Consider the following 495448-nt stretch of genomic DNA (forward strand, 5'->3'; position numbering starts at 1 on the left):
AGATATTGCAATGCACTGTGGCATTGTGACCAACGGGAGGCGCCATTAAGCTATTTCAACATTTCGGGTTTTGGGCGGAGACCTTCCTTTCTGCAATTGTTTCCGTTTTATGTGAAAAACAACTCTGGTCAGACAAAATAATAGAGATACATGAATCGCAAGCGTTTAGGTGTCAACCTGACAGTAGTTTCCTGTTCGGGTCAATTTGTTTTGATGTTTGTTTCACTTATTGTTGATTGAATCGTGTTTCCGGGTTACAACAGAAACTGTGCCCTGACAACAGGGAGCTGGTGCTAATATAAAATGTAATGTCATATCGTGGATATAAACACAGGTTTATTCCCACTTCACAGAAATGTGAGCAACCTATAAAAATATTCAGGCAGGCTAAACATCCACATATTTAGCTGAGGTGTCAGCGGAGCCCACTTACTGCATGGGCCCCCTGTGCTAAGGCAGGCAGATGTTACACGATGGTCTTTCCCCACCACGCCTTGGCGGCAGCTGCCCCAAGCTTCAGTGTGTCCCTCAGCACGTCCTGGACCTTGGAATGTGCCAGTCTGGAACACTCAGTAGGGGTCAGCTCCTTCAGCTGGAACATCAACAGGTTTCAGGCCGCCCCAAGAGCATCTTTCACTAAGTTGATGATCCTCCAGGCACAGTTGATGTTCGTCTCAGTGTGCGTCCCGGGGAACAGGCCGTAGAGCACTGAGTCCCGCATCACGGAGCTGCTCGGGACGAACCTCGACAAACACCACTGCATTCCTCTCCAGACTTCCTTTGCGTAGGAACATTCCAGAAGGAGGTGTGTGACAGTCTCATCTTCCCCCCCGCAGCTGCTTCATTGTGGTGCGGCTGAGAGTCCGGGCGTGCATAAAGGATCTCACAGGCAGAGCCCTTCTCACCACCAGCCAAGCCATGTCTTGGTGCTTGTTGGAAAGTTCTGGCGATGAGTCATTCTGCCAAGTGACTTTGACAGTCTGCTTAGGGAACTGCTCATTAGGATTGACCTTCTCCTTTTCCCGAAGGGTCTCAAGGACACTACGTACTGACCACTTACTGATGGACTTGTGGTCAAAGGTGTTTTTCTTCATAAATTTCTCTACGAAGGACAGGTGATACGGAACGGTCCAACTACTCGGAGCGTTCCGCGGCAGCAAGGCCAGGCCCATCCTTCGCAACACCGGGGACAGGTAGAACCTCAGTACGTAGTGACACTTGGTGTTTGCGTACCGGGGATCCACGCACAGCTTGATGCAGCCACACACGAAGATGGCCATCAGGGTGAGGGTGGCATTGGGTGTATTTTTTTCCCCTGTTGCCCAGATCTTTGCATAGCAAGTCCCTTTGGACCCGGTCCATCTTTGATCTCCATATAAACAGGAAGATGGCCCGGGTGACTGCGACAGGACAGGTTCTGGGAATAGGCCAGACCTGTGCCGCATATAACAACACTGACAGTGCCTCACACCTGATGACCAGGTTTTACCCGCAAAGGAGAGCGACCGTAGCTTCCATCTGCCCAGAATCTGCCTCACTTTCTTGATATGCTCCCCCCAAGACTTCATACACGCCCCAGCCCCTCCGAACCAAATACCCAGCACCTTCAGGTGGTCAGTCCTGACAGTGAAGGGGATGAAGGATTGGTCGACCCATTTCCCGAAGAGCATGGCCTCGCTCTTGGCCCCCGAGACCCGTTCAAACTGGTCACATATGCACATGAGTCTGCGCACAGACAACAGATCCAAGCAGAAAACGGCAACATCATCCATGTAGAGGGAGGTGTAGGTCATCCATGACATGCAGGCCCCCACTGCCATGAATAGTCACCCCTCTCAGGCTCGCATCCTTCCTGATGGACTCGGCAAATGGCTCTATGCAGCACACAAACAAGACAGGAGAGAGAGGGCCCCCTGCCTGACTCCAGATCTGACTGGGAAGCTATCTGATTCCCACCCATTGACTGAGACTGCACTGACAATGTTGGTGTAGAGCAGGAGCAGGAAAATCGACGTTTCGGGCAAAAGCCCTTCATCGGGAATAGAGGCAGGGTGCCTGCAGAGTGGAAAGATAAATGAGAGAGGGGTGGGGGCAGGGAGAAAGTAGCATAGAGTACAATCGGTGAGTGGGGGGTGGGGATGGAGGTGATAGGTCAGAGAGGAGGGTGGAGTGGATAGGTGGGAGGGAAGATAGGCAGGTAGGACAGGCCATGAGGACAGTGCTGAGCTGGAAGGTTGGAACTAGAGTAAGGTGGAGGGGAGGGAAAATGAAAACATTCAGTTACAAACTGAGTAACGCTGTATTCAGTAGGTACTGGCCGCAGCTGAAAATGTGTTGCTGGAAAAGCGCAGCAGGTCAGGCAGCATCCAAGGAGCAGGAGATTCGACGTTTCGGGCATAAGCCCTTCTTGATTCCTGATGAAGGGTTTATGCCCGAAACGTCGAATTTCCTGTTCCTTGGATACTGCCTGACCTGCTGCGCTTTTCCAGCAACACATTTTCAGCTCTGATCTCCAGCATCTGCAGACCTCACTTTCTCCTCGAAGATACTGGCCGCACCCAATCTGATGAGACAAAAAATACACCAGATCTCTCATGAGTGAGGAGTAGAAATGAGCAAAGTATTTTACTTCTGCCTCTACCTTGTAGTTTAAAAATACAGTAATAATTCCAGTTCCGACTTGACTCTCAACAGATTGTATCAGTCTGGAAATAGCGAAGTCGCGATTGGCTGCCTCCGACGATGGTGGAAGCAGATTTAATCAACGTTTTCATTAGAGAATTACACTGTTGTCTGAAAATGAACAATGTGCAGGGTTATGGGGCAGACAAGCAGGAGGCTGGAAAAACAGCAAGGCAAGCAGTTTCAGGAGCTGGAGAAGTCGCGTTTCTTTTTGTTATCCTGTTTTATCAAGTAAGTCAACCTTCCTTTCGGTTATGGGGGAGGACAGGAGACGTGAAGTGCTTTGTTAATATTCAGTGAATTGCTTACTCCGAGAGTCGGTGCAGACACGATGAGACCAATAGTTTCTTTCGCTGTTGTGATAATTCTGATGTAGAGGTACCGGTGTTGGACTGGGGTGGACAAAGTTAAAAATCACACAACACCAGGTTATAGTCCAACAGGTTTAATTGAAATCGTAAGCTTTCAGAGCACGGCGCTTTATTCTGTGAACTGTCGTCCAGGAAGGCCCCCTGTCAATTCGATTTCCAGCCGTTTCTCTGTTGGTCATCATGTCCAGCTTTGTGCAGTGCTCACTGTTGAGGGTTTGTTCTCTGTTCTGTCTTGAAGATCTTGAATTTCTCTGTGAGTGCGGGCAAGGCATAGAGAGATCCCCAGATAGGTAAGTGCAGGAATAGAGAAAGGTCTGGCAGTGCTGAGTTTTTACTACAAGTTCATTTTCTCAGGCAGCTTGATGTTAAAGTTAAATGAGGGGAAATAGAGGCAGTTCTTATGGTCTTAAGTGGCTTCATCAACTGGAATTCCTTCTACACACACCCACTGTGCCCTGAGCAAACTGAATATAGTCAGGTACCGCGGTTCAGTGCAGTGGGGTTGTCCCAGTTACAGATCTTGGAAACAGATACAGGGAAGATGTTAGTGTTTTTAGCAAGGGGTTAGAGAGTGTGAGAGAGAAGGAGAAGTGGGCAAGAGAGTGAAGTACAAAGAGAAAGTGAAAATATGGAATACACTTATGAATATCAGTATGAACGTTTGATTTGGAGATGCAGGTGTTGGACTGGGGTGTACAAAGTTAAAAATCACACAACACCAGGTTATAGTCCAACAGGTTTAATTGGAAGCACTAGCTTTCGGAGCGACACTCCTTCATCAGGTGGTTGTGGAAGTTGTGAATTGTGACCTCCCCAACCACCTGATGAAGGAGTGTCACTCCAAAAGCTAGTGCTTCCAATTAAACCTGTTGGACTATAACCTGGTGTTGTGTGATTTTGTTTTTAAAGTATGAACTTTGTATTCCTCACTTTGTTCAATCAACCTATGATCTTTGTGTCCTTGTATGTTATGGTCTGCCTGTACTGCATACAAAACAAAACTTTCCACTGTATTTAGGTACATGTAACAATAATGAATTAAATGCAAAACAAGCGAGTGTGTAAATGACTGAAACAGTAAACAAGTGTGAGGGAGACAGCAAGTGGATGGAGATAGAGAAGGTGAGAAGGTGCCATGAGAGATGTCAGTGTTAGAAATGCAGGTCTTTTTCAAACAGAACCACTCCTGAGTTGATTTAATCTGGACAATACTCCTTGGAGATTTTATTTAAGAGCTGGGTTCTTGCCCTTAACAGGCTTTGCACGTGAGTTATTCAATTGGAAACAAAAGCAATTTATTGTTGGGGAGTTAATAGAAAAAAAGCACCAGGGATTTGGCAATGAGGGAGAACCCAGTTCGGTTGTGTCTAAGAGCAGTTCTGGATATAGTATTTACGAAAGGAAAAATAGCTGGGCTTTTTGGGGCTTTAGTAGCACAATGGTAGTGTCCCTACATCTAAATCATCAGTGGTGTGATGGGCAGTGCTGCCGGGAGACTTGGATAAACTGCAGAGTTGGGCGAGAGGGGGCAAATGGAGTTCAATGCAGATAAATGTGAGGTGATTCACTTTGGGAAGAATAACAACAGGAAGGCCGAATATTGGGTCAATGGAAAGATTCTTGGTAGTGTGGATGTACAGAGGGATCTTAGGGATGTATGTACATTGATCCTGGAAAATTGCCACCCAGGTTGATAGTGCTGTTAAGGCATCCGGTGTGTTAGGTTTTTATTGGTAGAGGGATTGTGATCCGGGATATCATGCTGCAACTGTACAACATGCTAGTGGGACCTCACTTGAAACATTGTGTACAGTTCTGGTCGCCCCATTACAAGAAGGATGTGGAAGCATTGGAAAAGGTGCAGAGGAAATTTATCAGGTTGTCACCTGGTCTGGAGTGTAGATCTTATGAGAAAAGGCTGTGAGCTTTGGGTCTGTTCTCATTGGAAAGAAGAAGACTAAGAGGGGATATGATAGAGACATACAAGATGATCAGAGGATTAGATAGGGTAGACAGCTTTGTGCCCACAGATTTAAAGAAGTTACCGCCAGAGTGTTACACAAACTCACATACTCATACCAAATCAACAGCTTTTCAGCCCAAAAACCACATCTCCTTTTCAAAGTTTTGCCAATGTCATTTCATTTTCTATAAACTAATGCAGAATACAGAGATTGTTGCTGAGAATTTATTTCTCACTTCAACTTGAAGCTGTATTGTGAAGTTCTTGACCTTTGTCAGTGTACAAAGTGAAAACAGAAATTTGACTCCACGTTGGAAACCCCCTAACCAAATTAATCATAAGACACTTCTCTGTGACAGCAGCTAAGTACTGCTTTCTGAACTGTGTCAGTTCACTTCCACTCAGGCAAATTTAACATTCTCACTCTCCGACTTTATGACTGCACTTCTTTTAAAGATATAAAGGAAACTTTTGTGTGCAACTGTTTTGAAGTATGTTTTGCCAAAATTGCCTCTCATTTCTAAACTGAACAGAAAAGTAAGATAGTTACCACAGATACTGGTTAAATCTGCTTTAGAGACTTTTTGACATCCAGCTTGTATTCTATTTCTGAATGGTTGGTTAGCTCAGTTGGCTGGGTGACTTGCTTGAGTTTTAGAGTGACACAAGCCTATTATCAGTTCAATCCGTGTACTGGATGAGATCATCATGAAGGTCCTGCTTTCTCAGTCTTGTCCTTTGTCTGAAGCACAATGACCTTCAGGTTAAACTCATCAGCTCTCTCTCTCTCTCTCTCTCTCTCTCTTGTTCCACACACTACCCCCACCCCCCCAACCGACTTTTTCTCTCTCACGAGAGTGTGGGTCCATTATGACTTATTTTTAAACTTTATCTCTGAAATCTGTCAATGACCCTTGTGTTTATAAAGAAGCCAGTTTAAAAACCCAATGGACAAAACTCACTGTTAGTACAGAACAAATGATATCACCATTTTCATACAAACTGACCTTTGTGAAATGAAGTAGTAGTACAGTCAGTATCTGATATATTACATACTCTTGTGGAACCTCCTTTTCATTGGAGTTAAAATAAATGAGATTATGAACATTAAGCAAAACTAAAATTTGCATAAATTAAGTTTCTGGATGTGTTTTATAGCTGTGAACAAAATTCTGACCAATTAGTTGCAGATCACTTGGCACAGCAAACGTTTAGTGATTCAATGACAGTATATTTGCATTCAGAGCACAGACATTGTTACAAGGAAATCACCCCCGCCTCATTAATTCCCCATCTCAGGTACGTCATGGGGTTTTGTGATTTGTAGGCCTAGTTTCTTCACAAGGTGTCACCCCAGACTCTCCCACGCATCTCCCTGCCCTCCGGTCCAGCCCCACACTGAGTGGGAGGCCTGTGAGAATAGCTCTTCCCATATCATTGCAAAATAATTCATCACTTGAATGGGGAATTCCAGGCAGAGCAACAAGCTTAATATATTTTTAAATAACATCAGGTGAAGCAATAGAAAGATGCTTAGAGCATGTTGTCCAAGGAGAACTAAAAGAAACAGGAATAAAAATGTATTAAAACCCCACTGAGCAGAACCAGAAGCAGTTTTGGGTTTCACACCGATTAGATCCTTATCTCCAGCTGAGCAGGATGGAGTTACATGAAGATTGATATCTCACATTAGAGGGCAGGAATATCAGAAAATGTGACTTTTGAGGACAACCTCTTGATCAATTGTACAGCACATTCCTGGCCTGGGGAGAATGGCAGTGACCATCCAACTGCAATGGTTAAATCACAGGCATCGGGGATGGGAATAAAATTTCTCCTCTTTCAGACCACTTTTCCACTCCAGAGTTGTGGGTGCTGAGGTGGCTAAACAGTAAAATACTGGATCTACACCTGTCACAGATGCTTGAAATGATTGGCACCTTCCTGGTTGCTGCTTCTCCAGTTTCAACAGTCAGGAGCATGAAGTTCCCATAGGACAGTGGGGATATTGCATTTTGCCCAGGGTACTTGGAGGACAGAAAGGCTAACACACCCCAGAATATCTTCAGAAACAGAAAGTCAAAAGTTTGTTTTTTTCTCTTGCGCTTTTCCCTAAACTATTCAAGTTTGTTAATTGACACAAACAGATGAAAATAAATCTCTGGATAGAAAAGACGTAAAGAGTCTATGAGGAAACTGTTGTTACAGCATATCCAACATTACTGAACCTTGACTGACTTTGGAAGATATTTGCTCGATCTTGGAGGTTCAATAGTTCAAACACAATTCAAAACTAACTGTGATCAATTTGAATATTCTGAGAGCACTGTTTCAATTCACTATTTGCCCTTGTTAGATTCAGTCACTTGGACATCAATTCAAAAAGATTCCATGAAATCCCACTTGTTGCTAACAGGCAGCACCCTTCTGTCTTGGGAGATTATAGACTGTGCCTCGGGTATATATCACTTCTCTATTGTGGGTGTAGAGGGCGATCCATAAGAGGATGACACTCCCACAGATGGGACAGACAAACAGAGACATCACAATGAATGCTTTTGTTTCCTTCTGCCTGAAGGATTAAGATTAGATTAGATTACTTACAGCGTGGAAACAGGCCCTTCGGCCCAACAAGTCCACACCGATCCACTGAAGCACAACCAACCCAGACCCATTCCCCTACATTTACCCCTTCACCTAACACTACAGGCAATTTAGCATGGCCAATATACCTAACCCGCACATTTTTGGATTGCGGGAGGAAACCGGAGCACCCAGAGGAAACCCATACAGACACAGGGAGAAGTGCAAACTCCACACAGAGAGTCGCCTAAGGTGGGAATAGAACCCGGCCTATGGCGCTGTGAGGCAACAGTGCTAACCACTGTACCATCGTGCCGCCCACAAGCTGTTTAACACCTAACACCTTTATAACCTATTTAAAATATAATGAATATCACCATCTGCAGTTTCGTAAACTGTTGGAGTGAAGTTTTTATTCTTGCTCAATCGGATATGGTGCAAACACACTGCAAAAAATCTGTCCTCCATGCATGACATTCAGAGATTGTAACCACAATGGAGATGAGCCTCAGCAACTGCCCAGTTCCCCATTACACACATGTAAAACTGACCAGTCAAATCTCACCTACAGGATTTGATAAGTGTTCATGCCTGACCTTCCTAGGGGCTTTCCTCAGTTCATCAAGCTTCTGACAGGGGTCTAAAAGAAAGCAGTGTAATTGTGGACTCATCTCTCGGCCATTTTATTCAGAGGTTCCTGCTTCTCACTAGCATTATTGGAGTTATCAGGAGATACCCTGTGGAAGTTGTCTAATGAGTTTCCTCACAAGCAGTCACAGTTTAACTTCTTTTGTTGTACATCTACTCTCATTTGTTACAAATCTCATTTCTTAATATTTCCTGTTCTTGCTCGAAACTCTGAAATTATTCCCCCTCTTATCCATAAGATCTCTTCGACCAAACTTTTGATAACCTGATCCAATACATCCTTAGGTGTTTGATTTAATCTGCTCTTAGGAATGGTCTTGCAACATTTTATTATGCTGTACAATTTCAAATTTTGTTCACAGCTCTGTAGTACAAATTCTAACCATACCAACTACAAAACCTGCTCTTTAATCTTCCACTTTAGGGGAAGATCAATTGAGAGAGAATGTTAAACAAAGAGGCACCAGATTTCGGGATAAATAATTGCCAGACAGAAATGAGACCTCTCTCAGAGGTTAATGAATCTGTGAAATGTTTTACTGCAGAGGGCAGTTGAGACTACATCATTATTTATATTCAAGGCTGAGATGGGCAGATGTTAATCAGTTGGGGGATTATCAGATCAGCCATTGAATGGTGGAGAAGTCTCAATGGGCAGAATGGCCAACTCTGCTCCTATATATTATTACCTAAGCTCCCACCCTGGAATAAAGTTGTCCCTAAAGCTAATTTGCAGAATGTGATGTAAATATTCACGAATTGTACGTGTGACTAGGACACCTATCACATTCCATGTCCGATCTGAAGAAAAATAATTTCCTGCATTTACACATCATTCTTCACAAGCTCAGGTTGTAAAGCAAAAGGACTTTATAACGAATAAAATACTTTGTAGTCGCTGTTGTAATATAGGAAGTTCCCACAACACTGTGACATGAACCAGATAAACTGAATAGTGATGTTTGTTGTGGTATAAATATTATTCAGAACAAGGAAGCACACCTCTTTTTGTCTCTGAATATTGCATTGGCATCGTTTAAGTACCTGGCTATTGGTTGAGTGACAAATATTGGATAGGCCATTGGGGAAAAGCAAGTCCCCTGCTCTGCTCAAAAATGGTGCAGTAGGATCTTTTGCATCTGCAGACAGAGGGTCCTCTGTTTATTATTTCCCCTGAACCTCCAGCAGTGCAGTACTCCGAGTATTCTGGAAGATTCCACGTTCGTATCCTAACCCCTCACCAGAGGTATGGTAGCTCTGAAATTAAACCATGATTAATCATTTTTCCCTAGTGAGAGAGCAACCTTATGGCTCTCTGTGACTATACAGCTTTACCTTATTGGACTCACACCTAATATTGTCTTCAAGTTCCTGTCATGAACCCATGTGATTACCCAGTATTTAGAACATCAGAACTTTGAAGCAGGAGTAGCCCATCCCACCCTACAAGCCTGCTCCCCTATTTGATAAGAGAACTTTTTCTGGTCTCAACTCTACCTTCCTGTCCACCTCCCATAACCTGTGACACCCTTGTCCACCATTGTTTTGATCCAATTCAGCATTGAATAAATTCTGCGACTCCACTCCATTGGAGAGTTCCACAGATGAATGACCCACTGAGAGAAAAAAATTTGTTCATCTCTGTTTTAATAGGGGGTCACTTGCTCTTAAACTGTGTCCCCTAATCTAGTCTCCCCCTCAAAACACACATCAGTGTAAACTCAAGAGGTGAAATCCATTTTTTTAATTCATTCTTGGGATGTGGTTCCTGCTGGCGAGGCCATTATTTATTGTCCATTTCTAATTGTCCAGAAGGCAATGAAGAGTCAATCACCTTGCTGTAGGTCTGGAATCACATGTCAGCCAGAGTAGGTAAGGATGCCAGTTTTCCTTCCACAAAGGACAGTAGAGAACCAAATGGGTTTTTACAACAATCAACAGCAGTTACATGGTCATCGTTCGGTTAACTTTCGATTCCAGGTTATTATTGAATTCAAATTTCATCACCTATGTTCCCAGAATATTAGCCTGGGGTTTGGGTCAGTAGTCCAGTGATATTTACTAGTAGGGAATAACCTTCCTTCATAGTTTTGTTTTTAGCTCGTATGTTTATATCCTGTCAAATCCTCTCCAGATCTTGTATGTTTCCATAAGATCACCAATTCTCCTTCTAAACTCAATGTGTCCAGACCCAACCTGTTAGGCCTTTCATAATAAAATAAGCATTTCATCCCAGTAATAAGTGGAGTTAATCTTTTCTTGAACCGCATTTAATGCAATCATATCCATTTTTAAAAAAGAGACCTCAATTGTACATTGTACTCAAGGCTCTACAGCTGCAGGAAAACTTGCCTACTTTTATATTCTATTTCTTGCAATAAACACCAACATTCCACTTGCCTTCTGAATCACATGCTGTACCTGCACACTAACCTTTTGTGATTAATGTATCAGGACACCCAGATCCCTCTGTACCACCGAGCTTACGACCTCTCTTCACTTAAATGATATGCTGATTTTCTATTCCTCTTGCCAAGGTTAACAACTTCACATCTAATTTTCCCCACTAACTAAACCTATCTATTTCGCTTTGTAGGCTCTTTATCTCCTCTTGACAATATTTCTACCTCTCTTGGTGTCAATCGCCAAATGTAGCTACAGTATATTCAGTTCATTCGTCTATGTCACTGATACAGATTGTAAATAACTAAAGCCTTCACACTAATCATTGTGGTACTCCAATGGTTACAACTTGTCAACCCAAAAAAAGGTTCATTTACCCCTACTCTCTGTTTCATGTTAGCTGACCAATTATTTATCCATAGTCATATCTTTTCATTACATTATATGCTTGTGACCAGGTCACACTGCTCATGAAATGTTTAATCATATGATATGTAATTATGTCATATTTCCTGTGTTTTGCATTACCCTTAGAAGTGTCTCGGTATTCTCTTGGAGGAGCACCAAAGCTGTCCCAATCCTGGAATAAAATGCATTACACAACAGCTAATATATACCACAGACCTACAACAATGCTCCTTCTCTCCAGTTTCTGTTTCCTCTCTCTTCCTTCCCTCTCCAAGTTGTGATTTTCTGTCACCCTCCTTCTTGGTTGGGTCTCATAGAACCTCCATCAGCAATGCAGTTTAGACATGTTGTTTGATTGCAAAAAAAAAGTAAACCAGGGCACTTTGTACCTGAGAATTAAGAGTTAAAGCAGTATTTCTCCTGAGTCACCAGAACCAGTGCCCAGGAACTGTGCAAAAGCAAATATTACACTGCCTGAAAATCTGAAATTAGAAGATATGTCAGAAAGCACAACAGCTCGAGCAGCTTCAATGGAGGGAGAATGTCAGAATTAATCTCTCAGAACGATGACTTTCATCAGGACAAATTTCATCAGAATTGACCATCCATTCTGGTAATTTTCTGTTTGGTAATTCTGTCATATGAACACAAATACAATATCTGATAAATATTAACACTGTTGGAAAATCACTTCATTTTGACCATGTAGTAGTTGGTAATGTTTAATTTTTGCTTAAGTTTTGTTACATTTCTTTAGTCTAGTTGAGTGGCCCACAAATTATTGAAACAAAATCCAAAATTGCTGGGAAACTCAGCAGGTCTGGCAGCATCTGTGAACAGAAAGCAGTTAACATTTTGGGTCCAGTGACCCTTCCTCAGAATAAGACATTGTCTTTTTTGCAGCATACAAAGTTTTCAGTGAATGAATCACAACATATAATTTACAAATCAAAGGAGAAACAGAAAATAATATAAAAGATTTAAGTGAATTAGGTCTAAATATAAATAGAATATTGACTGAAATGAAGAACACTCATTTCCACTGATTCTAGAAAAAACCCCATCAATTTTGATGAAGACCTATGTAGAGTCATATAGCACAGAAACAGACCCTTCAGTCAAACATGTCCACACCGACCATGTTACCAAACTAAACTAGTCCCATCTACCTGCGTTTGGGCCATATACCCCAAACCTCTGATGAAGAGTCATCTAGACACAAAACATTTGCTTGCTGTCTCTCTCCATGGATGCTGTCTGACCCACAGTGATCTCCAGCACTTGTTTTCTGTACAGATTCCAGCATCTGCAGTAATTTATCCCCCTAAACCCTAAACCATTTGTACTTATCCAAATGTCTTTTAAATGTTGTAACTGTACCTACATCCACCACTTCCTCTGACAGTTTATTCCAGACACACATCACTGTTTAAAAAAAGTTGTCTCTCGTATCCTTTTTAAATCTTTATCCTCTCACTTGAAAAATAAGCCTCCTACTTTTGATATCCGCCACACCCCACCACCTCCAGGGAAAAGACCCTTTGCTATTCACGTTATCTGTGCCCTCATGATTTTCTAAACCTCTATAAGGTCACCCCTCAACCTCCTATAATGCAGTGAAAGAAGTCCCAGCCATTTCTATAACTCGAACCCTCCATCTGCTGGCAATATCCTGCTAAATCTTTTCTGAACTCTTTCCAATTTAATAAATCCTATTGCAGGGCAACCACACTGGAGACTGATAGCCAAAGAAAGAGCTCACAATGTCCAAGGAGAGTTGCACATTGGATCCAGAATTGGTCGAGTGGCAGGAAGCAGGGGCTAATGGTTGGGGATATTCTTGTGACTGGAAGCCCTTTGTTCAGTGGTGTTCCACCGGAATCAGTGTTGAGGCAGTTGCTGTTTACAATATATATAAATTATTTAGATTTGAATGTAGAAGGGTTGATTAGTTTGTGTAAAAAATGAATTCAGATTTCTCCAGCTTCCTCATTTCCCCTCCCCCCACCTTGTCTCAGTCGGTTCCCTCAACTCAGCACCGCCCTCCTAACCTGCAATCCTCTTCCTGACCTCTCCGCCCCCACCCCACTCCGGCCTATCACCCTCACCTTGACCTCCTTCCACCTATCCCACCTCCATCGCCCCTCCCCCTAGTCCCTCCTCCCTACCTTTTATCTCAGCCGGCTTGGCTCTCTCTCTCTTATTCCTGATGAAGGGCTTATGCTCGAAACGTCGAATTCTCTATTCCTGAGATGCTGCCTAACCTGCTGTGCTTTGACCAGCAACACATTTGCAGCTTGATTAGTTTGTGGACAATATGAATATTGGGAAGTGGCTGATAGTGAGGAGGGTAGCCTTTGATTACAGGAGGATATAGTTGCGCTGGTCAGATGGACTGATTAGTGACAAATTCAATTCAATCTAGATAAATGTGAAGTGATGCACTTGAGCAGGACAAACATGCAAGGGAATATATGATGAACAGTAAGATGCTGGTAAGCACCAATAATCAGAGGAAGCTTCAGAGTCAAAAAGTCTGGTGCTGGAAAAGCACAGCTGGTCAGGCAGCATCCGAATGGCCTTACTTCCACTCCTATGTCTCATGGTCTTATCTGAGGAGCAGGAGAGTCAATGTTTTGAGCAAACGCTCTTCTTCAGGAATGTCAGAAGACCTTATGCTCGCGAAACATCGATTCTCCTGTTCCTTGGATGCTGCCTGACCTGCTGCGCTTTTCCAGCAACACATTTTCAGCTCTTATGCTCGAAACATCGACTTTCTTGCTCTTCAGAATCTGCTGTCTGACCGGCTGTGCTTTTCTAGCACCATGCTTTTTGACTCTGATCGTCGGCATCTGCACCTTCACTTTCTCCTTTCAGAGGGAGCTTGGTGTGCACCAGTCCATTTAAGGAGTGGAACAGGTAGATAAAGTGGTTAAGAAGACATGGAATAGTTCACTTTATTAGCTGAGGCACAGAATTTAAAAGCAGGGAGGTAATGATGGAACTGTATTAAATGTCCATTTGGCCAAAGCTGCACTGTTATGGGTTATTCCGGAATCCACATTTTATGTGAGGGATGTGATAGCACTGGAGAAGAAATTCAACAAGTTGTTGCCGGGCTGGAAAGTTTCAGTTGTGGAGAGAGATTGGATAGGTTTCTTTTTGCCTTGCAACAGAAGAAATTGAGGAGGGAGGGGACATAACTGAGATATATCAAATTATGGGGCGCATAGAAAGGGTAGACATAGAGACCTTTCCCCTTTGGTGGAGGGATCTGTGGGAAGGGGCACAGCTTTAAGGTAAAGGGCAGAAGATTTACAGGGGATGTGAGGAAAAGTGTTTCCCTCCAGATGATGATGGAAATCTGAAACACAATGCCTGTAAGGGTGTGGAGGCTGAAACCCTCACAACATTTAAGAACTGTTTAGATGAGCACTTGCAATGCCAAAGCTATAGGCCAGATGCTGGAAAATGGGATTACAATTGTTACGTGGCTATTTTGACTGTCGTCCTGAGCAGAAGGGTTTTTTTCTATGCTGTAGACCTCTTCAACTCTATGACTGTAATTTCAGTCACTTTCAATGTATTTTCTTGCATAAGTTTAGGACTTCCTTACAAAACAAAAGTTACAAAAATAGTAAATACATCCAAAAACTATTTTTTTAATTTATTGACTTCCATAGTGCAGTTTCTGGGCAATGCAGATTAATGATGAGTCAGAATGAATGTCAGGGTCAGGTATAAGGAGAGACTGGAGATATGCTGGATTGACAGCACAGAAAGCCAACTAGTATATAATAACTTTAGGAGAAATATCAAGAAATTCCTCTTCACAGTGTGTACAAATCATGGGACAATTACTAAAATAGAACAAGAGAATAAAACTCCAAAATGATTTACATCATTCTTGCAAACCCATTTCCTTGATTCAGATCTCAGTCATCTGTTCCAAAGACTCTTTATGTAAAATCTTGATCTGGTGACATTCAAAGTGCCTTGGGATGTTTCATTACCATTATGGCGTTATACAAATGCAAGTTGTTATTAAATCATTTAAGAAATAAGATTATACACTTGGAGGGAGTTAAGAACAAGCAGCAAGAATCATCTGATCATCAGAAATGGCGGACTAATATGGCAATGCATGATGGGATTGGTATGCATCATAACCCCTTGGGAATCAAACATCTGTGTTTAAGTAAACAGGGCTGGCTGCACTGCTATTCCAGCAGGATTGAGAAAGAATTACAAAGTACAGATTGCAACAGAAACTGTATTCAGCTGATTCAGGGGGTCAAAGGCTGCAGTGAATGAACTTAGTTCATTTTGACAAGGGCCTGCATTATCAGAGCACTCAGCTCAATGCTATGCAAAAGACAACTGTGATCCTGTTCAAAATCCAGGAACTCAGTTTAAACAGTACTGTGCATGAATCTACACCTCAAGTTCTGCAGCAGTTCCGAAAGCAGCTTATCTCACCACACCTTCTCCAGGGTAATTAAGGATGGGCATTAAACGCTGCCTCACGAGCAATTCACACAACCACTGAACAAATTTAAAAAACACTACTCTCCACAGCGAATACTGTAGGAAATGTATTAGCTTGTGAACAAAGTATGGTGTGTCAATTGACCTTGAAAGAAGAAACTGGTGAAGGCTGCATTTTGAATTTTGCTTAAAACAAACAACTACAGATGCTGGAAATCTAAAACAAAAACAGAAATTGCTGGAGAAACTCAGCACATCTGGCAGCATATGTGGAGAGAAAGCAGAGTTTCTTTAGCAACTTATATTGTTGTTTTAAATCTTGCTCCCGAAAAGTTAGTAATTTGTTGCATTAGGAAACAAGCTTAACAAAAAAAAGTTCAACCTGATAATTATTCAGAAGTCACATGACATGAGGTTACAGTCCAACAGGTTTGTTTGAAACCACAAACATTCAAAGTGCTGCTCCATAGCTTGTGATTTCAAATAAACCTGTTGGACTATAACCTGGTGTGGTGTGACTTCTGACTTTGTCCATCCCAGTCCAACACTGACATCTCCACATCACTGATACATTATTAAGCAATCTAAGAAAAGACCAAATTCTGCCCTGATGTCTCCTCCACATCAAAGTTAAGTACCAAACACTGTTTATTATGGGATTTCTTTTCACATTGGTTGACGTGTACTCTGCGGTTAAAACTTGTAATACTTTGTCAAAGTACATTTAATCTTGTAAGAGAACACTGTTTGAGCTTACCAGGATCTCATTTTTCTTTCCCAACACAACTCTTAAGAGTCATACATCGGACTCTTCGGTCCCACCCGTCCATGCCAGCCATGATCTCAAACTAAAAGAGTCCCACCTGCCTGCACTTCGCCCATTTCCCTCTAAATCTTTCCGATTCATGAGTTTATCCAAATGTGTTTTAAGCATTCTAACTGTACCTGTATCCACCAGTTTCTCTGGCAGTTTGTTTCATGCATGAACCATTTGCTGTGTCAAAAAATGTTGCCCCTCCTCCCTAGTTTGAATTCTCTCACCTGAGGGAAAAGACCCGAGTCATTCACCTTATCTATGCTCCTCATGATTTAACAAACTTTAATAAGGTCACCCCTCACTCCACCATTGCAAATGAGAAAGTAATTGAAATGTCAATCTCTCCTAACAAAAACAGAAGTCCTGGAGAAACTCAGCAGGTCTGGCAGCATGCATGGAGAGAAACAGAGATAACATTTTGAGTCTAGTATGACCCCTTTTCAGAACGGAATTGTTCACACTGTGCCTGATATGCTGTTCATGCAAGTCAGTTTGGAACTGGCTTCAGTAAGCCAATTTCTCCAATTTAAACCAGTTCATCCATCCTACTCCCAAATGCACATGCTTCTCCAAATTTAACATTTATCTTTTAGGCAGAGACTGACACTTAGCTAAGTGGGATGTCCCCAAGAAAAAAAGACTTGTATTCATAAGACCATAAGACCATAAAACATAGGAGTGGAAGTAAGGCCATTCGGCCCATCGAGTCCACTCCGCCATTCAATCATGGCTGATGGGCATTTCAACTCCACTTACCTGCATTCTCCATGTAGCCCATAATTCCTCGAGACAACAAGAATCTATCAATCTCTGCCTTGAAGACGTTTAGCGTCCTGGCCTCCACTGCACTCTGCGGCAATGAATTCCACAGGCCCACCACTCTCTGGCTGAAGAAATATCTTCGCATTTCTGTTCTGAATTGACCCCCTCTAATTTTAAGGCTGTGTCCACGGGTCCTAGTCTCCTCGCTTAACGGAAACAATTTCCTAGCGTCCACCCTTTCCAAGCCATGTATTATCTTGTACATCTCTATTAAGTCTCCCCTTAATCTTCTAAACTCCAATGAATACAATCCCAGGATCCGCAGGACACGTTCCAGTGCCAGTATGTCCTTCCTGAGGTGTGGGGACCAAAACTGGACACAGTACTCCAAATGGGGCCTAACCAGAGCTTTATAAAGTCTCAGTAGCACAATGGTGCTTTTATATTCCAACCCTCTTGAGATAAGTGACAACATTGCATTCGCTTTCTTAATCACGGACTCAACCTGCATGTTTACCTTTAGAGAATCCTCGACTAGCACTCCCAGATCCCTTTGTACTTTGGCTTTACGAATTTTCTCACCGTTTAGAAAGTAGTCTATGCTTTTATTGTTTTATCCAAAGTGCCAGACCTCGCATTTGCTCACGTTGAATTCCATCAGCCATTTCCTGGACCACTCTCCCAAACTGTCTAGATCCTTCTGTAGCCTCCCCACTTCCTCAGTACTACCTGCCTGTCCACCTAACTTTGTATCATCTGCAAACTTTGCTAGAATGCCCCCAGTCCCTTCATCCAGATCATTAATATATAATGCGAACAGCTGTGGCCCCAACACTGAACCCTGCGGGACACGGCTCGTCACCGGCTGCCATTCCGAAAAAGAACCTTTTATCCCAACTTTCTGCCTGCTGTCAGACAGCCAATCCTCAACCCATCCCAGTAGCTCAACACCATGGGCCCTCACCTTGCTCCGCAGCCTCCCGTGAGGCACATTATCAAAGGCCTTTTGGAAGTCTAGATAGACCACATCCAATGGGTTTCCCTGGTCTAACCTACTTGTCACCTCTTCAAAGAATTCCAACAGGTTTGTCAGGCATGACCTCCCCTTACTAAATCCATGTTGACTTGTTCTAATCAGACTCGGCTCTTCTAAGAATTTAGAAACCCCATCTTTAATGATGGATTCTAGAATTTTACCAACAATCGAGGTTAGGCTAATTGGCCTATAATTTTCCATCTTTTGTCTTGATCCTTTCTTGAACAAGGGGGTTACAACAGCAATCTTCCAATCATCCAGGACTTTCCCTGACTCCAGTGACTCTTGAAAGATCTCAACCAATACCTCCGCTATTTCCTCAGCCACCTCTCTCAGATCTCTAGGATGTATCCCATCGGGGCCAGGAGATTTATCAATTTTAAGACTTTTTAGCTTTTCTCGCACTATCTCTTTTGTAATGGCAACCATACTCAACTCAGCCCCCTAACTCCCTTTAATTGTTGGGATATTACTCATGTCTTCCACTGTGAAAACTGACGCAAAGTACTTGTTAAGTTCTCCTGCTATTTCCATATCTCCCATATTCATGACCTCATTGCTGAAAAAGTAGTTTTGAAGTGTTGTCACTGTTGTAAGGCAGAAAGTGAGGCATCGCACAAGGCAGGCTTCTACAATTAGAAATCTGTTAATTTTCCAATGTTGATTCAGTGATGAGTGTTGACCAGGACACAAGGCAGAACCTCTGAACTCCTCTTCAAAATGGTGGTGGGACGTTTTACATCTATCAAAGGACAAAAGGTGCCTTGATGTATCTCATTCAATAATGAGATACAGCAAACCTCTGTGCTGCATGGCAGGTTCAGCCTGAAGTTTTACAACAATTTACTTTCATATAGAGATGAGAACTGAACCATGTTTGACGTGACAGAAGGTGTGCATTCTGCACCAGGTAAGTAGAAACTCTACCTGAAATTCTACTGCTTAGTCAGCAGTTTGAGGTTGGGTTGCCAGATGTGACAGAGCCAGGATTACCAAACAACCCCACAAACCCACTCATATCATGTCACAGGTACAGTAAACAATGCAGTAAAATCACTGTACACAAAGTTAAGAGTTTGCATTAGGGAACAAACAATAAAAACAGCGAAAAATAGCATGTGTGACCAACAGTTCTGTGCCATAGTCAGAGGACAAATACTCCACACCCTCACAATGGATGTACCTACTGAAAAGGATATCGGATTGGTGGCTCCCAAAGTTGAATGCCACTGATCCTTTAAAAGGCTAGACTGATTGCTGGGAATTAGGGCTATTCCAAGGCCCAATCAGATCTCTTGAAATGCAATTCCCAAGCAGATCCTATCTTTTCAAAAGAAAAACAGTCAGTGGAAGTAAAATAATTATTTAATGTTTTTCTCATAAACTATGTTCAAATATGAAATAGTCCCAAATGCAAGCTGTAAATGTGTGGTATTTTTACACAAAATAACTATTCTTTTGGATGGAGTTACATTTCCCTTGGAATTTTAATTTGTTTGAAATTCCAGTCAACAAGTTACCAAGACTTTATTTCTGGTCCAGATTGAATTGCTGAGCTCAAATGAACTGTTATGTTGGTTAGATACGTTTGGATAGAGCTGTATGTTTGCAAAAAGTGAACAGTCAACAGAAAGATGTTTCCTTTAAATAACATTGTCACAGTGTTTCCCATGGGCAATAGCTGTTGAAATGTAGATAAACACAACTGTCAAGTTATACAGAGTACAATCACAAAAATATAAATAGAATCCAATTAATTTGTTCACATGACATTGACGGGAAATTGAACGTACAAGTCTCTGACTCTGAACTTCAGAAGTGAGTCTTGCTTTCATTTCTGTTCAGCTGGGATGTAATTTGTCACGAGATGATTTTAAAAAAAACAGACTATGTTCATTTCTCAACCTGTACTAAGAAGAAGAAAGAGGAAATAACCTCCATTCTTGTCAAGCACTCGAGATCCTGACACCACGAGTCTAGATACTTCACAGGAATTAGACAAGCGAATTCATTTAAATGATGTCACAAACCGACAGAACAATACTGGATATCAGTCACTTCCTGGCAATAAGATGGGGATGTTGAGAGGAGAGGAACATGTCAGAACATTCCAAGGATAAGCTTGTCAGGCTTGGAAGACATTATTTCAATGATTGAGCTTGTGAGGGCGATATTGGTCACAAACAATCACTCTCCCACTTCAGCCTCCATTAAAATTGGAAGTGAGCAGATTGGATGTGTGTTGGGGTTCAGGTTTGACAATTTAAAATGTTTCCATCTTTCCATCCACCACTCTGTCTTTGGGTTAAGATTCTTCTCAAAGGCTCCACTTTATACTTTCACTTAAATTACTTCAGTAGTAATTTCTCGTTTAGCTACATTTAGTTTCACCTTTTTCTTTTAAATTTATTCCTGTCACAAAAGTTTAAAAGCCTACAATGCAAATCATTATAATCTCATTTCCAAATTACAGATGCAACTCAGTTGAAGAGAACAGACACTAAATAACAGGGTTCTGGTTATGGACAGCTCGAAAGCCAAAGTAAGAAAGAAGTTTGGAATCTTGCACGGCTGTTTGATGTAATCCTGTTTAGTGTCAACCTTAACAGGGAGGAGTGGAGCTAGACCTGGGGACATTTATCCAAATGGAGCAGAAATTTTAATTTAATTGAATGATAATACTTGCACAAAAATTGTTATTTCCTGAAAAAACATTAATTCTCTATGGACTTTAATGAATATGCTCAAATATTTATAAATATGATGGCTGCTGATTGGTCAAAAGTTGGGTATTAATGAGTAATGTAAAATCAAACTTTAGCCACATATGTCATTGTCATCGAATGAAGAAGAGACAGATTGAAATTTTGTACAATCCTCATTTTAACCTTCTTTCTGCCTTTCCAAAACCATTAATTGTCAGCATATTTTATTTCATGAATTGCTGCAGTCATTTCCTTCTCCAAAGTCAACACTGCCAAAATATTAGTTTAGATTAGATTAGAAACCTTTGGCCCAATGAGTCCACACCAACCCTCCGAAGAGCAACCCACCCAGACCCATTCCCCTACACCTAACACTACGGGCGATTTATCATGGCAATTCACCTAACCTGCACATCTTTGGACTGTGAGAGGAAACCAGAGCACCCAGAGGAATCCTGCACAGATATGGGGAGAATGTGCAAACTCCACACAGAAAGTTGACCAAAACAGGAATTGAACCCAGGCCCTGGCGCTGTGAGGCAGCAGTGCTAACCACTGAGCCACCATGCTGCCCTTTTGGATTTCTATGATATTTCTTGTTGGCACATATAATTAGATTTATCTACATTAGTTTTGTTAGCATTTCTTCTGGGTCACTTTATTTTCTCCCTCGTTACTGAGGATTTATAAATAGGTAATGTGAATGGAAGAAATAAAGTAAGAAACGAAGACGATAAAATCTATTAAAAAATCTATAATGAAAGTAAGCCGCTAATTACAGTCAAAGCTCTAAAGATGACTTATTGGCCTCACTTGATGATTAGGTGTCTATGAATCTATGAGATTGGAATGTTGAAAGTTTGAACTTTTACAAAATTTGTGGTTTCTGCTGCAAGGAAACAAAAATCCAAATCTAAAATAAATTTTGATTCAGGTTTACTTTCTCTTTTCCTATTATAAATTTGGAATGAATGTTGGAAATCCCCAACCCAAAAATCTCACGATAGTAAATTCCTCTTTAACAGTGAAATGTAATCTTATGAAGTCCAGTAAACCCTACAAACATTAAATTACAAACTTCATAAAACTTTAATTTTCAACATTCCAAACTCAGATTAATAGATACTTACAGCACAGAAATCTGCCCTGGCCAATAGATACCTGACTACACTAAGCCTATTTGGTAGCTCTTGACCATAGTCATGGAAGCTATGTCAACATATTGAGTATATAAATAATGATTAAATATAACAGTTCAAGAAGGCAGCTCACCATCACTTTTTCAAGGGTAACTAGGGATGGGCAATAAATGCTGGCTAGCTAGTAAACTGTGGATGATGTAAATCAGAAACAAAAACAGAAATTGCTGGAAAAGCACAGCAGGTCTAGCAGCATCTGTGAAGAGAAACCAGAGTTAATGTTTTGGATCCACCCTGAATTTAAACCCCAATTTCTGTCACGCTTGCTCAAAAATATGAATCATTTTCCACTCCCTGTTGTCCTCATGACCTCATATCCATAGAACATAGAACATAGAAAAATACAGAGCAGTACAGGCCCTTCCAAGCCTACCTAACCTACACTAGCCCACTATCCTCCATATGTCTATCCAATGCCCGTTTAAATGCCCATAAAGAGGTGTAACCCACTATTCTCAAAGACAGCCCATATAAAGGGTGTGTCTAATTTCAGGCTCAAAATCTATTGTGTAGGAGAGCATTATCACTGTCAATCAAGGAAGTACTGGAAGTATAACTAATGGAAAGGGTTGGTTAGCTTGTATAGCTGATTGCCACATTGTATGATGCCAGTGGGCGGCACGGTGGCACAGTGGTTAGCACTGCTGCCTCACAGCGCCAGAGACCCGGGTTCAATTCCCACCTCAGGCGACTGACTGTGTGGAGTTTGCACGTTCTCCCCGTGTCTGTGTGGGTTTCCTCCGGGTGCTCCAGTTTCCTCCCACAGTCCAAAGATGTGCGGGTCAGGTGAATTGGCCATGCTAAATTGCCCATAGTGTTAGGTAAGGGGTAAATGTAAGGGTATGGGTGGGTTGCGCTTCGGCGGGTCGGTGTGGACTTGTTGGGCCGAAGGGCCTGTTTCCACACTGTAAGTAATCTAATCCGTTGACGGTAACCCAAAACTGTCAAAATGTGAGGGGTTTTCTTAAAGAAAATTCAGAGGCTGAATCTTTGAAAGTAAAAATTTGCTTATAAAAGAGACAAATCTTTAGTGCAATTTGGTGACCCAAAGCATTGTTAATGTCTGGGTGGATAACTGAGACATTGATGGAATCTATCTCAAGAAGATCTGCTATTCAATTTGCTCTATGAAATATTTGACCACAATTTGTCTGTTGACCCATATTTATGGCTCAAATTCATATGAATTCTGGATTTTACACATTGTATTTTCTATATTCGTTTCCTTCTATAACACTATATCATGAAGATTATTTTGATTGTTACTAATCATGGAATCTTGTGGCTTTGTTCTCTTCTGGGTTACTGGAATCTAAAATTTTATCTACTCAACAAAAAAAAAGCTATTGGTCCTTAAACATAATGTAACATAAATTTTGTGGTTTTGTCTGGACACATAGCAGAATGACCATATTTAAAGGATTAGCTCCTCAGTGTCTGAGCTGGTGTGACAACTGTGTAATTTGAGTCTTACAGGTACAAAGTTCTACATAGTCCTTGCTGAATTTGGCTCTCCCAGACAGGGGTATACTGTGGGTAGCACCACTGATCTCAGTACCACATTATCCTAATACTTGATCACAGTATACGTGTATAGATACTGATCAAGAACAAGTTCCAGTTCAGCTATGATGCCTTCAGACCTGAAATGCTCTACTTAAAACCAGGAAGTATGTCATGTCAAGGGACATATCTCTCAGCAAGGACTCTCTGACTGTGAGTAAAAGAAGAAAGTGACATGGAATAAAGGGTCTGTTAGAGATAATTCTGGTTTGAAATGTATTTTTTGTGGCTACAGGGATCTCTGTTCATGTTAAATTGCCAATTCTTTTAAAATGACCAAACATATGTCTGCACAAAATAAAAGGACATTGTTCGGTACTTTGCTTGGTAGAGGGAAATATGCTTGAATATTTGCTAGACCTGATTTATTGCAACCGTTGCTTGCAATGTGGTCTCCTCTACATCAGAGAGACCGAACACAAGCACGAGGAGCGGTTCAGGGAACATTTATAGTCCACACACTCCAATAACCCCACCTTCTGGTTGCCATCCATTTCAACTCTCACTCTCACTGCCCCAACAGCATGTCCTTCGTGGGCTTCCTCCACTGTTAACACAAGGCTACGTGCAAACTGGAGGAAGAATACCTCATCTTCCACCTCGGAAACTAACAACCACACAGCCTTAACATAGGATTCACCAGCTTCCAAATCTCCTCATTCCCAGGCCCAGCCCTCCCTCTCCATCCAGCTCGTTTAACTTGACCCTACCTAACCATCTTCTTTCCCACCCATATGCTCCACCCATCCCACTGACCTATCACAGCAACCTCCTACCTGCATCCATCTATTGCTACCTCACGCACCTTTCCCCCAGCCCCTCCCTCCTCACTCTATTTATTTTGCAGCTCCTTTCCCCTCCCCGGTCCTGGTGAAACATTCCAACCTGACATGTCGACCCCCCCCCCTCCTGCTCCGATGCTGCCTGGCCTGCTGTACTTCCAGCTCAACTCTATCCACTTATGTACTTTCCTGCTTCTCAGAAAAACCTAAAGTAGGTCATAGAATCATGTGACTATAAAGGAAGGTTAGGCTAATTGTTGTTTGGTGCTGACTGGCATGGAAGACCAATTAATACCAATCAAGGATACACACACACACACACACACACACACGTTATATATAAGCCTACACAGGGAACATTGAAGAAATACAATTTGAGGCTATTTACATGTTGCAGATAAACTACTTCTACTAGTTCTGAGGAAGGGTCACTGGGCCCGAAACATTAACTCTGATTTCTTTCTACAGATGCTGCCAGACCTACTGAGGTTTTTCCAGCAATTTCTGTTTTTGTAACTACTTCACTCGTACTAGTACAGAACTTCAGAACGACTGCATGGAGAATGAGATTTGTCCACATGTCAAACTTAATTTCCAGCTGACATCGTGTTTAAATTGAATTTTATTTGCTTCAACAATATGTGGTGCAGATTTATTCAGTTTGTTTAAACTTCGTTCCTTCATTTTGCATCATTACTTGCTAATATAAGTTCATTTTAAATAGTTCACTAGTGGCAAGAAGTTATGAGAAAGTTACACAGTGTGCTAATCTCCATCTCTAATCAAGGAGCAGTTCCTAGAACCAGACATGTTATCTATCTCTAGGCCTGTGCATCATTTACAAGCAGGTCTTGAGTGATAAGGGGTTAGCGTCATGCTGAACCTTCTTTTAATTAAGTCAGGTTCTGCTATTTTCATGCTGCTGGTTACTCCCATAATATGGTCAAAGTTTTATATGTGGGTTGGTCAGCAGTTTTGTGATTAGTTGAATCTTCCTCTACTTTGTACCCCAGTGTGGTGAATCCAAGTGAGCAATACTGCCAGATTTGAACTGCATTTGTAATGGAAAGTATGACTGATCGAGATCCCAGTCAATGGAAAGTTCCAGAAAAGCTGGCCATCTAAGTTGCTTGATCTTCATAGTGACTGTGGGTTAACTCAAGCAGCTATGTAAACTTTTGTTAATATGGATTTAGGATTTCCCCATATTCCCTGCAACTGTACATGTATTTAGCACATTCTCAAATGCCCACATGACCTGTTGTTGTTCTGCTAGCAAATGGTGAGGTTGACAACAAGGCATTTTCAATTATTCTGTTGTATTTCAAATTACTGCATTTACAGGACTTTACTTTTAATTCTAGTACGTGAGATGGTTTGGATACCTTAAAAAACTGTTCAAAGAAAGTCCACAAAAGAACCAGCTAATGTACTATACAACATAGTGGCTAAAATGACTCCCATTTTGTGACTAAACTAAACCAGCGACACTGACAAAAGTAGCATTTTTGCAAAGTATAGACATAAAAGGCATCTTGAAAGGCAATTGACAAGACTCCACAAAAGTACACGCTTTTTAAAAACACCTATGTTATTTAAAGCGGCCCGAGATGTCTGACCACATTTTAAATGACCTTTCTAAGTATATTTTCCATCCTACACCCCATTGAATTAGTTCAGTATGCTTATAGACATAAGCAGAAGGAGATCTTGAGCTCACCAGGTCTGTGCTAGTCAAAAAATGTCTAACCACACTAATCCTATTTTTGAATTCTTGTACCACAGCCGTAGAGACTGTGGCAATACAGATGAATTTCTAAATGTTGCTTAAGTGTTCCAGAGGTTTATGACTCAACTACCTTTTCAGGCTGTGAGGTGCTGACTCCCATCACCCTCTTGGTGAAAAACATCTTTCTTCTATTCTCCTCTTAATTTGTTACCACTTATAAAATCATAGAGTCATAGAGATGTACACCACGGAAACAGACCGTGTGGTCCAACTCATCCATCCTGACCAGATATCCCAACCTAATCTAGTCCCATTTGCCAGCACTTGGCCTATATCCCTCTAAACCTTTTCTGTTCATATACACATCCAGATGCCTTTTAAATGCTGTAATTGTACCAACCTCCACCACTTCCCCTGGCAGCTCATTCTGTACACACACCACCCTCTGCGTGGAAAAAGTTCCCCCTAGGACCCTTATATATTTTTCCCCTCTCACTCTAAACCGATACCCTCTAGTTCTGGACTCTCCCAAATCAGGGAAAAGACCTTGTCTGTTTACCTTATCCATGTCCCTCATGATTTTAATAACTTCTATAAGGTCACTGCTCAGCTTCCGATGCTCCAGGGAAAACAGCCCCGCCTATTCAGCCTCTTCCTATGCTCAAGTCCTCAAACCCTGGCAACATCCTTGTAAATCTTTTCTGAACCCTTTCAAGTTTCACAACATTCTTCCGATAGGAAGAAGACCAGAACTGCACACAATATTCCAAAAGTGGCTTAACCAAGGTCTTGTACAGCTGCAACGTAACCTCTCTACTCCAATACTCCGACCAATAAAGGAAAGCATATCAATTGCCTTCTCTCTCCAATTCTACTTTCAAGCAAATATGAACCTGTACTTTGTTCAGCAACACTCCCCAACATCTTATCATTAAGTGTTTAAGTCTTGCTCTGATTTGTTTTTCCAAAATGCAGCACTTCGCATTTATCTAAATTAAACTCAGTCTGCCACCCCCCAGCCCACTGGCCCACCTGATCAAAATCCTGTTGTAATCTGAGGTAACATTCTTTGCTGTCCACTACACCTCCAGTTTTGGTGTCATCTCCAAACTTAGTAAGTATACTTTCTATGTTCAAATTCAGTATATATAAATGAGAAAAAGTAGTGGACCCAGCATCAATCCTTATGGCACACCACTGGTCACAGGCCTCCAGTCTGAAAAGCAACCTTCCACCACCACCTTCTGTCTTATACCTTCGAGCCAGTTCTGTATCCAAATGGCTGGTTCTCCCTGTATTCCATAAGATCTAACCTTGCTAACCAATCTCTTATGAGGAACCTTGTTGAATGCCTTACTGAAGTCTTATGTCCTCTGGCTAAAGTGCCTTCCCATCTACACCATCTCTGCCCTCATTATTTTATACACCTCTATTAATTCCTGTCTCTAAGGTGCCAAGCAGAATAACCACAGCCTATCCAATTGTTCCTCATTGGTCAAACCCTCCAGCCCAGGTAGCATCTGGTAAATCTCCCCTGCACCTTCTTTAGTGCAATCATATCCTTCCTATGATGAGGTGATCATTGTTTTATACATTTTCAGCATAATATGTCTGGTCTTGTATTCTAAGCCTCAACTAATAAACACTAGCAATTGAGCCCTCCTGGTGCCTGAAATATGTGTAAACAGCATCTTGCACGTGTAAGAATTTTTTTGGGTTTGTTGAAACTGTTGGGAAAGTCAAACTCCAATCTTTGCCTGTTCTCCACAAGCAAAGACTGTTCAAAACTGATTTGATGTAGTGACTATTTTTGCAGATAAAGATTTCGTAAAAATAAAGTGTACTTTTACATTTTTTATAAATCCCATATACCTTTTTAACCACATTACCACCTACCCTGCTATCTTCAAGGATCAGTGGATATGCACATCAAAATTGTTCTGGTCTTCTGTACATTATGGGGTCCTTCTATTCCAAGTGTAATCCCTTGCCTTGTGAGCACTCTCAGAGTGCATTACCTCATACATTTGAGAAGACATATATTTCAGAGGCAAATGAAAGAAAGGCTGCACTTACATAGCACTTTTCAAAATCATCAGATGTAGTAAGGTGTTTTATAGACAATGAAATATGTTTGAAATGTAATCACTGCAGTGTGTAGGAAACACAGGAGCCAATTTGCACATAGCAAGTTTCCAACTTCACATCATCATGTCCAGGAAATTCTTTTTTGCATTGTCGAGAGGGATATTAAGGATATAATTTCTTCAAAATTCTCCACTCGAAGAGCAGAAGAGGCAGTAGATTAATATCCCATCTGTGAGACTATTAATCAGATAGCACAGCAATCCTTCAGTATTGCACGGAATGTCAGACTAGATTTTTGTGATTAAGTCTTGGAATGGAACTCAAATCCACAACCTTCTGAATCTGAGGTGAGAGTGTGACAGTCTTGTTGACACTCTTTATAATGAAAGGTATACTGCAACCAAAGGAGCACACTAATTTAGGGACAATTGGTTGGTTCATTCAAATTATGCTTTCACATTGTTCAGATAGGGAAGGCACATTGTTTATTGAATTGTCTTCTAAACACCATCAATTCACAAGTTCCAGATGAAGTGCACAAGGTGACCATATTATCATTAACAACAGGCAAATGTCTGAGAAGGAAGTTGCTGTTCTTACCAGATCCTCGCTCATAACCAACACAGTGTCACCTTGGACAGGACTCTCTTCTCTGGTCCTCATCTCATCAACACTAGCCAAAAATCAGAAAGTGGATCAGTGGTGCTGGAAGAGCACAGCAGTTCAGGCAGCATCCAACGAGCAATGAAATCGACGTTTCGGGCAAAAGTCCTTCATCAGGAATAAAGGCAGTGAGCCTGAAGCGTGGAGTGATAAGCTAGGGGAGGGTGGGGGTGGGGAAGGAGTAGCATAGAGTACAATGGGTGAGTGGGGGAGGAGATGAAGGTGATAGGTCAGGGAGGAGAGGGTGGAGTGGATAGGTGGAAAAGGAGCTAGGCAGGTCGGAAAAGTGCTGAGCTGGAAGTTTGAAAGTAGGATGAGGTGGGGGAAGGGGAAGTGAGGAAGCTGTTGAAGTCCACATTGATGCCCTGGGGTTGAAGTGTTCCGAGGCAGAAGATGAGGCGTTCTTCCTCCAGGCGTCTGGTGGTGAGGGAGTGGTGGTGAAGGAGGCCCAGGACCTCCATGTCCTCGGCAGAGTGGGAGGGGGAGTTGAAATGTTGGGCCACGGGGCGGTGTGGTCGATTGGTGCGGGTGTCTCGGAGATGTTCCCTAAAGCGCTCTGCTAGGAGGCGCCTAGTCTCCCCAATATAGAGGAGACCGCATCGGGAGCATCAGATACAATAAATGATATTGGTGGATGTGCAGGTAAAACTTTGATGGATGTGGAAGGCTCCTTTAGGGCCTTGGATAGAGGTGAAGGAGGAGGTGTGGGCACAGGTTTTACAGTTCCTGCGGTGACAGGGGAAGGTGCCAGGATGGGAGTGTGGGTTGTAGGGGGGCATGGACCTGACCAGGTAGTCACAGAGGGAACGGTGTTTGCGGAAGGTGGAAAGGGGTGGGGAGGGAAATATATCCCTGGTGGTGGGGTCTTTTTGGAGGTAGCGGAAATGTCGGCGGATGATTTGGTTTATGCGGAGGTTTGTAGGGTGGAAGGTGAGCACCAGGGGCGTTCTGTCCTTGTTACGGTTGGAGGGGTGGGGTCTGAGGGCGGAGGTGTGGGATGTGGACGAGATGCGTTGGAGGGCTTCTTTAACCACATGGGAGGGAAAATTGCGGTCTCTAAAGAAGGAGGCCATCTGGTGTGTTCTATGATGGAACTGGTCCTCCTGGGAGCAGATACGGCGGAGGCGGAGGAATTGGGAATAATGGATGGCATTTTTGCAAGAGATAGGGTGGGAAGAGGTGTAATCCAAGTAGCTGTGGGAGTCGGTGGGTTTGTAAAAAATGTCAGTGTCAAGTCGGTCATCATTAATGGAGATGGAGAGGTCCAGGAAGGGAGGGAGGTGTCAGAGATTGTCTAGGTAAATTTAAGGTCAGGATGGAATGTGTTGGTGAAGTTGATGAATTGCTCAACCTCCTCACAGGAGCACGATGTGGCGCCAATGCAGTCATCAATGTAGTGGAGGAAGAGGTGGGGAGTGGTGCCGGTGTAATTACGGAAGATCAACTGTTCTACGTAGCCAACAAAGAGACAGGCATAGCTGGGGCCCATACGTGTGCCCATGGCTACCCCTTTGGTCTGGAGGAAGTGGGAGGATTCAAAGGAGAAATTGTTAAGGGTGAGGACCAGTTCGGCCAAATGAATGAGAGTGTCGGTGGAAGGGTACTGTTGGGGACGTCTGGAGAGGAAAAAACGGAGGGCTTGGAGGCCCTGGTCATGGCGGATGGAGGTGTAGAGGGATTGGATATCCATGGTGAAGATGAGGCGTTGGGGGCCAGGGAAACGGAAGTCTTGGAGGAGGTAGAGGGCGTGGGTGGTGTCTCGAACGTATGTGGAGAGTTCCTGGACTAGGGGGGGTAGGACAGTGTTGAGGTAGGTAGAGATGAGTTCAGTGGGGCAGGAGCATGCTGAGACATTCAGTGGGGCAGGAGCATGCTGAGACACCCCAGACTGACACCAATCAGGACATTGGCACTTGATGCTGTTCCATATTACCCAAACTGCCATTCACAGTGACATAAAAATGTTGTGGGACAGAAGAAGTAACGAACAACAGCAACCTTCCCATTTTCTAATATTTGAATGAGCTGCCAAGAAAGCCTCAAAAGAACACTAACTGATATGTGAAAAATCAACTAATATTCATTCAGCAGCAATCAATACACTATCCTGATTTTTTGACGGGGAGGGCAGTGGATTTGTTGAATATATGCTGGGTAAAAACCACCAGTTCAACAACAATCCAACAACAGACACTTTATCGACAGTGTGATTCTTTGCAAATCCCATCCCCATCCTCATGCACTTTCTAAATTGTCATCAGGTAACAATTAAGAGGAATAATGTGTGTTTTTTTAAACTTGCTATTGAGGGGTAATCCTGGTCAGTCACACTCCAGCTAGCAGGGCAAAACACACAATGAAATGATCTCTGAACACAAAAGCTGTTGAATATATTTAAGTTGCGGCCGCTTTGCAATATCTGCACTTCAAATACACAGTGCAAAATTAAGTCATGAAAGCTTCAGTGCTGTAAGCATCAGGTGTCATTCTCAAGTTCCTTTATCTTTATTTTTCTTGAAACCATAAATGAAAGCATTTGTCGGAAAATAGTAGGAGTTTAAAATAAGGCTCCAGCCAAAGATATTTGCATATACAGGGTGGAAAAACATAGTAATTCAGAAAGAATTTCTATCTCCCCCTTTGCTGAAGTCATTCTCTCCTTTTCAGAGGTGTTTCTGTGTGCCCTAATATTTCTCCCATCCCAAGCACTGGATGGAGGCAGAATTATGATCAGTTCAACATCTCCACACCTGAAGCTGAACAGATATCTTAGGGCAAATTACAAAATAAGTCTGTACATGATTGCCAACTCTGTCTTCCTGCAAATTTAATCACCATGAGATCCCACCACCATCCATCCTGCTGAACCTAACAACACTTTTTCCCCCATATTCACTACTTGTATGAATAATACAGATAGTCTTCTTGGAGCTAACTCAAATATAGTTCTATTCAAAACTTCCAGGGCTTTAGTGCATGCATATGCAACCAGAAATCCAAATCTATCACAACTATCATATCATTAAATTTTCTCTCTTGACCTTAAAAGAAATGAAATATAATAGGTGCATTAATGCTTTTTCTAATCTCTTCACATTCAAGACAAGGAAATACATGATGAACAGTGTGACTCTGGGAAGCACCGTGAATTAGAGGGACCCTGCTTTGCATGTACATCAGTCCTTTAAGGTATCAGGACAGGTGGAGAAAGTAGTTAAGGTGGCATACAGTGTACCTGACTTTATTAGCTGAAGCATACAATTTAAGAGCACAGAGGTTATGCTGGAACTATGTAAAATATTAGTTCTTCCCCAGGTAAGAGTATTGTTGCAGTTCTGGAATCCACATTGTAGGAAGGATGCGATGTACAGGATGCAGAGAAGGTTTATCAGGATGTTGCCTGGGCTGGACAGTTTTGGTTATGAAGAGCGATTGGACACACTGGGGCTGCTTTCCTTAGACCAGAGGAGATTGAAAGGGGACATGATTGAGATGTATAAAATTACTCGGGGCATAGATAGGGTAGAGAAGATGAAATCTTTCCCCTTGGCCAAAGTACTGAGTTAGATTGACACAAGAGGCAGAAGGTTTAAAGGAAATGTGAGAAACACTTTTTCAGCCAGAATTTAAATACCAAGGTTGGAATCTGGAACTCTCCGCCTATAAGCATGGTGGAGGCAGAAATCCTCATAACATTTAAGTAGTATTTAGATGTGCACTTGCAATGCCAAGCCACACAAGGCTAAGGGCCACATGCTGGAAATTGGGTTTAGAATACTTCAGTTGTTGTTTTTGACTGGCTTGGATGGGACGGGCTGAAAGGCCTTTTTATTTGTTGTAGATCTCTCTGACTTTGAGACTGCGGTAATCTATGTGGCAGGAGCACATGGTAACCTGTAACTTTTCTTTATAACTGTGTTACGACCATCAGCGAATTATAGAAAATAGGAGCAGGGTAGTCCATTTGTAACTTTGAGCTTGCTCTGCCATTCAATATGATCATGGCTAATCATTCAATTTAGTACCCTGTTCCCACTTGCTTTATCCTTTATCCCTTTAGCAAAAGGACTATATCTAACTCCTTTTTGAAAACATTCAATGTCTGGTTGCAATAATTTCCTGTGGCAGAGAATTACACAGGCTTACTACTCTCTGGGTTAAGAAATTTCTCCTCATCACAGTCCAAATCAGTCCTATTTCCTATCCTTAAATCTTAAACCCCAGTTCTGGACTTCTCTGCCATCAGGAACAATTACCTGTGTTTACCCTAAAAAGGACTGTTAGAATTTTATGGGTTTCTATGAAGTCCCCCTTCATTCTTCTACACTCTGAATATAGTGCTAACCAATCCAGTCTCAATTCTTACATCAGTTTTGCCATCCTTGGAGTCAGTTTGGTAAATGTTTATTGCATTCTCTCTATAGCCAGAACACTCTTCCTCAGATAAGGAGACCTAAACTGCACACAATACTCCAGGTATGGTCTTACCAAGGTCCTGAATAATTGCTGCAAGATAGCCCTGTCCCTGTACTCAAACCTTTTTGCTATGAAGGCCAAAACATCATTTGCCTTCTTCACCACTTCTGCACCTGCATGCTTACTTCCAGTGATTGGTATACAATGGCAAGGTCTTGCAGCTCTTCCTTTCCCAATCTATTGCCATGCAGATAATAATTTACTGTCTTGCTTTAGCCACCAAAGTGGACAAACCTACATTTTGTCCACCTCATCCTCTGTGTCATGCATTTGTCTAATATTCAACCTCTTCAAACCATATTGAAACATCTCTGCATTGTCTTCACAGTTCACCTTCCCATCCAGCTTTTATATTTAGTTCCCTCATCTGAATTACTAACATATATTGTGAATAACTAGAAACCAGGCACTGATCCCTGTGGTATCTTGCTAGTTGCGGCCTGCCACTTTGAAACAGACCTGTTCTTTTTTCTTACAATTTGTTTCCTATCTGCCAACTAGTTCTCTATTCATGTCAGTGCACTTACCCCAATCACATGTGCTTTAATTTTAGTTGTTAATCTTGCATGAAGGGTATTTATTGAAAGCCTTCTGAAAGCCCAAGTAAACTCTATTCACTGGCTTCCCCTTATCAACTCTATTAGCTCCAAGAAAAATCCCAGTGGATTTGTTAAATCTGATTTGCTTTCACAAATCCATGCTGATGTTGTCTGATCCCACCATTGTTTTCCAAGTGTTCTGCTTAAAAATCCTCTATAATGGATTCCAAAATGTTCCCACTACAGATATCAGACTAACTAGTCTATAATTCCATTTTCTCTCTGTATTTAAGTAGTGGTGTTACAGTAGCTACTTTCCAATCAAAGTCAGAATCTATAGAATCATGAAAGATGACCACCAATGCATCGAATATTTTCATGACCATTATGTTCAGTACTCTGAGATGTAGATTAATTGGATCCATCACGTTCCACGACATTATTTCCTTAACACCGATTTCCTTCAGTTCCTTCCGTCATGAGACCTTGTGTTCCCCAATTTTTTTGAGATGTTATTTGTGTTCGTCTCTTGAAACCAGAACCAAAATATGTATTTAATTGGTCTGGCATCTCTTTGTTCCCATTATAACTTCCCTGTTTCTGACTGGAAGGGACCTACATTTGTTGTAAATAATCTTTTCCTCTTTCATACCTATAGAAGTTTTACAACCAGTTTATACATTCCATAAAACCATAAGAAACAGGAACAGGTGTAGGTGATTCGGCTCCTTAAACTCCCTTAAACCATTCACCAAGATCATAGCTAGCCCAATACTCCTCATATTCTCCTCAAGTACTCCATTTCTCCCTCTTAATCAATCTTTGTCCTCCTTCACTGACATCTGAACTGCTCTCAATCCTCAGGTATGCTACTTTTTTCGGCACTTGTCTGCACTTTCCTTGTATTTTCTACCTTCCCTAATTTCCCTTGTTAGTCATGGTCAGGCCATCTTTCCCGATTTATTTTTGTGCCAGACAGGAGTGAACAACTACTTCAGTTTCTCCATGTGCTCAATCAAAAATATATGAAAAATGTAATGTTCTGCTTCTGATGCACTCTAATTTGCATTGCCATTATCCACACAGTTCACGTGTCCTCAGCATCATTTCCCCAGTGCTGGAGACAAACATTTCTCCTTCTGGTATACCTTCGCATCCTAAAACACTTCTCAATTTTTCACTCCCACTCAGAGAATTACCTTAACTTCTTTTTCCAAGAACTTGCATTTATTTAGTACCTTAGCAACAACTGATATTAATACGATATTGTTAGCAGAATACAAAATGCTTTGAGACAGAGTTTTTATCTGGACTGACATAGACAGTTAGAAAAGCTCACATGATGTAGCTGATGCCCGAAGTTGTTTAAAAAGCTTTGTTAGTAGAAGTTTTAAAGGAACAGTAAGCTTTATTGAATTTTACTGGACCATACCAAGACGCTTCAGGCTCAGCTTACCGCATGAAATGGAAGCACTTCAAAGTCTCACATTACTATTGACTATAAGAAAAATAGAGTCAAGTAATAAAAGAAAACAGGCAACAAATTTTGAATATGAGTGACTATCCAAAGGAGTAACAATGACTTTCTTCTGTGACATATCACTCAATGATATGACATAGGAAGATAAATAGTTGATTTATCTGTCATGGATGTTATTAGCAAGGTGAGAATTTGTTGCTATTTACTGACACCCTTGATAGGAGACTGCAAATAACCATCTTGAACTGCTGCACTTTGTGCAGAATGTACTGCCAAGTGTTGTTAAGTGCAGAATTCCAAAATGTTTGATCCAGCAACATTGCAATGATGTTGACACATCTATAAGCCAGGATATCTTGTCACCTGGAAGGAAACATGAAGCTGATGACGATAGCACAAATACTTGAAAAAATAATAACAGCTGGTTCAGTTTAATGTATCCTCTGAAGACCCAGACTTATATTCCTAAGGGTTTCCACAATTTCTTGACTGAACTTTAGCATAACACTGAAGGAATCCCCAGAGCAATAACCTAAATGGTCCAGGGCCCTGTGTCTTCCGGGTTGCAATGATATTTTAGCAAAAGTTTGCAAAATTCCTTTAGAAATTCATCCCTTCCCCAAATTTCCTACAGAGTCTGATTACCAGAACCAGTAGAATGGCAGGAAGTTTACAGAAGACAGTTTGTTCTTATTTCCAGTAAAAGGATAGTGCATCTTTATTTTTGCCAATGAAAGTCATTTAATTATGCATTTTCAATGAATTGCATTAAGGGATGTATCACCTTCGAAGCCAAGGCGAATGATGAGACCCCACTCCTACAGATGTCAGGTCCCAAACTAGCAGCTGGCACAGTTCTGTCACAGTGCTCTGGGTCACAAGGAGCCTGCATTGACACTGTGCCTTGCTGATTTAAAAGGAATGATTTCATGGGTGAAAGACTCTGACCCTCATATGTTCCCAATGCATCTTGAGGTGCCTTGTAGATTTGGCCTCTGCCTGAGCTTGGCGCTCTTTGAGTAAAAAATGAGGTCTGCAGATGCTGGAGATCACAGCTGAAAATGTGTTGCTGGTCAAAGCACAGCAGGCCAGGCAGCATCTCAGGAATAGAGAATTCGACGTTTCGAGCATAAGCCCTTCATCAGGAATGAGAGAGAGTAGCCAAGCAGGCTAAGATAAAAGGTAAGGAGGAGGGACTTGGGGGAGGGGTGATGGAGGTGGGATAGGTGGAAGGAGGTCAAGGTGAGGGTGATAGGCCGGAGTGGGGTGGCGGCGGAGAGGTCAGGAAGAGGATTGCAGGTTAGGAGGGCGGTGCTGAGTTGAGGGAACCGACTGAGACAAGGTGGGGGGAGGGGAAATGAGGAAACTGGAGAAATCTGAATTCATACCTTGTGGTTGGAGGGTTCCCAGGCGGAAGATGAGGCGCTCCTCCTCCAGCCGTCGTGTTGTTATGTTCTGCCGGTGGAGGAGTCCAAGGACCTGCATGTCCTCGGTGGAGTGGGAGGGAGAGTTAAAGTGTTGAGCCACGGGGTGGTTGGGTTGGTTGGTCCGGGCGTCCCTGAGGTGTTCTCTGAAGCGTTCCGCAAGTAAGCGGCCTGTCTCACCAATGTAGAGGAGGCCACATCGGGTGCAGCGGATGCAATAGATGATGTGTGTGGAGGTGCAGGTGAACTTGTGGCGGATATGGAAGGATCCCTTGGGGCCTTGGAGGGAAATGAGTGTGGAGGTGTGGGCGCAAGTTTTACATTTCCTGCGGTTGCAGGGGAAGGTGCCGGGGGTGGAGGTTGGGTTGGTGGGGGGTGTGGATCTGACGAGGGAGTCACGAAGGGAGTGGTCCTTGCGGAACGCTGATAGGGGAGGGGAGGGAAATATATCCTTGGTGGTGGGGTCCGTTTGGAGGTGGCGGAAATGACGGCAGATGATACGTTGTATGCGGAGGTTGGTGGGGTGGTAGGTGAGAACCAGTGGGGTTCTGTCTTGGTGGCGGTTGGAGGAGCGGGGCTCAAGGGCGGAGGAGCGGGAAGTGGAGGAGATGCGGTGGAGGGCATCGTCGATCACGTCTGGGGGGAATCTGCGGTCCTTAAAGAAGGAGGCCATCTGGGCTGTGCGGTGTTGGAACTGGTCCTCCTGGGAGCAGATGCGGCGGAGACGAAGGAATTGGGAATATGGGATGGCGTTTTTGCAGGGGGCAGGGTGGGAGGAGGTGTAGTCCAGGTAGCTGTGGGAGTCAGTCGGTTTATAATAGATGTCTGTGTTGAGTTGGTCGCCCGAGATAGAGATGGAAAGGTCTAGGAAGGGGAGGGAGGAGTCTGAGACAGTCCAGGTGAATTTCAGGTTGGGATGGAAGGTGTTAGTAAAGTTGATGAACTGTTCAACCTCCTCGTGGGAGCACGAGGCAGCGCCGATACAGTCATCGATGTAGCGGAGGAAAAGGTGGGGGTGGTGCCAGTGTAGCTGCGGAAGATGGACTGTTCCACATATCCTACGAAGGGGCAGGCATAGCTGGGGCCCATGCGGGTGCCCATGGCAACTCCTTTAGTTTGGAGGAAGTGGGAGGATTGAAAAGAGAAGTTATTCAGGGTGAGGACCAGTTCAGTCAGTCGAAGGAGGATGTCAGTGGAAGGGTACTGGTTGGTGCGGCGGGAAAGGAAGAAGCGGAGGGCTTTGAGTCCTTCGTGATGGGGGATGGAGGTGTACAGGGACTGGATGTCCATAGTGAAAATAAGGCGTTGGGGACCGGGGAAGCGAAAATCCTGGAGGAGGTGGAAGGCGTGGGTGGTGTCCCGAACGTAGGTGGGGAGTTCTTGCACTAAAGGGGACAGGACCGTGTCGAGGTATTGGGAGATGAGTTCGGTGGGGCAGGAGCAGGCTGAGACAATGGGTCGGCCGGGGCAGGCAGGTTTGTGGATTTTGGGCAGGAGGTAGAAACGGGCGGTGCGGGGTTGTGGGACTATGCGGTTGGAGGCGGTGGATGGGAGATCCCCTGAGGTGATGAGGTCATGGATGGTCTGGGAGATGATGGTTTGGTGGTGGGAGGTGGGGTCGTGGTCAAGGGGGCGATAAGAGGAGGCGTCCGCGAGCTGGCGTTTGGCTTCAGCCGTATAAAGGTCAGTGCGCCAAACTACCACCACGCCTCCCTTGTCTGCGGGTTTGATGTGAGGTTGGGATTGGAGCGGAGGGAGTGGAGGGCTGCACGTTCTGAGGGTGAGAGGTTGGAGTGGGTGAGAGGGGTGGACAGGTTGAGTCGGTTAATGTCACGGCGGCAGTTGGCTATAAAGAGGTCGAGGGCGGGTAGGAGGCCAGCACGGGGTGTCCAGGTGGATGGGGTGTGTTGGAGGCGGGAGAAGGGGTCGTCAGAGGGTGGGCGGGAGTCTTGGTTGTGAAAGTAGGCACGGAGGCGAAGGCGGCGGAAGAATTGTTCAATATCTCGGCGCGTGTTGAACTCATTAATCCGAGGGCGTAGGGGAATGAAGGTGAGGCCCCTGCTGAGGACTGATCTTTCATCCTCAGAGAGGGAGAGATCTGGAGGGATGGTGAAAATCCGGCATGGTTGGAGCTAGGACCTGGTGTGGGACAGTCCCACACCAGGTCCTAGCTCCCACCCATGCCGGATTTTCACCATCCCTCCAGATCTCCCCCTCTCTGAGGTTGAAAGATCAGTCCTCAGCAGGGGCCTCACCTTCATTCCCCTACGCCCTCGGATTACAGAGTTCAACACGCGCCGAGATATTGAACAATTCTTCCGCCGCCTTCGCCTCCGTGCCTACTTTCACAACCAAAATTCCCGCCCACCCTCTGACGACCCCTTCTCCCGCCTCCAACACACCCCATCCACCTGGACACCCCGTGCTGGCCTCCTACCCGCCCTCGACCTCTTTATAGCCAACTGCCGCCGTGACATTAACCGACTCAACCTGTCCACCCCTCTCACCCACTCCAACCTCTCACCTCAGAACGTGCAGCCCTCCACTCCCTCCGCTCCAATCCCAACCTCACCATCAAACCCGCAGACAAGGGAGGCGTGGTGGTAGTTTGGCGCACTGACCTTTATACGGCTGAAGCCAAATGCCAGCTCGCGGACGCCTCCTCTTATCGCCCCCTTGACCACGACCCCACCTCCCACCACCAAACCATCATCTCCCAGACCATCCATGACCTCATCACCTCAGGGGATCTCCCATCCACCGCCTCCAACCTCATAGTCCCACAACCCCGCACCGCCCGTTTCTACCTCCTGCCCAAAATCCACAAACCTGCCTGCCCCGGCCGACCCATTGTCTCAGCCTGCTCCTGCCCCACCGAACTCATCTTCCAATACCTCGACACGGTCCTGTCCCCTTTAGTGCAAGAACTCCCCACCTACGTTCGGGACACCACCCACGCCCTCCACCTCCTCCAGGATTTTCGCTTCCCCGGTCCCCAACGCCTTATTTTCACTATGGACATCCAGTCCCTGTACACCTCCATCCCCCATCACGAAGGACTCAAAGCCCTCCGCTTCTTCCTTTCCCGCCGCACCAACCAGTACCCTTCCACTGACATCCTCCTTCGACTGACTGAACTGGTCCTCACCCTGAATAACTTCTCTTTTCAATCCTCCCACTTCCTCCAAACTAAAGGAGTTGCCATGGGCACCCGCATGGGCCCCAGCTATGCCTGCCCCTTCGTAGGATATGTGGAACAGTCCATCTTCCGCAGCTACACTGGTACCACCCCCCACCTTTTCCTCCGCTACATCGATGACTGTATCGGCGCTGCCTCGTGCTCCCACGAGGAGGTTGAACAGTTCATCAACTTTACTAACACCTTCCATCCCAACCTGAAATTCACCTGGACTGTCTCAGACTCCTCCCTCCCCTTCCTAGACCTTTCCATCTCTATCTCGGGCGACCGACTCAACACAGACATCTATTATAAACCGACTGACTCCCACAGCTACCTGGACTACACCTCCTCCCACCCTGCCCCCTGCAAAAACGCCATCCCATATTCCCAATTCCTTCGTCTCCGCCGCATCTGCTCCCAGGAGGACCAGTTCCAACACTGCACAGCCCAGATGGCCTCCTTCTTCAAGGACCGCAGATTCCCCCCAGAAGTGATCGACGATGCCCTCCACCGCATCTCCTCCACTTCCCGCTCCTCCGCCCTTGAGCCCCGCTCCTCCAACCGCCACCAAGACAGAACCCCACTGGTTCTCACCTACCACCCCACCAACCTCCGCATACAACGTATCATCCGCCGTCATTTCCGCCACCTCCAAACGGACCCCACCACCAAGGATATATTTCCCTCCCCTCCCCTATCAGCGTTCCGCAAGGACCACTCCCTTCGTGACTCCCTCGTCAGATCCACACCCCCCACCAACCCAACCTCCACCCCCGGCACCTTCCCCTGCAACCGCAGGAAATGTAAAACTTGCGCCCACACCTCCACACTCACTTCCCTCCAAGGCCCCAAGGGATCCTTCCATATTTGCCACAAGTTCACCTGTACCTCCACACACATCATCTATTGCATCCGCTGCACCCGATGTGGCCTCCTCTATATTGGTGAGACAGGCCGCTTACTTGCGGAACGCTTCAGAGAACACCTCAGGGACGCACGGACTAACCAACCCAACCACCCCGTGGCTCAACACTTTAACTCTCCCTCCCACTCCACCGAGGACATGCAGGTCCTTGGACTCCTCCACCGGCAGAACATAACAACACGACGGCTGGAGGAGGAGCGCCTCATCTTCTGCCTGGGAACCCTCCAACCACAAGGTATGAATTCAGATTTCTCCAGTTTCCTCATTTCCCCTCCCCCCACCTTGTCTCAGTCGGTTCCCTCAACTCAGCACCGCCCTCCTAACCTGCAATCTTCTTCCTGACCTCTCCGCCCCCACCCCACTCCGGCCTATCACCCTCACCTTGACCTCCTTCCACCTATCCCACCTCCATCACCCCTCCCCCAAGTCCCTCCTCCCTACCTTTTATCTTAGCCTGCTTGGCTACTCTCTCTCATTCCTGATGAAGGGCTTATGCTCGAAATGTCGAATTCTCTATTCCTGAGATGCTGCCTGGCCTGCTGTGCTTTGACCAGCAACACATTTTCAGCTTGGCGCTCTTTGGCCTACTTGACGGCTTGCTGCTACCACTGGACTTGCCGTTGGACCTGTTCTTACACCATCTGCTTTCATCTTCTTCACAAGTCAGACACTGCAACCATATGCAATATGGCTTCATTGCTTCTACTGGCAGAAACCTAAATTGGGATCATAATGAACAGAAGACATTCTTGTCTTGGAAGTGTCTGTGCTGACACTTCAGTGCTGCTAGATTCCTGGATCCAATTCATGATTTCCCATCCTCATTCTCTAAGGGATCTATGTTCACTTTGGTGTTTCCTTTCCTTTTTATATATTGTAGAGAACAACTTCTTGTCCACTTTTATATTACTCCCACGATTACCCTCAAAGTCTATTTTCCCCCTCTTTGTTATATTTTTGGTCATCTTCTGTTCATTTTTAAAACCCTTCCAATCCTTCAGCTTACCACTGATCTTTGCAATATTATGTATTTATTTTTCTTTCAGTTTGGTGCTATCCTTAATTCCCGTGGTTAATTGTCAGTTTATCCCTTTCCTAAATTCCTTCTTACTAGTGATGTCTCTGAAATATCAATCATGAATTAGTTTCTTAAACTTCTGCCATTGTTAATCAATTGCCTTTTCTGATAAACTCCATTTCCAGTCCATTCCAGTCGATGTTACCCTCATTCCGTTGCATTCCCTTTATTTAAATTTAACACCATTGTTTCCTTAGCGATCATTTACTCTGAGATGATACATTAAACCTCATTGCACATTACCAGATCCAAAATAGCCCGATCTCTGATTGAAGTCAAGAAAGCGGTGCTAGAAAAGAACAGCAGGTCAGGCAGCAACCTTCCTGATGAAGGGCTTATGCCCAAAATGTTGATTCTTCTGCTCCTCGGATGCTGCCTGACCTGCTGTGCTTTTCTAGCACCACACTTTCAACTCTCCAGCATCTGCAGTCCTCACTTTCTCCTGATCTCGGACTAGATCCACAATATATTCCACAAAGGTTCTAGGAAAGTGTCCTAAAAATACCCTATAAATCTTTCCTCATGGCTATCTCTGCCAATTCAATTTTCCCAATCTACATCAAGATTAAAAGTCATCCATAATTAATACACTGTGCTTTTTTTAAACATGTCCTCACTCTCTCCTGATTTAATCTTTGTTCTACATATAGCTACTGTTATAGGGGTGGGGTGATGGGGGGGGGGGGGGGTGCTAAAGCAGGATGGGTCATGCAGCATATGGGGAGTTCCTGGACACGAAGGTAATCCAAAGTGAACATATGTTTAGCAAGTGTGTGCATCTCAAAGAACTTTGGATCTGAGTTGATGAGCTGGACTCTTAAGTGGGAGACATTGTATCACTCACTGAAGGCGATAGTTATCTGGACAGTTTGCACCAACATCCCTCAAGCTGGATCATTCAAATTTGGTCTGTGGTCATGGACAGGAAAGAGCGTCAGCAAGTGAGGCTAATATGGAGACCTGGAGGTAAAATTCAATGAGCCTTGGCCATTGCAACTGTCAAATAGTTATGAAATTGTGGAGAGGGATACGCTGGCTTCTGAAGCGGAAGGACATGACAGCGTTGCAAGGCAAAAACAAGGACTACAGATGCTGGAAACCAGACTCTAAATTAGAGTGGTGCTGCAAAAGCACAGCAAGTCAGGTAGCATCTGAAGAACAGGAAAATCGACGTTTTGGGCAAAAGCCCTTCATCAGGCGTTGCAAGGCAGCTATTTAGGTGGTAATAGAGAGTGGGACAGGAAGTGACACAATGTACAAACATATTATTAAAGCAAAAAAGTCATAGAGTCATAGAGATGTACAGCATGGAAACAGACCCTTAGGTCTAACCCATCCATGCTTAACAGATATCCCAACTCAATCTAGTCCCACCTGCCAACACCCGGCCCATATCCCTCAAAATCCTTCCTATTCATATACCCTTCCAAATGCCTTTTAAATGTTGCAGTTGTATCAGCCTCCACTACTTCCTCTGAAAGCTCATTTCATACACGTACCACCCTCCGCGTGAAAAGGTCGCCCCTTAGGTCCCTTTTATATCTTTCCCCTCTCACCCTAAACCTATGCCCTCTAGTTCTGGACTCCCCACCCCAGGGAAAAGACTTTGTCTAGTTATCCTATCCATGCCCCTCATAATTTTGTAAACCTCTATAACTTCCAGGGAAAACAGCCCCAGCTTGTTCAGCCTCTCCCTATAGCTCAAATCCTCCAACCCTGGCAACATCCTTGTAAATCTTTTCTGAACCCTTTCAAGTTTCACAACATCTTTCCGATAGGAAGGAGACCAGAATTGCACGCAATATTCCAACAGTGGCCGAACCAATGTCCTGTACAGCTGCAACATTACCTCCCAACTCCTGTATTCAATACTTTGACCAATAAAAGAAAGCATACCAAACGTCTTCTTCACTATCCTATCTACCTGCGACTCCACTTTCAAGGAGCTATGAACCTGCACTCCAAGGTCTCTTTGTTCAGCAACACTCTCTAGGATCTTACATTAAGTGTGTAAGTCATGCTAAGATTTGCTTTTCCAAAATGCAGCACTTGCATTTATCGGAATTAAATTCCAACTGCAACTTCTCGGCCCATTGGCCCATCTGATCAAGATCCTGTTGTAATCTGTGGTAACCTTCTTTGCTGACCACTTCACTTCCAATTTTGGTGTCATCTGCAAACTTACTAACTGTACCTCTTACGCTTGCATCCAAAAAGTAGAGTACCGATCCTTGTGGCACTCCACTGGTCACAGGCCTCCAGTCTGAAAAACAACCCTCCACCACCACCCTCTATCTTCTACCTTTGAGCCAGTTCTGTATCCAATGGTTAGTTCTCCCTTTATTTCTTGAGATCTAACCTTGCTAACCAGTCTCCCATGGGGAACCTTGTCGAACGCCTTACTAAAGTCCATATAGATCACATCTACCGCTCTGCCATCATCAATCCTCTTTGTTACTTCTTCAAAAACCTCAATCAAGTTTGTGAGACATGATTTCCCACGCACAAAGCCATGTTGACTATCCCTAATCAGTCCTTACCTTTCCAAATATATGTACATCTTGTCCCTCAGGATTCCCTCCAACAACTTGCCCACCAGCGACGTCAGGCTCACTGGTCTATAGTTCCCTGGCTTCTCCTTACTACCCTTCTTAAAAAGTGGCACCACGTTAGCCAACCTCCAGTCTTCCGACACCTCACCTGTGATGATACAAGTATGTCAGCAAGAGGCCCAGCAATCACTTCTCTAGCTTCCCACAGAGTTCTAGGGTATACCTGATCATATCCTAGGGATTATCCACCTTTATGCATTTCAGGACATCCAGCGCTTCCTCCTCCCACAAAGGCAGCAAGGAGAAAGAAATTTAGATTGGTATGGTGGCTCAGTTGTTTGCATTGCTGCCTCACAGCGCAAGGGACCCAGGACCAATTCCAGTCCTGTGTGGAGTTTGCATATTCTCCCCATGTCTGCGTGGGGGGTTTCATCTGGGTGCTCCAGTTTCCAATGTGCAGATTAGGGGGATTGGCCATGCTAAATTTTCCATAGTATCCAGGGCTATGCAGGCTAGTTGAGTTGACCATGGTTAAAATAGGTGGGGTGGGGGTCTGGGTGGGATGCTCTTTGGAGAATTAGTGTGGACTCAATGGGCTGAATGGCCTCTTTTCACACTGTAGAGATTCTATGACAGCTGCAAACACTCCTCAATACAATGAGACATGTAGCACCCCAACACTATGGCATGCAGAGACTTCTCATGGCTCTATGGGAATAGCCATCTACTTGGCTGACGTGCTGCACCAACTGATTGATCAACACATAACAGTACATTTGGAGTGTTTCATGTGCTCTAAGTCCTTTTCATCCCAGCTTCACATCGAGGGGATGCCCCATACCATCCTTGAAAGTCTTGCAAGTTTTGTGTTGGTTATGGTCAGAATTACTTTGTTTAAAGTCAGAGGCGATGAAATGTGCTTCATTTGCATGAGCCAATGACATGGTGGACCATCATCTGTGAGCAGCATGTGAACCACAAACACTTTAACAGTGCATGCAATTCAGTTGATATAGCTGCAAATGAAGTGTGGCTGTATTTTTCAAGTGTAACGTTTGTAGGTCACATTTTGCAAACAGCAAGACATGGCAGGGATGCAGCTTGTAATGGACACCCTCAGCATTGAGTTCCACGTTGTTGTCAGGCATCCATCATCGAATAAAGAATCTGCATGTACACATTTTTCTTGGTGTACCTGGACAGTCCATTTTGACAAATTCTGTCTCCCCAACATTGGGTGTATAAATCTTCCACATTGATCACCAATATTCCTCCTTGTCCCCTGAGATCTGACATTATACTTTAATGATGCCCACCATGGTTCTGCATGCTTTCCCTCTTGGAGACCACAGCTGTGGTCACTGTCAATAGATCCCCTAAAGCTATTCTTGCCCTTCCATTATGAACAGCTATTCCCCTTATAATTCAATTTTCCCCCAGACTTCCTTGCCCACACCTCAATACATTTCTGCTTCTGCTTCCCAACATGCCTAACAGGCCACACAGCTACCTGGACTACACCTCCTCCCACCCTGCCCCCTGTAAAAACGCCATCCCATATTCCCAATTCCTTCGTCTCCGCCGCATCTGCTCCCAGGAGGACCAATTCCAACACCGCACAACCCAGATGGCCTCCTTCTTCAAGGACCGCAGATTCCCCCCAGACGTGATCGACGATGCCCTCCACCGCATCTCCTCCACTTCCCGCTCCTCCGCCCTTGAGCCCCGCTCCTCCAACCGCCACCAAGACAGAACCCCACTGGTTCTCACCTACCACCCCACCAACCTGCGCATACAACGTATTATCCGCCGCCATTTCCGCTACCTCCAAACGGACCCCACCACCAAGGATATATTTCCCTCCCCTCCCCTATCAGCGTTCCGCAAGGACCACTCCCTTCGTGACTCCCTTGTCAGATCCACACCCCCCACCAACCCAACCTCCACCCCCGGCACCTTCCCCTGCAACCGCAGGAAATGTAAAACTTGCGCCCACACCTCCACACTCACTTCCCTCCAAGGCCCCAAGGGATCCTTCCATATCCGCCACAAGTTCACCTGTACCTCCACACACATCATCTATTGCATCCGCTGCACCCGATGTGGCCTCCTCTATATTGGTGAGACAGGCCGCTTACTTGCGGAACGCTTCAGAGAACACCTCTGGGCCGCCCGAACCAACCAACCCAATCACCCCGTGGCTCAACACTTTAACTCCCCCTCCCACTCCACCGAGGACATGCAGGTCCTTGGACTCCTCCACCGGCAGAACACAACTACACGACGGCTGGAGGAGGAGCGCCTCATCTTCCGCCTGGGAACCCTCCAACCACAAGGTATGAATTCAGATTTCTCCAGCTTCCTCATTTCCCCTCCCCCCACCTTGTCTCAGTCGGTTCCCTCAACTCAGCACCGCCCTCCTAACCTGCAATCCTCTTCCTGACCTCTCCGCCCCCACCCCACTCCGGCCTATCACCCTCACCTTGACCTCCTTCCACCTATCCCACCTCCATCGCCCCTCCCCCTAGTCCCTCCTCCCTACCTTTTATCTCAGCCGGCTTGGCTCTCTCTCTCTTATTCCTGATGAAGGGCTTATGCTCGAAACGTCGAATTCTCTATTCCTGAGATGCTGCCTAACCTGCTGTGCTTTGACCAGCAACACATTTGCAGCTTCAATAAGCCCACCACCCCAATCCCAAACTTCTTTCCCCCCACTCCACTGGTCAACATATGGACTCCCCAGGACTTAGAGCTTTCCAGCCCCATTAGAACATAGGGACTAGGAGTAGGAGTAGGCAATTCAGCCCACGAGAATGATCCACTATTTCATAGGATTATGGCTAATCTCAGACTCCACTTTCCTGCCCACTCTCCAAAACTCTTGAACCCGTTACTAATTAAAAATTTATATCCTTCTTAAATGTGCTTAATCGCCCAGCATCCACCACACTCTAGGATAAATTCCACAGATTCATGCCCTTTTGAGAGAAATAATTTCTCCTCATCTCTGTTTTAAATCTGCTACCCCTTATCCTAAAACAATGACCTCTCATTCTAGATAGCCCCACATGATGAAATATTCTCTCTAGGTCAACATTGCCAATTCCCTACACCATCTTATTTACCTCAATTAGATCTCCTCCCCTTCTTCTCAATCCAGAGAGTATAGGCAAACCCCTCATCTCTGGAACCAAACTAGTTAACTTCCTCTGAACTGCCTCCAAAATAACAATATCTCTCCTCAAGTAAAGAAACACTTGCAGCAACACTTCTCTACTTTCATGCCTTCTCCTTTAGCAATAAAGGCCAAACTACCATTTCCTTTCCTTATGACCTGCTGTACTTCCATATTAGTTTTCTGCAATTCATTCACAAGGACACCCATATCCCTCTGCAAGAAATTTCTCTCCATTTAGATAAAACGTTGCATTTCAATTCTTCTGACTAAAACGGATAATATCACATTTGTCATATCAAACATCATCTGCCATGACTGACTTTAACAGATAGCCCCAGTCCACTGACAAAGTGTGTCCCTTACCACATATTCCTGGACCTTGGAATGCAGCAGTCTGAAAGAAGGATTATATCCAAAGCGTTGACTGCTCCACCTCCTGATGCTGTCCAGCTTGCTATGCTCTTCTGGTCCCCTGTTTGTCTACTTTGGATTTCAGCATCTGCAGTTTGTTTGTGTCTCACACTTGGTTGAGGGCAACAGTTTGCTCTGGAAGATCAATAAATTTCAGACAGATGTAACAGCATTTTCACGCTCCAGGCATAGTTGTATGTTTGGCTCGGTCCGCATCCCAGGGATCAGCTTGTATTGAACAGGGTCCTGTGTCATGGAGCTGCTCGCGATGGGATTCAACAAAAATCAGTGCATCTCTCACCAAACCTTCTTTGCAAGACACATTCTAGAATCGGCTATGCTAAGGTTTCCTTACCACTGCAGCCATTTCGAGAGCAGAATGCAGTGACACACAAAGTCCAGTTGTGGATGAAAGATCTAACGGGTTTTGCCCTTCTCACTACCGGCCACATTACATCTTGGTGCTTGTTGGTAACTTGTGGTGATGAGGCATTCTGCCAAACAACCTTGACAGTGTGCTCCAAGTCTGATCAAACGTTTCCTTTCTTCATAGGCTCAAAGTCTTTATGTGTTGAACACTGCCTGTTACGGTCCAACAGGAAATTACAAGCTTTTCCACAAATGGTAGAGGTACAGTATAGTCCAACGACATGAATGTTCCGTGGCAACATGGCCGGTCCCATCCTTCACAATCACAGGGACTGGTGGAGGTGTCAGCATGGAATGCCACTTGGTATTTGTACAGCAAAGGGTCAATACAGAGTTTGGTACAGCCATCAGTCAAGTCCAAATGTAGCCATCGGGATGAGTGCAATATTGGGTATGTTCTTCCACCTGCTCTATGTGATGTCCTGCTGACTCGAAACATTTTGAGTTCTAGTCGAAGTTGAAGATAGCTTGGATGAATACTGCAATGCAGGTTCAGGGTATGGGCCAGACCTACATCACATGTAACAACGCCAAGAGCACCTCACACCGGATGACCAGGTGTTTACCTGCAATGGAGTCCCACGTGCACAGTTTCTGCCTCAACCTGGCCATATCGTGGGTGGCATGGTGGCTCAGTGGTTAACACTGCTGCCTCACAGCAGGGTAAAAACAAGGACTGCAGATGCTGGAAACCAGAGTCTAGATTAGAGTGGTGCTGGGAAAGCATAGCAGGTCAGTCAGCCTGTCGTGTTAAGGGATGTGTAGGTTAGGTGCATTAGTCAGAGGTAAATATTTGAAATTAGATTACTTAGTGTGGAAACAGGGCCTTCGGCCCAACAAGTCCACACCGATCCTCCGAAGAGCAACCCACCCAGACCCAATCTCCTACATTTACCCCTTCACCAAACACTATGGGCAATTTAGCATGGCCAATTCATCTAATCTGCACATTTTTGGACTGTGGGAGGAAACCAGAGCACCCGGAGGAAACCCACGTAGACAAGGGGAGAACGTGCAAACTCCACACAGAACCAACGTCATCTACAAAATTCCATACAGGGACTGCCACAAACACTACGCAGGACAAACAGGAAGAAAGTTAGCCACCAGGATACACGAACACCAGCTAGCCACAAAAAGACACAACCCCCTCTCCCTCATAGCCCTACACACGGGTAAAAAAAACCCCACCATTTTGACTGGGACAACACATCTATCCTGGGACAGGCTAAGCAAGGACATGCCAGAGAATTCCTAGAGGCCTGGCACTCCAATGACAACGCCATAAACAAACGCATAGATCTAGATACCATCTATCAACCCCTCAGAAAATAAACAGGAAATGACATCACCACAAACCCTGGAACCCCATCCAGGAGAAAGATAGAAATCGAAAGCAGGAGACATCTTTGCTTCACTTGGAGATGCTGGTGTTGGACTGGGGTGTACAAAGTTAAAAATCACACAACACCAGGTTATAGTTCAAGAGGTTTAATTGGAAGCACACTAGCTTTCGGAGTGACGCTCCTTCATCAGGTGATAGTGGAGGGCTCAATTGTAACATAATTTATAACAAAATTTTGCAGTGTGATTATAACTGAAATTATACATTGAAAAATTGATTGTCTGTTAAGCCTTTCATCTTTTAGAATACTGATGTTACCTAGCTAGTTAATGAAACGTCTGGATATCAAACCTACAGCTCAGCGAGCAAACCTACGCCCTAAACTGTGGCAATTCTTGATAGGCTGAAAGCACAAAATTAGGAAGCCACAGAGTGTCAACCACCCACTTTACCCTTCAACTTGATTATTTCGGGGATGGAAACTTATTAAAAGACAAAGCAGTGAGGAAACACCCACTGAACACGTTTAAGATTTTGTTTTAAACACCCATTTCACGTACCCCCTCTCCCCTCCGCAACTGGGAGGCTGGGAGAGCAAGGCTACTTTTTGTAAATAGCAGGAATTTCCAATGATTAAGCTTTAATCCGCGGTGAAAGGCGTGTCCTTTGACTGAAGGCGGAAACGAAAGTGAAAGGTTCTTCTGATCCTTGACGTGGATCGAAGTCGGTCGGTTGCGGATCTGAGGTGGTTTAAATCGCAGTTTGTTGAGGGGGTTACCGGCCCCTCGGGGGGGGGTCTCCATGTCTCCGGTGAGTAACTGTGTCTGAGCGCGGCTCCCGGAGCTCGAGCGGGTCATCCGGGGCCTTGGCGTTTGAGCGGGATCTTCAGGGCCGTCCGCACGGAATGGCGCAGGGAGAAGGAGACGAATGGTTTACTTTGTTTTTATATAGAGATGGAAGTGAGCGAGACAGCGGGAAATGCGAAGCAAATGTTATTATTTGATCCGAGTTTAACAAACGGAACAAAACCAGAAAATGTTGGAGAAGCTCAGCGTCTCTGAGGTTTCTGTGGAGAGAGAAAGCGGTACATGAACGTCTCGGGTGTGACTCTGGGAGCTTTAACATCGACAGAAACGGCAAAACCCGCCGGGTTTCTCCAGTATCTTGTTTTTATTTCGGGTTTCCAGTAATCTCGGTGGTATTAATTTATGAGCATAAAAACGGTGAGGAATGTATACCAAACGAACTTTGAACAGAACGCAGAAATGCTGAAGGTTAGAAATAAACAGCTGCCTCCTGCTGGAAGTCATGAAACTGCCGTTGGCTGAGGGCGGTTTAAATTCAAATATTCAAATCTTATCTGCAGCGAGGTCAAATGTCAAGGGAAAAGCAATAGGTAGAATGGGGGGGGAGGGGAGGGTGATGGTGATTGGTCAGAGCGGAGGTTGGAGCAGATAGGTGGGAGGGAAGATGGACAGGTAGGACAGCTCAAGGGGGCGGTGATTGGTCAAGGGGGCGGTGCCGGATTTGGTTGGATTTGGGATGGGGATGGGGATGGTGGATGAGGAAAATGATGAAATTGGCATTGATGCCTGTGGTTGGAGGGTCCAATGCAGAAGATGAGAAGTTCTTCCTCCAGGCGCTGGGTGGTTATGATTTGGTGGTGGAGGAGGCCCAGGACTTGCACGTCCTTGGTGGAGTTGGAATTGGAGAGTTTCTTTTATTTCAAAAATATACTTTATTTGTAAAATAATCATAAAATAATTTGGTCTATACATTTGGTCATGCCATATATATGTTAACATTTACATACACAGATCATAAATTATCATTGTTATATACAGGTCTGTGCATTTCTCACTCATATGCCCATATATTTAGCTGAGGTGTGTTGGGACAGGACTTCTGTCCCCGTGTTCATTTGGAGGAGAGAGACACCGGGTCTGATTAAAAGTATAAACAGGTTTAGGGTGGCACGGTGGCACAGTGGTTAGCACTGCTGCCTCACAGCACCAGAGACCTGGGTTCAATTCCTGCCTCAGGCGACTGACTGTGTGGAGTTTGCACATTCTCCCCGTGCCTGCGTGGGTTTCCTCCGGGTGCTCCGGTTTCCTCCCACAGTCCAAAGATGTGCGGGTCAGGTGAATTGGCCATGCTAAATTGCCCGTAGTGTTAGGTAAGGGGTAAATGTAGGGGTATGGGTGGGTTGCGCTTCGGCGGGTCGGTGTGGACTTGTTGGGCCGAAGGGCCTGTTTCCACACTGTAAGTAATCTAATCTTAATGAGAGAGAATCGTACACAGTACAGTGAAGTGTCTAGCTCACTGGAGAAGGCGCGTTCTGACAATATTTTTAATTTGTCTATCCTTTTGTTCTCTCACATTCCAGAGTTACATCCTTATTTGGTAAAATGCAGAATTTTGGTATGTCATTGGTTCTCACCTGATAACATTCTATTACCTCAGTTTGAGCTACGTGCATTTAGACATGGCTCCAATGTCCTGTTATCTCTCACCCTCCCTGGGACCTCTTCAGGCTATGCCATCAGCTTTTCAGTCTGTTCTTAGTGTAACATAATGGCTTACTGTTGTCTAGTGAAGCTAACAAGTTCCAGACTTGCTAATACTACCTTACATAGAACATAGAAGGATACAGCGCAGTACAGGCCCTTCGGCCCTCGATGTTGCGCCGACCGAATCCTACCTAGCCTATACTAGCCCAATAACTTCCAAATGCCTATCCAATGCCCGCTTAAATGACCATAAAGAAGGAGAGTTCACCACTGATACGGGCAGGGCATTCCATGAACTCACAACCCGCTGTGTGAAGAATCTACCCCTAACATCTGTCCTATACCTACCACCCCTTAATTTAAAGCTATGTCCCCTAGTAACACCTGACTCCATTAGCGGTAAAAGGTTCTTAGTATCTACCCTATCTAAACCCCTAATCATCTTATACACTTCTATCAGATCTCCCCTAAACCTTCTCTTCTCCAATGAGAACAGCCCCAAGTGCCTCAGCCTTTCCTCATAAGATTTTCCTACCATTCCAGGCAACATCCTGGTAAACCTCCTCTGCACTCGTTCTAAAGCTTCCACATCCTTCCTATAGTATGGCGACCAAAACTGCACACAATACTCCAGATGAGGCCGTGAGTATTACCTAACAATACAGTTTCTTACACTACCTAACCTTAATAATGGATCCCAACAGGTGTCAGCAGAGCCCAAACAACTGCATGGGCCCCCTGTTCTTTAGGCAGGCAGATGTTAAACGGTGGTCTTTCCCCACCGCGCCTTGGCGGCAGCTGCACCAAGCTTCAGCGCATCCCTCAACACAGTCCTGGACCTTGGAATGTGCCAGTCTGCAACACTCAGTTGGGGTCAACTCCTTCAGCTGGAAGATCAACAGGCTTCGGACCACCCAGAGAGCGTCCTTCACCGAGTTGATGATCTTCCAGGCACAGTTGATGTTCATCTCAGTGTGCGTCCCGGGGAACAGGCCGTAGAGCACGGAGTCCCGCGTCATGGCACTGCTCGGCGTGAACCTTGACAAACACCACTGCATTCCTCTCCAGACTTCCTCTGCATAGGCACATTCCAGAAGGAGTTGTGTGACAGTCTCTTCCCCCCCCCGCAGCCACTTCGAGGGCAGCGTGCGGTGTGGCTGAGAGTCTGGGCATGCATAAAGGATCTCACAGGCAGAGCCCTTCTCACCACCAGCCAAGCCATGTCTTGGTGCTTGTTGGACAGTTCTGGCGATGAGGCATTCTGCCAAATGGCTTTGACAGTCTGCTCAGGGAACCGCTCGATAGGATCCACCCTCTCCTTTTCCCGAAGGGTCTCGAGGACACTACGTGCTGACCACTTCCTGATGGACTTGTGGTCAAAGTTGTTTTTCTTCATAAACTTCTCCACGAAGGACAGGTGATACGGAACGGTCCAACTACTCGGAGCGTTCCGCGGCAGCGAGGCCAGGCCCATCCTTTGCAACACCGGGGACAGGTAGAACCTCAGTACGTAGTGATACTTGGTGTTTGCATACCGGGGATACACGCACAACTTGATGCAGCCACACACAAAGGTGGCCATCAGGGTGAGGGTGGTATTGGGTGTCTTTTTTTTTCCCCCGTTGCCTAGATCTTTGTATAGCGAGTCCCTTTGGACCTGGTCCATTTTTGAACTCCATATAAACAGGAAGATGGCCCGGGTGACTGCAGCGGCGCAGGTTCTGGGAATAGGCCAGACCTCTGCCACGTACAACAGCAATGACAGTGCCTCACACCTGATGACCAGGTTTTTTCCCGTGATGGAGAGCGACCGTAGCTTCCATCTGCCCAGTTTCTGTCTCACTTTACTGATACGCTCCTTCCAAGACTTGGCGCACGCCCCAGCCCCCCCGAACCAAATACCTAGCACCTTCAGGTGGTCAGTCCTGACGGTGAAGGTGATCGAGGATTGGTCGGCACAGTTCCCGAAGAGCATGGCCTCGCTCTTGCCTCGGTTTACCTTGGCCCCCGAGGCCCGTTCAAATTGGTCACAAATGCACATGAGTCTGTGCACGGACAGCGGATCCGAGCAGAAAACGGCGACGTCATCCATGTACAGGAAGGCCTTAACCTGCAGGCCCCCGCTGCCAGGAATAGTCACCCCTCTCAGGCTCGCATCCTTCCTGATGGACTCGGCAAATGGCTCTATGCAGCACACAAACAAGGCAGGAGAAAGAGGGCAGCCCTGCCTGACTCCAGATCTGACTGGGAACTATCTGATTCCCACCCATTGATTGAGACTGCACTGACGATGTTGGTGTAGAGCAGTCTGATCCAATTGCAGATTCCCTCCCCAAAGCCCATTTTGGAGAGAACATCTCTCATATACCTGTGTGTTATCCTGTCAAAGGCTTTCTCCTGGTCCAGGCTGATCAGGCAGGCGTCCAACCCCCTGTCCTGCACGTAGGCGATCATATCCCTGAGGAGTGCGAGACTCTCAGCAATCTTCCTGCCCAGTACAGCATAGGCTTGGTCAGGGTGAATCACCGACTCCAGACCAGACCTGACCCGGTTGGCGATTACCTTTGACAGGATTTTGTAATCCGCATTCAACAGTGTGATTGGTCTCCAATTTTTTAGTTCCTCCTTCTCCCCCTTCCCCTTATAGATGAGGGTGATGATGCCTTTCCTCATGGATTCACTCATGGTACCTGCCCGAAGCATACTGACATACACCTCCAGCAGGTCCTGGCCAATCAAGACCCACAGAGCGGAATAGAGTTCGACCGGTAAGCCGTCGCTTCCGGGCGTTTTATTCATTTCAAAGGACTCGAGGGCCTTGGTCAGCTCGTCCAGAGATAGCGGCTGGTCCAGCCTCTCGCGTGTTCTGTCGTCTAAGATCTCCGTGATAGAGGACAGGAAAGACTGGGAGGCCGTGCTGTCGGTCGGCTTCGCGTCATACAGACTGGCATAGAAGGATTTACTGATCCTCATGACATCAGCCTGAGATGACGTTATCGAGCCATCTTCTTCCTTCAGGATGCTGAGCACAGAGCTCTCTTTGTGCACTTTCTGGAAGAAGACACATGAGCACGTCTCGTCCTGCTCCACTGAGCGGACCCCGAGGCAAAGAGTGAGGCTTGCTGGCCCTTCACCTCATTGAGGTCCTCTGTGACATTGACCCCCATCGTCTGCAGCAGGAGCAGGTTCTGCATACTTTCCTGGAGCTCCCGCCTTTCTCTCGCCTCCTGAACACCTTTGAGGATGAAGAACCTCTTGACGTTCCCTTTTACTGTTTCCCACCAGTCCACTGGGTCTCAGAGGGGCTTCACGGTTCTCCAACCTGCGTAGTCCCTCTTGAACTCCTCAATGTTTCCCGGGGTCAACAGCTTAGTGTTCAGCTTCCACGTTCCCTTACCCGCCCGATGCTCGTCCTGTAGGTGACAGTCTGCCAGCAGGAGGCAGTGGTCAGAGAAGAATACCGGCTTGACGTTGGTGGATCTGACCGAGAGCGTTCGGGACACAAACAGGTAATCTATGCTTGAGCGGATAGACCCGTCTGCCCATGACCAGGTGTATCTACGCTGTGCTCCATCTGCAGGGGTGCTGAAGATGTCGTGCAGCTTGGCATCTTTTACCGTGTTCATCAGGGCTCTGGACGTGGCGTCTAGTTTATTGTCCCCACCCCCACCCAACGCCGGATCGTCCATCTGCATCAATGATACAGATGAAGTCTCCGGCCAGAATGACCGGCCTGGACGTAGCCAGCAACAGTGGAAGCTGCTGCAGGACGGCCAACCGTTCACTCTTACCCACTGGGGCGTACACATTAATCAGCCTCAGGGGAGCATTCCTGTACATAATGTCGGTGACGAGGAGGTGCCCGTCCACCACTTCCTTAACCTCCGGAGATAGTGAAGTTGCTTCCTCACAACAGGATACCCAGGCCGGAGGCACGGCTATCGTTGCCCCCTGACCAAACTGACGGCCCATGGGCCCACAAGCTCAACCATCTCCTGTAGCTGCTGAGGTGTGGTATCCCACACTCCTGCAGAAACAGGAGGTCGGCTTTAATGCTGGCCAGGAAGGCCGTCGTAGAGACACATTGCGTAGCCGATTTGATGCTACGCACATTGATGCTGGCAAGTTGAAGTGGTTGGCCACAGGACAGTGGGTATGTTTGGTGCGTCTGTCCCAGAGATGTTGTCTGAAACATTTCACAAGTTGGTGTCCTGCCTCCCTAATGTAGAGGTGACTGCATCAAGAGCAACAAACACACTTTGACTTTAAAAATGACAAAACACCAGGTTATAGTCCAACAGGTTTATTGGGAAACACTAGCTTTTGGAGCGCTGCTCCTTCGTCAGGCTTTTGCCCTTCATCTGCAGTCATCTTCAGTCCTCGCTTTTGCCTAAATTGCACCTGTGCTGACAAAATACAAGGGATGCTGTATAAATCTAAAACATCATAGAGAGCAGTGAAAATATTTAATGATTTAACAGCATTAGGAAGAAAAAGAGAATCAGAGAATGGTAACAGCAAAGAGAGACTCTTTATGCTGTTATGTCTGTGCTGGCTCCACACTCCACACTCTATAGTTCTGCAATGTTTGTCCCATTGTTTTCTCTCTTCCTGAAATATAATCAATTTTTGACTGTCAAGGTGATGTTAATAGATTAGTACCCACGAACTCTCAAAATGAGTGCCAACATGCATTTGCCTTCCTCATTGCTTGCATGCTAGCTTTTGGTACGTTATGACGAAGGACACAAGGGTTCTTTGAACGCCCATACTTCCCAATCTCTTACATTTAAGAAATTTTTGTCTTTGTTTTTTTCTACCAAAGTGGATAACTTGATATTTAATCATACAATGTTCTAGCTGCTACATCCTATTCACTTGGCTTCTCAAAATACTTTGAAGCTTCCTTGTATCTCCCTTAATGCTACTACATTCCGAAACAGTTTTGTAATCAGCATATTTGGAAATCTTACAGTCATTCCTCATAGAGCCAAATCACTTATCTATGGCTGAATTTTCTGATGATTGACAATCTCATACAGATTACCATTCTTGTCTTTTTTTATGAAATAAGGGAGTTGTTGCATTTCTGTCTGGAATTTCCTTTCAGAGTTCCCACAGAAAGCTGGACTCATACTTCCATTCTGACAGTTCTTTTGTAATTCTGAACTGTCAGAAGAAAGCAAACCATGACCCTTTTTCACAATATTCAGCTGCCATTTCCTGAAAATAAAGGGCCCTGACAGCCATTTTGACAGTTGCCATGAAACCTTACACAAGGTAAGTATAGGGTGTAGATTGGAGAATTGGGTTCCAGTGAAGTATGATGCCAGCTGGGAGTGGCATCAGCTAGAGGTGGGAGACTGCTATGGGTGGAATGCCAAATAAGTGTAGCAAAGTAGGGATAAATGTGTCTTTTTCAGGAAGGCAAGCTGCAACTAATGCAGTACCACACAGATCAGAACTGGGGCCTCAACAGTTTACAGTCCATCTTATTGTTTTGGATGTATGGTGGTTACATTTTCAAATGACACTAAGATGGGTAATGATTAAGAGGAGATAGAGAACCCTGCAAAAGGATATGGACTGAGTAGGGAAAAAAATTGACAGAGTTTAATGTAGGAAAATATGAACTTGTCAACTTTGACCAGAGAATAGAAAACAGTATGCTGTTTAAAGGGAGGAGATTGCAGAACTGTGCAATCCGGAGTGATTTGTGTATCCTGGCGCACACATCTCAAAAAGTTAGTTTTCAGGTCTAGCACATGATTAGAAAGACAAGGGCAATTTTGGTGCTTATAACACGGGGTATGGAATATAAGGTAGCAAACTTTTATTGCAGCTTTATTGAGCTTTTGTGAGATCAAATCTGGAAATACTATGTACAGTTTTGGTCTCTCAGTTCGAAAAATGATATGATTGCATTAGAAGGAATCAAAGAAAGTTGATTTGATTCCTTCCTTGGATGAAGTACTTACCTTATGAGAAAAGGTTAAGCAGGTTGCCCCTTTATCTGATGGAGTTTAGACGAATGAGAAAGAAGAATCGAAAATATAAGGTCCTGAGGAGGCGTAACAGAGTGGATTCTAAAAGGACGATTCACCTTGTAGAAGAGGCTAGAATTAAGGATGCAGTTTTAGAAAAAGAGGTTTCATTTTTAAGGTGGAGATGAAGAGGATATTTTTCTCTGTAAGCATTATTAGTCTATGATAGTCTCTTGCCCTGAAAACTCTGGAGGCTGATTCATTTAAAAATTGACTTCAGGGGAGTCTATGTTTATAGGGGAATACAGGAAAGCGGAGTTCTGTCCATCTGTCTGTAGTCTCTAGTCTAAAGGTTAACTTGCAGGTTGAGTCCGTGATTAAGAAAGCAAATATAATGTCATTTATCTCAAGAGGGTTGGAATATAAAAGCAACGACATGCTCCTGAGACTTTATAAAACTCTAGTTAGGCCCCATTTGGAATACTGTATCCAATTTAGGTCCACACTTCAGGAAGGACGTAATATCACTAGAGCGTGTCTCGTGGAGATTCATACGGATGATCTCTGGAAAGGTGAGCCTAACATACAATGAACGGCTGAGGATCCTGGGATTGTATTCATTAGAGTTTAGAAGGTTAGGGGAGACCTAATAGAAACTTACAAGATACTGCATGGCTTAGAACGGGTGGAAGCAGGGAAGTTGTTTCCGTTAGACGGGGAGACTAGGATCTATGGGCACAGCCTTAGAATTAGAGGGGGTCAATTTAGAATGGAAATGAGGAGACATTTCTTCAGGCAGAGAGTGGTGGAGTGTGGAATTCATTGCCACAGAGCGCAGTGGAGACCAGGACATTAAATGTCTTCGAGGCAAAGATTGATAATTCCTTGCGAGATCAAGAATTTAAGGGCTATGGGGAGAATGTGGGTAAGTGGAGTTGAAATGCCCATCAGCCATGTTTAAATGGCAGAGTGGAGTCAATGGGTTGAATGGCCTTGCTTTCACTCCGAAGTCTCATGGTCCCTTTAGGATTACAGATCTCTGAAATCTCTGTGCAAATATTGGGAACTTGAGCATTCCCAATTTTAATCACTCTGGGTTGGTGGTTGAGTTTTCAAGTTTGGAACTTGTTCTTTCAATTTCTTCACCTCTCTACTATTTTGCCTCCTTTAATATGCTCCTTAATGCAAGGTTTGTGAAAGTTTGTAGATCAGGTTGAGGTTTAGGGTGTAGGTTTGCTCGCTGAGCTGTAGGTTTGATATCCAGACGTTTCATTACCTGGCTAGGTAACATCATCAGTGGCGACCTCCAAGTGAAGCGAAGCTGTTGTCTCCTGCTTTCTATTTATATCTTTCTCCTGGATGGGGTTTCTGGGGTTAGTGGTGATGTCATTTCCCGTTCATTTTCTGAGGGCTTGATAGATGGCATCTGGATCTGTGTGCTTGTTTACGGCATTGGAGTGCCAGGCCTCTAGGAATTTTCTGGCATGTCTTTGCTTAGCCTGTCCCAGGATAGGTGTGTTGTCCCAGTCGAAATGGTGTTTTTTTTCATCCTTGTGTAGGGCTATGAGGAAGAGGGCGTCGTGTCTTTTTGTGGCTAGCTGGTGTTCATGTATCCTGGTGGCTAACATTCTTCCCGTTTGTCCTACGTAGTGTTTGTGGCAGTCCTTGCATAGAATTTTATAGATGACGTTGGTTTTGTCCATGGGTTGTACAAACAAAAACTAACAAACTTAAAAGACCCAGTGGCAATTAACATTCGGACCACACAAGTGCCAGGCGATGACACTCTCCAGTAAGAGAATCTAACGATAGCCTCTTAACATTCAATGGATTCATCATCACTGAATATCCAACTTTCAGTATCCTGGGTATTACAACTCAACTGGATCAGAAACTTAACTGGACTAGTCATGTAGCCAATATATTTATATAAATATATTGGCTACAAGTGCAGATCAGAAGCTTGGAATGCTGACTCCCCAAAGCCTGTCCACCATCTACAAAGCATATGTCAGGAGTATGATGGAATGCTCCTCACATATCTGGATGAGTGTAGATCCAACAACACTCCAGCAAGGAATAAATATTGACCAGCATACCAGGAGAAGCGAGTAGCGCAGTGGGATTTTTTTAATACTCAATATAGAATAGACTGAACAGAAGGGATTTGGCTTTGACCTTTATTTGAAAAATGGTACCTCCATCAGTGCAGAGATTACACTTCTGGGCCTGACTAGATTATGTGCTCAAGTCTTGGAATTTAATTAAATGACCTCTGACTGAAAGGGAAAATCCAAAGTTCATATCTTGAAAAGCAGTACAAAGAAACAGTATTCTTTGATGACTGCGTAATCTCCACTTTCAAAATATTTCCATTATCTACAAGATCCAGAACTGGAGTGTGACAGAATACCTACTCACATGAATGGGTGAAGCTAAAATAATATTTAAGAGTATAGGAGTCAGGACGTCATGTTGCGGCTGTACAGCACATTAGTTAGGCCACTTTTGAAATATCATATGCGATTCTGGTTTCCCTTCTATAGGAAGTTGTGAAATTTGAAAGGGTTCTGAAAAGATTTTATTGGATGTTGCCAAAGTTAGAGGACTTGAACGAGAGGGCGAGGCTGAATAGATTGGGGCTGTTTTCCCAGGAGTGTCTGACACTGAGGGGTGACCTTATAGTGATTCATAAAATCATGAGGGTCATGGATAGGATAAATAAACAAGTCTTTTCCCTGGGGTGGGGGAGTCCAGAAATAGAGGGCAAAGATTTAGGGTGAAAGGGGAAAGATTTAAAAGGGACCTAAGGGGCAACTTTTTCACGCAGACAGTGGTGTGAAAATGGAATGAGCTGCCAGAGGAAGTGGTGGTGGCTGATACAATTACAACATTTAAAAGGCATCAGAACTGGTATATGAATAGGACCAGTTTAAAGGGAAATGGGCCAAGTGCTGGCAAATGGGACTAGATTAATTTTGGTTATCTGGTCGGCATGGACGAGTTGGACTGAAGAGTCTGGTTCTCTATGACATTATAAGTCAGCTCTGTCCAGGACAACAAGCTTGCCTGATTAGTGCTCGTGTTACTGAAATCAATGATAATCCCTCCACTATAGACTCTCCTTGACTGCAGGATGTATAATATATAACGTATCAGATGCAATACAGCAACATTGTGAGTTTACTCGAACGAGACCTCCCTACCCTGCAATCTCTATCACTGGAATGGACAAGTACAACAAAGTTGTGAATATAACATCACTTCTGCTTCAAGTATTAATGCCATCCTGATTTGAACATATGTTTCCTTTCCTTCATTAAATCTCGGTCATTATCTAGATGAACACAATTTATGAACTATCACTATATGGAATGCAGCAATTCAAGTAGGAGATCCAGGTGTCACGTTGTATAGTTAGAGAAACTTGGACTGCTCTTGTGGCCTAAGTTGCATGATGTGAGAGGTCATGGTCAATGTAGTTAATATGCTTGGAGAGCAGAGTGGAATTTTTTTTTACCCCTTTAATTTTGGTGGATATTTTGTTTTCTGGAATGGGTCATGAGATCTAGAAGGCAGGGAATTTCTGGACTTGATATAGAAAGCATCAGTACTGTATGGAAATGTGCTGGTTAATCCTTTCCTGTCTAACATTTGTGTTCATTTTATTAGGGTTAAATTCTGATTTCTTTTTTATTTATTTCAGAAACTGGATTTTTTTTAATTGAAGAACTGGCCACGATTAGACATAAAGTTATTATATTTTGTAAAGTATTACTGCTTTACGCTTAGAAGAAAGGACTGCTAACAGAGAATTCTGTTTGAAAATTATACAAGCGTAAGTATTTTTATTTTACAGGCCTGTGTACATGATTGAGGAACGGAGCTGTTTTGGTATGCTCTATGGTTGTTCAAGGTGTGTGTAACAATTGAGAATGGTAGTGGAAGGACCATGAGGCAGTTCTCAAGTGTTATTGAGATCAGGAAGTAACAATTTGCATTTATATAGCATCTCTGCTGTAGTAATATGAGTACATCCCATTTGGCTCTCATTTCTTATGCTGGGGTTTTCGTGGAGGCATCAGTAAAACCACGAACTGATTTATACTGCAGCAACCTTTTCCAACATTCTTCCTATAAAGATGAAAGTAAGGGGGTACAAATCAACTATAAAATGCCCATCGTGGCTTAAATAAAGTTGGGAAAGCTTCAGAAACTATGCAAGTTATGTGGGCAGGTTGCTCAATTCTACAGGCATTTAGTGAGTATCCAATCCTTCAAATATTGTCAAGGATTAACAGATGAATTTTACAGTCCCTCCAAGCCCCCAGGCAGTGGCATTTAAAGGGGGCTTGTGAAATAAAACATACTTATCGTATTTTTGCCCACTTCCAACCTGTCTCCCAAACTATAGTGAGCACATAATTTGACAGATGGCTGGCCTGCCTCCTGGCCACGTGGACTGCAGTAGGCCAACGGGAAGCTTCATTCTAGTTCCGTCGCAATTTTTCATCTGACTCAGGAAGATGAGGCAAAGGAAGAGTCTAACAGCTTTGACTGTGCAGGCTGGTGTTGGGCAGGTGTTGGAGCTCTCCCCTTGCTGCAGATGCACTGGTCCCCGGGGGGCAAACCACCCTGCAGCTCTGTTTTATCGCTCTGAAAATCATCCTCCAAATAAACAATCTCCATTCCCTTGCTGCGGTCTTCAAAACTCCCTGACTTACCTGAAAGAAGGATTCAAATAAATTTCTTCTTCCTGGAATGCTTCTAGTCTGAAGCATTGCGATTCTTTAGGGAGGAACTTTACTGAGATGTTGAGAGGGTTGCAAGATAAGTATCACTTCAACCCAATTAAATATAAAGGAATGAGAGAAATGCAGTTCAACAGAGTGAAAATGATATTGTTTGGTGGCGTTCTGAATAAGGTATTTGTAGAATATTAATGATGTAGATGACAATCCCAAGATATGTTAGAACAGAAGGCCTAAATTTAAATTAAAGACAATTGAATTAGAACTAAAGTGGGAGATGTTTAAAAAAAATCATTGTGTTGAGTAACAACACCTTAGAGTCACAGAAAAGTACAGCACCTTGACAGAGCCTTTGATCCAACTCATCCATGCTGACCAGATATCTTAACCTAATCTAGTCCCATTTGCCAGCACTTGGCCCATATCCCTCTAAACCCTTCCTATTCATATACCCATCCAGATGCCTTTTAAATGTTGTGATTGTTCCAGTCTCCACCACTTTCTCTGGCAGCTCATTCCATACGTGCACCAAACTCTGCATGAAACAGTTGCCCATTGTCATTTTTATATCTTTCCCCTCTCGCTCTGAACCTATACTCTCACCCCTGGGAAAAAAAACCTTGTCAATGTATCCTATCTATGCCCCTCATGATTTTATAAACATCTATAAGGTTTCCCCTCAGCCTCCGATGTTCCAAGAAAAACAGCCCCTGGCCTATTCAGCCTCTCCCTATAGCTCAAATCCCCCAAACCTGGCATCATCCTTGTAAATTTTTTCTGAACCCTTTCAAGTTTCACAACATCATTCCAATAGGAAGGAGACCAGAATTGCACACAATATTCAAAAAGTGGCTGAAACATTGTTGTCACCATAGTCTGACTAGACCATACGGGCTGCTCTCTCATTAGAGAGTGAAGCGACTGGTGGTGATTTAACCTGAGGCCACCAAACCTCAGGCGTGAGAAAGGTTGAGAAGGCGAGTCCTCAAACTGCTGACAGGAATTGAACCCACGATGTTGGCATCACATTGCTCTGTGAGCCAACAAACCAGCCAACTGAAGTAAACCGATTCCAATGTCCTGTACAGTGGCAACATGACATCCCAACTCCTATATTCAATGCTCTGACCAATAAAGGAAAGCATACTACACACCTCCATCACTCTCCTATCTACTAGCGCCTCTACTTTCAAGGAGCTATGAACCTGCACTCCAAGGTGTCTTTGTTCAGCAGTACTCCCCAGGACCTTACCATTAAGTGTACCTGTCCTGCTCTGATTTGCTTTTCCAAAATGCAGCAGCTCGCATTTATCTAAATTAAACATCATCGCCACTCCTGAGCCCATTGTCCCAACTGATCAAGATCCCATTGTACTGTGAGTTAACCTTCTTTGATGTCCACTACACCTCCACTTTTGGTGTCATCTGCAAACTTACTAAAGAGACCTCCTATGTTAACTGCTGAATCATTTATATAAATGATGAAAAGTAGTGGACCCAGCACTGATCCTTGTGACAGACTCAGCTGGACCCTTTAGCTGACCTTGCATTTATATTGTTTTTAGCCTTGTAAAATGAACTCAGCCATTTGATGTGAATGTTATGAAACATAATTTCTGACTTCAAATATTTTGCTCGGTAGGATAAATGGCTAAAAATATCAACAACATTGTCAAAGCAGTAAAATGGATACAGAGTGAGAGAGTAAAAGTCGGGGAAGCAATTTTTAATGAGCTGAATGGCTGTTCTTGCAACAGATTTTCTTTTTCTTACTTTCTTGCAACAGATATCAAAACTCCTGATTTGAACAGGGGAAGGTGTGAATCAGGTTCCAGCAGTTGCTCCTAAACCAAGGATTAAGTAAGTACTTCAAAAGAATCCAAAACAAACGTTGATACACTGCACTGAAACAAATAACTGCAGATGTTGGAGATCTGAAACAAAAACAGAAATTACTGGAGAAACTCAGCAAGTCTAGCAGCAGCGATGAGAGAAACAAAAGCAATGCTTTAAGTCCAGTGACACTTCTTCCAAACTGAAGAGGAGTCATTAGATTTGAAAAAATGACTCTTGATTTTATTTCAGCTAGCCTGACAGCGTTTATGGAGAGAGAAATCAGAGTTCCAAGTTTTTGAGTGTACTAGATGGCTTTTTAGTGACAATCGACAGTGTTTACATGGTCATTCTAGATTCTGCCATGACAGGATTTGAACCCATGTCCTTAGACTTTTAACCTGGAATCCTAAATCAGAAAGCCTGTTCAACAGGTATTGAGAGATACTGGAGCAAGTAAGTCTCTGATGTTGGCTGACGATGCTACTTGTCTTCAGAGGGGTTGGTGAGGAAGCAAATATTGGAAGTTATGAATCAGTCTCATTTATATAGAGTTGGATGAAATATTGACTTTATAAAATTGATAGTTTATTTGCAATGGAACAAGTTCTTATTGAGAGAATTGATTTTCTTCTGGAAAATGATCTGGCTGATTCAAAAGCATTGGCTTCACCAAGAGTGGTAGAGGCAAATGAGCCTGAAATCTCAACTTCCTGGACTGCTTCCTGATTTTATCCTGACTGGATCACAGGTTCATTATCTGAACAAGAAGGAAAGGTGTCTATGAGACAGGAAGATATAGTAATGTGGAAATTCAGTTACTGGATTTAATTTTGAAAAAATGTAACTACAAAAGATGAAGGCTGAAAAGAAAATGATATGTTTAGTTCATCTTCTTTAATAGAAATGTAAGAAACATATTTATGATTGAAAGTGTGACAAATTGTGACAAAGCAGCCTGGTCAGAAATTCAACAAAAAACAATACCTGAGTGTTAGTATTTGAAGAAAAAGTCTTAATGAGAAAAGTGAGACCACCTCAAATACGAGTCAGTGAGAAATGGTCAGTGGTCAGATGGCAGTTCCTTTTGAGTATTATAGTGAAATTTGGAACACAGAATTATAATTGTGGCTGATGTAGGTATCAGGAAAGTACAAAATAAAACATTAAAGCATTTCTTTTGAGCAGGATTACATTAAGATATAGTCAAATTTTGCCAGACATGCCATAATGCCTTTTTACTGCAAGATGATAAGATGAAGATTGAGTAGCCTATCTACGTTTTATTTCGGGGAAAAAAAAGACTGTGAATATGAACAAAATGATTCAGCTGTTGATAAAGAGACAGAGTCCTGAATTGGATCTACAATATTTTGACCAAAGCATCACCAATAATATGGATGAAACTGAATCTATATGAACCACACTCCTTTGATTTTCTCACATCTTCGAGTAAAGAATTTACAATTGTTTAGATGGAGTTTGATTCTCCAATCATATAGTTTGAAAATTATTCATGTACTTGGGGGAAAGAAAAAGCATTACTACAAATGCTTTATAGAGTGTAGACCAGTAAGAGACTGTGTAATATTTGTAATCCAGGCTTTGTTAAGATGAGGGAAGAAATTACAGCAGCTCTAAGTGAAGGTTTTAATTCCTGTCTGGCCACAAGGATGCTATTGCTGTAAAGGAAGCGTAATGCACTTTTGCCAGACTGATTCCTGGGATATTGGGACTGATGGATGAGGAGAGGTTAAACTGGTTGGGGTTATATTTGTCAGAGGCACAGGTTTATATCCCACATTGGCTGAGGTCATCATGAAGATCCTGTGTTCTCAACATTAGCTCTTGCCTGAAGTGTGGTGACTCTCAAGTTAAACTACCATCAGTCATCTCACTGGAATGAGAGCGCAGCCCTGTGGGACTGGGGTCACATTTCATTTAAATAGGTGTGTGACAGTACCAGAAAGAAACATCTGCTGGTGCAAGCTAAAAGTTGGAGTCCTAAGTGACATAAGCCTACTGAAATATTAGATTCTAAATTCTGGTGTGAATATAATATGTGATGTTCTGTGTACTGTGCGGGGGATGTTTTGGGTACTCTCAATACTTCAACACACTGCCTTGTTCCCTGGCCAACATCTCTGTCTCGGGCTTGCTGCAGTGCTCAAGTGAAGCTCAGCACAAGCTTGAAGTACACTCACTTTCTGTTTGGGAACTCTACAGCCTTCTAAACTGAATATAGAGTTCAACAACTTTAGGGCCTGATCTGTCCCATGTCCTTTCCTCTATATCCATACACCAAGCCTTCTCACATCATCTGCTATTACACACAACCCACTGGTAGTCAATAATCCATATTCATAGCTGTTCACCCTCCCAGCCTGATCATTATCCTTTCCTTTATTTGTCCAACTGTTGAAACATAGGATCCCTACAGTGTGGAAATGGGCCATTTGGCCCAACAAGTCCACATTGATCCTCCAAAGAGTGTCCATCCAGATTTGTTCCTCGATTCTATTACTCTACGTTTCCCCTGACTAATGCACCCAACCTTCACATCCCTGAACACTGGGCAATTTAGCTTGGTCAGTTCACCTAACCTGTACGTCTTTGCACTTTGGAAAGAAACCGGAGCACCCGGAGGAAACCCACACAGAGATGGGGAGAATGTGTAAACTCCAAACAGACTGAGGCTGGAATTGAGTCTGGATCCCTCAGTGCAGTGAGGCAGCAGTGCTAACCACTGAGCCATCGTGTAGCCATTCTTCTCTCTCTGTGCTCTATTTCCACCTATTGTTTACTCCTTTCGCCCTCTCTGCACCCTATCTTCTGCCTAAAAAACAATATTTTCCTTGCTACCATCAGTTCTGAGGAAAGGTCATTGGGCTTGAAATATTAACTCTGATTTCTCTCCACAGGTGCTGAGCTGTTCCAGCAATTTCTGTTTCTTTTTTATTCCTAATTTCCAGCTTCTGCAGTTATTTCCGTTTTTACTTACTATAGAAATGCTGTTTTGTATCTTTTCAATGTATAAAGAACTGGTTTTGCTGTTGTTGGGATTATACTGTTACTGTATCTTTAAAGATCTTTGCATTTGTTTTATAAGTAGATAGTCTGGATTGCCCTATTGTATCTTCCATTTCCTTTATTAATAAATTTCTATTTTAGTGTTAAATCAAAGTCTGCACACTGCATACGTTTCAGCGAGACAGCACGTTGTTAGAAACAAAACAAACAAGAAGATGGCCTATCAAGCCATTTCCTGTCATGAATCTGATTTATCCAGTAGTAACTTCAGCTGGATCATCACAATATTCCATAGTGATTTATCAGTGTTGCATTCCATCCATTTCATTGATGAATGCCTTTTTTTAAAGAATTTCTTGCAATATTTTCATAAGAAAAAGGCCTTATCTGTCACCTGACCAAGAGCGAAGGTTTCTGCCACCAAGACACCATTTATTACTTTCCAGATCTCTTTAGATCCCAAGTTCCACAAGAAAAATCATAAGCTGTCATCCACTTAAGAACGCATCAGAAATTTGCAAAGGACGTGTCACTAAAACATGTTCCTGACATCTTCCAATGATGGAAATTTCAAAGTGTGGTATTTCATCTGAATAATATCTTCCTCCTTGGAAATTTTCATAGGTGTACGTAGTTCTAATACTTTAAAATTGGATTTTGACCTTGTTTGATATCCAGCCAATTCAGCTGTTTAATTAGTCTTTGTAATTTTTGCATTTCAGTTTTGGGAGGTGCGGCATCTTTTTGAGGCCCTCCTTTGACAATGCCCATTCTGCTGGCTTTCCTATCCATTGTGCTTGGAAGTTCAAAAGCCTGACTTCCCATTTTGAATTTTGCTTTAATCCCATTTATTAACAATTTTTCAAATGTGTTATGCCCACTCCACAAAAATAATCTACTTGCTTCATAAAGATGCCTGAAAGCTGCCCCTAATGCACCAGGAAAAGATGACAGTGTCTAATTTTAACTGAAGACAACACAATTTTAATAAGACTGACTGACCTGATTTATTGTCATGTGTACCAAAGTACAGTGAAAAGCTTTGTTTACAGCAGTACAGGCAGATCATAGTAAGTAAGGATGTACATATTAGAAAGATTTAGACATATGGGTGACATTGCACCGGGTTAGGAGAAATGAGGATTGCAGATGCTGGAGAATCAACAGTTGGAAAGTGTGTCACCGAAAAAGCACAGCAGGTCAGGTAGCATTTGAGGAGCAGGAGAGTCAACATTTTGGCCATAAGCACTTCATCAGGAATGCACTAGGCGAGAGCAATGTTAGCGTGGTCAGCATTATTTGAGGCTACAGAGTCCATTCATCAGTCTAATAACGGCCGGGAAGAAGCTGTTCATGAACCTCTGGTGCGTGTGTGCAGGCTTCTATATCCTCTGCCTGACAGAAGAGGTTGTAGGAGATCATCACTGGGGTGTGATAGGTCCTTGATGATGTTGGTAGCCTTTTTGCGGCAGCCAGCCGTGTAAATGGAGTCCATGGTTAGAAAGTTGGCTTCCGTGACGACCTGGGCTGTGCATACAACTTTCTACAGTTTGTTCCAGTCCTGGGCAGAACAATTGCCATATTAGGCTGTTATACACCCAGACAGTGTGCTTTCCATGGGTGCATCTGTAGAAGTTGGTAAGGGCCCTTTATAAGCATGCCAAATTTCCTGAGCTGCCTGAGGAAGAAGAGGCATTGTTAGACCAGGAAGATGGATCTTCCTGAAAAGCACGAAACTCTAGATGCATCATAGAGGTCATATTCACACTCACTTAGTTTCCAAAGTATCCCTACTGCATTTGGTGTCTATTTGTTTCAAGATCAAAAAAATCACTTGCCACTATGGCTGATCTCCCTTGCAGAAATATAGCTTTAATTTTTAGCATTTATTGCTTTAAAAAACCTTCCAAACTTTCCTTTCCTGTCGTCAATGAATCTATTCATATTTTGATCCACCAATGTTTCCTTCAAAATCTTGTGCTACTCACCTTGTTTTGGTCTTATTGGTCCCATTAAGGGCAGATTTTCTGTGCATATCCACCTATATGATAGGGCTAATTATACTCAAACCGATCCTCTGTGTACTGAAGTCAAGCCCCACTATTCCTGCAACAGTCACAAAAGTTAAAGATTTTAAAAGGTATGCAACATTTTTCAATTTATTGTCTTCTTGACTCAGGTTGACAGAAAGCATGGACCAGGTTTCTGTATCTAACAGGAATGACTATTCCTAAGAATTAGTAGTTATACAGTTGTACAGCAGGGAAACAGGCCTTTCCCTCCAACTTGTCCATGCTGACTCGATAACCTAAATTGTTTCAGTCCTGTTTGCCAGCGTTTGGCCAATGTCCCTCTTAAACCCTTCCTTTTCATGTTCTCATCCAGATGCCTTTTTATATATTGTAATTGTACTAGCCTCCAGGACTTCCTCTGACAGCTCATTCCATATAGGCAGTATCCTCTGCATGAAAAAGTTGCCCCTTAGGTCCTTTTTAAATCCTTCCTTTCTCACCTTAAACTTACACCCTCTAGCTTTGGACTCCCCTACCCTGGGAGTCACCCTATCCATGCCCCTCATGATTTTATAAACCTGTATAAGGTCACCCCTCAGCCTCTGATGCTCCAGGGGAAATAGCCCCAGTCACTCCCTTTTAATACAAACCTTCCAATCCACATTCAAGGAACAATGAGTCTGCTGGCCAGGGTCTCTTTGTTCAGCAACATTTCCCCAGGACCCTACTATAATTCCTGTATAATTCCTGTCCTGATTTGTCTTCCCAAAATGATCACTTGTCTGAATCTTGTTCTCAGCCCCAAACTGTTCAGCTACCCAAGAACCAATCACATTTCCTTTAGGTAAGCAGAAGGCCTTTGTTATCAATAACTGGGCACCAGTCCACAAATTAATCAGCTTCTTATTGCCAGCTATCTAAATACAATCCCTTGGCACCAGTTTGTCTGTGACCACATTTTCTCTTGCCTTCTCTCTCTTTCCAGATTGCTCCTATTTAACCTCCCCCTCCCTATTATTAGGATTTATTTGTATGGTGGTGATCTCTTTCCAAGAGGATGTTTGTGCCCAGACTCACTGTTTCAGCTTATTGCATTCACTTGCCTTCTATCTTTGTACTTCATGTTTCCAATCCATGGGCCTTACCTCCTGACCCTCATCCTACATATTCCTCTAGCTTTTGTATTTTCCAGTGGCCTGCTCTGTTCTATTTATAGTTGCATTTCTCCATTGGCTAGCCCCTTCTGGTAAATATTTGACTTTAGTATTCACTTTTGACAGTTGTCCTTTGGAACCAATGGCCTCATACTGACCATTGGATCTGATCAGTCCATCATCAGACAAACTACCAATTGCAGTGATTTGATCTTCATAACTCTGCAATGTTTCCATGCTCCACATTATTTCCCATAATTCCTTCAGAATCTGCACTAGTCTCTAGCTGATTAGAAAGTCTGCCTTTTGCAAAAGATTTCAAAGACCACAATGAATTCCTAATACTACTTTCACATCTCATTTGGACTATAAGATGCAGGAACATAATTAGGGTATTCAGCCCATCAAGTCTGTTTCACCATTTGATCGTGACTGGTTTACCAACTCCAATGTCCTGCCTTCTCCCTGCATCCCTGGATTCCCTTACTAAGCAACAACCCAACTATCTCTGTCTTAAATGCATTCAATGACTTAGCATCCACAGCCCTCTGTGGCAAAGATTTCCATAGCTTCACCATCCCCTGGGCAGAAGAAATCCCTCCTCATCTCAGTTCTGAAGAGCCGTTTCTTCACACTGAGGCTGTGCCTTGGGGTCCTCGCCCCTCCTACTAGTGGAAACATTTTCTCCACCTCCACTCTACTCCGACCTCCCAGTATTCTGTAAGTTTTAATCGGAAGCCCCTCAGCCTTCTATACGCCATCTTGTACAGAACCAGTGTCCTCACGAGCTCCTTTTATGACAAGCCCTTCGTCCCTGAGATCATCCTCATAAACTTCCTCTGGACCCTTCTAATGCCAGCACGTCCTCCTTTCGATACTAGACCAAAAACCACTCTATTCCACATGCAGTCTGACCAGAGCCTTATACAGCCTCAGCAGTATATTTCTGCTTTTGTACTCTAGCCCTCTTGAAATGAATGCTAACATTGCATTTGCCTTTCTTCCTTCTTTAACCTGCCAACTGAACTTGCGTGTTAAGACCATCTTTAAGATCATCCTGAATTACGATTCCTCAGTCCCTTTGTGTCTCAGATTTCCAAAGGCTTTCCCTATTTAGAAAATAGTCTAAGCTTTCTTCCCATGAAAGTACACAAACTCGCACTTTCCTACGTTGTATTCCATCTGCCACGTCGTTACCTACTCTGCTAGTCTGTCCACACTCTTTTGCATCCACCCCACCTCCTCAACACTACCTGTCCCTCCATCTATCTTTGTCACCTGCAAGGCTAGCCGTAATGCCATCAGTTCTTTCATCTCGATCATTAATGTATAATATGAAAAGTTATGGTCCCAACATGACCCCTACAGAACTCCACTTGTCACTGGTTGTCATCGTGGAAAAAAAACCCTTTATCACTACTATCTGCCTTCTGCCAGTCAACCAATGCTCTATCATTGCCAGTATCTTGCCCCTAATATCACGTTAATTTATTTAGCAACCTCCTGTACATTACCTTGTCAAAGGCCCTCTGGAAATCCAAATATATCCTGTCCCCTAGCTTCCTTTGTCTAATGTGCTGATTACCTCCTGAAGGAATTCTAACAGATCTGTCAGGCGTGACCTTCCCTTGACTCAGCCCTATGTTACAATGCACTTCCAAGTACTACGCATTCTCATCGTTAATATTAGACTTCAATATCCTACCAACAGCTGAGGTCAGGCTAACCTGCCTGTGGTTTCCTGTCTTCTGCCGCCCTCCTTTCTTAGAGACAAAAAAAAACTGCAAATGTTGAAATCCAAAGTAGACAGACAGGAAGCTGTAAGACACAGCAAGACAGGCAGCATCAGGAGGTATGGAAGTCGATGTTTCAGGCGTGACCCTTCTTCAGGACTGGGGGTGGATGTGGGGGCAGCTGCAGGTGAAGAGGGAGGCAGGGGCAGGGTGGTGTAGTGGGGATAGGTGAAGACAGATAGAGGGTACAACCTGGTTGGTCAATGGGAGGAATGAATCTGGTTGGTGACAAGGAGTATTGGCAGGAAGGGGGAGGAGCTGGGAAGGGAGTCGAGGGATGGGTGGGAGATTATTTGAGATTGGAGAATTCAATGTTGGGTCCTCCGGGCTGTCGAGGCCCAGGTGGAAGATAAGGTGTTGTTTCTCTAATCGGCACTGTGGTTTGTTTTAGCAATTGAGGAAGCCAAGGATGGTCATGTCGGAAAGGGAGTGGTTGGATGAATTGAAATGGGCCGTAACTGGAAGGTCCAGTCAGCTCCTGTGGACCCAACTATGATGCTCGGTGGGCCATTTACGTTCGGTCTCCCTGATGTAGAGAAGACCACATTGGGAACACCTGATGCAGTAAACTAGGTTGGAAGACAGGCAGGTGAACTTCTGTCTCTCCTGGAAGGAGCGTTTGGGGTCCTGGATAGAGGTGACGGGGAGGTGCATGGGCAAGTTGTGCATTTTTTCTGCTTGCAGAGTAAGGTACCTGGGGGTTTGGTGGCATGGGTGGCATGAACCAAGGACTATTGGAGGGAACAGTCCTTGTAGAAATCAGAGAGGGATGGGGAGAGGAAGATGTTCTTGGTAGTGGGGTCTGTTTGGAGTTGTCAGAAGTATTTGAGGATGATGCGTTGAATGCTGAGACAGGTGGTGTAGTAGGTGAGGGCAAGGGGGACTTTGTCATGTGGCTGTAATATTGAGTTTGTTTCATCACGTGGTCACACATGGCTGTAGTATTGAGCCCTCCGCCACATCACCTTCATTCCCCGTACCACTGCTCTAATCCCCCCGCCCAATGCAATAAGGACCCTCCACAGTACCACCTCCATTCCCTGTTCCACCACACTTAAATACTCCCCTTCCCCCCCGCCCCCAAACCCTAATGCAGGGTCTCTTGATGTTTTGGTATGATGCCGGTGTCTTCCACTGTAAAAAGCTTCCGAAGCTTCATCTGGAGGCTCACCGAAGATGTTACCTTGTATCGTGACAAAACATCTGAAAATGTACCTTCCAGCTCTGCGAGCAAACGTACATCCAGAAAGTAATGTGACTTTGAATTCAATAAGACATCTGGAATTAAAAATCTAATGATGACTACGAATCCATTGTCGATTGCCAGAAAAGCCCATCTGGTTCACTAATGTCCTTTAGGGAGGGAAACTACCATCCTTACCTGGTCTGGCCTACATGTGACTCCAGACCCATAGCAATGTGGTTGATACTTAACTGTCCTCTGCACAATTAGGGATGGCAATAAATGCTGCCTAGCCAGTGACTTTCTCATCCTGTGAACGAATGAAGGAAAAATAAAGAAGTACTTATTTAGTTCTTCTATCATTTCTTTTTTCCCATTACTACTTCTCCAGCTTCATTTTCCAGGGGTCCAATGTCCACTCTTGCCTCCCTCTTACCTTGTAGATATCTAAAAAAAACTTGCAATCTTCTTTTATCTTATTAGCTAGCTTATTCTTCTCTTTTATCTTCTCCCCTTTTCTTAGTTCTCCCCTGCTCATTTTTAAAAGTTTCCCATTCCTTCACCACATTGAATGCCTTTCCTTTTCCTTTTGTGCTGTCCCTGATTTCCCTTATTAGCTATGGTTGCCTCATCCTCCTTAGTATGTTTTGTCTTTCTTAGAATGAATTTCTGCTGTGGCTTCCAAATTAACCCCATTTCTTTTCTGGAGATCCTCTGCCAAGCTGGTGTTTTTTTTCCCCCCAGTCCACCTGCAATTTGAAGTCCCCCATGCTTAATGTATGAGTGCCTTTCTGACAAGCCTTTTCTATATCCTGAATTATTTTCTGTCCCACATCCTAACTACTACCAGGAGGCATGTACACAATTCCCACTAGGGTCTTTTCCTTTGCAATCGCTCAAATCAACCCACGCAGACTTTATACCTTCAAACTCTATCACTTCTTGGGATCGATTTAATTTCATTCCTTCTTAACAAGGCAATCCTGACCCCCTACCCATTTGCCTGTCCTTTCCATAGGATGTGTATCCTTGGATATTTAGTTCCAAGCCTTGATCCTCTTGCAATTGTGGTCATCACAGAGACACAACATTGTACCTGTCAATTTTGATCTGTGCTACGAGTTCATTTATCTTGTTTCATATTCTGCATGCATGTACTTACAAACGCTCAGTACTGCATTTACTCTCTTACCCCCCCCCGCCCCCGCCCCCGCCCCCGTCTTGTTGTTCCCTCGTCTGTTATGCCTGAAGTTAGTTTACTGACCTTTAACATACTCCCTTCCTATTACTTGATCTGGAAGCTTTAATAAACTTTTGCTGAACTCCCTCAGCACCCCTCATAGCTTTTCCATAATTTTTCGCTCGCTATCTCGCTCTGTCTGTCCTTAAATATCCTTAAATATTTGCCACTGCTTGCTTACTGTCATTCATGCTAAATTATCCACCTGGTTCTCTTTAGCTAACTATCCTCATTGATCGTCATGCCCTTTATTTAAATTAAACACAGTTGTTTTAGATCCAGATTTTTTGTTCTCAAATTGAATATAAAATCCATCATGTAACGATCACAAATTCCTTGGGGATCTTTTACTCTAAAGCTATTTAAGACATCAGGTTTTCAAATTCCAATAAATATTTTGCTTCTTTCTTCCTTTGAGTGAAAACAAATGTATGAAGACCACATATTATTTGTCTTTTGTAAAGAAATAACCCAGATCCACATTGTAACCTCATTCTCACTCATCAAACAGCTAATTTTCAGGAAACAAAGATGGATAATCGTACTGTGAAACATTACATTTTTACTCAATCATCTTTTGCTACTAACATTATACACTAGAAGATAACTATTTAAACAAAGTCCAAGTCCACACTTTTTAGAGAGAAGTTTATTTCAGTTAAATATGCTCCATAAAAACCACACCCCACTGATTGCAAACACCTCATATCTACGCACCAAATCTTATCCAATTAACACTTAATATTTCCATTGCCTGATCTGGAAAAACTCAGCAAGTTTGGTAGCAGTTTAGAGGAAGAATCACCTGACCCAAAACATTAATTCTGATTTCTCTCCACCGATGCTGAGCTTTTCCAGAAATTTCTGTTTTTGTTTCTGATTTACAGAATCCGCCATTGTTTCGGTTTTTATTTTGCCTTATGATCTTATTGTGCGGTGACAGAGTTAGACTGAGTGTGATGCAGTAGAGAGAAGACGGTGGGACCTAACCGTGGGATCATTGACATTCTTCCTGCATTGCTGGACATTTTGTTTATTCGGAGAAATGGCATTAACTCGGGCTGCTATTTGGGTCGAGGTTTGGATGTGTCATATTCAGTTATGATCAGGCACCACATTGTGAAGGCATGTTCCTGCACTAAAGCATTTAAACTGGTGTACAGCTGGGTTTTAATTATGGCATCAAGAGGGTGTAGGTTTGCTCGCTGTGCTGTAGGTATTCAGCCGTTTCATTACCTGGCTAGGTAACATCATCAGTGGCGACCTCCAAGTGAAGCGAACCTGTTGTCTCCTGCTTTCTATGTATATGTTTGTCCTGGGTGGGGTTCCTGGGGTTTGTGGTGATGTCATTTCCTGTTTGTTTTCTGAGGGGTTGATAGATGGTAGCTAGATCTATTTTGAAAAATGTAATGCTGGAAAAACACAGCAGGCCAGGCAGCATCTGAGGAGCAGGAGAATTGACATTTCGGGCATAAGCCCTTCTTCAGGAATAAGGCTGGTGTGCCAAGCGGGCTGTGATAAAGGGTAGGGGGGAGGGAATTTGGGGGAGGGGCGCTGGGAATACAATAGGTGGAAGGAGGTGAGGGTGATAGGCCGGAGATGGGGTGGGGGGGTGAGAGGTCGGGAAGAAGATTGCAGGTCAAGAGGGTGGTGCTGAATCCGAGGTTTGGGACTGAGATAAGGTGGGGGGAGGGGAAATGAAGAAGCTGGATAAATCTACATTATTTCCGCGTGATTGGAGGGTTCCGAGGCGGAAGATGAGGTGCTCTTCCTCCAGGCGCCGTGTGGTCAGGGTCTGGCAATGGAGGAGGCCAAGGACCTGCATGGAGTGGGAGGGGGAGTTAAAGTGTTCAGCCACTGGGCGTTTGGGTTGGTTGGTGCGGGTGTCCCAGAGGTTTTCCCTGAAACGTTCCGCAAGTAGGCGGCCTATCTCCCCAGTGCAGAGGAGACCACATCGGGTGCAACGGATACAGTAAATGATGCGTGTGGAGGTGCAGGTGAATTTGCAACATATATGGAAGGATCCACTGGGGCCTTGGAGGGAGGATGGGCGTAAGTTTTGCACTTCTTGCGGTTGCAGGGGAAGGTGCTGGGACTTGGCACACCAGCCTCATTCCTGAAGAAGGGCTTATACCTGAAATGTCAATTCTCCTGCTCCTCAGATGCTGCCTGGCCTGCTGTGTTTTTCCTGCACCACATTTTTCAACTCTGGTCTCCAGCATCTGCATTCCTTACCTTTTCCTCTAGATCTGTGTGTATGTTTATGGTGTTGTGGCTGGAGTGCCAGGCCTCTAGGAATTCTCTGGCATGTCTTTGCTTAGCCTGTCCAAGGTTAGATGTGTTGTCCCAGTCGAAATGGTTTTAATTATGGCATCAATATGGTGTAGGTTTGCACGCTGAGCTGTAGATTTGATATCCAGACGTTTCATTATAGGCCTCTGGGATAACACCTCTATCTTGGGACAGGCTAAGCAAAGACATGCCACAGAATTCCTAGAAGCCTGGCACTCCAACCACAACGCCTTAAACAAATACATCAGCCCCTCAGAACACAAACAGGAAATGACATCACCACAAACCCCAGGAATCCCATCCAGGACAAACATATAAATAGAAAGCAGGAGACAACAGCTTTGCTTCACTTGGAGGTCACCACTGATGATGTTACCTAGCCAGGTAATGAAACATCTGGATATCAAACCTACAGCTCAGCGAGCAAACCTACACCTTAAACCTCAACCTGAGCTACAAACCTTCATAAACATTGTATGGCATCAATGTTGTGAATGCTGGAAGGTCCCAGCAATGGTAAGCATTTCCATCTCTGATTCCACATGAATGCATGAGAGGGGTATTATATGACCTGGATACACAGTGAATGAGATGAACAGTCACAATGAGATGAGTCGCTGTAAGCTATGATGAGATACCTGCCATGAAACTCTCTGAAAAACACACAGCTTACAAATGTGAAAATTCAAACCTTTGTAACTCTTTGTGTTCAACAATCCTAGCTATCGAGATGGTTCACGTTCCAATCAGTGCAGAAAAGCTGAATATACCAGCTGCAATCCCACTTGGAACAATACTGCTTGGTTGTCTCTTGGGATGGATATCAAGTTATTGTGAAGAAGGTACAAAGTTTTATTCAGGTACTCAGTTTGGAAGCACATTGGACAGGCTATTTGCTGGATCTATCCTTAGAAAATTGTATTTGCATATTTATGTTGAATAAAAGTAATTATCATTTTTTCTTTCCATGTCTTTTCTGCGTCCATTTTTGTTAATTATTGCAAGTGATGTGTTTTTCCTACTGCCAGATTCTTTCAATCTCTCCAGATCCCAGATTTTTGTTTTAAATTCCTTCCCACTATCTTTCCAACTGCTACCATATAGAGGACCTTGTAGAAATGTTGGTGCATACATTTAAAATGGTGACTGCTTCAATGTTAATGCTAAATCTGGATGAGTATGGATTGGAAAATGTGTGATCGACCTGTAACGGTATAAGCATTAACCCTAATCCCTCTGGTTCACAAAGTCCTCCCGACTGGACACTAAAAGCATGTGTTCTTCATGGTGACACTTCCCCTTACAAAAGGAAAGGCTATGTGAACACTAAAGTTGATCACAATGCAAGAACAAGATTGATGGAGTTAACTAAAGAAACAAAGCTAAAAATCATAAGAGATAAGAACAACTGAATAATTTCCCAGGGCAACGAAACAAAAGATTACACAAAATCAAAACCCAAAGTTTTAGTTTTACACGATGTTCTTTTCATTGCTCTGCACACAAATAAAATGAACAGTAAGGAGTAGATGGATAATTTTACAACTGATTTGACACTAAAGGAATGTAACTAAGGGCTGGCCCAGCTCATTGACAGCCAACAAGAGAATGCATTCAGCATGATGGAGATAACATTTCAGGCTTGGGCTGATAAATAAGGTCATAGAGTCATAGAGATGTACAGCATGGAAACAGACCCTTCGGTCCAATCCATCCATGCCGACCAGAATCCCAACCAAACTATAGTCCCACCTGCCAGCACCCGGCCCATATCCCTCCAAACCCTTCCTATTCATATACCCATCCAAATGCCTCTTAAATGTTGCAGTCGTACCAGCCTCCACCACATCCTCTGGCAGCTCATTCCATACACGCACCACCCTCTGTGTGAAAGAGTTGCCCCTTTGGTCTCTTTTATATCTTTCCCCTCTCACCCTAAACCTATGCCCTCTAATTCTGGACTTCCCGACCCCAGGGAAAAAAGACTTTGTCTATTTATCCTATCCATGCCCCTCATAATTTTGTAAACCTCTATAAGGTCACCCCTCAGCTTCTAATGTTCCAGGGGAAAAAAAAACCCATCTGTTCAGCCTCTCCCTGTAGCTCAGATCCTCCAACTCTGGCAACATCCTTGTAAATCTTTTCTGAACCCTTTCAAGTTTCACAACATCTTTCCGATAGGAAGGAGACCAGAATTGCACACAATATTCTAACAGTGGCCTAACCAATGTCCTGTACAGCCGCAACATGACCTCCCAACTCCTGTACTCGATAATCTGACCAATAAAGGAAAGCATACCAAATGCCGCCTTCACTGTCCTGTCTACCTGCGACTCCACTTTCAAGGAGTTATGAACCTGCACTCCAGATTTGGTCATTCTTAAATGGTAGGAGACAGGGAAACATTAATATTTAAAGGGACCTGGGTGTCTTTGTTTATAATTCAATTAAAGCACACATGCAGGTTCAGCAAGCAATTAGGAAGGCAAATAGTGCACTGGTCATAATTGTAAGAAAATGTGAGTGCAGAGGTAGAGCAGGCTTGTAAATATTATTTAGAGCTTTGGTGAGATGGCATCTGAAACAATATGTTCTCTGTGCCTAAGGAAGGATTCACTTGCCATAGAAGGAGTGAAAGAAAGATTCACTACACGTGGCAGGTAATATTTAAGAAACACTAATTATGATCTCCAACAAGGAGGAATTCCTTGATGTTTGACAGGATTACCGTTGCTAAATTCCCCACGATCAACATCTTGATGCTTACCATTAATCAGAAATTCATCTGGACCAGTCGCTTAAATACTGTGGCTACAAGAATAGGTTAGGGTGGGAACTCTGCAGCATGTAACTCAGTGCTTGACTCACTAACTAGGACAAGTTAACCCATTTGATCAGCAATCCATCCACTACCTTCAACCAAAGTTCCTAAGCTGTGCAGCTGCGCAAATGTTCCTTACGCACCATAGAGTCATAGTTGGAAGATGGACTTTGGAGATCCGCGCACCGAGACAGCATTAGAGGGAATGTTACCTTCAGCAATCACTTCATATTGGCAGCAATGTGTGCATCTATAAGATGCAATACAGCAATTCACTTAGATTTGGAATGTTCTGTTTAAGAAACCCATGATGTCAGTCATCAAGAGGAACAAAGGACAGAAGATGCATGGAAATACCATCATATGCACGGATGCTTCCTGAACTGCTGTGCTCTTCCAGCACCACTAATCCAGAATCTGGTTTCCAGCATCTGCAGTCATTGTTTTTACCTAGTTGATTTTAACCCTACTGCGAATCCTCTTGCAAGGATGCCTGCCTTGAAGAAGTTTTCCTCCTCTCTCTACAAGAATCTCAGGGAGTCCCTCTCCCACTGTAACTTCTAAGTCATTTCCTCTGCCCTGATGCTACTTTCTCTCCACCCCCACCCTCCTCTCACTTATCTCTCCACCCTTCAGGCTCTCTGCCTGTAAGACTGATGAAGGGCTTTTGCCCAAAATGTCGATTTTACTGCTCCTCAGATGCTGCCTGAACTGCTATGCTCTTCCAGCACCACTAATCCGCTATCACTTGGAACCCTATCACCATTCTTTTGTTGACACGGAGTCAAATGCTCCATTTTTGTTAAATTGCCAAGAGACCATCCCATTAGGAACCAATGAAAATAATGCTGCAGAATTTTCTCAGCAGACATTTTGTGGCATGTCTTGCTAGTTGGAGATTTTTCCTCACCCTTCAATTTGGAAATGATTGGTTCAAATTAAATGAAGGAAGTGTGAACTGATAACAGTGCAGCAAGGTTGATGGGACACCTGGAGCCTTGGTGAACATTAAGATCGACAGTTTATTCATCTTGCTTTCTCTATCATTAAATTGCATTGGTGAAGGAAATAATGTATGAAAAAAACATTGAATTGTTCATTCGGTGTAGATAAACAGAATAGAGAATGAAAGCGATTAAAGTACAGTTAAGGGTTTTCTAATGCTGAAAGCCTCAGTTGAAGAACAAGCTATCACCCACAACAAGATGGTAATGTTCCAGTTGGTCCCTGTTAGTTTAATTGTGAAAGTACTCCGTTTGTTACCTGCAATTTTAGTGCAGTTGACATAATTCATTAATAATTTATAAATGATTAAATTGTCATACCTGACTGGGGTAGTGTGCTGGAAATCAAGCTCTGCTATTCCTAGAGCCATCATAAAATGTTAAAGATTTTAATCAATGTTTACAAAATTCTCCAAATTAATTGTCTTTTTCGAGTAGGTCAACACTGTTCAGATTTCTGTCCTTAACAATAATTACTATTTATTGAAATAAATAGATTGTAGCTCAAAGCTAAATAATGAACTGTGGACATATAACTCTACTGGTTAAAACTGTTCCCTTTATAACATTCCCCATACATGCAGACAAACACAAAAATAATATGTTGGTGTATGGATGGAGTGAAGTACCAGAAAGGCAATACAATGGTCCTGGGCCATAGGGATCACCGAGATGATCCTTTTTGATTTGTCAGGACTTATTGCTCCTCGTTCTTGCCTCTCCTGACACTTGCATTTACTTGGACAAGGCACAGGATGTTCTGAAATTATAACATTTCTGACTCATTGGTTAAAAGCCCTGGTTTACCATAATTGGTAAATAGAAAATGACCTGGATTTCTCCAAGCTTTAGGTGGATTTACTACAGACCCCTTCCAGAGGTCCAAAGCGTTTTGGTTGTATCATTCACACCCATCACTACCTGAATCCAATGACGTTGTCGTCAGGCAGAAGATCTCTATCATCAACAACTGGTCACCAGCCCACAGACCAATCAGACTACTTGTTAACGGCTAAATCTCACTTTGTACACAATACCTGGTGCCAGTTTGTCTGCAAAAATCTTACCCCAGTGGTTAAACAAATGATTGTAACTGTAACAGAACTTTGTGGGTGGCACAGTGGTTAGCACTGCTGCCTCACAAGCCAGAGACCCAGGTTCAATTCCCACCTGGGAATTTGCACATTCTCCCTGTGTCTGTGTGGATTTTCCTCCGGGTACTCCAGTTTCCTCCCACAGTCCAAAAATGTGCAGGTTAGGTGAATTGGCCACGTTAAATTGCCCGTAGTGTTAGGTGAAGGGATAAATGTAGGGGAATGGGTCTGGGTGGGTTGTGCTTCGGCGGGTCGGTGTGGACTTGTTGGGCCGAAGGGCCTGTTTCCACACTGTAAGTAATCTAATCTAATCTTTAAATGCAAACAGCTTGCTTTGAAAAACAATCCTTTGTCTCTAAAATGGTCCTTTTCCCATTTCAGTCCACACTCAAAAATACAGAGAAATAGAAAATATAGTCTTTACACAGTATGTTGTTTTAGTTTGAACAAGGTAATCCAGACTTACAGATGGTAAATTAAGAAGTTTATTTAAAGGACAAAAGGTGTCCTTATCAATACAAGACAGGTTTCTACAAGTTCAACCCTGTTATCAGTACAAAATGTATATTCCTTTTGCATTTTTCTTTGAGAACGATTCTCCAAGGATTCTATCTCAAACGTTTACAGTAACTGGCAAACAAGAAAAACTCTTAAGACCTGTTTTTAATCCCAAAAGAATCATGAACTCATCTCAAATTGGTCTGATTTGAATTTGATAAATGGTCAATATTATTACTAAATTAATCCGTATGGATTATCCCAGGCAAGAATACAATGCAGTTCTTATCTGATTTTCTTCTACTTTGTAAGTTCTTTGTAAGGCCATATAGCTCTGGCCAAGGCTAATCAAGATCAGAGGTGATTTGTTGTTTGCACGTTTCATCTGGTTGGAAGGAATGTACAACAGACAGAAACTTTTATAGCCAATTAATGATATTAAAACAAGTTTATGGGATTTTGAATATTCTTTTCATAAAATGATTAGTTATTGATTCTTAAAGCATAACTCAGTTGATCCTTACTACTTCATCATTTGCTTCTGACTAATTACTAATACTATAATTCCTCATTAGTATATTTTAAGTAATTACGGAGAGTTATAGAGATGTACAGCACGGAAACGAACCCTTCGGTCCAACCTGTCCACACTGACCAGATATCCCAACCAATCTAGTCCCATCTGTCAGCACCTGACCCGTATCCCTCCAAACCCTTCCTATTCATATACCCATCCAAATGCCTTTTAAATGTTGCAATTGTACCAGCTTCCACCACTTCCTCTGGCAGCTCATTTCATACACGTACCACCCTCTGCGTGAAAACGTTGCCCCTTAGGTCTCTTTTATATCTTTTCCCTCTCATCCGAAACCTATGCCCTCTAGTTCTGGACTCCCCAAACCCAGGGAAAAGACTTTGTCTACTTATCCTATCCATGCCCCTCATAATTTTGTAAACCTCTATAAGGTCGCCCCTCAGCCTCCTACGTTCCAGGGAAAACAGCCCCAGCCTGTTCAGCTTCTCCTTTTAGCTCAGATCCTCCACACCTGGCAACATCCTTGTAAATCTTTCCTGAACCCTTATAGGTTTCACAACATCTTTCCGATAGGAAGACCAGAATTGCACGCAATATTTCAACAGTGGCCAAACCAATGACCTGTACAGCCGCAACATGACTTCCCAACTCCTGTACTCAATACTCTGACCAATAAAGGAAAGCATACCAAATGCCTTCTTCACTATCCTATCTACCTGCGACTCCACTTTCAAGGAGCTAAGAACCTGCACTCCAAAGTCTCTTTGTTCAGCAACAATCCCTAGGATCTTACCATATTTGCTTTCCCAAAATGCAGCACCTCGCATTTATCTGAATTAAACTCCATCTGCCATTTCTCAGCCCATTGGGCCATCTGATCAAGATCATGTAGTAATCTGAGGTAAACTTCTTTGCTGTTAACCACGCCTCCAATTTTGATGCCATCTGCAAACTTGTTAACCATACCTTTTATGCTTGCATCCAAATCATTTATATAAATGACAATAAGTAGAGGACCCAGCACCGATCTATGTGGCACTCCACCGGTTACAGATCTCCAGTCTGAAAAACAACCCTCCACCGTCACCCTCTGTGCCAGTTCTGTACCAAAATGGCTAGTTCTCCCTGTATTCTGTGAGATCTAACCTTGCTAACCAGTCTCCCATGGGGAACCTTGTTGAATGCCTTACTGAAATCCATATAGATCTCACCTACCACTCTGCCTTCATCAATCCTCTTTGTGACTTCTTCAAAAAACTCAATCAAGTTTGTGAGACATGATTTCCTACGCACAAAGCCATGTTGACTATCCCTAATCAATCCTTTCTTTTCAAATATATGTACATCCTGTCCCTCAGGATTCCCTCCAACAACTTGCCCACCACTGATGTCATCCTCACTGGTCTATAGTTTCCTTACACAATACAAAGTGATTTCCTTAAATAACCATTTAGCTATCAATAGCTTCCTTAATCTTGCTAGTTTATTGTAGTGAATTAAAAATGAAAATAGCCTAAATGGTCAAACTATAGTAAAACCCAGTAACCAGCTCCAGTTATGCATTCTGGTTGAGTAACATTGCAGGAACTCAAATCTTATTATTACCATACAAAGCTAAGTACAGGTATTTGAACTGTGTAATTTTTTTTGACACTTTTTGGGATATTTATAGCAAGCTAATACTGAATAATAGAACAATATTTGAAAATGTGTAATTTATGAAGTTTCTCTTCCTCACCACCTTGCTGGGCTACTTAGCAATCTAAACTTACACATGAATTTTCCTTACATTTTCCCAGCTATTTCTGGCAGGATGTTGTTAACATTTTCAGATGTTGAACGACAAATAAGTTGTAATGGGTGCCATGCGTCACCGAATTTTTAAGTGACACCAAAAAATTGAGATTGAAAGAAAAATCAAAAGAAGCAAGCTTTCCATTGTTTCAAGAAAAGGGATTCAGAAGATCAATATGTAGGGATTTATTAATAACACTTCAAATTGGGATAAAGGCACTAAGGATGTTAACTAAAAAGAAATTGAATGTAGAGTGATTCACTGTTTTGCTTGCAATTTGAATCAGTTGCTGAATAAATGCTTTAATAATTTGGAAAAGGAACAGATTGGGAGAGAGAATAGTGCACAGGTAAACTCCAGTGTCACGGGGAGAAAGGCCTAGATGATAAACAAGTTAGAGACCAGTGCACTTGTCAAGTAAAGAATGGGTGAATTCTGAAACAAAACAAAAAGTGTTGGAGAAATTTGACTGGTTTGGCAGCAGAGAGAATAACAGTTAATGTTTCGAGTCTGATGGCCCTTCATCAGAAATGTGAATCTTGAACTTAGTTTTAATTGTGAAGCTAAAGCTATTGTTATTAAAAGTAAACATTTGTTTATAGATTTCTTCCAGAAGTTAATTTATACTATTCTTATGTCATCAGGTTCTGGAAGAAAAGTAAAGGTAAGAGTTCAACACATTCTATCATTATTATCAGTGAGTATTTTATTCAGGGTTAAAAACGTTATAGTCACCAAACAATAATGCCCCATGGCATCTTGTATTGTTCAAAATATTTTCCTTATAAAATTGAAAGGATAAGATTTAGCCAGCAGACAAAAGCTCCTTGGTCGTGCATTTTACATCCTTTCAATTAGCAAGATGAAGATAATTACCTGAAAATTTCTTGTTAAAGTTGTAACTCCACTGCTCCTCCTCCCTTTGCCACATCGCCCAGAGACTTAGGGAACAAGAAAGCCACAGTCCACAGCAGATGGTATCTTTCATTGCAAATTAATTTAACAGTTATCTTGCATTGCTGACTCAATTCCTTCCTGTAGTTTATTATGTTCATTGCTACTTTTCAAAGGAATTAATGGGTTACTAGCAGACTAGATTTCAGCTCAGTTCTGTGTGCATAAATACCGATTGTGTTAAGACCATTGGGCCTAGGACCAGAGTGTCAGCAACTGTGTCATTGAAAAGAGATTACTTGACTGTAGTGCAGAAGCTCCTGTGTTTAAAATAATCCATAAGACCTTGCTGAATTTTTAAAAATATAAATTTTAAGTTTTAGAAGTGGACAAACAGCTGTTACAATTACAAACAAAAATAGAGTTTGCTGGAAAAGCTCAGGTTTGGCAGCATCTGTGGAGATAAATCAAAGTTAATATTTTGGGTTGAGTGAGTCTGAGGAAGGGTCACTCGATCTGAAACGTTAACTCTGATTTCTCTCCACAGATGCTGCCAAACCTGCTGAGCTTTTCCAGCAATCTTGGTTTGTGTTTCTGATTTATTGCATCTTCAGTTCTTTAATTTTTATTTTATGCCAATTAAATGTAGGCCTTTGAATAAGTCAGGATGTCCCATGGTGCTTTATAGCCACTGAGATGCTTTCAAGAGACATCACTTTTGTGGTGTAGGAAATATGACAGTCATTTGGCAAACAGCAAGCTGCCAAGAAAATTATAATGACCAGATATTCTGACTTTGATTTGGGTTGGGCGATAAACATTGGCTCAAGGACAAAGAATAAGTCCTATGCTTTTCTTCAAAACAGTGCCAAGAAATTTAAGAGGTCAAATGGCGTGTCAGATTAGGTTTAATGTTTAATCTCAGAGAAAGCAACTTTGACATTAAGACTCCCTTCATAACATGCTGGGGAGTTACGGTCTTGCTTTTTGTGCTCATGTCCAAGAATGGGATTTGAACCTAGGATCTTCTGACTGAACTGGGAGTACCACTCTCTGAGCTATAGTTGACAGCTACCAACTCCTATTTGTATGGAGCTTCAATCCAGTTAGTTGTTAGATAATCTTAATTGGGTATCTGAACCTGTCGATGAAATGCACTTCTGTAATTCATAGCTGAGTTTTGGAATAAAACATTTAAATAAAGCCATAATTCAAATAAAGTGATTATAATTTAACGAGTATTACCTTCTCACCTGCAAAATGAAACTTATAACCAAACATAAAAATGTCTTATTCACAAAAATAAGGCATGATTCTCCAGCTCTTGATGAAAGCTTGTCCAGTAATATTTTCTGACCACTTAAAATGAATTTGTTCTTTTTGTGCGACTCTTGAGCCTATACCTATTTTTACCTGCACAAATTCTACATTACAAAGCATGTTTTTAAAATGTCATAACAGTACTCTCTGTCTGGTACTTTTGTTTATAAAAAAGCTTCTTCAGTTGATGAGAAATGCTTTTTCAATCCTGAACAATGTAATTGTTATCTTGTACAGGTACTTAATTTTTTCAAATATTTTATTCACATGCAGATGCTGCAACATCCATCAGGCTTTTCTTCCAGGCACCTCATATTTCAGTACTATAATATTTGAAAGCAATTTGTTTTGTTTCAGAATTGTTTGAACTAAATGAAGATTTCCATAATTATAAGTTTGAAATAAACATGAAATTCTGTTACAAAATTCAGCAGGACAAATGTTCCTACTGAAAATATTTTCTTCCCAGTAGTAATCAGCTATGATGGATGGAGAATGCCAAAGCCCAGAATTGACCACTTTACTGAAGGAAGACCGGTACCTTGTTGAAAAGAAGGCTAATCCATCAGTGATGGAGCAAAGCTCTGGCATCCCCTCCTTATGGTTCTCCACTAGTTCAGGAGCAACTGTTCCTCCCTTGTGGTGCTCCTACCTTTTTGACCAAGCATTTGGTTATCCCCTATTGTCTCCTTTCATGGCTCAGTGTTATATTTTGTTTATGTTAAGTTCTTGTGAAATACATTAACTTACAACATAATTATATTATAATACAACTTTTGCTTATTATAGAATGGGAAAATAGAACTTAAAAGTAAAATACAACTATGCAAGTGAAGTTCATTTATTTTATTGTAGATTTTGTTCATCATCTTACTGATGTTTCGACCACACCTTGTGATCTCTTGTGGTGTAAGTGAGTATGATCACGAAGGTCACTGCTGTTCCATGTGTTCACCAGGTATGTGTTAGTCCCTATTTTAAATTGTCATCACCACTACTGTCTATTATAGAGCTTTACTTCAACCCTGCAACATTTAAATGGAACTTTAATTTTTTTTAAAAAAGAAAACTTGTTCATGGGATATGAACATTACATTGCTGTGGAACTGGCATCACATGTAAGGATGGCAGATCACCTTCTCTAAAAAGGGCATTCGTAAACAAGATAGGTTTGATGCCAATTGATAAATGGTCATATTTGGCTAGCTCTGTATTCCAGATGTTGTTTTATGTAAGATTCACATCTCACCACTTGCCATGGCAGGATTTGAACCCATGTTCCTAGAGTATTGGTCTGGTGTTCTGGATTACTAGCCTAGTGAAATTACAATTATCCTACTGCTTGCCTTGTGAAAGGAGAAGAGAAAAAATGGGTCAAAATCCTGTAGAGAGCAAAATAAAAATTAAGAAAGACAGGTGTGATTAATTTAAAGAGATAAAAGATAGTTTTTTTATTTTAAAAGTCTCTTTTCAACACTAACAACTTCAGAAGGAATGAAATTGACACTCAGAATTTTTTTTTGGTGCCGTAGTGGTTGGTAATAATCAATACTGACCACACCAATAAAAATTCACTTATTCCTGAGTGCAACAGTTTAATTTTTCCTGGTGCATGAATGGTAACTCATGGATAAGTATCTGAGCTTTTTGCATGCTCACACATAAAGCTCCTCAATTATACTATAGATTGCCTAATCTTTCTGAAGTTCTATTATCGTATTTTATTCTGCATAAAAATAAATATTTTTTCATAACCGGTTCACTTAGTTGTTCAAATCTTTTTGCAGCAAAATCCTGTTTCTTAACATTTTCCTGGCAATACCGTAAGCTTTGTAATTTCACAACTGACTTTTTTAATTGCAGGCTCCATTGTACTAAAACATTGCACTGAATTATTTGGTACAACATGCAAGCCGTGTACAGCCGGAGAATTTATGGAACATCCTAATGGGTTAGACAAATGCTTCAAATGTAAACCTTGTGACCCAGGTAACTATCAAACTTATTCATTTTAAACAGATTATTGTGAACTGAGGCAGCTCAGTTATTGAAGATACGGATATACTGATTCATTTTTAAACATAGTTTTTTGCTATAAATGCTGTGTCTTATGATCCTGCTCAACAACTACCTGGTGAAGAAGCAGCGCTCTGAAGGCTAGTACTTCCAAATAAACTTGTTGGACTATAACCTGGTATTGTCAGATTCTTAACTTTAAACAGAGGGCATTGAGAGTATGGGGAATGGACAGAAAAGTGCATTTGGGTTCATGATGATGTCACGTCTTATGATTGACAAAGGAACTCCAGTGGTAGTATGACCTATGCCTGCTTCTATTTCGTTTGTTCACATTGGGATTCACACTGGAACACTTTGTCAGGAATAGTAATTAAACAATTATTAGAAATTCTTTGGTTTTAGCAAAACATGATTGTTCACAGTTTTTGTTTAATGCATTTGCTATTTAAAATGAAGGGGGAAAGCTGATTTACATAGCACTGTAAAGGATTCTACATATTATTTCCGAGCGGGCAGTGCAACTGGGACAATCCAACTGTGCTCTCTGTTCACGGTGAACTTATATTAGATCGCAACGTGTTGCTATGAACTGATTTTTCTCCCCATAATATTTAGCAAGTAATATTTGTGCACCTTTTTGGTGAGCTTCAGATTCATGATTGTGTCACTGCATTAAGGGTGAAATTATGCAATTCAACTTCAAATCTGAGCTGGAATTTTCTCTCAAATTTATTTTGGAGTCAACCAACACAAACAATGCTAGAGAAACCCAGCCAGTCTGGCAACATCTCTGGAAAGAGAAACACCATTAACATTTCAAGTCCAGTGTGACTTTTTAATCAACATTTTGTGTTTCTTTCAAATCTCTAGCATCTGCACGATTTTGCTTTTATTTAATTGTTTTGGAGTTAAAAGTGATTAGATTAAATGTCATATATTAAATGTCATTTGTCAATTCCTGTGAAAGAAAGAACTTTCTGGTGTTGCTTCCTTTCCCCAAGGATTCAGACCTGTGCTTGACAGCAGTTACACAGCTCCCAGTAGCTCTCCTGCTCCTCACTTAAATGATCGTTATTTATACATGAGGCGATCTGCTGAGGGTATTGGTCACGATGGCTAAGTTAATTTATTTTGTCACTGAATGTAATAGAGAAATGAGAGCCATGGCTGACCCTTCTCCTTGAGACTATTACAATGTTTAGACACTGAAACTAGCTAGTTCAACATAATATAGTCCACCCGGGCATTTAATTGTTGGGCTACTGGGAATACACCTGTCTTCATATTTAAGCTGGAATCATCCATCAGGTCAGGGACTGTGGAGAGGGGAAGTTAGAGCTAACGATTCAGATTGTTAACAAGGACATTGGCCTTGTTCAGAGTGCAGCATAACTGCACCAGAATTATAACAGAAATTAAAAGGATTTGCATACGTTACCTAAATAAAGTATATATTACTTTGGGCTGAATATCCAAGGACTGAACTGACCTTGGTCTTTAAAATATGAAAAGGGATTTTATATAGTCACTACACAGAAACTGTGAAGGGGTCCCTGGACAAGAGGCATAAATCTTAAAATGAGAACTGAGCTAATTGAGATGAAATCGGGGAGCACTTTTTCACGTACCGTACAGTGGACACATGGAACTACATCCAAGAATCTGTAGGTTCTGGGTCAATTGAAAATTTCACCTCTGTATTCAATGGGCTTTAGAAAAGGAAGGCTGTCGAAACAGAATGGAGCAAATAGGAATAAGTAATCTGCAGAAACATGTAACGTTTATCAACTCAAAGCTCAAGGGCTGAATGATATTTTTGTTAGTTTTTCCTAAGTTCCTACATGACTATTTTCATAATTATTTTCAGTAGTTTTTGTATGAATGAAATCCCAATAAAAAATGAAAGTAGTTAAGCACTTCGACAGATGAATTAAATGGTATTTCCCGTTCTCTATTTATTCTTCCACTGGAAGAGAAAGTGAAACCATTCAAAAGATAAATCGAGAAAAACATCAGGAATATCACCTGAAAAATATGAACCATAAAACAGCCACTCAGAAGTTTATGTGGGAAAAAAAAGGAAAATTAAACATAGAAACATGAAAGTAAAACTTAAAGAACAAATAGAACTGTTACTGTCAATTGAAGAATTGGGTAGAGATGTTGCTGCCCTGAGTCACTGATTCTCAGCCCCCACCATCCACAAACTCACACAATGCACACTCAATTTGCTGGTCGAATCTCAACAGGTCTGTGGCCACCAAATCACAGCCATCTCGAAATCACTGAATTGGACAGTTTGCTGGTAACCTTCATTGGTTGGAGGCCCCAAAGTTAAAGTTCATCCTCCAGGTTCGAATGTGAAAAGAAAACCTTCTGTTATTTTACTTTTTTTAATCTCTTGCTTCCTTCTTAAGATAAAATGAGAAGTATTTCATTTTTGTTTACTTGTAGCTCATTGATATTTTTTGTTATAGAGTTGGGGTTTGAAGTTAAACACCCGTGCATCTATACACGGAATACAGAATGTAAGCCCAAAAATGGGTATTACTGCAGAGAGAGAAACTGTCCGATGGCATTCGAGCACAAAACATGCCCTCCAGGTGAAGGAGTGAAAGAAAAAGGTATGGTGTTAGATTTCCTTGGCCTCAAAATCTAAATAATGTCTTGAACTGGAATGATAACATCCTTGATTGTTCACTAATTTTGTCTAAATTCAGCTCTGTAATAGCAGCAGAGTGCTGTCAATCAAGCACGAGAGTCATTTTCCAAATACTTGACCCGAAAGCTTTACTTGATCCTAACTGGTCTAATAAATTTAATTATGCACAGGACAACGGAAACAAACCACTGGAATTAAACTGAAAGGGGTGTTTGCTCCCTGGCAGGGAAGCTGCCCTTGGACACCCTGCTGCAGCTTATCAGATTTATCCCATTGAGGCAACCAGATAAATCAATTACAGTCTTTGGACTGAATTTGCTGCCAACACCAGGAGTAAAGGCGAATTTGGCCCAAAAACTGAGGCTAATTAATGTTCCAGCTTCTCGTTCTTCACTTCAATCATTACAGCCGATACAGTTTCAGGACCCAGGAAGGCCATATGCTGCACCGGTGCTCAGCAATTGGATTCATTAAGAGCCTTGTTAAAGGTAACTAATGGAGCCACCTGGAATCTTCCAGTCAATCCCAGTGTCAGGTAGAAATGGAGACTGACCACTTTTCTGGAGGCGAGCACTTAGTAGTAGACCAGTGAACAAGCACAACAGACCTACTGTCTCTCACATCCTGTCTGTGCGGGGGTACTGTCACAAGCCATCCTGTAGGTAACAATCTTCGAGGAGAAAGTGAGGTCTGCAGATGCTGGAGTATCAGAGCTGAAAATGTGTTGCTGGAAAAGCGCAGCAGGTCAGGCAGCATCCAAGGAGCAGGAAATTCGACATTTCGGGCATAAGCCCTTCAAGATTCCTGATGAAGGGCTTATGCCTGAAACGTCGAATTTCCTGTTCCTTGAATGCTGCCTGACCTGCTGTGCTTTTCCAGCAACACATTTTCAATCCTGTAGGTAACCCCAATTTCTGTTTGCTATTTGTTTTAAATGTGGCCAAGAGGACATCTCATTGAAGCATTGTGACTGATAGCAGGTAGTCCAGGTTTGAGAATCTGCCAGTTTGTCTTAATTAGATAGGTTTCTAGTCTCAATGCCAATTATAGAGGCTTCCCCCTCAGCATTCCAGGTCAGAATTAGCATCCAGAAACATCCCAGCTTCTGTTTCCCCACCAAACCCTCAGCCACATAAAAAGGCAAACGTTTAGCCATTTGAGCCTTTCTTTAGATGTGGTAATTTATCTGCAGAATATGTTTCACTTATTATTGGGCTGCATTGATTTAGGCTCCCTTTGTTAAATTAACTTCTTGCCTTTTACTAGATAAAACTCGATTTTGCCCAAAACCTGCATTCCTGGACTCATATCCATGACATTGTCCTATCATCTCTGCTCCCTGAACTACATTCGTTCCCTGTTAACCAATGTATCCAATTTAAAAACCTTGATACTTCCCCCTTGCTGGATCAGCTGTGTCCCATAGCCACTTCAGAAAACCAAAAAGTTGTGGATGGAACAAAAACTTAAATTTGTCTCAATCATTTTCTTTTTATAATTAATGTAATTGAAATGGTGCTAGATATTAGCAATTTATACACATTTCACTATATTTTCATAAATACAAGTAACAATAATATATATATAAATTATTGCTTGGTTTTTAACCTTAGCTCTTCAACTATCTTCTGTCACTTAACGATGTTTCAACTCCGTCTCCCTGTGCCTCACCATTGGTGGCAGAGACTGAACTTCACTTACCCTGATCCAGTTTCATCCAGTAATAAAAGTGGAAGTAATACAGTCCTTTTCTCTCAACCTGGATGCCCAATTACAAGCAAACATCCCGCAAAGCTAATTTAAGTAAACAAGGTAATTGGACCATGGCAAGTGTACCTTTTTTTGTAACCATGTACACAGCCATTCCTGAAATAAGCACTTCCACAGTTAAGCAGTAGTACAGGGGAGAAAAAAAATATAACCAGGAGGTTTAGAGTCTCCTCAGTTTAAAAGAAAAAAAAACACAGCCATTCCTTGGTGCAAGATGTAATCCATCACTCATTAGAGACAATTAAACACAAGACAATGAGTGACTGTGACAGCACCCTTGTGTTTTCACGGACATGATATACCTCTCTGAGAATCATAGAGATGGACAGCACGGAAACAAACCCTTTGGTCCAATCGTCCATGCCAACCAGATATCCCAACCCAATGTAGTCCCACCTGCCAGCACCCAGCCCATATCCCTCCAAACCCTTCCTATTCATATACCCATCCAGATGCCTTTTAAATATTGCAACCGTACCAGCCTCCACCACTTCCACTGGCAGCTCATTCCATGCACATACTACCCTCAGGTCTCTTTTGTATCTTTACCCTCTCAACCTAAACCTATACCCTCTCGTTCTGGATTCCCCCAAGGAAAAGACTTTGTCTATTTATCTTATCCATTCCCCTCATGATTTTATAAACCTCTATAAGGTCACCCCCCCACATTCGATGCTCCAGGGAAAACAGCCCCATCCTATTCAACCTCTCCCTATAACTCAAATCTTCCAACCCTGGCAACATCTTTGTAAATCTTCTCTGAACCATTTCAAGTTTCATAACAGCCCTCTGATCGATTAGGTCCTTATAGCCCTCCACCTTCCCAAAGGATCGTCCTTCTTGAGATGCATGGTCATGGGATTTAGAATTCAAGATTCTAGCCCCCTCTCAAAAAGCGTTCACTCCACACCGATCTGCTGCAGCAGACAGTGTCAGATTTAAAGGGGATGGTGGGGATGTACCCCTTTAATGTCTGGACCCAATTTGCAGCAAAACTTATTTAGACAAGATCTGGACAAGTTTATTAAATTCTCAGATAGACTATGAAATAAACTCAGGTAGTGATTGACACAGGCATATAATCTGTTTCAATTGTTTTTGACTACCCAGAATGGTTTCTCTCATGGCTTTCAGTCGTTGAGCCCCTTTTACTCCTTTGTTTTGTTGTCTTGTTTGGTTCCTGACAGTCTGTCACTCCACTGCCAAGAGGCCAAACTCAGAGCATCCTTTATGCTGGCTGTTAACCAATTAACTTACTCCTCATCCAATCATCTTCAGTCCTGTGTATAAGGACAGTTTCCTTGACCAATCAGGAATTGTTCCTGTAGCAGTTATTAACTGTACATATTTAGGGAATAAATCAGGTAAGATACAGAGAGGTTACTTTCCCTGTGTGAGAGTTTAGGGCCAGAATTTGGGGCAACACGGTGGCTCAGTGGTTAGCACTGCTGCCTCACAGCATCAGGAACCTGGGTTCAATTCCAGCCTTGAGCAACTGTCTGTGGAGTTTGCACATTCTCCCTGTAGGTTTCCTGTAGGTGCTCTGGTTTCTTCCCACAATCCAAAGATGTGCAGGTTAGGTGAATTGACCATGCTCAGTTGTCCATAGTGTTCAGGGATGTGTAGGTTAGATGTATTAGTCAGGGGTAAATGTAGAGTAATAGAGTAGGAGAATGGGTTTGGGTGGGATACTCTTCAGAGGATCAGTGTGGACTTGTTAGGCCAAATAGGTAAAAAAAAAACAAGGGCTGCAGATGCTGGAAACCAGATTCTGGATTAGAGTGGTGTTGGAAAAGCACAGTAGTTCAGGCAGCATCCGAGGAGCAGGAAACTCGACGTTTCAGGCAAAAGCCCTTCATCAGGAATAGAGCCTGATGAAGGGCTTTTGTCCAAAACGTCGATTTTCCTACTCCTCGTAAGGCCAAATGGCCTGTTTCTGCATTGTAGGGATTCTAGAGGGCATAATCTCAAAGTAAGGGATCACAATTCTAAGACAGAAATGAGGAGGATTCCATCTTGCAGAGGGTAGAGAATTGATCAAATTCTTTACCACAAAGAACTGCTGAGGCTGGGTCATTATGTGAAATCATATTTGAGATAGACAGATTTTTAATCAGTAACGGAATATAGGGTTATGGGGAAAGGTAGGGAAGTGGAGTTGAGGATTATCTGATCAGCCATGGTCCTATTGAATGTCAGAGTTTACTTGATGGGTTGAATGGCCTACTTCTGCTCCCAAGTTGTATGTCCTTGGTATTGCAATGATTTTATTATAGGGTGAGGTATTTACACTCTATTCTCTCCCAGATTTCCATGAACAGTCTTCAAGCTCTTGTCTATTTGCTGCAACTCAGTAGCTTTAAACTGGATACAATGTCCCAGAATCCCTCTGCCTTTGCATCATTTTATACCGTACTCTACCTCTGTTTTCTCACTTTAATGTCGGATAAAGAAGTGTATCTATATAATCAAGTGTTATTAAAAAAGACATTAGTTTCTAATAGTTTTGAATAATGAAATGAGATTTGACCAATTGCCATTTTTATTAGTAACTTAATAATTTTACAACTCAGTGACTATTTATGGTCCAATTATACTCCAGTGAACCATCAGAGAGAAGTTTTACCGTGCTAAAGGTATTACAGAAATGCATGTTGCTGCCAATACACTTTTCACCATCTGATGTTAAACCATTCGTGCACAACACATTTTACACTTTGAAGGGGATGACAGGAGAGAAAAGAAAAAAACAATCCAAACAGAAGTTCTGACTGTTCCTGTCCCACACTTGTATGTCTCAAGATCTTGCAACTGCTGCATCAGTCTGTCTATCTGCTCTTCTAAGTTTCACTTCAGTTCACTCATCTCACTCTTCCTTCATGATGCTATCTTCAGGCTAAATTCCAGATAAACAGGATTGTTCTGTCGCCATGGGGGAGGAACTTGTTGACGTTGATCTTGCCTAGCGCATTTCCTGTGCGGTGTAACCTGTAAATCTTACTCTATCCAAGTCTTTTTTCTTACCCTAAGACCTGTATGTCCTTGCTTACTATGATCTGCCTGCACTGCTTGCAAGCAAGGTTTTTCACTCCACTTAAGTATGTGTGACAATAAATCTAATCAAATCAGATTAAATCATTGCTGTGAGTGTCAACTAAAAATCTAGTTCATTTAGCAGTTCTTTAAATGTGGATGATTTTAGTGCAAAAGTCATTAAATTATTGAGAATAAATTAGAGTGAATAAAACTTTTAACAGGAACTACAGTCCAGATTTTGCTGTTCAGAGCAGCCTGTGATGATGGGCTGCTCTTTCAGGTGGCTGGGCCAAATACTGAATGAATTTGAGCAAAACTATCTACGAGTTGAATGGACCTACATATGCTTTGTATTACAGCCACATGGGCTGTGATGAAGCAGCCTTTAGTAAAACAAATTCAGTTTCAATGATCTGGTACTGACATCATCATTGATGCGGCTGGACAATCCGGAAGGGCTGATAACAAACTGGACACGTTGGCCAGATTCCTGATGGAAACGGTTTAAGGTGCTAAACAGTACAATGACTTCAGTAACCCTGCAAGATCGTGTGGTCCAGGCACATTTGGTTATGGTCAGATGGGTCTATCTGCTCCAGGATAGATTTCCTGTTTGTGTCCCATACATTCTCAGTCAGATCCACCAGTGTCAAGCTGATTTTCTTTACTCTGACCACTGCTCCTGATAGCTGACTGTCACCTGCAGGACAACCAGTGGACCACTAAGGGAACATGGAAGCTGAATGTGAAACTTTTGACCCCAGAAAACATTGAGGAACTCACAAGGATTACAAAAGTTGGAGAACTGTGAAATCCTTCTTTGACCCTCCAGTGGACTAGTGGGAAACAGTCAAAGGGAACAGAAGAGGTTTTTCAACCTCAAAGGTGTTCGGAGGTGAGAGAGAGAGAGATGGGTGAAATTGTCCAAATTCCAGAAGAGCGTACAGAGTCTACTCCTGATGGGGGTCAGTGTCAGCGAGGATTTCCAGGAGATGAAGAGCCTCACTCTTTGCCTTTGAGGCCTCAAAAATAATCTTCTGGTCCAGGGTCCACATCATGGAGAAGGATGAGACGTGCTTGCATTTCTTCTTCCAGAAGGTGCACAGAGAGAGCTCTGAGATCAGCAGCCTGAAGGAAGAAGATGGCTGGATAATGTCATCTCAGTCTGATATCCTGAAGATCAGCAAATAATTTTATTCCAGACTGTATGACACACAGCCAATAGTCAGTGTGGCCTTTCAGTCATTTCTGTCCTGTACCACAGAGGTCTTAGATGGCAGCATGTGGGAGAAGCTGGATCAGCCATTATCCTTCAATGAGTTGACTAAAGCCCTTGAATCCTTTTTGAAGAGTCAAGCTCCTGGAAGTGACAGCTTTGTGGCCAAGTTGTATTTGGCTCTGTGGGACTCGATTGGCCAGGATCTGCTGGAGGTGTACGACAGTATGCTTCTGGGAAGTAGCATTGTGAATTCATGAGGAAAGGTCTCATCACCCTCACCTACAAAAGGAACTGGGGAAAAAGGAGGAAATCGGGATTTGGCGACCAATGTCATTGCTAAATGCAGATTACAAAATCCTGTCCAAAGCCATCACCAACCAGGTCAGGTCTGCTCTGGTATTAGTGATTCACCCCAACCAAACATGTGCTGTACTGGGCAGAAAGGTCTATGTGCAGGACAGAAGGGTGGACATCTGTCCCATCAGCTTGGTCCAGGTTGAAGGCCTTTGACAGGATATTGCATACCTACATGTGGGACGCGCTGTCTAAAATGGGCTTTGGGGACGGAATCCAAACTTGGATCTAACATCTCTGTACTAATAACAATAATGTGCTCTCAATCAGAGCTTCCTGATCAGATCTGGAGTCAAGCAAGACTGCTCCCTCTCTCCTGCCTTGTTTGTGTGTTGTATAGAGTCTTTTGCCAAGTACGTCAGGAAGTATGTGAGCCTGAGAGGGGTGAGTGTTCCAAGCAGTGAGGCCTGCAGGTCAAGCCTTCCTATACGTGCATCATATTATTTTGTGCTCGGATCCAGTGTCAGTGCGCAGAGTCATGAGCATCTGCAATCAGTTCAAACTGACATCTGGAGATAAAGCAAATCGAGACAAGAATAAAACCATGTTCTTTGGGAACTGGGCCGACTGATCCTTTATCGCCTTCACCTTCAGGACAGATTACCTGTAATAGCTAGGATTATGATTTGGAGGAGCCAGGGTTTGTGCAAAAACTTGAGATGAACATACTACCAAGATGAGGTCGAAATTGAGCTTAAGCCAACACCATTTCCTCTTCATTGTGGATAAAACCTGGTCATCAGGTGTGAGGTACCACTGGTCTTGCTGCACATGGCACATATCTGGCCCGTTCCCTGAATCTAGCTTTAGCAGTCACCCAACCCATCATCCGCTGCATCAGGAAGTCTGAGGTGGACCATGTTGCAAGGACACCATGTACAAAGCTGTGAATAAGGTTGGAGGTGAAAGGTGTACTTAGCATCACCCTCATCCTGATGGCTACCTTTGTGTGCGGCTGCATCAAGCTGTGCATAAACCCTTTGTATGTAAACACCAAGTGTCACTACATACTGAGGTTCTACTTGTCCCCGGTGTACAAAGGATGGATCTGGCTTCAGTGCTGCAGAACACTCCACAACTAGTTGGACCATTCCATATCACCTAGCCTTCATGGAAAAATTTGTAAAGAGAAACACCTTTGACCACAAGTCCATCAGGAAGCAGTCAGCACACAATGTCCTTGAGATGCAGCAGGAAAGGAAAGAATGGTTCCCTGAACAGAATCTCAGTCATTTGGCAGAATGCCTCCTCACTAGAACTTTCCAAGAAGTATCAGGACATAGCTTGGCTAGTGGTGAGAAGGGGCATTGTCTGTTAGATCCATCATTCACGCCTGGTCTCTGTGCGCCACCACAGACTGCCCTTGAAGCGGCTGTGCTGGTGAGGAGACTGCCCCACATCTTCTCCTGGAATGTGCCTTTGCAAAAAAAAAGTGTTGAAAGAGATGCAGCATTTTTTGTCAAGGCTCATCCTGAGCAGCTCCATTACACAGGACTCTGTGTTCAACAGTCTGTTCCCTGGGACACACCAAGACAAACACCAACCATGTCTGGAAGACCATCAATTTGGCAAAATATGCTGCTTGATCTGCCCAAAACGTGTTGCTTTCCAGTGTGAAGAGTTGACCACGGCCAAGGATTGCAGACTGGCATATTGCAAGATCCAAGACTATGTGTTGAGGGATGGGGAAAGACCATCAGGCTAAAGTATATCAAGGGTCTTTTCAGTTGTCAGACCCTCTTGGTGCCTCAAATGAACATTTTCTGAATAAGTAGAAAATGCCTTTTTGATTGCAAATGTAGAAATGCTCGGAATAATGCAAAATTCCAATATTCTGTCTTTTTTCTCTGCAAAGACTATACAGGACTGATTTAGAACCTTTGTGAGTATTTAGATGATTTTTAGGAGTAAAATATATTATTGCCGTAAAAGATCGATATTGATAATAATGCGTTTATTTTTCAGGCACACAGTTCAAAGATACTGTGTGTGAGGCCTGCCCCGAAGGAACATATTCTAGTAATGATTCATCAACTGAACCATGTGTGGAATGGACTCAGTAAGTACCTCCAAAGAATTCAGATTTTTAAAATTGCAATATTGGAATAGGGTGGCTATAATTTTCAACAATACATTGCAGAATCTTTACTGACAGGGGTTTGGTGGCTGGGGAATCTGGTGTCAGTTTTACAGCTTAGGTGAGTAAAATGCCAAAGTGTTGCTAATTCAACATGAACTCAACAACTTCTGCATTTAATCAGTGCCAGTTTGAAAGTATGTGCAAAAGCTAGTCAGCCAGTGTTTTGATTTCAATAAAAATCATTTGATTGAAGATTTCTCCTCCATTCTGGTATTAAATGCCTGCACTGTGTGCAACTTATTGGGAGGACAAAGTGGAGAGCCCACAGTGATTGACGAGGTATTGAAATTGAGAGGCTGACAAGCTGTTAAACGCTTATCCAGGACAGGTGTTTCTTCACATAAATCTCAGGGCTGTCCCAAAGAACTTGTTCTGATACAGCTCTACCTTGGGCCTCTGTTGAGCAGCATGAGCAATAACAGCAGCAGCAGCTCAGAAACATATTCAATATGAGGACTCCAGTTGTTCTCTCTCCAGCTTGTAGCCATACAGCAGGACTAACAGGATGAATGCAGATCTCTAGTCAGTAGGAGGCTGTATCCCTAACAGAGGATACAGCAGCAGAGGATCATCATTCTGAACATGACTGAACAGCACTACTTCAGAAGGCTCAGATTTTCTAGGCAGGTCATTGCTGACACCTGTCTCTTCCTGCAACAAGGCCTCCTTACAAGTGGAACAGGTGACCACACATTTCCCATGCGGCCAGGTTAGGCACCTGTGAATTCCTTCACTTCCTGATCTTTCCAGAAAATAACTGGTGACACTTGCAGGAGTCTGCTACACACTAGTGTCTTCTGTGTGAAAATGTTGCCCCTTAGATCCCTTTTAAATCTTGCCCCTCTCACTTGAAACTATGCCCTCCCCTACTCTGGGAAAAAGACCTTGACTATATTCCCCTCATGGCTTTATAAATCTCTATAAGGTCTCCCCCTGACCTTCCAATGCTCCAGGGAAAATAGACCCAGCCTATTCAGCCTCTCTCTTCAACCATGGGAACATCCTTATCGATCTTATCTGCACTCTTCCAAGTTTAACATAATCTTACCTATAGCAGGGAGACCAGAATTGAATGCACTATTCCAAAATTGGCCTAAGCAATGTCCTGTACAACCACATCATGACCTCCCAACGCCTATACTCAGTGCATTGATACAAAAAGGTAAGTGAACGAAACATCTCCTTCACTACCCTATCTATCCACGACTCTACTTTCCAAGAACCGTGAACCTGCACTCCAAGGTCTTATTGTTCAGCAATACTCCCTAAGACCCTACCTTGAGGTGTAGTCCTGCTCTGATTTAGCTTACCAAAATGTGACCTCTCACCATCTGTCACTCCTCAGCCCACTGACCCATCCAATTAACCAGTTGGTGAAAAGGTGCCTATATTGACTTTTTTTCAAGTGTGTTCTTTATCAAAACAGTCTTGGTGTCTAAAACTGATTACAGAAATCCAATTAAATCCCTTGATGTGACATTAAAACTACTATTATTTTTTCTTTTTATTTATTCAATGGATGAGGGTGTCGCTGACCAGGCAGCATTTATTGCCCATCCCTAATTATCCCAGACAGCAGTTAAGAGTCAACCACATTGCTGTGAGACTGGAATCACCTGTAGGCCAGACTGAGTAAGGACGGCAGTTTCCTTCCCTAAAGGACATAAGTGAGCCAAATAGGTTTTTCCCTAGTTTTAAGTGTCCTACAGAAAATCTGCAGTGGTGAGTAGAGTGGGTTCTTTCTTGATTATATGTTTTTTGAGATATGTCTTTTGGGCAGTGTTTTGTAGAGGAATAAGCCGGTGTTATTTTCTGGGTCTGGAGATTGTGAAGGAGAAAAAATGGCCTTTAGTAGTGTGATATGTGCTTCTTGTCAGATGTGGGAGTTTAAAGAGAGCTTAAGGATTGCTGCGGATTACACCTGCAATAAATGCTGTTGGTTGTGAATCTTATCAGATCGAATGGAGAGACAGTTCGAAGCAATGAGGAATTTGCAACACCAACAATATGTGATGGATGGCAGTTATAGGAAGGGGGGAAAGTCTCAGATACAGTCACATAGATGGGTTAACTCCAGGAAAGGTAAGAGAGATAGGCACCTGGTGCAGGTATGTTCAAACAAGTATGCTGTTTTGGAAAATGTAGGTGGTGATGGATTCTCAGGGGAATGTAGCATGAACAGCCAAATTTCTGGTATTGAGACTGGCTCTAATGCAATGAGGGGTACAACGGGTTCCAAGAGATAAATTGTGTTAGGGGATTCTCTAGTCCGAGGTACAGACAGATGTTTCTGTGGGCAGCAGCGAAAAATCATAATGGTGTGTTGCTTCCCTGGTACCAGGATCAAGGATGTCTCAGAGTGTGCAGAATGTTCTCAAGGGGGAGAGGGGCCAGCAAAAGGTCATTGACTACATTGGAACCAACGACATAGGAAGGGAAAAGGTTGAGATTCTGAAGGGTGATTACAGAGAGTTAGGCAGGAATTTAAAAAGGAGGTCCTCGAGAGTAGTAATATCTGGAATACTCGCGGTGCTACGAGTATAGGAGGACAGAGCGGATGCATACATGGCTGAGGAGCTGGTGTTTGGGAGAAGGATGCACATTTTTGGATCATTGGAATCTCTCTTTTGGGGTAGAAATGATCAGTACAAGAAGGATGGATAGCACCTAAATTGGAAGGAGACTAATGTACTGGCAGGGAGATTTGCTAGAGCTGCTCAGGAGGATTTAAATTAGTCAGGTGGTGGGTGGAACCCAGGGAGATAGTGAGGAAAGAAATCAATCTGAGACTGGTACAGTTGAGAACAGAAATGAGTCAAACAATCAGGGCAAGTAGGGACAAGGTAGGACTAATAAATTACAATGCATTTATATCAATGCAAGGGGCCTAACTGGGAAGGCAGATGAACTCGGCATGGTTAGGAACATAGGTCTGGGGTATCATGGCAATTATAGAAACATGGCTCAGGGATGGGCAAGACTGGCAGCTTAATGTTCCAGGATACAAATGCTACAGGAAGGATAGAAAGGGAGGCAAGAGAGATGGGGAAGTGGCGTTTTTGATAAGGGGCAGCATTACAACTGTGCTGAGGGAGGATATTCCTGGAAATACATCCAAGGACGTTATTTGGGTGGAACTGAGAAATAAGAAAGGGATGATCACCTTATTGGGATTGTATTATAGACCCCTTAATAGTCAGAGGGAAATTGAGAAACAAACTTGTAATGAAATCTCAGCTATCTGTAAGAATAATAGGGTGGTTATGGTAGGGGATTTTAACTTTCCAAACATAGACTGGGACTGCCATAGTGTTAAGGGTTTAGATGGAGAGAGGAGTTTGTTAAATGATTACAAGAAAATTTTCTGATTCAATATGTGGATGTACCTACTAGAGAAGGTGCGAAACTTGACCTCCTCTTGGGAAATAAGGCAGGGCAGGTGACTGAGGTGTCAGTGGGGGAGCATTTTGGGGCCAGTGACCATAATTCCATTAGATTTAAAATAATAATAGAAAAGGATAGACCAGATCTAAAAGTTGAAGTTCTAAACTGGAGAAAGGCCAATTTTTCCAGTATTAGGCAAGAACTTTCAAAATATGATTGGGAGCAGATGTTCACAGGTAAAGGGACAGCTGAAAAGTGGGAAGCCTTCAGGAATGAGATAACGAGAATCCAGAGAAAGTATATTCTTATTCGAGTGAAACTAAAGGCTGGTAGGTATAGGGAATGCTGGATGACTAAAGAAATTGAGGGTTTGGTTAAGAAAAAGAAGGAAGCATATGTAAGGTATAGACAGGGTAGATCGAGTGAATCCTCAGAAGAGTATAAAGGCAGTAGGAGTCTACTCAAGAGGGAAATCAGGAGGGCAAAAAGGGGACATGAGATAGCTTTGGCAAATAGAATTAAGGAGAATAAAGGACAAAAGGGTAATTAGGGAGAGAATAGGGCCCCTCAAAGATCAGCAAGGTGGCCTTTGTGTGGAGCCGGAGAAAATGGGGGAGATACTAAATGAGTATTTTGCATCAGTATTTACTGTGGAAATAGATGGTGACACCTTGAAAAATGTCCTTATTACAGAGGAGGAAGTGCTAGATGTCTTGAAACGGGTAAAGGTGGATAAATCCCCAGGACCTAATCAGTTGTAAACTAGAACTCTGTGGGAAGCTAGGGAAGTGATTGCTGGGCCTCTTGCTGAGATATTTGGAAGACTGGAGGTTGGCTAAAGTGGTGCCACTGTTTAAGAAGGGTGGTAAGGACAAGTCAGGGAACTATAGACCAGTGAGCCTGACGTCGGTGGTGGGCAAGTTGTTGGAGAGAATCCTGAGGGACAGGATGTAAATGTATTTGGAAAGGCAAGGACTGATTAGGGATAGTCAACATGGCTTTGTGCGTGGGAAATCATGTCTCTTAAACTTGATGAGTTTTTTGAAGAAGTAACAAAGAGGATTGATGAGGGCAGAGTGGTAGGTGTGATCTATATGGACTTCAGTAAGGCATTCAATAAGATTCCCCATGGGAGACTGGTTAGCAAGGTTAGATCTCAGGGAATACAGGGAAAATTAGCCATTTGGATACAGAACTGAGGGTGGAGGTGGATGGGTGTTTTTCTGACTAGAGGTCTATGACCAGTGGAGTGCCACAAGGATCGGTGCTGGGTCCTCTATTTTTTTGTCATTTACATAAATGATTTGGATATGAGTTTAAGTGGTACAGTTAGTAAGTTTGCAGATGACACCGAATTTGGAGTATAATGGACAGCAAAGAAAGTTACCTCAGATTACAACAGGATCTTGACCAGAGGGGCCATTGGGCTGAGAAGTGGCAGGTGGAGTTTAATTCAAATAAATGCGAGGTGCAGTATTTTGGGGAGGCAAATCTTAGCAGGATTTTTACACTTAATGGTAAGGTCCTAGGGGGTATTGCTGAACAAAGAGATCTTGGAGTGGAGGTTCATAGCTCCTTGAAAGTGGAGTCGCAGGTAAATAGGATAGTGAAGAAGGCGTTTGGTATGCTTTCTTTTATTGGTCAGAGTATTAAGTACAGGAGTTGGGAGGTCATGTTGCGGCTGTACAGGTCACTGGTTAGGCCACTGTTGGAATATTGCATGCAATTCTGGTCTCCTTCCTTTTGGCAATATGTTGTGAAACTTGAAAGGGTTCAGAAAAGATTTACAAGAATGTTGCCAGGGTTGGAGAGGCTGAACAGGCTGGGGCTGTTTTCCCTGGAGCGTTGGAGGTTGAGGGGTGACCTTATAGAGGTTTACAAAATCATGAGGGGCATGGATAGGATAAATAGGCAAAGTCTTTTCCCTGGGGTCGGAGTCCATAACTAGAGGGCATAGGTTTAGGGTGAGAGGGGAAAGATATAAAAGAGACCTCGGGGGGCAACTTTTTCACGCAGAGGATGGTACTTGTCTGGAATGAGCTGCCAGAGGATGTGGTGGAGGTTGGTACAATTGCAACATTTAAAAGGCTTCTGGATGGGGATATGAATAGGAAGGGTTTGGAGGGAGACGGGCCGGGTGCTGGCAGGTGGGACTAGATTAGGTTGGGATATCTGGACAGGTTGGACCGAAGAGTCTGTTTCCATACTGTACATCTCTATGACTCTATGACTCTAATTGACAGTGGATTCATGATCATCATTAGATTTTTAATTCAATTTATTTTACATTCAAATTCACCATCTGCTGTGACAGAACTCAAACCCAGATCCCCAGAACATCATTCTAATTGTCTATACAAAAATAATTGTGATATTTCTGTTGATTTTATTTTTACATCTTATCCAGATGTGTAAAGCACAAACAGAAGCAGGTCAGACAAGGAACCTCCACGAGTGACGCAGAGTGTGAAGAGGAGAGTAATCTGCTCACTATTATACTTCCGCTAGTTTCCGTGATTTTGGTTGTGCTCTTTGGAGGGTTTTCGTATTTTATATGCAGGAGAAAGAAAATGTGTGCCTCAGGTGTGTAATTCCTTTGATTTACTATACATAATCCAGTTTGTGTACAGTTCTCCAGATCAGTGTTCATTCAGTCAAATTGCACATAAATTTCCTTTATTTCCAACAATTGTCCTGCCATCAAACTCCTGTGTAACAGCAGGTGGTCACCACAAGGAAATCATAAAACACTATCCAACAATTCGTGGGATCACGGATCTGGAGGGGATTATGGGCAAATGCAGATGAGAGGGGAGAGTTTTATATTGATTGAGGGAAATCAGGCTTTGGGGGAGCATTCCTGTTTCTCCTGGCCCACAAGGAGTTCTTACTGAAGTAATTTATTAAAACTTTGCAGCATTACAGGTGTCTCCCTAACTTGTTTATTATCTCTCAGTCTGTTAGCAGTTTAAAGTTGTGGCCTTCAAATCTAAAGAATTGGTGAGCTCCACCTGCCTGAAGTCAGGGCCTTAGTTGATTTCAAACTCTGAAAGAGGAGATGGTGTCAGCCAGGCGTGACACTGCCTCTGGCTGTGGTGTTGATTGGGCCTAATTTTCACCCTTGCCACCATTTACACTGAACAACAGAGGGTGGGTTCAAATTGAGGCCAGTGTTTCTTTTGCTAACAAAAATACCTGCCATTTTCTGAACAGTAAAAACTGGAAAGATCAAGCAAACATGGAATTAATCTCATTCATAGTGTCATTTCCTTCCTCTTCTTTTATTGGCAGATCCCAACAGATTATCCGATCACAAGGTAAATATATATTTCTAACACTTATTCTCATATGGATAAAATCATATTATCTGAAAGCTGTAAATATTTCTCACATTCCAATGTAATTCATGTTTAGAACTGTTTCCTGCAAAGCTGTCCAACAGCTTGATTCTCAAAGATATCTGAAATTAATGTAGCATTGCAAGACAGCGAAGGATCAACCAGTACAGACATTAAGCATGGCTGGATTAATATAAAATCTCTGTATAACAAATGTGAAGAGTTTTAGTGTTTGTGGACAGATTAGGATATTCGGGGCAGCATGGTGGCTCAGTGGAGAGCACTGCTGCCTCACAACTTCAGGGACTGAGGTTTGATTCCACCCTTGGTTGACTGTCTGTGAAGTTTGCACACTCTCCCTGTGACTATGTGGGTTTCCTCCGAGTGCTCCAGTTTCCTCCCACAATCCAAAGATGTGCAGGTTAGATGGATTGGCAATAATACAATTGCCCATTGCATCCAAGGATGTGCAGGTTAGGTGAACTAGCAATTGGAATTGGGTAAGGTAGAGGGATAGATGCTCGTCAGAGGTTCAGTAGATTCAATGGGCCAAATGGCCCACTTCCACACTTTCAGGATTCTATGCTGAAATGAATTATAGGGAGTTGGAGCATACATAGATATCTGTGTTGCCCTACTACCAAGATACAATGATAGGGCCATAAAAAGTGATTAAAGAAGTCTATCTATTATGCTGAAGAGCAACTTGAAGTTTTTTGTGTTGTCCAGGTTGAGCCTTCTCACCTGTGCTAACGAAGGAATGGTAAAACATTAAAAGTCGTCAAATCAAAATTGACAGTGTAGAACCATGGCGAACATCGGCCATGTATGGGCGCTTCAGTTTATGAGGAAGGATGCGAGCAGAGGGATTACCAGTTGATTGGTACACTGAAGAAATAAGAAGTGATCAAACAGTAGCTCCCCAGACTGGAAGCTTCATAGTTTCCAGGGCTATTTTCAGTGGCTCCTAAGCTAACAATAGTAATAATACAGAGCAAAGAATAAATGACCTGCTTTTGTGTCACAATTACAATGTCAAACTCAAGACAACTATACTGTTACTTTTAATATGATTCACACACTTAAATATTTATTTTTTTCATATTAGGAACACCGTTCCATACCAGAAAGTGTAGGTCTTGTCAAGAGTCAAGCTGCAACATCAGACAATGACCAACCAGACAGAACATTGTCTCTATCCTCAGGTAAAGAAGAATGCAATAGTAAGTACATTTCTCTGTGATTTTGAGATTGGATCCATATTTGGATAAATGGACTACATTTGTAAAAGGTAAATTTGCTGAAGACATCAAGATAGACGGAAAAATTAGTTGAAAGTAAAAGTAAACAGGCCACAAAAATAAATAGAGAAGAGTGAACAAGCACTTGGCAGATGGAGTCTGATGTGGATAAATGTGAACTTGTCAACTTTGGCAGTGAGAATAGAAAAGCCCACGATGTTGTGCCAAGATTTAATCCTAATGTAAAATATAGTAACTTAACCTACGCACCCCTCAACTCACTGCTATCCATGTGCATGTCCAGCAGTTGCTTAAATATCCCCAATGACTCTGCTTCCACCACCAGAGCTGGCAACGCATTCCATGCATTCACAATTCTCTGCGTAAAGAACCTACCTCTGATGTTTCCTTTATACCTTCCTCCTAATATCTTCAAACTATGACTTCTTGTGCCAGTCAATCCTGCCCTGGGGAAAAGTCTCTGGCTATTGACTCTATCTATTCCTCTCATTATTTTGTACACCTCGATCAGGTCTCCTCTCTTCCTCCTTCTCTCCAGAGAGAAAAGTCCGAGCTTATTCAACCTTTCTTCATACGGCAAGCCCTCCAGTCCAGGCAGCATCCTAGTAATCCTCCTTTGCACCCTCTCCAAAGCCTCTGTATCTTTTCGATAGTAGGGCAACCAGAACTGGACACAATATTCCAAGTGTGGTCTCACCAGGAACTTGTAGAGCTGCAGCAAAACCTCGCAGATCTTAAACTCGATACCCCTGTTAATGAAAGCCAAAACACCATCCGCTTTCTGAATAACCCTATTCACTTGGGTGGCAACTTTGAGGGATCTATGTACTTGCACACCCAGATCCCTCTTGCACACTGCCAAGAATCCTGTCTTTAATCCTATATTCAGCATTCGGGTTTGACCTTCCATAATGCACCATTCGCATTTATCCAGGTTGAACTCTTATCTGCCATTTGTCAGCCCAGCTCTGAATTCTGTCTATGTCGCATTGCAGCCTGCAGTAGCCCTCTATACTATCGATGACACCTCCAACCTTTGTGTCATCTGCAAATTTACTAACCCAGCCCTAATCTCCTCATCCAAGTCATTTATAAAAACTACAAAGTGAAGAGACCCAAGGACAGAACTCTGCGGGACCCCACTCAACACTGTCCTCCAGGCAGAATACTTTCCATCTACAACCACACTCTGCCTTCTATCAGCCAGCCAATTCTGAATCCAGGTAGTCAGATCTCCCTGTATCCCATACTTCCTGACTTTATGAATGAGCCTACCATGGGGAACCCTATCAAATGCCTTGCTGAATTCCATATACACCACATCCACTACTCGACTATCGTCGACCTGTCTTGACGCCGCCTCAAATAACTCAGTAAGATTTGAGGCATGACCTGCCCCTCACAAAGCCATGCTGACTGCCTTAAATCACGCTATGTTTTGCCAAATAGTCATAAACCCTATCCCTCAGATTTCTTTCCAAAACTTTGCTGACCACAGACATCAGTCACAAAATGTTAGTATGCAAGTACAGAAAATTATTGAGAAGGCATATGGAATATTGCCATTTATTGCAAAGTGGAATATAAAAGTTGATAGCTTTTCCTGCAGCTGTACAGGACCTTGCTGAGACCACATCTGGTACAGGTTTGCTCTCCTTATTTGAAAAAGGATATGCCTTTGGAGTAGTTCAGAGAGGGTTCACGCAACTCATTCCAAGAATGAAGGGCTTGTCATATTAAGAAATTTGGGCAAGGAAGAGCCTTATGTCAATTTGAGTTAAGAAGAATGAGAAAAGTCTGACTGAAACGTATAAGAACCCCAGATGACTGGGATAGGATGGATAATGTGGAAGAGACCAGTACAAGGGAACACAGTTTAGGAAGAATAGGTCTTCCTTTTAAGATAGAAATGAGAGGGGTTTTTTTTCCTGTCTCTGAGTCTTTTTATAGTGAAGAATTGTTTTCCACAAAAAACACTTACCCATCACTAAACAGCAGAATGTGATCGTATAATATTGCACCTTCCCCAGGCAGCTGTATTTACATGTTCTGATAAATACTAATGCTTACATGTGAAAGTAAACAACTTTGAAATATTTTATCCACAGCAATAGTGATGAGAAACCCAGATTCAGTTGTTTTGAATCATAATAAGCTTGTTAATTAAAATTTTCACTTGCTTATGAATGACTAGAGTGTTGTCATTTCGAGTGTGGGTATGGATTTGTCACATGATTATTCGCTGTATTGTCTTAAAGGAGCTGCCCTTTGCTTTAAGACTGTGCAGCCACAAGCAAATGGAGTCCATTATTAATTATTTTCCTTTCCTGAACATATGGTCTTCAGTCTAAATGAACAGTCTGTTTATCATTTCGTATGGATGAACAGTTATTCTAAAAGTGACTCATCTCTCTTTGTTTTCTTCTTCAGGCAGTCCTTGTGATTCAGGAATAGGGAGTCAAAATTCAGCAGATAATAATTCACCACATGTCCAAGACATTACAGATACCCAGAAATAGACAGTTGTTTTCGCAATTCTTGGTTTGACTCATCTATGCACCTTACTTGTCAGGTTCAAAATTGTTTTTCTACAGTCAGTATAAGAGGACAGAAGGGCAATGTCAAAATAAATTAACATGAAAATACAGCAAAATTAACTCTCTCCTAATTGATACAACTTGACAGACATTCTTTGATATAATTAAATCGATCAATGTTTTTAGGTTGATTTGTGGGACATGGAGGTCACTGGCTGACCAGCAATTATTGCCCATCCACAGCTGTCTTTGTAAATGTGAAAGTGAGCTGCCTTTTTGAACCACTACAGCCCCCTGCTATGGATTGACCCACAATAACATGAGAGAGGGAGTTCCAGGATTTTGACCCAGTGACAGTGAAGGAACAATGATATATATCTAAGTCAGGATGGTGAGTGGCTTTAAGGGGAACTTGAAAGTGATTGTGTTCCCAGGAATCTGCTGCCCTTGGCCTTCTAGATGGAAGAGGTACAATGATAAAAGATATGTGCTGCACCTTGAAACTATGGACTCATGAAATCTGAACTACTTCAAGGCAGAAAGATTGTTTACAAAATATAGTAGACGTAACTTGTTTTAACATTTCAAATATTCAACATTTTAGACCTTTGTGTGATTCGAGTTCTACCCGTGAAGCATAACCAGCCCTGAACCATAATTCAAATCCAACACGTGAAACAGCTTGAACACTATCGTCCTGAATGAGAAATGCAGACCATTTGATCAGAGGGAAAACAATGGGCTGTTAGTTGGTGGTTGTTATTTCTGTAAAATGTAATTGTTGAACATTTGAAGACTGTCAATTTTATCCTTTCCTTCATCACCTTAATGCCTTTCAGTGGAAGGTCTGGAATGTAAAGATGAATTGACATAAAACTCATATCTGGTGTCAAACATATGGGAACACATTCAGATTCAGTACATTTGGAGTCTTGAGCATCTGCCAGCTCGACTTGAATCCGTTGTCAACAAATTCTGAAAGATCAGAGCAGAGGATGGACAAGCTACCTTTCATCAGTGGGTAAAAGTCTGCCCTCAGAATCTGAAGATTACAAGGACTTGTCAACCCCAGCATCTTGCAGGTCAGGAGGCAAACTTGAATTTCTTTTGAAAAATTAACCATACATTAATAATATGTATTAATAGATAAAGTTATAATGAATAATAAGAGAGCTACTCACTTTGTAAGGACCACATCTTTTTATTGCCTGTATTTTTGGAATGTGGCCTGCTTTAAAGGAAGGATATTGTGCAAAGAAGGCTACAGTGTTGTAAATCATGTCTACTGTAATACATTTTGTACAACTCATTGTTTCAGGAATATATATTGTGAGTAGAAGCAGACACCACGGAGTTGATGGTTTCTGAATTAAAGGAAAGCTGCTTGACAAAAATGTCTTAACTGGCTCCTGACTGAGTGACTGTGGACTGTATGTGACCAGTGGAGCAGAGAAACACCAAACCTGCAAAAAGAAAGTTTCAAAACTTCTGTTTTCTGAGTGGTGCAGGAGAACGTCTCCAGTAACAGCCAGCTATCTTCCATTCACCTTTCTCTGCAAAATCCTTGTTCGAGGAAGAATGGGAACATAAGAACCAGGAGCAGGATTAGACAATTCAGTTCCTCGAACCAACTCCACCATTTATTATGATCTCAGCTTATGTCATCTCAGCCTCAACTCTATTTTCATGCCCGCTCTCCATAACCCTTCAACCCGTTACTATTAAAACTCTGTCCATTTCCTCCTTTAATTTATTGTGTCCCAGCATCCACCACACTCTGGAGGAGTGAATTCCACAGGCTTATGACCCTTTGAGAGAAGTAATTTCTCCTCATCTCTGTTTTCAATCCATTACCCCTTATCCTAAAACTATGATTTCTTGTGCTGGATTGCCACAATGAGAAAACCATCCTTTATGCATATACTTTGTCAATTTCCTTTTATTTCTTATGTACCTCAATTAGATCACCTCTCAATCTTCTAAATGCCAGAAGATATTGGGCTAACTGCTCAATCTCTCTTCACAGGACAAACTCTCATTGCTGGAATTAATCGAGGGAATCTCCTCAGAACTGCCTCCATATGCAGCTACATTCGTTCTTAAGTAAACGTACCTTTAAAGACATTGAGAGGACAAATTCTTAATGAGTGATTGAAAGGGAACGTCGATATACAAAGGCTGATTAACCTAAAGGACTCTATACAAACAACCAGCAAAACAAATATCATTTACAAAATACCATGCAAGGACTTTAACAAACACTACACTGGACAGGCAAAAAGTTAGCCACCAGGATACATGAACACCAACAAGCCACCAAAAGATAATGACGCACTATCACTAGTATCCTTACATAAAGATGAAGAAGGACACCACTTTGATGGGAGGGACAACACATCCATCCTAGGACAGGTTAAACAGAGACACACAGGGGAATTTCTAGAAGCCTAGCATTCCAACTGGAACTCCATCAATAAACACATCGATTTAGACCCCATCTACCATCCTCTGAGAAAAAGAACCGGGAATGCTATCACACACCTTTAAGAGACCAAGACACATAATTAGAAAGTGGGACATAACACCCGCACTTCACAAGAGGCTCACTGATGATGTAATCTTGTATCGTGACAAAACATCTGAAAACAAACTTTCCAGCTCTGAGCAAATTTACAACCTGAACCTCAATCTGAGCAACAATCTTCTCGAAAATCACAAAGAATACTGTGTCAATAACAAAGAACTGAAGCAGAGTTGAAAAGAAGAGAAAGAAAGCAACTTATAAGACCTATATGAGGATTATCTGAAAGTGCTGTTTTTATTCCCACTGTTACAACAACCATACAAACACCAGGAACAGGAGCACATGCACACTCCGTTCATACTGTGACCATTGGCACATGTAAGATTTCCCCTATCACTGACATCACTGGTGCGTTCCTGTCAGCCTGTGAATTTATATTCAAGTGGAATGTGCAAAGAACCAGGTCCATATGTTCTAATTTGCTGTATACTTTAGTCACGAATCATCAGGCACAGTGACTGCACATTCTGCTTCCTCAACAATGATCATTTTAGGACCGTATCGTTGAGAGCCAAAGGAATGAGTGAGTGACATTAGCTGACGTTGTGTGCAAGCAGAGCAGACTTAGGAGAATCAAAGGATATGATACAAACATTAACTGCTGCTGGAGGAGCTTCAACTCTGTGAAAAGTGTTCTTTGATCAGCCCAAAACTTGTTCAATGGTCAGTATAGAGAGATATGGATGACTGAATGTTGCAGACTTGCACATTCCAAGATCCAGGACTATGTGCTGAGGAAGACATGAAAGTTCAGAGCAGGTACTGTGCAAGCTTAATAGGAGGGGACTTCTAAGATCCTCCTGCTATTGTTTAGTGAGGTGCGGGAAACCATGTAAAACCCATTAACTTGTATATTTGATAATAAATGTATTTTGTAACTTTTAATCTTTAAGTATGGAGGCATTTCTAAGTAAAGGGTGGGTTCCCATAGTCTTAACAGACTCAAGGATTACTCTCAGAGAGCAAGAACTGGTTTAACCTTAGGATCATAACACCTTTGTCAAGTTGTGAGGTTAAGAAGGACAGTCCTTCATGATGACTTCAGTCAACGTGGAGAATTGAACCCATGCTGTTGGTGTCAATGTATATCACAGACTAGCATCCAGCCAACTGAGCTTACCAAGCCCCACTTCTAACTGCCATATACTGTATAGAGAGAAACTGACAGAGTAAAATCCAGTGTATCCACTCTTGGCAGCTGAAGCCACAGCCACCAGTGATTGATTGAATGATAAAAGTCAGTTGTGGAAACATAGAGAATAGGAGCAGTTGGTCATTCATCCTTCAAGCCTGCTCCACCATTCAATATGGTGCTGACTGGTCATCCAATTCAGGACCTGCTCCTGTTTTCTCCCTCTATTGTTGTCATGCCAAAGAGATCAGAATTGGAGTAACGCAGGAATCTGACTGGAAGTGAGATAAGAGGTGCAGAAGGTGTTATTCATGGAGAAACTTAAAAGTAAAGTTTGCAGTATTGAAAGTCCAGTGAACAGTGTGAAATAACAGATTAGAAACTTAGCAGTCTGAGTCCAAGATGTAAGTGGTTTATTCACATGCATATGAGGAGCACTTAAAATTTATCCAAGTTACAATAGTCATGGCTCTTGTACATAAAATGCAGTTACATATCCCATTTTGGGTGGACAACTTAGCTATCATTCGCCTTGGATGCACATGATATGTTCAATGTTTAAACTTGGCTGTTTAGAGTCTGAACAGCTTCATAGAAAATACAGCTTTACGACAGCTAACCGAAATAAACCTGTTTAAAGCTAAACATATGCCCTGTGAAGACAATAGAAGGTTAACATGCTTTCCTTTTAATGTTATATTGTAAAATAAATGCATAAATTTATAATTATATACCAGTTATTGATATCTAGTGCTCTGATCGGTCAGAAAGTGCAAAGCTTCAGGAGTTTAACCACAGAGTTACTGCAGTTACATGTCCTGGAGTTCCACTGAAGACCTGTTAACTGTTACCAACTGGTTTGAGGTTTTGTCTCAAACCTGTGTCCAAGCCCCAAGTTATCCTTGGGAGTTCTGTGTGCTCCATTGTGTCCCAGCCTCCCTTCTCACAGATTCACACTCTGCTTTCCATTCATTGTTGGTAAGCCCATTTTTCAGCTCTGGCCTTGCATCAGAGGAAATAGAATTCTTTGTGTCTTCCAATTCCTACCACACTATGGGCTTTTCTAATGTAATCATTACATCCTTGCTATCCCCTTACGAAGATAGGCTATCCTTATTGCTCACTTGACCCCTCAGGATTAATGCTGTTGAACCAAGGTAGGTGAGTGAAAATAAAGGTCATGGATGAACTAGATTTGGTGCAAGTTAGGACATGAGTAATAGAGGTTTGAAGCAGTAAACTATACCACTACTTCTCATTGATTAATGGGACGTCTAAGTTTTTTAAAATAAAGACAATGCCGTATCAAAGACATTTGCTCAAAGATATTCCCTGCCTCAGAGATCATTATTTTGCATTAAGGTCCAAATGAAACCAACATCTGAAAGCTTTGCTAGAAACACTAATTATGATGAAGATAGTTAGTATTCCTGTTTTGAGGAATAAAAGAGTACTTCATGTCTCTGTACCACAGCATCAACCAGGTGCAGCTCATGAAGATGTTTTTGAAGTCGGGATACAGCAGCCAATTGCATAATCCAACTCACACAAAGAACCATATGATGATGACAAATTAATCGCTTTGTTGTTGTGATGTTGAACATTACAAGGATGAACATTAGCTAACAGAAAATGCTCCTCTTCTTCAAAACATTGCCATAAGCATTTGTGTTTCCAAGACTGGGTTTCTATTTATCATCATCCAGAAAGAGTTGAAAGGTTATCAGGAGTAGGCAGGCATGTGATTTGAGGTTATAATCAGGTCAAAATCAATAGCCTGACTTTATTTAAGCAGTGGTGCTTTGATGGGGTCAGTGTCCTACTACTTGTTCATATGAATCTACAAATAAGAAACATGAGTAGGTCACTTCACCCTTCATGGTCCAACTGATTTTAACCTTCTGCAGAACCTCAATAAATCTTACTTTCTCTTGGTCTACCTCTGCCTAAAAAATATTTAAAGATTCTGTGTCCACTGCCTTTTAAGGAAGGGAATTCCAGAGATTCATAATCAAGGGCAGGCAAATGGGACTTGATTAATTTAGGATCTGTTTCTGTGCTGCACATCGTTATGACTATCATTTTTTTCCTGTTATATCTGTCTTAAATTGTCAAACACTTGATTTTAAACTCTGACCCCTGGCTCTTGATTCTCCCTGAAGAGGAAGCAACCTTTTCATATCCACCTAGTTAAGTGCCCTCGGGACCTTATATGGGGTTCAATAAGGTCTCCCCTGGGATACAGGTCCTGCATGACTTGCGTTTTCTCATAAAGCAATTCATTCATCCCAGGATAAAAGATTTAAACCCAAATCTAACTTCTTTGCTAATTCTAAAAGTATGGCCTTTTTCTTTACTTCTAAACTTCCTTGGCAAATTTGAGAACATTTTCAAATCCCAGAACGTCTTTCGCAATTTTAAGAGCTATTTCTCTCATTTTTCATTTAACCAACCACAAATCACGGAAATTAAACAAATTGTCTCAGCTACATTTTATTTAAAGATCTAGGACAGTAAGCTGCAAGTGTTTAAATCTACTGGGCCTTTTCGAACCCCAAATCTACTCAAATCTATCTAAACTTGTTCAAATCACAAATCCGAGACCCAGATTGTTCAAATGCTTTGCAATGAACCCCAAACTGTGACGATATGGGGCAAACCCCTCTGCTAATTTAAACTAGCAACACAGAAAAGATGTACCCCATGCTGTAATCTGTTAATATGAGAGGCAAAGAGCTATCCCAGAGGTCACTATATAAAGTAAAAATTAACAACTTTTTTTATTTAAGTCTAACAGAGAATATTAAAACTAACAACTATTATACAGCTCCTTTGTCTTGAACCTATCTTTTACCTTGCACTCTACAATACTAGTCTGATAAAAAGTCCTGATTAAGATTTATGAAAAAAATCACATTTCAAAACCAGTCAGCTTGGCCAAGTCTTCTTTGTAGATTCTTCTCTGTAGGTTGCCTCAATGTTTTCTGTGAAAATTCCTTCCCCCGACAGATACCTTTATGACACTCTTGATCTAGCAGTCTCTGTGGCAGTTCTTCCACTGACTGTTCAAAATGTCCAGTTTTATACCCCAAAACATTGGATTGTTTCATTGGAGTTTGGTACCTTAGGGCATAATTTAAACTGATTGAATTTGAATTTGCTTTTGTTTCATGGCAACCCAGCTACTGCTAGCTGTTTTGATGAAATGTTATATTGTTACCCTGTTCTGGGCTCTCTGTGCTTCTCCAAGTCCTTGCTAGCTTATCAACTCTCTTAAAGGTACAGTACCCCTATACCTTCATAACATTTGAAAATAATCTTGACCACTACCAGTAAGTACCCAACAGCTTTTACTTGTATGTTGATGTCCTTTTTGCCAGCCATTTCAAATTCTGGCAGGGTTTCTGTTAGGGTTTAGCGTTGCTCCAACTGAGCTCAATCTGAGATGCGTTCATCAGGCTTTTATCTCAAAGTTCCACTGCCAGCTTGACTCCACTCCTCCACACCAGCAGTTTCTTCACTTGAAGTTAAGACTTGTGCGACCTCATTTGTGGATGAAAAGTGACAAACTCAATTGTGAAGCCAAGCTTGCTTTTCAGATCAACTCACTAAGGCCAACTTTCCAAATGAGGGGCTAAAGGATGAACACCTCTGAATGCAATTAGTCCTTGAACCTTGGGCCACAATGGATTGAGCTGAAGTGCAACAGCTGCTATTTACCTGAAGACAGGTTGAATTTTGATACACCATGTGAGATTTTCAAATCAAAATATTTTGTGATGGACTTTTACAAATTTTATGATTAAAGTAAATATTTGGAAGGAACAGGTTCTCCCAGCACAGGATTATATAAAACAGACAAATTGATGCAAGTCTTATCACTGCTCTAAGCTCTTTGAAATAAGGTCTTCTTTGACCTTGGCAGGATGGAAAGAAGAGGCATTTTAGTCAGTATATTAATAATGGAAAATTTAAAATGGAGGGTAACGGCAATGCAATTTTAAGGCTCATAACCTCCTAACCTGGAAAAGACTGGTTATTTTTAGTTAACCATAAATAAGGTTAAAAATACATAATGTGTGTAGTGCAGTCTCCGTGTACATTAATACTCTGTTATTGTATGCTACCGAATGAATCAATGCAACTAATATGTTGCTTCAGAATGTAACAGTTGGTTGAATGTGTTGTGGTTGGATGTTATAGCATACATGAAATTGTTCATGAGCAGTGATTAATACAAAACAGTTAAGGGTACCATCAATTTGAAATACACCTTTAAAGGCTCCCACTTTTGAAATATGAAATAGAATTTGAATTTAGAATTAAAACCGACATAAATTTATGTAATTTGAATGTTGTGCTCTTAAGTTTGAATTTTAGGCAAGTTTGGCTTAGGGCTGACAGCCGTAGAAATCTCTTGAAGCTTTTTTTTCACTTTTTAGAATAAATTTAGATACAAGCATTGTTTATGTTTTAAGGGCTACACCAGTTTTTACTAACCAAATTGAGTTCCTTTGTGATAGCAGAATTGATATATAACCGACCAAACTGAACCTTCTAAAACAATCGATGCAATGTATCCTTGATGAAAATTGTTTGAAATATCTTTAACTGTGTTTGAGATTGATGGTATGATGTACAATTTATAATGGTCCACTAACTAGAATAATTTGATTATGATAACAAATTCTGTAAAATACTTTTCCTGATTGCTCCTGGCAAACTTTGCTACATGATTAGAAATATTGAAATTGTAATAAACTTTGATACACCATGTGAGATTTTCAAATCAAAATATTTTGTGATGGACTTTTACAAATTTTATGATTAAAGTAAATGTTTGGAAGGAACAGGTTCTCCCAGCACAGGATTAGCCCACTGCATGTCATAGAGATGTACAACATGGAAACAGAACCTTCGGTCCAACTTGTCCATACTGACCAGATATCCCAACCTAATCAAGTCCCACTTGCCAGCACCCGGCCCATATCCCTCCAAATCCTTCTTATTCATATACGCATCCAGATGCCTTTTAAATGTTGGAACTGTACCAGCCTCCACCACTTCTGCTGGCAGCACCCTCAATACACACACCACTCTCTGTGTGAAAGGTTTGCCCCTTAGGTCTCTTTTATGTCTTTCCCCTCTCACCCTGAACCTATGCCCTCTAAGTCAGGACTCCCTCACCTCAGGGAAAAGACCTTGTCTATCTACCCTATCCATGCCCTTCATGATTTTATAAACCTCTATCAGATCACCCCTCAGCCTCCTAAGCTCGAGGGAAAACAGCCCCAACCTATTCAGCCTCTTCCTATAGCTCAAATCCTCCAACCCTGGCAACATCTTTGTAAATCTTTTCTGAATCCATTCAAGTTTCACAACATCCTTCTGATAGGAAGGAGACCAGAATTGCACATAATATTCCAAAAGTGGCCTAACCAATGTCCTGAACAGCCACAACATGATCTCCCAACTCCTTTACTCAATGCTCTGGCTAATAAAGGAAAGCATACCAAATGCCTTCTTCACTATCCTATCCATCTGCATCTCCACTTTCAAGGAACTATGAACATGCTCTCCAAGTTCTCTTTGTTCAGCAACACTTCTCTGGACCTTACCATTAAGTGTATAGGTCCTGCCCTGATTTGCTTTTCCAAAATGCAGAACTTCACTTTTACCTAAATTAAACTCCATCGGCCACTCCTCGGCCCATTGGCTCATCTGATCCTGATCCCATTGTACCTTCTTCGCTGTCCACTACACCTTCAAGTTTGGTGTCATCTGCAAACTTACTAACTATACCACTTATGCTCACGTCCAAGTCATTTATATAAATGACGAAAAGTCGTGGACCCAGCACCCGATCCTTGTGGCACTCCACTGGTCATAGGCCTCCAGACTGAAAAGCAACCTCCACCACTACCCTCTGTCTTTTACCTTTGAGCCAGTTCTGTATCCAAAGCACTAGTTTTCCCTGTATTTCGTAAGATCTAACCTTGCTAAACAGTTTTACATGAGGAACCGTGTCGAACACCATACTGAAGGCCATAAAGATCACGTTACTGCTCGGCCCTGATCAATCCTCTTTTGTTACTCTTTCAAAAAACTCAATCAAGTTCTTGAGACATGAATTCCCACGCGCGATGTTGACTATCCCTAATCAGTCCTCGCCTTTCCAAATATATGCAAATCCTGTCCCTCAGGATTCCCTCCAACAAGTTGTCCACCACTGATGTCAGGCTCACCGTTCTATAATTCCCTCGCCTTTCCTTACCACTTTCTTAAATAATGACAGCACGTTAGCAAACCTCCAGCATTCTGGCGCCTCACCTGTGACTATATCTTCCATGTCCTTCTCCACAGGAAACATTGATGCAAATTACTCATTTAGTATCTCCCCCATCTCCTGTCGCTCCACACACAGGCTGTTTTGTTGATCTTTGAGCGACCCTATTCTCTCCCTAGTTACCTTTTTTGTCCTTAATGTATTTATAAAATCCCATTGGATTCTCCTTCACCCTATTTGCCAAAGCTATCTCATATCCCATTTTTGGCCTCCCGATTTTCCTCATAAGTATACTCCTATTGTGTTTATACTCTTAACATTCACTTGATCTCTGTTGTCTATACCTGACATACGTTTCCTTCTTTCTCTTAACCAAACCCTCAATTTCTCTCATCATCCAGCACTCCCTCCACCAACCAGCCTTTCCTTTCACCCTAACAGGAAAATACTGTCTCTGACCTCTCATTATCTCATTTCTGAAGGCTTCCCATTTTCCAGCCGTACCTTTGCCTGTGAACATCTACCCCCAACCAGCTTTTGAAAATTCTTGCCTAATACTGTCAAAATTGGCCTTTCTTCAATTTAGAACTTCAACTTTTAGATCTGGTCTATCCTTTTCCATCACTATTTGAAAACTAATGGAATTATGGTCACTGGCCCCAAATGCTTCCCCAATGACACCTCAGTCACCTGCCCTGCCTTATTTCCTAAGTTTTGTACCTCCTCTCGTAGGTTCATCCACATACTGAATCAGAAATTTTTCTTGTACACACTTTAACAAATTCCTCTCCATCTAAACCTTTAACACTATGGCAGTCCCAGTCTTTGTTTGGAAAGTTGAAATCCCCTCCCATAACCACCCTATTATTCTTACACGTAATTGAAATCTCCTTTCAAATTTGTTTCTCAATTTCCCATTGACTATTAGGGGGTCTTAATACAATCCAAATAAAATGATCATCCCTTTCTTACTTCTCAGTTCCACTCAAGTAATTTCCCTGGATGTATTTCCAGGACTATCCTCCCCAAATATAGCAGTAATGCTATCCCTTATCAAAAACACCACTCCCCTCCTCTCTTGACCCCTTTCGATCCTTCCCTGACATTTGTATCCTGGAACATTAAGCTGCTAGTCCTGTCCATCCCTGAGTCATGTTTCTGTAATATTCTAGCTGAAAATGTGTTGCTGGAAAAGCACAGCAGGTTAGGCAGCATCCAAGGAACAGGAAATTCGACGTTTCGGGCCAGAGCCCTTCATCAGGAATGCAGGATTTCCTTGGATGCTGCCTAACCTGCTGTGCTATCCTTGGATGCTGCCTAACCTGCTGTGCTTTTCCAGCAACACATTTTCAGCTCTGATCTCCATCCTTGGATGCTGCCTAACCTACTGTGCTTTTCCAGCAAGACATTTTCAGCTCTGATCTCCAGCATCTGCAGACCTCACTTTTTACTCTGTAATATTCTAGTCCCATGTTCCTAACCATGCACTGAGTTCATCTGCCTTCCCTGGTAGGCCTCTTACATTGAAGTAAATGCAGTTTAATTTATCGGTGCTACCTTGTTCTCTGCTTTGTTCCGGCCTTCTCTGACTGTTTGACTCGCTCCTTTTCTCAACTGAACCAGTCTCAGATTGATCTCTTTCCTCTCTATTTCCCTGAGATTTCCCCCTCCCTCCCAAACCAACCTTACTATTTTAAATTCTCTCAAGCAGCTCTAGCAAATCTCCTTGCCAGTCCCCTTCTAATTCTGGTGTAATCCATCCTTCATGTACAGGCCACTTCCACCCCAGAAGAGATTCCAATGATCCAAAAATGTGAACCCTTCTCCCCTGCACCAGCTCCTCAGCCACACATTCATCTGCTCTATTCCCCTACCCTCACTAACTCGTCGCATCGGGAGTTACCTAAATATTACTACCCTCAAGGACCTCCTTTTTAAATTCCTGTCTAACTTTCTATATTCTCCCTTTAGAATCTCACCCATTTCCCTTCCTATATCATTAGTTCCAATGCGTTTAGTGACCTTCTGCTGGTCCCTCTCCCCTTTGAGAATATTTTGCATCCTCTCAGAGACATCCTTGATCCTGCCACCAAGGAGGCAACACAACACCATTCTGATTTTTTGCTGCTGGCCTCAGTCTGTGAGTGCCTCTGACATACCTCTCATTACGTTAGAGCCAGTCTCGATACTAAAAATGTGGCTGTTCATGCTACACTCTTCTGAGAGTCCATCACCCTCTACATTTTCCAAAACAGCATACTTGTTTGAAATGGAGATAGCCACGGAAGACTCCTGCACTACCTGCCTAACCTTCCTTCCTACCTTTCCTGGAGTTAACTCATCTACCTGACTATATCTGCAGCTTTTCTCTCTTACTATAATGCCATCCATCACACCCCCAGCTCCTGTAAATTTCTCATTGCCTCTAACTGTCACTCTAACCAATCCATGTATTATAATAAGATTTGCAATCAAAGACACTTCCTGTAGACATAATCATCAGTAACATGGAAATTCTCCCTAAACTCCCACATCCAACAGGAAGACCATATCACTCAACTAAAGGCCATATTTGCTCCTTCACAATCTACAGACCCAGAAAATACCACCATCATTTTGATCTAAAAGAGAATGCTCCAAGCTAACTTAGTACTCCTAGTTTGTGTTTTAAAGTTTAATCAAGAGACAGAGCTCAATAAAACATATAATTAAGAAATAAACTACTCTACTCACTACTGTAGACTTACAGCAAGGTCACATGTTAAAAACTATGCACTCATCTGTTCCTGTGCTGTGAGCTACCCCATACAGGTTCCTCCAAGGTCAGCTGTGAATTTCATTGTTTGTGCATTTTTCCTAGATGCAGTCCGATGTCCAGAGAAACAAGAACTCAAACAAAGACAGTAACTGTGCAGATTCACTGTTGTGTCAATTAGCAGCATAGATTTATTTCTCTCTGACCATGTGGTCAATGCCTTTTGTCTATCTTCCTTCTTTTAATCGTGTGGTTGTTTTGATCTTTCTCCTCTCAAAGTTCCAAAACAGTGACTGCTGCTTCTGGAATTTGAGGACATCACCGCCGACATCTAAAATACCTCAAAAAAAGGAGCCGCTCTTACAGCCACAACTTTTTCCAGTCCTCCATCTTGAATTAATTCAGTGCACACTCAATGTATTCCTTCAAGGAAGTACATTCTGTAATGAAACTTTCAATAACATTTTGTGCTTGGTGCTAGAAAATTTCATTTTTCAAATCATGTTATTGCATTTCAACTAAGTTTCATTCAAGTTACAGTTTGTTTCAACTAAAACATCTGATATATTTATAAGCTAACGGTTTTACACAGAGTCCAGCCCCTCAATGTGGAATGACAGGAGGGCACCAAATTGTGGTCATTCCCCATCATCGTGCAGCAATAAATGTACAACTTCAACACAATGTTCTCGGCCAGGAAATGTGACAGTTGCAGCAGCTTCTTATTGTAGGAGACCAGCACGTTCCTTGCAGACCAAAGGCTGTCCTTTGCCGACTTATTACCCTGATGCCTGTAAATAATGATTTGTCTTGATAGATATCCCACAAGTCAGCATATAAATAGAGTGACTGCATCTCTTTCCACAACTTCTTCGCATTGACACATTCCAGGCAGTCTGTCACTGTCTCTTCCCCAGTGCAGCAGTATTCAGGACAGAGTGCAGTAATGCTGAGATTCTGGGGGCATATAAAGGATCAAATGATGAGGATTTTTTCTCACCATAAGCCAAGCCAGTACATGGTGTTTACGTGAACGTTCTGCTAATTAAGTGAATAATTCAGGATTGTTCTGAAGAGGTTCACTATCTCCTTTTTCTGCAGAATATGGTAAACATTTAATTGACCTCTATTCGACTAACTTGAAGTTAAAGATATATTGGATAAAGGAGGGATAGATAATTCAGCGTGCTCAGACTGATTGTTTGCTGATCTCTCAGCCTCCAAAATAATCCGAACTTTTCCCAAACCATCAGTCATATTAGGTGCTCCACAAAATTCTTTCACAATCATCATTCTTTTGGAGTCTTGGCAAGATGGTGGAAGTGAAGCTTAAGATCAGCCATGATCTTTTTAAAAGTACAGCAGGTTTACTAACATTCTGTCTCTTGTATTAAAACACAATAGCTCACACACACAGACATTTGATACAGATGAAGGAACGAACATTATGGTGACAATTTGAAATTATTTTATTCTTTTCCATATTAGACCTGTAGTTTGATGTTTTAGCTGGAATGAAGATCTTATAAAAGCAGCAATTCTTTGTGAGCCACAAACTTTCTTGGAACCGAATGCCAGAAGTTTGGTTTTTGGGTGAATTTGATGTTGAACTAGAATGGGGGAAAAAGTCCTCTCCCAGCTGACTAATTCTGGTCCCTATTCTTTGGTATAATGAGTTCTCCACGACAGAGTGTTGCAGATTGACACATTCCAAGGTCCAGGAACAGAAACGGAGGGAAGTATACAAGGTTGGGGAAGATTTCACAAAGGGGTTGGGAGAAAATTCACAGTCTAAGGCTTTCAGTCACTGTGCATCCAAAGGCTGAGATTTTACAAATTCCTCAGGCTGTTTGTCCCTCTAATAATGACTTTGACAAATATTGACTTGAACATTGCTGAAAAAAAGACATTTTTCAAAACATTTCAGCTTGCACTCACCAAGTCAATTAGCATGAAATGCTACGTAAAGGGAAAACAATATTTATACAGTAAAGGAGGAGAGTGATGATTATCTAATGAATAGATTGTGATTGGCCACGACATTGCTATGGAGAATGCAACTGTTAACAGCCAAGCCTTTTTTCAATATTAAACCAGGCAGGTTAACTCTGCTCAGTTAAGGCATTTCACACAGAAATAAATCAGAAATAAACTAGACACATACTCCAAGGCCCAAGCAATTGTTGACTTGTTGATTGTGGCATTCTCTATCTGTTCCAAAAGTCACTGTTATACACTGGTAAAGGTCTGCAAAACTGGTAAGAAAATGTGAGGAAATGCTGGCCACACCACACTAACCCTGATCTCACACCCCCATAGGATTAACCCTCAAATAATTAATGAAATTCTCAAATAATTAAAACAAACAAACAAACAAACATTGGCAGAACTGAAAATCTGAAACAAAATCATCAATTCTGAAGAAACTCAGCAGGTCTGGCAGCAGCTGTGGAGAGAGAAACAGAGTTAACATGTGGGGTCCAGTCCCATTCTAAAAAATGGCCAGTGGATTCAGAACAGTAACCAAACCCTCAGACCCACCCCCACAACCAACCCACACTCCCACCCCAACACCCAGCCCCATCCCAATCCTTATCCCCATCCCCCACCCCAACCCAACCCCCATCCTTATCCCCAACCCTAACCCCACACACCCTCCTCCAATACACCACACCGTCAGACAGGGAATGTTTCTCGATTTTATTGCACATTTACAAAGACTGATTTCGCTGGTATGATATTTATTTTTATACATATTTGATATTAAGACATAATTACCGATCGACTCACCTTTGGGCCCTGAGAAACGAGACGACATCGCCGTTACTCTCCTCAACTGTCACCGAGCTCAGAACCGCCGATGCCCTGAGGACCGGACCGGACCCGCCCCGCCCGCGGGGATTCGGTCCCACCCTCTCGGGAAACGGTTGTGTCCCTTGTGGGTTCGGTCCCGTCCCTGAGAGCCATTTCCCCGCCCTCTCGGTCCCTACCTCAGAGAACCTCTTCCCTCACCATGGCGTGGACAACCAAATCCAACCCGGAGCCCGGCCCCGCCCCCTGTGGACCCCGAGCCCGGCCCCGGCCTCGCCCCGCCCCCTGTGATTCCGGAGCCTGGCCCCGCCCCCTGCGATCCCGGAGCCTGGCCCCGCCCCCTGTGATCCCGGAGCCTGGCCCCGCCCCCTGTGATTCCGGAGCCTGGCCCCGCCCCCTGCGATCCCGGAGCCTGGCCCCGCCCCCTGTGGACCCGGAGGCTGGCCACGCCTCCTGTGATCCAGGTGCCTGGCCCCGCCCGCTGTGATTCCGGAGCCCGGCCCCGCCCCCTGTGATTCCGGAGCCTGGCCCCGCCCGCTGTGATTCCGGAGTCCGGCCCCACCCCTGTGGACCCGGAGCCTGGCCACGCCTCCTGTGATCCAGGTGCCTAGCCCCGCCCGCTGTGATTCCGGAGCCCGGCCCCGCCCCCTGTGATTCCGGAGCCTAGCCCCGCCCGCTGTGATTCCGGAGCCTGGCCCCGCCCCCTGTGATTCCGGAGCCTGGCCCCGCCCCCTGCGATCCCGGAGCCTGGCCCCGCCCCCTGTGGACCCGGAGCCTGGCCACGCCTCCTGTGATCCAGGTGCCTGGCCCCGCCCGCTGTGATTCCGGAGCCCGGCCCCGCCCCCTGTGATTCCGGAGCCTGGCCCCGCCCGCTGTGATTCCGGAGCCTGGCCCCGCCCGCTGTGATTCCGGAGTCCGGCCCCGCCCCTGTGGACTCGGAGCCTGGCCACGCCTCCTGTGATCCAGGTGCCTGGCCCCGCCCGCTTTGATTCCGGAGCCCGGCCCCGCCCCCTGTGATTCCGGAGCCTAGCCCCGCCCGCTGTGATTCCGGAGCCCGGCCCCGCCCACAGTGATCCCGGAGTCCGGCCCCGCCCCTGTGGACCCGGAGCCTGGCCACGCCTCCTGTGATCCAGGTGCCTGGCCCCGCCCCCGGTGGAGCCGGAGCCTGGCCCGCCCCCTGTGATCCGGAACCTGGCCCCGCCCCCTGTGGACCAGGAGCCTGTCCACGCCGCCTGCGATTCAAGCGCCTGGCCCCGCCCACAGAGATCCCGGAGTTTGGCCCCGCCTTCTAGGCAACAAAAAGCCCGCCCGCCATCTTCTCCGGCGTCAGGAGGTCAGCACGGGTCAGGGGTCAGCTGTATGCAGCCTGTGTCAGTCGCGTTAGCCACTGTCAAGTATCAAGCTGGAGGGGAGCTGCAAGTTACTAGATTTAAAAAAAACAAAATCGTATTTTGAAGATCTCACGCTGAAAGGTGACTAATTAGGCACATTTAACTGTGAATCAGAAATAGGGTTACCATTTCTTAGAGGGCTGTGTCTGTTGACAGTCTGGAGCCTGAATTACTGAAAACCTCTGGCCAAAGGTTATAGTGACCTGTCTTAATATGTCAGTGTTTATTTTAATGACTTGTTTTGTTTTCCTAATTTGCTCATGGGTTATGTGCGCTCTGACATATGACAAGGCACATGACCATCCATCAAATCTCCCTCAGTATGTAGTGTCACACTTTGTTACACCACTGTTGTGACACAGTTTGGGATGTTTAACTGCATTAAAGAAGCAAGTTGTTTAATCACATGACACAACTCCCACTTAAAATTGACATCTTTGTGTTGATATGTTAATGTGCATTGCAGGATCCGACAAGATTAGTTGCTCAAATGGGGGTTAAATTAGTTTAAGGAAAACAGATAAGGTGACAATAAATGCTACTTTTCTGTTACAGAGTCTAAAGAAAATTGTTCTGGGATTTCCTTAAAAGTAAATAGGATGAACGTTTTGTTGGTGAGTACATAGTATATGTCAGCAGCAACCTAAAATTATACTGGCAAAATGCCATTACTGTTAATCTATGTTTAGGAACACAGGATGTAGGCTATTCAGCCCCTTGAGCTTATTCTACTTTTCAGCCAGATCATGGCTGATCTGTAGCCTATTTCCACATTCCTGCCATTGGCTTATATCCCTTAATACTTTTGCTTACCAAAAAGGATCTAGCATTAAACTTCCAAGTTTAAAAGTCAATGGATTTTTTCTTTAACATTTTTAAGTAAGTTGAAGTGGAGGTGAGTGTGAGCAGTTTCCTGAAACTCAAGAAATTTATCAATTATTGAGCTATTCAGCCTAGAAATACCCCAAATTCAACCTTTTATCCATGTTTATTAATTGCAGTAAAGTACCTCGTATATGTCATTTATGGTTTGGTTTTATACTGTATCTGGCTTTCCTTAGCAAAAGGTTTCAGATTTTTGCAAGGTTTGTAGCTCAAGTTGAGGCTTAGGGTGTAGGTTTGCTCGGTGAGCTGTAGGTTTGATATCCAGACGTTTCATTACCTGGCTAGGTAACATCATCAATGGCGACCTCCAAGTGAAGTGAAGCTGTTGTCTCCTGCTTTCTATTTATATGTTTGTCCTGGATGGGGTTCCTGGGGTTTGTGGTGATGTCATTTCCTGTTCATCTTCTGAGGGGTTGATAGATGGTATCTAGATCTATTTATTTGTTTATGGCATTGTGGTTGGAGTGTCAGGCCTCTAGGAATTCTGTGGCATGTCTTTGCTTAGCCTGTCCCAGGATAGATGTGCTGTCCCAGTCAAAATGGTGGGTTTTTTTCCCTCCGTGTGTAGGGCTATGAGGGAGAGAGGGTTGTGTCTTTTTGTGGCTAGCTGGTGTTCGTGTATCCGTTCTTCTTGAATACATTGTATAGGTGGTTCTCCTCTGTTTTCTGAAGTTCGCCTGTGCTGCAGTGTAAGGTGGCTCATTGGAATAGTGTTCTGATACAGCTTTGTTTGTGTGTGTTGAGATGGTTGTTGGTGTAGTTAAGTATTTGGTCAGTGTTTATCAGTTTTCTGTATATTCAGGTTTGTAGTTCTCCGTTGTCAACCACAACGCCATAAACAAACACTTAGATCTAGATACCATCTATCAACCTCTCAGAAAATGAACAGGAAATGACATCACCACTAACCCCAGAAGCCCCATCCAGGACAAACATATAAATAGAAAGCAGGAGACAACAGCTTCGCTTCACTTGGAGGTCGCCACTGATGATGTTACCTAGCCAGGTAATGAAATGTCTGGATATCAAACCTACAGCTCAGCGAGCAAACCTACACCCTAAAGATTTCACAGATGTTTAGCAATGTAGGGTACCACAATCCTATCGACCTTCACAAAAATATATAAACTGTCCCTTAGAGGTGATCAGCAGATATTCTTGATCATTAAGTATCATTACGATTGCTTTGTGTTTGGTGGTTTACTGCTTTTAAATTTTCTACTTTTAATATTGACTCTATTGATGCGCTTGCTAGAATCTTCTTACATTCCTTGGATTTGTAAACATTTGAATTTCAGATTGGAAGTTAGCTTCCAATTACTGCTTTTGAAAAAAGTGAAAGTAGCAGTACAGACCAATTAGCCTAACGTCAGTTGTTCTTGACCGGGGTGGGGGGTGCGGTGTGGTTGGTGTGGTGAGATGTTGCTAGAATCTAATACAAAGGAAATCTTCATGCAAGTGCAAAAACATGGTATGATTAGAATCATGATGTAGAATAGGATAATGTGTTTTTTTAAAGGAACATCCTGTTTGACAAATTGTTATTAGAGTTTTTTGAGAATGTAACTAGGTAGTTAAAGAGCAACTAGTAGATGTAGTTTTTGTAGATTTTCAAAAAGCAATTGGTAATTTGTCTCACAAAAGAATGAGCAAGAGAAAAATCTCATAGGGTTGAGAGTAATATATTAGAATAGAAAAAAGATTATTTAATGGACAGGCAGCAGAGAGCAGGCATAAGCAGGCCATTTTCAAATGGGCAGGTAGGAATAACAGAAAGCTGCAAAGATCAGAACTGGGTCCTCAGATATTTACAATTTATATTAATGAACTGGATGAAGATGCAGGGAATAATGTATAGTCATTTGCTAATTATAAAAATCTTTGTGCGAAGTTAAGTTGTGGAAAGGATACAGCGAGGCTGCAAAGTGATATAGACAAATTAAGAGTGTGGATGAAAAGGTGGCAGGTGGATTATAAATTAGGGAATTATGAAGTTACTCCCTCTAGTTGTGTAAAGTAGAACTTTTTTTAAAGGTGTCCAACGTGAAAGTGTTGATGTTCAAAAAGACTTCCATGCACCCATATAAAGAATGAAAAAGCCAGCAGGTATAGCGTGTAGGAAAGATGGGAAATGGCATATCGGCCTTTGCGTACATCAATAAAAAAAAAGTTGTTACAATTGCATCAAGTTTCGGTGAGACCATCTGCAGTACTATATACAGTTTTGATTTTCCCATTTACAAAGGAGTACAGTGAATGTTCACTACATTGGTTCCTGGTATGAAGGCTTTGTCCTATAATTACAGCATGAGTAAATTGGGTCTAAATTCTCTAGATTTTAGAAGAATGAGAAATGCTCTTATTGAGACATTTATGATCCTGAAGGGACTAGGGTTAGGGTAAATGATGAGAGATTGTTTTCCCTGATTGAGGAATGTAAAACTGGGGCATAGCCTTAGAATAAGGGGCTAATCATTTAGGAACTGAAGTGGGGAGAAAGGATCCCACGCAAAAGGTGAATCTATGGAATGCTCCTTCCCAGAGATTTGTGGATAATCTATTGTTGAATATATTTAAGTTTGATGCAGGCAGACTTTTGAACTCGGAAGAAATTAAGGAATATAATGGAGGCAGGATGGTGGAGCTGAAGCCTAAGATCAGCCATGATCGTGTTGAATAGAACAGTAGGTTTACCAAGCAACGTGGTCTAACCTCCTGTCTCTGGTGTTAAAGCACAATAGCTTTCACACACACAGATTTCATACAGATGAAGGAACAAACAGTATGGTGACAATTTGAAAGTATTTCATTCTCTTCTGTATTAAGGCCTGTAGTTTGATGTTTTAGCTGGAATGAAGATCCTATAAAAGCAGCACTTCTCAGTGAGCCACAAAATTTCTTGGAATTGAATGCCAGAAGTTTGGCTTTTGGGTGAACATGATGTTGAAGTAGAATGGGGAAAGAGTCCTCTCAAAACTAACTCTACTAACGTTTTACAGCTGATTCAATCACTTTGAGATGTTTCTGATGGTATCTGTCTCTGAATTTCTTCAACTGCTCCCTTTAAAAACAGTCAGCAAACATGTTGGCTTATCTATATGACCTATTACAAGATCAAGCTCTTTTAAGTATATTACAGTCTGTTGTGCCCTACTGGCACAGATTAATGATTAAGAGACAGAAAACAGAGTAAAATAATGGTTTATTCTCATTTTTGCAGGCTATGACTAGTGCTGTACAACTTGGGCGCGAGCTGTTCATGATTTATATGAATGATTTGGAGATGGGGACCAAATGTAATCTTTCCACATTTTCAGATGGTACAAAGCTAAGTGGAACTGTCTGTTGTGATAAAGATGTAAAGTGGCTTCAGGAGGATTTGGGCAGTGTTGAATCGGATTTGAATTAGCAGGAATCTGTGAGACCAATCCAACAAGAACAACCTTGAACTGGAAAATGTTCAGTCTTTATTAAAAGAAACTCTGTATGCAGTGTTTTTGTAAAAAAATAACATAAGAGAGGGGGAAACCAAAGGATCCCAAACTCTCCAAGATTTTTTGCACTTTTGCAAGGGAAAGAATAACATTTATATACTTTTTAAATACGCTGAGAAGTGACAAATTATCATGAAATGTTAATCATCCATTACACTGAACTTTGCCTTTTGGTTTTCCGAAACATCACTCATTCACATCATTCCATAATTTTGTTTCTGTGTATTGGTGTTTTGTTTAGACTAAAATCTACAGTTCAAAATATACAAGCAGCCGTTAAGAAGATTACTGAAGTTTTACCAAGGTTGCAGAATTTGTTTACATTCTGCCTGTGTCATGAATGCTGTTTCTGACCTTTTGCCACAGTTTTTTTTAACCTATTGATCTATAACCCAGGAGTACGGCCAATTTTCCCATCAGGCATTTTTTAATGTTTCCCACAATACCACACAGGCTCAGTGAGGGGACAAGAATGTGGCAGATGGAATATAATAAAAAATATGAGGTTACCACTTTGATGAGAGAAACAGATATGCAGAGTATTTGCTAAATGGTAAGACGTTGGAAAGGTTAGATGTATGAATGGACCTGGGTGTCCTTGTCAACAAATCAGTGAAGATCAACATGCAGGTGTAGGAAGGCTGCTGGGATGATAGACTTTATTACAAGAGGATTTGAGTGCAGGAGTGAAGTCTTGCTTCAGTTGTGTTGGAGTTTGGTTAGACCTCATCTGGAATATTGCAGTTTTGGTCTCATTGTCTCAGGAAAGATATTCTCACAGAGGGAATGCAACAAAAGTTGACCAGACTTGTTTCTGGTTGGTGGAGTTAGCCTTTAAAGAGAGATTGGGCAAATTAGGCCTGTATTTTGAGTTTTGAAGAATGAGAAATTATCTAATTAAAACTTGCGATGTATTTAAAGGGATAGACAGCATAGATGCAGGTAAGATTTTCCCCCTGGTTGCAGAGTCTAGAACCACGGAGCACAGTTTAAAAATAAAGAGGATGTCATTTGGGTCAGAGATGAGGAGAAATTATTATTACCGAAAGGGTGTGAACCTTGGAATTCTCTACACCAGAAGGCTGTGGAGGGTCAGCCTGCAAATATGTTAAAGTAGAGATACATAGAAACATAGATTTCTAAATACCAATCGTGTACACAGTTATGGGGATCTGGAAGAACGTTTGCTTGTTGAGCTGAAAGGTTTGTTTTCAGATGTTTCATCACCGTACTAGGTAACATCATCAGTGAGTCTTTGGTGAAGCACTGGTGTTATGTCCTGCTTTGTATTTGTGTGTTTGGTTACTTAAGGTGTGTGATATCATTTCTGGTTCTTTTTCTCAGAGGATGGTAGATGGGGTCCAAATCGATGTACTAATTGATGGAGTTTCGGTTAAAATGTCAGGCATCTAGGAATTCCCATGTGTATCTGTTTAGCCTGTCCCAGGATGGATGTGTTGTCCCTTTTTCGTCTCTATGTAAGGATACTAGTGATAGTAAGTCATGTCGTTTGCTGGCCAGTTGGTGCTCATGTATCCCGGTGGCTAGTTTTCTGCCTGTTTGTCCCATGTAGTGTTTTTTAGAATCCTTGCAAGGTACCTGCATTTTATAAATTACATTAGTTTTGCTGGGTGTTTGTATGGGTCCTTTAGCTTAATTAGCTGGTGTTTAAGTGTGTGTTGGTAAGTTTGTGTAAAAAATCTTCGATGAAGGGCTTATGCTCGAAACGTCGAATTCTCTATTCCTGAGATGCTGCCTAACCTGCTGTGCTTTGACCAGCAACACATTTGCAGTTGGTAAGTTTGTGGGCTATCATGATGCCAAAGGGTCAAGAAGTCATTTCAGAGATGTCTTTGATGTAAGATAACGTGGCTAGAGTTTCTGGGTGGGTGTGTCTGCTTGTTTGGGTTTGTTGTTGAGAAATTGGCAGACTGTGTTTATTGGGTACCGTTCTTCCTCAATATGGTGTATAGAATGTTTCTTCAGCTGTTCGTAGTTCCTGAGTGCTGCACTGCATTGTGGCTCATTGAAATAATGTCTTAACACAGCTGCGTTTGTGGGTGTTGGGATGATTTGTTTCTGTAGTTAAGTATTTGGTCTGTGTTGTTTTCCTGTCGACACTGGTTTGAAGTTCTCCATTAACTGTTTGTTCTACATCTAGGCATGGGAGTCTGTTGTCATTCTCCTCCTCTTTTATGAATTTTATGCCAGTAAGGATATTGTTGATAGTGTTGTAGGTTTTCTCTCATTTGTTCCATTTTGTGATGAAGGTATCATTCACCTAGCAGACCCAAAGTTTGGGTTGGGTAGTTGGGAGGGCTCTTTGTTCGGGTCTGTACTTTGCTTCTGCTGGGAACCCTGATATTGGTGATCCCATGGGTGTTCCGTTGATTTGTTTGCAGGCCTTGTTATTGAATGTGAAGTGGGTGGTGAGGCACAGGTCTACTAGCTTGAGGATGCTGTCCTTGCTGATGAAGTTAGTGCTGTCTGGTGATTGCGTCCTTGATTCCTCTAGTAGTGCAGTCCATATTTCTTTGGCCAGGTTGGTTTTAATTGATGTGGACAGGGTTGTTACATCAAAGGGGACCATTATTTCATCCTCTTCTATCTTGGTGTTTTTGATGGTGTTCAGGAATTTTTGGGTGGAGCAAATGGAGTGGCATGAGGCTTCTACTAGGTATTTCAGTTTTCGGGAGAGTTCCCTCCCAACTACCAAACTTTGGGTCTGCGACATGAATGATGCCTTTGTCATCACAAAATGGAACAAATTTGAGGAAACCTACAACACAATCAACAATATCCTTACTGGCATAAAATTCACAAGAGGAGAACGACAACAGACTCTGTATGTTGGTGTTCCAGGTAGTGAGATTATGGGTCTGTGTGTGTGTGTGTGTGTGTGTGTGTGTGTGTGTGTGTGCAGTGCAGGGTTGGGGGTAGTGGTTTGTGTACTTTCGGCAGTCTGTAGAAGCGTGGTGTTTTGGATCCATCTCATTTCATTTTTTTGGAAGTCTGTCTTGTTTATTTGTCCTGATTTCTGAAGTCTTTTCAATGCGGATGTGATTTGCTTTTTGAGTTGTGGGGTCAGGTCTATCACCACCTGTTGGTAAGTATTGGTATCTGCAAACTGTGAGTTCGCTTTTTTAGTGTTCTCCATACATTGTAGCCACATGACCATCAAAGACATCTCTGAAGTGACTTCCAGACCACTCAGATCCCTTAGCGTCATGGTAGCCCACAAACCTACCAACACATTTAAACAGTGGCTAATTAATGTAAAGTGTCCTATGCAAACAACCAACAAAGCGAATGTCATGTACAAAATATCATGAAAGGATTGTATAAACACTACATCAGACAAACAGGCAGAAAACTAGCCATCGGGATACATGAACATCAACTGGCCACCAAAAGACATGACCCTCTACCACTAATATCCTTACATAGAGATGAAGAAGGACACCACTTCGACTGAGATAACCCATCGATTGTAGGACAAGCTAAACAGAGGCATGGAAATTCCAAGAGACCTGGCATTCCAACCGGAACTCCATCAATTTGGACCCCATCTACCATCCTTAGAGAGAAAGAGCCGGAAATGATATCACCCACCTTAAGAAACTAAGACACATAAATAGAAAGCAGGACATAACACCAGTGCTTCAGCAGAGACTCACTGATGATGTTACTTAGTGTGGTGACGAAACATCTGAAAATAAACCTTCCAGCTCAACAAGTAAACTTAAAACCAGAACCTCAACCTGAGGTAGAAATCTTCTCAAAAATGGGGATGGGGTGGATAAAAATGAGTAAAAGTTTTCAGTCTGCCATGACCATATTGAATGGTTGCTTAGACCCACCGAGCTGCATGGAAGACATGTTTTTATACTTCAAAACGTCTGTGTCAGGATTTTTTCCATAAAGTGTTTATGATAGCAAATGTTCTTCATCTTGGGGATGAAAAACAATCACAATACAGTAAAAGTGGACAAGATCGATTTAATAGTTTTCTAACACCATCTGAATTTCAATGTCTCTATTGTCTGTAGTGAAGCAACAAAGGATGAGCCAGCTGGTATGTTATGATCCTTGTTATAGAGTCATAGAAATGTATAGCACAGAAACAGACCTTTTAGTCTAACTTGTCCATACCAAACAGATTTCCTAAACAAATCTTGTCCCATTTGCCAGCATTTGGCCTATATCCTTCGAAACCTTTTGTATTTATGTACCCATCCAGATGCCTTTTAAGTGTTGTAATTATACAATTTTCCACCTCTTCCACTGGCACTAATCCATACACAAACCACCCTCTGCATGTAAAAGTTGCCCCTTGGGTCCCTTTTAAATCTTTCTGCACTCACCTTAAGCCTATGCCCTCTAGTTTTGAACTCCCAGAGCCCGGGGAAAAGAACTTGTCTATTTACCCTATCCTTGCTGCTCATGATTTTATAAACCTCTACAAGGTTACCCCTCAGCCTCCAACGTTCCAGGGAAACAGCCCCAGCCTATTCAACCTCTCCCTATATCTCAAACTGTCCAACCTGTCCAATGTTTATAAATCTTTTCTGAACCCTTTCAAGTTTCACAACATCCTTCCTATAATAGGGAGACCAAAACTGCAGTATTCCAAAAGTGGCCTAACCCATATTCTGTACAGCCGCAACATGACCTCATAACCCCTATACACAATGCACTGACCAATAACAGCAAGCATACCCCACACTGCCTTCACTATCCTACCTACCTGAGTCCACTTTTAAAGACCTATGAACCTGCGCTCAATGGTGTCTTTGTTCTGCAACACTCCCCAGGACTTTGCCATTAAGTGTATAAGTCTTGTCCTTATTTGCCTTTCCAAAATGCAGCACCTCACAATTATCTAAATTAAACTTCATCTCCCACTCCTTGGCCCATTGGCCCATCTGTTCAAGATCTTGTCGTTTTCTGAGGTAACTTTCCTCGCTGTCCACTACCTTTAATTTTGGTGACATTTGCAAACTTACTATCATAGCTTCTATGTTCACATCCAAATTATTTATATAAACAATGTAAAGCAGTTGACCCAGTACCGATCCTTGTGGCACAAGCCTCCAGACTGGTCACAAGCTCCAGACTGAAAAGCAACCCTCCATCACCATCTGTCTTCTACCTTCAAGCAGGTTCTGTATCCAAATAACTAGTTCTTCTTCTATTCCATGTGATCTAACCTTTCCAACCAGTCTATTATGAGGAACCTTGTTGAATGTCATATTGAAGTCTATATTGATCACATTCACTGTTCTGCCCTCATCAATCTTCATCATTAGTTCTTCAAAAAAACTCAATTAAGTCAGTGAGACACAATTTCCCACGCACACAGCCATGTTGACTATACCTAATCAGTCCTTGTCTTTCCAAATACATTTAAATCCTGTCCCTCAGGATTCCCTCCAACAACTTGGCCCACCACCAATATCAGACTCAATGGTCTATACTTCCTTTCTTAAGTAATGGCACCATGTTAGCTAACCTCTAGTACAAAAGAACAAAGAAATTTAACAGCCCAGGAACAGACCCTTCAGCCCTCCAAGGCTGAGTCTTCCAACACCTCATCTTTGGCTAACAATGATACAACCATTTCAGCAAGAGGCTCAGCAAACACCTCCCTACCTTCTCACAGAGTTCTGAAAGCGCAGAAACGATGGCAATCCTATTCTGTGTTTGGAAAGTTAAAATCCTCTACCATAACCATCCTATCATTCTTACTGATATATAACTGAGATGCCCTTACAAATTTGTTTCTCAATTTCCTGCTGACTATTGGGGGGGGGGGGGGGGGGGTCTATAGTTCAATACCAATAAGGTGATCGTTCCTTTCTCAGTTCCACCCAAATCACATCCCTGGATGTATTCCCAGGAATATCCTCGCTAAGTACAGCAGTAATGTTATCCATAATCAAAAATGCTATTCCCCTTCTCTCTTGCTCCCCTTTCTAGCCTTCCTATGACATCTATACCCTGGAATATTAAGCTGCCAGTCCTATCCATTCCTGAGCCACTTCTCTGTAATTGCAATAATATCCCTGGGCCATGTTCCCAACCATCCGCTGAGTTCATCTGCCATTCCTGATGAAGGACTTTTGCCAGAAATGTCGATTCTCCTGCTCCTCAGATGCTGCCTGACCTGCTGTGTTTTTCCAGCACCACACTCAACTCTAATCTCCAGCATCTGCAGACCTCGCTTCTGCCTCACCTGCTATAGGTGTCTTGCATTGAAATAAATGCTGGTTAATTTATCAGCCCTTGTAGATGGTCTATCCTTAAGAAAGAGATGTGTAAGTTTAACAAGCAGCTATGGTTGTCCTTATTTTATAAGGTGTTTGCTTCAGTATCAGGTTTGCCTCAATTGTGAATAGGCTGTGCTCTTGGTACATACATACTTTAATTTGTCAGAACAAAGTAAAGTGCGTCCTCCATTCATGAATGTGCAACTTACAAATGCCCGTAACTACAAATGCGATCTCATACAGAGGTGTAGTTTTGAAAGATCCAATAAATGACTGTTTCCTATACGTATGAACTTATATTGTCCTGCACTGTGTTCCACCTGACTTACATATCAACTTGCGAAGGGTCTCAGGAACAGAATCCATTCGCAACCCAGGGACTGCCTGTACAGGATAATACAAAATAACTTCATAAATATTGAGTAAATGTTCGTATGTTGGATCTTTAAAATTTATATTAATACACTCCTATATGGGATCTCGATTGTCAGGATGAGTGTTCATAAGTTAGGTGCTCGTAAATTGCAACCTCCTATAATGCCAATAGTTACATGATACATTTTCAGCTATCTTAAAAGCCACTGTGTCAATTTTTTTTTAAAAAAAAGCTTTAAAGTCCAAATATTTTCACATCTGTATTGGCCTTGACATTCAAAAGAAATGTATGAATATGAAATATAACCAATTGCTTTTTTAGTAGATTACAGAAACCCTGTGTAATTTAAAGCAGTTACTTTCAGTCATAAAAATAAACATCCTGAAATGGTTTGAGAACTTGCAACAAACTTGTTTTTAAGTTAGGTTTGAAAAGTTTTTTGAAATTTTCTAGCAAGTTGAAAGCTGCTTAATTCATACATGAAGCAATCAAGTAGGTCATCACCCCAGTATGTCCTGTACATAAAAAAAACAGGACAAATCCAACCTGGCCAATTACCGCTCTAACTGTTGACTCTGGATCATCAGTAAAGTGATGGAAGTGTCATCAGCAGTGCTTTGAAGCAGCACCTGTTCAGCAATTACCTGCTCAGTGACAACCAGTTTGGGTTCCGCCAGGACCTCTCTGCTCCTGACCTCCTGGCTTTGGATCGAACATGGACAAAAGAGCTGAATTCCATAGGGGAGGGGAGAGTGACAGTTCTTGACATCAGGCTGCATTAGACTGAGCGTAGCATTAAGGAGTCCCAGTGAAACTGGAATGAATTGGTGTCAGGAGGCAAGCTCTGGTGGCTGGAGTCATTCCTGACACATGGGAAGATGGTTGTGGTTGTGGTTGTTAGAGAAGCGATGTTGTTAGAGGTCAGTCATCTCTGCAGGTGTTCCTCAGGGTAGTGTCCTAGGCCTAATCATCTTCAGCTATTTCATCAATGACCTTCCCTCCATCATAAGGTCAGAAGTGGACAAGTTCACCAATGATTGTCCAATGTTCAGTACCATTCAGAACTCTTCAGATACTGAAGTAGTCCATGTTCAAATGCAACAAGATCTGACAATATTCAGGCTTGGGCTGAGAAGTGACAAGCAACACTCGTGCCACAGAAATGCTGGGCTATGACTATCATGAATAAGAGACAATCTAACCACTGCTCTTTAGCATTCAACGGTGTTACTATCACTGAATTGTCCACTATCAACATCCTCCGGGTTATCATTGACCCGAAACTCAACTGGACTCCCCACTAAACATGCTGACTACAATAGCAGGACAGAAGCTAGGAATACCATAGTGAGTAACTCACCTCCTGACCCCTCAAAGCCTGTCCATCATGTACAAGGTACAGGTCAGGAGTGTAATGAAATACTCCCCACTTGCCTGGATGAGTACAGCCCCAACAACAATAAGAAGCTTGACACCATCTAGGACAAAGTAGCTGCTTGATTGGCATTACATCCACAAGCTCCCACTACCAATGCTCAGTGACAGCAGTGTGTATTATCTACAAGATGACTGCAGAAATTCACCAGAGATCTTCAGACAGGACCTTCCAAACCCACGACCACTTTCATCTAGAAGGACAAGGTAGGAACACCACCACATTCAGGTTCCCTCCAAGCTACCCACTGTCCTGACTTAGAAATATTCCTTCATTGGGTCATAGTCCTGGAATTCCCTCCCTAATGGCATCGTGGTTAGAACTGTGGAGGAAAATAGTTTCGAAACATGTTACAGTTCAGGCTTTTGCACACTTACTGGCATTTTCTTAGCTACATTGTAATTTGCATAAACAGCTTACTTTTTCCATATGAACCAAAACCTCCATTACGTCGCTGTCTTGTGTTCTAAGTTTTAGAGATTAATCACAGAACACTGTGTGAAATGCCTACCATGTTCTCCATTTAGTTGCAAAGACAGGAATAATTTGTGACTGAAAAGACAAATAAAGCTATACACTGCGTATCCAGATGTGTTTACAAGTTATACAGAAGTAAGCCTACATTAAAACAGAACAACCACACATGAGCAATTTTATAAACTACTTCAACACGAGACATTCAACATTTTCACCATTCATTTAGGCAAACTTGTGAATAAGTCTGAAACCCTCTTAGTCCCAGATGTGGATACAGGAAAGATCAGGGCAATGTGAATGATTCCACCGCCCCCCCCCTCAATGAAATGTAGATCAATTGGAGGTTATTTTAAAGTCAGCAGGAAAAGCTACATATTAACTTTATAAACATGTTACATATATATGGTATGAAAAGACTGCAAACATTTAGAAAGTAAAATGGATAATACATTTTTAGAAGTTCATGTCAATCAGAGATTTGCATATTTTATTGCCTTTAGTTGGAAGTCCGGATATCAGTAGAGGTGTTATAATTAGTGCTCCTGGATGTGAAAGAGAAGATTGCTTCAGTTATACCATTCTTGATTGTTACTCAGTTTTTCCTAATGAAAATACACATCACATATAGAGTCATAGAGATGTACAGCATTTCTTTTTCTAATCAAACTTGTTCAGATTTGTTATTACACACTTCTGGAACAGGTGGGACCTGAACCCAGGTTTTTCAGTCTATGGGTAGGGACACTATCACTGCATCACAAGAGCCCTTATGCCTGGACATTGGGTGAGGATAGAAACAGAGTCAGCTGAGATGCCTTCCTCACTGCACTATCTGAAGTCACACTGGAACATGGTTAGCTGGGTCAGACGGGTGATTGGTGTTGTGGAATTCGACCCCAGAAAAGAATAAAAAGAAACACTCAATAGACAGAGAAAAGAATGACAAAATAATTGGAAAAAAATGTCACTACTACAGTTTGGTTCTTATTTCAAACTAGATCTACTGTGTCTTGTTGATCTCCCACCTACAAGATGCGAACTGTTGCACACAAAACCAGTTTGTGAATGAAGGAAACTGCTGTGACATGTGTCCTGCAGGTGAGTGACAGTCAGTCTTTGAATATCATCTCTATAATATTTGTTGCTTTCAGGAAACAGCAGAGAAAAGAGGGGAGGAACGGTCAATGGATCCAAACTGATTTCTCTCCACACATGCTGCCAGACCTGCTGTGTTTTTCTAGCAATTTCTGTATTTGTTTCTATTTAATTAGAACATTGGATTCTAATTAAGCTGAATTTAAAAGAAAGAAAGAATTGGATTCATTGAACGCTTCTAAAATCCTCAACATATCCCAAAGCACTCTACAGCCAATGAAATACTTTTAAACAAAAACAGAAATTGCTGAAGAAACTCAACAGGTCGTTAACTCAGTTATCATTAACTCAGTTCAGAAGAAGGGTCACTGGACTCAAAATGTTAAATGAATTCCATAGATGCTGCCCGACTTGCTGAGTCTTTCCAGCAATCTTTGTTCTTGTTTCAGTTCTTAGGCATCCACAGTTCTTTGTTTTATTTAATATGATGGAACGTGTCAACAACAGGACAATCAAATAGCACTTGCTTAGCAATTACCTACTCTTTAATATTCTGTTTGGGTTCTGCCAGGGCCATTCACAGGCTGTGGACATTGTTGGCTGGGCCAGCATTTGTCGTTCATTCCTAGTGGCCCTTGTTTTCAAATCCCTTCATGTCTTCCCATTTCCCTAAATCTGATATCTGCTCCAGCTTTATAACTCTCTGAGGTCTCTGCACTCTAATTCTCACCTCATAATCAATTTTAATGTTCCACATGTGGTGGCTGTGCCTTCGGCTATGAAGGCCCTAAGCTATGGAATTCCTTCCCAAAACAACATGGCCTTTCTACCTTTTTTTAAAAAACTCTTTTAACGTAACATAGAATCCAAAAAATGTTTGGCACAGAAACGGCATCAAGTTCCTAGGTAGTGACGATCACCTACAATCTGTCCTGAACCACCAATGATGATGCAACAGTTGAGAAAGCACAATAACACCTCTTCTTCCTTAAAAGGCTAAGGAAATTTGGTATGTCCATCAGGACCTTCACCAACTTTTCCAGATGCACCATAAAAAGCATTCTAGCTGGACGCAGCACAGCTTGGTACAATGACTGCCCTGCCTGGGACTGTAAGAAACTACAGAAAGTTGTGAACACAGTACTTTGTGCAAGCCAACATTCCACCCAATGACTTCATCTACATCTCCCAATGCAGTGGAAAGGCAGTCAACATCATCAAAGACACCTTCCATCCTGGTTATAATCCCTTCCAATCTTTTCCATCAGGCAGAACATACAAAGGCTTAAACACATGTACCAACAGGTTCAGGAACAGCTTCTTCCCTGCTGTTTCTCAGTTTCAAATCTAATATTGATCTTGCTTTTAGTGCACCTTTTGCAGCTGTAACTTTGTATTCCTCGCTCTGTTGAATCACCCTATGATGTTTGTGTCCTTGTATGTTGTGATCTGACTGTATTGCATGCAAAACAAAACTTTTCACTGTTCTCAGGTGTATGTGACAATAATAAATCAAGTCAAAGTCATTTGGTTCTTTATTCTATGATGGCTGAAAGGAGCTATCAGCATGATGATCCTTGCCCTCCTCCATTGCCACAGTGAATCAGACCGCAAATTGGAGAAACAACACCTCATCTTCTGTCTGGGCATCCTACAGTCCAGAGGACTCAACATTGAATCTTCCAATTTCAAATAACCTCCATTCCTATCCCCCGGAGGAAACCCAGACAGACATAGGGAGAATATGCAAACTCCACCTGAGGCGGGAATCAAACCCGGATCCCTGGCACTGTGAGGCAGCACAGTGCCAGTACTAACCACTGAGCCACCCGTGCAACTCCATAGCAAGGTGTTTTAGATGAAGGGAGGGAAGCTGCGACGAGATAACATCTTGTAATTGCACATTTATCTGTGTTAATGATGAATATTTGCTTATTTTCATTGCAGGCACGTACTTGGAAAAGTACTGTGGAGCAAATACCAAAACAAAATGTGTAACGTGTCAGAAAGGGACATTCACTGATCATATGCATAATTTAAACATATGTTATCCCTGTCAGAATTGCATTGGAGGTAAAGCACTTTTATTTGGCTGTTCGGAGACTTCATTACTTTCCTTGCAGAGATAATCAAATGTTAGAAATATACTGGAGTAAGCAAAACATTTATGTGCAAGCTATTGATTTACTCTGGTTGCATATTTTCTGAGGCTGTGTTTTTAATTCCCACCAAAACTAATTGTAATTTACATATACCTCAAGTGTTGCACACTTATAGAGTGCTAAATATTACAAATTTTGGATGGTCACCCTGCTACTCATCAAAATCCATAACAAATTTTACTAGTTATTTTTCAATTTGAATTCTGATTTTATTTTTGGTGATTTCAAAGTTGTATTTCAAGAAGCTGAGACTGATAATTTTTTGCTTGGCAGGACTTTATAGGGATTATAAAACTAAGGCAAGTAGATGGAGTTAAAATACACATTTATTTGTTTTCAAATTGAAAGGCAGAATTGCCTGGTGAGGCTGAAAAGCTATTTCTGTCTTCCTAACAGGAGAAACAAAAGTGTTTTTAGTGCTTTTTTTTCCATTCACAGGATGTGGGCTTTGCTGACTAGGTCAGCATTTATTGCCTATTTCTGATCGTCATTCAGATTGTGGTGGTGAGCTGCCTTGAATCTTGCAGTCTATGTTGCTACTGGAATTTGACCCGGCGACAGACTAGGTTGGGAGCAGTGGACCTGAACCACTTGCTGTGTAAAACATTTTTCCTAATGTTACCAGTAACTTTAAAAAAGTGACTTTTGATTTTCGATCCTTCTGTCAGTAATAACATGATTTTGAATATCTCTGTCAAATTTCTTCCGAACCTTCATTTCTCCAAGTACAACAGTCCTAACTTCCTAACTGAAATTTGGTTTTATTGAAAACTTTCATCTTAAAAATATCAGGATGTTTGCAAGAATACAATGCAAGTAAAGGGGAACATAATTTTATGCTCGATGTGAAGAGAGTGTCAATAAAACAAATATATGTTCCCTTTCAGACACAGGTTGGGATGAAGAATGGAAAACCCTGGATGTCATGTGTTGCAAAGAAATAACAAGAAGTTTATAGTAGATACTAAAGGCTCAATCCAGCCAGGTTCTGGAGGAATGTAAAAGGGGAAATGTGAAAAGGAAATTAGGAAAGCTAAGTGAGTGCATGAGAAAGTATTAACAGGTAGAATAAAGGACAACAAAGGGATTTTTAAAAATCAGCAAAAGAATAACTAGCAAAAGAGTAGAGACCATTGAGTTGTTGTGTGTGTGGACCTGGAATATGTGGGTTATCTTCAAAGGATACTTTGTGTTGCTCTACCCAGTGGAAAATAATGATACATGTATAAATATAAGGTTGGAGGACTACATAATATTAAAAGAAATTAAGATAGAAAGAGGAGATACTGGTGAGTTTAGCAGCCTTAAAAGTGGGCAAGCCTACAGGCCCAGTTGAAATCTATCCCATGCAATTGAAGGAAGCAAGGGAGGAGATATGAGAGGCCCTGGCGGTAATGATCAGATCTTATCTGGCCAAGGATGAGGTGTTAGAGGACTGCAGGATCACAGGTTGTTTAAAAAAAGAAAAACAGATTGACTAAGGAATTGTCAGTCAGTTTAACCTTTACTAGCGAAGTTTTTGGAAAAGTTGTATTTCAAGAAGCTGAGACTTTTTATTCTTACTTGTAGAAACACAGATCAAGGATTGTCCAAGTGCTTTAGTTATATTTTTAAGGACATAACCAAGAATGAGAGGAACGCACTTGGTAGGGTCCAGGAGTCTTTTGTAAGGCTTTTCATAAGGTCTCTTAGCGCAGATTTGCCCAAAATGTGAGAGCCCAAGGCAAAGTGCCTCTTTAGATCCAAAATTGGCTGAGAGGCAGGAAAATGAGGGTATGGTAGAGGGATGTTTCTGTGACCTGGAAGTCTGATTCCAGTGAGGTTCTGCAGGACTTAGTGCTGGGGCCCTTGCTGTTTTAGATGTACTTTAATGTTTGGATCTGAATGTAAAGGGTATGATCAAGATGTTTGTGGATAAAACAAAAATTGTTAAGGGGGTAAATTGTGAGAAGGATAGCCATAAATTGCAGGAAAATATCACCAGACCGCTGAGGTGGACAGAGCAGTGCGAAATGGAATTCAACACAGAAAAGTGAGATAATCCACTTGGCGACAACTAACAAGGCAAGAGATTGCACTATGAATGGTAGGACTCTGGAAACTACTAAAGATTAGAGGGACCTTGGTGTGCAAATCCATAGAAGCCTGAAATTAGAAAGGCACGTAGATAAGGTGGTTAAGAAGGTGTGGGGGTTACTTGCCTTTAGCTGAAACATTTAATACAAGACGAGTAGGTTTCACTGGAGTTGTCTGAAATGCTGGTGTATTATTAGGCTGAAAGTCCCTAATGGGTTCTTTAATGTCTGATCAAAATGATTACAAGAAGACACATGTGCTTTGACATAAAGCAAATTTATTAGCTTAACCTAATTTAGGCACATTGCAAACTAATGAGTGGATCATTTAGCTTAAACTACTTCAAATATATTTAACAAATTATTCTCATTGTCTTCCCTCTGTTGGAGACTGTAGCAATGGCGGCAGTCATAGCTTTATCTCCATTTCACAGAATCAGCTGCGGGAACCCCAGCCCAATGGTGTAAAGTCCCATCAGCCTGGTCTCTCAAACCGCAGTCTGACGTGGAAAATCCTCAGCCCACTCTTACAAACACCAGTCTGATGGTGTGAAGTCTAATAAGTGGGGCAAGCTCCTTGATATTGATGCTCTTCTGAATCACAATTTTATAATTACTTCAGTACTTTTCCAGCCCTCAAAAATAGATGAAAAAGCAAGTCCATGTGACCCCATGTAGACTACACATCTATCTCATCTGAGTGGGATTCCTCTGGGTGCTCTGGTTGCCCCCCACAGTCTAAAGATGTTTAGGTCAGGTAAATTGGCCATGCTAAATTGCCCACAGTGTTCAGGGATACGTAGGTTAGGTGCAGTAATCTGGGGTAAATGTTGAGTAATAGGTTAGGGGAATGGTCTGGGAGGGTTACTTTTCGGAAGGTCAGTCATCAAGTCATAGAGATGTACAGCATGGAAACAGACCTTTGGGTCCAACCTGTCCATGCCATCCAGATATCCCAACCCAATCTAGTCCCACCTGCCAGCACCCAGCCCATATCCCTCCAAACCCTTCCTATTCATATATCCATCCAAATACCTCTTAAATGTTGCTATTGTACCAGCCTCCACCACGTCCTCTGGCAGCTCATTCCATACACGTACTACCCTGTGTGAAAAAGTTGCCCCTTAGGTCTCTTTTATATCTTTCCTCTCTCAACCTAAACCTATGCCCTCTAGTTCTAGACACCCCGACCCCAGGGAAAAGACTTTATCTATTTATCCTATCCATGCCCCTCATAATTTTGTAAACCTCTATAAGGTTACCCCTCAGCCTCTGACGCTCCAGGGAAAACAGCCCCAGCCTGTTCAGCCTCTCCCTGTAGCTCAAATCCTCCAACCCTGGCAACATTCTTGTAAATCTTTTCTGAACCCTTTCAAGTTTCACAACATCTTTCCGACAGGAAGAAGATAGAATTGCACGCAATATTCCAACAGTGGCCTAACCAATGCCCTGTACAGCCGCAAAATGACCTCCCAACTCCTTCCTCAATACTCTGACCAATAAGGGAAAGCATACCAAACGCCTGAAGAAGGGCTTATGCCCAAAATGTCGATTCTCCTGCTCCTTGTATGCTGCCTGGCCTGCTGTGTTTTTCCAGTACTACATTTTTCAAGTCTGGTCTCCAGCATCTGCAGTCCTCACTTTCTCTAGCCTTCTTCACTATCCTATCTACCTTCGACTCCACTTTCAAGGAGATATGAACCTGCACTCCAAAGTCTTTTTGTTCAGCAACACTCCCTAGGACCTTACCATTAAGAGTATAAGTCCTGCTAAGATTTGCTTTCCCAAAATGCAGCACCTCGCATTTATCTAAATTAAACTCCATCTGCCACTTCTCAGCCTATTGGCCCATCTGGTCCAGATCCTATTGTAATCTGAGGTAACCCTCTTCGCTGTCCACTACACTTCATATTTTGGTGTGATCTGTAAACTTACTAACTTTACCTCTTATGCTCGCGTCCAAATCATTTATGTAAATGACAAAAAGTAGAGGACCCATCACCGATCCTTGTGGCATTCCACTGATCACAGGCCTCCAGTCTGAAAAACAACCCTCCACCACCACACTCTGTCTTCTACCTTTGAGCTAGTTCTGTATCCAAATAGCTAGTTCTCCCTGTATTCCACAAGATCTAACCTTGCTAATCAGTCTCCCATGGGGAACCTTGTCAAACGCCTTACTGAAGTCCACATAGATCACATCTACTGCTTTATCAATCGTCTTTGTTACTTCTTCAAAAAACTCAATCAAGTTTGTGAGACATGATTTCCCACACTCAAAGCCATGTTGACTATCCCTAATCAGTCCTTGCCTTTCCAAATACATGTACATCCTGTCCCTCAGGATTCCCTCCAACAACTTGCCCACCACTGAGGTCAAGCTCACTGGTCTATAGTTCCCTGGCTTGTCTTTACCGCCCTTCTTAAATAGTGGCACTATGTTTGCCAACCTCCAGTCTTCCGGCACCTCACCTGTGACTATCGATGATACAAATATGTCAGCAAGTGGCCCAGCAATCACTTCTCTAGCTTCCCACAGAGTTCTCGGGTACACCTGATCAGGTCCTGGGGATTTATTCACCTTTAACCATTTCAAGACATCCAGTACTTCCTCCTCTATAATCTGGACATTTTTCAAGATGTCACCATCTATTTCCCCGCAGTCTATATCTTCCTTATCTTTTTCCATAGTAAATACTGATGCAACATATTCATTTTGTATCTCCCCCATTTTCTGTGGCTCCACACAAAGGCCGCCTTGCTGATCTTTGAGGGGCCCTATTCTCTCCTTAGTTACCCTTTTGTCCTTAATATATTTGTAAAAGCCCTTCGGATTCTCCTTAATTCTATTTGCCAAAGCTATCTCATGTCCCCTTTTTGCCCTCCTGATTTCCCTCTTGAGTATACTCCTACTTCCTTTATACTCTTCTAAGGATTCACTCGATCTATCCTGTCTATACCTGACATATGCTTCCTTTTTTTTAAACCAAATCCTTGATTTCTTTAGTCATCCGTCATTCCCTATACCTACCAGCCTTCCCTTTCACCCTGACAGGAATATACTTTCTCTGGATTCTCATTATCTCATTTCTGAAGTCTTCCCATTTTCCAGCCGTCCCTTTACCTGTGAACATCTGCCTTCAATCAGCTTTTGAAAGTTCTTGCCTAATACCGTCAAAATTGGCCTTTCTCCAATTTAGAACTTCAACTTTTAGATCTGGTCTATCCTTTTCCATCACTATTTTAAAACGACTAGAATTATGGTCACTGGCCCCAAAGTGCTCTCCCACTGACACCTCAGTCACCTGCCCTGCCTTATTTCCCAAGAGTAGGTCAAGTCGTGTGCACTTGTTGGGTGTAATGGCCTGTTTCCACACTGTAGGGATTCTATGAGTCTGTAATATCCTCAAGATCAGGCACAAAAACTGGCTGCTAGAAAAGCTCAGCTTGTCTGGCACATCTGTGAAGAGAAATCAGAGTTAACATTTCAGGTCCAGTGACCCTTCCTCAGAACAGACAAATTTCCTCCCCCAACACACACACACAAACACACAAGTTAAAACAGGCTGTATTGTATTAGGTCTGTTTTTCATGTGCTTTTCCACTTCAGTTGCTCATTGTCATGTCCAAATTATTCTTCAGAGGGTCGGTGTGGACTGGTTGGGCTGAAGGGCCTGTTTCCACACTATAGGGAATCGAATCGAAAAAATAACTCTTAATGGTCTGGTTCGAAGATGCCATTTTTGAGCCTCACACTACAGCTAATCAGGCCACAACCGGAGTACTGCATGTAGTTCTGTTCCACTAGAATTGTAAGACTGTGATTGCGCGAAAGAGGGTGCAGAGTGGATTTGCCAGGATGCTGCCTTGCTGGAAGTCTGAAATATGAGGAATAATTGGATAAGCTGGGTGGTTTTCCTTGGAACAGCAAATTTTGAGAGCAGAACTAATAGAGATAGAACTGTATAAGATTAGGAGGGAAAGACATAATGTGGATAGAAAGGCACTTTTTCCATTTATAGTGAGGTCAATAACCAAGGGACAAAGATTTAAGATAGGATATAACAGACTGAGAGGGGAGTCGAGAAATGTTTTTCACCCAGAAGGTTCATAAGAAACAGGTGCAGAATTAGGCCATTCCGCCCATCGAGTCTGCTCCACCATTTGATCATGGTTGATATGCTCCCAACCCTCATATTTCTGCCTTCAACCCATTAGCAATTAAAAATCTGTCTAACTCCTCGTCAAATTTAGTCACTGTCCCAGCAGCCATTGCACTTTGAAGTAGCGAATTCCACAGATTCACAACCCTTTGGGAGAAGTAGTTTCTCCTCAACCCTATTTTAAATTTGCTACCCCCTTATCCTAAGACTATGACGTCTCGTCCTAGAATGCCACCAGATTGACCAGATTGCCTGGGGGTTGGGGGGAGGAATGAATCACAAAGTGTAACTAATGAGAGAAACATCACACCCATGAATGGAACTGATAAATTTTGAAAGGAGCTGTTCTTTCGATAAGGTGGCTCAGTGGTCAGTACTGCTGCCTCACAGTGCCAGGGACCCAGGTTCGATTCCAGTCTTGGGTGAATGTCTGTGTGGGGTTTGCATATTCTCCCCGTGTCTGCGTGGGTTTCCTCCCGCAATCCAAAGATGTGCTAGTTAGGTGAATTGGCCATGCTAAATTGCCCATAGTGTTCAGGGATTTGTAGATTTAGTGAATTTGTCAGGGTTAAATGTCAAGTAATAGGGGAGGGAAATGGGTTTAAGTGGGATACACTTCGGAGGGTCAGTGTGGACTTGTTGGGCTGAAGGGCCTGTTTCCACACTGTAGGGATTCTATGATCGATGATTCTATGAACAGGCTACTTTCTCCCCATCAGCAGCAAGTGTGGGAGGGAGGTGACCTGTGATTGGTGAAGGAAGGTGAGTGGTGGTGATGAACAGGATTAGTGAGGCCACAGATGAGCTTGCTGCACAAGACCAATTGGGAGTGAATCTGCAGGATGGGGGGAAAGAGGGAAAGGTGAAGGGAATATAAGAACACCTAGTTAACCGGGATCCAGGGAAACCTGACATCACAGATAATGAACTGCACACAAGTTGACATGCATTATCTGAAGTGTGTGCCAGTTTTTGAAAATAAACTTTTGTTTCTAATTATGACTAGTGTATTATGCTAATTTTAAAACTGTGATGTTTAGAAAATTTAAGCCTACCATTTGCCTCATGGTTTTAAGTTTAAATTCAAGTTGACAATTATTGAGGATACTGATGAATTCCTCTGCTTCTGTGAGTCTCAAGTGTAGTTAATTTTGATACCTGACAGTACCTGAGTACAAAAAAGTCCCTTTAAATGAAAATGTGACCCCCAAAAATCAGAATGTAGTTGTTGAGAAATCTTGAGAAAGCCCTCAAAATAAAATTAAATCGACCCTCCTCCAAACTCTCATAATATACCACTGTTTCCTAATAAACAGTTATTTGTGTCTCCTAATTTGCTGTGTGTCAGCCTGACTCAGTTACGCCTTCTTGTTCCTGACCATTGACGAATTCTGAAAGTTCAAATTTAATCTAAGAAGTTTGACTGCCTCCTGGAACAAAATGTCCAGTTAATTACCCTCCTTCTTGATGCCCTACAGTATCTGCAGCTTAGGTTCCAGCTCAACAATTCTGAATCAAAATGCTCAATCTGCAGTCACTTCTCACATAGTATTTTCAGGGAATGCATTGCTCTCCATGGTTCCAAAATGTCATGGCTCACAATCCCATCATGTATACAGCACTTGCATTTTTACTGTATTTTGTATTTCTTAAGAGCGGGCATTACACTTAAATTCTTTTGAAAAATGCCATTTGAAACAACTGATAATAATGCAAATAGGCTTAACTTATTCATGGAGATGGTAGGCCATTCAGTCCCTTCAAGATTCTAGATCATGGCTGACCATTTCAATGTCATATATCCACTTAATCCCCATATCCCTTGACATCATTAATAATTAGAAATCTATCGATCTCTGTATTTAACTGACTTAATGACTGAGCTTTGACAGCTCTCTGGGATAGAGAATACTAAAGATTCATCACTTCTGATGGAAGAGGTTCCTCCTCATTTCAGTCCTGTATGGCTTTCCTTTAATTATGTGCTCAATTTCACATTCCAATTCATCTCCACTACCCTCTAACTCCCTTGTTAGTCAAGAATCTATCGTTAATGATACTGCTTCCACTGTTGATGGGGAAAAAGATCCAACAGACTCGAGACAATAGCAGTCATTGCTAATTTAGGTTTGACACAGCAGTCTTCATCCCAGACTTCAGTCCAGAGTCCTTTTCACTTTTAGATTATTTTTGAGTGTCAGCTTTTTGGAGAATATGTTGGGTTTTTGCAGATATTTGTCAATTTTTTCAAATGTATGTATTAGTGTACATATGAGCTGAACAGAGCTCTGCAGAGAACTACTATTTCCACAATGCATTTGTTGATGATTTAATCGCATCTAAATCTTAAAAGGACCAACCTTTTACTGTTCATTAGCTACCTTGGACCTACACAAATTTCCAAAACTAGAAAGTGATATAGGGGAGTAGTTAAGACATTCAACTAAGACTGATATTTTTCTTATCTAGATGGATTTATTCTACAACAGAAATGCAAACTTAATAGAAACACTGTGTGTGGCTGCAAAACAGGGTTTTTCTGCAAGAAAACAAGTTTTCAAAGCTGCTGGAGTTGCCAACGTTACACACCATGTCCACCAGGTCAGGGAGTTAAGACACCAGGTATGATGTTAGACTGCAAATTTGGAAGGTCTATAAGACAATAATGTCATTGAATAAATGTTCCATATAAAAACTATAAGGTTAACATAGAATCTTATAGCACAATCAAAGGCCATTTGGTTCATAATGCCTGTGGCAACTCTTTAAAGGAGCTGTTCAGTTCAGTTCCAGACCCCAGGTTTTTTTTCCAATTACCCTTATAAGTCCTTTGCAAGTACATATCCCACTGCCTTTTTAGAAATGTATGGAATTTGATTTCATCACTCATTCAGTCCATTTCACATCTTAGCACTCCTTAGTGTGCAGAATTTTTTCTTAGGTCCCTTTAGTTCTTTTGAGAATTATGTTAGATCTATGAACTCTGGTTACCAGCACACTAGTCAGGAGAAATAGTTTCTTCTTAATTGCTCTGTCAAAACCTTCATAGCTTTGAACTCTATTGTCATTATGGTTATTGAAAGTTGATTGTCACTGTGCTGCAGAAATGTGGATGGTATATTATTTCCTAGAAATGTGATCTAAATTCTCAGACATGCAGGATTTTTGGGGACACAAATTTGCTGCTTTAAGTAACTGCATTCCTCATTATATAGTCAACCTAATTGAATTGCAGGTCTGTTTATGAGGAAGGAGGCTGTTGATTTCTACCCCTGCCCCAGAACATTAGCACAGTGGCCCAAATCTTATGATCTAGATTAGAATCTTGATTTTGTCCCAGATCTGATAAAAAGTTGCCCACTTACCTTTTGGAAGGGTTTCCCAGGCCAGGAGCCTCCCCAGATAAAGCCACACAGTCCAGTGCAGGAACTAACTTAGACAGTAGCGGAGAGGAGCAGCACTGCTCAGAGATCGGCTTTTTATGGAGTAGCTAACAAGTGTAGTTTCATAGCTGTCACTGAAATCACAGCCCTCTTTTGCAACAGTGGATGGTATGTCCTAAAGATCCAAAACTATTTTGACAGCTCCTGAGAGAAGATAGTTGTGTAAGGTAAGTGAGAGAGTAGGGTACGAGGTGGGGGAAGCCAGTAGAATCTCACACAGGGGGGGTGAACAGGTATCAGGTGAGTGAAGGGTAAGGTGTCAAGTGGTTGAAGAGGAACAGGTGCCAGTTGTGTTGGAATAAGGTGCTTTCAAGTGGCAAGGAAGCCAAGCGAGAGTTTAGGGAAGTTTGGAGGTGGTGAGAGTCATAGGAATTGGGGCAGGGTGACGTGTTAGCTTTGGGAGGGATAGGGATGGTGAGATGTGAGTGGGGGGAATCAGGTACATGAGGAAAAGGCAGGAGGTATGCCTGAATTAAACTGCTTTGAGAACCACTGCAGACACAATGATTAATATGAAATTATTGATCCATGGGATGGCTGGTGAGAGTATTGGAGATTTGGTTGGGTGTCTGTGGGCATCTGGGAGTATGTGGTCAGTGATGACTGGGGTTTCATAGTTGCCAAGGGTTTTAATGCAAGTTTTAATTCTTCCAACTTTTCCTGGGCTGACTATTCAAATATGTGTATTGGAAGCATTTGATGTCTCCGACTCTACCTCAGAATTGGAGACCTTTTAAAGGATGCCAGAGACTGGATAATTGCCTGTTTGAAGTTTCAATATCTAAGGAAATTCCAGCATTGTCAGCTGCATTGGGACTTCTGCATGACCCTAATGCACAACTCCAGTTTATACTTTAGCAGCCACTATCTCTCTATCAGAAGATCTGAACCACAATCTAGGTTGACGCTCACTACAAGAATATAAGGAGAAAGTGAGGACTGCAGGTGCTGGCAATCAGAGTCAGGAATGTGGTGTTGGAAAAGCACAGCTGGTCAGGCAGCATCCGAGGAGCAGGAGAATCGACGTTTTTAGCAAAAGCCCTTCATCAGGAATACAGTTGACTTGTCTTTTGAAAGATTTACTGAGCCAAGGAGATTTCATTAAAGTGGATACAAAACAAATTCCACCATATTATTAGAGATCAGGAGTCAAGGGGATTTCTTGACCAAGATGCATCCCCTAAGCTACACCTTTTTAAAAAAAGATTCTATCACTTTGTTGTTTGTGGATCCTACTTTAAATAAAATGGCTACCAAACATTCCAATAGCATTACAGAACTACACTTGAGTAATAATTATTTGTCTACGTAACAATTTAAGATATACTAAGGATTTGAAATTCATTATATTGATGAAAATTCTTTGTCAAAATAAAAATAAAAATATAGCTATATATTTGTAGGATTTTATTTGCTAGAGAATGATATGCATCAAACAGCAAACTATCCTTTAGTAAATACGAGAGCTTCAGTATTGACCTGGTTAACACAATTTCTGGGTTGTGACACAGGAAAAAGATGTGTTGATGTACCAAAGTTGTCTGCTTCCATTGTGTTGCCATCAAATGTCATTCCAAATCTATGCAATGAGAGGCAAGTGCCTACTACCTCATTTCAGCTCTAGATGCCCATCATTCAACATGTTCAAAAGAAGTCAGTGTTAGGCCCTATGCTTGTCTTATTTAAAGCATAAGTGAATACAAGTGTTCTGCTGAATCTGCAGACATGTTGCTTTATTTCCAGGCAGGGTTAGTCATTGATACCAATTTAAACACTCAACAATTTCCCCCCCCAAAAAAAGGTTGCAAATCAAATATATAAATTTTATCTGTCATTTTCTCAAACTACTGATCCCAGTTGATTCCTATTGATGTTGGAATCCCAAGAATGTATTAATGCATTGCCACACATTGAAATGAAATAGAGGTGAGTCCCTGTTTCAAATGTAACATAAGGTTATGTACACCTGAACAGGCCAATCATTTCAACATACAGAAAATATCACCCATCAACTGATTGATGATTAGAGTACGTTTGAGGGTAGTCAAAGAGCAGGATTGCAATGTCTTTCGGTGACTGGGCAGAAGAAAGAAAAATAAATTGCTACAGAACAGAAAATGTTATAAAACTAGGATTTCCCAAATTTCCATTAAAACTTTGCTGCAACCTCCAGATACAGTTTGCTAAAGTTCTGGGAATTGACTTTGAGCAGGATTTTGAGCTGATTGGCACATGTGCAGAGGTAAGCAGGTGCAAATATTTGCATCATTGGCCAGAGTGCCAGTTTGCCAGCTCCTTTCCATCCTCAGGTCATTTTTCCAAGATGGGGGCAGATTAAGGGCAATGGGACTACTCATTCAAAATAAGTAGCTGCCAAATAACAGCAGTTAAAGGCCACAAGGACTATGATCAGAAGCTGTCTGGAATTCTACATACAGCCTGTGGATTCCTTGAGGCATCCTGTCTCCTGAATGAGGCTCCCAGCTAGTACCATTCTCCAATCGTAACTGTGTACCCTCTAAATTTATCACCTTAAAGTTATCCAGCTCTTTTTGAAACCTTCTCTGGAATGCACCTCCACCACTCTCCCAGGCATTCCAAATCCTGACAACTCTCTGAGTAAAGACGTTTCTCTTCATTCCAATCCTATCTCTCTTGGTGACAGTCTTGAAAATGTGGAGAATTTTCAATGGCAAGGCATGGGTTCTATTGCAAACCGTGATCCTTCTTGCATTTTCTCAGCTATCTCCCATTCTTCAGATGAGATCTCAAGTCCAGCTCCTTCTCCCATACCTTAGAGCTGTTCAGACTCGTCCAAGGGACCCTCTCCCAATAGGTGATAGAGTGAGGATCCCCCAGGGCCCAGTCATACAGGTAAGATAGCAACAAGCTTAATTGATAGTTTTTGAAATCAGGGAGGTCCACTCCTCCCAGTCTGTGGGGTAGCTGCAGTTTAGTCAGTTTAATAAGGGGTTGCTTGCAATACCAGATAAAGGAACTGAACCAACCGTTCAACCTTCTAAATGTTTGTTTAGAAAAAGGCAGAGGGATACAGCAGATAGGGGAGAGTATTCATTTTAATGAAGGCTATCCAACTTAACCATGAGATCAACAGCACCTCCCACCTTCGAAGGTCTGGTTTGATTCTATCAAATAAATGGGCAAATTGGTTTCAAATAGCTAATCAAAGACAGGAGTAATGAATATACTTAAGTAGAGAAAGCCCTCCTGTGACCAGCTAAAGGGAAATTGAGATTCATCCTCAGGACCAGGCATGTTCAGGAGGCCACCCTTGGGCATGGCCTCTGATTTTGCAAAGTTGATCTTGTAACCCGAAAAGCTGCCAAATGAATTAATACATTATATCAGATGATGCACGGAAACTGTTGGATTTGATAAAAAGACAAGAACATCATCTGCATACAATGCAATCTTATGCAGCTTTGTCACCACTTCTGGAGCAGAGATATTGGGATCCCTATGTATTGCCTCTGCCAACAGTTCAATCAGCAGTGTAAAAAGCAACAGTGATAAGGGACAGCCCTGTCAACTGCCTCTAAGAATATTGAAATTGCTTGACCGCACACCATTGGTGAGGACCGTGGCAAGAGGGTCACTGTACAAATCCTTTACCATCTGATAAAGACTTCATCCAAGCCAAACCGCTTTAAAGTATAAAAAGAGATATGGCCACTTGACCTGTTCAAATGCCTTCTCTTCATCTAAAGGGATCACTAATCCCTGTACCGGTCATTGTTGACATACTTGAATCATATTAAGTAACCTCCTGGCATTATTTGACCGTTTATAAAACCCATCTGATCCTCCTTAATGATGGAGGACAGCACAGTTTCTCATCTTAGTGCAAGAGTCTTTGATAGAATTTGAAATCAACATTCAGGAGTGAAGGAAGGATAAGAGAGATGTTTGCCTCTCTTAAAGTTAGCAGGAGGAGGCTATGACTATGTGAATTGTTAAACATACTAGATCATGAGGAAGATATCGGAGCAATCTGTCCACCATAGAATCTATGAGACAATTAAAATCCACCCCCCCCCCCCGACAATAATATGCTGAGATGCAAGGTTAACCAGTCTAGAAAGTGCATTTGCCAAGAACTTGAGAGGATGGACCAGTGACAATAAACATTTAAGATCCTGTATTCTTCCCCATGTATTAAAGCTTTAAGGATTACAAACCTCCCGTGTGTGTCTTTAGTACACTCTAACAACTTAAGTGTGAGGTTCTTCCTAACAAGTATGGCCTACCCCCCCCCCCCACTCCTAGTATTGAAAAATAAAGAAAAAGAACAGTCATACCTATTCTGTTGCAGTTTTAGATGCTGTGCATCATTGAGATGTGTTTCTTGCAATAAGCCAACATCCACCCTCTCCCTTTTAAGACTGGAAAGTACCTTCTTCCTGTCGACCAGCGAGCGACTCCCCTTAGTGTTCCAGGTACACCACTTGAGTACATCCTTCGCCATTTAGACTCCAGAGAGGGAGAATTCAAACTACAAATTGCTGAACTTCAGTACAAGAATGTCCACAAAACACAAAAACTACATAAATTAAATCATCTGCATCCAACAAACCTACAAAACTTGCAAAAACTATGTACACCAAAAACAGAAAAACAAAGATACACCAAAGGCAGTGTTTAGAGGAATTTACCCCCCCCCCCCATCAAAAGGGGCACCGACTCGTCCCAAAACCCTACTAACCATCCCAACCACCCTCTTAACTCTTACCAGTTAGGTTTATGCCACTAACACAGGCAACCGGGTAGGAAAAAGCAAGATTAATAATATACACAAGTAAGTTAAAAGTAAATACTTCAGCCATCCCTTGGTTTCAGTTAACTTAGAAATTAAAGGTAAATATTCCATCCATCCCGAGCATAATTTAATGCAACTTATTACCATCAAAAGGAGACTTCATCAAGGCCTCTCTGAAGAAGGACACACCCGAACAACTCTGTTATCTGTGCCTATTCAATTGTCCGGCTTAAGTCAGCATGTCCACAAAGTTCCTCGCTTTCTTTGGCGAGTAAAGTAAATGCACAGATCAATTATAATTAATCCGAAGCACCGCTGGATATCTTAGAGAGTACTCGATCTCAAGGTCTCTCAATCTCTTCTTGATGCCATCATAGGACTTCCTTTTCCAGATCACTACCACTGAAAAGCTTTGGAAAAACATGACGCTGGAGCCCTCGCACACGAACACTCTTGGATCGTTCCCTTGGGCTATGGAAGATTCCATGACTCTCTGTCTTTATAATGATGGAACCGTACCTGGAGAGGGCAAGGCGCCGATCCACTCCTGGCCTTCGTGCCATGACCCGGTGGGCTCTCTTAACCTTTATCCTTCTCTTTTCAGCCTCCAAACTAAGGAATTCAGGGAACCACTTTTCAAAGAATTCCACAGGTCGCTCACCTTCTGGCCCCTCTGGCATGCCAACAACCTGAAGATTCTTCCTCCTGCCCCTGTTCTCAAGATTATCCATCAGATCCAGCAAACCACAGACCTGTGTTTCCAGGGCTTCAATCTGACTCCTGGATGGATCAGCCTCTGCCTTCACCCTGTGGCCCAGTGCTCGAGCTCTTCAATCCCTTTACTCAAGTCTTGCAACAAAACAGAGAGTGGGGCCAGCTTTTCCTCGATTTTTTTTCTTCAATCTGCTTCCTCAGGACCTCGTGAGATTTGGCAAGCTCCTCAACCACAGCCTGGTGAATAAGTAAACCTGCCACCTTGGTGGGTTGAATCGCGGCTCCATCCCCGAATGAACTTCCTCCTTCCTTCAGCATTCTCCAGCAGCAAAAACAAAGGTAAGTAAAATTTTCAGGCTCTGTAGTTCTTTTACAGTTTTCTTACTTACAGCAACATGCATGGGACGGGTTCTAGCTCTGTCCTGCCGATATTGTGGTGCGGAGCCCAGCAAATGCAATCCTCCTAGGTCGCCGCCATCTTGGATCCTCCTTAATCTTCTCTGCTGCAAGGAAAATAAGCCCAATTTCTCTAATCTTTTATTGTATCTAAAATCTCACATTCATGGTATCACTTTCGTAAAACTCTGGTGCACACCACTTTCAACTCATCTCCAATCTGAGAAATCCCCATCTATACCGACCTTCTATTTCCTATTTTCCAGTCAACTTCTAATCCATGTTGCCAAGAGCCCATAAATCCCAAATATTCTAATTTGCTGACAAACTGCCATGTGACACTGTGACAAATACTTTCTGAAGGTCCACAAATACAACATCCAAGCACCACCTTCATCCACTGCTTGTGTCACCTCGTCAAAGAACTCAATTAAATTTGTCGTAATGACCTGCCCTTGACAAAGCTATATTGACTGCCTAGGTCTAACTTATTTTTCTGTGAGTATATGTTTACTTTATCCTATATTATTGCCTCCATCAATTTTCCCACAATTGATGAAAAGCTGACAGCTCTGTAGTTGCTGAGCTCCTTTGCTCCTTTCTTAAGCAACAGTGGCTATTTGCAATCCACCAGACCCCCAGGACTGATCCTGTGTTCAGACAGGCCTGGAAAATTTCCGTCGATGACTCCTTTACCTCTCTCAGCAATCTAGGATACACCTCATCCAGGCCTGGTGACTTCTCTACCTGGAGTACTCTGCACCCACTTTTTCAATTGGGCCATTGTCACCATCTTCTAATTTGGTAAAGACAGAAGCAAAATATTCATTTGGTACCTCCGCCATATCCTTTGCTTCAGTGAGCAGCTTACCCTGCCTGTTCCTTACAGGCCCCATTCTATTCTGCACTAATCTTTTACTATTAATATGTTTGAAGAACATTTTACTGTTTATTTTAGTGCAGCCTGCCACCCTCTCCTCATTCTTCCTCTGAGCTTTCCTTATTCCAACCTAAGCATCTCTCCTGCATTTGAGGTGCTCTTCCTTTTTCCCAGTCAACCCTTGAGTAATTAAAATCACCAATTATCACAACCCTTTTTACCATGGGGATTACCACAATCTGTTTACAAATGCTGTCATCTACTTTGTCTCCACTATTTGGAGGTCTGTAATGGAGGTCACTGCTCCCTTCCTGTTTCTCACCCCCAACCATATAGATTTGATTGAGGAATTACAGCTCATTCAAGGGCGATGATACTTTATTGACCAAGACTGTTACATTTCCTCCCTTTTTACCCACCCTGTTTGTACTAAAACCCTTTAACTGGGGATGTTAAGTATCCTGTCCTGCTCTGGCTTGAGCCATGTTTCTGTAAATACTACGATGTCATATCCTTCAATTTCTGCTTCCAATTCCTCAATTTTGATCATTTTATTTGCAAAATGTTTAAATGTCAGCACAGTATTGTTTATTTAAAGAATTAGAGCCAAGTTATGTTTGAGGGTTAGGTTTTAAACAAAGTGAATTAGTGCAGGCTGAAAGCATTGAACTTTCATTTAAGCCAGATGCTAATTTATGGAAGTTACAACTGATGCTGGAAATCATGTTTTATCCAAGGCCCATTAATGAGACTGACTCTCACTGGTCTAGAGATACCTCTCTAAAACTCACCCCAGAAGGTGGGAGGAAAGGAGGTGTTTGGTTTTATTGGCACGTTTACTGACTCACTGTGGGAGGGAGTCAATATCTTAGTGTCCTCCTGGCAAAAGACACATAAGGTCATCTGGCCAGCTTCATTTAAATAAGAGACCGTGGCACAGATTCAAGGTCTGGAACTGGACGCTAAAATAAAGTGGAGTTTGAACAGCCAGAAGTAGTATGCAAAAAAAATGCGAAAAACAATAAAGCAGCTCATGAAAAGGGTAGAGTTGAACATGTGTTGCTGGTTAAAGCACAGCAGGTCAGGCAGCATCCAAGGAATAGGAAATTCGACGTTTCGGGCATAAGCCCTTCATCAGGAATGGGCTGATTCCTGATGAAGGGCTTATTCCCGAAACGTCGAATTTCCTATTCCTTGGATGCTGCCTGACCTGCTGTGCTTTAACCAGCAACACATGTTCAACTGTGATCTCCAGCATCTGCAGACCTCATTTTTTACATGAAAAGGGTAGAAGCATTTTTCCCATTTACAGGATAAAAGGTGAGATTGAACTAAAAAGGTAGAATTTGTTTGGACAGTTACTCTATATGTACACTTGACATCTATGAAATAAGGCAGCTTACTGATTATATTCAACTTTGTCTCACCATGTCTTTCAGCTGCCTTTGAAAAGATTGCAGAGCACATGTAAGAATATGTAAATGGCACAATATTCAATTGAAACTATAAGATAATCATTGTTGGATGACTGGTTTCAATGACACAATTAGCTTTTAGACTTTACAGTCATACTCCTAAGTATAACATACACAAACTGTTTAGATCAGTAGCCACGAATATGCCACTGATAAAGAAGTCCATTGAACAGTCTTGGGGCCTTCTGCAACCAATCCTGTTCATCAACTGATTCACTTCTCACAATTCCATCATTCAATAAGAGAGCACATAGTGGCAAAGAACCATGGAAACTAAGATGTAGCTTGCGAGGAAAGTTTCTGTATTCAGTACATTAAAAAAGTGTCAGCTTTCTCTACTCCAAGTTCCCAGAAAACCTCCTGCAAAATGTGCTCCCTGCCACCTCCTAAAAACCAGCAGGTAACCTAAACTTACCTAATCTTAAGGCAAGTGAGTGTGGCATTTAAATGAGACACATTAGTTGATATCACTGAATTCCTGTTGATGATTCCAGGAGGATATTAGCTGATTAGACAGATGCCTCATCACAACTCAATTCAAAGTGAAAATCTCCAAAATTGACAGCGGTACGCTTCATTCATAGCCCACACTGGTGTAAAGTTGTTGAAAGGTCAAAATTACATGATTTTCTGAAATTTGTGATATTGCTGCATCTGATTTCAGGATCATATCAAGCAGATATTGAGTGTGAGGAATGCTCTGATGGAACATTTTCAGATAAATCTTCAACTACAGCAAACTGCAAGCCACTTACTGAGTGAGTACATCAAAAGTAATCCAGAATCAAATTTATTCCAATTCATTGTTGTATAGTTGAATGTCATTTTGAAGTATTTTTAAAAGTGAATTTGATGTGTTATAGTTCAGGTTTTTCAAATTTAGTTGAAACAATCTTTCATACCTCAAAAATTTTGAACTCTTGTTTAATTTTCTCCCTTTCCATTTGCTGACGACTGCTGGATTTCAGTTTGATTTTGGATAAACTGGAAAAGACTATCATAATTTTATCAAGCTGATCTTTGGTTATATCTTTCTTAATGTATAGTTACTGAATAAGACTCAATACTGTGGAAGATGTAAGGAAAATAGTGCATGAATATTTGTTTGATTTATCTAGTGCTCCCAAGTGTATAGTCAAATTACCTAGGCCTTCAGCATCTGATCCCACCCCCATCCAAAACATTCCAGATTTGCTCATTTTTACATCACCTTTCCAAAAATCTCTAAACCTGATTCAGAAAAAAAAACCTTTTTTAAGCAATTTATACAGGTAATGGACAATGGGTATAATCATAGTTCAAGATCTGACAATTTCCTGTCACGCTGCAGTGTGTAATATTTTAATATATATTAAGGCTAATAGTTTATTTCACTGAAAAATGCAAGTTGATCAAATCTTGGATCGTGAATTGGTAAACTAAATTCTGGAGTCTCAAGTAATGAAAACAGAGCGTCATTCAGTCACTGTAAATCATTGGCATCAGCCAAAGTTATATTTTTAAGTTATCAGCTATATTGAAGCTACTTATCAAGTTAGCTTACTCGTTAAACATGCATGATTCTTTTTATTCTGTATGAAGTATGTGTACAGAGAAAAGGGGCTATGCGGGTTATCAACATACACTCATACCCATTGGATATAATTAGTATTTATCATTGCAGTGTTAATCAGGATAGCTCCAACAGAGATGTATGCAAAGATCCTGAGAAAGCTTTGCAGATAAGCTTAGATGTAGGGCAGGAGGATAACAAGCTCCCCTCAGATAAAATGTGCAACATAACTTGGGTTTTAAGATCCAAGAAAATGTCTTCTATATAATCTAGTCAACCAAAAGAAAATAGGTAATTGTTTGAGTAAATTTCCATGGAATTGGATTGTTGCATCCCCAGAAGTACAGCAGAGACAGATGTCTGTTCTTTTTAATACCTGATTGTGATCTCATGTTAAATCCTGAAGGTGAGGTAATCAAGTCCTGTTTTATCTGCCACAGATATGCCACAGATGCAGTTTTCAATACTGGTAATTGCATAGGAAGGGGCCATGTGTTCCTTTCCTGATAACTGTTAGACCATCTGTAGTCCTAACTGATTCAACATGGGTGAAAAATTATACCAGCAACCTTAAACTTTGTGAGGTTAATCCATGTATTTTAGGATGACACCAACTAGTAATGCTTTTAACCACACTATTTTTGAAAATTAAACTCCATTAATTCCCAATTTGAAATGAGTTATTTGTTTAATTTGTATCCTTCTTTCTGTTGTTTTCTTAATATTCCCACTTCCTGCAGCTTCTCAGCCCTCCATTTGTTGTTGTTGTTCTATTCTCATGATGATGTAATCTCCAATCACAAGATGCTTCACAAACAAATGCTGTTCATCACAGTTGAGATGCTTTTCAAACTGGAAATTTCTAAAAAAAAGTTTATAGTTACATTGACATTTGGTGCTTTAACTTAAATAGCTTTATTCTAAACCCAATCATTGTTTTGATCAATTCTTATAGCATGCAATAGGACAGTGATTTTCAACTTCTGGCTGAAGATCCCCTTTTCAAATGGATTAGTAATCCTGAAACCCTGCCCCAGCCACCAATTATAACCCTTTGTAATACTCATAATATGAAAGTGTTGTAACTAAAGTATGTTTCGTAATGCAGTGAATAAAATAGGTGTTTACATAGAAACAGGAATGAGTTTTTTAGCCCCTCAGGCCTGTAAGAATCACAGCAAAGTCACAGACTCTCCTGCTTCTCAGATGCTGCCTGACCAGCTGTGCTTTTCCAGCACCACACTCTCCGACAGAGTACAGAAGAGGCCATTTGACCAGTTATGTCTACACAGACCTTCTTCAAGAGCGGCTAAACTAATTCCACCTTCTCACCCTTACCCTGTAGTCCTGCAAAATCTTTTCACTTTCGGTGATCTTTCAATTCTTTCCAAATTTTCAAGAATATTAGTCATATTCTGCCGGTATAAAACCTTTACATCCTTCTTAAATTGTACAATGTATACAATACACCAAATTGAGACCAAACCAATATTTTAGAAAGGTTCACATCGTAACTTCCTTGCTTTTATACTCTGCACATCTATATAAAGCCAAGGATCCCTAATGCCTTAATATGTATTTTTTGGTTCCATCTATACTGCTTACAATGCACCCATCTTTGAGTCATCCGCAGTTTTGGATTTGTGGTTGCATTTATAAATGACTTATATGAACTGTTGAGACTCTGACATAGATTGTTGCAGGACAGCACTAGCCTCAATGCTGCTAATTAAAATACTTTCCCATTACATCTGCTGTTCTTCCACTCAGGCACTCTGGCATGTTGACTATTCCTTCTACACTAAACATATGTAATATAATTACTTAACATATCTGTTATTTCCTTATACTAACTGACAGTATTACTGATAGATAGCAGTGAATGCCTGCTTTTCACCAAAGAATGTATTTGCTCTTAGCAAATGCTTGAAAAAAACAAAGTATAAATAAAACAGTAGCAAAGCAAAGAGACATAAGGAGCAGTGGGAAAGCGCAGACACATCACGAGGAGAGCAGAGTCTTGAAACAAAACACAGGGAGAGCAATAGGGGAGGAGGGCCAAAGCAGGATCATATGGTAGCATAGCATGGTGAACGGTTGAACACAAGGTGAACAGAGTACTGGGAAAGTGAGAGTCAGTTTGGGGCATGGGTAAGCAGAAGCGTAGAGATCAGCAATATGAAGACAGCAGAGTATGATGGGTGCAGAGGATGAGAGGAGCAAGAGTATGTGAAGAGCAGAGATGCCTTGCCGCTTACTTGCTTACACTGGATCTTAGCACTGGGTGGTGATCTCTGACGTCCACCTATAAGGCTGGCCCTGTGTCACAGGACTCTGGAAGGTTTGTGCAGAGTCATTAACCCTAGTTCACAAACTACAATATTAAGGTATTGAATTCATATTCTGACATATTTTGATGATATTTCAAAGAAGGATCACATAATTAGAATAAGAATTATAAAATTAACTGTGAATGTTTCTGTTAATTAATTGTCCTGCATTCTTTTCTCAGTTGTCATTTATTTGGTATGATTGCGACTAAGGGAGGAACAAAATCAAACGATAGAAAGTGCATATATATAGAGAATATCATATTACCTATTGTGGTATTCGCAATAATCTGTGTTGCGGGAATTATACTCTGGAAGGGACACTGGTTGAGATGTAGAAGGACTAGTAGATCTCAAGTTCCAGGTTTGTGAGACAGATGAGTTTATATATTTCTTTTTTCCTTTTTTTTCTATTTGTTTATTTCATTTTTTCCACATAACTGGAAAAGTCAGTTATCTGTACACAAAGTCACTCAATTCAGCTGCTCCTAATTCCAATCTGCAAATATCCTCACTTAATCCATCATTACACAAGGGAATCTCAAATTTTAGATTTGTGTGTAAAATTAGGTTGGTAAGCTTTTTTTTTTGAAATAATGCAATTCTTATTCAGTTATTACATTGACCTCTACCTGTATGAACATCATTAAATTTCCCAGATCGTATAGTTGGGAACTTAACTATTCAACTAGATACTTTCTAACACCAAGTGGTTTTTAAAAGAAGTGTTCAAGAAATGCAGGTTTGCTGATTTCCCCCAATCCTGCTTGCCTTGGAGAAAGTGGTGGGGAGTTGCCAATCCTATAATTTAGACCCTGGAGTATAGGAAAACCAATAATGCTGTTCATAAGGCAGCTTCAGCATTTTGACCCAGTGACACTGAAGAAATAACGATCTAGTTTCAAGTCAAAAATCACATAACACCGACCGAAAATGAGACTGGGATATCATAGCAATTACAGAAACATGGCTCAGGGATGGACAGCACTGGCAGCTTAATGTTCCAGGATACAAATGTTACAGGAAGGATAGAAAGGGAGGCAAGAGAGGAGGGGGAGTGGCATTTTTGATAAGGGATAGCATTACAGCTGTGCTGAGGGAGGATATTCCTGGAAATACATCCAGGGAAGCTATCTGGGTGGAACTGAGAAATAAGAAAGGGATGATCACATTATTGGGATTGTATTACAGACCTCCTAATAGTCAGAGGGAAATTGAGAAACAAACTTGTAAGGAGATCTTGGCTATCTGTAAAAAAATAGGGTGGTTATGGTAGGTGATTTTAACTTTCCAAACAAACATAGACTGGGACTGCCATAGTGTTAAGGGTTTAGATGGAGAGGAGTTTGTTTAGTGTCTGCAAGAAAATTTTCTGATTAAGTATGTGATGTACCTATGAGAGTAAGTGCAAAACTTGACCTACTCTTGGGAAATAAGGCAGGGCAGGTGACTGAGGTGTCAGTGGGAGAGCACTTTGGGGCCAGAGACCATAATTCTATTAGATTTAAAATAATGATGGAAAGGTAGACCAAATCTAAAAGTTGAAGTTCTAAATTGGGGAAAGGCTAATTTTGACGGTATTAGGCAAGACCTTTCGAAAGCTGATTGAGGGGAGATGTTCGCAGGTACAGGGACGACTGGAAAATGAGAAGCCTTCAGAAATGAGATAACGAGAACCCAGAGAAAGTATATTCGTGTCAGGGTGAAAGGAAAGGCTGGTAGTTACGGGAAATGCTGGATGACTAAAGAAATTGAGGATTTGGTTAAGAAAAAGAAGCAAGCATATGTAAGGTATAGACAGGATAGATTGAGTGAATCCTTAGAAGAGTATAAAGGCAGAAGGAGTATACTTGAGAGGGAAATCAGGAGGGCAAAATGGGAACATGAGATAGCTTTGGCAAATAGAATTAAGGAGAATCCAAAGAGTTTTTACAAATACATTAGACCACTGTTGGAATATTGTGTGCAATATCAGAAAGATGTTGTGAAACTTGAAAGGATTCAGAAAAGATTTACAAGGATGTTGCCAGGGTTGGAGGATTTGAGCTATAGGGAGAAGCTGAACAGGCTGGGGCTGTTTTCCCTGGAGCATTGGATGCTGAGTGGTGACCTTATAGAGGTTTACAAAATTATGAGGGGCATGGATAGGGTAAATAAGCAAAGTCTTTTCCTGGGGGTCGGGGAGTCTAGAACTAGAGGGCATAGGTTTAGGGCGAGAGGGGAAAGATATAAGAGAGGCCAAAGGGGCAACTTTTTCATGCATAGGGTGGTACATGTATGGAATGAGCTGCCAGAGGAAGTGGTGGAGGCTGGTACAACTGCAACATTTAAGAGGCATTTGGATGGGTATATGAATAGGAAGGGTTTGGAGGGAAATGGCCGGGTGCTGGCAGGTGGGACTAGATTGGTTTGGGATTTCTGGTCGGCATGGACAGGTTGGCCCGAAGGGTCTGTTTCCATGCTGTACATCTCTAAGACTCTATAACTCTAGGTTATAGTCCAACAGGTTTAAATGGAAGCACTAGCTTTCGGAGCATCACTCCTTCATCAGGTGGTTGCCAACCACCTGATGAAGGAGCGGCGCTCCGAAAGCTAGTGCTTCCAATTAAATCGGTTGGACTATAACCTGGTGTTGTGTGATTTTTAACTTTGTACACCCCAGTCCAACACTGGCATCTCCAAATCATAGTTTCAAGTCATTCTTATTAATTAGCTTGCTTGTACATTTAAATATAGATACAGAGATTGATGATTTTGACTATTTTATTGATAGTTTATCACTTTTCCCATGTCATTTTGGTTAGGTAGTGGTCCCCCATTCTGTTGTATTTAATGCTTTATTCATTTATTTGGCTTGACGGTCAGTAATAGCAAGTGACAGGGAGAACATCTGTTCTCACCCACTGTCCATGAAACCGCTGTCCTGCAAAGGATAGTTCATAGCAGTCAAAAAGGGAATAACCTTTCCTTGCTCTAATTGGGGCAAATGGTCTGTTTGATTTAGTTGTTCACTGAGGACATTTTCTATGCCATTATTTGTCTTCAACTATTTGTCTTTAGCTAAAACTTCTGTTGTGTGATTTGCCCCAGGCCAAGATAAGGGTCACACTCAGGGTTACAAGATACGGCCATTAGTGCAACCAACGAATTTTCAGTGGTGTTAGTGAAAGAACAAAAACCTCAAGGGAATACAACTGCTTCCAGGCAGACGATCTTTTGGGAGGAGGACTTGTGCTGTTTTTAAGCACACATGAGGAAGGTAATGGGAAACCACCACATATATTATTTTCCCTCGACATATTGCTAATCGTATCTGTAATTGAACAGGGAAGTGCAGAATTGCAGGATGTGAAGAAATGAACACAGATCCTGCAGTTGTGTAAACCAACATAACTACCAAAACCATTGCCTTTTGATCCACAGTCTTTTCATTGATGACTCCAAAATGCATGCAAGAATTAAAATCCATTGTGCTATTGGCATCTACAGTGCAGTTGAAGATGCCATAATGGAAACTGTCAATTTCCCATGGCAGGAAGTACAATTGCACATACAGCAGAGGAGCGAGACTGTTTTGAGACTCTCTCTACCACTTGCAACTATTGATTGTCAAGCCAAATGCACAAATGAAGCCTTAAATACAATAGAATGGAGGATCCTGGGGACACATACTTCACTGCCAGTTGCTTCCAGCATGACTTGCAGAGCACAACATCCTGAGAAGTCCTGTTTGCACTACAAGCTTCTGAACTACTATCTTGATGGGATGGCCAAATGCTATATTTGAAGCATGACGTACATTCAATATATTCTTTAATCATTGAAAGAAGACGGTTTTGGGGTGAGTTTCTGGATTTAGCAGCAAGCATTGCTTCATCCTCACCGAGGAGGCAACAATAGATATGAAGGGTCTGCAGTATGATAGGGGGATGTTGCAGAGGCTTTGTTGAGGCCAAGCTCTGCATAAATTGGGGATTAACATAATGACATCCAAAATAAGAGTAGAGTAGGCCATTTGAACCTTTTGATTCAATAAAATCATGGCCGATCCATTTGTGTTTTGAGTTCCACATTCCCACCTAGATTAGATACAGTGTGGAAACAGGCCCTTTGGCCCAACAAGTCCACACCGAAGCGGAACCCACCCAGACTCCATTCCCCTACATTTACCCCTTCACCTAACACTACGGGCAATTTAGCTTGGCCAATTCACCTGACCTGCACATTTTGGACTGTGGAAGGAAACCGGAGCACCCGGATAAACCTACGCAGACCCAGGGAGAATGTGCAAACTCCACACAGTCAGTCGCCTGAGGTGGGAATTGAACCTGGGTCTCTGGTGCTATGAGGCAGCAGTGCTAACCACTGTGCCACCCACTTTTTTTTTTACCGACAGTGTGGAAACAGGCCCTTCGGCCCAACAAGTCCACACCGACCCGCCGAAGCGCAACCCACCCAGACCCACTCCCCTACATTTACCCCTTCTACTAAGATTACAGGCAATTTAGCATGGCCATTTCACCTAACCTGCACGTTTTTGGACTGTGGGAGGAAAATGGAGCATCCAGAGAAAACCCACACAGACACGGGGAGAATGTGCAAACTCCACACAGTCAGTCGCCTGAGGCAGGAATTGAACGTGGGTCTCTGGCATTGTGAGGCAGCAGTGCTAACCACTGTACCACCGTGCCCCAGTGACACTTAATTCCCTGTCATAAACAGGTCTGCACTGTAAGGGTTTTTGGAAATTCAGGGATCCTTAGCCTCCTATAGTTGAGTATATGTACCAACTTAGTCCAGATTATTTTAGCTAATTTGTGTACTTTTTAAATCATTTTATCAGATCATAGCCAAGATGAAATAGAAAAACAAGTAAAGGTGCGTTATGTTTTACTTCATATTTATATAAAATAGCCTTTCATGCAAACAATTAGAAGTTACAATGTTCGGTTCATAGCTATGACCATGTGTTCACTCTCTGGTGGTCCTGGGATCAGGGCTGATATTAATGTATTTAATTGCTCACTGTTTGAATAGATTGAATATGTAAAAAAGTATTTGAAATCATTGACAATAAAAATTGGAGATGTATGTTGCTGTTTGTAAGCTTGATCAAAAAGCAAAAGCTTTACTAAGAAAAGAAATGCTCCTTGGCCATGGCGACCGATGAGGAAACTGAGTCACAAGAAGGATTGAAAATTGATAAGAACAAGGTATTGGGTAGGCTGTTGGTACTTAAAGTTGATAGGCACTGCCATAGGATGCATTCAAGAATATTAAAGGAATTGAGTGGAAATTGCAAAGGCATTGGCAATAATATTTCAATTTTTCCTACAGTCAGTGTGCACCAAGACTATAAATGTAGCTCCTTGTTCAGAAAAGGTTGTAAGGATAAACCTACCATACAGATTAGTCTGTTCAACATCAGTGGTGGAGAAACATCTTGAAACAATTATTCAGGATAGAATTAATAGCCATATGGACAAACATGGGTTAATTACAAAGAGCTGAAAATGTGTTGCTGGAAAAGCGCAGCAGGTCAGGCAGCATCCAAGGAACAGGAGATTCGACGTTTCGGGCATAAGCCCTTCTTCAGGAATCCTTCCTTGAAGAAGTTCTCTTCCTCCAGCATCTGCAGATCTCACTTTCTCCTTAATTACAAAGAGTCAGCACAAATTCGTTGGGGAAAATGGTGTTTAATTAATTTGCATATTTGTGAGATAACAGAAAAGGTTGATGAGGTTATTGTGCTGTGTAGGGTACATGGATTTTCAACAGGCACTTAGTGCAGTGCCACACAACAGACTTGTGAGCAAAGGTCATGGAATAAATGGGACAATGAACTTTGACACAATTGTCTGAGGGATAGGAAATAGAAAGTATTGGTTCATGAACATTTTTTGATCTGGAGAATGGTTTGTAGTGGGATCAGTTTTGGACATTTGCTTTCTAAGATATATATTAGTGTTCTAGATTTTGGTGGTGAGGGGACAGTTTCCAAGTTTGCAGATGATTCAAAACTTGGGAACATTATAAGATGTGAGAAGGACAGGTTAAAACTACAAAAAAACTTTGATGAGCTGGTAGAGTGGACAGATGCATTCAATGCAGAGAAAAGTGAGGTGCTACATTTTAGTAGAAAGTACATGGATGTACAGTATAAAATAAAAAAGTGCCACCCTAAAGGATATGCAGGAGTAAAGGCATCTAGTTGTATATGGGCATAAATCATATTAGGTAGGAGGAGAGAGTAAAAATACATATTCTTGGCTTTATTAATGTCATGTAGAATATAGGAGCAAGGAGGTTATGCTGAACTTGTATAGGACACTAGTTAGACTTCAATCAGAGTATTGAATACAATTCTGGGCACCAGACTGTAGGAACAATGTGAATACATGGAGAGACTGCAAAAGAGATTTACAAGACTGGTTCGAGAAATGAGAAACTTTTCCTTCTACGTTGTGCCAGCCTGTCTATATCCTGTTCAGTTTATTGGTGACATCCTGATTGTTTACCACACATCCAAATATTCACGTTACTTTCATATATCAAGAAAAGCAGTTGTCCCACGCTGACCCTTAGGAAACACCACTAGCTACATCCTCCAGTCTGAAAGACAAACATTTAACACAAATGCCCATCAACCATGATTGAATGGCGGAGTGGACTCGATGGGCCGAATGGCCTTACTTCCACTCCTATGTCTTATGGTCTTAATTCATTTTTGTTTGCCCTGAATTCAGTTTTTTATAAAACAAAACTGACACTATGTCTTCTATTCCATGAACCTCAATTATGTTAACCATCTTTTTTCATGGTAATTATTATAAATTATTTTTCTGTACAGCCACTGGAAAGCAAAGGTGAACTTCAGCCAATAAGTGAAGAACAAATTTCCATGACCAAGGAGATTGGTTCTGAGCAAGTTGATATTCTCAGTACAAAGGAACAGCAAATGAAAAATGAAGGAGAATGGGAAAGAGAACAAGAACTGGAAAGAGGAAGTGACCAGGAAAGAGGAGGAGAACTGAAAAGAGGAAGTGACCAGGAAAGAGGAGGAGAACTGAAAAGAGGAAGTGACCAGGAAACAGGAGGAGAAATGAAAAGAGGAAGTGATCAGGAAAGAGGAAGTGACCAGGAAAGAGAAGGAGAACTGAAAAGAGAAAGTGATCAGGAAAGAGGAGGAGAACTGAAAAGAAGAGGTGAACAGGAAAGAAGAAGCAAACGGAAAAGAGTAAGTGAACAGGAAAGAGGAGGCGAACGGGAAAGAGGAAGCGAACGAGAAAGAGGAAGCGAACAGGAAAGAGGAGAACTGGAAAGAGAAAAACTAGAAAGACTAAAAAGAGAACGGGAACTAGCAAGGGAAATGAGACAAGCATCAAGATCTAAAGGTAAGAACGGCACATTTTATGGGGACTGAAATCCCATTGTTTCACAAGCGAATTAATAAACAGTTAATTTGTAATTGCACAGCGGGTCAGAAAATGGGGTACCTGATTTTTTGTCTCTTAACTCAGATGAAGAAAAATATTTGGCCATAATTTCATGACCAGTACTACTTTTTGATGCTGAGATAATCTGGATATCTTAAAATTGAGTAAGAAACAGTTAGAGAAATATAGAGTACTTCAATTCCTTTTTCAGTAACATATTGGCCAGAAAGGGCTGTAGTGGTGTTTCACATGGCAATTTACATTAATTGAATGTATATTTCACAATGCACTTCACATTTATTTTCAATCTGCAAATTGCTGGGATGTGTGTGTGATAATGGTGCAGTGATGCCAGTGTTGCAGTTGGGTCCTCATAAACATTCTGCCTGAAGGCTGACAAAAGGACACTGGAAATAGAGACAAGAATGGTCTGTAAGTAGGTCCATTGTTCAATACAGTCTTAACTTATCTCAAGCTTAGCCTCCACTTAACTGCACATTCTCCTGCACATGCTACCAAAACAAAAGCTGTAACCAATGTCATATCTACAAAGTAGAAACATGATTTTTGAACATGATGTTTTCACAGAAATTGCTGTAAGGTGAGCGATAGTAATAGATTGGAGTTTGAGACTTCTGAGTCTAAAGATGTGTGCACCCTCCTTTAGGAACTGGGGAGGAGGGATGAATAGGTGGTGGGATTTATAGGGTGGAAAGGCTCCTTACAGGATTAAAATGGTAATGTGGAGGGAAGAGATAGAGGGTAAACAACCCAATAAAACCATGTACATTGTAGGGTTTCAGAAAAAAATAGCATGAGCTGACAAGTACAAGCAAAGTAAACATTCTCAAATTCTTACTTCATAACCAGAAGCATAAAGTTACAGCTCAGAAAGAAGTCATTCAATGTCTACACCAGCTGAATAAACTAGCCATCCACTCTAACCTCACTTATCAGCTCCTAGTCTGTGGTTTTGCAGATTCCAGCTCTTCAGGTGCAGATTCACTTCTATTTCATCTATGTCCATTTCCATTAATATACTGAATCTAACAGTAATTTGATCAGTCTCCAAAATGGTCACCCATTGCAACTTCATTCACCTGTCCAGATTCATTTCCTAAGACTCATTATAAAATTGTGTCTTGTTACTAGGCTTACAATGTGCTGGCTAAAAAAGTTCTTTTGAATGCAGTTCAATTTTGTTCTTTCACGCAGCCTCCCTGTTGATCTTTGGGTAGTTGAAGTCACGAAGCATTACTGCCCTGTTGTTTTAATACTCAGAAATCTCCTTACACATTTGATCCCCTAACTTCTTTCCATTATTTGTGGATCCAGAGTACACACATAGCAGTGTAACTGTCCCTTTTTTTGTTTCTGGGTTCCAGCCATATGGCTTAAATTGATGTGTCATTTAGTTTCTCATCCTTCTCACAGCTGTGCTATTGACAGTCCAGAGAAGGTTCACTAAGTTATTCCTGAGTATTGGAGGGATTTTATTATTAGGAGAGGTTGATTATCGGTGAGGTTGAAAGGCATTGCCTTTACCATTATCCAAAATGGAATATCCATTAGCAAGTATATAGACTCAAGGTGTCTTGCACTACATGGTTCTCTTCGATTAACTGGTGGTCACCCATTCCCCCTGTGCCTCCAGAAGAAGGCAGTTCACCATCACTTTCTCCAACCCAGCTAAAGATAGGCAATAACTGCTGGCCTAGCCAAAAACACCCACATTTCATGAATGAATTTTGAAAAGTGATTCCCTGTACTGTGAAACCTAACAAGGTGTTACTTGCTTGACTTAATTATTTGTTCAACTCGCAAGTAATTAAGTCCTAAAGTCTGGAGTCATGGAAGGCAGTCTTTCAAAAACGATGATCTTTGCAACTTTATTTCTGCATAAGCTGGGAGATAATGAACACATAGCAATCAACCCATTCGGTGCTCCCTTTGTCTTCTGTACACTGCCAAAGCGGTGCACAGTATGCAAGAATGACCATCAATGGATGAGGGTAACCCTTCCTTCCTGAAGGAGTTTTTATCTCACACTGAGTCCTGCAACAGCAGGACTTTAAATGATGCAGTGAACGTGGCCTGTGCAAATTTTGCAGCAGTATTAGAATAGTGAGCTGTGTTGTCTGCTCATCAAGAGCCACCCCAGAATGAAACTCATTGGGAGGACATTTTGGAATTATAAAATACATATGCTCCATAAACTGTACAGTTAAAATACTTTTCGTGGTTGCAGGGTAGAAAAGGTAAATAAGAGTGGGAGGATACTTGTGTAGTACTTGGGAGCTTTATTATTATCAAATTGTGCATTGAAAGTGACAATAACTAATCTGTGATGGCAAATTGACGTATATACCATTTTAATCTTTCTTCCAACTGATCCAGGTGAACACGGGCAAGTGGGAGCTTCCACAGAGAGCCCTGAGACATCGATGGAACAAGTGAGGAGGACACAAAAGGCAGAGAGGAGGAGGAGGAGGCTAACCACCCCTAAGGTTGAAGAGGAGCCAAATAATGAAGAGGCCTGAGCACTGCAGTGTCCATGCTGCATTGCGAGAGTGTATGGGGAAAAAGGGACCACTTGATCACAAGAAACCTCCCAAACCTTCCTCCCTTCTAAATCCTGGCCCCTCTGGCTTTGTGCAACCTATGCATCTTCTCCCTCAGATCTAGAGGGCATGCTGCTAAGAAACTCATGATCTGTATTTGAACTACTCAATGTGGAGACTCCCTTTATATTAGCACTGTGGGGTGTACCTATGCCCTATGGACTGTATCAGGTCAAGAAGACAGTTCACCACCACCTCATCAAAGGCAAATAGGGATGGGCAAAAATGCCTATATCCAATGAATGAGTATATGTAAAAAAAGGACACCTCTGTGAAATACATACTGATTCCCTGTAAAATGGATAAGATGCAGCACCTGGCTTAAGAATGGCTACGTGGAGGACCGTAGCCTAAGAACAAGAAAGAGGATGAATGAAGAGCATTGCAGATATCTGTGACCTGCTGGTACACTGACCACAACATGATGCTTCTCAATCATTCAAGAGGCCAAAAACTGGACATTCATTGCTAGCTTATTGAATTCTTTGCAAAGTACAACGGAACAGTAGATGATATCTGTCTCCCCCTCACTGCAGGACTGAATGCTGTGGGGACAATCCAGGGCCATGATGGACATATTGATTGGTAGAAAGACAGCAGTTCAGAGGGGCCCATTGTTACACTTTCAGGTTTAGTGCTAAAGGCACAAGCTTTCTATGAAATGGCTGCTTATGGTAATTCTCCAATAGTGTAACCAGCAGCTACAGGGATCATTGCCTGGAACCTAACTCCCTGATCTAGATGCAAAGGCTGAGCTCTTGGCACAGAGTTTGTGGGTGTGGAGGATCAAGAAATGCATAGTTATTCTTATTTGCATTCATTGCTCAAGTACTGTTTTCTGACCTGTTGCATTAAATTAAAGCTCGATTTTTAATCTCAGTCATCTTTTATTTTCCAAAAGTGTACAAATTATTCAACAGAAACACATGAAACTTTCTTGTCCAGCTCAGGTTAGCAGGTCCAGATGTTGGGAGTTGATGTGTATGGTGGAAGATGTGTACAGTGTAGATAGGGGAGGATGGGGGAATGAAGCTCGGGGGAATGGCAGCTGTCATTGTTCAAATACCTGAGCACAAGTTGTTCTGAAGCTGTCCTGGATTCTGCAGCCATCGTCTTTCTCCAGGGACATGGAGCTTCCAGATAGACTGAGATTTGAACACCCTATGGGCTGAATACCCTGTTTCACTCATGTCAACTATAGGTACATAATTCCATTATCTTCTTCATCAGTTGCCAATGGTGTAATCTAGCATGTTTGTCACCTAAAATCATCCATACCCTTGTCAGACTCTGGTGAATAAGTCATGGATGTTGGAGTCATGAAGAATGTCAGAACCATCACTATTTTCATTGTTTTTGATTTGGAACGGTGAGCTAAGGTTGAGAATTGAACTTTAGACTTGGAGCATCTGCTTATGGGATGTGGGTGTCACCAGATGGGCCCAGCATTTATTGCCTGTCCCTAGTTGCCCTTGAGAAGGTGGTGGTGAGCTGTCATATTGAACTGCTGCAGTCCATATGCTGTAGGTGGACCCACAATGCCATTATGGAGGGAATTCCAAGATTTTGACCCTGTGATAATGAAGGAACAGCGATATATTTCCGAGTCGGGATGGTGAGTGACCTGGGGGGAGAATTTGTAGGTGGTGGCGTTCTCAGGTTTTCCGCTGCCCTTATCCTTCTAGATGGAAGTAGTTGTGGGTTTGGAAGGTGCTGTCTAAGAATATTTGGTGAATTTTTGCAATGTGTTTTGTAGATAGTATACACCTCTGCTGCTGAGCATCAGCAGTGGTGGGATTGGACGTTGTGTCAATGGGCTGCTTTGTCCTGGATGGTATCAAACTTCTTGATTATTGTTGAAGCTGCACCTATTCAGTCAAGTGGGGAGTATTCCAAGACACTCTTGACTTGTGCCTTGTAGGTTATGAGAAAGTGAGGTCTGCAGATGCTGGAGATCAGAGTCGAAAGTGTGTTGCTGGAAAAGCACAGCAGGTCAGGCAGCATCCAAGGAGCAAGAGAATCAACATTTCGGACTGTAGCCCTTCATCTGGATTGTAGATTATGGACAGACTTTGGGGAGTCAGGAGATGTGTTACTCACCACAGTATTCCTAGCCACTACGTTTATGTGTTGAGTCCAATCGAGTTTTTGGTCAATGGTAACTTCCAGAATGTTGATAGCAGGCAATTTAATGGTGGTTAGATTGTCTGTGATTGAAGATGGTCATTGCATGTTATTATTATTCTGAGAACACTGTACACATTTATGCATCTGAGATGAATTATGCTGAAATTTTCCTCAAAGGAATCATCTTATGAATCAGGTTGTCATATTCCTAATTGTAAGAATATATTCGTGTCCTGCTCTTGTTTTCAGTAACGGTCCCACACAACTCCCTCCTGCTTGCAAGCCACAAATCCATTACCTCTGCTGCCTGTGGGACAGGGCATACCCAAGGTTTAGTGATTATATTGTCTCGGACATTGTCAGTTAAGGTATGATTCTGTGAGTATGATCACATCTAGCTGCTGCTTAACTGGTCTGTGAGACAGTTTTTCCAGTTTTGATATGAGCCCCAAACGTTTGATGTTTGTGAAGAGAATTTTGCAGGGTCAACAGGATTAAATGTGGCATTGCTGTTTCTAGTGCCTTAGCTTATGCTGGTGGCTTATCCTGCTTTATTCTTTTTTGGGGCTTTTTAGTAGTTGATACAATTGAATGATTTGCTAGGCCATTTCAATGAAGAGTTAAGGGTCCCAATTACAATGCTGTGGGTCTGGAGTCACATGTAAGCCTTCATTACCAGTTTTCCTTCATTACAAGCATCAGTGAACCAGATGGGTATTTACAACAATAATTTCATGGTCATTATTAAATGTTCAGTTCCAGGTTTTATTGGATTCAAATTCCACCACCTGCTGTGGTGTGATGGAATCGGGTCCACAGGGTATTGACAAGGTTTCTTGATTATGAATGTAGCAACCGTTCGACTATACTGTCACCTCCATTATATATATTTATATGTATGTTGATCTATAGGTGTAAGTGGTTAAGGCTTAAAGCACTGCTTGGGACAGTGCTAGAGGCAGGTTTAATTAAAACATTTGAAAGGAAATGAGAGAGTTATCTGCAAGTGAAAAATGTCCAGGTTTGTGGGGAGAAGGCACTGAAATGGCCCCGCGTAGATTGCTCAGCCAGAGAGCCAGTGCAAGCATGATGGGCTGAATTCATTAGAAATCTCTGTCAAATAGTCAGTATTGGCATGTAATTATACTATGGTTATAATGTAGAATGAGGCCAACAAGCCAATTGCATTGTGTTGGCTCTGTCATGTTTTTGCCTTCTCAGGTAGCCCTACACATTCATTCTTTTCAGGTACGAATCCAATTCCCCCAGATTTAAAAACTAAAGGCAAAAATATGTCTTCTGGTTCTCAATTCTTCTCCCATGGGCGGTTTTCCTGATCTATGCTGTGAAGACCTCACTGCAGTCTCTTTGCCAAGAATATTAAGTTTCTTAAAAGGTTTTGAACATTACCCAATGTGCCCCAATGATTTATATTGTTAACTTTTTTGCAATGCAGTAAACTACATTTGAGTTGGTTGTTTTGTGAAAAAGTGATAACAAAAGTAACAAAGTTTAAAAAAAAATAAAAGGAGTCTTCATTGGACAACAGATTCACAGAGAAAGTTTAAGAGGACACCTGAGACCATCATTTGGAGGAGGAGCTTCTTGGTCTGAACTAAAATCTCCACTATTATTTGGGATCAATTGCAAAGAAGTTGCAAAATTTGGATACATCAGGACAGCATTGAAAACAAACTGTGAAATCCAGACAGTTCAAAAGCTTTTTAAAAAAATTCATTGAGCAGTGAGTGTCACTGGCCAGACCAACATCTAATACCCATCCCTCATTGGCCAGAGGGCAGTTAAATATCAACCACATTGCTGTGGGTCTGGAGTCACATGTAGGCCAGTTGTTTCCTTCCCAACAGGACATTAGTGAACCAGATGGGTTTCCCCCCAACAATTGGCAATGGTTTCACAGCCATCATTAGATTCCTAATTTCCAATATTCACTGGATTGAGATTCCACTATCTGCCATGACAGGATTTGAACTCAGTTCCCAGAACATCACCAGGGTCTCAGGATTAATCATCTATCAATAATGCCATTAGACCATTGCCTCCTCTACTGTGCAATTGCCTGGAAATAAACTATGATATTTGTCTAAGCAATATTTCTAGTAAAAATATTCATTTATGTTTGTTTTATATTCACATAATTGATTTGCCATTGGTGCAACGTATTCATTATCAAGACGCAAAGAAAAGAAATAATTGTGTAACAGAACGGCAGTGTGAATGTTGAGCAGGGCAGAGGTCTGAATGGGGAGCAGCAGACATGAAGAGTTTATTTTCTATGTTTATATTGTTCCTCTCTGCCATTACCCATCGATGTTTCCAGCATGCACTGAAAATGTATGAGAAGAATTACAATATTTTGCTAAAATTTGAAGTGTAATTCTGTATCCTTATTTCCAATTCAGAGGCCATTCTCAGGGTTAGAAGTAGATTTAGAATCAATGCTGAAAAAGTGTTGCTGGAAAAGCGCAGCAGGTCAGGCAGCATCCAAGGAGCAGGAGAGTCGACGTTTCGGGCATGAACCCTTCGTCAGGATCAATCCTGATTGAGAATTAATCCCAACTCTTGCTGTTATTAAAATTAGTTCTCTCTAGAAGTAAGGTCATAAAATTACAAATAAAAAATGGATGGGTCTGACAGCATCTGTGGAGAGAGAAAGAGTGAATGATTTTCAAGTACATTGTAACTTCTTTGGAATTGTGACATTACCCTGACAGTCAATTAGTTCTGCATCAAAGGCAATCTTTGTATGCAGAAAACAGATATTTTTCAAGTAATATTTGCTAAAGTATTGTCCTGCTGTTTGCTCGGATTTATTTCTTGCTAAATTTCAAGCTCTAATTGCTACGTTGGTTCTGCACATTAATTTGACCTTGGAACATTTTGCATTGTAATAGCAGCAAGGTCATAATTTTATCAGTAATTATTTTAAAACAAAGAACCAGTAGTCACTATTGTAAAATATTGTACCATGTTGGTATTTTGAAATTGTAACTGTAATCGTCCTAACTTTGGATTAAGGATGAACTGAACATTTTTGTTGATGTCAGTAAAGAAACCCAAAAGGGTTGAACATGCTGTGAAATGTCCAATTTCATGAAACTGATGTCCTTGTCTATGACGCAAAGCACAAATGTTATAGAACCGAACTCAAGCAAGGACTCAAGTACGTGGAGCTCCTTTTAGCAGGTCAATCATACTGCTGGACAGAATACAGAAAGAAGCTTGGCTCCCATTCCGATCGTGAACATTTCTGGTATTATTATGGTTAGTGCTTCTCCAATTTTTTTGCTTGTTCCTTTTCTCTACATCTACTTGTTTGTATGCTCTTGCTGCCTCTCCAATGTATGCAAAATCTATTAATTCTTCTAATTAAGTTTCTTTGTGAATTTTGTGGTATCCTTTGCCTTTTTGCCCCACAACCTTCAGAGTTTTAAAATATACCTGGTGCTACTCTGAGCAGTCATCTTACTATAAGTATGATCGAATGGGATTTGCATTATGATGTCCAGTGTAGCGTTGATCTCAAGCGGAGGGATAATTATTCTAGAAGATAGGCAATCTGCCTATCACTATGAGTAAGCTTTAAAAAGTACATATTTTTATCTACCTGTTCAGACATGTCTGTCACACCTTTGCAGTAGGTGGATCCTAAACCGTGGGCTTTCTGGCACAATGATAGTGATGTTGCCAATGCACTACAATAGTTTAAATTTTTATAAAGTAGACTTAGTTGGTTCCCAGGGTCTCATTAATTGCAGTGAGAATAATCACACTATTGGAGGGGCCTTTCAAAAGCGAATTCCTTGCATGTGCTTGAAGGTAATGAGAATTAATTAATTTATTACAATGGCTTGTATAGCACACTTAATGTAAAAAGTTTGAAAGTAGTCAAAAGAGATTGATAAAAAAGATCAAATGACTCAGTCTAAAAGATGAATGTTGAGAAGAGTTTTAAGAGAGAGAATCTGTGGGCAGGAATGGTTTGGAGCAAGTTGGAGAAAGTGAAGCAAAAGGTAGGAGCATAAATATATAAAACCCTAAAATAAGAGAGCCAATGGTTAGGGATATACTGCAGAAATACTGTAGGGTGAGACAGTGGGGGATTTGAAGATGGATACAGGGAGATTAAATTTACAGTAGATCTGCAAGTACAGGGATAATTAATGAGTGGAAGTTAGTATGAGACAGTGTATACTTTGCTGCATTTCAGACAAGTTGTAAGTTTGTGGAAAAGTGCACTGGAATAATCAAGTTCATTTTTGGCAAAAGACTGGATAAAGGTTTTCGTAGCAAAGAGCTGAGGTAAATTAACATGCCATGTTCCTGATGCTGGGAACATATCAATCATAGCAGGCTACTAATTACTGAAGAACAATTTGTTAAGCTCATGTTAATTATTTTTAAAAATGATTTGGCCAACTTGCAAATGTAGCTTTAAACCTGTGTTTAAACCTAAACATTTATTTAGGTTAAGAGCAAGGAATGGAGGAACAAAGAATTTGGGCACAGTATTCCACAACCTGGAGGTTGTGAGAAGGAGAAATGGTTGGGCAAATTGACCCTGAAAAGATACTTGACCCTTCCTTGCTACTTTCCCAATTAAGTGAGAAGGCCCAATGGGGACTTTCTCAAATTGTCAGCAATTGAGGCCCTTAAGCGGTCAATTAACTATCAGCAATCTGAGAGCAAGGCAGTGCAACATCATAACTCTTTCAACAGCTTGAACCTATCTCTGAGCCAGGCGGACCTGGTTCAGGTCTGTCTTGTTTATTTGTTTATTCACCTGTGGGATGTGGGCAACACTGGCTGGGCCAGCATTTTATTACCTGTCCTTCGTTGCCTTTCAGAAGGTGGTGATAAGCTGCCACCTAGACCACTGTAGAGGTATATCTCAAACAGCTGGTACAGAGACAATGTCTTCTGTCTGTCCTATAAGATTCCATCCAAACATTCGAACTAGGCAAAAATTAGAGAATGTGGTTTGGGAGTGGCTGTTTGAGAGTAAATCCACACCTGACGTGGAGTCTTTGAAAGACTAGTTGATTAGAGTGCAGGACAGGCATGTTCCTGTGAAAATGAAGAGCAAGAATAGAAGAATTCAGGAACCTTGGATGACTAGGGAAATTGTCAGCTTAGTCAAAACCAAAGGAAGCATATTTAAGGACTAGGCAACTAAAAACAGACAAAGTTATTTAGAGAAAATAGGAAGAAGCTCAAAGGGGGAGTTCAGAAGGCTAAAAGGGACTAGGAAATGTCCTTCGCCAGCAGGATAAGGAGAATCCCAAGATATATTATACATATAACAGCTGGATTAGAATTAGTCAGAATGGCTTTATGAGGGGCAGGTCATGCCTCACAAGCCTTACTGAATTTTTTGAGTATGTGACAAAACACATTGATGATGGTAGAGCATTGGATATGGTGTACATGGGTTTTAGCAAGGCATTTGGTAAGGTTCCCTATAGTAAGCTCATTCAGAAAGTAAGGAGACATGGAATACAGGAAAATTTGGCCTGTCTGGATACAGAATTGGTTGGCCCATAAAGGTCAGACGGTGATAGTTGGTAGAAAGTATTCAGCCTGGAACTCCGTGACCTGTTTTGCCAAGATCTGTTCTGGGACATCTGCTCTTTGAGATTTTTATAAATGACTTTAATGAGGAAGTGGAAAGGTGGGTTAGTAAGTTTGCTGATGACACAAATGTTGGGTGGAATTGTGGATAGTAGGTTGCAAAAGGACATTGGCAGGATGCAGAACTAGGCTGATAAGTGGCAGATGGAGTTCAATCTGGAAAAGTGTGAAGTGATTCACTTTGGAAGGCCGAATTTGAATACAGAATACAGGGTTTAAGGTAGGACCCTTGGCAGTGTGAAGGAATAGCAGGATCTTGGAGTCCGTATCTATAGATCCCTCAAAGTTGCCACTCAAGTTGATCGGATTGTTAAGGCCACATATGGTATGTTGGCTTTCATTAGCAGGGGAATTGAGGTTAAGAACCGTGAGGTTATGCTGCAGTTTTGTAAAGACCTGGTTAGACCACACATAGAATATTGTGTTCAGTTCTGATTGCCTCATTATAGGAAGGATGTGGAAGCTTTAGATAGAGTGCAGAGAAGATTTACCAGGATGCTGCCTGGCTTGAAGAAAGGTTGGGGGAGATAGGGCTTTTCTCATTGGAGCGAAGAAGGATGAGAGATGATTTGATAGAGGTGTACAAGATGATGAGAGGCATAGATAGAGTGGATAGCCAGAGACCTTGCCAGGGCGGGAATGGCGACCACAACGGGGCATTATTTTAAGGTGATTGGAGGAAGGTTTAGGGGAGATGTCAGAGCTTGGTTCTAAAGACAGAGAGTGGTGGGTGAGTGGAATGCACCACCAGCATATGAACATTATGTCAGATACATTATGAACATTTAAGCGACTCTTGGATAGGCACATGGATGATAGTAAATTGTAAGGTATGTAGGTTCTCTTGATCTTAGAGTAGGATAAGAGGTCGGCACAACATCGAGGTTCTGTTCTATGTTAGGTGCAAGAGCTAGTGAAATAGACCCCCTCAAGAATAAAGGAGGGAGGTTATGTGTGGAGCCAGAGGAAATGGGTGAGATCCTTATTAAATATGTTACATTGGTATTCACCAAAGAAAGGGGCCCAAGGGATATTGAGGTAATGAAACAATGTGTGAGTACATTCCGGTATTTCAACATAATGAAGGAAGAAGTGTAGGGTATCTTGAAGTGTATTAAGGTAAACAAGTACCCAGGGCCAGATGGGATCTATCCTAGGATACTATAGGAAGCAAGGCATGAAATAGCTGGAGCTTTATCAGATATTAGTGAGTTTTGAGAAGATTTGCAGCTCAGGTTGAGGTTCTGGATGTAGGTTTGCTTGCTGAGCGGGAAAGTTCGTTTTCAGACGTTTCGTCACCATACTAGGTAACATCATCAGAGAGTCTCTGGTGAAGCACTGGTGGTATGGCCCACTTTTTATTTATGTGTTTAGGTTTCCTGGGGTTTATGATGTCATTTCCTGCTCTTTTTCTCAGGTGGAGATAAATGGAACTTTTGTTTGTGGTTGTTGGAATGATTGCTATTTACCCGAGAAAAAGAACTGGAAATGACATCACCACAGGAAATGACGTCACCAACCCAAGGAAACCTAAACACAAATAAAAAGTGGGCCAAACCACCAGTGCCTTCCTGGAGGCTTACTGATGATGTTACCTAGTTTGGTGATGAAACATCTGAAAACGAACCTTCCTGCTCAGCGAGCGAAGTTACTTCCGTTATCAGATATCTTTACATCCTCTTTGTCTCAAGTGAAGTTCCAGAGGGCTGGAGAATGGCCAATGTTGTTCCTTCCTTTAAGAAGGGAAACAGACATATTCCTGGTAAATACAGTCCAGTGAGCCTGATGTCAGTGGTGGAGAAGACACTGAGACGGGATTTATTCACATTTGGAAGCAAATGGTCTCATTAGTGATAAGTAACATGGGTTTGTACAGGAAAGGTCATGTCTCACCAACTTGATTGAGGTGGTGAAAATAATTAATGAGGAAAGAGCAGTAGATGTTGTCTACATGGACTTTAGTAAGGTATTTGATAAGGTACCTCATGGAAGGCTGGTGCAAAAGGTGGAGTCTTGTAGGATCCAGGGTGAGCTGGCTAGATGGATAGAAAGCTGGCTTGGTCAGAGAAGACAGAGAGAAACGGTGGAAGGGTACTTTTTGGAGATCAGGAACTAATGGTGTTCCCCAGGGATCCATGCTAGGACCTTTGTTGTTTGTAATATATATGAATGATTTGGAGGAAAATATAGAGGGTGTGATTAGTAAGATTGCGGATGACATCAAAACTGGCAAAGTTGCAGAAAGTGAGGAGGATTGTCAAAAGATACAGGATACAGATAGATTGCAGATTTGGACACGGAATGGCAGATGAAGTTTCATCTGAACAGATTCAGGTGTGAACTATACAATAAATGGCAGAACCCTTAGGAGCATTGACATACAGAGGTATCTGGGTGTACAGGCTCAAAGATCCCTGAAACTGGCAACAGAGGTGGTTAGGGTGATCAAGAAGATAGACAGCACATTAGCCTTCACCAGCTGGGACATTGAATATAACAGTTGGCAAGTTATGTTACAGCTGGATAAAACTGTAGTTTGGTTACATTTGGAATATTGTATGCAGTTCTAGTTGCCACACTACTAGAAAGGCATGGGTGTTTTGGAGAGTGTACAGAGATGGTTTACTAGGACGTTACCTAGAAGGTTTTAGTTATGAGGAGACATTAGATAAACAAGATTGCTTTCATTGGAAAGACAGAGGCTAAGGGGCGACTGATAGAAGTCTACAAAATGATGAGAGACATGACGCAGGTAGTCAGAAAGGTCAACTACAGAGGGTAAAAGTCGAGCAAATGAAATACAATGTTAATAAATGTGAAGTCATCCATTTTGGTAGGAGTAACAGTAAAATACTTGAATGGTAAAAAATTGCACAATGTTGCTATGCAGAGGGACCTGAGTATCCTTGTGCATGAATCACAGAAGGTTGGTCTGCAGGTACAACAGATAATTAGGAAGGCAACTGGAATATTATCCTTCACTGCTAAAAGGATTGAGTTTGAAAGCAGGGGGGTTATGTTGCAGCTGTAAAGGGTGCTAGTGACGCCACACCTGGACTACTTTGTCCAGTTTTGGTCTCCTTACTTAAGAAAGGATGTACTTGCATTGGAGGGTGTGCAGAGGAGGTTCACTAGATTGATTCTGGAGTTGAGGGTGTTGGCTTAAGGTGGAGAGACTGAGTAGACTGGGATTTTATTCATTGGAATTTTCAAGAATGAGTGGGGAATCTTATATAAACATTTACAATTATGAAGGGAATGGATAAGATAGATGTAGAGAGGATGTTTCCACTAACAGGTGAAACTAGGACAAGAGGAATAGCCTAAACATTAGGGGGAGTATATTTAGGATGGAATTGAGAAGGAACGTCGTCACCCAGAGGGTTGTGAATCTATGGAATTCCCTGCCCAGTGAAGTAGTTGATGCTACTTCAGTAAATGTTTTTAAAGCTAAGATAGTTTTTTTTGAACAGTAACGGAATTAAGGGTTATGGTGTGAGGGCGGATAAGTTGAGATGAGGCCACAGTCATGATTTTGTTGAATGGCTGAGCAGGCTCAAAGGGCCAGGTAGCCTATTCCTACTCCTAGTTCTTACATTTGATGCTGTGATCAGCTGCAGACACTTATTATTTAGCCTGTCAACACACCATTCACATCATTTGTATGATCTTTTAATCTCTCTACCTATGAATTCTGTGCCTATGTGGTTCTCTCTACCAGACGAAGGAGCAGTGCTCCAAAACCTTGTGATTTCAAATAAACCTGTTGGACTATAAACTGGTGTCATGTGACTTTTGATCTTATCCACTCCAACACCAGCACATCCAAATCATAACTTGGTCCTAAAGATTTACTGAACTTGCATTTACAAAGTGGTTGCACTCTCACAATGCCTAATTAATGCCACTTAAGTTTAAGTATATCCCATATTTTATTAATATTTGTTTGGTAGGACAAAATTTGAATATTGTTGAATTTGACAAAATTTTCTGTCTAGCATTCATTCAGAAGAGGAGGGATAACATTTTACATTGCATGAGAAGAGAGTACTGATTGATTGGCAGGAGGCACTAAGTACAAAGGAGTAAATGTGATATTTGAATTTCAGCGCCAGCGTGATACCACATATTTTGGAAATTTATGAAACTGAATTCAATCAATCTGATAATTTAGTTAGACCTGCAGGGCTTGTTCTGAAAATAACACATCTTGTAGGCATAATCCTCTACGGAACAAAAAAATGTCAGTTCCAAAGATGCAGGTCAGCAATCCATAAACAAAGACTGAACACAATTGCACCTCCCACTCACTGTGAAACAGATATTTTTCACAGTAACCAGTTGTGAAGTACTAAACAGTAACTCTTCTAATAATATTTTGTCTCATAGAATTTGGGCTAACACCTGATTTTCTAACACGTGCATGAGAGATGGGGAACATTGAGGTGAGTTACGTGGTGTAGTAAACTTGAACATTTATTTATTTTCTTGACTGCAACCACAGTCAATTTTTTCTTTGAAGTATGATGAATTTCATTTTTTAAAAAAAGTCAAGAATGAACTTTCAAGTTATATTTAGACTTTTGGATGTTATTCACATAACTTCTTGCAAGACAATCAACTTTAGAGCTTAGATTCAAATATACTCTCAAACTGGAACTCAGTCACAGACTAGGTAACATCCTGAATTCATGTCTGGTTGATACAGCATTAAATTGGTGGATCTCAGTTAAGGAGCAGATCAAGAAATGCAAGTGTCACGACTATGGTGAGAAGAGGATAAGATTGTTTGTGATAGCTTTCATTGCAATATCTCCTGTTTCAATGCAGATTGATGCCAATCTCCTGCCTTCTCATTGTAACTCCGCATACTCTTCCATCTCAAATAAGTCTAATTCCCTCTTGAATGCAGTGATTGAATCTGGCTCCGTCACTATCAGGGAGTGTATTTCAGACCTAAAACACTTGCTGCATGAAAAAGATTTTTTTCTCATATCTTTTGTCAATTATTTTGTGCCCTCTTATTGTTAATTCTTTTATCAAAGGAAATAGTTTCTCCCTATCTACTCTGTTCTTTTTGAATACCACGATCAGATCTCTCACCTTTCTCTTCCAGAAAAACAGGTTCAATCTCTCCACTATAACTTCCTTTAATTATTCTCTTGAATTTTCTACTCTCCAAATGCCTTTACATCCTCCATAAAGTTCTATCACTCAGAAGTGTATGCAGTACTCCAACTGAGGCACACCAAGTGTCCTAGGCAAGTTCAACGTAACATTTTCTTCTCCGTGCTCTTATTAATAATAACATTTAAGATTTTGTGCTTCATTAGCTGCACTCAACCTGTCCTACCATCTTCAATAACATGCACATATACATCCTTGTTTCTCTGTTCTTCCTCATTCTTTAGAATTGTGCCTGTTATTGTATATTTTCTTTTTTTTCAACAAAATGTATGAATTCACATTGAACTAGATGACTAAAGATATTGACACTCTGGCCAAGGAAAAAAAAGAGACATATGTCAGATATAGACAGCCGGGACCAAGTGAATTCTTTGAGGTGTAAAGAGGGTATAGGAGGACAAAAAGGGAAATGAGATAGCTTTGGCAGATAAAGTTAAGGAGAATCCAAAGAGATTCTACAAATATATTAAGGGGAACAGAGCAGCCATGGAGAGAATATAGCCCCTTAAAGATCAACAAGTGTGTGTGGAACCATAGGAGATGGGCGAGATCCTAAACGAACATTTAACATCAGTATTTACCATGAAGAAAGATGTGGAAGCTACAGAACTCAGGGAAATAAATAGTGATGTCTTGAAAAGAGTCCACATCACAGATCAGGAGGTGCTGGAGGTCTTAAAATGCATTAAGGTAGATAAATCCCCATCAGGCGTATCCCAGGACATTGTGGGAAGCTAGGTAAGAAATTGCGGGGCCCCTCACAGAGATGGTATATCATCAATAGTCACAATGAGGTGTCGGAAGACTGGGGGTTGGCTAACATGGAGCCACTATTTAAGAAAGGTGGTAAGGAAAAGCCAGCGAACTATAGACTGATAAGCCTGACATCAGTGGTGGGCAAATTGTTGAGGGAATCCTGAGGGACATGATTTACGTGCATTTCGAAAGGTAAGGACTGATTAAGGATAGTCAGCATGTGCGTGGGAAATCATGTCTCATGAACTTTGTTGAGTTTTTTGAAGAAGTAACAGAAGATTGATAAGGGCAGAGTGGTGGATGTGATCTATATGGACTTCAGTAAGATGTTCAACAAGGTTCCTCATGAGAGGTTGGTTAGCAAGGTTAGACCTTCTGTAATACAAGGAGAACTAGCCATTTGGATACAGAACTGGCTCGAAGGTACAAGACAGGGAGTTGCTTTTCAGACTGGAGGCCTGTGACCAGTGGTGTGCCACAAGGATCAGTGCTGGATCCACTACTTTTCATCATTTATATAAATGATTTGGATGTGAACATTGGAGGTATAGTTAGTAAATTTGCAGATGACACCAAAATTGGAGGTATATTGGACAACAAAGAAGGTTACCTCAGTGTACAATGGGATCTTGATCAGATGGACCAATGGGTTGAGGAGTGGCAGATGGAGTTTAAGAACAAAGAACATTACAATGCAGGAACAGGCCCTTCAGCCCTCCAAGCCTGCGCCAATCCATATCCTCTATCTAAAGCTGCTGTCTATTTTCTAAGGATCTGTATCCCTTTGCTCCCTGCCTATTCATGTATGTGTTCAGATACATCTTAAATGATGCTATCGTTCCCACCCCTACCATCTCTGCTGGCAACGCATTCCAGGCACCCACCACCCTCTGTGTAAAGAACTTTCCACGTATATCACCCCTAAACTTTTCCCCTCTCACTTTGAACTCGTGACCCCTAGTAATTGAATCCTCCACTCTGGGAAAAGTTTCTTGCTATCCACTCTATCTACACCTCTCATGATTTTGTAGGCCTCAGTTAGGTCCCCCCCTCAACCGCCTTCTTTCCAATAAAATAATCCTAATCTAGTCAACCTCTCTTCATAGCTAGCACCCTCCATACCAGTCAACATCTGGTGAACCTCGAGTGCACCCTCTCCATAGCATCCACATCCTTTTGGTAATGTGGCAACTAGAACTGTACACAGTATTCCAAATGTGGCTGAACCAAAGTCATACAACTGTAACATGACCTGCCAATACTTGTACTCAATATCCCGTCCCATGAAGGAAAGCATGCCATATGCCATCTTGACCACTCTACTGACCTGTGTTGCCACCTTCAGGGAACTGGGCTGAGAAATGGCAGATGTAGTTCAACCTGGATATCTGCGAATTGATGCATTTTGGAACGTCGAACTCGAATGCTGAATATAGGATTAAAGACAGGATACTTGGCAGAGTAGAGGAACAGAGGGAACTAGGTGTACAAGTACATAGATCCCTCAAAGTTGCCACCCAAGTGGATGGGGTTGTTAGGAAAGCGGATGGTGTTTTGGCTTTCATTAACAGGGGTATCGAGTTTAAGAGCCGCGAGGTTTTGCTGCAGCTCTACAAGTCCCTGGTGAGAGCACACTTGGAATATTGTGTCCAGTTCTGGTTGCCCTACTATAGAAAAGATACAGAGACTTTGGAGAGGGTGCAAAGGAGGATTACCAGGATGCTGCCTGGACTGGAGGGCTTGCCGTATGAAGAAAGGTTGAATAAGCTCGGACTTCTCTCTCTGGAGAGAAGGAGGAAGAGAGGAGACCTGATCGAGGTGTACAAAATAATGATAGGAATAGATAGAGTCAATAGAAGAGACTTTTCCCCAGGGCAGGATTGACTGGCACAAGGGGTCATAGTTTGAAGATATTAGGAGGAAGGTATAAAGGAGACATTAGAGGTAGGTTCTTTACGCAGAGAATTGTGAATGCATAGAATACATTCCAGTTGAGATGGTGGAAATGAAGTCACTGGGGACATTTAAGCGACTGCTGGACATGCATATGGATAGCAGTGAGTTGAGGGGTGTGTAAGTTAAGTTACTATATTTTACATTAGGATTAAATCTTGGCACAACATCTTGGGCCTAAGGGCCTGTTGTGTGCTACTATTCTCAGTTCTAATGCACCTGAACACCCAGATCTCTCAGTACATCAGTTTTCCCCAGAGCTTTTCTATTTATTGTAGAGTACTCTGGAATTGCATCTTCCAAAATGCATCACCTCGCATTTGTCTGGACTAAACTCCATCTGCCAATTATCTGCCCAACTCTCCAATCTATCGATATTCTGCTGTATTCTCTGACAGTCTCCTTCACTATCTGCTACTTCACCAATTTGTCATCTACAAACTCGCAACCTACACCTTCCTCCAAATCATTTATGTATATCACAAACAACAGTGGTGCAGGCATGGATCCATATGGGACACCACTGGTCACAGGTCTCCATTTTAAGAAGTTCCCTTCCACTACTAATCTAATTTAATCTAATTCTGTACTACTCTGCCTCATGTCACCCAACCAGTTCTTTATCCATCTGACTAGTACACCATGGACCCCATGCAACTTCACCTTCTTCATCAACCGCCTTACTAAAGTCCATGTACATGACATGTACATCCCTTCCCTCATCGATCAACTTTGTCACCCCTTCAAAGAATTAGATTAGATTAGATTAGATTACTTACAGTGTGGAAACAGGCCCTTCAGCCCAACAAGTCCATACCGACCCGCCGAAGCGCAACCCACCCATACCCCTACATTTACCCCTTACCTAACACTACGGGCAATTTAGCATGGCCAATTCTTTGGACTGTGGGAGGAAACCGGAGCGCCCGGAGGAAACCCACGCAGACATGGGGAGAACGTGCAAACTCCACACAGTCAGTCGCCTGAGTCGGGAATTGAACCCGGGTCTCAGGCGCTGTGAGACAGCAGTGCTAACCACTGTGCCACCGTGCTGCCCACTATTCTATTATTATTCTATTAGGTTTGTAAGACATGACCTTCCCTGAACAAAACCATGCTGTCTATCAAATGGGTATACATCCTATTCCATAGTATCTTCTCCAGTAGCTTCCCTATTACCAACGTCAGGCTCACAGGTCTACAATTACCTGGATTATCCCTCCTACCCTTCTTAAACAAGGGGACAACATTAGCAATTCTCCAGTCTTCAGGGCTCCCCCATTTTCAAGGATGCTGCAAAGATATCTGTTCAAGCCCCAGCTATTTCCTCTCTCGCTTCCCTCACTAATGTGGGATAGATCCCATCTAAGGTGAAAATGTATTGCTGGAAAAGCACAGCAGGTCAGGCAGCATCCAAGGAGCAGGAGAATCAACATTTCGGGCATGAGCCCGAAGAAGGGCTCATGCCCGAAACATCGATTCTCCTGTTCCTTGGATGCTGCCTGACCTGCTGCGCTTTTCCAGCAACACATTTTCAGCTCTGATCTCCAGCATCTGCAGTCCTCACTTTCTCCTAGATCCCATCTAATCCTGGGGACTTGTCCACTTAATGCCTTAAGTTTAATTGAGATAAGTGTGAGGTGCAAAGGTGGAAAGGCAAATCAGAGAAGCACTTATACACTTAATGGTAAGGTCCTGGAGAATGTTGCTGAATGAAGACACCTTGGAGTGCAGCTCATAGTTCCTTGAAAATGAAATCACAGGTAGGTAGGATAGCCTAGGCGGCGTTTGGTATGCTTTCCTTTATTGGACAGAGCACGGAGTATAGTAGTTGGGAGGTCATGGTGTGGCTGTACAGAACATTGGTTAGGCCACTTTTGGAAAACTGTGTGCAGTTCTGGTCTTTGTGAAACTTGAAATCTTCAGGAAAGATTTACAAGGATGTGGTCAGGATTGAAGGATTTAAGCTACAGGGAGACACTGAATAGGCTGGGGCATCAGAGGCTGAAGGGTGACTTTATAGATGTTTATAAAATCATGAGGGGCATAGATAGGGAAAATAGACAAGATCTTTTACCTGAAGTGGGGAGTCCAGAACTAAAGGGCATAGATTTAGGATGAGAGGGAGAAAAAAGGGACCCAAGGGGCAACTTGTTCACGCAGAGGGTGGAGCGTGGTATGGAATCAGCTGCCACAGGAAGTGGTGGAGGCTGGTCCAATTACAGCATTTAAAAGGCATCTGGATAGTATATGAATAGGAAGGGTTTAGAGGGATATGGACCCGTGTGCTGGCAAATAGGACTAGATTAATTTGGGAAATCTGATCAGCATGGACAAGTTGGCCTAAAGGGTCTGTTTCCATGCTGTACATCTCTCTGATCTTATGTTCATGTCAACCACGTCAACTGAATTACCCTAATAAAACCCTCTGTTACCTCTTACAAAAATATGAGCAATTTAGTTAAGTACAATTTCCCCATAACAATCAATATTGTGCTGACTTTAACCCTTATTTGTCCATATGTCTATTAACTTTATTTTGAGATTATTTCCTGTTACCAAAGTTAAAATCGTAAGGAAAATTTGTGGAAAAATTGGGGCAATCTGAGGAAAATGAAAACCCAGTAGAACTGGACATTTCTTTATGATGTTATTAATTTAATTTGAAAGTCTACATAAGCAAGAGGTTAGTTCTTTTTTAAAGGGAATATATGTTCTGTATTTTTTAACTTCGGGCTTCCTTCTTAAATGTGCCTAACTATTAGATGACTCATTTGCCACCAAGGAAGTGAATGTGCTAACTTTACACTAAATTACAGCACATGACTCTGAAGGACACACTACATTTTTTTTTAGTTCTGGACAAGTTGAACACAGCTAATCTATAAATCCATGTATAAAGAATTTCTGCTTGTGGGTGTACTATCATGGGGAAAGTTTTTGCAATTAAAAAGTAGTAGCTGCTCCTTGTCAATGCTTCAATGTGCAATAACGAGCATTTGCCATGTGATTATTTGAACTGAATGGTGTCAGCTGTGGAATGGGGATAAAATTCTCACCTGACAATAGGTTATAGTTCAAAACCCAACTGACAGACTTGAATACATCATTTAGGATGGTACTGCAGTCTAGTAGCAGGAAGGTACTGCACTGTTAGAGGTACATTCTATCAAATCAGACACATAAGACCCCATTTGTCTTCTCAAGTAGACTTAAAATGGTCCACTGCACCATACAAACCGCAGTTCTGTTTATGGGTTGCTACAATTCCTTTATTAAAGTGACTGCACTTCATATTTGTGAAGTAAAATGGGATATCATGAGATTGTGAAACGTGCTTTTAATGTCTGCATTGATTTAAAGGAAAGGGCATCAAACAACACTATATAGATTGTGACCAATTTATTTTATCACTGTAAGGGTGGTGGAAGTAATGGATGTAAGTTTGCTTGCTGAGCTGAAAGGTTCGTTTTCAGACGTTTTGTCACCATACTAAGTAACATCATCAGTGAACCTCTGGTGAAGCACTGGTGTTATGGTCCGCTTTCTATTTGTGTTTAGGTTTCCTTGGGCTAGTGATGTCATTTCATGTGGTGATGCCATTTCAGGCATTGGTGATGTCATTTCCTATACTTTTATATGATCCACCCTTAACAGACACTGAAAAAGCCATCTTAGTAAGATTAAATTACAATGTCAAGGTTGCGGTCAAGAAAGATTTCTAAACAGCATTAGAAACAACACTGAAAGACAACCAACTCACAGAACAAACCCAGCAAACTATCAGACAGACAGTCGCACCAAAATTAAGCAGGAAAAAGAAAGGAAACACACTCAATACACAAGAAAGGAAAACACTAGAATGATTTAAAAAAGATAAAAGCATTGTTATCTTACCTACAGACAAAGGACGCTTGACAATAACTTTAACAGACTACACTGAGAAAACGAATGCACTGTTTGCAGATGCCAACACTTACCAACAGGTGGCAGTAGACCCGACCACACAACCAGAGAACCAAATCACAGCCTTACTCAAAAAACTTCAGAAATCTGGAGAATTAAACAAGACAGACTTCTAAAAAATGAAACCAGGTGGATCCATTACACCACGCTTCTATGGATTACACAAAATTCACAAACCAGGAGCCCCCCCAATATCCCATACCCATAGTCTCACTACCTAGAATACCAATGTACAGGTTAACCAAGGAAATATACCAGACTGAAATACTTAGAAGATTCACACCACTCAATTCATTCCACCCAAGAATTCCTGAACACCAAAAACACCAAGATAGAAAGGGATGAAATAATGGTCTCCTTTAATGTAACAGAGCTGAAAATGTGTTGCTGGAAAAGCACAGCAGGTCGGTTGCATCCAAGGAGCAGGAGAATCAACGTTTCAAGCATGAGCCCTTCTTCAGGAAGAAGGGCTCATGCCCAAAATGTCGATTCTCCTGCTCCTTGGATGCTGCCTGACCTGCTGCGCTTTTCCAACAACACATTTTCAGCTCTTATCTCCAGCATCTGCAGTCCTCACTTTCTCCTTTGATGTAACAGCCCTGTTCACATCCATCAACAATAACGTGACCAAAGGAACACTAACTACTCTATCAGAACCAAAGACACATACACCAAACACCAATAATTTCAATCGCAAAGACATCTTCATCAAGCTAGTGGATCTATGCCTTACCACACACTTGACTTTCAATAACAAAACCTACAGACAAATCAAAGAAACACCCATGGGATCTCCAATATCAGGGTTCTTAGCAGAGGCAGTAATGCAAAGACTTGAACAAACAGCTCTACCTACCCAAACTCTGGGTCAGCTACAAGAATGACGTCTTTGTCATCACTAAATGAAACAAATTAGAGGAAACCTTCAAGACTATCAATAATATCTTTATAGCCATAAAATTCACATAAGAGGAGGAAAACAACAACAAGCTGCCATTCCTAGGTGTCACAGTAGAGCGAACTACCAATGGGGAACTTCAAACCAGCGCCTACAGGAAAACAACACATACGAACCAAATACTGAACGATAGAAGCAATCATTCCAACACCCACAAATGAAGCTGCATCAGAGCATTATTTCAATGAACCACCACACACTGCAGCACAGAGGAACTATGCAGAGCAGAAGAAAACCAACTATACGTGTATCAAGAAGAACGGGTACCCAATGAACACAGTTCATCGATTTCTCAGCAACAAACCCAAACAAGTAGATAAAATGTGCCCAGAAACCCTAGTCACTGCCCCCTATGTCAAAGACATCTCAAAAATGCCCTGCCAGACTACTCAGACCTCTTAGCATCATGGTAGCCCACAAGTCCACCAACACACTAAAACAGCAGCTAATGAATGTCAAAGGTCCTATACAGACAACAAGCAAACCTAACGTCATTTACAAAATACCATGCAAGAACTGTAAGAAGCACTACATTGGACAAACAGGCAGAAAACTAACCACCATGAACATCAACTAGCCACAAAAAGACATGACCCACTGTCATTAGTATCCTTACAGACTGATAAGGAAGAACACCACTTTGACTGTGACAATATATCCATCCTAGGACAAGGCAAACAGAGACACACACGAGAATTTCTAGAAGCCTGGCATTCCAACTGCAACTCTGTCAATAAACACATCGATTTGGATCCCATCGATCACCCTTTGAGAAAAAAACAGGAAGTTACATCACCAGCCCAAAGAAACCCAAACACGTAAATAGAAAGCGGATCATAACACCAATGCGTCACCAGCAGCTCACTGATGATGTTACCTAGTATGGTGGCAAAACATCTGTAAACGAACCTTCCAACTCGGCAAGCAAACTAACATTTGAACCCCAATCTGAGTGCCAAATCTTCTCCGAACTCGCAGTGGTAGTAAATATAATTCTTGGAATAGAAATGAATGGATCAGGGAAACAAATTCTACTCGGCCTGCCAACAAATTCTTCTGATAGCTGCCATATGAAAATTTGCCATCATAAATCCACATCTTGTATACAATAAGATCCTGCTCTCATCATATAAAGCATGAATACCTTATTATTCTTCAAAGTCCTTTTTCACAATTGTGATAAGTTGCTACTCAGTGACTTGTCAAAGACTCTAAGCAGAATTTTCCTTGTAGTCTTCAGGATTCCACCATCAGTCTCAACTGGGGGTCAGAGTCCACACTGTGTCAGGAAGTCACTTTCCTCTAATTTTCCTCAAATTGGTCAGTAAGTCCCAGAGGACAGGTTTATGTCCAATTAAAGCCAATGGGTGAGACCCTTCAGCTCTGAAAAGCAAATGGATGCCGTGGCAAGTAAATGAGGGAGGCATATCCTCTAGCAATTTTTTAACTTTTAAAAACAAAAATATCCCCAAGTAGTCAGACCACCATTGTGCAAGATTTCTAACCCTGAGCAGAGCATTGGGTCCCCAGTCTGCCATTAGGCAAATGCTCCAGAGAAGTGGTACTGCTCACAGATGTCTCTGGAGAATTCAAGTCAGCTTCTTACTGATAGGGCTTGAAAAAAGGAAAATTCTTTATCTACTGCATTCAGATAGATACCACTATCACACCCTCATCTTGCCTTCAGCAAGAAATCAGAATGTTTGCTGGAGTCATGGAATTTCACACTACTTGCCTCAATATCTTAATCCAATGCAATCTCCAAATTCAGCCCTGTAGGTCTTAAGTTAAATTAACAAACATAATTAGTGGAGCCTTTTTTCCAAACTGTTAGTTTACTTTAGAATGGAAAGATCAGTTGTATATAAGACTAAGTGGTAGACCTTAACTATTGGTTAATGCCAAAATAAGCCCTGTATTCCATTTTTGTGGGAACGTCATTATTCAATCTCCTAAATTCACATTGTACAACAGAATTTTATATTTATTAATGGAGTCTTGTTTCCACCTAGATTTGTTGTGTCCTTGTCTTGATATTTAACTTGCAACTGGTGATGGGCTGTGGCTCAGATGAGTATCGTTTTCAGGATCTTTGCTGTCCCATGTGTCATGCAGGTGAGGGGCAACCACCTTTACAAATGAGTGTAACTACTCAAACTTCTGTAAATGTTCTGCTGTTTCAACAAGTAGCAATATCATGATATTGCTAACATAAGAATTATATAATTACATTTTCATCCCTTTAGCAATCTCTGTGTGAATAGTTTAAACCTATTAAGCAAAACCGACTTTCTTGCAGAACTTGTTACCACTTCAAGATGTGTAGTTCAAGGAGTAGTCCAAAGTAATGTTGACAGCACAATAGAATGCTGCAGCACATGAAATGAGTACATAGACAACCAGGTGCACCTTTGTTTTTTTTCCTCTCCATTCCCTAATCCCCTTGTAAAGAATTTATGGATTTTGCTTAACAACAACTGATAGCAGAAAAATCTAATCATAACTGTATAAGAACTTTTTTTTAAAAAAACTCCTTTAATTCTTATTATCTTCCCAATCTGCTCTCCAATTTTTTCTCCTGAAAATCACAACCATTTAGAAGTGGCTGTTATTACATGTTCACCTAATCTGTAGCTATTGTCTCAACTCCTGTGGTTAGCAATCATTTTCCAAATAACCAAAGCCACTTCCTGACTGTTGTCAGGAAAATTATGTCAGTGAAGTGACACATCCAATTTTACATTCACCATCTCCTGCAAGCAAAACGGTACCTGATTTTTGTCGCATCTCTCTGGTGGAAGTGGGTACTGTTTTCAACCAAGGATGTAATATTCTTCTGAATAGGTTTATATTTTCTGCTGTAAGAAGTACTTTGCTGTTTTATTTGTTTTTCTGCAGTGAAATTGGTAGAATCTAACATTTCAATTCTGTACCTTCAGCATCACATTCACTGACTCTTTTTTGGTTTCAGGTTCTCGTGTTTCTAAACACTGTACATCAATATCACAAACCACATGTGTTCCCTGTGCTCGTGGAGCTTTCACAGATCGTCCAAATAGTTTAGAAAAGTGTATGAAGTGTAAATATTGCGATCCAGGTAAACATTTAGTAATAACTGCCTCTAACAATTGTGAACTGAACAAAGTGGACAAAGTTCTTTCTAGAAGTATTTGTATTCTTTGTCTATTTTAAAAAGGTTAATAGTCAAAGATTTAGATTTTTTTTGTCGAAAGGTATTTTATACATTGTTTTGGAGTTGAAGAAGTGTTGTGACATTCCTACTTCTGAACCAGAAACTCCAGGTTAAACTTAATTTAGGAGTTGTTAGCCAAGGAAAGTATGTTCATGTCACCAAACAGGCCGAGTACGAATTTGTAAATCCTTTCAAAAAAGGTCAATGGTAGGGCTAAGAGAGGAGAGATTCTTGGTCAGCCAAATGTTGGAAAGACAATTAAAGCCTCCATTATAATTATATTTTGTTCCAGACTATTACATTACTGTAAAAGTACATGTTGTCACAGCAACTGAATTTCCTGGCTGGGAAGGGGAGGCTTGTGATCAGTTCAATTGTTTGACGACAGTGTGGATTAGATTGATCCCAACAGACTTGGAGTTTGTACTCAGTTCAGACTGGAATTGATTCAGGTCTTGCCTCCTTGCCTTACCTATGGCCACCGAGGCATGTGGGTCAGACCTGTCCTTACAGAAAAGAAGTGAAGAGGTAGAAGACTGGGATAAGAAGGTTATAAATCAGGCACTTAACAAAGTACCTGACTTACACTGAAACCCAAGTCTACTATTAAATTTTGTCACTCCCTCCGATATGGCCATAGAAGTCTGAAACTTAATTATTCATGTTCAGTTACCTGGACCTAATTCATAAGCAGCAATCAAATAGAGAAGTTGATAGGTTAATTAACAATTCTGAGAAAAAACATTTAAGATTTTGTAAAAAGTTCTTCTTTGTTAACACAACAATAAAATTATGATTTTTAATTGCACACTTTCTCAAGTTTCATTAACCATATACAAACTTTTCTTGTTTTAAGTTCTGCATCCTACAGAACTGTTATAAGATGATAAAGAACTTATTTCAATTTACTGATTTGTTTTTGTTGCAGAGCTAGGAGTCTATGCACGGCAAGAATGCACTGAAACCCAGGATGCAGTGTGTGACTGCAAAGAGGGCTACATTTGCTTAGCAAAAACAAAAGATGGATGTCATATGTGTGCAAAATCTATGCCACATATTTTCAACAAAAGTAGAAACATCAAAGGTATGATACTAGATTGGCAACTGTTTCACAAGTGAATACTGCAATATTTCAGACCAGACATTTGTTGACTTCAGTATCTGAGTGGTAACAAGGTCTGGCATTCATGGAAACTGATGTTGATTTCTTTTTGACTTCATAACTAAAAATGCACAAAGAACACACAAGTCAATTGAAATATATCACCTGAGGTCCCAGCATCTATCTAGCATGAATAGGGAGGTAACCTGTAACAGGCAGCTAAATATTATCTTGCAAGCACAGTCCTAAGGAAAGATGAGTGGAGCAGATCCAATAAGAAATTGCTTTTGGCTGCAATCCAATTCACTCTTTAGAATCCAACAAGTCAAAACTGACTTAGATGAGTAGCTCAGCCTTCAGTCAAAAATGAAGTTTCATGGATCTTTACAAATACTCGGACTACAGAGGTGAAGTTTAAAGCCCTCTTTCAATGGTTTCAGAACCTGAAGAGGTTGCCCTACTGTACTATTCTACTAACAAAAAGTCAAGATCACTGATGGAAGCAACACTGTTTGTTACAGAAGTTTTAAAAGGAGTACTCAAGAATAAAATTATATAAAATAGGATTCCTTGCCTTGTTGGAGTGTTATATTTAGATATTTATTTGTTTATTGTTTATGTATAAATGAAAACTACTAGCCTTATCTCATCACCACTCATTGATTAGTATAGTGCTCACCAATATTCATGATGAAAAGTTTGTCATTTCTGAACAGCCTTTTTATAACTACTTAACATCCAAAGCTTTTCAGCCAATTTTGCACACAGCATATCCCCACAAACAGAAAAAAGGGTCAACGTAATGTTTTTGTAATTGGAAAATATTGACTATGGCATGGAATACCATTCCTGTTCTTCAAAATAGTGCTATGGGAAATTTTACTTCCAGAGATTTGAACTGGCCTCAGCTTAATGTTTCATCCACAAGATGGCACCTCCAACTGTGCAGAATTCTTTCAAAACTGCACTAGAATGTCAGCATTCTTTTTTCATATTTATGTTCTAAAGTACCAACAAGCTTCTGACAGTTGACACTAAAAGGAATTAACAATGTTGTCTTTGCAATGTTCTGTTAATTCCAGAACTTTCATTTACTCAACTCCATTTTTTAAGTTCATATTACTGTGGTCACAATTGTTTTTCTAAAATTCATCTAGGTGATCCGAGACATCATGAAGCAAGACCAACAACAGAATCCGAAATTATCCACAGTGATGCCATCATTAAGTTTTTAAATCAGGATGACACAAAGAATCCAATGCTACTTGGAAACAAAACCGCAAAGAAGAAATCTGTTCCTAAATCTGAAATAGCAGCTACATACCGGAAAGAAGAGCCAGCTCCAGAAACAACCACAGGGAAACCAAAACTGGGGCTTGGGCAGGATCCTTTACCAATGACAAAAGCATTGATGACATTGATGCAAACAATTGATCCAGCATTTCCAAAAGAATCCTTAAAGCTGCAGGAGGCAGGGAACACAGCCATTGTAGAATTACAAAACACTACAAAGACTGGCTTAACTGGCTTGCAGACTGTTATGCAAACTGGGCTAGCGAGTATTCGAACTACTATTCAGTCTGGAATGGTAGGCCTACAAGGTGCAGTGAAAACTGGCATGATAGATATTCAGAATGTACTGCAGACTGGAATGACTGGTATTCAAGAAACCTTAAAGTCTGGGATGGCTGATATCAAAGGTATCAAGAATGGTCTCAGTCAGGTTGAGAACACTCTGAAGCAACTACAAACAAATTCACAATCTAACTTAGTTCAAATGACCAAGCAGGTTGGTGCACTGGTCAATGTTCTGACAAAACTTGCCTCGAACCAGTCAGTGTCCTTCATCCACCTGAGGGATATCTCTTGTAAGCTTTTCAATAAAACAGAGGCAAAGTCAGAGATAAATCAATTCCCGATAATACCAAATTAACATTAAAATACAAATAAGGCTCATGAGATAGACCTTGAATAGGTTCTCAAAACAGATTCTTAAGCTCTACACAGGAGTACTCAGCCTCATTAAAAATGCATAGCATATAAAAAAAATTACAAATACTTTTTTTTGAAAGCCCTGTACATGTTCTGTTTACTTCCTGTAACATATGCACATTTCACTGTGACTTATGTATTGTCATTTCTTTTCAATTCTCCAAGAGTTTGTTTTTAAAATTTACTCTTGTGTGCTGCAATATAAATAAAAGCTGCTTCCAGTTAATTTTCATGACTGTCAGTAAACCTTTCTAATTTGAAAATATTCAGTATGTAATGCATATTATTAATGGGTTATTTAGATGACCTGGTCTTAAGTACATGTATAGTTGTAATAAATGTTTAGGATTATGTAACAAAAAGTTTCAGTACTATGTGATGCATTGTGTAAGATAAATATGTTATTAGACAGCTCATGAATTAGACAGCTATCATATGTTATCAGACAGTTTTTTTCAATTTATTGAATTCAAGAACTGAATATTTAGCTAATCAATCTACCTGCTATGACATTTTTATTAATTATGGATTTTCATCCAAGTATGCTCTATACTTTACCCATGGAGATTTCAGGAAAATATCAGTAAGGAACTAGCCACTTTTTCTCTCATCTTGCCCCTTTTTCCTTTTATCTGTTTTTCCTAAAGATCCTGGAGGTATTGATTGCACCTAAAATGAAATGAAAATGTTTCATGAACTTCTTCCTTTTCTATTCCCATTGTGCAAAGTAGTGCCAACTGTGGAACGGAAGAAGAGGACAATGATTCTAAATACAGGAGAGTCAAAATGGGTAGTGTTGAAAATGGCAATAGGAGTGATCAGATCTCAGAGGTGGTTGTAAAGAGGGAGAAGAGGGCAAAGGTTTGTTGCTGCACCTGATAGTCCTATTATTTATGTGAAAGAGACATTACATTACAGAGCTAATCATGACAATCCTGATGAAGGGCTTTTGCCTAAAATGTCAATTTTCCTGCTCCTCAGATGCTGCCTGACCTGCTGTGCTTTTCTAACACTACTCTAATCTAGACTCTGGTTTCCAGCATCTGCAGAAATAACTTTTGTTGAAAATGTGTTGCTGGTTAAAGCACAGCAGGTCAGGCAGCATCCAAGGAATAGGAAATTCGACGTTTCGGAGTGACTTGCTAGGCACCATGGGAGATCTGTCAAAGCACTTCACTGAACTCTAACTGCAAGATTTGCTATTCATTTCATCCATGTATGCTCATATAGCCTCCTCTTAAACAAATCAACCACCCCTTAAATCTATCATCTTGAACATGAGAAATTAAAATTAAAAAAAGAAAGAAAACTGGAAGTAAAGCATTAGAGCAGGACAGATGAAAATGTGTGGTCAAATAAGCATTTCTGGTTCAAATGCTCAAACTATAACAAGTGAACTGAATAAAAAGCAGGCACAAATGCAAATTGAACAATAAGACTTAGTAGCCATTGACTACAAGGTAAAAGCAGGGACTGCAGATGCTGGAAACCAGAGTCTAGATTAGAGTGGTGCTGGGAAAGCACAGCAGTTCAGGCAGCATCCGAGGAGCAGGAAAATCGGCATTTCGGGCAAAAGCCCTTCATCAGGAATTCCTGCCATTCCTGATGAAGGACTTTTGCCCGAAACATCGATTTTCCTGCTCCTTGGATGCTGCCTGACCTGCTGTGCTTTTCCAGCACCACTCTAATCTAGCCATTGACTACAAGACAGCCAGGGTGGGAAATTAAATGTATCAGGTCAAAGATTTTCATAAAAGATAGATGAGGAAAATAGTAAAGAGAAGCTATTTGAGTGATTAAGAATGAAATCAAAGAAATAATGTAATGACAGCTAAGCAGACAGTGGAAGATTTATGGGTAGAAAGGTAGAAAAACATTTAACAATAAGTACTGGTGAAAAAACTCTGTTGAAGGATTATCATCTTGCATATATCAGGACAATCATAAAAACTCAATTTCAAATTGAAAACCAATTTAGAATTGCCATTCAGCGTTGTGAGAGTGGTGCAACTGCAGGTACTGGAATCTGCAACAACACAGAGGATCTGATTCTTTGCAGACAGAAAGATATACTTGTATCAACTTGTTTCAACTCAACAAGACAGGTGACAGCCATTTACAGATTCATTCCTCAGGGCAATGCCCTGACCAAATGAAGTCAACCTAACTGGTTCAAAATTTAAACTGTCAATCAGCATTAACAGGCATATTGTCCATGGCAAAATCTCTTCCAATCAGGGTTGACTTGGCAACACTCTTATCTTGCATCATGTAAATCGTGGTTTTCTCTTTGAATCTGTATTCTTGCAAAACATCTAAACTGTGCAAAATGAAAAGCTTTCACAAAATAAAGTCATAGAGTATACAGCATGGAAACAGACCCTTTGATCCAACTCGTCCATGCTGACCAAGTTTCCTAAACTAAACTAGTTCTAACTGCCTGCATTTGGCCTACATCCCTTTAAACCTATCCTATTCACATACCTGTCCAAATGTCTTCTAAGTGTTGTATCTGCATCTATGACCTACTCTAGCAATTCATTCTGCATATGAACCATCCTCTGTGTGAAAAAGTGGCCCACTATGTCTCTTAAATCTTTTTCCTCCCACCTTAAAATTACGCCCTTTAGTTTTGAGCTCGCCCACTTGAGGAAAATGACCTATGCTTTTCACCTTATTTATATCCATTGTGACTCTATAAGGTCACCCCTAAATCTCCTAAGTTCCAATGAAAAAGTCCAAGCCTATCCAGCCTCTCTTTGTAACTCAAACCTTCCAGTCCCTTATAAATCTTTTCTGCACCCTTTCCAATTTACTAATATCCCTCCAATAGCAGGGCAATCATAACTGTACACAGTACTCCAAAAGTAGCCCCACCAATGTATTGTAACAACTGCAACATGACATCCCAACTCCTAAACTTAATGGTCTGAACAGTGAAAGCAAGCATGACAAACGCCTTCTTTACCACCCTATCTATCTATGAAATAATTTTCAATGAACTATGTACCGGAACCCTAGGTCTCTCTGTTCAGCAATGCTTCCACTCTGTACTACCAAATGACTCATTAGAGGCATAAGAGTCATAGAGATGTACAGCACGGAAACAGACCCTTCCGGTCCAACTCGTCCATGCCGACCAGATATCCCAACCCAATCTAGTCCTACCTGCCAGCACTCGGCCCATACCCCTTCAAACCCTTCCTATTCATATACCCATGTCTCTTTCACATCTTTCCCCTCTCACCCTAAACTTATGCACTCTAGTTCTGGACTCCCCCACCACAGGGGAGAGACTTCGTCTATTTATCCTATCCATGCCCATCATGATTTTATGAACCTCTAAAAGGTCACCCTCTCAGCCGCCGATGTTCCAGAGAAAACAGACCCAACCTATTCAACTCTCCCTATAGCTCCAACTCTGGCAACATCCTTGTAAATGTTTTCTGAACCCTTTCAAGTTTCACAACATCTTTCTGATAGGAAGGAGACCAGAATTGCATGCAATATTCCAACAGTGGTCTAACTAATGTCCTGTACAGCTGCAACATGACCTCCCAACTCCTGTACTCAATACTCTGACCATTAAAGGAAAACATATCAAATGCTTTCTTCACTATCCTATTTTCCTGCGTCTTCACTTTCTAGGAGTTATGAACCTCTACTCTAAGGTCTCTTTGTTCAACAACACTCCCAAGGACCTTACTATTAAGTGTACAAGTCCAGCTAAAATTGGCTTTCCCAAAACGCAGCCCCTCACATTTATCTGAATTAAACTCCATCTGCCACCTCTCAGTCCATTGGCCCATTTAATCAAGATCCTGTTGTAATCTGAGGTAATCTTTTTCGCTGTCCACTACACCTCCAATTTTGGTGTCATCTGCAAACTTACTAACTGTACCTCTTATGCTCGCATCCAAATCATTTATGTAAATGACAAAAACAGAGGACCCAGCGCCGATCCTTGTGGCACTCCACTGATCACAGGCCTCCAGTCTGAAAAACAACCATCCATCACCACCCTCTGTCTTCTACTGTTGAGCCAGTTCTGTATCCAAATGGCTAGTTCTCCCTGTATTCCGTGAGATCTAACCTTGCTAATCAGTCTCCCATGGGGAACCTTGTCGAACGCCTTACTGAAGTCCACATAGATCACATCTACCACTCTGCCCTCATCAATCCTCTTTGTTACTTCCTCAAAAATCTCAATCAAATTCGTGAGACATGATTTGCCATGCGCAAAGCCATGTTGACTATCCCTAATCAGTCCTTGCCTTTCCAAACACATGTACATCCTGTTCCTCAGGATTCTCTCCAACAACTTGCCCACCACCAACGTCAGGCTCACTGGTCTATTGTTCCCTAGCTTGTCCTTACCACCCTGCTTAAACAGTGGCACATTAGCCAACCCCCAGTCTTCCGGCACCTCACTTGTGACTATCAATGATACAAATATCTCAGCAAGAGGCCCAGCAATCACTTCTCTAGCTTCCCACAGAGTTCTCAGGTACACCTGATCAAGTCATAGATTCATAGAGATGTACAGCATGGAAACAGACCCTTCGGTCCAACCCGTCCATGCCGATCAGATATCCCAACCCAATCTAGTCCCACCCGCCAACACCCGGCCCATATCCCTCCAAACCCTTCCTATTCATATACCAAATGCCTTTTAGGGGTTGCAATTGTACCAGCCTCTACCATCCTCTGGCAGTTCATTCCATACACAGGGTGGTAAGGACATTTCTCTGCGTGAAAAAGTTGCCCCTTAGGTCTCTTTTATATCTTTCCCCTCTCACCCTAAACCTATACCCTCTAGTTCTGGACTCCCCTACCCAAGGGAAAAGACTTTGTCTATTTATCCTATCCATGCCCCTCATAATTTTGTAAACCACTATAAGGTCACCCCTCAGCCTCAGACGGTCCAGGGAAAACAGCCCCAGCCTGTTCAGCCTCTCCCTGTAGCTCAGATCCTCCAACCCTGGCAACATCCTTGTAAGAATAATTATATCCTTCACGGGCTGGATTGCAGCAAACAAGCTTCTTTTAAAGTAGTCTTCAACTTCTGTTGCATTGACAAAGTGTACTTTTTTGTTTGGGGGCAAGAGGTGGTCAGAGGAAGGTGGGAGAGAAATTTTTAAATAGTCTTGGGCCACCACTCATTGCCCTGCTGCACTGAGGATGCAGACTTCGCCACCAAGAACTGGTCTCAGCAGGTCCTGGGGATTTATCCACCTCTACCGCTTTCAAGACATCCAGCACTTCCTCTTCTGTAATCTGGACATTTTGCAAGATGTCACCATCTATTTCCCTACAGTCTATATTTTCCATATCCCTTTCCACAGTAAATACTGATGCAAAATACTCATTTAGTATCTCCCCCATTTTCTGAGGCTCCACACAAAGGCCGCCTTGCTGATCTTTGAGAGGCCCAATTCTCTCCCTCATTACCCTTTTGTCCTTAATGTATTTGTAAAAACCCTTTGGATTCTCCTTAATTCTATTTGCGAAAGCTATCTTATGTCCACTTTTTGCCCTCCTGATTTCCCTCTTAAGTATACTCCTACTGCCTTTATACTCTTCTAAGGATTCACTCAATCTATCCTGTCTATATCTGACATATGCTTGCTTCTTTTTGTTACCCAAACCCTCAATTTCTTTAGTCATCCAGTATTCCCTGTACCTACCAGCCTTTCCTTTCACCCTGACAGGAATATACTTTCTCTAGGTTCTCGTTATCTCATTTCTGAAGGCTTCCCATTTTCCAGATGTCCTTTTACCTGCGAATATCTGCCCCTAATCAGCTTTTGAAAGTCTTGCCTAATACTGTCAAAATTGGCCTTTCACCAATTTAGAACTTCAGCTTTTAGATCTGGTCTATCCTTTTCCATCATTATTTTAAATCTAATAGAATTATGGCCGCTGGCCCCAAAGTGCTCCCCCACTGACACCTCAGTCACCTGCCCTGCCTTATTTCCCAAGAGTAGGTCAAGTTTTGCATCTTCTCTTGTAGGTACATCTACATACTGAATCCAAAAATTGTCTTGTACGCACTTAACAAATTCCTCTCCATCTAAACACAATGGCAGTCCCAGTCTATGTTTGTTTGGAAAGTTAAAATCCCCTACCATTACCACCTTATTATTCTTACAGATCACTAAGATCTCCTTACAAGTTTGTTTCTCAACTTCCCTCTGACTATTAAGGGGTCTATAATACAATCCCAGTAAGGTGATCATCCCTTTCTTATTTCTCAGTTCCACCCAAATAACTTCCCTGGATGTATTTCCAGGAATATCCTCCCTCAGCACAGCTTATCCTCTCTTGCCTCCCTTTCTATCCTTCCTGTAGCATTTGTATCCTGGAATATTAAGCTGCCAGTCCTGCCCATCCTTGAGCCATATTTCTGTAATTGATATGATATCCCAATCCCTTGTTCCTAACCATGCCGGGTTCATTTGCCTTCCCAGTTAGGCCCTGCATTGAAATAAATACAGTTTAATTTATTAGTCCTACCTTGTCCCCGCTTGCCCTGATTGTTTGACTCGCTTCTGTTCTCAACTGTACCAGTCTCAGATTGATTTCTTTGCTCTCTATCTCCCTGGGTTAGACCCACCCCCAAACTTATTAGTTTAAATCCTCCCGAGCAGCTCTAGCAAATTTCCCTGCCGGTATATTAATCCCCTTCCAAATTAGGTGCTATCTGTCCTTCTTGTACAGGTCACTTCTACTCCAAAAGAGATTCCAATGATCCAAATATGTGAATCCTTCTCCCATACACCAGCTCCTCAGCCATGCATTCATCTGCTCTATCCTCTATTCCTGCCCTCACTAACTTGTAGCACCCAGAGTAATCCAGCTATTACTACCCTCGAGGTCCTCCTTTTTAAATTTCTGCCTAACTCTCTGCAATCTCCCTTCAGAATCTCAACCTTTTCCCTTCCTATGTCGTTGGTTCCAATGTGGACAATGACCTCTTGCTGGCCCCTCTCCCCCGTGAGAACATTCTGCACCCTCTCTGAGACATCCTTGATCCTGCCACCAAGGAAGCAACATACCATTCTGTTTTTTGTCTGCTGGCCACAAAAACGTCTGTCTGTACCTCAGACTACAGAATCCCCTGATACAATTGATTTCTTGGAAGCCGACATACCCCTCGTTGCATTAGAGCCAGTATCAATACTAGAAACTTGGCTGTTCGTGCTACGTTCCCCTGAGAATCCATCACTCCCTACATTTTCCAAAACAGCATACCTGTTTGAAATGGGTATATCCACAAAAGACTCCTACACTAGGTGCCTACCTCTCTTACCTCTCTTGGAGTTAACCCACCTATGTGACTGCATCTGAAACTTTTCCCCCTTTCTATAACTGTCATCCATCACTTACTGCTACTGTTGCAAATTCCTCATCCTTTCTAACTGTTTCTCCATTCGATCGGATAAGATTCGCATCCAACAGCATTTATGGCAGATATAATCCGCAGTAACCCTTAAACTCTCTTTGAACTGCCACATCTGACAAGAAGTATATATCACTGTATTAAAGGCCATTTTTTGCTCCTTCATAATCTACAGACCCAGAAAATAACACTGTCTTATTCCTCGACAAAACAGTGCCCCAGGTTAAATTAATAGTTAAGGCTTATATTTTAAGGTTAATCAAGAGACATATCTCCAAAAACATATAATCAAGAAAGAACCCACTTTTATCACTCCTGCAGCCTTTCTGTTGGACACACTTAAAACTATTAACTTATCTGATTCTGTGCTGTGAACTTCACCCAAACAAGCTCCTCCACTGTTTATTCAATTTCCCAGACGCACTTCGATGTCCAGCAATACATGAATTCAAAACAGCAAAAGCAGTAACTGTGCAGGTTCTCTCTCTCTCTCCTCTGCACTGTCCTCACCATGTGCTTCCTTTGTCTGTTTTTCTCCCTCTTAAAATTGCTGTTGTTTTGACTTTTTTTCCAAAGTTCCAAAACAGCATATGAAACAGTAATTGCTGCTCCTACAATTCGAGGAAATCATCTCCAGCACCTAAAATACCTCAAAAAAGGAGTAGCTGTTACAGCCAGATATTTTTCCCGTCCTCCATCTTGGATTACCCAGAATTCTTCAAAAAGCACAATCAAATTTGTGAGACATGATTTCCCATGCACAAAATCATGCTGACTATCCCTAATCAGTCTGTGCCTTTCCAAATACATGTGCATCCTGTCCATCAGGCTTCCCTCCAACAACTTTCCCACCACCGACGTCAGGTTCACTGATGCGATTTGTATAAGCTGTGAAATGGTAGAATGTATGAATGAAGAGCTTATACAAGCATATAGCAAAGGCACACTGGCTTTAATGGGGTGCTTTAACTTTCATGGATACTGGAATAAGCAAACCCATAGTTTTCTGTAGTGTTAGGGCTCTCCTAGTAAATATTTATCTAGCAGTAAGCATCAAATATAAATACAATGCAGCATATGGGAGAAAGACATGCAAAATGTCTATGAGATCCTGAACTTAAATAATGTTGGTTTCAGTGCAATTAGACAGAGGCTGTGCACAGTAAGTAGTGCAAATATCTTTGTGGGTAGAATAATGAAGATCAATAGAGAGGTGTTCAAAAACAAATTTCTTCTCCTAAAAGGCAAGAAATATCCAAAAATATCCAAAGGCAACTAAAGAGGTAAAGAACAATATAAAAACAAAAGTAAAATTTGAAAATGGCATTAATCCTGGCAACTGGGAGAGATGTGCACAACCAAACTTGCAAAAGACTCAAAAGCAACATATGTGCAATTAGGCGCAGAGGATAATCAGGTGCAACATGGCCCCTTGAAAACTGAGATTGGGATATTGTTAATGGTCAGTCTGTTGTGTAATTACTTGACATCAGTATTTGTAGCAGAGGAAGAGGATGATTTGCCCAGCACTCATGAATCTGAGCAGACTCACTAAAATTAACATGAGAAAAAAATGGGACTACAGAATGCTGAATTCCCAGAAGTGGATTTTCATTTCAGGTTTTCAAGGAAGTAGGTGAGAACATTGTAGACATTGCAAATTATGTCATTGCAAAGCTCTCATGATTCAGGAACAGTTCCTTTAAATCAAAAATTATTATTTAAGTAGGGTGAGAAACAGAAACCAAGGAATTATAGATCAATTAGTCTAGTATTTATTGTTGGTAAATTACTTTAGTCCCTTATCTAGGATGGAATGAACAAGCACCTTAAGTATTTTTAGCTGACCAGAAAAATCACAGATGTGCAAAGTGTATGCCATACTTGACGATTCTGATATTTTGGAAGAACTCATTAAATTTAAAGCATTGGCTGACTCAAATGGAAGGACAGCCAGAGAATGGTACAGAATAACACCACAGCCCAGGTTCACTCACTGCACTGGTTGCAGTAGTTCTCAGCATTGCCTCACCTAGCCACATAGTGATATGGTTTACACTTTGATTAGAAACTTTTGGTCAGCACAGACACTACGTGAAGAGAGACAGATTAAATTTCTGACAGGAGAATATCTATGGATGTTTAGTGCTTCCTAAGAACTTACAAATTCTATGGAACTGAATCCAAATTATTACAAGATGCAGAAAGACAGCGTTAAAAAAGATTGCCTTTCTATCTCTGTATTTGCTACTCAGTAAAATTACAACCTTCAAAGCTCCTCAAAATTGACCCCAATGATCCTGAGTAGACGTTAATAACCAATCTCAGACTCTGTCAATCATCAATTCCAGACGTTTACTTTTTAATCAATAAATTTATTAACAATACAATAACTTTCGGAGATTAAAATTAAGTAACAAAGTAATCTACTAGTTTAGTTCTAAATCCAAAAACCTTTGTTTTCAGCCCTAGTCACACAAAAGCTGAACAAACAAACAGTTAAGATAAATAACAGGCATAGATGATGACTTCTTGGTTGACTTTCTGAAGATGGCAATCAAGGTCACCTTTTAAGTTCACTCAGATAAAAGCAGCATCTTCTGAAACAGAATACACTGAGGCTTTATTCATCATAGCCAGTGACTTCAACTCAGTCAACCTCAAAAATGTGCTACCAAAATACTATGAACATATCTCCTGTTTCACCAGGGATCCAAAATTCCTTTAGCATTGCTACACAACCAACGATGCCTACCATTCCATCCCCTGTAGCATTTTGGACAATCAGATCACAATGCTATGCAAAGAGTAAGGACTCAATACAGAAAGTAGTTCAGTGTTGGTATGAGGTAAAGGAACGGCTTCTATGGGACTATTCAGTGTCAGTGGACTGGTCCAGATTCAAGAACTCAGCAGTCAACTTGGACAAGTATGCCATTACAGACTTCATGAGTAAGTGTGTGTAAGACTGCATACTGAAGAAGTTCATCTAAATGTTCCCTAACCAGAAACCATGGATAAACCAGAGGATCCAGTCCTTACTAAAGTCCATGACTGAAGCGTACAATTTGGGCAATCCTGACATATACAGTACAGGAAATCGAGATGCAACCTTCGTAAGGCTATCAGAGACACCAACACGCAACATCAAACTAAACCTGAGATGCAGACCAACCACACAGACATCCATTGTTTGTGGCAAGGCTTACATGACATAATGGGCTATAAAACAAAATCAAACAGAATCGCGGCCAACAGTACACACCTACCCAATGAGTTCAATGCATTCTATACTAGATTTGAACAGGTCAGTGAGAAGATGTCACCCATCCCAACAGCCTCGGATGCACTCGTACCTATGGTCACTGCCACAGACATTACATTGACCTTCTTGAGAGTGAACCCAGAGGAAGCTACTGGATCATATAGGATCACTGACTGTGCATTCAGATCCTGTATGGTCCATCTGTTGGGAGTATTCACACACATCTTTAACCTCTCCTCGCTACGATCTGATATTTCCATTTGCTTTAAGACCACCATCACCCCAGTGCCAAAGAAAAATCATGCAGCATGCCAAATGACTACTGCCTCGTGACTGTGATCTGCATAATTATGAAATTCTTTGAGAAGTTAGTCATTGTTCACATCAACTCCAGCCTATCAAACTGCCTTGATCCTTTGCTTAACAGTGCAACAGGTCTATAGCAGATGCCATCTCCTTGGCTCGGCACTCAATCCAGATGTTCCAGGGATGAGGATACCTACATGAGGCTTCTACTTATTATCACCATTCTGCCTTCAGCACCATAATTCAAAACAAACTAACCTCTGAACTCTGAGATCTATGTCTCAGCTCGCTCCTCTGTAACTGGATCCTCACTATCCTGACTCATAGACTGCAATAAGTAAGAATAGGCAGCACCTCCACCACCATAATCCACAATACTGGTGCCCTGCAAGGTTGTGTACTCAGCTGCCTACTCTACTCCTTATACACTCAAGACCATGTGGCCAAATTCCATCCCAAGTCCGTTTACAAGTTTGCTGATTGTAGGTCAGATCTCAAGCAATGATGAGACAGAAAACAGAAAAGAGATTGAGTGCTTAGCGACAGGGTGCAAAGACAACAACCTTGCACAAACATCAGCATCAATGGTGCTGAGGTAGAAACAGTCGAGAGATACCTGGATAATTGGGGCTCATTCTGGGGTAGGTGCGATCTACACCTGAACCAGTGGGGTACCAATATCCTGGGAAAGAGGTTTGCTAATGATCTTTGAGAGGATTTAAACTAATTCGACACAGGGATGGGAACCTGAATTGTAGCTCCTGTGTACAGGAGGTTGTGGGTAGTGAAGTTATAAGGTTGCAGGAGTGTACTGGCAGGTGGTTTGAAGTGTGTCTACTTCAATACCAGGAGCATCCGGAATAAAGTGGGTGAACGTGCAGCATGGGCTGGTACCTGGGACTTCGATGTTGTGGCCATTTCGGAGACATGGATAGAAGAGGGACAGCAATGGTGTTGCAGGTTCCGGGTTTAGATGGATCAGTGAGAACAGGGAAGGTGTTAAAAGGTGGGGAGGTGTGGCACTGTTGGTCAAGGACAGTATTACGGTGACAGACAGGACGCTTGATGAAGACTCATCTACTGAGGTAGTATGGATTCAGGTTAGAAACAGGAAAGGAAAGGTCACGCTGTCGGGAGTTTTCTATAGGTCTCTGTAAAGCTCCAGAGACGTAAAGGTCAAGATTGCAAAGATGATTCTGGATAGGATGAAAGTAACAGGCTATTTGTTATGGGGAACTTTAATTTTTCTAATATTGACTGGAAACACTATAATTCAAGTACTTTAGATAGGTCAGTTTTTGTCCAATGTGCACAGGAGGGTTTCCTGACACAGTATGTAGATAGGCCAACAAGGAGTGAGGCCACATTGGATCTGGTACTGGGTAATGAATCAGGCCAGGAGGTAGGTGAGCACTTTGGTGATCGTGACCACAATGCGGTTAAGTTTACTTTAGTCATGGAAAGTGACAGGTTGAGACCGCAGGGCACAAGTTATAGATGGGGGAAAGGCAATTATGATGTGATTAGCAAGATTTAGGATGGAAAAAGAAACTGCAGGGGACGGGCACAATTGAAATGTGGAGCTTGTTCATTGAACAGCTACTGTGTGTCCTTGATAAGTATGTACTTGTCATGCAGAGAGGAAGTGGTTGAGCAAGGGAACCGTGGTTTACTAAAGAAGTTGAATCTCTTGTCAAGAGGAAGGAGGAGGCTTATGTAAAAATGAGATGCGAAAGCTCAATTAGGATGCTTGAGTGTTACAATTTAGCCAGGAGGACCTAAAGAGAGAGCTAGGAAAACCGGGGGTGGGGGGGGCATGAGAACTCTTTGGCAGTTAGGATTAAAGAAAACCCTAAAGCTGTCTGTAGCTATGTCAAAGAATGACTAGAATAAGATTATGGCTTGTCAAGGACAGTTGTGCGTGGAGTCCAAAGAGATAGGAAAGGTGCCAAATGAATTTTTTTTTCAGTATTCACACAGGAAAAAGACAATGTTGTTGTGGAGAATACTGAGATACAGGTGATTAGACTAGACAGGATTGAGGTTCATAAGGAGGAGGTGTTAGCAATTCTGGAAAGTGTGAAAATAGATGAAGTCCTCTGGGCTGGATGGGATTTATCCGAGTATTCTCTGAAAAGCTAGAGAGGAAACTGAAGAGCCTTTGGCTTTGATCTTTATGTCACAGTTGTCTACAGGAATACTGCCAGAAGAGTGGAGGATAGCAAATGTTATCCCCTTGTTCAAGAAGGGGAGTAGAGACAACCAGGTAATTATAGACCAGTGAGCCTTACTTCGGTTGTAGGTGAAGTGTTGGAAAGGGTTAGAAGAGATAGGGCTGAAAATGTGTTGCTGGAAAAGCGCAGCAAGTCAGGCAGCATCCAAAGAGTGGGAGAATCGACGTTTCGAGCATGAGCCCTTCTTCAGGAATGAGCCCTCCTGAAGAAGGGTCATGCCCAAAACGTCGATTCTCCTGCTCCTTGGATGCTGCCTGACCTGCTGCACTTTTCCAGCAACACATTTTCAGCTCTGATCTCCAGCATCTGCAGTCCTCACTTTCTCTTAGAAGAGATAGGATCTATAATCATCTAGCAAGGAAAAATTTGATTAGGGATAGTCAACACGGTTTTGTGAAGAGTATATCATGCCTCACAAACCTTACTGAGTTCTTTGAGAGGGTGACCAAATAGGTGGATAAGGGTAAAATGGTTGATGTGGTGTACATGGATTTCAGTAAAGCATTTGATAAGGTTCCCCATGATAGGTTGCAGCAGGAAATGCAGAGGCATGGGACTGAGGCTGATTTAATAGTTTAGATCAGAAATTGGCCAGCTGAAAGAAGACAGAGGGAAATGTTCATTCAGGAGTTGTTACCTCAAGGATCTGTTTTGGGGCCACTGCTGTTTTTCATTTTTTATAAATGTCCTGGATGAGGGCGTAGAAGAATGGGTTAGTAAATTTTCGGATGACACTGAAGTCAGCGGAGTTGTGGACAGCGAAGAAGGATGTTGCAGGTTACAGAGGGCCACAGATAAGCTGCAGAGCTGGGCTGAGAGGTGGCAAATGGCATAACTATAAACTGAGGGATGGTAGATTTAAGATAGATGTCAGAGGCAGGTTCTTTACGCAGAGAGTGGTGAGGGCATGGAATGCCCTACTTGCTAATGTAGTCAACTCAGCCACATTAGGGAGGTTTAAACAATCCTTAGGTAAGAACATGATTTTGGGATAGTGTAGGGGATCAAGCTGCGAATAGTTCACAGGTCGGCGCAACATCGAGGGCCTGTTCTGCGCTGTATTATTCTATGTTCTAAATGCGGAAAAGTGTGAGGTGATTCACTTTGGAAGGAGTAACAGGAATACAGAGCACTGGGCTATTGGTAAGATTCTTGGTAGTGTGATGAACAGAGAGATCTCGGTATCCATCTGCATAGATCCCTGAAAGTTGCCACCCAGGTTGATAAGTTTGTTAAGAAGGCATACAGTGTGTTAGCTTTTACTGGCAGATGAGGCCACATTTGGAGTATTGCGTACAGTTCTGGTCACTGCATTATAGAAAGCAAGTGGAAGCACTGGAAAGGGTTTGAGGAAATTTAATAGGATGTTGCCTGGTATGGAGGGAAAGACAATGACAGCCTTCTTCCTCTGATGGTGATGGCTAGCACAAGGGGACATAGCTTTAAACTGAGGGGTGATAGATATAGGGCAGATGCCAAAGGTAGGTTCTTTAATCAGAGAGTAGTAAGGGCATGGAATGCCCTGCCTGCAACAAGAGTAGATTTGCCAACTTTAAGGGCATTTAAATGGCCATTGGATAAATATATGGATGATAATGGAATAGTGTAGGTTAGATGGGCTTCAGATAGGTTTCACAGGTCGGCGCAACATCAAGGGCCAAAGGGCCTGTACTGCACTCTATTGTTCTATAACATTCTCACTCCTCAGGACAGGCAAACAAAATTCAGCAAGTACACAAGGACTCTTACCAATTTTTATAGATGCATCATAGAAAGCAATCTATCTGGATGTATCACAGCATGGTATGGCAACTGCTCTTCCGTCCAATGACTCTATACTTCCAGCTGCCTCCAACCAACATAATCAAAGACCCTCGTAGTCTGGTTATATACTCTTCAACCCTACAAAAGTTTGAATACAAGTATGAGTAGGTTCAAGAACGGCTTCTTCTGCTTTTGAATGGACCTTTCAAATGTTAATTTTGATCCTCCCACAATCCAAAACTGTGCGGGTCAGATGAATTGGCCATCAAAATTGCCCAGTGTTAGGTGCATTAGTTAGAGGTAAATGTAGGGCAATGGCTCTAGGTGGGTTACTCTTCGGAGGGTCCGTGTGGACTTGTTAGGCCGAATTACCTGTTTCCATTTTGTAGGGAATCTAATCTAATCATGTGCTGTTCCCAGAACAATTATTCTCTCAGTGGATGTCTGCCAAAAAACAGGCAGCCCTTGTGTCTGCACAATCTTCAAAAGGCTGCTATGCACTAGAACAAATGTTGGCAATCCACTGTTGCCACTTGCCAGCAGTGTAATAGTACAGTAACCACAAGGCCATGTAGCTCATGGCTGACACTACCTCACACATACAACTCAATTCTTTTACCCTAGTTGCTATTTGATTACACAGTCTACCTGTCCTACCACTTTCTGATCTTGCATCCAGTTTGTATGCTGTGAATAAAATTGGTGGTGTAGTGGACAGCAACGGTTACCTCAGAGTACAATGGGATCTTGATCAGATGGAGTTTAATTCAGATAAATGTGAGATGCTGCATTGTGGAAGGCAAATTAGGGCAGAATTTATACACTTAATGGTAAGGTCCTGGGGATTGCAGGTTCATAGTTACTTGAAATTTGAGTTCCAGGTAGACAGGATAGTGGAGAAGGGGTTTGATACACTTGGTCAGTACACTGAACATAGCGGGAGGGAAGTCATTTTGTGACTGTACTGGACATTAATTAGGCCACTTTTGAAATAACACATTCAATTTTGGTCTCCCCATTATAGGACAAATGTTGTGAAAAGATTTGCAAGGATGTTGCCAAGGTTGAGCTATAAGGAGAGGATAGGGCTATTTTTCTGGAGTATCGGAGGCTGAGGGTTACCTTACAAAGGTTTATAAAATCATGAGCAGCATGGATAGAGTGAATAGCCAAGGTCTTATCCCTGGCAGGGAATCCCAAGACTAGAGGGCATAGGTTTAAAGAGAGGGGAAAGATTAAGGGTGGCACATTGGTTAGCACTGGTGCCTCACAGCACCAAGGTTCCAGGTTCAATTCCAGCCTTGGATGACTGTCTGTGTGGAGTTTGCACAGTCTAAAGATGTGCAGGCCAGGCTAAATTACCCATTGTGTTAGGTGCATTGGTTAGAGTGAAATGAGTCTGGGTTGGTTAGTTTTCAGAGGGTTGGTGTGGACTGGCTTGGCTGAAGAGCCTGTTTCCACACTGCAGGGAATTTGGCAAAGGTCAACTTCTTCAGAGGGTGGTACAATTACAATATTTAAAAAAAAGGGAACTGAATGGTTTGATGAATAGGAAGGTTTTAGAGGCAAACGGGACTAGATTAATTTAGGAGATCTGGTCAGCATGGACGAGTTGGACAGAAGTGTCTGTTTCCATGCTGCAGAGCTCTATGATTCTGATAGCTATTTTTTTCTAAGTATAGAAACCTGATGAGCGTTTTCTTCTAACTTGTACTTGGTGGTCAGGTATATTTGGGACTTTGGACAATTTGATTACATCACGTTTGTAATGGGGCTTCAGGTTCAGCCTACTACTTCTGAGTCAGGATGCAGCCATCTCGGCAATTAAGGATGGACAACACATTGCGGGAGGGGGTGAAAAGGTGCCCAACACATCACAGCGAAGATAGTTCTGAAATTAACTTTATTTAGTGTTACAAAAAAAAGGCAGAACTGGATAAACCACAGTGAAGTATAGAGCAGTATGATGGAATAGAAAAAAAATGGGCTGAATGGCCTAATTTGTAATCTAACCGTTTTATGAATAAACTCCCAGAACATTAAAAGATCTTTCTTCCCTTCCTAACAGCAGCGGAGCCATTGTTATCCTATGTTAAGTTTCCAAACTCTTTTTGATCACAAATTCCACAGATCATTCTGACCATGAAGGACACCCCCTCCCTTCTCCCGCCCCTTGGAGTGGGACCCCTCTTGGACCTGCATCATGCCCTTCACCTTGACAGGATGACTCAGACCGAGGCGAATCCGCTGACATTTATTTTCTTTCCAACTCCCCTATCGCGTCAAACTTGAAAACAGGATACAGTTCAATACCAATGAGGTGAATCAGCGAGACGCAGATACCGCTCCATCCCTCGAAAACCGTCAAACAACATGGCGCAGTGAGGCGGGGAGGAGAACTCAGTGATTGACTGGTGGACTGGTCCAATCCGCGGCTGCCCACCGGACAAAGACGGACTGGGGACCGACCAATGGCATTATCGCGAGCGGAGGGGGCGGGACCAGTCTCAACGAGCGGAAGTGACGGCTCCGTCCCGGGTGGGAGCTGGCGCGCACGGAGCGGAGAGGCGGACAAAATGGCGGCTGGTGGCAGTGGGATCCTGATCGGTGACAAACTCTATTCTAGCATTGCCCTGACCCTAGAAAACTGCCTGATCTCCGAGGAGAAGCTTTCCCTGACGGCTTCTGTGTCGGACGGCCTCGATCCGGAGGTGGAGACTGACCTGAGGATAGTGGGATGCGAGTTAATCCAGGCCGCCGGCATCTTGTTGAAACTCCCTCAGGTACAGCCTGGGGCCTTGCTATTGCTCTGAATTCGGGATTTCGGAAAGCTGCTGGGCAGAGCCACTGCGGTAGTCTAGCGTGAATTTCTGACTCGGGTCTAGTTACCCCTTTATTTCGGTGTTGGGGGGTGGTTTGCGAGATTGGGATCTTTACATTGAGGGCGGAAGAGACGGCGAGTGTCAATGGAAGCCATGGCGGCCTCTCGGAATAACTGAAGCTTCTGAATATCTCCGGTGTAACATCAGATTAAAACTCTTAAATTTAATTGTTTAGTTTAACTCACCTGCCATCAGCCATTTAAATGGAGAAATGCTGTGTAGTTTAAATAGTCCTATGCCTTTGTGCTGCCGTCGTGGTGTTTGGGTGAAAAACAGGAAATTGGGTCAAGGCCACTTGTAAGTTTTCTGAAATCCCCTTTCAGACGAGTTAAACAGAATTATAGAATCCTGTTGAGTTTACTTGTAGTTGAAATGTAGTTTTATTGTACATTTGCTATTTTTAAATTTGTCTTTTTTTTGTTAGAGTGCGACTGACTTTTTTTTCATTTCCTTGGTGTCCAAGTAACAAAAGGTCTAACTCAGCCATGCTTTGGGAGACTCACTTCCCCTCCGTTCCCAAAAAAGAACAATGCTTAGCGTTTGGGAATTCTGGCACACCACTGTTTAATCCTGCATGACAGTATTTAATGCTAGAACATATGTGCATGAGTCACCAGCATCCTGTTCTACAGTCTCTGTGGTGTGGTGGTATTAATTTTCTCATCTCAATTGCTGGCTAAGATCACCAGTGAAATATTTATTTCCTTGATTTATCGCGGTGGCTTCCTTTAAAAGTCAGTTTAGAAACCACAATACCTGCGATGGCCAGGAATCGAACCCAGGTCAACTGCTTGGAAGGCAGCTATGCTCACCACTGTACCACCATCACCCTCTGGCAGACTGATTTGAAGTTTATTCAATTTTAAGACTTATTTTTACCTGTAACAATTCAATTTCGAACAAAATATGGGTTTTCATTGAATGGGTCATAAATGTTTATAATTTGAATACTGATTCTCATTTTGGAAACTTTTTAGTATAATCAGTGTCAGCATAGTTGTATTTTATGTCTATTTTAATTATCCTGAGATGGGGTTGTTCTGCTGGAGGAATTTTTATTTCTGGTTTCCAGAAATCATCAATATCTTGCTTTTGTACCAGGAATTTGTTTTTACTCTGTGATGCAGACTATCAAAGCATTAAAAGTCAACCATGTAACATAGGACTTGAGTCATATTTAAGCCAGACAAGGTTGGTGCTGCTGTTTCATTTGAAGCTTGTGCCAGTTCTGCTTTCAATCACTTTCTGATAGATGAATTCAATTTAGCTTTGCAAATCATCATGAGGACATTTTCATTGGAGCCTCTGATTTTGCTGTTCATTCCAATGACTCTTCATGAGGCCATAACTGGAGTACTGTGTACAGTATGAGTCATCACATCACACATATACTTTCCTGTATACATTAGAAGCAGTTCCAAGGACGTTAATTCAGCTGCTTACTGGATGGAAATATGGGGTTATCTTGTAAAGGAAAGTTAGGTAGAATAAGTCAGTGTCATTTAAACTGATCTTTTGAGACAGATAAGTGATCCTGAGATGGAACCTGTGGGAATATTTCCCTTTGTGGGAGTGGCTAGAACCAGAGTATACAGTTTAAAAACAATGGCTCTTCCATTTATGGTGGCGATGGAGGGTTGGTCTGTAGTATTGTTTCCCAGACAGCAGCAGAGATTGAATCATTGAATATTATTAAAGCAGGGTGTATAGATTCATCCAAAACAAGGGAGCTAAAGGTTTTTGGGGATTTGTGGGAATGTGGAACTGAAACCACAGTCAAATTAGTTATGATCTTTTGTCAAAGTTTGAGGGACCAAATAGTCTCCTCATTTTCTTCTCTTAATTAGAGACTCTACTGTATTTCAAGACTGTACTGCAAAGTTTAAATGAGCCTTTTTATTTAACTCTTAGGTTTGCATGGACTGGAGTAAATCCTCTTAATCAGAAAAATAATGATGCAAATTGACTTGTATAATGCTTTCAGTTCCAGAGTTCTGGGTCATGGGTTTGAAGCCTACCATGGCAGATGGTGAAATTCAAATTCATTAAAGATCTGCGATAAAAGCTAGTCTAATGGTGACTCTGTAACCATTATTGATTCTTGTAGATATTCATCTGATTCACTGATATCCTTTGGGAAAGGGAATCTGGCATCTTTAACTGGCCTGGCCTGGCCTACATGCAACTCTAGAAACACAGCAAGTAAGCTGGCTCTTAGTGCCTGCTTTTATGGGCACTGCGAGACAGATGTTCATTTCCCATGAACAAATAAAAATAATATGTAAAATTTCTATTAATATTGAGTGCATGTAAGGCACATGAATTTATTAAGTAATGTTCTTTTTGTGGATTAGGTGGCGATGGCAACTGGACAAGTTTTATTTCAGCGCTTCTTCTATTCAAAATCCTTTGTGAAGCATCCCATGGAGGTAAGTGTAAAGAGTTTAAAATGAGATTGAATTCCACAGGAATATTTAGAATATTATGTATTTTTGATTAAATGCAGTTGACAGATATTTTGGGATGGAGTCTGCACTTGACAGCCATAGTTGCTCTTGAGGAAATCATTAGATGTGCAAGACAAGCTTATGAAGACTGCAAATAACCATCTCAACTTTCAAAGAGTGGTTCTCCATTGCATCACACTTCCCATTATCGGACCCAAATTAGCACAAATTTTATTTATTGTAGTAATGATACCCATGTAGTGTATGTCAAATCTACTTGATTGGCATCTATTTGAGTGTACAACACTGTTAAGTTTCCTTTGGATCCTGATCCTATGATTTTGTAGCAGCATACAAAGTCTTATTGATTTTCCTGCTTTGTGATCCACGTTTGAGAGATTGTATATGGAAGTCTAGTTTTAAGTAGATTTTCCCCCTGAAATATATAGCAAGTACAATAACAAATTTTCCATTTTACTGCAGGTATGAGTGTGTATGATGAAGGTAGTCTGAAGTGTTTATGATGTTTATAAAAATATGAACTTTATATTTTTATAATGTAATTATACATCTTGTATGCCATTGCTCATAGTAAGTCACATGAATTGGTTTGTTTCATATTTTGTCTAAATTTCTTGTATACAGTAGCTCCAATCAAAACAACAAAGTGAGGCACTGAGTTTAACTATCCACCCTTCCAACAGGAAATAATAATTTTGCCAGTGCTTCAAGCTACTGTGATGCAGATGGGGAAAGTAATGCAGACTTTCACTTTGGATCCTTATATATTGCTATCAAATGACAGTGTAGTTTAGCATAGGAGCACCTACTCCAGAGGCACAAGTTGGGTAGCAGGAGAGTTCAATGGCAAATATTATGGAAAATAAAGGTTTAGAGCAGTCTTTACAAAATGGAGTACACAGGCAGCAGAGTAACCTTCCTACAGACTGTCTAAAATAATGACATTTCCAATCTGTTCGGACATATTATTACATAGTCTTGAAAACGGTATAGCAACTTAATAGGGTTTAATTGAGGGTAAGGAGAGATTACTTAGCTCCTATTTAGATTAGATTTGCTACAAAATGGAAATAGGTCCTTCAGCACCTGGAGGAAACCCACGCAGACATGGGGAGAACGTGCAAACTCCATGTAGACGGTTGCCTGAGGCAGGAATTGAACCTGGGTCCCAGGCACTGAGGCAGCATAGTTTACCACTAAGCCACCATGCCGCGCAAAGATTTATAATCCCTACAGTGTGGAAACAGGTCTTTTGGCCTAATAAATCCACATTGGCTCTCCGAAGAGTAACCCACCCAGACTCATTCCCCTAACTAATAACCTACACTATGGGCAATTTAGCATGGCCAATTCACCTAATCTGCACATCTTTGGATTGTGGGAAGAAACCAGAGCACCTGGAGGAAACCCACGCAGACACTGGGAGAATGTGCAAACTCCACACAGGCAGTCGACTGAGGCTGGAATCGAACCTGTGTCCCTGGTGCTGTGAGGCAGCCTTGCTAACCACTGAGCCACCATGTTGCTCCTGCCCTTATTTAAAATGTAACTTTCAGGTGTTCTAGATCCAAAGTGTAAAATATACAAATTTGCTGGCATAACTGGTTTTGTGGGAAATATAGGTTGTGAAAAGGACAGACAGAAGGCAAAAGGGGATATGGATATTATCTACCCTGGTAGAAAGTATGAAGAAAACAGAATTTTTGAAAATGCAAAATTGGAAATTGCTGACATACACAACAAGCCACTTGTGTCTTGCATATGAATTGTGAAGTTCATGTTAACACAGTACCGTAATTAATTTGGGAAATTGTATATTAGTCTTTATTGCAAGGGCGCCACAGGAAGTCTTGCTGCAATATTATAGGACCTTGGTGTGACCATTCCAGAATACTAGTTTTGGCACCTCGCCAGAGTAAGAATACACTTGCATTCTTCAACAATATGTTTTTGATACAGAAGATTGATATAGAGAGTGAAAGAGTAGAATTATTCATTGGAGTTTAGAAGGATGGTTGATGGTCTAATTGACATAAAATTCTTAGAGGTCTTGACAGAATCAATGATGAGAACTATTTCTTTAGCTAGGTATTTGTAGTGTCAAGATAAAAAGTTTGAGTCTTCAATTTGAAGTTATGTATCTCCGAAGGCTGTGGTTGTACAGTTTGGTACGTTCAAAGCTAAGCTTGCTAGATTTTCAGGCATGAAGGAACAGTGGTGTGAGAATTGGGCAGAAAAATGGAGCTGATTTAGAGGTTCTTCCATGGTCTTGTGGAGTCATACAGTAGCCATAAGGAGCACTATGGTCTACTCCTATGCCTTTTATTCTATTTCTCAACTAATTTTCTTGCTATTGATGCAACTTGCTGTCCATAAATTGACTTGCATATTTGATAATGCAGCAATGTAGCTGTCCGCACAGTCTGAATTTGAACACTTATGGGCTATACTTTTTGATGATTATCTAAAATCTGTCTGATTTTGTTGCTGCTGCCATCATTAATGTGTTTCAGACAAGCTTTGTCTGTGAAGTGTGCATCGTAAGCAATGTCAAGAAATAGGAGATGGGAAGTTCAGTTTTGTTTTAAAGAGCAGTTGCATCAATGGCGAACGATGAATGTGTGATTCTGATAGAGGAAATAAGAATGTGAGTAGGCCATTCAGCCGTTTTGAGCCTACTACTCTCAAGTATGTGTCCATACTTGATCATCAGGCGTACTACTCGGTTGTCACTTTCATCCCATACCCTTTGATCCATTTTAGCCTGAGAAGCTTTATCTAACTCTTCCTTGAAACCATTCAACGTTTTTGCCTCAGCCACCTCCTGTGGCAGAGAATTCCATCAGCTCACCATTCTAGGGCTGAAGGCATCTTGGGATGTACTTAGTGGTTAGAAAATACAGGTGGAAGACAAGTAAATAGATCACTTCATTAACATTAAAACACTAATTTTTTTTTTCCTTCCCGTAACAGATATTATCGATGGCATGTGTACATTTGGCATCTAAAATTGAAGAAGACCCTAGGCGCATTCGGGATGTCATTAATGTATTTCATCATTTGCGAAAACTCAGGGAGAAGAAGTAAGTTGCGACTATTTGTGATTAGTGACTATAAAACAGATCTGAAATGGTGATTAAAGGGCTGCTTTTCTCAGTAACCTCCTGACTTGAAATAATTGAGCTTTAACGGAAACTTGAGAATTTCAGAAGCAAATATTTGATTTAGACCCTAATCATAACACAAATCTGACTCCGTTCTTGTTTCTGAATTCAGAAACTATCCTGAAAGTTCTTATTTTACCTTTGCCAAGGTAGGGTTTTGTTGAAAGTTGTAGTACTAATTGGTTAAATAACAACTTGGATTTATGCAGTCAAGATACGTGTTCATTTATCATAGCCATTTTACTGGTAAGATGGTTTAAATCCCTATAGACAAGGCCAGTTACTATAGATTTCCGCATCGTAGAAATCATCTTCTGTCCAGGGGCAACTCATTTAGGATATGAGCAGTACTTGCACAGCAGAACATGGAACTATGTTGAGCCCATATTCTTGGAATGGATAGTTGCCATAAAAACACTGGCCCATTAAGTAATTTCTGAAAACATGGAAGTGGACGTAAAGCTGATTTCTTACGTTTGTTAGCTCTAATAACTGTTTCATTACCTGAATGCCAAACAGCACAAGTGACAAATGAGGGACAGGCATTTAGATAATTCTATGCCAATGGAATCACCTCAAAGTCCTGTTACACCCACAAGTGGTGGCGAATTAACTAACCTCATCCTGTGTGATGGGGGAGCCCAACACATCAGTGTAAAAGATGACCTTTAAACTTATAACTTATGACTTAGCCAACAATCTGAAAAATGCCCTGGTATGTCCTATCCACAAAATTCAGGATAAGTCCAACCTGGTCAATTATAGAAGAACTTCAATTATCTGGCATTCGATTATCAGAATTTCGGATTGTCTGGCAAGATTGCAAGGTCCTAATGCTTAGCCAAACTGTTATCCGGAATTCGATGAACCAAATGAAATACTCCCTACCCGTGTTCTTTGGATAATCAAGATTCCTCTGTACTGCCTCATCAGTTGATTCTTGATCAACAGTAAAATGATGGAAGGTGACATTCACAGTGCAATCGAATAGCATTTGTTCAGCACTAGTCTGCTCATTGATACTCAGTTTGGCTTCCCTCGGGTCACTTGGCTCCTGACCTGATTACAGCCTTAGTTCAAACATACACAAAACAGCTGAATTCTAGATGCAAGGCGAGAGTGGCTGCCTTTGGCATTAAAGCTGTTTTTGACAGAATATGGCATGAAAGATCCCTAGCAAATGTAGGTTTTCTCGCTGAGCTGGAAGGTCACCATACTAGGTAACATTTTCAGTGAGCATCTGGATGAAGCTTTGTCCGGAGGCTCACTGAAGATGTTACCTAATATGGTGACGAAACATCTGAAAATGAACCTTCCAGCTCAGCGAGCAGACCTATATCCAGAACCTCAACCTGAGCTACAAATCTTCTCAAAACTTGCAAAACCGGAGTCAAGTGCTATTTGTGTGTATGTATGTGGCAGAAATCTGGAACACTGCCTGTGTTGGTGGTAGAAGCAAAAACCTGCACAATCGAAAAATTTAGATGTGCACTTGCAATGCCAAGGCATAAAAGTCTATGGAACGAGAGCTGGAAAATGGGATCAGGGTAATTAGGTGGTTATTTTTGACTGGCAGAAGTGGGATGGGCTGACAGGCCTTTTTTCTGTGCTTTGAGAGAGACCATCAAACCACCAGCCCTTGACATTTGATGGCATTACCATCACTGAATGCACCACAGTCAACATGAGAGGTGGGGTAGGAGGTATTGCCATTTATCACAAACTGAAAGAACCAACCATATAAATGCAGTGGCTACAAGAGCAGGACAGATTCCAGGAATTGTACAGCAAGTAGCTCCCTTCCTGACTTCCCAAAACCTGTCCACCATCTACAGGGGGATCCTCAATTTTCCGAACATAATGGGTGGGCGTTATTTCGTTTAGATAATAGATTAATCGATTTTAAGTGTCTTTCCTCTACGGTTTGAAGTTTTTAAAGTCTGTTCCCCGTTCAGGAGACTGCAACAGCACACTGCGCGTGAGGCCCTGCCCCCAACGCCGTGCAACACTGCACCCAACCCTGTGTAATGCTGCTGCGCACCCCCCTACCCCTTCTCCTGGGCAGCTGGTCTGGATGCCAACAACAAGACTGCTGCTGCTGTCTTTGTGGGGCAAGTCTCCAAATAGTGCGCACTCAACTTTATACTGCAACATTTTGACAGGTCCCACTTTTGCCCTGTCCAGGACAATGTTGGAGAGATTGTGGGGAAGAGGGATTTAGGCTACACTGCTGTGTAGAACTTCAGGGAAAGTGTAAGGAGAGAGAGCATGGGCACCGAGTCATTTGCAGACGGTGCATGTTTAATCCCTGTAAGCAAAAGATGCAACAACTGTTGGAAACACGTCTTTGATGTAATGTTGCTATTGGGACCTGGCGATCTCCTTCGGATAATCCGGTTTTCGGATAATTGTTATTTGGATAATCGAGGTTCCACTGTACAGACACAAGTCAGGAGGGTGATGGAATCCTCCCCGCAAGCCTGAATAGGTGTAATAGCAACAACATTCAAGAGGCATGACCCTATCCAGGTTAAAGATTGGTACCACATCTGCATTCCCTCTAAACCACTCAGCATTCTGACTTGAAAATGTATTGCCATTCCTTTGTTTTACTGCATCGAGATTCTGGAGCTCCCTCTCCAATGGCATCATGAGTCTCCTGCCTCAAATGGACTGCAATAGTTCTAGAAGGGAACTCGCCACCACTTTTGGTGACTTGGGACAGGCGATATGTACGTATAATCAGTATCCCCACATCCCATGAAAGGTTAATAAGTGCCACAAGGTTGTTGCCAAGTTCTACTCATTATTTGCTTCGGATTTCCATTATAGTCAATTGTCTGACTGAGCACAGTTATAGAATCATAGAGATGTAAAATACAGAAAAAGGCCTTTTGGTTGATTGCATCCATGCTGTTCAAAACAGCCGCCTAACTATTTAATCAGTTTTCCAACACTTGGCCTATAGCTTTGTTTGCCTTGGCTATACTCCACTGGTAATTATCTTGAAACAGGAAATCACTGTAGTTGTATTACGGCAGTTAAGCTTTCAAAAAAGTGTTTAACTAGGGAAGAAAAAAAAACTAACACGTTATTGAAGAGTGTGAATTTGGCATTTGGAGTCTACATTAAATTTATTCCTGAAAGCTTTAGCTCTGGTTAATGCAATCATTTGATATTTACTTACCGTTCAAGTCCAATATTTTAAAATTGGGGGCAGTAATGACTAATATTTTAAGTTAATATGGTTTCTCTTATGTTAAAGATCTCCTACGCCACTTCCTTTGGACCAAAGCTATGTCAACCTGAAAAACCAAGTAATAAAGGCAGAAAGACGAGTGTTAAAGGAACTGGGATTCTGTGTTCACGTCAAGCACCCTCATAAGGTTTGTCTGTTTAACTTGCTTTTTAAGATTTAACCAATTTGTTTTTTAAAATCTGAATTCTGTTCACTTGAGCACTAATTTGGATAGAGTGTAATGTTGCCCCTTCCTTCATATCAACAGTGAGCCAAGAACATGAAAGATATGGACTTGCATTCATTTATAACTTCCTTGTTATCTCAGTCAAGCATTTAATTTTCTGCCTTGTGATTGATCTAAACTCAATCTTTATGCAAGAGGTTAATTGAGCTAAGTTTCTTTGCTCTATTCTTTTTATAGACATTGACCATTTCCAACACAAATTCAGAAGTACCCATTTTTTTACTCCATACTTTAGCAGGGGCAGACGTGTACTTAAGTAAATGCGGTTAGGTCGCAGTGGTGTGCTCTTTAGCTATTGAAGTTTGGTTATGAAAGTGCTTACAAGTCAGAAGTGTGATGGAATACTTACTGCTTGGTTGAATAGGTGCAGCTCCAACAGTGTTCAAGAAGTGTTGATGCCACCCACAGCCTGCTTCCAACGAGCACTTCCTTCACCATGACCACAATGGTAGTACAGTGTACCATTTAAAAGATACTAGTAACTTGCTCAGGCTCCTTTGGCACTTTGCAAATCTGCAGCCTCTATCACTTAGAATGGCAAAGGCTGTAGGTTCTTGCAAACACCATCAACTCTAAGATTTCCCCCTACAAGTTGCATGCTACTCTGACTTGGAAATACATTGCCATTCTTCACTGTTCAAGGATCAAAATCCTGGAACTCCTTTCCTAGCAGATCTGTGTGTGTGTCTGCATCACATGGATTTCAGCAGTTCAAAAGGCGGCTTCACCATCACTTCTGCTCATAATTAAAAATGGGCTGTGGATTCTGGGCCAGTGATTCCTGCATTCAGTTAATTAGTTTTTTTTTAATTCTAAAACCATGAGCATCGATCAGTTGGGACTTGAATGTTCTATTCTGCTGGTAATTGTGAATTTTGATTCTTGGGTGGGTATGGAGTGCAGTTCCTTTCTTGAATTTGTTAGCAGCTGGAACACCGAGGACAGTATAAAATAGTCAGCTCTGAGTATGAGGAAACATTTCTATGTCAGATCTATGCGTTAATATTAATACACTCCAATATTAAATCATGTTGGCATTTGTAAATCAGGGACTTCCCTGTATTTGAGCAAAAGCAAGAAACTGAAAGTGTTTGGACTCTTGAAATAAAATCCGGAAATGCTGGGAATGTTCAGCAGGTTAGGCTGAGGGGAAAGAAAGGTATTGGTGTTATGACAGGTGTGTGAACCTCCATCAGAATTGGAGAACCTATCCTCTGTTTGAAAGATAAATTAGCAAGTGTGTTGATTCTGTGTAGCCTTGCTGAGTTGTGGGAAGGCCTGGAAGTTATGTAATGCTTGCATAATTGTTAACTTGGAAATTCAAATGAATTAGATAAATTATTTGATAGTGGACTAATGGTTCTAGTTTATTTGGGATTGTTGCAGCCAGGAAATAAAAATCTGCATGGCCACATGCAACAGTTAGTTGCAGCATTGTCTCCACCAGTATAGGCAGAAGAGCTATGCTTTGGTTATTGAGAACCTGCATGTATGATGTGGTAGATATTTTTCACATTCCCACTGGACTTTAAACTGAGACTCTCCCTGCATGTTGGACCGACGGAATTTAACAGCTTAAACCAAAGCCAATTAGAAACATTGGAAGGATATGGAGTAAGTGCCGTCGGATCAGTGCGTAAAATGCCAGTTCTTGCTATGGGAAGTTACTGTACAAATCTGCATAATGAAATTGTTACTTTCTAGGCTGGTATGTTTACTGATGTATTTTTGCATTCGTTGGCAATTTTTTTGTGCACATTCTTCAGTATATGCTGGACCTTTTTAAAAGGACATTGAGGTAGTGCAGATATGGCAATCAGCAAGTCTTTTCTTTCATCCATATCAGGTGCATGATATATTTATCTGTTGGCTGAATGTAGATTGAGGTTAAGGCTTTGACAATACTTCTATGCTGAGGAATCAGAATTGGTGCAGTCTGAATACGTAATGCACGAAAATATGTGTGCATAACTTCGAATGTGGCACTGTCAAAATAGTTTTCATGCATTTTATTCGCATTTTTACAATTGCAATCACAATCCCATCGTTGAGGAAAGTTATTAAAATATTTGGCAAATACATTGAGGGAGGGAAGAACTTGTGCGAATATTTTACCACCTTTACTTTGCACCCCCTATTCCAGGAGCTCAGTAATTAGTTAAGTGAACCTTGTTGCAGTTTTGATCACATGCACTGTTCTTCTCCTGCAGTTTAACTGAGAGACAGTAGACTTGACGGTCATTTTTAGCGATAGCTATGTATTTTACTGCTAGTGAAGTTGTACTCACACAGAACTGTTTAGATTTGTTCCTATTTTGTAACCACAATGAAATTCAGAGATAAGGCCATTTGACTCTTGAGACTTTGTGGATGTATACTTTCAAGGATGAAAGTAGGATTCTCCCAATTGTTCCAGTGCAAATCTGCACACTATAGGTTAGTTGAAAACAACTAATCGATTGAAATGACACTTGCAGACAGTATTAATGGTGTATTAGGTTCTGTTTATCACCACTCCACTAATTACTAAATGAGGTTCAGTTGTAACTCTATAACCTGTATCTTCCAGATTATCGTTATGTACCTTCAGGTGTTAGAATGTGAACGTAACCGGCCTCTGGTCCAAACTGCATGGTAAGTTGATTTTCTTTGTCTTTAATAGATGACCAGCAAAGACAGTGGCAGAAATATGTATCCATGTATTTCACATATCCTTATCCTCCACCCTTCACTGTCTACCATTCCCTAGATATGACAGGATGGTAACCTTTGATTAGGGTTCTGGTATCTTGTCAACAAGGGAATGCAGAGAGCATTTAGTGATTGCCAAAGTATTTGGATCAATGTGAACGGTGACTTTTGTTTGTAGAAAGATCCTTTTTGTTATTCATCTCCCTTGATATAAAGTCAAGGTCAGAAAGTTGCCATGTGAGAAACAACAGCACAGAGTGAACTTGCTAATTGTGCCTTGCCCGAAGTGAGAACATGTTAACATACCTGTAATAGCTTCTGTTTGGAGACTTTAATTTCATTTATCAAATCAATTAAGTGTCATGATCACTTTTAGTGGTGGGTGGGGAAAAATGTGATTTGTTCGACCATTAATTCTTATTTTTCAAACATCTACCTGATTTATGTGAAAAGTCTTACTAGGATAAAATTTCATATTTCTGCTCACTAGTCTTTTTATGGCTGGTGTAGCATTTGCTTACTTGAGAACCCATTTTAACTTCTCTTTTTTTTCTACTCTTTCGATCAAAGGGTAGACCCTGATGGTAAGTGACTAAGACTTCTGAACTGCCCTCCAAAGCACTTTGATGCCAGGATGGCCCTAACTGGCTGCCACTTTGAACCAATCCATTGCAGGTTCTCCTCCAAGAAGGCTGACTGTCTAGTGAGAGGTGGTATATAGTAACTGGCCAACTGCTTCTTGTGTTAAACAATTTTTAAATATATATATAATAATTGAAATGTTTTGTTTTATAAATGTAAAATGTTAAATTCTTAAAAGTAATGTTTCTAATGCAAATTTTAATGTTTACATTTAATAGTTATGTTTTATTATAAACAATTTTGTATTGGCCTATTTTTATTAATTGCTGTAATGGAAGAAATCCTTATCAAAAGACTGTTAATGCGACTGTTGAAACTCTTCTGACTGTTGTGCAGCACCTGTGATATCTTGCAGCTTTCAGTTTCTGATTTGGCTGAATCTTGAATACTTGGACTATGAACAAGAAGAATTATTCTATGTGTTGTCGCTAATGAAGATGGGGGAGAATTGAAAGTGCTTTCACTAAGTATTTGCGACAAATACAACAATTACGAAGAGGAGTGCTTTCATAATATTTGATTGCGTGGCCAGTTGAGATTGGATAAAGACTGACTTCAAGTTTGCAAACCGTCAAGTCACATTATTGATTTTTGATCTGTACAGGCTTGAGAAGATATCAATGACTGGAATATTGCTGGTGCATGGAAAAAAACTATATTTTTTTGCGTTTTAAACGCTTTTGTGATCAAGGAGACAAGAAGTTCAGATATTCTAGCACGGATCATTATCTCAAGACTTACATTAAATATGGATGTTTTAAGTATGTCTTAATTTTACATTGCACGCCTTGAGTTGTATTGGTTTATCACATGAGAGCAGGCCAGTGAGTAGCTCAGCACCGAGGTTAAAATGGGTTCTTTTTTTTTTACTTTCTTTTGTGTTCTATACCATGCAGGGATCAAAATGCTTATTTGTGCAATGTATACAGGGTTTTAAAAAAATAGCTTATCCAATATTCCTGCGGTAGAATAAATTGCCATTAAAGGTTCCTTTTTATTCATACAAATCTGAAATTACTGATTCACCAGTATTTATCCACGTACACCTCATTGCCAAAAACAGAGCAGTGAAGTCGATGTCATAATTCTTGTACTGTTTTTGAATGTTTCCAGTCCAGAACTATGTGAATGCATGCTCTTGGGATACTAATCTTCAGGGCTGAAATACTGTGCTGGGAGACTTGCTTAATCTCTCAATTCCACAATTTCTCATATAAAGTGAGATTAATAACTTTAAGAATGTGTAATTTGGACTGTATACTTACAGGGGGTATGAAAATAGACGTTAAGAGGTGTATAGAAGCTGCATTGAACTAAGCCATTGGATCAAAAATGTCTAAATGTAATGGGGTGGCTACAATTGGCACTTTAAGGTTTGATTTATCTGACAGTTATTCATGAAGTTGTCTTGATTTTAACCTGTAGTAATTGGCTAATAAGATGCAAGATAAGAATTGACCTACAGACAAACACATTTCCACGTTTGGATGAATGTTTTGGTCATGTCCAGATTCTTTAACTTTTTTTTGTATTTCTACTTTTGATAGTATTGTAAAATACGAAAACATTGAGCATTTTCAACCCTGTGTGGCTTTTTGACTTTTCATCTGAAGCAGCTACATTTAGAATTTAGCAGTGTGTTGGGTGGGTTGCCGCAACGTTTTCATTGTCTCTTTCAGGAATTATATGAATGACAGCCTACGGACAGATGTATTTGTCAGGTACCATCCAGAGACCATTGCCTGTGCATGCATCTACTTGGCTGCTCGGGCTCTTGAGGTTGGTGAACGTCTTTGTTTTTTCACAAATACATATTTGTCTGCTTCTAAACTTGCTGCAATTTGCTGGGATGTTGTTCTAAATGTTTCTAGCTAACTGTCCAGTGTCACAGCTGTCTTTGTATGAGAGTCAGATTTGTCAACTGCTGATGATTAGCTGGCCATTTTTGTCAAGTGTCTGGAAATCCTGACCTTTTTAAAAAGTCTCTAATAATGTCCTTCCCATACTGATCTAATATCTTGGCTGAGGCCTGAGATTAAGACTAGTCATTTTAGTCTGTATGATTTGGGATTACTCTACTCATTACCTGGATTCAGCCTCGTGAAAGAGGCTTGAGTTTAGATATTGTCTTTTGGTCATTTTTTTTTTGTCTGTAATTTTAACCAAAGAGGATATAGACATTGATAGCATAAAGATTTTTTTTATTAAATATGCCTCCAACCATGTGGTGTTTGCTCAAGAAAACCTGGTATTCTAGAGGCTTCAGTAGAAAGTTGAGATTAATACAAGTATTTTCAAGTAGATTAAGAACGCTGAACTTGAATAATTTAGTTCAATGGTCATATAGTTTGGCTTAATCTTTGGCAGATTCCACTTCCAAATCGTCCCCATTGGTTTCTACTGTTTGGAACAAGTGAAGAAGAAATGAAGGAAATCTGTGTGAAAATCTTAAAGCTCTACACAAGGAAAAAGGTTTGGATCTTTTGAGATACAAATTGGTTATATTGTCTTTGAAAAGAAGAGTTGTTTCTTAGTTTAGAATGTTAATTATTCTTGCAGGCAAATTTGGAACACCTTGACAGTGAAGTTGAAAAGCGAAAAGTGGCTCTTCAAGAAGCAAAAGCAAAAGCCAAAGGTCTTTTACCAGATGGTACACCTGCATTAGATGCTCCCCCAAGCTTCTCTCCATCTTCAAAACCAGGTGCAATCATTTGCTTTGTTAAATTAAATTTGCCATTGTTCCTCTTATGAGTCATCTGAAAGTTGAATGCTAAAAAACATATTAGTTTATCCTTGATGCGATACCTTCCCTTGTAGTGCTTTGTGAATTGTGCACAAGTCAGTACCTTAGAAAAAACCCCGGTGTTCTAAGTGGAAATTGAATCATTATTCTGGCCTCTATATATTCAGTTTATGTCAACAGTAGAGCCTTAGTCATAATTTTTCCAAATTCCCTAGATTTGGTAATTGTGCCTTTTCAGATTGAAACATTACAGCTGCCAGGCTCTTATTTATGAAGGGAAGGGAAAATAATTTAATTTGCAAAACTATCATATTATTCAAGGTGGTGGCAAAGTTATTAACAATCTATCAAAGGCAAATGATTGAACGCTTGCCAACCAACTAAAAATAAAATATATTTTCTGCTGGTCCTCTGAGTAATCTGGTTTTGTCTTTCTAGTCAGGTTTGATCTTGAGAACTTTGGAGGGTCCTACACAAAAGATTAGTAGCAGAGGTAAACTGTTAAATTTGAACCCCCAGTAATGTATTTGGGGTTGTTAACCGGTGGTCATATAGAATGTTTTATGATCTCCAACAGGAGATATTACCCGAGGATCTGTGTAACCTCAGCTTTTTACCCTGTCCCAATTCTGAAATTAGAGATTAAATGAGGACAGGCTGAATTTTTTTTTTGCCAAGAGCACAGGTGATTAAGTGTGATTTAATTGTGTTTAGATAATTTAAAAAAATAATGGATAAGAGGAATGGGAGTGTCCAGAGCGAGGGGATGTAAGCAGCCATTTAGGGGCAGTGTTATGAAACATTTTTTCATTTGGAAAACAGCCCCCTTTTTGTTTTAACAAAAAAAAACAGCCTTGAGTTTCAGGAGTCAATTAAAACTTTCAAATCTGATGCTGAAAATGCTCCTTTCGGTAAGGGTATGAAGACTTACAGAGCCAAATTGGGGTTATTCCATCAGCCACGATCTAATTTAACAAGTTTGTTTCACTGTGATTGCCTGACCTTTTCTCTAAATGATCTGTGTCGTGCTTTGTAGATTCTCCCAAAGATGGAAAACTTGAAAAACCTTCGCCACTATCTATCCAGGCAATGAAAAATGCTAGACGAAAACTGGATGAGGAAGAAAAATGGCCCCGATCTAACAGTCCTTTTAATGGGTTAGTAAGAATGTACCATACATATTTTCCTTAACAGAGCATTCCAATTTCTAGTTTGGGAATAGTTATAGTAAATGTTTAATTTCTGGTAATGACCAATTTTAAATGATTTAAGTAGTTTTTCTGTACTAACAGGAAAATTGCCTCTTGTAAGATGCCATCTATTGGTTTCCTGTAAGGAAATCACAAGTTGCACAGTTCTTTGTTCCCAGAATTGCTGCTGCTTTCATAGACTTATAGAAATTCTGTAGAATCCCCACATTGTGGAAACAAGTCATTTGGCCTAACAAGGCCTCACTGACTCTCCAAAAAGCATCCCACCTTCATACCTTATCCCTGTAACACTGCATTTCTCATGTCTAATCCACTTAACCTACACATCTCTGGACATTATGGACAATTTAGCATGACCAATCCACCCTAACCTGCACGTCCTTGGACTGTCGGAGGAAATCCATGCAGATACAGAGAGTATGTGCAAACTGAACACCAGACAGTGACCTGAGGCTGGAATTGAACCCTGGTCCCTGGTGCTGTGAGGCAGCAGTGTTGACCACTGATCTGTTGTGCTGCCCAAAAGAGAATCAGTCTGTTTTGTCAGGATTATAGATGCCTACCTTACAATTCCAATTTTTTTTCTCTAGTGTTCAAAAGGGGAAGAATAGCAGAAGTCGGAGCAGAAGCAAAGGTCGGAGTTACTCGAGGTCTCGCTCTCATTCACATTCTCCACGGAGACGGTAAGTAATTAGTATCAAGTGTTAGTATTTCACTAACTTCTGTCACTGCCTTTGCTGGGTATTTCTCTTGTGCTTGTGTAAAAGCAATATCTAGTAGTTTACCAGTGCCTAGTGTTGAGCAAAACAGTACTGTAACTGACTCACTTGTATAGTTTAGAATTTTACTGCTTGAGAGTGGTGTGGAGGCAGATACAATTAGGGCTTTCAACAGGGAATTGAAGAGAGAAGCTGCAGGGCTTTGGGGAAAGGGTTGGGGTGTGCATATAGTTGAGTTGTTCGTGCAGAGAGCTGGAGTGGACTGGATGGGTTGAATATCTCCTAGCAGTGTAATCTTTTAATAATTCTGACTAGTTAGATTCTATTTATGTACTAATTTGTGCTTTTGGAATTTTTTTTTAACCTGTAAACAGAAGAACAAGAAGCCGTTCTGCATCTAACAGCTCTCGATCCCGCAGCCACTCAAGAAGCCGCAGTGATTCCCCTCCACAACGGCACAAACGAAGCTCACCTTACATTGGCAGGCCAAAAGTCAAGGAATATGATGATATGCGAGAATTCAAATACAATTCCCACAAACGCAGGCGTTCACACAGCAGGAGCTACAGTAAAAGTTTGTCAAGATCTAGAAGCAGATCCAGAGAGCGTTTAGATTTTCCTCGAAAACACAAAGAAAGCAGAAGCCATCATAGAGAGCGAAGGCACGATCGATCACGGTCTTATGAAAGGTCTACAAAACATCACAACAGCCACTCTGGCCACAGCAGACACCGGCGGTGATGGGAGAAGCCTATTTAATGTTGTTTACATAACTTTGTATTATTCAAGATTTATACAATCTCTAAACAAGTCTTTGTTAAAGAGGTTCCTGTAGAACATTGAGGGTTAGTTGTGTAAATTGCACTGCTTGTAGTTCGAAAACCAATGTAGTGGCTCCTGCTGACATCCCTATTAAGACTTTTTAATAGTGTCTTACCAACTGCTGATAAACTTCATATTAAATATTTTCTGATAAACTGAGTTGTGTATGGTTTACACAGCTTTATATTGTTTCAGGGTTTGTAAATTATTTTTTGTAAAACTTGCTTGTGTTAACATGACATTTAAGATTTCCTTTTCTGTTAACTGTTTGTATATAGGGCCGTAAACAGACATGTGCAATGCACCTGGAGGAGTGGAGAGAGAAATGCCCTCTTTGAAGCAGTCAGCTTCAATTTTGTGAACTATATTTTGTGTTCAGTGTTGTCTCAATGGTGCAGTTGGGTGCCAATTTCATTCAGTTTAATTTTTAAAAATAATAAATTTCTTTCAAATGTGTGATTACAAACTTCCACCTGTTGTTTGGTCTGAACCATTAAAGTAGGATTGACGGTGATATGGTTTTACAGAAGAGATACATGGCTATTTTTGATTTTGCTGCTGCATACACTATTGTATTTTTCAGAAAGAAGCCATTGTCTTTGTAGTTATGTAAAGTACTTTAAAATTTTTCTTTGGGAAGTAATAATGTACCTAAGAGAGGTTACTTAATATTTGTAAAGAGATTTTTGAACTTCTTTTGATGGGGCAGGAAGGTTATTTGCAACTGATAATTGTCTGTCTGTTCAAGTGTACATGTTTTGTTCTATTAAGTAAAATGAATTGCTTACAACCAGGAGATATTGTACATAAAACTTCTAATGTAGTGCAGCAAACATACATGTGCCTTGAATATGTAAGTTTTATGAACTACAAATGGAATTTGGATATGCATATACTGTAAATAAATTTTTTAACTAGAACTCACTGGTGTAGTCTAAGTTGTCAGTTGCTGTTGGATTTCCAGGCTTAATGCCGTTGCCATAGCAAATAAATACGTTAAGATTCAGCCTGAATTAATAAGTGCTGTACAGTGGTAGATCCCATGAGACTACAGTTCAAGCATTATGGCTACAGAAGTTAATCAAAATGTTTGTTACGAGAAATAAACTTTTTAGAAAACCCACCTCTTTCCTACAATATTAGCCTTAACTATGTTGAATTTGTTGGGGTAGAGCTGAGAAACACCCAGGGGCAAAAATCTAGGGGTGATTTGGAACTGGCATTTAAATGGGAAATCAGAAGCATGCACTAAAGGAACATGTTCTGGGTGACTTTAATATCCAAACAGGACAAATAAAATTAATAACAAAACCATACATGAGAAATTCTTGCTAGTGTATAAAGGGTGGTTTTCTGGACAATAAGTTGAATCAACTGGAGAACAGGTGTTCTGAGAGTATGTATTGTGTAATAAGAAAGAAATAATTGGAAATCTGGTTGTCTGAAGCCTCTTGGGGATGAGTAACAGTATTTGATGGAATTCTTCAAGATGGAGTGTGGAGTGCTTGATTCAGGAATCTAATCTCAGAATCTAAATAGCCAACTCACTCACTGTTTTCTCGATAGATTGGGGAATGTTACTTAAGAGGGTTGTCAGTGCAAAGTCAATGGCAAATCATAAGACAGTAGCAGAAATTAGGCCATTCAGCCCTGCCAATCAGTTTTGCTCTGCCAATCATGGCTAATAAGTTCATCAACCCTATTCTACCACTTTCTCCCTGTAACTCTTGATACTCAAGAACCTATCTATCTCGGTCTGAAATATGCTCAATGACCTGACTCCACAGCCTCCTGTGGCAATGAAATCCATAGATTCACCACTTTCTGGCTGAAGATATCTCCATTCTAAAAGCCTTTAAGGCTGTGCCCTCAGGTCCTAGTCTCTCCTACCAATGGAAATATCTTCCCAACATCTACTCTGGCCCATTTAGTATTCTGTATGTTTCAATTACACCCCCCTACCACCACCCCTGCCCCATCCTTCTAAACTCCATCAAATATAGACCCAGAGTCCTCATATGTTCAGCTTTCCATTCTCCTGAACGTGCTCCAGGACCAGTGCATCCTTCCTGAGATATGAGGCCCAAAACTGCACACAATACTCCAAATGTGGTCTGACCAGTGCCTTAAAAGTCCTTCCCTCTTTTATATTCAAGTCTCCTCAAAACAAATGTCACCATTGCATTTGCGTTCCTAATTACTGACTCCACCTGCAAGTTTGCCTTGCGTGCGTAGATGAGCTGCAACAATTGTTCAATGCTATAATAAAACAAGTCTGCATGCTGGAAATCTAAAACAAAAACAAATTGCTGGAGAAACTGAGCAGGTCTGACAGCATTTGTGGAGAAAAATGCGGAGTTAACTTTTCAGGTCCAGTGAGTCATACCTGCATTCCAAGGTGTCTGTTTACCAACACTCCCTAGGACCTTACCACTCAGTATCTAAGTCCTGCCCTGATTTGCCGTTCCAAAATGCAGCATCTCACATTTATCTAAATTAAACTCCATCTGCTACTCATTCACCCATCTGATTAAGATCCCGTTGTACACGGAGTTAACCTCCTTTGCTGTCTGTTACACCTCCAATTTTGGTGTTATCTGCAAACTTATTAACTGTACTTATATTCATATCCAAATCATTTACATAAGTGATGAAAAGCAGTGGACCCAACACTGATCTTTGTGGCACACCACTGGTCACAGGCCTCCAGTCTGAAAAGCAACCCTATACCACCACCGTCTGTGTTCTACCTTCAAGCCAGTTCTGTATCTAAATGGCTAGTTCTCTGTATTCCATATGATCTAACCTTGCTAACCAGTCTACTGTGAGGAACCTTGTTGAATGCCTTACTGAAGTCCATATAGATCACCCCCACCACTCTGCCTTCATCAATCCTCTTCATTACTTAAAGAAAGTCAAGTTAGTGAGTCACAATTTTTCAGTCACAAAGCCATGCTGACTATGCCTAATCAGTCCTTGTCTTTCCAAATACATGTATATCCTGTCCCTAAGGATTCCTTCCAACAGCTTGCCCCCCACTGATATCAGACTCACCAATCTGTAGTTCCTTGGCTTTTTCCTTACCACCTGTCTTAAATAGTGGCACCGTGTTAGCCAAGCTCCAGCCTTCTGGAATCTCACCTGTGGCTTTCGATATTTTAGTAGGGGCCCAGCAATCACTTCCCTTTTTTCCCAGAATTCTGGGGTATACCTGATCAGGTCCCAGGGTTTCCTTACAAATTTATTTCTCCATGCTCACATTCTGATCACTTATTCTGAACGATCAACATCCTTTCTCTCCCAGCACTCCAACCCCCTCCACACTTCACTTCAGCTCTGATGAAGTGAAGTCAAAATGTTCTTGAGTCAAAATGTTAACTTGCTCTCCATTGATGCTGTTTGACCCGTTGTGATATCCAGCATTTTTGGTTTCCAATTCAGATTCCAGCATCTGCAGTAATTTGCTGCCTCTGTAAACTGCTTGCATCCCTCTGCCAACCTGCCTTTGAACTTATTTTTAGTGTTGTTTGCAAGTTTGGTTACAATATGTTCACTATCTTTCTCCAAATCATTAATGTATATTGTAAACAGCAGTGGTCCCACCACTGATCCCACAGCATCCTGACTCAAAAATTTATCACCATTTCTTCAGTGTCAATGAGTCAAAAATCCTGGACCTGCTTCCCTGACAGCATTGTGGATTCACCTGCAGTTGTAGAGGGCAGTTCACTATCATCTTCTCACAGACAAGTAGTGATGGGTAATAATGCAATAATCCCTTGAGTAAATAGAAAGCCCTTTTCACATTTCAGTCCCCAATTAAAAAATGACAAATAAAAAGATATGATATCTACAAAAGAAGCTGGAAAGCAAACCACATCTAAAATCATAATTGAACAAACTAAAGCAAAACTATTTTACCATATACAAGGAAAGGAACTCAAAATAGATGTAGTTATTAAGGGTAACAAAAACTATCAGATTGACAGAGAGAACTATTTCAAAAAATAGTTTTGGAGAATGAGGCCTTGCATTTGCATTGTTTTCACCATTTCAGGTATACTGAAGTGAATTGCAGCCACCTTTGTGGTGTACTCATAATTGCAATGTCGCAGAAGTGGGCAATTTGCAAAGCCCCCAGCCAACCATGTGATAATAGACCAGGTAATCCAATTTTTAGCGATGCTCATGATGGATAAATATTGACCAGAATGGATGTGGCAAGATCACAAGTAAACTTTAGTGTGTCAAAAAGTGACCAAAGAGGAAATCAGAATACTTCAGGAATCCTGCTTTAAATATTTAGGTTGAGTGTCAAAATATGCTGTTAGGATCTTGCAGAGAAAACCAAGGTATGATGGAAGTGTCAATGATTTTTGAATTCTGAGATTATTCCTTGGGTAAAAGGGGCTAAAATGATGAAGTGAAAAGAAGTTTCCTTTTGTCGCTTCTGATTCTTAAATTGGTGTCTTTGGTCCTCAACCCTTCCGCCAACGGGAGCAGATTTTCCTCATCTATTCTGTTCAACTTTTCTTTACATCCTTAAATCGCCTTCTCTGAATAAACCAGACACAGCTTTGCCAATATTCCACATGATTAACATATCCCACCTGCAGAAACATTCCCAAAAGTCCTTGCTGCACCTTCTTCAATACCTTCACATTACTCCTACAATGTTTTGCCTCAAACTGGACAGGGGTGCGATGGATATTATACAGCTTAACTGTAACTTGCTTTTATACTGTACATTAAGTGGCAAGCCAAACCATTTCAGAGGGCAGTTTGCTGTCGGTCTGCATTCACAAGTAGATCAGAACAGTCAATGATGTCAGATTTCTTTCTCTTACGGGTATTAGGGAATCAGATGTGATGTTACAACCAAAGGTTTTATTTTCATGGCCATCTGTATGCCAGATACTTGAATTGAATTTGAATTCCTGATGAGATTTGAACTTATGTCCATAGTTTTGCATTCCACCGACTTAATGCCCCCTTAAAGTTTACCACCTCTGCTGCCATGTGGCTCTACGTTGTTTTAGCCTCACTTTAAGTATTAAAGGATTAAATTTTATCCTTAAAATTGCACAAATTCTGAACAAATACTCATATGTTTAATGGCATACACCGTGTCAGATAAAGGTCTTGGAATTTTTCAAAGTATGTATTGTATACCAAAGAGGGTAAAAGGAAAGACTCACTATTTCTTTATTGAATAAAACAAACGACTGTGGATGATGAGGTCTATTTTTATTTTTTTCTGGATTTGTCTTGTAAATTTGAATTCTGTATTGCTCCTGTGCCATTCAAGAGGACAATACCTAATTCATAGTAGACTGATGATTGAACATGGAGAAAGTGAGGACTGCAGATGCTGGGGATCTGAGTCAAGTGTGGTGTTGGAAAAATAAAGCAGGACAGACAACATCCAAGGAGCGGGAGAACCGTCATTTTAGGCATAAGCCCTTCATCAGAAATGAGCTTCAATCCTGATGAAGGGCTTATGCCCGAAACGTGGGTTCACCTGCTCCTCAGATGCTGTCTGACTTGCTGTGCTTTTCCAGCACCACACTCTCGACTTTGATGATCAAACATGGAAACTTCCAAGTTAATCCCACTTGGACTTTTCCTTCCCAACTTTCAAAAAGCTTTCTGAGGACTTTTAACCTGCTTCTTAATCTGTCTTCAAATTTCTTTGCTGTAAATTTTTCCATCCTCTTTGATATATATTTCAATACATTCATCCCTGCTTTGAAGTATCTGAGATATTTATTTGAAATCATAGAATCCCTACAGTGCTGAAAGAGGCCATTTGGCCCATTAAGTCTGCAACAACCCTCCAAAGAGCCTTACCCTATGCCTCGTAACCCTGTATTTACCATGGGTAATCCATATAGCCTGCTTCTCCCTGAACACTGCAGATAATTTTGCTTGGCCTGATCTGAACATCTTTGGACTGTGGGACAAAACCAGAACCAACAGCAGAAACCCACACAGACACAGGGAGAATGTGCAAACTCCACATAGTCCCTGGGGCTGTGAGGCAGCAGTGCTAACCACTGTGCCACTCCCCGCATGATGTATGCCATATATTTGTTTGTACATGTTGAACCTTTGAGAGTTTTGAAGGATAGAATCTCAAACTTTAAGGTGATAACAAAATGAGGCTGTACCAAAACAGGGCCACTGGGTGGCAGGGTTTCCTGACTCTTTTGTTTTATAACAAGAAGCTAGCAAATTAGTTCCACAAGTTGTATATCTCCAATAACAAATCACTTGGGTCCTTTATTTTGAAGAACATGCATTCAATAAATTACTTTCCATTTCTTCACGTATAATAGTATGCATGGTTATCATACGCACATTCCTGAAGAAGGGCTCATGCCCGAAACGTCGATTCTCCTGCTCCTTGGATGCTGCCTGACCTGCTACGCTTTTCCAGCAACACATTTTCAGCTATCATACGCACATGTAAAATTTAGTAAACATATTGGGCTATTGTAAAGGAATTCTGGATGTTAATGTGTTGGAATATAGCGGCAGTTATAGAAGTTATCGCTACAGTAACTACACTTTCACAGTTTAAAAGACAGGGCCCTGTCGCCAAAATGTTGGTGTAAATAAATATCATTTTGACCATAAGACCATAAGATATTGAAGTAGAATTAGACTGTTTTGCCCATCAGATCTGCTCTGCCATTCAATTAAGTCTTATATGTTTTTTAAACATGTTCTCCTGCAAACTCCTCATAACTTTTGATCCCCCTACTAATCAAGAACTTATCTATCTCTGTCTCAAAAAGACTCAATGACTTAACTTCCACAGCCATCTGTGGCAATAAATTCCACAGATAAACCACCCTCTGACTGAAGCAATTCCTCCTCATCTCAGTTCAAAAGGGTCATCCCTTTACTCTGAAACTGTGCCCTTCGGTCCTTGTCTCTTCTATGAGTGGAAACTTCTCCACATCCACTCTTTCCAGGCTCTCAGTATTCTCAGTAAGTTTCAACTAGCTCCTCCCTCATCCTTCTAAATTCCACTGAGTCCAGACCCAGAGCCCTCAACCGCTCCTCATATGACAAGCCCTTCATTCCCAGATCATTCTTGTAAACCCCCTCTAGACCCCCTCCAAAGCCATCAAGTCCTTCTTTAGATACAGTGTCCGAAACTGCTCAGAATATTGCAAATGCGGTCTGACCAGAGCTTTATACTGTGGCAGCAGTACTTCCCTGCTCTTGTATTCTAGTCCTCTTGAAATGAGTACTAACACTGCATCTGCCTGCTTAACTGCTAGCTGAACTTGCATTTTAATCTTAAGAGAATCCTGAACTTGGATTTCTAAGTACCTTTGTGCTTCAGATTTCCAAAGCCCTTCCCCATTTTGAAAAAATTCTTCCTACCAATGTGCATAACCTCACAATTTTTCACATTGTATTCCATCAGCCAATTCTTTGCCCAATCTCCTACTTTGTCCAAGTGCTTCTGCATCTCCCCACTTCTTCAAACTAACTGTCCCTCCATCTGTCATTATGTTAGCTACAAACTTAGCAACAACGTGCTCAGTTCCTTCTTCTGGATCATTAAGCTTAGGTTATTTTACATTAGATTAGATTAGATTAGTTACAGTGTGGAAACAGGCCCTTCGGCCCAACGAGTCCACATCCACCCGCCGAAGCGCAACCCACCCAGACCCATTCTCCCACATTTATCCCTGCACTTAACACTATGGGAAATTTAGCACAGCCAATTCACCTAGCCTGCACATCTTTGGATTGTGGGAGGAAACCAGAGTACCCGGAGGAAACCCACACAAACACAGGGAGAATGTGCAAACTCCACACAGTCAGTCACCTGAGGCGGGAATTGAACCTGGGTCTCTGGCGCTGTGAGGCAGGAGTGCTAAATATAATGTATATCATTTGAGAAATTTTCTTCAATAATCCTAAAATATAGGTAATATGCAGTTTCAAATAACTTCTATTTATCTCAAATAAAAAACAATATAGCTTTCAGTCAAAATTTTGAACTTATAGGACAGAATTTTTACCTGGATTTGATGCTTTAGAATGAGAAACAGAAAAATCAGAATGAGAAAAAGTTGTTCACCTATCCAAACTCTAGCTTGGGTTTCCAAGCATAGTACCTGATTGCACTTCAATGAATCTCAAAATTGTTGCTTCAGTTAGATTAGTGATTCAATTATTCTAAAGATTTATTATGCTTTGAATAGAGATATTTCCTGATTAAATTGCTTTATATTTCATCTGTTTCAATGTATATTCCTGGTCTCACTTTTTTTTATATTTTATGAGTTAGTAATTTGGGTTTGTTTTACTGATATTTATATCATTGAAGGGGTTACTAATCCTTCTACTGTGTCTTTGGGAGTCAGGGACAGGGTCACTCACTGGAATTTAAATGTTTCAATTTCAACAAGTGGTCCTCCCTGTCTCTCAATGAGATCTGCTGAGCCTAAGCACATGGAATAATAATACTTTATCATATTGGAAATGACATTAACACAGATGGTGGTGTGTGTCTATGGCCGTGTCTCAGAAAATGTTCTATTTAGTTGGAACCTAATAAGTTATTTTTTGTAGAATGTGCATTACCCCCACTTAACCATGATAAAGGATATTAATTAACTAGATAAACACAAAAATATTATGAACACATACACTAAATTACATGTTCCACTAAACATTTTTCTTCTGGGTTGTAAAATTTTAGCTTCTCCATCATTTTTCATTGCACATGAATTCACCCTCTAGACTATGTGGGTGGAATGGTGGCCCAGTGGTTAGCACTGCTGTCTTATAGCACCAGGGTCCCAGGTTTGATTTCCAGTCTTGGGTGACTGTCTGTGTGGAGTTTACACATTCTGTGAGTTTCCTCCGGATGCTCTGCTTTTTTTTCCCACAGTCCAAAGATGTGCAGGTCAGATGAACTGGGCATGGTAAATTGCCCAAAGTGTTAGGTGCATTAGTCAGAGGTAAATGGGTCTAGGTATGGACTTGTTGGGCCATAGGGCCTGTTTCTGCACTGTAGGGAATCAAATCTATTCAATGAACTGAGGAAAACTAAGGATTTTCAGTACAAATAACCATAATAATTTGACGCCATCTTGATCTCATAGAAACCTGGGAATCTTGTGGTCAGGATCTCTTAACCTGACTCCTGGAAGTCTAGCCACCATACCCAAGGTATATCAGCAGGATGATGGAATGCTCTCCATGCTTGCGGAGATACGTATTGCTCCAAGAACACTCAAGAAGCCTTCCTGGACAAAGTAACCTGATTGATTGGGATCCCATCAGTCAACTTCACTCCCTTCAATACTGAAATACAGTGGCAGCAGTATGTATCACCAACTCACCAAGACTCCTCAGACAGCACCTTACAACCCATGAGACAAAAGAGCAGAAATTAGGCCATTCAGCCCATTAAGTTTGATCTTAGAGTCGGATAAAAGGCCAGCACAATATCGTGCACCAAAAAGCCTGCACTGTTCTGTGTTCCATATTCTAAGAGCAAATAAATTACAATAAGGTAGACGCAGCCATGAGGATTTATATTTTATTTGTTCAGGATAGTGAGCATCATTACTGTCAAGGCCAGCATATATTATCCATCTCCAATTGCCCATGAATGTGGTGAACTGTCTTTGTGAGCTGCTGCAGTCCATACAATTATGTACAGCACAGTGATGACCCTGTGATGATGAAGGAATGTCAACATAGTTCCAAGTCAAGATGGTGAGTGTTTATGGGCCTAATTCTGTTCCTTTCTTCCTTATTTTTCTTGAATCAGAATTTTTTTACATTTCTCACCATCTTTCCCAACATTTTTTTTCTCTCAGCTCTTTTGCTGAACACTTTGATCTTTGCTATAATACATTTCTCAAGATACTAGTTGCCCTTTAACATCTTAATGAAATAATCATTACAGTGATGTATGTCTGGATATGTTAGTAACTTAGTTGATTGTGGGAGACAATATAGCTGTGCCTGATCCAAGGCTTATCCATTTCCTGTTCTAACGTAAATAACGATTCTGGATCAGTGGCGCTGGAAGAGCACAGCAGTTCAGGCAGCGTCCAACGAGCAGCGAAATCGACTTTTTGGGCAAAAGCCCTTCATCAGGAATAACGAGACAACTAAATAATCAGACTTAGAAACTATAGTTGATGTTTCCCTCCCTTATCCTTGGTGTAGATAAATCGTATTGAACTTCTTTAAAATAGGGAATAGCATTATGGTTTTGAGGGAGTGGATCATATCTGTATTGCTACATGTTTTGAAAATCAGATCATGGTTGTATTAATATTCCAATATTCTGTCCATGGGTATCGCTAATTTGAGCAACATTTGAAAATTCATTACTTCAATTGAAATGTTTTGAGAAAAATAATCACCTTCCCATAGAACTGCATCTTAGGGTGTCTCTACATTTCTTTCAAATGTCTCTACATTTCTCTAAATTCACATCATTTACTCGGTCAGAATTTATTTACCATCCAAATTGGCCTTGAGAAAGTGATGGTGAGCCACTGTCTTGAAGCACTGCAGTCCCTGGGGAACACCCACAATGCTGTTAGGAAGGGAATTCCAAGCTCTTGACCCAGTAAAATTGAAGGAATGGTGATGCAATTCTAAGCCAGGATGCTGCGGGGTTTGGAAAGGAATTTGCAGAAGGTGTGCTCAAAAGCAAATGCTGGTGGTTGTGGAGTGCACCTGATGAAGGAGCGGCGATCCGAAAGCTAGTGCTTCCAATTAAACCTGTTGGACTATAACCTGGTGTTATGTGATTTGTAACTTTGTACACCCCAGTCCAACACCATCTTCTCCAAATCATGTTTACTTTCAATACTGGATGTGACACAGCTTTCAAAATATTTAACGATTGTACAATTTGACTGTGCAAAATAATGTGATTGTGGGAAGACACAAATAAAAACTTGGCTACGTTTTAAATGAGTAAATAGGTTTCAGTTTTATTCAGAAAAATGGAGTAAGGCGGGAAAGAGACAAACGCCAGGCGTCGCACAGGGGTCCTAATGAGCTGTTGGTCGCAGCTGAAACCGCTCTATCTGGAGCCGCGAGGCGCGAGGCGCGAGCGTTGCCGCCGCCGCCGAGCAGCTGTTCCCCGGGGCCGGCTCCTTGGGGCCGAGCAGCTGCACACGGGCCGGGAGCCGGGGGCCGGGGGGAAGGGAACGCGGGAACCGGGAGCCGGCCTGATGGCAGGTCAGTCTCTGAGAGTCGCAGTTAGCGCCGTGCGACATGTTCTTTCTGGTTTGTAAATGGGGGCGGCGGCAGTGAGCGGATACTCGCGGAAGGGAGGGACAGGCCCCCACCCCCGCACCCCCCACCCCCACAATCCGCACCCCCCACCCCCACACTCCACGCACCCCCCACCCCCACACTACACGCACACCCCCACCCCCGCACCCCACCCCCACCCCCGCACCCCACCCCCACCCCCACAATCCGCACCCCCCACCCCCACACTCCACGCACCCCCCACCCCCACACTCCACGCACCCCCCACCCCCCACACACCCCCCACCCCCACACTCCACCCCCACCCCCCACCCCCACACTCCACCCCCCCCCCCCCCCCCCACCCCCCCCCCACACCCCCCCCCCCCCCCCCCCCGCCCCCCCCCCCCCCCCCCCACCCACCCCCCCCCCCCCCCCCCCCCCGCCCCCCCCCCCCCCCCCCCCCCCCCCCCCCCCCCCCCCCCCCCCCCCCCCCCCCCCCCCCCCCCCCCCCCCCCCCCCCCCCCCCCCCCCCCCCCCCCCCCCCGCCCCCCCCCCCCCCCCCCCCCCCCCGCCCCCCCCCCCCCCCCCCCCCCCCGCCCCCCCCCCCCCCCCCCCCCCCCCCCCCCCGCCCCCCCCCCCCCCCCCCCCCCGCCCCCCCCCCCCCCCCCGCCCCCCCCCCCCCCCCCCCCCCCCCCCCCCCCCCCCCCCCCCCCCCCCGCCCCCCCCCCCCCCCCCCCCCCCCGCCCCCCCCCCCCCCCCCCCCCCCCCCCCCCCCCCCCCCCCCCCCCCCCCCCCCCCCCCCCCCCCCCCCCACCCCCCCCCCCCCCCCCCCCCCCCCCGCCCCCCCCCCCCCCCCCCCCCCCCCCCCCCCCCCCCCCCCCCCCCCCCCCCCGCCCCCCCCCCCCCCCCCCCCCCCGCCCCCCCCCCCCCCCCCCCCCCCGCCCCCCCCCCCCCCCCCCCCCCCCCCCCCCCCCCCCCCCCGCCCCCCCCCCCCCCCCCCCCCCCCCCCCCCCCCCCCCCCCCCCCCCCCCCCCCCCCCCCCCCCCCGCCCCCCCCCCCCCCCCCCCCCCCCGCCCCCCCCCCCCCCCCCCCCCCCGCCCCCCCCCCCCCCCCCCCCCCCCCCCCCCCCCCCCCCCCCCCCCCCCCCCCCGCCCCCCCCCCCCCCCCCCCCCCCCCCCCCCCCCCCCCCCCCCCCCCCCCCCCCCCCCCCCCCCCCCCCCCCCCCCCCCCCCCCCCCCCCCCCCCCCCCCCCCCCCCCCCCCCCCCCCCCCCCCCCCCCCCCCCCCGCCCCCCCCCCCCCCCCCCCCCCCGCCCCCCCCCCCCCCCCCCCCCCCGCCCCCCCCCCCCCCCCCCCCCCCGCCCCCCCCCCCCCCACACTCCACGCACCCCCCACCCCCACACTCCACGCACCCCCCCACCCCCACACTCCACGCACCCCCCACCCCCACACTCCACGCACCCCCCCACTTCCCCACCCCCCCCACGCACCCCCCACCCTCCCACACACGCACCCCCCACCCTCCACGCACCCCCCTCCCCCACCCTCCACACCCCCCCCCACTCCCCCACCCCCCCCCACTCCCCCACCCCCCCCCACACACCCCCCCACCCTCCACACTCCACTGCCCCCCACTCCCCCACACTCCACTGCCCCCCACTCCTCTTCCCCCCCCCCCCCCACCAATCACCTCCTCTGCCCCCCAACCTCCTCCTTCCTTCCCCCCCCCCCCCCGCAACCCCCAAGCACTCAACTCCCACATGCTTCTGGTCACTTGATTCATTTCATATGCTACAGTTGTCCCTTTTATTCCGAGTTATAACTTTACTTCCAGGTATGTTGTATGGCATATTATCAACTGCTTGCTAGAAATTTGTGTATACCGCATCAATACTACCCTCATTAACTCTGTAAGCCCATCAAAATCTCCAGTAAGTTAGTTAAACTCAGTTTGTCCATAATAAATTGGTGCTGACTTCTGTAAATGCTTCTAAATGTTGACTTGTGTTACAGTAGTTACTTGATTAGTTTTATCATAATTCATTTTTCAATTGATGCTTTAATTAGATTAGACATTTTTTGTCTCATTGGTATATGTGTTGTAATGTGTGCTTGAAAAATTGGTGTACAGTGTGTTGTGCTTACTGGGCTGTCTGTCTTCTCATCCAAGTTGGTGATAAATTGGATTGTATATTGATGAATTTGGTGTCTAAAAGCAACATGTTCAGTCATGACTTTGCAGAGTTCAGACGCCCGGCCTTGAAAGCAGCGTGGTATTACGTCGTCCTGCCAGTGATAGCAATGTAGTGACTGTTTCCTTTTTTCAAATTTTGAGGCATGTACTGCAAAGAAAGTACTGTTCTGGACCAGACTCTCCACAACACTGTTCATTTTGAATATCTTATTAGACCAAGACGTATGTATGTTAGCGAGCTAAAGAAAGATTCAGCCAATGATTTTTTTTTAAATGTAGTTTTGCTTTTCTGGTAACATCTATGTTTTATAAGTTTCTTTTAATCTCCAACTTTCACTTTGTTTGTCTGATCACAGAGCAACAAACTCCACATTTGATGTTTAAAAATTATTAGCTTTCCTTTATTTAGCAATTCTGGCGTTTTTGAATGATGATTTTGAATATAACTGGTCTGTTCCATTTTTTAAAAAGTGTGATTAGATAAGGGACAATATCTAAAGTTAAATTTTGCTACATATGCAATTTTTTAGAAGTTTGAAAAGTTTCTATAAATATGCTGTTTCAGAAGGTCTCTAACCCTATAAGGAGATTATGTTCCTTCAGAAACAAACTAGCCGGTTTCATCTCTGCACAGCTTGTGGAAAAGAGAAACATTTCAGGGATTTGTTTTGTGTTGGAATGGAAATAAATTAGAAAATAATGAGAAAGGTCGGTGAACAGTTAGAAAAGTGAAAATGAGACCCATGTTTTGACCTGTATTTTACTTTAATATTAGTACAATTAACAGCTTTGAATTAATGAACAATTTTAATTAAGCAATGGAAGTAACAGCCAAGAGAATTTGGTACTAAAAATAAATTCTCACTTAACTTAAATGAAGTAACTGAGGAGAATACTAATCAGAATGTTGCAGATTCTCACTTGTGTTTGTCACCAGCATTTTTGTTACGTCACATTTCCAGTCACCTTCCCAAAAGTTAGAATCTTAGGAAATGTTACCACTAGCATGCCTCACGTCATCATCAGTGATTCAGCATTGTGAATAGAATATCCACTCTCTTGGCAGAAGTGAAACAATTTTATGATCAGCTCATTTGTTGGTTTCCTGTTGCCCGGCTACACTCAGAATAGCAAATCTATATTTTGCTATGAGGAAAACACAAAATACTGGAAATGTAAGTTGTGGCAACGTTTGTGGAAAGAGAAGCTGAGTTTCATATTTCAGGTCTGAGAACTTTTCTCAAAACTGGGAAATGACAGTGTAATAGGTTTTTGAGTAAAAGGTGCTTGGGAAAAGAACAAAAGGAAGATCTGTGACAGGATGAAAGGCAGGACAGATTGTGAGAAGAACTAACCCTCCAGAGCCAGAGGAAGTAATGATACAGAAATAAACAAAAGATGTGCCAAACTCGGCTTTTCCCATGTAGGTCATTTTGTTTTATTTTTAGTACAAACCCATCCTCAGTGCTTGGGAGCCTCCTGTGAAGCGCTTCTGTGATCTTTCCTCTGTCATTTGTAGTGGTTTGAATCTGCCGCTTCCAGTTGTCAGTTCCAGCTGTCTGCTGCAGTGGCCGGTATATTGGGTCCAGGTCGATGTGCTTATTGATTGAGATTCGATCAACAAGCACATCGACCTGGACCCAATATACCGGCCACTGCAGCAGACAGCTGGAACTGACAACCGGAAGCGGCAGATTCAAACCACTACAAATGGCGGAGGAATGATCACAGAAGCGCTTCACAGGAGGCTCCCAAGCACTGAGGATGTCACCTAGACAGGGGACGAAATGTCTGCAACACAAATTCCCAGCTCAGCGAACAGAATCACAACAACGAGCACCCGAACTACAAATCTTCTTACAAACTTAGTACAAACCCATTTGAACTCCATATCTGACATGGTTAAGTGTGGGATATGGAGGACTGTTTGGATAAGTAATGGTTTTTAAATATTGCATGTACTCCAGGCAAAATAATTTTGTAAATTATTTAGGCCAGTTCTGTTTTGCATGCAGTTTGCTAAAATGAGATCTCTCTGCTTTAACATAATCTTAAAATAAAAATAATACTTGGCAATTGGCTGGTCCTCTCTTTTATATACAACAGACATTGAATAGAATTGCTAATCAGTCTGGCTCCATCTCACTGACTGTTGTGACAAAACTAGTTCTGTTGCTTGTAATGAACATCATTCCTGAGTGTCAAATGCCACAGGCATCTTTCACAAACGCTGACTAGAATGATAGATTTTATTTTCTATTTGCGTGGCCTTCATTAAACATTATAGGGTGAATGGGTTTTATGTGTTAAATGTTGATATGTTTATGTTGACCAGTTGATCAATCCAATCGTTGCAATTATCCTGATGAGAAGACATCAGACAGAGCATCAATAGCTTTATAAAACCAAATTCCTTTGGGTCTGGGAATTGTGACTTTATGCTGCAAATGAAAAATGACATGTCTGTTTGATTGAAACTTGCTATCTGTCATTGAGATAGTAGAAATGTGGGACATGACAGATTGTAATGGTGCACGTTTTTAATTTACTGGCCTGAATCTTTCATTGGAACAATATTATAAAATTATAGAATGATACACTGCAGAAGGAGGCAGTTTGAATATTTGTGCTAGTGCCAATCACTTTGCCTCGTAATTTAATCTGTATGTGTCATACAACTCTTAAAATAATTCTGAATTCCTAGATTGGAATCAGTATGCTTGTACAGCATAACCTGTTAGAAGTCATTGTTAAAATCAAGTTTGGCAAAGTTGGGACAGTTTCCTTCATGTTCGACTTTACAAATTGGACAGGGACATTGATACTTAGAATTTCATCGCCAGCCCATTCAACACGAGATATGGTTTCCTTGCATTTTTATAACTGTCAATTAAACAGAACATTCTAAGTAGTTATATATATTTACGGTTATAGATGTTGAAAGGATGTTCCCCCTTGGAAGGATGAGAACAAAAGACAATTTATAAAGAGGTCTTCTGGCATTTTCCCCCTCAGACTTTTTGAAACACACTTCCTCAGGAACTGGTAGAGACTGGGTCATTAAGTCAATACTTTTTAAAATACCAGGAGATTTTTGATTCATAAAATTCTGTCATGATTGGGATAGGTGGGAATCTGAAATTGTCTCCAGAATCAGATCAGCATGATCTTCTTTAATGGCGGAAATGGTTCATAGGGGTAAGTGGCTTTCTGCTGCCACTAATTTGTAAGTTTGTGAGATTTTCACTCTGGTGTTCAATTTTGGGTGTATTTGCTCATAAGTTATTGGTCAATGTGGTCAGAGTTGACAATTTGGCACTACAACTGCAAATGTGTTGCTGGTCAAAGCACAGCAGGCCAGGCAGCATCTCAGGAATAGAGAATTCGACGTTTCGAGCATAAGCCCTTCAGCTCGAAACGTCGAATTCTCTATTCCTGAGATGCTGCCTGGCCTGCTGTGCTTTGACCAGCAACACATTTGCAGCTGTGATCTCCAGCATCTGCAGACCTCATTTTTTACTCAATTTGGCACTACAAGTTTGCTTATTTTTGTGTTGGGAATTCTGATGTGTTCAATGACATAAGTTTTCCCTCAGGAGGCCTTGTGATGCATTGGGTAAGTGCCTCTGATCCAGAAGCTCTGGGATCAAGTTCCACTTCAGGATTTGACGGCCAAGGAAAGCATAGTTATAACAGGGCCAATAAGTTGTGCATCAACTTTTAAATACTTCCAGCATATACCAATAGCAGCCAGCAAAAGCCATCGAGATTCTTGGTCAATCATGTGATAAAAAGAAAATTGAACCCTCTGCCATTACTAGACCCAGCTCCGGGCAGCAGCTTGCATATAAAAGTACAAGTTACCATAGCAACTTGGACACTTTGAGATGGGGGCGACTAACTGGTTGACTTAGGTGGCTGTTTTGGATCAGATTGGGATCAATAACACTATTTGATTCCTGCTGTGGTTGGAATATGATTTGGAACTGTGTTGTGAGAGTTGGAGCTTATTGTGGGCAGAGAACTGAAGAAATGTAAAATTAATATCTTATCAGTTGGGTGATTTGAACCATTTCAAAGTCTTTATTTTACTCATCCATAAATCACTTCAACGTTTAATAGCCGGTTTTTCTTTGGCATTACTGGTGGTAAGTACCAGAATAAACACTTCTGTACAGCTGAAAAAAGGCAGATTTTGTTAAACTTTTTGTCTTGCACTTCCCAGAGCAATTTGCAGGGAATACCAATATAAGGGAAGAAACACATTTGTGCTGTATAGGAGGAGAGTTCAATTTGTTTGGCAAAGGTTTCTGATTGATAGATGTGTGACTGTGGAGACTGAATCAGTTCGATGATTGACAATTAACTGGCCAACTTTGCAGTTTAATTTTACACTGCAATTCTTTGAGCATTTTCTTGACTACTGTAAGGAGAAAAGCTTTGACAAATCTTTTAATTTTTTTGCAGCAGTGCATAACCTCTGTTCTACCAAATGGCTATTAGTAAGCACTTAGACATTCACAGGACATTATTCCTTGTACCACAGTGTACTGTACATCTGCAATGATGCAGGGAAGCTTAATCAGGTTTGTCCTCCTACAATCATAAAGTCCGGTTGCAGTACTTAGGAGGTTCTGAGATGAATAAGAGTGCATTTATGGAAAAGTCTGGGTGATTATGGAATTCTGTTTTCTGAAAATGAAAACTGTTCATAATAAACAAAAGCAGAGGATGGATAATCACTCCTTTTGTCTATCTGTATGTTCAAAGTTTGTGAGAAGGTTTGTAGCTCGGGTGCTCGTTGTTGTGGTTCTGTTCGCCGAGCTGGGAGTTTTTGTTGCAAACATTTCGTCCCCTTTCTAGGTGACATTCTCAGTGCTTGGGAGCCTCCTGTGAAGCGCTTCTGTGCTGATTCCTCCGGGATATCTGTATGTTCGTGTCAGACGTTGAGGTGGAAATTAAGAAATTGAAACTTTTTGTTTTGAAAAATACAGGGAATCAATTTTAAATGGCAATGAATATTATTATATGAGGTAGTTATATCACTAAAAATCAGATTAATTATTATACATTTATATCAAATATTTTATGTTTAAAAGTATCCAAATATTTATAGATCATAGATATTGTTCTGTAATCCTTCACATTTTGTGCTTACACTTGGATCCTACTTCACAATCCCACGGTTAACATTTTATGGTTTGGAAGAGCTGCAACCCACTCTGAGGTTTCTGCACAAGCCTGGCATTGATTGTGCTTGGAGGACCCATGTTAGCTTGTCCCCCTATTTTAATCGCCTGCTTTCTTTTGAAGGAATCCCGTCTCCGTTTTTGTTATGAAATCCCTTCCTTCAACAGAGATTTCAATCTTGTTGCATGGCATAAATCAACATCATGCCTCTCCTCTGTAATAATTTCTTCCAGATATTAAGTAAGATCACTGTGCTGTGGATTCAACCCAACTTTCTTTGTATTCCAAGAAAAAGTCCTGCAATGGTTCCAACTGACCCCTCCCTCCAAAGATAATTTAGTGAAATTTAAGAATATTTCCTATGCATCAAATCTGCATTACTTAACACAGGCTATTTACATTTCAAATCCCAGAAACCATTGGAGTTAAAATTCCTTTTAAGCTCAATTTAAAAACAAGCATTAACAATGGAAAAGATGAATACTCTCTCTCAGAAAGCTAGAAAGCACATTTCAATATCTCTGGAGCATTTTTTAAAAAATCTGTATGAGATGGTAATTGCATTTTACCTGGTCACCAGTGGATCAATTTATATTGTAAAACTGAAGCCAACATGCTAATGCTTAATTGACATTATTAAGTGTCCTCACCTGCCCAGGTAATGCAGTAGTAGTGCATTCATTTAGTGTCAACCTTTCCGCTGAATTCAAATGGTGGAGATCCTGTAAATTATAATGGGAAAGAAGAGGTGAGGAATGAGAAGAGGAACAGATGGAAACTGTAGGTTGGAAGATTTTAATGAGAAAGGAAATGGGTGATGTATGTGTGGTGAAATGCACATGCTGGGTTTTCAGCTTTGGTAGTGGGTGTCAAATGGTTGATCCCAAATCAGTTACTTGTAAGATATGATCTTTTAGGAGAAAGTGAGGACTGGAGATCAGAGCTTAAAAATGTGTTGCTGGAAAAGCGCAGCAAGTCAGGTAGCATCCAAGGAACAGGAGAATTGACGTTTCAGGCATAAGCCCTTCTTCAGGAATGAGGAGGGTGTGCCAAGCAGGCTAAGATAAAAGGTAGGGGAGGATGGACTTGGGGGAAGGGCGTTGGGAATGCGATAGGTGGAAGGAGGTTAAGGTGAGGGTGATAGGCTGGGGAGGGGTGGGGTTGGAGAGGTCGGGAAGAAGATTGCAGGTCAAGAAGGCGGTGCTGAGTCTGAGGGTTGGGACTGAGAATAGGTGGGGGATGGGGAAATGAGAAAGCTGGAGAAATCTGCATTCATCCCTTGTGGTTGGAGGGTTCCTAGGCGGAAGGTGAGGCGCTCTTCCTCCAGGTATTGTGTTGCCATGGTCTGGCGATGGAGGAGGCCACATCAGGTGCAGTGGATGCAGTAGTAATGTGTGTGAATTTCAGGTGCAGGTGAATTTCTGACGGATATGGAAGGATCCCTTGGGGCCTTGGAGGGAAGTGAAGGGGAGGTGTGGGTGCAAGTTTTGCATTTCTTGCGGTTGCAGGGGAAGGTGCCGGGAGTGGAGGTTGGGTTGGTGGTGGGTGTGGATCTGACGAGGGAGACGTGGAGAGAGTGGCCTTTCTGGAACGCTGATAGGGATGGGGAGGGAAATATATACTTGGTGGGGTCTGTTTGGAGGTGATGGAAATGACGAAGGATGATCCGATGTATCTGGAGGTTGGTGGGGTGGTAGGTGAGGACCAGTGGGATTCTATCCTGTGGCGATTGGAGGGGCGGGGTTCAAGGATGGAGGAGCGGGAAGTGGAGGAGATGCGGTGGAGAGCATCGTCAATCACGTCTGAGGGGAAATTGTGGTCTTTGAAGAAGGAAGCCATCTGGGTTATTAGGTATTGGAATTGGTCCTCCTGGGAGCAGATGCGGCAAAGGCAAGGAATTGGGATTATGGGATGGCGTTTTTACAGGGGGCAGGGTGGGAAGAGGTGTAATCTAGGTAGCTGTGGGAGTCAGTGGGTTTATAGTATACGTCCGTGTTGATTAGGTCGTCCGAGATAGAAACGGAGAGGTCTAGGAAGGGGGAGGGAGGAGTCTGAGACGGTCCGGGTAAATTTGAGGTCGGGGTGGAAGATGTTAAAGTGGATGAACTGTTCAACCTCCTCGTGGGAACACGAGGCAGCGCCGACACAGTCATGGATGTAGTGGAGGAAAAGGTGGAGGGTGGTGCCAGTGTAGCTGTGGAAGATGGACTGTTCCACATATCCGACGAAGAGGCAGGCATAGCTGGGGCCCATGCGGGTGCCCATGGCTACTCCTTTGGTTTGGAGGAAGTGGGAGGATTGGAACGAGAAGTTGTTCAGAGTTAGGACCAGTTCAGTCAGTCGAAGGAGGGTGTCAGTGGAAGGATACAGGTTGGTTCGGCGGGAAAGGAAGAAGCGGAGGGCTTTGAGGCCTTCGTGATGGGGGATGGAGGTGTATAGGGACTGGATGTCCATGGTGAAGATAAGGCGTTGGGGGCCAGGGAAGTGAAATTCATGGAGGAGTTGGAGGGCATGGGTGGTGTCCCAAACGTAGGTGGGGACAGGACCGTGTCAAGGTATGCAGAAACGAGTTCGGTGGGACAGGAGCAGGCTGAGACAATGGGTCGGCCGGGGCAGTCAGGTTTGTGGATTTTGGGCAGGAGGTAGAAACGGACAGTGTGGGGTTGTGGGACTATGAGGTTGGTGGTGGTGGATGGGAGATCCCCTGAGGTGATGAGGTTATGGATGGTCTGGGAGATGATGATTTGATGGTTGGAGGTGGGGTCATGGTCAAGGGGGCAGAAGGAGGTGGTGTCCGCGAGCTGGCATTTAGCCTCAACAATATAAAGATCAGTGTGCCAAACTACTACCATGCCTCCCTTGTCTGCCAGTTTGATGGTGAGGTTGGGGTTGGAGTGGAGGGAATGGAGGGCTACACGTTGCAAGGGTGAGAGAGGTGGACAGGTGGAGGCGGTCAATGTCGCGGTGGCAGTTGGCTATGAAGAGATCGAGGGCGGGTAAGAGGCCAGCACGGAGTGTCCAGGTGGATGGGGGTGTGTTGGAGGCGGGAGAAGGGTCGTCAGAGGGTGGGCGGGAGTCCTGGTTGAAGTAGGCGCGGAGGCGAAGGTGGCGGAAGAAATGCTCGATGTCTCGCCGTGTGTTGAATTTGTTAATCCGGGAGCGTAGGGGATGAAGGTGAGGCTTCTGCTAGGGACTGATCTTTCATCCTCAGAAAGGGGGAGGTCTGAAAGGATGGTGAAAATACGGCCGGTCTGGGAGCTAGGACCTGGTGTGGGACTGGAGCTCGGTGTGGGGGCAGAGACGCATGCGGCGTGGTCGTTGTGCAGGCGAGTGACGTCACTGGGGGTGGAAGTAGATGCGGTGATGGCAACTTCGAGGGTGGAAGTGGCTGCGGCGAATGCAGAAATGGTGTTGTTCCTGGTGGTTGTGGACCCCACAGAGGCCGCAAATCTTCCTGGCGATCATGGAGGCAGTTGTCTAGGCAGCGATCACGGAGGCTGCATGGTTGGTGGGGGTGGAAGTGACGTCATGGTTCACGGCGATGGTTGCTGCAGTGGCCGCGTGGTTAATGGCGCCCGAGTGCTTCCGGAGGCCAGTGGAAGATTCTGGAGCGGTTGAGGAATCTGGAATGTGGGGGTAAGTGCATGAAAGTTTTTGGTACTTACTGTCTTTAATGGAGAGGTCTAGGAAGGGGAGGGAGAAGATATGATCTTTTTTCAGTTTTGTGTCCATGGCAAGGGAGACAATGCTGTCTGTTTGGACAAACCATTACAAAGAGATTGTTGTTTGTGATTTTACAAATGAATTTAATCTGTTCAAAATCACATAATAATTCTCTTCCTTTCTTTTGAAGAATGATTTTTTTAAAAAACTGCTAAACATTGAGTAATGAGTATCCGCACACATCTCTGACAGTTATTAAACTGCAAAGGAACATAATGCACTTATCAACAGCAGGTTAACTCTGCAAAATTATTTCTCACTTATTGTGTAGCAGATATTAATGTACAGTCATTTATAATTTGGATGCTTCAAATGTGAAATGCACTTTAAGTAGTATGTATTTGTTTATACTTGTTAATTAGATAAGGGCATTATTGGCTCAACCAGCACTTGGGGATGAGCAACAGTAGTCCTTGAGAAGGTGATAATGAACTACCATCTTGAACTATTGTAATCCGTGTAGGGTAGGTACACTCAAAGCGCTGTTGGGAAAGGAGCTCAGAGATTTTGACCTGGCTCGAGTGAAGGAACAATGATATAGTTCCAAGATGGTACGTTATTCAATTAATACATATTGTATTTAGAATACTACAATTCAAGGTTTGTGCGAAGATTTGTAGCTCGGGTGCACATTGTTGTGGTTCTGTTCGCCGAGCTGGAAGTTTTTGTTGCAAACGTTTCGTCCCCTGGCTAGGAGACATCATCAGTGCTCTGGAGCCTCCTGCGAAGCGCTTCTTTGATGTTTCTTCCGGTATTTATAGTGGTCTGTCCTTGCCGCTTCCGGGTGTCAGTTTCAGCTGTCCGCTGTAGTGGTTGGTATATTGGGTCCAGGTCGATGTGTTTGTTGATGGAGTTTGTGGATGAATGCCATGCCTGATGATGTCTCCTAGCCAGGGGACGAAACGTTTGCAACAAAAACTTCCAGCTCGGCGAACAGAACCACAACAGAATACTACAATGTCAGTGTTTTGAGGAACAATTGAGTCAATGATAGCAGTTATAAAGCTGCATCAGAGATCAAAAGTTAAATAAATCCGAAAGGAAGATGCAAATCCATTTGTTTGCTCAGTGTTCTAAAATGGTTAAAAATCTAATGTAACATTCATGACCTCAATGCATAAGGTTTGCTTTTTTTTTTAGACAAACATTCGTTGTTCTAACTATCAACTAACTGATAAAGAATATGGGCAGGAATGTTCAGATGGCAGAGCTTTCTAAGAAACAGCACCTAAGTGATCGATAGGATCTGATTTGGGAAAAGGACGACTCCCACCCCTCGGACCTACCCAACAGAATTGCAGGCAGGGTGCAGATGTGGGAGGGCAATGGGAAGGTCACCTTGGGGAATTTTAACCTGCCTGTCTGTGGTGCTGTAAGATTCTGCTCTTGTTTCTGTTGCCGTTTTTGTTAATTTGTAACTTAGCTCTAAGAAGCTAAAGTACATTTGCATCATGTTTTATGTTGATAGTTGTGTTCATAATTATTTGGTAGAAGAAAGTCTAATAGAGTCACAAGTTAATTGAGATTTTCAAAATATCTTACAATTAGAACATAGAACATTACAGCGCAGTACAGGCCCTTCGGCCCACGATGTTGTGCTGCCCTGTGAAATCAATCTGCAGCCCATCTAACCTACACTATTCCATTCTTGCTCATGTGCCTAGCCAATGACCATTTAAACATCCGTAAAGTTGGCAAGTCTACTACTGTTGCAGGCAATGCGTTCCACATCCCTACTATTCTCAGAGTAAAGAAACTACCTCTGACATCTGTCCTTTATTGATCACCCCTCAACTTGGAGCTATGTCCTCTCATGCTATCCATCAGCTTTTATAAGAGATTTTTGAGTAGGTTATGGACATCATTAGAATTCCATAAATGTCCTGGGATTTGCTTCCAACAGTTCATAACCTGGTGTGTGTTTGGGTCATTTTGAATGTCAATTGTAATGATCAGAATTTAACAGTAAGCTTAATTATTAAAGTAATGAATACTTTCTATTACTCCATTACTCTATTAATAATTGAATAAATTAAGATGGATTCCAATATCATAATTAAAACCATGTGTTCAAGAGCAAACTTTATTTTGCAGAGTTTACTAGTTGATTTTCCACAGTGTTTTTGTCTCAGCACTTTGGGATGTAGATTGCAATTAATATGTTTCGAATGGTCTCTTTCTGTGTGGTAATCATTCTATTTTATAATGGAAGATGTGGTCAGATTCTCCCAGTGGTGAAGATGTCCAAGTTGATAAGTTGTGAGGTGTCTAAGTTATGAGGATTGTTCGAACCTAGTTAAAGGAAATTAATTTAGAGTAGGTGCTGCTGGTAAACCCTTCCATTCTACTTGCATTGATTGGCTGCATTGTCAACGGACGAGAAACTAATCAGACCTGGTAGTTTTATCCCCTTTAACCTTTGCTACTGTATAGGTTGTTCTGCTATCATAAAACAGTTGTGTTCCTGTGCATCCTCGTGTTATAGAAGACCACGCTATGGAAAATCACATTGTAGAAGATTGCTGTAGAACATTGCTATACCCGTTCAGTAGAAAGTTTGCATTATCCAAATAATGTCCATAGTTCGTCAATCACGTTATAGCCAATTCACGTGAACGAAACGCGTGTTATAGCACAATGACCTGGAGATATTTTGAAACAACCTGGAGCTGGTAGATCTTGCACCCAAGCCTTCAGGACTAGATGTGGTGACACTACCACTGTGCTTCGTTTGACTCTTAGATGAGGAAAGCGGGAACGTTGCATGCAACCTTTATCGTATTGCCAAAGAAATGGAAGATTGAATTAGGCTGGATAGGTCTTACTTGGCCATCATTGATGAATGGCCTCCTCCTGAGCCATAAATCTACTTTGCTCATGATCTATATCTTTGCTAAAAATACAGTTTTTGTTTCAGGAAGTGAAGCTGTTTTCTGAGTCATCCTGAGAGTGGCACCAGGCCTTTATGTTAGTAGGCGTGGAGGGAAGTGAAATCTTCACACAGCTTGAGCGGGAACACTGAAAGGTGAATGAGAAAGGGGAGGTGGTGTAGGGTGATTGATTTGCTTGGTTTGGCAGCACTGGGGAAGGAGGTTGCAGAATTTGAAGGAATGAGAATGGAATGTTTATTTGTACCCCTGGGTACTTGTGATGTTGAAGGAAAGAGCCTGTTTCATTTTGGTTGGGGCAGAAGCCAATTGAGTTGATGGGATTTTCTAATATTGGTCTATAGGGCTCAATAATATTTGTGGATAATATTTTGTTTTCCTTTCCTCTTAAATTGATTTGTCTGATTAAAATTTGTCAAAAATCAGGACATTCAAGCAGAAAACTATCTAAATTAGTTTGAATTGAAAATTGTTTTTCAGTGTTTTATTTATCGATGGGGATGCCTGTGTACACTTTTTCTCTCACTTTTGGCACTGCCCATTGCCTTTAACTAAACTTTGTCATAGTTTTAATGGGCTTGTATGGCACTGGTAAAGGCTATTAAGTCCATTGTATCTATGCTGACTTTATACAAGAGAAACTCAGCCAGTTTGACTACCCCCCCCCCCCCATCTCTTTTTCTCAGCTTTTTGATTCATTTTCTTTTCATTTAATTATTGTGTTCTTCTGAAAGCTATGCTTGAATTTTCCTGTAACGTGCTCTCGGGCAGTGTATTCCTGATTTTGATAATTTGTTGAGGGGAAACAAAAAGCAAGGTATTGGCACGGATGAAGGATTGGCTGAATGGTAGAGAGTGGGGATAATGAGATCTTTTTCAGATGGCAGCGGATGACTAGTGGAATTCTGCAGGGATTTGTGTTGGGACCGCAAGTATTCTCATTATACGTTAATGATCTGAATGAAGGAACTGAACACTTTTTGTTGCTAAGCTTGCAGTTGCCACAAAGGTAGGTGGAGGGCCAGGTAATGTTGAGGAAGCAGGGAGGCTGCAGAAGGACTTGAACAGACTATGGGAATTGGCAAAGAAGTGGTAGATGGAACACCATGTGGAGAGTGTGAGGTTATGCACTTTGATAGTCTACAATTCTATTCTTTCTATTTTCTAAACGGAGAAAGGCTTCAAAATCTGAAACACACAGGGTTTGGGAATTCTACTTCAGGACTGTCTTACGGTTCATTTATTAGTTAGGAAGGCAAATGCAACGTTAGCATTAATTTCAAGAGGGCTAGAATACAAAAGTAGAGATGAACTGCTGAGGCTGTATAAATCTCTGGTCAGACTGCATCTGCAATGTTGTGAGCAGTTTTGGGCCCTGTATCTTAAGGAGCATGCACTGGTCTTAGAGAGTGTCCAAAGGAGGTTTACAATGATCCTGGAAATGAAGGGCTTGACATGTGAGGAGCGGTTGAGGATTCTGAATTTGTACTCTATGGATACAGAAGAATGAAAGGGGAGATCTGGTTGAAACTTAAAGAATATTGAGAGGTTGGATAGAGGGGACATGGCAAAGATATTTCTATTAGTAGGAGAGACTAGCACCTGAGGGCACAACCTCAGAGTGAAGGTGTCGTCCCATTCTCCCCCGCCCCCCTCAGTCAAAGCAAAACGCTCAAAGACACAGTATAGTTTTACTTCCTTCATCTTTATTCTGGGCCCTGGAGGGAGAGAGAATGATCGCCCATGTGCACAGACATGAGTTCTTGGTCTTGTCTCTTGAACAACCGTTTTCTTAATGAATTATGTAGTCATTTTACAGGGAGGAGCATCCAGGTAAGGAAACCTACATATTGGGTGACTGATACAATCAGCAAGTATCAGTAGCAAAGATTAAGCCATCTACTACCAAAAGAGAAAATGCTGGAAAGTCTCAGCAGCATCTATAAGGAGAGAAAAGAGCTGACGTTTAGAGTCTAACTGACCCTTTGTCAAGCTTAAAAAAAAGAGAGAAATAGGGAGGTATTTATACTAGGCTGAGTTAAAGTTCTCAACCTTAACTGGCTTCCCATAATGAATACTTTTCACCTTGTTAAGCTGATCTTACGTACAGAATGTTTCTAATATTGTTAAATGGCTCGACATAATGAATGCTTTTCCACCTTGTTAACCCATTACCCTTCTCTCAGCCTAGTATAAATACCTCCCTATTTCTCCCTTTTTTTTTAGCTTTGACAAACGGTCAGTTAGACTCAATGTCAGCTCTTTTCTCTCCTTACAGATGCTACCAGACCTGCTGAGATTTTCCAGCATTTTCTCTTTTAGTTTCAGATTCCAGCATCCGCAGTAATTTGTTTTCATTTTTAAGCCATCTACTGTTACACAATGAATGTTCTCAACCTTAACTGGCTTCCCATAATGAATACTTTTCACCTTGTTAAACTGACCTTACATACAGAATGCTTCCAATATTGTTAAATGGCTTGACATAATGAATGTTTTTCCACCTTGTTAAGCCATCACCCTTGCCTCCAGCACCCCATTGTTAACTGCAAGTTCTTACCTGGTCTGAGTCATGATCGGCTGAACCTCTTGTTTCACAAAAGTCAGAACTTAACTCTTTCCCTCTCTGCTTATACCCATATACATTCTCAAAGGGATGATCCTTTAGAATTGAAATGAGGAACAATTTCTTCAGCCAGAAAGTGATTAATCAGTTGAACACATTTCTGCAGAAGGGTGTGGAGACCAAGTCATTGAATGTATTTAAGACAGAAATAGATTCTTGATTGGTAAGGGGATCAAGGGTTACGGGCAGAAGGTAGGAGAATGGGTTTGAGAAACATATCAGTCATGATGGAATGGTGAAACAGACTCAATGGGCTGAATGTCCCAATTCTGCTCCTATGTCCGATGCTTGGTCTTCACATTCCTAGTGCTGTTTTTTGCCAGTCATTTTAAATGGATACCCTTTTGTTCTCAATCATTTCATCAACAGAAACAGTTTCTCCCTATCTATGCAGACCAGAATCTTCAATCCAATCTCCTTAATCTTCTCCTTTGCAAGGAAAACAACAACTTGACCAGGAGAGGGCTAAAATCTCAGCCAATTCCAAGAGGTTTTTCTTGCAGTACCTGTTTTGTTTCCCCATGCTGAAACTTCACTTTAAATGGGCAATACTTGTTTTAAAATGTCTGTGCTGAAAATGTGTTGCTGGTTAAAGCGCAGCAGGTCAGGCAGCATCCAAGGAACAGGAAATTCGACGTTTCGGGCAAAAGCCCTTCATCAGGATGTACATTGCATCTCTCAACTAGCAAACAGTAAAGGATGCTTCCACTAATACTGCAAATACTATATTCCTGATGAAGGGCTTTTGCCCGAAATGTCGATTTTATGCTCCTCGGATGCGATCTGAACTGTTGTGCTTTTCCAGCACCACTAATCCAGAATCTGGTTTCCAGCATCTGCAGTTATTGTTTTTACCCAATACTGCAAATCTGGCTGCTGCTTGAAATCTGAGCTCTGATTGAATTGCTAACAAGGAGAGCATGTCCTGACAGGGCAAGCAAGACTTTGGAATAAGCAATTGGAAAATTCCTTCGTTTTAGGCAGGTTGAGAGATGCAATTTGAAATGTGCTGTGGATTAAAATGAAGTGCTGGTGATTAGAGAAAGGTACAGGGAAAGTTGTGTTGGAGGTGGGTGAAAATCCACAGGATTTGTCATGGCATTATATCTTGTCATTTTGTCAATGCATTCTGCATTTCTTTAATTTTCCTATTCCGAGTATTCTGACTTAGTGTTTCTGTAGGAGCTCTAATTTCAGTAGATCATGTTTTCTGAGAGGCTCCACTATTTGTACTTAGCCTTTTAACTTGTTTTCTTTGCTTATTGTCAATTTTGGTTCTCATCTTGACTCTTACTTTTTCAATAGACTTAATTCCATTTGCATTATTGCCATTTAATGTTTTTGTGTTGCCTGTAAAGAATAACTCAATCCTTGCATATCTCTAATTTTTCAATGAAACTACTTTTAACTTGATCTTTTTTCTCTTTGCATTTTGCAGTTTGTGACTTGTTTGTATGTAGTCCACCATTTATTCTAGTCAATCACTCCAATTCCTTTGCAGTGACACCAGTCCCTTTATAAGGCATGCAAATCTTTCATTCCTAGCTGCTTCTCTGAAACTGTCTCCCTCTATCTTATGTCTTTGGTTTTAATTATGCAGTCAACGCAACTGGGACTCACTAAAGTATTTATTGAGACTTACTATTAAAAGTTGCTTCCACCTCCCTTTCAAGCAGTACAATTCACTACATGAAAATAAATTCTTATTCAGGATCTGACGTGATCACGTTTTTTCAGACTAGTACAGCTGGAGGCTATTTATCGTCTGAGTTAGTATAATTGTGTTCTTGTTTATTGATTTACATCTGGGAAGAAATCATTTTTCTTTATTCACTGTATTCGAATTCTTCATAATTAAGAGATGCTCAATGTTATTTCCTTAACCACTTCTAAGAAGAGTGCCTCCCCAGTCCTCCTCCATCAATAGTAACATCCTGGTTAATCTCTTCAGCCTTTCCAAATCCTGGATATTCTTGCTAAAGTGAAATTTCAGTATTGGTCACTATATTACAGCTGAGGCCTAGCTACTAATTTTACAAAGATTTAATATGACTCCTTTGTTTTTGTACTAACTCTCCAAAGTCGAGGATCATGTATGCTTTATTAAAGCTGTGTCATTTTGCCCAACTGCCTTCACTTCAGTCATACAGCATGTATACAGTCCCTTTGGTCCAGCTCATCCAGGCTTACCAGGATTCCCAAACTAAATGAGTTCCACTCACCTGAATTTTGCGCTTATTCTTCTCAACCTTTCCTATCCATGTATGTGTCCAAATGTCTTTTAAATGTTGAAATTGTACCTGCCTCTACCACTTCCTAGCACTTAGATTAACTTCCAGCATTTGCAAACTAAAACTGGTCGGGCTCTGAAAAAAAAAACGAAAGGTGTCCTCATCGGATTCAATCTCCAGCAGCAGTTTTGGGCACTTGCTTAGCCCTCTCTAACTGAGTTATAGCGTGCTGGTCCCTCTGCCTCCCAGAGTGGGCCTTTACTGCTCCTTGCGATCCTGATGTGTCCTCCATTTCACTGACATGCCTTTTCTGGAGCCTTGCCACTCCTCAATCAGCAACCTTGCTGTGTGGTTCCTTCAAAGGCAGTAGGCATCAGAAGTGGAGGTTTGCTTTTTGTTTCACAGTTAATGATGAATGTATTGGACCAAGAAGTAGCTATTGTTATGATGTCCATGCATAAACTTCTCAATAGAAAAGTCATAAATATTTGCAATCTCATTGCTAAGCTATTTTGCAATTAACTTATGTACATGTGCTTATTTTCATATTATGCTAGCTGTGGGAGAACTGCAAGTTGGTTTCAATTACTTAAGTGGTTCCACACTTATAAATTCACCACAGCAGTCATGCATTTGAATAGCTCAGCTAAATTCAAAAGTGACCCAAATTTATTCTTGAGCTCCATGAATGTTCTCTGGTGTATCAGTGTCATTCTGAAGGTGAAGTGCCTAAAATTATATTGCAATTAGCCCTCCAGATATTCTTTTAAAAAATATAAATGCACTCCAGTTGTGCATGTCTGTAGAGGGAGAAAAACACAGATGACATTAGGCAGTCAATCTTGAGTGTTAATTGTTTCTTTCTGCACAGACGCCGCCTGACCTGCTTAACATTTGCAGCATTTTGTTTCAGATTTCAAGTATCTAAGATATTTTGCTTTTATTAAAGGAATGAGAAATTTGGAGAGGAAACGCCCACTAGCTGGCTGGTGTGGCTTCCTTGTGATTGAAGTGTAACTCTTTGGAGCCTATCTTTCTCAGTATTGCTCTGTAACCTGGACCTTAATAGTAGTACATTTTAAAAACTAAATGCAGGGGCATACTTCAAAGGGAAATCAGGAGGGCTAAAGGGGATGTCAGATAGCCTTAATAGATAAGGTTAAGGATAATCTGAATTGATTTTTACAAGTACTTTTAAGAGCAACCAAGGTGAGAAAAGGGCCCCTTAAAGATCAACAAGGTTGTCTTTGTGTGGAACCACAGGAGATGGGAGAGATATTAAACATATATTTCACATCTGTTTTTACTGTGAAAGGTGTGGAGATTATGGAACTCAGAAATAAATATTGATGTCTTGAAAACAGTTCACATTACAGAAGAGGAAGTGCTGAAGGCCTTAAAAACATAAAGGTGGATAAATCTATGGGATCTGATCACGTATATCCCAGGACGATGTGGCAAGTTGGGGAAGAAGTTGTGGGGTGCCTGGCAAAGATATTTGTATCATCTGTAGCCGTGGGTGGGGTGCTGGAGGACTGGAAGGTGGATAATGTTGTACCTTTATTGAAGAAAGGCTGTAAAGAGAATCCTGGGAACTATTGAGTCTGACATCAATGGTTATAGAGTCATGGAAATGTACATGGGTAGGTTGTTGGAAAGCATTCTGAGAGGTAGTATTTACATGCATTTGCAGAGGCAAAGACTGATCTGGGATCATCAGCATAGCTTTTTCCATGGGAAATCATGTCTCTCAAACCCGAGTGTTTTAAGGATATAACCAAAGATATTGACGAGGACAGAGTTTGTCTATGTGGATTTTAGTAAAGCCTTTGATTAGGTTCTGCATAATAGACTGATAAGTAAAGTTAGATCACATGGGAATCGAGAGAGCTTGCTGTTTGGATGCAAAATTGGCTTGATGGTAGGAGACACAAGATGGTAGTGGAGGCCTGTGGTCAGCAATGCGCTGCAGGGATCAGTACTGGGCCAACTGTTGTTTATCACTTATTTAAATGATTTCAATGAGAATTTAGGAGTAGTAGTTAGTAAGTTTGTGGATGACACAAAAATTGATAGTGGACAGTGAAGAAGGTTATCTAAGATTACAAAGGGATCTTGATCAGTTGGGCCAATGGGCTGACTAGTGGCAGATGGAGGATAATTTGGATAGATGCAAGGTATTGTAATTCGCTAAAACAAACGGACAGGACTTATTCAGTTAATGGTTGGGCTCTGGGTTGTGTTGTCAAGCACAGACCTAGGCATTCAGGTACATAGTTCTTTCAAAGTTCTATCACATGTAGACAGGGTAGTTAAGAAGGCATTTAGATGCCTTCATCGCTCAGACCATTGAATGTAGGAATTGGGATGTTGTACAAGATATTGGGGAGGCCACTTCTGGAATACTGTGTCCAGTTCTGGTCAATGTACTATAGGAAGGATATTATTAAATTGGAGAGGATTCAGAAGAGATTTACTAGGGTGTTGCCAGGAATGGAGGGTTTGAGGTTTAAGGGGAGAGGCTAGATAAGCTGGAACTTTGGTCAGTGGAGCATAGAGGTTGAGGAGTGACTTTTTTATCGAGGTTTATAAAATCATGAGGGGCATAGATAAGCTGAATGTCAAGGGTCTTTTCCCTTAAGTGGGAGAATTCAAAACTAGGGGGCATATTTTTGAGGTGAGGAGAAAGATTTTAAAAAGGACCTGAGGGGCAACTTCTTCACACGGTGGTTCGTTAATGGAATGAACTGCCCGAGTGAGTGGTACAGTTAGAACATCTAAAAGATGTTTGGGCAGGCATGAATAGAAAAAGTTTAGATGGATATGGCCAAATGCAGGCAAGTGGGACTAGTTTACTTTAGGAAACTTGAGCAGTGTGGATCAGCTGGACTGAACGGTCTGTATGCATGCTGTCTGCTTCTGTCTCTAAATGTGTCTTCCTCCAACTTTCCTTCAACTTAGCTTAAACCTGAGACTTATTTTCAAGAAGTGCATTGAATGAACAACCTAATTAAGACTTGGCTGAAAGTAGACCCTTATTTCCTGAGTGAGCTAGGCACTGGGGACATAGTTATTCAACATGGCTTTGTGCGTGAGAAATAATGTCTCACAAACTTGATTGAGTTTTTTTGAGGAAGTAACAGAGGATTGATGAGGGCAGAGCGGTAGATGTGATCTATATGGACTTCAATAAGGCGTTTGACAAGGTTCCCCATGGAATACTGATGAGCAAGGTTAGATCTAGCCATTTGGATACAGAACTGGCTCAAAGGTAGAAGTCAGAGAGTGGTGGTGGAGGGTTGTTTTTCAGACTGGAGGCCTGTGACCAGTGGAGTGCCACAAGGATCGGTGCTGGGTCCTCTACTTTTTGTCATTTTACATAAATGGTTTGGATGTGAGCATAAGAGGTACAGTTAGTAAGTTTTCAGATGACACTAAAATTGGAGGTGTAGTGGACAGTGAAGAGGGTTACCTCAGATTACAACAGGATCTTGACCAGATGGATCAATGGGGTGAGAAGTGGCAGATGGAATTTAATTCGGATAAATGCAAGGTGCTGCATTTTGGAAAGCAAATCTTAGCAGGATTTATACACTTAATAGTAAGGTCCTAGGAAGTGTTGCTGAACAAAGAAACCCATGCAGGTTCATAACTCCTTGAAAGTGGAGTTGCAGGTAGATAGGATAGTGAAAAGGCATTTGGTATGCTTTCCTTTCTTGATCAGAGTATGGAGTACAGGAATTGGGAGGTCATGTTGCAGCTGTACAGGACATTGGTTAGGCCACTGTTGGAATATTGCATGCAATTCTGGTCTCCTTCCTGTTGGAAAGATGTGTGAAACTTGAAAGGGTTCAGAAAAGATTTCCAAGGATGTTGCCAGGATTGGAGGATTTGAGCTACAGGGAGAGACTGAACAGGCTGGGGCTGTTTTCCCTGGAGCGTCGGAGGCTGAGGGAGCGGTTTACAAAATTTTGATGGGGATGGGTAAGGTAAATAGGCAGAGTCTTTCCCTGGGGTTGGACAGTCTAGAACTAGAGGGCATAGGTTTAGGGTGAGAGGGGAAAAATATAAAAGAGACCTATGGAGCAACTTTTTCACACAGAAGGTGGCACATGTATGGAATGAGCTGCCAGAGGAAGTGGTAGAGGCTGGTACAATTGCAACATTTAAGAGGCATTTGGATGGGTATATGAATAGAAGAGTTTGGAGGAATATGGGCCGAGTGCTGGTAAACTGGACTAGATTAGGTTGGGATATCTGGTCGGCATGGCCTGGTTGGACTGAAGGGTCTGTTTCCATGCTGTACATCTCTATGACCATGACTCTATATTGGCCAATATCATTACAGAATCTGGAGTAAATAAGTCATAACTTTGAATTAATATAGAGATGTGAGGTTGGATGATCTGTTACAGCTGCAGCATATGGGAGCTGTTGGGAGCATCTGTCACAAGTGTTTGCAGCTTGAACAATTTCCGATCTGAGTTGATGATCTGGAGTCCAAATTGCAGACATGAGGCAATGTCACCTGGATGAGATAGTCATATTTCTTAAGATTAGATCATTCAAATTTGACCTGTGATCAAGAGCAAGAGGGTGAGAGACGGGTATGAGAATCCAAAGGGCAGCTGTTGAAGATTCTCTGTCCCTGCAATTGTCCAACAGTATCAAGGTTCTCACAACCTATGTAGATAGGTGTGGAGATTGTTCAGAGGATGAGTGACCAGATCACAATGCAGTGCGACATGGAGTAATTCAGTTGAGTAAGGAAATTGAAAATGTGGAATGGTACAGGATAATTAGGATAGATGCTGGTCTTCGCAGCATTGGGCAAAGATCTCAAAGGTTGTGTTGCCTGCCCAATGCCAGGAATAAGGAGATCTCTGGACTGGAGAGGGATGTGATCAAGTTGTTGTCATCTACATTGGTAGTAATGACATTGATGGGACTGGAGAGAAAATTCTGCTGACAGATTTTGAACAGCTGGGATCTAAAGTAAAAAGCATAGGGAGGCAATGGCCAAGTGGTATTATCACTGGGCTATTAATCCAGATACCCTGTTAATGTCCAGGGCAACCTGGGTTCAAATCCAAATTATGTTGGCAGGAGTATTGGCGATGACTGCAGAAATTGACTGAGGCAGACAGGGTTGAAGGGGTTAAATATTCATAGCAAAAATACACAATTGTCACTTGGGACTTAGCTGTTACGTTTCATACCTGCCCTAGAATTTTCTTATCCTGTGAGTTATAGTTATGTTTTGACTGCCATTTTTTGCTGTTCTGAGAGGGAGCTTTACTTACCCAAGTAATTTTTTTGTGTTCTTGACCAGCAAGTGCCTGCTCTAGCCAGCCTGGTCGCTATTCCTCAGTGTAATTGCCTGGTCAGAATCAAACACTGGTGTGAGAGGCAAAAGGCGTGTCTTCGAACCCACTCTGTAATTTCTATATATCTTCATTAAATTATCTTTTGTTGTTGGTTTATTATTTTACCTGATTTTATCTATTTGTGTTGAATTCTTTTGTTTTTTTTAAGTATATTTTGATTTTCTAACAAGGAAATTGTGTTGATTGGGTGAAAGTAGTGATGTAAGATAAAAGGTATTCCTGCCAGTGGTGAGACACAGCATCAAGTGTTGCATTTGGTCATTATGTTCAAGTTGAATGAAGATAACAGTACAGAATCAATACTGCAGTCTTTCTTCAGATTTTCCTGGTAAGCGTTTAACATTATTATGAGGCATTGAATCTTTGCTGTTTAAATGAACTCATTTGAGATTAGTTTGTCAACATCTTTTCCATTTCATAGGGCTGAGAGCATTTTCTCTGATGTTGGTAGACAGAATTACACTGGTCAATAATGTAGCAACATATAAATGTCTCATTTATAAAATGTTTGGAATGTCAGCGTGCAATGACCAGAGCCATTCTTCCCAAGTGCATTTCTATAGCTGAGGCTGTTGTATGAAATTAACTTTGCCATCATGACAAGAAACGAGCTGCTACATTTTAAACTATGAGCACTACTTCGTAAAATCAAATCATATATTTTGTTCCACATGAATTTATTATAAATTGGGGATTTAATGGTGCCCTCAAATTTTGATACTGTCAGAGCATGTTTTAAAAGTTCCCTTGGGATTTTTCTTTTGGCAAATAATATTAAATGTTTGTCTCCTTTGTCCTTGGAGGAAAATTCTTGGACAGGATTTTGTTTTATTTCCTTACGTTATCCACATTCTGCCAACATTTAAATGGCTATCAGTGTATGATGCCAGCACCACTAAAGCAGACGCAGAATGTCCATTTCACCAATGCATTATTGTCTTTTTTTCAGAGGATCTATGTTCTATCTGCATTACTTTTGATATAAATGTAATATCGATGTCCACTTTAGGCTGGTCTGAATCTCATTTTCTTCTATTACCCCTCCATTATGTGCTCTTTTAAATCTGCCAAATCTTATTCTGAAGTACCATCTGTTTTGTACAATCATCTTTTCCTCTTTACATGTTTATTTCCCATTTGGGATTTCAGTATCAAATTACTTTCAAAAGATGACTTCCATTTCCTTCATGTTTTATTTCTCCATGGTTTGCAACATACTCTTGTCTCTGTTCTACACACAAAAAAACCTTGTTTTGTGTGCATTGTAAACTATTAACATTAGAGTTAGAGAAGCTTATGTTCAGAATCTCTCAGTAACTGGGAACTAACTAGTTACTTGCCCCAGTCAGAGGGTAATAGTTTGGATAATTTATTTTTGAGGTTATAACTTGACTCTAAATCTGACTGTTCCCCTACCTAGGGCCCCTGAATGTACATTTTCCTTTTTTTTATTAAAAACTAACTGATTCAAGTCATTGCACAAAAATGCAGCTCATAACTAAACCCAGAAAGACAAGGAAGGAGGTTGAATGAATGTTTAAGTTGAGCAAAATAGGACAATTGAGGTCAGGTGGAAGGGGAAGGCAGTGAGATGACAGAGCAGACTTGTTTGAAAGCTTGCAACATGTGGTGTTGCTGGATCCTTGGATTGTGTGGCAGGTAAATGATAAATTTAATGATGCATTTTGAGGTTATTTTCTGAACTGTGTGCATTTGTTGCATTTTGTGTGTTTCATGCCTAAAGGTGGAGAGGGAAATATTACTGTGGCTGCTTCTTTGAAAACACTTACTTGTGGAGTACAATCGAGGTTTTATTTTTGGTAAAGCATGACTGGGACAATGTTCCTGCCTAATTTATTGAATACAAGTAATTAGAAAGGAATTAAACATGGAATTAAGTGTTAAACGATAAGGAAGAAAAAAATTACCTGATGGGTGATAAGGTGTGTAAGAGTAAGTCACTCCTAATATCAGCTGTTCATTTAATAGAGTAGTGCTTCTCAAATTTTATTCTTGTGCAGTAACATTCCCAGAAAAGTGTATAATATACTTGTTTTTTAAAAAAAAATCCTTTAATGTAACATGCCCATACAATTCTGACTAGAGGATCCCAGGTGACATTCTGACATTGTTGTCACCAGTATGATACCATTCTAATGTTTTCTTACATATTGTTGTTCTAAAACATTCCTTGCCCAGCTGAAAACACAAGTTTGGTATTTATAATTTGGTTAGTGCTTTTAATTTGAAACTTTTGACTGTGTGAGTAGCTCATAAAAGAATGATATACTGGTACTATTGGTTCTGATATCAATTCAACGACTACCCTTGCAACCCAAACAGGCTTTCAGCTCATGTTCCAGTTTAATTTGAACTGATTTGATTCTTTAATCTGTTAATTATTTTATATCAACATTTGGCAAGGGGCCTTTTGTTAGACGGTTTGCCTGAATGAAATGAATGTTAAGATTTTGCCTCGAGACAAGAAATGATGGAAGTAGACAAATTACAGTTACTAGACATGGACTTAAAAAAAGCAACAGGAGTTATGTCTGGGTAGCAGTGTATAAGTGTGAGGTCATTGTCTGTAAAGGTCTGTGGATTTCTTTTGATTCCTTTCCAGTAAAGTGCACCTGTTGCTGATCTTTGCATCTTTTTTTCATTAACTTGCTGCAGGTTGTATTGTAAAATCTACCATCTCAGACACAATTAATTTCTGTGAATGGTTGATTGATTGCACCGAATAAGAGAGGGGGGAATGGCAGCACAATGGTAATGTTACTGGACTAGTAATCCAAAACCCAAGCTAATATTCTGAAGTTTTACTCTTACCACAGCAGATGGTGACATTTGAATTCAATGAAAAGCTTCCTTTAATGGTGACCATGCATCCACTGTTGATTGTCATAGAAATTCATGATGTAATAATTAAGATTGTAGCACTATTTCATCAGAGAGAGAAATTGTGGCTTGCAATCAACCTTCAGGATTGGATAGTTCCCAAACTAATTCTTAAATTATTTTCAATATTGATTTGAAATGCGATATGTGTAGGAAGCCATAGATTCATACCCGCAGAGACCATGATGTGGAGGTGCCAGTGTTGGACTGGGGTGGACAAAATCAAAAGTCACATGACACCAGGTTGCAGTCCAGTAGGTTTATTTACAATTGCAAGCTTTTAGACTACTGCACCTTTGTCTCCTGATGAAGGAGCAGTGCTCTGAAAGCTTGTAATTTTAAATAAATCTGTTGGAATGTGACCTGGTATGAGAGCAAGAGAGAGAGAGAGAGCAGAAGCAGCTCTCAACCCTGGAATATGACGTGTGACTTTTGATTTGGTCCAAAGAGGCCATTCAGTCCATTGTGCCTGTGCTAGTGGAGTTCAAAAGACTTGATCAATTGCAAATGGGACTTGAATGCTATGAGAAGTTGTGGAGCTGAAGAATGCTAATTCTAAGTGGGTTTGTGCAAAAAACTGCCCTAGTTCGTTAATTTCTCATCCACAGTGGTAGCAGAGGGTCTCTGGCAACATTAACTTTGCTTAAACTTTATACTAAACTTGGTGAGACCACAGCATAAGGGATAAAATGAGGAATTTAAAGTAAATGTCTGCACCCATAGGATGCAGAGATTGAATTTCATATGAGTGGTTGAGGCAAAACGTAGATAAATTTAAGGGAAGCCTAGTTTGATACATGAGGGAGAAGGGAGTAGAGGGTTACAACAGTAGAATTGGATGAGTAAAGACATAAGGACGGGTGGAGCTGATTACAAATTCCAAAATGACTTTGTTGGACTGAGTGACCTATATTGGAAAATCCTACATACATATCTCTCATCCACTACAACTGAGCAAAAATTGCCTTTTTTTTTTCAAATTTGTTCACCGGGTGCGGATGTTGCTGGCTGCATTCCTTCTAGGTTTTTCTACTATTCTGTGGGCATGCAATGGTGTCAAAAGCTGGAAATCAAGATGTCTGCTCAATTGCATGCATGGACCCTCGGAGTGGCTGTGTGGCAGTGCAGTCCAGAGGAAACATTGGCTTTTGATTAGGCCAATGAGTTTACCTATCCATAATTGTCCTTGAGAGGGTGATAGCCAACTAAATGTTTTTGAACAGCTGCAGTACATGTGGTAAGGAACACCTAAGTGCCTTTTGGCAGGGAGTTCCTGGATTTTGCCTGAAGGAATGGTGATACATTTCCAAGTCAGGATTGTGTGTGGCTTGGGGGAGAACAGGCAGGTGGTGCTGTTTCTATACATCTTCTAGTTGGTAAAAGTTGCAGGTTTGGAAACTGCTGTCAGAGAAGCTTAGGTCAGTTGTGGCAGTGCATCTTCGAGATGGTACACACTGCTGCTGCTATGCATCCATCATTGGGGGAGGGAGTGAATGTTGAAGAGGTGGATGGGGTGTCGGTCAAGTGCACTGTTTTGTCCTGGATGGTGGTGGGCATGCTGTGAGTTGGTACTGAAAATTGAATAGTGAAGGACTACTTGCCAGTATCCTGGTAGAACAGGAGGTTTATAGAGGGGACTCTTCAGTGAGGGGTTTCATAGTAGTTGTATATCCAGGCCAGTGGAGGCCACAGCATTCCTTGTGGATCCCTGATTGCTGCTGTTGAAAAACAGTATATTCTGTGGCCGACCAACAGCAGTCCCAGGGGCGATGTGTTCATCTGAATTTGAGTGGCACTAAGAGCAACGGGGAAGTTTAATTTTGGCCTGTTCTGATCAATTTTTATCCCTCAATCAATGTCTTAAAACACTGGGTGCTGTCTGTCAGTTTTGACACCTGGTGGTCTACAAATGGGCTGCTATAGTTCCTGAATTAGTGACTATTTTGGTTTATGTTTAAAAATCACACAACACCAGGTTATAGTCCAAAGGAGCAGCGCTCCAAAAGCTAGTGCTTCCAAATAAACCTGTTGGACTATAACCTGGTGTTGTGTGATTTTCAACTTTGTCCACCCCAGTCCAACATTGACAACTTGATATCATATTTTCGTTAAACCTTTTTTTTGATGCTTTGGAGCATCCAGTGAGTATAGAACTGCACTGACAATAATGCTGTATTCAAGTAGTTTTTATTGTGAGTAGAGAGAAAATAAGAAAACATCAGCAGGCTTTACAGAGAAGATGACTTTTAAACTCAACCCCATCCTTGCCTCTCAGCAATGTGCACATTGTACACCTTGCATCACTTTGAAATGAGAAGTAGAAATTGCAGTTGATTAGTTCTGCACAGTTGTGCTGTCCTGTTGAGAATCTTTGCCTTAGAGAAAGTGGGTAACTTCACGCAGAAAAATAACTTTAATCACATGACTATCAGGTAATGTCCTTGAGACCCTACAGGTCAAGGTGATGGTGGATCCCGTTGAATGGTTCCATGAGCAGACTGACAGAATGCTCAAACTTCCAAACGAGCATCAAGGTAGAACTTGGCTCATGGTGAAAAGAACTCTTCTTGTTGGTTCCAACCTGCACAAAGAGACTCTTGAATAGCCCCCTGTCTCTATACAGTGTCATTGAGGAGTCTCTGTTAAGGGAAAAATGGTCACATCCTTCCCTCTGGAATGTTCGTAGCAAAGCATGTCAAGCAAAGGATGCTCTGGTTTCGTTAGAGTTTATCTGAGCAGCTCTGTGTTGCAGGAGTCATTGCAGTTTGGGCTTTTCTGAGGTGTGCAATCTGCGATAAGCTTCAACTGCTGCTAGAAGATCATCAAATTGCTGAGAGAAGCACTTTGTTTTGGCTGAAACTTGCTTCTACAACACTTTGAGTGGTATTTTAAGGTGAGAGGAGAAAGATTTAAAAGGGACCTGAGGAATGACTTTTACGCAGAGGGTTGTGTGGAAAGAACTGCCAGAAGAAGTGGTAGATGGAGTTCAGTTATAAAATTTAGTTTGGGAAACTTTGTCTGCATGGGCAAGTTGGACTGAAGGATCTGTTTCCGTGCTGTATGTCACTATGACAAAGCTTAAGCTCCCTGTAGTACACAAGCTCGAAATTGAGCAAAATCCCTCCAGTTCGGAGTATTTTAAGTATTAACAATTGTAAAAATAGTAAATAACATACTACATTGAAAGAAATCGATCTGCTTTGCACATGTAATGTCAATGCTCATCAATCATTATCACTCTGAAGGGAGGAGGAAACACTCCGCCATGGTTCAAACTGAACTTGCTTCTTCTAGTCTGTATGGCTGAGCACAACCTTACAAAGTACATTTATCTCCACGAAGACTTAGCTGCTCTTGTAAAAGTGGCAGCACTAAAAACAATTTGGATGCTATATTGTTAATTAATAAAAAAACAATTTGTGGGATGTAGCAAGACCAGCAGTCCTAGTTTTCCTTGAAGATATAGTGAGCCACTGCTTTGAAACACTCCAACCTACCTGATGCAATGTTGTTACTCAGCACAAAATTGATCATTCGGTGGAATAGTAATGGAATTTAGACATTGAGCATGTTATGTCATTTTTGTCATTGCTCAAATATATCTTGTGACCTTTTATCAGGATATTTTGAACAAATGTTTATTTTAGTCCAAGTAAATCATTCTTTTTTATGATTTGTGTACCTGGGTCGGTGAACGTGAGGAGGAGATCGATACGGCACATTGCAGAAACATATCTATTACCACCACATTTACCAAAAGTAGCTTTCATCATTCATTGTAACACCATCTGACTCAATATTGCAAAAGTATTAGAAACATCTTCAATATTTAATGAGAAGTTCTTAAGATAAAATGGGTTTTAGTTGCTGAAGCCTTCAGTGCCCTTATCAATTTTAATAAGGGCTATAAAGGATTTTGGGCACCTCTTGTTGGCAGGACCCAATCTCTGGCAGTAACTGTACAATCTCACACAGCTGGAGTTTGTCTGGTTACTGAAATTGCCAGAAAACTCTCTGCTAGCTGTTGTCGGACGTCTGTTGGGATTTCCATATTTGTGTGTGTGTGTGTGGAATTGAGCACTAACCTAGCAGATGATAGAGATTTAGAGCCCACATCCACCTTGTGGCATTGTTGAAATAGTTCAGAGAAAAAAACTCAAGTCTATGTAGAAAGAATATGATTTGTCAAACCATTTGTCGGAAATTCCATTCCAAGTTTCTTCCAGTAGAACGTTGGGATGTTTTAAGCCATAGTTTTTGTTCTACTCCATGGTATCCATTTACTGACCTTAGATCTCATCCTTCTCCTGGTAACTCTCAAAGGTTAATTAAAATCTTGGTTGAATGTTTGATCTCGACAGTGCCTTCTATCACATCTATTTATCAGCACTGAGATAATCTATTTCTTTATAACATTGTTCAACGTCACCCCTTCCTCAATGAAATGTTGATGTGACTGTCAGCCATACCTTTGTTACCTAACACATTCCTAACCTGTCACAATCTACTCAGTAGAAGTGTCAGGAGCCCATATCCTTAACTTGCACTAAGTGTTTCTAGTGCTTCCTGATTAGGCATTATCATCGAATTTAAAATTCTAATCCTTGACTTGGACTATAAGATGCAGGAGCAGAATTAGATCATTCAGCCCATCAAGTCTGCTCCACCACTCCAGTGTGGCTAATTATGTTTCTTAACTTCATTTTCTTGCCTTCTCCCTGTAACCCTTGATACCCTTACTAATTGAGTGTATTTAAGACAGCAATAGTTTCTCAATGACTTCAAATCCATCCATGGTCCTCTGTAACCTCCCCAACTTCAACAACCCTCCAAGACCAGAAACTCCTTGGCCTTGAGGGTGATGGAAATGGTGATCAATGATCTCAAAACACAATTGGGTGGCAATTAAGGAAAATAAACTTGTTTGGCTTTGGGGTACAGCAAGGAAATGGTTGTCTGGATTGCTCTACAAAGGGCTGGCATGGACTTAGCGGGTTGAGAGGTGTGTCATAATTACTCTACATTGATTTTTTTCAAATTCTGGCCTCTTCTGCATCTGAGTATGAATTATTGTGGTGTTGGTGGCTGTACCTTCAGTTTCTTAGGCCTCAAGCTCTAGAATCCCTCACTGAATCATCCTACTTTTCTCCTTCCTCCTCTGTCCCATCGTGGAACTATTTTCCGAGGTGCCATATAAATGTAAGTTGTTGTAATTGAATAGCTTTACTAGAGTTGACCAAAAACATCAGTTTGAGCTTCTGAGCTTAATGATTCTGAATCTAACTCTGCTGGAATTGTAGTAAAAACAATGACTACAGATGCTGGAAACCAGATTCTGGAAACCAGATTCTGGATCAGTGGTGCTGGAAGAGCACAGCAGTTCAGGCAGCATCTGAGGAGCAGTAAAATCGACATTTCGGGCAAAAGCCCTTCATCAGGAATACAGGCAGAGAGCCTGAAGAGTGGAGAGATAAGTGAGAGGAGGGTGGGGGTGGGGAGAAAGTAGCATGGAGTACAATAGGTGAGTGGGGGAGGGGATGAAGGTGATAGGTCGGGGGGGGAGGGTGGAGTGGATAGGTGGAAAAGAAGGTAGGCAGGTAGGACAAGTCATGGGGACAGTGCTGAGCTGGAAGTTGGGAACTGCGGTGAGGTGGGGGAAGGGGAAATGAGGAAACTGTTGAAGTCCCCATTGATGCCCTGGGGTTGAAGTGTTCCGAGGTGGAAAATGAGGCGTTCTTTTTGGGCGTCTGGTGGTGAGGGAGCGGCAGTGAAGGAGGCCCAGGACCTCCATGTCCTCAGCAGAGTGGGAGGGAGAGTTGAAATTCAAAGTTTGTGAGAAGAGTTAAAATGTGGGGCCACCGGGCGGTGTGGTTGATTGGTGCGGGTGTCCCGGAGATGTTCCCTAAAGCGCTCTGCTAGGAGGCGTCCAGTCTCCCCAATGTAGAGGAGACTGCATTGGGAGCAACGGATACAATAAATGATATTGGTGGATGTGCAGGTAAAACTTTGGATGTGGAAGGCTCCTTTAGGGCCTTGGGTGGAGGTGAGGGAGGAGGTGTGGGCTCAGGTTTTGCAATTCCTGCGGTGGCAGGGGAAGGTGCCAGGATGGGAGGGTGGGTTGAAGGGGGGCATGGACCTGACCAGGTAGTCACGAAGGGAACGGTCTTTGCGGAAGGCGGAAAGGGGTGGGGGAGGGAAATATATCCCTAGTGGTGGGGTCTGTTTGGAGGTGGCGGAAATGTCGGCGAATGATTTGGTTTATGCGAAGGTTGGTAGGATGGAAGGTGAGCACCAGGGGCGTTCTGTCCTTGTTACGGTTGGAGGGGTGGGGTCTGAGGGCGGAGGTGCAGGATGTGGACGAGATGTGGTGGAGGGCATCTTTAACCACATGGGAAGGGAAATTGCTGTCTCTAAAGCAGGAGGCCATCTGGTGTGTTCTGTGGTGGAACTGATCCTCCTGGGAGCAGATATGACGGAGGAATTGGGAGTACGGGATGGCATTTTTGCAGGAGGTGGAGTGGGAAGAGGTGTAATCCAGGTAGCTGTGGGAGTCGGTGGGTTTGTAAAAAAAAATGTCGGTATCAAGTTGGTCGTCATTAATGGAGATGGAGAGGTCTACGAAGGGGAGGGAGATGTCAGAAATGGTCCAGATAAATTTAAGGTCGGGTGGAATGTGTTGAAGTTGATGAATTGCTCAACCTCCTCGTGAGAGCACGAGATGGCGCCAATGCAGTCATCAATGTAGTGGAGGAAGAGGTGGGGAGTGGTGCTGGTGTAATTATGTGCCTCCCCACCCCATCCCCCCATGACCTATCACCTTCAATCCCTCCCCCACTCACCTATTGTACTCCATGCTACTTTCTCCCCACCCCCACCCTCCTCTCACTTATCTCTCCACTCTTCAGGGTCTCTGCCTGTATTCCTGATGAAGGGCTTTTGCCCGAAATGTCGATTTTACTGCTCGGATGCTGCCTGAACTGCTGTGCTGTTCCAGCACCACACTAATCCAGAATCTGCTGGAATTGTGCCTTCTGAATCAAAAGAACAAATTTGGAAAAATAGCCTGAGATTAATGTATTACATGATGAATTGTTTTGATTGTTTCCTGGGTGCAGTGCACAATTAAAGACAAATGTATGCTTAATATGTAACTGTGAAGGATTGGTATCCATGGAGAAAATGCTGAAATACTCTGGTCAGGTAACAGACATGGATTGAGCATCATTGAAAAACTACCAACCTGCAACATTAACTCTGTTTTTCTATCTCAACAAAGGCTGCCTGACCTGAGTTTGTCCAGCATTTTCAGCTTTTGTTTTTATATTTCCAGTATATAGTTTTTGCTTTGTCATAGAGATAATTAGTGTCCCTATTTTTGGCAGCAGAAAGATGAAGGAATGACCAAGTGATGAGGTACTAGGGCCTGGAAAGTGAACTGGAGTCGAGAAGGGGAAGGAGGCAGTTTTACACACTCTTTCACCCAGAATATGGAATACATTGCCTGAGGGTGTGATGGAGGCAGATACTCTCATAACATTTAAGATGCATTTGGATGAGCACTTAAACTGCTAAGGCATAATAGACTATGGACCAAGTGCAGCTAAATGGGGTTAGTGTAATTTAGTGTTTGTTGGCTAGTATGGACAAGCTGGGCTGAAGGGCTATGACTATATGGGGTCAAAGGCGGGGGAAAGGAAATAAAATATGCATAGTGTAAGTATCGGTTTGGTTTGTGGAAGTGAGAAATGGGAAAAAGCCATTAGTTCCACTAAGCCTCCATCCTCTCACCCCTGTTCCCCTAGATGTGTGTCATGAAATCTGTCCTTACACATAAATCTATCATAGCTTTTTAAGGATTCTCCAACAACACAGCACTAATCTGATGGTTTCCAATTTGGAAAATTTTACCTCATCTGAATGTTTGGACTAATTTGATAGAATGTTATCATCATGTAAGCACCAACTATAGATGGTATGTATCTACTAGTCCTAAATATAGATTTGAACAGTCTGCAGTTTTTTGGCAATAGTTCAGTGTCTTTGCTTAACAGATTACCTAACAATGTTAGAAATCACAAGTTCAGTTGCTAAATTGATCTTTGTATGAAAAGCATCTCCATTTATTTGACAAATTGATGTTTTCACATTAGATCCTAAAACCTGTCTGCAACAATTGGAAGCACTGTCTGTTGCATGCAATTGTGTTATCCATCTTCACCATGAGAGAGAAAAAAAGGCAATTGACATTATCTTGCGATCTTGCCAAGAAGTAATCGGTGCAGAATTTGGCTGTTTGACCCATTGAAACTACTCCACTCTTCAATCATGGCTGGCTTTTGCTTACTTTTGTTCTCCTTCCTTCTCCCCATATCCTTTGATTTCCCCTTAGCAATCAAGAGCCTATCTATCTCTGTCTTAAATTCACTGTGACTTGGCCTTCTCAACCTTCTCTGACAATGAATTCTACCATCCTCTGGCTGAAGCAATTCCTCTTCATCTCCATTCTAAATGATCATGCCTTCACTCTGAGGCTGTGCCCTCAGCTCCGAGTCTCTCCTACTAGTGGAACATAATCTCCACATCTAGTATATCCAGGCCTCTCGGTATTCTGTAAGTTTTAATGAAATCCCTATCATCACTCTAACTTCCACTGAGTACAGACTCTGAGCCCTTGACCACTCCTCATAACAAGGGACTTGTCTATGTTCTTTTTCTTGAGATTCTTACACACCTGATGCAACTGCAATACATCAACCTTTGTGAACAGCAAAAAATTATTAAGCAAGCAGAGACTTTTGGAGGAACCCTTAACATTCATTGCCATGCTTGCGAAACTGTGTGAGATGTCCCTGAACAAAGAAACAGTCCTTCCTTTATACAAGACCTTTACATCACAGTCTGCAATGCCCGCAAGACAACCCCCAGCCACTCTCCCATAGACACATGCCACTCAAGACAGTGCAGTGACCTGATCATCTCTAGAAACAATATAATGTAAATCATTCCTTAAATGGCTAGATCTAGTGTTTTTTTTTAAAACTACAGGCTGTGGTCAGAATTCCAACTGCAATGTTCTTATTGATTTTGAATAAGATGATGACAATGTAACTTTTTTTGCATTCTACCTGCAAGACAAAGACATACCACTCCAAGACAGAGGCATACCACACTACAGTCAGGACATCCAAATTCCTGCAGGCCAGCAGAGCAAATTAACCATATAATATCTCACCCTCACCCCTGGAATCATTATTGTAAACCTCTTTAGGCCAGCATATCCTTCCTTAGATATAGGGTGATTAGATAAACTGCTCACATTATTTCAAAATGTGGTCTGACCAAAGCCTTATTCAGCCTCAGCAGTATATCCATGCTCTTATATTCTAGTCCTCTTGAAATGAATGCTAATGTTATATTTGCTTTCCTAACTGCCAATTGCACGTTAACCTAAAAAGAATCCTGAACTAGAAGTGCCAACTCCCTTTGTCCTTCAGATTTCCAAAGTCTTTCCCATTTAGAAAATAGTCTGTGTCTCTATTCTTCCATCCAAAGTGCATGATCTTTCATTTTCCACATTGTATTCCATCTACTACTACTTTGCCCACTCTCCTGGCTTGTCCAAGCCCTTCTGCAGTCTCCCTGCCTTCTCAATACTACATGTCCTTCCACCTAGCTTTGTGTCATCTGCAAACTTAGCAACAATGTCCCCAGTCTCTTCATTCACATCAATAATGTATAATATAAGTAGTTGTGGTTCCAACATTGACTCATGCAGAACTCCACTAGTCACTAGCTTATATCCTGAAAATGATCCCTTTGCCTCCACTCTCCACCTTCTACTAAATCAACCAGTCATCTATCCATACCCCCAACACTTATGAGCTCTTATTTAGCAGTACCTTTGCAGTACCTTGTCAACGTTCTTTTGGAATCCAATTCGATCCCATCTACTGACCCTCCTTTGTCTAATTTGTTCATATCTCCTTAAGAATTCTCTCAGTTTTGTTAAGCATGACCTGCCCTTGCTGAAGCTGTGCTGACTCAGCCCTATTTCACCACGCACTTCCAAGTACTCTGCAATCTCCTCCTTAATAATGGACTCTCAAATCTTACCAACCACTGAGGTCAGGCTAACCGACCTATAATTTTCATTGACATGGCAAACCATTGACGTGTGTTCTCCCAGCTCAATTGAATATACAGCCTGTAATTTACCAATTTTGGTTGGGTTGTAAACTACTGTACTACTTGCTGACTCTCTCATCTGCATTTTACAACTGGCTACCACCAGTATCAATGTCACCTCACTGTGTGTTTAACTCTGTGTTTTCAGTTCAGTGCACACAAAAGTGAACTATATTTTGTGTGTCTGTGTGTGTATATTTTGTATGAAATATATTTACATAATATAAACACCTGGCTGCTTTTCATTCAACCAACCTATTTGTATGGGTTAACACAATCATAGTGGTTTGTTTGTTTTGTTTATTATGGAGGCCAAAACTTCAGCTGCTTCAATTGACTTCTAAAGAGTATTCCCCCACAGTTACTCAAACAGCCAGAGAAATACCCCAAAATACTCTTTGAAACAGTGAATTTTGAGGAGATTTGTAACTCCGGTTGAGATTCTGGATGTAGGTTTGCTCGCTGAGCTGGGAGGTTCATTTCCAGACGTTTCATCACCATACTAGGTAACCTCTTCAGTGGGCCTCAGGTGAAGCCTTTTGAAGCAGTTTTCAATCTAATGGAAATCTGATTTTGTATGGGCCTGATAATCTTGGACATGTGGGCAAGCTGGAGCATTTCTAGCTGGGCCCTGCTGCAGATCACCAAATACAAGAGTATATGAATCCTCTGAACAAATATGGTTTGCAGTTTGATACTTTGATTATGTCCAGTCAAGTTTCGGTGTGCGTGATGTTACAAAGAATTGAATGTGTAATAACACAAGAAATAAACAATATTACCTCTTAGATAGAGATAAAACTTGTGCAAATCTTTTTAATCCTTCTCACTCATTTAAGAAGTTTTTAAGATCCTAATAAGCCTCTTGTCATGCACAATGTATTTGCTGATTTTTGTACTGGTCCCACCTCATCCAATGTGCTATTGTTATTGTGGTCAAGACCACCACCAGTCACAAAGTGTGTGTTCTCGTAGATCACCAACACTGACTTGTCCTGGCCTATTGCCCCACTCCCTATTTCAAAGTTAAAAATCACAGAACACCAGGTTATAGACCGACAGGTTTATTTGGAATTACGAGCTTTCGAGGTGCTGCCTCTTCATCAACCACCTGATGAAAGAGCAGCACACGAAAAGCTAGTGCTTCCAAATAAACCTATTGGACTATAACCTGGTGTTGTGTGGTTTTTAACTTTGTCCACCCCAGTCCAACACCGGCACCTACAAATCATTTCTATTTCAAGGCAGTCTTGTTATCTAAGTTAATGATGTCTGACAAAAATACATCAATAGCATCAATTGCACTTTTAGCAGAAGCTAAAAAGCATTGCTAGCTAATTTGTGTGGTGACGGATTAAACTGTAAAGCATCTGAAGAATAAATCATTTTAACCACTGCATTATTTCTAAGTATGTTACAAATTCACAAGCATTTAAAGTGAAAAGAAAGCATAAACCTTCAGGTCATGTGTGGCAGGATCCTATCATATGTCTATCCATAATATGCATATATAGCCAAAAATATATTAGGCATAGAATATCTCTGTTACTTTTTCCCAGAATTGAAAAGCAGAATTAATGGATCACTTTGTTCTTGCAGTATCACTTTTTTCACCAGTCATCCGTCACTTTCCTATGCAGCAATTAGAGTGACGGGGCCTGAGGAAAATCAATTTGTGGGAGCTTTAGGGTGGCACAATGATTAGCCCAGCTGCTTCTCAGCACCGGGGACCCGGGTTCGATTCTAGCCTTGGATGACAGTCTCAGTGGAGTTTGCACGTTTTCCCCATGTTTGCATGAAGTTCTTCTGAGTGCTCTGGTTTCCTCCCACAGTCCAAAGATGTGCAGGTTGGGGTGGATTGGCCTTGGAAAATTGCCCATAGTGTCCAGAGGTGTGCAGGCTAGGTGGGTTAGTCATGGGAAATGCAGGGAGGGGGATGGAGAGGGCTGTTGGGGTTGGGCGAGTGGGTGGTGTGCCTGTGGGATGCTCCTCAGAGGGTCTGTGTGGACTTGATGGATAGAATTATCACCTTCCACGCTGTAGGGATTCAGTTATTCTCTAATAATCTAATTATAAATGTCTTGTAATAATTTTCAAAGTATTGATCTATTGTTGTAATTTATTGCACTCTTAGTGTATGCACAAAAATTTTAAGTTCTTGAGAACCACCTTTTTAATAATCTGATTTATACTTTTGTCAATGCACGTTATTGAAAATGTTTTTTAAAAATCATTATTTTTGGAAACTTAATGGAAGCTGCTCTTTGACTGCCAGGCTCTTGATATTTAAACATTTGCTTGTTGTAATTGAAACTAACTTTTGTATTACTATGTTCACTTAATTGCTTGGAAAGTTAAGATTAAGTAATTTCTTATTGAAGTAACAGATCATTTAGATTTTTTTTCGTTGCAAAATAAGTTCAATCCAAATAAGTGCAATGTAATGGCAGCCGAGTGTTTTGAGGTGGTCTCTAATTCACTCTTTGAAGTCTTAGAAAAGTCCAGGAAATCTACTGAAATGTTTTTAATGTTTAAAGATTCATAAAGAGTTCACCAGCATTTATACACTGTAGAATTTTGTTTACGTGTTTAAGTATACATTCATTGAGCATTGTTTTGGAACCAGGAATTAGATTGGGGGAATGAAGTTGAGATACAGATTGGCTATAATCTAACTGAATGATGGGACAGACTTCCAAAGCTGAATGACCTACTCTTGTTTCTGTTCCCGTGTATACCTCTGTGAATCATCGTCTAACTTTTTAACTTCACCTTGAAAAAGAATCCCAACTTTGTTACTCTCAACACATAACTGAAACCTCTCCAAAACAAAATGTTTTTCTAATCAACTTGCACAGAGGTGTTATTTACACACCTCTTGAATTGATGGGATTTGAACTGGGACCTCCTGGCTCCAAGGTAAGGATAGTACCACCACACCAGAAGAGCCCATGAATTCCCTGAAGTCTGCTGCACCAGCTCCAGTTCTCCCCTCCCCCTTACTCTGAATGTAATTTGGGCAAGTACTTATCATGATAGGAATCTGATATCTCTTCCAAAGTGGTTGGCTGCTATTTGTAGTTGAGCCTTGAGCAAGAGCATTTGGTACGTAATTGAATAATGGAGAGCATCATATGCAAGACGAAATTAGATCCTTGCTAATGCCCATTTCCAACAGAGATTGATGACCAATTTATGCCTTCTAATTGAGGGACATAAGAAATGCAAACAATAAATTTGTTCTCAAATCTAACCGTCAAATGGACCAAAAATAAGAGAAGCAAAACCTTATGTTGACTCTGTGATCAGTAGATATTACTATTACCCTGAATATCCTGGATTCATAGAATCCCTACAGTGTGGAAGCAGGCCTTTAAGCTGATTGAGTCCCCACTAACCCTCCAACCAGTTGCCCCATCTGGGATTGGGATAAACCTGCATTTCTGATGGCTAATCCACCTAATCTCCACATCCCTGGGCCCTTTGGGCAATTTAGCATGTCCGATCCACCTAACCTGCACACCTTTGGGCTGTGGGAAGAAACCAAAGCACCTGGAGGAAACCCACACAGACAATAGGAGAATGTGCAAACTTCACCCAGGCAGTCGCTGAAGGTGGAATCAAACCCAGGTCCCAGGCTGTGTGTGGCTAAATGACTGAGTTACTGTGCCACCCGTGTGTTAATCCTTTTTGCACCTTTTAAGACTAGTCTGTTTCTTGGGCTTTGGCTGCTCAAGCAGTGAACTGCACGATTTTCAAGTTGTTGGTACACATTTTCAAACCTCTGACAATGGTCATGTTTTTGTACAGCTTCAGTTAGTTGAACTTTGATTTTAATAAAGGTTTATATTACTTTATTATAATTTGGGAATTTGGATTATTAAGTAAGATAATTGGGTTTTTAGTTTGATTTCTGAATAGTTTGAGTACTTGTTGTTCTAAGAGGTCAGTCATTTTTGAAGAGTGAACTAAAGACAATTTCTAAGAAAGCATGTGACTTAAATGACCAGCAGCTGCCTTGGGAGCTAATGAAAGATTTTATTTACTAAGTTAAAGTTTTAGCCACCAGAAACTACATATTCAGAGGCTACAATCGGGTTTGAGTCAGGAAGAAAAGATTCAAACCAACAGAAGGGCAGTTTACTTCTAACCAGTCACGCCTAGGAAGGAGACTTAAACCAGTTTAGCAATTCAAATAGGGTTTTTGTTTAAGTTCAGTTAGGAAAAACCAGTAACTTGGTAAGGGTCTATGTATCTTGAGGAGAAACAGGAATCACTCCATTACTATCTGATGAATGTATAGAATACCTAAAGGGAAATACTTACTTTGTTGTCATTTGAATAAGAAATTAACGACTTAAATTGGGAGAGAATATTGCTGGGAAAAATGTTAAATATTTGATTTTGCTGTTTAATATGAGATCTTTTCAAATTCTCTTTATAGTTTCTTTTTCTTCTGTATAGTAAACTGCGGTACTTTAGTTAAAAGTACATTGGTGGCCTTGTATGACTGTGTCCTGACTGTCTAGAGGAGAGAATGTAGTTCGGAGTCCGTGTGTCTACATGGTAACCAAATTGCAGCAATAAAACTTATGGTTTGTCAACTAAGTATCAAGTTGTTCACTATTGCCATCAGCTGGGATCATAACAGGATGTCATAGTTTTATTCCATGGCGCAAAAAACTGAGCTTGCGTTTCACCCCTTACTTTTGATCACAGTTTATCCACATACACTGCCTTAATTTTTCCCACTGAAGAAGAAAGAATTAGTATTTAAATGAAATTGAGGAATCCAAATTAAATTCTTGAGAAGAATTCTAATCTGTTTTGCTCAATAATTGAACTGAATTTATTTTCTTTGTGCAAAACACTTCTTGTCCCACTTCTCAATGCCTAAGTCCTCCACCTGATTTGATTCCAAATTGCCATAATTGTTCTGATTTTCAAAATGTGAAGTGGAATAAAATATTTAGTAAAACGTGATCTAAATGGACTTCAGTAAGGCATTCAACAAGATTCTTCATGGTTAGCAAGGTTAGGTCACATTTGAATACAGGAAGAATTAGCCTTTTGGATACAGAAAAGGTAGAAGAGACCTTGGAGTGCAGGTTCATAGCTCCTTTTGAAAGTGGAGTTGCAGGTGGATAGGATAGTGAAGGAGGTGTTTGGTATGCATTCCTTTATTGGTTAGTGCATTGAGTTTAGGAGTTGGGAGGTCATGTTGTGGCTGTACAGGACATTGCTTAAGCCATTTTTGGAATAGTATGTTCATTTCTAGTCTCCCTGCTGTAGGAAGGATGTTGTGAAATTTTGAAAGGGTTCAGAAAAGATTTACAAAGATGTTGCCAGGGTTGGAGGGTTTCAGCTATAGAGAGGCTGAATAGGCTGAGGCCATTTTCCCTGGAGCATTGGAGGCTGACGGGTGACCTTAGAGGTTTATAAAATCATCAAGAAGGGTATGGATAAGGTAAATAGAGCAAGGTCTTTTCCCGGGTTGGAGGAGACCAAAACTAGAAAGCATAGGATTAGAGTGGGAGGGGAAAAGACTTAAAAGGGACCTAAGGAGCAACTTTTTCACTGTGGTGCATGTATGGAATGAGCTGCCAGAGGAAGTGGTGGAGACTGGTCCAATAACAACATTGAAAATGCATCTGGATGGGTACGTGAATAGGGAGGGATATAGATCAAATACTGGTAAATGGGACCAGATTTATCAAGTATATCTGGCATGGACAAGTTGGACCGAAGGATCTATTTCCATGCTATACATCTGATTGTAAGTCAAATACTTTTTCTCATTTTATTTTGTTTATCATTTATCTATCGGTGCAGTTTTTATTTAGGTTTTGCATTTAGAGTATGTTAGAGTATGTCAGTGTAGTTGCTATTTTGGATCACTGATCTCTGTTCATAATGGCAAACTAAATGTACTTTCCAGGAGAGAGAATCTTGTTTCTGAAATGTCTAGGCAATGTAGGTAAATACATCATACGATTATAGGGCAGGCCAAACAGAGAACAGCCAGGGAATTCCTAGAGGCATGGCACTCATCCACAGATTCTATCAACAAACACATCAACCTGGACCCAATATACCGGCCACTGCTGCGAACAGCAACTGACAACCGGAAGCAGCAGAGACAAACCACTATAAATGCCAGAGAAAACATCACAGAAGCGCTTCACAGGAGGCTCCCAAGCCCTGAGATGTCACCTAGAAAGGGGACGAAACGTCTGCAACACAAATTCCCAGCTCGGTGAACAGAACCACAACAATGAGCACCCGAGCTACAAATCTTCTCACAAACTTTGAACGTCACACTGCATCAAAACCAGCCATCCAAATAACTGGGCTAAGCGACCCAACCCATCTCTGACAAATGTATCACTAACCTGAAATGTTAATTTTAGTTTTCTCTGGCACGTTGGATGATCTGATGTGTTTTATTATTTGTATTGTGAGTGAATGTTGGAAGTGAAATGTCAAACATGCATCCTGCTATATGTTTGGAATTTATGTTCAAATAAAAACATTGATTTTTTCAAATGTCACCTTGATTTTTATCTGAAAAGAACTGACCTCTGGAGGAAATCTTCCAAATTCTTTATATTTTGTGGAAATCTGTTAAAATGATCTGAGTTGCTTGGTTCACTTTTCTTTAGCAAAACTGAATTGATGGAAACTTGTGACTTTTTTCAAATCAGAGGTGACCAGGGGAACTGTAATAAGAACAAGAGGTTCTAGGGTTGATCCATGATCTCCACTGAGTGAGTTGATTTTGTAGGTAAAAAGAGTTAATGGTAGTTGTATTATCACTAGGATGGGGGGTTTCGAGATGAGAAGGCACATTTTTAATGTCCGAGTACAGAGATTTAAAAAAGACATGAGGCAAATATTTTATATAGGGTGGTTTTTGTGTGTAATGAACTTCCTGAGGAAGTGGTGGATGTGGGCACAATTACAATGTTTTAAAAGAGCTTTGGATAAATACATGAATAGGAAAGGTTCAGAGGGATGTAGGCCAGGAGCTAGGTGGGTCTAGTTTAGTTTGGAACTATTTTTGGCAGGGACTCGTTAGACCAAAAGGGCCTGTTTCCGTGTGGTATGACTTTTTGACTAAATAAGTCTATGTATTATCAAAAATGTTTGACGGTCTGGCTACAATGCGCATGTCTCCATGTTAAGTGCTATCCAAAGCTCAGTGTAGGTTCATGCTTAGACTAAGAACTTCTGTATTTTTGGGGGGTGGATGGGTGGGTTTGGTTGGGGTGGTGAAAGAAATAGTAGAACAACACATTACACAGTGCAAGTCAGTGGATTTGTCAAAGAAGTTCACTATGAAAGCCAGTGGGAGGAAAAGCCTTGTATTATATTTGGAGTGATGGTTACCAACATTTGAAATGCTGGTAATTCTATGTAGAAACCTTTTGCGCAAAATGTTTTTTAAAAATATTTTATTAGTAAGACAATGCCGTAAAAACCATGCTCACCTTTCATCTGCAATATACAGAAATGATTTGTTTGCCTTTGAACTGTTTACTTAAACTGGATCATGGTTTTTTTTAAAAGCTGCTTTTAAATTGACAAAAACCAAAACATTTTGTCACAGTATAGACGTGGAATTTAACTCTGTTTTTGTCATATGCTGCCTATTAATTTGTAAAGAATTTAGGGCAAGGATATTCCTTCCTGTTTAGGAGGGCACATTCTTCAGTTTTCCATTGAGGTTTGCAATATTAATCATCTGATTGTAAAAAAATATACTTTGGAGCATTGGCATATGTACAAGTTCTGGTCAATTCTGTGAAGTTTTTAAAATATGGTCAGAAAACCATTTTGAGCAGGGATCTGGGTGTATCAATTCCAAGGAGAAACAAGTCTGCAACAGTGTGTCTAGGAGAAATCCATTAGTTACTGGATAAATTGTTTATTCTGTTGTATTTATTAAAGATTGAATAAACATATTAAGATAATTAGACAAGTTTTTACTTCAGAACAGAAAGTTCAAATTAGATCAAGAAGTTCAGATGGGAGAATAGTTTCTCCTAGCAAGGAAACTAAAGTTTTCCCAGTTCAGGGGAATCAGCTATCTCTGCAGAAGTGGTTGCTATTCTGATATTTCCAAGTGGAGAGAGTTTGGATAAAAATTTCAAGTTGTTAAAGCTGAGAAACTATAGGTCACGAGAATGGAATGGTTCAAGGCTATGGGGAGAAAGCTGGATCAGATGAGAGTTCTATTAAAGGGTGGACGCTAGGAAAGTTTTTGTTAGGCGAGGAGACTAGGACCCGTGGGCACAGCCTTAAAATTAGAGGGAGTCAATTCAGAACAGAAATGCGGAGACATTTCTTCAGCCAGAGAATGGTGGGCCTGTGGAATTCATTGCCACAGAGTGCAGTGGAGGCCGGGACGCTAAATGTCTTCAAGGAAGAGATTGATGGATTCTTGATGTCTCGAAATTAAGGGCTACGGGGAGAATGCGAGTAAGTGGAGTTGAAATGCCCATCAGCCATGATTGAATGGCGGACTGGACTCGATGGGCCCAATGGCCTTCCTTCCACTCCTATGTCTTATGGTCTTATGATGACCCGTGGTCACATTGAAAGTTGGGGCAGGTTCAAATGGCCAGTTGTGCTTCTATTTTCTGTTTCTGTGTTCATGCTAACAGACTTGGAAAGAAATTGTAAAACAAAAGGTCTCAACAGCTCAAAGGGAAGAAACTGATAAGTGACAGTTAAATAAAGATTTTAAAAGCGGAGATCAGAGTGTGATGGTATTTTGGGATTGAGCTTCTATAACTGTTTTGTGAAACAGTTTGAAAGTTTGTTTTGATATGTTAAAACATTTCTAACTGTCTTTTTTTATGTATGTAACTTTATATTGTATAACAAACCTTTTGTTAAATGGCATCTGCATCCGCATGTGAAAATGTGCATGATTTTAATTTTCTGAAGTTGTTAAGCACATGGTCTGTCAAGCCAGGTTTCATTCTGGAATCTGACTTAGTCAGGTGTTACCATCAGCTGGAATCATGCGGCATGTAAGGCCATCAAATGATGCAGCTGACAAGATATTATGAACCAAAAAAAGTGCAGTATTTTAAAGATTAAAGTAACTTTAATGAAATGAAGAGAATATTCAACTCTTTCCTTTTGACAAAAAAAAGTGTGCACTGCCATCTAGTCTTGAATACATCAGAGGAATGTTTAGCATAACTTTGTATTTGAGTGTACAAAACACTCTTGTTTAATTTGTACCTGAGATCTTCACAACTTCAGTATGTAGAGTCATTGCCGCTACTGTTCAGTGTAATGTTATTTCATTCACTTTATGGAAAAATGCGATGTTGCTCCAGAGAGTTTTCAGAATTATCAGATTTCACATTGTCAGTTTGTTTTCTAGATGTAATTTGCTTCCATTTTAATCTTAAAGTAAGGTGAAAACATGAGAAATGTCTGGAACAAAATATAAATTTGTTGGTGACCCAATAACTGTAATGCTGCAGAGTAGGAGACAAACTGGTTAACTATAACGGCATAGATTTTACTTCTGTGAAATAAAACCAAACATTTGATGTTAGGAGAGCTCAGAGTTCAGCTTTCTGATAAAGGCTCAGCTCAAATATTTGCTTTGATAAAGGGTTGATTACTAACTCACATTATTCTTTTTAAATGTAGTCAGAGTGAACTTGTTCAACAATATTGCATTTAATCTGGAGTTCGTTGTGTAGTCAGTTGACTGGTAAGGATTTTTACAAAAAGACCTTATTTTTTGAGGACAAGTAGGCAAAAATTGGACAGTATTACCATCTATAGTTGTGAACATGTGTGTCTTATGGCAAGTGAAGACAAGGTCAGTTATGTTGATGATGTTGATGATGTTGTCTTCATGGTTCGATGGCAAAACTAAACCTTAAGGGAGGATTCTGTGATCTCTCATTTCCAACAGTATTCTGGACTCAGTGACAATGGTGATAGTGAGTCAGGGCTATAGTATTGGAGCATCAGCTGGATTCTGTGCTGTGAATGCAGTGTCATGATCGCTTCTTTATCAATGCCCACACCTGAATATTAACTATTAAGGAGTTAATGTCAAGTAGAAGAATCCCAATTCCCATTATTTTGTATTCTGGTTTGGTAATCGGTTTGTATTTTGGGCTGTAATGTCTATTTTGGTGCCACTAGGTATTGTTGAAAACATTTGCCAATAAAATGGGATTTTGTGACACTGTGGTAATGCCCTTACCCTGGACTCAAGTCCCGCCTGCTATTTGTCCCAATGGGTTGGTTTAAAAAATAGTTTAAATTGGCAGGACAGCACTTGAGCATCTGTAAATGCCTGTCTTTGTGTATGTTATTCATTTAATTCTTTAGAATTATTAAAATGTTCCTTGCATAACAAATTAATAATGAGCCCCAAACAGTGCCTTGTTCCAGGATTGATATTTGCCAGATGTCCGCCTGTGTTGCATATCTAGTTTTACTGTGCTTCAGTGCTTTGGTCTAAGTAGGGTCATGTCTAAGATATCTATTTTCAGGAATGACCTCCCTCACATTGGCATTCACTTGTATTGAGGATGATTGCAGATGGTCATGAGAGTTTGGGTTTTGGGTGAGAATTTGCTGATGGTTAATAAGCCTCATCTTAACTTTTACAGCCTCCCTCCCAGAGAGAACATTGGATTGTCAACTGGTTGGGGTGATGGCAGATTGTTGACATGAGTAGCTACACTCTTTTCCCATCTCTCACTGATCTATCCCAGTGCTCGCTCCTGTTGAAAGATATATTGACATCGTGTTTGAAGATTAAGTACCATGCTGGTGGTGATTGGATGCCTGCTGTGTGATTACAGAGCAAAAGAGCTTCATGCAAGCTTTGAGATTGTCTTTTGTCTTTGAAGTATTTCTTTTAGCCCCCTTGTGTACATGCGTTCCTTGGTAAAGCTCTGAGTAGAGCACAGTTTGGGCAGTCATGAGTTGAAATTCAAGCAACCTATCCTATCTATATCTCTCGTGAAATTATCATGGCCCTAATATTTGATATGTCTATGTTGTGGAGAATCCACATGGTTGTCCTTTTTGTTCTTCCATTGATTAATTCCTGATGAAGCACTTTTGCCCGAAATGTCGATTTTCCTGCTTCTCTGATGCTGCTTACTTGACCTATGTTTTTCCAGCACCACTCAAATCTTGACACTCAGAGATTATTGTCAATAAGTTGCTCAAATGTTGTTCTTGGAAAAACATGGGGAGAGCTACAGTCCAATAAACTGAACTTGAGTTGGTCTGATGTCAGGATTCTCAAACTGGAGTACATAATTTAGCACAGAGCCAACATGTTGGATTTTGAGGTGTCCCTGTTCATCAGTGTCAATTTTTTGGAATAGACAATTTCCAAGATATGGGATTTGAGAGATGTTTTCCAATCCTCCATCTTGAATTTGAATTGAAGGTATTTGGATTTATTACTTTTTGAAGTGGTTTGGTAGAGGACTTATTATCTTTCTGGTCTTCAAGGTAATTTCAATGTTTTCATGGACATTGGTAAATGTGCATTACCTGCCATTCTTCTGAGTGAGTACTAACTTAAACATCATTAATATGCTGTAGTTCTTTTGCAGACACAATTACCGCCTTGGTTAAGGTTGAAAAGTTAATCTACTACTACAGCAGTGGAACCAGTCCCAGCATTGCTGTGACACATACTGAGAATAGTGTTGGTGTGGTGACATAACCCTATTCGACGGCACTTTTTGGAAGATTAGATTAGATTAGATTACTTAGTGTGGAAACAGGCCCTTCGGCCCAACAAGTCCACACCGACCTGCCGAAGCACAACCCACCCATACCCCTACATTTACCCCTTCCTAACACTACAGGCAATTTAGCATGGCCAATTCACCTGACCCGCACATCTTTGGACTGTGGGAGGAAACCCACGCATACACGGGGAGAACGTGCAAACTCCACACAGTCAGTCGCTTGAGTCGGGAATTGAACCCGGGTCTCAGGTGCTGTGAGGCAGCAGTGCTAACCACTGTGCCACCGTGCCGCCCACAAATGGAGGAGATGTTATGGATCCATTGCATAGTACGTTATAGTGTTGTTTGAATATTGTAGGAGATGTGATTATTTTTATCTGGTCATCCCCCATAGTACTTTCCAAAGAGCGATTTGATTCACTGCACTGAAAGCTTGCTCTCGTGCACTTTTCCTGAAGTTGTCCAGGAATGGCCAACACTTCGGTTGTTGCTAAGTTGAATGTTGGAAATGGCAATCCATTCATTTCACTATGATGTTATAAACAGCGTAGAGTTCAGTCTTTGCTGTGAGCACAACTTTTGGGACTAGCGTATCCACAGTTAGGAAGTGCTACGTATTTATTCTGCTTGATGCTAGCTGTGAAGATTCTACCTTGGTTATCACACCTTATTCCTGAAGAAGGGCTTATGCCCAAAACATCGAATCTCCTGTTCCTTGGATGCTGCCTGACCTGCTGCGCTTTTCCAGCAACACATTTTCAGCTCTGATCTCCAGCATCTGCAGACCTCACTTTCTCCTATCACACTTTATGGAAGATCAAAATTTAGATATTTCCACTTTGAGTAGTGAGCTGCCTTTTGTCTTTTTCTTAGTGCCTATTTGACAACAGTGTGTGCAAATTCTTTATCGTCTGATCTGTGCCATCGTTAGTGAAGAAATTGGGGTACACTGTCAGGCCATTCACCTCTGAATGATCTAGATTAGATTACTTACCGTGTGGAAACAGGCCCTTCGGCCCAACAAGTCCACACCGACCCGCCGAAGCGCACCCACCCAGACCCATACCCCTACATTTACCCCTTACCTAACACTACGGGCAATTTAGCATGGCCAATTCACTTGACCCGCACATCTTTGGACTGTGGGAGGAAACCGGAGCACCCGGAGGAAACCCACGCAGACACGGGGAGAATGTACAAACTCCACACAGTCAGTCGCCTGAGGCGGGAATCGCTGTGAGGCAGCAGTGCTAACCACTGTGCCACCATGCCGCCCAATCCAGCTCCCAGCTTTATCTCAAGCTGTGCAGGTCACAGCTGTTCAAGTAGAACTCAAGAACTTTGCAAGTGTGGTTAGAGTTTCTGTCTTTTATTACTCTCGTTTGGGTAATGAATTTCTACAATTCTGCCCTCCAGAAGAAATGTTTCCACTTCTCCGTATAGTTCTCCCAGCGATTCCTTTCAACCTGTGGACCTCCACCTGGGTTTTGTTTGCTCTGCTAAGGTGAAGAGCTTATTCCAATTTATCCTGCATTCGGCCCTTTCTTTACCCACCTCCAGTCACCCCCTCAGTCAGTTCAAAACCAAACAACTTCAGCTTATCCAATCTTACCTCATAATTAACATTTTCCAATCCAGATCACGTCCTTGTAACAATGACCATGAAATGCTGAGAAGTTTAAATCATGGCTGAAATCCAATTATCAGCTCCCATTTCAAACAGTGGCAGCTTTTATCACATAGAAACTACAAATCACTATTTTATTTGTGCATTTTCACCTAAATTTTTAATATGCACATTAGTACTGCAGTTTGTTTATATTTCTAAGGATTCCTATTATGTCAAAACTTCGAGTATTTATTTTGTAGCCTTTGCAATATTGTGGCAATAAGTCTTATAGTTCGAAGCAGTTCAAGATTATTTTTCATTTGCAAAAATCTACTTAATTCATAAAATATCTGGATGTATATTACTAAACACTGCCTAAATAACTTTAGGGCCATTTTAAAACCAAAATGCCTTCACAGAACTGACCCACATGCATCTACTTCTGTTTTGAAATCCAAATTCAAAAATATAGTGCACCTTTCATCATGATATTCATCTATGCATGCACATAGCAATTTAGCTCTTAACCCTTTGAACTATATAACCGCAGGAAGTTATATACTGCTAACTTTGAATTCTAATGCTACACATTGCTGCTTTTCGTACTTAAACTCTCACCTTCTCTTCCCTTCCCCGCCCTTAAATAAGTGAGTGGAGGTTGACTTTTACTTTTTTGTGTGTTCTCACCTTTGTGGCTGGGCAGGTATTCCCTGTTAAAGAGGATATGTTTTTGGATATTAATATAGAGGCCAGTTCATAGAATTGCAATTGAATTCTGAGTTTAGGTTAAGAGTAATCACTTTCAGCTTGGCTGAGTTGGTATAGAGCCCTCACCCCAAGTTATGAGTAGTTTTTGACGTTCTAATATAGGCTGAGTGCAGAACTGTCAGAAGTGCTGTCGTTCAGAGGAAATGTTAAGCCACTGCCTTGCCTGCACGCTTTAGGTGGAGGTTAAAGCTGCTGGGGAAACTGGTGAGTCAGAGAGGACGAGGTCATTTTGGTCTGAAAAATGTCATCGTTCAAGCTGATCTTGTCTTCTGAGCTGCTTGAGTTGACTTAATACTGCTTTGTTAAAGCTGGCTGTTTGGAAATATAAAAATGAATCACTGTGGGATTTTACAGTGTCTCTTTATAATTACTTTGAGCCTGGGTTTGATGCATGAAATAGCCCAGATTGAGCTCTTGTATGGTTCTCTCTGCTTGTCTCTTTTTCTTGACGTGCTTGATTTACATTTGTTAGGTTTATCCTGAATGCCCTGCACAGCAGGGGGAGGCAGTCTGCTTTATTTCCAAGTGTCCAGGATTGAAGAATGAGAGCTTGTGCAGACATGTGGTGCATTGCCTACCTCTTCACCTCTCCATTTGAGCATATTCTTATTGCTTTTGGAAGCTGAGACCAGAAAGACCCTTGTGCATTATTTGTGAACTGGCAGCTTAAATAACTGGATCAGTACTGTACCTTCTGCCTGCTCTTATTGAACAGATTACCCTCCGTTATTCCCTTCTGAACTCAGACTGAACTGTCGCAGATTTGTATAGTGCAGTTCCCTGATATGGCAGGCAGAACGTGAAATTTCTGTCTTTGTCATTTAGACTCTATACAAATTTTGTTATTTGCTATTTGAAATGTTTTCAAAGCATTATTTGGATTAGCTGAGAAGATTCATTCATCCACCTGGAATCATGGCTATTTATGATTCGCTGCATTTCTTTTCAACTTGGCTCAGACCATGAGGTATGACTATTACTTTTTTTATATATTGCACAACACTGAAATTCAGTTGTCTTGTTAATCTAGCGATGGTCCTGATTTAATCCTGTGAAGTTGCGCTTTTCCACTGTGTTGAATAAAATTGATAGACTGAAACATTCAGGTTTTATTATGGCATAAGATGAGTAATTCTGCAAGTAGATGGCAGCATACTGTACTCTAAGGTTTTGAAATATACTATTACAAACTATAAGGAGTGGGTGTTCAGTTGTTGGTTAAATCTGCTGGTATTTTAAATGACTAATACCCATTTCTTTATTTGGTACAAAGCTAATTTATTAATGAGTTATGTGAACAAGTTTTTTTTTAAAAAAGCATAAATGGAAAATCTGACAGCACAAGTTCAATGCTCCATTGTTTTAAAACCAAGCCAAAACACTTGCTTACAAAATAAAGGTCTTGTTTTAGACTACCGTTTGCACGCACACCTACTGCTTGTTTATGCCGGCGTGTGCATGCAACTGATGGAAATTAAAACAGCTTTTTATTCAATGTTAGTTTTCTCTGTGGTTAAAGTTGACACTAGGTTATCTCCATTATCACTGCTCATTCTTTGTCTTCGTGCTTTAATTTGTGGGATGTTTAGTACAATACAACTTGAGAGAGCTCAAATGCAAGTATACAATATGATGCTTATTGTAGAAACAGAATAAAAACAACTTCTAATGGGAGAATTTTCTCCGATGCTTGGCTGAGAAAGAGCAACTTCCTGGTTCTTATGAACAGAGCAAATGGACAATTGTGACAGCAAGCTGTCACATGACAGTTCCAGCTGGCCTGGATGGAGGTTTCTACCACTTCAGGAATCTGCCTGAGCAATGCTGATTGACTTCAGTAAAAGCTGTGGAAAATATTTTGAGAATTTGTTTGTTTAAATTTATATTTTTACTAGCTTTCTGGAATGAAAGGGAAGAAAATGGTATTTTAGAATTTTAACCAGATGCTTTGTAGTTCCTAACCCTGACCTTGCTGCACAGCCACTTCCACTTTGTTCACACAGGTTGTGTGTCAACTTTTAATGAGAAATAATGCTTGCTTTGAAAAAAGAGGAGCTAAAGATAATCCACATTAGTTGCTTTTTTCATTTATATCCTTAAAATTGTTTTCATTTTGAGCTTTCTCATGTCAAACAGTGACATTTTATAGAATAAGGTTTTCTCTCTTTGTTGCTCACCAACAATCAGTGTGGGTCATCACTAATGCTGGGAAGAGTTAAAGATGAGTTGTATTTTTTTTCCATAGTGAGCTGTATTTATAAAATGTGTAAAAGTCCTTTACACAACATTCTGACTTGAAATTACAGGAGATGCAACAAAATTCAACTTGCCCCCATACAGCATGTTCCGTTGCAGCGGACTTCAATACTTAATGTTTACAGCATATGCTTCATATCAGGTTTGCAGCCCCAGGGCAAAATGTTTCAAATTGAAAATTACAGAAACTATAATAGAAGTAAACTTTACCCCCTGCACCATGTTTCATTCTGTGGTGCCTTAAGACTGTGTTTCAACAGACTTGATGTTCACAGTGTACATTCCTTGTCTGATGCACAACATAAGAAATTCTACAGTTTCGGTCTGTATACAGTGCCTGGATGATCTTAGACAGTGACTTCTTCCTGTTGTGCTTCCTTGGTGTACACCTCAGTAGAGTCAGAGACAAGTTGAATTAGTGTTGGTATTTGTGTATTTTATATGGTCATCTGGGTAATTAAAAGTCATGGAAGCTTCTGTTGTGGCCAGCCAGGTCTCATGGGTGATGGTGATCTTTTCTTTGGCCATGGAATCGCAGCTTTCATTACGCTGATAAATTCTAACTTTGCAGTTTTCCTCTGTTATCTTCACCTACACAGCAAAAGGGATGAGAAAAGAATGGGTCGAACATTTTTTTTTCCTGACTGGATTGTAACACCCAAGACTAGGTGGGCTGAGGTCAGGTCAGTGGTTACAATTTTGAAATTTTAAATCTGACTTCAATCCACCCACCACAGAGGCAAAGTCATCCTACTGCTGGGTGCAGGTTAGAAATGTAAATGACTCACTAAGGCTTGCTAGCCTTTGCTTTGGTTGGGTTTTCCAAGTGTCAGAAAAGTCAGCAGCTGAAGGGAAGTCCAGTACAACTTCAGGGAGCTGTTAAGTGATGTTACCTCACTGCATATAGAGCATGGTGCTTTGTCTTGTCCTCCCAGCTGGGCCAGGCTGAAAGTTACACCTGCAATCCACACTAACTGGCCTGTGAGTCCCCAAATAGTTAATGGGAGAAACAAAAAAGAGAATAAGGTAGGAGATCAAACAAAAAAATTACATCAGTAGAGCTTAATAGAAATGGAGGAAGGACAAAGACAATAAGAACAGTAGAAGAGAAAAGCTGAGACACTGTCATGTGAAGGATGCAGCGTCAGCAGAAACCACCTTGCCAAATGCAATACGTTTGAAGTTGGAAAGACAGGCACAGTAAATAACCGCTTGAAATTCCTACCCACACTAATTTCTTAATGATCAAAAATAGCTGAGAAGGTAATTTGTTCTTTGCAATTATTTGAATGGTTTATAGAGATGCACTCATTTTGGCAGCCTTGCTAGCTCTCCCAGTGTTAGGTTGCTGGTGACTTTCATTTGTTCTTTAAAACCCTTCTTCCTGAACAAAGCACTGAGTTCCTGCATGAAAATCAAAGAAATGCAGTGCCCTGGAAGCATAAGGGATGGGGAGTGAAATTGATTTGAAAGTATCCGATCGTATTAAGGATTCATGTAGGAGATCAATGATGTATAATGTTGAATTACACCTATTTTAAAATACCTGTTCAATCTCTCCTGACAAGCAGCAGTCAGTAAGAAGTCATTGTTTGTGATTGAGCCGTTTTGACTAAAGTTAGTGAATGTCCCTGAGTTCAGTGATGCTAAATGTGGGAGTTTTAAAAGGCTTATAGTGAAGACAGAGGGTGAAAAATGTTTGTTAGAAAGGAGTTAGTGCAGTAGGTTCAAGGAACAGGAACAGCAAGTAGAACTGTGTATTTAGGAAGAACCGTAACAACAAGGCAGATGCTCCCTTCCCCATCTGCTCTTGTGGCATCTGAGGGTGTGAGCTAATTTAGACACTTTAATGGTGATTGTGGAGATTGCTCGGAGCTTTAACCCACTTTGGTCTAGGGAGACAGCCCGAACTAAGTTTGTAAAGGATTGTCACAAATGGTGGGAAGAAGAGATTTTAATTCCGTAAATATTTGCTAAATTTAAATCCTGAGAGCTTTCTGCCTGTGTGTCTCTGTTTGTGTGTGTGTGTGTGTGTCTCGCGCACTCCTCTTCTCATGTTCCTCGCTCCAATCCCTCCACAATCAACTTGCCGGTTCTGGAGCAATGACATCAAATAATAACCTTATTATTGAATGCTCATGCAAATAACCAAGTATATTTCGCCATCACGTTGCATCCAGTTTTAATGTTTGAAAGGCATAATGTCAATCACTTTTTTAATAATTTCAGGGGAATATATTCAATGTAAAATTCAGATGAGAAATTGTTCCAGAGCGCAAGGAAATTAGCATTTAGCACATAATAAGCAATGTACGTCATTTGAAGGTTAACAGTTTGGTACATAGTTTTGTTTCTACTGGTTTTTCAGTGCTTATTGGACCTAGATTCTAAACCCTTTTGGAATACATCTGAATGCATTCAAATATCTTTGAAACTAGTCTATTTAAGACCATTAACTCAGGTTTGATTCTGCACCTGTAGTTTACCTCTCAGATGACTTTTAAGAGGCATTTGGATGGGTATATGAGTAGGAAGTGTTTGGAGCGATATGGTCTGGGTGCTGGCAGGTGGGACTGGATTGGATTGGGATGTCTGGTTGGCATGGACGGGTAGGACCGAAGGGTCTGTTTCCATGCTGTACATCTCTAAAACTTGATTTAAAGACCAGAAGAGGAAACTACCAGTTCTGAAATAGAAGCAGAAAATGCAGGCAGTCAATCAATTGAAAGGGAGAGGTCAGAGTTTTGCGTCGAGCTTATCACTGATCTGGTGCAGACTGAACTATATTTCCAGCATTTCATCTTTTGTATGAAATCTGGATTCTTTGTTGTTCTGGTGGAAGTTCTGGTGTTGGAGATATCATGTGCCTGTCACACTCAACTGTTCAAGCTCAGGCCTGGAGGTCAAAAGCTGAGTTCAGTCAAATACAATGAGGATAATGAGTAGCCTAAAGTCATTATTGAGTTTGATTTAAAGTTAAAACTGTTATAAACAAAAATGCAGCTTGCGAGATTTTACATAAATGTTTGGCTGCTTGTTTACCTTCATTGTGTTTTTAATTAACATGGAAACCAAATCTTAGGATATTAACTGAATGAAGACAAGACAAATGGTGAAAAAATATGCTGGCTTTGAATAGACCAACTACCAATGATCATATTTCAGCTGCTCCATAATCTTGGCTGACACACTACAATGTACTGAGTGAGTGCTTTGTGGGGAAGTGGCCTCTTTTTGAATGGCACTTTAAACTGAGGCCGATTTATTCAAGTGGCAAAGAATATTGGCTATAATCCTTGTAGAACAAGTTCAGCATTTGACAGATTCAACAGTACAAATAGCCATTTTCTCCTTGTGGGATGGTGTTGTCTTTAAAACTTAGTTTTCAAAATTTATACTTTTCAATAAAATTTGTAAAAGTGCATTACTTAACAGTTCCAATTTAACATGGCATAAAGTGTAAAACTATTCAATTTCTTGCATTATCATATTGGCATTCTGTAATGAGACAACTAACTTGTCACTTGTATTGAAATGTATATTCCATAACAAAGATGCGATCTGAGGGATTTTATAAGGCTCCTCATCCCTGGGAGTGCTGTTGTGGATGGTGTCAGATATTGGTCTTTCCCTGTTAAATGGCAACCCTTGAATTCAGTTCCTCTACCAGTATATTGCTGTGGACCTTGGAGTACACTAGCCTGCAATTAGTCTTCAAGAAACCTGGATATGAACAATGAATACCAAAGAGATTAATCATATGCTTTGAACCGTTGCTAAGAAATGTGGTGGAGCATTTAATAGATGCAAGTAGTTTCTTGAAACAAGTAGTATTATCCTGTAACAAGATTGGAAACATATTTCAAATACCTGCCTATGGTATTCTGTTTAAATAGGTTACTATTTATTTCTTCACAGTTTTGAAAATTTACATTATTTTGTTTTTGTTTGCAGTATTTTGTTTTTATTTGTACCATTTGTTTGTGTTTTGCATATTCCTGTGACATATACTTGTGGAATAACTTGCTGCATTTTAACACTGTATAATTGCCCGTTGTTTCTGTTTTAATATCAAAGATAACGATGAGGTATTCTGCAGAAGCAAAAAGAGAATCAAGTACAGTTTGATGGACATGGTATGTGCATTGTTTTGTGGTTCGGTGTACAAATGACTTGTGTTGCGACAAATCCTCGTGCATCATTATTGTATTCCTGTTCATCACATTAAACATGTCTCCAGTAATTTTTAATGACTGAGTGCAGGATATCACATTATCAAACAGCATCAGGTCAATTATGTAATAAACAGGTTAGTTGATAAATCGTGTGCTGTTTTATGGTAAACATTGGATATGGTTTTTGGTGCTGTCAGACTTTTGAAAATGCTGATTAATACCAAATCCTTTTTATTTAATCTCTGAAGATTAGGTATGGCTCATGTTAAACATTAAAGTAGGTCTGTGGATTTTAGAAGTTGTTTTGAAATGTGTCCCATAACAGGGATTATTAGTAGCATGTCATGAAGAATGCCAAAGTATTATTTCTTTGGTATCTTGAAACAGCCAAATATTTTATTTCAGTTGTTAAGAACCGTTGCCTTTCCAATGAGTGAACAGACTTGAATGTTTTGTTCTTGTACAGATATTAAAACACAATCTTCTTGTCTCTTCAAATGTCCGAGAGTAACATTCTGGGACCCATGGGGTGGAATCAGGGAGGGCAAGAAGGGTTCTGTTTCTCAATGTACCTCCGTGAAGAACAGTTGAAGAAATGACTAATTGTCAACAATCTAATCTTTGCAGATGCTAATAGAAAACCTGGCAAGAGAATGTTAATGTTGGCATCTTCAAAAACATAAAATTGTTAAATGAAGAAAGTGTGATTTTTTTTTCGAAGCAACATTTATTAAACTGTTTTAAAAAAAAACTGAAGGTGCTGAAAATCCAAAACAAAAACAAATTGCTGCTAGACTTCCTAAGTTTTTACAGCATTTGTGGAGAGAAAGCAGAATTAATGTTTTAGATTAGATTACTTACAGTGTGGAAACAGGCCCTTCGGCCCAACAAGTCCACACCGACCCGCTGAAGCGCAACCCACCCATACCCCTACATTTACGCCTTTTACCTAACGCTATGAGGCAATTTAGCATGGCCAATTCCCCTGATCTGCACATCTTTGGACTGTCGGAGGAAACCCACGCAGACACGGGGAGAATGTGCAAACTCCACACAGTCAGTTGCCTGAGTCGGGAAATGAACCAGGGCCTCTGGCGCTGTGAGGCAGCAGTGCTAACCACTGTGCCACGGGGCTGCCCACGGTTCAGTGACTTGGTCCTTGACCCTAAATGATATCTCTGCAGCATCTGTCGAGAGAAAGCAGAGAGAGCATTTTGGGTGAAGTGACCTTACTTCAGAACTTAGTCACTAAACTCAAAACATTAGTTCTGCTTTCTCTCCACAGATGCTACCAGAGTTTTTCTATCCTATTCTGTTTTTGCTTTAATACAGTGTAGTACGTATACTGCTTGCAAGTCTTATGTACCACGTGATTGTGTATTTTTGAACAATGGCGAACTATGAATCTTTTTATGATCCTTAAGTAGCTTTAGCTTGTCGTTTTTCATTTAAAGACGCATCCTTTAGGATTCCTGGCCCACGAGCTTCATATGAATACCAAATAACAACCAAATATGACAAGTTTCAAATAACAATAATTGGAAATATTTCTGCTGTTTTCTCTTGCCTGATGGCATAAAGAAAGGCAGTGACTGTTCAGTGTACATTTTATCGAATGCCAACCCCAAGGATTTTTATGCTTTTCTGCATGAATTCAAAAATCAAGAAAGACGTGCTTTCCTATAAACTGAACCTTTCAAATGTTTGGACTTATTATTCATAAGATAAAGGTTTCACTTTATAGATATCTTTGCAATGGAGATTTTTTTTATTAACAGTGAATAGTCGTCTTAGATTGTACTAAGAAATTGAAATTCTGATTGTGAGAAATGTAAATCCTTCATCTTTCTGTCTTTGCCATTTGTTGTTACTACTATGACTCCCAAAGGCTTTACTTTCATTAATTACAACACACATTCTACAGTGCATCATGTTACTTAAAGTAGGATATTTACTGACTCCAGATGCGAAGAAATATTTTGTTGCAATCCCATTACATTGAGAATTTGATACTAGGCAAAAGATTGATTTGTCATTTAGCATTTTTGTTTAAACTTGGATTATCCTTGGAAATATTTAATGGATTAAAATAATCTGAAAGTGAAACTGATTTTAGATATTGGAATTTGCTTGGAGAAGGTTTCCTGAGTTCAAAATTTAATTAGCATTTGACATTTCAAAAGCCATCTCTAGATTGAGGAACAGTAATTTTTTCTCCTGACTTGTAGAATACTTGATAACACATAGATTGTAGATCACTATTAGAATCTATATGGATATCCTGTAGAATGATTTCACCTTCGGACATGCTGCAAAGATTCAAGTAAGAAGTTCATCACCACCTTCTGCAGAGTAATTAGGAATGGAAGATTACTTTGGCCTTGTCAGCAATGCCAACATGCCATGAATGAATAGGTTTATTTTGTGTTTTGAGACATTTTGCACAAGTTAATTTTGCAGTTTCTGTCATCAGTTTGTAGCTTTAGCCACTATTGTTCAAAACAAATAAAGAACTTGCAATTAGAAAAGATTGTGTGCTGAATGTATTATAGCTAATTAAACTTTGTGCAGTGCATGTTTCCAAAATCAGCCAATACCATAAATAATTGATTGCGTTGCATGAAGGTGAGCTGTTGGCTAGGACTTTGGGAAATTATCTAGTCTTTGAATTGTCCCATGGGATCTGCGTCATCACTTTGAATAGATAAAGCTTTGATTTAACGACCCATTAGAAAGATAGTGTCTCTGACATTGTAAGATTCTCTTAGTACTGATTTATTCTTATGAAGTTGATACCATATTCATTGCCAAAGTGATGTCTCTATATATGAATGAGCTTGCTTTCTTTTAAACTAGCTGTGATTGCCTTAGTAGCACATTGCCTCTGAATCACAAGATTCCAGATTCAAGTCCCACTGTAGGGCTTGAGCATAAAAGTCAAGGCTGATACTCCAGTGTAGTGCTGAGGGAGCAGTGTACAGTCAGAGGTGCTACCTCTTCGATGAGTTAAAAGACTGCGTGGGAACTTTATCTCACAAACTTGATTGAGTTTTCTGAAGAAGTAACAAAGAGGATTGACGAGGGCAGAGCAGTATTTGTGATCTAAATGGACTTCAGTAAGGCATTTGACATGGTTAAATGGAATACCGGGAGGACTAGCCATTTGGATACAGAACTGGCTCGAAGGTAGAAGACAGAGGCTGGTGATGTAGGGTTGCTTTTCAGGCTGGAGGCCTGTGACCAGTGGAGTGCCACAAGGATCGGTGTTAGCTCCACTGCTTTTCGTCATTTATGCTCACATCCAAATCGTTTATATAAGAGGGAGAGTCAATAACTTTGCAGATGACACCAAAATTGGAAGTGTAGTGGACAGTGAAGAAGGTTACCACAGATTACAATGGGATCTTGATCAGATGGACCAATGGGCTGAGAAGTGGCAGATGGAGTTTAATTCAGATAAATGTGAGGTGCTGCATTTTGGGAAAGCAAATCTTAGCAGGACTTATACCCTTAATGGTAAGGTCCTGGGGAGTTTTGCTGAACAAAGATCTTGGAGTGCAGGTTCATATTTCCTTGAAAGTGGAGTCGCAGGTAGATAGGATAATGAAAAAGGTGTTTGGAATGCTTTCCTTTATTGGGAGGTCATGTTGCGGCTGTACATTGGTTATGCCACTGTTGGAATATTGCGTGCAGTTCTGGTCTCCTTCCTATCGGAAAGATTTTGTGAAACCTGAAAGGGTTCAGAAAAGATTTACAAGGATGTTGCCAGAGTTGGAGGATTTGAGCTACAGGGAGAGGCTGAACAGACTGGGGCTGTTTTCCCTGGAGCGTCAGAAGCTGAGGGGTGACCTTATAGAGGTTTGCAAAATTTATGAGGGGCATGTGTAGGATAAATAGGCAAAGTCTTTTCCCTATGGTGGGGGTGTACAGAACTGGAGGGCATAGGTTTAGGATGAGGGGGAAGAGATATAAAAGAGACTTAAGGGGCAACGTTTTCATGCAGCGGGTAGTATAAAAAAAATCTCTGTTAATGTGTAGTGAAGGTGCATTTGGAGGGCATTAATGTTGTATAAATTCATGGAAATATGTAGCGGGTGAGGTGAAGGTGACATTGTGTAAATACTACTTCGAACTTTACCATTTAAAGTTTGTGAGAAGATTTGTAGCTCGGGTGCTCGTTGTTGTGGTTCTGTTCGCTGAGCTGGGAGTTTTTGTTGCAAACGTTTCATCCCCTTTCTAGGTGACATCTTCAGTGCTTGGGAGCCTCCTGTGAAGCGCTTCTGTGCTGATTCCTCCGGCATTTATACTGGTTTGAATCTGCCGCTTCCGGTTGTCAATTGCTGTCCACTGCAGTGGTCGGTATATAGGGTCTAGGTCGATGTATTTGTGGATGAGTGCCATGCTTCTAGGAATCCCCTGGCTGTTCTCTGTTTGGCCTGCCCTATAATAGTGGTGTTGTCCCAATTGAATTCATGTTGTTTGTCATCTGAGTGTATGGCTACCAGGGATAGCTGGTCGTGTCGTTTCCATTTAGTTTGATTGACTAAACAAGGTGGTGATCTTCTCAGTAATATCCAGTGTGGTGCTTCCCCCTTGTTGAAAAGACCATCTAAATTTTAAAGTTATTTACTTCAAAATGAGTAATAAAACAAGGTTCAGACCTTTGGCTGAACCCTTGAGCTGACTACAATTGCTGGAGTTAATGCACCATTGTTTCCTGCTGGGTACTGTACAGCCTCAGTTCATCCTTCTTGATTCATATGGCTTATGTTGTGCAAACACAGGAGTAAGAACAAAGGTTACCTGAAATAAAATCTAAAATACTGTAAGTGCAGTTAAATGTTGAAAGGGAAAATAATAAAAAAAAATGCAGGTACACTCAAATCCTGCTACCCTGCGGAAGTGGGTGAGGCAGGAATGCATGAGAATTGAATTAATGTCAACACCATGTCAACTTTAAAGAGCTTTACAGTCAGATAAATTGGTTTTCCTGCATGCCATAGGAACTAGATTTAAGGGGTTTCACTTTAAATTAAGGCATTCTGATTTTTGTTTTCCCCATTTTTCGAAGCAGGCAGGTGCTGAAATCTGGCATGGTCTTGGTTCCAAAGCTGTTGGATTTGAGAGGGTACCTGTCCAAGGAAAAGGCAACATAAGGCAGAAATGAAATGGATAGCCTTGTGGTATTATCACTTGACTATTAATCCAGAAATCCATTTAATGTTCTGGGGACCTGGGTTCAAATCCTGCCATGGCTGATGGTGGAATTTGAATTCAGTAATAGATCTGAAATTGAGTCTTATGTTGACCATGAATCCATTGCCAATTGTCTGGAAAAACCCATCTGAATTGCTAATGTTCTTTAAGGAAGGAAATCTGCTCCCCCCCCACACCCCTCCCTAAGCCATCAGATCTGGCCTACATGTGACTCCAGACCCACAGCAATATGATTGACTCTTAACTGTGCTCTGGGAATAAATGTTGGTCCAGCCAGTGACCCCCACATCCCATGAATGAATTTTTAAAAATTTCTGGATAGAGCTGAACTTCAAGAACAATAATTAGATTTATGATCATAATTATTGGAGCCTTGGCAAAATGTAGACGTATTAGGCTTTTTTTTCTAGTTGATGAGTTGAGTCCAACTGGATGAGAGCGAGAGAGTTGAGAATCTATACAGGAGTTTCTTTCACAATAATTGAATAACTTTTATTGGGGAATAGAGTTTTTTGTGAGTTGGGAGAATTTTAAGAAGATTTTGAAAATGAATGCACAAATTAACAAAGTTTTTTCTTGTTCCCTGAGTACTTTGCTAGCTCGTGTTTAATAGGTGATATGTGCAGATTCATAAGTGAAAACTGGTTTTGTCATAAGAACTGATGCAGCATCACATGATCTTGTAGTAAATAGAATCCACAGTAAGATCTTAAAGAAATTTGAATTTTTTTCCACCTTCGGCTCTGTAAATGTTCTTTAGTGTGACAATGGGGTCAAGAACATTATATATATGCTCGTTTTAAAAGATAGTCTTGATCTTAGATTGCTGAGGTTTATGTTGATGGTGCTTGGTGCATTTCTTTTTGCTGCGTAATTTCTGTAGTTGATGTCACAGAGGCCTAGAGTTAGAAAGCACTGAAACCGACCCTTTGGTCCTACTCATCCATGCCAACCAGATATCCTAAACCGATCTATACCCATTTGCCAGCATTTGGCCCATATCCCTCTCAACCCTTCCTTTTCATGTACCCATCCAGATGCTGCTTAAATGTTCTGATCGTATCAGCCCCCACCACTACCTCTGGCAGTTTCTTTGCCATATCTCAGCTGTCATGAATGATCAACTTTTAATCTACTGATTCCTTATCCCATTTTATTAAAAGTAAACTCTGGACACATCATAATGCACACTTAATACTACATCTCAGTCCTTCCTGTCAGTGACTAGGTGTTATTTTTCAAATCCATATTGTTAGTAGTTCAAACTGCTTTCCCTGTAGGACTAGGAGATAAAATAACTGGTGGTTGGCTATCAATTGATCCTTCTGGTTTGCAGGTAACCCTGAGTTGCTTTGTGCTCTGTCATTATATGGTTAGAGCAAGCTTGTGCCCAATGATTAACCAGTAACTGATGGTTCTGTTCATTTTTCTCTGATATCTTCACTCTTTGCAGTCAGGTTCGAAGCTGAGTGAGTTGAAGTGTTGTCTTAAGAAAAGGGAAATTCTTGCTGATTCTGCCATGTCCCCATGTCTACTTGTTATGCTTCTGCTGCTGATGTACCACTCCAACTGTATTGATCTGTCTTGAGATAAATAAAATGAAACCTTCCTTTTGAGGTTCTCTCCATCACATCTCTTAGCAGACCAAAGTTGGGTAAGAAAATATTGTAATTCAGGGCCCCAGGCCTTTGGTAATAGTGTGAGCAGGCAGGGAGTGCTGTGAAATACTAATTGAAAGACTGGAATTGGAGTCTGCAGTTAGTTTTTAGCAGGAAATCCATAGAAGTGAAAAAGGAATTTACTATGAGGTATCACTTCAAGCAGAGATCATACTGCACCCTGCTATGGTACATTGTTGTGCTGCAGAGCATATCTGTGTCATACTGAAAGAGAGACTGTGAGCAGATAGAATATTGTGAGTCATAATTGGTGGTAACTTTTCCTTTCAGGGACCTAAACTTTACTCTTCCTTACTTTTCCCATGGTTTTCTTGTCCATAAATAGCAAAATGGAATCAACTTGAGTTTTCTTGACTTGCAGGACCTTCCTTTCACCCTCCAGAAAACTTCACCTCCGTGTTGTGTGTCATTAGTATATGTCTGGACAAAGCGGGTGCATGGGGGAGGGACACACCCACAAGTTCCTCTCCATGGCTCCCACCAGCTTGACTTTTGCAGTTCTTTCTGTCACTGGCTGATAACCCCAGGAACACCTCCCAAACAGCATAATTAAGGATGGACTGTAACCTTGTCAGAGAAGCCCAGCCCCAAAATCAACATTTTTAAAATCTGTTATATTGAACATGCAATTCTCTTTATGCATCTGCATTATTATTTGAACATGATTTCTTGGCAAGTCTCAGATTGTATTTGCAAAGGCCACCTTCTCTTTTCTTGGTAGTGCTGATGCTGCATGGGAAATCCTGCTGGTCTTATGGCAGGCCCAGTGCTGGAGGAGCGCACTCATTGCATTTGTAATTACGCCAACCACGGAAGTTTTGCCGAGAGCAGCTGCTGTTGCTGCTGTGTGTGGGATAAAACCTGAGAGCACTGTAGCCCATTGGTTCAGCAATCAGGATAAAAATCATTGGCGCATGAAAGTTGATCCCAGCTTCTGAATCTGTCATTGTGTCAATTAGGGCAATGCGCTGAAAAAATGTGATTCTAATGTTTGACTTTCTTGCCATTTTGAAGAGTTGGTAATGATGATGCAGAGCAGGACGTGCCGAGATGTTGCTCAACCAGGCTGTTGCTCTTTATTTCTGAGTTTAAACTGTTCTTCCACTAGAATGCAATGGGGACAATAATCAAGATCTTTGTTCCAGTTTTCATGGTCTGCATGCTCCATTTCGGTCTCATTGTAATGTATTATCTCTTGGCAGAGTTCCATTACTAGCAATATGATTAAAAGTCACATGGAATTGGCCAGTAACCATTCTTTTGCCACAATGAGTTGCAGACTTTTTTTTCCTCACTACTATTCGATAGGTCAGTTAATCTTTTCTTGCTTGGCTCTAAACATTTGAATACTTCATTTTAATGTTTGACTTTATTTGGATTGTATGGCACTATACGGAGTGTACTTATAAAGGAATATTTATATGAGTGATCAGGATTGTGAAAGGTTGAGGTCATTGTGGAAAACTACAAGGTCATCTGCTTTGGATTTGAGGAAAAGGGAATTGTCTAAATGACAAGAAGTTAAGAACTCTGGAGGTATGTAAATTTTAGGGGTCCAGAACGCACAACTCCTGGAAAACTAGGAGGTATATGAAATAAACTAAAAAGGCTGATGGTAGATTTTATTTTTGATCTATCTGTTCAGGCCTGTTATATTAATGTCCATGCAATTATTTGAAATTGCAAGCTTTCACTTCACCAGATGAAAGAGCAGCACTCCAAAAGCTTTTGATTTCAAATAAACCTGTTTGGCTATAACCTGGTATAACTTCTGATTTTGTCCAGTCCAGCCCAATCCAAGACTTACACCTCCACATCACAGGTATGCTATAGCACAATCCTGGGGCAGGTGGAAATTGAATCCAGGCTTTATGGCCCAGAGTTTGGAACACTATCACTGCACCACAAGAGCCCGTTGAGCAAATGCCTGATGGTGTGTTTCACTTTTGGTCAAAGTGATTGGAGTTCAAATGACTTGAAGTTAGGCTACAGGTATAGTGAGTTTTTTTTTAAGACTGCTTCCAGTGTACTGGTTTCTCCTCTGGACACTTTACCTCATTAGGATATATCAGCCTAGGAAGGAGTGCAGCACTGGTTCACTGAAATAGCACTAGGAGGCTTAGAAACTTAAATGATGAGGACAGATTGCAGAGAGTATAGTCCACAGAACTCTCCATTTAGTTTGCTGATGTTATGATGCCAGCTGATGTTTGTGTTGGACAAGTCAGATCTAGACCGAAATTAGGATCAATAGATCTTATCTTCTCTTTAACAAAATGATCTTTCTCTGAAACACAAGTGGACAAATTTGCAGAGCTGCAGAAAATTGAAGTAAAAGGAAAGATACAGTAGAATTAAAACTATTTGCATATAACATTATTTGAAGGTTTTTGAATGACAGTAAAAATTTTGAACACACGAGAGAATCTCTTCACTGTTAGATCTATAAGATTGACTCAACTGTTTCTTTAATTTCCCAATCCTGAGAGTTTGGTAATCTCTCCTTGATAAGTCGCACAACTGATCAGAGACTTTCTCAGCTTCAAATATAGAAGAATTATCTGGTGTTTGGTTATCCGAATTTCAGATTATCCGGCAAGATCGCAAGGTCCCGATGCTTGGCAAAGTTGTGGTATCTTGCATTCGATTATTTGACCATTTTGATTATTTGACAAAATACTCCCCGCCTGATCGTTTGGATAATTGAGGTTCCTCTGTAAACCCTTCTGGGTGCTAACTAAACACTTCTGGTTTGGGAATTGCACACTAAAGCCATTACACTATTTCCTAACAGTTCTAAGACGTCTCCTTTTCAGGAAGAAGTTTCATATATTAACTTCCACCAGGACCTCTGCAAACTGTAAATCAAAAATCACAATGATGTTTTCCTCTAAGCAAAAAAAAAGCCAATCCTTCTAAACAGAAAGCAAACTAAAGCTGTCCACTGACTGCATGTAAAACTGTCTAAGGCAAGCACGTTTCCATCATCCCAGGGACCTTCAGTTTTAAAGAAGGGTCACTGGACCTGAAATGTTAACTGTGATTTTTCTCCACGGATGCTGCCAGACCTGGGTTTCTCTAGCAATTTCTGTTTTTGATTCAGATTTTCAGCATCCATAGTTGTTTTTTTTTGTTTTATTACTCTTTCTCATTCTGGTTTAAAAATATTGTTCCAGAAGTACTGACAAGTTGATAATTAAATCTCCCTAATTCATGCATCAAAATCCACACGTCACTAATTCCAAATACAAAATCAGTTCTATTTTTTAATCTCTCTTTTTCAATACATAAATATATATTTACACACCTGAATCAGACTGGCCTTTTGTGTTTCCTCACATCTATTTTTCCTTCAGTTGTCTACAATCTATTTATTGATGTTCCCTGCCTAAATCCTCTGCTGCTTCTTTAGCCTCTACTTCCAAACACTACTTTGACCAAACTCCAAACTCTTAATACTTTCTCACTTTTGATCTGATTTTTTTCAGGAAAAAAAGTCCCAAGGGGCTTCACTATGTTGAAGATGCTGTTTGAATGCAAGTTGTTGTTAGAATCAGTGTGCCCTGTATTTTTCTTTAAAATTTATTTTTTGTTTGTGATCACATGTTAAGTGAAAATTGAAAGAGGGGAAATGTTCTTGCAGTTTGCAAGCTAATTATATGGGTATGGTTTGTAACTTACGCAGCTGATGAGTGATTGCACAATGAACACAAGTTACATGGGTGTATATTGGAGCACATAATGATCTAATTTAGAATGAACTAGACCAGAAGAAACGAAACTGAACCTGCTCTTCCTGACAATGGCTTTTATAAGCTGTTCAATCAACCAAGTTATTTCAACAGCGCTCTAATTTACAATGCCTCTCTCATGATGTTAGTTTTCATACAACACCCTTACTTCACTTTGGTTTTTTCAGTATTGTTAAATTATCAGACACCCAGCACAGAATAATCAGAAATTACCTCCAGTTGAATGCTGAGAAGACTAAATCCATTTTTTCCGGTCACTGGATTCTATTGCCTCATTTTCTGCATACTGGCTCCATCCCTCATACTGGCAACTGTTGGAGACCAAACCAGCTACACTGGCACCACCCCCCTACCTTTTCCTCCGCTACATCGATGACTGCATCGGCGCTGTCTTGTGCTCCCACGAGGAGGTTGAACAGTTCATCCACTTTACCAACACCTTCCACCCCGACCTCAAATTTAGCTGGACCGTCTCAGACTCCTCTCTCCCCTTCCTAGACCTCTCCATTTCTATCTCGGGCGACCGAATCAACATGGATATTTACTATAAACCGACTGACTCCCACAGCTACCTAGACTACACCTCCTCCCACCCTGCCCCCTGTAAAAACGCCATCCTATATTCCCAATTCTTCCTCCTCCGCCGCATCTGCTCCCAGGAGGACCAGTTCCAATACCGAACAACCCAGATGGCCCCCTTCTTCAAAGACCTCAATTTCCCCCCAGATGTGATCGACGATACTCTCCACTGCATCTCCTCCACCCTTGAGCCCCGCCCCTCCAATCGCCACCAGGACAGACCCCACTGGTCCTCACCTACCACTCCACCAACCTCCATATACATCGTATCATCCATCGCCATTTTCGCCACCTCCAAACGGACCACACCACCAGGGATATATTTCCCTCCCCTCCCCTATCAGCGTTCCAAAAAGACCACTCCCTCCATGACTCCCTCGCCAGGTCCACACCCCCCCCCCCCACCAACCCAACCTCAATTCCTGGCACTTTCCCCTGCAACCGTAAGAAATGCAAAACTTGCGCCCGCACCTTCCCCCTTACTTCCCTCCAAGGTCCCGAGGGATTCTTTTATATCTGTCTTAAATTCACCTGCACCTCCACACACATCATTTACTGTATCCGCTGCACCCGATGTGGTCTCCTCTGTATTGTGGAAACAAGCCATCTATTTGCGGAGCGTTTCAGAGAACACCTCTGGGACACCCAGACCAACCAACCCAACCATCCCGTGGCTCAACACTTCAACTCCCCCTCCCACTCCACCAAGGGCATGCAGGTCCTTGGACTCCTCCATCGCCAGACCATAGCAACATGATGACTGGAGGGAGAGCACCTCATCTTCCGCCTAGGAACCCTCCAACCACAAGGGATGAACTCAGACTTCTCCTCCAGTTTCCTCATTTCCTCTCCCCCCACCTTGTCTCAGTCCCAACCCTCAAACTCAGCACCACCTTCCTAACCTGCAATCTTCTTCCTGACCTCTCTACCCCCACCCCGACTCCAGCTTATCACCCTCACCTTGACCTCCTTCCACCTATCGCATTTCCAACACCTCTCCCCCAAGTCCCTCCACCCTACTTTTTATCTTAGCCTGCTTGGCACACTTTTCTCACTCCTGAAGAAGGGCTCATGCCCAAAATGTCGATTCTCCTGCTCCTTGGATGCTGCGCTTTTCCAGCAACACGTTTTCAGCTCTGATCTCCAGCATCTGCAGTCCTCACTTTCTCCTACTAAACCAGTTAAGTCATGATCTTGAGATGAGCTTGCAACCACACATTTTCCCCATTAGTACGAATGTCCATTTTCATCCCTATCACATTGTCCAGCTGTCTCAGCTCATCTGCTGCAACTTTATTCATACCTTTATTCCCTCGATACTTGACTATTCCAATGCACTCTTGGATGGCCTTCTGTGGTTTAACCTTAAAAATGCTGTAATTCAAATTCTGATACTATGTCTTAACTTGTGTCATAATTCCTGTTCCTCTATCATCCTTGTGCTAACAAACATAATATCTTAATTTTAAAATTCGCTGTAGCTACGCTCTTTCCAAACTTCAATCTTGACCAGCTCTGCAGCCTTCTGTTATCTTCGAATCTTGAGCATCCCAGATTTTAATTGCTGCACCATTGGCAGCCACACTTTTAGATGCTTAGACCTAAAACTCTGGAATTCCTTCCTGAAAACATTTGTCTCGCTCTCTCGTGCTCTGTATGAAAGCTCTCCTTTCCGCTTTCATCTATGACAAAACTTTTTCCCAGCTTCCAGGAATTGAGCCAGTGACAATGAAGGAGCAGTGATATGTTTCCCCGAATCAGGCTGGTGTACGTCTCATAAGGGAGATTATAGATTATGTCTGTATACACTGTCAGAAGTGATGGCTGATGATCTCTAGTGTGCCCACTCAATGCAATGGACTAAACCCATGGACAATTAACTGCTCCCTGGCAAAGCATACCACAGCATGTTGACATCATTAATAAATTACATTATATAGAATTTTACAATGGAAATAGTATTCACTGGAGCATGCAAGAAATTGGCACACTTGAGGATAGATGTTATATTTATCTTCATTAGCTAAATGCAGAGAAACGTAGCACTGTATCCAGTTTCACATTAAAAGAACCAAATGCTGCTCATGATCACTAACGTGTGTCTGTTGACCCTGGACTTCATGGTGATAACATTGAGTTTACATGGTGTTCAGGAAGGTGACTTGGCGAATTGCTGTTTGACTCATTACGTTGGTCATCCTGATGAAGGGCTTATGCCTGAAATATTGATTCTCCTGCTCCTCGAATGCTGCCTGACTGGCTGTGCTTTTCCAGGACCCCATTTTTTCGACTCATTCCTTGTTAGACCAATCTTAATGTCGAATGTTTCCCCATTAACATGTGACTCATTTCCTTCCATTGATTTGATTATCTAAGTATGATGCAGTGAACGTGTCTACAGCAAAGATACTGACATTTCGTGTGTGTAGTATATTAACCATAAATGGGGTGAACATGGACTTCAGAAATGTCCATGGACTATCCGTATGTTAGAATCCCTCACTTTGCAGTGACCAGATAATTAAAGAAAATTATGGCTATGTCATATGTTTTTTAAAAAATGATCTTCAAATGTATAATTATTAACTATTGCTATGTGTCTGATAGTTTGCACTTTCTAGAATGAATCCGAAATGTTCTCAGAGGCTTACCCAAACAAAAGATTAAATCCAAAATGACCCAGTTTCTCCTGAAAGTAAATACTGGATGAATCTTTATCAAATTAATTGTATTGAAGATAAAGTATGTATTTTAAGTACCTCTTGATTATGGTGTTAAAATGCCATGATTTGTAATGTTTTCATTGAATTTGCATTATTGTGAATTTTGAAAGCAGATTGGATAAATTAAATGAAATTCTCTTGAATACCAAAGTTTGTAGTTTCTATTTGATTTGTAGTAATATCCATGAAGAGTGTGGGGCAAAAACCAGAAAACTTTGTAATGATGAAAATACAAATATTAACTACACTTTCAGAATTAAGTATTGTTTACTAAATACACAAACATTGATCTCCATTTAAACCGTAAAGTTTTTGTATATTTTGCAAACAATGTTAATGACGTTTATTGTAAAAATACAGCCTGTTTACATTGAAGTCTGCTCTCAGGTATTTAATGGAAGTGTTCAACTATTGAAAATAACAGCTCTTTTAAAGTTACTGGAGAGTACTTCAATGGAACACCAAAATGTTAATAACATTGTTCAGAATAAATTCCAGCCCCATGTCTTTGTGAGATTGAAATTGATAATGGATTGAATGTGTGCGCACATCTATCTTCAGTTGCTGTTAGTGCAATCCTGGGCCAATTGTTGACTTAACACCAGTAAAATTTATTAATTTATATCCACAGTATTATAGTTTGTAATTAAATGGAAAGCAACAGTTTTGTTCTCTGGTGATAATTGTTTGTCTTGAGAGTAAAAGTAGTGAACAGTGATAAATCCTAGTAATATTCAGCTTCGAAAGAAACTATTGGTGGCATGTGCTTGGTCTGTAATGTCGTGTAGCAAACGTTCCATCTGCTTAGAAATTTCAGTGGTGTAACGTTAACATTGTGCTATTGATAATCCCTAGCATATTATCTTTTTTCTTGATGGTAATTACTTTTACATTGCTGCTGTGGACTCCTCTGCAACTTCCTTTCACTCCTCCTTGGGTATGAAGACAGCTCTTAGATCTTGCTTTTGCTCATCTGGAGTAAACTATCAACTAAGTCCTTTCTCATTGGAATGTCTTTGCTATGTCAGAGATATAATGAGTCCTGGTGACAGCTCCCTGGCATATAAATCACGACTGACCTTCATTGTGCTGATTAGAGTTGAGATGTAAGGCTTTCCTGACCTGCACTTCATTTCAGTGTCCCTATATTTCAGGTGCTGTGTGTTTGAATATTGACACAGGTCTGGCTGTGTCTCATTTCCAGAATTGCTTTGCTTTATGTTTGAATTATTCTACATTGTTTCCCAGGCTTGTTTTGCAGGCTTTTAAAAAAATGATAATTACAAGTTTCACTCTTTCTTTCTTGTCTTTCCACATTCATGTATTGTGTTCAGTCAGGTAGTGGAGTTATTTGCTGGGATAATTGACTTTGCATTGGCTAATAGGTGCACGGTATGAGGGACAGTTTCTTTCCTCTGTCTTTCCTTTGCCCATGATTCATCTCTTCAGCAGTGTTGAGTGTCTGAGATAATTGTTGAAACCTAATGTGAACCTGGTTTAATAAAAATCAAAAGCAAAAACACTTGGAAATCTGGAATAAACAGAATGCAATAAATACAAAGATATCAGTGAGTATTTGTGGGGAGTGAGGCAGAGTTGATGTTTCAGGTTGCTGACTTATCATCAATTAGATTTCCTTTCTTTTATCATTCACATTTGAACTGTGACCACTATCTTTTATATTGGAGTTCTTCGGTTCAGACACATCTATCTGTTCCTCAGTTGTTCAAACCTGTGTGTCAGTATATTTGGACTTTGCATGTGAGCTGCAAGCAATAGGTTCAAAGGAATGTTGGTGATCGTGAGCAGCATTTGGTTCTTTTAACGTGAGACTGCATACAGCGTTATGTTTCTCTGTATTTAGCTAATGAAGATGAATGTGATGTCTATCCCTGTGTCAATTTTTTTTGCACACACCAGGGAATATTCTTTCCATTGTAAAATTCTATGCATCATCTAATTTATTAATGTCGTCAACATTGTGTAACATGTTTTGCCAAGGAACCGTTAATTGTCCATGAGTTCAGTCCCCTAGAGTGAGTGGGCACACTAGAGTTCATCAGCTATCACTTATGACAGTGTATATTCATTAAATGGATACATAAGACTGAATTGGCAATAAATGTTCCAGAACTACTTGGGTAAGTCAGTCATATAATATGGTACTAAGAAAAAAGAATGGAGATGTAATCATTGTAGCCTAAATTAGGGGTTCATAATGTTTGCTTTACGTTATTCCATTAGTTGGAATATCTTATTTGTTTCTGCATCATAGTTAACAATGGTATACCAAGCCTTGCTGTTTCAAAAGCCCATTTTCATGGTGACATGATAAGGAATCATGAAAATGGAAAAGAGCGTTGGAAATCCCAATGACGTGCAAATTGGGACGAGATTTCACTTTCATTGTAATATCTCAGAAATTGACAATTATATTTAATTCCAATTGTTTTCTTTATTTTTCCTCGGTCTTTGCAATTGTTATTTCACTCCTATTTTGAATCAAATCTCAAATACCGGATATATGATCGTCACATTACTACTTGTTGGAGCTTTGTGTGAAAAGGGGCTGGGATGTTTCTACATTACAACAACAGTGACTGCATTTCAAAAGTACTAGTTTGGTTGTGATGCACTTTAAACAATCTGTGGAAAGCACAATATAAATTATGCTTTGTTGTGAAAATGTTATGAAAGTACTTTCATTGACTGCCAGGTGTAATATGGGGATTCAATTTGGGATTTTAAAGGCAGTGAATATATTTCCATTCCTCCTGGTGAGGATGTTTTCTAGACATCTCTCCTGAAGCTTGCTGTGTGGGTAATGGTTACTTGAATTTTGCCCCATGTGCTGCTGTGAGTTAAATTACTACAATTATAAAGAACTTTGCTTTGAATTAACAGTATGGGAATCTCTGCTACAGTGATCTGTGAGAATGTTCACAACAGCTATTCCCTGTCAATATTGCCTTAATTATAGGTCTGTTTTCATGGTTTATCACTTTTTGAGGTAAATAGCACAACAATGTATTTCCTTTTTATTTGTATTGTGTTACCTGGAGAATTGCTGTGCTATATAAAAGAGAAACAATGGGTAAGCATTGATCTTCATTTCCACTGATCCTGTAAGTTCTCTCCATTTCATTGGTTAACAGAGGTTGCAGGATATGATGAACATTTTAATGTTAGTTGTTTGTGCTATACAGTTAAATTAAACCACAGTAGTATCCAAATGATTCTTTGAACTGACTTGATAGTTTTCATTTAAAATACAGCATTCCCTCTTTACTATCTTAGCGCTAATTGGAATTGGTTGTGATGCAATTTTGTCATTATTCCCTTCTAAGTTGCAGGTATTTGTGGATCTGTCAAGCTTCAAGAATTGATGAAATGCAGATTCTACTGATGTACTTTCTTTGAAATCAAGGATTTATGCAAACATATTTAAATCTTCTGCAGTTCAATTGAGGCACTGTAAATTGTCATGATTTATAATTTGAAGCTAAGAAGAACGTACATGTGGAACACAATACTGTTATTTTAGATTGATTTAAAGAATATTGGATTGACAGCTTTGTCTTAATTTCTCAGGTGTTTTAGGAGCCCGAGGTTTCTTTGAGGCATCTTCTGTCATTGCAGTCGACAATATTATGCTTATTTTTTGACGGACCTAAAAATCACCTGTCACTCATTTACAACCATGGAAGTGGGCATGCGTATTGTACGCGGCGTAGACTGGAAATGGGGGAACCAGGATGATGGAGAAGGACATGTCGGCACAGTGGTCGAGATTGGCCGTCAAGGCAGTACTACAACACCAGATAAAACTGTGGTGGTCCAATGGGATTGTGGTACCAGAACAAATTATCGGACAGGTTACCAAGGAGCTTATGACCTGCTTCTCTATGACAATGCACAGATTGGTAAGCTGACAGTTCCTCACCTATTCTGTCATTTGACATATGATTTTTTATTTCATTTTTCACCTGACTATCTTTAGCCTGTCCATTCATTCAGTTCACATATCTGACAACATTTGGGTTAGCTGATAGAAGTGTATTTAATGCTGGACAAGAGGGAAGTAGTGGATGTAGGTTTGCGTGCTGAGCTGGAAGGTTAGTTTTGAGGCATTTCGTCACCATACTGGGAAACATCATCAATGAGCCTCTGAATGAAGCACTGGTGACATAGCCTGCTTTCTATTTGTGTTTAGATTTCCTTGGGTGGGTGACATAATTTCCTGTGGTGATGCCATTTCCTGTTTTTATTTCCAGGGTGTGATAAATGGGATCCAAGTCTGTGTGTTGAGTTCTGGTTGGACTGCATGCTTCTAGGAATTCTTGTCTCTCTCTGTTTGGCTTGTCCTAGGATGGATGTGTTGTCCCAATCAAAGTGGTGCCCTTCCTTATCTGTATGCAAGGATACTAGTGAGAGTGGATCATGTCTTTTTTTTTCAACACATCCATCCTTGGACAAACCAAACAGAGATTCGCACGAGCATTCCTAGAAGCATGACATTCGAACTGGAACACATTCAACAAACACAATGATGTGGATCCCATTTACCACAACCTTAGAAAAGAACAGGAAATGACATCACCAACCAAGCTAAATACAAAGCGGGCCATGCCACCAATGCTTCACTCGGAGGCTCACTAATGATGATACCTAGAATGGTGACAAAACATCTGGAAATGAACCTTCCAGCTCAGCGAGCAAACCTACATCCAGAACCTCAACCTGAACTACAAATCTTAAAGCTTGCTAGGGAAGTGGTGTTGGCTAGCTTTATGTAATGAATTGTTCTATCAGATAGCTATTGGATGGGATTACACAAATTTGTATTGCTGAAGATTATGTAAACTTACCTCTTCAGAATTTATGATGAAAATAGGCACAATTTGTGATATCTCTTTCATTCCAATTGGCTCCATCTAAGAGAATAAACGTTTGTTTCCAATGAATAGGGAATGAAAATCCAAATTACTTTGTGTGCACACTGGTAAATTGAATAATTACATATTTCACCATCTTTCAAATTCAAGTTGTACTCAAATCATTATTTTTGTAAATAAGTGTCAACGATACACAACATAAAGTATTCATGTGTTTTAAATGGTTAACAACTTGCAAGGATATCCTGCAGTTCAAAAAAAATTCAATGGCAAATATTTACTGGTTTTCCATTCCATATTCTTGATATGTGAGAGCTCCTAAGAAATTTATGAATTTTGTGGGGAAAAAAGGTTTGTTTAGTCTTTCGTCAAGTTCCCACCCCTCTCAAATATTCTCATAAGGCTCAAGTCTTCAACACATTCTTATTTGTTATGGACCAGACCCCTCAAAACATTTCAAGAAGGTAGATCAGACCCTAACATTGCTCGTTGTTTTGAATAGATGTACAGTGGAGAGAATCAACTGGTCAAACCACTTTTTTTTAAACAAAACCAAATTTATTTATAAGATTACTGAATGAAACACAAACTGAAAACAGAATACCGAATAACCTGTCCTATCCGAAAACCCATCGGACTATTCCAACTTAATGATGCTGTTCCAAAATGTTTGCACCAATCCCCATAAACAGCTTTTGGTACAAAGGGTAAAATCAAACACAAGTTCTTACTGGATAGAAGTCAGAGAGAGAGAACCAGCTGGGACCTGCTTCTGCGGACCATGTATCCTTTCTTTACATCTGCTTAAAAAAACCCAATTGAGAGAAAAGCTGAGCTGGGAGAACTGGCCGCTCCCCTTTCATTGTACATTTTTTTTAAACATGTGAAACTTTTGCCTGAGGCAGTATCTATTCGCTATTATCAAATTGGCTCTAAAGCCCTTCAACCAATAGATGTTTCTGAGCCTGTGTCATTGACGACCTCTCTGGGGAAAAAAGAAAGGCCAAGGACTGCATTATCTTGTTAAAGATGCAGCCTTGTCACATATTGACAACTCAGCAGCTGAACTCTAACATAAGTTGTGTTTAGATTACTCCAAGTAATGCAGCCAACAAGTTTTATGTTTCATCACAGGTTGGGCATATTTTCCTGCTCCTCAGATGCTGCCTGACCTGCTGTGCTTTTCTAGCGCCACTCTAATCTAGACTGATTTCCAGCATCTACAGATCTCACTTTTGCCTATATTTTATTAGTAGTCTCTTAACTGAATAATTCATCTTGATTACTCTTACTGCCTCATCCATAACACTGTTTTAAGTAGTGAACAAAAGTCTATTACAATTTTTTTAGTGCTTTTCATGTGTATGCAATAAGACATTTGGTTTTATCCATTCCTGCAAGTTGGATTATGATTATTTTATTTTATTGACCTATCATATAGAGATTGAAATTTAGAATACTAAATAAAACTGAAAGAACTACAGGGACTGTAAATCAGAAACTAAAGTAGAAGTTGCTGGAAAGACTCAGCAGGTCTGGCAGCATCTATGAAGAGAAATCAGAGTTAATGTTTCGGGTCCAGGTCACCAGGCCCAAAACATTAACTCTGCTTTCTCACCACAGATGCTGCCAGAACTGCTGAGTTTTTCCCAAAAACCTTCTGTTTTTGTTGCAGTTTAGAATGTTGACTAACAGGTAGATTATAATGTTTTTCAACTCTCTTGATCATTAACAGTTTAAATTTTTCAACAAAATAATCTGTACTTGGCAACTTGATGAGCTAGAGTAAGATTGTTGTAAATTCTTCATAACCCAGTGAGGAAGAAAAGTAGTAGGGATGGGGATAAACCAAATATGGTTAACCAAAGAATGATAGGATAAATTGAAATAAAAAAACACGCAATATTGCAAAGTTTAATATTAAGCTGTGAAATTGGGGAAAGTTGCAAAAATCAACAAAAAATCATTTAATAATTCGAGGGAAAAATAAACTGAGGGTAAACTTCGTAAGTAATATAAAAATGGAGAGCAATAGTTTCTTTAAGTATTTAAAGGGAACAGAGAAATCAAAGTCAACATAGGCACCATAGAGAAAGAGGCTGCGTCAGTAATGGGGCATCAGGAAATGGTTGAGGAGTTGAATACATACATTGCATCAATCCTCTTCGTAGAAGACATTTACAACATTTGGAATTCTGTTAACAGCCAAAGGTCAAAAGTGGAGGAGGACATTTTATTTTCTCTTATGATAAATATAAAAACTAAGGAAGTAATGAAGCTAAAAACTGATAAGTACCCTAAATCAGATATGTTGCATCCAAGGATTTTAAAGGAAGTGGCTACAGAGGCTGTTGGCTGCACTGGTAATAATCATCTTGGAATCTTTAGATTCTGGAAAAGTCCTGGAGGTTTGCAAAGCTGCCTATGTTTCCCCCATTCAGAAAGGGAGGAAGACCAAAAAATGTAGCATGTGTCATTGGGGAAAATGTTAAAGGCTGTTATAAAGAATGTAAAACAGACAATTTATAAATACATAACAAAATCAAGCTGAGTAAGCATGGCTTTAAGAAGAGGAAGACATACCTGGCAAACTTACGCATATTTTTTTCAAAAGCAGGGTAGATAAAGGAAACCTATTGATGTAATATATTTAGATTTCCAAAAGGTGCTTGATACAGTATTGTATGTCAGGCTGCTTGATAAGATAAGCCACTGTGTTGAATACAGTACATTAGCATGGCGAGATAGATTAATGACTTGGATGATGGAAGTGAATGTAGTATTGTCAAGTTTGAGGATGATGCAAAGTCAAATGGGAATGCAAGTCAAGAGGGTGGTGCAGAGTCTACAGAGGTGTATAGGTTAAGTGAATGAGAATAAAATATGGGAAAATTTAAGTTAAAAATCACACAACACCAGGTTATAGTCCAACAGGTTTAATTGGAAGCACACTAGCTTTCGGAGCGACGCTCCTTCATGTGATTGTGGAGGGCTCGATCGTAACACAGAATTTATAGCAACTATCATATCACTGTATTCTAACAGATGAAAGGCTTAACAGTCAATCAATTTTTCAATGTATAATTTCAGTTACATCACACTGCAAATCTTTGCTATAAATTCTGTGTTACGATCGAGCCCTCCACAATCACCTGATGAAGGAGCGTCGCTCCGAAAACTAGTGTGCTTCCGATTAAACCTGTTGGACTATAACCTGGTGTTGTGTGATTTTTAACTTTGTACACCCCAGTCCAACACTGGCATCTCCAAATCGGGAAAATTTAAGTTTGTGCATTTTGTTAGGAAAAATAAAAGAGCTGAATATTATTTAAATGGGGAAAATATTGGAGACAGCTGTGACCACAGAGGGATTCAGTTTGGGGGTCTTTGTGAATAAATCTCTCAAAGCGGGTCCAGTAGGTATTAGAGAAGGCAAATGGACAATTGATCTTTGATTTCAAAAGGAATGGTGTATGAAAATAGGAAAGCCTTGCTAAAACGACATAACACATTAGTTAGACTGTACCTAGGACACTGTTAACAGTTATGGTGCCCTTTGGAAAAGGTGTGCTGGCATTGGTGACAGTCCAGAGAAAATTTGTGTTTTGAACTTGGAAATGGAGTGATTTTCTTATGAGGAGGATTGAATAGATTGAACTTGAATTCACTGATATTTAGGAGAATGAGGTATAACCTAAATGAAGCATGTAAGATTTTTGGGCAACTTGCTAGGGTAGATGTGAAAAAGTTGTTTCCTCTCCTGGGAGAGTGTAGAACCAGAGAGCACAATCTCGGAGTAAGGATGTAGATGAGGAATTTCTTCTCTAAGAGGGTGGTATACTCGAGGCTGAAATTGACAGGATTTTTCAGTCAATAAGAGAATCAAAGTTTCCTGGAGAAAAGGGATGAAAGTGGAGTTGCGGATTATCAGATCAGCCGTGATCTTATTGAATGGTGATGGACTTAATGGACCAAATATTCTATTTCTACATCTTGTGGAAATTGACTAGCTGACTGTGTTTTCAATGACATGAATGCAGCATTCAGAATCCAGCAAACTGAAAATGTCAGTGAGATAGTATCAAATACTCTGTGATCGTAATGCAATGCTGTTTCATTAGATCTTTTTCTGTGGCTTTAGCTCGCTTTAGCTCACTTTAGCTGCACGTACAAATTTGGAACAAGCAACCCACAATGGGCGACTCATGTTGTCTGTTCAAGACCAGCATTCCGAACACTGGAAAGTTGGCTGTACTTACCTTTTTTGTAAACAAACTGTTTTCCATTATTTAAAATCAAAGATATTTGCTTTAACATTTTGTTAAGCTGAATAAATCTACTTCAGAGCCCAATCTAAACTGTGACGTTCTTCCAAATAAGTCAGGCATTCTACAATTTTCTTAAAATATAATTAAGGAATCAAATTAATGACTTCTAATAACTGAGATTTGGACAAAGAATGCTTTAATTCCTGGTACTGTGATCTGATATTTTTGCAAAAATTCAGTTAATATTATCTGTATGTTCATGCATGTGATGTTGAAATTAATTTTTAGATCTCTGTGGTGCATGATTTGGTATTTATTTTGAGCAGGGACATTGCTAGCACTTGCCATTAGCTGCAGAAGGCACTGAGCCATGTACACTAATTCACTGCATCTGGTTTTGTATTTTCAGTTTGACTAGTTTCCATAAGTGCATTATTTGGTTTTATTACACAAGTCGGCTCATCTTGTCCTGTATGTGCATGCATGTGTAAATAGAATTCTCTGAGGAACGGTGGAGCTTTTTAGTTTCTTGGTTAAATTTGTAACTGACATTCAGATGGACGGATGTTTTAATCAAATGAATGTAAAATACAGATATTCATAGAGAAAACATCATTTGTCATAATTTCTCCAAATAAGAGGTGGTCATGGGCACCTGCATTGGCACTAATTGTCTTTATTTGGGGATTGTTTCTCCTTCCACTTCTAATTGGGGGCCCCTTCCCACAACTTGATCTCCAGTACAATGTTGGCTGTATTGGTACGGCTTCTTGCTTTCATTTGCAATTAGAAAACTTCGTCAGTTTTGCTTCCAATTTTGTCCCCTCGCTTTCATATCGTCCAACTCTGACTTTTCTCCTCCCTCCCTTAACTTGTCTGTGTCTGACCATTGACTGACTACTCCTATTCATTACAAGCCTATGAACTCCTCCAACTACCTTGAATACATGTCTTCAAAACCTACTTCCTGTACGGACTCCCTTACATTCTCCAGTTTCACTGTCTCCATTATATCTCTTCTGATGATGCTACCTTCTGTATTAATAGTGGTTTTAATGCGTCTCTCTTTCTCCTCAACCAATGATCTCCCACCTCACATGCACACGCATCCACATTGTAAGAGGTAAACATTTCCCACGTTTCTGGCCTTACCCCTTCCTCTCCCCCTCAAAACTGCAGCAGATTGGTTCTCCAACTCCTTGTTTTCCACTGCACCAGCATTCAAAACATCATCTGCTATTTCCACCAATTCCATCATGATGTCCCCACTAAACTCATCTTCTCTTCCCCTGTCAGCATTCTATTGTGACAGGTTCCTTTACAACTAACTAGTTCATTTCCCCTTTCATCTGCAACACTTCATCCCCCTCTCTTAGCACCTTCCCATGCAATTACAGGAGATGTAACATTCATCCTGTAACCTCCTCCCTCTTCACTGCTGAAGGCTCCAAACATCCCATCCAGGTGAATCAGTGATTTACTCTGATTTCTTTCAATCTCTGCTCACAGTGCAGTCTCCTCTACACTGAGGAGACTCCCAAAACACAGACTGGATGACCACTTTGCAGAACACTGCCACTTAATCCATATGTATTACCTCACCTTCCAGTCATCTTATACTCGTGCTCATATTTCTGTCCTGGGCCTGCTGCAGTGTTCCAACCATAATCCCATTTCCTGATTAGGTACTTTACGGTCTTCTGGAGTCTACATTGATCTCAACAACTTCAGAGCTGAAAATGTGTTGCTGGAAAAGCGCAGCAGGTCAGGCAGCATCCAAGGAGCAGGAAAATCGACGTTTTGGGCATGAGCCCTTCTTCAGGAATAAGGAAAGTGTGTCCAGCAGGCTAAGATAAAAGGTAGGGGGGAGGGGCGTTGGAAATGCGAGAGGTGGAAGGAGGTCCAGGTGAGGGTGTTGGGGCGGAGAGGTCAGGAAGAAGGTTGCAGGTTAAGAAGGCAGTGCTGAGTTCGAGGGATTTGACTGAGACAAGGTGGGGGGAGGGGAGATGAGGAAACTGGAGAAATCTAGGTTCATCCCTTGTGGTTGGAGGGCTCCTAGGCGGAAGATGAGGCGCTCTTCCTCCAGCCGTCGTGTTGCTATGGTCTGACGATGGAGGAGTCCAAGGACCTCCATGTCCTTGGTGGAGTGGGAGGGGGAGTTGAAGTGTTGAGCCATGGGGTGGTTGGGTTGGTTGGTCCGGGTGTCCCTGAGGTGTTCCCTAAAACGTTCCGCAAGTAGGTGGCCTGTCTCCCCAATATAGAGGAGACCACATCGGGTGCAGCGGATGCAGTAAATGAGGTGTGTGGAGGTGCAGATGAATTTGTGGTGGATATGGAAGGATCCCTTGGGGCCTTGGAGGGAAGTAAGGGGGAAGGTGTGGGCGCAAGTTTTGCATTTCGTGTGGTTGCAGGGGAAGGTGCCGGGAGTGGGGGTTGGGTTGGTGGGGGGTGTGGACCTGATGAGAGAGTCACGGAGTGAGTGGTCGTTTTGGAACGCTGATAGGGGAGGGGAGGGAAATATATCCTTGGTAGTGGGGTCCATTTGGAGGTGGTCAGGCCAAGAACTGTGTCGTCCATCTTGATGTTTAACCAGCTTTATCCCCACCTCTGCAGACACTGCTGGACCTGATGAGTTTCTCCAGAACTTTGTTTTTGTTTCAGGTCACCAAGCACCATATGTTGCTTTTATTTAAATATAAACAGAACAATGATCCAAAATAAATGGACACACTCCATGGGTCTGGCACAAACTTAAACGTTGGTAGTGTCTTAGCAAAAGGTATCTCATCACAAATGCACATTTAAATACCTTAATGACACTTTTAAGGATTTGAAGTGAACTTTACAAAGTTCCTAACCTAAACTACACGGAACAAGATGGCAAGGTGAAGTTGCATTCTGTTTTGTTCTGTTACAATGTAGTGAAATTTGTTGGTCTGCCAGTAAGCTGCAGTGCTAGGTTAGTTGTAAATACACCCTGCTATTCAGTAAACTTAACCTGCTGAGATTCAGCGCAGGTATTTTGTGAACAGGTAATGTGGAGGAAGGGTTTTGGGGCCATTGGGAATAAGAGATTTTTTTTTCCCCTCACCAACTGTCCAAATTACCCATGCACCTTTTCTGCCGTAGTACAGTGAGTTTCCAGAATGCATGACCAAAATTTTGTGGCCGTAGCAAGAAACATAATATAGGCCATCCTGTTGTACAAATCAACTAACTTGGCCTATCAAACAAAGAGGTTACTTTCAACAACGTGTGTATGAATAAACTTTCTTGCCAACATCCAGCGGAATGCTGTTGATCAGACCTAGGTCCTGATGGATTAAAAATCACCTGTTAGAAATTCTCCTGACGAGCCAAGTTATACAATACATTTCATCATCTGAGCAACCTTCTATATAACATACAATCTTGTATTATAAAAGGAAGTTAAAAAAAAAACTTGCTCTTCTAAACAAAATTGGGTCCCTCCTCCCCATTGTCGAAAATAGTTGCATTTTCTCATGACATTCTAACGACTGAAAGAAATGGCACATTAAGAAACTAAATAAAAGCCAGAGAAACTGTGGATTCTGTAAATTCGAAACAAAAACAGAAGTTTCTGGAAAAGCTCAGCAGCTCTGGCAACAAATGCGGAGAGAAATCAGAATTAATATTTCGTGTCCGGTGACATGACCTGCTAAGCTTTTCCAGCAATTTCTGTTTTTGTACCTTATGCAACTAAATTATCTCTTTCTGTGGGGTGTCAACAGTGCCATCTTTCAGATGAGATGTTAAACTAAAAGCCCAACTGATACCTCAGGACATTCTATGCTGCTGTATTAAAGAAGGACCAGGTAATTCTTCTTGGTGTCCTGAGGAGTGTTTGTCCATAAATAATCCCACAAAAATACAGATGATCTAGTCAATCACATTGTTGTTTGTAGGACCTTTTTCTTCAGATAAATTGGCTCCTGTATTTCCTACATTTCCATAAGACCATAAGACATAGGAGTGGAAGTAAGGCCATTTGACCCATCAAATCCACGCTGCCATTCAATCATGGCTGATGGGCATTTCAATGCCACTTACCTGCACTCTCCCCATTGCTCTTAATTTCTTCTGAGATTAAGAATTTATCAATCTCTGCCTTGAAGACATTTAATGTCCCGGCCTCCATCTTTTGTCTTGATCTTTTCTTGAACAAAAGGGTTACAACAGCGATTTTCCAATCATCTAGGACTTTCCTTGACTCCAGTGAGTTTTGGAAGATTACAACCAATGCCTCTGCTATTTCTCAGCCACCACCCTCAGAACTCTGGGATGTAGCCAACTGGGGCCAGAAGATTTAGCAATTTTTAGACCTTTTTGCTTTTTCAGCATTTTCTCATTTTGTAATGGCTCTCTTGACTCCTCTTAGTTGCTGGCATATTACTCATGTCTTCCACTGTAAAGATTGACGCAAAATATTTAAGTTCTTCAGTTACTTTCTTATCGCCCATCACTCGCCTTCCTGCATCAGTTTGGAGCGGCCCAAGTGACAACTTTTCCAAATTTCTATAATGATACAAACTATTTTGCGACACTAAGGCTGTGAAATTTTTTTTCTTGAATTCAATCTGAGAGAAAGCGTGAAATGAATTTTTTATTGTTTTAGTTCCTGAGAGGGAAGGCTTTCCATGTTTGTTTTTATATTCACAAAATAAAAGCTTCATATTGTAAACTTATTTCTGCCAAACAAAGCTTTCCCACTAATGCCATTCTCAGTTTGCATAAAGGTTTTACTAAGAAGTAATTTGTTAATTTAACCTTTTAAAATTGACTTGCATTAGTTGATTGTATACTGGTCCATTATCTCTCCAGCTGAATAGTTTGTGTTGGAACAATGGAACTACTTCTAAAAGCCACATTTATATGTTTTACTGACTGAAATTTGTCTTTGAGTAGATATAATTACTATTCCTTTGAGATCATGATGCTTTTATTTTTGCCCATGTCCCCTCCTGTAGACAGGTGTTTGACTGCGGGTCACATTACAGTAAAACCCTACACTGGCCTCATCTGACACCAAGCTAACTTGCATTTCCTATGGTATTCAGTTCAAGATGATGGCTGATTTACCGTGCCTAGAAGTGCAGAGGCAAACTATCGCTTTTGTTGTGAATTTAGCACAGATCAGGGTTCTTTCCTGACTGAGGTATTTATTGGATAAACTCTGAGCCATTTGTCTGACGGGAGAACAGCTCCTTGTGAATTAACCTAATTCTGATTGTCCCTTGAATGTACTGTAGTTTGCATTCAGTAATCTGGTAAGAGTCAGATCTTTGATTGCATGTCTGCAAAAGAATAAAGTCTAAGCTGTCAATGAATTTAGTTGTAGTAAAAAATGAGGTCTGCAGATGCTGGAGATCACAGCTGCAAATGTGTTGCTGGTCAAAGCACAGCAGGCCAGGCAGCATCTCAGGAATAGAGAATTCGACGTTTCGAGCATAAGCCCTTCATCAGGAATAAGAGAGAGAGCCAAGCAGGCTAAGATAAAAGGTAGGGAGGAGGGACTAGGGGGAGGGGCGATGGAGGTGGGATAGGTGGAAGGCGGTCAAGGTGAGGGTGATAGGCCGGAGTGGGGTGGGGGCGGAGAGGTCAGGAAGAGGATTGCAGGTTAGGAGGGCGGTGCTGAGTTGAGGGAACCGACTGAGACAAGGTGGGGGGAGGGGAAATGAGGAAGCTGGAGAAATCTGAATTCATACCTTGTGGTTGGAGGGTTCCCAGGCGGAAGATGAGGCGCTCCTCCTCCAGCCGTCGTGTAGTTGTGTTCTGCCGGTGGAGGAGTCCAAGGACCTGCATGTCCTCGGTGGAGTGGGAGGGGGAGTTAAAGTGTTGAGCCACGGGGTAATTGGGTTGGTTGGTTCGGGCGGCCCGGAGGTGTTCTCTGAAGCGTTCCGCAAGTAAGCGGCCTGTCTCACCAATATAGAGGAGGCCACATCGGGTGCAGCGGATGCAATAGATGATGTGTGTGGAGGTACAGGTGAACTTGTGGCGGATATGGAAGGATCCCTTGGGGCCTTGGAGGGAAGTGAGTGTGGAGGTGTGGGCGCAAGTTTTACATTTCCTGCGGTTGCAGGGGAAGGTGCCGGGGGTGGAGGTTGGGTTGGTGGGGGGTGTGGATCTGACAAGGGAGTCACGAAGGGAGTGGTCCTTGCGGAACGCTGATAGGGGAGGGGAGGGAAATATATCCTTGGTGGTGGGGTCCGTTTGGAGGTGGCGGAAATGGCGGCGGATGATACGTTGTATGCGCAGGTTGGTGGGGTGGTAGGTGAGAACCAGTGGGGTTCTGTCTTGGTGGCGGTTGGAGGAGCGGGGCTCAAGGGCGGAGGAGCGGGAAGTGGAGGAAATGCGGTGGAGGGCATCGTCGATCACGTCTGGGGGGAATCTGCGGTCCTTGAAGAAGGAGGCCATCTGGGCTGTGCGGTGTTGGAATTGGTCCTCCAGGGAGCAGATGCGGCGGAGACGAAGGAATTGGGAATATGGGATGGCGTTTTTACAGGGGCCAGGGTGGGAGGAGGTGTAGTCCAGGTAGCTGTGGGAGTCAGTCGGTTTATAATAGATGTCTGTGTTGAGTCGGTCGCCCGAGATAGAAATGGAAAGGTCTAGGAAGGGGAGGGAGGAGTCTGAGACAGTCCAGGTGAATTTGAGGTCGGGATGGAAGGTGTTAGTAAAGTTGATGAACTGTTCAACCTCCTCGTGGGAGCACGAGGCAGCGCCGATACAGTCATCGATGTAGCGGAGGAAAAGGTGGGGGGTGGTGCCAGTGTAGTTGCGGAAGATGGACTGTTCCACATATCCTACGAAGAGGCAGGCATAGCTGGGGCCCATGCGGGTGCCCATGGCAACTCCTTTAGTTTGGAGGAAGTGGGAGGATTGAAAAGAGAAGTTATTCAGGGTGAGGACCAGTTCAGTCAGTCGAAGGAGGGTGTCAGTGGAAGGGTACTGGTTGGTGCGGCGGGAAAGGAAGAAGCGGAGGGCTTTGAGTCCTTCGTGATGGGGGATGGAGGTGTACAGAGACTGGATGTCCATAGTGAAAATAAGGCGTTGGGGACCGGGGAAGCGAAAATCCTGGAGGAGGTGGAGGGCGTGGGTGGTGTCCCGAACGTAGGTGGGGAGTTCTTGGACTAAAGGGGACAGGACCGTGTCGAGGTATTGGGAGATGAGTTCGGTGGGGCAGGAGCAGGCTGAGACAATGGGTCGGCCGGGGCAGGCAGGTTTGTGGATTTTGGGCAGGAGGTAGAAACGGGCGGTGCGGGGTTGTGGGACTATGAGGTTGGAGGCGGTGGATGGGAGATCCCCTGAGGTGATGAGGTCCTGGATGGTCTGGGAGATGATGGTTTGGTGGTGGGAGGTGGGGTCGTGGTCAAGGGGGCGATAAGAGGAGGCGTCTGCGAGCTGGCGTTTGGCTTCAGCGGTGTACAGGTCAGTGCGCCGAACTACCACCGCGCCTTACAGGTCAGTGCGCCAAACTACCACCGCGCCTTGAATTTAGTTGCCTGTTTTGATAGAAATTCTATCTTGGCAGATGTGTTCTTCAGATTCCCCTTTAGATATTCCATACGTTGTAATAGTCATAATGGACACAATTTCAGCCTAACTTGCTGGGCAGAAATCTGCGTATTGGTGCCACCCTGAAGTTACACATACCAGCAGTCCGGAGTCATTGTTGGCTAGATGCAAAACTAATGTGCAACCTGATCCTGTAGATCTCTTAGCCTGTGAGTTAAGTTAAAAATAATCTCAAATAGTTATGTTGTAATTTAATATTTGAATGTACATGTGTGATAAACAAACCAGCATCTACAAATAATGACACTGATTTTGAATTTGCCCATTAGTTTTAATTGTAAATTAATGTTGCATCAGTGTAAAATACGAAAGTGTTTATTTTGCTAGCAAGTGTATGTACTGTATGGGGAGACCTTAGGATGTAAATTGTGAATATGATTGAAAAGTTCATGACTTAATGTCTTTCAGACTATGAAGTCCTCAATGTCACCAGTAGGAATTGTGTGATATAGTTAGAGTTTTATAGCACGGAAACAGACCCTTCGATGGAACTCTTTCATGCCTAGCAGATATCTTTAATTTAGCTAGTCCCATTTACCAGTATTTAACCCATATCCCGCTAAACCTTTCCTGTTTATGTATCAATCCAGGTGCCTTTTAAATGTTGTAATTATTTAAATGTTGCTATTATTTCTGCCAAAGGAAGCTTTCCCAGCGATGCCATTCTCAGTTTGCATAAAATTTTGCTAAGAAGTAAAATTTGTTAACCTAACCTTTTTTAAAGTTGACTTTCACCAGTTGAAAGTATACAGGTCCATTATCTCTTTACAGCTGAATAGTTTGTGTCAAAACAGTGGAACCTGTTTTAAAAGCCACCTTTTGAAAGTTTTACTGACTGAATGCCAACCTCCATCACCACCTCTGGCAGCTCTTTCCAAACACACACCACCCTCTGCATGAAAACAGTGTCCCTCAGATCCCTTTTTAAAAGTTTCTCCTCTCGCTTTACACCAATGTCCTCTAGTTTCGGACTCCCCTACTCTGGGGGTTTAAAAAAAAATTTGGTTATTCAACCTATTCATGCACCTCATGATTTTCTCAACCTCTAAGATTAGTCCTCAACCTCTGACGCTCCAGGGAAAACAGCCTCAGCCTATTCAGCCTCTCCCTATAGCTCAAACCCTGCAAACCCAGTAACATCCTTGTAAATCTTTTCTGAACCATTTCAAGTTTAACAGCATGTTTCCTATATCAGGGAACCCAGAATGGAATGCAATATTCTCAAACTGGGCTAACCACTGTCCTGAAGAGCTACAACAAGACCTCCCAACTCCTCTACTCAGTGCACTGATCAATGAAAGCAAGTGTGCCACATGCTGCCTTTACCACCCTGTCTACCTGCTACTCCAGTTTCAAGGAACTATGCACCTGTATCCCTAGGTTTTTGTGCTTGGCAACACTCCCCATGGTCCTTCCATTTAAGTGTATAAGTCCTGCCTTGGTTTGCCTTTCCAAAATGCAGCATCTTAGTGCTGTGCTGGGTTCTCTACTTTTTTTCATTTACATAAATTATTTGGATGCGCGCATACGAGGTACAATTAGTAAGTTTGCAGATGACACCAAAATTGGAGGTGTAGTGGACAGCAAAGAGTGTTACCTCAGATTACAACAGGATCTTGACCAGATGGGCCAATGGGCTGAGAAGTGACAGATGGAGTTTAATTCAGATAAATGTTGCATTTTGGAAAGCAAATCTTAGCAGGATTTATACACTTAATAGTAAGGTCCTAGGGAGTGTTGCTGAACAAAGAAACCTTGGAGTACAGGTTCATAGCTCCTGGAAAGTGGAGTCACAGGTAGATAGGACAATGAAGAAGGCGTTTGGTATGCTTTCTTATATTGGTTGGAGTATTGAGTACAGGAGTTGGGAGGTCATGTGGCAGTTGTTCAGCACATTGGTTAGGCCACTGTTGGAATATTGCATGCAATTCTGGTCTCCTTCCTATTGGAAAGATGTTGTGAAACTTGAAAGGGTTCAGAAAAGATTTATAAGAATGTTGCCAGGGATGGAGTCTTTGAGCTACAGGGAGAGGCTGAACAGGCTGGGACTGTTTTTCCTGGAGCGTCGGAGGCTGAGGGGTGACCTTATAGGTTTACAAAATTGAGGGGCATGGATAGGATAAATAGGCAAAGTCTTTTCCCTGGGGTCGGGGAGTCCAGAACTAGAGGGCATAGGTTTAGGATGAGAGGAGAAAGATATAAAAGAAACCTACGGGGCAACTTTTTCATGCAGAGGGTGGTACGGGTATGGGTGGGGCTGCTAGAGGAAGTGGTGGAAGCTAGTGCAATTGCAACATTTAAGAGATATTTGGGTGTGTATATGAATAGGAAGGGTTTGGAGGGATATGGGCAGGTGCTGGCAGGTGGGACTAGATTGGGTTGGGATACCTGGTCCGTGTGGAGGGGTTGGACCGAAGGGTCTGTTTCCATGCTGTACATCTGACTCTATGACCTTACGTTTATCTAAATTAAACTCTAACTGCCACTCCCTGATCAAGGTCCCCTGGTACCCTGAGATATTCCTCTTCACTATCCACTCCCTCGCTATTTTCGTATCATGTGAAAATTTACTAAGCATTCCTCCTATATTCACATCTATACATGGTTGTGCCTGTTATGACATGATAACAAATCTAACCAAGACAGCCTCACTATCACTGCATTTGCAACATAGTGAAATGAAAATGTTCAGTGACACTCAATATTGCTCAGTTGTTCCGAACCAGACTATCAAAATAACAGATCATGGACTCAAAGTTTACAACTTGAACAGAATTTAACAATTTCTTATTAAAAAGGTAATACTAACAGCACACAAATAAACTAAAAGACAATCTAACTAATATCTACGATTTAAGCCCAAATTTCTTTGATCATATGCTCCCACTCTCACTGGCAGACAAACCAGTATAAGTAAGGCATAAATTAAGAAAGAAAATAAAAGAATTGTAATTTGTCAGTTTGGTAACTCTTTTAATAATGAAACTGGCCTTGTCAAAATTCCAGGATGATGGGTTGTATGACAGCAACTTGGACTGTATAACTCGTTTGAATTCCAAATTCACTGGTCAATGCAAACAGCTTCCAAAGACCTTCAGAAACTTTTATTTATTTCTTACAAACTGGTATTCTTTTCTTGATTTTCAAAAAGTCAGTAGCATGTAAATAACTAGAGAGTACGAACCAAAAAGCAACGTCATCTAGAAGCTTCCAGAACAAAATCTGGAAGCCTCCTGCTCAAAATCCACACTGAACCAGTTCACTCTGTTTTCTAACATTTGCTGTAGTTGGCTGTCCAGCACCTGATCTCCCTTGACCACAGATTCAGCATCCAATTAGCTGCTATCCCTCAGCACAGCAACAGCTTAGGGCTGAACCACCCACACTATCCATATAGCAGTAATTAACCTACATTGTCTTTCCAGAACCATTCCCTGCAGCAAACATCTTTATCTTGTTCAATCATTTTTTCATAAATGAGCTGCTGTACAAAGTTCAGTTCTCAATTGCAACTTTCTGTTCCAAACCAAAAATGAGAAAAGTAGTGATGGTCTCAATGACTGGAAACGTGATGCCCACTGTATTGAGTAAGGAAATAAAAATACATGCCCACATCTGAAGCGGGCATTGAAATATTCACCAAAAGGTGCTGAATGTCTGTTGGCAGCCCCTTTGCTTATAAGATATTAACCTGACTGGCTGCACTTGCATGGGAGCAGGTATCAACCAGGAATATATTCAATTTACCTGAATGTGGACCTTGGCTCAGTGGTTCGTCTGAGCCCAAAATGAAGGAATTTGTATCTGCTGCCTCCACCCCCTCCTACCTATTGCCGCCTGTATTTGCAGCCCCGATCCCTGACTCTGAAGCCAAGCTGTGGAGCAATCCCTGCGTACTGCTGTGATCTGGGTGTATCTTGATCTCCTGCTCCTATTTGTCAGGTGACCACGTTGCCTTGAGGTTTGAACCCTATCATCCTGGGTACCTCATTATTTAGCCATGGAGAAAACACTCATGAGCGCTCACGTTTCTGGATCAATATTTGACAATTGAATTATGAAACTACTTTCATACAGTTACACTTGGTATCTAAATATTCATGATAAATGAAGGGTAGTTAGGTTTCTGATTGATAACAGGCTTTGGGATTGCTTTGAGTTGATGCATGCTTTTTCTACTTCTGTTAGTGGGTAACATAACTTTAAATAATTACAACAAATCTATCCAGATGTTATTGTTTTTAAGGCAGTAATGCCATGTTTAGATAGCAGAGTTCAGTAACACAAGAACATTGTTTTAAAGTCCTAGAGATGTACAGCATGGAAACAGACCCTTCGGTCCAACCCAGCCCATATCCCTCCAAACCCTTCCTATTCATATACCCATCCAAATGCGTCTTAAATGTTGCAATTGTATCAGCCTCTACCACATCCTCTGGCAGCTCATTCCATACATGTACCACCCTCTGTGTGAAAGAGTTGCCCCTTGGGTCTCTTTTATATCTTTTCCGCTCTCACCCTAAACCTATGCCCTCTAGTTCTGGACTCCCCGACCTCCGGGAAAAGACTTTGCCTATTTATCCTATCCATGCCCCTCATGATTTTGTAAACCTCTAAGGTCACCCCTCAGCCTCCAATGCTCCAGGGAAAACAGCCCCAGCCTGTTCAGCCTCTCCTTATAGCTCAGATCATCCAACCCTGGCAACAACCTTGTAAATCTTTTCTGAACCCTTTCAAGTTTCACAACATCTTTCCAATAGGAAGGAGACCAGAATTGCACGCAATATTGCAACAGTGGCCTAACCAATATCATGTACAGCCATAACATGACCTCCCAACTCCTGTACTCAATACTCTGACCAATAAAGGAAAGCATACCAAACGCCGCCTTCACTGTCCTATCTACCTGCGACTCTACTTTCCAGGAGCTATGAACCTGCACTCCAAGGTCTCTTTGTTCAGCTACACTCCCTAGGACCTTACCATTAAGTGTATAAATCCTGCTAAGATTTGCTTTCTCAAAATGCAGCACCTCGAATTTATCTGAATTAAACTCCATCTGCCACTTCTCAGCCCATTGAACCATCTGGTCAAGATCCTGTTCTAATTTGAGGTAACCCTCTTCGCTGTCCACTACACCTCCAATTTTGGTGTCATCTGCAAACTTACTAACTGTACCTCTTATGCTCGCATCCAAATCATTTATGTAAATGACAAAAAGTAGAGGGCTCAGCACCGATCCTTGTGGCACTCCACTGGTCACAGGCTTCCAGTCTGAAAAACAACCCTCCACCACCACCCTCTGTCTTCTACCTTTTGAGCCAGTTCTAGTGTTGGGGCATTCAAAACTAGGGGGATTGTGTATAACGTGAGGAGAAAGATTGAAAAGGGACCTGAGGGGCAGCTTTTCCACACAATGTACGACCGGAGGTAATGGTAGGTGCAGGTACATTTATAGCATTTAAAAGACAATTGGTCAGGTACATGAATAGGTAAGGTTTAGAGAGGATTAGGCCAAACACAGGCAAATGGGACTAATTTAGTTTGGTATGGGTGGATGAATTGGACTGAAGAGTCTGTTTCCATGCTGTATGATTCTATCTATAACAAAATATTGGGATCCAACAATGCAGAATGGTGTTGATATGATCACATCCAGTTTAGTTTCCAAAATGACTCCAGTCTGTATTGTGGGATGGTCTTAGACTTTCAATCTATAACTCTATCTGGTTTCCAGCATCTGCAGTCATTGTTTTTACCTAGTTGATTTTAACCCTACTGCGAATCCTCTTGCAAGGATGCCTGCCTTGAAGAAGTTTTCCTTCTCTCTCTACAAGAATCTCAGGGAGTCCATGCTTCCAGCTCACTGCCTTTATTCCTGATGAAGGGCTTTTGCCCGAAACGTCGATTTCGCTGCTCGTTGGATGCTGCCTGAACTGCTGTGCTCTTCCAGCACCACTGATCCAGAATCTGGTTTCCAGCTTCTGCAGTCATTGTTTTTATCTACTATTGTGTGCAGTGTCTCCTATTTGAGCCACATCTCTTCCTGGAGGTCCCACTATATTAAACACTCCCTGCTATTTTCTTTGACCTATATTTGAGTTCAGATTGGGGCTTGCTTATATTAGAGCTCACAGTGGAAATATATACCTTCCAAAGTTTAAATAATCTGAATGGCCTCTAGATTCCTGTGTCAAGTTTCCATAAAAATAACTTCCCCGTGTCAAAGAGAGATGAAGTTGCAAAATGCTTATGTCATTCTGGGATCTGCTGTATAATTGAGACCACAAATTTATCATTGCATGAATGTTAATCCCACCAAAAGGAATACCATTTTCAACTTTGCCTATTTCTCTGTCCTCTGCATGCTTGTGCATACTGGGTTTTGGCCTCTAGTTACTGTTGAGTCAGTGCCCAAAAATGACAGTTTGAGCTATTTGAAGCAGGCGAACAGATTTAACTACTTGTAATTTTTTTTGTATCTACTGTACAGCAGTAGAGCAGCTAGCTAAAAGGAAAAAAATGCTGCATTTGGGTCTGTGCATCCCCATTTTGAGGGCATCCAGTAGGTCTTTTATAACCATGGATTGCAGATGTGTAAACCCTTGTGCACTGACAAACTAGATGCCATTATTGAAACCATGTTTGGGATCACTAGTGAGATGTCTGATTGCTGTTGTGGAAGCTCTGTCCAGCTGTCTCTTCAGACAACATGGTTTTGTGCCACTTTGGACAGTGCTGCTTTCAAACTGGTTAAAACTCTAAATCTGAATTGTATTTGGAATTGTTACATCTCAAACCTGCAATTCTGGACAAAGCATTGCACGTCGCTGGTTACACAGGAATAGTCTCTCAGAGCTGTGTAGCACAGAAACAGACCCTTCAGTCAAACTCTTCTATGTTGACCAGATATCCTGGGTAAATCTAGTCCCATTTGCCAGCATTTGAGCTATATCCCTCTAAACCCTTCCATATATCTTTTAAATGTTGCAATTGTACCAGCCTCCTCCACTTCCTCAGGAAGCTCATTTCATACATGCACTACCCTTTACATGAAAATGTTGCCCCTTAGGTCCCTTTTATATCTTTTTCCTTTCACCCTAAACAATTCCCTCTAGTTTTGGTCCCTCCCACCCTAGAGAAAAGATCTTGACTATTTATCCTATCCATGCCCCTTCTGATTTTATAAACCCGTGTAATGTCACCCCTCAGACCTCGATACTCCGGGGAAAATAGCCCCAGCCTATTCAGCCTCTCCATCTAGCTCAAACCCTCCAATCCTGGCAACATTCTTGTAACTCTTCTTTAAACCCTTTCAAGTTTCACAACATCCTTCCTATGGTAGGGAGACCAGAATTGCACCCAGTATTCTAAAAGTGGCCTAATTGATGTCCTGTACAGCCGCAATTCCTATACTCGATGACTGACCAATAGACATAAGCATATCAAATGCCGCCTTCACTGTTCTATCTAACTGGGTCTCCACTTTTAAGGAGCTATAAACCTGCAATCCAAGGTCTCCGCTCAGCAACCCGTCCCAGAACCTTACTATTAAGTTATAAATACCGTCCTGTTTTGTGTACATTTGTTTTCTCCAGTCTGTGGGGATGTCTCGAACAAATGTTTCCCTAAAGGGAGTGGCTGTAGATGTGGGCTTAGGATCACCCAGTTCCTGGTGTTTTCAGTGTATTGAGGTCTGGAGCTCAGTTACTTATACCCTGTGCACTTGCTGTGACGATACACTATAAGGGAGATCGAGTGAAAATACTTTGAACTGACAAATTACTTTCTAAGTACAGTACGTCCTTGTTTTAATTTGTTCTGCTTTAACATCAACCAGTTAATGGGACCCATATTCCTGATGAGTGTAGGGAGTTTTGGTTTAAAAGTCACTTCTTGCTGGGAGTGCTGACGTGTGTCAATGTGACCTTATGGATGCCTTTTTGGAGTTGCCTCCACCATTCCCTCATTCTCCATCTTGTTGCTAACCTTCTGACCTAGGGCCTCTGGATCTCTGGCCTCTATGTTGCTTCTCCAGCTCACCTTCCACAAAGCAAAGCTGCTCATTTTGCTTCAGTGCTCATCTCCAGAGCCCTCCCCCTGCACTGTGACTTTGGAAAGGGAAACCAGTGAGCAGAAGAGACCGGGAGCTGATGGTTCTATAGTCTGTTTAATTTTTGGCACCGATGCAACTGAGATTAAAGTGTTATAAGATAGATTGTAGATAGTGTGGAGGTTATTGCACAGTTTTGCCTGACCCCAGTCCAGATTTTGAAAGTATCTGTTTTACTTCTCCCATTGAATATATTTGCGGTTGCTTCATCGTGAAGTAATCCCACAAACAAATCTCTAACCTCTGCAAACCTGTCACATCCAGTCCTGTATGGTCATGGACAATTAAACCTCTCATTGGAGGAAGAGGTCCACAAATATCCCCCTCCTCAACGATGGAAGAGACCAATATATCAGCCCGCAAGCATTTCTAGCAAACTTCAACCAGAAGAGCCAAGTGGGTGATCCAGCTCTGCTCTCTCCAGTGCAAGTCTTCAGCCAATTTGATTCACTGCACGTGATATCAAGAAACAGTTAGAGGCCAAAGCTATGGGCCTTGACAATATTGTAGCAATAGTATTGAAGATCTGTGTTCCAGAACTTGCTGCTTCCCTAGCCAAGTTCTTCCAGTATAGTTACAACGCTGACATCTACCTGACAATGTGGAAAATTGCCCAGGTATCTCCTGTACACACAAAGCAGGGCAAATCCAACCTAGTCAGTTCCTGCCCCATCAGTGTACACTCGATCATCAGTAAAATGATGGAAGGGGTCATCAACAGTGCTATCAAGCAGCACCTGATCAGCAATAATCTGCTCAGTGACGCCCAGTTCAGGTTCTGCCAGGGCCACTCAGCTCCTGACCTCATTACAGCCTTGGATCAAACATGGACAAAAGAGCTGAATTCAAAGGTGAGAGAAGAATGATAGTCCTTGACATCATAGCCACTGTAAGCTCAGTGTTACGCTTGTGAACTGAATAAGGGTGGTTCACAAAGTATCCACCTGCTTTGAGTTTGATTTCCCCAATGGAGAGGTGATTGCATTGTAAGCAGCAAATATTAGAGGAAATACATGTAAATCACTGCTTTACCCGAAAGGCAGGTTTGGGGTTTAAATAATGATGATGAGAGAGAAAGTAAAAGGACAGCAGTTACCTTTCCAGCAGGCACAGGATGTATGTGGTGAGAAGGGGAGTGGGATGTTAGTTCTGAAGACCTGGTTCTTTTGTCATTTCTCCCTCTTGCCTTCCTATCTGAGCACCGACTTTAGCTTCCACCTACTTCGTGCTCTCTCATTTCCTAATTTTAACGAAAGATTATTGCCCTGACCTGCTGAGTGTTTCTAACGTTTTCTTTTTTTCCTTCAGATTTCAGATTCGGCATATTCTGCTTAACAGGTCTTGCAATGTTAGGATTGCTTCTTGTTTTGAATGAGCTGGGGGTGCAACAATGTTAACAGGTTGAGGGTTTAATAGACAGATTTTCAAAAGATGTTTGAGATTTTTGTCTTTTCACTTTAGGTGTGCGTCATCCAAACATCATCTGTGACTGCTGCAAGAAGCATGGGATCATGGGGATGCGATGGAAATGTCAAGTCTGTTTTGACTATGACCTGTGCACACAATGTTACATGATCAACAAGCATGATCTTACTCATCCGTTTGAGCGCTATGAGACAGCACATTCTCAAGCGTAAGTAACTACTTTATTCAATTCCTCTTTACTTGAATGACAGTACCATGAATACAAATTCTTTTCGTTGTTTCATGGGATGTGGATATTGCTGGCAAGGCTGAAATTTATTTTGCATCTTTTGTCTTGTACAAAGCTGAAGGTGGTTAATGCATTTGCTCCAATATCGCAGTTGTCTTGAATTCACAGATGTTGTGATGTATCATGTAGGGACTGCAGACCAGTTGTTTTCTGCCCCATGTTAAAATTGAGATGAATCATAGGTGTACAGCATGGAAACAGACCCTTTGGACCATCACTTCCATGTTGACATGGTGTCCTAAATTAATATAGTTCCATTTTCCAGCACTTGACCCAGATCCCTCTGAGCCCTCCCTATTTGCATACCCATCCAGATGCCCTTTAAATATTGTAATTGTAGCAGAAGACATCACTTTCTCTAGTAACTCATTCCATACACGAACCACCTCTGCTTGAAAAAACAATACCCCTTGTGTCCTTTTTAAATCTTTTTCCTCTCAGCTTAAACCAATGCTTCTAGTTTTGGACTCCCCTACTTTTGGGAAAATACTCTGGATGTTCACCCTATCTATGTCCTCAATTTTATAGACCTTTTACAAGGTCATCCGTCAGCCTCCATTGCTCGAGGAGCAAAAAGGCCCCAGACTATTCAGCCTCCCCCTATAGCTCAAACCCTCCAACCCTAGCGGCATCTTTGTAAATCTTTTCTGAACCCGTACAAGTTTCACAACATTCTTCCTATTGGAGGGAGATCAGAATTGAATGCTGTTTTCCAAGAATAACCTAACCAATGTCCTGTACAGTCGCAACACAGCCTCTCAGCTCCTATACTCAATGCCCTGACCAATAAAGGACTCGGTTGCTTTGTCAATGGCCTTGCGTCCATCAAAAATGAGGTCAGCCATTTCTTGCTTTCAGTATCACGTTTGCTGAGAAGAGAATTTAGAAAATGGCTCCTGAACATTCTTGTTGATGAGTACTTGCTTAGATTAATCAGGAGGATTTTTAGTCTGGGTCCAGGAGGGTTTCCTATTCCTGATCCCTATCCTGTTGCCTGTTGTAAAGTATATTTGTCTCGTCATCATTAAATAATCTACTTCCACAGCAAGCTTACATTCTCAGATGAACGGTAGCAATTTGGTTTTTCAAAGGGTGAGTGTTCTGAGCATAACACTGATCTTAAGGATGGAAAGAGAAAAAGAATTTTTTTTTTCATTTACTTTTGCGAATAAATATCCATAAAATAAAGAATAGTAGCTACCTGACAATAGTTATTAGCTTATATCCTAATGAAGAGAAAAAGTGAGGACTGCAGATGCTGGAGGCCAGAGTTGAAAAATGTGGTGCTGGAAAACACAGCAGGTCAGGCAGCATCCGAGGAGCAGGAGAATCGACGTTTTGCGCATAAGCCCTTCTTCAGGAATTCCTGAAGAAGGGCTTATGCCTGAAATGTCGATTCTCTGCTCCTCGGATGTTGCCTGGCCTGCTGTGTTTTCCAGCACCACATTTTTCAACTCTATATCCTAATGAAATAAAATTTGAATGATCTGTTACTGTCGTTTAAAGTCTGAAAGCTGACTTAGTTCTCTTGCAATACTCAGTGGTTCATCCAACTTGAGTTTTAGTTGTATTACAGTATTTAGTTACTGTTCCATCCAGATCTAAGAGTAATTTAATGTCATCTCTTCCCTCCAACTCCTGATATATCCAATTTTTCCTTTCTATGCTGCATGTAGATATTGTAAGTTGGTGAATTGTTGCACCTGCATTTGCAGAGAATTCTGTTTGACCCTTCACTGTTCTCAATGTCAACAATTTCTAATTAGCCATGTCAACTGTCTGGCAATTCTTGTTTGAATCTCTCCAATCAATGATTAATCATTTGGTACAGAAATTGAGGATTGCTGTAAAAAGAGAGACACTGTTGGAGCTTTTGCTTTGCGTTTAGGACAGATTCAAGAATTTAAAAGCAAGCAGTAACTTGTACTGCATGAGAAAAGGAGTGCTGATGACTGACAAGTTAGTTCTAATTGATTGAGAAGTTGCATGGTAGATGCATGATGGGCTCTTAAATAACCCCCATGTTTTTGATTACTCTTGTGCAATGCAAGGCTGCATTTACTCCAGACCCAACTCATCAACATTGCACATTTGAAAAATAAATATAATCATCAATGTTTTGCCTGGAGAGGGCAAATCCCTTTGTATAAATTTATTTGACACATAGCAAGTGTGAGTTAATCTAATATTAAGATACGCAGTCAGGATTTACGTGTTGCCCTTTTTGTGTACTCTCAATCTTATGTTTTCAAGAATAGACGAGACAAACTAACCTCTTTAAAGTCTTTTCTAAATTACAGAAACATCATCTTTTTACAAAAGTTCTCCTGACAAATCTGATCATCATCATCATTTAAAAATGCTATTAATCAGGCCTCATAGTTAATTTGGATCTCCAGTAAAACATTAAATGATGAAACACTATGTGAACATCATAAATGACTGTCATTTTGGTATATAGGACTTAATGATTACATGTCTAAGATGATAGTGCTGTAGGATTAAATTTGTGGGTCTGAAAGCCAAATGAAAAGTCAAGATGTTTCAAATTCCAGTCGGTTAATCTAACCCAGATAAGTGTCATCAGCTTTCACATTTCAACATGCTTTTGTTCCAAAATGTAACCAAGCATTCTGATGTGAAGACAATTTCAGCATAATGTTTGTACCGCTTTTGAAATTATTATATTTTGTGCAGTAACCTTCTGGCTAATTAAGCCTGCAAATCAGAAATGCCAGCGACAGATTTTAGTTTGCTTAGTGACCATCTTTTATTAAAAGTTAAATCTTCATTAAAGGATAAATACTGTAAAAGGAGCAAAGATCATATTAGAGCGCGTGCTTCATGAAGAACCATTAGCTACACTTGTGAACCTGAAAGCTGACTTGTGCGAGGGCTTCTCATTCAATAAGGAGTTATTTTGAGAACTGAACACTAATGAAATGGTCTGGTAAAAACCATTGAACCATGATGCCCCAGTCTGCATTCTTTTCTTGGTTAGTACTGAGTCAAATATAAATTGGGAATAGTTTTTGGGTGCTAAGTTTGTCTGCATTGCCTTTGGCAATGGCTCTGCTTTTTACCCTCTGCTTGTAAGTGCATGAAATTGGGTAAGAGCAGGCTTCCAGTGCAAATCATAGGATAATTGCAGCACCGGGAAAAGCAATTGAGCGCATCTTGTCCACAGCTTTAAAGTCTTGCTTTGAGAGTTCATGCATGAATTGCACCCCAGAAACAGTGAAAGCATTCTGGCAAGGATAGAAGAAATTCATTAAGTTTGGGGAAAATAGAAATTAAGTATAGAGAACATGGTCCTTTCTTCATTAAAATTTAAGGATCGTTTGATAATTTGTGGTACCATACTGAAATGTTGCTGCTACTGATCCTAGCACTTACTGCTAGTGCAAGAGTTGTACCTGTATTTTTCTCAGTGGGTAAATGGGCTAGATAGATAGGAGGATCTCAGTTTTAATCTTAGTCTATGCTGAGTTAATAAATCTTAGAGCTGTATTATGTTGATTATAATTGACCTAGATATGGAGTAGAGAATGTTACATCTGTGCATGTTTGTTGGTGTCAAATAAGGCCAACTTTACCTGTGTGATGTCATCAAATTGTTGCTACATTGTTTTATAGCTCAATTACATATGGTTTAATATTGGAATGCTGTAGATGTTTCTAAGCAATCTAGTCCATGGTGTTATTACATGCTTCGAGATCAGGTGGGATTTGAACCCACGCCTTCTGACTCAGAAATAGAAATAGTACCACTGTGCCATAAGAGCCCTGCTGTTAGATTATTGTACAGTTGAAGCCTCTGTGCTTGAAGCATATACTAGTTCAACCGATCAGGTGGTTAGACGAAATACATTTGTTCTAGATAATTGTAATAGTGTAATAGATGCCTGTGACTTGAAATTGCTTATTTCCCAATATTGAATTTTTTCAAAATTCAAAAATAATCTGAAAATTTGTAATGCTACATTTATTTCAAAGCACAACATTGAGCAAACTGCAGCTCCATTTTCTGTTGATGCATGTGTAGATGAACATTTTTCAGACACCCAATATTGTTCTTAACTATGTAGCTGACTTGGAGTATTAGTGTCTGTGTAACTAGTAACCCTAATACATCTATTTTGAACCTAGCCAAGATCAACATCTTACATGTGGAAAGTAATGGTCTTTTATCATGATGATCAAAAGCTATGGATTCAAAAATTGTTTTAATACTTGTGTTTATAATGTTTCCCAACAATATACTACCCTTCACTTCGAAGGACTGCATCTCTGTCTACTATCAATACAACTTTCTGTTGGAGTATGTTGAGTTCTGCTTCTGCTGAATATCCTTTCCGAATTGTGGGTTCCAGGATTTTTTTTTCTCCCACCTGAACAAGATGGAGTGGGGTTTCAGCATGGTCTTGGCCTGAGCCTAACTCTCTCTTGGGTTGGAGTCAGTTGCGTGTGTAAGGCTGGTTCCCAGAGCTAATGGCTCATCATAGCACCAGGAATGGAAGGGGAATTTTTAAAGGGTGCAAAGTCCATACCTGCCACAAAGCCAAACGTTTTCATGGATCTGGCAGATCTGTCCTTAAATGAAATCGAGCAGTTAGATATAATAGAAGAGGGACAAGTAACACCTTGTTATTTATTTCCTACAGCAACAACTTCTCAATGTTTTGTTCACACTTCCCATGCATTTAGTTAATAAATTTGAGGCAGATAGCCAATCAGCTGCTGTCCAAAGCCTTGTGTCCTCCCATCATTCAGAAATGGAAGCAGCTGTAAGTTGGTAATGCCTTTGCTTGCAAAGCTGAAACTGAAAGTCTGGAGGATGAGCATAGTGGACAGGGATTTAGTAGTTGACCATTTTGTCTTTGTTCGAAGTTGAACTCCTCAGACAACCCTATACGTGTAATTGACTCCAACCCAAGAGAGTAAGTTGGGCTCATGCCAAGACCGTGGTGAAATTCAACCCTCTCCCCCACCTGCCGAATATTACAAATTCCTAAAAGAAAATGCCAGATCACCGTTTCATGCCAGTAGCTGAGTTCATGTGCACGTGGAAAGTTGGGATTAACCTTGAATAAACTGGCAGCCTCCAGTGCAATTGCCAAGTTGGCATCATAGACTCTATTGGGATTGTAGGGGCATTATGTGCGCTGGTAGATATCAGAGCCACATTAACTGGAAGCTGGGTGGTGATGTTTCCCTGCCTTAAATTCTACTTTGGAGCAGTCATAAAATCATCTCTTAAGTAAAAAAAAATTAATGGTGCTGCATTTTTGGCCAATGTTTCTTATAAAGGTTATTTGGCAAATGACGGGACATATTAAAAAGACGCAGGTATTAAAATGTCTTTGTAACTAAGTATTTAGAAATAATCATTAAAAAGAATTAAAGCTATTTATTAAAAGGGTTTGGGCTGCATTTAGAAACACTGATCCGTTGTGAAAAGGGGTCGGAGGCTGTCCGTGTCAGATATGAACTGCACATGCTTGTTTATCGTCTGTTCGAGGTGATCTGAGTTATTTTATCCTGGAGATGGTGGAAAAGCTTGTTATGCCTGTCAAGACTGCGGTTAATCGCACTTTTGCAGACCGGCTGTTTTTCTCTCATTGAGAAGGAAGAAAATAAACTCTGGAACTGGCGATTCTGGTAGCCAGGTGAAATTGAGATAAAATGTAGAGGGGAATGATGTATTCATATTACTTTTACACAGCATTCTGAGGGATTTGGTATAGGCTATTTTCACTGCGTTAACATGGAGAGCCAAGCTTTTGCACTATGCAGATATTATGTTCATGATCGAGGAGGCTTTGCACTGTTTATGCACATTGAAGAATTAACCTGATTCCTATTCTCAGTATGATATATTCCATACTTAAAAGGAGATAAACAGGAGGCTTCAATTAATTTATAATTGTAGGTACACAGGGTGAAGTATGCTTGTTTATTTTCCCCTATACATTTAGCTTTGCATGCCCTAACATTTTAGCACAGTGAATGGTCTTTTTGGATTGATTTCACTAATTGGGCATTAATGAATATTTACGTTTTTAGTATTCATTTTGGTGTTAGAGCAGAGTGAATAGGTCTCTCAAAAATGTGTGGTTTTGGATCAAGGCAGTTTTGGAATGTCAGACTGTTTGAACTGTTGATTCATGGTCATTTTTGTGGTTGTTTGTGTGCTGGCCTTAACTGGGTAGCACAGCTACTTCTGAATCAGAAGGTTCAGAGTTCAAATCCCAATCCAACACTTAAGCACAAAAACCAAAGCTGATGTTACTGAGGATGAGCTGTACCATCAGAAGTGCCATCTCATGCTGAGATGTTACACCAAGGCTTTATCTGTTTGTTCTAGTAGATATGAAAGATCCTATAGCAGTATTCAAAGAAGGGGGTGGGTGGGGGAGAGAGAGAAATGTTATTGCCAGCATTTTCGCCAATATTAATCCCTCCATCAGCATCTCATAATAGTTTGTCTAACTGTTGTGCTCAGCAAAATCCCATAAATGACAAGTTAACTGATGTACTTCCTGCATTATGATAGCAACTGCACTTTAAAAGTACTTCATTAGGTGTAAAATATTTGAAGATGGCTGGCAGTTTTGAAAGGCACTAAATGAATGCAAGCCTTTCTTTATTTTCTTTAGTTTTTGCTGCACTTAGTGAGCTGAGATCAGGCACTAGACAGGGCTGTTGGCAAGTGGAGGAAGTAAAAAACCCACCAGGGTAGTAGGAGGCTGCAGAGCTAGGAGAGTGTGCACAAATTATGTTCAATCTCAGCATTCTATTAGTTTATCATTCATTCTAGCTGTTCATCACCTGAGTTTGTGTATATATAACATTTTCTATTTTAATTTTGGTGTCCCCGCACTATTTTGTGCTAAAATGGGAACCAACCTTGGAATTTTAGCAAATAAATTCTAAATATCTGCATTTGTTTTTCTGTGGATGTGGGAAGAGTTTTTGATAAAAAATCTTCACCTAATTTATAATTTTAGTTACTTCAGAAATGTGGTCTTTAGTAGCAGTTTTATTTTCTCTCGCATTTACTTTCATTTTTTTTTGTTTCACTGAGTTATTGGAAATTGAATTAATGATATGTGTGGTAAAGAAATATGAAGGCATTAAACAATGTGCACACCCACAGATTAACATAAATTCTACAGGCTCATCATTTGGGAGCAAAGCATCATTTGCACAGAAGGCATTTGTTTCAAATATAAAATCCCTGTGTTTTTTTTCTTTAGCTATTTCTCAATTCTCTCTTTTGCATGATGCATCTTCACTTGAGAGGAAGTATTATCAGAACTGAATAATAGTTTTATTTCTTGAACATCTTTAGTTAGTCTGTGATGTTGCTTGCTGTCAAATGGTAGGAGCTGGAGTGGAAGAATATGATTAGAAAGCACATTGGCTGAGAAGCTTGCCAAGTTGCTATGTGCAATGGTGGTTGAGTCTCTGATGTACTCCCTTCTTCTAAGACTTGAACCGCAAGATAAAGACCATGAGGATTTACTACTTTTTGTTATCTGTTCCAACTCCTGTCATTGTGTATGAGGGAGATCTGTACGACTTACAAAATGAGCAACTTTCATGTAATAATTCCATGAAGGTCGCTGAATACCTTCAGAGATGTGCATTGAATTTAAATCACAGCAACAGTCCATTTAGCCCTACATGTCTTTGCTAGTGTTTTATGTTTCACATGAGCCTCCTTTCATATCTAACCTAATGGCCAATTCTTCTAAGAGCAAATTACTGCAGATGCTTAAATCCACACTGAAAACTTAAAAATGCTGGGGATCTCAGCGGGTCAGGCAGCATCCATGGACAGAAAGCAAGCTAACATTTTGAGTCTTAGATGACACTTCACCAGAGCTCAATGCTGGCTCCTCTGCAATTCATGTCAGCTCTGATAAACAGTCATCTAGGCTTAAACATTAGCTTGCTTTCGCTCCATGGATGCTGCCTGACCCGCTGAGATCCCCAGCATTTTTTTGTTTCCTGGTTAATCCTTCTGGTTCGTTCTTGCTCATGGAGTTATCCAGTTTCCCTCTAGGAAAACAAGTACTTACACGCTCTCTGGAATCCACTTATCCTGAGCATTTAAGAATTTTCTTTCCCTCCTTGATCACTGTAAGACAACATTTTCTCTTAGCTTTCTCTCAGGAATTGTGTCCAAATTTGCTTGAAGCCTTTCTTAAATTTAAAATAAAAAGCAGAGGCTTTTTTTATCCAGGTTCTTTTATTTTTATCCCTGCATTCAAAATGCAATTAACATCAGTTCCTCGCGGGGGTTCAGTTGCCTGTCTTCTGTCACCCTCCAGTCTTGCTGTGCCATCTTCTTTATTAGTGGAAAATGTATATTTTATAATGTTCTTTGATACAACCTTCTGTGCTTTTACTTTTGAGATTTCCTTTTTGCCAATGTATTGACTTCATGACTGTTTGAATAGTCTGATCTATTTCTTACTGGATGATAACTTCAGGGCATCTCTTTCCATCATTATCTATTGTTCATTTCCTTTAAAAGAGATCAGTGTTCTTTGACATTCTTCTTTCCCACTCTGGGTAGAATATCATAATCAACTTTTTTCTGATGTTAATCTCTGCATTGCCAAATCTTGTAAGATCCACTTGTATCAGACAGTTATAATTCAGTTTAATTTTCCCAATGTAACACAATTAAACTATTTCCTAACACTTGATAACTAGTTGTATGGCCAATTCTTTGGGTTACCCACTTGCTGAATAGAATCTGATGTTGTGGAAACGAATGGCGATGTGCATCCTTTTTTCAGATAGTTGGAAAAATGTCTGGGTAGTGTGACTTCTCCAACTTTTGCATTTACTGCTCCATATCCAAACTCCCTTTCATCCCCAAAGTGTGAACATGTTGCTGTTTCACAAGTTCATGCTCATCTTTCCCAGAACTCCATGTTTAATTGAATTTATTGTCACATGTACCAAGGCACAGTGAAAAGCTTTGACTTGTGAGCAATATAGGCTGATCACAGAGTTAAATAGCATAGCTAAGTAAATAATAGGTAAACAGAGGCAAAACAGAAATACAGGTGCAGGCAAATGCTAAGAGTTTGAGAGTCCATTCAGTAATCTAACAACAGTAGGGTTGAAACTGTTTCGAAATGGGCTGGTGCATGTGTTCAGGCTTCTGTCCCTTCTCCCCGATGGTAGAGGTTTGAGAAAGCTGGCTGCCTTTCCTTGACAGCGGGCATGGTAGATGGATTCTATAGATGTGAGGTTGGCCTTTGTGATTGTCCAAGCCAAGTTCACCATCAACTATGTAGATGTACATGTAGGAGTGAAAAACTAGAGGCAGGAACATGGCAAGTATGAAGTGTATTAATGACACATCACTTCTGGCTCTGCAAGTAGTGCTATAATTTTGCCTCTAGCTGGGTGTTTTGCTCCCCACTTTTGCTCTCCCCTCCCCCTCCACCCCTCTCTCGTTCTTCCTTGCTCTTCTCTCCTCCCCTTTAACCCATCTTCTCCCTCCCTCCCTCCTCATTCCTCAGTTTTTACCCACTCCTCCCCTCCTCCTTCATCTCACCTCATGGACAGAGGAGCATGCACCATACAAGCCCGTTTGATTTTCTTATCTATTTAATTTTTGCCTCACAACTAACAAATGTCAGAAAATATTGCTCTTCATCTTGTGTAATCTTATATTCTTAAAATGTCCCCCACTCTAATCTCCCTCCCAAAAAATAGGTCCTCCTCAAGTCTGTGCTGCAAAGTCCCTCGGGATCTTGTGTTTCAGCAGTTTCACTTCTAATTCTTCTAAACCCAATGGGTTCAGGTTCAGCCTGTCCAACCTTCCCTTGTATGGTAAACGCCTCCTCTCAGCAATGAGTCAAGTGAACTTTTCTGAACTAACAAAATTGGATCTGTTTGCAAATAAGGAGATATTATTCACAGTCATTGGGATTTGGAGTTACCAACATGCTGTACAACTGCTGTAAAACTTCCCCTGCTTTTATGTTCCATTGCCTTTGCAATAATTATTAACATTTTATTTACCATCCTAATTAATTGCTGTACCTGTGTATTAACTTAGTGTGATTCATATACCAGGGCCCCCAGATTGCGCTGTACCTCATAGGTCAGTAGACTGGCAACATTTAAATTGTGTACCACTCTTCTGTTCTTCCGGCTAAAGTGGACACGTTCTTCTTTACCCACATTATACACCTTCTACCAGAATTTTGCCTACTTATTTCACCTATCTACATCTCATTACAGATTCCCTACCACCACCTCAGGCACTCATTGAAACCAGCTATTTGATCAAGCTTTTGTTTACTGATCTAATATCTCTTTGCATTACATTCGATTTAATATAAATTGTTGGTATGAACCACATTTCTCTCCCATGAATAATTGCCTTAATGAGATCCTATTTTTATTATTTGGAAATTCGTGCTTCTACTCATTTATTGCTTATATGTTTGAGGCAATGGAATTAAATATTAATGTTTAATTTTTGTCAGGTGAAAATGCTTCACTAGTCAGTCAGGTTTCTACAATGACTGGCAGTCTTTTCATATTTTGAATGGAATGGATGCACTTTTACCTCAAAGTAGACCTGAAATGGATTTGTGATTAATGTCTGGTTATGCAGAGGCTCTTGGTATTTGCATACAATAGCCGGCTGACAGGGTGAGACAGTTCAACCCTTTTCAGACATTTCATATTGTCAGTGACAGTAAGGACTTTAACATATCAGTAATTGGAGCCTGAGACCAGGGCCAGTAATTTCTGACTCCTTTACATTGTAGTGGGAAGCAGATATTTGGGGTGGACCTTACTTAGTCTGTCAGGCATATGGGTGTGTGTGACCAGCAATAATATGGAGAAGCATTGAAACACTAAATTTTTACAGCACAGGAAGTGGCCGTTAGCGCCTGAGAAATTTTCCTCAGATATCATATCAAAGCTTTTAAATTGTGGAGGTTATTAAACAGTGTATTAAGATACTGCTTTTCTAAACCAAAATGAACAATATCTCAAACCAGCTGAGGGATCAATCTAATTATATGTCCACTGAATCTTGAACCCTATTGAGTGCCATGTGAAATAAAGCGTACAGGAGATTGATGGAAAGTTATATTGCTCCCAACATCAGCTTCATTATTTACAGTTTAGCTTCACTGGCTGAATTTAAATTGAAACAGCAATATCCCTTTTTAAAACTTGTAATAGCCTGTTTAGTATTTATGAATGCTGTTATCGGCATGAAACTACCTTCCAAAATAATTAACATTTTTATCAGCTCATGTCCACAGTGAGTTGCATATCTGCCAGCAACCTTTAGTTTTATCTTTATTCCACACCTATAAATCCGTGAAATGAAAGACGTAACTGCAAAGGGCTTATTTTTTATTTGATAAAGTTGTAGCAAGAATATGAATGCTGTTAGATAGCATTACAGTAGTTGAAGCTTGGAGTGCAGATTTAGGCTACTTTCATCTCCATTTGGTCATTTTTAACTGCCTGACTCAAATGCATGACTTGACCCACAGGTTTTAGCGAAGTTAGCTGACTGAAACCTTAGTCACAGGCAGGTGAACTGTTTGCAAGGCTTATGGTATGGGAGAATGATGTATGATTTGCTAATTGGCCTCTCCTATATGTCCTGGCACTTTTGGAAGAGAGATCCAATTAGTAACCTGTTATCTTTTTCTTTCCCATGGATCTGCAATTCTTTCCCCTTTTTCAAGTATTTATCCAATTCTTTTTTTTAATCTGGTTCCAACACTCTTTTTGGTGCATTCCAGATCATTATAACTCGCTGCCTAATTTTCTTTATCCTCATGTTGCGTCTGATTCTCTTGCCAATTACCTTGAAGACATCCAAAGTCATCTTTCACAATAACCCTCATCTGTTCTGCATTAAATCCAGTTGTTTTTCTCTTTTTCGCCACAGTTTTGCAGTCTTAATTTTATTTATCTTTTGCTTTGTTTGTTCTTGTGACTCTTTAATTAAATCTTGCTGTTTAAAGCTTGGTATCTTGGTTTTATATTTGTCTTTCACTTGATTTGCCTTGTTAACTGCCATTCAATGATGACTAAGTGTTTTGTGTACCAAGTCAGATGATGTTCAGACATTTTTGTCAGCCTTGCCCTAGCAAAGCTGTTAAAAACTGTAGTTACAACTTTCATTTTTTTGCTTGGTGTTCCAAGCACAAAGCAAAGATGGAAAACCGAAAAGTTGAAACAGTGAACCAGCTGAGGGTGACCTGTTGGACATCTTGAAAATTTGAGAGTATGATAAGACAGACTTAGAAAAAGCAGAATCAGAGAGAATTGCAAATACTGCAAATCACAAACAGAAATTATTGGAAGAACTCAACAGGTCTGGCAGCATCTGTGAAGCGAAATCCGTGTTAACGTTCCTCGGAATAGAAAATGAAGATTCCTCCATGTGTTGAAACACAATCTGGGATTATCAATCTCACTAAATTCCAAAAGGAAACCCCTTTGCCCAGGGAGCAGTGATACGATGCAAGTTGCTAATACGTGGGATGGTTGACATGAATCGTATTGATGCATTTAAGGAGAAGCCAGATAAATACATGAGGGAAAAAGGAGTAGACTATGCTGATCATATGAGTTGGGAGGAAACATGAGCTTAAACACTGACACTGACCAGTAAGACTGAATGGTCAATTTCTATCTTCAGTGTTCTATTTATTGTGAAAGTCATGTTGCTGGACGATATAATCAGCTGGGCGCTGACTCCAGCTGCAACCAAAGAATTGTCATTTAAGATAATCCACTGGTGCTGCTGGAGAGATGGAGCTGCATCTTGGTAGAAGTGGCTTACGTTTTCTCAAGTGTTTCGTACCACTGCAAGTAATATCGTATCTCACTTTATATTACATTGTTGCTCCCATCTTCAGCAAAGATAAAATATATGTGCAGCATTAATGTCCTATTTTCTCACATTCTGGGACTAATTGTCATTTTTTGGAAATAGATTGGCTTTGCTATGTAGTGGGATAATGCCTTAATTTCTGCAAAAATTGCAAGGGTTTCACCTTGTAAATATAGGGCACGTGGACAGTTGGGACAACCAATTGAAATAATTATATTGAGTAAATGAATGGACTTAGAGGCAGAAAATCTGCAAAAATGTTGAGAGGTGAGTCAGAAGCAGATTCACCTAATTTCATTGTCAGGCAGACATTTGGCATATTTGCCTAAAGTCTTAATATCTGAACCTGGGAGAGTGGAAGCAGCAGATGAACCCTATGATGAACATACAAAACATATGCAGCAACAAATTGTGTTTGTGTGTGTGTTGTATGTGTATATATAGAACCCACCTGCTTTGTCATTTCACTTTAAAATGAAAATTCGACAGGAGAGCCATTCCAGCAGGTTACCATCCAGCCAATGAACTCAAAAGGGAGTGGGAAAACAAAACTCAGCTCATGGTCCAACTCTCACTGCTTAATCAACTTGATGCATTATAGCTACTGGGAGCATGTCATTTTTTGTACAATATGTTTTGTACTTAATGTGTCAGTAGGAGGTAAACTGTCCTTCTTTGTGGGATTACTGTAATTGTGCATCGAGTAGTGCATTTGGCCCAGTTTAGATATTCCATAAGGAATCCACAAGCATGAAACACATTTAAGGATTTGTGGATATACTGGAGTTCTTGTGGTTAGTTCTGTTCAAAACAAAATAACTGAGCTATGAAAAATGGAGAACAGCACGAATCAGTAAACCTGCCAGCTGCCACAACATTTATATGCCTGCAGCCATATTTGAGGAGAGTACTTAACTGCATCGAGACAGTTCAATGTGAGATTCATTGGAATATGTAACGGTCAGCTAGTAGCAAGTCAGTGAATTATTATTAATAGCTTTTGAAAGTCATTGTGAATCATAGCTATCATAATTAAACCTTTAATTCCAAAAATACTAACTTTTCGAGAAACTGAGGGCAAATTATGAAACATCCATAAAAGAGACAAGACAAACTATAAATCAAAAAGAAAAATGTACATTAAGGAAGTTTAGCATTGCATTTGCCGGTGTCTGTAGTTTTATTTAGATTTGTTCATAAAAATATGACCAAAGGTCAGAGACCAAACCTTTTTGAGTTTGTGAGCAGTGGTCGCAAGCATAAATATTTAGAATGGAGCCTTGTACAGAACCATGAATTTATGTCAACTTCTTGCACTTGTTTTTGTAAAAATTGCCAGTTTAAAATGGCAGCTGCCTTTCCTAGGATTTCAAATGAAGAGTGAAAGGCTACCTGACTGTAGGAAAGAAATGCAGGGTATTTTTTTTTTCCAAAACTCATCAAATTTCCCCATATTTGGGTTACTAAAGCAACTTGTCTGAGGTGTTATGGAAGTATTTTAAATCAACATTTTCAGATGTGTTGCAACACACCTGTGGAGCAGGTAAGACTTGAATTTCTGGCCAGGTAGAGATACTACCACTGTTTGACTGTAGTTCTGTGTTTGTTTCATATCCCCTCTTCTACAAATTTCACTAGTAAGTAAATTTAGTCAATCCATTTTAACTGGTATACGTTGGTTTGGTGATGTATAACTTTACACCTTCAAAATCACCAACAGAATAAGGTGGGAATCCTCCTGTTTGGGGCAAAAGTTTATCAGAAAGGTGCTGAAATGCAATATCATTGACCAAGCAGTTAGCTTGAATACCGATATCAGACGTATGATATATATTTCAGGTCATGGCGAAGCATGACTTGACACTTAATTACATTGTCACTGAGGCTTCAGGGTCAAATGACCTATAGCTCCAATTCATAAGTTGATGTAGTCTCATTGACAATCAAGTCTTTATATAGGCTCACAATTCTCTTCCTCTCAACAGCCCACCATCACTTTTACGTTGCACTACTCCCTTTCCCTGTTGGTTCACAACAATCTTGTCTTTTTAGTTTCTGGCAGTAGACACCAGAAATCCTCTCCATATCCCTTAAGATCTATTTCCATCTATTGCCTGCTTTCAAACCTCCCCCACCCCAGCACTACTGGCTTCAACTTCCTCCATTCTGCTCACCATCTCTTCCAACTCCAGTCTGCTGCTGTTCCAGTGTGGGGTAGGGCACTGGTGCAGATTGTGGATAGACCTTCTTGAGGGACCATTAGAAGGAGGTGGATTCTGAGAGGGTGAAAACCTGGGGCATCTGCCAGTTTAGGCTTGTGGACCATAGCCTAAAAATGCTGGCAGCCCAAGTCAAATGCAGATGGTTGATACATATGCTGTAGTTTGAAAATAAAGCAGCATGAACAGAAAATATCCTGAGCCCATCAAATAGAATATTAAAAGAAAAGCCTGAATTATAAATAAAGCAACCAAACACCTTGCTATCAGAGGCTGAAAATTTAGCATGCATTTTTTGACTTATTAACAGGAAATTAATCATCATTAATTCAAGATTAACATTGGTGAAATGTGTTCAAAATCTAAAATAAATAGTCTGGAACTCTGGTTAGGTTCATTTATACTTTGTTCCAATTATTAGATTTTTAGTAGAGATGTATCAGATGCACCTGATCAGGATGATGACTGATTAAATGATAAGCAGCAGAGACTCTGCAGATGGAGATAACAATCTGACAACTTCAAGAAAAAACAATTAAGTTAGCCAATAATTGAGGCCTTGCTATTGCAGCAATAATCTTGAAAGGCTAATAGTGCTGAAGGTGCGCACAGAATATTTTGCCTTATTGCTGCCAATTTCAATTACTGTTGAGTACTAGATTGGCACAGTGCTTTTTAAGAAGGGGTCCTTCATAGGATGTGGGCATCTTTGGCATTTATTACTCATCTGTAGGTACCTAGAGAAGTGGTGGTGGACTGCTGTCTTGAAGATTTGCCATCTGTGTGATGTTGGTACTGTCACAATACTGTTAGGGAGGAAGTTCCAGGATTTTGATCCAGTGACAGTGAAAGAACAACGATATATTTCCAAGTCAGGATGAAAAGTGGCTTGAAGGGGAGCTTGTAGGTGATGGTGTTCCGATGTATTTACTGCCCTTGTTTTTTTTTCGATAGGGTTTGGAAGGTTCTAAGGAGCCTTGGTAAAGTTCTGCATGTATCTTGATGGTACACACTGCTGGTACTGAGAATTTGGATGTGGTGTTAATGAAGCAGATTGGTTTGTCCTAGTGTAATTTTAAAAGATTAATTGGGAATATCTCTGTGGACATTATGTAATATTAAAAGGGTTAAACTGCACTATCTTTGAGTGGGAACAACAGTCATTAAAGGATGCAGATGACCATCCATTGTAATTCACATTTCATTTCGACAGTCATTTTCTACTACTCCCCTGCTATTGTCAAGTCAAACTATCACTCAAACTCTTTCATTCAGAAATCCTCCCACCTGCATTGTCTTGCGGAAATCACCTGAGTAAGGAAATCATCTGCATAACAATTTCCCCAAGATTAGTACATTAGCATTTGCATTATCTTCGAGGATGATCTCATCCTGCCATTGTACCCGGGATAACTTGTGACTGGGAGTAACTGGGGATTGTCTTGAGTGACGTGACGGGGGGAGTGGCCAGAGTATCTGTAAACATGGCCAACTGACCTGTATAAAGGGGATGTATTTCCTTTGTTCAGTGTCTCACTTTGACTCAATCTTGCACGCCTGCTTGTATAGGCTTTAATAAACTTTAACTGTTTGCACAAGTTGGTGTGAACAAATTGCATCTCTTGTACGAAACCTCTGGAAAAAAACCTAACACTGGATAGTGTCAAGCTTCAAGGTTTTTTTGGAGCTGTATTCATCTGGCAAGTAGGAAGTATCCCACCACGCTCTTGACTTGTGCCATGAGGATGGTGGGCAGGTTTTGGGGAACTGGGAGGTGAGTTACTCGCTGTATTATTCCTAGCCTCTGACTTGCTCTTGTAGCCACTATTTATATAGTTGATCTTGTTTGGTTTCTGGTCAATGGTAATTGATGTTGGTGTCTTCAGCTATGATAGTGCTATTGAAAGTCCGAGGCCAATGTTTAGATTCTCTTTGGTTAGAGGTGATCATTGTCTGACACTTGTGTGGCATTAATGTTATCTGCTACTCGTTAGCCTAAACCTGGATATTATCCAGGTCTTGCTGTTTTTGTTTATGGTTTGCTTCATTGTCTGAGTTCTAGAATCCCTACAGTGTAGAAACCGGCCCTTTGGCCAAACAAGTCCACACCTACTCTCGGAATAGTATTCCACGCAAACCCATTTCCCTACCCAAATACTCTACATTTACCCCTAACTAACGCATCCCTGAACACTACGGGCAATTTAGCATGGCCAATTCACCGATACCTTTGGACTTTGCGAGGAAACCCATGCAGACACTGAGTTGGAATGATTTTGGAATATTTTGGAATATTGATGATCAGCCAACATCCCCAGTTCTGATCTTATGATGGAGGGAATGTCATTGAAGCAGCTGAAGATGGTTGAGGCAAGGACACTACGCTGAGGGACTGTTGCTGTGATGCACAGGAGCTGCGATGACTGACATCCAGCAACTGCAACCATGTTCCTTTTGTACGAGGTATGAGTCCATCCAGCAATGTGTGTTTTATATCATACTATCTCTTATACAGAACTAAAGAATAGTGTTCTGACATTGTGAATTTATGACCTCTTCACATGGGGTGATCATCTTTTGAGAGATGAGTTTTTAATTATTAGCCTGAATTGAGTTGAATCCCAGAATAAGGTAATGAATATTGTTCTGAAAATGCATTGCTGAACTTGGGGAAAAATACCTCTGCTTTCTACACAGATGCTGCCAGACTTCTGAGTTTCTCCAGCAATTTCTATTTCTGTTTGTCTTCAGTATCTGCAGTTTTTTGTTATATAGTAAGCTATTATTCCTGCCTCCTAGCATTGCCCAATTGGTACATTATTACAATATCTTTGTTACCTTAGAAAATAGAAACAATATTCACAAATGCTGGAATCATGCTGTGCAATAAACAGCTGCCTGGAATGTTTTCCTGAACCTTACTGCCATGATAGTGAAAATCAAGCAGTATTTGCCAAGCACTATTAAAGCTATATTTGAGTATTTAAAAAAATGAAAAATAGCTAGGTCAGAGTTTTATTTTAAGTTGTAGAAACACCAGCAGTTTCTGTTTTTTTTTTAAATTATACACCAACATTTGAAGTGCAATAAGTGGAAATCTCTGGGTTTTGTTTAAATCTACTCATAATCCTACTGTGACCCAGATTTGAACACAGAAGGAATGTTCCTGCATTACCTATTGCATTTCAACATGACAAAAAAATTTAATCAGTAGGGAGCTTAAGCAAAAAATCTGCAAAGAATTTGTTTTGAGTCATATGATTAAGTTTTTAAAAAAAACTGTTCACTGATAGCTCATTGAGCCCTGAAATAAGCAATAGTGTTCCCGTCAGAAGAATATATTTGCATTGTAATAGAATGATGTGACAAATTGGTTGAGCAGTGAAAGGAAAGGACAAAACTTTGGTTAGAATATATCGGTCTGTCAGAAACTACTATTCTTGTATCAGGCAGGTGGAGAACCCCACAGAGATTTGTGGGTATAATAAATGTCAATGATTGCAAAACTATTTTGAAACAGTGACTTGAGTGAATTTTATTTTTGCTGCTATCAAAATCTGCTTGTCTTTTTTTTAAGCTTTGTACGTCAGCAGATTGAGCTGCTGCTTTCAACTGAAATGGTAATGTTTCCCTAAGATTACAAGAGCTTTTTGTATCTCTGCTCTGACGGATGAGATTACTCCATTTAGCATAAGTATTAAATTGTGGAACATTGAACTGACATTAACTGTCAGAACTGAATTCTTTGTCCTTGGTTTTGAATCCAACTCTTGGGGGTCTTGAGTACTATATTGTTCCAAGGTAGGTTGGCTGTATCCTTTTCTGTAAAAAAAAACAAGGAATATTCATAATGAGGTAAGAATGTGCTGCTTTAAAATGTTGCATACTGGAGTCTGGCACTCGAGTTCAGATTATAGTTGGAGCTGGTATTTGATCACTGGCTGCTTTGGCTGAGAAACACCTGCTAGCCTAGACAAAGCAACATTGACAGGATTCCTGGAGGCATTTGGAAGTGGGACTTGGAACGCTTTAACCATGGGCAAGGCAGGGTCGGAGGAGGTGGGGAAGCTAGCCTTGCATATGTTAACTCCATAGGAAATTTGCCTCTTGTGATCTGAGAAAGAAAGCTGTAATGGTGACGTGGAAATGTTTGTCCTTTTTTTTGTTCCAGGTAGCTGAAACAAAGAAACAGTTGTTCAAATTCAAGTAAAACAGTTTTCAGCTTGTACGTAGAGACTGGACAGAGGGAGGAGGACGATAAGAAGGGGAAAGTGGCCACTCAATTGGCTTCTCTCCCCCATCCCAACCCCAGCTACAGATATCACTTTATTTGTGACAGAAATACCACACCCAAACAGTTACATATTCAGTCATGGCATATTATCTCAGTATCAAAGATATTTTTGGATGAGCATTTCATGAGGTAGATCAAATTACCTTTGCAAATAAATTTGAGATTTGGAATCAACTTCTCCAAACCACCTGCACTATATTAACTATGCAAATTTATTTGTATTTTCCTATCATAGTGATTGGATTTTTTGCCAGTGTTTGAACAGCTTGGGCAATTGCATTTGCTCTACAATTGTCAGTTGTTTTTCATGTGGTTGTTTCAGGGCTCCTTGTGGAAGTAGATCATATTGAATAATGGTTGCTGTTGTGATATTTTAAGAATGAAAAATACTGAAGAGTCCATTAATCCTGTGACACAGCATAGAGCACCATCTGCTAAGTACAGCCTTGAAAGAAGAATGCTGAGAAAAGGGTTATACAAGAGCTGCTATAATCTCAGCTGTTGTTGTTATCACTGGACAAGTGAGATCCCTGAAGTCTGTCTTGATGGATCATATTTTTCCTTGGTTTTAACAAGGTTGTCTCTCTCTGAAACATCACTATGCAATGTTGCAGATTTGGTTTTGACAAGAGAACAGAGGCTTATTGCACAAAAGAAATTAAGATAAAATTGAATGAACAAGTATATTTGCATGGAACTAATTTGAAGATATCAGCATGTGATTAAAATATGGTCCCATCAATCCCAAAAGCATCCCTTTACAATAATCACATGGAGCGAATTCTCTGCTGTATAGGCTGATTTTAACTGAAACTTCAACTCTCATCTTGAGTATCTGAGGACATCTTCCTGGGCCTTAATACAACTGAGCTCAAATATTTTCATTTGCAGGTAAGCCCTTCTAGATGTTAACCAAACAAGTCTGGTCTGGAACTTGTACTAAACTCTCTTTCTCTTCCTCCCCCCCCCCCCCCCCCCCCCCCCCCCCCACCACCACCACCACCACCACCACCAGTTTTTCTCTGTTTCTCTTTCTTTCTTTCTTTCTTTCGTGCATACTTCCTTTTGCCTCTGTGTCTCTTTCTCTTTTCCCCCCCTCCCCGGCAAACAGCAAAAATAGCTAGGCGTACTGGGCATTAAATAAGCTCTCGTTGATGTCAAAGCATTTTGAATCATCTATTTGGTGCTGAGCAAGCAGACTCTTCTCACCTTCCAATCATTGAAGAATTCAGGATTTTTTACATCGAAAATAGACCATTTAGGAGACACTGAAGGAAAAATGGAAAAGATGCTAACCTTCAGGTTGAGGAAACAAAGAAAATGTTTGTATGTTGACCTTCAGTAAATGGGTTTGAGCAATTTTTGACAACTAGGGCATTAGCACCTCCTACCATGGATTTAACCGGGCATCCGTATGGAGATGTGAAATAGCACAAAGCTATCTCAGTAAATAAAGGTGTTACTTCCTTCCTTTTCTGCCAGTTTGTATCCCTCTTCTTTTCCTGAAAGTGATACTGACCTGGTGAGAGTTGTTTTCACCTGAGATGAAATGATCATTCTTCTTGCATTAATTTTGTAAGGATTGAGTGGGTATTTTAACCTGGGGGTCATTGCAGCAATGCTCAATCCTCCGCATGCCTGATCAGATTTACAGGATAATGACTAAGAGCTCGTTGTTTCAATTCTAATGCAGAATATTTTGGCCAACTGAAATGTGTCTAACTCTACCCTGGCTAAGATTAGTTAACTGAGTGCAGAACAGTGGAATGCTTTTAGCCTGTACAGTTCAGCCTGTCACTGCTGAAATTTGCAGAGTTAAGAAGGGCAACTTAATAGTAGAATTGAGGGAGATTGCATGATTCAATTTTTTTTACAAATTATTTTGCTTTCTATCTGAATAGAGGTGGAATTCATGGGAGATGATAATTTCATTAAGTATTTATTTAATTCCTTTATATGGTAATAGCTGTGAAGATGAACACTTAATTAGTAAAATATAGTTGTATTGAGTAATCATGGTAAAATGGCACATGGCACCATAAAGAGGGCAATTTGTCAATTTACCTCATGTATGGGATGGAGGAATACACCAAAAATACATTCAGGGATTCAGGAAAGGTCTGTTCATTGTTTTTGCATGTTCAGAGAGTGGAGGTATCTTGGAACATATAGAGACAAACTGTATGAAGATGTTGAGTTTTTAAAACAAAGAATATTCAAACAAATTTAAAATAAAAGCATCAGGATTGAAAGCTGGTTTAAGTGTATCCAATGGACAATAGATTATATGCTGTATCCGTAAACTAAGTGAAAGATATTCTGACGTCAAACTGCATAACTGATATGGTAGAGGTGAAGCATAGAAATTGATTTTAAGTGTCAACTATAGGTGCATAAGGATTAAAAAGCTCAGTCAAAGATTAAGCTCCCAGTCTGAAAAAAGGAAGAATTTAGGGATCTAAAAGTTGAACCAAGCAGATTGATTGGAAATGTGTTTTGATTAGATTAGTTTAGATTCTGTACAGTGGAAACAGGCCCTTCGGCCCAACAAGTCCACACCGCCCCTCTGAAGAGAAACCCACCCAAACCCATTCCCTTACCCTATATTTACCCCTGACTAATGCACCTACCACCATGGGCAATTTAGCATGGCCAGTTCACATGACCTGCACATCTTTGGACTGTGGGAGGAAACCCACACAGACACCGGGAGAATGTGCAAACTTCACACAGACAGGCAAGAATCAAACCCAGGACCCCGATGCTGTGAGGCAGCAGTGCTAATCACTGAGCCACCGTGCAACAATGAATGAAAAAATGGGAGATGAATAGGGTGCAGTCTAGATACATGTGTATATATAAGAAATAAATCCAGGATATCCAAAGATAGAGTATTCCCTATGATTAAGAATATTGATGAGAAAATAAGGAAGAAAACTGAGGCATGTGATGCATACTAAAATAACAGCAATAAAAATCAGGAAGAACATCTCAAATGCAGGAGAGAGGCTTAGGCTGAATAAATAAGGCTAAGAGGACACCTAAGGAATCTGCAGGCATCTTGTAAAAGATCAGCGCAGGATTGAGTGGGACGCATAAGGAACAAATGGGGTAAGCTGCACCCTGATGCAAAGGATAGGCAAAAGTACTAAATTAATATTTGCTTGTTTTTACCAGATTTACCAAGTTGAAAGTGTGGGTCTTGAGCAACTGAACAGTATAGTGATAGATAAAGAAGAGGTGCTAAAATGGCTGGCAGCATTCCAGGGAAAGAAGTCACCAGGCTCAGATGGGTGCATCCCAAATTGCTGAGAGGGTTAAAGGAGTAAATTGTGGAGCCATTGATAGATGTTTTTCCACGCCTTTCATGAATACAGGATTAGTTTTAGGGGACTGGAGGTTTGCAAATGTGACACTGCTGTTTGAGAAGGGGTCAAAGGATAACCCAGGAAACTACAGAGTTGTCAGCTTGATATCAATAGTGGAAAAACTGGAGGCCATAATATGGGATAAGGTAAATATACAGTTAGAGAAAAATAAGTTAATACTAGATAGTCAATATACCTTTGTCAAGGGCAGGTCATGTCTGACAAATTTGAATTATTTGACAAGGTGGCCCAGGTAGTTGGTGAGGATACTGCTGTGGATGTTGTATTCGTGGACTTTCAGAAAGCATTTGATGCAGTGCCACATGGCAGTTCTTTAGTAAATTAGAAATATTTGGGATTTTTGGGCAGCATGATTTGAAATTGGCTAAAAAATAGTAAACAGAGGGAAGTTATAGTGGGGATTTCTCAAACTGGAGGCAAGTTAGAGGTGTTATTTCCCAGGGATTGGTATTGGGACCCTTGCTTTTTCTGATCTATATAAATGATTTGGAGGTGGATGTTGAGGGCAAAATCTGAGTTTGCAGATGATACTACGCTCAGGAGAACAGTGAATCGAGGATGATGCTGAGTGACTTCAGTAGGACATTGACAAGTTAGCCAAATGGGTGGACACCTGGCAAATGAATTTCAATGTGAGACAACAGATTTTGCTAGAAGAAACATGGAGAGTCAATACAGGATCAATGGTGCAATGAAGAAAGTACTGAAGTGGACAGACCTTGGGAGTCACTTGCATGATTCTCTGAAGGTGACCAGGCAAATTGAAGCAGCTGTTAATAAGGTTTATAGGATCATTGGGTTTCAAAATAGAGGCAAAGAGTATAAAATTGTAAAATAAAATAATGTACAGTTTTGGCAGGATAAAGAAGGATATTCTGTTTCCACTAGTTGGTATCTCAGTAACAAGGGGTCACAATTTCAAGATTGTCAGAAAGAGAGCTAGGAGTGCGATGAGGAGAAACTTCTTCATTCAATTGTTAGGATTTGGAATGCCTGCCTCAGAGCATGGTGGAGGTGGATTCTATATGAGATTTTGACTGACCTGGATATATATTTGAAAGCGATGTTTGAGGGCTGCAGTGATAAGGTTGGAGAATAGGACTAGTGGGTAGTTCTTTTTGGAGCCAGTTTAGACAGAGTCAAGTGGCCTCCCTCTGTATAATTGCACAATTCCATGATTTAATTAATTTGTTCTATTGCATTAGATACTCTCCATTGGATAAACTTTGTACTGAAGCTTGCAGTACAATAACATGCCATGACTGAAAGGATCCCTTAAGCAGCAATGTTCAGATTAGATATCTCAAGACAGGATAAACCTATAACAGTAGGTTAGATCACTGAAATACAGACAAGCAAGTATACTGTTTAACTTCCAGAAGTTCAGTACATGAAAGCAGTTTTGCATTTTCAGTGGTTTGAACATTAGATCTGCGAATACTTTGAACTGTTGCAACATTAATTTTATCACATTCTAGCCTACTAATACATGTTGTAATGTAGTCTCAGTAATTTTTCTTCCATTCATATATTGCAGTTGCTATAAGGTTAGGTTGTTTTTATTCATTTTTCTCTCAGCTAACAAATGCAACAAAGGCCTTCAACATGTAATTCTTCTGTAAGTGTGTTTACATTTACATTCTTTCTCTCTCTTCTAGTCTGCCTACATTTCATGATTTATTAGGCTTAATCAGAATCAGGATGTTATGTTTTAAATGGGGAGAGACAGAGAATTAAACCTGAACTTTTCTGTCCTATAAATTGTAATCCAATCAGTTTAGAAGGAAAAAGTTCAGCATATTTTATGGGTGAAATTCATGCCAGCTCTGTGCAAGAAGATTGCTCTCCAGAGTATTGTAAGCAGTGGAGTAGAATATTAGCACCTATATGAATGCCATCTGTCATTGTGCGATTCATCGTCTAACCTGTCACGTTGTGATTTATGCATGGTCAAGGCACAGCATGTACACTAGGGTTATCAAGAAATTTCATTAGGAAAGTCCATCAGAGGGAACAAAGATGTTAAAGCAATGCTGTGATGCTGACCTGTGTATTTTGAGTTAGATACTCCGCCAATAACTTGTATTTATCATAGATGCAGAGAGATCTTGGGGGAGAGTTCCAAAGCTTAAAGCCTTGGTAGCTGAAGTAACACCAGCAAATCATGGTGCGATTAAATTCTGGCATGTGCAGAATTGGAGCAGTGCAGAAGTCTTGGAGAGTTATAGAGCTAGAAGAGACTATAGAGATAAGAAAGTGTGATGGAAACATTTGTAAATAAGAGTGTGAATTTAAAAAGATTTAAGTATTTATTAAATTATTCAAATTACATTTTAACATTATGGCTTAAATGGGAACAAATATTAGTCAGCATGTATAGAGCAGACCTTACCTTACTAAACTGAAAATTCCTTAGAGCTCATTTAGAACAGAGAACGTTACAGTGCAGTACAGGCCCTTTGGTCCTCCATGTTGTGTCACCCTGTGGAAACAATCTGAAGCCCATCCAACCTACACTATTCTATTCTCGTCCATGTACCTTCCAATGACCATTTAAATGCCGAAAAGTTGGCAATTCTACAACTGTCGCAGGCAGTGTGTTCCACACCCCTACTACTGAGTAAAGAAACTACCTCTGACATCTGTATCTATCACCCCTCAATTTGAAGCTATGTCCCCTTGTGCTAGCCATCACCATCCTAGGAAAAAGGCTGTCACTGTCCACCCAATCTAACCCTCTGATTATCTTGTATGTCTCAATTAAGTCACCTCTCAACCTCCTTCTGTCTAATGAATACAGTCTCAAGTCAGTCAGCCTTTCCTTGTAAGACCTTCCCGCCATAGCAGGCAACATCCTACTAAATTTCCTCTGAACTCTTTCCAGTGCTTCCACATCCATCCTATAATGCAGTGACCAGCACTGCATGCAATACTCCAAGTGCGGCCGCACCAGAGTTTTATACAGCTGCAGCATGACCTCATGGTTCTGAAACTCACTCCTTCTACCAATAAAAGCTAACACACTTTGCCTTCTTAACAAACCTATCAACCTTTAGTGGCAACTTTGAGGGATCTATATATTTGGACACAGAGATCTCTCTGATCATCTACACTACCAAGAATCTTACAATTAGCCTAGTATTTTGCATTGCTATTAGTCCTTCCATAGTGAATCACCTCACACTTTTCTGTATTAAACTCCATTTGCCACCACTTAGCCCAGCTCTGCAGCTTATCTATGTCCCCCTGTAACCTACAACGTCCTTCATCACTGACCACAATTCTACCAATCTTAGTGTTGTCTGCAAACTTACTAATCCATCCTTCTATGCCCTCATCCCGGTCATGTATAAAAATGACAAACAGTAGTCGACCCAAAACAGATCCTTGCAGTACACCATCAGGTTGAACATTTCCCATCTACGACCACCCTGTCTTTCAGTTAGCCAATGTCTGATCCAAACCGCTAAATTGCCCTCAACCCCATACCTCTGTATTTTGTGCAGTAGCCAACCATGGAGAACCTTATCAAATGCCTAACTGAAATCCATGTACACCACATCACCCACTTTATCCTCATCCACCTGCTTAGTCACCTTCTCAAAGAACTCAATATGGGAGGCACGATCGATCCTTCACAAAAGTGTTGACTATCTCTAATCAACTTATTCCTATTGAGATGATTATAAATCTCTCTCTTATAAAGTTTTCCAACACTTCACCCACAACTAACGTAGGGCTCACTGGTCTATAATTACCAGGATTATCTCTGCTCCCCTTCTTGAACAAGGGCTGAAAAAGTGTTGCTGGAAAAGCACAGCAGGTCAGGCAGCATCCAAGGACAGGAGAATCGACGTTTCCGGCATGAGCCATTCTTTCCTGAAGAAGGGCTCATGCCCGAAACAACGTCAATTCTCCTGCTCCTTGGATGCTGCCTGACCTGCTGTGCTTTTCCAGCAACACTTTTTCAGCTCTGATCTCCAGCATCTGCAGTCCTCACTTTCTCCTTCTTAAACAAGGGAACAGCATTTTGCACTCCTTCTGGATTCTGGTATTATTCGTGTAGACAAGGATGATATAAAGATCAAAGCCAGTAATATTTTAAATGAGTCCAACAATACTCTGCAAAATTTGTACTTATTTGCATTTATTATTTGTACCCTGTATGTTTTGTCACTTCTGCATGCTGTACATTGTGTGCTGCCCTACAGTCAGTGTGTATATAATAAATCTGCATTTACTCCTGACATTGACAGCAGATTACAATGATGTGGTTTCTACTTATCATGCAAGCCTTTGTCAGTATCTGGGTCACCTTTGTTTGTTTGGCTGATTCATATGTGGAGCTAGTTTCCTGCAAATATTATTATATTGTAAATGTTTCTAGCTTGAAAATTGCTGCTCAGAGGATATCAAGATATGGATATTAAAGACGTTAAGGGATGAGGGGATACTGTGGTGAAAATGATATTGCGATAGGAGATCAGCCATGATTGATTTGAATGACTGGTGGAGTGTGGTGCTGGAAAAGCACAGCATGTCGGACAACATTTGAGGAGCAGGAGAATCAATGCTTTGGGCAAAAGCCCTTCATCAGGATTAGGCTTTTACCCGAAACGTCGATTCTTCTGCTGCTCTGATGCTGTCTGACCTGTGCTTTTCCAGCACCACACTCTCAACTCTGACCTCCAGCATCTGCAGTCCTCACTGTTGCCTTGAGGACTGAATGGCCTACTTCCTGTTTCCTGTGTTTCTCCTTTGATATGAAATTATGCTGCATCTGGTTGTAAAAACACAAGTCAGAGTTGCGGATATGTGCAACTTTGCAGCTCTCAATTCAGTCAGTGAGTGGTGACGCAATTGAAAGTAAATTACAGCAGGCAGCACTAATGAAGTTATTTTTTCCAAAATACCAGAGCTATTGTCCTTCTACATCTGTTTTAACCAATATAGTTTAAAATCACACCAGGTTATAGTCCAACAGGTTTATTTGGAAATACTAGATTTCAGAGCACTGCTTCTTCATCAGGTAACTAGTGGGGCAGGATCCTAAGAAACAGAATTTATAGCAAAAGATCATAATGTCATGCAACTGAAATGATATATTGAATAAACCCTAGATTGGTGTTAAGTCTTTCACCTTTTAGAATGGGTTGCAGGTATTGATTCATTAATATGTAAATCCCAGAACTACATTCAAGGCATGCTCCCAAGATACCTTAAGATAACTTAAGATTTTATTTTAAAAAGTGACATCTCCACTCAGACAATGCATTAAAGGTTTGAGGTTAGAGTCTGTCTGTATTCCAATCTTGAGTCAGACTGGTTTTATTTCTAAAGTAGGAAATTATAAAATGTCACATGGTTTGACAGCCTGCAGATTGTATGCTTTTTGAACAAAATAGAATATATCTGCAAATGCAAATTCGCTCTGTAGACGTGTGTGTGTGTGTGTGTGTGTGTGTGTGTGTGTGTGTGTGTGTGTGTGAGAGAGAGTGAGTGAGAGAGAGAGAGAGAGAAGTGTGTGCCCCTACTTGGGAGTGTATCTGAGAGACAGCGTGTGTATGAGAGAGGGTCTGCGCGAGTGTGTGTGTATGTCAGAGCGTAGTGTTGTTGGGTTACCTGTACTGTGGCATGACCCCCAAGGTCCTGGTTAAGGCCACCCTCATGAGTACCAAACTTAGCTATTAGCCTCTGCTCGATCACTCTGCATTGTTGTGTATCATGAAGTCCACCTCGGAGGATGGTCACCTGAAATCAGAGGCCAAATGTCCCTGACCACCGAAGTGTTCCCCAGCTGGGAGGGAACATCCCTGTCTGGTGATTACGCGGTGTCCATTCATCTGTTGTCATAGCGTCTGCTTGGTCTCACCAATGTACCATGCCTCAGGATATCCTTGCCTGTAGCAAATAAGATAGACAACATTGGCTGAGTCAATGAGTATTGGCTGCATACATGGTAGGTGGTGTCCCCACGTGTAATGGTAGTATCCATGTCGACACCCTGACATACCTTGCAGTGGTTGCCAAGACAAGGTTGTGTATGTCTTGGCATAGAATAAGGTCTTGTAGTTTTTCATCAGTACCTTTTAATACAACAATGAATTGTTGTACATTCTTGGAGAAAATGATTTGGGCACGATGCTGAGCCGAACAGCACAAGGAAGATAAATTGATGGATATAATTAGAATTATATGGTCACTGAAACGATTAGATTCAATGATCACTTTACTATGTTAATGTTCAGCTGGCTTACTCTTTTCGGCTCAGTACAGCTCAACCAGTTGCCAATCATAATCCTTTTAATGATTTTCCTTAATAGAATGCAAAGTATGAATCCCTCTGCTTTAGATGAATGTCTATAAAACCAAGACTAAATATATTAAATTAAAAATTCCAAAATTTGTGAAATTTTTTTTTGAACCGCCCTATAGTGGTGAATCAGGGGGGGAAAGTTTTCTGGCTTGAAGATAGAAGACAGAGGGTGGTGGTGGAGGGATGCTTTTCAGACTGGAGGCCTGTGACTGGTGGTATGCCACAAGGATCTGCGCTGGGTGCTCTACTTTTTATCATTTATAGAAATGATTTGGATGTGAACATAGGTACAGTAAGAAAGTTTGCAGATGACACCAAAATTGGAGGTGTAGTGGATAGCAAAGAAGGCTACCTAAGAGTACAACGGGATCTTGTTCAGATGGGCCAATTGGCTGAGAAGTGGCAGATGGAGTTTCATTTAGATAAATGCGAGATGCTGCATTTTCGAAAAGCAAGTCAGAGCAGGACTTATCCACTTAATGGTAAGGTGCTGAGGAATGTTACTGAACAAAGAGACCTTGGAGTGCACATTCATAACTTCTTGAAAGTGGAGTTGCAGGTAGATAGGATAGTGAAGAAGGCATTTAGTATGCTTTCCTTTATTGGTTAGAGCATTGAGTGCAGGAGTTGGGAGGTCATATTGCAGCTGTACAGGACATTGCTTCGGCCACTGTTGGAATATTGCGTGCAATTCTGGCTTGCTTCCTATTGGAAGGATGTTGTAAAACGTGAAAGGGTTCAGAAAAGACTAACAAGGATGTTGCCAGGGTTGGAGGATTTGAGCTATGGACAGAGGCTGAACAGGCTGGGGCTGTTTTCCCCGGAGTGTCAGAGGCTGAGGGGTGACCTTTCAAAGTTTTTAAAATCCTGAGGGGCATGGATAGGATAAATAGACAAGGTCTTTCCCTGGGGTGGGGGAGTCCAGAACTAGAGGGTATAGTTTTAGGGCGAGAGGGGAAAGATATGAAACCTAAGGGGCAACTTTTTCAAGCAGAGGGTGGTGTGTGTATGGAATGAGCTGCCAGAGAAAGTGGTGGAAGCCGGTACAATCGCAGCACTTTAAAAACACCAGGTTCTGTATATGAATAGGAAGGGTTTAGAGGGATATGGGCCATCTGCTGGCAAATGGGACTAGATTAGGTCAGGATGTGTGGTTGGTATGGACAAGTTGGACAGACTGGTCTGTTTCCGTGCTGTACGTCTCTGACTCTATGACTCTAAATGAAATATGATTCATTATCAACTGGACACTTTTTTTTTCCCTACTCATTTATTTATTCATTTCATGAGTGTCACTCGCTGGGTCAACATTTATTGCCTATTCTTCATTTCCCTTGAGAAGATGGTGGTGAGTTGCTTTCTTGAATGCAACTGCCCATAGACTTTTAAAGTAATTTTAACAAAACCGTAAAGCAACATTCCATGAATGCAACAGATAATGATGAGGCATTGTGTTCACTGGAGCATAGGAGGTTGACAGGTGGTGTTATAGAGCTCTATAAAATCATGGCAGGTATAGATAGGGTTAATGGTGGTTGTGTTTTCCATAGGATTGGGGATTTCAAGAGTAGGGGACGCATTTTTGAGGTGAGGCAAGAGATTTAAAAAAAGGACATGAACAAATATTTTATACAGAGGGTGACTCACATTTGGAATGAACTTCCTGAGGAAGTATTAGATGTGGGCAAAATTAAATGACATTTGGATAAGTACATGAATAGGATGGGTTTGGAAGGATATGAGCCAGGGGCAGGAAGATGGGACTCGTTTAGTTTGGGATTATGTTTGGCATGGACTGGTTGGACCAAAGGGTCTGTTTTTGTGCTGTATGACTCTGACCCTCACCAAGAGTGCTATTACCACTACAGATGGATTTGGGGTGTGGCAGGTGGTGAGAAGACTAACTGAAGGAGGATATCATTTTGATTTCATTCTCCAGTGTATCTTACCGTGGATGTCATGAACAGATTGACCACCACATAGACTCTATGGAGATGAAGCCCCATCTACACATTGAAGATACCCTCTGTCACGTTGTATCACCCTAAAAAAGGTAGAGTTGCTACAGTCCTGCAAGACCAAATGACTGCGCTCTCATTAGAAAGAGTCAACTGATGATAGTTTAACCTGAGGGTCACCACAGCCCAGGCAAAGGGAGAGATGGAGAAGGACAATCGTTCAAGGTAATCTCAGCAGGTTTGGGGATCAAACCCACACTGTTTGCATCACTCTACATTGCAAACCAACTATCCAGCTAACTGACCCCTAACCATCATACTGAATAGGATAGATTCTGAATAGATCTGGCAAATTAAAACCATGCATCCATGAGTTGATTGCCATCGGCTACAGCAGAAATGTATTGAACTGCAATCTGTAACCTCATGGCCTGGCACATCCTTACTTTAACATTGTCATTGAGGTAGGGGATCAATTTGAGTTCAGTAAAGAATACCAGGAGCTGCACCAGTGAAAGCTAAAATGTGTCTACCTGATGAAGCTACAGCTCACGACTATTTACATGCCACACAGCAGAGGCAGTGTATTCTCAACCAAGCTCAATGATCCCACAATCAATGGATCAGATCCAGGCTCTGCATTGCTGTTGTTAGGTTCTTTTCCCTAGGTTTCTATACAGGAGATGCAATTCGCACACACCAACCTCTACAAGCAGTTGAAGTTTATTAAAGCCTGTACAAGTTAGGTGATCCCCTTTGGCCCTCCATGCAGGCATATGAAGTCCAGTCGAAGAGGCCCTATACAAAGAAAACGTATTCCCTTTATGCAGGTCAGTGGTAATGCTTGCGGGTATTCCGGCCACTCCTCCCCCTCCGCCATAACCACAAGTTACTCCAGGTACAATAGGAGGATGTGGTCATCCTCTGAGATTATGTAAATACCCTAATCCTGGGGAATCATTATGCAAGCCATTTCCTGACTCAGTGATTCTCCAAGACAATGTAGGTATGATATGCCCTAGCTTCGGGGGATGGCTATGAAAGTATTTCTGAATGGAAGGGACTGAATGTGTTTAATTTGATAATAGCAGGAGAGTCGTAGTAAATGGCTGTCTAAATGAAGTGGGAGTCATCCACATTCCTGCATGAATATTGTCCTCACCCACTTGAAGAATTGACACACAACATGCAATGATTATAACAAAAACAATTACTAGTCCGTGCAGTAAATAGAATTTGCAGAATCCTCCCGCATGGAAAATACGTTCACCAATAAAGTTCTTAAATCCACAGTCCTTAGTGACCATTCCATCCCCTTCAAGTCAAGTGGAAACGAGCCAGTTATCCAAAGTCTCCTTCAGTAAAGTCCAACCTGAAGACAAAATCTAGTCTGTCCTTCTGCATCACTCCACGGAGAAATCTGAATTCTTGGATAAGGGCCTTGAAATACTGAACAAAACTTGCGGAGATGCTTCAGCGCATCTGCGTGTGCAGTGCAGTAGCTGCAGCCGCAGCAGCAGGCTAGGTGAACACTCTTCTTTTCTGCTTCTGCTCTCGCTCTGCTCTAAAATGCAACAAAGCCAACTGGCTGTTGTGATGTTAGCTTGATCAGTGAACTTTCATATCCCTTAAAAGATCAAAAGACAAGGTAAAGCTCATGTGATTTAATGCCCATAGGAAGGCCACTGACGAAAAGTGTACAGACCTCCTCTTCACCATTGTTAGTTTCATTGTTTGTGCTCATGACTGGGGAGCTGATTGAATCCATTGGATCAGGTTGTGGAGGGGCTGGTGGTGGTTTGAAGGTATGCTTTACCTGTGAATGGAGGAATTCTAGAGACTGTTAAGTGCTGAAAGTACCTTTGCATTTCCTCTTACGTTCATTCCTTGCCAAGGTGGCTATCAGCATGAAGACAGTCATACATTTCACTACAATAAATTGTGCCTGCCTTTTTCAATATGCTTTGAATTTGCAGTATGAATGGGGCCAATTAAGTCTTAACAATAATTGAAAGAACTTGAACAGCTTAGCTCCAAGTTCTAATATTCTCTAAAATCTTAACAAAACATCAAAATTAAATTACACTCTTCTTTTTGTGAACACTCTGCCTTAAAAACACAGCAGCAAAGATATTACAATACAATACTCTCATCTGGCCAAAGCATGACCACTGACATCTTTTTTTTAAACAGGCATTGTAGAATCTCAGACAACTCAGGGATTCAAGGTCCTCAATCAATTTGTTTTAATATTACATGTTTGATAATTTTAGAAAGGGCATAATGTTGTATAATATGAATGTAAAAACTAAATCTGCCCTATTACATTGCCCACAAAACATTGAATTAAGATCCTAATTCAAATAAGGCAAAATAATTACTTAAAAGGACTTTCTGAACCAGTATTTTAACAAACCAAAATGGTTAAACATCCAACACTTTCAGTATGATATAACTTATATTGAATCTTCCTTTTTCGACGCAAATATTAGTACAACCTTAATTTCAGCGTTCCTCGTGCTTTTTTTTCCACATCTTCTTGCTGAATTTACACTTATAAAAAGAGAATGCCCTCACAGTGGACCACATGGCACCACAGTCCAAGCCACTCCCTTCCAATGGAAGAAAGACTCGTCTAATCGAGTCCACAGTCCAGAAACTGAGATTCCCACAACAAAAACCCGGACATAGCTTCCCCAGTAGTCAATGCACTTTACTGTTGGGACTCAAGTGGACCAGTTCCACTTCCTCCCCCTTTTCCTGGTGACACCATACCACACCAAAAGTACTTCTATGGGGAGGTGTGGGGAGCAAAGGTGATAACTTTCAGAAGTACCAAATTTTGTCGATGTTTTTCTTTGAAGTTCCTGATTTCTAGCATTATTTTTTAATGCTCTGCAGCCTTAACCTGTGTCTATAGGACTTCAAACTCCTTTTACCTAGGGCACTTTAACCCCACTTTTAAAATCCAAGTGACTTGAACCTCAATCAAAACCCAGAAGCCTCAAACCCCAATTAAAACCTAGTTTCGTGCAAAGTGTGTGAGTTACCTTAAAGATTCCGTCACCAATCCCCAGGAGACAAGGGGTCAACGTAGTGATAAGTTTAGAGAGAGAGAGATCAGGGTGAATCTTAGGGCCCATCGATCTCATGCAAGCAACACTCGTGATCGCTTATTCAGTCTGTCTGGAACCTCTGTGTATGATGGAATCCCACCACTGCCACCATATGTTGGGTTCTTTTCCCGAGGTTTCGCACACAAGATACAATTCACACACACACGTGCACCATTGAGAGCATTCTGTCTGGATGTATTAGTACCTACTATAGTAATAGTACCATTGAAGATTGGAGACAGTTACAATCACAAAGGCAAACCTCCCATCTATAGAATCCATCGACCAGACCCACTCTTTAGGAAAGGCCGCCAGCATTCTCAAAGATCCATCTTACCCTGGCAATGTTTTTCTACAATCTGTACCATCGAGGAGAAGGTGCAGAAGCCTGAACACATGCACCAGCCAGTTTCAAAACAGGTTCTACCTTACTGTTGTTAGATAATTGAATGGACACTCAAACTCTTTGCATTCACCTGTATGTGTTTTTTTTGGTTTTGCTGCTTTTACCTACTATTTACTTATCAATGCTATTTAAATATATATTGCTCGCAAGATAAAGCTTTTCACTGTGCCTTGGCATGTGATAGTGAATTCAATTCAATAAGGTTCTTAAAAGGGGATTGACAAAGTAGATATAGGAAGGATATTGATGGAGCTGGAAAAAGCACAGCAAGTCGAGCAGCATCTGAAGAGCAGGGAGTCCACGTCTCAGGTAGGAATCTTTGAAAGGTTCTGACCTGAAACGTATGCTCTCCTACTCAGATGCTGCTTGACCTGCTCTCCTTTTTCCAGCTCCACACTTTATCGACTCTGACTTTCCAGTATCTGCAGTCCACACCGTTTCTATAGGAAAAATTGCCCTTCCCAGAGGCTACCTTTTGTATTGCTGCATTGACCTTTGTGCACACCCTTTGGATGCAGATACCAAAGTGTCACTAGCTGCTGAGGCTCTATTTGTCCCTGGTGTTGCAGAGATGGATGTGGCCACTTTACTGTTGAGGCCATACCACTGTCTCTTGTAGAGAAGTTTATGCAGATAAACATGTTTGACCACAAGTCCATCAGGTGATGTTTTTCAAGGACAGAGGCCCTGCCTGGAAGGGAGATGGTGAAAGCTGCCGATGATTTTCTGAGCAGACTGTCAAATTCATTTGGTAGATGACATCATTGTCAGAAATTTCCCACAAGCACCAAGTTGTAATCTAACTGATAATGGGAATGACCTGTCTTTCACTAACCATCCAGATGGAGAAACCAAAGAGATGGCATAAAATAATTATTGATTTTAATTTGATTTTGATTCATTGTCACATGTACTGAGATTCAGTGCAAAGTAGTATTTTGTATGCAAACCAGACAAATCAAACTCAAACAAGCACCTCAGGATAAAGGAGCAGAATGCAGAATAGTGTTACAGCTACTGAAAAGGAGCAAAGAAATAATTTAGTTTTCAGGGCACTAACAATGAAAACTTCCAGAAGAATTGGACTACCTTGTCTGAGTTCAATTAATTTAGTTCTTGCTATTTGTTATGAGAATTAAAATAATTGTGTTAAGCAGCAAAACTAAATTACAAGTTCAATCTTGCATACTCCTTGTTTGATAATATTACTTTTTGATTCATTTGGGTGAAACTAGAGCCCTGAGCATGTGTGTATTGTTGAATGTTATTATACACATACTTTCTATTTGCATTCAAGATGTTACTGAACAAAATCATTTGAAATATAATGAATCCTAACCTATCTGCAAAGGCATTCATCATGAAAGTGGAGGTGATGAATGAATGCAAATTGCAGTCATTTATAAAAATGAATTCAACTACACTTAAAGACTCCACAGAAGATTTCAAGCACCTGTAATTTAAAGTGAGACAAAAGGAATGCTGTTAGTTTCTGTTCGGGAATCAACCGATGCAGGGATATGGCTTATCTTGAGTTTTTTTAAATCAGGTCAGACAACCTTACCTCTCTACTTACAGAAAGTAGCTTTGTAATTCCCCTGAGCTGTTTGTCAATTTGTGCTGCAATCATGTGCTTTTGTATGGTGAGTGAAATTTGTTATGGAGTTCTGTATATGTCAGATCGACGTACTTTAGAATAAGATCCAGTTGGGAGCGTATGACTTGCTTGATGACTCTTAATGATGTTCAACAGGAGTAAAAGCTGACTACCCTATAAGCTTATCAAAATAAAGAGACTATGACTGTGATGAACTGATGTTGACGAGGGGATGTGGAAACATACAGGAGAGTGCAGTAGAAAGAAAACTCTGATAGCCTGGAGACTTGGTGGTTATATGGCATTATTGACAGGATCTCATTAGCATTTCCTGCCTGACATTGTCAGACTGTGTGTTGAACTTCCTGCCAGTCAACACTGAGAAGCTGGGAGCTGTAAACATGGCGCAGGCTGCTATGTGGCAGGTTAATTATGTGGGTTGTTCATGAATTTTAATAATTAATCTTATCCCTCCTAAACCCCAGTAGTCATAACAGGGAGGAGTTTCGTGCAGGCTGAAATACTAATCAACCAGCTAAAATTCACAAATGCGTTAGTGATCATTATGATATTTACTCAGCTATGAATCTTTTGCATTTTGGCAATAAGTGTATTGATTCTGTTATCATATGTTTGAAATTATCAGAGCTGAATTTATTTGTCTAGGGGGAGGGTAGATTCATTTTGCAGAAGTCATTGAAAATAGTTGGTCTGTGAAACTTAATTTAAGGCAGAAATATTATGTACCGATCATACTAAACAAGAGTTCCATACCTATTATACAAAACAAGAATTCCAATATAAATTACATCTTTAAACTCTAGGTCAGAACTTTCTTTTAGAAGTATAATTTAAATTTTAAAAATTAAACTTAACTATGTTTTACATGAATTGAATGTCCATGATCCCTGGTTTGAAACTAGACTTTGAATAAGGCTTTCTATCCTATCCAGAATATTGACCCCATCTTGTTAAATTTCTTGGCATTTAGTTTGTGAATTACGTCTTTAAAATATAATTGTCCATTAACTAATTTATGTCATTGAGATGATTTTACTTTAAATGATTTGTCAAAAGAATTAATAAAATCAAATCTGAAAATAAATAAAATGCAATCTTGCTATTGGTTCTTGGGAGCAAGGATTAAATTGTTTCTCCTTTCCTTCTCCCAATTGTAAAAGACAAGGGGTATATTATAAAAGTCAATACCACATATGTCTCTACGAGCACTGATGTTGCCTTTTCAACATCTCTAAATTCTTTTACAAATGCATTCATTTAAATAATAAATTCACCTCTATTGACCTCCCCATAGGATTTGCATGCATCAGTTGTGCATTAACAAAATGTAGATGCGTGCACTCAAGTCAAATGTGATGTATGTTGCTTTGGGATGCTATTGAATCAACATTTGAAATTGTCCAGTTTAATCAGGGTACTCCCAATTCCTTTTGAAGAATCAGCAGCTTAACAAAATTAACAGAGAGAGGGCATTTCAGATAAATGTATTTCATGCTTCAACAATACTGTTCCATGCCATAATTTCAGGGCTGTATACAACTGTCTGAGTAATTACTTGTGACTTCAGTATTGACTTCATACTGAATAGAATAAGCTGCAAATCACATCTGTTCTGAAACAGTCATGACAGATGGTGCCACTGCGCTTGCACTCATTATTGTGTGACTTACATAGTTCAGAGAATTATAGTGCAAATTGATTATTCATAATTTTATATTTAACTGTCATTGCAAATGTTACCATTGACGACAATGAAATGTGTCCTTACATTTGTGTACGTTAAATCTAAATAAATTGAATCTATAATTTCATGCTTCCATTTTACTTTAATTCTCTGTCTGTACAGGCTCTGACTCTTGCTCTGGGAATGGTGGAAGGCAGATCAGAGCAATCTGACAGATGATTTTCCTGGACTACTTTGCTTTCTTTTAGAAGGCGAAATGGAAAGAGGTTTTTGAGCCCGAATCACAGCTTGGCTTCTTGCCACTGCAGCTTCATCCACTCACTGTGCTGCCCACAGTTGGCTTTCTGTATCATTTTACAAGATTTCTCTTTTCTTTTTGGGTGTGGACTTTTGATTCTTTTCCATTCTAGATGTAGCTCCTATAAAGTAAATGGTGGTATTTATACTAATTCGTTGAAATATTTATTGTGACAGCAGAAATAGGAGCATGAAGTCTACTCCAGTTGGTTAGCAACATCTTATTGGAAAAATTTGAGTTGAAAAGATTTTTTTTCATTGGATGAATTTTCCAGGCATGTTGTAGTGCCATGCCTGAATGAAAGATAGGGGAGAGGAGCTGGAAGCGGCACTATCTTTGAAATAGGTTCGTTTAATGACATGGCATTTTATATCTCAACATACAATTCGTATTTGGTGGTCAGAATTGCACTTTTGATGACTTATTCTTTATTCATTTGGAGGGACTTCTAAATGGATACTTGGCAGCAGGGAGGGAGAGAAATCCTAGTTGTTATCATTTGAATCATTTCAAATTATCATTTTATCTCACATCTCTTGGGAGAAACCAGTGTAGGCGTGATATTTCACTACGTTTCAGATAAAACCCTGACACAAGCTCACTTGCCAAACATTCTGTTTTATATTGCATTGTTATATGTAATATTTTCCACTAGATGCTGCTAGTATCTCTCATGTATTGTGCTAGTGCCCCCCTGTGGCATGAATCGGGTCAAGAAATTAGTGAGGCCACTTTAGTGATACTGCGTAAAATTCTGGTCACCCTACAATAGGAAGGATGTCCTTCAGCTAGAAAGGATGCAGAACAAATTGCAATGATGTTGCTGGGACTGAAAGGTTTGAGGATAAGGAGAGGCTGGTTAGGCTAGGATTTTTTTCCCTGGAACATGAGAGGCTGAGGGATGATCTTAAAGAGGTTTATAAAATCATGAGCATAATCGTGGGCAGCACGGTGGCACAGTGGTTAGATGATGATTGTGGTTAGATGGTGCCTCACAGCACCTGAGACCCAGGTTCAATTCCCGACTCAGGCAACTGACTGTGTGGAGTTTGCATGTTCTCCCCGTGTCTGCGTGGGTTTCCTCCGGGTGCTCCGATTTCCTCCCACAGTCCAAAGATGTGCGGGTCAGGTGAATTGGCCATGCTAAATTGCCCGTAGTGTTAGGTAAGGGGTAAATGTAGGGGTATGGGTGGGTTGCGCTTCGGCGGGTCGTTGTGGACTTGTTGGGCCGAAGGGCCTGTTTCCACACTGTAAGTAATCTAATCTAATCAAGTAATCTAATCTAAAGTGAATAGTTAAAGAATTTTCCCCAGGGTGGAAAACTGGAGGGCATAGGCTTAAGGTGAGAGCGGAAAGATTTAAAAGGGACCTGAGGGGAACCTTTTTCTCACATGCAGCGTGATGTGTGCATGGAATGAGCTGTCAGAGGAAGTTGTAGAGGCAATTAGAAAAGGCGTTTAGACAGGTAGATGAATAGACAAGGTTTAGAGGAATATGGACCAAACACAGACAAATGGGACTAGTTCAGTGTGGGATACCGAGTCAGCATGGACATGTTGAACCAAAAGGTCTGTTTCTGTGCTATATGACTCTGACTTTGTTATTATGGTGTTTCATCGAACAGATTGGTGAGTCTAGAGACTTGGGCCCAAATGGCCTGTTTCCACACTGTAGAGGTTCTATGATTCTAAAGTTTTGTTAAGCATAGGGGCTTGAAATGAATTGCCCTTTTACTAAACATTCATAAAACTAAGGTCTGATTCATTGGCTTCCACAGCAAAAAACGTACCCCTGTTGATTAATGACGTACCCTTGTTGACGTACCCCCGATGATTAATGACGTACCCCCGATGATTAATGACGTACCCCCCGTTGATTAATGACGTACCCCCCGTTGATTAATGATGTTCCCACGTTGACGTAACCCCGATGATTAATGACGTACCCCCGATGGTTAATGACGTACCCCCCCCTTGATTAATGACGTACCCCCGATGATTAATATCCACAGCAAGATCCTGAAAAGTGTGGACTGTTCTGTGTTTTTTTGAAGATGACAGGCTTAGGTAATGCCTTTCATCATTGTCTCCAGTGTACCAGCTCCATATTCAACTGACCAGGGAACAGTGTACTTGAGGACCAGGATTTCACACCATGGTTTACTGGACAACAGTAATCTCTACGGTCCGTGTGTTTTAGAAATTTGGACAACCTATAGCAGGCACCTCAAAGCACTGGAGAGGTACCATTGATTGTGCCTTCACAAGATCCTCCAAATCCTGACAAAAAAGGTGCTTCCAATAACAAAATTCTCTCTCAAGTTGTCTTGTCCAATGTTGTTAATCACAAAATCTATTGAAATGAGACTTTCAGTATACTGTCAGCAACATTGTCATTTCAATCATAATTGCCTGACAGTTCTTAAAAATCTGACTGGCATTGTTACAATCTGAAGCAGGTAAGTGAAATATTAGCAGGTGATGTAAGCAATTTCGTAGTTGTCTGGAGTATTCTAAAAAGCAGTAGCTTAATAAAAAAAACTGCCAATGTTATAGAGTCATAGAGATGTACAGCATGAAAACAGACCCTTCAGTCCAACCCATCCACGCTGACTAGATATCCTAACCCAATCTAGTCCCCACCCCAACCAGCCTGACAGAGGAAATTTCTGCTTAACAAACCACTTTAGCATTGACGCATTCAAAGATATAATAGGTTGTCGAATTTCATAAGTGTTGTTTAGAATTTTCACAACACTTTGGCAAGGTTTCAAATAGGAAATTACTAAATAAATTGAAATCCAAGTTTGAACATGGTGCTCATAAATTGTATAAAATCATTAAGGGCAAAAGAGTAACTTGGAGAGAATAGGGACCCTTAAAGATCAACGAAGCCTTCTGAGTGTGGAACCGTAGGAGATGGGTGAGATGCTAAATGAGTATTTTGTATCAGTATTTATTGTGGGGAAGAATTTGGAAGCTAGAGAGCTTGGAAAAATAATGATATCTGTAAAAAGTTCCATGCTACAGAGGAGTTGGTGCTTGATTTCTTAAGACTCATAAAGGTGGATAAACCTCTGGAACCTGACCAGTTGTACCCTAGAACTTTGTGGGAAGCAAGGGAAGAGATTTCTGGACCCTTGCTGAGATATTTTATATCATCGATAGCCACAGGTGAGGTGCCGAAATACTAGAGGTAGGCTAATGTGGTGCCATTATTTAAGAATGATCAGGGCAAAAGCCAGGAACAGTAGACTGGTGAGCCTGACATCCGTGGTAAATTGTTGGAGGGATTTCTCAGGGATAGGATCTATATGTATTTGGAAACGCAAGAATTGATTAGGGCCAGTCAACTTAGTTTTATGTGTGGGAAATCATTTCTCACTAACTTGATTTGAGTTTTTTTTTGAAGAAGTGACCAGATTGATGAAGCCAGAGCGGTGTATATTGTCTGTATGGACTTCAGCAAGGTATTCAACAAGGTTCCACGCGATAGAGGGGTTAGATCACATGGAATCCAGTGAGACCGAGCCATTTGGATACAAAATGGGTTTGAAGGAGACACGGTGACAGTGGAGGGTTGTTTTTGGACTGTGGGACTGTGACCAGTGGTGTGCCACAAGATTTGGTGCTGGGTCCACTGCTTTTTGTCACTTATGTAAATGACTTGGATGTGAATATAGAAGGAATGGATAGTAAGCTTGCAGGTGGTATATTGAATGGTGAAGGAGTTGCCTCCAAGTACAATGAGACCTTGATCAGATGAGCCAATGGGCCGAGGAGTGGCAGATGGAGTTTAATTTAGGTAAATGTGAGGTGTTGTCCTTTGGAAAGGCAAACCAGGGCAGGACTTATACACTTAATGGTGGAGTCCCAGAGACTGTTGCTGAACAAAGCGATCTTGGGGTGGAGGTTCATAGTTCCTTCAAGATGCAGTCACATATAGATAGGGTGATGTTGCCCGTCTCTGAGAGACAACAGAGCGTACATAGACGAAGATACAGTAGAGACACAATTCGTTTATTAAGTACTTGAACAAATAACATAGACTTTTAACTACTAGATCAATCACTGTCTTTCACAATCCTGATTCCTGTAACTAAACCTGAACGTTATTACCTGGGAGAGTTGGCAGCAGGCCAGGCTGAAACTCTGTTTGACATCTTCACCACACTTCCGGACATAAGGTACTTTCTTACAACATATGTCTTCGAAGTGTTGCTGAACAAAAGGATTTCTTCAGACTTTGTACACAAATCTTTGTGTTAAGAATGTGGTTTATTTGTAACTAACTGTACATGTGACCAATCCTGACTATTTTGACCAAATTTATGCCTTATCTGGTAGAGACAGATTTCGTGCAGTTTTAACTCTCAGCAGTCGACTGACCCTCTGTAATTCCATTCATATAACAGCCTATTGTTAAACTTATCAGTTCCTGCCATCTTTAGCCTTATCAACAGTGGTGAAGGTGGTGTTTGGTATGCTTGCCTTTATTGGTCAGTGCATTGTGTATAGGAGTTGGGATGATATGCTGCAGCTGTACAGGACATTGGTTAGGCTACGTTTGGAATGCTGCATTCAGTTCTGATCTCTCTGCTATAGGGAATATGTTAAACTTGAAAGGGTTCAGAAAAGACTTACAAGGGTGTTGTTGAGTTGGAGGACTTGAGCTATAGGAAGAGGCTAAATAGGCTGGGGCTATTTTCCCTGAAGTGTTGGAGGCAGAGGGGTGATTTTACAGAAGTTTATAAAAATCATAAGGGGCATGGACAAGGTCTTTTCCTTTGGGGAGTTCAAAACTAGAGGGTATAGGTTTAAGGTGAGAGGAGAAAGATTTAGAAGGGACATAAGGGGCAACTTTTTCATGCAGAGAGTGTTGCATGTATGGACTGAGCTGCCAGCGGTGATGGAGGCTGGTACAATTACAGCATTTAAAAGGCATCTGTATAAGTTTAGAGTGATATGGGCCAATGCTGGCAAATGGGATTTGATTAATTTAGGATATCTGCTTGGCATAGACCGTTTGGTCCGAAGGGTCTGTTTCGATTCTGTACAACTCCTTGACTCCTATGAGGAAATTAGAAATATGGGTGAATGTTTTAGCTGATTCAGGGAGAGGTGCTGAAAACAATAACTCCATTGACCAGGATTATTTCTTTCCTGCTTAAAAGTTAGAACTGGTTATGAACTTGATAAGTTTGCAAGATACCCTACAACAGAGAGATCTGTGGAGACAGATGTACAGAACTGCAAAATGTATGTTATGATAAGTTGGGTTAAAAGGTTAATTTGCCTGTGCACCAATAACTGAGTTGGCATTTCTTTTTTAAAAATTAACAGCTGTAAGGATAATGAAACAAAATTTCATGTTTCAAGACTTTTACTGTAACAAGAGACAAAAAGATATATTGACTAAACAGTTATTTTTGTAGATAACTGTATATTTAAACTACAAAGCAGAACAGTTGGAATTTATCCTTCCAATCAGAGATTTTATGTCATGACATTATCTTGATCCTTTATACAGAACCATTCTAATCTTGACACTTGGACCAAACAATGCAAAGCAGAGCCGGATGGCCAGTGAGTGCTGTGTTATGGCAGCCTCGGCACTTCAGGATTTATGCTGTTGAATCCAAATATAAGTTAGACTAAATTAATTTGCTGGATCTGAGCAGCATCAAGCAGTTGTGATGGTTAAACAAATGGCAGTTATTTCAAGATTTGTCAGATGTAAAATGGATATATTTCTGAATTCACGGTGATAGTATGATGGCATACTGCTTTTATTTTAATTCCTCCTCAATGTTCGAGCAGCAGTAGAATGACTGAGTTAACCTGTAAGCGGGCCCATCAGGGCTTTACAGGCTATTGGGCCTCATGTAATGTTTTCCTTAGAATTTCACAGCAGAGAGAGAGAGAGCATAAATATAGCATGATCTTAAGGCACAGGTGTATCACAAATCGTCGACAAGTGAAACCCTCCAGGATAGGAAGACAGAAGATGATGAATGAGCTGGAAGCTGACTGCAATTAATAATGTCAAAACCACTGACCTGAAAGAAAAGCAAGTGCCAAAACAAATCAAAACTAAATTAAAGAAAGATGCAAAGTAGGGAGATATTTAATGAACATATTCTGGGAAATGACTGTTTTAATAAGGAAAACAAAGGAGCCTGAGAATCACATCTCAGACTCTCCAATGAGTCAGCTGGAAAACCGTACATAGAAATGTAAAATGATGGATCCAGGAAATACTGCAGCCTGGGAATTTGGCATATTTTTGGCAATTCCCCCTCACACATTGCATATACTGAGAATGGCAGGGTCTGAGAAGCCCTGACTAACTGTTAGGCCTCGAACCGGATTCTGATGAGCTCTAGGTGGTGGGAGGAACCCAGGAAGATGAATGAAGAAGTAGTTGAGAACATTGTAGTAGCTCGCAAGTAAGTGATTGCCTCAAGGTTGGATATCAAAGCACTCTGGCAAACAGGGAACTAAAAACTTGAGCAGGGCAGCAGCTTGTGGGGATTGTCAAACAGGGAGGGGTTTGGAATGTATGCCAATAGATGGCAAGAGGCCTCTGAGTGCAGTGGCCTGGAGATATCTGGATCAGGAGCATTGTAGAACAGAGGGACCTTGGGGTTCAGGTACATAGTTCATTGAAAGTTGTGTCACAGGTAGACAGGCTGGTTAAGAAAGCATTTAGCATGCTTGCCTTCCTTGGTCAGATTATGGAGTATAGGAGTTTGGTTGTCAAGTTGAGGTTGTACACGATGTTGGTGAGGCCAGTTTTGGAGTACTGTGTGCAGTTCTGGTTGCCTTGCTGTGGGAAGGATATTATTAAATTGGAGAAGGCTAAGAGGATGTTGTCTGGAGTTGAGAGTTTGAATAATAGGGACAGGCTGAATAGGCTGAGGCTTCTTTCACTGGAGAACAGGAGGTTAAAGGGTGACTCTGAAAGGTTTATAAAATCACGAGCATTGATAAGATGAATAGCAAGTCTTTTCTGTGGGGTGGGTGAGTTCAAAGCTGGGGATGTGACTTTAAGGTGAGAGAAAGATTTAAAAGGTATCTGAGGGGAAACCTTTTTACACAGAGGGTGGTTCATATGTGGAATGAACTGCCAGAGGTAGTCTGGATCAGTGGTGCTGTAGGAGCACAGTAGTTCAGGCAGCATCCAAAGTACAGCGCTGCACTTTGGATACTGCCTGAACTGCTGTGCTCTTCCAGCACCACTGATCCAGAATCTGGTTTCCAGCATCTGCAGTCATTGTTTTTACCCTGCCAGAGGTATTCGTAAATGCAGTTACAGTTAGAACATTTAAAAGACAGATGTATAGTTACATGAATAAGAAAGGACTAGAAGGATATAGGCTAAACGCAGATAATTGGTGCTACTTTGATTTGGGAAACTTGGTCAGCATGGACCAAAGGGTCGGTTTCTATGCTGTCTGACTCTATGACTGTATTCTAAGACTGGAGAGGATGAGGGCAGTCTCAGACCGAAAGGGTTGAAGTGGCAGTGTTTGAGAGAGTCCCTTAATATGGACCTTGAGGTGGTCAATAATAATTTGTGACAGCTCCTGAAGGGAAACAGGATTTAAAAAGCAGTCTTACTCTAAAATAACCGATACTGGTCAAACTAGACCTCGATTTTAATAAGTTGAGTTAGACACCAGATGTCACTTGGCAGCTTTACTGCTTTTGCTTCTGGAAGGCATTCTGTGGCATTAGTTTTCCTGAATACAGCCCCACAACAATGCTAGCTGCTTCAGACTAACCAAATCACGTGAAAGCCTCTAACAGCCATTTGGCTATTGCATATGCAAAATTTCTAATAATGGTGTATATAATGCTAAAATAATTTGTTCCGGATATGGGTTTGCTCACTGAGCTAGAAGGTTCATTTTCAGATGTTTCGTCACCATACTAGGTGACATCTTCAGTGAGCCTCCTGATGAAGCCAAAGCATGGTGACGAAACGTCTGAAAATGAATCTTCCAGCTCAGAAAGCAAATCTACATCCAGAACCTCACCCTGAACTATAAATCTTCTCAAAACTTCCTAAATGCATTTATGTTTCATGTCTGCCATTTTGGATAGTCATATATTACCTAATGTGCGTGTGACCGTGTTATTCCTGAGATAGGATAACAGTATCTTGATGGCTAGTGAAGGATTTATGAAGACTGCTTTTACATTTAAACATACACACAAAAGTGACTGCTGCCAATGGTGTAAAACATCAAGCAAACCCTTATCATTTTACTGCTGTCTTTTCCCTGTGTACAATAAATTAGCTATTTAACTAATTAAATATTTTAAGGTTGTACCTTTGTAAAATTAATCTGTTTTTATCCCATTCTTCAGAATCTTTCTTCGTTCTTAGCTCTAAGCATGTATGCTGATTTGTTTCTTATTCACTGTTTTCCAATTGAAAAAGTTATTGTCTATATTTCACCTTGACAAGCTAGGAACATATTATTTTGGAAGCCTTTACTAAACCATGATTTATGAATGTATGGCATGATAATCTCACTGCCCCGTCTCAGTTTCTGAATTCCCCCCATCGCTTCACATAGCATGAGCTTTGTCAGGTCTCAGCTGCTGTGCAGTTTTACCCATCACATTGTGCAATGTCAGGAGTAATGTTAACCAGAACTGCCTTTGCTGTCAGGATTTGAGGAGCCTCAGCAGTTCAATTACTGAGGAGCAGAGGGTTGATCGGCCAAAACTGCTTTCCTTCTGGACTTCGTCATAAATTTGTGACAATGATGTCAATTCATCTTGTAAATAAAATGCTCAGAATTTATAACTATTCAGAGACTGTTCCCTGATGGCTCTGGGAGTTTATCCACTGAGTCATTTAGCCTTCCAGAATAAAGATCTTTCAGGGCTGTATTGAATTAACCCAGCTCAAAGGTTTCTTCAATTGTTTTGAGTTCTTGTTTTAGGAGAGAGAGAAATCAGGTGTCATGCACCTTCTTGCCATCCAGAGCATACCATGTTGAAATTTGATTCTGTTCTTACCCATTCATTATCACAATCTGCACAGGGCTAATTAATCATAGCCTTGTGTGACATCTAGCTGACAGAGTTCTGGGAATTTGACTGAGGTGCTGTCGTGCAAGATGCACTGTGTAGTCAGTCTTGCTGACAAGTCACGTGTAAAACCATATCGATGGTGCTTGAATACTGAAATGAGTATCAGAATTTTGCCCATTAAATGTGATACAAAGCAAAACTGAAAGTATTCATATGTCAATCTAAATGGATTGAAACTTATTCCCCCAGCTCAAAATTCTGCAATGAGATGAAAAAATAGTGTTGCCAGCCACACATTACTGTTACTTTTTCCAAAGTTGATAAGTTATAACATGGCAACAGTCCTTTTGGCCCAACCAGTCTACATTAGTATTTATTCCCCAAATGGACAAATGGTTCTAAATATCCTGTCCCCATATGTTATCATGTCCCCCTTTACTTTCATCCAGTCCAACCTTGAATGTTGCCATAGTTTCTTCATCGTAACTCCCCATGTTAGCAAGTTTATTCTGCTGTCTTTTCTAAATCGTGTATCTATGGTCCTCCTTTCAGATCTCTTAAAGGTGAGATGTAACCAACTGTTATCATCTTTTTAATATTTCAATCACTTCTATTATGGTGCCTCAGTTGGTTGTGTACTGATTTAAAAAAAGACACAATTTTTCAAATTTTTTGAATGTCTAATGTACCAAACAGCATTCTAGTGAATCAACACTACACCCTCTGTATAACTTCAATATTCTTTCTATTGAATGGAACCAAAACTATCACCATGTTTAATCAAGGTTGTAATAAGGTTTTCCCATTGCTTATCGTTTTGTCTTAGTTTTTGAACTTTTGAGATTAATTAATTTCTTTTTCTATGATCCTCACCCAAGATTCCACCTGTGTTGTCCTGTAAATCACCCCCACCTCCACAAATCCTCTGCTTTTCCACAGCATTGAATCTTCCTTTCAGAGCATAATTACTGCTGTTCCTTGCATACACGCATTCCTGAATGCCATGGTCAGTCTGTCACAACTGTTCAAAGGTTTTCAGTGATATTGGCCTTGATCTGGACAGAATTTACTTTTCATGAATTCAGCTGGGAAACATGGTTGTTATTACCAAGTTGCCATCTCTGCATTCTGCCTGACGCTCCCCATTCTTAAGCCACAGCAAGAGACCTGCACCAATCCAATTAAGATTGTATCAGAGATTGGGACCCATGAACCCATTTAGACCACAAATACTTTGTGCTCTGTCTTCCCAAAGTAGTACTTGATTAGATTACATTCCTTCCAGTGTGGAAACAGGGCCCTTCAGCCCAACAAGTCCACATTTATACAGAAGAGGAGAGAAAAACAATGGCGTAAGAAGAGAAATATAGTAACATTTATGCTACACGTTAAGAATCTTTGTATCTGATTTCTGTTTTAAATCCAAATCTTAAATGTATGGAAGTTCTCATATGCAAATAATATGCACATTTTATAACCTGTTAATTAACAGATAAGCTGCTAGACAAAGTACCCTTTGCTTTTGCTTTGACTATAAATTTAATATGGAATAATTATTTGTTCAGTAGAAAGTTCCGAAAGATAATTTGCTTTTTGAAGATCTATTTAATTTTATGGTGATAAGAGACTATAAATGGCACTAGTTCATTAGAAAGTTTTGATGACTTTGCAATATTATCAAATAACGCGTTCATAATTTAATTAAGGTATTTAAGATAACAGGAGGATCTCTCATTCTTACTATTCAAATAACTAAATTTTTCTTATAATTGGTTTCTACCATGCTATCATTCCAAGTGTTAATTAAGCTTGGAGCTTTGGAAATTGATCGATATGCTTTTAGCAAGTTGTGATACTCCCTTGTTTTATTGCAAGCTCATTGATTTCTTATTTTTGTATTTCCTCTGTTTGCAGGGTTCCTGTTGGTCCACGGCAGAATTTACCAAGGATTGTACTAAAGGGGATCTTCCAAGGCAGTAAAGTTGTTCGAGGACCGGATTGGGACTGGGGCAATCAAGATGGTGAGCATGTTGTTTCTGTCAGCTCAATTGAATTATAAACAATAGTAGCAGCTGACAACTATTTTGTTAATTGATGAAGAATCTCTGACCATTGTACATGTCCTATGTATTTATTTTACATCAGTCATTTCTCCATGTTATTCGTTTAAAGAAAGGAAATAATGTTAATTATAAAGAATATTTATTGACTTTTAATGATACAAAGGATGGCAGTTGAGCTTTCTGGTCAAGGATGTCTGACCATTTAGAAATTGGAACAGAGAACTGGTTCCTTAAGGCCAAATGCAATGATAGAAAACTATGTGCGTAATACTTGTATGCTGGTATTCCCATAATAAAACTGCCAATGTGGCATTTAAACATATGCTGTCTCAGCAACCTAAAGGTAATTATACTGTTGTGCAATCTGAACTTTTATGAATGGAAATGAAGATGTAGGCTACTTGTATGTTGTGGACAACCCATTGGATGACCTTCTGAATGTGAACCACATGGGGACCTCTGTGTCATTGGGAAAATTGTTATTTTTTTTATAAAGGGTGTAATTACAGTGCATTTAGAAACAAATTTAGAGCACATTACGACAAAGCAGAGTTTGCATGGTTTCATGAAGAAGAAATTATGCCTGATAAATTTGTCAGAATTCTAAGGTAAAAAGCAAAATAGATAAAGGGTAATCAGCAGATATGGTATATTTGGGTTTCTAAAAAGCATTTGATAAGATACTGCACATAATGCTTCTTTGTAAGATAAGAGTCCATGATGTTTAAGGTATTGATGGAGGATTGGCTAACTAATAGAAAACAGTTTGGGTAAAGGGGACTTATTCAGTATAGCAACCTATAACTACAACTGGGGCCACAATATACCCCTTTTTTATTCACTCATTGGATTTGGGTATTGATGGTTGGCCACTGTTTTTACTGCATTCGCCTGCACTTCCACATGTCATTTACTGTATCCGTCACTCGCAATGCGGTCTCCTCTACATTGGGGAGACAGGACTGCCTACTCGCAGAGCGCTTCAGGGAACATCTCTGGGACACCCACACAAACAATCCCACCGTCCCATGACCGAACACTTCAACTCCCCCTCCCACCCTGCTGAGGACATGCAGGTCCTGGGCCTCTTCCATTGCAACTCCCTTACTAGCTGATGCCTGAAGGAAGAGCATCTCATCTTCCGCCACAGGACCCTCCAACCCCAGGGCATCAATGTGGACTTTACCAGTTTCCCCGTTTCTCCGCACTCTTTCCCCCCCCCTTATCCCAGTTCCACCCTTCCTGCTCAGCACTGCCCTCATGACCTGACGTACCTGGCCATCTTCCTTCCCACCTTGCAAGGTTTGTGAAGGTTTGTAGCTCACGTTGAGGTTTAGGGTGTAGGTTTGATATCCAGATGTTTCATTACCTGGCTAGGTAACATCATCAGTGGCGACCTCCAAGTGAAGCGAAGCTGTTGTCTCCTGCTTTCTATTTATATGTTTGTCCTGGATGGGGTTCCTGGGTGATGTCATTTCCTGTTCGTTTTCTGAGGAGTTGATAGATGGCATCTAGATCTATGTATTTGTTTATGGCGTTGTGGTTGGAGTGCCAGGGCTCTAGGAATTCTGTGGCATGTCTATGCTTAGCCTGTCCCAGGATAGATGTCTTGTCCCAATCGAAATGGTGTTTTTTTTCATCTGTGTGTAAGGCTATGAGGGAGAGGGGGTCGTGTCTTTTTGTGGCTAGCTGGTGTTCATGTATCCTGGTGGCTAGCTTTCTTCCTGTTTGTCCTACGTAGTGTTTGTGGCAGTCCTTGCACGGAATTTTGGTTGGTTTTGTCCATGGGTTGTACTGGGTCTTTTAAGTTTGTTAGTTTTTGTTTGAGAGTGTTGGTGGGTTTGTGTGCTACTAGGATTCTGAGGGGTCTCCGTAGTCTGGCTGTCATTTCTGAAACTTCTTTGATGTATGGTAAGGTGGTTAGGGTTTCTGGCTGTGTTTTATCTGATTGTCGTGGTTTGTTCTTGAGGAATCTGCGCACTGTGTTTTTGAGTATCTGTTCTTCTTGAATACGTTGTATAGGTGGTTCTCCTCTGTTTTTCGAAGTTCGTCTGTGCTGCAGTGTGTGGTGGCTCATTAGAATAGTGTTCTCATACAGCTTCGTTTGTGTGTGTTGGGATGGTTGCTGGTATAGTTGAGTATTTGGTCAGCGTTTGTCGGTTTTCTGTATACGCAGGTTTGTAATTCTCCCTTGACCTGATTTTCTACTGTGGTGTCCAGAAATGCGAGGTTGTTGTCAGTTTCTTCCTCCTTGGTGAACTTCATGCCTGTGAGGGTATTGTTGATGATGTTAAATGTCTCTTCTATCTTGTTTCGTTTTGTGATGACAAAAGTGTCATCTACATAGCGGACCCAGAGTTTTGGTTTGAAGATTGGGAGGGCTGTTTGTTCTGGCCTTTGCATTACCGCTTCTGCTATGAATCCTGATAACGGAGATCCCATGGGTGTGCCGTTGGTTTGTTTGTAGATTATGTTGTTGAAGGTGAAGTGGGTGGTGAGGCACAGGTCCACTAGCTTCATGATGTTTTCGTTGGTCATGTGATTGGTTGGTGTGTATGTGATGGTCTAAAAGTGTGGCGAGTGTTTCCTTTGTTCGGTCGATGTTGATGGAGGTGAACAATGCTGTTACGTCGAATAAGATCATTGCTTCATCTTCCTTTATTTTGGTGTTTTTGATTTTTAGGAATACCTGGATGGAGTGCTGTGACTCTTCTACTAGGTATTTCAGTCTTGCGTGTAGTTCTTTGGCCAGTCTGTAAATTGGTGTTCCGGGTAGTGAGACTATAGGTCTGAGGGGGGCTCCTGGTTTATGGATTTTTGGTAGTCCGTAGAATCGTGGGGTTTTGGTCCCGTCGGGTTTCATTTTCTGGAATTCTGTCTTGTTTAATTGTCTGGAATTGTGTAATTTTCTTCGGAGATATGTAATTTTGTTTCCTAGTTGTGGGGGTCAGGTCTAGTTCCACCTTTCGGTAGGTGTTGGTGTCTGCGAGTAGTGCATTGGCTTTCTCTATGAACTCCCTTCTGTTAAGGATGACTGTGAGCCTTTGTCTGCAGGTAATATAACGATGTTTTTGTCTTTTTTGAGGTTTTCTAGGGCTTTCTTGTGTGTTCAGTTTGTTTCCTTCCCTCTTTCGGCTCAGAGTAGGTGCAACTGTCTGTCTGATAGTTTGTTGTGTTTCTTCCGTGAGATTGTTGTCCTTCAATGTGGTTTCTAATGCCGCTAGGAAATCCTTCTTGTCAGCGTCTTGCTAATTGAAATTTAATCCTTTGATTAGTACCGCTTCTTCTGTGTCTGATAGGGTCCGGTCCGATAAGTTCTTTATCCATGCCCCTGCGATATCGGTTTTGTCTTTTTTTGTGGGTTTGTCAAGTTTTTTCTTCAGGACCCGATTTTTCTTTGTGTTTGTCGTTGTTTGGTGTTTGTGGCTTGTTCTACCGCGTCTGTCCATTCTTAATTTGTTGCTTCTTTGAATAACGGTTTTTGGCGTGCGATTTCCCGGTTGTATTTTCGGAGTCTGGGTGGGCATCATTGATTAGTTGTCGGAGCATTCTATGGCCGTTCTGTTCTGTTAAATTTCTGGCTTGAGGTGTTTTCAGCGGTGGTTTATATTGGAAACATTTTGGCAGTACCTGTTTTCTCAAACTTTCATGCACGAAGTACAGTTGTTTGCGGTGGAACTCTCTCGGATGGCATTCCTTTCCCATCTTTGGGCAATTTGTAGCGTGTTGCGCCCATACGTTTTCGCAAGGTTTGTGTAGGTTTGTAGCTCAGGTTGAGGTTTAGGGTGTAGGTTTGCTCACTGAGCTGTAGGTTTGATATCCAGACGTTTCATTGCCTGGCTAGATAACATCAGTGGTGACCTCCAAGTGAAGCGAAGCTGTTGTCTCCTGCTTTCTATTTATATCTTTCTCCTGCATGGGGTTCCTGGGCTTTGTGGTGATGTCATTTCCTGTTCGTTTTCTGAGGGGTTAATAGATGGAATCTAGATCTATGTGCTAGAAAAACAGAGGAGAACCACCTATACGATGTATTCAAGAAGAACGGATACTCAAAAAAACAGTGCCCAGATTCCTCAAGAACAAATCACGACAAGCGGGCAAAACCCAGTCAGAAACCCTAACCACTTTACCATACATCAGAGAAGTTTCAGAAATGACAGCCAGACTACTGAGACCCCTCGGAATCCTAGTAGCACACAAACCCACCAACACACTCAAACAAAAACTAACAAACTTAAAAGACTCAGTTCAACCCATGGACAAAACCAACGTCATCTATAAAATTTCATGCAAGGACTGCCACCAACACTACGTAGGACAAATAGGAAGAAAGTTAGCCACCAGGATACACGAACACCAGCTAGCCACAAAAAGACACGAACCCTCTCCCTCATAGTCCTACACACGGATGAAAAAAAACCATTTCGAATGGGACAACACATCTATCCTGGGACAGGCTAAGCAAAGACATGTCAGAGAATTCCTAGAGGCCTGACACTCCAACCACAACACCATAAACAAGCACACAGATCCAGATGCCATCTATCAACCCCTCAGAAAATGAACGGGAAATGACATCACCACAAACCCCAGAAACCCCATCCAGGAGAAAGATATAAATAGAAAGCAGGAGACAACAGCTTTGCTTCACTTGGAGGTTGCCACTGATGATGTTACCGAGCCAGGTAATGAAACGTCTGGATATCAAACCTACAGCTCAGCGAGCAAACCTACGCCCTCCTTCCCACCTATCCACTTCACCCTCCCCTCTGACGTATCACCATTACCCCTACCTCCATCCACCTATTGCACTTTCAGCTACCTTCCCCCAAGCCCCCCACCTCCCATTTATCTCTTTCCCGCCCCCCCCCTCCTTGACTCCCAGCCTCATTCCTGATGAAGGGCTTTTGCCTGAAATGTTGATTTTCCTGCTCCTTGGTTGCAGCCTGACCTGCTGTGCTTTTCCAGCACCACACTCCTGACTCTCTTTTATTGCCCGTGCCTAGTTGCCCTTGAGAAAGTGGCGGTAGACTGTCATCCTAAATTGCTGCAGTCCATATGCAGCAGGTTGGCTCACAAATACCCTTTGGGGACAACATTATCACCAAGACTACGATTGTCACAAAACTTGGTGGGAGGCAAGTGATCTGGATGACACACAGATATAGCGAGGTTAAATGGGCAAAAACTTGGTCAGATGGAATATGGTGTGGGAAAATCTAAGATTATGCACTTCAATAGTAAGAACTGAGTGTTATTTAAATAGGATAAAAAAATCACAAAAAGCTGTTCCTCAGAGGGATTTGGGGTCCTTATTATGAATCCCATTTAAAAAAAAACTAACATCTAAGTTTCAAGGGTACTAGGGAAGGCAGATGGACTGTTGGCCTAAAACTATAACACTAATCACACCACACCTGGAATACAGTGAACGTCTTTGGTTCCCTTATTCAAGGAACGATATACTGGCATTGGAGGCAGTCATAGAATAGAATGATAAAATCCCTACAGTGCAGAAAGAGGTCATTTGACCCATTGAATCTGTATCAATCCTCTTCTGCTGTTTGTGCTCCAGAACTAGTTGTTCCCTGAGCCAAGCTCTTCCAATACAGCAACAGCACTAGCATCTACCCAACAATGTAGAAAATTGCCCGATGTAGAAAAGCAGGACAATTCTAACCCAGTCAGTTATCACCCCATCAGTCTACACTCGATCATCAGTAAAATGATGGAAGGTGTCATCAACAGTGCTACCTGCTCAGCAATAACCCATTCAGTGATGTCCAGTTTGAGTTCCACCAGGGCCACTCAGCTCTTAAGGTCATTACAAGCTTGGTTCTAACATGGACAAAAGAGCTGAATTCCAGAGGTGAGGGGAGAGTGACAACCTTTGATATCAAAGATGCATTCAACAGTGTGTGGCATCAGGGAGCCCTGGCAAAACTGGAATCAATAGCTTAAGGGGGCAAATTCTCCGCTGGTTGGAGTTGGACCTGGCATAAAGGATGGGGTCATGCTTGTTGGAGGTCAGTTATCTCCGCTCCAGGACATTTCTGCAGGAGTTCCTCAGTAGTATCCAAGGCCTAACCAGCTGCTTCATCAATGACTTTCCCTTCCATCATTAAGGTCAGAAGTAGAAATGTTTGCCAATTATTGCACAATGTTTAGCATCATTCCTCCTATATTGATGCAGTCCCAATTCAAATGCAGCAAGATCTGGACAATATCCAGCTTGAGCTGACAAGTGACAAGTAACATTCAGGCAATGACCATTTCTAAAAAGCTAATCTAACCACTGCCCTTTGATGATCAATGGTATTACAATCAGTGAATCCCTCACTATCAGCATCTTAAGAGTTACCATTGACCAGAAACTCAACAGGACTTGCCACATAAACATAGTGACTACAAGAGCAAGCTAGAAACTAGGAATTCTGCAGCGAATAACTCACTCCCTGACTCTCCAAAGCCTGTCCATTATCCACAAGGTACAGTCAGGAAAGTGATTAAATATTCCTCATGTCTGGATGAATGCAGTTCAATAATACTCAAGAAACTTATCACAATCCAGGACAAAGCAGCCCACTTGATTGGCATTACACCCACAAGCATCCACTCCTTCCACCACTGAAGCTCAGTAGCAGCCATATCTCCAAGATGCACTGCAGAAATATATCAAAGATCCTCAGACAGCACCTTCCAAGCCCATGACCACTTCCATCTAGAAGGACAAGGGCTGCAGATTCATGGGAACACCACCCCCTGCAAGTTTCCCTCCAAGCCATGCAACGTCCTGACTTGGAAGTATATCACTGTTCCTTCATCTGGGCAAAAATCTGGAATTCCCTCTCTAAGAGCATTCTGAATCTACCTACAACACGTGGATTGCAGTGGTTCATCACCACCTTCTCAAGGGCGGTGAGGGACAGGCAATAAATGCTGGCCCAGCCAACAACGTGCACATTCCATGGATGAATTTTTTAAGAGTTATGTGGATAAGGCAGAAAAGTGGAATTGGAGTATCAGATTAGCCATGATCTCATTGAATGGCAGAGCAGACCCAATGGATTAGATTGAGTGGTCTAGTTTTCTCCTGTGTCTAGTGGAAATTGGTTACAAACGTGAATGCAGATGTTGATGGTAGCATTGGGGGAATTTAATTCACATTCTATGTGTCCACGGTATATGCGATGTCAGATTCTAGCAGTGTTTGATCGTTATATTTCCAAACAACAGATTTTGCTCTTTTTAAAGAGGATTCAAAACTCCTTAATTTTAGTATTTTAAATTTAAGTATGGAGTGCCTGCAAACTAACTTTTTCCTGCTACTTTTAACCCTATACAACAGAGTTCTTAATTGTGAATGAGATGAATGACTTTAATTTATTATGCACTTTTGTAAAATGTTGTTTTGCTTTATAGGTGGGGAAGGCAAAATTGGGAAGGTAGTTGATATTCGTGGTTGGGATACTGAGTCGGGGCGAAGTGTTTCAAGTGTCACCTGGTCAAACGGGACAACCAATGTCTATCGAATGGGTCACAAAGGAAAGGTTGATTTAAAGTATGTCACAGATTCTGCAGGAGGCTACTACTACAAAGATCATTTGCCAAAACTAGGTATGTTTGGATTGATTCTAAGGTTATATTAGCAGCAAGCTTGTGTTGAGCAATATGTACCTGTTGACCCTTTTTGTTGATTTCTTACTCTGTGGAAGCAGTGACTGAGAGTCATATTTAGTCTGCCCTTAACCTTAATACTAAAGAAATTGCATTTTCTGACGTACAGATTTTATAAATATAATCACTATTTTGACACGATACCTTGTTCCTGAAATGGGTATCATTGTGTCTGTAACATGTAATTTATTTTGCATTTTCAATGTAATGAGAAGTACCCTCTCTCTCTTTTTTTTCTTCTTTGTCCAAACATCTTTTATCAGTCCCAGTAACTGGAGAGTCCAGTAATGTAGCTTTTTGAAGTCATGTTCCTACTCGAAATGACAAAAATTCACAGAATGTTGCTGCTCCACTTAAACAGTGGACCTGATGATCTGAGAATTGGTAAGATTGCATTGCTCAGCTGTACCCTCTGGTGGTTAATGTTAAAAATCTCAACGCTAGTCATGATTTGTAGGTGCTCATGTTGGACTGGGATGTACAAAGTTAAAAATCACACAACACCAGATTATAGTCCAACATGTTTATTTGGAAGCACTAGTTTTCAGAGCGCTGCTCCTTCCATCAGGTGGTTGTAGAACAGGATTAAAAGACACAAAATTTATGGCAAAAGATTACAGTGCCATGCAACTGAAATGATATATTGAACAAACCTAGATTGTTGTTAAGTCTTTCATCTTTTAGAATGGGTTGCAGGTTTTGGTTCATTATCTCTGGTGGTTAGTTATTGAGCTACTTTGGCAGGGTCTTGAAAGCAATAAGTACCCTTTGTTGGTTGTGGAAAGATCTGGAATCCAGGAAACTATCATCCTTCAAGACAGGAGGATGATTTAATTTTCTTTTGCTGAATGATGAAGTTGTCTAAAATCAGACCAATGTGATGCCCAGATTTCTACACAAATGCAGATTTATCAGTTTAAATCAAAACAGAATGTACTGAAGACTGTCCTGATTAATAATTGAATAGTGCTGTTCAAAACAGTCTGCTGGCACTGGGTCTTTGTTTTGTAGTTTTAATCAGATTGAAGTGATACTGGCTTGCTTGGTGCGAGGAACTGCAGCTGTGAATCATTTCTGTTACAATCACATTTCCATAAAAATGATGGTGTCAGTATCTTGCAGGCTCAGGGTGAGGTCAGCCAAACACATCTTCACAAAGTTACTGTTGTGCTTTTAGTGTTGTGCTTCATTTTATTTATTTATAGCATTGCTTTATCATATAAACCATGTTGACTTCAGTAGAAAAGGAGGACCTATTGACAAATTCCAGATTGAGAGATTGCCCATGTTGTGAGGAATAAAATTTATAATTTCATGTTTTTATTTTTATTAATTATCCTAAAGTAATAACACTTACTGAAACACTGACCAATGGACCTAATATTTTTCTAAAAACTGAAAGAACTCTGGATGCCTTAAATCCGAGATAAAAATAGTGTGCTAGAAAAGCTAAGCCAGTCTGGCAGCATTCGTGGAGAGAAATCAGAGTTAACGTTTCATGTCGAGTGACCTTTCCTCCAAACTCTGATTTCTCTCCACAGATGCTACCAGACCTAGTGTTTTCTACTTGCCATTTTATATATTCTCTGCTGCAGGGAATTTTACCCTAATTTTTCTTCATAATCATCCTGATGAATTGTATATAGTGATTAATATTGTTTTGAAAGTGGTTTTTGCAACTGCACACTGTATACCCTTCGTAGCATAATCGGTGCAGTGAGTAAATTCATTGTCACCTGTTGTGTTCAATGTATAAACAACACAAAATCCCATATACCCTCATTATTGCATTTTCTATTTGTAATCTGCTTTTGAAACTGTCTGTTTAGTTGCATTTAAAGTCTTCTGTTTATCTTCTATGAGAAATGTGCCATTTTTCTACAGTCCCTATTATCCTTGCTAAACTATTGATTTGAACTGCTTTTGTTATTTACCTAACTGGGACCCAGATGTTCTTTGACATCTTATGGTCAGATGTTCCTTATGGTTTATGTTCCTGTTTTGGTGTTGTGTGCAAATGTTGATATTATTTCCAAGCAAATCTCTAGCTGTCTTGTGGAGAACACAAAGTCCTGTATAAATTCTTGGGCAGGTTACTAGAGATGTCTTGGCAAAGCATGAAGCATTCATCCTATTCCTGTTTTCTTTCTTTCAGTTTATCCAATAGATAGACGGTGAAACGTGATGCTCTCACTAACTGAAGGCCCCATTTCAAAACCAAACAGATTTAGATTTTGTCAATGCTTCTAACAGTTAGAAAACATTACAGATTCAAATCAACATAGAATTAACAATTGTGCATAATTTCAATACAGTACATACTGAGTTTGGAATTAATTAGTACTGTGGGTGCACATACGTGCTTGCAAGCAGTTGGAATAGATTTGATTAATCATGAGGAAAATATAGAAATGAATCACCTAAAAGACAGTGGCTCAAAGAGCCCAGGTCACATCGGTTGACTGTGTCATATGCTGATTAATTTCTCTAAGTAATCTTCCTTGCAGGTGAAGCTCTATGAAATCCCTCTCCGACCTATCAAAAAAGTAAAACTGTAGCATTTCAATTGTGAAGTCCACACTGTTCAAATGGTGTCTGTGATTGTTGTCCACTGCAAACAGGAATAAAACTACAAATCACCAATTTCAAAAGACTGATATTGCCTTGAGTGATGATATAAAATGGCTAGTATCAATTCAGACATCAGTCGTCCACCTTTTCTGAATTTTACTTCCACTGACGTCAAACCCAAATCTGCACCACTCAAACAATGCAGTTATAACAAGGCACAGAGTAAGGGCAGGCAATTAAGTTGTTTCAGCTGAACACCTTCAACTACCAGCAGTTTTCTCCAGATAATGAAGCCACCAACCTCTATTCTTTAGGGGCAGAAGACTAATTAATGTTCCTCAACTTTAGCATTGCACTAATCAACTAACCTGCACCGGACAAAATGTTTTCAGATTTGACCCCAGTTCTGTCAGCCCATACTACTTTCTGCCCCTCCACTTTCTTTGCTGATGTTACTGCAAGAAGTGGCATTGTGGGGTTAGATTAGCTGTCCTCAAATCTTGCAGCTCCACATCAGATCTATGTGACAAACTGCTGGGGAGGTGAGGCCCAGCAGTTTTATAAATGTCAGTTTTTCTGAAGCAATCAATGGGGAACTTCGGTTTGAATTCCAGGACTTTTAACCCTGTTTTTGGACTTTGACTGCTGGAGGTGACTGTATGTTGCCAGAACACAACTGATGCTCCCACCCTAGCTCTAATTTAAAACATAGTGCACGGTTTGCTATAGGTTATGAGGATTAAATGTCTAAAATTCCTTTGCAATTAATTATTTGGTCTATTTAAAATATATAGTTGCAATTTCAGTTTGTCAATAAGTGAGAAATAACGTCACCATTTTCGAGCTAACAGTTGGCACCTTTAGGATTGAAAAAAATTTGGTCCAAAGTTCTCATCTGCCAGATTCTGTCAATGATTTGGAGCTCTAAGATTGTTTGAGAATTGCTTTTTGAAAGCTGGCTTCTCTCATTACTGGCATTTCATCAACAATGATCATAGAACTTGGCTATCCTGCTGAAACCAAAATTGCAGCTAAAATATTCAGTTGTTTTTTGCCACGTGTTAAAAGTTTCTTTCAAGTGAAAACCAAGGCGGCTTTAATTTCTGAGTATTTGTTAAAATATGTTCCACATACACTTAATTTTTGCATGTTTGTATGTGTTCGATCAGCTGGTGATGGGAAAGTAATTTTAAACAGCTTGGAACATTGTCTTCCAATTCAATTTTTGTTCTGTTTTTACAAAGGATACATTTGCAGCTTTTAATTTTGCTTGTGTACAGATTAACCTACTTTGACTAGTTGAATACTGGGACAAATTTCAGTGTACCCTGTCCAGCTTTCTGGGCCCACAGCATTTCAAAAGTAAATTCTGGAAGATTTACATTGATAGTGGTCATAGTAACATTAGACTAGGAGATTTAAATGATAATCTTTTTACCAATTTCTTGCGTAATAATACTCAAAGTAATAACTTCATTAGTTTTTCCTTTCAGTCCATACTGTTTCTGATTTTTAGCTTTGACTCAGTGATTGCACTGTTATCTCTGAGTTAGAAAATTGTTGGTTCAAGCCTCACTCCAGAGGTTGGGACAGGATTGAAGGGAGCTAGACCAAGTCTCCTCATTCTCTTGGGTAGACCTCATAAATCCAATAACATTGAGTGAGGAAACAGTGTAGACCTCATAGGCATTATGGACAGCATTTATCCTGACATCAAAAGTAACATATTAATTATCTAGTTATTTGTCTTCATTGCTGTTTTGGGGATCTCATTGTGTATTAACTGGCTGACTTTTACTTGGTGTTCAGTCTTTTTGCGAAGTAATTAATTTCTTGAAAAGCACTTTAGAATGTTCTTAATCTGAAAGCTGCTGCAAAATTTTAATTTTTTTTTGAAGATCAATTTCTGGACATTCTTTGCAATATTCTTACTTCTGTCTGTGATTTGCTGTGAGCCGGTATGGTGATAGCATAATAAAAACAGAAAATGCTGCAAATCCTGAGCAGGTCTGGCAGCATTTGTGGAGAGGGAGGCATTTAGCATTTCACACTTGTGACCTTTCACCATTGTTGTTCTACCAGACCAGTTCAGTACCTCTAACATTGCAGTGTTTCCTTTTTGTATGCATCAGTGACTCATTTGAATCACTTTATTTTAATCTGAGTTCTGCTTAACCATAAGACATAGGAGTGGAAGTAAGGCCATTTGGCCCATTGAGTCCACTCCGCCATTCAATCATGGCTGATGGGCATTTCAACTCCACTTACCCACATTCTCCCCGAAGCCCTTAATTCCTTGTGACATCAAGAATTTGAAGACATTTAGCGTCCCAGCCTCACTGCACTCTGCGGCAATGAATTCCACAGGCCCACCACTCTCTGGCTGAAGAAATGTCTCCATATTTCTGTTCTGAATTTACCCCCTCTAATTCTAAGACTGTGTCCACGGGTCCTAGTCTCATCGCCTAATGGAAACAATTTCCTAGCGTCCACCCTTTCCAGGCCATGTATTATCTTGTAAGTTTCTATTAGATCTCCCCTTAATCTTCTAACCTCCAATGAATACAATCCCAGGATCCTCAGCCGTTCCTCGTATGTTAGACCTATTATTCCAGGAATCATCCGTGTGAATCTCCACTGGACACGTTCCAGTGTCAGTATGTCCTTCCTGAGGTGTGGGGACCAAAATTGGACACAGTACTCCAAATGGGGCCTAACTAGAGCTTTATAAAGTCTCAGTAGTATCACGGTGCTTTTATTTTCCAACCCTCTTGAGATAAATGACAACATTGCATTTGCTTTCTTAATCACGGACTCAACCTGCATGCTTACCTTTAGAGAATCCTCGACTAGCACTCCCAGATCCCTTTGTACTTTGGCTTCATGAATTTTCTCACTGTTTAGAAAGTTCTCACCGCTTTGGTGACAGTTGAGCTCAGTTTTGCTTAGACTTTGGAAATGAGTGAGCGAGTAGCTATAAAATGTATTTGTAGAAAAATGTTGGGCTCTTTCAGACATGTTTCAATTTTTGATCAGCTTTCAGATTGTTAAAAATAATTGTGGTGTTGAGATTTAACACAGCACTTGTAAGATTATGCCTTATGGCAATTTCAAAATGTGGCCACATTTCCCAAAATATTCATGAGTTTTTCTTAAATATGATTCCTGTTCTTTCAGGTGAGCATGTTGAACTTCCCAGGCAGGAAAGTGCTGATGGTCATTCATTCCAGCACAATGACAAGGTGAAATGCCTCCTCGATGTAGATATTCTCCGTCAGATGCAGGAAGGACATGGAGGATGGAATCCAAAAATGGCTGAGGTAGCTCTCAATGCTGTCAGCATCTTAGAAATATTCCATTTTTGCAGGGCTAGCAATCTGTCAGTGCGAAAATACACTTAATATCCATTCTATAAATACAGATGTAACGTTTTCCAGAATTGCTTTATTCCTGTAATAGTAACCATGAGATGCAATGTTTACATTCTAAACACCATTTTAATTATAAATTCAAATAAACATTTCAACTTTGCTTGTCCTTTTCTCATTCCTTCTCCATTTATTCTTTTTAACTTGATCACATGCTTCTAATCTTCCATAACTTAAAGCACTGTACATTCTATCCTGACTTTCAAGATTGCAAACATTTTTAAAAACCTCCTGTTCATACTGGAGTTTATACCTCACCATCTCTGTCGACTTGTTTAATATTTTACTTTCACGCTGTTGCAAATGAATATAATCCCCTCATTTGAATTCATTCTTAGGATATAGACATTACTGGTAAGGCTTGTATATTTTGAGTTTACTTTATTACAAATTAATTTTCAATTTTTTTTGTTCTCTGGGATGGGTTCACTGGCAAAGCTGGCATTATTAGTTTCCCTTCAGAAGGTGGTGATGAGATGCCATCTTAACTCAGTGCAGTTTGAATAATGCAGGCACTCCCACATTTAATTTTTAGTAGTTTCAGGACTGTTCCTCCCTTTCAATGAAGGAACAGCGAAATATCTTCACATTACCATTGTGTATTACTTGAGAAGGCTCTGATAAGCATCTAATGCCCTTGATTCGCCTTCAGAGGGAGGCAATGGCCTTGTGGTATTAATTGTGGGTCGGTTAATCCAGAGAGAAAGTGAGGACTGCAGATGCAGGGCATGAGTCAAAATGTGTAGTGCTGGAAAAGCACAGTATGTCAGGCCGCATCCGAGGAGCGAAAGGGTCGATGTTTTGGGCATAAGCTTTTCATCAGGAATGTGGGGGGAAGGGGCGCCCAAGGGGTCTGAGAGATAAATGGGAGTGGGGTCAGGCTGGGGGTGAGGAAGGCAGCTTAGAAGGCAATGGGTATTTCGGGTGGGGGGTGTATGATGGTGAGAGGTCAGAACAGAGGGTGGAGCAGATAGGTGGGAAGGAAAATGGTTTAGGAGAGTTGGATCTGTAATAAGGTGAGGGGAGAGGAGATGAGGAAACAGGTGAAATCGACATTGATGCTGTGTGGTTGGAGGATCCCTAGGTGGAAGATGAAGTGTTCTAACTCCAGCTGTTGGTTAGCTAGGATTTGGTGGTGAAGGAGGCCCCAGGGCTTGCATGTCTTTGGGGGAATGTGAGGGGGAGTTGAAGTGGTTGGCCGGTGGGGTTGCTTGGTGCATATGTCTCTGCTAATCCAGATAATGTTCTGGGACCCACATTTAAATACTGCCATGGCAGATAGTGAAATTTGAATTCATTGAAATCTGAAATTAAGAATCTAATGATGACCATGAATCCACTGTCAATTGTCAGAAAAATCCTTATACTTCACTAATTCCTTTTAGGAAAGGAAATTGCCATCCTTACCTTGCCTGGTCTACATGTGAATCCAGACACAGCAATGTTATTGACTCTTAACTACCCTCTGAGCGATTAGGAATGAATAATAAATGCTGGCCGAGCCAGCGACATGCTCATTCTGTGAATGAATAAAAGAAAAAGTTACCTAATGGAGGATGCAGATTTGGGACATGCTGCCGAAAAACCTTGCCAAGTTGCTACAGTGTATTCTGTACATAGAACTCCCTGCAACCACAATATGTCAGTAGTAGAGGGAATGAATGTGCAAGACAGTAGAAGTTATACTGTTTAAGCATACTGCTTTTCCCTATTGAGATTATTACCTGGTGTTACAACTGCATATGTCTACAACAGTGTTTCATCAGTCTCCTGACCTGTGTCTTGTAGGTAGAGGAAAAGCTCCTAGGATGTAGGATGCAAGCCACTCAACGAAGAATATCTAGGAGTTGCTGATTTTAGCGGAATGGCTGCTGATGGCTCAAATCACTTGGATGCCACTTTAAGAACTGCTAATTAATTCCTAATCAGGGCTTTTCAGCATGATAGTAAAATCCACCATGGTCTTCAGTGGGGAGATAAAATGTCATATGCATGAGGAATGAGCAGGGGTGATTGCACCCAAAACTGGTAGTGAGGAGAAGTTAAAGTAGGTTATTCCTTCGTTGGTTCTGTATTCCCCTGCTGCAAATTTCATTGAGATGCTGTTTCACGGAAGGCTCAGCCAGTGTTTAGGTTGGATGGTCCCTTCAGATAGGTTTCACAGGTCGGCGCAACATCAAGGTCCAAAGGGGCTGTAATGTGCTGGAATGTTCTATGTTCTGTCAGTGGTGTTAATACCAACCCACTCTTGCTTGTGGATGTCGAAGTTCATTGGTGAGTGTATTCTCTGCTCTTGCTACCCTCAGTGCAGTCTCCAAACAATATTCAACACTATCTAGCGGGGATAGTAGGTGGTAATTAGCAGGTTTGCTTGTCTGAGCTTGATTTGAAGATATGGGATATCTTATTGTCTAGAGTCAGGATTGAAGTGTACCGGGTCTTCCTCACCAATCTCTACACTGCTGGGAATCTGTTTTGTGGTGAGATGTGGAAATCAAGTGTCTGAATGTTTGTCTCTTAAGGCTTACCCTCCCTACGTATCCTTCTCTAACTGTCTAACCCCTCCTGCACCCTTTAACTTTCCATTTATCTACTGGTGGACTATGCTACATTTCCACCTTACCCAACAATCCTCTCCATCATTAACATCACGCCTATAGCAAGGTAGTTCTCCTACACTGTTGAATGTGTTCTCAAAACTCATGTGCCTCTCCATCAATTTCTTCTTATTATGACCTCTCCTAATATTGACTTTTTTAACCAAAGTTTTTGGGACCCCCTATCTCCAATCTCCCCTCTTCAGTATCCATTTTTGTTTTGTTTGACTGAGTACTTTCAAAATGCCTTGGATATTTGGGGCTGCATAAATGAACATATTTGTCAATACTTTTCTTCAGTTGCCTTTTGTAGTTTTTGATTTATATGTCCAATTTATTTACATGTGATACACCTCTGTCAGGTCCACACAGTTACCTCCCTTCAAGGTGACCAGGTTTCCCCAGCTGCTTTTAATCCCCCATTGGCTCAGGGCTCTTCTTTGAGCCTGGATATGATTGAATCTTCGTGGCCGAAAATTGTACCCAAAGTGTTGTCTGACTGTTGGCCTGAATCTCAAAATAGGTACAGTGATTTAAAGGGTTCAACTGGACATTTCAGAATTTGAGAAAATTCAGCATTAATATATGAGAAAATTTACAGAAAAAGAAACAAAAGGAAAAGCCTAAAGCCAATCAAAAAATTGTCAAGTGCAAACTTTCACAGATTCCAGGTCAAAGGCTTGAAGTAACAATTAAATGTTGTAGTAATAATAATAGTGGTCTCAACCTGTTATAAACATACTCTGCACTGAATGATACACTTGTCACTTTTTCAATGCCTGCAGAACTTTTGGTTCCATGGTAGGGATTGGGAACTGGACAACTTTTCTTCAGAATTGCAGATTGGCAGAGTTTTCACTTACTGTTCTGAATGAAATAATCCCCATCTCCTCCTTTTGTATAGTATATTGGGCGGACTGGTACAGTGCACAGAATAACTGACCGAGGAGATGTGAGAGTTCAGTACAGCAATAACATTCGATGGACCTTCCACTCTGGAGCTCTTACCAAGGTATACCTAATAGTAGAACCTATTTTCTTAGCTGAAAGATGTTTTGCACCAGTGAAACATGTCACATTTAACCCCCAAAAAAGCAATTAAAAAATCATTATGCTAAACAAATGCAATTCTTATGAGTTTTTAATCAGTCAGTATGTAATTAACGTGTTACAGGAGTTTTGACTTAACTGGATGTGAGCGCTACAATTCAATAATCGGTCAGTGTCTTAAAGACCCCACCTGACATACAATTCCTATCTATCACCTGTTTTATAACACTCTGAAAGGATACAGTTGGTAACGATGGGTATGCATTTGCAGAAAATAGGTTTTGATTGTCCTAGACAAGAACAGAAACTGACAAATGTTAGACAGCATCTGTGGATAGAGAAATAGTTATCGTTTCAGAGCTGATGAAAGGTCACCAATCTGAAATGCTAACTCTGTTTCTAGCTCCACAGCTGCTGCATGACCTGTGGAATTTTCTGTTATTTTTCAGATTCCCAACATTGTCAGTATTTTGCTTTTGTGTTGGAGTCAGTATCCCATTTAGTTATTTATCAGCAATAAACAAGAAAGCAAAAACTGAAAAAGTTTGCTTTACGTCAAAGTCAAACCAATTTGTTTTCACTGAGTACTTATATTGACAGCTGGTGGCTTGCATTCCCTGCAATGCATCTATTCTACTGATAAAGGGGCTGCATCGATGGACAAAAACCTCAACTGGGAATATTTTATCAACAAAAGGGACTAAATTTGTCTATGTTTATTTTCAGGTCTTTAACTGATTGTAACGCTCCTTAATGTGCCAGAACTAGTTGTTACGTTCTTCCTTGGGCATAATTGTACTGATGGGAGCATGTTCCACTCCAGATCTAAAATTCCCTATTTGGCTCCTGGACCAGGTGCTTTACCAGTGTTTCAACATGTAAATGCTATTCATGCTCTGTTAAGGCAGCTGCCAATGAAAAGATGATGACAGTTTTAGTAGAGATCTAGACTCACGTGCACTTAGTTGTAGCTTCCCCACTGCAACGGTGGCTATTAATCTGCTTTCATAGCCAGTTGCAATGCTGTTGAATTGCTAGCTCAAATTGTTCACAGCAAAGTCACAACATCCAAGCTACATTTGATGCTAAAGGATTTAATAGTTGGGGCTTGCAGTTGTATTTCTGCTTTGATATCTTTTATCACAGTGTAAATCAAGACTCCCTTTAAAATCTGTTCTAGGGCAACTGCGAGGATGAGTTCTTGATTGAGAGTGGCAATCAAATACATGTGCAATAGGTGATGGTGGTCATCTTTAATGGCAATACTTATCCCTTGCATCAGAACACAGGGTCCATGGAATAAAAATGAATAGTTGCTTTTGGTCTCATTAAAAAGTATAATTTCAATAACAACTTTTTGGAAAAATCTCTTCTCCAAAGACCAATCCTGAATAGAAAATCAAATGTCTTCAACATCCTGAGACAAGAAAATCTTTTGACATGGGATTAGAGCATGACTCAGATACTTTCTGATATACAGAGTTTAATACGCCAGAATACAATAATGCAAGAAGGATTTACAAATAATAAAAGATTAATCCATTCATCAATGGGACTAGGAACTGAGTTGTCAGAATTCCGAGAACTGGTATATCGCTCATCAAACAGAAATACAGAACGTTTGTGTTAATTAATTACCTAGTGTGCTTAACTGAAAGATTTGCAGTCGCTTTCAAAAGTCTGAGACTATTTCCTAGGTTGGATGTGTACTAACTTGCGCTGAAACTCTGTGTACAAGGGATTGTTACTTTTATATTGTTGTACAGTCATTGTTCCAGAGCGCAAGGAAATTAGCATTTAGCACATAATAAGCAATGTACGTTATTTGAAGGTTAACAGTTTGGTACATAGTTTTGTTTCTACTGGTTTTTCAGTGCTTATTGGACTTGTATTCCAAAAGGGTTTAGAATCTATCTGAATACATTCAAATATCTTTGAAACTAGTCTATTTAAGACCATTAACTCAGGTTTGATTCTGCACCTGTAGTTTACCTATCAGATGACTTTTAAGAGGCATTTGGATGGGTATATGAATAGGAAGTGTTTGGAGCGATATGGTCTGGGTGCTGGCAGGTGGGACTAGATTGGATTGGGATGTCTGGTTAGCATGGACAGGTTGGACCGAAGGGTCTGTTTCCATGCTGTACATCTCTATGACGCTGACTATAATTTATTCTACTACTTGTGTGCCATTAAATGTTGTGTACTTTGCTACTGTGCAGGATAAGTTTGGATAGAAGGAAATAATTGAAGAAGAAAGGTTGAACATTTACAGCTTGTACATATGACATTGCATATCAATTCAACAGTCATTTAACAGCCGGGAACCTTTAGGTGTATGCTAAAAGAAAAGGCTGATCAATTTATCATCTGTAAATCATTCAGCAAAAGCAACCATGGTACACATCAAGATCAGTAAGCACATGCTGTCTTTTAATTTAGATTTCCTGCTTTGATTTGAAGGTTCCAACACAGCATGAGTGTGTTAGCAAATGCATTGTTAATATTTTCCTTAAATGCAAATGTATCCTTTTATAATATGAATGGTTACCTCCCTTGGCATTTAAACTGGCTCACTTTCTGTCCCAGTGTACATACAAACATGTCAGTCAGGAGTAGAGAAGACCATTTAGCACCTCACGTTGTTCCACCAGTCAATAAGATTGTGCTAATTGGATTGTGGCCTCAACTCCCTGCCAACCCCAATACCTTTTGAGTGCTTTGTTTTAGAGCCAGCATCATAGAGTCATCCAGCACAAAAATAGACCCATTGGTTCAACTTGCCTACGTTGACCAGACATCCCAATCTGACCTAGTTTCATTTGCCAGCATTTGGCCCATGTCCCTCTAAACCTTTCATATTCATATATCCCCCATATATCTTTTAAATCTTGTAATTCTACCAGCCTCCACCAATTCCTCTGGCAAGTCATTCCATACACACATCACCCCCTGCGCGAAAAAGATCCCCTCAGGTTTGTCAAAGGTCTATCTACCTCTGCTTTCAAAGTATTCCATGACTCCATTTCCACTGCTCCCTGGGAACAGTGTTCCAAATACTGACTGCTGTTAGAGAGAGAAGTCTTCCTTCTGTCTGTCTTAAATGAAAAACCCCTTATTTTTAGACTGTCACCTAATTCTAGTCTTACCCATAAGAGGAAACCTCCTTTCAGCTTTCACCTTCCTGAGCCCACTCAGAATATTATGATTCTAAAGATCCCATCTCATTCTTCTAAGCTAAAGTGGATACAGACCTGGCCTATTCTTAAGCTAACTCTTGCATCCCAGTTATCAGTCAAGTGAACCTTCTCTGAACTACTACTGTTGTACCGATGCCTTTTCTTAAACAGGGAGACCAAAATGGTATATAGTACTCCAGCTGCGACTTCACCTAGCAAATGTGGCCAAACCTCCATACTTTTAGATTCCAGTAAATGGCAACATTAGCCTTCTCAATAACTTACTATACCTACATACTTGCAAGTATCTTCTGCTCCTGGGTCTTGGTGGAAGTCAGGGATGTATTGCTCCTTGATAGGTGGAGAAAGGAGTTGCCAATGGCAGTGCATTTCATTTTGGGTGTGAAGAAAATACATTGTTAGTTGTACATTCTTACATTTGGGGAAAACATACTTTGTGCAGTCCTGTTTAAATTTCAATACTTTGCAGAGGCAAAGAGGAATTTTGCATGAAGCCAGTTGCAAAATTCCACTGGAAATTTGGTTTGAAGTCTAGATGAAATTGATTAATTAAGGTTTAACACTATAACTAATCACTCTACTAATTCCAGCCCTTGGGGAAACCAGGGTGAAGTTAGAGGAGCTTTGTTAGAGGTCCTTAATATTATGAGGCGTCTAGCCAGAAGTGAGAGAGTGTGGAAGGATTGAAAAGTAAAGAGCGCAGACACCAGGTGAATGGAAAAGGACAAATGATAGCCCAAGGAAGAACCTTTTTCACATCGCAAGTGGTTAGGAGGTGGAATGCAATACCATTGTTGTATTGGAGGCAAATTTGTTTGTGACTTCCACAAACTTGACTTGTCACCTTGAAGAGAGAACTATTACAGGAGTCTGGGGATAGATCTTGGGTTGAGACGAGCTGATATTTTCTTGCAGAGTACTGACCAGGACACAAAGGGCTGAATGACTGACTGCCTGTTGTCTCATAACCAGGCTCTGATTCCTCACAAATGTATTTCTTTCTCTAAATCTACAAGGTGATGCAAGGCTTCAGTGTTTTCAACGTGTCAAGAGAGTAATTATATTAAAGTATAAGCTTTACCGATATTGGAATTTTGCTGCCTTACTTCTAGTTTAGAGTGAGTTTACACGATTGAAATATACTTCATAAAAAGAATGTGAAATCTACTTACAAATACATGAGGTCATTATTGGTGCGAACCTTAATTGAACCACAGACCATGTCCACAACAAAAATGTCTGAAATGGAAAAGATTGGGACTACAGCACTGGGTCCAGGTTTCTCACAAATAATTAGAAAATAGTTTCTTCAAAATTAATGACTCGTGAGCGAAATTGCTTCTTTAAAATGTGAATTTTCTAACTGTTTGAATCTTTGATCTAATTGGTTGCTTATTATAGGGGAGATAACTGATTTGTGCACTGATTATAGGCATTTGAAGCTATACTTACTGTCTGGGAACTTAAGCTACTCAAAAATATAGGCAAATATTATTGTGAAAGCTGATTTCAGACTTACAACATCAGTATTTTGGTACATTTTTAAATGTAATTACAATGTTTAAAAGTTGGCTCAAGCTGCATTCAGGATGTTAGATTTAACAAACTAGCCTATTATTAATATTTACTATAGGAACTGATTTGAATGGGCAAATGCTTGTACTTCATAAATGCCTGTTAACAAAAATTGAAACAAATAATCTTCTAAATGCCACAGCTTTTGAAGCACATGATAAACTGTCAAGCATCAGAGGATTGGTACTGGTGTAATTGGAGTGTTTCTCAAAATTAGTATTGTTGTATTACCTTCAGCTGTTTTAGAACCATTGCCACAGATTTGTGGATATTTCTTTATCCTCAAAATTGACATCAGACTTAACAGAAGAGCATCTTTTCCTAATGGACTCTTAACTGTCACTGAAGTGAAGGACTATTCTTTATGTAATTCTTTGCAATGTTCTCTCATTTCTGCTTAGTTTTGATAGTGTGTGCAAAGACTGATAAGCATTTTTATCTATTGCAATTACCTACTCCTGAAGCCATGTCAGAAGATGAAAATGAATTGAGCCACTTATCTTCTTGTAACAGTGCTGTGTACTTTTGACTCTTCAAACTGGTGATTACTCATTTAATGACTGAAACAGTTCTCTTTTGTAGGACAATAGATGAACAATTCCCTTATTGAAACCTAACCTGTTTATCCATTCTTGGCAGACAATGAGGTACAACAGCTCCTGTGCCAGTTATTTGCCATTGCTTCTAATCAAATCATTATGCTAAATTTTATTCCATAACTATGGGGAGTTTGACATACCTGGCTCACTGGAAAGATAAATTGCTGCAAGGAATTGCATCAAATTTCCATATGCTTTCTAGGTCATGGTGTTCTCAACTTCACTTAATCTTCAGCCTCTGGAAATTCAAATTATGACTTAAGACACAGTTGTGATTGTCTGGTAATGGAAATTAATTTAACTAAGGAATTGGGTATTTTTTTAATAACCAGTTGGGCTACATTGTATGGGTAGCTGATGTAAAGTTATATTAATGTTTTTGTATGTTTGAATATTTAATGTGATTCAAAATATAATTTCTGTGGCTCAACCCAAAGATTAGCTGCAGGGACATTTAGTTTTTGTAATGCTATTCATGAACAGTTTTAACAATATGGCCTGGATTCTTCTAAAACAGTTTAGAATTGATGGACAGGATTACAGTGGCATACAGATAGCACCAGCTTTGTGCTTGTTTGAAAATATTTTATGGGTTTTTTTCACAAGACTTCCTGATCAATCAAAAAAGTGCAGCACCCTCAACTTGAAGGATTTTTTTTAAATCTGAAGGAATAAGACTCCACACTTGAGTCAATTTTTAAAGACAGAGTGGTTGCATGACAAGAAGGAATGTTCTCTTATGCTGTTAAAGTGTACTTACACTGGGACAGATGAGTATTACACTTTAACCTCATGAGAAAAGGTTATCATACAGTAATGTCATGACATTTCTTGCACTTCCTTGCTGAATCTCTTGATGAGGTACTGTTGTAGGAGGGCATCTCGGACAGCAACTTTCTCGTTTTCTCATTTAGTGATGACCATGTGTGAAGTTGCTGTCTAATTTACATGTTAATAGCAATGAGTGCAATAAGCTGTTTACTTTTGTTACAAAATCCGCTCAACATTATTGCAGCACTTCTGGTACATAAAATGACTTGGGATATATGGGACTCGAGATTGACTTGCAATCATTCATTTCTGTTAGATTCACTTTGTCATAATCTTATTTGTCTTATTTGGAATAAACTTGTAAAACAATACAGATTCATAATTGGACAGTTGGTTCTTTTCCATGTGCTTTGAAGACTTTTAGAATGGCTTTGTAGTGGAGGGGAGATATTCTGGTTTTCTACATCTAGTTTTTACAAATACATTAAGGACAAAAGGATGACTCTGGAGTGAATAGGGTAAAAAATGAGGTCTGCAGATGCTGGAGATCACAGTTGAAAATGTGTTGCTGGTTAAAGCACAGCAGGTCAGGCAGCATCCAAGGAATAGGAAATTCGACGTTTCGGGCATAAGCCCTTCATCAGGAATGAGGAGAGGGTGGCAGGCAGGCAGGCTAAGATAAAAGGTAAGGAGGAGGGACTTGGGGGAGGGGCGATGGAGATGTGATAGGTGGAAGGAGGTCAAGGTGAGGGTGATAGGCCGGAGTGGGGTGGGGGCGGAGAGGTTAGGAAGAAGATTGCAGGTTAGGAGGGTGGTGCTGAGTTGAGGGAACCGACTGAGACAAGGTGGGGGGAGGGGAAATGAGAAAACTGGAGAAATCAGAGTTCATCCCTTGTGGTTGGAGGGTTCCCAGGCGGAAGATGAGGTGTTCTTCCTCCAACCGTCGTGTTGTTATGTTTTGCCGGTGGAGGAGTCCAAGGACCTGCATGTCCTTGGTGGAGTGGGAGGGAGAGTTAAAGTGTTGAGCCACGGGGTGGTTGGGTTGGTTGGTCCGGGCGTCCCTGAGGTGTTCTCTGAAGCGTTCCGCAAGTAAGCAGCCCGTCTCCCTAATGTAGAGGAGGCCACATCGGGTGCAGCGGATGCAATAGATGATGTGTGTGGAGGTACAGGTGAACTTGTGGCGGATATGGAAGGATCCCTTGGGGCCTTGGAGGGAAGTGAGGGAGGAGATGTGGGCGCAAGTTTTACATTTCCTGCGGTTGCAGGGGAAGGTGCCGGGAGTGGAGGTTGGGTTGGTGGGGGGTGTGGACCTGACGAGGGAGTCACGAAGGGAGTGGTCTTTGCGGAACGCTGATAGGGGAGGGGAGGGAAATATATCCCTGGTGGTGGGGTCCGTTTGGAGGTGGCGGAAATGACGGCAGATGATACGCTGTATACGGAGGTTGGTGGGGTGGTAGGTGAGAACCAGTGGGGTTCTGTCTTGGTGGCGGTTGGAGGAGCGGGGCTCAAGGGCGGAGGAGCGGGAAGTGGAGGAGATGCGGTGGAGAGCATCGTCGATCATGTTTGGGGGGAATCTGCGGTCCTTGAAGAAGGAGGCCATCTGGGCTGTGCGGTGTTGGAACTGGTCCTCCTGGGAGCAGATGCGGCGGAGACGAAGGAATTGGGAATATGGGATGGAGTTTTTACAGGGGGCAGGGTGGGAGGAGGTGTAGTCCAGATAGCTGTGGGAGTCAGTCGGTTTATAGTCGATGTCTGTGTTGAGTCAGTCGCCTGAGATAGAAATGGAAAGGTCTAGGAAGGGGAGGGAGGAGTCTGAGACAGTCCAGGTGAATTTGAGGTCGGGATGGAAGGTGTTAGTAGAGTTGATGAACTGTTCAACCTCCTCGTGGGAGCACGAGGCAGCGCCGATACAGTCATCGATGTAGCGGAGGAAAAGGTGGGGGGTGGTGCCAGTGTAGTTGCGGAAGATGGACTGTTCCACATATCCTACGAAGAGACAGGCATAGCTGGGGCCCATGCGGGTGCCCATGGCAACTCCTTTAGTTTGGAGGAAGTGGGAGGATTGAAAAGAGAAGTTATTCAGGGTGCGGACCAGTTCAGTCAGTCGAAGGAGGGTGTCAGTGGAATACGACCACTTAAAGATCAGCATGACATCCTTTGTGTGGAGCCGCAGGAGATGGGGGAGATACTAAACGAGTATTTTGCATCAATATTTATTGTGGGAAAGGACATGGCAGATATAGAATGTAGGGGAATAGATGGGGACATGTTGCAAAATGTCCATTTTACAAAGGAGGAAGTGCTGGATGTCTTAAAACACAAAAGTGAATAAATCCCAGGACCTGATCAGTTGTACCCTAGAACTCTGTGGGAAGCTAGGGAGGTGATTGCTAGGTCCCTTGCTGAGATATTTGTATCATCAATAGTCACAGATGAGGTGCCGGAAGACTGGAAGTTGGCTAACATGGTGCCACTATTTAAGAAGGATGGTAAGGACAAGCTAGACTGGTGAGTCTGACATTGGTGGTGGGCAAGTTGTTGGACGGAATACTGAGGGGCAGGATATACATTTATTTGGGAAGGCAAGGACTGACCAAGGATTGTCACAATGGCTTTGTGCATGGGAAATTGTGTCTCATGAACTTGATTGAGTTTTTTGAAGAAGTAACAAAGAGAATTGATGAAGGTAGAGTGGTAGATGTGATCTACATGGACTGCAGTAAGGCATTCGACAGGGGAGACTGGTTAGCAAGGTTAGATCTCATGGAATACAGGAGAACTAGCCATTTGGTTAAGAACTGGCTCAAAGGTAGAAGACAGAGGATTGTGGAGTATTGTTTTTCAGATTGGAGGCTTGTAGCCAGTAGAGTGCCGCAAGGATCAATGCTGAGTACACTACTTTTCATCATTTATATAAATGATTTGGATGTGAACAAAGGAGGTATAGTTAGTAACTTTGCAGATGACACCAAAATTGGAGGTGTAGTGGAGAGTGAAGAAGGTTACCTCAGAGTACAATGGGATCTTGATCAGATGGGCCAGTGGTCTAAGGAGTGGCTGATGCGAGGTGCTGCATTTGGGAAAGCAAATCTTCTCAGGACTTGTCCACTTAACGGTAAGGTCCTAGGGAGTGTTGCTGAACAAAGAGACCTTGGAATGCAGGTTCATAGCTCCTTGAAAGAAAAGTCACAGGTAGATAGGATAATGGAGGAGTTTGGTATACCAACAACAGTAGGGTAGAAACTGTTTCAAAACTGGCTGGTGCCTGATAGAATCGAGTTTGAGAAGATGTTTCATTTTTGGGAAGTTCACAGAGGGGGAATATTAATGCAAGCTAGTCAGTTATAAACCTGATGCAGAACCTTTGAAGAAACATCTTCATTCAAGAGAGTGCTGAGAACTTGCCATCATATGGAATGATTGAGTTGAATAGTATAGATGCAATAAAGGTTGTTAAAATTAAGCCTATTCCTTGCTTCCTCATGTACTTGCTATGTTAATTAGCTGGGATCAAGTAAGGTGGGAGGTGGTGTGTGTGGAGCAGGTACACTGACCTGCACTAGTTGTGTCCAGTACCCTGTTTCTGTGCTGTAAATGTGACTTGGCATACTAGGTGCAGTTTGCTCCCCATGGGTTTAATGAAACGCATATCTGCAGTGTACTGTCACTTTCTAATTCATTATCATGACGTAATTATTGTCAACCATGCAACAAAACACAAGAGGTAAATGTTCTCCTGAACAATCACCAGGAGTAAGTAAAACTGGAGTTAAATATTCCTAAAGCAACTTGTTCCAAATCAGCAATGTACAAGATGTTGGTCTGTGCCTGGTTAAGTTGCATACAGTTTTATAATGGAGATTATTGTATCTGTTTAACTTCAGAAATATGAATCTGCACTGTGTATTCATATTGAAGTCCTAGATAAAATGCTGCTTCTTCTTGAGAATTCAGTTTAGTTCTGATTTCATTCTAAGGTTGACACTTTCACAGTCGGTGATATTGTTCGTGTAATGGATGATTTAGAAACTGTTAAAAGACTTCAGACCGGTCATGGAGAATGGACAGACAGCATGACTCCAGTAAGTGCCTTTTTAATTTCTTTGTGAAACATTTGGCAGGAAATATGATCTGACTGTTGGAAATTCCTTGATTAGTGCTTTCTGAATCATCTGTCATTAGATCTATAAACTACTTTGCATTGATTTATGCGAGCATTATCAACTTGACTGAGTGCAGATATCTGTGCAGGAATTCTTGTACAACTTCTGGGCGGCACGGTGGCACAGTGGTTAGCACTGCTGCCTCACAGCGCCTGTAGACCCGGGTTCAATTCCCGACTCAGGCGACTGACTGTGTGGAGTTTGCACGTTCTCCCCGTGTCTGCGTGGGTTTCCTCCGGGTGCTCCGGTTTCCTCCCACAGTCCAAAGATGTGCGGGTCAGGTGAATTGGCCAAGCTAAAATTGCCCGTAGTGTTAGGTAAGGGGTAAATGTATGGGTATGGGTGGGTTGCGCTTCGGCGGGTCGGTGTGGACTTGTTGGGCCGAAGGGCCTGTTTCCACACTGTAAGTAAGTCTAATCTAATCTTCTGGATAACTCTGAACAGCTGATTCTGAAGGGCTCTCTGCCACTGCCACAACCCCTCCCCCTCCCCCTTCCCATCCCCATGTTGAGTCCTTGCAGGTATGATTCTGTAGTATCTGGCACTCTGTATTTCTTAGTGCAAATGCCCAGTCTTCACATGGTGGTCAAGAAAGTGTGTTTAGAAAACTATTAAACTGTGAGTGGAGCTGCAGGTTAACTCAGTACTGTCCTCACCCAGTTCGACTATCAGAGGTGACTAAGTTGTGATATTATAAGCCTATTTTTGTTCCTTATTTATCCCCCATGAGTATGCAGGCCATTGCAGCACCAGTCGGTGCTTTGGTAGAATAAATCAACTCAGCTTTGACCAGGTAAAGTTAAATGATACTTCAATCATTTTGACTTTTGAAGAAAAGTTTCAGATAACTCCTGAATAAGAAGTTGCTGTCTTGCTTTCTTCAATGTAGAACAATTTAAATTTAAATCAGTGTTATAATCTGGAATCTTTACACTAAATATTTCTGTTGTATACCCTGCAGGCATTGGGACAGGTTGGGAAAGTATTAAAAGTATATGGCGATGGAGATTTGCGCGTGGGAGTTGGGGGTCAAACCTGGACCTTTAATCCTGCATGTGTAACTGCAGCACAACCAGGAGAAGTAGATGCCAACCTCATGACAACAGACAACACCAATGATTCAGCAAGTAAGAGGTTCCAAACAGGAGTTACTTGATTGGAGTTATTGCTTTAGCTAATACCTCATGAACAAATATAATTATTATCATTAAATATGCATTGTAGCTTTTAAGATAATAGTGAATTTGTGAAGCTAGGTTTATGAAACAGAATTGGAAAATATAGAGAACCATACACCACTTCTAATTTTCACTTTTAAAAAATAACTAATTCCATAAATGAGTTTCATTGTTTGTAAAGGGTAACCTACATGAACCACATTCATTATAAAAGAAAAAGGTTGCCCCTCATGTCCTTTTATCCTCTCACCTTAAAAATATACCTCCGAGTTTTGAACTCCCCCACTCTGCTGGGAAAAGACCTTCGTCATTCATCTTATCTATGTCCCTCATGATTTTACCCCTCAACCTCCCATGCTCCGGTGAAAAGAATCCCAGCTTTTCCAGTTTATTTTTAGATTTCAAATTGAGGAGGCACTTGGAAATAAATTGACAGTATTACAGAGATAGAATGCAGCAGTGGGCCTGATTGGATCATTTGATGGGGCAAATAGCCTCCTCGGGTGCAGAAAGAGAATGTGTCATCCATTAAAACAAGAATGATGGACTTCCACCCTTGCATTCCTTTTTGTCCTTGGCTCCCATAGAAACATTTGATAAAATTAGGCTTCAGTTTGATGCTAGAAACACACAATTTTGGTGTATTGTCATTTCTTAATTAATTATCATTATTTAATTACAATTAGCACTTTGGGGCCAGCAACCGCAATTCTATTAGTTTTAAAATATTGATGGAAAAGGTTAGACCAGATCTAAAAGTTGAAGTTCTAAATTGGTGAACGGCTAATTTTGATGGTATTAGGCAGGAACTTTCAAAAGCTGATTGGGGGCAGGTGTTCGCAGGTAAAAGGATGGCTGGAAAATGGGAAGCCTTCAGAAATGAGATAATGAGAATTCAGAGTCAGTATATTCCAGTTAGGGTGAAAGGAAAGGCTGGTAGGTGTAGGGAATGCTGGATGACTAAAGAAATTGAGGGTTTGGTGAAGAAAAAGAAGGAAGTACATGTCAGGTTTCAGCAGGATAGATCAAGTGAATCCTTAGGAGTATACTTAGATGGAAAATGAGGGCAAAAAGGGGACATAGCTTTCGTAAATAGAGTTAAGGACAATCCAAAGGGCTATTTACAAATACATTAAGGACAAAAGGGTAACTCGGGAGAGAATAGGGCCCCTCCGAGATCAGCAAGGTGGCCTTTGTGTGGAGCCAGAGGAGATACAAAATGAGTATTTTGCAAGGACATGGGAGATGTAGAATGCAGGGAAATAGATGGTGACATCTTGAAAATTGTCAATATTACAGAGGGGGAAGTACTAGATGTCTTGAAACACGCAAAAGTGGATAAATCCCCTGGACCTGATCAGGTGGGAACTCTGTGGGAAGATGGGGAAGTGATTGCTGGGCCCCTTGCTGAGATATTTGTATAGTCAATAGTCACAGGTGAGGTGCCAGAAGACTGGATGTTGGCTAACATGGTGCCACTGTTTAAGAAAGATGGTAAGGACAAGCCAGGGAACTATAGACCAGTGAGCCTGATCTCGGTGGTGGGCACCTTTATTGGTGGGACTCCTGAGGGATAGAATGTACATATATTTGGAAAGGCATGGGCTGATTAGGGATAGTCACCATGGCTTTGAGCATGGGAAATTCAATCTCATGAACTTGATTGAGTTTTTTGAAGAAGTAACAAAAAGGATTGATGAGGGTAGAGCAGTAGATGTGTTCTATATGGACTTCAGTAAGGCGTTCAACAAGGTTCCCATGGGAGACTGGTTAGCAATGTTAGACCTTATGGAACACAGGAAGAACTAGCCATTTGGATACAGAACTGGCTCAAAGGTAGAAGACAGAGGGTGGTGGAGGAGGGTTGTTTTTCAGACTGGAGGCCTGTGACCAGTGGAGTGCCACAAGGATCGGTGTTGGGCCCACAGCTTTTACATAAATAATCCGGATGTGAGCATAAGAGGTACAGTTAGTAAGTTTGCAGATGTCACTAAAATTGGTGGTGTAGTGGACAGCGTAGATGGTTACCTCCGATTACAGAAGAATCTTGATTAAATGGGCCAGTGGGCTGAGGAGTGGCTGAAGGAGTTTAAATTAGATGAATGCGAAATGCTGTATTTTGGGAAAGCAAATCTTAGCAGGAGTTATACACTTAATGGTAAGGTCCTAGGGAGTGTTGCTGAACAAAGAGACCTTGGAGTGCAAGTTCGTAGCTCCTTGAAAGTGGAGTCGCAGGTAGATAGGATAGTGAAGAAGGTGTTTGGTCTGCTTGCCTTTATTGATCAGTGTTGAGTACAGGAGTTGGGAGTTCATGTTGCGGCTGTACAGGACATTGGTTAGGCCACATTTGGAACATTGCGTGCAATTCTGGTCTCCTTCCTATCGGAAAGATGTTGTTAAACTTGAAAAGGTTCAGAAAAGATTTACAAGGATGTTGCCAGGTTTGGAGGATTTGAGCGAGAAGGGGAGGTTGAATAGGCTGCGGCTGTTTTCCCTGTAGTGTCGGAGACTGAGGGGTAACCTTATAGAGGTTTTCAAAATCATGAGGGGCATGGATAGGATAAATAGACAAGGTTTTTTCCCTGGGGTCGGAGAGTCCAGAACTAGAGAGCCTAGGTTTAGGGTGAGAGGGTAAAGATATAAAAGAGACCTAAGGGGCAACCTCTTCATGCAGAGGGTGGTACGTGTATGGAATGAGTTGCCAGAGGAAGTGGTGAAGGCTAGTGCAATTACAACATTTAAAAGGCATCTGGATGAGTATATGAATAGGAAGGGTTTGGAGGGAAATAAGCCAGATGCTGGCAAATGGGACTAGATTGTGTTGGGATATCTGGACGGCATGGACAAGTTCGACCGAAGGGTCTGTTTCCGTGCTGTACATCTCTGTCTCTCTTAGCCATACAGCCACAAAACACAGAGGTATATTTTATTCTGGTCACTTATTGTGCAAATAGGTTGGAACAACACACATTAAAATCAAGCCTTTTTTAATAAACCGGCAAATGTCACTGAGAATTGTTTAGAGTGATTTAGAGAATGTTGCTGTTTTATAACAAAAGGATGTTAATGATAAACGGCAATGAGGAAGGTCAAGGTCAGAAGTCACATGACACCAGGTTAAAATCCAACAGGTTTATTTGAAAGGAGCAGCGTTCCGAAAGCTTTTAATTTAGACTATAACCTGGTATCGTGTGACTTCTGACCTTTCCACCTCAGTCTAACACTAGCACCTCCACGTAATGAGGAAGGTGTGATGGGGAGATGTTACAATAAGTTCTTGAACTGTCTATTCCCCACCCCTCCAGTTCTGATTAGCTTTGTTTTTTTTTTCTAGAATTTCTCTCTCAGCTTTTAGATAATTCCATAATTCCTACAGGTCAGTCAGAAACCAAAGCAATGATATTTTTCACATCTTTCATGACCAAATATGTGCTTTCAGTAGCCTCAGTTTTCTGCATTGTAAATCAAAAAACATTTTGACGTACTTGCAACACTTCTGTTCCTCCAAGTTGAATGTATTTCAAATATACACAATTCACTTGCGTAGTAAGTGAAATAGAACATTTATCAGCACCAGATTGAAGCATGAGTTCATCAAATATTTGTGTGGGAGCCAAGGACAAAGTGAAGAAATGTGAGATTGGAAGTCCATAATTTTTGTTCTATTGCGTGACACATTCTCTTACTGCGCAGAAGGAGGCTGTTTGGACCATCAAACAATCCAATCAGGCCCACTCCTGCATTCTATCTCTGTAGCACTGTAAATTCATTTCCCACAAGTGCTTACCTAGTTACCTTTTAAAATCATTGATCATCTTTAGTTCCACCACTCTCAAAGGCAGTGATTTTCAAGGTCATGGCACAGTAAGCAAAAACCTCAAATCTGTTTCCCCTAGTATTTGTGGCATCAGTTAATGGAAAATCTTTCTTGTGATAGGTTTAGATAAAACAGACTATCTTGCGTACCTCCAAGGAGAGCAACCCAAGCTTCTGTAACCTAATCTTGTGGAGAAGTCACTTCTCCCTGGGGTATGGGAGATACTCCTTCCCCTCCATATGGTTATTTTGATGTTGATGTCTACTGACAGAATTGACAAAAGTGTTCTATTGTCCAACCCTGATGAATTACACCTTGAAACAAAATCTGTGCTTTTTTTTTTCTTGAAAGAAATGCATGCTCCTGATGGGCCTCAGCAGGTGGAGGTGGTGATGTTCCAAGGTCCATGCTGTAGTAGCTGACATTAGATGTTGGAAGTAACCTTTGAGAGAAGTGAAATGATCAGAGTTTCTTCTTAACCCCTACTTGGTGTGCAATTCACAGATATTCCATGAGGAATCATTTGACTTAACTATGAGATTCCCATTTAGTCTTTGGTTGAAAGCAGCATTGGTGAATATTGGAAATGCCCAATGATCTCTGCCTGCACTCTTCCTCTGTGACATGGAGGAAAAATAATAGGAAGGAATTGAAGGCTAGAAGTATCTGCATTGTATTTTTTAAAAGCAAAATTTTAAAATCTTGCATCGATTCTTAACAGATTTAATGCCAAATTTTGCAGTGAACAGTGTACAGAGGAACCTTGAGTTATCCAGCATTCAATTATCCAAATATCGGGTTATCCAGCAAAATTGCAAGGTCGTGATGCTTGGCTAAACTGTTATCCAGCATTCAATTATCCAGAATTTGATTAACTGAACAAAATACTCCTCGCCCGTGTCTTTCAAATAAACGAGGTTCCTCTGTACTAGTTTAGTTCAAATAATTTTAGCCACAAGCATTAAGAATTATCTTTCTGTTCATGTACTGTAGGTTCCGTTATCTCTGTCCTCGAAAAATTGCTGTCACAGTCGACAGATCAGAATAATCCTGGACGGATAGTGATCGAGGCTGCTCATGGCAATGCTGCAAAGGTCCGAGATTTGGTTCAGAAATATCCAGAGAAGGCAAGTGAGCCTGCTTACTTGAAAATTCCTCTAAATTCATCGCACAGTTTTATTTTGTGGTAAACCACATTTTTGTGTATCTGTGGGGAGTAGACTGAGAAATTACTCACAGGACATTACAGGACCATTGGTTATAGTAATAGTTTAACCCCAAAGTTTCCTGACTGACAAAAGGTTTGTTTCATGTTTTTGATCTGGAATTGTAGATTTTTGAGGAAACTACAAAATATATGGAGGAATAAAATAGATACAAGTGCTGATGTGATTTTCTTTCACAAATCTGAAAGGCTAACCTTTTTGATTCTAACAACCTGCACAATTCTAATCAAACTTTTCTAGTTTTGAAAGTTCCACAAATTAAGCCCTTCTGCCAAGGTAAATGGTCCCTGAATGTTTCTAGGAGACAAAACAGAATTGTCTTCTGAACCTAACACTGGTATCTTCCGAACTGAAATGAAAAACGTGTTCCTGAACTGGCCATGGGAAATAGTGAATGTGTTGGTGGTAGTTTTGGATTATGGAGGGTGGCAACCAGAACAACATTGTTTAAAATGGAGGAAAGGAAAAAACCCAGAATTAGAGAGTTTTAGCTTAACATGATGAGTATGGAAAATTCTGAAGTCGGTTATAATTGTTGTATGGTAGCATGACACCAGTGGATGTGATATATTTGTATTTTCAGAAAGCTTTTTTTTGCTGGAGTGCCACATGAAACCGTTGTTGCTAAAAATCAAAACACATGGGATTGGTAGTAATATTGTGGCACAGGCTGGGAATTGGAGAGCAGACAGGAAGTATAAAGAAAGAATAAAAGGGTCTCTTTGGAGTTGAAGGCAGTGACAAGTGAGATACCATGAGATCAGTACTTGAACTCTGACCACCTGGCTTAGAGGTAGGGACGCTCCCACTGCACCACAAGAGCCTGAATCAGTCAGAACAAACACCTGTTTACCTATTAACTGGGACTGTTTGATATTGTCATCTAATCACTTGTTTACTAAATTAATTTGACATTAGCAGGTGAACTGTCTGATTTGATACATTGCCATATTTAAGTAGGATATGCATTGCATAGTTTTGATTTTTGAGTGGCTGCACAGAATGGGACTGGTAGCTGTATTATTAAACCATTGCAGAGTTTATTTATTGTAGCTTATGACTTTCTGTACTGCAATTTTCATGAAGGCCACTATCATAACAAAGAAAATGGGAAATATTTAGTTGCTGGCATTTTCACAGTGCCCAAAGATGCTCCTACATAATAAAATCACTACAGTTATTGAAAGAAATAGCAAATAAAAGATTAGGTGTAACAAAGCAGGAAATACATTCCCATTTTGAATTGTGCAGCCTGGAACACAAGTCCGGAACCATTTTAAACATAACAATGCTGCTTGAAGAGCCAAAAGTTGATTGGCATTCCTTTCTGTTGTTCTTTTATATGAGCAACCTTATAACTTGCACCCTGCTATACTTTTTGCAAATCAAAGGAATTTTTGTGACCCACCTGTCACTTATGTAAAAGGTTGGATTTTATTGACTGGGTTCCTGGCTGAGAGTCGTTGTGATCTGCAACACAGAACAGACCCTTTGGTCCATTGGGTTTGTATCAATCAAAAACAACCAAATGATTATTCAAAAACCATTTTCCAGCATTTGGTCCATAGCCTTGTATCACAAGTGTACATCGAAATACTTCAAGGTTTCTGCCTTGACCACCGTTATGGGCAGTGAGTTCCTGATTCCCAACATCCTCTGAGTGAAATGACATTTCCTTTCATCGCCTGTAAACCCCCTGCCCATTACTATGACCCCTGGTCATTGATCCCTCCAACATGGGGAGAAGTTCCTTGCTGTTTCCACCCTATCTATGCCCCTCATAATTTCATTCATATTTTATACAAGAGAGTGATGCTGCAGAAAAAGCTGCTTATGAAACATTCGCTGACAAGTCATTCAAATATTTTCTTGTGCAGGTTGACATTAAGAATCAGGGCAAGACGGCACTGCAGGTGGCTGCTCATCAGGGGCACCTCGAGGTGGTGAAAATTCTTCTGCAGGCAAATGCTAAGCTGGAGATTCACGATGAGGATGGTGACACAGCACTGCATTATGCATCGTTTGGGTATGAAGGCTGGTCTTTTTGTGAATGTTTTAATGCTTGTGTAACCAAGCTGGGATCTCATTTTGTAAAATTATATTGGAGCCCGTATCCCTTTTTATGAGCCTTAAATTAGTAAAACATGCCAATTATAAGTTGCTGATGGGTTTTTCATTGTGATGAATTGACCAGCCTACCCACACCCTGCTGTGCTGTATGGAAAGGTAACCAGATCTCTCACTATGGACAGTTAGCGTACGTCCGCACCCTAATAACTGCGTGACGAGGCATTGGCAAACTCGCTGTATCGTCTCATGCTGCTAACTTGTTTTCCGACGTGTATGAAACAATGAGCATGATGCTTTAGTTACCTAACACATGCTCATTGACGGAGTACTCTACGATATTTTAAAGATGTACAAATTGTACATTTTGAAACTTGAGGGTTTGGCAAACACAGCGCCATTGAAATGAACAGCAAAATCAAATTTTAAAATATCTATCAGTAATTCCCAAGATTGTTATTATCCTCCAGAATTATTGTTCTCACATTTTTGATAGTATCTTTTGTTTGTTTGTGAGATATGGGCAGTGCTGGCTGAGCCAGCATTCATTGCCCAAACCTAATTGCTGTTGAAAAGCTGGTGGTGAGCTGCCTCTTGAACCACACTGTCAATTGGTTAGTGCACCACAGTGTTCAGGATTTTCACCCACTGACACTGATATAACAGCTTGATATAGTTGCACGTCAGAATGGTAATCGGCTTGAAGGGCACCTTGCTGGTGACTGTTCCTGTGCATCTACTGTCTTTGTCCTCTCCTGTGATGGGAGAAGTCACAGGTTTAGAAAGTGCTGTCTTTGGTGCTGCAGGGAGTTAATGGCATACATCATGTCGAAGTTCCAAATGGTTGCTACTCTCTGTCAATGTTGTAGGAAGTAAATATTGAAACGGGCAGCAGTAAGCCATTCGGCCCTTTGAAAGTGATGAATGGGGTGCCATTTAAGCAGCTGTTCTGTCCTGGATGGTGTATAGTTGGAGCTACACTCATCCAGGCAAATGGGGAGAAATGATATTTGACTGAACATTAACAGAGTTAGCCTAATATTGTTAGTAAATAAAATGCTAAAGTCTAATATAAAGGATACAGTAACACAGCTCTTACAAAATCTCAACAGGATTCAACAAAATCAACATGGATTTTGAAAGAGAAATCACATTTGGCAATCTGCTAATGTTTTTTGAGAGTATAAGTATTAGAATAGATGTGAAGGAACCAGTGGCTGTGGTACATTTGGATTTTTGTAACGCTTTCAAAATCCAACATAAAAAGTTAGTGTGCAATATTAAAGCATGTGGGATTGGTGGTAATGGGTTGAGAATTGGTTAGCAGTCAGGAAACAGAAGGAATAAATGGATCATTTTTGGAAAGGCAATGATGAGTATGGTACTATAGGAATCAATACTTGAGCCCTAACAATCTCAGTCTATCTCCGTGATATGGATGAGAGAATCAAATGTAATATTTCCAAGTTCACTGGTGAAAGAAAAATTGGAAGAATTGTGTGGTGAGGTGTAAGTAAAAAAAAAGGCTTCAAGGCAATTTAAATCATTTGAATGATGGATGCGGTACAATATGTACAGGAAAATCAGAATGACAAATTATTATTATAAATGGTAAAGATCGGGAAAGGTTAATGTCCAAAGGGACCTGGGTGTCCTTGTACATCAGTCAGGAAGCAAACATGCAGGTTCAGTAAGAGTATGAAGTCAAATGGTCTGTTGGCCTTTATTTCAAGAGGATTTAGGAACAGGAGCAATGATATCTTGCTGTTGCTGTACCAGGTCTGAGTGAGGCCACACCTGGAGTATTAGAACAGAGAACGATATAGTGCAGAGCAGGTCCTTCGGCCCTCAATGTTGCACTGACCTATGAACTATTCTCCGCTCATCCCCCTACACTATCCCATCATCATCTACTTGCTTATCCAAGGATTGTTTAAATCTCCCTAATGTAGTCAACTCAGCCACATTAGCAGGTAAGGCATTCCACACCCTTACCACTCTTTGTGGAAAGAACCTACCTCCGACATCTGTCTTAAATCTATCACCCCTCAATTTGTAGTTATGCCCTCTCGTTCAAGCTGACGTCATCATCTTAGGGTGGACAGTGAAAGTCTTTTTCCTATCAAATCCTCTGATCATCTTGTATGTCTCTATCAATTCCCCTCTTAACCGCCGCCTTGCCAATGAGAACAGGTTCAAGTCTCTGTCTTTCCTTATAAGACCTACACTCCAGACCAGGCAACATCCTGACAAATTTCCTCTGCACCTTTTCCAATGCTTCCACATCCTTCCTGAAATATGATGATCAGAACTGTACACAATGTTCCAAGTGTGGCCGCACCAGCATTTTGTATAGTTGCAGCATGATATTGCGGCTCCAGAACGCAATCCCTCTACGAATGAAACCTGATACGTCGTATGCCGCCTTAAAAGCACTATCAACCTGGGTGGCAACTTTCAGGAATCTACGTACATGGACTCCAAGATCCTTCTGCGCATTCACACTAACAAGAATCTTTCCATTGACCCAGTACTCTGCCTTCCTATTATTCTTCCCAAAGTGCATCACCTCACATTTAGCTGCATTGAACTCCATTTGTCACCTCTCAGCCCAATTCTACAGTTTATCCAAGTCCCCCTGCAACCTGTAACATTCTTCCAAACTGTCCACTACTCCACCGACTTTAGTCTGCAAATTTACTAATCCATTCACCTATGTCTGCGTCTAAGTCATTTATAAAAATGACAAACAGCAGTGGTCCTAAGTCAGATCCTTGTGGCACACCATTAGTAACTGGACTCCAGGCAGAATATTTTCCATCAACCACCACTTGCTGCCTTCTTTCAGAAAGCCAGTTTCTAATCCAAACTACTAAATCACCCTCCATTCTATGCCTATGCATTTTCTCCAACAGCCTTATCAAAGGCTTTACTGAAACCCACATATACCATGTCAACTACCCTACCTTCATCTACTTGCTTGGTCACCTTCTCAAAAAATTCAGAGGTTTGTGAGACATGACCTGCCCTTGACGAAACCAAGCTGACTACCTGAAATCAAATTGTTGCTTGCTAGATTATTATAAATCTTATCTCTTATAATCCTATCCAAAACCTTTCCTAAAACAGTAGTAAAGCTCACTGGTCTATAATTACCTGGGTCATCTCTATTGCCCTTCTTGAACAAGGGCGCAACATTTGCAATCCTCCAGTCCTCTGGTACCAAACTTGTAGACAATGACAACTCAAATATCAAAGCCAAAGGCTCTGCTATCTCCTCCCTAGCTTCCCAGAGAATTGGATAAGTCCCATCCGGCCTCGGGGACTTGTCTACTTTCACTCCTTCTAGAATTGATAACACCTGTTCGTAACTAACCTTGATCCTTTCTAGTCGAAAATCTCATACCTCATTCCTCTCCTCTACAATCTCCTCCTTTTCCTGAGTGAGCAGTATTGTTTGCAGTTTTGGTCTCCTTACCTAAGAGGATAGGCAATGCAGTGAAGGATCATTAGACTGGTTTTCTGGGATGGCAGAGGTTATTGTATGAGGAGAGATTGGGTTGATTCGTCCCATGTTCACTAGAGTCTGGAAGAACTACAAGAGAGCCCATTGAAATTTAGGAGCTCTGAAGGGCTGTACAGAATGGATGATGTTTCCCCTGGCTGGTGTACTCTAGGGGAGCAAGGATTCACAATGTGATGATATGGGGTAGACTATTTAGGCCTGAGGTAAGAGCATTTTTTTCACTCTCAGGTTGGTGAACCTATGGAATGTTATGTTGTGGAGGCCAGCACACTGAATACCTTTAAGAAAGAAGTAGATTTCTAGGTCTCGGGGGGTAGGGAGTGTGAGCAGCCAAAAGGTGTTGCGATGGAGGATCAGCCATAGAGTCATACAGGGAAACAGGCCCTTCGGTCTAACTCTTCCATGCCGACCAAACATCCCAATCCGACATAGTCCTTTTGCCAGCATTTGGTCCATACCCCTCTAAACCCTTCCTATTTAAGTACCCATTCAGATGCATTTTAAACATTGTAATTCTATATACATATCACTCTCTGTGTGCAAAAAGTCACCTCTCAACCTCCAATGCTCTAGGAAAATAAAACCCTAGCTTGTTTAGCTTCCTCCTATAGCACAACTCTCCAATCCCGGCAATGTCCTTGTGAATCCTTTCTGATCTCTTCGAATTTAACAACATCTTTCCTATGATAGGGAGACCAGAATTGAACACAGTATTCTAAAAGTGACATCGCCAATGTCCTGTACAGCCACAGCACGACATCCCAACTCTTATGCTCGATCCATTGACCACTGAAGGCACGTGTACCAAATACTGCCTTCACCACCCACTTTAAAGGAACTATGCACCTGCACCCTTAGGTCTTTGTTCTGCAACACTTTCCTGAGCCTAGCATTATGATCATATTGAATAGCAGAGTATTTTATTGGGCTGTACGGCCTATTCTTGCTCTTTCTTTCTATATTTTGTGTGAATTCCATCACATTCTTGACTTATGCCTTGTAGATGGTTTGAGGGGTAAGGTGGTGAGTTACTTACCTCAGGATTCCTCATCTCTGCCTGCACATGTGGCCACAGTATTTATATGGCTAATCCAGTTTGGTTTCTTAACAGTAACCCCAAGGATGATGATAATGCTAGCAATGGTACTGTCACTGAGTGTAAAGGAAACATGATTAGTGTTACTCTTGTTTGAGCTGAACATTGCCTGACAGTTGTGTGGCATAAATGTTATTTGCCATTTATCAGCTCAAGCTCGGTTGTTGTCTAGTTTTCCTACATTTGAACGTGGACTACTTAAGTATCTGAGGAGTTGCAAAACCTTGTGCAATCAGCAAAAATCCCCACTTTAGATCTTATGATAGAGGGAAGATCACTAATGAAGCAGCTGAAGATGGTTAGAGAATCTCTGAGGAACTCATGCAGCAATGTCCTGGAGCTTCAACAACTGCTGTCCATGAGCCACAATAATCTTCCATTGGACAAGATGTGACTCCAACCAGTGGAGAGTTTGTTTTTACAATTCACATTGACTGCAGTTTCTCTATGGATCCTTGATACCAAACTTGGTCAAATGCAGCCATTCTTACCTCAGTTCTAGAGTTCTAGCCCTTTGAAAAAAAGTTGTACCTTTTTAGCCGCCCCCCCCTCCCCGGTCATATTGAGGTCAGGAGCGAAGTGACCCTGGACAACCCAAACTGCACCTTTAATAAGCAAGCTATTGCTGAGCAAGTGCCACTGATAGCAATATCAGTGCTTGTTATCAAGAGTAGACTGAAAAAGCAGTAATTGGCTGGGTTGGATTTGACCTGCCTTTTGTGACAGGACATACCTGGACAATTTTCCACGTTATCAGGTAGGTGCCAGTGTTGTTACTACATTGGAACAACTTGGCTGGGCACAGCATCGCTAGTTCTGTCTATACTGTTGCTGGCTGTTGTCAAGGCCCTTAACCTTTGCAGTGTTCAGTGCCTTCTGCAATTTCTTGATGTCACATGGAGTGAATCGAGTTAGCTAAAGGCTGCCATTAGTGATGGTGGAGAGGGCAGGAGGATGTTTTACCGTTTATACTGTGTGAAAAGTGAATGCTACAAAGCAGTTTTTTTGTAAAAAAAAGTGTCCTTTGTAACAAGAAATAATGTTCTCTATTTTCTATTCCCTGCTGTAATTTTCAAAGCAAAAGGCAAGGTTTTCCACCTAAAGCAAAATGATGTGGAGGCTGAAGTTTGGAAATGAAACCACAGATTGTTAAAGAAACCCCCCAGTTCTGCCAGCATCAGCAAAGAGAAATGGAGTTAATGTTGCAAGGAGTCATCTGATTCAAGCCATTAACTCCGTTCCTCTCTCCACAGGTGCTGCCAGGCTTACTGCATTTCTGTAGCACTTTGTTTTTATTTTAGGTTGGATTTCCAAATGATTAAACTTGATAACGCAATGTAAAATGAATAGTGATGAGTTGTGCCAAATTTCCTCCAATCTGCTATGTTTAAATTTTACAATTGCTTTTTTTAACATGAAAGAGGAATGTTGTGAGCTTTGCAGCTTGTTAAATCAAAATTAAGCCTAATTTTAAAAGTTCCAGTTATTTGCATGTCTGTATCAAATTATTCAAAGTGGTTTGAACAGTAGTGTTGAAATTAATTTAAGAAACTTGTAATAAAGTTTCTGTAAGTAGGTCTTAAAGTTACTTCTGAACTTTGTTTTGCTTTGTAAACTTGTCTCTTATCACATTAACAATAGTTAGATGTATTTGTTTAGTATAGTTGCCATGTTTGGACTGTGGGCCAAACCCCAACCCTCCTCTATTTTGGAGGAGAAAGCATTGCAGAGATGTTAGGCATGTGTTCCCACCTGCTAGTACACTCCAGTGTATGTATATGTGTAAATGTGCCTGCTGCTAAATGGCTGTGCATAAACTGTGACATTTGCTAAAAATGATCATGACTGTTGTATTAGATTTTGTAGTGGCTGTTATTGTCAGCAGCATCCTCTACATCTCTTCCTTGACTTCCTTTTCAGTCTGTACACAGTGCAATTAACATGGGGTAAACTCGTAAATAATTGATTATTAATTTTGTTTGTGTTGTTAATCACAGTAACATGAAGATTATATTGTATCATCTTTGTTTCAAAACCTCATTTTTCAACTCCAGGAATTTCCTCCAAACAGAGTTCAGAGCTGTTGATAAAATTCCAGCTTTCACGAGATTACCTCCAAAGGTTCTGACTACTTTGATGTGAAGAAAATGTTTTTACCTTCAGCGTATGAGTGACTACCTGATTAAAGCCATTTCATTTTAAGCTACAGTCACCAGCAAGTTGTAGTGAGCCTGGACCATTTAATTTAAGATGATTATATTTTAGTTCCAGTGGAAATTAGTACTTCCTTCCAAATGTTGCCTGGCTGTGGAAAGCAGGGTGCTGCTTATGTTTGCTTACAAGTGCACAGTGCGCTGCTCCCAGTCCATATGCAGTGCCAGTTAGCAGCTAGTAAGATAACCCTTTTTGTTTCTACTAACTGTAAAGTTTGAATAATTTTTTTAAAAATCATGGTGTGCTCAATTGGACTGCGAAGGAGCTCCTTCAAGCTTTCTTCCTATTAATACGTGTAGAAATAACTGGGTGACCAGGTCAATGTCTGCCACTAACTTTTGCTTTTTTTTTATATAGAAACCAGCCTGAGGTGGTGAGACTGCTTCTAAGCAAAGGTGCAAATGTTAATCTGCTCAATGCTTCAACATGTTCTGCTCTGCACATTGCAGTAAACAAGGGCTTCACAGAAGTTGTGCGTGCACTTTGCGAACATAATTGCAGTGTTAATCTGCAGGTGAGCTGAAAGTCACAAGTAATTTCACTTAATGCTGTTTTTCTAGGGAGAAGAAAAGCTGAGTGCGCAAGAAATAGGATTGTTTGCTTATTTGACGGCCAAATATATGGAGATGCGTTCATGCAAAGTGGGGAAAAGTCCAAAGAGTAATGACAACTATATGATATCATCATTAAAAACAACCAGTGAGAAATGGTATCCAGCCCATGTTGGTAACTGAAACATTTAAACCTTTTCATGGGACAGTGGCATTGCTGATAAGGCCAGCATTTGTTGCCCATCCCTAATTGGCCTTGAGTTTATATACTGTAGGGAATCTAATTGGCTTCTAGGTCATTTTAGAGAGCATGTGGTATGCATCTGGAGTCACATTTAGGCCAAACCAGGCAAGGATGGCAGGCTTCCTCCCCAAAGGAATGTTAATGATTGACAGTTAAGTGCTGTAAAATAAGTTCAGTTTTCCTACTCCAATTAAGGTAATCATTTGAAAAATATGCCTATATTTGCAGATAACAAGTTTAGCTAAAAAAAAACTATTGATCAAGGAACAATGGAGAATGAGGGATTGAAGGAAATTGGTATTAATAAGGAGATTGTGGGTTGCATCAGTTCATGGGATTGAAGTTGATAAATTCCTAGGATCTGATATTTTGCATCCCAAAGCAGTGACCAAGGTAACCCTGGGGATGGTGGATGGGATGGTGATCATCTTGTGGAATTCTAGAGTTATGCAGTGGTTCCTGTGAGCTGGATGGTAGCGGATGTCGCTCATTGAAGAAGGGATGGAGAAAGAAACAGGGAACTACAGACCTGTTAGCCTCACGTTAATAGTTGGGAAAATACTCACCTATTAAGAACAATGTGATAAACAGACACATGGATCATAATGATCTGATTGAGCATTGTCAGCATGGATTTTTGAATGGGAAATCGTGTTTAACAAACGTGATCAAATTTTTTTGAGGCTGTAATTAACAAAATTGATTAAAGGAGATTTATAGATGTGGCACACTTGCCTGTTCAGAAGGCCTTTGATAAAGTCTCCCACAGGAGGTTGAAAGCATGGATAATAGGAAGTAATGGACTGCCATGAATTAAGGATTGACTAATTAGACAGAGTTTGAATAAATGTGGTGTTCTCACATTGGCATGCTGTGATTAATAGGGTACAACAAGGATCAGTACTTGGGGCACCAACTATTCACTATATACATGGTGACAAAATGTAATATTTGAGTTTGCAGATGACCCAAAGCTAGATAGGAGTGTGTGCTATGAGGAAGATACAAGGCAGCTACTAGAGGATTGGATGGACTTTGAGAGTCGATGACAGATGAAATATAATTTGAAACAATGTGTTGTTAACTGCTTTGTGAAGAGGAATGTATGTGCAGTATTGAGAGATTAGAAAGTGTTGATATGCAGAGGGACTTGGGAGACCTTGTTAATAAGATGCTGAAGGTTAATATGAGGCATGGCAAGCAATTAAGAAGGCTTAACAGTATATTGGTCTTTATTGCAAGAGCACTTGAATACAGGAGTAGTGAAGTCTTTCCTCCATTGTACTGAGTCATGATTACATCACTGTGTGGAGTTTTGGACCCCTTACTTTTGAAAGAATATTACTGCCATAGAGAGACTGAAATGAATGTTGTCCAGATGTATTCCCTGGATGATAGGACAGTCCTATGAAAATAGTTTGCGGAAGCAACCTGTATGCTCTAGACTTTCAAAGAATGACGACTCGTCATTAAAACCTACAAGATATTTAAATGAAAATGCAGGGCACATGCAGGTAAGGTGATACTTTTGGTTCGGGATTCTACAAAAAGGGACAAAATTTCAAAATCGGGGTGAAGCCACATTGAACCAAGATGTGGAGAAACTTTTTTGACTCGGGGTGGTGAATCTTTGGCGTTCACTACTGCAGAAGGTTGCGGAAGCGCAGTTGTTGAGTATTTATATATGATTGTAGTAGAGCTTTGGTCAATGCAGAAAGTGAAAACATGGAGGAAAAGAACATTTGAAGTGGTGATCAGCCATATTGAATAGCTTTTCAATACAATTCTCATCCTTTTCATTAATTGATCGATTAATGTTTGAAATATAATCAACAAGCTTCCATTACTGAAAGGCTCTATCTGGGCTAAAGTGCCTTAGATATTCACATCAATACAATTAAAATGTAAAACTGTTCACATGTTCATTTTTAAAATTGATGAAGGAGCAGCACTCCGAAAGCTTGTGATTTCAAATAAACCTGTTAGACTATAAACCAGTTGGTGATATGTGACTTCTGACTTTGTCAACTCAGTCCAACATCGGCACTTCCACATTGTTAGTTTTTTAGTTTACAGTTTACGTCAAGTGTTCCACCTGTGTATTCCTGACAAATGTATGAATAATTATGGAAACATTGGCCTGTGACTAGCAAGATTGTGTAATATCAACACAATTCCTATTAAGAGAGTGCAAAAGGCTAGCAATTGACATTCTTTGAATCAGGTTGTAAATTTGCTCGCTGAGTTGGTTTGTTCTCTGTTTTGTCACCATGTTTGGTAACATAATCAGTCTGCTTCCAGTGAAACGGTGGTGTTTTGGTCTGTTACTATGGGTGATATCATTTCCAGCAAAACAAACGTCATATATAAAATACCCTGCCAGGACTGCAACAAACACTACATTGGACAGACTGGCAGGAAACTAGCCACCAGGATACATGAGCACCAACTAGTCACCAAAAGACGCGACCAACTATCACTAGTGTTCTTAAATACAGACGAAGAAGGACCCCACTTTAACTGGGACAACACATCTATCCAAGGCCAGGCCAAACAAAGAAACACAAGGGAATTCCGAGAGGCCAGCATTCAAACCAGAACTCCATCGATAAACACGTCAATTTGGACCCCATTTATCAACCTCTGAGAGAGAACCGGAAAGTATATCACCCATCGTAACAGACCAAGACACACAAACAGAAAGTGGGACAGGACACCAGCACTTCACCAGAGGTTCACTGATGATGCTACCTAGCATGGTGACAAAACGTCTTGAGAACAAACCTACCAGCTCAGTGAGCAAATTTACAGTCTGAACCTCAACCTGAGCTACAAATCTTCTCAAGAAAATCGCATTCTTTCAAACAACTTCATTTGCAAATTTAGTGAACCTATTCTTGACATTTTTATTGATCTTTCCAGGATTCATATGGAGATACGCCTTTACATGATGGAATTGCAAAAGACTACAGAGATATCATTGAAATCCTGACAGAAGTGACAAACATTGACTTCACTCAACAAAATAATCGTGGCTTCAACTTGCTTCACCATGCAGCCTTGAAAGGCAATAAACTGTAAGAACCCGCAGAATAACTGATTTATTGCAAACTGATTTTGCTGAAAAACCTGCAATATGTAGTGCAGGGAAATTGACAGCACTAATCCTAAAACCTTTCATAGAACATATGCAATCCAGATATCATTCATTTTATTCCCAAAATGCAATAGTTACAAATGTTAATTGAGTTTTAGGCTTTAAGTTTTTGTTGCATAGAAATGTAGAAAATAGGAGTCAGAATAGGCCATTCAGGCCTTCGGAACTGCCCCACATTGTCTGTGATCATGGTTAATCATCCAACTCAGTCCCCTGCTCCTGCTTTCTTGCCATATCCTTTGATCCCTTTAGCTCTAAGAACTACATCTACCTCCTCCTCAAAAAACCTCTTAATGTATTAGCCTCAACTGCATTCTGTGGCAGAAAATGCCACAGACACTCCATTCTTAAGTGGGGAAATTTGTCTTCATCCCTGTCCTGATGGGACTATGCCACATCCTTAGACTGTGACTCTTGGTTCTGGTCTCCCCACACCATCCTTCCGTTGTTTACCTTGGCTGTTCCTGTGAGAATTTTTTTATGTTTATGAAATCCCAGACATTCTTTTAAACTCCAGTGAATATATCCTAACCAATCCAGTCTCTCTTCATACATAGAGCATCGACCATCAGTCCTGCTCTTTGAGGAATCAGTCTGCTATACCTTTGCACTCCCTCCATAGCCAGAATATTCTTCCTCTCAAAAGGATACTACAGTACTTCAGGTGTAGTCTCATTGAGGACATGCAGCAAGACATACCTGTACAGTACTCCAATCCTCTCGCAATGAAGGCCAACATGCCATGTGCTCCCTTTACTGGCAGGTACCTCCATGCACCTTTCAGCCACATCATGCCAAAAGGTGCTATTTTAAAATGTTATGCCACTGATCTGGTCATGAATCAATTTTTAAAACTTAGACAATATTGAAAGTTATTTTGTGCAAAAATGTGAAAATTGTTGTACTGTATTCATATGGCATAAGCTACTGCAGTTATTTTTGATATTCATAATGATATCTGTGGTCTGGACTACAATTTTTGGATATTCTTATCCTTCATTCTGTTATTAGCTTCAGTTGTCAGTATTAGAATTTGCCTTCAAAATGTAACTACTCACACCTTCCTATTAGAATTTATTCTGCCTTTTATTGTCAGTGGAGTCTGACAATCGGTGGAAACTGCCATTCTCTTTCACATGAAGAAAACCTAACCAAATCGTAAAATGTATATTTTAATCAAAGATTTGTGATTTTTAACAAAAATTATTTCACAGAAGTGGCATTTAGAGTCATAGAGATGTACAGCATGGAAACAGACCCTTCGGTCCAACCTGTCCATGCCGACCAGATATCCCAACCCAATCTAGTCCCACCTGCCAGCACCCAGCCCATATCCCTCCAAACCCTTCCTATTCATATACCTATCCAAATGCCACTTAAATGTTGCAATTGTACCAGCCTCCACTATATCCTCTGGCAGCTCATTCCATCCACGTACCACCCTCAGTGTGAAAAAGTTGCCTCTTGGGTCTCTTTTATATCTTTCCCCTCTCACCCTAAACCTATGCCCTCTAGTTCTGGACTCCCCAACCCTGTAGAGATGTACAGCATGGAAACAGACCCTTCGGTCCAACTCATCCATGCCAACCAGATATCCCAACCCAATCTAATCCCACCTGCCAGCACCCGACCCATATCTCTCCAAACCCTTCCTATTCATATACCCATCAAAATGCCTTTTAAATGTTACAATTGTACCAGCCTCCACCACCTTCCTCTGGCAGCTCATTCCATCCACGTACCACCCTCTGCATGAAAAAGTTGCCCCTTAGGTCCTTTCCATACCCCCCACCCCCACCCCAAACCCATGCCCTCCAGTTGTGGACTCCCCCACCTGGGTTGGAGGAGCCCAGAATTAGAGGTCATAGGCCCAGGGTGAAAGTGGAAAGATTTAAAAAGGACCTAAGGGGCAACTTTTTGCTGCACTATAATTTTTAATCGTGAAGCTCAGCATCTTGAAATGGTTAATAAAATCAGATGGGTTAAGGTGGTTAGGCTTATCAAGCTGAACTTCAGGCACCAGGTCACCTACATATACATCTGAAATACAGCTCCTCCTTTCCCCTCTGCCAGTGCTTATTCCCCACATTTACTACCTATCCCTATTTGTGATGGAGGATATAGTGATTTAAAATACACAACGTTATAGGAAAGTCTGCCATATAGTTTGTCACTGTTACCTCCATTTCACAGATCCTAAGTTTGACACCTGGTACTATACATTACTGAAGCTCAGTGCTGCAGTGCACTGTGAGAATTTCCAGCTGATTCTTTACAAACTCCTTTTGTTTCATCAGCAAAAGATTCTGAACATTTCAGTACTTCTGAAAACTTTAGTTACAACCACTGACTGATTCAAGCCTACAGCTGTGCAGATTCAGAATTAAAGCAGAAATATAAACATTCTAATACAAACTCAAAAGCTTTTCTACTTTGGAAAAATTCCACAAATTTACCCCAGCTGAAATATTTAAATGTTAAAGTCCTTGAAGTTATAGTAATTCACAGTTCAGAAGAGTCATACCAGATTCAAAAGGTTAACTGTTTCTCACTCCACAGATGCTGCCACACCAGAGTTTTGCCAGCATTGTGGGTCTGTTTCAGATTTCTAGCACCTGGAGTAGATTGCTTTTATTCGAGGATGTAAGCAATCCCGATCCATCACCAACCAACATTTGTGTCACAAAGCATTTCAGAGGAGTGTTAGCACGGTGACTTAGTGGTTAGCAATGCTGCCTCACAGCGCCAGGGACCTGGGTTTGATTCCAACCTCAGGCAGCTGTCTGTGTGGAGTTTTCACATTCTCTCCGTGTCTGCATGGGTTTCCTCCGGGTGCTTCGGTTTCCTCCCACAATCCAAAGATGTGCAGGTTAGGGTGGATTGGCCATCAGGAAGTTGCGGTGATGAATGAATTTAACTTGGTGCAAGTTAGGATATGGTGTTTTATACGACCTTAAGTTTATGGAGGGGAGAGGAAATGGAGACTAGTTAAGTCTAGAGGTTATAAAAGCATTACTGATGAATTGGCAGCAAATAAGCTAAGCAAGGCAGAATCAGGTGGTGATAGAACGGGGAAAAGGGATTCAGTGAGGGTACAGAAATGTTATTGGAAACTCCTCTTGGTGCATCAAATACAACATCAAGGTTGCAAATAGTTTGATTCAGACTTGTTAATTTGCTAGGGAAAGGGATGCAGTTTGGGGCAGAGATCAAAAGCAATGGCCCTTAAATCAATAGCTCCGGGTCTTCAGTATTCAATCTGGACTTGATACAATCCAACACTGAAGGAGTAACTGTGTTGTTAGAGTCACTGTCTTTCAGATCAGATACTAAACTAAAGTTCCGTTAACCTGAACAGTTCCCCTGGTACTACTGGAATAAGAGCAAAGGAGTGCTCCTGTGCCCTGGCTAACATGGATTCCTGGATTGGTACCTCTGGAAAGATTAACTAGTCATTACCCTAATTTGTTGTTTGGACCGTGTGGTTTTGGGAAAATTATCCATGTTCTATCGTGATTGACATTTTTAAAAAGTAAGTTTCAATAGGAGACCATTTTAAATAAAGCACCTGCTTTCCAATAACTGATCAATGACTGAGTGATTTGGCTGAGAGACAGCAACGGGTCACCCCAGAAGTTAAATAGGAGTGGGTTCAGACTGTGAGGGTTGGCTCTGGTCTTGAGCAGCAGTTTAGTTTTAGAACAACCTGACTTTGAAGCAAGGACTATCAGAATTCAGCTGAAATTTGGGATATTGGATAAATGAGTTTTAAAACTGTCAATTGAAGGACTGCACTAACAATGAGATGAACTTCTGGGATAGTGCAAGTTGAGGGGAGCAAGGCTCCAATGTTAAAGTAACTACTGACATTTGATTTGAACTAGGAGTCTGCAATTATGGAAGTGTTGGCACCACATCCACTCTGTCCACCACAGATGCTCAGGAACAGCATGCTATACATTGTGCAAGATGCAAAAAATGTGACGATTCTCAGACAGCACCTTCCAAACCCCAACCAATCCCACTGAGAAGGACAAAGGCAGCGGATATGTAGGAACATCATCCCATGCAAGTTCCCCTCAAGCACTCACCATTCTGACTTGGAAATACATTGCTGATCCTTCAGTGTCGCTGAATCATTAATCTTGGCATTCCCTCCCTAATGCAATTTGTGTCCACCTACAGCACATGGACTACAGCAGTTCAGGAAAGTAGCTCACTCCCTCCTCCTTGAGTGAAATAATACCACAGAGGGTGGTATCCTGTCACTAAGTCACCCTTTATTTACACGCAGAGAGTCTATGACACTGGTCCAGCTCCCTCAGAGCTGGTTCTCCGAGTAAACAGGGTTTCTGACACTCCTGTTCTTTTCTTTTCTCTATTTTTTAATGCAAGGACACCAACAAAAATCAGTCTCCTCTTCTCTTAAAAGAGCAGAGTCCTTCACTCCTTGACACTGAAGTAGTTTCCTCAGAGCCAGTTGACACTCCTGTTCTTTTTTTCTCTTCCTTCTTCCTCCTCCTTTCTCTCAGAGCTCACTGGATATGGGCAGCTGGTCCAGAGACAGTCCCCTTCTCCTCTGACACAGTCAAGAAGGAGAGTCCTTGCACGCACGCACGTATACACAAACACACACACACACACACCCACACACACATAACACACACGTCCAGCTCCCTCAGAGCCACCTCTGAGTGAGCAGAACCTGACCTGTTGTGTGTGTGTAGATGTGAGACACAGTGAAAGACACAAGGTGTATGAATCTTTATTCAAATTTCCACCACCAGGAAGAAAGGAAGCACCCGAATGGCCAGTGACAAGTAGTGCCCTTCACATCGAAGGGCAAGACACTCCTGTTCCTATGTCAGCCAGGGCACCCTGACTGGACCAAATTAATAGCCCCAATGAGGGAACTCCTATTCTGAGAGGTCCACCTGGCTGGCCTCATTTCAATCACTACGAGGGGCGATTAGGGACAAGCAGTAAATGCTGGCAAGTCAACAACGCCCACATCCACGAATGAATGAAGAAAAGCCTTGAGGGTTAGATCATTCAGAAGAGTTGCTGATGTATAAATCTTTACTAGCTGCTTTTGACATATTAATGTCTTAAATATTGATAAATAGTAAAAGCAATTTTACTATTTAAAGAAAAATAAAATCTTTTAATTCCAGTTCATATTTTATAAATGGATCTTTTAACTTTAATCAGACTTTATAGATCTTGAATCATGGTTTACACAACTCATTTTCTATTTGGGCACTTTGAAGTTGAACTCTTTCACTTTATTATTGGAATACTGCAGTTATTTATTTTTGGATTTGTATTCCCCTCAGATTACCATTGTTATTAATATCATTGAATGTTTCTCCACAGAGCCACAGAGAAGATACTAGCCAGAGCTCGACAGCTGGTGGATGTAAAAAAGGAAGATGGTTTTGCAGCCCTCCATCTTGCAGCACTGAACAACCATAAAGAAGTAGCTGAAGTTTTAATTAAAGAGGTAGAAATATAATTTATTTAAAGAGCATTTGATTGTTTTCGGTAATAAATAGTCCTAATTAGTCAAGAACACACAAATGGACTTTGATATGCTCAAAATTATTTCTCATACTTGTTTTAAGAATTGGAGAAATATGCAAAACTATTAATCTTATTGGGATGCATAATGTTAGAAATCAAATGTAATATGTGCTTCTAGTGATGTCACTTGAGTGTTGAGTTTTGATTTTTCTTGAATGTGCATAGTAAGAGTTTTGGGAGGTATAATTCAAGTATTTTATTCACCAGATCTCAGTTTACTTGCGTACGTGTGGGGTCATGGGCATGTAATCCTTATTCTCTGATAGTAAATTGCTCTCAGTAGCATACAATTCATACTCTCGTACAATTCATTAAATTCTTACATAGTCTTTCTCTGAGATGCACTGATCCTTATCTATCTCTAACTGATGCGATCTGACAGGATTCGCAACCAAAGACAGTTCCTGCAGACATAATCATCAGTAACATGGAAACTTTCCCTAAACTCTCATATCCTGACAGGAAGAGCACATCACTCTACTAAAGGCCATCTTTACTCTTTCACAATCTACAGACCCACAAAATAGTACTGTCTTTTTGCTCTTTTAAAAAAAAGCAGTGCTGCAGGTTAACTTAGTACTTAGGTTTATGTTTTTAAAATTTAATCAAGAGACAGATCTCAATAAACGTATAATCAACTCTACTCACTACTGTGGATTTACAGCAAGGTTACACTTAACTGTTTCTGTGCTGTGACCTCTCCCACACAGGTTCTTCTAAGGTCAGCTGTGAATTTTGTAGTTTAATAACTTTTCCTAGACGCAGTCTGATGTCCAGAGATATATGAATTCAAACAGCAAAGGCAATAACTGTTCAGATTCACTGTGTTCTGTTAGGGTGTCTGTTTTTTAATCTCTCTCCCTCACTGACCATGTCACTGCCTTTTGTCTGTCTTTCTCCTTTTAAAAGTGCTGTTGTTTTGATTTTTTTTTCCCCAAAATTCCAAAACAATGCAACATCATATAAAATAGTAATTGCTGCTCCTGGAGTTCAGGAAATCACCTTCAAAAAGGAACAGCTCTTACAGCCACAATTTTTCCCATCCTCCATCTTGAATTACCCAGAATTCTTCATGAACAATTTTCTTAAACACCTACCATCATTTATTGACTATCTTTTCTGCTAAAAACCTTTCGCAGTCTACTCCAGCCAGCTCTGTTCTCATTCTTTTGAACTGACCCTTTAGTAAGTTCAGCACGGTTACTTCCAACCCAAGTTCCACATTCTCAAACTTCATGTTAAATTCTACCATATTACTGTCACAATTTACTCAGGGTTTTTTTATACTGAGATCATTCATGAAACTTGCCTGATTAAATACTACCAGGTCCAAAATAACCTGATCCATATTGGATCCACAACATATTTTCTCAAACTATCCTGAATCTATTCTATAATTGTTCTTAATGGCTGTCTCTGCCATTTTGATTTTCCCAATCTATGTGAAGTCTCCTTTGTTAAATTTACTGTTTTTTATATGATCCCTTTATTATCTCCTGATTTATTCTGTCTTACAGTATACCTACGGTTAAGGGAGCTATTGTATACACCTACCTGTGTTGTTTTCCCTTTACTTATTCTAAACTCCACCCTTATGGATTCAATGTCATCTCATCCAAGATCATTTCTTGCTATTGTACTGACTAAAGTACTGCACAACCCTTTCCCTCCTGGCTATCCTTTTCAAAAAGTCGCATACCTCTGAATATTTAGTTTCTAGATTTAATCTTCCTGTAACCAGTGTCTCCACATTACGATTAGATCATACTCATTAACTTCCATTTGTCATTTTGTTCTGAGCACTACATTTAAGTAAAGAGCCATTAACTTTGCTTTTTGAATGATGCTCTTTCCTTTGACTCTTTTTTTTAATGTTTTTTTTATGTTTGTACACTGTTTCTTCCTGTCCCATGCTGGGTATCCTACCCTGCAGTGCAGCCAGATGATTTTTCTTTAAGCCTGCACATCTGCTCTCCAGGAACATCTCTCTCTTCCTCCTCTTCCACACCCTCTCCCATTTCCCTTAAAGCCTACTCAACAATCCAAGTTATTTGATTTGCCAGGACACTGGTGCCAACATGGTTTGACTGAAGCCTATCCCCCACAACTGTTCCCATGAACTCCTATACTCATGCCAGTGTCCCACAAACAGCAACTCGGTTCTGTCACACCAGTCTTTGAGTCATGCTCAAATTCAACCTCCTTGACTTTACCTACCCTCTGTCAGATTATTATCTTGGAGGTTCTGCTTTTTAACTTGGTTTCCAACTGTAAAAAAACTTTCAGCATCAGACCCCTGGATATAATGCCAGATGTAGGCCATTCAGCCTATTGAGTCTGATCCACCATTCAGTGAGGTCATGGCTGATTTGATATGCCTCAACTTCACTTTTCCCATAACCCATGATTCTGTTATTAATTCAAATCTCGCTATCTCCGTCTTGAATACACTTAGCAACCAACCTGAAAAACTCTTGGTTATAAAGAATGTCACAGATTGATTACCCTTTGAGAGAGGAAATTCATCCTCCTCTCTGTCCTAACTGGATGGCCTGTTTCTCTAAGGTTATGCTCTCTGGTGCTAAACTTTCCCACAAGGGAAAACAAGCTGTCTACACCAATTTAGCACTTATCAGTTGTGCCAAAAGTGCATAACCTAACATTTTCCCACCGCCAGTCTAATCCCATTAATATCATTGGTATCAACATGTCCAATGAGAGATGGATCCCTCCCCTCCAAGTCGGAGGCATTTTTAACTTGCACTTGACAGACAACGTAGCTTTTGAGATTTCAGATAATCGTATCCATGCCCTAATTATACTATCTCCTTCTATTTTGTTCTGATTCACTTGCCTTCCTTGTGCAATCCCCAGCCCTCAAATTTAAGGTGTATGACTGATACCCCCTCCAAGACGTATGCAATGTTTGCAATTCAGATTCCAGCTCTTCAAACTAGTTCAAGCTGCAAGTATTTGCTATATATATATGTTCTGTCTGGATCACCTTGATGTACAACACCACGCACATGCTATAGCAGCAAAGCATCACCCAACCTGCCCTCACTATTATATTTTATTCAGTCTATAGTTATTTACTCTCATATTCATACTCGTTTCACTTTATTATCGTTATTTTTTTTCTCACCAGTATTAATCTTACTTGGGTTACTTTTCCCTTTTTTGTTAAAAGTATCGGGGGACCTAAACATAAAGACCTTACTTTTACTTTAAAGGTTAGGCTTTAATCAGCTGCTTTCTCTACAATCATAACACTTTGTGGTTTGTGACATCATTCTGAATCTGGTCTCACTGCAGCTAGTCCTCTCAATCTGTGCGTTTTGTTCTCTCCTGCTCTCCTGCCATTCACAGTATTGAATTATGAGCCTTAGATTAAATCTTACTCACTTGCCAGACTCTCCCCAATTGATTAGCTGCCTCTCCACATAGTTGAGCAATTCCTGGTAAGTTTAGGTAAAAGCAACAAAACACTTCTTTCCCTTCCTACACTTAACTCTGGCACCCTATTGTAAATTTAGTCTCAAGTGCTAAATCACATTAAGTTGTCTAATCTGCTCCTAACACAAAAGGCCTATCTGAGGCACTTAATAAAGATCCTGTTTCGGCTGTTCTTAACTGAGTTGCTCTATCACTCCAACCTGTGAAAGGACCCTGCTTAAAGCTGGCAAATTTAAAACTGAGCTTTCAGTTTAATGTATTAGACTTGCTTACCCAACAATGCATGCAGCCTGTCAATCAGTAGATCTCATTGTTAGAAAAGCCCAAAGAACTATGAAAGCTGGAAAATAGAAACAAAAACAGAAGTGGCTGGGAAAACTCAAGTCTGAAAGTATCTGTGGAGAGAAAGCAGAATTAACTTGCCAGGTGTGGTGACCCTTTAGAACAATTGTTTCTGTTTTGGATCTTATTGTTGGTTTCCCAATAACTTAGTTGGCTTCACAAAAACTTCAGTTGTCACTCACCACCACCTGCTCCCTTGAACAGACCTCCCACTATCTTCAGCTGCTTTATGGTGCAGTCGGAAAGTGTGAAGCTGGGAAAGCACAGCAGGTCAGGCAGCATCCGAGGAGCAGGAGAATCAATGTTTTGAGCATAAGCCTTTCACCAGGAATGCTTTATGTTGTAGCCAGAGCAGGCATTACTTCAGGCTGCTGACCTCGAGTGGGAATTCAGCCCCAAAGATAATTGCAGTAATGGTTGCAACTTTTAATTAAGTCTTCTGGAATCAGTTGCAGCACAAACAGAGGCCATTTTGGCCCATCATATTGGTTCCTTTGCTCTGAGAAAGTTATGCAGTTAGTCACTTACTCTTCTTTCATCATCGTCCACATAATGTTAGGTAATTATTCAGCTCCATTCTGAAAGACAAATTGAATCTTTGTTGTCACCAAATGCTACCATATTTTGTAGGAGAAAACAGGAAAGACCCTTGTGCTGAATGAGTTAAAAATGTTTTCAGTCAAGACTGTTTTATTTAGGATTAAAGTACATTCTTCTCAGTTCATAACAACATCAAATGAATCACCAGACACAGCCAGAATCATCCGTTTGATTTTGTCATATTTTCCATTCATCTGTGGACACGCTTCTATCCAAATGAGCGTGTCTTAACTGCTGTTCATTTAACAAACAGGATGTTGCCTAACAATACCAGCAGTATGTTAGATAAATAGGACACTTTATGTCTGTGTTTTATAAACACTTTTTCGTTGTGATCCCATTTTGGCGTTTGTCAATTACTGCAACCAGCCCTGCTGGAGATGGGGAGGGGTTGTGGAGGGAGTGGGGGAGAGCGAGAAAGAAAAGGAGGTTTGTTTGGGGAACCTGTTTTATTCAGTGATTTTGTAAGTGAGAACAGTTTTCGTTATGTCTATTAATAATCACAATTCTTGTTAATTGGAGACTGTTGTGAGGTCTGTTGCAGCGTTTTATTTCAGCAATGCAATCTTATCGTAATTATTCATTGTTTCTGTGTTGTATCTGGCAATAAAGATGCCCCTCTGTGCATTATGGATGCTTTGATCATCTGCTCAAGTATGGTAATTTCACTACTTACTGCAAATCCAGATTTGTGCATCCTGATAAAAATGCACAGAGTTCCACTGAGGAACCCAGGCTTCCTGGCATCTGTCTGTGGGTCATTAGCTTAGAGGGTTTCCACTGGGAGATCTATTGATATGGTAATGATGCAAGGAACAAAAAAGCACAACTGATACAAAAGCTGAAGTGAACTTCAATGTCTGCAAGAAAACCTTCAAGTGATCACTTGCTTGAGCTTGCTGCAAACTGGATGCTGGTTTGCCTCTTGGCCGGTTAAGGCTTGTGCCTCACGGTGTCTGCACTGTAGGATTTAGGGCCCCAAAACAGGTGGAAATCAATTCCAAAACATTCCATTCCATTTATCACAGCCTTAAATATTATCTGTAGCAATTTATAGAAAACTGTTAAAATTAAAGCACAAAATTCTAGAAATACTCAAAGGATCAAGCGAAATATGTGGAGAGAGAAACAAATTTAATGTTTTGGGTTGACCATCCACATAGTGCACTTGAGTTGTAAAAAGCCAATGCTTTAAATATTTCATAATGTCTCATCAGTTTTGTCTATGTCAACATATGCTCTTAGTGCTGAACTCCAGCTTCAAAACTATACATTGGCAGATATTTCAAATAATTGCAATCTGCTGATTTTTGTCAAGTATATTATTTTCAGGAAATACTATAAATGTCTGAAAGGCTAGAGGAATAATTGTGATTTAACACCTTTGTAAAACACCACACTGGGGAGGTGCTTTACAAGTCCAACTCAATCTATCGGAGTTGAAACTGTCAATTTACCATATACCTTTCTGAATATAATGCAGAAGGTATATATTAGGGTGAGCAGTTTGAATAACATGCAGGATTCAGAAGGATCAAAACCAGCATTTCAATGTATATGACAGTCCAGTTGGGATCCAGGCATTTACCTGTCCAGTTCATCTCTCGATACAGACTAATGTTTTTTAAAGGGATCAGTGAATGCTTGTTGTTTTAAAATATTTTGCCAGTGACTTATCATTTTTCTTTTAAATCTAATCTGTTCTGTAATACATACAGATCTTCAATAATACGCCAGACATGTAGAAAGCCAATACTTTTAATCTTATTTTAAAAGCACATATCATAATCAGATGGGGTCTTTGCTAAATCCAATTGTAAAAAGCTCTCATTAGTGCCATATGTACTCTGTACACCAAAGTGAAATGTTGTGCAGAAGTGACTTCATTTCTGAGTTATTAAGTATTGATGGTTTGATCCCTGAGAGCAACATTGCTTTCAGCTGGCTTCTGTTGTTTTTCGAAAGTTTATTTTTCATATTGAATATTTTTGCTGCTGCTACCCACCAGTACATGTCCTTATAAATACTTTCAATTCATCAGTAATTTTGTTCTATCTCTATGCAATTACTTTCAGTCATAATCAAACTCAGCTCAAGTTTTCCTAATGATTCAGCCCACATGTTCCAATTTCAATCACTTTCAGTGCACGCAATCTCCAGGGCTTGGTGGGGATGATGGTTTTCTGTCACCAGAAGCAGTGTATTGTGCCAGGTTTTGTTTCGTAACTTGTAGAGTTGGTTTCAAAAAAGACACTAGTGTTTCTTCAATAGTCTTCATATTGAATCTGGAGAATACAGCACCCACCGAGCCCTGCTTTCTCAACTCCAAATTAGCAAGCCTTCTGGGGAGGATACCAAAAACTCTACAAACATGTTCTGAAGTGGCATTGACATTAATGACTGGAAGGAGCTTGCTACCTGTCATTCAAATTGGTAACATCTTGTCCATCAAGCTGCATCACGTTTTGAGTACAAACACTATAACGGTGAGGCAAAAGTGGGTACTGTAAATGCTGGGGATTAGAGTCAAGATTAGAGTAGTGCTGGAAAAGCAGCAGGTCCGGCAACATCCGAGGAGCAGGAAAATCGATGTTTGGGTGAAAGCCCTTCATCATGAATGAGGCCTCATTCCTGATTAAGGGATTTTGCTATAAAACGTTGATTTTCCTGCTTATTGGATGCTGCCTGACCTGCTGTGCTTTTCCAGCGCTATTCTAATCTTGACTATAATGGTGAGGCAGAGCAGTAACTGAGAAGGAAGGAAAAGGAAGCAAATTCTGCATTCCAGATCGCCCTGCCTGGTGGGACATTCTGCCCCATGTACCCAAAGATCTGCAGGTTGTCAATCAGCCTGTTCAGGTTCATGAAGACCCTGAGGAAGTGCCATCTTTGAATCCAGGGACAGCCAGTGACGATGACAACCACACAACCTTCCTCGTTCTTCTGGTGCAGTAGCTGAAGCGCACAAGTTGTACTTGATTGTGGAGTTTGAAACCCAAATAGAGTGGATTAGGACACCCAAGTTTGGTCCTTGTTGTTTTGCCTTTCTATCTCTTTAGAGCTAACGTGTGGGTCATTCTAATACCCCTCACTCTCCTTGGCAGGATATTATATAAAAAGGTTTGACACATGCAGTGTACAACTTTCATCAGCATCACAGTTCTTGTCTTTTGATACTTCATATTACCATACAACCATTGCATTTACGGATCTACATTTTATTTAAGCTCACTCCCCACTTGTGCATTTCCCTTGCCTTGCATCCTCACGGTTTGAGACACAGCTGCTGTTTAATCAAAGTCATTTTTGCTCAGAATCTAAAAGGTGTGGAACTCTCCATTTTTCTCACCATGCTTTCTGCTGCTTTTTGCAGTCTGTTCACAATGAACTCCTGGCATCCACGGTTTGCTTCCCAATTATGTTTGTTCTTTGCAGACCGAGGAACATGGACTCTCACTGTGTGTGTTTCAACTCAACAGAATAGGTAACATCCATTTGCTGGGTCAGTTCTCAGGGTAAAGTCTTGAACAATCAGAGTTAACCTGCCTGGTTTAAAATAATACAAATTCTGGCACTTAACTATTACTCAGCATTGACAATGCATTCTCCATGACAATGTTTCCTTTCGCTAATGAATTAGCATGTACTTCACATATGGTATAAATATTGGTTTTCTACTTGAATTGATATTTCTTGCAAATTGACCTGATGAGTTGAAGCTTTGATAAAATGTGCATTTTTCCAGCAATGGTGTGTTTATTTTCTGTTCATTCCTTAGACTTAGTTTCTTTTAACGCAATCCTGTAATTTTTTTCCCCTTGGTCCCAAGAGAAATAGTCTGTTTGGGACTTCATCTTTGCCTGTCAGCATGTGAAATGAGGCTTTACAATCATCTCTGCACAGAACAGGATGCAGATATCTTTATCCTGTCAGGTTTGGGCTGGTTGCAAATTGCAACATAGGAATGAGAGACATTATTGCATAATTTATAGATTGATCATGATTGCAAGATTGCAGTAGTCTACATTGTACTTTCCTCTCCACAGGGTCGCTGTGAGATTAATGTTCGGAATAATCGAAACCAGACTCCTTTGCAACTTGCAGTTACTCAGGGTCATACTGACATGGTCCAGCTCTTGGTTACTGAAGGCTGTGATGTGAACGCAGAGGATGAAGATGGTGATACTGCTATGCATGTGGCACTCTGTCGTCAGCAGCTGGCAACCACCATGCTACCACGGGAAGGCGAAAGCAGTTCACTTCATGCAAGTGTAGGTTGAAGACAGTCCATGTAGGAGATCTTGTACAAGAAATGTTCATATTTTAAAATGCTCATTATGTCTTGGTGTATGCAGTAACACAAAATATTTGAGATTTGCTTATGAATGTTAAACTTTTTTTTTCCTGTTTGGGCTACTATGAAAACGAGGTTGTATAACTCATCCTGAAAAGCCATCAAGATTCTACCCTCACTTTACAGCATTGCAATTCAAGGTTAACTTGCTTTCAAAAGTGCACATTTCCTTTCATAGGAAAGGAGAGAGCTTCTAAACAGGTTTTTATAGTGTCATTGTCTTCTCTGTGTTTAATAGTATGTAATACTATAATACAGTGAAATAAGATGTAAAAGACCTATTATTTCTACTACTAAAATTAATATTGGATATTTTGTAGTGAGCTTCAACATGCATAGCTCGCTGCTTACATTTTATGTGCCATTAGTGTATGGAATGAGCTGCCAGAGGAAAGGGTGGAGGCTAGTACAATTGCAACATTTAAAAGAAAGGGTTTGGAGGGATATGGGCCAGGTGCTGGCAGGTGGGACTAAATTGGGTTGGGATATCAAGTTGGCATGGGCGAGTTGGACCGAAGGGTCTGTTTCCTTGCTGTACATCTCTGACTCTATGACTCTATTAGTGTGATTTATCTAACAGTCATCCACTTAGAAATTTACAGGAGGAACATTTCTGACCACGTGAGTTGACCAGCGAGCAAAACAAAATATGTGAGCCCTGAGTGAAACGGCAATCAGCAGGATTGTTCCTTAAGCAATGAGACTTAAAGTTTGAGGAATAAACAGTACAGACCAAATATGAGGGTGAATCCGTTATGATTATGTGAAAGAAAGATTGAATTAAGAAAGCACAAAATGAACTGTTAATTTTAATAACTTCTGTGTTTAAATCTTTGAAATCTTAGCTATAATGTCCAAGGAATAAGGCTTCATATTTAGATTTAAGTACAGAGGTAGTAATTGGTAGTAATTGAACAATTATCAATTATTAAAAGTATGAAGGCCCTCTGAGTAAATCAACCAAATAACATTCAATGCATTTTGGTGGGTGAGGCAGAAAAATGATATGTCAAATTGTTAAAGCTAATGTAACTGAATTTATTTAAGATACAAAGGTGGGGGTGGGGAAGATGCAGGCTGAGAGGAAGATACAACGGCTGTGAAGAGATACAGAGTGCATTAGCAACAAGGGTAACCAGTGAGAGTATTACATGGGAAAGTGTGAGGTTATTCACTTCAGTAGTAAAATTACAAAATCTCTTCAGACCTGCAAGTCATAAATGTTGATGTTTTGAAGGTCTTGGCTGAATATAGATAAGAAATGTAGAAAGTTAGCCTGCAACTTCAGCAAGCAAAATGGATACCAAACACAATGTTAGCCTTTATTACAAAGTAACTGGTATACAAGAATGAGGATGTTTTGGTATGTTTGTACAGGTCTTTGATTCCACAACTGGAGTACTGTGTGCATAATTGGTCTCCATATTTAATGCAGGATATATTTGTATTGGAGGCAATGCCACAAATATTCACCATATTGATTTATGTATTGAGAGGGCTGTCCTGTGAAGACAGACTGAGTAAATTGGAGCAATAATCCCTGCAGAGAAGTGAGGCAATCTTATTGAAGCATACAAAGTTGTGAAGGGAAGCCATTGAGAGACTGTTTCTCTGACTTAAGAATCACAAACATAAGCTCATGACAAGGTGCAAATCATTTAGGATTGAGATGAGAAATTTATTCACTCCAAGGAATAAGAATCTTTGTAATTATCCAACCAAATAATTGTGATTGCTCAATCTTTGTCTTCCTGAAGGCAAGGATAGACAGGTCTTTGGTCTCTCGGAATCGAGGGATATGAGGCACAAGTGGGAAAATGGAGTTGAAGTAGAAGGTCAGCCACTGCTGTACTGAATGGTGTAGCTGCTCCATTCATGCTACTCCTCAGGATTTGACAACAGCCTTGATATTGACATTTAACTAAATACCTGCCTCTTGCATGAAGTGACATAAATAACTGTCTGTTTGGTATCTCATTTGTTTTGGATGCAAAATCTGCATTTTTTTTTGTTAAAACTTTCATCTTAAGCCTTGTTCCTTTGCTACTTAGTTGCAGGCTTCTGGGTTACTGGGATCTACAGACCTTAGTGTAGGTGCTGCCATTGCCTGTTTCCTGGCCCAGGATGGTGCGGATATTAACTACACTAACTACAAGGGCAAAACACCACTCAATCTGGTCACAAATGGCAGGATTATACAGATGGTCAAGAGTTTTGCTGAGAAATTCAGGTAAAATAGCAATATCTTCTAATTATGTCATTTACTCTTCTCTTGGTTATCTTAGTCTTGATTACACTGTATCCTTAACACAAACATTAAATGCTCTCAAAAGTAAAAGGAAGAACTGCGGATGTTGGAGATCTGAAAAAAAAACTAATTGCTGCAGAAACTCTAGTCTGGCACCATCTGTGCAGAGAGAGAGTATTAACGTTTTGAGGCTAGTGACCCTTCTTCTCATTACACACCATGAGCAAAGATAGAGTATTGAGAAATAGAAGGTGGACAGATGTCCAACCTTAGGATGTCAATTTGAGCTAGCTATTAGCAACCGTAGCACAGTTCCTTAAACCACACGTGAACCAGCCTTGTATACATTTGTTCCTTGCTTTATCGTGATCGGTAGTATTATCGCCTCCCCTCCCAATGGCACTGACTTGGGCTGGGATGGTTACCTGTGATGGCTCTGTTGTTAAATAACTATCAACGTTCATAGTTTAGGATCATTTCAGAAACAGACATAGCGTCCAGTAGCTTTGAACTATAAAGACAATTTAAGACAATACTATTAGTAGCTAATAAGAAATACAAACTTGGTATCAAACCTGAAAATATAATGGTTTCATTCATAATACATTTTTGTAATAATCTGGAAAATTATCCAGTTGTTACACTATTTTTTATCTGTGCTTTCTTTTAATCTGAAATATGTTGACTAATGTGATTGAGAGGTACCAGCTTCCCAGTTAACAAATTAAACAAATTGTGTTCATTTTACCATCAAACATTATTGGCTACATGATTTGTCAGCGACCAATAACTAGATAACACGGAATACAGGGTTTAATTAAACCGGAGATAATATTTAAGCTGGTTTATTAGAATTTATCCCATTGGAATCTCCACCCCCCTCACCTGTTTCTTCACCCATTGCAGTATAAATAAGTGGGAAGCATTGCAGTGCTCTGCTATTGTCCGACACTTCTGTAGAATCGATTTGAGAATGCCTTCAAATTCCAGGATCAGCCTTTACAAAACTTATCAGTAAATATTAATGATAGCCTAATTGTGTGTGTACTTTTGTTTAAAAATGTCACGGTGCTTGTCATAAGTCAGAGGATGCACTGTTTTAGAAGATAGAAACATTATACCACATAAAGTCTTATTATTCTCCTAGAATGGGTGTTCCATTGAGGCTACAAAGTCTACTTGCCATTAAGTAAGCACTGGGTGAGTTCATACAATGTATGAGATTACAGACATCCTACCTTTGCTGTTTTGTGTTCCGAAAGAGTTATTTTGTTTCTTAAACTTCAAAGTGTAGCACAGAAACCTGAGTATGAAACCTGAGCTTAGAAGTGGGTTGGGCAGGAAATGCGCTCCAACCAAACTGGTCGACCTTTTCTGATTGTAATGCTGACAGTAACCCAGTTAGAGTAAAGGATTCCCCTCACTTTACAACGAGAAAACCTAAACCATTCCTTGTTATATCATTAGTTATATAATTACAAGCAAATCTCCTCTGCTCCTGCTCACAGTAAATTAGGTGATGCAGTGTTTTGTTTTACGGACAGGGCTACTGTGCCATCCAATACTCTGAATAAATCTTCCCATGAAGGAAACTTTTTCCTTCAAGACATAATATCGAATTAAACAAAATGTTTTAATTGATTCAGCATTTTGGCTTTCTTTTTAAGAAAATCAATCAGAGAAAGACATTTTAGTTCTTGATCATTGAGTTTGTGGAGTTTCTCCTGTAGATTCTAATTGCCACATTTCTGTTTGTTCTACTTTTAGTTCATAAATGTAACATGGAATTTTGTTCAATGATGTGTGAAGTGTGACCGGCCAAATGTACGTTTGTGTTTTTTTAATATAAAGAGCGTTACATAACACATCTTCTGTTGTATGTTGTGATGTGTAAAGCATTGATCCTTATGGCCTGACTCTCCAACTCGCTGTTGTCAAAGGTTGAATCCCACAGCAACTGAACTTTCAAATCAGCTGATTGTGTGCCATGCCACCAGGTGGAATAATCCAAAGTGATGAGCATGCTTGTATCATCTTATGGCTGATATCAGTGTTACTTTCATGACCATCTTGAAGACCGGGTGGATGGTTGCATCCATCCAAAGGTGATTATGCCCTGCCAACAACCATCTAATGACCACAAGGGAGGATTGGCAGGAGTGAGGGATTTTGTTTTAAACTTTTTCTGAAAGAAAAGTCCTTTTAATCCTTTCTGTTGCTTTTTATTCCAGGGGATCACAGCTGCAATCAGCAGGGACAACAGTTCTGCGGCGAGTCCACACAACTCCAAATACTATGACAAATCTTTTACTGCCAGCATCGGCGGGCCCAGCTGAGTGTTTAGTGTGTTCTGAGCTGTCCCTACTGGTTCAGTTTTCCCCCTGTCAACACTCTGTCGTCTGTGAAGGTATACTTTGCAATCTCTGATCGTGAACAACAAACAAATAAGTATATTTTAGATGTATTGTTGCTCACAAATAACATTATTATAGTAAATTGGATCTTTATTTCCTGATGAAACTAATCATTTAGCTTTGAGTTTGGCAGAGTGGGTGGATGGAATTTTAACCATAATAGGTCTAACTTGCTTCAATTTGCTAAACATTTTGTTGATATGGTGTGCATGAGCATCCAAAAGGTACTTGGTTATGTGCTCTTCAATAGACTTTTACAAAGTTAGACCCCCACAATGAAGCAAAAGGGACAGCAGCAGCATGGATTTGAAACTGGCTGAGTGATGAGAATCAGATAGTAGTCAGCGCAGTGGCTCAGTGGTTAGCGCTGCTGCCTCTCAGCATTAGGGACATGGGTTCAATTCCATCCTCTGGCAACTGTGCAGACTCCACACAGACATTCTCCGTGTATCTGCCTGGGTAATGTTTTCGTCCAGGTGCTCTAGTTTCCTCCCACAGTCCAAAGATGTGCAGATTAGGTGGAGGTCTAGGGATGTGCAGGCTGGGTGGGTTATCCATGGGAAAGGCAGGGTTATAGGGATAGGGTCAAGGGATGGATCTGGGTTGGGTGCTGTTCGGAGGGCCAGTGTGGACACACTGGGCCAAATGGCCTGCTTCCGCACTGTAGGCTTTCTCTGATTCTCATGGTGAACACTGGCTTTTCAAACAGGAGGTAGGGTTATAGTGGAATTCTCCAGGGCTTGGTGTTATGACCTCTGCTCTTCCTCATGTATATCATGACCTTACTAAGGCACAGTTTCGAGATTTGTGGGTCACATGAAAATTGGAAGTATTTTGTATTGTGTGTAGAATTCTATAAGGGACTAGACAGGTTGGTGGAATGATTGGCAGATAAACTTTGAAGAGAAATGTGGAATGTTTCATTTTGGTAAGAAGAACATGGGGAGACAACATAAAGAGACGATACAAAGTAAAGGTGCAACACTAAAAAGGATGCAGGAACAAAGTATGTATGTGGGTGTGTGTGTGTAACCCATTGAAGGTGGCAGGGCAGACTGAGAGAATGACTAATAAAGCATTCAGCATCCTGGGCTTTCTCAATATGTGCACAGAGTATAAAAGTATTTAAACTAGATCAAACAGGAGTCCATTCTCAATTAGAATACTATGTCTAGATCTGGGCATCGCAGTTTAGGGAGGATGTGAAGGCTTGAGAGAAGGTGCAGAAACATTTGAGAATGTTTCTGGGAGTGAAGAACTTCAGCTATTCGAGAATTTGGAAGAGTATTGCATGGAGAGGAGGAGATTGAGAGGAAACACGCGTTTAAAAGCATGTACTGTGGAGAGTAGAGTAGAGAAAAGACTCTTCTCATTGGAAGGATCAAAAAGCAGATGGCATAAATTTAAGGAGGCTGGCAAAAGAAGCAGTGGAGATAGAATGTCTCAGACTGAGACATGGTGATTTCATTCAATGATGTTTTAAGGAGTATACTTTATTTGAGAAAGCAGTGTTTAATTTGTTCTGCTTTTTTTCCTCAAAGTTTGCCTTTTTAATAAGTATCACCATTCTCTGCAAAATGGGCTGCGTCCAGCATCCCCACCATCAAAAGCACAGTGCTGAGGTATAAGATGTATACAGTTTTGAGCTCTAGCGAAAAGAGATTATGCCTGAGTACTTGGGTTGGCTTCTTCCAAAAAGGATGTCAGCAGCGCATCTTCCATCACTCTCCGGCCCGCCACCACTCCCTGTCTTGGTGCCGTTTGGGATCGACAGTGTCAGTGGTGGCTCACTAGACTTGTTGCCACTGCATGAAGCAAAGCAGTAATGAGGGTTTCACAAGCTTTATAGCTAAGACAGGATGGCGTGACAGCAGTATTTGTTCCAACCTAATTTTTCTTCAGTCTATCTCCCAGTTTTAAATTCAGGCAGTTTAGTGAAGGAAAGTACAACCTTTGATTTAGAAGACTGTGTTCTTGGGATGATGTGTGTATTGGTGACTGGTAAATTAATCATTTTATTATCTGGTTTTCATGGTATGTTAGATTCACTCTCAAATACTGATGATGCCCAAGCAAGTAATTGTATATGCATCAATACCATTCCCAAATAAATAATGCTAGTTACTCAAAATGTGCAAACTACTCTGTTCAGAGAGAAAAGAGAATGTGTTTGCCACTGGCTACACCCAGAAAACAATGGAACTCGACCAACATTATCGCACCCAGCTAGCTTACTAGATAGACATGTTAGAAAGTACGAAATCAACTAAAAATCATTAACTCACCTTGAATTTATTAAACTAGATATTTTTGTGAAACTCTTCAAGTGCACAGAGCATGCTAATCTTTTATAAACTTACTATATTCATTGTGTGGCAAGAAATTTTAAATGAAATGGTAGATGTACTGCAGGTGCTGATTTCTGACATTCCTTTCATTCACAGAGTGTTCTGTAAGAATGAAGAAATGTATCAAATGCCAAGTGTCTATAACAAAGAAAATTAGACATGGTAATGTATTTACGTCATTCATTATTGAAATATTATTTGTCATGACAGGGAGAATAAAGTGTTTCTTCTCAAGGAGCAACATAATTGTAATAACTTGGGTGAATTCTATTCCGATGACCAGGAATACTTATTACTCTAAATAACACCACCAGCTTAGTGATTTGCAGGTTTTATATTCAAATGGATGATATTATGGTATATATTTTACAGGATGAATGGATTTTGTGATGGAATTCTCCATTGGTAATAGCTAGCAGGTTGGGAGTGTCTGAGCAATATGACTGGTGTTCTGTCCAAAATAGCACGTCATTGCTGTGTAGGAATCCACCTCTGACTCCTGGCAAACCAACCTCCCCTAATGACAGCACATGTGCTTGAGAATCAGTCAAAGCAGAGATTAAAATGGATATGTTCCAAGTTTGAGAGTTCGGCACAGAGTGTAGGGGCGGTTCTTAATGCAAGAAGGAAAACCTTTTCTTCAGATAAAATTAGCTATCAACAGCTGTCATCAAAGTACTTTTTCATTGTATTGGTCTCATTTCCATCATTATGAAATGATTATCCAAATTAGTATTTGTCCAATTTTATTGTTGATAGAGCTTTGATTTAATCAGACCTAAGCATTCAAACAATCAATTCCTTTTTAAAATTTGTTAACTACAGTGAAAAATTAACTTCTTAGTTCTTCCTTGTTGTGAGTGCTTCCAAGGGTGAAGGAGAACGTATCAGTTATCAGAAAAGCTGTAACTGAACTAAAGGTTTCCTTCACAAGCAAGTGTCCTTGTGTAACATGTGCTGCGTTTAAAAACAAGATAAAGCAAAGTAATGGTGTTAGATGACATTGTTCTCTGAACACTTCATAGACTAGATTACTTACAGTGTGGAAACAGGTCCTTCGGCCCAACAAGTCCACACCGACCCACTGAAGCGCAACCCACCCATACCCCTATATTTACCCCTTTACCTCACACTACGGGCAATTTAGCATGGCCAATTCACCTGACCTGCACATCTTTGGACTGTGGGAGGAAACTGGAGCACCTGGAGGAAACCCACGCAGACACGGGGAGAATGTGCAAACTCCACACAGACAGTCGCCTGAGTCTGGAATTGAACCCGGGTCTCTGGCGCTGTGAGGCAGCAGTGCTAACCACTGTGCCCACTAGCAGCAGTTATTGGTGTGAGGAAATCAATTCACTAGCAGTATGGCAGAGTGGACCTTTCAATGTTTTCTTTCTTTAAATCTGGATGTTGAATGATATAATTTCTCCTAATTATCTGCCTGCTGCCCCTCAGCAAATGTCTATTTCACCACTTCCCCTCTCTGTCCCTCCGCTGCCTCTAACTGTCATACTGACTGTCTAATATTCACTGCTGGATGCACGGTACTTTCTGTCAACCAAATACTACCAGTACCTTCAGTCCCCATTGCAAACCACCATCTAAAGCCCTCTCAGTGACTACTAAAGGCTGAACGAGATTGTTTGTGCCCTTTGCATCACACTTGGTTGAGCAGTGTCCTTTAGGAGGTGATACAATTGCCCTTAGTCTGGCCTGCATGTGACTCCAGATCCATAGCAATGTGGTTGACTCTTAAACTGGCTTCTGGGCAATTAGAGATGGGAAATAAATGCTGACTTAGCCAGCACCCATGTCCTGTGAATAAACCAAAAAAAATCCACTAAACCTGAAGCTGCACATTAAATTGAAAGTGCATCATCATTAAGATTACATCACCCAACACCACCATGCCTCCGCTCACGTGATGCTGAAAGTCTCACCTGTACCTCTGTTATGCCCAGCTTTAACTACTGTACTGCACAACTTACTGTCCCCTCACATTCTCCCCTCCACAGACATGAGATCATCCAAAACTTTCCTACCCAAATTCTTATTCCAATTTTGTTCCCCAGTTCTCCCCGAGCTTGCTGATCTACTGTGTCTCACACTTGGACAGCATGTTGATTTTTAAAATTCTCATTCTTGTTCACATCCTCATGGTTTTGTCCTCCCTCTCTCTATAATCTAAAGCAGTCATGCCACAATGCTCAATCCTAGCCCCTTAAATATTCCAATTTTATAATCCATCAGCGCTCTCTGTACTTTCCTCAACCAAGGGACAGAACTCTTCAGTACTCTCCCAACACCTCTACCTTTCTCTGTCTTTAGTTGCTCCTTAATACTGCCTCATTGAGGAAGTCTTCAGCCTCTAATATCTTCATGCGATTATGATAAATTTGTTTTATAATGCTCCAGTGAAGCTGCCTGGGATGTTTATTGCATTAAATAAATACAATTTGTTCTTCAGAAATGACGACAAAGCCATTTGGGTAAGTTTGAAGGCTCATGTTCTTTTGGAGGAAAGAAATCAACTTGACATTGAGCTGATGGTCCCTTCAAAATCCAAGTTTCTAAGCAAAGAATTTTTCGGTAAATCATCTGACACTCTGTGCCAACTCAGTCACATGATAATTGACAGAGTTAAACAAAAGAACAGTCAACAAGTTAATCGTAGGATGAATAAGTTCGTTCTTATGTATTTAAGCAATTCAGTTTAAGGTTGGAATCTTGGATGTTGGCTAAAAAGGTTAAAATTTGTTAACGAATAGATTTGGCCAACAGAGAGTCAAATTTCTGGTACCATACTGTTAAGGGGGAGTTTTAGATACAAAGCTACAAAGTTAAAATACATTAGAACCAAGAGAGTTAGGACAGAGGTAGCTCCACTTAAGCTCGAGAAATTTACATTGAGTGGGAAGTTTTCAACCTGGGGTGATTGGGAGAGATTTGTTAGAAAAACATGGCCCTTGAAATCTCGACCTTTCTCTGAATCTTCAATGCAGCATTCAGACCAAGTGCTTCATCTTTCAATTTTTGATAATTATCTGACTCAAGTGTTGGACTGCAAGTCAAATGGTGGTAGAGGGAAAGTAAATTTAAGGAATATGAGATTGTGACTGCATTTATTGTACTTTTAATGTATTTAACTGTTTACGATAGAGCATTTATTAGGTTTCATGCACTTTGATTTTGGAATAGTACAATTATTTTGAACTAAACCGTGTATCTTGTGGCTTTATTTTTTTCAGTAAATATCTGGGTTTTTTGAATCTTAAGAGACAAAGTGGTTTTTACCAAGTTTGTACAAATTTATTTTAGAAATTGTAACAAGTAGAAATATCACCTGTTCTTACATTGACTATATTATTCCCAATCAGTGAATTGGAATGTAATTTTTTTTAGGAAGTGGCAATGTCATGTGAATTGAATATTCCCTACTTATTTATGGCGAAGATCCTTTATCTTTCTAATCAGCTTGAAGATTGTTTTAGAGGCTGTATCAGATCAAAATGATAACACATGCTTGTGATTTCAGTGTGTTTTCCTAAAAATGGAAGCCTAGGTGAAAGAACGAGGCCAGTAGTTCACGACATCACCTATGTGAAAAGAGTAGAAGAGAACACAAGGTAATTGTGGAACTAATAGGATAAGTGGGAGGGCAAACTGTTCCCATGAGAGTAAGTAAAAGAGTAAGATTGAGGAGGAGAAAGAGAGAATTTTAAAGTTTGACACCCAAAGACAGAAACAACCTGAGCTTCTTGAGGGAAGTTCTTGGACTATATCTAATGGTGTTTCACAATGGCACAATCCATTCTTTATCATTCACCGCCGCCCACAGAGACATTGTGGACTTTGTGCAGCAGTCTGGAGCGATCAGGAGTCTGATCTGTTTGGGAGAAATCAGTAGAGGATCTGAGACTTGTGTGTGCAGGACATGCAGTAGCCTGTTTCTTCAATGGATTGAAGACTCCTAATTGAGCCATGCAGAGTCTAAATCAGGAAATAAAAGTAAGAAAAGTTAATTCAATGTAAAAGCATCTACAGGAAATGAGAGAAACTGGTAAAGTATTGGTAAAGGAAGAGAAATCAAATGGACAAAAGTGTTTTATTTGTATTTATATTTAGGTTTTAAACAATAATTGAAATCTGAAAGAATCAGACTTCATACATTAAGTGCCAGAGAGATTATTTAGGAGTAATTAAGACTTATCCAAAGTACTTGGGCATTGACTTCAATATGAGTAGTCCAGCCATAACATTTTCTGGCTTGTTTAATGAATATGTAGTGGATAAACAACCCACAACATCCCAACTTCATTGTGATTTATTTCCTTGCTAATGAGCAAGACAAATCAGACCTTTCTGATTCTGTCATTTAACCACACATACGCAGACACCAGAACTTGCTGTTCAGTTTACTGTTGGACTGTAATGGGCACTATTAGCTTCACTACAATACTTCTCCAAAACTAGGGTCACTGCTGTCCATATAGCAGTACTTCAGTGTAATCCGAATTTGATGTGGTGTTGGTTGGAAGGAAGAGCATTTGTTGAGGTATTGGGAGAATTCTTTGCTTTTCTTTCAATAGTGAGGTGAGATGAGATATATTCAGCTGCTGTGACATGAGACCAGAGATAGGAGACAGTGGCATAGTGTTAATGTCATTAATCTAGTAGTCCAACACTCTAATGTTCTGGGACCAAGGGTTTGAGTCGCAAAATGACAAATGATGAAAATTGAATTCAATAAGAAATCCAAAAAGCTATTCTAATGGCAGCCATGTGACAGCTGTTGGTTGCTATAAAAGAAATCTGATTCACTAATTTCCTTTTGGAAAGGTAATCCTCTATCTTTAACTGGTCTGGCCTCCAAACCCACAGCGGTGTGGTTGACTCTTTACTGCCTTTTGGGCAGTTAGGGATGGGCAATAAATGCTGGCTTGGCCAATATAGCTCACATCCCTTGCATGAATAATAAACTAAAAACCTTCCATTAGGTAATTAACACCATTAGGGCTCATGAAGAAACAGCTAAGTTTTTTTAAAAAAAAATCTTTTAGCAAGATTTTACCAAGACTCGAGCAGCTGTTGGGCACCAATCCAAGTGAGTGAAGGTGGCTTCAGGGTCAGCTGAAAAGCTGCAATTTCAAATGGCACTGCAGAGGCTGAACATGAAGTGGGGTCTTGCTCCACTGTGTGAAAATGTGACCATTTTAAATAAATTACCAGTCAACCACCCCCCAAAACAGTTGCCTGAGCAAGTGAAAGTAAGATCTGCTGTTCGACTGATCTGCCTATGTTCCAGGGTCTTTGCTGGCTCTTTGGACCCACAGACCTGTCTGTTAGACTATTAACTCCTCAGTACAGTCAGAAAGCAGGTGCTTCCTGTTTTACATCCAGGGCAGGTTCACAAGCCAGATTTGAATTCACCTCTTGATTCCTACCTCCATCAACAAAGTTCATCCCCTGGTGTCTTTAGTACATCCATGTATGGCAGAAAGGGCTGGCCACAGCACTAACAGAGCAATTTGGCACAATAATTTTTGTTTGATTTCCCATGCTTAAAGTCAGAAGTGGGACTTGAACCCACAACCTTCCAATTCAGAGGCAAATGGAATCTTTCAGCTGTGCCAAGCTCTAGCTTGCAGATCTGGTCTTGTTATAGAGAGGATCAGGAAGACAGAATCTACTGTTAGAACATGGAACAAATAATTATAGTGAGAGATTTGTTGATACTGATGTTCCACAGTAAGGTGAATCCTTGCCCAAATTCTAAATATTTCTATAAATAAGTACTAAATGGCTTTTGACATTATAGCATCTTTTTGATTCAATGGACGTTATTTGGATTTTGTTTCTATTTAAAGTTATTTAAAAGTATGCAGTTTTAGTCATAAGACATTAATCAAATATTATTTAAATCCAGTACGTCCAGATCTAAGGGGTAATTTCTATTACCAGCCAATTATTCAATCTGTAGATTCGATGTAGATTCATGCAGATGGGCCTATGGAACAGAGCTAGATGGAACACACAACTTGTACTTTTGCCTGTATTAAAGACCGAGTTACTGGCTCTGTCAAGTCATTTCAAAATTCACCATATTCAATTCCATTTGTGCAAATCTTATTATTGACACTCTAGAGCTGCTAGTACACATATTAACAACAGACTGATGGAATGTTTTCGTCTGGCAGATAATACAGAAGTTGAAAGCAGCTCCAATGCTGAACCTCCAGACCAGAGAAAACTGTTGGAACAGCTCCAGTCTCGATACAGACAGATGGAGGAAAGGATAACGTGCCCTATATGCATTGACAACCAGATTAAACTGGTGTTCCAGTGTGGCCATGGTTCCTGTCTAGAATGCAGTGTAGCCCTGAAAGCGTGCCCTATTTGTCGTCAGAACATTCGGGAACGCATACAGATTTTTGTTTGATGCATGGCAAGCCTTCTTTTCTATACTTATGTTCTTTCTGAACATTCTAAGTACTGTACCTTTTCTGTGGTACATTGTGTTTGTGTTGGTAATCGTCTTCAGATTTAGTCCTTGGCACTTTGGCATCGGTGCAGTCGGAATCCATGTGATTGAGCTCTGTACATGCTGTTTTCCAGCAAGTGACGAGAATTGCATTTTTGATAACTCGAATGCCCACCGTGCAGATTCAGTGGCTGATATGTCAACAACAAAACAGCAAAGTTGTACATAACACAAAACAAGTTTATTAGCCATTTAATGTCAGCCCTGTTAATAGTTGCAACTGCTTGAGCAATGCACAAAGCTACAGTAAAACTAACCTTACTGTGTATGTATTTATATAAAATCTACAATGTAATATAATCCATAATCTGACAACTGTGGTTTATGGTCAGTTGTATATATTTAAACGTTTCAGGAATATAAAATGACTCTTCAACAATCTTCAGATACGATACCAATCAACCAGTGCTAGCCTTTTACATCTGCTTCTCTAGCAACAAAACAGCTTTAGAATCGAACAAATTATTTCAAATAATAAAATCATTAATTTTGAAAACTTTATTTAAAACATACCTTCTTATGACTTTGTTTTTTTCAATTATAGTTTGATTGGGCAGCTAAAATATTACATTGAATGTTGTAGTCTTGGATATGTGGTAAAATGGCAGGTGGTTCAACGTGGAAGGTAACAGCTAGAATATTAAATCAATTAATCAAACATTTACACTTACAGCACAAAGCTCAATGTTTATTTATAAATAGATGGTTAATAGCCTGGAACTATAATCAGGTGATTTGATTCAATCCACTATATCAAAGTGGAACAGCAAAATAAAACAGTAATGAAGATAAATTTCAAGTTCTATAGAAAATAATTGGAATGCTTGTTTTGACCTGTGAACAATTAATCTTCTCACCCAGACATTCTAATGTATTTATATTTAAATATTCCAGGAAAATAAAAATCAATGGAAATATGAATTGGGCATGGTTCTATCAAGAATTCCGAAACTAAGAGACCATTCACATTCTCTGGTCTAGTTTCATGTTGTTTTGCTCCCTTGAATACAGTACACAGAGGTGAGGTTAGTGAAGTAATGAGGTTCTGAATCTGGATAACTACCATATTGTGTTCCTTTGTAAAGGTGTTATTACTAGATGTGCTAGTGCTATCCAGAGCAGAGCTTAAATACTTAATGCTAGCAAACCCTTTACTATGGTTTTCTTTAGTGTCTAATTAGAATGTAAATTGTATATTAGATTTGTGAGCCTGTGGTTCAACCTAAAATTTTAAGACTTAGCAAGATTGTGGTATGATATCATTGTATAGTAAAAATCTTTATTTAGCCTGAGAAGGTTACTACATTGAATCACAATGTTTAAGTAATTTCAAACTCCGAAGGAAAACATACAAAATGCAATCAATTCATCAGGGCAAGATGAAGATGCTCAAGGTTATAATTTTCATAAATTTGTTGAAAAAGCTAGAATATATATATATATGGTGTTTTCATTATAAAAACAAAATTCAAAGAAAATTGCATTGACAAGAGATTCTACCTTTAAATGTGATGTCTATATACCATTATCTCGGGACTAAATTGTCTGTTTATTTGAATTGAAAGACTCTGAACAAATTATTCCGACTGACAGTATAATTTTCATCAAGAAAGTGATCTAACGATGAAAATTGGGATTTGAAGAAGACTATGCCAACATTTGGAGGAGATTGTTGCATTTTGTGTGTTTACTTTTGCGAGATATATTCTATCAATTTAAACCATAAAGGTACAAGTTTCACTCATGACTTTGGTCAAGATAACAAATTTGCAACCACAAATTGGAAAAGTAAAGTAGACTTGGTATAATTTGCTTGGTGTATAGATAATGTTGCTTGATCTGTTAGTATGCAGTACATTTTTTAAAAAACAAATGAAATTATTGGAATGTCATTTAGCTGAAATGTTGCTTAGCTCAACAATCTTCATGAAGTTGAATTTTACAGATTTTTGGGACAACAGGCTCCATGTGCCAAACAGATTGTATCACTGTGGAAAGTGTATGGTCAGGAATTGCTGTTTAAATAAACTTGCAGTTCCTAAATGCCTGGCTTTCTTGTGCACATTCCTCCTTGATCTTAAAATCCTACTTGAAATTAAAGAAAGTGCATACGACAAAATGATTTTTGAATCTTGGATCAATGAAGGATGATTTTGTTACTCATCTCTTGGAGTTCATGGAAGATGTAAACCGGAATCTGTTTTGGGAGAAGGGGTGGCAGGTTAATTCTCACCGTTGCTGAACTTTATGGTTTTCTATTTGTGAAGACAGTCTAGCCAAACCAACCCAAAATTTGACTTTTTAGTAATGAATCACTGTTTCAGGAATTGATGAACCAATTAGGAAAACATTAGCAGTGTTGTGAAGAACACAGCGAAGATGATTTGAGAGCAGTGATGTTTAGTACATGTTGATAGGAAGCCTTCAGCTCTGTTATTTCTGCAAGTACAATTTAGCATATCCTTTAATTGCAGGATAGTGGAGGAAAGTTGCTATGAAGCAACCTTTGTGGACTTCAGAGGTTAGCAAGAGACTGAGTGTTAGTGCATTGTCTGCTCCTTTACACATTTTAACAATGAGAGAGTTTTTATGCTTGGAAGAATTGACCAGAAAGATTAGTGAAAACTGTTACAGCAAATAGAATGGAAAATGTTAGACTTCAGCACTTTGTTCTTATATTTTTAGCTTGCCACCTACACTGGGAGTTTTGTTCTCATGATCGTCTTGTTTCCTGCAGGGTTACTGTATCCTTGTGTTGAAGTTCAAAACTGTGAATAAATTATTTTGAATTACTGTTGTGATTAATGACTCTAGTTCCATTAAAATAAAGAGCATTTATTTACTTCCTATATTAACATTTGAAAGAAACTTTTCAAACAGGATGTTCCTGAATTTCTGTCTTTCAGATGTGAATTATTACTGTATGCGACATTACTCTGTTCCTGGTGGGTGTTGCACCATTAAATAACAGTGAAATTATATCAAGAATGGTGCTTATTAGAACACACATTGTTGGATCAGCTCAACAGGCCTGACAGCATCTGTGGAGAGAAATCAGTTAATGTTTCAGATTCAATGACCCTTCTCCACAGCCAGAAACTGGACCCAAAACAATAACTCTGATTTCTCTCCACAGAGGCTGCCAGACTTGCTGAGCTTTTGCTGCAATTTTCTGTTTTTGTTTCTGATTTCCAGTGTCAAAAGTTCTTTTAGTTTTTGTTGTTGGATCATATCCATTTGTTAAGAGAACTTTTTATGCTTGAGAGCATTTACTGACTTACGTTCGCAGCCATCCTGAAGATTGTCAGGTAGTTTTGATTCTCAAGATAGGTAAGGAATTCAGACAATTTTTCTGATCTGCCTCTCTGTAGCAATGTCTGAAAGAGTTGAAGCACTACAGATACACTGTTTTACCAGGGTCAGATTCAGCACATTATCTGAGTGTAGGCCAACCCCCTGTAAGATCATGCGGGTCTGGGAGATACAGTACTTGTGGTTTTAGCTGATAGCTTGGCATCTTACCTTCCAGCAGAAATTTGTAAGAAATTCAGATTTTGTTCAAAAGAATTAATACTTGATGGCCATTTCATACATACTTTATTAAATTATTGAAGGAAACCAGTTAGATTCTGAGGAGACTTGTCAGGGTAAATGTTGAAAATTTCCTCTTGTGGGAGAAACTAACTTGTTGTGGGAGAAGCAAGTTTAAAACTAAAGGGTTGGCAAGATCCATTTGGGGAAAGTGTACTGATATTCAGTTCCACTGCTCCTGGAGTTGTCACAAGAGTTAAAGATTTAATAAATCACTCAAAGCTCTTCTATTTATTTGTCTGATGAACTCAGGTTAAAATATCCATGATCAGGTTTCTGAACTTAACAAGAAACTAATAAGTTTTGCAAAGAAATCAGTTCTAACTACAGAAGAATGAAATAGATAAGGTCAATAACAACGATCTTTTTCAGAGGGTGGGGCAGTTCAAATCCTGGGGCATAATTTTAAGGTGAGTGGATAAATTTTATGAAGGGTGTAAGGCGCAACTTTTCTTTTATACTGTGGTTTGTGTATGGAATAAACTGTTAGAGGAAGTGGCAGATATAGGTACAGTTACAATATTAGAAAGACATTTTGATCAGTGCATGAATAGGAAAGGTTTGGAACGTTATGGGCCAAACTCAGGTTAATGAGACTAGTTTAATTTGGGTAACTTGGTCAGCATGGACAAATTGAACCGAAAAGTCTGTTTCCATGCTGCCTGACTCTCTGAAATAGGAATTCTCAACATATAACTCTGTTTAGCTTAAGCTGCACTCTCTAAACCCCTACATACACATGTACGCAGGCAAAGACAAGCAAGCAAACATAGATGTTAAAGAAGGAGGGAAAATATTGGGGGAGGATAGTTCAATCTCACCACTCCACAGGATTGGATGAGGTAGCCGTATTTCGAAATCCATTTAGTTCTTTGCTGAAGACACAGGTTGGTTGACACATTAATTGGTTTTCAGTTACGTGTCAGAGGTGGCATCGAGTAGCAAACATGAGCTACCTGTTAGATATTGGCTGCTTCATTGCAGAGATTAAAAAGCTAGAGCTGTCTTCTGCCTTTGTATACACTCCATCACATGCGCACACATGCATCCCCCTATGTGCGCGCGCACACACACACACACACCCCCCCCCCCCCCCCCCCCCCCCAACCAGAGCTTCATCCTGTTACTCCTAACCTCCCAGATGGTCCTGGTTGTAGGAACCAATCAGCAACCCTTACCGCACACAGACACATGGTACCATGGCACTCAGCAGGCACCACCCCCCCTTCCCCACACACACACACACACACACACACACATATACACACTTAGTGCAGCTACTCCTTCCACAGCCTTAAGCTTTCTTTTCCCATTTTGGTCCACAATTAGAAATGAAAAATGTAATGGAAAATTAACAAAATTAACATTTATTGTGAAATCTGTAAAAGAATACCTGCCTAAGTCAATTTAATGCAGATAGCCTGATTTCGTTGAATTCTGTGAACAGACTACCTGTCCTTGCAGGTTTTGCAAACAGTCTGTTTTGGCAGAGTCAGGGAAAAACACAAGGGCAGTAGCAATGTTTTCAACAGTAAAGGAATGGGAAAGCAACTCCTTATGTGGAAAAGGGCTCAAACTGTTCCGAAGCTGATTATCTTTGAGGTGAGATAAGGCTGAGCGAAGTACGGTAATAAAGCGAACGTGAATGATACTCTGGACCCCTTCCATAAGGCATTTTGTCAAGTGCAGAGGGTCCCTTTGCAAAGGCCTGTAATAAAAATTTTCTTTGCTCTTGGTAGCATTTGAGTCGAATCGATTTAATTTCCACGAGATCCCACTGGCGAAGGTTCCACATCAGCAGCCACCGCCTTGGGGTTTGCTGGATCATCGATAGCAAATCGTACCCACAACCTACTGAAGCAAGAAGCTCAAAATGATAATGGCCGCTCCAAGACGGAAAGGCATCCAGGGTCTGCTCGCAATCTCCCCACAACAGATAATGAGTCAGATGGTGAGTGGTTTGGCGTGTGATCATCTTACCAGGTAGTTCTGCAAGCCCCAATGGTTGAAGTTGCAGGCCCAGTGTTGGTCCACTGACCATGGACCATGAAGGATTTGGAAAGTGCTTTTGGGCGGTTGCCTCACCCACGCGAGGTTGGAGATAATAAGCTTGCCGAAGAAGTGACAAAGTTCTGTACTGAGTTCCGTCCAACGTCACATGAGATGAGACGTCTCCTGGGACGAAACCTGGGCGCCAATGTCAAGTATGGATGGCCAGCCATAAACGTCCATACCAGATCAACTGACCCGCAAACGGAAGAGAATGGGCACTTTGATGCTTTTGTTGCAATGCTGGCGACCTCCTGTGGGGAGGTATTCCCAGTGCGAATGGACATGACCAAAATTGCAATATGTAAACAACAAGGTGAGACAGTGTCCCAGTACCTTACGCGCCTCACTGAATTCCATAATGCCCAGAGTGGACTGAGACCACCTGACGACATAACGGCGGCAGAAATCACACGTATGAAGCACATCTGAGAAGCAGCTATATCAATGGAATGGAAGATGAAATAGCGAAGAAGGTAAAGGACACATATATTACCTGGGACATGGGAAAGCTGAATTTGATAGAACAACATGCGATACATGCTGAGAGATTACTTACTCGAGAAGGATAAGTGGAAACTAAAGATGGAACAGGAAGCACATAAAGCTCAGCTTACTCTGATGCAGATGGTCGCCCAGCTGTTGGAGGGAGATGGTGTGGAAAAAGAGGAAGAGGCGCTAGCAGAGGTAGATCTGGTGCGTGCTTTGTGGAGCAATGAACCAATGGGTGAGACAGTACCCACACAGCCTCAATTGGCCCTGGAGGCTGGATAGCAAGGTGACTGACAGGAGAAGGCTGACGTAGAAGTGAGCAGCCCACAAGGTACAGGTAAGCCACTTTCCTCTAGGCTTGGCAACAAAGACTCGCCTATGCTAATCTCTTCTACTAACTTGAGACATGTCCCACCTCTCTATTGAGCGCTGAGATTGCAAAGTGTGGACAATATATCCAATAAAACAACGATGCGTATAAGTCGATACCTACCTCTGTTATATGTGGAAGGTACACCGGTTACCTTTTTCGTAGATACAGGGGCAACATATTCAGTCCTTAAATCAAGCCAGTTCAGAGAGTCAATGCCAATAAAGTTGAGTGGAAGGTTCCTGAACTCAATGGGTGCATCAGGAGTCGTGCTACGAGAGAGATTTACCGTGTCCTTGCAGAGCACAATACCTGTTAAAACCCGAGGCTATAGAAGGAATTACTCCAGTCTTTGAACCCCTCCTAAAGGCTGGAGTGATAATCCCCTGTGAGAACTCACCGGTGAGAACCCCCATTTTTCCAGTCAAAAAAGCAAACATTCCCAGTGAACCAGAGAAATGGAGGTTTGTTCAAGACCTGCAGGCAGTCAATAGCACTGTTGTCCAGTGCACCCCAAATGTTCCTAACCCCTGTACTATATTAGCTCAAATTCCACCAGACAGTAAATGGTTCTCTGTTCTGGATTTAGCAAATGTCGTCTTTAGTGTACCGGTACACCCAGATAGTCAATTCCGGTTCGCTTTTTCATTCAAAGGGAAATCATATATACCATCACGGGACTTTGTAAAGGTTACTGTGAGTTCGCCATCATATATAATGAGACTCTACGCAGGAGTCTGGAGACTCTTTGTTTTAACCCTGGGATCAGCGCCTCCCGAGCAAAAGACAGCACACACGTCGGCAGCACATTGGCTGAGATACAATACTGTGTTATTGGCGATGTCTAACTTCACAAAAAGCAATGTAACGTCCTTAACCCTACTGGCCTTCTCCCCACAGAAGGAGCTGGAGACCCACATGATTGTGTCGCTGTGACTAATGAAATATGCAGCCCCAGACCAGATTTGCAGGTTTCGCCACTCCAGGATCCGGATATGGAGTTTTTTTGTGGACGGGTCAGCATTCAAGAGCAAGGAGACAGGCCAGAACTGTGTTGAATATGCTGTAGGTCACTGCATACCATGCTGCTACCCATGAGGTAGTCAAAGCAGGATCACTCCCTTCTCCTCTTTCAGCGTAAGCAGTAGAGCAGATTGCCTTGACTGAGGGAAAGACAGTGAATACTTACACCAGTAGCAGATATGCATTCGGGGTTGTACATGATTTTGGAACCCTGTGAAAACACAGGGGCTTCTTAACCTCCAACGGAAAGCCTGTCACGCCGTGGCCTGATTTCTGATCACCTGGAAGTGGTCCTATTGCCCAACTCAATTTGTGTGTGTAAATGTGAAGCCCACACAAAAAATAATGATTCTAATGCGAGGCCAGACTCTGCAGCAAGAACGACAGCCCAGCAGCCGCCAAGTGATCAGATTGACATGTGTATGACAAACATTTGTACCCCAACAGCAGACGTACGGGAGTTACAATCACAGGCCACACTGGAAGACAAGCGTGAGTGGATGAAAGCAGGGTGCAGTGTGAGGGAAGGAGTACGGTGTGGCCCAATGGTAACCCCAGTCTACGGCAATTGGTATTTCCAGTCTATGCCAAACTGACACATGGTAAGGACCATGTGTCAAAAGATGGGGGATATATGACAGTATTTCAGCACACTGGTAGACTAAGGGATTTACTCATTACTCCCAGAAATATTGTGAACAATGTGTTATCTGTGCTACTAGTAGGCAAGGGAATACAGATGAGTCAGGCAGCACACTCCAAAGCCCTTTGAACATTTACAGATGGATTTTATTGAACTAACACCCAGCGAAAGGAAAAGGTATTGTCTGGTAATAGTCAATGTGTTTTCCAAATGGGTGGAAGCATTCCCCACGTCTAAACAGGATGCCAGCGCAGTAGCCAAGGCTCTGCTAACTGAAATAATCCCAGGAGGGGCAACCCTGAAAGGCTCAGTAGCGACAATGGGACACCATTTGTCAATAATGCCCTACAGCAGATCAGTGATTATTTGGGAATAAACATGAGACAGCACTGTCTACCACCCAGCGAGCAGTGGGGCAGTGGAAAGAGAAAATTGCTACCTTAAAAAAAAATTTTAATTGACAAAATGTTGTGAGGAACAACGGGTGGCATGGACAAAGGCACTTCCAATTGTGCTAGTATATATGAGATCTTGGAGGAGAGGAAGAGCTAATCTTAGCCGGTTTGAGATTTTGTTTGGTAGGCCACCCAAACCAATTGGCCCAAGACCTAAGGTAAGACAGATAACAGGCCTGTGAGGAGGAGATGCTGCTTTACTGTATAAAACTCTCTACACTTTTATCTCAAATACAGAATCAAATGAAAGCAGCACTACCCCAACTAGCAGGAGGGAAGCTGCATGATCTCGAACCAGGAGACTGGATAGTGGTGAAAGACTTCAGGAGGAACAACTGGAAGGCGAAGAGGTGGCTGGGACCATTTCATGTGCTCCTTACAACACAAACAGCTGTTAAGATTGCCGATTTTTAGTTATCAGGCTCTGTATATTTTTAAATCTGGTTCTTTTATCTGGTGGTTGACCTTGTTGTCATAAAATGACAAAATGGGGATATGTAATGGAAAATTAACATTTATTGTGAAATCTGTAAAAGAATACCTTCCTAAGTCAATTTAATGCAGATAGCCTGACTTCACTGAATTCTGTGAACAGACAACTTGCAAGGACAGGCTTTGCAAACAATCTAATTCGGCAGAGTCAGGGGAAAACAGAAGGGCAGTAGCAGTTTTTTTTTCAACAGTAAAGGAATGGGAAAACAACTCCTTATGTGGAAAAGGGCTTGAACTGTTCCCAAGCTGATTGTCCTTGAGCTGAGATAAGGCTGATGAGCAAAGTATGGTATAAAGGAAACATGTGAATGATACTTGCATAAGGCATTTTGTCAAGTGCAGAGGGTCCCTTTGCAAAGATTTTAATAAAATTTTTCTTTGCTCTTGCTAGCATTTGAGTCAAGAGGATTTTATTTCCACAACAAATGCAAAGATGATAGGATTCCCCCATTTAAGAAAGATGCAGTTTTTTTCCCCTCAAGTTAAGTTCGTTTCCAGGATGTGGGAGTTGCTGGCTGCATTTAATTGTCCAGTTTAAGATTCAACCACATTGCTGTAGGCTTGGAGTTGCATGTTGGTAAGGAGGGCAGATTTTCTTCCCTAAAGAGTGTTAGTTCTTTCTTGACAATCAGCACTGGTTTCATTTGACTCTTGATTCTGATTCTGCTCTGCTATGGTGGGATTTGAACCTTGGTCTCCGGGTTAATAGTTTAGTGATAAAACCACTATCCTCCATCTGTAGTTAGTCTTTAAAGTTTTCTTTCCCAGAGAGCTGTGGAGGCTGGGTCTTTGAATATATTTAAGCATAAGTTGATTTTTTTGATTGACACGGGAGCTAAGGGTGAGGCAGAACAGACCAGATGGTTGGGTGTTCAGATCCACCATAATTTATTCAATGGCAGAGCAAGCTCGATGGACTGCACAGCCGCCTCCTCGTATTCCACATCTTCTGATGACACTTTATTATCGGATTCCTGGAGTTAATTATTGGTTTAATTAGAATCTTCATTGAATTGAAATGGTTTTATATCACTGAATAAATATTTTTCAAACATGAAATGTAAGATGTTTCTTTGGAATTAAAAATCCTTCATTGTCTTCAATAAACACGATAAAGTTCATACAGTTCGATCCCCTGGGTAGACTTGCCACTGAGCAGAATGTGTGTGGTTTTTTCCATATGTTCTAGTTTTATGAAAGGTTATTATTGGTGTTCTAAAAGTACACTTGGCTGATTACACAGTCACCTCACAGATTTTTCTCTTCCCTTAAATCTGTTCTTGCGGATAATGGCCATGGGCTGCCTTGGCCTTTGAGGGATTTTGATGGCAGCTATTCTAAGAGAAGCATATTACCCCACCCTGATAGCTGTCCTTTCCACTTGGCCACATCCTCTCCCCACTCACCCCACTCCCATTGCCAAACCACCTCTTGCTGCTGCCTTTCCCATCTGCAAAACTGTCCTGGAGTATTTCCAAACATGTAGCAACTCACAGCTGCAAAGGAGGAGATGCAGAAAACAAAATGGTGTTCATGTTCTTGGCCCTCAGAGAGGAGCTGCCGATCACCTGTTAACAATTAAAAGCTACTTTTGTCCCCTGATTGTATTCATTTAGTTTCAACCTCAAGTGAGATATATTCGACTTCATAATGATGCCTTGTAATGTTTTACCACCATAACTAATTTGCTTCTATTATCGCCCTCCTTCCTCACATGCAACAAGAGAAGGCAGATGTGGCAGATAATGAACCTGCAAAGCAACTGAGTCCATCTAAAGGTGCATCATTATACGCCTCATTCAGACAAAGCACCAAAGCATTTTTAATGTGCTTGGGGATAGGAGTGTCACTTGCTCAGCCAGCATTTATTGCCCATCCCTAATTGCCCAAGAGCAGTTAAGAATCAACCACATATACTTACTGGAGAGGGATCAGTGAAACCAACAGTTGGGTTTTCAGGTGGCTACAAAAGGTCATAGTGAAAACCAGGACGATGATGAGTTCATGTTGGAGGGTATAGCTTGGTGCACTAAGACCCTGATGTACCCTGGAGGTGACTGATGAAGAGAATCACTGTGCAACAGAAAATGTGAAGCCTCCAAAGTAGAGCTACTGTGATTGCAGAGAGGTGGCTGGATTTTCCCTTGAGCAATTGTCACAGTTGTGTTAAAATGATATTTTCCTCTATCAAAAAGAGTGGTCAGCAGCATTGATAATCCTTGCATACCTTGACTGTGGCATTAAATTCTGGATGCCAGCCAGTCACCTTAAATATGTTGACGGATGCCTTATCACGGCATCAATCTATGTCAGTGTATTCTCGAGCACAATGGAAGAAATTAACTTCAGCACAGCAATGAGATGAATGGGGACATGGAAATGGGTTGGGGCTGCCATTCAAAGTATTTATACTTCTTGCCATCCACTCGAGCGACAGCCAGCATATTGCATTGTCTTCCGACGGCTAATCTGCTTATTCACCGGTGCAGGGGGAGCCGTCTTTGGCAGGACTCTCATTGGCTCGAAAACCCAGAGAATGTCAATAGTCTGTCTCGTCCTCTGTATCAGCTACAGATTTTACACCATGTATGACATAGAAAAAGGAAAAGTAAAACGTTGCAGTTGCATGCAGTAGTCCAAGAAAGCACTTTATGATAAATATTTCTTTGTAAATAACTTGTCAATGTTCTTTTTCAGCATTTCCTGCCCTAGTCCTTTCTCAGGCACTTGGAGGTAAGAGGCCTTCCAGCGAATTTGGTTTTTGATGTTTTGATTTCAATTTTCAAGCACATGCAGCATTTTGATTTTGTTGTTCCCAAATTCTTGTTGGATTCCAGTATGTCAGTGTTTTTTTGCTGGGGACAAGGAAAGAGCCAATAATTGGTCAGTAGTTTGCACAGCAAACCTGAGAGCTATGATCTAAATCAATCGCCGAAACAGTTTGTCAGTAAACATTATTCCAGCCTGTTATTGATAACTGGGGAAATTTTTGGCTTGTATCACAGAAGACCTCCCGATATGATTAATTCATTACCAGGTATGGTAAGTAGTTTCTGGATGGACAAAAAGCCAGGTTGAACTATACCTTTAATAGAACTCCTTTGAAGATTAAGGCAGACCTTTCTCAAGACCAGCAGATCTGCTTGGTTGAAGTTATTCGAAGTGAGAGTTGGTTGGGGCCTGTGAAATTCAAATGATATAATTGGCAATTACCTTTGACAAAAGTGAGAGTTGCCCCGATATTTACTAATTTATATTGTGGGATTGAACCTCCATGAAGTAGCATTGAAGGAGGACTCTTGACATCCCCCATAGAATGTCCATATTTTAGTGTGGGGCATTGACCAATGATTTTGCACAATTACTAAAGTTGGGAATTAAGTATAAATGATGCTGTATATAAAGAGGTTACAATTCTTCGAGGGTAAACACTCAACAGGAGCAAGAGTAGTTCTTATATTTCACTGTTGCTCCAACATTCAATAACAACAGATCTGATACTCACTGTACCTCTAAAGAAGCTGTCGTATTATGGAATCAGACTAAATTTCATTCTAGCATTTTTTGTTTTTATTTCAAAGCTTTTATTAAGCTTTCTTCTGTTGTGGTTGGATACAGGTTTAGATATAAATGTGTATAAATTTGTTGATTTAGATGAAAGGCTTTCCACAAATTTAACCCCTGTGAAATGACTATACTGTGCCCTTATTCATTCTGCATTGTGACTTCAGAATAGGATATCCGTCATATATTCTGGCTTTATCGGAAAATGTATCCAAAATGTGGTGGGTGACATAGCAATGGTAATGAGTTTTGATCTGTAGGTATATTTGTTGAGATTAAAATTTGAAGGAGAAAGCTCCATAAATGAGACCAGATTGGGACGTCTGGTTGGCGCAGATGTGTTGGGCCGAAGGGTCTGTTTCTGTGCTTGTAGGACTCTGCCAACAAAATGACAATGTCATTGATTAAGATACTCATTATTCTGGAATTGGTACCCAGGAGGTACCAACCTATTTTTATTAGTGAACATTGTTCTCAAAAATAAGAGTCTCTGAGTGACTGGCACTTCAAGTGGGAATGCAGAAATGTACCATAGGGTTTAGCAAGAGACGAGAAGGTGCAATGACTTGGTAAATGGGCTCCTCCTTTCTGGAAGTTCCCCTAATTTCTCCCCAGAATATGGAAAGTTGTTCCCTCCTCAAAACTTGCTGTTATTTTCCCAAGTGCTATTTAAATGTTTTCTCGTGATATTAAGTTTTAAGCACAAAAGCAAGCCAAATTCAATTTGGCCAATTATCACCCCGTTCATCTACTCTAGATCATTAAAGTGATGGAAGGTGTTATCAACAGTGCTATCAAGCAGCAGTAACATGCTGAATGATGCCTAGCTTGGGTTCTGCCAGGACCACTCAGCTCTTGCCCTTATTACAGTCTTGATTCAAACATGGACAACAAGGTGAGGGTAGAGTAATAGTCCTTGACTTCAAGGCCAAATTTGACCAAATGTGTCATCAAGGACCCCTTGAAGAATTAGAGTCATACCTGGTACAACAGAAGACCATTGTCGTTGTTAAGCGTCAGTCTTCTGAACTCCAGGACGTTTTCTGCAGCAGTTCCTGAGTAATGTCCTCGGCCAAACCAGCTTCATCAACAACTTACTTTTTCTCAATGTCAGAATTGGGGATGATTGCACAATGTTCAGCACCATTCACAACTCCTCAGGCTAAAGAAGTCCATAAGACCATAAGACATAGGAGTGGAAGTAAGGCCATTCGGCCCATCGAGTCCACTCCGCCATTCAATGTACAAATGCAGCAAGACCTGGAAAATATCCAGACCTGGGCTGACAAGTGACAGTAATATTTGTGCAAAGCAATGATCAGCTCCCAAAACAATCTAACCATCATCCTTTGACATTCATTAGCATAACCATCACTGAATCCCCCACTGTCAACATCCTGGATGTTACCATGAACCAGAAACAAAGTGCACTCGCCATATAAACATAAACGAAAGCAGAAGTTTCTGGAAAAGCTCAGCAGTTCTGGCAGCATCTATGAAGAGAAATCAGAGTTAATGTTTCAGGTCCAGTGACCCTTTCTCAAGTGAACACAGTGGCTACAAGGTAAAAGGCTAGGAATCCTGCAGAAGGTATCTCCCCTCCTGACTCCCCAAAGCCTGAGTATCATCTACAAGGCACAAGTGAAGATGTGATGGAATATTCCCCATTTGTTCTTCAGTGCAACACTGAAGAAGCTTGACCCATCCAGGTCAAAGCAGCCCACCTAATTAGCACCACATCCACAAGCATCCACTCCCTCACCACAGATACTCAGTAACAGCAGTGTGATCATCTACAAGGTGCACTGCAGAAATTCACTTCGGCTCCTTAGGCAGCACCTTGCAAACCTATGATTCTTTCCATCAAGAGGGATACAGGGCAGCAGGCATATGGGAACACCACCACCTACAAAATTTACCTTTGAGCCGCTCAGCATCCTAACTCAAAAATATATCGCTGTTTCTTCAATGTCGCTGGGTCAAAATCCTGGAACAAATTCTATCTTTGGGGCATTGTGGGTCTACCTACAGCATGTGGTCTACAGAAGTTCAACAGGCAGCTCACCATCACCTTCTCAAGGGCAGCTGGGGCTGGGACATAAATTGGGTCAGCAGCACATTCCCATGAATTAAGATAAATCAATTTTGTAATTTTGTTGCTGCCAGTATGTATTTAGTGCTGCATTTAATCCCAAACAAGCGTTATTTTCTTTAATGAATAAGTAATGGCCAGGATAACCTCAATTATCAAATAACTGGTGTATTTCTTATTACAATGATATTATTACATTGCTAATACTCTAATTGTTAAAACATTACAATGATTGATTGTATTCCAATACAGTTTAGCACTCCCCAATTTATTTGGCAGCCCCCTTCCTCTCCCTTAGTCCTGATGAAAGGTTCCAATCTGAAATGTCAACTCCCCTTTTCCTCTGCTGCTTGACCAGCTGTGCTTTTTCCAGCTCCACACTTTTACCCACTCTGACTCTCCAGCATCTGCAGTCCTCACTATCTCTAAGTTTATAAGAAAAGTAATGCAACCAATTTTTGATATTTTAACCACTGAGCCATTCAGTTGCAGATGCCTTTATAATATGTTAGTGTGATAGGAATAAATAAAGGAGTATGTGTTAAATAGAAATTGAAATGATCAGGCTACCACGAATAAGTCTATAAAGCAGACAACTCCGAGCTCAGCTGTACTTAAAATAGAACAAAATCCAATGAAGCAAATCATGCATTAAGGACGTTTAAGGAAAAATCCTACATGTTCCAGTAGGCTGTAAAGTTATTTTTCTCTGATGTAAATATTGTAAGATACTATTTCTAGAAATTAGTTAAACTAAAAATATATTCTAGCAACCTGCAAATCACACCCTGGAACATGTTTGTAAGTGGAAGCATGTATTGTGTTTGGATACCTCTATATTATTTTTTCCTTTGTATGTAAGGAAAGGACAGATTTTTGAATGCTAAGGGATTCAAGGGATATGGAAATAATATGGGAAGACATGACCAAGGTAGATAATCAGGTAATCGTAGATGGTGAAACAACTTTTAAAGGTCAAATAAACTGCTCTTGTTCCTATTGTCAAAATGTAGGTTAGCAGGCAGAATGTACTAGCGTGCAGAAGCATAGTGGACAAGAGTAAATAGTTTTTACTGTTTTCATGGAGTAGACAGACTGTTTCCAATTGTAGGAAGGCAAAACTAAAGGTCATCAATTATAAATTGATCACCGAGAAATCAAATAGAAAATTCAAGTGAACTAATGAATGGTGAGAACTTGGAACTGGCTAGCATATGGAGTGATTGAGTTGAATGGTTTAGATCAGTACTTCACAAATGATTTAATCTTCAGGTCACTTAAGTGAGGTAAAAGACCCTGAAGATCATCCACTGATCCCAGCCCAGCCAATTTCACCTACCTCTGCTGAGAAACTTGCCAGAAGTTAAAGGAAGAGTGGCGTTGCTTTGATAAACATTAACAAAATGGCCTGGTTCTAAGCTAGAGTGTCTCAGTCTTATGCCTAGCTGTATGTCTGATTGGTTCCTCTTTGTTATCAGCCCACAGGTGTTTAAAATCTGATCTTGCAACTATGTATTGGAGCAAAAGAGAAATCTTGCTTATAAATCCATATTGTTACAACTTGTACCCTGCTTTGTGGAGCTGGTCCAACAGTGTAGTCTTATGAGTGTTGGGGACGAGTGTTCTTGCCTGTACACTTGTATAGTGTTAGCTGTGGAACTGTAGGTCAGTGATTTGTCCTCAAAGGATCATACTTTGTGAACCACTCATGTCAATGCGTGTCAGAATACTGCTAAACAAATGATGGAGAAAGGAGTAGAGAGTTATGTTGATGGAGTTTGATGACAAAGGACAGGAGGTGCAAATGGAATATAAACTTGGATTGGGATGAATCGCCTATGTGTGTGCCATGTTGTTTGACTGCCACCTTGTATATACAATCTAGAGAAACATATGCAATTCATGTCACCACATAAGAGTAAGCACACTCTTTTATTCTTTTATCAGATACAGAAAATGATGGCAGCATCAGTGGAGTTAGCATTTCAAGTCAATGTAACTTTTTGTCAAAGATATTATGAAAAAGTCATATTGGACCCAAAATATTCACTCATTTTCTCTCTGCATCAATGCTGCCAACTCTGCTGAGTTTCTTCAGCATTTTTCTATGTTTGATTCAGGTTTCCTGCATCTGCAATATTTTTCTTTTATTTGACTGTTGTCAGAATAATACAGCATGGAAACGGACCCTTCGGTCCATCCATCCATGCTAACCATAATCCCAAACTAAACTAGTCCCACCTGCCTGCGCTTGGTCCATATCCCTCCAAAACTTTCCTAGTCATGTCCTTATCTAAATGTCTTTTAAATTGTATGGGCGATCATGGAGATAAAAGAAAGAATGGTTTTCTCGTGTTCCTTCTTCCTGTTATCCTTTCTTGAAAGTATTAGACCTGAAGTTATGCGTAATGTTCAGGAATTTGACCTTGTCATCTTTGAGGAGAAGTGAATAATGCAGTTGGGGTTTTCAAGATGTTGAAGAGAATTAAGTAATTGCATCAGGCAAGTTGTTCACACTGGTGAAGATGTGGAAATTCGAGAACAATTATATAATGAGGGATGAAAGAAACTCGGTCAGAGTTGGTACAGATTCAGAATGAAGGTCTTTTGAAGTAGACACATTTAAATTAAAGATAATTAAATACTATTCTGGTGGGATATGTTGACAAGGTGGGAGATGAGGTTGACCTGTAACGGAAGGGCCAGTTAAATGATATGAGGCAAATTGCATTACACATGCTTCGTGTTATGAAGCTGGAGGACTAGATAATGGCATATCATATGTATCTATACAAACTGGAAAACAATAAAGGTAAAAGGGATGTTAGACAAGGAGTGTTGAAGAATTACGTGCTGGGTATTTTATAAATGAGACAGTGGAAACTAACAGCCATCGGTTCATAACTTCATTGCTTATGCATAAAATCAGATACTCGATGCAGTAGGCCTTTGGAAGAAGGAAACACCACATGTAGGCCCCACTAAAAGGTTTATCATTTCAGGATACAGAAGTGTTTTAACTACTGGGTGTTTAGTTTAATTATGTGGATAGTTAGTTTTGCTGACAATCCCTGAAATTAACCTATACGGGTGACAAAGCATGTGGTGTGGTACAGCTTTCTCAGGTGGATGGAGAATGGTTACAGAGTCTGGATTATGAGAGAGCCACCTTGTTTGACTGTGCCTCATTATAATTCAAATGATACAGTGCCACAATCTATATCGCACTTCGAATGCTCTGCACGTGTTGAGTTTGAACTAGCAACCTTCAGTGTCATTGGTGTTTATCTCCTTCATTGTTTCTGCCTTCACACATGTCATTTGGGTTGTTTTATCGGTGAGCATTAGCCATGATTTGCAATCTGGATCAATCACCTGCCGAGACATTAAAGCCTTTGAAATCGATATAATTTGAGTTATTTTAATGATCAATTTATCTGTTACCTAACCAAATTTATGGAATAAAGAATCGTGAAAGTACGAGTTCAGAAGACCTTTAAGGTTTGAGAGAATTTGTGATGAGGAGAAGAGGGTTGGAGCTGCAGCAGCTGACAGCTTTGCTGTCTATTAACCTGTTACTATGGAATCTGTAGCAGTAAGTAATCTTAATTGCCTATGACTTTTGTTGTAATCAGGTGCTTCTATTAAAATTTAAATTGGAAAATGCGCTCAGTAAATATTCTCAAATATACCAAACAAGGCAAAGCATTCTGCTTTCCAACTGTGGACTGAATGCAAAGGAAGGCTGCTTCATTAAAACATCCACTTCCTCTTTGTAGTGGTTCACATCACCGCCAATCAGATAATACTGTCAAGCTTCCCAGACTGGGAGCCAATTACACATCCCAATTGTGATAAATATCTAACCATTTTGTTTCCATATCTAAAAAGCAAAGTATAATTTTGTTCCCTTTCTTGTTCCTTTATGTAAAAGGAGAACTGAGATTTGTGGCTCATTCAGGTTTATTCCAAGATTTAGGAAGAATTAAACCCTGATTGTTATTTTTCTTCACCAATTTTTATAGTTTAACTATCACTCACTGAATCTTTCTTGCCCTGGGATTTTCTTTTGAGGAAGCCATGTCACTTGATGGAATGCTAAGATAAAGCATTGTCCATTATCCACTTCTTTTAAACTTTTCAGCATCTACTGCATATTACAATCAAAATATCTCATTTTATACTTTTAACTTGGACAGAATCTTCTGCACTTAGTTTATTTCCCCTTAAACTACAAAGAACTACAGAAAGAGCACTGTATAGGCCATTGCTCTGAAACCTCTTGAAAAAGTCTGATTTATTATAATTGAGATAATCAGTCAGTTCCTTGAAGCCTCGGTCCTGTGCTGAGTTTAATCACACTCTGAAAGTTTCTTCTTGATCCCAGTAAAATTCCCAAAATAATGGCCAGTGCATTTTTCTGTCAAATCTTACGAACTATATTTGATTTTTGGGATTTTAACCCTTGCATAAATTCTAACTATGCACAAATATTTGAGGTAATCAAACTGCAGCTCCAGACATCAGATTCATAGTCATACTGCATGGAAACAGGTCCTTCAGCCCAACTAGTCCATATTGACTAAGGTTCCAAAACCGAACTAGTCCCATTTTTCTGTGTTTGGCCCTTATCTGTCTAAATCTTTCCTATTCATGTACCTTCCTAAATGTCTTTTAAATGTTGTAATTGTACCTGCATCTACCACGTCCTCTGGCAGCTTGTTCCATAGACACTACCCTCTATGTGAAAAAGTTTCCCTTGGATCCCTTTTAAATCTTTCCCCTCTCACCTTAAACCAATGCCCACTAGTTTTGGACTCCCCTATCCTAGGGAAAAATCTTTAGCAATTCATCTTATCTATGACCCTCACAAGGTCACCTGCACTCCTATGCACCAGGGAAAAAGTCCTAGCCTATCCAGCCTCTCCTTATAACTCAAACCTTGCAGTCTCACTAACATCTTTGTAAATCATTTTGGACCTTTTCCTGTTTGATAGCATGCTTCCTATATCGGGGTGACCAGAATTGTAAGCAGTGCTCCAAATGTGGCCTTACAAATGTCTTGTACAGCTGTAACAGGATATCCCAACTGCTGTCCTCAATACTCTGACTGATGAAGGCATGTGTGCCAAATGTTGTCTTCACAACCCTGTCTACCTGTGATGCCACTTTCAAGAAACCTGTGTCCCTCGGTCTCTCACCAACACTACCCATTGTCCTGCCATTAACTGTGTGTAAGTCCTGACCTGAGTTGTCTTGCCAAAATACAACCCCTTTCATTTATCTGCATTAAACTCTATCTGCCATTCCTCTTTGTTTTATCCAGTGAATATTGTTCTTTTACTTGGACACACGTGGGATGGTCATGCGTTCTGAACACATTTAGAAGTTAATGGTTGGGGTAGCCAGGATGAGTATGGATTGAACCTGTCTAGAAACTGTCATGGCTGGAGGATGCAAGCCTAGCATCCTGATCATCCCCACTGCCCTCATCGCAGAAAATTGGACCCAAACTCAGTCCATTCAAAGACTTGAAAAAAGGCAATTTTTAAAATTTTCTTTCCATTGATTCCTTAACAAACAAAGCTAACTTTAGTCAATCAAATTTCACATAGAAAACATCTTCCTACTTTCATATGTATGCCTGGAAATAAAGCAAGGAATGCCACAACTCCCCCAAGGTATAACTGCATCTAATATACCACACCTTCCTACCCCCCCCCCCCCAATCCAGCAAACAGCTGTATTGACTCCCTTCATCCTCATTACTTTCCTTTGAGATTTATGATAATTGACATAGTTCCTCCTCTTTCAATATACAAGTGAACAAAAATTATGGGCAGGGGAAGGCCATTTAATCCATCAAGGCTGCCTCACACCTCACCATGCACTACATCTGTCCCTTCCCACTTTCTGTCACTGTGTTCTACAAAAAAAGCCCAGAACCAAAGGGGAAAGTAAAACTCTAAAATTCCTCTCTTTCCCCTCCCTTGTAGGAGGTTACATGGACTAAACATTGCCTACACTTAAAACTCAAGTAATTTAATCCCTGTCAGCTCCTCCTTGAAGGCAGACAGTGTCATTTTTGCAGATAATAACCAATCCCTGACACTCAGAATTTCGATTTGAGGTAACAGACAGGAAGTGAACTCTAGCCAGATGAGTGTGTCCGTTTATCATGTCCAGTATGTCTGGTCCATCACATCTGATCCGTTTCATTTCATGCTGGTAAACTTGTTCAGTTGTACATTCACTTCTTTTCCTTCACATTTTAAATATTTCCTTTGGTCCTGTTAGTGTTTTGAGACTGTTTACTTTTGGAAGAGATTTGCCCAGTTGTGACTCTTTTGATCCCATTCCTTTCTAAAACAAATGATTTCATTAAAACATCAAAATTATACTCTCTAAAGTAAGACTTGTGGTGTTTTCAAATGTTCATTTTCACCAGTTTATGGCTGAATTGCAACAAGATTGGTAATTAATTTTTCCTCCCTCCTGTTGTCCTGCAAACTGTTGGACCTTTAGCCCTATTCTGTGTCCCCTCTGCTGTCCCTGTGAGTTTCCTGCCTGTGTCTCTCTTACAGCTGGGGAGCGAGAGCTTATTAATTTTAGATGGTAAAATCTGCTTTTCAGTGGACAGTTAGAAAAATTGCAAACGTTTACTCCTGCAAAAAGGCTTGGAAAATAAAAAAAAATGCAAACACTACGAGATGATGGAAATGGTGGTCAGTATTCAATACCCATTCTTCCTGTACCCTAAGTCACTCCTACTTGCATGAGGCACGAATTGGGAATCCGAGTGATGGCTGTCTGCATCGAGGCACATTAGCCTGAGCAAATTATGATCATATCAGTCACATTTTGATAAGATTCTGAAGCAGCAATGAGCAGAGGGTGTGCCACTTACTCCAGCGATTGATACTTGGCATAATGCAGTCATTAATGCCCCACTGGAGGCCATTGCAAGAAAGTAAAATTAAAAAGTTTTTAAAACAAGTTGTTTAATCAAATCTAGCCCTCCACGATTGCTGACTGTTTTCCCAAACTTCCAGACTACCTTCCCTTGTTGTGCCTCTGTAGCATTGGAAGGGCTTCATAGTGGATCTAAATGTCACTCCTGATTGGTAACCAGCTTGTCAACAGAATGTTCAGGAGACCTGCTGTAAAAATGGCTTTGACACTCAGTTGTTTAATTGAGTGAGCTTGTAAGCTCAGTCTTGTCTGACATGTGCACACAATTGATCCTCAGTATTATATCTTAATTTCTCTTAATTGTTATCTCTTATTGTTCATGGATATATCATTAACTTTCTCTGTATTTCGTTTAATTAATAGCATACAAACTATCAATTGTGAATAAAATACTACTATAGAAATTCAAGATAAATAGTTCATACAGAGTTCTCTGTTGTAAAGTTGAATCCTACTTTGTGACCTGTTCTTAACTTTGAGGGCGTAAGACACCCTTTTGGCAACACAACATGAAAATACATCTTTAAAGATATCAAATACCTTGATCAAATAATTGTAGAAAAATTGCATATATTATCATGGAGGTTCCTACTGAAAATAAGCAATACAGTAAGAATTGATCCAATCACATTCAGGATTTTGCCTCACTTTAGACCACAGACTGACGCGATTTCAAAATTGCTTAATGTAAAAAGGAGTTACTTTGAAATATAATTGCCCAGCCTGATGGGGCCTCTGTCTTGCTGTCTTATGTTTTGTTGAAGCCTGTAACTATCCTGCTGAGAAGATGCAATGCAGGAATGACAGACTGTCATTGGCAGCTTCCATGGAGAAGTCTCTGGTGCACATCATCACAACTTCCCAACTGAGATAAACAGCTGTGACTGCAAATCACACCATTTGGGGAAAAAACAGAGTTGATTCTAAAACTGAACTAGAAAAACGACCAAGAGTAGACATTTTGATAAAATAAATGTATACATATCCTTTCTAAAAGATTCTTTGGGGGTTGGTTTAAGGCCTCTTAATAGAGCTT

The 495448-nt window shown here is 41.1% G+C and overlaps 5 protein-coding genes and 1 non-coding gene across 18 annotated transcripts; 5 read left to right on the forward strand and 1 right to left on the reverse strand.

Annotated features, from left to right (window-relative positions):
- The first annotated feature begins 2696 nt into the window (after positions 1-2696).
- Positions 2697-112766, forward strand: LOC132833767 (tumor necrosis factor receptor superfamily member 14-like). 7 transcript variants are annotated; one of them, XM_060852302.1, is made up of 14 exons: positions 50380-50718; positions 62109-62240; positions 64940-65013; positions 73367-73560; positions 78413-78550; positions 86082-86101; positions 88507-88609; positions 89515-89640; positions 92148-92294; positions 100677-100770; positions 106643-106818; positions 107527-107552; positions 108682-108796; positions 111266-112766. In XM_060852302.1, exons 5-14 carry the CDS (start codon positions 78421-78423, stop codon positions 111352-111354), a joined length of 1026 nt encoding a protein of 341 aa, XP_060708285.1. In that variant the 5' UTR covers positions 50380-50718; positions 62109-62240; positions 64940-65013; positions 73367-73560; positions 78413-78420; the 3' UTR covers positions 111355-112766. The 7 variants fall into 7 exon arrangements, with proteins under 7 accessions (XP_060708286.1, XP_060708290.1, XP_060708285.1 ...); XM_060852304.1 differs by lacking the exon at positions 73367-73560 and adding an exon at positions 52962-53060 and having other exon boundaries at positions 50381-50718; XM_060852303.1 differs by lacking the exons at positions 50380-50718; positions 73367-73560 and adding an exon at positions 2697-2913.
- Positions 112767-163087: 50321 nt separating this feature from the next.
- Positions 163088-177224, forward strand: LOC132833729 (octapeptide-repeat protein T2-like). The gene is made up of 3 exons (XM_060852246.1): positions 163088-163205; positions 173180-173723; positions 176163-177224. The coding sequence occupies exons 2-3, from the start codon at positions 173231-173233 to the stop codon at positions 176303-176305; spliced, it is 636 nt and encodes a 211-aa protein (XP_060708229.1). The 5' UTR covers positions 163088-163205; positions 173180-173230; the 3' UTR covers positions 176306-177224.
- A 5105-nt stretch (positions 177225-182329) lies between these two features.
- LOC132833834 (uncharacterized) lies at positions 182330-203280 on the forward strand. Its single transcript, XM_060852483.1, has 5 exons — positions 182330-182353; positions 198998-199100; positions 199957-200082; positions 201107-201262; positions 202438-203280. The coding sequence occupies exons 1-5, from the start codon at positions 182342-182344 to the stop codon at positions 203211-203213; spliced, it is 1173 nt and encodes a 390-aa protein (XP_060708466.1). The 5' UTR covers positions 182330-182341; the 3' UTR covers positions 203214-203280.
- Positions 203281-220791: 17511 nt separating this feature from the next.
- Positions 220792-239961, forward strand: LOC132833833 (cyclin-L1-like). 2 transcript variants are annotated; one of them, XM_060852481.1, is made up of 11 exons: positions 220792-221026; positions 223480-223554; positions 226567-226676; positions 230023-230143; positions 232812-232876; positions 235255-235354; positions 235943-236047; positions 236135-236276; positions 237355-237475; positions 238120-238212; positions 238623-239961. In XM_060852481.1, exons 1-11 carry the CDS (start codon positions 220820-220822, stop codon positions 238987-238989), a joined length of 1506 nt encoding a protein of 501 aa, XP_060708464.1. In that variant the 5' UTR covers positions 220792-220819; the 3' UTR covers positions 238990-239961. The 2 variants fall into 2 exon arrangements, with proteins under 2 accessions (XP_060708464.1, XP_060708465.1); XM_060852482.1 differs by lacking the exons at positions 220792-221026; positions 223480-223554; positions 226567-226676; positions 230023-230143; positions 232812-232876 and adding an exon at positions 233531-233643.
- trnag-ucc (transfer RNA glycine (anticodon UCC)) lies at positions 221883-221954 on the reverse strand. Its single transcript has one exon. It is a non-coding gene; the product is annotated as a tRNA-Gly (tRNA).
- A 10210-nt stretch (positions 239962-250171) lies between the features above and the next one.
- On the forward strand, positions 250172-475437 carry mib2 (MIB E3 ubiquitin protein ligase 2). Of its 6 annotated transcripts, none has more exons than XM_060851842.1 (20): positions 250172-250311; positions 308122-308180; positions 325761-326092; positions 348500-348671; positions 397925-398031; positions 405496-405690; positions 411499-411641; positions 415251-415358; positions 425519-425623; positions 426666-426831; positions 431693-431826; positions 433803-433951; positions 441186-441342; positions 444546-444700; positions 450157-450283; positions 458808-459032; positions 461167-461345; positions 463595-463770; positions 466222-466287; positions 472326-475437. In XM_060851842.1, the coding sequence occupies exons 3-20, from the start codon at positions 325870-325872 to the stop codon at positions 472565-472567; spliced, it is 2829 nt and encodes a 942-aa protein (XP_060707825.1). In that variant the 5' UTR covers positions 250172-250311; positions 308122-308180; positions 325761-325869; the 3' UTR covers positions 472568-475437. The 6 variants fall into 6 exon arrangements, with proteins under 6 accessions (XP_060707825.1, XP_060707828.1, XP_060707824.1 ...); XM_060851845.1 differs by lacking the exon at positions 308122-308180 and adding an exon at positions 469664-469754 and having other exon boundaries at positions 472326-472402; XM_060851844.1 differs by lacking the exon at positions 250172-250311 and adding an exon at positions 252728-252743.
- The last annotated feature ends 20011 nt before the right edge of the window (positions 475438-495448 follow it).

Source organism: Hemiscyllium ocellatum, chromosome 37 (genome assembly GCF_020745735.1).
Source record: "Hemiscyllium ocellatum isolate sHemOce1 chromosome 37, sHemOce1.pat.X.cur, whole genome shotgun sequence".
NCBI lineage: Eukaryota > Metazoa > Chordata > Chondrichthyes > Orectolobiformes > Hemiscylliidae > Hemiscyllium > Hemiscyllium ocellatum.

Coding starts and splice junctions, on each gene's coding strand:
- LOC132833729 (XM_060852246.1), top strand. CDS start 173,231: ATGACCAAGGAGATTGGTTCTGAGCAAGTTGATATTCTCAGTACAAAG. Junction 173,724..176,162: donor ACAAGCATCAAGATCTAAAG/GTAAGAACGGCA, acceptor CAACTGATCCAG/GTGAACACGGGCAAGTGGGA.
- LOC132833833 (XM_060852481.1), top strand. CDS start 220,820: ATGGCGGCTGGTGGCAGTGGGATCCTGATCGGTGACAAACTCTATTCT. Junction 226,677..230,022: donor CGAAAACTCAGGGAGAAGAA/GTAAGTTGCGAC, acceptor CTTATGTTAAAG/ATCTCCTACGCCACTTCCTT. Junction 230,144..232,811: donor ACGTCAAGCACCCTCATAAG/GTTTGTCTGTTT, acceptor TGTATCTTCCAG/ATTATCGTTATGTACCTTCA.
- mib2 (XM_060851842.1), top strand. CDS start 325,870: ATGGAAGTGGGCATGCGTATTGTACGCGGCGTAGACTGGAAATGGGGG. Junction 398,032..405,495: donor GGACTGGGGCAATCAAGATG/GTGAGCATGTTG, acceptor TTTGCTTTATAG/GTGGGGAAGGCAAAATTGGG. Junction 431,827..433,802: donor TTCAGAAATATCCAGAGAAG/GCAAGTGAGCCT, acceptor TTTCTTGTGCAG/GTTGACATTAAGAATCAGGG.
- LOC132833767 (XM_060852303.1), top strand. CDS start 78,421: ATGGTTCACGTTCCAATCAGTGCAGAAAAGCTGAATATACCAGCTGCA. Junction 88,610..89,514: donor CTGTTCCATGTGTTCACCAG/GTATGTGTTAGT, acceptor TTTTAATTGCAG/GCTCCATTGTACTAAAACAT. Junction 89,641..92,147: donor ATGTAAACCTTGTGACCCAG/GTAACTATCAAA, acceptor TTTTTGTTATAG/AGTTGGGGTTTGAAGTTAAA.
- LOC132833834 (XM_060852483.1), top strand. Junction 199,101..199,956: donor CTGTCCCATGTGTCATGCAG/GTGAGGGGCAAC, acceptor TTTTGGTTTCAG/GTTCTCGTGTTTCTAAACAC. Junction 201,263..202,437: donor CAAAAGTAGAAACATCAAAG/GTATGATACTAG, acceptor AAATTCATCTAG/GTGATCCGAGACATCATGAA.